The sequence below is a fragment of the Sarcophilus harrisii genome, chromosome 1, assembly GCF_902635505.1.
Source record: "Sarcophilus harrisii chromosome 1, mSarHar1.11, whole genome shotgun sequence".
Taxonomy (NCBI): Eukaryota; Metazoa; Chordata; class Mammalia; order Dasyuromorphia; family Dasyuridae; genus Sarcophilus; species Sarcophilus harrisii.
In genome coordinates, this window is record NC_045426.1 from 701,995,662 (window position 1) to 702,572,377 (window position 576,716).

The following is a 576,716-nucleotide window of genomic DNA, read 5'->3' on the forward strand; positions in this document are numbered from 1 at the left end:
CTACACTGTCATGTTTTCAGCTACAGATAATTTCTTGTGTCCAAAAGGTAGTTCCAGTATAGGATAAAGGTATTAGGGAGATGACATTGTCCATGATAATAGAAAGTAAATCTGTTAGCAGGGAACAGAGATCTGCAGTAGCAGTTTTCTTTCTAAATTTGCTAAATAATTAATTAAACTAACGATGAAGGACTGTATTCCTTCTTCAACTTCCCCCCTCCCCCTGCCTTCCAGCCTCTTGAAGTGCTTGACTTATTCTTGTCAACATTTTAAAATTGTCTTTCTCAGAACAGTTGGGATTGGTAGAAAAATATAAGAGGTAAATGATATTTGCTAGAAAGATAACGAAACCGTTCAGTCCGTATTCTGTTGAAGACATTTCCTTCAGATGAAGCTTTTTAGCTTTTAGCAAGGATCTCACTGTTAGTGTTTCATTCTCTGCATGTGCTCCACGTAAAAGTCCGACAAGGTAAGTGTGACTATAAATTGGACACAGAAGAGGAGCTTTTTTTTTTTTAAACTGTATTTTTGATAACAAATTATTTAGCAAGTAAAAACAGTCTCTGACAGAGGTCGGTCAGTTAGTAGCCATTTAGCAATCTACTCCTATGTACTAGGCATTCTGCCAAGCTTTTAGGATACAAAGAAAGGCAAGAAACAGTCCCTGCTCTCAAGGAGCTCAGAATAATGGAAGAGATAATATACATCCAAATATGTAAAAACAAAAAATGTGCAAGATACAATGGAAGTGGTCAAAAGAAGCTGTTTTATTAGCATGAAAGGAGCTAGGGAAAGACTTCCTGCAGAAGCTGAGATTTTACTTGATACTTGAATGAAGCCAAGGAAGTCAGAAAGGGCTGGGGGTGGCGGTGGGACAGTGAGGGAGAGCATTCTGGGACACCGGGTGAAAATGCCTGGAATCTGGAGATGGAACGAATGTCTCATTCCAAAAATAACCAGGAGGCCAGTGTCTGAATGGCCGAGTGTGTGAAGGTGAATAAAGTGTAAGAAAGATAGGAAAAGTGGGAACGGGTTTTGAACACCCATTTTTCTATGTGATTTTGGAGGTAATAGGGAACCAGTGGATTTATGAAGTGGGCAGTGACAGGATCAGAGCTATACATTAGGAAGATCGCCCTAGACAACAGAGGAGCCTGCAGTGGGGGCAAACTTGTGGCAGGGAACCAGGCAGTAGCCAATTATAGGAAAACAGGCCCACATGGGAGTTGAAAAATTATTTGAATGTGGAGAACCTTCCTTTGACTTCAGGCTTCTGGCTCTTGCTGTCCTGGTCCTTCAAAGATAGAGAAATGGCGTCAGGGAAGAACATTCTCACACCTGCTTGTGCCCTTTACATCCCTGGGACTCTGAACTCCTACAGATCATCTTCCAAACTCTAGTTCATACCCTCTACTACTGATTCCTCATTCCCATCCCAAAACGTAATCCTAACTCTGTCCACTCCTTCCATTATGCCTCCTGGAATCCCTGTTCCATAGGCAACAAACATTCCTTCTTAAATGTTTTCCTCTTCCATCTCTTTCATCTCCTGGCTCTTACTGAGACTTGGTTCCCTTCTGGCCACTCTTCCTAGTCCTTGCTGCCCCTTTACTCATTCTTCTCAGCTCTCTGGTTGGAGTGGGGGGAGTTAGAATATTCCTTGCTCCCATTGCCACTTTTAGATTCTTTTCCTTTGCCATTCTGCCAAAAACCTTTTTTCCTTTGAGGTTTATGCTTTTTCTTTTTTGTTGAGGCAATTGGGGTAAATGACTTGCCCAGGGTCACACAGCAGGAAGTGTTAAGTGTCTGAGGTGCAGATTTGAACTCAGGTCCTCCTGATTTCAGGGCTGGTGCTCTATCCATGGCACCACCTAGCTGCCCCAGGTTTATGCTTTTTCCATTTTCTACCCTACCAAAATCCTGGCAGCTGTTGTCTACAGACTTCCAGGTTATTCCCTTTCCTTCCTCAGTGAATTTGATAACATGGCTTGCATTTTTCCCCTCCTCCCCGACTCCTGCCTTCATACTATGTATTGATTCTCCCTCAGTTATTCAACTGTTATGTTCCTCAATCTGTCACCCTCCCTTGAGCTACTTTTCCACTCTCCCTTAGCTGTACTTCAAGATGGCCATCCTACTGATCTTGCCATCACCCACAATTATCACCCTCATGTTCAAGAATCCTGAAATGCCCTTCTCTGACCATAATCTGTTGGCTTTTCACTTCTCTTTTGCCTTCCTTTACATTACCCTACCCTTCCTCCATGACTTCCAGTCCTTTGACCTCTCACTTTTTTCCCAGGCCCCCTCTCCTGCACTAGTCACTCTCTTCTCTTCTCTCCATCTTGACTCCTGTGAACCAGTTCAACTCTATGCCATCCCCCTCCCTGACCCCTTATCATATTACCAGTTATACCCAGCCTTGGGTCACCCCCACCATTCGTCATCTTTGCTCCTACACGTGGGTTGTAGGTGGTGGAGATGAGCACTCCGCTGTTCTGACTGGACCTGTTACATGACCTTGCCTGGGCCCTCCCTGCCTCTCAGCAATCCTGCTATATCTACCTCTTGGATCGGTTCACTTTCCTGCTCTTCACCAAGGCTCTTCCAGACTTTTTCATCCTTTCTCATCAAACCTTCCATTTCTGTCTTAGTTGAGAACTTTGATTGAGGCCATTCACAACGAACTCTTTCTTCTCTCCTTTTCCTCATTTCTTATCCCGCAGGTGTCTTTGGCCACTCTCCCCTGCAGTCTCACATGATGAAGTGGCCTAATTCCTTAACCAAGGGTGTTCCCTCTACTTGTTCAAATGACTCCATTCTATCCCATTTTCCTGAATAGATTGCCCCCTCAGTCTTCCCCACTCTTTTGTTTATTTTCAATCTCTTCCTTTTTAATGGCTCATTTCCTACTGCCTGCAAAGATGCCCATGTTTCCCCATCTTGAACAAAACCTTTCACTTGATCCTTCCAATAACTCTTGTCCTATATTTCTTTTTCCCTCTGTGGCTAAATTACTTGAAAATACTGTCTACAATAGTACCTCTACTTTTTTCCTCCCACTGTCTTATTAACCCCTACAATCTGTCTTCTCTGACTTTAGAGTTAATAATGATTGCTTAGTTCCCATATCTAATGGCCTTTTCTCAAACGTCATTCTCCTTAATCTCTCTTTGATATTTTCTTTTTTTTTCTAGCTTTCTAGGACATCCCTCTCCCTGGTTTTCCTCCTATTTCTCTGACTTCTCTGTCTTCCTTGCTGATCCTTTTCCAGATCATGACCTCTAACTGTAGGTTCCTTCAGTGTTCTGTCCTCTTTTCTTCTCCCTCTATTATATTTCACTTGGGGATCCCTTCAGCTCCCATGGATTTAATGACCATCCCTATGCTGATGATTCTCAAATCTTATCTATTCTGTCCCAATCTCTCTGCTAACCTCCAATCTCTCATCTCCAATTATCATTCAGACATCTCAAACTGGAAGTTTAGTAGACATCTTCAACTCAGTATGTCCAAAACAGACCTCATTATTTCCCTCCCCCTCCTGGTCTTCTACCTTCCCTTTGACTTCCACTGTTCTCCCTGTCCCTAAGGCTCCCAACCCAGGGGTCTCCTGGATCCTCCCTGGTGTCTACTCTGTGGCCAAGACCCATCTATTTTACCTTTGCACCATCTCGCAAATGTGTCCCTTCTCTCCTCTGACACTGTGCCCACCTTGGGTGCATTGGCTTGTGCCTGGATTATTGCAGTGGCTGCTGGGGAGTCTGCCGGCTTGAGGTCTGTCCCTGCTCCTGTCTATCTTCAGCCACACAAGTGATTTTCCTAAAACTCAAGTCAGCAAACTCCATTGGCTCCTGTTGTTTCCATAAGCAAATACAAAGGGCTCTGTTAGTCATTCATATCCCTTCATAACCTAGTCCCTTCCTGTGTCAGCCTTCTCCCACCTTACACAGACCTCCACAGTCTCTTTGATTCAGGGACACCGGCCTTCGGGCTGTTTCAGAAGGACCCTCTGCTTCTCAGTTCCAGGCATTCTCTCCACTTATCCTCTGTACCTGTGACATTTTGCTTTCTCCACTCCAACCACAGCCTCCTTGGCTTCCTTTAAGTCTCAGCTAAAATTCCATTTTCTACAGGAAGCATCAACCCTGTGCCCAGCCCTGTGCTATGTATTGGAGATACAAAAGCAAAAGTGAAAATGTCCTTGTTCTCAGGGGATTTATAGTCTGTTGGAAGAGATGATTTGTCTGTATGTAGTTATAGGTAGATTAAATCCCAGCTAATTTTGAGAGGGAAAGCCACTGATAATGGGGAGGATCACAAAAGGTTCAGAGAAAATGAAGCCTTCAGAGAGGTAGAGGGAACAGCCAGGGCAGAGGTGGGGAATGTTTTGGGAGGAAGAGCAAGAAGGGCGAGTTTGGCTGGTTTTGAGGTGTTTGACAGGAAATAATGCAGAATGAGTATGGATAGGTTAGTTTGGGCCAGATGATGGAAACCCTTGAGCTTAGAAGTGATGGAGCCCTTGCAGTTTATGGCAGGGAGAAGTGAGCAGCCCTGTGTTAGGGAACACAGATAGGAGCAGGGAGACCTGAGGCACGTAGACCAAATGGGAGACTATGGTAGTAGTCCAGACAAGCGGCTCTTAAGGCCTGACCCAGAATGGTGGCGGTGAACAGAGAAAGAGGAGGTGGCAACTGATAAGCTAGATGTGGGTTGAGGGGGACGGCAAGGAGTGGAGGATGATTTGGACCTAGTAACTGGAAGGATGGGGGAGGAATAAGAGTGGGAAAGATGAGGAATTCTCTTGGGGCCATGTCCAAGTATGAAATATCTCTGGGCCACAGGCCTAGAGATGGGAATGAAGCCCTTGGGATCCGAGGAGTTCCTTAAAGGTCACCAGTGGTAAGCTCTCCTGTGGCTGATGAATTGACTAAATCCTCTAAAGACAGGAAGTGGACTAGTTATCAGGGGCCAACAAGATAGGTGGGACTAAGGAGAGATCACATTTATTCAGGGAATCAGAAAGCATTGAGACTAGAGATTTGACACCAAAGGTGCCCTAGAAGGCAGAAGCAGACGTGAGCCTTCATGCACACCCTTCTGGGAGTGATTGAGAGCCAAGCAGGCTTAAAGACACAGCTTGAAGACAATGGTCGGGGTGGGGGTCTGGGGGGAGGGGAAGGAAGGATTTGACTGGAAGGGCATTGCACAAATAGGCTCAAACCTACCCAGTGGACAGAAGTACCTGTAGAGCTCAGGGTCTCCTCTCTTGATTATCTCCAATTTATCCTGTCTAAGTCTTGTTTCTATATAATTATTTCCATGTGGTCTTCTTTATTAGACTGAGCTCCTTATGAGCAGAGACTGTCTAAGTCCTTTCTTTGTATCCTTAGGACTTAGCAGAGTGCCCGGAACACAGGAGGTGCCTAATTAATGCCTGTTGACTGGTGTGATTGACTGAAGCAAATTCAGCATCTATGCCATTGACTTCCTTTTCTGTAGACACGGCAGCATGATGAGATTAGATGAGTCCTTATGTGTCTCCAGCTCTGAAATGCTGATCCCTCTAGGAAATCCTGGTTTGGTCTAATTTTAAAGTGGCTTTCTGTCCTTTGTCAAACCATATGTTTGATTTCTGTTGAAGAATAAAACCCTATAGTGGCTAAATATGTTAGCAGCCTGGTGTGTTCTAGTGGGAACTTGAAGCGGGGCAAATAGTTTGATTGACACACTTAACTCCTCACCTTCCAGTTGCTTTACCCAACTTTTGACATCCATCTTCTTGGTGGTCCTGAATGATTGAAATTTTCTATTTAATGATGGAGTGAATCTCTTATCACAGGATTAAGGCCTGACCCAGAGTGGCGGCGGTGAACAGAGAAAGAGGAGGTGGCAACTGATAAGCTAGATGTGGGTTGAGGGGGAGGGCAAGGAGTGGAGGATGATTTGGACCTAGTAACTGGAAGGATGGGGGAGGAATAAGAGTGGGAAAGATGAGGAATTCTCTTGATTATATATGACTATAGACTCCCAGAGTTTAGCTTCCTCCCATCTTTTCTGCTTGGGTTAGTCAGCTCCACTTGTTTTATTTATTATTTTTAAAATTATTATTTTAATTATTCTTTGGGATACTTAAACTTTATAATCAAACCACTGTAAAAATAATGCTACACTCAATCATTCAGCATCTTCCATCTTTCCAGGGCAAATATCATTTCCTCCATGGAACCTTCTCTGATAGCCTCAAGTCAAAAATGATCTATTCTTTCTCATATTACATAGAATGTTTAGTTTGCACCTACCTTTCTTAAAATCTTCTGTTCAATATTTAGTCAACTCATCAGTCACAGGAGAGCTCACAACTGATGACCTGGAAAGAACTCCTCGGATCCCAAGGACTTCATTCCCATCTCTAGGCATGTGGCCCAGAGATATTTCATATTTGGGCATGTTTGTGTATGTGGTGTTTCTTCTAGTGGATGTAAACTCAGGGCAGGAATTGTGCCTTATTTAATCTTTCTGTCTTTGCCAAGGTCTAGCAAACTGCTTTGAACCTAGTTGTTCTAAATAAATGTGTCAGATTGAATCAATGAGCAGATGCTGTCTTCTATCACATGATGTCACACAGCTGAAATTCCCCATTTGAGGTTTCCACATAATATGAAGTTACTTAGTACTCCATTCCACCAACTCTTAACATTTTTTTAAAGAGTTTTTTTATATTCTTTTATCTTGACCGTGCCTCTTCCATCTGTTCCACTTGCCTCCTCTTCTCCAAACAAGGGTTGCCAATGTTGGAAAGGAAGAAAAAACTTAATTTTGTTGCCAGGTAGCGAATAATCAATCCCGATTCTACTAAAAATGGAAATGTGCTTTTGAAGAGTAGTTAACATGACCATTTTAGTCATATAGTAGAATCATGGTCTCATTTTACAGATTAAAATCCTAAGCAAAAGATGTCTTGAGGCAGTTTCACTGTGTAGACAAAGTAGTTAGTTTCCCATGTGTAGACAATGTAGTTAATTTCCAGTACACCAGAGCACAGAAAATACATTTACTGAAGAAAAGACAGAATCTGCTGGTGATCATGTTTTGTGACAACATCCAGCTTTCTTAGAATGGACATGGAACATCAAGTGTTCTACATGAAGTCAGGAGAGATGATGAAATCAAACTTTTTTCATGTTATTGATGAAATGATATTTTATGTGGAAGATAAGTATTGTTTGAAGTATCAACACACAGAAAGTGGACTAGTTAGAGTCCACAGAATTTTAGAGTCACAGAATGATAGAATCAAAATAAATAAGATTGATGACTTGATTTGCCCAACATACATTACAAGTCTTTAAATACAAAAGCATTATGCCTAGATACTGCCTGAGGTAGAAAGGCCAGTAAATGAAACCTCTACTGCCCTGGTGGATCTAACAGTCTATCCACCAGCCAATCGATAATCAACCAGTAAACATTTATTAAACACTTTTTATATGCCAGGTGCTCTGCTAAGTGCTGAGGATACAAAAAGAGGCAGAAAATAGTCCCTGCCTTTAAGGAACTTACAATTTAATAATGGAAGAGATAACATTCAAAAATATATATATATAAAACAACCTATACACAAGATAAATAGGGGGAAAATGAACAGAAGGAAGGCACTAGAATTAATAATAGTTGGTAAAGTCTTCCTGTAAAACATGTGATTTCAGTTGGGAAAAGATATATGGAATGACAGCAGGTATGGAAGGACCAAGTGAGGGTTTTTGGAGGAGGGGAAAACATGGGCATGTTTGCGAGTAGGCAAGGAAACAGAAAGAGAGAGACTTAAGGGAAGGTAGAGAGTGGGGGTGATAGAGGAGGCAGTCTGCTGCAGAAGATGGGATGGAATGGAATCAATTGTGCACTTAAAGGGGTCACCTTTGGGAAAGAGAAGGGCTACCTGTTCTTGGGAGACAAAGATGAGAAGGGAGTGTGCTAGGAAGGCTCTAGATGAGATGAAGATGAAGATGAAGAAAAAGGAGACAGCCATAATGATACTAGCTGTTATACTTGAAGTCAGTTAAAATCCTGGCCTCAGATACTTTTGAGCAAATCTCAGAATCACAAAGAGGGAGTTGAAAGGTTTCTTCTCAGTGGCCATTTAGCCCAGTCTGTATCTGCTTTTAAATAGCCCATTAAGCCTTTGCTCAAAAGCCTTGAAAGAATAATGTACTACATTTTGAGGAAATCCACTGCACTTTGGGAAAGCTTTAATTGTTAGAAAGTTTTCCTTGTATCTAACCAAAATCTGCCTAACATAATCTCTCTCAATCTTAGTTTTCATATCTGTGAAGTGAGGGGAATAATTTTATAAGTTGTTGTAAGGCTCAAAGAAATTAATGTGATTTGCAAACCTAAAGTATTAGTTAGATGGATGTCCCATGCAATCATCACTATGTTTCTCCTACACGGTCTCCCTTGCTGGATGATCATCCCGTCACTTCCCCCACTGACTATGTATCTCAAGACTGTCCTCTATCCTTTTTCCCATCTCTTCTCTTATTTAGTGACTTCAGCTTCCATGGGCTAATGATCATATCTAAACAGGTGTCTCAAGAGCCATATCCAAACCCAGTCTGTGTTTCATATCACCAGCTCCCTATTGGACATTTCTAATTCAATGTCCCATTAATAATTCAAACCGACATTTCAAAAGCATAAATCATTATCTTTCTCCTAGTACCCATACATCTTCCAAATCTCCCTATTTCTATTCAAAATACCACCATCTTTCCAGTCTCAAAGATTTGCAACTTTAATGTCCTAAATTCCTCACTTGCTCTAACTTCAATATACACACACACACAAACACACACACACACACACACACACACACACACACATACACACACACACACACACCCCAATATATATTTAGGTGCCTAAGTTTACCATTTTTACCTTCCATACTTTCTACTTAAGCAAACATCACTTTAGCTCAGGTCCTTGTTGTCTCTTGTTTTCACCATGGAAGAAGTTTCCTGATTAGTCTTTCTACTTCAAGGGGAGGGAGCTACCAACTACCATCAGTAATTTTCAAATGTTGGGGTTTGAGGATTCCTTTACACCAGGGGTCCTCAAACTACGGCCAGTGGGCCAGATGCAGCAGCTGAGGACGTTTATCCCACTTACCCAGGGATATGAAGTTTCTTTATTTAAAGGACCACACAACAAAGTTTCTGTTTTTACTATAGTCCGGCCCTCCAACAGTCTGAGGGACAGTGACCTGGCCCCCTATTTTAAAAGTTTGAGGACCCCTGATTTACACTCTTAAAATTATCAAAGACTCCAAGGTAATTTTATTTATATGGATTAATATCTAAGATATTAATATCTTAATATCTAATTTGCTATTTGAGATATTAAGACATCTGAGCATTATTATGAAAATAATTTTGACCTTGCAGACTCCTTGTAAGAGTCTCAGGAATTCCTGGGAGCCCCATACCTAAAAAAATTGCCATTCTAAATAAATGCCAAAGTAATTCTTCAAAGATTCTTATCATCTTGTCAGTCTAACAGGTAATCTTGGCATTAATTTGGACTCCTAACTCTTCCACACCTCATATATTCAACCAGTGAACAAATCACTTATCTTCCAAATATCTTTTCCATATAATTCATTAGTTTAGGCCCTTAATACTTCTCTCAAAGACTTGCAATTACTTCCCAACTGATCCTTCTGCTTCAAATCTCTCCTTATTTGAGCCCATCCTACATATTGCTGCCAAAGTAATTTTCCTTAAGTGCTGCCTGTCTGACCATGTGCCTCCTACTCAGTTAACTCCCATGGTTTACTATTGTCTCTTGGATCAAATATAAAACTCCCCTGTTTAGCTTTTAAATCTCATATAACTTGCTTCCAGCCTCTCTTTCTAGTCTAGTTGAATGTTACTTTCCTTCCCACATACTGCAATCCAGCCAAATGGGCCCTTGCTGTGTTCCTCCCACAGAACTCTCTTTACCTCTGCTCTGACTGTTCCCCATGCCTGAAATGACCTGAAGTATGTCTCCCTCTTCAAGATGTAACTCAGGCTTCTTTTGCATGAAACCTTTCTTGATCCTTCCTGTTGCTTGACCACACTGTGTTGATTTGTACTTATTAAGTTGATATTTGTGCTGTCTGTTTTTGTATTTGTTTGCTCCCTTGAGACAACACAAGCTTCTTAGGAGTTGGGGGCTTCCATTCTTTGTACTTGTAACCACTCGGCCCAGCATCGGGGCCTTGATTTCTTAAGAACAGATCTGACCATGTCACCATCCTTTGGAGACCTTTACAACTTGATTCCCATCTACCTTTCTATGAACTTTCTTATATATTATTTCACTTCTTGCACTCTTGGGTTCATTCAAATGCAGTCTCCATACTTCTGTACTGATCCCTTATGGTCTGGAGTGGATTTCCGCTCCTTTGTAGAATCCTTTATTTTAAGATTCAGCTCAAGCAGATTCTTCTACCTGAAGCCTTTTCTTATTAGCCTGACTGCTAATGCTTTCTCTAAACTAACTTCTGTCTTTTGTATTACTTCTGTAGTGCATAAATGGGTACCTGTCATTACCTCGACTACAAAGTAAGGTCCTGGAAACAAGGACCCACCTTTTGGTCCTTGTCAGCCCAGCACTCTGGACAGCGCCGGGAGCTTAGGCATGAATGCCTGCTGATTGCTTCTCCCTTCACAAAACTGCAGAACAAGTTACTTAAGGGGTGTTGCATGGGACACCTAAGGGAAGCCGTGATCTCTGCAAGCTAGCACAGATTTATCCTTACTTCGATGAATAACGACTGGGTAGATCTCGGAAGTTTGGCGGGGAGGGGATGCTTTGTCTGAATGTCAGCATCATCTGATAGTCTCTGGTGATAGCCTTGTGGGCAAATTGGCAAAATGTGGGATATATGATAATATGATTAAGTTGATTATTAGCTAATGAATGACTGTTCCCCAAGAATGTTGGATTAATGGCTCCTATAGGGAGTTCTTGGAATTATTGAACATTTTGATGAAGACTTGGGTGGAGATACAGAAAGCATACTTATAAAATCTATGCATTACACAAAGCTTGGGTGGCTCCCAGATGGCAGCACAAGGAATCCAAAAGATGTGGACAGGTGAACGTGAAAATCTGAATCAGACATATTTCCAGGACACTGAGCGATGTCATTGAGCTGCCCTCAAAGACTTGACTGTCCAAGTACAGTATCAGGGAGTCCTTATTTAACAGCATTTGATGCCAAACGGGAATATTTTGGACAGGGTCAGCAGGCCATATGGCCACCAACAAAACCAGTGCTGTGTAGGTCCCCAAACTAGGAATCGCAGTGTGCTGGCCCTGGGCGGACTTCTCTGCTGTGCTTTACTGGGTGTGGACTAGTTTAAATGTGAACGAGGGGGCTGAGCACGGTGATGCAGAACTCAGAAGCATGTAATATGGGAACACTGAAGGACTGGGGATGTGTAGTCTTAGGAAACCATTTAAGGGGGATAGGATAGACATCTTCCCATATTTGAAAGGCTGTCATGTGGAAGAGAGATTGTGGGTGGAAGTTAAAAAGAGAGAGATTTTAGCTCTGTAGTAAAAGGAAGAATTTCCTAACAGTTATATTAATTTAAAATGGGATGAGCTGCTTCATCGGGTAGTGACTTTCCTGTTTATTATAGATTTTCAAGCTGATGTTGATTGACCTCTTATCTGTGGTATTCATCTAAGCCTGCCATATTTCTATGTTTGACCTCAGTTCTCTGTAAACTGCCTCTAACCCTCTCTCATTTTGGCAGCTAAGGTTTGATTTCATGAGTTAGATAGTGCAGTGGATAGACACTGATCCTCAAGTCAAGAAGCTGTGGCTTCAAATTCAGCCTCAGACAATTATCCTTTCTGTTTGTCTCTGTTTCCTCAACTATAGAATGGAGATAATGATAGAACTCCAGGATGGTTGCAAGGATCATAAGAGATCATACTTTTAAGTGCTTGGTATATTGTAGGCACTATATACACGTTAGTTATTGTTTTTAACCATTTTGGTTTTTCTTAAATAAAATTTGTGTAGCAGGCTACATGATGTAATAATGCATCGATTCTAAGGTTGCTTGCTATATAAAATGGCTAATTTAATTTTCCTAATTGAAAAGATAACAGTATACTACTTTTCAAATGTTCAGCTTCTTTTCTCTTTTATGATGATTCATGATGATTTACAAAATGTATTTTTATTATAGGACCAGAACAGGGTCTTGAATTATCATTAATCGGCTTGGTTCGTTTCCAACTTTCCAATATGTCATTACACAGACATTCTTAGCTTTCCACAGTTGTTTTGTCCTGATAAGTTTCTACATTAATCCATTTTCTTTAGAGAGTTTGATCATTTAAGGTAACCTTCACACTCTTTATATCATGGTATTAAGTCCATTTTATCCTATTTGTTAAATAAACTCTAAAGCAGAAAAACCAGCTGCATGATTTTCTTTCTAGTGGATTCATTCATTTAATAACTCATGACTGAATGTTTTATCCTGCTTTATAATTATTAGTCATTGATTGTTACAGTCTTCCCATTAGTCACATATTGTCTTTGGTTCTTTCCTTCTACTTCTTTGCCCAATAACTCTAAGATGTCTTTGATATTTTGAATATTCTGAAACTTATTCATTCTTTCCCGTCTGATCTAATTATTGCTGTGCCATGGGTCAAAAATTCCCTAATGGGATTCAAAATGTTGAAAACCTTCCTAGAAGTTCTTTCATGTTGTGTGGCCACCAGTGTAGCAGTCATGTGGTCCATCTAGTTGCTGTGGATTTTTATCACAAGATTGCTGTTTCTCCATTCCCTTCCCATCTGCTCACACACAGATTCTTTTCCATCACAGTAGTGGTACTTTCTTCTTCTTACATTCTCCTGCCATCATGTGTCTTTCCATTATTCTTGGATTAACCTGCACTTCTTATTCTTAATGCGAGTAAATGTGACAGTTCCCCAGATCCATATTCAACTTCTCTTTACTTGTCCAACAGAGGAAAAGGATAGAGATCATTTCTATATAAGCTACATATTTCCCAACTCTACTTAATTATTTAATGAGTCATTAGGCTCTTATCTGGAAATCTCCAGTACATGTAGAATAATCCATCTTTGGAAAAGGAACATTTTTTTCCTAGTTGAGACCAGAACCATCTAACTTTGAAAAGCTGCCCACGTAGGGTGACTCATTCATGTCCAAAAGTTGGCTTGTCATTGTGGTGCTATGACTCTTAGAGAAGTCCATGTGGGGACTTGCAGCTCCTTTTCAAAATCTAGGATTGGAATTGAATGAATATTTTCCATGGATTTGCTTTTGTAGCATCCTGACTTAACATCAATAGCATTTACATAACACTATGTTTTGCAAAGTTCTTTAAAATCCTCACAGCCTTGGGAGGCAGGCGCCATTATACCCGTTTTACAAATGAATAAATTGCAGGGGTGAAGTGCCCAACATCACACAGTCAGTAAGTGTCTGAGACTAGAATTGAACTCAGGATTTCTTGATCCTAGGTCTAGTGCTCTATCCACATTTAGTTACACTCAACCTCAAATTTCAGCTCATGAGATGGAGAAATCGGTAAGGATGAACAAAATCCTTGTGCCAATGGGACTTTTAGTTCCTGGTCTCATGTGTGTCCATTTAATTGATAGTGAATTTATGGAAAAGACAAATCTATCTTTGAGATGAAGTCACATTGTAGAACATCATCATTGCATGGTTATCAGGGCCAGTGTTTCTATGGAAGGAGCCATTTTACCTCCTGTGGGACTGGGGCTCACCATGGTGACTAATGAACCCTTTCAGCTAAGCAGTGTAATGATAGAGTAACGACCTGACTGACACTGACCACTTTTTAACATATAGATCAAAGAATACGAAAAGCTTGATTCTGAAGAAGAACGTCTCCGAAGGAGTCGGCAAATTTATGACACGTTCATAATGAAGGAGCTTCTGTCTTCTTCCCATGTGAGTATTTCCTTTTTTAATGTGATTGGAGCCTTATCTTAGTACTAAGGAATGTTTTCCTTTGGAATAAGATTCTTTAAAATGTTTCCATGTTGTACGTAAGTGCAATGGCAAACCAAGGATTGAGGAGAGATGCTATTCCTGGTTTTCTTTTGCAATTTCTATTGTTTGTCATCAGTACCATTTTCAGAAATTGATCATTTCCTCTGGAAAAAAATAATCAAAAGAAAGCCTTATTAATTTGGATTAGCTGGGGAGAAGACTCATCTGAATAATGAAATTGAAATTTTAGACTCATTTGAAGAAATGTGAGCTTATTTAGTATTTGAAAGTGGATTTTGAGGGTGAAGCCAGACAGCCAGTCTTAGAGACTGTCTGTGATGAATTGATAATGACAGTTATAATCAATTGTATGTTTAAAGTGGTTATTATTGTCCTCAGGAAAGTGAGCATCATTGCTTTGCCTAATAGGTAACAGGAATCGCCCATCTTTCTGTGTCACTTTAAAACTTCCAAAGCATTTCCCCCACGATGTCCTTGTGAAAGCAGATAGTATTTCTGTTTTCCAGAGGACACAGCTGGTGCTCTGAGATAGTGTAATATGGTAGGAAGAGCCCAGAAGCCAGCACTGGAACACCACATTGGCCTTCAGGCCTTGCCATTTACTATTTGGAAAAGTCTCCTTTGGTCTTCAGATTTTTTTCATTGTGGAAAGTGAGAAGGTCATGACATGGTCATCCCTAAGGTCTCTGCTAGTTAGGATTCCAATGAACACCATCAGATTTTCTCATTTCTTGCCTGAAGTTTGAACAGGTACTAGATGTTGGAGCTGAGCTCGAAACCAGAGATTTGTGACCTTTCATCCATTGATCTTCATCTCGAACCTATAGAAACCAAACTCAGCATAGCAGGTCCCATCTGAATGTTTGACCTGTGATGTTTCAGGAGAGTGTTTCCGCATTAAAAACATTCACCAGAGCAATCACTTAGCACTTAAATGACGGTAATGCAATTTAATGCATCCATGATTTGGAAGAATTTCAATCCTAGGGAAAACTCCTTTGTTGCAGGAAGATGATTTTATTGTACTTTGATTTTCAAGAAGCCTTTAATGCTCATGGATAGTGGGTTTCTGGAGATTTGAATAGCAGTAAATAAAGGTGACATTTCTTGAGGAACTGCTTCTTTATTTTCTAGTTTCCTCGATGAATTTCATGAACAACTTAGTAAAGGATAGTTGAGCCAATGGATGGTTAGTGAACCACTTAGATAAGTGTTGAACTACTTAAATGGTTATTAGAGTAGGAAAATTAATACCTCTGAGGGCTGCTGAGCCCTTTATAGGGCTGCTTTCCACCTTTGGTGTCCATCTGATCCATTTAACTTTCACCTGTGGCTTCAAGAAGCTGTAGCAGGTACAGCGCCCACACCCTGGTAAACCATTTCCACAAATGGGCTAAACCAAGGTTACCTATAGTGAATTGGGGGATGTCTTCTCCAAGCATGTAAAGACTTCCCCTGGTGGAATGGGTAGATGAAAACAATTTGTTCCAATGGCCATGAAGGGAAGAAAGTGGGTGTTGTGGAGCACTTGGAGCTTGGTCAGACATCAAAGACGCTGAGGTCATCCCCTGCATGTCGAGCCCTCACCAGTAGTCTGGACTCTGTCCTGCCACTGGACAGTGGTGGCTCTGGAAGAGAGAGGGAGGCTGATAATTTTGTGCAATCCTTTCTTAAATCGATTTATATACAAATCAAAAGACATTACACGTACCATTTTACTGTTTTTACCCTCAAAGCCCTGTGGCAATGTGAAAATGATGAAGCAACAGACGCAGATACATTGTGAATTGTAGTCACAATGCTGCACACAGGCAGCCCAGGCCTGGGCCCATTACTAGAAGTAGCAGTGGGATTCAGCAGCCTCGTAGGTGTCTGAGCAGCCTTTAGGATTGTACTGCTCACCTCCATGTGTGAGGAAGAGGCTGGAAAAGGTGCCCTAAAAATTGTCTGCTTACCCAATCCTAACTTGATTATGGAAGCAGGTAGGGATCCCACCCTCCAGTAGAGAGACACTAAAAAATGTTCAAAAACTTCTGAAAAGCTGTTTACCATCGATAAATGAGTGTGCACACCCTTAGAGACAACACAAAATCTGAAGATTTTGACCTGAAAGAGGAATAGCTCGTGTTGTGAGAGAACTCAGCAGATATCATATTCAGATGGCAGCCCTAAGTGAAACTGCTGGCAAATGAAGGCCAGCTTACCGATGTAGGAACTGGATGTTTTTCTGGAGTGGCCACAATAAGGGGAGTGCCATGAAGCTAGTGTAGGTTTTGCAATCAAAACTAATCTATTAAACAATCTCACATGCCTTCCAAAAGATGTGAATGACAGGTTCCTGTCAATGCGATTGCCACTTGCAGGAAAACGCCACGGCACCACCATCAATATCTGTGCTCCTACCGTGACAAACCCTGGTGAGAATAAAGAAAAATTGTATGAAGTGCTGGAGACCCTCATCATCATTTTGCCAAAAGAAGACAAACTTACACTTCTGAGTGATTTTAATGCTAGAATAGGCTCAGACGACCAAGACATGGCAGGGAGTCCTTGGGAGGAATGGAGTTGAAACAGCAATAGCAATGGTCATTCCCTATTACAGACTTGTGCATCTCGTGACCTTGTTATCACTAATACTGCCTTCCATTTACTTAATGCAATAAAATTTCAAGGGTACACTCTCACAGCCAACATTGGCATTTAATAGATTGTGTGATTGTAAAGAAAAGAGAGTGACTGAGGTAATGTCTGGTGCAGAGTGCTGAAATGTTCCTAGACTTAGCCTCTCCAAGGTGAATATTCTCATTTAACAAAAATGGTGACCCCCCCAAGCCAGAAAGACCACCAGAGGAAGTAATGTCAACAGATTAATTAGAGTGTTTCTCTGAGAGGGAGAAACGGTTTGTTGCAAACTTGGAGGGGAAGTTGAGCCAACGCACAGTTGACAACAATGAAGGTCACCTACCTAAGAGCCAGTGTGGTTTCAGAAAGGGCCGAGGAACAGTTGATAGGGTGTTTAGTGCTTGACAGCTCCAAGACAAATGCTAGGAGTAGAACAGAGGTCTGTATACCACATTTGTAGTTTTGATACTGTCAGCTGTGAGGATTTTATGGAAAGAGTGAGCAGCTTTCAGAGATTTGGTGTGCAGCACTGCATTTGTTCATCTGAATCAGAGCACTCTAAAACATCCAAGATTTAGTTGATGAAAATGATGGGGAAATTCGGAAGCTGCTAAATGAAAAACGAGAACTCCACAGGGTGTACCAGCAGGATAGTTCATCCATCTCTAAGAAGGTAGAATTCAATTCTATCAAAAGTAAAGTACAATTGAAGCTTAGAGAAATGCAGGATTTTTGGCTCAATAAGAAGGCAGATGAAATTCAGTTTTATGTTGATAGTAACAATCCAAAGCATAATGCTTTTTTTTTTTTGCTTTTTATAATACACTGAAGGCTATTTATAGGCCAAAGGTCTATGACACTTCTCACTTACACAGTGCTGATGGTGCTACACTGATTCATGATAAGCACAGGATCCTAGAGAGATGGACTGAACATAGTGTTCTCAACAGACCGTCATCAGTCAGTGCTAAAGGTTTTGACCATTTATCTCAAGTTGAAATCAATCTCTCCCTAGATGAAGTTCCAAGTGAAGAAGACATTTTGAATGCCATTAGGCTACGTTCGTGTGGAAAAGCACCAGGTACTGATTCTATTCCAGCTGAGATTTATAAGGTGGAGGGCTCTATTGCTCATACAAAAGCTGACTGAATGAAATATGACAAGAGGAAGTTATGCCCCAGGAATTCGAGGATGCCTCCATTGTCCATTCTTATAAAGGAATAGATCACCCTGTGACAATCACAGATGGGTTTCTTAGGCATTGCTGGCGAGATTCTCGTCAGAATCCTCCTCAATAGGCTGAGCCTACCCCTTAAAAAAGGTTATCCACCTGAGAGCCAGTGTGGCTTCAGAAGGGGCCGAGGAACAGTCGATATGGTGTTTACTGCTTGACAACTCCAGGAAAAATGCCAAGAGCAGAACAGAGGTAGGTATACAACACTTGTAGATATGATCAAAGCCTTTGACGCTGTCAGTCATGAGGGCTCATGGAAAATTATGTCAGAATTCAGTTGCTCAGAGAAGTTCATCAGTGCGTCAGTTTCACGATGGCATGGTTTCCCAGGTTCTGGACAACGGACAATGCTCTCCAGCCTTCCAAGCTTGTATTGGTCTGATCAGCCAGAATGACACACTGTACCCTGTCCCCGGTGTCATGATGTCATGTTGGTCCTCTTGGTGAACAAAGGAAAAGGGACCTCATGAACTACTTAGTTATTGAGACAGTCTAGAAATTTTCTTGTCATGGATTTTAGCCCATCAGAAATGTGCTTTTGTGAGATTTCTGAGCTTACCTTCATGAGGTCCTTTGCTATTACTGTAGAATCTCAAGAGGTATTTCCTTCTGTAGTTTTTTAAAAGAAAAAGCTATTCTTTTAAGAGAACTAAAATTAATAAGAGTTGTTAATGGAGTTCAACTTCCTATGTGCTTGATAAATGTTATTGGATTCGATTTTTGCTAGTGCTCATGATCCTTCTTATCCATTGACCTGTTAATGAGACTATCTTGTTAGGCTACAAGTACCAGCAGACACCTGCTGTCTTCCAAGTGTTTGTGTAGGAATTACATAACAAAGGTACCCCAAATGGCAAAATTGAGCATTATTGGATCCTCGTTGGTAAAAGAGATTGTACAGGGTTTGAAACTCTTAATTAGCTGTAATTGTAGAGTGATCTGTTTCAAAGAATTGTTTTTCATTTTGGTGTGAAAAAAAATCATTGTTCTTAATTTTTTAAAAGGTATTCTCAAAGCAAGCTGTAGACCATGTACAAACTCATCTAGCCAAGAAAAAAGTGCCCTCAAACCTTTTTCAGGTAAGATTGAACCTTTTTAGGATAAATGTCCTTAATTTGTATCAACTTAGAAAAGGTCTTTGCCTGTATTTGCCAGAGGAATTTACCTCCAGCTAGATTTCATCAGGTAACAAAGATTACTGTAAAATCAGTTTGTTTTTTTTAAATTCTTCCACTATTTTCCTCCTGTGCTGTGTCATCCTCATTGGGAGAAGGCCTTGGGTTGTTGTTGGATGTCCCAGAGTGCGGGTGACTTCTGGTTTCTTCCCCTGAGCTGGCATATTTTCTGGTATGTTTTCAATATCAGACTATGCATTTGCTCTTCAAAGAACCAGGCTTCACTGCCATAGCCAAGCTCCCCCAACTCTCTAACTCCTAGAAGGAGCAGAGACCTTCCTTTCAGGGAAGGAGAGCAAACACTGAGGAAATCCAAATGTCTCAGAGTATCAAGAGTTCCAACTGAAGTATGATGTAGCAGCTAAAGTTCCAAATGAAGAATTTTCTCTAATATAGATTTCTTTGTTTTTTGAAAAAGAAATAGTCAAGATAGAATTTTATATAAATGTTTTTAGAAAAATTTTGTTTTTATATTGGCGAAGTAAAAAAGACGTATTGGGGGTTCAAAAACCTAGGGTGTGTCTTAGTCACACTTTCCGTTAATTGACGTTTACCCTGAGAGTTGTGGCTTAGATCATGCTTTTTTCTACTAAAACTTTGAATAAGTCTTTTTCTGATGCGAATTGTTGTGACCTCCCCTTTCCTTGTTGGATGGCTGATTGCTATTGAAACTTGCATTAAACACCACATCCCAATTGAAATAAGATTGGTTTTCTTGAATTTTGTGTTGTAGAGAGCACCACACTTGGACCTGTCTCAGCTCTTTTGTTTGTTCCTTAAAGGAGCCTTGGTTTAAGTTACCTCTCATTATCCTATCTGTGAACATGAGGGTACTTTTGTAGAAAGTGTTGCTTTTGGGAAGGTCAGATTTGGAATTTTCAATCATAATGTGTTTGTTAATCTTAAGTATTAAGAATTCCCCTTTTCTTCCCCCCCCCCCCCCAAGCTTTTTTCCATCCCTGTATTTTCCATAGAAAATACAGTGGCAAATAGTCAGCACTCTCAACTGAATAATGGGCCCTTTGTGGTTTCTCTGAATTATTTAAAAAAAAAAAAAAAAAGATTGAGAGACTATCATTAAGTCATATTGTGATTCTTATGAGTGGGAAAGCTAAAAAAAAGATACTCATGGTCTTACCTGGGACCAGTGATGATCTTTACAGAGTGAGGTGAGTTGGTTCAATGTCTTTTCCCATTGTGATTTCCTATTATTATTTTCATGATGAACTTAATAGTGGAAGTTCCATACAGTAAGATATAGAGGGTGTTCATTCGATTTTTATGTTGTTAGGAAGCAGGACCAGCTTTGGATTTGTTTTTCTAGCTCAAGAAGACTGAATGCTTTGATGGGGCTTTGTCTGCATACATAAACTGATTGGTTTGCATTGGGGGAGGCCTGAATTTAAGTCAATTTTGATGTCTTCTTAAGTGATTTTATTCCACTTTTCACTCTTTTACTGGTTGGTTGAGTGTTGTACATATGTATCTTCTCCCACAACATCACTAATAGACCTTACGTTAGATCATTTTAGATAGATCATTTTCAAGTTCTCACTGACTTTAGATTGATGGCTCTGTGAGGAAATGCTCTATTCATCTCTCCACTGAGGTTTGGATCAGGCAATCTGTCAGCATTTATTAAGATCCTCCATATGCCAGACACTGTGCTAAATGCTGTGGATATGAAAGAATATAAAAGAAAAAAAAATAGCCCCAGCCTCAAAAAGTTTACATTTTAATGGCAGAACATGGCACACAGAAAGAAGCTGAATAGTGGTGGTTAGGGGAAGGGCATAGTGTACGTGGTGGAGGAGTTCAGCACAAACCCCAGAGTAAGCAGCCAGATGGGACACGAGGAGCTTCCTAGCTTGGAGTTCCCGGCCCCCCTCCAACCAGGGGGACAGAGGGTGCTGGAGAGCCCAGTAAGGAGCATCCTGGCACAAGGAAGAAAAGTTAGAGAGACAGCCAGGTGAGAGATGACCCCACTCACCACTCTTTTAGGATGTGTAGAGTGGATCGAGTTATACTTGGGAAGGTTCTTGTTATATTCGGGTAGAATTGTCCCATGAAAAATGAAACCTGTTGGTCAGCCACGAATTGATGTCCCTGTCCACAGGTTAAGGGAGGAAGGAAAACTGATCTGTGATGTTCTGACTTTGCTTAGTTTTGTTGTTGAACAACACAGTGAGAATCCTGGAATTGTGGCTCTACCACATGGCCCCCTGTCACTGTGGACCTCCCTGGTGTGTCCTGGGCTTTTCCCCTGGGCACAAATGAAGCTACAGTTCTGACTTTAAGAAGTCTTTAGAGAACCACAGATAACTTTGTGGAGTTTAGTGTTGGTCAGTCATTTCGGTCTAGCTCTACATGACCCCACTAGATTAGTCTGCCATTTCCTTCTCCAGCTCGCTGTGCAGATAGGGAAATTGAAGCGACTTGCACACAGCAAGTGTCCTATACGGTATCTGAATTCATTCAGAGGAGTTTTCCTGATTTCAAGTCTTTTCTCTTGAACAGAATCAGCTGGACACCTAGAAGTGTCTCCTTGGCTTTTCTGATTGGCTCAGGTTAAGAAGACCTAGTCGGTTGGATATCGTAGATGCTTTTAGGAGATTGTTTAGAGCAGATTCGGAGCTTTTTGTGTTGTATCTTCCTTTGGGAGTCTGGGGAAGGCATGGGCCCCTTTTTAAAATCATATCTTTCAATATATAAAATAAAATATTCAGGATTACAAAGGAAACTGGTTATATCCAAATAGTTAGCAAGATAAAAGCTTCTCTGACCCAGATGAATAGTCTCTGATTTAGAGATTTCTGCTTCCTTCACGGATCTTTTGGGTAAGAGCACTGGAAGAGGAAGCCAAATGATCCTCTCTCATTACCATGAAGCTGTCCTGTGTTGGTCCTTTCTGGGCCCCAAGCTTCTCATCTGTTAGATTATTCAAGGATAACTCTTCATGTTCCTCCCAACCTAGACATCTCCTACTCCCAGAAGCAGAACAGGTTGTTTTGGGAGGTGATCGGCTCTTGTGGTCTTTGAGCAAAGGTTAAATGGTGCAGAAGGGACTGGTGCTCCAGCCCTCTGCCTTGAAAATGCTGTCCTGTTCTTCTATAACTGACACAAGGTCTAGGGAGGCTCCTGCTGTTTGGGCTGCCCCTTGCAGGGTCCGAGGATGACCTCGGAGGCTCTGTGAGCAGTGCCTTTGCACACAGCACCCCCCCCTCCATAACTCCCGGTCAGGCCCTTCCTATATTTAATACATTGTGGAATAGAGTGATTCTGGGAAGAGGTTGGCAAGAATCTTAGTTTTCACTTTGCATTTATAATAAGAGAATGGATGTCAAACCAGAAAGCAGAGGAAAAACATCTTATAGGAGTGTGCTGGTTTTCTTTATAATCAATTGGCAAGGAAGACTGTATTCAGTGTAGTTGCAAGAACACCAGGGTGGAAGCCAGGAGACCTGGCCTCGCTTTGCCACCAGAATCTTTATGATTCTGGGCGTGACCTCTTCTTTTTCTCATCTGTCACATGAGCTCAAGATCAGAAGGTGCCGAGGATCCCCTTCCAATCAAACTTTCTATGATTCTCGTCAATCAATTAAATTCAAGCATTAGTTGTATGTGTCTATGCATGTATGAGCACATATATATGTATATCAAGTTCCAGATTTTAATCTCAGGGTCAGTGGTACAGGCTCCTCCATATGTGGTCATTTTATTTTGCTTCAATTCACATTGTATGGAATTTCTTTTTTGATCCTTTTCAGCCATACATAGAAGAAATTTGCGATAGTCTTCGGGGCAACATATTTCAAAAATATATTGAAAGGTATGAAAAGCTGAATATGAAGTGCTGTCCTATGAAGCTGTACCTCAATTTATGCAATATCTGTGTTTCCAAAACTTGTTTGAAATTTCTTATTGATTAGTATTGTAATGTTAGAGTTGATCTAATTATCAAGACCTTAATTGTGTTAAGTGTATAACTGTTTACTGTTTCCTTCTCTCTGTCAAGTAGTTAATCTGTCTAACATTAAAGGCTCAGCCAAGGGAGCTAATACTTTAAAAAAAAAAAAAAAAGGCCTGAGGGGAATCCATTTTTTTTAATGCTAATGTGACCCCATAAATTTTCTGACATTTTGGATTTTCCTTCACTAGACTTAATTTAAGGTGTTCAGTGGATCTCCTAATCCCTAAATGAGTCATTATGGTTATTACATTCAAGGACACAAGCCAATGCCTTTTCAGGAATCTTGATACAATTAACAGCTAATGCTTAACCCAGCGTCTCATCCTGAGAGGCCTCTGATGTTTGTCAGTAGATGAATACTTACTTGATTTGCCTTTTGCTGCTGCTGCTGCTGCTAAGATGCTTTCTATTCATTTGAAATCTCACCTTGCTCCTTGCCTGTGTCTATGAGATGGTTGATCTAGGAGTTTTTCCCAGTTTCTTACAGATGTGAGGAGAAAGATCTCTGCTCCCCCAGTGGCCAGAACTAAAGGTGCCTTCTCATGAAACATCCCTTTCTCTGTAATCCATGCCCAGGAAAGTCACATAGAACCCTGCCCCATTGCCAGTGTTCAGCCTTTAGTCAGAAGTCACAAGAGATGGACACAAACCCTGCCTCTGAACACAGGCAGGGCTGCTTAACCTGTGTGAGCCCCATTTTGTTCATCCTTCCCAAAGGCCCGGTCCTTGTCCTGCCTAACGGGGCTGTTGTGAGCAACATTCGGGCACGAGCCCATCTCTCATTCCCCAGGAAGTCACAGATGCAAAGGGATGCTCATTTGTTCTGCATTCTGTAGGATTTCATGAGATGTTCTTAATACCATTTACTGCAAAATGATCCTTTTCCTCATGTGGTAGTAGCAGAAACCTGACTGTGGAGACCTCCCTACAATCTTACCATTGGATAGAAATGACCCATCCCGGAGTCTGTGTGGCCGAGTGGTGAGAGCTTCGGCTCTGGGCTGTGAGGGCCTCTTCCCGGCCTTTACAACCCCTTCCCTCCCTGGCGAACAGCTTTCTCAGCTCTAAAATAAAGGGGCTGCACTGGGCGCCCCCTGAGCTGCCTTCTGCCCGTAGGTCCCCAGACCACAAACAGGATGAGACCCATCGCTTTCCCACGTGCACAGCCATGGGTACCCGGTCTCTGGGGCTTTCCCCTAATCAAGCTGAAATGTAGCCTTTTCTGATTCCTGCTGGCAAACAGAACCCATCCAGTGCACATACTTAAAGACAGTTAGGTTCCTTCTCCACTCCCCCCCCCCTCCCCATGTTGGCTCTGGGCTAGTAGTTATATGTCTGTGATAAGCACTTGTTCAGCATTGGTTCCACTTGTAGGGCACAAGCTGATACCCTTGTTCCCAGGGGGCTCCCCAAAGAGTAAGCATGTTGACTAGAAGTTCTGCCCTTTGATAAATAGCAGGCAAAGTGCTCTCAAACCATCTAGTTAAGACTCATTCAGCTAAGGAAGAATAACAGTCATACTGCACACCTTGGAACTGTCTCCCCTGTGCAGACAGATAGACAGCCATGGGCCTAGCCCTCGGAGACTCTGGCAGTCCAGAAGGAGAGGTCATGGGAGGGAGCAGGGAAGCCCTTGACTTGTTGTATCCTACTCTCCTTGTCCTTGCTTATGGTTGCACTCAAGTTCTTGTCAAGTACTATCATTGGCACTTTAAATTTGGTGTCCAGGACAAAATCCCACTGTCCTTTCTCTCCCTCCTTCCCCCAGGAGGGAATTTAGGATTTAGAGCCTTTTTCATTTGCATATCATTAAAACAAAGCATAATTTACCCCTTTCAAAACACTGGGCCATTAGAAGATTCTGATGAAGTAGGCAGATAATTAAGGTTATTATCATTTTAATCTTACAAATGAAGAGCCTTATTATTAAGTGAAATTAAAAATGAATAATTTTGGTGTAATATTAGTTATCTGAGTGTCTGATTTCTAGTCTTATTATTTTTATCCTACAAGTATGTCTTTATTTAGATCATTTTTATTACTATGGCATGTGAGCATCAAAAGAAGAAATTCAGAAAATATTCTAATCTAGGTTAGGAAATAAAATCCTAGAGATTAAGGCAAAATATGGAAAAATGTTGAGGAAATTTGCATATTAAAAAGTTATGCTTAAGGAAGTGATGAAAAAAAGTAGGAATGAAGAAAGAATAGTACTTATAGCTCTCAAAAGATAAAATAAAGCAATAATCATCGAGTTTTATTTAGTACTGCTTTAAAAAATGGAAAAGTAGGAGAGTGGAACACACTGGGCAAGAAAAAAAAAAAGCCAAAAGAAAATCACATTCCAAAATATTGATTATACAACAAAAGAGTTCTCTTTTTGGCAACTGACAGAACTAGGAAGCAGTTTTATAGAATCTAGGTTTAGACCAACACCACAGACCATATTCAGGAGGAAGCTCAAAATAGAACTAAATATTAAAAGTCAAACCTAAAAATTTTGGATGAGAACCAGGTCAAGCATCTTTCATTACTTTTATAAATTTTTTAAATAAATAAATATTGATTGATGTATGACCAGAGAGAAAATTCTTAATCAAATAAACAAATAACAACAACAAAAAATCATAATAAAAGCTAACATTTCTATAACACTCATTTTGTGCCAGACACTATACTAAGTGCTTCATAATTATATCTCATTAGATACTCAAAACAGTTGGCAAGTAGATGCTGTCATTATCCACATTTCACCCTGAGGAAACTGAGGCAGATTGAGGTGACCTCAGATTGCTGAGGGTCACATGGCTAGTAAGTGTTTGAGGCCAGACTTGAACTCTGGTCTTCCCGACTCCGGGCCCCCATGCTTTGTGTATGATGGTGTCATCCCGCTGTCGAAAGATAGAAGTGAAGAGTTATGTGAAATTGAAAAGTTTTTTTTTTTTCATGAATAAAATCAGGACAAGGAGGGTCTAAAGGAAAGAAGTTAAATGGGGAAAAATTCTTTGTATTAAATAATTCTGATGAGGGTTTGGTAGCTGAGATAGCTCAGCAGCTACCACATCCCTACAACCAGCCCCGTTCCCCGGCAGGGGAGGGCTCAGAATACGTAAGCAAGCAGTTCTTAGAAGAATTACATCCTTTTAAGAGTTACGTAAAATAACGTGCCAGGTTACTAGTCAGAAGAGAAATACATCTCAGAACAACTGTTTCAGGGAAATAGCCAGAGATGCTCAAAAGCCCCCATTGGGATGATTGTAGAAAAGCGGAAACGCTTTTGCACTGGTTAAGCGAACTGGGAAGGGGTCCGGCCATTCTGGATACCGAGTAATGCATCAGTTGTTCCTTATTGTAGGGTTACTTATTTTTTAAAGTTACTCTGTGAATTTAGGAAATAAATAAGTTAAATGATAAGAAATGTAACTTTCCAATAATTACTTTAACTTCATTCTTTTTTAGTGACAAGTTCACTAGATATTGTCAGTGGAAAAATGTAGAGCTAAATATCCATGTAAGTAATTGTGTGATCATGTCTCTCGCCTTCCTTGCCTCCCTTCCTCCCTTGTCCTTCTTTCTCTGTCTATCATATGAAATTCTGATAATACTCCATTGCTTTTCCTTCTGTGAACAAGACCAACTTATTATTATGGGCCTGTTTCACCAAATGGGACGGTGGATCCTTAAACAGCCTCCTAGGGTTATATTGCTGATTCATCAAGTGATTTCCAAGAATGCAAAGATTTTTTAGAACGGGAAGCTCAGCTCAGTCTCTGCTGTTCCTCCCCTGCCCCTCCCCTGTGGTCAGTCCCCCTTTTTGTGCTTTCTTCCTCTGTCACAAGGTAAGCTCCTTGAGGGCCGAAACTGTCTGTCTCTCCGCTTGTGTCTGTCTCCCCAGAGCTCTGAGCCTGGCACGTAGTGAGTGCTTTACAATGCTGTCTGCCTACAGGCTGATTAGTTTGCGTCTTCTGTTTCTTTGCAATGTCGACCCTTTGAGACCTCCTTTGTTCGGGGAAAGGGCACAGAGTGGGCCCCTCCGCTCCCTGTCCTGTGTCCTCCCCTTTCCTTGAGCCGAGGTGAGAGTGAGTGAGAGCAGGCTTCTTATTTGTCCTTGTGTAAGTGTGCTCCAAAGACCTCTCCTCTCGGTGCCCTTGCTGCCAGGATGTCGGACAAAGCGCCTGCCTGCTGGGCCCGTCCCTGCCCCGCTTCCCGGGGCCTCAGCCACCATACACGATTGTGTAGCCCCCGAGGAACAGCCAGGTTAATTTCATGGGCTGTCCAGGGGTCCCCCTGGCTTAGGTTTAAATTCACCCCCACAAGTCCACAGTAAGCCCTGGCCCTTCCTTGCGCCCTGTCTCATGGCAGGGCCAGAGAGGGCCCCCCCCCCCCATGTGGGCCCCAGGCCCTTTGTCTGTCCCCGGCCCCAGCAGGCGCTTTGTCTCTCCTCTAGAGCTGGCAGCTCCACTGGCAGTGTGACCTCCTCGCTGTCCAGCCTGCAGGCAGAATTCCGAGCCAACGACTAGGATGGTCCCTGAGCGTCCCCCACGAGGCTTCCTTCCTCTGGGGCCCTGGGCACGTCACTCCTTCTTCTGGGCCTGTGACCCCCGAGCCGGGCTCCCGTGACCTCGTATTGTGTGGTCTTCACATTTGCTTCTCCTTTCCTTGTGCTTCATTTACTTTGGAAGAGGCAAAGGAAGGGGGAGTATGTGGAGGTCTCTCCATCCTTGGACTTGGGAATCGGAGTGCTTGGGGCCCTCGGCGAGGCTAACGGAAGCCCCCTTCGCCGGAGCGAGCGACCACTCACGATAGTCTGAATCTGTGTGAGATCTTGGGAAAAAAATAAAGTGAAATGAAATGCCTGTTATTTTTGAATTCACAGTTGACCATGAATGATTTCAGTGTACATAGGATTATCGGCCGAGGAGGATTTGGTGAAGTATATGGTTGCAGAAAAGCTGACACTGGAAAAATGTAAGCTCTTTAAATGGCTTCAGTGGAAATATTGAATTCCAACTCTCAGTAGCGTATAAGGTCTGTAAAGGAGGACGGACGTACTCTAGCCTCTCAGTTGGAAAGAGTTGCGTTACCTTAGCTATTTTTGCCCAAGTATCTTCACTAGACCTTCCGTGTCTCATCGCTGGGTGGAAGTGACCTGGGCTCGTCAGGGCCATTGCCAGCCAAGCCCAGTCCCCGCCCTGGTCAGGCCTCTGGAACTCGAAAAGCTTTGGGGGCAGGCCCAGTGACAGTTGGAGGGCTGACGATGGGTGACTAGCCAGGCCCTGTGGAGAGAGGTTGACCAGGCGGGGAGCTGGCAGCTCTGACCTGAACGGCCTTCCTGAACCACGTACCAAATCCTGGAGGGGCGGTGATCTGCACGGGCACTCCCAGCAGTGCCCTTCCTGAGCATAAAGACCCTTCCCATAGGACTCTAAGAAAGTTAGGTCTTTACTCATAAAGTTATTGTTCTAAGTATAATTACTCCCTGGGAATAAGGGGAAACTGATACTTAACTTTCCAATTGGGCACCATTAGAAATGGAGGCTTGTTTTCCACTTTCTCAGTTCATTTCAGTTCACCAGATATGTACTAGATGGTGCCCATGTAGAAAGCTTAAAGGATGAGAAAAGTCACATTGGTCATGAGCCCTACCTGCTCCCAGGGACCTTACTGTCTAGGAAAAGGGGCCGAGACAAATCTAAAAAACAGTCGCCCAAGTACAAAAAAGAATTTCCTCCCAATTTTCCTCCTTTCCAAGGTCATCCATTTCTGCATTCCATAAACCCTATTAAGGGTATCTTGTGTTCAGAATATGGCGCTCAAGAATGAGAAGAAGAGTAAAGTTTAGATCAGTCTCAATCTCTGTCCTCATTACTGTGGCCTGAGAGGGGAGACAAGAAACGATGTTCTAAGAACCCTCATCCTGATCCCTTATATTTGTGCAATATTCATTGACAAGTATTTATGGGAGGCCTGTTGTGGCCTGGATTTTCTGTGCTTGTTCCCAACTAAGTTTTTGTTTGTATGCCATATTCAGTAGAAAAATCTCTAGTGTAAAAATTGATTAATTTGTTTCATGACTATTTCTGTAATGTAATAAAGACAAAAAAAAAGACTGTCACTTGTGGCATTCAGCTGCTAACGTCCCAGGTATTTCTCAAACCAAATTTAGTATTGTGTTCATTCCGTTCATCGGAAGAGAACTTGGCTCTCCAGACTATTCAGAAATATTTGTGTTTCTAGGTACGCAATGAAATGCTTAGATAAAAAGAGGATCAAGATGAAACAAGGAGAAACCTTGGCTTTAAACGAGAGGATCATGTTGTCTCTTGTCAGCACGGGGGTAAGTATGCTCTCTAATCGTGGCTTGCCCACTTCCGCCTGCACAGTTACTTGTAAGAACGCAGACCATGATGGCTTTGGTTAGTGCACTGAAGGGAGCTCAGTGAAATGATTCTTTTCTTTTTTTTGTCTCCTTGGCATCTCCTTTTGGGGCCTCCTCCTACTGCTGCATAATGGGGGGAAGGGGGGGGGGCCTTGAGTCTTGCTTGAATGTGGCACCAACCAGATTTCAGGTGGCTTTCATAGTGGTTTTCCATTCCATGGGGCATCCCGGGAGTCATTGTCTAAAATGGCTTTCTGGTTCTGCTTGGTTTGTTTTGCATCAGTTCCTACAGACCTTCCCAAATTGATCTGAGTTCTTCACATTCATTGTGTCTTACAGCACAATAACGTTCTGTTAAGAATTGTTTTTGATTACTCTTTGAAAAGTTGAACCTTTTGGATCATTTTGGTTCAACCACGACAATACGTCAGCTGATTTCAAGTGGCTTAATGGTTAGTGTGAGACTTTGCTGAGTTCCTGTTGTGGGTTTACTCAGAAGAGAAACTATAAAATAAATTTTATTGAAGAAATTCAAGACCCGTTTTTATGGAACTTTAAGGTGCCTCCTCTGTCTTTGTTTGTCTCTATCTCTCACATATTTTAGAGCCAGTAGCTTCTTACAGTTAATAGGGATCTTAGAGGTCGTTAAGATCACCTCTCTCCCTTGACAGATGGAGAAACTGAGAGAGAGACATGGAACAGCTTTCTTCCTAGCTGGGTAATGGGAAGGTCAGAAGCAACAACAGAGCTGTAGACATGGTCCCAGAGGACTCCCCTGGCCGGCATGTGTGGGTTATGGTGTAAATCATTTCACCTCCCCAAGTCTCAGAATCTTCCATTTGGCAGCTCCCCGGTGCTAGTGTTGAGCCTGAAGTAACCGAGTTCAAATTCAGCCGTAGGCTTTCCTAACGGTGTGACTCTGGGCAAGTCACTTGACCTTGTTTCTTTTGGTTTCATCTGTAAAATGGGGTTAATAAGAGCACCTCCATCCCAGGTTTGTTGGGAAGATCAAATGAAGTGATATTTGTGAAATGCTCAATGCAGGGCCAGCCTCACAGTAAATAATATGTATTTTGTTATTCTTATTAATGATAATACCAGCTAATCTTGTAGCACTGGAAAATGAAGCATTTTAACTGAAGGAATTTCCTAGTTTAGTGAAAAATCTATTTAAACACAAAGTTTGAATAGGAACAACTTTTTTTGGAAAAAATGTAAATGATCAAGTCCTGCCTTTGTAAACAAGGGATATATTTTTTTGGTCATTGATTCCAGGCCGTGATTATAAACACCAGACCTTTTTCTAGACTGTCATTTCCCTCAGACTCTTCAGACCCCTGGGACTGTTTTTACCCCTGCACTCAATGACTTGAGCTGCCTCGGCTTGTCTCTTGGGGTTTCTTCCTTTTCTCCTTGGCCAACACTCTTCCTCTCTTGCTGCTGTCAGTGAGACTCTCTCTCTGGCAGAGTCATGGTCCCCACTGCTCCCAAGCCTTTATCACTCGTGTGAATTGTCCCCAGTGATGAACAGCTAGGCCAATCTGGGTTGCCTTTTTCTCTTTTTTAATCCTGACCTGGAAGGTCACCCCCGTGGGGACGTCTTTGGGGAGGACACTTCTCCTGACCACACACAGTGGCATCTCCTCTTGGACTTAGAGTCACATGGAGACTTGGGGCCTTGCCCAGGGTCACATATTGCAGGTCGGGGAGAACTGGGGCTGAGTCCATTTGACTCAGGGCCACCTCTGCATGTACCCACAATGCCTTTCACACGCAGGGGTGAATTAGGCACTTTCTATTTACACTGCCCGGTGAATGGGGAGCCCCTGACCTCCCTTGTGGAACAGAGGAGGGCATCTGTTTCTAGGCATTTGTGGGCTTTGGAGAGGTTGGGGTCATGGAAGTTTTTATTTCCTGGTTTGGAGACTGTCTTCTCCATGGTAGAGAGTGTCAGAAGTCTGGCAAGTACAAAAGTGTGACTGTGTTTTGTTCGTATCTGGGATCAATCCAATTCTAATTCTAAATCTGCCTTCTCTGGAGCAACTTCACAGCAAACTCCTCCTGCATGTGTGTTGCCCTTCCAGCGAGTGTAGTGTACACTATAGAGAAGTGGGTAATTGTATTATATTGTGTCTTTTCACCTTTGATTCGAGAAGGCTCCAGCCGCCTTTGGTTGTGACCACAGGTTCGGCCGCCTGTAGTTAGAGAGGAGTTTGCTCCTTAACAAGCACCGCTACTACTTTAGGTGTTCAGGAAGGTGTTTAGGTGTCCTTGTGTCTTCATGGGAACTTGAAACTGACGTAAGCTGTGCCTGGTTTGGCGGGGAATGAGGTTTGACAGGGTAAGAAACCCTCAATTCCAGACCCAGCACTACTGGGTCTGTATCCCAAAGAGAGCATAAAAGTGTGCAAGAACATTTGTGGTGGCAAGGAATGGGAAACTGTGTAGGTGTCCAGCAGTGGGGGGATGGCAGAACAAGTTATGGCCCACAAAGGTAATGGAATGCTGTTCTGTAAGAAATGATGAGCAGGCTGATTTCAGAAACGCCTGAAAAAACTGACATGAGCTGATGCTGGGTGAAGAGAGCAGAACTGGGAGCGCATTGCACACAGCAACGGATGCTCAAATATAATACTTACACTTCTCAGCAGTGCGGTGATCCAGGACAGTTCTAGTAGACTTGCATGGAAGATGCCATCTGCATCCAGAAGGAGAACTATGGAGGCTGAATGTGGAGCAGAGCCTAGTATTCTCACCTTTTTGTTGTTGTTTGTTTGCCTTTTCTTATGGTTTTTTTTCCCCTCTGTTCTCATTTTTTTAATACAATATAACAAATATGGTAATATGTTTAAAACTATTGTCCATTCTAACATATATCAGATTGCTTGCTGTCTTGGGGAAGGAAAGAGGGAAAGGAGGCAGGGAAACTATGTGTATTTGGAAAAATACAATCCTATTGAGGAGGAAAAAAAAGGAATCATAGACCAATCCTTGAAGTGTTATACTAATGAACTCCCAAAATGTGAATCTGGGCCTATAATGTTACTAAAAGGCTATGCTTTTGCACAGCCAGCCAAGGGATTTTGTTTTCTGGATTACAGAAATACATTGGACAGTGATTAGAAAGATCTTTCTATTTCTTCCCAAATTTTATATCCCCTTGTTTTGTTTGTGGTGAGAAGGTTGGTTAAAATAAAAACACTAAGAGGAATAACAACACAAACAGTGCACCCCCCACATACATACCTTATCCACACTTTCATTTGACCCTCACAGCCACATGATGTCACACATCAGGTACAACTGCAGGTCACTACAATTACTACAAGTAGTTTATACTGACTGTACAGATGAGAAAACTCTTAACTTGGAGAGATTTGGCTCTGCCTGTACTTACCCAGCTAAATCAGGTTTGGAAGCTGGATGACATCTTTGCCCCCCGGCTCCCTTTGAGGCTCAGTTCTTGTACCAGCTCTTCCAAGAGATCTTCCCAGATGTCCTCAGCTGTTAGTTCTGTTTCTCACCTACTTTGGTGGGGTCTGTTTTGTGTGTACTTCATTTTACTTATCCGGGTACACGGCATCCCCCGACTTCATTAGATGGTTTGCTCCATGAGTGGATGAAGTTTTGGCATCTGTCTTGGGCACTTAACGAATGCTTCTAGAACTGGTGGGAGTTCCTAGAACTGGTGGGAGTCCCACTCCCGCTTACCCCGATTCCAGGCCCAGCACTTCTGACTTGTTGGCCAGGGCCAGCTCTTGCCCAACGTCTAGCCGTGTCACACTTGGCTCTCTCTTGGTTGGACCCTTGGCTTTGGATGGGTTGTAGAAGCCTCTCAGAGTGATAGATGACATGATATCACACCTGTGCTGTCCCTCAGAAGGAACATGGAGCAGACTTTGGAGTCTCTGAGTGTAGCATCTCACAATGAATAGAGAGCTGTCCTGGAGCCCACAAGACCTGGGTCAGAGTTCTGATTCTAACACACCCTCTCTGTGTGATCTTGGATGAGAACTCTGTGTGACTCTTAGCAGTACTGTGGGCTGCAGGGAAAATGCCGACCTGCATAGATGGAGAGACTTTCCTCTCCCGGGAGTTCTGACACTAGGAAAATCACATGTCCAGTCCCTGTCTCTCTTTATGGAGAAATAGCTTGAAAGGAACATGCAACCATAATACAAGCTTATTTTTCTTATGGGAAATATACAAAATGAAGTCATTTTCTACATAAATCAGAGGGAAAAGTTTTATTGAAATTAATTTGAAGTTGAGTTGACTCTCTGGGTACAGGATGGCTATGTGGTCAGCAGAATGTAAATCCTGCTTACAATCCCTTTATTCAAATTTGAGACCAGTTCTCTATAGTGTAGTTATTTTGCCTTCTGCTGATAGAACAAAAGTGGGATTTCTCCTACTTTTATTCTGTCAAATCATGACCACAGGCAGCAGCCTTTACATGTACCTTGGAGAATTGTTCAGAACAAAAATCTGAATGTGAATAATTTATAACCAGTCATTTCCTTGTTGCCCGTGAAATAGGGATTTTCTTAATGTAACCTAAAATGATCTAAGAAGTTGGCTCCTCATTATTTTTCTGCAAGCTATTTTTTTGGTAATTGAAATTTATATTTTTTCTGCTAGATTACTCATGGAGAACTGTTAGATCAGGCTAAGCTCAGAGATTTGAATTTAACTAAGTGTTTGGATGTGATCCTTGGAGGATTTGCTGTATTATACAAGGCCTGCTGGGAAGATCACTCTTTTTCTTCATGTTTTAATAAAATGAAATGGAAATTTGCTGTTTTCCATACTATCAGACCTGCATGTTTTACTGGATGATGCATATTTATTTGGAAGGTTCTCCCTCCTTTTAAAAATTATTCAGGGGAAGGAGGAAAGTAGGAGGGAGAGATAATAAGAGCCTGAAAAAAAAATATGTACATAAAAGCAATGTTTTAGCTATTGTTTGAGCAAAGGAAATTATAAGTGCAATTGTAGCTATAAAAATCTCCTAAATAATTTTTTGTATTGAAATTACAGATCTGCTTTTGTTGCTATGATAGTTGTTATCAAAATGCTGGGGCTCAAGTTTGTGCCATCAACCCACCTGAAATGATTAGAAACAACATGTGAATGATCTAAAAATATTTTGCTATATGAAACATTCTGCTAGCGAGTTAAAAGGCATAGGTCACATTAAAGACAGCTAGAATAGGGTGACAGGGAAGCCCTAGGACAGGACTTCTTAAGTTGTCTCTACTCGTGACCCCTTTTGCCTGAGAGATTTTTATACAACCCCGTCTCAGATTCTGAGCGGAGCTGTTTCTGGCAGCATTTGCGCGTGCACAGTGCAAGGCGAGCATGTTATGTGTCCAGAAACATGGCTGCGATGAAGTTGAGTGAAACAGCACTGGCAAGCACTGCCAGAAACCCCGTGGACTCATTACCTGTTTCATTCTGAATTAATTTCTAGTCATTGCATTCAAAAATCTTCTACTGTTGCCCTACTTTTTGTGACCCCCACATTCAGACCCACACTCTAAAATAAAAAGCATTATTCTTATTCTGAAAGCATAGAACCAAACGGACCTCCCCAAGGTAGAGCTGGAAGTCCCCATTCCCTGCCCCAGTGAGACGAAGGAGTCCTGCAGCTGGCGCCAGGCCATCAGCCTCCCTGGCCAGCTCTCCTGATACTGTCCTAGGGTCCACTTTCCTTCCTGATGCTTTCCTTCAACTTCTAACATATGATCCCTGAACAGGAAGTCAGAAGAACAGGCTTTGTTCAAGGCCCGAGTCTTTCTGTCCATTACTTGCTGTTTGACTTTGGGTTCATGGGTCTTTAAAAAAAAGTTTTCATTGGTATTTCTGTTTATCAGCCTAGTTAACTGACGTACTCTCCTGCCCCTTCCTAGGGATCCATCTAATGGGATAAATAGCATCTTTTAGCTAGAAAAAAAATCAGCACAACTGACTGATACATTGAAAAAGTCTGAAATGGGTCATGTGTGTCACCTGTGGCCCCCCCATCTCCGTGAAGGGAGAGGTTAAGGGTGCCTTCTTCTGTCTGGTCATTGAAGGCCCGCTAGATCTTCGTTATTGGCACGCTGGACTGTTCATGCTAGTTACATAGCTTGTACTATGGTTGCATGCTCCTTTTAAGCTATTTCTCCATAAAGAGAGACAGGGACTGGACCTGTGATTTTCCTGGTGTCAGAACTCCCGGGAGAGGAAAGTCTCTCCATCTATGCAGGTCGGCATTTTCCCGGCAGCCCACGGTACTGCTGAGAGTCACAGAGCTCTTGGCCAAGATCACACAGAGAGGGCGTGTCCGAGGGTTGTTTCCTTACCTCTGCCAACTTCACTCTGCATCCGTTCACAGAGATCTCTTCGGGTTTCTTCCTCGCACATCATTTCTTGTATTGTTGTTATTCATATGTAGGCAGGTGATTTAACCCTGCTTACCTCAGTTTCCGCATCTGTAAAGGGAACTGGAGAAGGAATGGCAAACCACTCCAGTATCTTGGCCAAGAAAACCCCAAATGGGGTCATGGAGAATTGGATACAACTAAAATGCCTGAGAAATAGCAACATATTCACGTATCACAGTTAGTTTAACCATTTCCCAATCAATGAGCATCTACTTGTTTCCAATTCTTAGCTGTCACAAAAAGGGCTCCTCTAAATATTATGGAGTATTTGGGACCTTTATTCTTATTGATGACTTCCTTGCGATACAAGTCCAGTATAATGTAGTCTCTGAGTCAAAGGATATGAATATTTTAGTCACTTTATTTGTATAATTCCACATTTTCTTCTGAAATGTTTGTACCATTTCACAGCTCCACCAACAATGTATCCCACAGCTCCTCCAATAGTGACCGTTATCATTTTTGCCTGAGTTTAGGGTAAGACTTAAATCTGAGAGTGGTTTTGTTTCTCTTTTTATTAGTGATTTAGAACATTGCTTCCCCTGGTTGTGAATACATTTAGTCCCAAAGTTGAGGCCAGAGATGCTTCATCTGTTAAAGGGGAATAATGCTGCTTACCCAATCTGTGACAACCAAGATAATGTGAAAAGGGTCAGAAAACTGTGCTTGTTCTAGTCAAATGCGATTATTCCTCTTTCTCTTTCCCCTCCTCTAAGGGATAGATACTCATCTTTGAAAGCAACACATTTTTACCCTCCTACTTAAAAAGAAATGAGTGAGCCCTTGAACTTTTCTAAGCCCAAACATACTTGTTCAGTGAATCAATCCAAAAGCATTTATTTAGCACTTAATTGGTAGTGCCAAGTACTATTCTAGGCACTGTCTTTATAAAGGCAAAGTGAAATATTCCCTCTCTTAAGGCGTTCAAGTTGGATAGTTGGTACAGACATAAATCTGCAAAAGAAATAAAACAGGATTTTGGGAAGGAGAGTATCAGGAGTGCTAATTAGTTAGGTTATAGCTTTGTTTTCTTAATTTTGAAGACCTTTTCTTCTTAAATAATTAGCTCCTCATCAACTTACTGTTTTAAATATCTTTGATATTACCATCTTGGAAATTAAAGCTACATCCTTCTTCTGACCTTTTGGTGTGTAAATGATTCTTGGAACCTAATTACATTTGAATACACAGCAGATATAGCATTTGTAGTAGAAGTGCAGGAACTTGTTCTACCCCAAATATATATCTCTGTTTCTAAACTAGCTGTCATTCAACCCATTTTTGGCATTCAGCTGGCATTGGGGGCTGGCAGACCCTGTTCAAATCTCGATTCCGGGGTCTTTTGCTTCTGTGACATTGTGAATATCATTTCACATCATCTCTCTCAACCTCAGCTTACTTATCTGTAAAACAGAAGTACTGAAGTAGTAAACTCCTGTTCAGTTCTCAATTCCATGATTTTTGAATCCTGTTTTTAAGGGTCTAGATCTAAAACATTCCCACTCAATTTTTTGGTAATTGATTTTTTTTTTTCTCCTTCAGTGCCTCAATTTGACAGTACATGTCTGGGCTGTGGTTTGCAACTCTATAATCCACTTATCAAATTATTATCCTATTATTAGCCTTAGTGTTTCAAAATAAGAGCAATGCCAGTGGTATCATTCTTTGTGTAGTAATTCTAAGGAGTTACTAGGAAATTCTAGGTTACTAGAAAATGGAGAGCTGAATAGCCATGCTGATACCTGATAGTCAGGGCCCCCAAGAAAAGCTGGCAACGCTCAGCTTTTTGGCACTCATGTCTAAAGTACTAAAAAAGAAACAGCATCAATAAAACAAGATAAGCCATCTGTGGTCTTTACATGTTAGATAAATTTTCTTTTTTAAAAAATATTTTTTATTATTAAAGCTTTTTATTTTTAAAACACACGTACGGATAATTTTTTAGCATTGACCCTTGCATAGCCTTGCGTCCCAAATTTTCCCTTCCTTTCCCCCACCCCTCCTCTAGATAGCAGGCAATCCAATATATGTTTTAGATGTTAAAATATATGTTAAGTCCAATATGTGTAAACATATGTGTACAATTATCTTGCTGTACAAGAAAGAACAAATTAAAAAGGAAACATGAATAAGAAAACAAAATGCAAGCAAACAACAACAAAAAGAGTGAGAATGCTACGTTGTGATCCACACTCAGTTCTTAGTCCCTCTGGGTGTAGATGGCTCTCTTCGTCATGAGACCATCGGAACTGGCTTCAGTCTGAGGGTAACTTTCTAAGGAATATTGGCTCGGGTTCAGGTGATGGGCTTGTGGTCATGTGGATATGAAATTTCTTTCAATTTTAATTGTGTTTTTTTCAAAAAGATGTAGAGTGAATTTGGCTCCATTTTCCAAACTTTAAGAGAAACACTGGCCCTTCTCAAAGTCGTTCTGCTCCCTTGATATGGACACATGTGCCCACATGGACAGGCCCTAAATCCCGTACCCAAGGGCAGCCCGGCTTGGGAAGAGCAGGCATCCCGAGGCAGAGCCTTGGGCCCCAGGGCCGGCTCTGCTAATTCTCAGCCATGGGTCCCGAGGCCTGGCGCCCGGTGGAGGAAAGCGCTTGTGGGTCCCTGGGATGGTGGCCTCTAGGAGCCGTCTACGCAGGACGGAGACCAGCAGCGGGAGAGGCAGTTAGAAGCTTCTTCAGCCAGTTTGTGCTGCCAGCTTTCTCTCGCTTTCCCTTTGCTAACCTTTGGGCTTATTTTGAACCCTCAGGACTGCCCTTTCATTGTGTGCATGACCTATGCCTTCCACACCCCCGACAAGCTGTGCTTCATCCTGGACCTGATGAATGGTAAGCAGGGCAGAGGGGAGACAGAGGCAGGGGGCCGGGATCTGGGCCTGGGGGCTCCTTCAGCGTGCACGCACTGCCCCGTGGGGCACTGGGGGCACACCCCGAGCCTCAGGCTTTCCCCACCCGAGAGGAGCTCACGGTCTTTACAGGGGAGACAGCGTGGCTGCAAATCGGTACAAGGCAGACGGGCATGGAGGGCACTGGCAGATGGGGAGGAGGGAGGCAGGAATGGCTTCGCGCCCAAGCCAGGGCTCCGGCTGCTTCTGGCTGAGGACGGGGGATGGCCGGGGCAAAGGTGCAGAGGTGGGAAAGGGAGAGTTGGTGCGAGGAGCAGAAAAACTCACGACGTGGAAAGGAAAGCATGTGGAGACTGATCCAGGGACACTGGCAAGAATTTGAAACCAGGTTGGAAGTGTAAGCCAGACCGAAGACTTGGTGTTTGAGGCCATTGGAGTTGACTGAGTCGGGTGTTGATGTGGTCCATGCCCTAGTGAAGGGAAACTTAAACGTTTAGCAGCAGTGTGAGGGAAGGGCCAAGGCAGGGGGACCGACCAGTGGGAGGCTGTGGGAGAGATCCCATCCAGAAGCAAAGGGAGCCTGACCGAGGCAGTGCTTGTGAGCAGGAAGGGAGGCTCCGATGGGAGAGGTGGCAGCTGCCTGAGTCAGGCCAGAAGCCAAGGATGAGGCTGGGAGACCGAAAGGTGGGGGTGCCCTGGGTGCTAACAGAGGCGTTTGGAAATGAGGGGAAAGTAAAGGAGTTCAGTTGTGGGCCTGCCGAGTGTGACTGGTTTGTGATGTCCAGTGGGCAGAGGACGGAGGCCCAGGGGAGAGCAGGGCTGAATAGTCACAAGGCAGGTAACCCCCTGGGAGCTAATGAGGCTGGGGGTGGGGTGTGGGTGACAGGCTAAGGTGGGAAACTGAGGAGCAATGGGACGGAGACTTATCAGGAGAAAGTCAGGCAGACAATTAAAACCGCCCTGGCTCCAGCTGGATCACGGGATTAGTGTTGAAAGAACCAGAGCCTTATAAGTGGCAGGGACTCAAGACGTCATCCAGTCCAAGCAGCTCGATTTACAGATGAGAAAACACTAACAAAGAGGTTAAATGACTTGCCCAAGTCACACAGCTAGAAAGTCTCTGGGGTCGCGTTTGAGCACAGGTGTTCCTGATTCGGGAGTCAGGACTTGGGTCCTACACTCTCCACTATTCAGTCTTGCCTTATACTTCAAATTTTAGATAAAATAGCATATTTAAAATTTTTTTCTGCACTCTTCTCCCTACCGCAATAATTCAGTGTTTGAAAACAATTTTTACAAAATTATACCTGATAAAACTGATGAATAGGAATCTACTTAAGTGAGAACATTAGTTAGATTTTGTCCTTGACATTCAGCTCTTTCCAAAAGACAAATGACCAGAAAAATCAGCTAATAGGAGAAAATATTGAAAACCCACTTTGTAGAATATATCTTCTTGTCAGTGTGGGTTTCTCCCCATATTAGTGAGAGTGAGAATGGTCCTTGAATGAATGATTTAGAATGAATTCCATGAGACAGATATTTCTTCAGCCAGTTTATTCTGCCAGCTTTCTCTTGCTTTCCCTTTTGCTAACCCTTGGGCTTATCTGACCAAAGAGATGACCAAAAGACCATTAGGTTTACTGATCTCACTCATTAGACAGCTTAAAAAGAAAGGATCTCCCATAAAGAATGTTTCTACCCCACTAAAAAAAAAAGGCAGTGAACCCATACAGCTTCTATATATTAATTGATGGTTTATTATATTTTGGATTATTCAATTCACCAAACATCCTTGGTGCCTAATACACACCCCCCCCACACACACACAAATACACACACATATGGGGATACTTTGAGGAGTTGATTTTGGAGGAGTAAAAAAGGAAGGGGAGCCCCTACTAAAGGTCCAGGGCAGTTTGGTAGTGAGCAGAAGTCAGACAGAGCAAAGGAGAGCTATGAGGAAAGAAGGAACACAGTCACTTGTAGACATCAGAGATGATCAGACAGTGAAGTGTTGTGTGACCAAGAGCTCAGCTTCCACTGGGGGTTTCGCCAGCCAGGGATTGAGAAGGGGGAAGCAGAACCTGAAACCGGTGGAAGAAATTGGGATTTTTTTTTTTTTTATGAATCATTTGGGGAATTGACTAGATTTTTTCATAGAAATATATGCCTTGATATGAAAAGAGAATAGAGAAGAAAAGTAATTTGTAAATTCTCCAAAAGAACACATTAATTCCTGTAAGTCAGCCAGAATGATGATTGTGTTGCTCACGTGGACTTCCTTTTTCTGAAAACTGATCAGTGTCATACTTAGTCTCTATAATGTGACATAAGATTAGTTGATTTTTTTTTCATCTGCCTGAAGTAACCAGAGCAGTCTAAAGATGGTAACATTTATTCCACTGCCAGTCTGTGTCAGGAATGACTTGTTTTTCTCAGTGCCCCTGAGGAGTCTTCTGGCTGTATTCGTGTCTCTTGCGTCTCTTTTTGAATGGGCTGCTCAGACGAACAGCTCTGTCTCACTTTTCTCACTTCTGTACCTTTGGACAGGCTGTCCCTTGGCCCGAAAGAACGTTGTTGTCTGCTCTGTCTCAGAATTGCCTCCTCCTTTCAGAGCTCCGTTCAATGCCGCCTCCTCCAGGAAGCCCATTGACTAGTTAGTGTCTGCCCTTCCAAGTAATTTGTAGTGACTTTTTGTGCTTTTGTCTAGACTAGGACCTGTTGGAGCTGTTTCCCCAGGGAGAGCATAAGCTTCGTGAGGGCAGGGTCTGCTTCCCCAGGGCGCAGCTTCTGGCATGTAGCCTAGAGGTGCTTCTCAGTCAGCGATTGATTCTCTTTTTAAGAAGCACATTCTCCTATTTGGGAGTCACAGATTGGCTCGGCATGGGGTTTTCTCATGGTGGCGGGGCCGTTGGACTCTGGCTGTTGGTACTTCCTCTCCATCCAAGCCCTCTGAGTGACCTTCTGCCTCTGCTTTTAGGGGGAGACTTGCACTATCACCTCTCACAGCATGGGGTGTTTTCGGAGAAGGAAATGAAGTTCTATGCTGCCGAAATCATCCTGGGCTTAGAGCACATGCACAACCGTTTTGTGGTTTACAGAGATTTGAAGGTAATTCTCTAAAAACTCTGATTCACTTACATGGCCTGCCCAATATCTGGGGTGTGACGCCCAAGCAGCGTTGGTCAGATCCACTGGGCGGGGAGGGTCCTGGGGAGCACGGAAATGCTTTTTGACGATGACCTTCTAAAGGGGACGTTCCGGGGCAGCCGATGCGCTTCGTTCAGACGTGTCATTGCCAGAAACATAATGGCCACTAAGGGAGTCACACCAGGGTGGCCGGCCAGTGCCCTTGCCTGGGGGGCCGTTGCAGCCGCCAGGAGCTCTGCCGGCATCTCAGGCGCTGTGCTCCACATGTCACTTTGACCTAGCAATGACTACTTTCTGAATCCCCATTTTCTCTTCCCTCAAAGAAGGGGCTTATGCTAGACCGTCTTACTCTAAAAAGTCCCTTTTTTTCTCACTTAGATCCCTAACAGGTATCTAGTAGACATTTTACCTTATTGATTTTGAAGATTTTTCAGGACTATGAATTAATTTACACTGAAATTTTATTCTCACTGCGAAGGATTATTGATAATCATGTGGTATTATCCTGAGCAGTATTCAGCTGGTCATTCCCTGGTAGTAGTAGTTCCCTGGCAGACAGTCTGCCCCCCAGCCCAATGTAATCTTTATAGAAGAAAGAGATAGTTTTTTTCCATCATTAATTGTGAGCCAATTTGAAGTTACTATATCCTTTCCCACCAGAAAGCCAGCCATTCTACCCGACTATCTGTTCCAGTGATTTAATGGATCAATGAGTGATTGCTAACCCAGTGTTTTGCCTTTGTTAGGAATGAAGGCATAATCTTGAGTCCTTTTCCCTGTAATTGTATTTCCTCAATGTTTGGGAGGTGCCATTTGTGCCATCACTCTCAGGAGTCCCTCACTGTAGTATGTGCAAAAAAGAACATGATTATTGACCCTCAGGAATTGAAAATTTTGTTGCTCTTTGTCTTGCCAAACGTTTTCCCCCCAAACTAGCGGTGCTATACCAGGAGAAGAAATAAAAAATGAGATGGGGAACTTTTAGATCATGGAGTCGGGTCTCCTCATTTCACAGGAGAGACTCTGAGGCTCAAAGTGAGTCACTGACCTCTTGTAAGATATAGTTTGTACATGGAAGAATGGGTGTGGTTTGGGGCATTTGCCTCCTGCCCCTCACTCTGGTTGCCCCCTGAAGGAAAGCCAGGCCAGATAGATGGGGCTTCTCCTCCCCCCCTCCCCCAAGCCAGGTGCCACTTTATCTTCTGAATTGGTTTAACAAACATTCAGGTTGTGGGGAAGCCCCTCAGTCCACTGAGGCAGATACGGCCACGAATAAGAGAAACTGCTGCAATTTGTGAGACTTCAAATCCTGCCTCCAACGTTGATTAACTTTGTGGCTAGAAATACATTTGGGAACCTACTTGAGGCCTTCATCTGGAAAATGGGAATAAAACGGCCCCTCTGCTCCATTCCCCACATAGTTTTGTGGGTTCGGGCACAAGGTGGAACGTATAGGAAGCTCTTCACAAAGGTTGATGCCCTTGTAAAGGCCGGCCCTTTCTTTGCATTTCTCCTCGTGTAGGAGACCGAAGGGAGGCCGGCTCCTTTCTGGATGGCAGGGCTAGTTGTTCTAGTCGCCCTTTATCAAGAACTTTCCTGGGAACCCGGTCATGAGGGAGCCCCATCACGCCACACCCTGATACGCTCCCTGGCTGGCGAGGGTATATAAGTGTTGCTTTCTGTATTTGTATCTAGCCTGCAAATATCCTTTTGGATGAATACGGACACGTGAGGATATCAGATCTTGGGCTTGCCTGCGATTTTTCCAAAAAGAAACCGCATGCTAGTGTGTAAGTATCACAGACTCATCTGCTCTCTGATTAATAACAAATCCTGCTTTTCTACAGCGGAATTCCAGCGGCCCATGTTTGAAACCTTTTTTTTACTTGTGACATCGTGTAATTTTTAAAATGCTGCATAACCTTGGCTTGAGGTAGACATTCCATTAGAGGTTTTGTTTTGTATTAAAAGAAATGTATTTTACTCAAACCCAAAGGCCTTGAATGTGGGTCTGGGGGTGGGTGCCTGCCTGTCTCCCCCGCCTGCTTCCTTAGGCCCCCAGGCTGTGTCCCAGCTCGAGAATGGCCACCCCCCCAGAGCTCGCCGGTTCTGTCACCGCTAGTGCTCGGCTCGGTTGTGATGGGCCTCGGGGAGGGGCCCTGTGCTCACCAATCCGGGACCTCCTCAGCACCAGCGGGTGCAGCGTCGCTCTGCAGAGAGAGCCCACCTGGCATTCGTGGTGTGGGAAAAACACTAGGTCCGGTGGCACTTTCTCTGCCTTCGAGAGGGATGGCACAAATGCGGAGAATCCCAGGGCCCTGGGCCTCTCCTGGCGTTCACTTCCACTTTCCTGCCACCCACGAGCTCCTCCTGGGGAGCGGGCACGGGCTCTCTGCTCGAAGTCAGTTCAGTGAGGGAAGAGGGAGGGGCCTGTTTGGCTCAGTCCTGGGGGTTGCCGGCCGGGTATCACCATGGGGTCTGACGATTGTGGGGCCTGCTTGTTCTGGCCTCCGGGTCAGGGCCATGCTGCTTCCAGGCTGGTTCCCTCCCTCAGACTAGATGCTGACTCTGAGTTCTCTGTGTGTTAGAAGCTGGATTATAAGGTGATTTGTGGGCTTTGGTGCCGGGGAAATCGATACAAACGCACACGAACCTGTATATGTGCATATGTACATGCACACACACACATCTGCACATATATGTGCCTGGGCTTGTTCACACGTGTATCACAAGGGACGGGCGTGGGTCTGCTGCCCTTCTCAGGGTCACTGGGCCTTCAGAGAGATCATGACCGGACAATGTGAACGTCAGTTATGGAGATGATGATTCACGTGAGAGTGTGGTGGAACGGTGCACTCGGAGTCCAAAGAGCCAGGTGCAGATTCTGACAGGGCACAGAATACTCATATATGATCTGGGCACTTGGATTCATCAGTCACTCAACCCCCGCCAGGACAGTCACTGGGCATATAGATGGAGAAACAGTTCCTGTCCCCAGAGAGCGCAGGTTTCATGGGAGACAAACAAGCACGTGCAGAGTGTGTAATAGCTGCTCATGTCAGTAGGAGACCTCGGCTCTTAGGGATCAGAGAGGATTCTGAGCAGCACAAGGTGGAGCTCGAGGGGGCTTAGGGCGAGCCAGGCCGGGAGGCAGGGGGCTGCGGGGCAGAATGCCGGAGGTAGAGCTGGATAAACCTACTAAGGCAAGATGGAGTAGGGAGAGAGGTTGAGGAACCAGCACACTTGCTGTGTGCCTGACACGGGGTCAGCCTCTGCTCTCCAGGAGCCCAGAGGCTAATGGGGACCCTTCACTCTGAGCCCTTAATCAATGTCTTTTCCTGTCATCCGTCCATCAGTTACGTACAAACAGAGTAGTGAGGGAGCGTCCAGGCATGGGGCGGTCTGGAGAAGGTGGCCCCAAGGGGCCTTTGTCAGGTGCCAGAGGTCCCGGGAGGCTTGGGCAGGGACTCGGCTTGTGCTGTAGGAGTCTTCTGGTGGTAGCAAGTGGTGTGGGTCTGGGGGATCAGGCCACGTGCCCTCCTTCAGTCCGTGGGGAGAGCTTTGGCTCCTGCGCAGGCAGGCCGGCGTGAGTGCCAGCCAAGGTGGTGCCTGCGGAGCCCTACACGTACCAGGGAGGCTCCCCCGGGGGCCAGGCCCCTGGCAACGCTTGTCATGTTATCTGGGGCTTTCCCTTTAAATATCTGGGTTACTGATATTTAGGAATTGGTAGCTATAGGGGAGCTATGAGCATGATTTATAGATTAAAATCCTTTTGAACTCTCGCTTTGCTCCCAGACCTATTCTCCCACTTGGCTTGTTTGCTTTTCCTCTATTTCTGTTCCATCTCTGTCTGGGAGAGGCCCATGGCAGAATGGATGGTGGGCTCGCCTGGAGCCAGGGGGCTGGGGCTCACTCCTGTTGCACAGTTTCCCCCCAGTTGTCACACGTTTAGCCCCCATTGTGAGCTCATGCTCATCCATGGAGAGGGAAGTAGGGGTCCCGTGGTCTGAGGCCCCCTCATTTGTGTAAGAAACTCCCAGGGAAGAACCTGCTCGGAGTTCTGGTTAGCATCCCCTCTGCCCCAGAGTCCTGGAGGGCGCCGTGGCTGCCGAGCGTTGAAGTGACTGCTCTGGGCCAGCTTTCCACCCGCTCTGCTCTGCGGCCTCTCCTGTGCTCGCCCAGCACCACCTGTCCCTGACACTTAAGGACAAGCTCTCTGCCCTAGGGCTGCCATGCTGCCATTTTTGTGGTGTTTTGTGGTCATTGGGTCCAGACCGGACACCCTTGGGACCAGGGAAGTCAGGAGGTGTTGGCGTCTGATCTGGCCTTTTCAGACTGTAATTATCTGATGTAATTTCTCCCATCTTGTGCAGTTATGGTCACGTTATCGTAGGCCCCGAGAGAATGGATGGGTCTCCCAAAGTGATTAATTTTAGGAGATAAAATAGTTTATTCAGTTGAAATGACTAATCTGTTCCTTACTTGACATACATCACTTTTAAAAGACAGATCAATATTCTAAAAGCATGGCTGTTTTTCCTCTCTTGATTTCAAAAGCACATAATTGTATCTACCCTAATGATCCCTTTAAAATGAGGGCAGTTAGTTAATGGCAATTTCCCGTGAATCAGTCGCTTGAAAAATGACATATTAGGCAATATCAGTACAGAGCAAATAAAGTCCCTTATTTTAAAATAGGTGGCACGGTGGATAGAGTGTCAGGCCTAGAGTCAGGAAGACTCATTTCCCTGAGTTCAAATCCTTGCCTCCCCCACTTCCCAGCTGAGTGACCCTGAGCAAATCACTTCACCCTGTCTGCCTCAGTTTCCTCATTTGTAAAATGAGCTGCAGAAAGAAATGGCTCCAGTATGTCTGCCAAGAAAACCTCCAATGGGTCACAGAGAAGTAGATGTGACTGAAAAAGCACCAAACAAAAATTCTAAAATAAGCTGATTATTTGTCCTACATGAAGACTTGCTATCTAAACTATGAATCTACCTTGCAGTCAGTTTCCCCTGTTTGAAATCTTTAAAGGCAGGGAGGTGGACACTGTCTTAGGGGAAAACTAATCGCATGATTGTATCTCGACTCCTGCCTCGGGATTTGTGGCTAATGCCTTGATGATACTTTGGACAATTATAGTAAAAGCAAAATTGATGTTGGAGTAACATTTGACAATAAAAAAAAAAAAAATTGGAAATTGAGCCGATTAAAAATGACAAGTCATCATGGCGCCTTCCTTGACCGGTGAGTGTAAAACTCTGGCTCCCGGCCTGTCATTTCATGGCATGTTGGGCCATGCTTTGCCCATCCTAGGTCCTTAAGAAGTGATTTTCATTATTGACCAGGTTGCCATTTTCAAGGATTCTTTTGGGAGTGTGGGCTATACCTGAACAAGGCAAGGAAGCCAGATGTAGAGACGAGCAGCTAGTGGGCAGAGTGGGCAGGTGGATCCCCAGTTGGGAGGGGAGCCGGAAATAAGTCAGCAGCATCTCTCATTAACGCAGGAGGCAGGTCATCAGGTTTCCCGTGTGAGCTGGTTTTATTTGTCCTGAAATAGTGAGACCTGCTTTCACGTTAGAGTTAGAGCAGGGGTTCCTCATCACCTCAGCTGCCCAGAAGATACAAAGGAACCCCCTCAACTCCTTGTAGCCCACGAGGCCGAGCTGGGTCCCAGGCAGGTCCAGACCGGTGCATGACAGGGCCCCTGGCCTCCTTGGAGCCGCCGTGGGGGAGGGGAAGAGCAAGAGCATCGGGTGCTCATCATCTGTCAGAGCTGAGTGACCAAGCACAGGCTTTCTGGGCCCAGCCCTCCCATGTGACAGAGGAGGGAGAAGAGGAGCTACCCAGAAACTGGCCGGAGGCAGGATTCACACTCAGGGCTTCCTCCTGCTCAGCCTCGGAACTGCTGTGCTGGGTAGGCGAGCTTCCCCAGCAGCTCACCTTAGCTGGTCAAGTGCTGGGTGGGAACTTTTCAGCAGCTCTCTCAAGCACAGAAGGTTTCCTCTTACATTTTCAGGGAAGGTGAACCTTGATTTAGCCTTTTGGATTGATGTTTTCCTGCCATCAAAACGCTGGGCCAGGGGAGGGAGATGCTGAATGCCAGGCCTTGGCTTCCCCAGTGAGGATGCTTATTTTAAGAGTTAAAGAGGCCGAGTCCAGTCCCTGATTTTGGGCAGACCTCTGGAGCGGTTCTGGAGCGGCCGGTTGGGGGGGCAGGAGGAGGTTCGGGCCCTTCTTCTGGGAGGTGCCTGCTTAGGTTCAGGGTGGACTAGGCATAGGAAGGTGCGGACCAGGCTCAGCTCTTGTTCCCCAGCACAGAGGCCCCGGCCCCGGCTTCCCTGAGAACGTCCTTGGCTTTCTCTTGCCCAGGGAAGTGTGGATGCCCTGGAGTGGGGAAGAGCATGGGCTCCCTCCTCCAGACTGGAGCGATCACGGCTGAGTTTGTTGTAGAGCCATTGGGGACTTTGAGGCTCCAGCAGAACGTTCCCTCTCCAGAAAAGCAGCTCTTGTTCTGAGTGTCCTTTCCGGTCGGCCCCATTTAAAGCCCAACACTCCCCAACAAACAAATGTTTCTGAAGCGCCTCCTCTGGGACAGACACTGGGAATTCAAGTGCTAGCAAAGAAACTGTCCCAACTAAGAGAATCTAGTCTGTTAAACCCCTTGTGGCTAAATCATAGTGAGATCCAAGTGTATCGTTATATAGAGTAAGTAACTAAGTGCAGAGGAAGAAGCACAAAGTGAATCCACATGAACCAGATAAACGCCAGTGGAAAGGAGAGAAATCCTGAGGTTCAGCAGGGAGGAGGCCACAGCCCGCCTTGGGGGGGTGGGGGACGTGGGGAAGGGGTGTGGATGCTCTCTGAAGGGGATGAGGGCGGGACTTGTGGGCGTGGGAATGGCCAGCACGAGGGGGTTGCAGTGGGCCCGACAGAGGCTGGTCAGCCGCCCCCGAGGAGAGGAAAGCTGGGCCCCGGGAGGCCGGAGAGCTGGGCCCTGGGAGGCCAGAGAGCTGGGCTGGGGCTGAGTGTGAGAGATTTTAAAAGCTGAACGTAGGAGTTGGTCTCATGCGAGAAATGGTAAGGACCCTGGAGTTGGCTGAGCGGAGCTTCCCCAAGGCCTGGTGGGAGCTGGATGTGCCGTGGGCTGGAGGCTGGACAGAGAGCTGGGAGACTGGCCGGGAGACCTTGGCCCTCTTGGCGCTGAGAGGCAGGGCCTGACAGAAATGGGAAGGTTTGCTGGGCAAGATGGTGGAGCTTAAGTAGCTGACAGGTCATTGGTGAGGGAGGCCTGGTGTCCCAGGGCCCAAGGGGCTTGGATACATTGATCCAGGAGTGAAGCCACTGAGGAGATGGAGGGAGGGGCCGGGACAGAAGAAACGCCCACAGTGAGACCCAGAAGGAGCTGAGGGGCTGAGGGAGAGCCCACCCAGGCCCCAGGTGTCCCCTGCCAGCTCCCCTTAGCCAGGATGGCCGCAGGACGAGCCTCTTGTGCCTCCGGGTGGCTTCCTGGCCTTTCTTCCCTCTCCCCACCTTGAAGGGCCACAGCCCAAGGGTCCGCCCGCCTCCCCCCCCCCCCCCAGCTGTCACCTTCCCCCACAGACAGGAAAAATCTTGTTGGGTGACTGGGGCAACCCCCCCCCTTCTCTCCCTTGCCCCTCTGAAAACTCCCACTCCCCAAAAGGGCACACCAAAACGCTCTCTTGACTCTTGCTCCCCACCATCCCCCAACTGCCTGCCCCCATCTCTCCCCTCCCCCCCTCCCTCCCCCCTTCCACCTCCCACTTCTCTGCTCTCCCTCTTAAACTCTGCCCCTTCCCCCTGAAACCAAAATTCCTTCTCCCAAAAACCCCTCCCCCCAAATGCCTCTCCCCAAAAAACCCCCCATTATTCTTTCCACCCCCCACCAAAACCACTGTCAATTTCTTTTATTTTTCAACAGAAAACTTCCCCTATTTAAAACATTCTCACCCAACCTCCTCCATGTCCCAATCAAACCATTTCTCCCCACTCAATAAAAAACAATATTGTCTACTTTCCCCCAATAACCTCAACAACCCCTGCCCGGCCCAAACCCCACATCTCTTTTCTTCCCTAAAAAGAACCACCACACAGGCTCCCAAGTCTCCCAGAAACACCTCCAAACAAACTATTTCTCCTTAAATTTGCAACTCTTCAACTTCCCGGGTGCAAAACCCTACCCAAACTCCCTAGAAACCGTAGAACCAAAACCCCCCCAAACCCCAACTTTAATCAAAAAAATTAAGGAAAAACCCTATTTTTCCCAAAAACTTTGCAAAAAATATCTTAAAAAACATACTGGGAGGGAAACCGGGAAAATGGCCAAAGGGGATCAGAAAGGATAATTTTCTTTCTTTCCTATTTCAAAAAAAATCTTTTTATCCTTTGTTGAAACATTGGCTGGGGGAAAAAAATGTTTTCTTGGGGGTCTTCCTAGGGTAGGTGATCCCTTCTTCTCTGTGGGAAAAGGCCCCCACTAGATTAAGGGTCACCCAAAGCAAACCAGTTCTAAAATGCCATCTTGTACCCCTATTTTTAGTTGTTGGGCCTTGTTCCTTGATGGACATTCATTCTAAAATTTTCCATTCAAAAATTTTTTTAAATTTTAAATCTAAGAAATCTTTTTTCCAAATCCATCCCCTTATTGCTCATTTCAAGAGCAGGGCGGGGGCCCAGGGCAACGGGAAAAGCGAAACCCTCCCCTTTTCTAATCCGGTTAAACCCTCTAAATCACCAAACAATAATTCTCCATAAATCCCCTTTTTTAATCGGTTTCTTATTGTGGGCCCACCTTTTGCTCTAATTCATTCATAACCTTCTCCCTCTCAGAAAGGTGTCAAAATGATTCCGTTTTCGTATCGCCTCTCCCAAAACCCCGTTCCCTCAACAGGGACCCAGAAACTCTGGCCCATCCCCAAGGGACCATAAAACATCCCCCATGGGCCCCTAGGAATTGGGCCTTGCGGGCAGGGGCATGCATAGGAAACTAGGGCAAGGAAAGCCCCCGGGTCTGGGGCCTGGGAATGGTGGCCAACCCCGGAGTGCAGGAAGCAGCAGGGAGCCAATAGTGTGTTTCAGATATGGGGGACGGTGTGTGCCAGTGCCCAGGGGTGAGAGATGAAGGGTCCTGAGAAGGATGGGCCACTCACAGGGTCTTTGAAGGACAATGATAAGGGACCAGTGCCCCCCCCCCGCCCTATTACAGCTGCGGCAGGGGTCACAGTCAAAGTCAGGTCCAGAGCAGGGCCCCCCACAGCACCCCTGGGACCACCACGTCCACTGCTGGTCTTACTCCATCAGTCAGGCCCCCTTCCCATGTCTGCTCATCCCGTCATCATCATCATGTCCCCTCCCTCTCCCTGTGCCCCTCCCCGCTGCCTGTGTCCTACCCTCCAGAAATCCGAGTCTGTGCTGAAGAAACCAGGCTTCCTCCTGAGACCCCCCGCTTCCACCAGCAGCTCCCCTGGGCCTGGCTTCCCGCGGCTGCGCCTTCTTCCTCCTTTTGGAAAGTTCCGAGTTGTTACCTGAGCGATGTTCCAACATGGATCTATTCCTGATTTCTGTCAAACTGATTTCTAGTTTTCCCCACAGTTTTTGTCAGACAGTGAGCCCTTACTCAAGTATCTGGAATCTTGGGGTTTGTTAAACACTGTCCAATCCTGTTGTCTTGCTTCTATATGTTTGGAGCCTAAGTTTTGATTCTACTGATCAGCCTTTCTATTTTTCTAACCACTAACAAATTCTCCTGATGATTACTGTTTTATAATTTAGTTAGAAGTCTAGGTCTTCTTCCTTTCCATTTTTTTTTATTCCCCTTCATGACCTTTTATCCTCTATATTAATTTTATTATAATTTTTATCCCTGTAAAGAATATTTTGTTTTTTTGATTGCCACATCAGTGAATAATTTTATTATTATTAAGTTATTAATTTATTGTTTTCATTATTATTAAATGAATTAATTTAGGGAGTATCATCATTTTTATTATACTGCATTCACCTGTCTATGAACAATCATTATTTCCTTATTTAGATCTATTTTTATTTTTTCAAAGAGTGTTTTATGCACAGATTCATATGTTTCTCAGGTGAGTCTTAGTATACGTTCCTAAGTATTTTATACCTTCTCTAGTTATTTTGAATTTAATTTTCTGGTATTATTTAGGGCTTCCTTGTTTTCAGTAATGATAGTTTTTATAGTTATCTTTTTATCAGTCATGTGTAGGTAGATTAATTCTTAAAGGAATTCTTTTTTTCAAAATTTTTTTCTTGATCTTTATTGCATTGCCTTTATTTGTGTGATGGTGTTGATGGTAGCAAAGACAGAAGTGATCCTTTAATGTATTCCTTTAAAAAATTTTTTATTTTGAAAGTCAGAAGAACAGAAAAGGAATACATAACAAAATAAAGCAAAACTAAAGAGAGAACACTGTCACGTTTGGCTGCACCTTCTCACACGCACCCTTGACATTCTGGTCTCCGGAGGGAAGTCGGGACCTCCCACTTCTGGACTCCCCTCTTTACCACGTAGCCTTCTCTCCTTTCTGGGAATCCACCCCAGCCCAAGTCGGGCAGGTGCCTGCTGGTCTCCGGGTCACTGGGGCTCCTTGCTCAGGCAGCTCACGCTGAGTTCCCCAAATCCTCTCCCTCTGACTCCTTGCTTTTGTCCCTGGGAGCTCCCATCTCCATTCAGTCAGTGCACATTGATTAAGCACCCACTTTATATCGGGAGATATAAAGAAGGGCAAGATCAGCGTGTCTCAAGGGAGCTCACGGTCTAATGGAGGAAATCCGTTCACGAGCAAGATGCAGCCGGAGAAACAGGGAAGCGTGACGGGGGAAGGCCCCGGGGTTGGGGGGTTTGAGACCAGGCTTCTCGGAGCAGGAGGGCTTGGCCAGGAGGGGCAAGTGAGGGGTCCAGGCCGGGGGTGGGGGTGGGCGACAGCCAGTGACGGTGGAACAGGAGCGGAGTCCCATGTTGAGGAAGGGCAGAGAAGGCTAGGGAGGGGGAATGGGTCTGGGAGGGGGAATGGGTCCGCAAGGCCTTTCAGCACCAAAGGGAGGACTCTGTATTTGATCCTGGAAGTACAACATTGATTGAGAGGGTCAGTGACACGTTCAGAACCGGGCTTTGGAAAAAGCCCTGTGCTGGCTGAGGGGAGGGTGGTCGGGAGGGGGGGTCTCGAGGCAGACCTCTGCCCTCCCAGAAGCTTGGCAGTAAGCCACATGTGAGGGGGTGAGGGAGGGGAGGGGGACACAGAAGGGGGACACATGACCAGAGAGGGGTGGTTAGGTCTCTGTGCCGTGGTTCCCGCTGTGGTCTGACTGATGTTGGTAGCTGGGGGGGGAGGGGGGAGAGCTAGCATGGAGAACAGAGAGCCCAGCTTGGAGCTTCCCCCTTAACCAGTGATGAGGTGACAAAGGTCCCCCGAGGGGGCGCAGCTGTGGGAGTGCAGGGGCAGCCTGATGAATGTGATTCATGAAGGAAGGGCCGGGGTCCCCGGATGCAGTGACAGCCCAGGTCAGGGAAAGGCCATTGAGTCCTGGCTGCTGACAAATCTCTGCTCCAGGAAAGCTCCCAGCAGGCAGGTGGAGGTGGGAGATTATCTGTGACTCTCTATGAATTCTTTTAAAGAAATCTTTCACTGAGGTCCTTACAGTGGATCTCCTTCCATTCCAAAAGCCTCTCTCCCCTTTCCCTTCCCTTACAGAGAACCATTTCTTGTAACAGGAAGAAAAAGAAAGAATGGGGTGGGGAGGGGGGACCTAAGGGACATATGAGCCCGCTTTGACAGGCTGTGGAATGTTCTGTGCCCCTTCCCTCTGGCTCCCCCCTCCCCCCCCAATGGTCTGTTTGGCCAAAATATCAGGAAAAGCTTCCTAAAGGGGAAAAGGCAGCCTTAAGGGCTCTGGTACCTCCTCCTTCCGGGGCTTCCCCACGAGCTGGCCCAGGGCTGCTTGGTACCTTGTGATGGGGATCCCTTTGGGGAGCAGGGGTCCCTCCCACCTTTCAGATTCTGCTCCCTTCCTCCGTTCTCCCCCTGGGCTGTGCTTGGTGACTTAATCTCACAGGGTCTGTTTCCTGAGCCAAAGGCCATCAGGTCCCATGAGGTTTCGGTGAGTTGCCCGGTGTCACCTGCTGACTGTGTCTGAGGTAGGATCTGCACTCGGGCCTTTGTGATTCCAGTCCTGGACCTTCTTCATAATAATGGCTAATATTTAGGCACAGACAGTATCTCATTGTACATGCACACTTCTGGAAGGCGGGTGCTGTTATTCTCCCCATTTTGCAGAGGAGGAGGCTGAAGCTGGGGAGGGCAAGGTTGGAGACAAGTCTCGGGCCCAGCACTCTGCCATTGCCCCACACTGCCTGGCCTTCGCACTCTGGAGAGTGCGTCGTCGCCTTCATTCTGATGGGATGCTTTTTGACTCTTACATTGCAGCCATTTCCTGAGACAGGGACAGGTAGAACCAGAGGGCCAGGACGTGTGCTGCGTTCTGCACCCGTAGCCAGCCCCCATTTCTGATCAGATTCGCCAGCCCCTGCCGGCTTGCCCCGTGGCTGCTCCTTGCGTCTCAGCAGAGTCCGGGGCCTCTTCTCAGGGCAGGTTCTTGCTGCTTCCTTCTGCTTGCTTCCTCGGGTCAGATTGTGCGTCCTCTTGCTTTTGTTGCAGCTGTGGAGACCCCGCCCCGAAGGGGAGCCGTGGCCCCCACCCAAGCAGGAGAGATGGGCCTGGTCCCTCCCCTTGCATTGCCAATGTGACACTTCCCCGGAAGCCTGTTATTGTGAGACGCTTCTGGGTGATCACGGAGCTGGGCGGTGGCCGCTCGAGTCCTTATGTCGCAGATCTGGCAAAGGAGGGCCCGGAATTTCACGGGTAAAAGTCCGTGGTCTCTGGCCTCGCCCATCAGAGAAGGCGCATCGTGCCCATCCCCTCACGCTGGTGCTCGGGCTCAAGGAGTACCTGTGACTTTGCACGAGGAGGTTGGTGGAGGTGACAGACTGGCCAGTTCCCTTAGAGAGAGGCTGAGGTAGGGGGCCCACTCGGCTGCCCGTGGTCAGGTAGAGCCTCCTGGCCGGCCTTCTCCGGCCTCCTCGGTCATGCTGTGGCCGGATGTGGCCCAGGCTCCAGGCAGCACCGCTCCGAGGGGGCCCCAGGCCCAGGCCTCCGGCCACATCCCAGGAGCCTCTGCCCGGGCTGGCCAGAGGGGATGGTTTCTCGGCCCTGGCCAAGGTGCTCGGCTAACTGAAGAGATTTTATGGGTGTGAGTGGTGGTAAGACCCCCTGACTGAGTTCCAGATCCTTGGCTGTAAGAAGGGAAGATTTCGGGGCTGTAAATGTGCCTCTGAGAGGCCTCTGTCTGGCCTGTTTGTGCTCACCGTTGGCCTGACTTCACCTCCAGTAATGGTGAGCAATTATGGCTCTGCAAGGTTTGCAAAGCACTTTGCAAACTTTATCTCATTGGTCAGCCCAGTAACCTTGAGAGTCGGTTATTATCCATATACTTAGGGAAACTGGGACAGACAGAGGTGGTGGGACCTGTCTCGGATCCACAGCTAGAACGTGTCCAAGGCCTCGTGAGGTCGTGAGGTCTCCCTGACCTCAGGAGCGGCGACCCGACACCGAGCCACCTGCTGCCCTGGAGCGTGGGGGCCGCCCCCCCGCCTGTGCCTCGGCTCTCCTGGGGGCTTCTCTTTTCCACGGTTCTGGCGCTTTATTCTGGCGAGTGCATGGACACCCTGAGCATGTGGGGAGCAGCAGACCCAGTGAAGAAGGGCCTGAGCAGGTGGGAACAAGGATGGTCAGCCCAGGGACAGCAGAACTCAGGGGGCATCCGAGACCTGGGAGACACCTCCGACTCCTCAGCTTGGCCCCCGAGAGATTGAGGAGTGATGGCTAAAGGCTGGAGAGGCAGATTCCAGCTCGGGTTAAAGAAGCATTCTCTACTGTTTAGAGCTGGCCACGAGTGAATGGACTCCTTCCAAAAAGAGCGGCCCCTCTTTCCTTGGAGGTCTTCGAGCTGAAGGTGGATGACCCGTCGTTGAGCTTGCAGCGACCGGAGCTCCTTTCCTGGGGCCGGCTCCGGTCTACAGGGAGATCCCGAGGAGCTTAGGGCTTGGGTGACTATGGAAACGTCCCAGAGGCCGTCGCCTGCGTGTGCCCGGGGAACATGGTCCCCGTCGATGTGAAGTCTCCGACGTATTTCTCCCAGACAGTCCCATGTATTGTGGGAGAATTTGGCCTTGCGTCTGAAGATGCTGACAGTGCCGTTACTGTTCCCTATTTAAAGTCGGACCGAGTCGGGGAGCAGCTGTGATCACACTGGGTTTGTGCACCACATGGGTCTCTCAGAATGAAGATTATTACTCTAGTAGGTTTTCTTTGACATTTTCCAAAATAGAAACAGAATCATTGGCCTTGTTCACAAAGAATAATCAAGGATATATTGGAAACAGATGTGCAGCAAGAGGTTTTTTATTTGAAAGATTTAACTTTTTCAATATCAGAGCAGCGAATGGTAGCTGTAAAACATTCCAGATAATTTCTCATCAAGTTCCAATACGGAACAGCTATATTTATAAACATGTACTTTGTAGTGATGTAGGTCCATGTGTTGGGAATATTTGGGGCGCTTTGATTCTAAACTACTTGAAAGCCTCCCTCTGACTTCATGAAATGGCTCTTTAACTTTGTGGAAATCATTTCCGTCAGAACACTGTAGTCATTTAGCTGCAGAGTGTATGGAGGGACCATCCCCATGCCTTTCTGCATTGGATCCGGGACATAAGGGCCTGCAGGGCAAGAAAGGCAACTCTACCTGTTTGTGGCTAGCAGTTAGTCAATATATATATATATTTTATATATATATATATATTTTTTTTTTTTTATAAAATAGGGGGGCATTTTATTTTATTTATTTATTTTTTATTTTTTTAAATAACTTTTTATTGCCAGAACCCATGCCAGGGTAATTTTTTATAACACTATCCTTTGCACTCACTTCTGTTACGATTTTTCCCCTCCCTCCCTCCATCCCCTCCCCCAGATGGCAAGCAGTCCTATATATGTTAAATATGTCGCAGTACATCCTAGATACAATATATGTGTGCAGAACCAAACAGTTTTCTTGTTGCACAGGGAGAATTGGATTCAGAAGGTAGAAATAATCCAGGAAGAAAAACAAAAATGCAAACAATTTACATTCGTTTCCCAGTGTTCTTTCTTTGGGTGTAGCTGCTTCTGTCCATCCTTGATCAATTGGAACTGAGTTAGATCTTGTCTTTGTCAAAGAAAACCACTTTCATCGGAATACATCCTCATCCAGTATCGTTGTTGACGTATATAATGATCTCCTGGTCCTGCTCACTTCCCTCAGCATCAGTTCATGTAAGTGTTGCCAAGCTTCTCTGTATTCATCCTGCTGGTCATTTCTTACAGAGCAATAATGCAATTAGTCAATATTGAACTCAAATCAATTAGGGATCGCTACGTGACAAAGGGCAGAGTTTTGGAAAAATAATCAGAAGTAACCACCATGGCCTCCATTGAAAACACGATTTTTCATAAAATGTCAAATTTGTTCCTCCTTTTTCATTTAAAACATTAGACTAGATTATAAACATATAAAATGCTGTTGTCTTTTTTCCTTGCCTGCCATGTTACTCTTTGAATTCATATTGATTTTAGAGTCTATTAAGTGTATATGTATACACACAGATGTATATATATATATATATATATATATATATATATACACACACACACACACAGGAAGTTACTGAGGAAGAGCAAAAGAATTGGAGAGGGAATGTAGGAGAGAGAAGAAAAGCACCATTCTGCTGTTCAAAGATAAATACAAAATAATTTCATGAGGCAGAGGGTAAGTATCAACAAATGTGATTAATCAGAAGGGTTCTGGACAGGCCCTGGGAGGTTCTTGGTGACACGTTAAGTGCTGCAAAAATGTGAAGGGTTCAAATCACTATTGATCAGAGAAATGTAAATTAAGACAACTCTGAGATACCACTGCACACCTGTCAGATTGGCTAAGATGACAGGGAAAGTTAATGACAAAATGTTGGAGGGAAACTCTGAGGGAAAACTGGGACACTGATGTATTGTTGGTAGAACTATGTATGGATCCAACCATTCTGGAGAGCAATTTGGAGCTATGCTCAAAAAGTTATCAAACTGCGTAGACCCTTTGACCTAGCAGTGTTTCTACTGGACTTATATCCCAAAGAGAACTTAAAGGAGATTTGCAAAATGCAAAAATGTTTGTGGCAACCCTGTTTGTAGTGGCCAGAAACTAGAAACTGAGTGACTGCCCCTCAGTTAGAGAATGGCTGAATAAGTTATGGTACAAGAATGTTATGGAATATATTGTTCTGTAAGAAATGACCAGCAGGAGGATTTCAGAGAGGCCTGGAGAGATTTACATGAACTGATGCTGAGTGAAACGAGCAGGACCAGAAGATCATTGTACACGGCAACAACAAGACTATATGATGATCATTCTGATGGATGTTTGGAGGATGCATTGTCTGTGAATGCTAATTCACAGGAATCCATCAGGAAAGATGAAATCTGTGGGTAGGAAGAGCGAGAGGGAGAGTTTGGGTTGAGTGGAGAGTGCAGGAAAGAGTAATGTGAACAAAACCTGCAAGTGGGAGCCAGATGGAGGATTCTCTGTTTTCCCCTTGAGGCAGTGATGCAGAGTCTTAGAAATGGAAGGGGCTTCCATGACCATTAACTTCATCTCATACATGAAAGGAAGCCCCCCTCCAACCAGCTGGATGGCTGAAAAAGGGTCTTTTGGCCTCCACTTGAATGCCTCCCATGCCCTCAGGTCCTATCCCACTCTTGTGTGGCTTTAATTATTAAGAAAATTTTCCTGGGTATTTTGGAATACCCCTTGTTCTTAGTCTGGTCCCCCATAGACAGCTCCCCCAATTCTCCTCCCCCAGCCTCTTCTCTGCACTAAACATCCCCAGATCTCTGCTTCTCGCACACCATGGCCTCCAGACAGCTCACCCTCCTGACTTCCCTGTGGCACTCCCAGCTTATCCCTGACCTTCCCAAATTTAGATGATTTCCTGAGTGTTCCATGCCAGATCATTATTGCCTCCTGATTCCTGGACAACACACCTCCCTCAGTGTAGCTTTTCTTGGCTTTCACGTCGCTCGTTTGGCTTATGTTGACCATGCAGTCACATTAAACATCAGCTGTTTTTTAGACAAACTACCATCTCCCAACACCTCCCAATCTTACACTTGTGAAGGTAAAGTTTTGAAGGAAAGCATGGAGCTATTCCTACCAAATTTCAGACTGTAAGAGTTAGCTTGATGTTTTTATCCTTCCAAACCTTTGTGGATCTTGACTGATGTCATTAAGCTACTCCCCCAGATGTGTGTCTTTGATTAACTTGATCTATGTGCTATCAAAGGCTTTATTAGAGTTTTTAATCAGAGTTTAATAGTCCAGGACCATCGGTGTCTGACGCACTCCAGTGTAGACCTCCTGCCAGACTGACATTGACCATGACTGGCTCCAATTAAGTCAGTTCCCAATCCATCTGATTAAATAAATCATTGACTCACCTCCATCTTTCTATCCCCTTCCCCCAAAATAGCAAATACTTTGCCAAAGTCCAGGTAAACCATTTCCCCAGTCTTTTCTTGATCCGCCAGCTCGATGATTTTTTTTTTCAGAAAGTAAATTTGTCATTTTTGTATGATCTGGTGTTGATGAAGCTGACTCTCAGTCACCTTTTCTAGAGGCTCATCACTTAACTTGTAAGTGATCCAGCTTGCTACCCTATCATCCGTCAGCGAGCCTTTGCTAAGTACCTACGATTGCCAGGCACTGTGCTAATCCCTGCACTCCCCCTCTGGAGATCACAATCTTTTTTCCTTCTCCATCTTGGGGCATCTTTTCTGTTCTCCATGATTCCACAAGTAACAGTATTCTTCCCCAACCTTTCACATCCCCAACTGCCTTTCAGACACCTCCAGATTCTTTTCTTACTTCACTTCCTATTAGGGACCTCCAGGATTTCTCTTTTCTAGCTAGAGTGGACAACTTGCTGTTCATCCGCCTCCAGGTTTCCACACTTCCCATCCCCAAGGCTCCCCTTGAGATGTCACCAGTGGTGAAATTCTAGAACCTCTCCTGGGCCGGGACTTGGCCATGTTGGTCCAGGGTCTGGCACAGTGCTGTGTCCAGAGTTGGTAAATACTTGTTTGCGCTTGTTGAAATGATCTGTGAAGTGTCTTATAAATATAGTTATCATCAAGTCATTGATGCTCAGAATTATACAGCTTCTTATGGGGGTGTTAGAGATGAACATTTCTGGTATAAATTTGTTGTGCACATAAAGTGATGTTATGCAAAGAAATATACTGATAACATGCTTGTTTTTCAGTTTGAAATCGAAAATGGAGCTCTCTAAAATTGGAATAAGCTTTGAGGTCTTCTGCCCCAGATCAATTATACATCAGAGGCCTTAGCTCTCTTCCGTCTTTCACTTTAACCCTCCCTCCCTTCCTTCTCTCCCTTCCTCTCTCCTTCTCTCTCTTCTTCCCTCCCTCCCTTCTCTCTCTTCCTCCCTCCCTCCCTTCCTCCCTCCCTCCCTTCTCTCCCTTCCTTCCTCTCTTCCTCTCTTCCCTCCTTCCTTCTTTCTTTTTCCCTTCCCTTCCCTTTTACCTTCTCACTTTCCTTCCTTCCTCTTTTCCTTCTTCTCTTCCTCTCTTCCCTCCTTCCTTCTTTCTTTTTCCCTTCCCTTCTCTTTTACCTTCTCGCTTTCCTTCCTTCCTCTTTTCCTTCTTCTCTTCCTCTCTTCCCTCCTTCCTTCTTTCTTTTTCCCTTCCCTTCTCTTTTTCCCTTCTCGCTTTCCTTCCTTCCTCTTTTCCTTCTTCTCTTCCTCTCTTCCCTCCTTCCTTCTTTCTTTTTCCCTTCCCTTCTCTTTTACCTTCTCGCTTTCCTTCCTTCCTCTTTTCCTTCTTCTCTTCCTCTCTTCCCTCCTTCCTTCTTTCTTTTTCCCTTCCCTTCTCTTTTACCTTCTCGCTTTCCTTCCTTCCTCTTTTCCTTCTTCTCTTCCTCTCTTCCCTCCTTCCTTCTTTCTTTTTCCCTTCCCTTCTCCTTCCTTCTTTTCTTCCTTTCTCCTTGACCACTAGTAGCTGAGCAAGGAAATCTAGGTTGATATTGCCACCTTCTGGACAAAAATTTAAACTCAATAATTCTAGTAAATGTGAGCTAAAGCCTGATTAATGTATCTAATTTATTTCTATACACGAGTGAACAAGAGGAATAAGTGAAATTTCTGATCATAAAGATGGGTCTGTAATTATAAAAGTACCCTAACAGCTCACATTTTCATGGAGTTTTACCCTTTATGACGTACTTTACCAGCAGCCACCTGCACAGTTGGATGGCCGGGCCATTGAGTTGTTAACCAGATGGTTGGCGTTAACGTGAATGTTAGGGGGGTAGGAGGTCTCCAGGGATGGGTCACGGCTGTGCTGGCTAGCACCCAGGAAGGCCTTGGGTAGATGCCGTGCTCACAAAGCTGGCCGGGATGGTGGCTGCCACAGAAGTGGACAGAGTCAGCTGTGGAAGGCTCTAGGCAGTCTTGGGCAGAGGCTGGCCCTAAGGAAGTGATACTGGCCGTGATCTGGGCACAGCCTTGCTCTTAGGCAGAATGAATCCCGCTGGGCAGGGATAAAATGGAGGCAGCAGCCACAAATTCAGTGGGAGTCCTCGGGATGACCTGGCAGCCAGGAGAGCTCCCGCCAAGTGCACCCAGGGAGGCCCTTCTGGGAAAGGTGTCAGGCCCACTGCTGTCCATCTTTGTCAGCCACGCTGGGGATGCCGGGTTTGGTTCTGGGCCCCACCCTGCCAGAAGGGCCTCGATGTGCCTGACAGAACCTGGAGGTGCACGGGGCAGGCGGCTAAGATGACAACAGCCTCCGAGTCCAAGTCAAAATTAAGCCCTGTTGATTCTACCCTTTCAAGATCTCCCTCTGCCCCCGTCCCCCGACTCTGGTGCAGACCCTCATCACCTTCCCCCTGGACCATTGCCTCAAGGCCTTCCCCACTCCCATCCATCCTCCACTCAGCTGCCCGAGTGACCTGTCACAGCCCCTGCTCAGTGGCTCCCTCTTGCTTTCAGGTTCATGAAACCCTCTTTGGGGCTTGTAAAGCCCATCCCACTCTGGTCTCTTCCTACTTCCTAGTCTTCATGCCCCCCGTGGGCGCTGTAATCCAGGACTTCTCTGCCTCCTCCTCCCGGCTTCCCTGGCTTTCTTCTCACATGTCACCTCTTCAAGAAGCTTTTCCAGTTCCCTTCGGGGCTAGTGCCTTCCCTTTGAAGTTGGCTCCCGTTTTATATTATATGCCTTTATGGCTCTTTAGGCACGTGTATGTCTGTGTATTTCTGTGTCTGTACCCATACACGCATGTATGTGAGCATATAGTTATTGGTATGTTCTCTCCCCATTAGAATGTGGGCTCTTTGAAGGCAGGGACCCCGCTTTCCCCTTTCTGTGTATCTTGGCACCTAGTGTGGTACCTGGAATTGTTTTGTTGTTCATTTGTTTCACTCGTGGCAGTTCTCTGTGATCCTGTTTAGGATTTTCTTGGCAAAATTATACTGAGCTATTTCCTTCTCCAGATTTTACACATGAGGAAACCGAGGTTCAGTGATTTGCTAGTATGTGTCTGAGGTGAGATTTAAACTCGGGTCCCCCTGACTCCACACTCTATCCACTGCACCAATATGGGGTAGTAATATAATACTGTACTCCAGGTCCCTGGAATATAGCAAGTGCTTAATAATTGATTGTTGAATTCTCGTTGTTGACTACATAGGATTACCAAGGGAATCCATTATATTAAAACACAATTATTTTTAAAGATAAGAGCTGGTGAGTGACGTGAGCAGAACCAGGAGAACATTGTACACAGCAACAGCCAGATTATGTGATGATCACCTGTGATAGCTTAGATCTTCTCAGCAGTTCCAGTAGACTTGGGTGGAAAATGCCATCTGCACCCAGAGAGAGAACTAAGGAGACTAAATGTGGATTGAAGCATAATATTTTCATCTTCTTTTAGTTTTGTTTATTTGCTCTTTCTTTCTCAGTTTTTCCCCCTTTGGTATGATTTTTCTTACACAACATGACAAAAATGGAAATAGGTTTAAACGTATGTATAAATTATATCAGATTGCTTGTTGTCTTGAGGTGATAAGGAAGGAGGAGGCAAAAAAAATTTGGAGCACAAAATCTTTTTTTATGCCTTATTAAAATTTTTGTTATTATTTTATTTTATATATATATTATTAAATCTTTTTATTTACATAACATATGCCTGGGTAATTTTTCAACACTGACCCTTGTAAAACCTTCTGTTCCAACTTTTCCCCTCCTTCTCCCTACCCTCTCCCCTAGATGACAGGTAATCCAATACATGTTAAATCCAATATTATAATCCAATAAATACATATTTATATAGTTAACTTGCTGCAACAGGAAAATCAGATCAAGAAGGAAAAAAAACTTTAGAAAGAAAACAAAATGCAAGCAAACAATAACAGAAAGAGTGAAAATGCTGTGTTGGGATCCATGTTCAGCTCCCACAATCTTCTCTCTGGGTGTAGGTGGCTCTCTTCATCACAAGATTATTAGAAGTGATCTGAATCATCTCATTGTTGGAAAGAGTCACTATGTTGAAAATTATCTTTACATGTATTTGGAAATTTTAAATACTGTCGAGACAGAAAAAGAAAGAAAAGGGGAAAAATGTAATAAATAAATAAACAAACATAAATTCAAGAACTGGGCATAGTGACATAGTGACATAGTGATATATAGAAGCCTGATTTCAGCTCCTGCGGTGGCTGATGCTGCCGGATCTCATTAGTTCAGGAGTTCTGAGCTATAATATCCACCCTGGCCCAGCCCCTGAGAGTAGGAGTCTTCCAGGTTGCTGAAGAAGGGGTGGCTCAGCCTTGGTCAGGAAGGAGCAGATCAAACTTGCCATGCCAACGACTGGTGAGGGTAGGCCTGGGAGTCTCCTGAACCAGAGAGGGAGAGCCTTCCAGACTGTTCCCAGATCTCATGTTAAGAACCACCCCTGTCCTAGATGGACTCAAAGATCCCTTCTTTCTAAGTCATAGTTTCTCTGCTTTAGAAAAGAAAGCTACATTTTGGCAAGATTTGATCATATTAATATTAAATAGTTATTATTTATTAATTTTATATCAATAATCAACAAAAACATTGATTTAATTAATTAAAATGATTGATAAAGATATTAATAATAATATTATTATATATTAAATAATTAGCATTTCTTGAAAGAAAAAAATGACTTATTGCTCCTCTCCTGAAAAGTTTTTCTCTGTGGTGACAGACATCACGGTGGCTCTTCTCCTTTGTAAGAAGGTAATTGGTGATTAGAAATGCTCATAGGACAGTATGTAAATGGAAACCGCTTTCCTTGTATTTTAAAGGGATCTTTGCTACTGACGTCGTCCACTTGTTTGCTAATTATATCATCATCTTGTCAGGAGATTTTAGCTGTAAGAGCTCCTCGTCCAAAGGAAGGCTCAGCAGCCCCCAGTCAGTTTTAAGAATACTTCTTGGGAGCAGAATGTACAGGTTCTAACTCACTCGCATCACCCTGGGGACGGAGCTAGTTCCATTTTGTTGTTGATTCCATGTTTCTGAGTAACAATCTACATTTAGAAGTAGCTTAAGCTTTGGAAAGTGCTGTTCGAGTATCACATTCGGACTCCCGACAATCCTCGGGGCTGTTGTTATTCTCGTTTTACAGAGGAGGAAACTGAGGCAGGCCGAGGAGAAGTGCCTTGCCCCGGTCCCACAGCAGGTAAGTCTGAGGCTGACTCCGGCCTGGCTCTGTCCGTCGCCCCCTCGGCCGCCAGCCTCCTCCGAGCTCCAGGGTCGCCGCCTCCTTGCCCGATGCCTTCTCTGGGTTGATCTAGTCTCCTTTATCCCCACAGCCACAGCCCTTTCCGACAGCACAAAACCAAAGACAAGCACGAGATCGATCGGATGACGCTCACAGTGGTGAGTCGCTCCTGTTTTCTGCGCCTCCCCTGGGGCTTCCCGAGGGGGGGAGGGCAGAGGTACTGAGGGTGGGGGGTGAGTGAGGGGAGAATTCTGGGCGGATTTCTGAGCTCAGAGTGGGCTGTGGGGGGCGGAAGCCCCGTCTCGTGGCTGGGGGGATAGACCGGGGCAGCCATGAAAGGCCGAACAGGGAGATGGAGAGCGGGCTCGGTGAGCTGGAGACGGGGCCCTTGGGGCCCCCAGGACCTGCCCTGGCCTTGTGTGCACTTGTGAAGCTGACGATACCCCGATAATTAGATTTCCTTCGAATAAACCCGTCTCCCCCAACTATGTAAACGGCTGCCGACTGCTAGCTGTGGCCTTTCCCTGATGCAGTGGTGCCTCATCTCCATTTATCACGTTGTCTTTTGCCCGCAGAATGTGGAGCTTCCAGATGCATTTTCTCCTGAATTAAAATCCCTTTTGGAAGGATTGCTGCAAAGAGATGTTAGCCAGCGGCTTGGCTGCCTGGGAAATGGGTAGGCTCCTTTCTCTGCACGTCTTTTCAGCCTTTGCTTTGACTTGAGATTCCCTGAAGTTGGTTTGGCTCCACAATCTTTGCATCGAGGCTTTTCCTTGAACCCAGTGCCTTCCCTTTAACCCACCCTTTCTGGGGAATTCTTTTGGGAGTCCCTCCCATGGGGTAAGCCACATAGCTTCCACCCCTGCCCAGCCTTAGGCCTTCCTGCTGACTCTTTCCCTCCCCAATCCTGGAGTCGGACACTGATGAGCTCTGGGAACCTCGAACTCGCACCCTTCCCCTGAAGCAGCCTTTCCTCAGACGGGGGGGGGGGGGGGGGGGCATTGCTTCCATCCCCACCCAGAGTGAAGGCAAGTCCCTGGCTCAGCCCCAAGTGACCACAGCTTGGTTACTGAGTCCTCGGCGTGACCCATTCAGAGCCTGGAGCCAGGTGCTCTCTTGGGCCTCCCAGAAGCACCAGCTGTTGGGGACCTCAAACTTCCCTGCTAGAGGTTTCTTCTGCTCGATAACCACTGGCCTTCTGGGAGTAGGCCGTGTAACCCTAGGCAAGTTCTGCCACAGAGCCCGCTGGGAGGTGGGCCTTTTGCTGTGCCCATCACTGCAGAGTCTCTCCCAAATGACTGAGGCCCAGCGGGGCCCAGCACCCCTCGGTTCTCAGGGTGGTCACTGGTTTAGGAAATAGCTCTGCTGTTTACAACTACCTGTTTTTAAAATAAGTTATTGATGGTTTTGTTTTATATTTCATTCATTTCTGGGGGTCTCTCCCCAACCCTCCACCACCTTGAACCTTCCCCAACCACAGCAACAGCCCCCGATAGGTCCCCCCCCCCATCTGAGAGAAGAGGAGGCTCTGTCTGCAGGGCCATGGCAGGGGGACCGGTCTCCTCTGGGGGTCTTTGTGCTCCTTGTGCTCATTGTTAGTATGGTTTTGGATCTGCGTTCTCTCTGACAGACGTTCTGGTTATCATTAATTCTATTTATTTCTTCTCTAGTGCAGAGGAAGTCAAAAGCCACATATTTTTCAAAGGAGTCGACTGGCAGCACGTCTACTTGCAGAAGGTAGCCGGCCCTCCCCAAGACCCTGTTCTCTCGTTGCTTTCCCTTGCTGTGGCCCAAGCCATGGAACCGTGGCCTGATGGAGAGTTGGCAAAGGCCCGGTCCCATCGCCTCCTTTCCAGATTATTGTTTCCCTCCCTCTCTGCCTTGTTTATTTCTGTTTTGCTTCTCTTTGAATCCTTGAATGACTCTCAGCACTCCAGTGGCTGTGATCTCATTGATTTGGGAATTACCTTCAACAGGGCTGATTGCCATCCGATGTAGATTATGTTTAAAGGAATCCTATATCTAATTAGGCAGGGGGAAAAACAACCTTTTTTATATACACTGTTGTTCTTACATTTAGGTAATTATGTTTTCTAATCATTTGTATGAGGTGGTAATTTAGGATGCTCTTCTGGGGAACTGAAATTGAGAGAGCCAGTTTTGGCCAAAAATAGCCACAGAATTGAAATGGGAAGATTTACCCTTTCAGGTTGTTGAGAAAAATGCTTCAGTTTGTATACTGAAAGCAGTGTGTGTGTGTGTGTGTGTGTGTGTGTGTGTGTGTGTGTGTGTGTGTAACTATTTCAATCCACATAGAATATGTATTCTCTTTTGTAGAACTGACATATTTTTTTAGCCAGCACGACGCCATGTAATATTGGCACCTGAAATCATTTTTAATGTGGATAATGTTGATTCTTGCTATTTGGGAGCTTCATTAATATTAATTACTTCATTAGTGTTGGAACAAAACTCCAGAAAAGACTCAGATTATGAGTTCAGGAAGTACTCACTCATTTTTCCAAAAGACAGACATCTGCAAAGGAAGAGAATATACATTTTTAACATTCTGATAATAGTGATGACGTTCACGTGGTGCTGTGAGATTTGTAAAACGCTTTCCTCACAACAATCTGGTGATGGTATGTTGTGCTCATTGTACAGATGAGGAAACTGAGGCACAGAGAGATTAAGCGAGTCCCCCACGTTTACAGAACTAGCAATGTTGGCTGGAACCAAGGGCTTGAGTACAGATCTTCTCCCTCCAGGCCTGGAGATTGTTTTCATTCTTCCATGATGAGCTTGGAAAGGGTGATCTTGGAAGAAGCCATTTTTCAAACTGTAATCTTCTTAGAAATGAGTTAGAAGGAGTTTCCATGCCTGAGGTCTCTGCTGAACCCTATATAAAGGAGGTTCCCAAATTAGGTATGCTCCTGGCAGTTCTGGAATAAATGAGATTCCGAAGATAAAGTTTTGTCTTATTAAGATCTAGGCACACAATAATTTCAAAAAAGTCAAGACTTTGAAAATTATTTATTTTTTCACTTTTCATTTAATTCTCTGAAAAGTGAGGTTTTTTTGTTTTTGTTTTTGCTTTGTTTTTGGTAATGATCAGAATAAGTGAGTAAAAGAAAAAATGTACAACATGATTTTAAAAACTTAATATATGACACAGTAGGTCTCATCCTAAAATTCCTCCTTTCTGTTGCTATTTGGAAACCCTTGATATGTTGTCTACCACTCCCCCCACCCCCCCAATAAAATGCATGTACCAGAAAGCACAGCTTGCTCATTGTCCTGCCTTTCTCTGATTCCAGTATCCTCCACCACTGATCCCTCCCCGGGGTGAAGTAAACGCCGCAGATGCTTTTGATATTGGCTCATTTGATGAAGAGGACACCAAAGGCATTAAGGTACTCACTCATGTGATTTATTCTTGCTCTCACATAGTTGGAAATGAACTGCATTTGTTGTTGTTGTTGTTGTTTTAAACCCTAGTGGAATATGTCTTATTCTCATTGCCAAGATGGTTGAGAAAGTGTTAGTCTGGAATTGGGTAACAATTAAGAATGGATAATGTATGCATTTATTTTTGATGAAATTCAGAATGGTCTGATTACTCTTAATTTGAATTATAATTGGTTGAAATAAAAGCCCGAGTGTTTACAGCACAATAAAAGCTCTGACAATACGGGATCTAATTTGTTACAGGTAAACTGTCAATTATGAGACTCTTCTCTGATTTTTAGTTTTCTTAGGTTGGGTTAAGGATTGAACATTGAATTGCCATGAATTATTCTGGGGATGTCAATCACCAGTTAAATAATCACTACTTTTAATATATTCTTCAGAATTTTTTATACTTCATATGATTATTTTTGCAAGTAGAGGTGACATTATTCCTAATAATGAATCATAAGAGAAAAAGATGCTCGTTAGCACTTCTTAGTAAAATGTTGTCACTTGATATCGTCTGCCACCATATTCACATTTTGTATGGGTTTACTGGTTCCATCTGTCTCTTCTCAGATAATTAGGCTCACTTCCTAACTACTCACAAATAAGGGTTCTCTTGCCCAGTATCATTAGATTTGCAAGGTTTAGTTTTTAAAGCTGCAATGGTACGAGGTCAATACTAACCGGGAATGCCAGAGATTACCATGGGCCAGTAGGGTCAGAGTATATGATGCTGAGGAAGGAGCCGAGGCAGAAAGCCTAGCACTGTCCTGGAAAAAACCTGAGACTAGGGACTAAAAACTGTAACACAACAATAAGGGATCATGGTACATGCATGGCAGAGACTGAGTGTGTCACCAAGTGAATGAGGGTCAATAGAGTTTGTCATGGTTGAGATGCTGAAGAGCAATCCACTCCTCTCCCAATCTCATCTCTATCACACTTGACTCAGCTGTTCTCCATTCTTCTTCCTCTAATACTTCTTTTCCAGTCCCATTCCTTCCCTATCAGTGGAAGACTTTGCCTTTTAATTTACTTAGAAAAATATTGCTCATCCACTGTGAGCTACTGCTTTTCTCTGATTCTACATCTCTGTCATGTATGACATGTAGGTCATTCCTCATCCTCTCTTCTCTTGCTCCAGCCAGTTGAAGAAGTGATCCTTCCCCTTACCAAGACCAATCCATCTATTTCCAGGATCCCAGTCCCTCTCGGTTTCCTCGGGGACCTTGCCCCTTTGATCATTTCCCTCCTCTCTTTTACCTAATTTTAAATCTCTAAATATTCACCAACTCCTTTGCCGTCTGTATAACCTGGATTTCTTCCATCCTTAAAAAATAAAATCACTTGACTCTATGATGTGATCAAGCTATCAAACCTCACCTACTTTTCATAGCTGAATTCTTAGGAAGGATTGTTGACACTTATTGTCTTTACTCCCTCTGGTCTTAACTAATTTTTCATTCATTTGTAATGTGACTTTCAGCTTCATGACAGAACAGAAATCGTTTCTCTAAGATCCCCAACAATCTCTAAGTCCATTGCTGGGCTGCAGCTTCCAAGGAGCAGGAAGAGTGTCCCACTCCAATCTGATGGTTCAGCATTGTATCAGAGCACCTGCTTCAGCACTTGGACAGCGCTGCCATCTCTAACAATTTACAAATCTCTCCCTACCTGCCTTTGCAGCTTGTCCAGTTCTTGCTCTTTTCTCTCCCTCTTTCTTTATGTCTCTGTCTTGCTGTCTCTGTATATTCATACACATATAGAAACATATATATGTATATATATATATATGTATATGTATATAAATATATGTATGCACATATATAGATATGTGAAAACCACGTTAGCAACCTCGGTACCTTAGAATCAGCTGGAGTCAGGATAAGCAAAAGTCCTTGGTCTTTATTCTTTGTCCAAGTGAGAGGAATGGACACAGGAATCTCCACCTTCCTCTCCCAGCCAGAAGTCACTCTCGCTTCTCTTACTCTACTCTCTAATTTCTCCTACCATTCTCTGTATACATCAGCAGATTAAGCCAGCACAGATTAGTGGGAAGGGCTATTTTCCAAGCACATGCTAATAGAGTTTTGTCCAATAAGTAATTAGCCTTAAATGCTTGGCTGTCCAAGTGTATCTGCTCAGTTTCAGTCCATTACATAGATACATATAAGATGTCTCAGAATTTTTGTGGATTCTGGAGCTTTAACAGGTTTTGCTGATATAGTGCTTCCTTACCTATCCTCTTGTACTAAGGTCTGAAACTCTCCTTATGAGATTATAACCATCTGTTATCTCTCACTCACATTTCCTACTTGATATTTTTTATACCACTTCTTGGAGGCAAAGCATTGTGAGAGGCAGTGTGGTATAACAGGAGGTGCACTGGACTTAGAGTTAGGAGAGACCTGGACTGGGATCCCACTATAGTAAGGCATAAAAGGCATTAAAAGATAGGTTTTATATCCTGGAACAGTTTAGCATTGTTGAAAGCATTGAGCAATTTCCAGTATGCAGTATGGCCTATGTGTTTCCTCTTCCTCCTTCTAGACATAGCTCATTGCCCACAGTTCCTTTCTGCACATATACCTTCACCAGGGAGCCAATCCAGCATCATAGCTTGGGCTGGACTATGGACCATTTTTGTATTTTGTGCCTTCACATCTGGATTCTTAAACTCATCTTTTTTGAGTGATTGTGCAATCTCTCTGAGGATTCCCAGCCACTTATACTTTTTTTTTTAGATAAAATTACAGCTTTTATTATATTATTATTTATGAACAGTTCATATTTCTCTAGTAGTTTAGATCTATCTTCATTTGTGTGAGTGTTTTTTTTTTTTTAATTTAATAGCTTTTTATTTACAGGATATATGCATGGGTAACTTTACAGCATTAACAATTGCCAAACCTCTTGTTCCAATTTTTCACCTCTTACCCCCACCCCCTCCCCTAGATGGCAGGATGACCAGTAGATGTTAAATATATTAAAATATAAATTAGATACACAATAAGTATACATGACCAAAACATTATTTTCCAGCCACTTATACTTAAACTGGCTCTCTGACCCTGAGCAGAGACTCATTTAACCTCTTGATATCATAGCTCCTTTATCAGCAAAAAAGGGTTAATAGTGCCTGTTTGTGATGACCACGTTAGCACCCTGGATACTTTAAAATCAGCCAGATTCAGGATAAGCAAAAGTCCTTGATTTTTATTCTTTATCGAAGGAGAGGAGAGCTCAGGGACACAGGAATCTCCTCTTTCTTCTACCGCCAGGAGTCACACTCGCTCGCCTTATTCCACCCTTTTCCCCTCCTCCCAAGCTCCCTATATACCAACCTATCGAGCCAGCCAGAATGGTGGGAAGGGCCATTTTCCAAGCATATGCTAACAGAGTATTGTCCAATTGGTAATTAGCCTTAAGTGCTTGCTTGTCTGAACCTCAGTGAATGAACTCAAGAGTTTCAGCCCTTTACACCTGCTGTCCTCCCAGGGTTGCTATGAGGTCACATGAGAGAGTGTACAAAGTGTTTTGAGAACCTGATGTCGCTCATTCTGTAAAGGATGGCTTCCTGCCCTCAGCATGGCCAGGACAGCTCCAGCTTTAGGAGCCGCATCTTCACTGTGGACTTTGCACAGATCTTGAATTCCGGAACTCTAGGGAGCCCTGCTTGGGGCTTCTGGTGAGAGTGTTAAAGAACTGGCAGGCTCCTGTGTAGGGTGTCCAAGAATGTTGTTTTCTTTTGGAGGAGTCTTTGAATCTCTGTTTCGCTGTAATATTTTGCCTTTGAGTGCCTTTTTTTGTTGTTGTTTTCAGCAAACAGGGAACTATCTGATTTTGTATTCTATGTACCTTTCAATCTCTTGGGTGACTGAAAATGCGGCCTTTTATAGAAAATCATTAGGGGAGGCCAGCCAGCCTGTTTGCTGCTTTCATCAAGGATGTTCTTGAGACAGAAGAGAGGAGAGAGGAAAAAGGAAAGAGACAGAAACAGAGACAGAGACAGACAGAAACAAAGAGATAGAGAGAGAGAGAGAGAGAGAGAGAGGAAGGGAGGAAGGGTGTGTGTGTGTGTGTGTGTGTGTGTGTGTGTGTGTGTGTGTGTGTGTGTGTAGGTCATTGACATCAATATTTCATTGCAATGAAAGAAGTCTTCAGAACTTTGAAGAAAAGGCTGGAATAGGGGTCAGTAATTATTGATGTCTCCTCTGTCACCTTTATTTTACAATAGTATCATTTATTTACCAAGGAGTTGATATTTCCCTCTCTTTCAGATATCTCCTAAATTGAGGCTTTAAGCCTTTCAAAATAACGTCACTTCTGGGAGCCCAGATTTCACCTACGGGTACATGATCTGGCTCAACCGTTCTTACTTTCTGTTTCTCATCATGCATATCAGTGACTGAAGTGTTAGTCTCACCAGTAATGATTCCATTTTTATTGATTCAAATAAATTATTACCCAAACTATTGGCAGATTGGATCCTCTTTTCATCTCTTTGGTGTCTTTCTTCCAATTTAATCTGCAATTACTCTTGGCATAATCTGGTTGGTGTAGCTGGGTCTCATGCCAGGCTTTCTGCAGACTTGTTTTCCCCTCTATTGCTCTTTGATATTTTTGTGAGGTAATTACTTAGACCCTTCCCCCATTCTTCTGTGTCCTTTTTTTTTTTTTTTTTTTTTTTTTAATTTTTTTATTTAATAGCCTTTTATTTACAGGATATATACATGGGTAACTTTACAGCATTAACAATTGCCAAACCTCTTGTTCCAATTTTTCACCTCTTACCCCCCCCCCCCCCTAAATGGCAGGATGACCAGTAGATGTTAAATATATTAAAATATAACTTAGATTGTGTCCTTTTTTTTAACGGACTGATATTTCACATCTGTGTTGACCCTGGCTGCTGTCTCTCTTTTCATAGCAATGAAATAATATGGTTTACCAGTCAGGGAAACTTCTGGATTTTTCCTTCTTGTCATTGATTTACAATGGTTCAATATCTTTAAAAGTGGGAATGATCTGAACCGATGCCATTTCTGTATGTATCCTCATCCACTGAAATTAATAACCTGTTTGAATAGATCTGGTTGGAGCCATTGTAAGTTAACTGTCTCTTAAAACTTTATTATTCTAAAGTGCCCATGCTTTTTGGCCTTTGCTCTAATTATTCAATGACTTAAGCAAGGACTTTCCTTTGTGTCGCTCTAGTACTTAGCACAGGTTCATGATAAGTGTTTAACAAAGGCTTATTGATTGGTGAGATGTCTGATTCATACTCGACTCCTAGTAATTTCCTATCGGTTAAGATACAGGCATTTTCTTTGCTGTGATCACAGGACCAGAGGTTTTGCTCTGGAGGGGATTGTGGAGCTCACATAGTCCAGCTCCTTCCTTCCTTCTCCTTGGGAGGATGCAGTGTCGTGCCCAGGGTCACCCACAGTAAATGGCAGAGCTGGGAATTGAACCCAGGGCCTCATGGTCCAGATTCGGTGCCCTTTCCCCTGTAGGACGCTGCCTGGAGGCTGAGAGTCACTCTGATGCTATCCTTGGGAAAAACGTGGGCAACTCTGGACGCATCACTGAGCAGGTCACTCGCCTCCGTTTCCTCATTTGTGAAGTGAGACTTTGAACTCGATGACCGGAGTCCAGCTCTGCGTCTGCTCCTCGGATACTGAGGCTGGGACCTGAATGGTCTCCCAGGCTTGGTCTGCTTTCGGCTCTTATTTATTTATTTATCTTTGCTGAGGCCATTAGGGTTCAGTGACTTGCCCAGAGTCACACACTAGGAAGTGTTTATCCTTTCTTATTTTGTATTGGCGACCGCCATGTTTGTGTTCATTTCGGGATTAAAGTCACAGACTGTGACTCATTTGGAGCATGCGATCAAGGTTTTTTTTTTTTTTTGGTTGTTGTTTGTTTGTTTGTTTAAGTGACTTGCCCAGGGTCGCACAACTACTGAGTGTTAAGTGTCTGAGGTCGGATTTGAACTCAGGTTCTCCTGGCTTCAGGCCCGGCGCTCTACGCACTATAGCGCCACCTACCGGCCCCACAAGGTTTTTAAAAATAGAATCATGACATTATCTTCAGGAGAAGCCTTGGTGTTTGTGTGTCAGTCTCTTGACTTCTGTTTATTGGGAGGCTTCGCAGAGGAGATGGCCAAGTCTTCCGTGACCTCCGGGGGCTAAACAAGAACAAACCTCATCAATTCCTTCGTTTGCCTCTGCAGGGGAGAGCTGCCACCAGCCTTCCCATAGCTGCAACCGCCTGGTGTCTCTTGCTTTGGTTTTTAAAGTTGTTTCCAATTAATAAGCGTTCACTTTCCTCCTCCCCTTCTCCATCTCCTCTTGCCAGGTGTGCTTAATCGGGCAAGTAAATGCCCACGTTAACCAGATCCAAACAAGGGGCCTCCCGCTTAGTCAAGTCCGTCAGCTTTGTGTTTGGTGGCAGGTCAGCCCCTGTCATCTTCCTTCCTTCCTTCCTTCCTTCCTTCCTTCCTTCCTTCCTTCCTTCCTTCCTTCCTTCCTTCCTTCCTTCCTTCCTTCCTTCCTTCCTTCCTTCCTTCCTTCCTTCCTTCCTTCCTTCCTTCCTTCCTTCCTTCCTTCCTTCCTTCCTTTCCTTCCTTCCCTTCCTTCCTTCCTTTCCTTCCTTTCCTTCCTTCCTTTCCTTCCTTTCTTTCCTTCCTTCCTTCCTTCCTTCCTTCCTTCCTTCCTTCCTTCCTTCCTTCCTTCCTTCCTTTCCTTCCTTCCTTTCCTTCCTTCCTTTCCTTCCTTTCTTTCCTTCCTTCCTTCCTTCCTTCCTTCCTTCCTTCCTTCCTTCCTTCCTTTCCTTTCCTTTCCTTTCCTTTCCTTTCCTTTCCTTTCCTTTCCTTTCCTTTCCTTTCCTTTCCTTTCCTTCCTTCCTTCCTTCCTTCCTTCCTTCCTTCCTTCCTTCCTTCCTTCCTTCTCTTTCCTTCTCTTTCCTTCTCTTTCCTTCTCTCTCTCTCTCTCTCTTTTTTTCTTTCTTTCTTTCTTTCTTATTTGGGGCTAAGTGACTTATCCAGGGTCACATAGCTAGAAAGTGTTAAGTGTCTAAGGCCAGATTTGAACTCAGGTCCTCCTAACTTCAGGGCTGGTTCTCTCCCTACCTGTGTCACCTTGCTGCCCCTTGTACCATCATTCTTCCAGAATCTGGGTTGGCCGTTGCATTGGTCAGTTTTTAAGGCATTCTGAGTTGCTGGTTTTCTTTTTTTCTGATTTCATTTAAAGCATGAATTTCAGCATTGATAGAGCTCACTTCTTCCAGGATTATATCTGCTCGGTCCTCACTTTCAGAATGTGGACAGTGAAGATGGACACTAACAGATTATTACCCCCTTCCCTCTTTTCTTCCCGATCCCCGTAGAAATGGACTCACACGGGCTGAGAGCTACTTAAATACCTTTCTTTGTCATGGTCAGTCTCTGGGAGCCTGGTAACTCCTGCTCCCAACAGTGTGCCCAAACCTTGGCATTTTTAGCAGGACTTGGGGTCTTCTGGGATGGTCTTCGAGAAGCGGCAGGGTCAGGGTAGGAAGGAACCTCTTTGGAGGTTGTTCCCGAGGATAACATGTGCATGGAGGAGGTTCCTTAAAATACACAAAGTCTCATTTTAGTGAAACATCTGACAGAATTTCCCATCTCCTTTCTGTAGTAAACATGGAGCCCCGAACCCCTCAGATAGTCATTAACAATCCAGTGTCAGGTTTTATTGACTGCAGAGAGCCTTAATTTGAATCGTGTGAGCCCCAGGACAACAAGGACCCCTGTGTGCTGGCAAAAAAGAAACTTATTGAAAGGGATTGAAAACAAGCAGAGAGTGTAGTTCCCATTCCGAGCAGCAGCCCGGGATGCTGGCAGGATCACAGGCTCATTTCACCACAGCCACTCAGGGAGATCTCCTTTCTCTGACATCCCTTTAGATCTGCCCTTAGTTACACAGGCTAGACCGTCACTGAAGTCACACGGGGCGACTGCTTGGGGCGCCATGGCTGGGCCTCGGGCGTCTGGCAGTTACTGTCAGGGAGCTGAGGCAGGTCCAGCAGTGGCCGCTGTCTGGCTGAGTGTGTTTCAGACCATTTTATGGGTCAGCTTTGGGCAGTGGTCCCTCCTGCTAATAGAGCCATGAGTGGGATCCCCTTATTAACATGTCTTTGTGTGTGAAGTTTTCCATAAAGTCCTGTCCCCTGCCAGCCCGCTGTTGTTTACCAGTTCTTTGGAGAAAGATGTAGCTTGCATATTTATTACAATTGTGGCTGGCTCAGGGCAGGAGGAGGGATACCAGGTCCAAACAGATCTCCACAGGGTTCAGCAAAGGCCAGGTCTCTCCCTGGGGCCGGGGATGTTCCATCCGAGCAGGGTTCCTTTATGTTTCCCATATATCATGCTCCTTCTCCCCAACGGTGCTCTTATCTGAGATGCCCTCCTCTTCTCCTGTGTCTGTGGGATCCCTAAATACCCTCCCAGGTTCAGGTCAGAGGCTGCTGCCCAAGAAAACCCTTTCTGCGCTCCCCTTTCTGCCCTACGGTTACTTTATGGTTTTTTTCTGTAGATTTTACGTCTTTCTTCTCTTACATCTATTTTTTAGCCCTTATCCCACCCTCTGGCCAGTAGAACATTAGCCTCTCAAAGGCAGGGAAAGTTTCGGTTTTGTCTCCGTTATCTCATTGCCTAGAACCTTGCAGAGGATGTAGTGGATACTTGGTCAGTGCTCATTGAAATAGTGAAATTTAATTGCCATCAGTGCAGAATTTTCCCTTGTGCTCAAGGAATGAGCCTTGTCAAATAGAGAATGAGGCAGATGTGACTGGAGGGCCGTTGGGCTGAAAAAGATGGAATCAGATGAAATGGAAGCCGAGAAAACTATAGGGAACTTGAGCTGCATTTAGGAAGGCTCAGTGTGCCCTCTCTTAAGGAATCATCCTCCCTCTGTCTTGGTCAGAACAAATGGAGAGTATTGCATTCACTTCCAACTTCTGCCTTTTAAGAGTCAACTCGAGCTCGGAGGCTTCCAGCACAGACTGAGGGACTGAGGGCTAGCAGCAACATGGAGGGAATTTGGGGAGAGACATGCTCGTTCTGTGTGAAGCTGTCTTGGATTTCTGAAGCGTAAGGTGATCAAGTACAAGCTCTGCAGGCCCTGGAAGGCTCTGAAAGGCTCTGGTACACTTTGGGCAGGCAGGGATCTCTTTTCAGAGGGAGGGCCACTCGTCTCACATCTCTGAGGCCTGAAGAGCTCTCAGGGCAGTCGCTACATAAGTAGGTGCCCCCCGAGCCCTTGTGTCTCGGGCTGACAACTTGAGCCGATACCTCCACAACTCTGGAGGCAGCCAAACTTTTACTCTGGGACTCTTCTCATCATTAGCAGTCGTCACCTGTCTGGGCCCTGGTCTGCCCAGCCTGACTGAATGAGGAGAGGCAATCAGTGAGTAAGGAAGGCCTTCTGGCACAACTCACTGACCCCTTGGTGGCAGCATCCATCAGTGGAACCCACGACCACTGAGAGAGAATGCAAAATCAAGTGGGGAGAACTGCGAGCTACAGAGAACGGGGCACAATGTTGGCCCCTTAGACTCCTGGGAACAATTTACTGGCTCGTTCAGCTGGTTTAAGTCTCAGTGTTTAGGTTTAGGATTTATGTTGAATTCAATTTTCTGGGTGACTGATGTCAGCTTAAAATTTTTAACTCTTGTTCAACTACAAAAATTCATTTTACTGAGCTAGAAAAAAATAATAAACTTCATCAAAAAGAACAGAAGGGAAAAAATCAGTGGAATCAATGAAAAAAATCTTGAGGAAGGCGACCAAGTCATACCAGATCTCAGATTGTATTATAAAGAGGTAGATTGCAAAATAATCTGGTACTGGCTCAAAAAATTAGAGAGGTGAATCAATGGAATATATTGGATATATAATCCATTGTGATAAATAGCCATAGTAATTTAGTGTTTGATGAGCCTCCAAATCCAAGCTTTTGGGACGAAAAATCATTATTTGGCAAAAACTGCTGGAAAAATTGGAAAACAGTGTGGCAGAAACCTGGTGTAAACCAGGTTTTACAATGTATATACCAAGAGGAGTTGGAAGTGGGTCCTGTGACCATACACAAATTAGGAGAACAAGGGATAGTTTGCCTGTGAGATCTATGGAGAAGGGAAGAATTTAGGACCAAACAAGAGTGGAGAGTGTAATGAAATGTCAAACAGACGATTTGATTCTATAGAATAAAAGCCAAGTTTTTAAGCATGACGTTAGCTCACTTTCCAGCCTTTGCGGGACACTCCCAGACCTGAGGGTCCTGTTGTGACAGCAGAAGTCTCCTCCCCAGCACCGTTGCTCAGAGTTAGAGGAGACTGTCTGGAGTGTCTGTGGCTGAGTAAGGTCAGAGGGGCCGGGTTTATGTGACTGGTCAGCTACACGTCGGGCCTTCTCCCTGCGGGTGCTGCCTCTGAATGGAGCCTTCTTTGCTGCCAGGCTTGTACGAGCTGGGGCTGAGGCTTGAAGGGGGTATATTTGATTAAGACTCATTTCCACCGGGGCCCGATTTCTCTTGGCCAGTTTCAGTCAGTGTTTGGACCCCCCAGGATCTGCTCAGTGGAGATCTCGGGGCACCTGTGAGAGGACCTCGCCCTCTCAGGGCTCTCTGCCCCAAAGGTTGGCCCGGGCACACCTTGGGGAATGAGGACGGGGCCTGGGGGTGACAGGGGAGAGCTCTGGAATAAAGCATCGTCCTGCAGGGCCCGAGGTCACCGAGGGTCTCCGATTGTTTTCTTTTCTAACTCCCTTAGCTGCTGGACTGTGATCAGGAACTGTACAAGAACTTCCCTCTGGTGATATCGGAGCGCTGGCAGCAGGAGGTGGCCGAGACCGTGTACGAGGCCGTGAACGCGGACACCGACAAGATGGAGGCCAGGAAGCGGGCCAAAAACAAGCAGCTGGGCCACGAGGAAGGTAAGCCCTCTCGCGGCGCCCGGGGCACCCCCTCCTGCCTCACAGAGGCTCTGGGGCTCCTGTGTCCGGATTCTCTGTGGGATTCAAGTCATCCGATTCTGTCTGAAATTCGTTGGGCTCCCACCTCCTGCTCGCTTTAGTCAGGAGTCCTGCTGCTGCCGCTGCTTTCAGCCCGCCCTGAGCCCGAATCAAGCAGCCGCTGGAGCGTTTTTTCAGGGAGCAGCTCTCGTCAGCCCACGCTTGGGGCCAGACCCCTTTGTGGTGGCTCCTGTTTGGTTCCCCAGGAAGTTCCAGGCTGCCCCCTTCCCTGCCACTGCCTCCCCGTGTACACCCACATTCCAGTCACATCGTGGATACGTCTCTTCCCTAGGGCCGGCTTGTGGCTCGGGACCTCGCCAACCCCCACTGTTATTTAAGCTCCCGGGCCTCGCCCTCCATGAATGGCCTCAGTCATCTTCCTCATGAAACCTCCATCAGCCCCCTTTGGTGATTACCTGGAATGCTTTCACCTCAAAATCTTTTTTTTTCCCCCTGAGGCAACTGGGGTTAAGTGACTTGCCCAAGCTCACACACGAGGAAGTGTTAAGTGTCTGAAACTAGATTTGCACTCAGGTCCTCCTGACTTCAGGGCTGGTGCCCTATCCACTGCCCTTGAACCTCAGATTTCACAGTATATTCTCTGGGAACAACATTCTGCCAATGTGTATAATTTTTAAAAATTTGACCAACATTTATTAAGTACCTACTATGTGTCAGACACTTGCTAGGTACTTTATAAACTATCACATCATTTGATCCTCAGGGAAGTACCATTATTATCCCCATTTTATAGCTGAGGAGACTGAAGCAAACAGTCACCAGATAGTGTGAGGCTGAATTTGAACTAGGGTGAGGGGACACCCCAAGTCTGGGGCAGAGTGAACTGCCCCACCTGCTTCAGGTGTAAGATGCTTCACTATTCATTAAGCCACAATAACTTTGGCTTTTGTGGTGGGGTAGATTGTGAGAGTTAACAGTTTCTGTGTTCTCACGTGGCAGCCCTGGAGGGGAGGGGGCTCTCTCAGCAAAGGGCCATGGGCTTGGAGGTGCAGGGAAAGAAGGACTTCCTGCTAGAGCCAGGATGGGCTCAGAATTGTGACTGGGCACTAATACTTCCCAGATCTCGGTTCTCCCCTCGTGCTCCCCCAACAGAGAGAGCTCCCCTCAGCAGCTCCGTGTAGCCGCTCGGGCAGTGGATGGAGCACAGGGGTGGGCGGCTGCCGACCCTGGAATAGACTCCCCCGGATCTCTAGTTCTTTCCTTTGTGGACAGTCAGTCACCAAGTGCACCTGCCTTCCAGCTGCTGCCTTGGTCCAAGCAGTGGCGGGTGTAAGGGCCGGCATCGGAGCTGTGGCTGTGTGGGGAGGAGGGAAAGGCAAGAAATATTGTGGGGAGGGAGATGACAAGGCAGCAGTGAGTGAGTGGCCCTCTCTGACAGCAGAGAGGGCCTGTCTATTCCTGACAGCAGGATGGCAGAACGTAAGGTAGTTACAGGGTCGTTAAAGGGGAATGGATCCGCAGGCAAGGTGAGGACCTCTTTGGGGCGCACTGAGTCCGAGAAGCCCGTGGCCTGAGGTGTTTAACAGGCAGTTTGTGGTATCAGACAGAGCCTGGGGGAGAGGCTAGAATTGAACTGGGCAGGGGGATATCGTCGTGGGGGAGGGCATCAGTGAATTTGCCAGTCAATGAGAGTGACCTGGGGGGGGGGGGAGAAAGAACAGTGGCAAAGAGAGAGCCTTGGAGTGTGCCCACAGTTACTGGGTTAGAGGCACAGGGGAGCAGGGTGGCAACACCCAGAAAGGATCGAGTTCCCAAGCAGTGACTTAGCTGCCGAATGTCAGGAGGGACGAGGATTGAGAAAGGGCCGTTGGGTGTGGATCAAGAGGTCAGGTCACCTTGGGGAGGGGGCAGGCTCAGGAGTCTGATGAGATTGGGAGCCAGACTATGAGAGGAGAAAGAGCCAGGGGAGACAGCTTTCTCAAGAAGGTTAGTTGGAAATGAAGGAGAAATGAGCCTTGTTTTCAAGTTCCCTGTGAAGCTTTTTTTTTTTTTTTTTAACTTTCTGGAATGGTAAGTGTTTTTATCAGGATTGTGAGCAATTGATAATAAACTATGTTTTGTATATGCGTGTGGACAGCTAGGTGGAAGAGTGGATAGAACGCTGGGTCTGGAATCAGGGAGACTCACCTTCCCAAGTTCAAATGCGACCTCAGAAACTTCCGAGCTATGACATTCTGAACAAGTCAGTTACCCTGTGTGCCTCAGTTTCCTCATCTGTATAATGAGCTGGAGAAGGAAATGGCAAACCCCTCCAGTATCTTTGTCAAGAAAAACCCAAACGGGTTATAAAGAGTCAGATGGGACTGAAAAATGTCAGTGACAAGTGCTACTGGGTATATGTGTCATCTCTCCCCACAGAACATAAGTTCCTTGAGGGCAGGAGTTTTTCCAAGTTAGTCTTTGTGTCCTTGGTGTCTTGTACATTGCCTGACACATAGTAAGCACTTAATCCGTCCTTGTTGGTTGGTTTACCACACGTTAGCAGTTGTGATTTGAGCATCTCTGATTTGCTTCTATCTTGTGTCTTCACAGATTATGCTTTAGGCAAAGACTGTACGTTACATGGATACATGTTGAAGCTGGGAAATCCATTCTTGACGCAGTGGCAACGACGTTACTTTTACCTCTTTCCAAACAGACTTGAGTGGAGGGGGGAGGGAGAATCACGGGTAAGTCCAGAAGGAAGCATGAGTCCTTATGTGTCTAAGGTCACAGTGACGTAGTTGGGAATCCCAAAGGACCTTTTGATGGAGGATTCTAATAGTGTAATACTAATAGTATACTCGAAGGTTCTGTTGTATTGTGTAGAAAGGTGCTAAAATGAAAGTGTACGTATACAAAGGGACACGTGAAAAATGCCCAAATAGTAATTTATTTACTATTTAGAAATAAAATAACAACAGTTATTTATATTATTATAGATTATCATAGATAATTATATATTATATATAATAATAATTATATAGATAATATATTATAACAAAATAATACCAGTTTCTTATTTTTCAATAGATCAGCATTTATTGAGCATTTATTTATGCTATACCAAAGCCCTATATTAGACATGGAGGGTAATGCAGAGGAAAGGGAGGAAGACATTTCTTCCTCCAGTCAGCCCAAGACAGCCTGGGGGATCTCACAGCCACAGACTGAGAGCTTGATGGCCCGTTGTGGGTGTTCACAAAATGCTTTTCGTGAGCAAATGAAGCATCACTAATTGCCGACAGACGCATTTCCTCTTCTAACCCAAGTCCTGATTCAGATGTCAGCATTTCCTTCTGACGGGCTGTCATTTTATCCTGCCATAGTTCTTTGGTGGTCCAGCTCACTCCAACTCACTCCACCATTAGTGATTTAATGGGAGCGAGCTGTATATTTTTAGCAGTTAATGCTTCTAGGCTGGGAGCTTACCCGTTAATGAGTAACTGCCCTTGGGAATTGATTGACATTTAATGACCAATGTGTGTTCCGCAAGCCTACAAGTGTTTCAATTCAGGGCCCTCGGGCTGAGTGTTCAGCATCAAGACTCATCTGAATGTCTCATTTCCCCGGCTAAATTACACATGGCTGTCAGGTGCCACTGGCCCCAGGTGCTGACTCAGATGCCAAGAGCTTAAAAAGAGGCTTTGCCTGCTGTGGAGGGAGCTGATGTCCTGCCTCGCAGGAGCTTCCTCCTGTGTGGGGGAACATTGCAGACCTAAAATGTTAAACAGCAAGGAAGAAATTGGCTTTCCTAACTGGAGAATTTGGGGAATTGTGTGTTGGCTTTTGTCCTTAGCTTTGGTATTCCCTGAAGGACGTTTCAAAACACTTCCCTGTAATTGTAATTCCCTGCAACCAGGTCCAGGCCTGTGATTCGTTGCTGTTGAGTCCTTTCGGGTGAGAAACGATCCTCCACCAGTGCGAGTGGGGCCAGAGAAAGGAGGGGGGCTGTGGGTCAGCCTCAGGACCGCAGAACCAGAGGGGCAGAGGTGGGGCTCAGCCCCAGACTTCCTGGTACCGGGCCCAGCTCTCCGGCCCCATGCTGTGCTCATCTGAATCGGGACTTATTTATTTTCAACACTAATACTAGGAATTTGTATTTGCATAAAAATTTTTAGTTTATCTCAGTGTTTTAACTTAATTCAACTCACCCAGCATTTATTGAATGTCTACTACATACGAATATAGTATGCTGGATGCTGGAAATACAAAAGCAAAGAATGAAGATCCCCGCTCTCCTGTAGATTTTGTAGGTTTCTCTTGGCCGATGTCTGGAGATGAGTAAAAAAAAAAAATACAGGTGCCTCTTATGAGGGGGGTAGTTCTCACTCTCCTGAAAAGGGGCAGGTGGTCCTTGAACAAGGGTTCTGAGAAGTTGAGAGGTGTGTGTGTGTGGGGGGGGAGCGGCAAGACCAGGTTTGGAGCATCCCAAGGATGTCACTTTGGTAGGACTCAAGAACGAGTAAAGGGAAAAAGTAGGACGTGAGTCAGTGAGAATAAGCTGCTGTGGCTGGGGGGAGTGGGGAGGAGCCCCTTCAGTAGGCCTTTGTGTTATCTCAGTTCCACTGGTAGCCATTCAGGGCTTGGGAGCAGGGTCAGCGACTTTAGCAGCAATGCCGGAGATTGGCAGGAGATGTGAGAGAGGTTGGAAGCAGGTGTGAGGGCCAGGGGAGAGGGGAGCAGAGAAGGATACAGCGTCAGGACAATGGACAGGTCTTGGGAGCTGAAGTGACTGGAAGGATTGTTTCCCTAAAGAAAGAACTCCTGTAGCTTCTAATGCTATTCCTTGTGGATGCAAACAAGTAAATGTTCTTTGTAGGAACAAAGCTAGCTACTCTCTGGGCCTCTGGCTCCTTTTCTGCAAAACCAGATAGAGTCAAGTCAAGGGGTCAAGCATTTATTAAACACTTACTGTGTGCCAGGCTCCGGGTTAAGTGCTGAATAGATATCCAAAGAAAGGCCATCCCCCCACAATCTCACAACCGAAGATAGGCCCGGCCCATGGGCACCTTGCTCCGGGAGTTAAAGCCAGCCTAAAGCCAGCCGCGGCCCCAGTGGCCAAAGAGAGTGCCATGGGAACAGGCAGCACTGGGATGGGCCTGGCCCCCCCATCACCCGCTGTCTCATCAGAGTGGGGCAGGGCAGGGGAGATCCTTTGAGTTTCAGTCAGATGGGATGGGGGGGAATTAGGCAAAGCAGCCAGAGCAGAGCACAAAGGGAAGGAGAAAGAGGAAGTGTGGGACGGGGCGTATGCAGGCAAAGAGTCGGCCTTGGCTCAGGAGGCTGGAGGTGGAGACAGGCCAGAGGCCGGGAGTGGGAGCCGGGTGAGATGGGGAAGGGGAGCATGCAGAGCTGGGCTGCCACAATCAGAAAGGGAGGATGGTACAGAAGGTGTGAGGAGAGGGCCCAGAAAGAAGCCGAGGGAGCCGAGGTCCGGTGAGAAAGGTTTTCTTGGGAGAGGAAGAGGCAGAAGGACCAGGCTATGATTCAGGAGAGGAAGAGGCAGAAGGACCAGGCTGTGATTCAGGAACACTGTAGGGCTCACGAACGTGGAGGGAGCATGGCATTTGTGGAGGGAGCACGGCGTGTGTACAGGGAGCACGGCATTTGTGGAAGGAGCACGGTGTTTGTGGAGGGAGCACGGCGTTTGTGGGACGGCGAGCTCTGTGTCTGGCTCTGCTGGTGTGCAGGCCAGAGGGGTCGGGGCTTCGGGGGCTTATCAGCTTGTGTGTTGAAAGGCCGGTAGGCGAAGGGTGGAATTTGGGGAGGACCCAGAGCGAGCCTGTCACCAAAGGGTGTGCTGGGGTCTCCCCAAGGGGAATGGTGAGGGAGCACTGCCTTCCCTGGCAGTCCCCAGGCTCAGCCAACAGGCCTTATGCCATGTCACTTACTCAGACAGAAGGGGTTTCTCTGCCTGTACAGCCTCCATTCTATGGAGGATAAAAATGGGCCATCCGCTCTGTCGGTACCCATGGGTAATCGCTGAGGGAAGGCGCTGCCGGGGGGGAGAGGGCTTGGTCCACAGAGGTCTCCTCCAGGAGGTCAGGGGAGGAGGGGAGACTGCCCCAAGTGGAAGACAGACTGTCCCGGGGGAGAGAAGCCCAGAGGACGGGGCCCTTGCCAGGCAGGACTTCATATTGGGTCCCAGAATTGACAGGGACCGGTCAGTTTTCTGAGTAGCGGGGTGGGCACTCAGGAAGATTCCTTGGGCAGCTGAGGGGGTAGTGAAGTAGAAGGGCAGAATCAGGGCCTTCTGGGCTGACCCCTGGTTTGGTAGCAGGGAAACTGAGGCTCTTTGCTAGGGAGTGACTGGGCTGAATTCTCAGATAACACAGGGCAGAAGACGTTCCGGTCCAGAAAGTCTCGCCCTGGCCCCTAGCCCTACTTAGACTAGACAAAAGCCACACCTTCCCCGTCCTGGGAGGGAGGCCCGATTCGGGCCCTTTGAAACCTCTGGTGTCTCAGGCGTGTTTCAAAGTGGGGAGACAGAAGCATTCGATTACCCACAAACGTGGGGTTCTTGTTACCGGGGGCTTTGGTTCTCAAGGCCCCGGTAGCTTATGATGGTGTTGTTTTTCATCTAGGACTCCTGGAGTATTTATTCCAAAAAACATAAACTGGTAAGGTAACGATGCAGCTATAGCATTCAGCCCATTCACAATGCTATAGCCCGGCGTGGGGAGTCTCTGGAGGAGCCTGTGCACACGGCCTCATCCCTTTATTTTAGCCTCATTTTTGTATTCTTCCGAGCTGCCTCTCCCTTTACCAGAACCTCATTGATTAGCTTTGTTAAAATTACCTGCTCTCCTTTGGGTCAGTTGGGCCTCCAGTGGAGCCCTTGGGGAGGGTCCCTCCAAATGGGCTGCTAGCATCCATGGGTAAGAGATTGGAAGCGGGGAGTGGAGGATGGGATCAGTGAATGGTCCAAAAGAGATGCAGATTTCATTGAGGGGACAAACTTGGCTCTTTTACCCAGAATGGCTTTTTTTTTTCTTTTTCTTTTTTTTGTCCTGTTTAAAGCAATTTTTGACTCTTGCTTATTTTTTTTTTTTTTGTAGCTATTTTCTTCGCCTTTAACACATACATACACACACAAAAGAAGGCCAAAAGTTTGTGATTTTCTTTTACCTTTTTTCAAAGCCAGGTAGATTTTCAGGATGCCTTCTGAGGTTCAATTTTAACAATTTGAAATTTTAAAGACCTCTTTTGTTTTGTTTTGTTTTGTTTTTTGATAGCAAAACTTAGTTACAATGGATCAGATTGTCTCAGTGGAAGAAACTCAGATTAAAGACAAAAAATGCATTTTGCTGAGGATAAAAGGAGGAAAACAGTTGGTCCTACAGTGTGAGGTAAGTCATTCTAAATATTTAGTGAAATTTAAAACAGGCGGAGAAGACGATCGGTGTAAAGATCTCCTGGTGTGGTGCAGTGTTCTCGCCACTTCATGTTCTATTATTTACAGAGCAGACTGGGCCTGGCTTTGAAAGAAACTGGCTGTTACCTCTAGAAACAAAGCACTTAGTAGAAAATGGTCCCAATGCATGAGATCCCTGTCCTGTGCCTCTGTCCCTCAGCTCTACTCCCAAGCCTCATTCTGTGGCACAGCAGAGAAAACGCCGGACCCGAGCTCAGATCCAGCTTCAGACTCTGACTCTGAACGGCTGCGGGCAGTTCCTCTCACTTGTATGTTCCTTTATCTGTCATATAGGATGCAGCAGCTCCTCCCTCTCAGGGTTGTTGTCTATCTCAAATGAGTTCATGTCCGCAAAAGCCTTGGCAAATGGTAACAGCCGGAGAAGTCCCAGCCATTGTGGGTGGGACCGGGCGCTTGGAGGCCACGTAGGTCTTTAATCCTAGGAGCTTCTGGGTAGCTCTAAAAGTGAATGCTTTTCTTTCCCCCTGGACTTGTGGCCATAGAGCCCTTGGCCCTCAGCTTGTTGGGAGCATTTTTGTGTGTACAGTTATCAGTCCGCAAGGCTCCGTTAGGCCCTTACTGGGTATTACTGGAGATGCAAGGAAAGGCCAAAGACAGACAGTCCCTTCCCATGGAGCTCGCCGTCGAATGGGGCAGAGAGGGCGGAGCTCCGCATCCAAACGAGCCAGCTCAGCATCACTAACAGGCTCTCGGGGAGCCTGAGGCTACAAGTTGACCCCTTGTCTCCAGCTGCTGAGGGTCCCCTCGTCCCTGAGCTGGCCCGCCCTTGGCCCCGAGTCAGGGGTTTCCTGCCACGGTTGCACCTTCCATAGCTTGTCCTCTGGGGGTACAGCCTTTAAGAGCCCCTCATCATTGTCCTGCCACCGGGAGACATTTTATGCTCAAGCTGGATGGGAAAGAAATGGTCTTAACCACATGATTTCACTGCTCCATGCTCCTTCGCTCCGTGCCATGGTTGCTCATTGCAGCTGTCCCATACCGGGTGATTTCGGCCTATCACCTCCCCCACAACTCACGGGGCCCTCCCCTGTCCCATCTGGTTTACCGCACGGCCTTTGGGCTGTTTCTTTTGCTCTCACTCCCTATCTGGCCCCGTGTTATTCCCTCGTTAACCTCACCAAAGTCTGCTTCTTCCTTGTGGCCATTGGGAGAAGTATGGGGTGCCCACTTGGGCCCCCGGGCTCCTTCCTAACCCCCTGGGGTTCACCCACAACTTTGATTCTTTGGAAATTTCAGCATTCCAAGGACCACACGACACCCTAGGAGAGTGCTGTTTAAAGCAATGGGCCCTTGTGCCTGGAGCAGCCTGGGGTCCCTACAAGTGCTGACCAGTGTCCCAAGTGCAGGCTTCCGTCCCACACCAGATTCCTGTGGCCGCCCTAAGGAGCTGTGCTTCTGACAGTTCGCTGAGTCGGTGGGCTGGCCGTCCGAGCGATGGGCACGTCGTCTGGCCAGGAAGCATTTTCTGTGCATTTGATTTTTCCTGTGTGTGGATCACGAGGCCAATGTCTGTTGAGTGATCTGGAATCTTGTTGAGGAATCCCTTGATTTCCTTGGGCTTAATGTGATCAATACAACTTTGTCTGTGAGCAGGATCACCTGGAAGGCCCGGGAAGCCCTCTTCTCCCCTGACCTTGGGTAGGACCTTGTCCATGAAAGTGGCGACTCCGTGGGCGGCATCCTCTCATCCAGGTTTATGCCTCCCTTGAAAGCAGTGATTGGAGCTGCGTCACCTGCTGCGCTTCCCTTTACAGTCAATATTAGAGGCGCCCTCGGGGCCCTTTGTTCCTGGGTCTGCGGGGAGAGATGTGATTGACAGATGGGATTTTCACCTCCCTCCACATTTCAGTCAGCAACGGCTGATACAGTCAGAGGAGCCGAGCTTGAGAGTCCCAGGGACCTCCGGGTCCAGCTCTCATGTTAAAGGGGACAAAGCAGAGGCCCCCAGAGGAGAAGGGACGAGGTAGTGATGCGGTTTCAGACTTAAGAATCCCAGGTCACCTGTTTCCCGGGCCCGAGAGCACGACCTTGGTGTGTGCGGAGGCCCTGGCAGGCTGGCGCCCAGCTGGCAAGGCTCGCACGCGGGCTCGGCCGTGGGCGAGGGCTTCCTTTGCTTGCCAGCCCGAGCCAGACCTCAGACACTTGTTCCCGGAAGGGCTGGTCACTATGGGTTGGGGTCACTCCGGAATCTTCACTGGTTCTTTTGGGGGAAGGAGGCCCCGGCTGGAAGGTTGGGGCAGGTTTGTTGCTGCTGGAGCATCCTGGAGGAGGGCGCCTGTTGTCCTCCGACTTCTGCCAGCAGCCCCCGAAGGCTCCTGGGGTTCAGGAGGGAGTTTCCAGTGAGTTCCAAAGGGAGAGAGCTTTGGTGGTTCTTGGGCGTCCGGGTATATTAGTGATTTTTCAAAGACAAGCTCCCCGTGAGATGGATGAATGTTTAACCATTTCTGCATTTTCTTTCTCATTTAGAGTGACCCCGAATATGTTCAATGGAAAAAAGAATTGATAGAAACCTTTACCGAGGCTCAGAGGTTACTACGGCGGGCTCCAAAGTTCCTCAACAAACCCCGACCGACTGTCGTTGAGCTTTCGAAGCCTCCGCTCAGCCACAGAAATAGCAATGGCCTTTAAGGAGAGACTGTCACTCCCTCCCCTTAAAGCGCGCCACGAAGTACTGTGTCCCCACCCCCACGCAGGGCGCGTGTGGCAGAGGAGGACGCGGAGGGGGAGTTTGGGCACAGGCTGGTCGGCCTGGACGCGGCGGCCGGGCCGGAGACGGTGGCGGAGGAAGTCTGAGTGAGGGGAGCCAGGGGCTGGCGCACAGCGGCTGCTTCTGCTCTCCCGGCGCTGGCGGGAGCCGCCCCACTTTAAACTACTGAAGAAAGGAAGATTGTTTTCTTTGCTACTCACTTTATCGTGGTCTGTGCTGAGCCCGGAACGTGGAGCGCTTCGCCCTTCGGCGTGGACCTTCTCGGAAGGAGCTGGGGACCGCCGGTGGGGAAGGGCAGGCTGCCTTTCGTGTCCGGGTCCGTCGCCTTCCCTCGGTGCCCCCGGCACAGGCGGCCGACGCGTGACTCCCGGGTGCCCCGCAGATGCCGCCGCCTTTCTGTCCCGGGCTTACAAGTTGTAGATTCTTTGAAAACTTGCAGACTTCGATCCGTCTCCTTGTTTGTCGTACTCACACGTAATCGCTGCCACTGTTGTCCTTGTGACTTGGGGATCTTGCGGTCGCCGTTGAGGAAGGGGACTAGAGGAACAGAATCTAGAATTCTGTTGTTGTATCAGCGATTCGTAGATTTTAAGAGTGGTTGTTCATGAACTCGAAGGCATTTCTTTTCAATTTCAGGGCAAATTGCACTTTTAAAAACCTTTGAACCCATTACACTCCAGTGGACGTGCTGAGGGAGAGCCTGGGTGGGGGGCTTTGGTACGTATTCTTCAAAGTAGTTCTTCAGCTGTCCTTTTGACAGCTGGAGTTTTCTGTGTTTAAAAAATGAGTGACCTACCGGCGCAGTGATTCTAGTTCTTCGTTCTGGCTGGTCCCTGTGTACAGGAGAGATGACTTCATGTGATGAAGAAGAAATCATGTTGCTCTGTTTGCATTTTTTGTAGAATTAGACACAATTTTTTATGAACGGGTGTTAAAATTATGAAAAGTGAGTGTCGCAAGTGGGTTTTTAAACAATCTATACATACATACACGCTTACATACAGACAGGCAGAGCAGACACGCACACATCTGCTTTCTTTGCCTAATGCTTCTTCATGTGTCCTAAGCAGATGAGTTCTGCCCAGCAGGCTGTCACAGCCCGTTAGCAACGTCACAGCTCCCAGGGCTGAGCCAATTCAGGAATCTTCCTCCCGGTCACCCGTGGCTTATTTCCCCTCTGTTCTGAGATGCCCCTTCCGCGTCCCTTCCGTGCCCAAAGGGGCTCTCCCTTCTCAGAACTTTTTTTCTTTCTAGCAAAGTGCCAAGTGCCAACAGACTCAAGAAATGGTTTCGAAGGTGACTTTTTTGTGTGTGTGCCATTGTATCGTGCCTGTGGAAAATAAGTAACAGTTTGACTATCCTGACTCTCCATTCTGCCTTCCCTGCCATCTGTCCTCCAGGTCTGCAGAGGTGCCGGGCATTTATTTTTAAATCTGAGCATTGCGGGAACTGCAAAAGGAAGTCCCTTTCATGCATTGACAATGCAGGGGCATGGGGGATGGCTCTCTTTAGGAGCCACCAATAAATTATTTCAGTAAATCTCCTGCAGAGAGATCACCCCACCCACCTCCTCCTGCTGCTGCCGCTTCCTGTAGTAGCAGGGTCTAAATTGGCTTGGAAGCTCAATCCTAGAGTCTAATGTTTATTGAAAACGTCCTCCCATTATTAAAGGAACCATGTTTATCTCAGACGACAGAATCCTAAGCAATATCCTTAGTTTTTAGAAAGCGACATGCTCCCAAATAGTTTCATGGAGATTCCAGTTAGCTGCGAGCTCCCTCATTGTAAGGCAGTCTCCAAGTAGTTGAGCGCAGTGCAGACAGTGGCATTAAAGGCAGTGAATCCCACCCTGGCTCAAGGAAGTAGGACAGTTGCCTTAGAGACTGAGACTCCGCTGGGTTCTCTTGGGGCCGGTCCTTGGCAATACATCGGGGCCAAGAGGCCTTGCTCTCCCAGTGGGTCCCCAGAAGTCAGCAGAAAGCGCTTCCCATCCTGGCTGAGGGGTCACCCCCTGCTCTCAAAGGGATTGAGAAAAAACCCACATTCGGAGGTCAAAAGTGGCCAGAAGCCGCCACTGGCTCGGATGGGAAATCCCTAAATTCACACGCGGGTTCTAAAAACATGACCGAAAGGAATGAGCAGTAAGTGAAAGGATTGGGAATACATGATGAGTCACACTGAAGTCTCACCTGGCTCTTCTTGCTCTTGGAAACCAGCAGGTCAGGTCCGGTATATTTGTAGGATGTAAATCTGTCGGGATCTGTCGGCAACTTTCACACGAGGAAAGGAGGCCCAGGGGGAGGAAAGGATTTGTCGGGCTCCAGGAAGGAGTCAGCGGTTGAGTATTTTCTCTCAAATTTCTGCTCATTTCCCATTAAGATGGAATAGGGGATTTCCAGAATCAGAATAGGAATGATTGTGCTTATTGTGCTCCTCGATGCCCAGGGTGCTAGACAGTGTCCATTTTTACTTTTCTACCATAAATGGAATTGTGATCGAGCTACAAAATGCCTTGCTATTTGTCGCTTCCCTTCACATGTTTAGGATTAAAATTCAGTAAGTCTGTGAAGATAACCTAAAAACGTAAGGAACATATTTGCAGCATTTAAAAATATTTGACCAAGTACTTCTTTATTTGATATTCAAAGGAATATTTAAAGATGTCTGAAAAAATCTAGAGATTGTTTTCATAGTTGATATATGATAATTTATGAACTTTATTTTTTTATCATTGCATTGTTCTTGATGTAAATTTTGTTGATCCAAAATGTCTGTGTTAAGATTTTAAACATTTATTCACTCATTTCACACTGTAGAATTGGGGGCTGCATTTGATTTAGTGCTTCAGAATAACACTGGCTCAGGAATCAGAAGCCTTGGCTTCCAGTTCCATCCCTGACGCTTCCTCCTCTGTCAGCTTGGGCAAGTCATTTTGTCATTTCTCACCTGTGTGTGCCTCAGTTTCCTCATCTGTGATCTGAGGGGATTGGATTAGATGGCTTCCAAGGGCCTTTCTAGCTCTGGATCTGTGTCCTAGAATAATTATGTCTGACGTGATGATGGTTTTTGGCTGAATTTGCAGAAATGGGCCAATTGCCGTGAGATTACAAGGAAAGTATGTAACATAGATGTGATCTCCATCGTAGTGACACACTCTGCAGGTATTGGAATCTCAGTGATTGAGGGGGGAAGAGCAAGCAAAATTTTATCCCCGTTCAGGTCAGGGTGGCAGCTCAGTTTCAGTTTGAGATGCGTGGACCACACTTGGAGAGGCCCTAACCAGGCCCCTGTCAAATGTGCCTTAGACAAGGTTTGGACACGTCCTCTTGAGCGTGACTCTGCCGGAGGGGTTCAAGCCTTCACTGTAAGAGACACAGAACACTGCATTGGGTGCCATGGAAAAGGGGATTTTGGGGGATTGCCAAATAAGCACACGTTGTTATCAGAGTCATGTGGAACGGAGCCCTCCGGCCCAGGCTGCTGCTCTGGGCTCCATGTGGCCCAAGCCATTGAGCTCCATGTTGGCAGTGGGTAATGGGACTCACAGTGTGTGAGTGTGTGTGTGTGTCCATACTAATTCCCCTCCTCTCTGAAGGGCTGATTATACCAGACCTGCCTGTCTCTTAGAATGGATTGTTTCTAACATACGTCACCATTTTCGTGTATCGGATAGAAGAAAACAAAAGTCTCCAAGTTGAGCTTTGTCATGAAGACACCGTGTAAATCTGTATATACATTGATCATGTGCAGAGTGTAAGATGAGCCATGTCTGTGTTTGTGACGATCTGCGGCTCGTCGCCGTTACGTTCAGGGAACTGCGTTCTGGATGCTCCCGTGCTGCTCTCAGTGACAACGCCTGGCTTCCCGCTCCCTGCCCTGCATGTGGGACCAACCTGGTTGTTCCCAGGGAGGCTCTGCCACTCTCTTAGAATAATTCAGGGGTGGGGGCAGGAGAGGAATCTTTATAGAAATGGGGGCGAGGAAGAGATTTCATTTAGAAATAAAACAGGCCCCTTTGCCTCAAAGCACAAAAATAAATATTTGAAAATAACGGGTTTTTCTCTCCCTTTGGCTTTTTGTAAAATATAAGTGAGCGATAATGTCTGTGTCCTAATGTTTTTTTTTTTTAATAATGTGACCTTGTGAGTTCAATGGGAATCTGTGTGTGTGCGTGAGTGAGAAAGCGAGAGTGACCGAGAGCAAGAGCGAGAGCGAGAGAGAACGAACACATCAGCTTAGGTCTGTAGGCCTCTACTCTGCTGTATGGCTTGGATTAAGTCGGGTTCAGGAGCTTATCATCAGAGTCTCCACACACAGGGAAAGCAAATGTATAAATTCTTGAAACTGGCTTTCTTTTTCTTGAATAAGATACGGTATTTCAGTAAATTCCCTAAAAATAGAGGGGAAAATTTTGTAGTTGTCAATGTGTGTTTAGAGCAAGTCAGTGCTGACATTATTGCCTCATTAAACTAATTTGGAAATCATGTCAGAGCATAGCACCATCTCTAATTTGTTGCCTCGTTTTTAAATGCACTTTTTAAAAGATCTGCATCAGATTACTTCAAAGACAGCTACGTAAAGGAGAAATTTGAAGCATTTGAGTATTAGCTTTAAATAGTTCCAGCCCAGATATTTAATAGAATTAACCAAATTACAGATTTCCACTGTGTTGTGTAAACAACTGACAAAAAGTTTTAGGGCAGAAAATATAGTGGATATGCCAGCTTCGTTATATTTGAGTTACTTTTTGCTTACTAGCACAATTTCTTTCCTATAACATTCTCAGTGCAAAAGCTTTTGTTCTTTTTTGATGCAGTTGGCAAGATAATCAAGGGAGATTTCCTAGTGATTATGATCTAGTGCCCCCTACAGCACGTACACACACACAAATGGACAATTTTTCACTGTACTCAAATAATTCCTATTTGCTCTAGTAACTGTCAATGGCAAAATGTTAAAATTTCAAATTTAAAAAAATAATTGTTTGTGTTAATAGAATATCCCCATTTCTGTTTTGGCCTAAATTGTAATCCTGGCTCTACTAGTGATTTGTTACCTGTGTGACCTTGGAAAACCCATTGTACCTTCAGAGGCCTTCGTTTTATCATCTATAAATTGGGGAGATTAGATGAAATGATCTCTGAGGTCCCTCCTGGGTTCTGATCCCTTGACCTATTGTCTCTAAGAGCTGACTTTTTTTTACATCCATCGCCTTATTGGACAGATGAGGAAAAGGACTTTTCCTAAACTCTCCTAAGTGGAGAGGCAGCTGTTGAATGGACTCTGCTTCCAGGTAGGAGGATTTCCCCTGATGCTCCTGGACTCATTCTGCCGCATCCCCTGCTGGGAAAAGGTCTTTTCAAATGTGCATTCAAAGCAGAAAGAACTTGAACTTTTCTTTATGATTCCTTAGTTGAATATATTCCATGATATACCATCAAGGACAGGCTAAACCCTGGCCACTTAAAATAACAGTGCTAAATTGAATCCCCCTCTTTGCTCTTTTAAATTAATCATCATCCAGGGCAGTAGATAGAGCACCAGCCCTGAAGTCAGGAGGACCTGAGTTCAAATGTGACCTCAGACACTTAACACTTCCTAGCTGTGTGTCCTTGGGCAAGTTACTTAACCCCAATTGCCCAAGCAAAATAAATAATAAATAAACTAATCATCATCCACTCAGCTTTATTTTGGTAATGTAAAGATTGCTCAACTATGTAGGTATTAGATAAGATTTCTATTTTAACAACAAAAAAATTTATATTATTTATTAAATCCATGCATTTCATTAATTTCTAAAACATTCCGTATTATTCTTGCTGCTTTTTTTTTTTTTTAATCTGTATAGTTTGGTATTTAAAGAGATAACAGTTCTTTTCACATAGGAGAAATGTCTTTTTAAAAAAATGGAGTTAAATGAATTTTTTAAAACTATGTTCAGCTTACCCATTCCCTGAAATTCAGAAGGTTTCTTTTTTTTGTAACTAAAAAATTAGCTCATTTTAACGTGAGTAGAGTTTTATGCAGCAGCGTGACGGCCGATCGCCAAGGAATAGATTACAAAGCCTAATTCTTTTTGCCTGTAAAACATACCTGCCTTTTGGTGTCTCACTGAAGAGTTTGCCATGAAATACTGCTTTAATCTACCTCTTTCAAAAGAAGCTTCATTCTGGTTGACAAATTCCAATCTGGCTATGATAGAACGAATTAATGGAGCACGTTTTCGGTTCTTTTCTTACTCTTAGTTGTTTCCTATGTGATTTAGATTTTTTTTTCCTTAAGTCTATTGAATTTTGGGGGAATTCTATGACTGATGGAGACTCGGAGCCTCCTATATATGAGATCTTTCAGGATCTATGTTATTGCTGCTGTTTCTGCTGAGTGTTCTGTTTTTTTTTTTAGGCCAGGAGACCCATCTCTGATTAGAGCTGACCTGGTCTCGGTGAAAAATGTTGATCAAATATGAGATCAGACTATAGCTGTAATGGAGTAGCATTTATTTATGAGAGCTAAGTATTAAGTGCAACTTGTAGGGGGTGGTGTGTGCCTTGAATTTGAATGGAATCATTCCCCTGGCCACTTCAAATTAGTTTGGAACATGATATTAGAGAGATAACCCATGTGTATTGTGGGTTATCGCTGAAGTCCTGGTGGGGAAAAAAATGGGAAAAAAACAAAAACCAATAATGAAGTTGTTAATTTTTTAAAGAGCAGTTTCTACACAGTCTAATATTATTTAGTTACATGTTCTCTTCTGCAAATTTTGGAAATTTAGGAGCATTTTAGTAGAATCAATTATGAAAACTTCTAAAAGGACCTTGATTTTTGATTGGGAGAGTTAACCTAAAAGGCCAGTATTCCTGTAAATAACCCAAGCTGTCATACCTAGGAAGCATCCTTGTCTGTTCTCTTCTGAACTTTGGCCCTTTCCTATTTATTGTGCAAATCAAGTTTGTTTTTTTTTTAATTTCTTGGTATACCGCCTAAGAAGTGCACGATTTAAGTCTTTTCTTCCTTGGAAACTGTTCCCCACTTATGGTAACCATCAGCACTGTTCGGGACGTGCCATACTTGGTCAATACTGTTGTCTCCGAGAGCTATTTTGGAGCAAGCTAAGTTGGTTATTCTTTTCTGTGTTGGTCAATTGCTTATATAAAAAAACATCCCAATAAAAGAACCTGCCAATGTACATCTGTTTTGGTGTCCAGTTTTGTTTTTTTCCCTTTCAGTTAAAAAAAAAAAATCTCCTTGATGTGATCAAGATGTTAAGACATAAGGATGTGACTCATTTGGAATATTGATGGCGAGGGGTTGTGGCGGAAATGAAAATGTTTTGGAGGACGGAAAGGTCTGCTGGCCGATATCTGTCTATTGTTTGCTTAGGTTTTTGGATCCCATCCAAATTTTTATTTATTTCATTTTTTTTTTTTTTTTTTTTGGAGAATGCTGCTGTTTTGGGGCTCCAGGTTTGGGCGCCCAATGATGAGCGATGCCTGCAGAACTTTTAAGACAACCTAGGCCATTGAGTCTAATCTGCTGAGTTGGAAAGGGGACTAAACCGTCTGCTCCCCTTACCACAAAGGTACATGCTAGAGACTACATGCTAGAGACTTGCGAGGATTATTTTTACAGAACTTTTTATTTCTAATTTTTTTACATAAAACTTTTTATTCTTCAAAACACATGCATAGTTTTTAAGATCCACCCTTGCAAAACTTTGTAAGAACTGTTTTTTTTTTTTTAAGTGGAAATTTTTAAAAAGGCATTTTGTTTTCTAGAACAAAGCGGCTTTGTTCAGACGCAGGCTTTCATAAGATCTCCCTGACCAGTTATCCAGGTGGATTTTCTTGCTCATTTGCTGGCAGCACTTATTCTTCCTTGAAGCTCTGGACATGAAGGAAGTCCCTGTAGACCAACGTGAACTCTTTGCAGTTCCGTGGAGTATATTAAAGCTTAGGGAATTGTAAAAGTGACAGAGAGGATGAGCTGTTATTGAGTGCTGAAACTTACTGCAGAAGACAGGAGCTGAGGGCCATCGATGGTGCAGTAGATAGAGAATCAGGCCCGGAGTCAAATCTGTCTTCACTTAACAATTTACTAGCTGTGTGACCCTGGACAAGTCACTTAACTCCAATTGCCTTGCCAAAAAACCGACAGAAAAAGACAGGATCTGGGGCAACTTTTAGTGGGTTTGCCTCTGTTCTAGAATGGGCACAGGAGGAAAGATACTTGTCCAAAACTCTCTAGGGCTTTGTTCAAAACAAGGAGTATCCCTAGTGTAGGGAGGTGGTAGAAGGAGGTGGATGGAGGGTGGGGGGAGACGCTCAGCTCTGTGGCATTCAAGTCTACCCAGCCTGAAGCTTTCATGGGCAGAGCATCGTGTGAACAGCTTCTGTGCTCTCTTCATCTGGGCTCCCTGTCTGTTTTTTAAAGCATTCTCTCCATTTCTCAAACCCAACCTCAACCTTTCCAGAATTTGTGCTCTGAAATCACAAGATTATGGACTGAAGAGACTCTTGAGATCATCTAAGGGAGGGACGGGACAGTCAACAAGCATTTATTAAGTGCCTGCTATTTGCCAGCCACTGTGTAAGGACTGAGATGCAAAGAAAGCAAAAACAGTTCCTCCCCTCAAGAAACTCACAGTCTAATGAAGGAGAGTTGTCTAAGTGACTAGATTGTTGTTTGTCCCTGTTCTCGAACGGGACCGTGACACAGGAAGGTCCTGGAGTGTCTCCGTGGCTGTGCGGGTGTTACATTGCATAGAGACCCCTCCTGTATTTTCTCCACATCTCCCTGGGGACGCGCTCTTGCCAGTACTTTATACCCACACACGATCAGAACTCAAGGCTGACTTAGTGACTCCTTTGGGACTACGGTCACTCTTTTGTGTTCTCCTGCCCAATACTGCACACACACCCTGTCCCTGCCCCAGACTCTTGGGCTGGGATTCATGAGCCTCTCCCCTGACTCCGTTAGGCTCTCAAGAAATCCCCTGCCTTCGTGATCCCAGCATCTCTCACTGGAAGGCAAGCCCACCTCACGGGTCTCGGGGAGGACAGAACAAGGTGATTGGTGCTCCGGCCACATAAGTGTTCTCCCATTATCCTCAGCACCACGTGAGCCTTGTCAAGTCCTGCTTTCCTGCTTCATCCAGCTTGCGATTGGCCGGTGGTTGTGGTACCTTTCCTCCAGCCAGGGCAATGATAATTGAGTGTCCCCTTAGCCAGAGGTAGAAATGATTGTGGCAGAGTAGGGGAACAGATAGACAGCTGGTGGAATGGGAAATTAGGGTCTAGGGCCAGTAAATGGGGTAATGGCTGCTTGGAGCCCCTACTCATCAGTCACAACAGCCCAGGCAGCGTTCCCAATCTAAATGGCACGACTCTCTTAGAGGGGGTGGGGTGGGGAGCTGTCCAGGGTGAGAAGTAGACTAGGAGGGGGTCAGACAGTACGATGTCCGAGACAGGTGAATAGGAAATCACTGGGCTACGGCAACTCATGGATCCACTGATGTCGGCTGGGAAACACTGACAATCTGCTGGTGTTGAGGGGGAGGATCCATGTTCCAATGAGGGATTCTTCAAGAAGGAAAGTGACACTTTGGTTGTTGGTTTTGGCGAACAAAGTGAAGTGAAGAATTGAGCCAATTATCCAGAATAAAGCAAAGAAACACTTGGCTCTCAATTCTCTAGATTTTTGAGACAACTAGATGCTGGGGACGGAATCATCTATGATGGAGTCACAGATTCAGAGTTTAAAGGAACATTGGAGATTGTGGGTTCTTAAACTAAAGTCCTTAAATTAAAAAAAAAAAAGATTTTGATAATTATATTTCAGAATAGTTTCCTTTGCAAGTTTATGTGTTTTATTTTATGCATTTAAAAATGCTCAGGGAACTAGCTGGAGGTGATCCAGGGGAGGGAGTAAAGGATTGGTATTAGGGAAGACCCACTTTCAAATCCTACCTCATTTACTAGCTCTATGACTCCAGTCTCAGTTTCCTCTTCTGTACAATGGGGATGATGATGGCAACCTACTTCCAAGAGTGATTGTGAGAATCAAATGAAATATTTCTAATATGCTCAGCACAGTGTCTGGCACATAGTAGGCATTTAATGAATGCATATTCCTTCTCCTCCTTTGCCTCCAGGTCACACAGGTAGTAAGTAGTAGATGTGGATTTTGAACACATCCTCTTCCATGTAGGCATTCTTTATCCCTCTGGATTGGTGGATTTGGGGGCTGATTGAGGCCCTGTAACATTCTGGGGCTCATACCCAACACTCCCTTAAAAATCCACTGGTGTTTCCATTTTGATCCCATATAGGCACACAACTGAGCCTAATCTAAATAGAAATAGAATCTAAATAGAATTTAATCTAATAGAAATCTAAATAGAAAACCCAGTCTCCCAAGCACCCATTTGGTCAGTGGCATTTTGGAAGAAGTGGACGACCTTTCACCTTCAGGCACATCATCAAACAGACCAGATTCTGTGCCGGAGTCTAGATAGTAGCAGTCATCCCCTGCTGTGGTGGGCTCTCATCCCTGGATGTCTGAGCTGTTGCAGTAACTGCTGGGGGTCTCCCTGCTTCAAGTCTCTCCCTACTTCCTCCATTCAGTCGCCAGAGGGGGTTTTCTAAAGCTCAGCATTGATCATATTACCCCGTTATTCAACAGACTCCAATGGCTTCCTGTCATCCAATGTAGAATCTTCACTTTGGCTTTTAAAACCCTCATTACCTGGTCTCTTCCTCCCTTGCAGGTCTCCTTATACCTTATTTCTCTGTGCAGGTGCCAGTGTCTCTGGTCTCCACAGTTCCTCACACACCACTTTCTCACTGCTCCCATTCTCTGCCTCATCATTTCCCCCCCCCCCCCCCGACAAGTCAACTTAAAACCCCACCTTCGGCAACTCCCCTTAATGCCCATCCTTGCCCTCTGAGACTAACCTCCCGTCTGATTTGTCCATACCGTTTTCTGGCATGGTTCTTTGAACACTGTCTCTTCTGTCAGACCATGATCTCCCAGAGGGCAAGAAAGTTTTTGCCCTTTTTTTGTTCTACAGCGGACAGGAAATGCTAGTTGACTGACCGGACACTCTGATTTCCTTGGTGTCTACAAAGATTTCTTTTCTGTCACTGGCCAAGTAAGGCAAATTGAATGCGATTGTCTCATTCTGAAGGAATGGCATTTGGTTCTCCTGGAAGTTTTAGACCATAGTGGCTTATATGTAGAGAGAATGGAGGCAGCGGGGTGGAGTGGGTGGGATGGGATTTGCTAGACTTGGAGTACAAAAGACCTGAGTTCAAATCCTGCCTTGGATACTTACTAGCGGTATGATCCTGGGCAAATCGCTTGACCTCTGCCTCAGTTTCCTCATCTATAAGTTAGGGATAACAAAAACTTTTGGATCTGTCTCATAGGATCCAATAAGATATATAAATTATCATATATTACAAATAACATATATTATAAATTATAATTATGTTGTATTATATATAACGTTATAAATTAAATTATAAATAACATAAGAATAGTGTATGATATAATAATATATTACATATATATTATGAGAATGTATTATACATGTATATATATATACAAGAATAAGACCTATAGAAGTATTAGTGACCATCATCATCCCAATTTAATCAATTATTTCCCCCCAAATCCCAAATCATTGGGATTTAATCAATTTCAAATTAATCCCGATTTTCCTAATGATCTCAGAGCTCAGATGATGATTTATAGACTACTTTAAAGCATACAAAGTACCTTAAAATTATTATCTCATTTGATCATCATAACTCTGGGAGGTAGGTGCTATTATTGTCCCCATTTTATAGATGAGGAAAATAAGACAGCTGTGAAGTGTTTTGCCTAGGGCCTCACCTGCAGTAAGTTTATCTGAGGCTAGATTTGAATTTCCTGACTCCAAGTCCGATGCTCTAACCATTGTAATACCCAGTTGCCTAGTTGTAAAAAATGATTTGGGGGACCACCATCCATCCTTCTGGTTCCCCATCCATCCTGAATTCCTCCTTGTTGGTTCTACTTCTACTCCATGTTTTGCTTATACTATTTGAACTCCCTACCACCTCTTGCCTAATGCATTTTTATTTTTATTTTTTAGTTGAGACATTTGGGGTTAAGTGACTTGCCCAGGGTCACACTCCCAGGAAGTGTTAAGTGTCTGAGGCTGAATTTGAACTCAGGTCCTCCTGACTTCAGGGCTGGTGCTCTATCCACTGCACCATCTAGTTGTCCCTGCATCTCCCTTCTGGCTTCCAGTCTCTTTTCTTTAATTTCACCTTTGTACAGTTACCAAATAAAAGAGAGCTAATTACTACTCTGCTTAATAGTCTTCAATAGCTCCCTATTGTCTCTGTGATAATATACAATTTGCTCGATTTATCTTGTAAACTCTTTCTTAGTCTTGTTCTTACACCCTCCCCCAACTCATTTCCCATCACTCCCCTTCCAGAGAGCTCTTTATTTGCCAGGGCGGCTGTTCCCTGACTTCAGCTTTGGGGGGGAAGAGTGACTCAAAGCATTTACAGAAGGGGGGAAGAACTGGGGAACAAAAACTTGTGGCAGCATCTCCGCTGGGACATCTTGGTCATTGTTCCTACTTCCGTTGGGGGTAACTGAGGCAGGATTTGAAGTGAGCTCTTCTCTAATATCATTTCTCTTCTCTGTCCTGGAGACCACCCTCACTAGCTCCCTTAGCATTTTTAAATGCATAAAATAAAATACTTAGACTTGAAAAAGAAATTATTCTGAAATGTAATTATTAAAATCTTTTTTAAAGGGATACACACACACATACCCCCCCCACTTCATGTCCTGGGACCCCAGAACTTTGACAATTTCTTTAGCAGAGTTTCCCTACCAAAATAAAATAACGGAAAAAGAAAATTTGGGGTGCAGGGTCCTCAGAAAGAATTAGAAAGGAAACACAAGATATTTCCAACCCCAATCTTGACAGTTGTCAGGGACAAACCACCTGGACAGATTAAAAAGTGGATTAAACCCCTATGGGTTCTGTTGAATTGACTAGCTGCCGGGGTCCCCAGAGTCCTCGATCAGGTGATTTCTAATTAAGATGGTGATGGGGGAGTTGGTAGACAGACTCCACTCTTCTACATAACCCCACCTAAGTCATCCGGAAAGACCCAAACCAAAAAGAAGCTTAAACAACGTCCTCTATTTAATCCAGAACTGAACAAAAAGGGCCAGAAGTCAGCAGAGGAAGGTGAATAGGGTCTGATCAGGGAAACCAGTGGGAACTCGGGTAAGTCAGCTGGAAGACAACCAGCCATCAACAGCTGTAGGAGATGAGCCACTCTGTCTCTCTGTCTGTCTCTGTGTCTCTGTGTCTGTCTCTATCTCTGTTTGTCTCTGTCTCTGTCTCTCTGACTCTGTCTTTGTCTGTCTGTCTCTCTCCTCCTCCTCCTTCTTTTACTTCCCCTCCTCCTCCTCCTCCTCTCTTTCTCTCTTCTTTTCCCTCTCTTCTTTTTATTTTATTTTTTTTCTCTCTCTCCTCCTTGTGTTTGTTTCTGTTTCTCTTTTTCTCTCTCCTCCTCTTTCTCCCTCTCCCTTCTCTCTCTCTGTATGTCTGTCTTTCTGTGTCTTCCCCACCCCCACCTCAATGCTAGTGACCAGGGAACTGTGCAGAAGGCCTAAAAACAGCACAGTCTCTCTCAGCTCCCTTCTTGGACTCATCCCAGCCACATACGAAGGAATGGAATCAAGTCCTGACTGGGCATCCTGAATAAATCATTAGAAAGATATTTACTGCTTATGCTATTCCAATATAACACAAATGCTACTATTACTAAAATAATTTTTACATCCAGCTCATGACAATCAAATCTGCCAGAGGGTTACTTTATAGAACCGTAAAAGTAATAACAAAACTCATTTGGATGAACAAAAGGTCAAGAATCATAAGAGAAAGGGGGAAACATGGGAAAGAAGCAAGACTAATAGTACCAATAGATCTCAAATTATACTGCAAAATAGTAATTATCAAAATTGTTTGGTACTAGTAAAAAAAAATAGAAAAGTTACTCAATGGAGGAAATAAAATAAGACCTAGAATTAATCAAATTAATGGTTTAGTGTTTTATAAAACCAAGGATGCTAGCTCCTGAGTTAAGTACTCACTATTTGACAAAAATTACTGGGAAAGCCGGTCAGCAATCTGGCAGAAATGAGGTTTAGAGTAACATTTCATATTTCATACCGCAGTACACTCTTAATGGATACAAGACCTAGCTACAAAAGGTAACATGTTAAATTATGAGCATAGAGAATACTTTTTATTATTATTATTATGGACAGGAGAGAGTTAAAATCATAGAAGGAAAAAGTAGACACTTTTAGTTACATTGATAATATATTTATATAATATATACATTGATAATATATAATAAACATACGCAAATGTAACAAGAACTATAATGTATATACATGGAGGTTATATATATGTATATTATATATATATAGATAATGATAATAACCATTGATAACAATGGTTCAATTGATAAGAAATATTTGTGGCAGATTTCTCTCATAAAAGTATAATATCCAAGGCTTATAGAGAATTGGTATAAATGTAAAAGAATGAATTATACATCTTTAGATAAAAAGTGAAAAGATATGAACAGTCACTTCTCTCACCAAAAGATGCTCTATCAATGACTATATAAAAAGGCTTAAAATCACTAAAATGAAAGGAGAAACAAACGAAAAACAACTTCAGAGATTCTGCTTCGTACTCATTGACTAAGATGACGAAAATGGAAAATGACAACTGCTGGGGAGGAGATGGGAAGATGAGAGGACTAAAGAATTCTTGGTGGAACTAGAAAATGGTTCAACTGTTCTATCTGGAATGATAGTGCAAATGTCACTAAGCTATGTCTATATGCCCTTTTAACCAGCAATACATCTACAAGATTTATAACCCAAGAGATCGAAGAAAAAGGGAAAGCTCCTATGTGTGAAAATATTTAAAGCAATATTTAATATTGTGGCAAAGAATTAAAAACAAAAGGGGTTTTCATCAATTGGGGAATGACTAAACAATATGTTACTATACGTGCGTGAGTGCAATGAAATGGGACCTTAAGAAATGATGAGACAATTTTAGACAATCTATGCCATAGCAATTAAATCATTAAACAATATTTACTAATTTAGAAAAAAAAAATAAAAAGTTTACTTGCAAGCACAAATAGGAATTTCAAAGAAATCAGGGGGAAAGATGTAAAAGGAGATTCTGCAGTATCAGAGACCTTAAATCATAAGACAAAAACATCATTGAAATGTAAAATGAATAAATGTGATTTTTTCATCAGTTGAGGAATGACTAAACAATATATTAATATATATGCATAAGTGCAATGAGATGGGACCGTAAGAAATGATGAGACAATTTTAGATAAGCAATCTATGCCACAGCAATTAAATTATTAAAAAATTATTTATTGGTTTAGAAAAAAATAATAATAAGTGTACTTGCAAGCACAAATAGGAATTTCAAAGAAATCAGAGGGAAAGATGTAAAAGAAGGAGATTTTGCAGTATCAGAGACCTTAAATCATACGACAAAAACATTGTTGAAATGTAACATTAATAAATGTGATTATTTTAAATTAAATTTTTGTGTAAATAAAACCAGTGGAGTCAAGAATAGAAGGAATGCAGAAAACTGGAAAAAGAAAACTTCAATAGACAATCTCAGATAAGATATGATTGTAGTGGAATATTGTTGTGGAAGAGGAAATGATGAGTTGGTTGATTTAGAAAAACAGGAAGGAGCAGTTCGGTGATGCAGTGGTTAGAGCACCAGTCAGGAGGACTTGAGTTCAAATATGGTCCCAGATACTTAGCACTTCCTAGCCGTGTGACCCTAGACAAGTCACTTAACCCCAATTATCTCAGCAAAAAAAAAAAAAAAAAGAAAGAAAGAAAAAAGAAAAACATAGAAAGACTTATGAAGGGAGCTATTATTCACTTTCAGAAAAAGAAAAGGCAAGTGAAATGTGCATACTATGTTCTTATGGTGCGTGATCTTATATATGCATATGTTTATAGATGTCTATTTATGTATTATATCCTTATTTCATTATAGCCTTCTTCGTGGTGGGGGTGGATAAAGTCAAAAGTGCACAGCAAAGAATAAAAATAAATCTACATAGAAGCAAAGAAAAGCTGGGTAGTTTTGAAAACAATGTGTAGTATTTATTATATAGATTTTCTTGAAATGTAAATTTGTTTCCTATTAAATCCCCTCTTATGTTCTGCTATGTACCTAGAGATGGTTTTTTTCCCCCTTTTCTTGTTTTGTTTTAAGTTGAAAATAAATTTTAAAAATTGCAAAAGAAAAAAATGACAAAAGGAACAGATTCAGAGAAATCTGGGCAGACTTGTATGAGTGAACATAGAGCAAAAGAACAGGAACCAGGAGAATAATTTGAATGAAATCTACAGTGTGGAGAAGGAGACTGGCCAACAGACTCAAGAACTCTGATCAATGCAGTGAACAGCCAGGATTCCAGAAGACCAATGATCAAGACCGCTGTCCACCAGAGGGGATAGATAGAGATTCAGAATCAGGCATGCGTTTCCAGACAGACAACATGGAAATTTTTGTGTATGACCTGCCTCCTTGCTGCTCCTCCCACATGACACCACGTCCCACCTCCCTACCTTCTCGAGGGCTTGAGGCCCCCATGCCTGAGATGCTTTTCATCCCTTTCCGAGCTTCATTCCTGTTTCACTGGGCTTTTTCTAGGATAGCATCCCTGGAAGTTCACTCTACCTGGAACTATTCCTATGGCAAATACACCATGATCCCATAGCCTCTTCCTTTGATTGGCTTGAACCTTTCAGGACCTCCATCTTTTTTTTTTTTTTTAAGTAGCATTTTATATACAAAACATGCATGGGTAATTTTTCAGCACTGACCCCTCCAAAAATTTCTGTTTCAACTTTTCCCCTCCTTCCCTCCACCCCCTCCCCTTTAAATATGTTAAAGTATATGTTAAATCCAATGTATGTATACATATTTATACGGTTATCTTGTTGCACAGGAAAGATTGGATTTAGAAAGAAGCTAAAAATAACCTGAGGGGAAAAAAAAACAGAAATGCAAGCAAACAATAACAGAAAGAGTATAAATGCTATGTAGTGGTTCACACTCATTTCCCAGAGTTCTTTCTCTGGGTGTAGCTGGTTCTGTTCATTACTGATCCTTTGGAACTGATTTGGAGACTCTCATTGTTGAAGAGGGCCACGTCCATCAGAATGGTCATTGTATAGTTTTGTTGCTATGTATAATGATCTCCTGGTTCTGCTCACTTTACTTAGCATCAGTTCATGTAAATCTCTCCAAGCCTCTCTGAAATCATTCTGTTGGTCATTTCTTACAGAACAATAATATTCCATAATATTCCTATAACACAATTCATTCAGCCATTCTCCAACTGATGGGCAGCCACTCAGTTTCTAGTTTCTGACCACTACAAAAAGGGCTGCCACAAACATTTTGGCACATACGGGCAGGATCTCCATCTTAAAGAGCATTCCTCTTCAGACTTTACTCATGACTGATTTTTTTTCTCTACACATGCTTCCTTATCTCCCTCGCCCTTTTCTTCTCCCTTTTATATCCCTTTCAGAATGTAAGCTGCTTGAGGTGAGCAGGGGTTCAGACTTGTCCAGTTACACAGCAAGTGTTTGAGGTTGAATTTGAACTCAGGTTTTTCTAACTCCTGACTCAGGGCGTGATCCACTGCCCCACCTCCACTGTTGGCCCAATAGCACATAGTAAATGCTTAAGAAATGGTGATTTGTTAGGGATAGAAAAGTTGTGTGTGTGTGTGTGTGTGTGTGTGTGTGTGTGTGTGTCTATATATGTATACATAAATGTATCCTTACTTATATAGCCTTCTTGGGGGAGATAGAGGGGATGAAAGGGGGGAAAATAATAAAGTAAAAAAAAAAAGTATGCACAGAGAACAAAAGAATAACTTACTATGGAAGTAAAGAAAAGATGGACATTAATAAAAACAATTTCTTCTACTATTAGATATCCTTTCTTGAAGTGGCAATTTATTGTTATATATTTTGAATCCTCCCTTAATGTTCTGCTGGGCACATGACAGTGTTCTGTTTTGTCTTGTCTTGTTTTGCTTTCCTTTTCTGTTTTTTTAATTCTATTTTTTAAAATAAAATTTAAAAAGAAAAAATGGTAATTTGATTTAATTTTCCTTCCTTATTTCTACTCTAGCTTCCTTGAACTTCCAAAAGACTCAATTAAAACACTACCCTCAGGAGACTTTCCTGTTTCCCTGCCCCAATCTCATTGTAGGTGTCTTCTCTCTGAGATTACTCTCAATTTGTCTTATCTTGTTTGTACCTAATTGTTTGCATACTGTCTTCCTCATTAGACTGTGACCTCCTTGAAAACAGTGACAGCTATTTCTGCTTTTCTTTCTTATCAGCAGTGCTTTGTACAGCTCCTGACAGTGTTAGTTGACTGACTGACTGACTGACTTCCTTGAAACTATGCACATTTCTCACTGCCTACTTCCATCTAGTTTTTTGACCTGATGAGAGTTGAGAGTACAACCACAGGTTATAATCATTATGTCCTGCATGTTCAGGTTATAATATGTCCTGGATGTTCTCTACCCATTCCAAAAGGACCAAATAGCAACCCCCAACCCTCTAGACCAAGGGTCCTCAAACTACGGCTGCAGGCCAGATGCGGCAGCTTGGGACATTTCTCCCCCTTATCCAGGGCTATGAAGTTTCTTTATTTAAAGGCCCACAAAACAAAATTTTTGTTTTAACTATAGTCCGGCCCTCTAACAGTCTGAGGGACAGTGAACTGGCCCCCTATTTTAAAAGTCTGAGGACCCCTCATCTAGACAAATCTCTTATCAATGAAATCACTGGTACAATCTCTATATCTATCCTGTTATTATTATTTTAAATAACAATGAAAATGATCATCGTTATAGAGCTCTTCCTACAGCCTACAGGATAGAAATCCTTCTCAGTCCTCAACTTCTAGATACATTGCTTTTATCTATTTAATCTATTATCTATTCAATGTATTAGATCTGGCAGCTCTGGGAAAGTCATGTGACCTGCTACTTAATTTCTTTCTTCTCCTATACCTCCTCAAGATATTTTTTTTCCAGGAATTAATTTGATATTATTACTACATGTTGCTATTTGTCTTTGCCTTGGGGTGATAGCAATCTATTTCCCTGGAAAATCGGATGCATTGTATTTCTTATGTTGGTACATTATCTGTTAGAATTAATTTGGAAAAGTCTGAATTGAATAATCAGTGAAACAGATTTTGAAAATGCACTGCATTATATCTGTATTGCAGAAGATAATTTCATGGGGTCCTAGAGAAGCTAAACAACATCATGGCATGTGCCATTTTCTGATGGATCAAGTTATTTTGTTAAAGATGACCAGGTGCCCATGGCAACTTTCTCTTTCTCAACCCTTTTTTTATTAAATTTTATTTATTTTATTTTTTATTTTTTGGTTTTTAAAATTTTTTTTATTAAAAAATACCACTTGGTTTTTATTTTTATTTTTTTAATTAAAATTATTTTTTATTTTATTAAATATTTTTTTTAATTAAAAAAAGGAATATTTATGTTTAGCCCTGGGATTTATTCTTGTCTATCATTTTAGGAGGAACAAGGTTGAATATATCCAGGGGATGTTGAATGATGTGTGTATGTGTGTGTGTGTGTGTGTAAATTGTTACATGAAGGTGATTGAGAGGACTTAGGTGTTTGGCCAAGAGTAGAAAATAACTTGGTGGGAGAGAGATGATGGTTGTTATGAATTCAATTCAACAATTTTTTAAAGCACTCCTTTTGAATACAATTCTGTTCCTAGTGATGTAAATACACAGAGAGGAAAGCCAATAAAATCCTTTACCAATCCTTCTGATCCCTTTCCTTCTCACCCCCTCCCTTCCTTGTAAGATTACCTTATATTTATTTACACAGCATATATCTTTTATTTATATCGTTGTTTAAATATGTTGTCTACTCTATTCAAATGTGAGCTTCTTAAAGGCAGGGACTGTGTTTTTGCTTTTTTCTTTATATGCTTGGCCCACAGCAGAGTGCCTAGAACATAGTAGGAGCTTAATAAATGATTTTTTATGATGGTGGTACTAGCCGTATGACCTTGAACAAGCAACTTATCTATTTTGGGTTGCAATGGACTCATCTGTAAAATACAGTCTTTATATTAGATAGTGTAATGCCAGAGAAACTGAGCAAGATGGAGATTAGAGAGTATTTAATAATTAATTAAATAAAGAGATATATTGGGACCAATGGATCCATGAGTTCTCAATGACATATATACACGTGGCTCAGATGCAGGAGGTAGACTGAGGCAGGGGCGGAGTTCTGAGAGCAGGAACGGGATTCTGACAGAGTAGGGTGAGCCTCTGGAGAGGGGATGACATAATCGGGGGAAGCACGTGGGACATGGGGAGAGACACCTTGATAAGACAGTATCTGATATTCTATTACCTTGGGATGGGGAGAGACATTCTGATGTTTCAAGTATTCTGATAAAGAAGGAAGAGAGGTTTTGCAGAACTGAGAAGCAGGGAAACCGAGGCAAGACTGAGTCAGGATAATTAGGGAAACCGAGTCAGGACAATAAAAGAGAACCGTAGCATCACAATAGTACCTAAGATTCCTTTGAAGTGTGTGAGCATCATGGTTCATAGTTAGTTTCAAAGAATTCAAATTCTCTCCACAAAAGAGTTTATTTATGTCATAGCTGATGGACTAGTCTTTAAAGTAGTCTAGAAATTAGAGGAAATTTGGGAGAGCTTTGTATACAGAAAGTTTGGGGTTTAGCTAGCAAGCTAATAGCCTACAAGGTTGTAAATTGAAAAAAAAAGGAGATAAGGAATATCATAATTTAGGAAGGAGATAAGTAAGAACTTTTATAAAAAGACAAATAAAAAGTCAAAATGGGGGTTCTATAGGGGACAAATAAGGGACAATAGATAAGAGGTTTTATTGCTCCACGTTCCTTAGCTAGATATGCAGTTTTAAGTAGATCCTGGACTCTGACCCATCACCTTCAAGCTCTAAATCTATGATCCAGTGTCCTCAAGGGGCTTCCAATCTAAGAAGGAGGAAGATATACATGTCCAAAGGCTTTCCAAAAGCCAAGTATGCTGGAGAGAAAGGCACGAATTCTGACAGTTATTTTGGGAGGGTTTGAAGAAGGCGAGCTGATAGTACCATGAGAACTCTCTTCAAATCCCAACACATTGCCTCTCCCAATAGAATGCAAGTTCTTTGAAGTGCCTTTGAATGTTCTGCTTTGTTTTATTTTGTTTTGTATTCCTTCCGTTTTCTTTTTTCTTATTCTTTTTTTTAATACAAGAAAATAATAAACAATTAAACAAATGACAACAACAACAAAAAAGAGTTGGTCTCCCCGAGTTGCCGTCTCTTATAACAGCAGATTTGGTTTTGGTTTCTAGCGTTGCCCTTTTAGAGAGCACGTCCTATATCCAACTCTGGACGCAAGTTTGAAGAAGGGAATCGATATGACAGAGTGAGTCCAGAGGAGGAGCTAGGAAGACGAAGGACCTTTCTGGTCCACAGCTTATGAGGTTTGCTGGGAAACACTGCAGGTGTGTAGTCTGATGGTGAGAAGACTCAAGAGGAACATGGAAGACAGCCTCAAGTAGCATGGGTTTGGAGAAGGAGGAGTAATCAGACCCGTTCTGCTCTGTCCCAGAGGGTTAGAGTCCAGCTCAATGGAAGGTGGAAGGTGCAAGGAGAGAGATTGAGGTTGGAAGGGGTTGGAGAGGGTGGGCTCGCCCTTGTTGGAGGATTTCAAGCAGAGATTTCGTGACCATTAGCCAAAGCCGTTGTTGGGATCCCACTTGGACCAAAGTAGCCTCTGGGGACCCTTTTAGCTCTGAGATGCTGGGAGTTTGATTCTTTAGTTATAAGTGAGGAGGATGATGATGAGGGGCATTTTGTACTTCCCAGGAGAAGAGGGAAAGTAGGAAGGGAAGGAGGGAGGGAGAAAGGAAAAGAAGAGGGAAGGGATGAAAGGAGAAAGGAAGGGAGGGAGGAGGGAAGGAAAGAAGGGAGGAAGGAAATGATGGAGGAAGGGAAGAAGAAAGGAAGGAAAAGGGAGAGAAAAAGGAAGAAAGGTAATAAAGAAGGAAGGAAAGAGGGAGAGAGAGGAAGAAGAAAGATAATAAAGAATGAGAAGAAAAGGAGGGAGAGGAAGAGGGAGGGAGGAAGAAAGGAAGGAAGACAGGAAGGAAGGGAAGGAGAGAGGGAGGGAGGGAGACAAGAGAGGGAACGATGGAGGGAAGTAGAAAGAGAAGGAGGGAGGAAGGAAGCTGGGAAGGAGGGAAGTCAGTTTTTCCTACCTGCTTTGCAGTCCAATCCTAGCTTGTGAGAATGCTCTCCACCTGCTCATTCTGCCTGCTAAAGAGGCCTGTATATATACATACCTTCCAAAGGTGCCACGGGGTATATCCCGTGATTCCAAGAGGATATTGCACAATTTCCTCAAACAAAGGTAAATCTGCTTTAATTAAAAATGCAATAGTGACACACTTAGCCAATCTTCCTCAGCTGGGACTCTGGCCTGAGATCTAATGGAAGCTGGAGGTGTTTCCCAGCCTCTTCCTTAGCAGCTTTGAACATCAGTGTGTGGAGCCTCCCTTCTCCTCCTCCCCTGAGGTCTGAGGGGCAGTTCAGGGAATCCTTTTTCCTGGCTTAGTAGAAATCCTCCCAGATCCAAGGATCTCCTTGGACTTCTTAGAGTCTGTGTGACCTTGAACAAACTATGCTTCCTCCCTGGGCTTCAGTGTCCATCCAGAGGGACCGGATGAAATGCTCCTCAAGCTCACGAGATTAGAATCTGGAACATGGAAGGGCCTTGGAACCATCTAGTCCAGCCTCTCATTTTTACAGAATTGGAAGCCCAGCATCCTGGCCAAGGGAGGTCAAGGACTTGACTCGGGAAACACAAATAATAAGTAGCAAAGCCATAATTCAAAGCCAGGTCCTTGGACCACAAATCCAAGCCTCTTTTAGCTTTACTGTGAGCCCTCAAACAGAAACACCCAGAAGCTTGTGCCTTGGGGGAGGGGGGTCTACCCAACAGATGTATTATCCATATCTCCATATCCCGGGTAAGGGGGTGTTGGATACAAAGAACAGAGTGTGGATTCCCGATCTGATGAGTATTTTTGACCTACATAAATCACTTTATCTATGGGGCCTCAGTTTCTCCTCCTGTAAAATTAGAGTAGATGCCCTCAATTTTAGAGTTATGGCTCTACTGTAAAGAGTGCTCTTTTTGCATTTTGTGGCTGGTATACAGTAGGTACTTAGTATTTGTTGATTGACAACACTTTTTTTTCTTTTTATAGCTTTTTATTTACAAGTTATATGCATGGGTAATTTTTCAGGATTGACAATTACAAATCCTTTTGTTCCAATTTTTCTCCTCCTTCCCCCCACCCCCTCCCCCAGATGGCAGGTTGACCAGTACATGTTAAATATGTTAAAGTATAAGTTAAATACAATATATGTATATATGTCCAAACAGTAATTTTGCTGTATAAAAAGAGTGGGACTTTGAAATAGTGTACAATTAGCCTGTGAAGGAAATCTAAAATGCAGTGGACAAAAATAGAGGGATTGGGAATTCTATGTAGTGGTTCATAGATTGACAACCCTTCTGAGCTTCAGTTCTTCTCTTTGTAAAATGATAGTGTTGAATTAAATGACCTCTGTGGCCCCTTATTACCCCAAATCTAGGATCCTATAATCTTTATGGGGGGTGGGGGAGGGTTTCCCTCTAGGATCCTATAATCTTATCAGCTTTGGGTTTAGAGCAATGCTTTCTGGGTCATAGGCCCACTGAATTACTCACTGAAGCCTGTGGACCCCTGCTCTTGCTTACAATAAAATGCGCAGGATTATAAGGGTAATCAGTTATACTGAACCCCAGACATCCAAATATTTAAAAAAACAGGAAGATCCTGGACTCCAGGTTAAGGACTCCTGGGTCACAGGAAAGGGACAGTTGGGCGATGAGCGTCAGTGGGATCGGGATGACCGTCCGGTGGAGGGAGCTTGTCCCCCTCCCTTGCAACTCAATCACCAAATATGTCCATGCTATTCAGGCACTCCTGCAGCCTGGGCAACGGCTGCCCCTGGAAGTATCTGTCTCCGGGCCAGCCTCGGAGCTGGCCACGACTATTTTTAGGAATGATTTGTCAACTCAGCTGCTGCTGTTATCAGTCTGGGGTGTGGGGCCTGGGGCCGGGGGAGGGAGGAGAGGGAGCCGCTTGGGTTTTGCCACTTTCAGCCTCCTGCTTGCCCTGCTGTCTGTAGGATCCCTTAGCTGCTAATAGAGGCTCGACCCGGTGTGTCCATTCCCGGTACCCGGATCCCCGTGTGCTGCTTACTTGAGAAGGTACCTTCGTTCTTTATTTGGGTGTGTGTATGTGGGACAATTTTCAGTTCCAAGTGGTATATTTTGGGGGGGTCCCATTTGTCGGATTCCTGATTCAAGAGGAGGACTGGGGCCTATTTTTAGATTCTCCCTTTTTGCTTCAGTTGCTTGAACTCTGTGGGCTTGCGGGGGAGAACACCGGGATAGGAAACAGTGGGGACCACTCATTTCGGGATAAATGGACTTCAGAACATGGTTATTTTCTTAGCTGTGTATATTTTTTTTCTCTTCCCTTTTGGAAATAATTGGACCACAAAGGAAAATTTCCTTTGAAAGGAAAATGGGACCACTACTTCTTAAGAGTCTGATCTAAGGGTCTTATAATTTTCCCCATTTTCCCCCTCAAGGCTCAATCTGTGATTTCTCCTCACCTAGTCCAGTAGGACTATGAAGTGTAAGTAAAATCACTTACCGTGACTAGTCTAAGCCCCGCTGGGCGCCAACACTACCTGGGTCTCTCAGCATTTTCCTATGATCCTAGGGCTCACTGGTGGCCTTTAAAATTCTGAGATCAGCTATTACTTTGAGTGGAGACTATAATGTGGTAATGGCTATTCAGTAACTTCCCTGGAACTCATCGAAGGCCCAGAGGAGAAATTCATGGCCCCGAGGGAGAGTTCGGACGAACTTTTACCCGGAATTCCCTCCCAGACTCGGTCCCCTTGCTGCTGTTCTGCAGATATAGCCTAGCAGGAGACCCACACAGGAGGCATCATGTCTGCCAGTTGGCTTCTGTCTACATTGGGACTGGCGGAGCTGGGGCTTGGGGCTTGAATGGCAGGTGTTCTGGGCCTAGAAGGGGGTGCTTTCCCCCGAGGAGTAATTTAGAGAGCCTCTGGCCCCATTTGGGGCACCCTTAAATCCTGGGAAGAGACAATGCTAAATTTGGACTTTTTCTCACTTCCCAAAACTTCCACCTGAGGATTATGCAATGAGACCAAGAACCGAGCAAAGTCCCCTTCTCCATTCTTTACAGGGAGAGGTTTGCGAGGGTGTTGTGTGTGTCTGTTGTATGTTTGTGTTGTGTGTAGTACACGTGTGGTGGGAGTGTGAGGGGTGTGTATGTTGTGGTATGTGGATGTTGCGTGGGGACACTGGACTACGAGTCCCTACATTGTCAGACACAGTATTGGGTTTCTCTCTTTTTAAATTTTTATTTCTTTTAAAATTTTTATTATCAGGCGTGACGTACAGGATAGGGGAGGGATTTAACTGGAAATGAAGGTAGAGGGGAAAACTCTAATAATATAAATATTATTAAATATTAATATTATTTTTAAAAAAAGAACAGCGACAAAGTCAGTACAGCTCAGGGCAAAGCAAGAGGCAAATGTCGCGTGTCATTTCATGGTTCTGAGTAGAGAACAAGAGGACCAACCATCTTGAGTTAGAGAGCAAGAGTGAGAGGAGAGAGAAGGGCTCAGCAGCCAAGAGTGCTTGGTCTCCCTGGGCCTGTATGGCTCCGATTTGAGGTCTTTAGTACTTTCTTATCAAGGGAGATAATATCTGTAAAGTGCTCAGTCTTCCCCCCATTCCTAGGATGTTTTCCTTCCTCTCCGCTTAAAATCCCCAAGATCCAGCTCAGCGTGATCACCCCTTCCTTCCTATAGGACACTTATCCTGAGACCTCCAGCGGTTGGGGCTCTAACCTCCCCCTTTTATTTTTGATTTGTATTTTCTGCTCCTTATTTTATTTTTCAGATACTTTTGTATTTACAAAGATATACATAAACGCACACGTACATATACATACATGTAGCTAATAAGCATCCGGGGGCAGATTTGAACTCAGGTCTTCCTAACTCCACTTATATACATATGTCTAGTGCATGTACATATATATATATATATATATATATATATATACATACACACACACACACATATATATATTCATGCATGTGCACATAGTATATTGTACAATGTACATATGAGTACATACAAAATCTGTGTATATGTACATGTGCACGTTTATATATATATATATATATATATATGCATGTATTCACATATACCTGAACTCAGAAAGACATGAATTCATACAAATGTGTTTTTACAGATACATATATACCCATACATAAACACACACAAACACACAAGCACACACAAACACATGTCTATATGTGCATAGAAATACATATATATATGCATAAAATACTGGACTCATAAAGACCTGAGTTTGCACACATATTTCCACACATACACATATGCAAACATAAATATACACACACAAAACATATGCATACATATTTATACACATATATGCACGTATGCATAAAGATACCTGAACTCATAAAGACCTGAATTCACAGCACACTTATATACACAAACATGCATAAAACATACATATATTTATACACAGAGATAAAACATACGGTACACATAGGTATAGAATACATGTATGCCTATATGTATAGACAGATTAAGAAAAATCTAAATTCACATACATGATAGTGTGTATACATACAACATAGATATATGTATATGCAATATACATATGCATATGCAATATACACAAACATCTCTTCTACTATAAACACATATATAAAATATAAATACAAATGCATAAATATGAATAGACATATACATACATGCACACACAATATACACCTACATGCATATACATACAACACATATATAGTGGACATATGTAAATATGTACACATATACACATACATATATGTATATTTCTCTCTACACAGACACACACAAATTCACCTTCCTCCAGCATTTATATACACACTAATATTATATATGTCTGTGTTTATGCATATATATGTATCGAAGTCATATACACATACATATATGTATATTTCTCTCTACACATACACACATAAAAATTCACCTTCCTCCAGCATTCGTATACACACAAATATAATATGTCTGTGTTTATGCATGTATAGGTATCCGTACACACACGCATATATACAAATGTCTGAAGTCATATACACATACATATATGTGTATATATATATATATATGATTGTACTCAGGAAGACTTAATTCTAATTAGGTCTCCGACATTTACTCAGCATATGACTCTGGGCATATCATTTAACCTCTGTCTATCTCAGATTCATCTTCTATGAAATGCAAAAAATAATAGCAGCTACTTCTCGGAGTTCTTGAGAAGATCAAATGTGATATTTGTAGAGTATTTGCCAACCTTAATGTGCTATAAATGAAGTGCTGTTATTGTTATTATTCCACGTTCTATTTCCCGAGAGAATCCATGTCCCTTGAGGACAAGAATTGTTCCCTTTTCTTGATTTGTATCTCTAGAGCCGGATGTTCGGATGACCAACAGGGTCTGCTCCTCGCCTTTGTCTCTGCCATCTTGGGTGTCTCTTTCCTTCTTGTAGATTGTTTAGTGCAAAGATTCCACGAGCTTCCTCGGCAGTTCTCCCTTCCAATTCTCACCTTGAGTTTCATCGTTTTCTTCCTTATCATGAAACAAAGACAAAAACACTGAATCTGGGCTCTAGAAACCTGAATTCTGGTCTGAATTCCCTGCCACTGGATCTCTATTTATCTACCTACACGGAATCCGATTTAAGTCTTTCCCCTCTCATTTGGTCCTTTGTGGCCATGGAAAATCCTCCCTGGTGCTCACTGCATCTTTTTTAAAAGCTTGATGACCCAAACTGGATGTGATATTCCCTTCTGGGGTCTGACTAATGGGAGGTAGGCTTTACAAGACATGCCTTGGTCCAGGAGACTCATCTGTCTGCTCCTGTGGCATTTCACGGTGAGTCCAGAGGGACCAGAAATGTAAGAGATGTCCTTGGACTACCAAGACAGAGACTTTGGCCATGGCTCCTTAAGGGCAAAACGGTCTCTCAATTCAATCCCCCATTCAGGTCATTCTGTGAAACAAGTGGCCTGTTGGTGTGAATAGACCAAAACCAGCCATTTGATGAAATGAATTTATCAGTTATTAACCAGCGACCACTTATTGTGCTGCTGTTACGAGCCTGCAACACTCCATTGTTATTTGTGTGATTTCACGAGATTCCCCTTTTAACCCCCATCACACACTCAAAAAGAATAGTATGTCAGACCTTTATTCTCTTTTTTAGATGGAATGAATTTTTCATTGTTTGAAGAATTTGGGGGAGAATTTCCTGTTCTTTTTTTTTTTTAATTAAAGCTTTTTATTTATAAAACATATGCATGGGTAATTTTTCAACATTGACCCTTGCAAAACCTTCTGTTCCAAATTCCCCCACCCACCCACCCTTTCCCCTTACCTCCTCCCCTAGATGGCAGGTAGTCCAATACATGTTAAATATATTAAAATATATGTTAAATCCAATATATGCATACAGATTTATACAGTTATCTTACTGCACAAGAGAAAATCGGTTCTAGAAAGAAAAAAAAAAAAACCTGAGAAGGAAAACAAAATGCAAGCAAACAACAAAAAGAGTGAGAATGCTATGTTGTGATCCACAATCAGTTCCCATAATCCTTTCTCTGGGTGTGTATGGCTCTCTTCATTACAAATCTATTGGAACTACCCTGAATCATTTCCTTGTTCAAGAGCCACGTCCATCAGAGTTGATCATCTTATAGTCTTGTTGTTGCCGTGTACAATGATCTCCTGGGAGAATTTCCTGTTCTTGCTTAAGATCATTGGAGTACTGTCAAACCAGACTTGGGAACCCAAAACCACCAGATCTGAGAGGGGTCTTAGAACTTGTCTCATCCTTGATTCCTCCTTTCATGAAAGAGGGAGTCGGGTCCTAGAGAGTGCTTTGGAATAGAGTCCTAGGTTGTTGGAGAATGAGTGACCACTGGTTGAAGTTGCCATGATCTCTGAGTCAGTGTAGCTTATTATCAGAGAGCTAATGACATACATTAAGGATATCTCAGGTGGGGGAAAGAACAGTCCCACTGCCTGAGCCAGACCTCTCCAGAATATTGTGTTTTATTTTGGACACCACATTTGTAAAAAGGACATTGATCAGTTGGGGAGGGATGATCATTCCAGGGAAAAACTGAGATTATTTAATCTGGAAAAATAAAAACTTGGAGGGGGGAGGATCATGCTAACTAACCCTCTGACTCTGGCTGAGTTATTGTGGCCGGTGGGTCTCGGTTTCCTGGACTATAAAACAAAGTGGTTGGATTAGATGCTTCTGTGGTCCTTTCCAGCCCCAAACTCACGGCTTTGGTTCTATGAACATTTGAAAGGTTACAGTGTAGAAGAGGAATTGATTTTTTCTTTTCTACTTGGCACCAGAAGGCTACTGAGAAGTGAATTTGGGTCTGAGTTTAGGGCAAACTTCCGAACAATGAGAGCTGTCTCAAAGTGGATCGCGTTTTCCTTAGAGGTAGTTGGTTCCCCATCCCTGGAAGTCTTTAAGCCCTTGTCAGGGGTACTGTAGAGGGGACTCTTGTTCAGGTCTGGTGGGATAAGATGGCCCTGGGGAATCCCTTCCCACCAGAAATCCTGTGATTGTTTTTTCTAGCTCTGAGGCTTTTATAATCTTATCCTAACACTAAACTGAGCTGGGGATATAGTTAGAATTTTAATTGAATTGTAAACTCCAGCTTCTGCCTCTCTTAGCTTGAGTTCAGATTTCCGAGGCAGGGCTTTTTTATTCCCTGGAAGGTTTGTTACTGAGGAAGAAGAGTAAGGTTCAGTTCTCTTTTCAACACAGGCAGCCCAGGGTGGGTTCATCTTCTCACTGTTGCTCTAGGGTCAGGGCTGGCTCAGGCATCTAAGGGGAGGGGAGAACTCTCTCACACATCCACAAGGCTCAATGAGCCGGAGGATCCGTGTGTGAAACCCACCCTCTCCATCACCTCCAGGGGCTGACTCAGGAGGCGGCTCTTCAGCGAATTTTCACTCTACTTCTCATTGTGTTTTTGCTTGATACTTCATAACTGAAAGGAGAAGTCTCAGGCTGTGTAGGAGAAAGCCCTCCAGAAACTGTCCCTGTCTCTGTCTCTCTGTCTCTCTTCTTCTGTCTCTCTCCATCTCTTCTTCTGACTCTGTCCCTCCTCCTCCTCCTCCTTTTTCTCCTCCTTTTCCTCCCCCCTTCTCTTTCTTCTCTCCCTCCTCCTCCTCTTCCTTTCTCTTTTTCTTCCTCCTTCTTCTCCTCCTCTTCCTCCTTCTTCTCCTTCTCCTCTTCTTCCTCTTTCTCCTCTTTTTTCTCCTCCTCCTCTTTTTCTTCCTCCTCCTTCTCTTCTTCTTCCTCCTCCTTCTCCTCTTCCTTCTTCTTGTCCTTCTCCTCCTCTTCCTCCTTCTCTTCTTTCTTCTCCTCTTCTCTTCCTCCTCCTTTTCCTCTTCTTCTTCCTTCTCTTCCTCTTCTTCCTCCTCCTTCTCCTCCTCTTCCTTCTTCTCCTCCTCCTCCTCTTCTTTTTCCTCCTCTTCTCTTCCTCCTCCTTTTCCTCTTCTTCCTCCTTCTCCTCTTCTTCTTCTTCCTCCTTCTCCTCCTTTTCCTCCTTCTCTTCTTTCTCCTCCTCCTCCTCTTCATCCTTCTCCTCCTCTTCCTCCTTCTCCTCCTCTTCTTCCTCCTTCTCCTCTTCTTTCTCCTCCTCCTCCTCCTCTTCTTCATTTCTCTCTTTTCTCTGTCTCTGTCTATCTGTCTCTCTTTCCTCCCCCTTCTCCTCTCCCCTCCCCCCTGGTTCTCCTTACCCTTTCCCTTTCATTCTTCCTCCTCCTTTTCCGCCTCCTCCTTCTCCTCTTTGTTTCTCTTCTCTCTGTCTTTGTCTCTCTTCCCTCCCCCCTTCTCCTCTCCCTTCTCCCCCCCAACATATACAGCCTGCAAGAGATCCACAGGCAGGGTTTGGTACAGCGGCCTCTGGGCCTTCCAAAGTCTCCTCTGTGTCTCACATGTGTCTACACCACTGTACACTGTGCACTAGTACAATAGTACTATGTGCACTGGATTTGGACTCAAAGGACCGAGTTTGAATTCTAGTTCAGCCACTTCCTACCTGGGTCACTTTGGGTAAATGTCAGGGCTTCTGTGGGCCTCAGTTTCCTTCTCTGTTAATTGAGGGAGCTGCCCAGGTGAGGTCAGTGGTCCTTCTAGCTCGGAGTCCACACCTCTACCGTTGGTTCCAACCTCCTTTTGGGCCCCGGAGTGGGCAGGACTTCTAATTCAATGGAACAAGGGGGTGAAGGAGGGGCAGATTTTTATCTCAACAAGACACATCAATGCTCCTCCTGCCTGTCATTCTCAAGCATTTATTAAGTGCCTACTGCCTGTACTAGGCACTATGCTAAGTGCCCCATGTATACAAAGACCAAAATAAAAGTCCCTACCTGTAGGAACCATGCGTCCTAATGGGAGAAACACTTCCAAATATGAATAAAATTAAAAAATGTGCACAAGATAAGATCAGTATTGGGGAGCTGCACGAGGAGCCCGGGAGATCGGGACAGGTTTGAGCTGGGCTTTCAAGGAGACCAGAGGAGACTGGTAACAGACAGGCCTGGAGAGTGTGGGTCACTGTGGCCGGGATGCAGAGGGAATGAAGGGAAGGAAATCTGTAAGAAGCAAGGATTCAAACTGCAAAGGTATTTAAATATTAGCTAAAGGTTTTTGCGTTTCATCTTAGAAGAGGCAATAGGGAGCTAGGGAAGGTGTTTGAGCAAGGGACCTACATGAGTCTGGATGCCCCCACATCTTCCTCTGCTTGATAGAACCCGGCAGAGTTTGGGGGAGTCCTTGACATTGTGGGCTAAGCGGCCCTGATGGAATCTGGGCTGGACCCACATAGAGAGAAGTCAGTGTTTACTGAAGACTAAAAAGCCTTGATCGGGTTTTTATTTTATTTTTCGATAGGGATGTTTTCTAAAGGACGCCTCTTCCCTGACCCCGGGCTCAGCCTTCTCCCGGCCCTGCGACCTGTGTCTGTGATAAGTTCACTGTAACCTTGTGAGCGCTTTGCTTCATTCCGGGCCGGGAGGGCTGGCCCCGAGTCCAGTTGCGTTCCTGGTTCTAGGGGGCATTGGGAGGAGGGAGAGGGAGGAGGGAGAGGGAGGAGGGAGACAGCCTGAAGGCCCGGTGAAGCCGCCTGCCCCAAGTTTGCCACCCTCCCGAGGCCCTCAGTGCTGCTTCTAGCAAAGACAGGCAGGGCCTGAGGGACGCGGAGCCCGCTGAGGGCAGCCAGGAGGCTGCCGGGCAATCTCGGCCTGGGCGGCTGGAGGAGGGGGCGGGGGCGGGGAGCACTGCCCCGTCAGAATCTATTCATAACCTGTGTGTGTCTCCCCAAATTGTGTCACGGGCCTATTCCGGCCGTGAGTCACCCAGGAGGACTCTGCCTTGGCCCTGGGGGGGGGGGGGGGGGGGGGGGGGGGGGGGGGGGGGGGGGGGGGGGGGGGGGGGGGCGGATTCCTTCCAGCTCCGCTCCCTCCTCCCTTCTCCCTCCCTTTTCCTAGATGCTCGGTTCCCCCTTCCCCCTTCTCCCTCCTCCTCCTTCCTTCTCCCTTCCCCTCCCCAGATACTCAGCTCCCCTTCCCCCCTTCTCCCTCCCCCTCTCAAGATGCTCAGCTCCCCCTCCTCCCTTCCTCTCCCCTCCCCAGATTCTCGGCTCCCCCTCCTCCCTTCCTCTCCCCCCTTCCCCAGATGCTCGGCTCCCTTCCCTCCTTTCCCCTCCTCCCTCCTCCTCCCTCCCGGCCCCTGACAAAGCTTAGGACATCCACAGCCCCGACCTCCCGGAGGGTACCAGAAAGGCCACTTTTCCCTCTTCTTCAAAGGGAATCCCTCCCAAGGTGGGATTTATTGGACCCGAGACGCCGCCTAGTGGCCCTTCCGAAAATTCTAAGTAAACATCTGCTACCTCTTAGAATAATGAACCAGTAGACATGTATTAAGCGCCCTCTCCCCCATGTAGCTGTGCTAGGGCTGGGAATTAATTTAAAAAAATAAACAAAAGTGAAATAATCTTTGCCTTCCAGGAACATACATTCTTGGGGGAGGGGAGACAGCAAAGCGATTTGGGGAAACTGGGGCACTGAATGTGAGATGAAGGTTTCAGAAAGGGAGTGAACACACAGTAAGTGCCTACTGTGTGCCAGCCTCTGTGCTAAGTACTTTACAAATAGTATCTTATTAGTGCTCACAACAATCCTGCTACTATCTTTATCCCCATTTAACAGATGGGAAAATTGAGCCATACAGAAGGGACTTGCCCAGGCATCTGAGGCGGTATTTGAACTCAGATCTCCCAGGATCCCACACTCTATCCCCTGCTTCAGGTAGCTGCTGCTATCAAAGTGATCTTCCTAAAGCCTGGGTCCGATCTTCTTGGTGCTGTGGGTCGAGTACTGGGCCTCTAGTCAGTGACATCAGTTTGTCCTTTCCTTATCTGTAAAATGGGGATAATAACAACATCTACCCCGGAAGGCTGTTGTGAGGGTCAAACGAGATAAAAATTGTAAAATGTCAGCACATCTGTGGTTGTTCAATCATTCTGATGGCATCTGGCTCTTTGTGACCCTATTTTGGGGATTTCCTGGCAAAGATCCTGGAGCGGTTGGCCATTTCCTTCTCCAGCTCATTTTGAGGCAAACAGGGTAAAGTGTTGCCCAGGGTTTTAACTAGGGTTTGAACCCAGATCTGACTCAAGACCTGGTGCTCTCTCCATCACTTCACTTAGCGGCCCTACTGTGCACCTGGCTCAAGAAGCTACAATGGCTCCCCATGTATGTGTGAGTGTGCGTGTGTGTATGAGTGTTCATGTGTGTGTGAGTGTGTGTGTGTTGTGAGTGTGTGTGTGTTTACACACAAATCTGACTCAGATATTTAACACTCACTAGCTGTATGGCCCTCACTCACCCCCTCACTCAAGTGAGTCACTCAACTCCTGACGCCTCGCCAATAATAATAATAACAAAAATAAAAGATGGCACCTGGCTACGTTTGGTTTTTGGCCAGCGTCCACCAGCCACAGGACATCCCCTCCCCATCCCAGTTCTCCTTGATATGTTGCCTTCTCCTATCCAAAGGAGGCCCCGAAGCCCAAGTCTGCCTTTGGCTCCAGATCCCTAGCGCTCAGCATAGCTGTAATACCCACTCATTCTATCTGTCTCTCTGTGACGACTAAAAATGCTCCAGAGACATCATTTCTGGTAATTTAATCATTTTATTAATAAAGACAGTAGGTTATTAATAACAGCGTGGTTGTTTGGTCGTCTCCCTGAAGCCAGAGACCCCTGTGGGCTTGTGGGTTAGATAGATCCGTGGAGAAGGTTTCTGAGGGATGGAAATCCACTCACGTTAGTTAACACAGTGGGAGGTATAGGCTATAGTAAACTAAAGGTCTTGGAGTATCTATCTATCTATCTATCTATCTACCTACCAAGCACATCCCTTCTTCCCTCCCTCCCTCCCTCCCTCCCTTCCTTCCTTCCTTCCTTCCTTCCTTCCTTCCTTCCTTCCTTCCTTCCTTCCTCCCTCCCTCCCTTCCTTCCTTCCTCCCTCTCTCCCTCCTATTTTCCTCTCTCTTTCCCTCCTTTTTTCCTCCCTCACTTCTCCCTCCTTCCCTCCTTTTTTCCTCCCTCCTTCTCTTCCTCCCTCCTCCCCTCCCTTCCCCCCATCCATCCTCCCATCCATTTCTCTAGATCTCTGGCCTCCAATGTGGGTTTGAGGCATCAGCCGAGCAGGGTGAAGTGGGAGGCCTTCTGCCTCCTTATTAATAATCTCTCTCTCTTCTCTCCTTCCCTTGTGGTCTCCATGTGTCTAGTCCCAGGGACAGTCTGGTCGATGTCTCCTCTGTGTCCATAAAGCCTCATTGCGTGTTGTCTCGTGCGGACTCCCATCTCATCTCATCTCCCCCGCCTGCTTCACCATGGCCATCTCATCACGCCTCGCCCTGTGGGAGCAAAAGGAAAGTCTCACCCTGCCCGATGGGCACTGCCCCGGGGCAGGCCCTGCCCTTGGACCTCTCCGGCCCCTAGAACCGCTCCTGCTGGACCCAGGGCCCCGGGGCCCTTTGCCTTTGCCCCCTTTTTGAAAGCATCTCCCAGGGATAGGAAAATGGGCTTCCCCTCGCCCCTTCTCACTGCTGCTTTGTGTGTTCAATCCTCTGAGGGGGCCGGCAGATAATCCTGAGGGTCAGAGAGGACCCCTCTCTCGCTCTGGCTGCCCCCCTCTGTCCTCTCCTCACTCATTACTAAGCCTGCAGAAGTTGGCCAGAGATAAGAGATGTGGCTGATACCAGATACCGGGTATCTGGGCTGATACCCAGATAACAGTGTCTGGGAGGTGTGGCTGGTAAGGAGAGAGTCCCGTAGCTGGGGCTCCGGACCCATCTCTGGTTTGTCTGCCATTTCCTCACCTTATCACAGCCTCATTTACAGATGGGGAAATTGAGACTTAGGGACATGAAGGAGGGACCAGTCTCAGCTTTGCCCCCGATTGATTCCTTCCCACATTCTCATCAGCACAGAGCCCAGGCGGCCTCCCCAGGCCGATGCCTCATTTGGCCGCGGCATCTGTGGGCCGAAGGACAATCATGGGGAGGCAGGTTAAAAAACCCTAATGAAAATTATGGGATTTTACTTAATTTCAGTTCCAGTTGTGACCAAGGATGATGGGAGCTTCCCACCCGACATCGGATTCATTTCCCCTCGTGTGTGTGGTAGATTGGCTGATGTCTTCTCTCTAGGGTTTCTCAGTCCCCTTGCTGTCTAGCCCAGCAAACCCCGGAGACACAAGTGCTGGTACTGGAGCCTTAGGCTCTGGGTTCAAATCCTGTCCCAGAAGCCTTGAGTCCAACTGATCTGCCAGGTACTAGCTATGTCATCTCTGCTAAGCCGTGTCCCTGACCCTCACCAAGGAAAGATCCTGCAGGTCAGATTGCGGATGCAGAACCGTCCAGTGTCCAAAGAACCATGTCCTCCATTCTCCTACGCGATGTGCCCAGGGAGGGATGAGGCTGCAAGCTAATACTTAATGTTCTCCCAGATCAAATGAGACAATGTACAAAGAGAATGGTAAATGTGGGGAAGGAAGCCTTGCTTGGACTCTGTGCAAAATCAGGAAAACATTCAGCTCCTTCGGGCCTCTGTGAAATTAGGGAGTTGGACTAAAGGGCCTCTAAATTCCCTCTGGCTCTGAATCTATGGCCCTTACAATATTATTTAAAGGAAACAATTATTTAATAATTCATTGTAATTATAAAATTGCAATCATTTGATATTCATGGCACAAATTATTTAATATGTATAATATTCAACTCATTTATTAAACATTCAGGGTTCATAATCAACATTAAAATTGTTCGATAAATGTTTACTATTTATAATAAACATTAAAATCACTTAATAAATACTTATAATAAATGCTTAAATCATTTAACAAATAAGTGATATTTCTAATAAGCATTTAAATTATTTGAGTCTTAAATTTATTTATTTATTTGATTATGAAATTTATTTAAAATTAAAATTTAAAATATTCGATAAATATTTATTTATTGCTTATTTAGAAAATATTTACAATACATTTAAAATTATTTCATGAATATTTAACATTTATAATGAATATTAACCTGTTCAATAAACATTTATAAATGCTTACATCATTTAAAAAACATTTGTAATAAATAAATTATTTGATAAGTATTTAAAAATTACTTAGAAAATAGTTACAAAAAATTAAAAAATTACTTGATGAATATTTAATATTTATAATGAACATTGACCTGTTCAATAAATATTTATAAATGCTTACACGATTTAGAAAACATTTATAATAAATATTTTAATAAAATTGCAAATAAATAAATAAATAAAATATTTGATAAATATTTATAAGAAATGCTTGAATTATTTAGGAAACATTTGTAAAAATGGAAAATGATTTAATATTTATGGTAAACATTTTTATTCAATAAATATTTATAAATGTTTACATTATTTAGAAAACATTTATAATAAATGTTTAAATTAAAAATAAATAAATAGATATTTGATAAATATTTCTGACAAATTCTTAAGTTATTTAGAAAATATTTACGATACATTTAAAATTATTTAGCATTTTTAGTAAATATTGAACTTATTCAATAAACATTTACAAATGCTTACATTATTTAGAAATTAAAATTATTTAATATTTTTAGTAAACATTGAACTTATTCAATAAATATTTATAAATCCTTACATTATTTAGAAAACATTTATAATAGATATTTAAATTATTTGATAAATATTTATAATTTTATATAAATAAGTATATAAATATATATTATATATTTTATATTATTATAACATAATAATATATTATATTAAAATATACATTATATATTTATTTGTATTTATATATCTATATCTAATTATACAAATATATAAATAAATTATTTAGAGAATATGTATAAGTATTTAAATTATCTAATGATTCTTTAATAAATAATATTCCGTTATCATTTAACAAAATTTAAATAGGGTTGTAAAGAATCCCTTTTTTACGAGGAGTTTAATATCCCACATCTATTAGGTTCCAAGGGGAGAATTCAAACTCACCTCTTCCTGACTCCAAATCCAGTGCTGGCTCTATTCCGTGGGGCTTAGGTTTACTAAGGAGGGAGGGGAAGAGCGAAGGGCGTCCATCCACTTGGCCATCTTGGCCAGGGATTTCCATCGCCTTGCATCATGCTGGAAGACGCTCCCATTCTGCCTAAGTCTCCTGCTCCCTGTTCTGTGATAACCTTCCCTACATGCCCCTGCTCATGCATGTCCACCACGTGCCCCTTCACTCTGGCTTCACAGTGGGCTTTGTTCTTTTGGGGTCACCTCTGGGCTCTTACTTCTCTTCTCTTTTTACGAAACAGATCAGGGAAGAGGACAAAAGCCCCCCACCCTCGTCACCACCTCCCCTTTTCTCTGTCATTCCGGGGGGCTTCATCAGACAACTGGTTCGAGAAACAGAAAAAGAATCCAAGGAAGCGAAACGGAAAAAACAGACGTTGGCCAACTCCCAAGAACAGACAGTAAGTCATCCAGCCCCCCCAGGCCAACAAGCTACATTTCTGCCTTTAAAACATGTTTTATGGCTACTTTAAAAAAACCATTTCAGGATCTCCACTCATGGACCCTTTTTACAAAGGAAAAAGTTAAACATAAGTGAACGACCCGATGAATTTGTCTGACAGTGAATGCAGTCTTCTTCACCTGTCGCCCCAGCCCCATTCTGCCAAGGAGCTGCTGCTATTCAGTCAAATCCGACTCTTTGTGACCCCATTTGGGGTTTTCTGGGCCAAAATACTGGAATGTTTTGCCATTTCCTTCTTTAACTCATTTACAGATGAGGAAACTGAGGCAAACGGGGGAAGTGACTTGTTCAGGGTCACTCATTTAGTGATCCCCCCCAATGGCTTCCTCATTTCTCTCCCTGACTCCAGCCTCTTCCATGTCTAATTTATCCTCTCCCCAGTAACTAATTTAATATTCCTGAATTGCTGCTCTGATCCATGTATTCCCCTGCTCCAAAACCTCCGATGGCTCCCTATTACCTGTAGGGATTGGGGGATTTGAACTCGGGAAGATGACTCTTCCTGACTCCTCCTTACCAAGGGGAGGGAAGTCTATTTTATCATCCATGACTCATATTTCAGTAGCAATTTGCTCATCTGTATAATGGGGCTATTCCTTAAGACTGAGGTGAAGAGAACTATTTAGCAGTGGTTCCAATCCACAGACGAGAGGTTCATGAGCACATATGGGGAACCAAACATGATCATTATGTATTTTTTTCAAGGAACAGATATTAATAGTATTGCTACTTTCAAGTTGAGGAAGTTGGAAATCTCTGAAATGAATGCAGCAGCTGCTGGGGGGGGTGCATTGGAAAGTGCTCCTATCTCTGTCATTGCTGTCTATGTGACCTTAGTCAAGTCACATGGTCTTGGGACTCAGTTTCCCCATTTAGAAAATGAGATGGTTGCGATCTAGATCTTTCAGATCTACCTCTATTTTCCTGAAGGGGAATGACAGCCCTGGAGACTGTTGCTATAAGGTTATAGAAATGTGAGTTGTAACTGAAAAATCTTCCTTCACAACTCTGGGCTGGTCAGGTATTGTTATCCCCATTTTACAGATGGGAAGACAGAGTTAGGTTCTACCTTGCCTATCCGTTTGGACTGTTGGCCTGAGTGTCTCCTTAGAGTGAGAGTCCTGGATTGGGGACTGGAGAAATTTGGAATGCCACCCCATCCCCCCGCCCCCACCCCCACCCCTGCTGAGATGGTTGTCCAGGAGCTGAGGGTGCAGACGGGTAACAACTGGCCAGGAAGCAGCTGGGAAGCTGACACAGGATCTCATCGAGCCTGGGCTCCCTCCTCACAGCTGTTGAGCAGAGTAGTGGGGGTGGGGTGGGGGGAGGCTGCAAAGACTGGGGGGGGGGGTTCCACCTCTGACTCCTCATGGTCTGCAATGCCCAGAAAAGTGCCAGATCCCAGGGAAATTCTAGTCAACTTCTCCTGAGCCTCAGTTTCCCCTTCTGTAAAGTGGGAGCCATACTGTCGAATTTTGATTTAAGGATAAAGGAAGATAATATATGTAAAGCACTTTACTCATGTAAAACCTAGGAAAGGTCAGGGATAATCAATCCCTGTTTGCTCCTCGGTTTAGTTTAATTCAAAAGGAATCAGACAAGAGTAGGATATGCAAGGGGGGGGGGGGGCGCATGGAAGGCTTCCTTAACTGCCTAAGTATGAGGAACTCCTGGTGTGGGAAAGTCTCTTCGCCAATGCAGATCCCAACAGGCTGGGACTCAATAGTCCCTGATCCTTGGAAAGGCCAAATGATTGGATTAGAGATTGGCAGCGAGTCCGGGGCTGGGCCAGTATCGGAACCCGTGTTTTTGTGACCACAAGCCCGGCATTCATTCAGAACCAGGACTTTCCCCGTAGCTCTAAGGCAGCTAAGGCGCGATAGTGCACAAAGTTTGGAGTCAAAAAGACTCGTTTTGTGAGTTCAAACCTGGCTCAGATATTTCCTGGCTGGGTGATCCTGGGCAGGTCACATGACCCCGCCTGCCTCAGTTTCCTCATCTGTAAAATGAACCGGAGAACGACGTGCCAAACCCCTCACACAAGAAAACCCCAAACGGGGTCACGGCTGAACGAGAGCAGATCTAAGATTTCAGGGGGGTGGGGGCTCCCTCTGCCCAAACCCATGGGCTTAATGTTTGAAAATGTGTCTTATCCGGGGCCTCAGAGCGACTGAGAGCTCCCCTCCCCCTGCAATTCTAGTCCTGCTCGGTTAAGATACAGGGAAACTTTGGGCACTTCCCACGGGAAACAGCGGTGACCACGGCTAGAATGAGGAAGGTTGGGTCACACTTGCATAGCGCTTTTGGGCCGGCGGGGCACTGCTTCATTCCCATTTTACAGATGAGGAAGCCGAGGCACAGAGGGGCTGAGCAGAAGAGTTTATAAGATTACAGCCCAGGGAACATTTGAAAAGGAGGACCCAGGAAGAGCTTTTCATGCTCTTGGGGCGGACGGCTGCCGCGTTGAAATAAGGACCCGGCCGCTGGGGGGCTGGAGGGAGGGAGTGGACTTGGCGCATGGCCGGGGGTGGGGGTGGGGGTGGGGGGCTGCAGGGAGGGAGTGGACTTGGCGCATGGCCGGGGGGGGGGGTGGGGGGCTGCAGGGAGGGAGTGGACTTGGCGCATGGCCGGGGGTGGGGGGGGGGGGCTGCAGGGAGGGAGGGACTTGGCGCATGGCCGGGGGTGGGGTGGGGGGGGGGCCAGGGAGGGATGGCTTGGCCGGTGGGGTGGGGGGGGGGGGGGGGGGGGGGGGGGGGGGAGGGGGGGATTTCCTCGACCCGGGGGACGGGAGGACGGGCCGGCCGTCCCACAAACTGCCCCGCCGCCGGGAGCCGGGACCAAGGGACCAGCCCCCGGGGGGGGGGGAGGGAGAGGAAGGGGGAGGGGGGGGGGGAGAGCTGAGGCCTGCGGGCGGGCGTGCATGCACAGTCCAGAAAGGCCGAGGGCCGCTTGTTGGGGGGGAAGGGAGGGGGGTCTGAGGGCGCACCCACCAAGGGGGGCTTGTCGAGACGACCCGTGATCCCCGACAGCAGCTGGCTGGGGGAGGGGCAGCCGCGGGGCCGTTTCGGCCAGTCCGGACACGGCCAGTCCGAGCCGGGCGGGGCCGGGCCCGCAGGGCCCGGGACCACCGGGAATGCCGGGAGGCGGAGCCCGCCGGGGGGGGGGAGGCTGCCGGGAGCGGCCCGGGACACGCTCCTTGCGGGGGAGGGGCAGCCTCGCGGCCCCGGGGCCTCTATACCTCCGGAAAGCCCCGGACGGCGGCTCTTTCTACGTGAACCTCAGAGCAGCTCTTGGGTTTTACCCATAAGGTTGGTCCCGGGGTCGCATTTCCGTGATCCTTCCAGTCTGGGAAAGCCCTTTACTAGTGTCTGTCATTTGCCTCTGGCAACAGCCTGGGAGGCCCGTTATTGCTTCCCGGTCTTAGAGATGAGGAAACTAGGTCAGGTTCACACAACGAGCAAGTGTCTGAGGCTGCATCTGAACTCGGCTCTCCCGGCTCCGAGCCCGGGACCCTGTGCCTTATGGGGTCACCCAGCGGCCCAAGGAAGGAGAGAGACAGAGACACAGAGAGAAACACGGCGATGGAGGCCGAGAGAGACAGAGATGGAGAGAGATATTGAGAGAGAGAGACAGAGACAGAGAGATAGTCAGAGATGGAGAGAAAGAGACAGAGGCATGGACAGAGAGACACATAGAGAAAGAGACAAAAGAGATAGAAATACATGCAGAGAGACAGAGACACAGAGAAATAGAAACAGACACAGAGAGAAAGAGACACAGAAAAATACAGAGATGGATAGACAGAGATATGGAGAGAGAGTGACAGAGACAGACAGAGAGGGACATGAAGAACAAGATATATAGAGAAAGGCAGAGATGGTTAGTCAGAGATATGGAGAGAAAGAGACAGAGACATGTACACAGAGACACAGAGATAGAGAAAAAGACATGCAAGAGAGACACATAGAGAAAGACTGAGACAAAAGAGATAGAAATACATGCAGAGAGACAGAGATACAGAGAAAGAGAGATAGACACACACAGAGAGACAGAAAAAGACAAGAGAGGGATAGAGATATGAAGAGTGACAGACAGAGACAGAGAGGGATATAGAGAGAGATACATAAGAAAGGCAGAGATGGATAGATAGAGATATAGAGAGAAGGACAGACAAGAGAGACAGAAAGAGACATGGAGAGAGAGAAAGACAGAGACAACACAGAGACAGAGACAGTCACAGAGGCACCGAGCCGTGCCATGGAAGCTCAGTTCTAGGTAAGAAATGGGGGACAGCTCACTTAGCAGAGCCCAGGCTGCTTTCCTGGACAGAGTCCGACTGCCAGGAGGAGCTAAATGCCCCCTTGGCTCCCCAAATGCCCCCGATCCAAAGTAACATTTCCACAAACTCCAGGAAAGTCTCCCTGCCCACCCCACCAGCCCCGGGTAAGAAGCATCTTCTGGATCCCGAGCTGGACTGGTCCTGGGGCCCTGTGTCCGCATCTCAGAATCAGGGGAGAGGAGAGTGTATCACATAGCAGTATTCCAGAACCTTGGGTTCCCCGGATCCTGAGCCTTGGGGACGCTCAGCCAGGTTGCAGCCCTCCCCTTACCGTCCCTGGCCAAGTCATTGGCCGCTGTCTGAGGAGCCCGGGCTGGGGGAACCCCCCACTCTTGCTTTTGGAAAGCCTGGGTCGGCTTCCCTGCCCGGTGCTAAGTCTCTCTAACTCCCCAGCCTGGTCCCTGGATGACAGACGCCCAGACGGCCCCGGCCTGCCCCAATGACAAGAGGGACGGTCATTAAGCGGCTCGCCAGCTCTCCCGACCTGCCAGGGCTCGTGCTCGGTTGGCGCCGCTTTCACAGGCTCTGGATCGCCTCCATTCAGGGGCCGAGGGCTTTCTGTTGCAGTGGGCCCTGCATGGAGGGCCTTTCAGCAGGGAGGCTTGGGCAGCGACCAGCTGGGAGATAAAGTCTTTGTGCCCAGTCTGGGCTCAGCTGGGGAGACCTGGTTAAAATGTGCCAGAAAGTCCCTGCCCGCAGAGATGATGCTCTAGTTGGGGAGATCACAGACAGGCTTCCAGCTAGATGAGGTAAAAGGCTGCAGGGGTAGGGCCCAAGGGAGGTGGGAGTGGGGTAGGGACTTCAGGATGTTTTGGGAAGGCTTGAACCCTGGCAAGATGGAGCCCAGCTCGATGCCTTTGGCGAGATCAGTGCTGTAGTTGGTAGTTGCCACCATAAATTGAGAGCAAGGTTGTCTTTTACCTCTTTTTGTACCCCCAGCACTCAGCTCAGTGCCTGGCACAAGATGAATTGGTCATTGGTTGGGCTCTGATGGGCTCAGAGTGGATGTAACTAGCAATCATTTCTTGGTTTTGGCCAGAACCCTTGAGAGTCTTTCCTTCCCAGACTGGGTTTTTTGGCCATTCTTTGCCTCATTTCTTGCCTAGCCTTAATCATTGAATGGATGTTGCCTCAGTCAGACGGAGACCTGCTGAAGACCGGAGCCTAAAAGGGCTGAGGTCTCCCACTGCATCTGGGGCCATCTTCAGTCGTCCCGCTCTATCTCTGGCCCCCGGACCCAGATGGCTCTGAAGGGGAAAGGGAGGGAGGTGCCCTTGCCCAGCCGTCCCTCTCCCGAATTTAACTCACTACATGTCGTGATTCTCTCTGACAATGAAGGACAAACAGCAATAGCGATAATGAACAGATGAATAGGAAGCTCAGAGGAGAAGGCACTGGGAGCATGGGATATATAATATATAACTATAAATAATTAGCTAGTATTTATAAAGTACTTTATATGCTCCTTAATCTCATGGCACATCTTCATGAGTTCAAATCCAGCCTCAGACTCTTACTAGCTGTATGACCGTGGGCAAGTCACTTCATCCTGTCTACCTCAGTTTCCTCATCTGTAAAATGAGCTGGAGAAGGAAATGGGAAATCATTGCAGTATCTTTGCCAAGAAAACACCAAATGGGATCACAGAGCGGTGGACGTGACTGGAAAACGACTCAACAACCACCACAAAAATCTTATTCCTCACAATCTGCGAGTTAGAGACTGTATCTCTGTTTTACAAAAAAGTGAAGAGGTTCAATGACTCTTCAACCGCTTCAGTCTCTTGCCAAGAAAACATCAAATGGGATCACAGAGAGTTGGATGTGACTGAAAAATGATTGAATGACAATCACAAAAATTTCATTCCATTTTCACAACCTGTGAGTCAGAAGTTGTATCCCTGTTTTATAAATAATCAAAGGGGTTCAATGACTCTCTCAAGATGAATTCAAGTGTCTTGGTCAGCTTATTCTGTTCATTATCCAGAGACAAAGGAAAGCAAAGACGTACACACTAAAAAAATTGGCTTCTGCTCTGGCAGAGCTTATAATTGACCAAGGCAATGGTTTTCAAAGTGTGATCTAGGGGCTCAAAGTGAAAACTGTTTATTTGTCTGTTAAAATGCACTTCCCTCTTCCAACCACCCATCTCTGAGACGTTGGATTTTCTTCCCGCGCCTCAGCCAAAACAACAGATTCCAAGAGACTTGAATGCAGAAGCACACAGGCGAATCCAGCTGTGTTTTATTAAGACCGACATCAAAGAGATTTCCAAAAATAGGCAAAATAACAAAGGCCCTAATTTTTTAAATCAGCCAACAAGTATTTAAATTTCTTTGTGCCGTCAGCACTTAGCAGAGTCCTAGGCAAAAATAGCAGAAAATTAGTTGTTTTTCATTTTAAAATGTTATTTATGCTTTTGAGTAATGGATTTATTATTTCTTAAAAGATACATTAAGGAACATTTAAAAATGTATAACTTTCATTTTCTAATATAGCAAGTATGGATAGATATGATTCATGTAAAGAAAAACTTTTTGGAGTCTTTAATAATTTTTTAAGGATATAAATGAGTTGCTGAGACCAAAAAAGTTTGAGCCCCTTTGTCCTGGGAAGTTGGGAAGATCCAATCAGTTTGGTCCCAATGCAAAGTCTGGCTGAATGTTGTTTTCTCTCGTAGGTCCCAGAAAATAGTGATAGCTCTGCCCAGAGGAGCCCCCAGGGTAGCCAGTCTGACCCAGCATCCCCCAGTCCCAGCGCTGCTGTCGAGAACATTCCGAATGAGAAGGAAGGGATGGCCAGCCCGGAGCCAGTGCTGATGAGCAGCATAAATGGGGAGAACCCACAAGGCAAGGGCACTGTGGAGACCACTCCCAGGAAGCCGCAGCCCCTCAAGAGGGCCAGGAAGACCAGTGATGTCCTGCTGATGGTGGCCAAGCTCAATTCAGAATTCCCTAAGCCAGAGCAGAGATTTCCCCGGACTGACTCTCTGACCCCTAAGCCTTCTTCCTCCATTCCAGACCGCGAGGGCCACGTGAATCCCCCAGCAGATCAACAGAAAGGGCAACATTCAGGGGACACTCGTGGCCCACAGGAAGCTACCGAGGACTCTGCTGAGAAGGCGGAGAAATCAGGGACAGTGGGCAGCCCGGGCTCCACAAGCGCGCCTGCCAAGAAGAGTGAAAAGCCTCAGATCAAAGCTGGCAAAGTCGGTGTCCCGGTGACCAAGGGGCTAAAAGGAGGGGAACCCCAGAGTAAAGAGGTCCTGGGGACCCAGCCCCAAGCCAAAGGGGGGGAGCAGGGAGGCGAGGCTGTGGTGAAAGTAGCAAAGGAGGACAGAGCCCAAATGCCCCAAGTAGAGGGGGCCCAACCCCCCACAAATGGAGAGGCAGGGGATCAGCCCCAAAGCAAGCCAGGAAAGGCAGGTCTCCTTAAGGACGCAGCGGGGACAGGGAAGGAGGTTCAAAGCAAAGTGGGGAAGGGAGACAGAGCCCACATGCAGATGAAAAAGTGGGGCGAATCCCTGAACAAATGGAGAAAGAGGAGTGGGTCCCAGAGTCAGGTGGGCAAAGACAGTGAATCTTCCAGCCAGGTGAAGGAGAGTGAGCCCCAGAGTCAGGGGGCAGAGGAAAGGAAACCCCAAAATCAGACGGGGAAGGAATGCGGGTCTCAGAGTCAGGTGGAGCAGAGGGATGAGAAGGGGACTTGTGTCCAAAGCAAAGAGGGAAAGGAAGATGACGCCTCCCAAAGGGAAGAGGGTGGGAATGAAGCTCTCAAAGAAGGAAAGGAGGTTCATGAACCTCCGACCACAGAGAAAAAGGAAGGTGTGCCTGAAAACAAGGAGGAGACCAAAGAAACCCCGGAGAAGACAAAGGAGGAAGAGGAAGAGGATGGAGAGAGAGATCAAACTGTCGTTCCAAATGAGGTGAGGATGCTGCCGTCCTTGGGAGTACTGCATTGCATTGGGGAGAGGTGCAGAATCTGGGGTGGGAGGGTAAAGGGGAGAGGAAGCCACTTGCCACTGGGGAGAGCAGAGGAGCTCCTTTCTATGGAAGGGATGGTGAGCTGGCAAGGATTCTTGAGTTGGGGAGGTTTTGAGGGCTTGGATACACTCCTTTTTAGAGGAAGAAGAGGAGGAGGAGGAAAAGTAGGAGGAGGAAGAGGAGGAAAAAGGGGAGGAGGAGAAGGAGAAAGGTTGGTCTGAAGAATTGGAGAACTCCTAACTGATAGTCTGGGAGCATTTCCAGGCATGCAGGCTCTTGCTTCTTCCTTCCATTCTGAGAGTAAAAATGTAGAGTAGTCCCCAGGCCATGGGACTTAAGGAGACTTCTTGGGGTGATGCAACACTGATGTCTGACCCATTACTTTTGGACCTCAGAGTCCCTGAGGGCATTTAGAGTGCCCTCGCTGCTAAGGAGCACCAACCCACAAATTTAAAATGTCAGGGGTGGTAAAGTAGACTTTGATGCACCAGTGTCTAAGGCATTGGGATTGGAGTTAGGAAGGCTAGCTGTGTGACTTTGGGCAAATTATTTAATCTTTGCTTCAGTTTCTTCATCTTTAAAATAAAAGAATTGGTCTCAGTGGCCTCTGAGGCCTCTTCCAATTCTGGGATCTCCTATGGTCTTATTACCGTGGGCACTCTGGCCACCACAGAAGACCCACACCCATCTCTTTCTCATATGGTGTGCATCTTGTCCTTGCCTCCCTACAGATTCTCCAGAGAGGGGCTGTATGAATAGTACAAGGTGTGGTGGGCACCTATACAAGCACTCTGGTATCAACCTTTCCCTCACAATCTGATCAGCCCATCTCCTTTTCTGAGCATGTCTCTGGCAGCTTTCACAATGTGCCTGATAGGAAAGTTATCATTGCCGGTGGACCACAGCCAACTTATATTGAGGAGATTATGTTAACATGGCATGTCAGATAGTCAGGGCAGAAAGAGCCAGGTTCAAGTCTCACCTCTGAAACGCACTGGCTGTGTGGACCTCAGCAAGTCACTTATCAGGATCTCACAAGCTCTCTAAGACTTCAAGTTAGAAGATTAATCAGCATAGGAAGAAGGAATCTCTAAATCAGTGGTTCTCAAAGTATGGGCTAGAGAATCCTGGGGATCTCTGAGATCCTTTTAGAGGGTCTATAAATTCAAAAATAGTTTTTATTTTCAATATGGTAAATGTCTATAAATATAACCCAGATAAACAAAAACGCTTTGGAGAGATCCTCGATCATTTTTAATAGGATAAAGATACTGAAAACAAAAATTTGAGAACCATTGCAGTCTAAATCATAGGTCCAGGCCCAAAATTCCCATGAAAATAAAAACCACAACATCTGAGAAATCAGTGAACTGATTCTGAGTTACTAACTCAGATAAATCAGATCAGCACTTGCTCCAAAGCTAAGAATATTGGAGATTATTTACTGTGATGATTCTAAAATCTACTTTTCTTGCTCTCATCTTTCTATTGACCTCCAGTCTCACATCTCTGATTGCATCTCAGGCATCTCGAACTGTATGTCAAGTAGACACTGAAAAGTCATTATGCTCAAAACAAAACTCTATATCTCCCCCCCGCCCCCAACCCTCCTCACCTTCTATCCTCCTTATTACTCTTGAGGGTACCACCATTCTCCTAGTTCCCCAGACTCACAACAAGAATCAGCCTGGATATTCTCTCTCTCTCTCTCTCTCTCTCTCTCTCTCTCTCTCTCTCTCTCTCTCTCTCTCATCCCTAAGATCCAATTTGGTGATAAGATCTATTGATTCACCTTTGCAGCATTTCTTAACATTTTCACCTTTGTAGCATCTTTCCTCTATTTTATCTTTGTAGCATTTCCCTTCTATTTCACCCTTGTAAAATCTCTCGTCTATTTCACTCTTGTAGTATCTCTCTTCTATTTCATCTTTGTAACATCTGTGGTGTATTTCACCCTTGTACCATTTCTCCTCTATTTCACCCTTGTAGCATCTCTCCTCTATTTTATCTTTGTACCATTTCTCTTCTATTTCACCTTTGTGTCCTTTTTGTAACATCTCTCATCTATGTCATCTTTGTAACATCTCTTGTCTATTTCACTCTTGTAGTATCTTTCCTCTATTTCACCTTTCTAACATCTCTTGTCTATTTCACCTTTGTAACATCTCTTGTCTATTTCATCTTTGTAGCATCTTTTTTCTATTTCACCTTTGAGCATCTCATCAATTTCAACTGTATCACATTTCTTCATCCCCCTCCTCTCCTCCGAAACTGCTTGTACTTTGACCCACTCAAATGCATCCAATCTAAGAAGCCCTCTCTGACGTGTGTGTGTGTGTGTGTGTGTGTGTGTGTGTGTGTGTACCAGAGGAGGGTATTCTTAGATGTAGGTGACAGTAGATAGAGATACTTTTTAGCTGTGGGATCCTGGGCAAGTCACTTACCCTCTGTTTGCCCCAGTTTCTTCCTCTGTAAAGTGGGAATCATACATAATAGCAGCTAGCTACTTCCCAGGATTGTTGTGAGATGGTGTGTGTAAAGTGCTTAGCTCAGGGCTTGGCACGTAGTGAGTGTTGTGGACATGTTAGCTCTCATAATCCTTTGACTTGCTCATTTGCTAAATTTATTTCATTATTTCACTCTTTGTGCTCAGGAACTGGAGGACAGATGGTATGAAGCTGAGAAAGTCTGGCTGGTTCAGAAGGAAGGATTCACACTGGGTAACTTGTGGGTTGAGCCCCTGGGGATCACCTTACCCATAGGTCTGGGACTTGCTACCTTGGGCAAATGACCTCTCCCTTCTGAGCCTCAGTCTCCACAGCTATCAGAGAAGGGATCTGGAATAAATGATCTCTAATGTCTTAAACAGTCTAGCTTTTTCTATTCTAAGAGTCCTTCCAGCTCTGACATCCACTGTTCTAAGGTCTTTCTCAGCTCTGACAGTCTTTGTTCTAAGACGCTTTCCATCTTGGACATTCCTTATTTTAAAGCCCCTTTTGCTCTGATATTTCAGGTCCTGAGTTCCCTCACAGATCTGGATTCCATGCATATCATTTCATTCAATCTGATGTGACTAGGCCTAGAAAGGATCATCATCTACCTCTTCCCCAGTCATCCCCTTTGTCCCCTACTCTATTACCACCCTCAGACCTCCCCCGTCTCTCTGTGTGTACAATACTATGACACAGTCTTTTTTTCTGGGGGGTCTCTCCTCTTAGCGACGGTGCTGAAGCCAGATGTGGGGACCCCAGAGCTGGCTGCAGGAAGAGTGAGACTTTGCATTGATTCAGACAAATCCATCACTGAGGTGGATGAGGAGAGCATTCATCGCGTAAGTCCCCCCCACTCCACATAAGGACCCTTCTAATTGTGAGGAGGTGCTTCCCTCCAGAAACACCAATCCCACTGGGACACTTTTTACTTGGCCCCGCCATTTTATTCTGTCTGCTCCTTAGACTAGATTTTCCTTCACTGTGTAAAGTTGAAAGCTTTGCCAATGGCCTTCTCCCTTGGAAGGTTCAATGACCTTCCAGTGTCACAGACTCTGAGATAGAAAAAATGGCACAGGTCATCTGCTCTGACCATGACCTTTATCTAAAAAGTGAGCTTTTTGCCTTGTAGAACACGTGACTCTGAGCCGTGGTGCAGGCAAAAAATATAAAGAGGTCCTAGAAAGATCTAGAAACTTTCTTGAATTCGAGATACATGCCAGAGTATTTAGATATGTCTAAGATTTAAGATTTAACTGATTCTGCAGGGTCGTATCATTGAAGGAAGCTGTTTTCTCTTGGATAATATTCAATGAATCATAGATTTAGAGCTACAAGTGACCCCTGAGGTTGTTAAGTACAACCCCTTCATTTTATAGAGGGGAAATTGAGACACAAAAGGTTTTTTGTTTTTTTTTCAGTAATTTGTTTTGGGACACATAGCTAAGTAAATGTCCTGACCCCAAGTCCGGGGCCCTATTTCCTTAGTGCTATAAAGGATAGACTTCATTTAAGATTTAACTGAATAAACTGCAGGAAATATGTATTAAGCACCACTAGCTAGTTCTGAGGAGGGGCTGGGGAAAAACATCATTCAGAGAAGCCAGAGTCCCTGCCCTCAAGGAGATTACAGTGTAGTAGTAAAAGAGCTAAGATCAACCCAGAGAACTATTACAACCCAGCATCACATTACAGGGTAAGTTCATGGAGAGGCACAAAAAGTCTTATATATCGTCAGAGGGAGGTCTGGCTCATGCGGAGAGAGGGATGTGAACCTTCAGGGTGAAAAAGGGCAGCTGCTCATTGGCAGTTTGTGGAAGGCCGGGGATGGTTGAATGTGACTGAAACTGTGGTTAAGAATGACTGTTTGAAAGCTGGCCATGGGGTAAGAATCAGGAGCTTGACCCCAAGGGACTGAATGAGGTTCCTGCGCAGAAGTGATGGAGACAGATTTCCCCTAGATTTATGCTCCCTAACAATGAGAACTATTCCAAAGAGGAATGAATAGATGATCTCCATCGGTAATGAATTCCCCATCCCCGGAACTCTGCAAGCAGGGGCTGGACGACTGTTTGTCCTAGATGTTGTTCTAGTAGGAGATCTTTGTTCTGGTAGGTCTTGGATTAGACCATTTGGGTAACCCTACTTTGATGCTCCTTTCCCGTAGCTTGTGAGCTGAGAAATAAGAATAGTTCAGACATTTCTCTTAGTGTATCCCTAGTGCCTACTCTTGAACATTATAGTTCTTAAAATATAACTGATAGAGAATTTTGTGTTATATGTAATTGAAATTAATTAATAAATAGCTAATATTTATATAGCACTAACTACACACCTGGCATTGTACAATGGCTATATCACTTGATATAGTATGATACTATATCCTATTATACACACGTATATACATACTATTGCAGATACTTTATCAACAGCTCTGGGAGATAGGTGATAATATTATTTTACAGATGGAAACTGAGGTAAGCAGGATTAAGTGACTTGTCCAGGGTCACACCGCTAGGAAGCGTCTGAGGCAGAATTTCATGTTTGGCATGCTGTGAGAGTGACGGAAGTCTTGCCCCGGGACAAGGGCCAGATGGGAGGGCAGCTGTTTAATCTCTCTCCGAGGATTCAGAGGGCACCCAGCGCCTTCCTGTGGGCCTTCAGCATCACGTCCATCACTGGGAGCTCTGCGGGAGGACGGTTATAGAGTTAGGGTTTCTACAGTTCCATCAAGGCCAGATGGAGCAGAATCCACTCATGGAAGGAGTCCCTGGGGGTGTGTGTGTGTGTGTGCAGTCTCCCGGGGCTTTCCTTTGCGTCTCAGATTTGGTGGTCTGCATTTGGGGCCCCGGTCTGCTGGCCACAGGCCATTTCTAGGGCTAGGGTGTGTCTCACGGCCCCCAGGAGGACAGAACATTGGGGCAGCTAACTGTGGGACCCTTCCTAGGCCAATCCCCCGGAGCTGGATCTGGCTGAGAACCTGGCCTCCCTCCAGAGCCTGAATGAGTCCAGTGTCCTGAACACGCTTGGGCACCGATACCGGGCCCAGCTCCTGCACACCTACACGGGCCCAGACCTGATCGTCCTCCAGCCCCCAGGAGTCCCGGCTCCTGTGTCTTGGAAGGTAAGAGAGCAGTGGGGCTTCAAGAGGGGCAGGGGGGGAGACTGGGGGTTATCGGGCAGAGGCATGGGCCTCTGGTGATATGTGTTCACTCACTGAATTGAATATAAGCACCTTGAGGGCAGGGGCAATTCCCTTTAATCCTCATCCCCTAACACAGAGCCCTAATAGGTACTCAACAAATGTATATTGAATTAGATTTTATATATATATGTATATATATATATATAATAAGAATTAAAAATAAATTAATTCATCTAATTAATTTAATCAATTTACTAACCACCAATTCAGTGCTTTCCATAATAACAATAATAATGTGAACAGTTCTTATTTCTTATATGAGTGCAGGAAGGCTTGCAAGGGGATTCCATACTAGATACTGAATTGCGTGTGACTTTTGGAAGGGGGGCTGTTTACTTATTCAGCCTCTACTTCTTCATTTGTGAGGTGAGAGGGCTGGACTCGACCTCTGAGCTCCTTCCAGTCCAAACTCTTGTGATGCTAAGTGCTCTCTGTGTGATTTTGGGCATGTCACTTTAATTCCCTCAGTTTCCTTATCTGTAAAATGAGGAGATTGGATTCCATGGCCTCTGAGGTCCCTTTCAGCTCTGGGTGTAGGGTCCTGTGAATTCAGAGAGAACTCTAAGGTCAGGGAGATCCCAGGGCAATGGGACATTTCATTCAAGACCTGGGGGCTAACCCTTCTGCAAGGGAAGCTGGGAAGTAGCTGTAGCTAGAAGTCCTATTAAATCTGTCCCCAATGACTTGCATTTGTATGAGAAAAGGCAGCAGTTCTCAAGGTGTGGTCACCAAGATCCTTTCAGGAGATCCACCCAGTCAGAACCATTGGTGATGATGTTAAGATGTTTTAATTTCTTTTTTTTTTTTTTTAATAGCTTTTTGTTTTCAAAATACTTGCAAAGAGAGTTTTCAACATTCACTCCTTTTCCTCTACCTTCCTCATCCTCTAGACCACAAAGTTAAACATGTGCAGTTCTTCTAAACCTATTTCTATACTTGTCAAGCTGCACAAGCAAAATCAGATCAAAAAGGGAAAAAATGAGAAAGAAAAAAACAAGTAAGCAAACAAAAACAACAAAAAGGTGAAAATGCTGTGTTGTGATTCACACTCAGTTCCCACAGTCCTCTCTCTGGTGTAGATGGCTCTCTCCATCACAAAACCATTGGAATTGGTCTGAATCATTGTTGAAAAGAGTCACATTCATCAGAATTGATCATTGTATAATATTGATGTTGCCATGTTAAATGATCTGGTCCTGCTCCTTTCACTCAGCATCAGTTCTTGTAAGTCTTTCCAGACTTCTCTGAAATCATCCTTCTGATCGTTTCTTACAGGACAATATTATTTCATAACATTCATATACCATGTAATTTATTCAGCCATTCCCTAACTGATGTTTATCCATTCAATTTCCAGTTTCTGGTCACTACAGAGTGGGCGGCCACAAACATTTTTGCACGTGTGGGTTCCTTTCCCTCCTTTAAAATCTCTTTGGGATATAAGCCCAGTAGTAACACTGCTGGGTCAAAGGGTATGCACAGTTTGATAACTTTTTGAGCATAGTTCCAAATTGCTCTCCAGAATGGCTGGATCTGTTCCCAATTCCACTAACAATGCATCAGTGTCCCAGTTTTCCCCCATCCCCTTCAACATTTGTCATTATCTTTTCCTGTCATCTTAGCCAATCTGACAGGTGTGTGGTGATGATGTTTTAATTTCTAACATGGTAAATATTAAAAACTCTATTCCTCATAAAGAAAAGTTCCTTAAAATTGCACATGTTTAACATATATTAGATTACTTGTAATCTAGGGAAAGGGTTGAGGGTAAGGGAGAGAAAAAAAATTGGAACACTAGGTTTTGCCAGGGTGAATGTTGAAAATTATCCATGCATGTGTTTTGAAAATTAAAAAAAAAAAGCTTTAATAAAAAAAAGAAAAGTTCTTTGAGGAGCCCTCAGTAATTTTTAAGAGTATGGAAAGGGCTCTGTGACCAAAAAGTTTCAGAAAGTCTGATTGGATGGGGAGACCACTGGACTGGGATTCCTGGAGAAGGGGAGACAGCTGCCCTCAAGTATTCAGAAGACTGTTAAGGGGAGTTAGCTGAGTTCTGCTTGACCTCTTGAGGGCAAAGTTTGAAGAACTTCCTAACCATTAGTGCTCACTTCCAATTTGTCCACATGAGACGTGTGCAAGAAAAATATAGATGGCTACTTGCCAGCGCTATATAGTCTCTGAGACTACATCCAGCTCTGAAATTCTGTGATTGTCTGACCAGGTTCTGGTCTCTGCTTTGCCGCAGCTCTATTGGGCGATCCAATGAGATTCTATTTGTAAAGTCTTAACCTATCACGGGGCACGTAGTGAGGCTCCTTTTGGCCAAGCTGCTCAATCTCTCGACGCCTTGGCTAATAACAATACTCCCTGTTTGAAAGATGGTGAAGCAGAAGCTTTCTGGCCACTGTAGACGCCTCATCTTAGATGGCCGCGTTTTCTATAGCAGAGACGCCATTGGGATTCGGCTTCCAGCAGCTGATGTCAAGCTATGTCCTCACCAGTTCCATGGGAATAGTTCTTAGGGTTAGAGATTTTAAAGCTTAAAGGCATCCTGTAGGGGACTTAATTCTACGTCTTATTTTACAGATGAGGAAGCTGAGGCACAGAGTGGTTAATTTTTTCAAGAAATAAGTAACAAAGTTGGGATTATATCTCAGGGCAACCCTTAACTCCAAAAACTATGTTCTTCCATAGGATCACAGATTTTAATTGAATTCAATTCAATAAACATTTATTAAATGCCAATTACATGCCAGTTACATAGTAGGAGCTGAGAATATTTTGTAATACAATATGAAGCAAATGTAATGCCTTCAGTGGGTATGGCTCTTAGGATCAGAGATTTTAAAGCTTAAAGATATCCTATAGGTGACTTAATCCTACATCTCATTTTACAGCTGAGGAAACTGAGGCACAGAGTGGTTAATTTTTTCAAGAAATAAGTAACAAAATTGGGATTATCTCTCTTTTTTTCCTATTTTTTTATTATAATAACTTTTTATTGACAGAATCTGTGCCTGGGTAATTTTTTTTTTACAACATTATCCCTTGCACTCACTTCTGTTCCGATTTTTCCCTCCCACCCTCCACCCCCTCCCCTAGATGGCAAGCAGCCCTATATATGTTGAATATGTCCTAGTATATCCTAGATACAATGTATGTGTGCAGATCCAAACAGTTTTCTTGTTGTACAGGGAGAATTGGATTCAGAAGGTAGAAGTAACCCGGGAAGAAAAACAAAAATGCAAACAGTTTACATTCATTTCCCAGTGTTTTTTTTTTTTTCCTTTGGGTGTAGCTGCTTCTGTCCATCATTGATCAATTGAAGCTGAGTTAGGTCTCTTTGTCAAAGAAATCCGCTTCCATCAAATTACATCTTCATACAGTATTGCTGTTGACGTATATAATGATCTCTTGGTTCTGCTCATTTAAGCTTCTCTGTGTTCATCTTGCTGCTCATTTCTTACAGAACAATAATATTCCATAACATTCATATACCACAATTTACCCAACCATTCTCCAATTGATGGGCAGCCACTCAGTTTCCAGCTTCTAGCCACTACAAACAGGGCTGCCACAAAAAGTTGGGATTATATCTCACCCCTAACTCCAAAAACTATGTTCTTCCATAGGATCATAGATTTTAATTGAATTCAATTCAATAAACATTTATTAAACACCAACTATATGCCAACAGTAGGAGCTGCGAATATGTCGTAATACAAATAATACAATGTAAAACAAATGTCATACAAAGTGCTGCCACCTACAGTGTGTATAGCTCTTGCATATGTTTTGTAAATAAAGAGCTTTAATTAATAAAAAATAGCAAAGGAACAAGAAAAAATGTGTATAGCTCTTAGGACCAGAGATTTTAAAGCTTAAAGACATCTATAGGTGACTTAATCCTACATCTCTTTTTACAGACAAGGAAACTGAGGCACAGAGGGGTTAATTTTCTCAAGTGATAAGTAACTAAGTTGGGATCGTATCTCAGGGGAACTGCTAACTCCCAAAACTATGCTCTTCCATAGGATCATAGATTTTAATTGAATTCAATTCAATAAACATTTATTAAACACCAACTATATGCCAGTCAGTAGGAGCTGAGAATATTTGTAATACAAATAATATGACATAAAGCAAATGTCATACAAGATGTGAGGACACCTGTAATACAACTAAAAACAACGATAGTTCCTGCCCTCAGAAGGTTTATAATCTATGGGGGAGACAACAGACAGGAACAAGTTGGGGAGAGAGGAGGAGACCTCGGAAGAATCTGGCCCAGGAGCATCAGGTTTCCAGAAAAATGGAAAATAAAGTAGGAAAAAATCGTTAGTCCTTCTCTCTCGTATTATAGAAGGGGAAACTGAGGCCCAAGGAGGTGAGAGCTGTCCAACACCATAAGGATAATGAGATTAAAAAAGGCTCCGGTGTGTGAGGGGGGTCTGTGATGAGTGTGCATCGTCTCCCACTGTTTACCCCTAGAGATGTCCCCGGACCCCTTTCCTCTCCTTTGTCAGGGGGAATGTTGGTACATGGGGGGGCTTCCTCTCCTCTCCACCAACCCCCGCCACTGACGTCCCTTCCCTCCCCAGCCAGAGTTTCAGGTTTGCTTTCTGTGGCCACCAGGTGGTAGCATAGACCCACGGTTAGTGCCAAGACTTGGGGACCAGGTGGGGAGAATGGTAGAAGGTGGCAGAGGGTCCGTGCTCCCAGTGAGGGGGGGGGGGTCCTTGTGTTTGGAACCTCTGGGAATGAAATGGGGCCTGAGAGACGGGGCAGACTGTGTGAGGTGTCAATCATGCAGGGAAGGCGGGGCCATCCTGGCAGGCAAGGGAGCCGATGCCCAATCCCTGGAGAGGGATGGCGGGGGGGACGGCCCTCTTGGCTCTTCTGGGAGGAGAGAGAAACGGGCCTGGGCCCCTGGGGCTCCCGCTGGCGGCTTGACCTCTCGGGGACTGGTCTGGCCGCTTTGGCAGGCGGCAGAGCATCCCGTTATCCCGCCTCTCAAGGGCCACTCTTCGTGTCCACGGGAAGCTTGGGACGGGCTGGAGTCCTGGGACCCGGGAGGGAGCGTGGGAGCCACTTAGAGCAACCCCTCCTCTGACAGATCGATAAACTGAGACCCAGAGGGATGTAGCGGCCCAAGGTCACGTAGGTAGCAAGTGGGATCCCAGTCCTGGCCTCTGACCGGATAGAAGCTGGATGAAATACTCACTTTGTGCTGGGAACTCAAATAAAGGACAGAGAGGCGCCCTGGGAATACCCACTCAGAAGTGGGAGTGGCCACACGGCCGGGGGCGGGGGCGCAGGGCTCTGGGGCAGGGTGGGTGGCAAGGCCGCCCCCCAGACTCTGCGGCGGAGGAGACCCCTTTTGTGCGCCCCACCCCCTGCTGGGCCCTCTTGTAGCTTTAAGCGGATCCATCGGCCAATCAGTAACCATTTATTAGCTCCCACTGCGTGCCAGGCTCTGTGCTAAACGCCGGGGCAGAAAAAGAGGCAAAGACCAGTCTGCGCTCTCAGAGGCTTACGCTCCGATAGGGTCGGGACATTTAGGAGCCGGAGGAAAGGAAAACCCGGGTCCCGGGTCCTGGTGGCCACGAATAGCCCCTGGGCCCTCCTGGGACATCCTGAATGCGGCCCGTGGGGCCAGTGGGAGCCCCCCTCTCCTCCCGCAGGGAACCCCCCGGGCCCCAGAGGAGCCGGGGAGCCGTATTCCAGGCCACTCCAGCGGCAGGGAGGGAAACGGAGGAGCCTGCGGTCCTGCGGGACCGGCTCCTCACCTCCCGGAATCTCCCCGCAGGCTCCCAGAGGAAGGCGGGACGGCCTGGCGCCCCACGTCTGCTCCCTGGCCCAGAAGGCCTACTGGGCCATGCTGAGCCAGCGCCAGGACCAGGCCCTCGTGCCCCTGGGCAGGAGCGGCTCCGGCAAAAGCACCTGCTGTGAGAGGGCCCTGGAGTTCCTGGTGGCCAGCGCCGGCAGCGGCAACGGCCGCGTCTCAGGTAGGGTCCGGGGTCTGGGGCGTGTGTGCGTGTGTGGGACATGTTTGGGCACACATAACATGCATGTACACAAGCAGACAAAGGCTCCTGTTCACACGCACATGTATGTCCACACACTATGCACACATGTACATCACACACGTGTGAGTGTGTCTCCAGAGAAAGCTGTGCCCCTGTGTGTGGACATGGAAGGTACATGTATGGTTGGGAGCACACGGGAGGCACACATAACATAACATACATGTACATGCACACAGAAGCTCCTGTTCACACGCACATGTATGTTCACACATTATGTGCACACATGTGAGTGTGTCTCCAGAGAAGGCCGGGCCCCTGCGGCACCGCTGGCTTTTATTCCTGGTGTTGCTTCCACGGGGCTTTTCCTCTCCGGGCTTTGCCCAGTGCCCAGTCCCAGGGAGGAGGCCAATAAGTGCCTTTTGAGGGTCTGACTGCCCTCGCCCAAGCTGTCTCTGATCGCCGGGCTCCGGCAGCGGCTTCCGGACATAACAACCTGGTCACGTCTAAGGTCGTGGGAGCAGAACGTGGTGCGACGTGACAAGTGGGAGGGAAAAAATTCTAGCTTCATTTTCCTTGACTTTTAACGGAAACGGAGCGGCTCTTTTCACCCTTTAAAAACCTCGCTCTGAGACGGAGCCGGGGTTTGTTTGCCAAATTGTCGGGAGGGCTCAGAAAGTGCCGCAGAATTCCCGGTGTGGAGGCGGCAGCCGGGCTGGTTCTGAGGGAAGCTGGGGCCTCTGGGAGGTGGCGATGCGGAGGGAGGGTGTCCCAGGCGGGAGGCGGCTGGTGCGAAGGTGCCCTGTAGGCCGGGCAGCAGGAGGCTGGGCCAGGAGAATGGGGGGTGGGAGGGAGGACATTGGGGGGGGGGCTGAGGAGCAGCGGCTCAGAAGGGACAGTCCTTCCTCTGCCACGGAGGGAGAACCCTGAACGACTTTCTGTTGCAGTGGAGAAGATCCGGGCCACGTTCACCATCCTCAGGGCCTTTGGCTCCGTGCTGACCACTCACAGCTCCAGCTCCACCCGCTTCTCCATGGTCATGTCCCTAGATTTCAACGCTACCGGGAGAGTCACGGCGGCACACCTGCAGGTGAGGGCCCCGCCTCAGTGAGCACAGGCTGGGCTGGGGTATGAGCCCTGAAGGGGAGCTCCTGGTCCTGGCCCAGGGATGCTTCCTGGGCACCCAGGAGCCAGCTGGCCCAGTCTCTGTCTGCCACCCTGTCCCCATCCCCCCAGGGATCCTCCCCCAGCACCCCAGGATCCAGCTGGCCCAATCTCTGTCACCCTGTCCCCATCCCCCCAAGGACCCTCCCTGGGCACCCCAGGAGCCAGCTGGCCCAGTCTCTGTCTGCTTCCCCATAACTGTCCCTGGCTGGGCCAGGGAGCCTTCAGCTCCTGCCTGAATCTTGCTCAGTGACCCAATTTATCTCTTTCAGGAGCAAATGCTCAGACCTGTCTGTGCTCCTGAATTTTGCAGAGATTAAATATTCATGAGTAAATATATAATTCAGCAGTTCATTAGTGGAATCTTAAAAGTGGAAGCTGAAATTAAGACGGTCGTTGCCTCGGCCTCTGTCTGTGGCAATCTGTGTTTGGGGACCGCGCGGCCTGTTTGTTCCATCTCCCCCGTCCCCTGTGTCCCCTCTGGAAATGTTCCGTGTGGGACCCAGCAGGGAGTGAGATCCCAACAAAGGCTGGAGGAAGGAGCTTCAGGCTTGGCCGAGGTGGCGGCTGAAGCCTCTGGGACTCCCTGCCTGGCTGGAGTTGGGGATCGTCCATGTAGCCCCTGCAGAGGAGCCTTTCTTGCTTCCCCTCCCCCGCCTTCCTTCTACAAGAAAGACCTCTGCACCTCAGCCTCCTCTTCTTGCCACTGGGAGATCTTTCTTGCTTTCTGCCTGGGCCCCGGGTTCGCACAGGAGCTTAGGTGGCTGAAGCCCTGGCCTAGGCCGCACTTCCTAGATTCTCAGTCTCTCACCACCTTGGACCACTCATCCATCCACTCACCCATTCATCTATCCACCAATGCATCCCTCCCTCCCTCCCTTCCTCCATCCATCCATCCTTATATCCATTCCTCCATCTACCCATCCTCCCATCCATCCACCAAAGCATCCATCCATCCATCCATTCATCCATCCGTCATCTATTTATCCATCTATCCATCCATGTTTTCATCTGTCCATCCATCCATTCTCCCCTCACACAATATGTGCCATCACTGCCTGGGAAATCATGGGAATGAGGCAGAGCCGTTTCCTCTGTCTCTAACTCTCTCCTCTCTCTCCCGTCTGTCTCCCCAGACCATGCTCATGGAGCGGATTCGAGTGGCGCAGCAGCCGGAAGGAGAGGGAAACTTTGCCGTTTTCTCCCAGATGTTGGCTGGGCTGGACCTTGATACCAGGTGAGCTCCCACGGTGTGGAGTCCTGGGGCAGGAGACAATGTGACGTAGGGATCCTGTCCCTGCTTTCTTTGGTTCTACGTGTTGATTGGACTGTCACATGAGCTGAGTAATTGAGGACATTGAGCAGTTGGTCATGAGGCTTCAGGACCATTTGTTAGGGATGTTGTAGAGGGAATTCCTTGTCTGGTATGGACGGGGCTTGCTGATGTCTGAGGTTTGATGCCCATTTCACAGATGTGGAAACTGATTTTCCCAAGATGACATAGGTAACAAGTAATAATGCCCAAATGGGGCTCGATGGCTCAGATCTCTCCCCAAACCAGTGCTCCCTGCTGTAGCCCAGAGCAAGCTCAGAATTTGGAGATTAGTCACCTGGCGCTTCCTGGAGAAGAGGGAATTTGAGACAGGTTTTGAAAGAAGGTGGGGAAGATGGGTTTGCCCTGTGGAACAGGCCCAAGAAAGGGGGAAATGAAGAACCAACCAACTTTTTTTTCTGTCAGGAAGATCTAGCTCTAGCATGCTGTGTCTCTCCCATGGAATTTCTTGGGTGCTTCTATATTCTCATCTGTGAAATGGGGATGATATCCCTTCCGCACCTCTTTCCCAGGGCTGTTGTGAAGATGTAGTATGGTTGTATATGGAATCATTGCTTAGCATAGTGCCTGGCACATAGTAGGACCTTCCTACTATGTCTGTTGACTTGGCTCTTTCAACCTAAGAGAATGTTGTCAGTCCCTGCCTCCACTTCTTTCCTCTTCTGCATCTCCCGGGCCCCAGAGCCCACAGTCTCTGCAGCTTCATCCCACTGAGCTGACTTGGTGGGGCCCATGGTGGAGAAACAGAGTCAGAGAAGGCCCCCTCCCCTTTCCCCATCCCCAGCCTCCCTCTGCATGTGGCTCTTGTACAATGGTCACCGATGAGTCCATCAGTTCCTTCTCCAAACTGACAGTCAGCATTTCAGAAACCTCATGTCTATGGGAAGGAGGCTCAGCCCCCCATTATGTCTGTGGGAAGGAGGCTCAGGCCTCCATTATGTCTGTGGGAAGGAGACTCCCCCTCGATTGTGTCTGTGGGAAGGAGGCTCAGCCCCCCATTATGCTTGTGGGAAGGAGGCTCAGCCCCCCATTATGTCTGTGGGAAGGAGGCTCAGGCCTCCATCGTGTCTATGAGAAGGAGGCTCCCCCTCCATCATGTTGGTGGGAAGGAGGCTCTCCCTCCATCTTTTCTGTGGGAAAGAGGCTCAGGCCCCCATTATGTCTGTGGGAAGGATACTCCCCCTCGATTGTGTCTGTGGGAAGGAGGCTCAGCCCCCCATTATGCTTGTGGGAAGGAGGCTCCTCTGGGAGCCAGTGCGCAGCCCCCTTATCCAGAGTCCTTGTCTGGCCCCAGGTGCCTTCCTCCAGCTTGGAGCTGGAGCTCCTCCCGCCCCGGGCTTTCCTCAGCAGAAGAGGCTCTTGTGCTCAGAGCTGAATCGGCCCGCTGGTCCTTTCCTCCCTTTTCCTGAGCTGCCTCTAACAGTTTGCTGTGATGGTGACGGCCGCTTTCGGAACCATTCGTTCTGGGCCCGACCTCTTGTGCCGGACTCCCTTTTGCGGTCGCAGAAGGCCTGTTTTGGTGACTGTCTCCGTCCGATGGACGGGCAGTCTGGGAGCCCGAGCTGGAGAGGGGCAGACAGGGCCGGGACCAGAGATTTCTGTGAGAAGGGGGTCCTTGCCTGTGTGTCCTGGCTCCTGGGGAGCAGACGGGGCCCCCTCCCAGCTCTGACATCCCCTGTTCTAGGCTCCCTCCCAGCCCTGACATCCCCTGTTCCCAGCCCTCTCAGTTCTAAGGCACGCCACCTGGGGTTCCGGGCCCCCGCTGGGGAGGTGTCCCGTCGTTTGCCGAGGTGTGTTTCCCGCATGTCAGTCTCGCTCCCTGAGCTCAGGTCCCGGCTCTGGTACCCAGAAGCATCCATCTCCCTTGCTGGGCATGTTTGCTTTGGCCGCTGGCCCCACTGTCCAGCCTCAGTGAGTGCTGACCTTGCTGGAGCTCTAGCACAAAGGATAGAGATGTCCCGGCACTCAAGGCCAGCCAGGGCTGAACAATTGCTCCCCCTTCCAGGGCGCCTCTGTCCCCAGAGCGTTGGTGGCAGGCGGGCGGCAGCCTCTGGGCGGCTGCCAGCTCCGGGCAGGGAGGGCGAAGGCTGTTGGGGATGCTGAGGGAGGCCTGAGTCTGGCGTGGATGGGACGGCCAGCGTGGCGCAGGGCAGGCCTGAAGAGGGAGCTGAGCCTCCACACAAGAGCCTCCCTCCATCTGCTCCCGCGCTGCGCTCTCGGCAGCCTGGCTTTCCCAGCTTTTCTGCCGCTCCATTGTCTGCTAACACAACAGAGCCCTGAGCGGGAGCGGAAGCCGCAGCCTCCTCATTGAGGGAGGAAACAAAGTGGGCTTTCAGGAGGAGGGGGCAGCGGCAAGCGGACTTCAGGAGGCCCTGGCTCGGGCCTGCCCGGCGTGCCAGCTGCCCCAGCAGCACCGGAGAGGGCTGCCAGCCTCGCCAAGCACAGGGAGACACACCTGAGGGGGAGCTTGGCTCCAGGTCTCCAGGCCTAGAAGCAGGGGGTCCCTTCCCTGACAAGTAGAGGCAAGGTGGGGGGGGGCAGTGGGCAGCCATTTATGCTCGTCTGTGGTCACATCCCTTCCCCGGGCCAAAGTTTCCCTCTCTGGAAAAATGAAGGCATTGGATGAAAGATTTTCTAAGGTCCCTTCCAAGTCTGAATCTGTGACTATGATCCCAAATCATGTAGCCATTCTGGCCCTCAGTTTCCCTCTCTGGAAAAATGAAGTCATTGGATGAAAGGATTTCTAAATCTGAATCTGTGATTATAATCCCAAATCCTATAATCCCAAATCACGTAGCCATTCTGGGCCTCAGTTTCCCTCCCTGGAAAAGACAGGGTTGTGGTAGAAAATATGCTCTTGGACTTTTTGTGTGTAATAGGCTGTCAACCTGGCAAAACCCATGGGCCCTTCTTAAATGCACAAAATAAAACAAGTAGGATTACAAAAGGAACAATCACGTTGCAGAGTCCTGGTTACAAAGTCATGAAGTGCATTTCTAGTGTCTATGATCATTTGACCCTGAGTCCCTTAGCCTCCCCAGGCCTCTGTTTCTCCTCCTATAAAATAAAGGACTTCTCAAGTGTCTGCTCAGTTTAAGTGTGTGATCTCATCCTCTATGGAAGAATAAGAGCTCCATGCTCCTTCATAATCCCCCTATTTTATCTATTCCCAATGGGCGGCTCTCCCATAATTCCCAAATTGCCTCTTGGGAGCTAGAGTGAGATTGCCTCTGGGGAGAGATTCATGAGTGACTGACTGGTGCCTTGACTGGATCCAGATATGGAGTTAGAGATTAGAGGACCTGGATTCAAGTCCCATCTACTCTTATTACTGGGGTAACCATAGGAAAGTTACCTAACTCCTCAGTTTTCTCATCAGTAAAATGGGCATTAGATGGTCTATGAGACTCCTCCCAACCCTAAAACTTCTAATTTCCTTTGAAGGACAATAGGATATATATTTTAAGAGCTTCTACAATAGTCAAAAATCTTCTCTTCAGTTCCTTGGTTTAAAATTAAATTATCTTAAATCTGGAAGGCCCTCTTGGATCACTGCCTCGTCCTGGTGGTGGAGCTTATGTAACTCAATGAAACTCTCAGCTATGCTGTGCAGGGAAACCCAAGATGGACTGGTTATAGTTAAAAGTTCTGACAAAGTGATCCCTTGGAGAAGGAAATGACAAACCATTTACTATCTCTGCCAAGAAATATATATGGAAGGGCCCAGGGTCATGAAAAGTTGGACACGGCTCATCAGCAGGACACCAACAACGGCTCTGAAAAGGATTGTAGAGGCATAGAGTCCAATATCCCCATTTAACATATGAGAAAACTGAGACCCGGAGAGAGGAAATATACTACTTAAAGTCAGGCAGCTAGTGATTATTAAGAGTAATAAAATAGCTTCCCAAGAGCCAGATACTGTGCTAATGTCAGCGACAGAACCAGGCCCCAAGTCTGGTGTGTTTTCCAATATCCCGTGTTTTCTTGACAGTGTTCCAAAGCTCAGCCCTTATAGATGAGTCTACAAAGACCCAGCTCAGAGAGAAAGCCCCCAGTGTAGACGTGGGCCCGAAGTAGATCATCTCCCAGCTGCTGGGCTGGGTCACTGCAAGGGTTTCAAGCTCCTTCTTAGGCAGACATGGGTGGAGTGTTTGGACAGTCACCCTTTTTTCAACCTGTTCTTGAGGCTGTGAAATTACATCTTTGGTCTCCCATGCGTGCTTTCAGGACAGAACTCTACCTGCACCAGATGGCGGAAAATCACTCGTTTGGCATGGGCGTGTGGGCCAAGGTAAGGGGATGCCGGCCAGATGTCGCCTCTCTCTGGGCGTGATGAGGGGTATTGGAAGGGAAGAGGTGGGTGGAAAGGCAGGCGGGCGGTAGTGATGGTGATGGTTACTTTTCCTCAGCTTTCCCTCGGCTTTGACAGATGGGTTGAGTAGGAAGTCTGTGGCAGGCATGGAATCTCATGAAAGTCAATAAGTATTTGTTGTTCATCTTGTTTTCTTCTTGGAACTCTGTGTGTGTTTGTGTTTGTGTGTGTGAGAGTGTGTGTGTCTGTGTGTGTGTGTTTGTGTGTGTGTGTCTGTGTGTGTGTGTGTGAAGGATGTGGAGGAGGGAAAAAACATACCCAGTGTGATGCTGTGGTAGGGGAAGACCACTGGCTTCTTTCCAGGAGAATGGAAGCTCCTGAAGGGCAAAGATGGCTTAATTTTTGTTCTTGTATCCCCACCAGTCATAATACGTGACTCTTAATACATGTTTATTGTTTTAAACTGAATAGAATTCAAGTCAGAAAGTCTGAGTGACCCTGAGCAAGTCACCCTATGGGAAGCAATTAGAAGGAGCCCAGAGCACCCCACTTTGAGATGGTTCTCGTTGATATGATGGTTTTCCTTATGTTTAACTTTAAATCTGCTCTGATTGAAGTTTCTTTGCTCATTTCTCAGAGCTTCAGCTTCTCTCTGAGCTCCAGAAAAAGCCTGTCCCTTCACTTGTGGTTAGGCCACCCCAGGCAGAATCGGAGTCCAGAGTGGAGACTTTGGTATACGGCCTCCTGGACTCCTCATGCTATGTATATAGGGTTGGTACAAAGGGAAGAACATTGACACTAGTCAGAGGACTCGTGTTCAAGTCCTGCTTAGGGGTTTACTCCCTGCGATTATGGCCAAGTCTACTGCTCATTGGTGTGTCCTGCACTGGTATCATTTAAAGTAGGAACACTCAAATAATGAACTTTTATTGAACATTTACTGTCTATGAGGGGCTGTGGGAGGACACAGTCTATACAGTCTAGTTCCTTTCCTCTTCTTTCTTCAAGAATAAGTTCAAGTGTCACTTCTTTTATGAAGCCTTCTTTGATCTAATCCAGAAGGAGCCCCCTGGGCCCCCCAGCAGATGGTATTACCTTCCTTCTCAGTTTTTCCAAGAGCCCTTTGCTTGTATCTTTTTTTTTTCCTATGGAAATGTAGCATTTAAGTCAGGATTTTTTGTTTTGTTTGTTTTGTTTTTTGACAATCAGGATCAAGTGACTTTCCCAGAGTCATACAGCCAATAAGTGTCTGAGGCTGGTTTTAAATTCAGGTCCTCCTGACTCCAGGGATCCATCTAACTGCCCTTAAGTCAGGGATTCTTAAATTTGTTTGTGTCACGGATCCCGTGGCTGTTTGGTGAATGCCTAAAATGAAATTCATAAGCATACAAAAGAACCAATTATACTGAAGAACCGTTATTTCAAAAATAGGCACAGATATAAGTTAAGAGCCCCTGATCTAGACAGAGTACGTTGTATATAGTATATATTTATGGGATGTTTTTTGGATGTTTGACTATATATAAAGCACATTTGACAATGAAATATGCCTCCATATGGGGCATATGCTGACTGATACAGAGAATAATAACTTATCTCCCCTCTGGGGCCTTATGGTTTGCAAAGCACTTGCCTCAAAATAGGGACCTAGCTGGAGAAATGCAAATAGGAGCAAATTCACCAAGGAGAAAAAAAAATTATGCTCGAAAAATATCAATAGACTTGGCTATGGCCACATCACTGGTAAAGACTGGGGTCAGGATTAGAATCCAGGGCTTCTGCCTCCCTAGTCCTATGTCCTAGTCCAATAATCAGGAAGCCGTTCCCAAACATGGGAAGCTTACTCCTTAAAATATGACTCCTTCTTCTTTGTTGATTGAAGTAGGCAAAGTCTTATATCAGACCCTGATATCTGGCACAAATCAATAATCAGGAAGCCTTATTAAGTACCTACTGTGTACTTTTACCATTCCAGTGTATGTATGGGAGGTCTGGGTGGGCTAAAGGGACCAGCATAGGAAGATACAGCTTTACATCTCTAAAGAGAGCCTTGCAGTCACTCTGAGTGTGGGGGACCATTGTTCAATGGTTCTGCCTCTTTAGGGATTAGGTTTCTGGTAGAGCCCAGGGGAGGGACCTCTGAGTCTGGAGCCTCCCTGGGTCCTGGCCATGTTTTGGTGAGATGGGAAATCTTTAAGACTTTGGGGAGGGTCTGTTTCCTCACTTTCTCTTTATCCCTGCCAGGGAGATGTGGCTGCTGTGGGCCTGTCCAGAGACCCCACATGTGCATCCAGAAATGAGGGATGAGGGTCCAATAGAGACACGCCAGCTATTGATAACATCTCATATTTTATCTTCATTATAGAGCTATTCATCAAACTGAGATGAATTAGCCTCCATAAGCAGAGGGTCCCTGGGGGACCTGCTGGGGGCGGAGCTGGGGGGTTTGGCTGATCCACCTTGTTCCATTAATCATTCTCAGTACCTAGGCCCATGTGGTTTTTAAAAAATAGAGACCGGGGTTACAGGGCTAGGTTTGAAAGCATTCACCGGGGAGGTTCTCTTATTTCTCCATTTCTCCATGCCCACTTTTGTGTATTGAAGCTGTGATTGGTCCTGAGAGCCTGCTAAGGTCCTAGACTCTTGTATGACCCAGGAAAGAGATTCCTGGAGGTTTCTGGATTCACAGAGGAATGAAGGTTTGGGTCTCTCCCAAAGACAGCCTCCCTGATATCCAGGGTGAGGGGAGGTGATGGTTCCAGAAAGAAGTACCAAGAGAAACCTGGGACTGATTTTACCCTCCTTTCCTCCCTATCTCTCACCCCTCACTCAGTCTTGTGTTGCCCGGTTGGACCAGACAACCTCTCTGATCCCTTCTGACAAGACGTTTTGATTAGGAATGAGCAATAGCCTCTTGTCTCTGATTCCTTGACAGGCGTAGAGGACCCAGACAGGATAATAATCCATGTAATTACCACTTAATCGTGTGTAGATACGAGATATAACAGTACAGAGCCATTTCCTTTACAGTCACCATGCTCTCACACTGTTCATCTTTACTGCAAGGGGGCCCAGGGTCCACCATCCAACATCATCGGTAAATCAAAGTGGACAAGCTGGGAAATCAAGAAAGAAGTCTAAAATATAGTTATAAATGTATGATTTTTTTGGAGAAAGATTAAAAAGTGGCAATGAATTTTGAGCACATCTTAGAAGGACTCTGGCAAGCTTTCAGGCAAGCTTAGTATCCAGGATCCCAGATAAGAGATGGTCTGGAAGAAGGGAGACTAAGAGATGTTAAGATCACAGAGGTAGAGATTCTCTGCCTCTGGTGCTCTTGATACTGAGCCGTATCACTCTGAGATTGAAACCACATTCTCTGAGAATCAGGTAAAGGAACTGGGGATATTTTGCTGGAGAAGAGAAGCAATAGGGGTGAGCTGATAGCTCTCTTCTAGTATCTGAAGGCCTATTTTATGGAATAGGGAGTAGTCTTGCTTTGGGTGGTCCCAGAAGAGGGAGTTAGGTAAAAGCTGATTCTAGCTCAGAGTGACCTCCCAATGAAGGCAGATGTCCTACTATTGGATGGCCTGCCTTGGAAGGCAGCAAGTCCCATCCCTGGAGGACCGCTCCTCATGTGTGCTGAAAATTGCTTCACATTACAATATGGCGGCTCAGACTCAATGCCTCCAAGTTCCTTTTGACTCAGAGAGCCCATAATTCTGGGCATGGAAATCCTGGCCAGAGAAAGACTCTACCCAAAAGCCTGCAAAAGAGGAGATGGAAAGGGAGGAGTGTGCTATTAAATTTCTAAAGGACTGGCATGTGAATGAAAGAATAACCTTATTCTATGTTGATCCAAAGGGCAGATATGGGACCAGTGGTGGAAATGATGAAGAGATAGATTTTGACCTTATACAAAGCAGAGATCAGGCTGCCCAGGATCCCTCAGGATCCTGGAGCTGGGCTTCCTCCCTGAGTGAAACTAGAGTCTCCTTACTGCTCTAAATCTACCCCCCCCCATTACTTCCTTCTGCTACCCTGTGCAGGGACCTACTCCCACCCCACCCTCACCTTGTGAAGGGGAAATGAAACTTCCTTTTCTCTTTGACCAGCCACCCTCGTTGGGTCAGTCTAAAAGCAGTCAAGCCCATGCTTGCAACCTCAAGATAGGATTTTTGCATTTTCCATAACCCATTCTGACGTGTGGACTCATTTGTATCATCCAGAGGATTATTGTTTACTATTCCCGTTGTTTTTGAAAAGAAGAAGCGAATGAAGGCTTTGCTAACCAAATATGGCCCGGGGCAAGTCAGGCATGATGATACCTTTGGTGCTCACCTTATGGCGGTGTCGAGGGGCTCAGATGAGATAACATCCAGTTTCCTAGTCACAGAATGATGAATCAAGATCAGACTCATTCTATGAAATAGGAGCAATGAGTAGACGTGTCAGAGAGGCAAATTGAGGTATGAACGAGGCCCGTCCAACTCTGAGATGTCATCATTCTGTGAGTAATGTGTAAGGATCCTGTGTAAGGATCTGAATCGTAGAGAGATCAGTTGCCTTCTCCACTGAGCTGCTCAAGGACAGAAGAATTGGGACCAGAACCAGGGTCTCGGCGTCCTTTCCATGAAACCATCCATGAATGAGCACAATGATCAAATTCTAAATTGTTCCAGGCAGAATCTGAGTATAATCAGAATTCCCAGAAAGGGGAGTGGTGAGGGTCAGGGGAGCTTGAGATTGACCATGGAAGGCAGGTCAGATTTTAATGAGAAGAAATGAGAGTCTAGAACTATTTCCTGATTATTGTAACATTTCTGTTGGGTTTTGAGGTTTTCAAAGCATTTTGCATATGTTATCCTATTTGATTCTCACAATAATCCTAGAATGGAGACACTTTTATTATTCCCGTTTTACACATTAGGAAACTGAGGCAGGCAGTAGTAAAATGAGCTCATAGAGATCATAGAGCTAATAAGAGCATGAGATCAAATCTTAACTCAAGTTTTCCTGTGTCTAGACCCAGCACACTATCTACTGTGTTACCTCATTGGAGTAGGAAGATTTGAGTTTAAATTCAGCTTCAGATACTTTCTAGCTGTGTGGCCCTGCACAAATCACTTTACCTCCATCTGCCTCCTGTTTTTCTCATCTATAAAACGGGTGTACTAGCATTAACGTTCCAGGGGCATGGTGAGGCTACCAATGAGAATTTTCGAATGCCTTGTGAACCTTAACGCCTTGTAGAGATGCTAGTTAGCCCTTATCCAGGGCTTCCTGTGGGTGGTGTGGTGCTTTCCACAGCCGACCCCTACCCTGATCCATTGACTGAATCTCATAGTCCAAGTTGACCGAATCCTCTGGGGTTCCCAGAAAGAAGATCTAAGGGGTGCTGAAGTCTCTGAGCAGTCAATGCTGGTGAGGCTCCCAGGAGGCTCCCAGCTAGACACCGATGCCATCCCAAGCAACAGGGGACCTCTAATCCAGGGATTAGTGGCTCCTTGGAGGGCAGCCAATTTGTAGACACATTACAAACTTGGTGGGCCTCAACTCCTCAGGGATCCCTAATCTCAGGCTCATTGACATACTTTCTAGAACCGGGGAAGGGAAATCTGAAGAGAAAGAGCAAGGGTGGAGTGTATGGGGGAGTGACAAAGAGTCTGATCCTAAAACCTCACCTTCCTGGACCCCACCTGGAGAAAAGTCAGCAAGGCCTGATTTCCAGGCTGGGCCCATACCCTCCTCTGGCCTGGGTTGTCTCTCTTGTTATTTATTTCTTTTAATACTCACATTAGGGCCTTGCGGCCTATAACATCTCAGGTTTTAAATGGAAGTTATTTCTGCGCCGCTGAGGCCCCAGCTGCTGTTTGAAATCACAAAACATTCGTATTATTCTCGTCTTGTCAATAATTTATTTTTCTTAAACCAAGACTGATTGAGGGGCTGAGGGAGAGAAGCCCGGAGAAATCATCTCCCACCAGACCACATTTTGCTCCGGGATGTTGTATTTCAAATTTTAGCCTCAAGCAGATTTATTATTTTATGATCCGTTATCAACTCCGGGATCAGTTCTGGAGCAACGGACTTGGCCTCCGGATCCAAGGTCTAAGAGAGGCCCCAGCAATGGGGGAGAGGGGTAGGAGCAGTGGGATGACATACCCAGAGGCACTCGGTAAAGTCGTATGGGATGGGGTGGACTCAGGGAGAGGCTAACTTGGATGGCACTGAAGGGTATCAGCTCTGCTGGGTAAAATGGGAAATTTGAGAGTGAGCACCTTGGAGACAGGGGAAAGGAGGCTGAATTTGGAGAGGGCTGGTTCAATTTCCTGCTTCTAGCTACTTAATTAAAGCCTCTGTGGCTTCAGTTTCCTGGGAGTGAAATTTAAATGAGAGAGTTGGAATTCCTGGATTCTAATCCTGACACGGCAGCAGAATCTGCTGCTCTGTGTGACCTTGGAGCAATCCCTTCACTTTTCTGGACCTCATTTTCCTTTTCTGTTGAAAAAAAAAAAAGGAGGCACTTGGAGGTAGGAAAGAGGTAGAGTTAGGCTTCAGAGATGGATTCCAGTGTGGAATGATTAGAAGGGAATAAGTTTCCCGTCATTGGAGGTATTCAAGCCAGTGCTGGAGGAGGGAGATTGTAGAAATGATTCCCAAACAATATCTGTGGTTCTGTGACTCACTGACCTCCAGTTCTTTTCCATTTCTGAAATCTCTCCTGCATCCCCACTAAGTTGTGGATCTATCTGGGCAGGCAAGCCAGCAGAGGAAGTGGCCAGCTTCTTGGGTATCTACTGTTCCCATCTTGACCACCCCAATGCCCTCTGGGATTGTTATACTCTCTAGGAGCTAATCTACGCCAAAGATAAGATTCATATCATTGTTAAAGCATTTTAATTCAATAAGCACTTATTAAGGTCCATCATATGTGATTTTAATTCACTGAGCACTTCTTAAGGACCTATCATGTGCTATTTTAATTCAATGAGCATTTATTAAGCACCGACCATGTACCATTTTAATTCAGTGGGCATTTATTAAGATCCTATATCATGTGTGATTTTTAATTCAATGAGCACTTACTAAGTTCCTATTATGTGCTATTTTAATTCAGTGAGCATTTATTAAGCACCTACCATGTACCATTGTAATTCAATAAGCACTTTTCATATGCAATTTTAATTCAATGAGCACTTATTAAGGTCCTATCGTGTTATTTTAATTCTAAAAGCTCTTCTTAAGGTCCTATCATGTGCCATTTTCATTAAAAAAAATCCTTATTTAAGTCCTATCATGTGCTATTTTAATTCACTGAGCATTTATTAAGCACTTACTGCATGCTGATGAGTACCTACCATGTGCCATTTTAATTCAAAGAGCATTTGTTAAACATCTATTATATGTCTGGCATCATATTTGAATTTGGTGATCCAAAACTCCACCGCCCTCAAAGAACTTAGAGTCTGTTGTGGGGTAGACGTAGAGGAGGAGGGTTACATGTACATTTAGAAGTAAATACCAGATTTAAGCCAAATAAATATACAAAGTAAGAGAGGCAGCAAAGGCCTAAGGGCCACAAAGACCTGGATTCAAGTTTTGCCTCTAACATCTACTGACTGTGTGACCCTGGGCCAGCACACCCTCTCAATGTTCTAGACAATTCATAAAATACAGACAATGTGTAGTAGCTGGGATATACAGAGATTATCCTCACGGGGGAGTTCCCTCTTCCATTGAAATCCGGGCCTAGTACCTTTCCCTAAGGACTAAGTAATTCTTTGGGGGGCAGTATTATCACCCAGGCCTCTTGTAGGAGGCAGCATTTGAGCAAAGCCTCAAGGGAAGTCTTAGGGGCAGAGAAGAGGAGAGACCTTGGACGCCTTCGAGTTCACAGCCTCTCCAATCAAGATCTAGAATTTCCTCTCCAATAAGCCAACCCAACCAATGCTTGGATTCCTCCTGTGACAGGGTGCTTCCTACCTCTCACGGCTGTCTCAGACGCAGGATTCAAACCCAGTGCTTATGATTTCATTAGGGTAGCTAAGTGGCACAGTAGATAGAGTCCAGTCAGGAGGACCTGAATTCAAATCCAGCCTCAGACACTCACTAATTGTATGACTCTGGGCAAGTTACTTCACCTGGTCTGCCTCAGTTTCCTCATCTGTAAAATGAGCTGGAGAAGGAGATGGCAAAGCACTCCAGGATCTCTGCCAAGAAAACCCCAGATGGGTAACCAAGAGTCTTATGCAAGTGAAACAAGTGAAGGACAAAGAGCTGATTTCTGGGTGCCGGCCTCTGCATTAACACAAAGGCCCCGCCCTCACGGAGCTGACAGTTAATGAAAGAGACATGTCAACAATTGGGTGCGTCTAAGATCCCTACAGGGGGAGAGAAGATGATCTGGGGGGCAGAGCTAAGTGTGGGGGGGCAGGAGGGAAGGGAAGGATGGGAGGGGTCTCCTGGGGAAGACTGGATTAGACCTTGGTCCTCAAGGAGCTGAGGAGGGAGGGCATTGTGGGTAGGGGGAGCGACCAGTGCAGATGCATGGAGTTAGGGGATGGAGGAACAGCAAGGCTGCCCATGCTGTATGAGGGGGTGTGAGGGGAAGGGAAAGCTCAGGAGGGGCCAGGCCGAGCAGACCACAAATGCCAGGCTCTGAGGGGTCGGTGATATACCTGAGTCACCTGTATGTGGCTGAGCTAGATTTGAATCCAGATCCTTTCTTCACGTTTGACTTTATGTCACAGCCCAGAACATGGTAAGCAGGAGAGCCTCAATGTATGCGGCTAATTGATTGCATTGAACATTGTTTTATATGCAGCCTTATCGGCTTTGCCTCTGCTCGGTCTGTCCCCAGTGAGGTGGCGAGCACAGGCTGGGCAGGGACCGTCCTGCAGTCGTGTCTGCACCTCCCGTAGCATCTGGCCCAGGGCTGGGCACACCCTGCCTGGCTAACAGATGCTCCAAGGCTGGTCTGAGCTCTGGGGAGGCAGAGATGGGCAGATCCTGCCTCCCCCTCCCTGGCTCTCTCTCACACTCGTGTTCTTGATCTATTTGTACTGAAAATAATTCATGTTCCCAGGCAACCTGGAGAAGGTGGGGGCTGCATGGCCAACAGTACAATGCCCAAAGGAAATAGACTTGTTCAAGGTCACCCCATAAGGGAGGGGCTATTGTGGAAAAAGACTTCTTCAATCCAGGTGTCTCATCACCTCATCCTCCTCCGCACCCCCAGGTCTCTCACTCTCCTTAATTTCTTTGTTCCTTACCTTTCTTTCTCCCTTCCCCCCTCTCTCTCTTCTTTCTTCCTTCCCTTCCTCCCTCCCTGCTCTTGTTCCTCCCTCCTCCCTTCCTCTCTCCCTCTCTGTCTTTCTCTTTCCCTCCTCCTATCATCTCTTTCTTTCCTTCCTCTTCTCTCTCTCTCTCTCTCTCTCTCTCTCTCTCTCTCTCTCTCTCTCTCTCTCTTTCCTTCCTCCCTTTATCTCTGTCTCTTCTCTGTCTCTCTGCCTTTATCTCTGTCTCTTCTCTGTCTCTGTCTGCCCCTCCCTTCTCTCCTCTCTTTCTGAGGTTAAACCATCCCAGCCCAGACACAATTTTTCTCTTTTTGAAAATGAATCCAAGAAATAAGAAGCATTTCCCTCCCCGAGGATGAGGCTTCTGACACCTTTATGAGGCACCAAACGGCTCCATCTGTGAAGAGACAGAGTTGGAGTGTCCTATTGTTTCAGGTTGAGCTTTCTCATCTGGCCAAGGTCATTCCAGCTGTGGGGCGGAGAACAGAAGGAAGGGCGGCCAGCTCTAGTTGGTTTGCACAGTTTGGCGACTGGGCCATTGTTTGGGGACCCATTCGCCCCCTCTGCAGAGTGTGTCTGATGTGGGCGGTTGGAGGAGGGGAAGGAGGCTGAGGCTGAGGGATGCTTTTCAGCTTAAGGCTAAGGTCTCGCAGCTGCAGCAGCTGTCCAGGGTCCTACTGGGGTGGGAGAACCCGGCAGAGCCCACTCTGATGGCCGAACGTCCTAATGTCATATTGGCATAGTGTCATAACGAGATACCAGAGGGGACTTAATGGAAATGTATTCAGCATAACATCATTTTATGAATTATCAACTAAGAAGCTGTGTGCATACTAGTTAATAATTTAGATAATAGATAAAATATTTACATAATAATTTAGATAATCATTTAGCAATTCCTGGTTTCAAATCTCATCTCTGACAGTTATTGGTTATATGACCCTGACCCATCTTTTTTTGCCTCTATTTTCTCATCTTTTTAATGACTAGTGCTCCTTTCATTATCTTGCCTCTATTTTATATAGAATTTATATTATATATATTTTATATAGAATATGCAATATATAGAGAGATCTTGTATATGTTTGTTTTACTTGATAGAATGTAAACTCTTCAAGGCTAGAACCTGTTTCAGAATCTTTATTCTTATCTCTTCAATGTCTTACCCAATACATGGCATCTAGTAGGTGCTTAATAAATGCTCACTGATTAACTGTGGCTCAAACAAGGTCACGGATATAGAAACATTGAACAGGTCGATTTGAAGAGTTTCTAATTTCCTGGATTTGAGCAATCTGCAATTGCTTCAAGGTTTCACAGGATAAGAAGAGATTGACTTCCTGGACCCCACTTTGGACTCCTGGAGAGAGGAGGTCATGTTTTGATTGGAGTGGATGATTATATTGGGGTCCAAAGACCAGATACAGATCAGCATGACTGGAGATGGCCCTGGAGGCAAAGGGTTCCTTTGGCCTTTTTAAGCTAAGCTCTTTAACAGATCTTTATTTGGCTGAGGCAACACCCATTTAGGGATTCAGGTTAGGTAAGAAATAAGGCAAAGAATGGCTTTTTTTACCTAGTCAAAAAAGAAAAAAAAATCAACCTGGGAGGGAAAGACCCTTATTTAATACATTGTGCAAAGGGGGAAGCAAAGTGTATAAGTAAATAAGTGAATAAGGCAAACACCCAAGGGTACTAAGGATTTGAATCTAGGTCTCCTGACTTCAGAGCAGCGAGGGGGTGCCATAATGCACAGAGAGCAGTTTCCTGATCTGTAAAATGAACTGGGGAAGGCATGGCAGACTAACTCCGCATCTCTACCAAGAAAAACCCCAAAGGGTTCCGAAAAAGTCAGACATGGTTGAAAAGGTTGGATACTAATAACTGCCGATTCCCAATGTCTCCCCTCCCTCAAGAAAGGAGGGAGAAGCAAATGCAAGCTTACTTGAGGTTCCTCCATTTTTCTTCCCTAGAACATGAGGAAGGAAAGTGTCTGCTGATGGGGTCTGCCCATAATTCTCAGTGTGATGCTCGCAGCCGACGATGGGGGCTGTCAGCAATATGCCATTGCCACTGTCCTTGCCACGTCCTTTCTCTCGTGTTTGCAAATCTCATAAATAACCACGAGCAGGTTGGCAGGAAGCTGGCTTCTCAGTGCCCCCTCCCCTCCCGGCGTGGGGAGCGGGGGTTGCTAGGCTGTGGTCGCTGGAGGGGATTTTGTGTTCCCCAGGTGTCCCTGGAAAATGATAGATCATCGGCACAGGCCTTGACTATTAATTGAAACGCTTCCATAGTGAATCACTCAGTGTGGCTGCTTTGTTTGGTTTTCTTTTTGCTGGTTGGCTGATGGTCCCTGAGGGATTCTCATTATTTGGAAAAAGCTGCCCAGAAAAAACCCGGTGCCCTCAGTGCCAAAGAAACCCCGGGGGGCCAGGACCCTGTCTGCTCCCTCTTCCCTCCCCTCCCAGGCTTCTATTGCTCTCATCTGCTGTCACGCCTGCGGGTCTCATCAGGACCATGTCTGAGCCAGGGGTCACATCGTGGCACTAGGGAGGGAGGGGGATGCCTACCCCAGGGGTGGGGAGTCCAGAGAGCTGATGGGGAGAGCAGAGAAGAAGGAAATCGGTCAGAGAGCTGGGTTCAAATCTTTCCAGCAGATGCTAGGTTATTAGAGTAGGACAAGACCCTTAGAACAGGGGATGTCAGGGCTGGGAGGGGCCTTAGAACAGGGGACGCCAGAAGTGGGAGGAGGCTTAGAACAGGGGATGTCAGAGGTGGGAGGGGGCTTAGAACAGGGGAGGCCAGAGCTTGGAATCTTTGAAACAGATCTAGACCCAATGGATGGCCAGCGAATAAAGATAAGCATTCCCAGATTGTAGATGGCACATCTGGGATCCCAGTCCAGGCCCTTTCAAGTTCCTTTCCCTCCCCTCCCCGCACTGCTCACCCTCAGTCCTACTTCCTCCATCTTCAGCTAACACAGGCTATTTTAATATTGACAGAAAGCAAATTGAGCCGGTTAGCCTCTGCAAACCTCCTTGCATGCTCCCCAGTGAAACAGAAATTATTTTTGGATCATCTGGGCCAGGGCCCAGTGCCATAATTCAATGCTACCAATGGTTGTTTGCATGCTACTTGCCAGCCCCAGTTTTAGGTTCTGGGCACACCAGGACTGAAGACTGAGCCTGCTGTAAAGGTAATTACTTTTTTAGTAAAGACGTACGCTACACAATTTATAGGAGAGATTGGTCCATTTGCACCCAGAGGCCCAGCACAGTGTGGGGGAAACGTAAGGAGGGGGATTGCTTTCATGGGGCCAAGGGGGAGGTGAGGGAAGGCTTCCTGGTGCAGGGGGCTTCGGAATGGGCCTTTGGAAGAAAGAAGGGGCTTCAAGAGACAAAGGAAAGGAATAGCCGTCCATTCCAGGCATGGCTGGTGGCAAGAGCAAGGACCCATCGACGTGAGGGGGCAGAGGGAAGAAAGAGAAGACATTTGGCCTGCCCAGGATCAGGAGTGGGAACTGGGAAAGTAGGGCCTCCAATGACAGAGTATTCAGTTTTAAAAAGAATAATTCTCTCAAAGGAGCAATGTGCATTTATTAAGTGCCTACTGTATGCCAAGCATTTTGCTTTGCACTACAAAAAGAAAGACAAACTAGTTCCTGCTCTCGAGGAACTTACAATTTATTTCAGGAAGATAAAAAATGTGTGTGTGTGTGTGTGTGTGTGTGTGTGTGTGTGTGTGTATCAAGTTGATCCAAGATAGCTCTGAAGGGATGCAGTAACAGGTAAGCCTTAAAATAACTGGTTTAGAATTTACATAGTATTTTAAGGTTCAGAAAGCACTTTAAAATACATTATCTCATTTGATCCCCACAACCCCACTGGAAGGCAAGAGATTATTTTCTCCCTTTTCCAAATAAGGAAATCGAGGCAGATGATTTGCTCAGGGCCACACTGCTGGGAGGTACCCGAGGCAGATTCCAACAGCTCAATGCTCTCAGTGTAGCAGAACTGCCTCACTGCTTCCAAGGAAATCAGGGATGCAAGAGGGATTTGAGTAAGGAAAACTGTTGTCGTCCCTTGGAGGTGCTGCCATAACATGCAGGTGATTTAAGTGAAGGAGGGTGGGCAAGGTCACCTGTCTCACCTTCTTTTCCAGGGCACTTGCCTCACCTTCCCCTCCAGAGCCACTGGACTCAGGGGTAGATCAGGAGACCAAGATGGCCCTGGATAATATGGAGACCTTGGTCTTTTTAAGCTAAGGCCTTCCAGGGGTCTCAGTTTGCCTGAGGCTGCACCCATGCTGAAAGGAGAGCACTCCAGGAATGGAGAGAGAGGGAAAGGATAATGGGGAGCCCTGGGGGTTCTTGAGGACATACTGTGTGATCAGGACAGTGCAAGGTTTTCTGGGCAGTGATGAGGGTGGACGGAGCAAAAGCAGAAAATAGTTTAGGAGAGGCTGGAACTCCTCCAGATGTTGCCTTTCAATGACTCTCGGGGCTCCCCCCACCACGGCTTTACTTATACATGTGTCCAATCCCTTCTTCCCCTTTCCCTTCTGTCCCTCCAGCCGGAAGAGAAGCAGAAGGCTGCGGCGGCCTTCTCTCACCTCCAAGGGGCCATGGAGACCCTGGGCATCTCTGCCGGGGAGCAGCAGGCCATTTGGCGGGTGTTGGCGGCGATTTATCATCTTGGAGCAGCAGGGGCCTGTAAAGGTAATGCCTCGATCCAATCTGACAAGCATTTATGAAGCACCAAAGATGTGCGGGATGTTTCTGTAGCTTGCTCTTTGATGACTGCCCCAAGGCTCTTAGAGTTTGAAATGGATGAGTCAGAAAGAGACTTTTTCTTTTTCTTCTGCTTGATCAGGGCTTGGGTTTGAGTGGACGTGTCAGAAAGAGGCTGCTCGTGTCAACCGTTGCCTCTACAGCTCTCTTTGGGTAATATGTATTATTGTTCTTCAGAGGCATCATGTTCCATGACTGGCAGTATGCTCAAAACATTGGTAGACTATCGGTACTAAAAAGATGGACCTTTGTTCCAGGGAGAGTTTGGTGTCATATACAGCATCATACAGTTTCTCAAAGGAAATCCTGCCTTCTCTACTCCTGATCTTTTCTGGGTCCAATTTACTATTTATTTGTCACGTTTTCCAAGATGAGGGTCATTTAAAGCATTATACAATTTCCCAGAGGAAATCCAGCTTTTTCTTCTCCCGAGCTTTTCTGTGTCCAATATGTTTGTCATGTTTTCCAAGACATGTGTACAATATGTAAGCTCTACACGGGTTCTCCATTAAAGTGCACCTCATAATTTGTTTAGTGGACATTTATCATCCTCTTGGTTTTTCTTGTGTGGATTGTTAGGCTAGATTTTTCTGAGTGATTAACTTAACCACAGGGTGAATGATTATCTTTGGTAACCGGTGAAACAAAGTCTTAAGTAAGAATTTCTTTTCTCTGTGTTAGTTAAAGGTATTACTTTAATACCATGTGGAAGTTCATTAAGGTATATGTGCTACTGAGAAAGGAGTCAGACAAAGGTGAAAACCAGATGGAAAACACCATTCATTGGATGTTAAGGGGCAGGTCAGTTCTCTGAGAGCCTCCACAGCTATGGATCATAACATCGGAAGGGGTTGCAGGGCAGCCTTTGCTGACACAGGTGTTGCGCACTGGGAATGAGATAAATTAGAGGCAGGGGGAAGAGGATGGAGGTCAGACAACTCAATGGCCTCTCAGTCAGAGAAGTCAGAGAACAGCAGATGCCTCTTAGTCTCCTTGTATCATCCTCTCACACGAGGAGATCCATTCTTCAGGTCTGGGTTGGATCTCCAGCAGCCACTGTCAGGTGGTTCCCGGTAGCATAACAATTGGACAAGAAAGATGAGCATTCTGGACTGTTTGCGATTTTGTGGTCATCTGTGTCCCATGAAGTATGAATAATGTCTCCATCATGGCTTTTGGTTGTATTTACTCCTAAAAAAGTAGTAAAGACTCGCTGGCCATTTGTGGGGAAGACTGCCGAGGGGAATCTTTTTCAGGTTTGGATGGACCCAAAAGGGACTGGAGTTTTAACTCTAAAATGATAAAATTTTATCTTTTAAAGAATTGGTTATTTATTTTTAAGATTAAAAAACAATTGAGTTCTGAATTCTTTCCTTCCTCTCTCTTTCCCTACCCATTATGAAGGCAAAGAAATGTAATATTAATTGTACACATGAAATCATGAAAACCATCTCCATATTGACCATATTGCAAGCAAACAAATAAGAATGATGAAGTGAAAGATGGTATGCTTCAATTTGCATTCAGGCTCCATTAATTCTTTCTCTGCAGGTGAATAGCATTTTTTATCATAAATCTTTTGAAATTGTCTGAGGTCATTGTATTAATGAGAAACACTAAGTCTATTATAGTTGATTGTCATACAATGTTGTTACTGTGTATAATGTTCTCCTGGATCTGCTCATTTCACTTTATATCAGTTCATGTAAGTTTTTCCAGGTTTTTCTGAGAGTATCCTGCCCATCATTTCTTATAGCACAATAGTATTTCGTCACAATCATATACCACAGCTTGTTCAGCCATCCTCCAATTGATCAGCATCCCCTCAATTTCAGTTATTTGACATCACAAAAGACATAAATATTATGTACCTATAGGTTCTTTTTCTCTGATTTCTTTGGATGTAGACTTAGTAGTGATATTACTTGGTCAAAAGGTAGGCAGTTTTGTAGCTCTTTGGGTATAGTCCCAAATTATTCTTTAGAATGGTTGGACCAGTTAACAACTTCTCCAGCAATGGTACACTGTTTATTTCTGAGTTATTCATTAGGGGTTGGCCATCATCAATGCTGGTCAAATTTCATGTGATCTGGTATAAGGGATGTTGGACTGAAAGGATTTGAGTTCAAATTCTAGCACTTCTATCGACTATTTCTGTGACTTTGAATAAGTCTCACTTGTTTTTCTGAATTATAAAATGGAATTGGACAAGATAGTCAGCTCAAGATCTAAGACTCTGCCTTAATTTTGCCTGAAAGAAGGCTCAATAATACGTCATCCTTAATAAAATAAACCTAAAGGTTAGAGCTAGGAGAGAAAATAGAGATCATTCAGTCCAGTGTCATTTTTCATTTTAGGCCTAGAGTGGAAGTCTAAGGGGCTCCCTATGGTCCTGGGACTCAAATCCTCCAGTGCCTAATCCTAAATTCATTAGTTTTTAAAATGCCCTCATGTTCCCTGCTTTGGACAAGACTTTCTCTTGACTGTGGTGGGTAAATGGCCTGAGTTGGCTCAAGTGAAAGGGAGAGAGACTTGGAGTAAGGACCCTGTTTCTCCTTTCCACCATATGTACCCTGCAGCATGTCCTGGCAAGATTTCACAGCCCGTCTATGTTGGCTTTGAGATAAAAAGGTAGTTTGGGGGCTTTGCTTTTTTCCCTCAGGCTGTCGCTCGGTGCAGATGGAGAAGGTGGCCTCTCAGAGTGGGTGTGTGAGAAATGATGATCCCTGCTCTCTCTTTATACAGACCAAGGCAAGGGCATGGGACCTTCCCTTGGTGTGGTACATAGGGGTGTGGCCATGAAGTCAGGAGAACTTGGGTTCCAGCTCCATCTCTGACCCTTACTGGCTGTGGGGCACTTAGCAAGTGTAGACTTTTCCTTCATTCTCATAAACTAGGTAGACTGATCCCAGTGCTGCCAGCCTCCTTGGAATGGTGTAAGGCTCAGACGAGAGGATCTATGTCAAGGGCTTGGCAGATATATGTACACAATGTGATTATTGCTTCTTGCTATTCATTCCTGATGCTTTTTTGAGATTAGCCACGTGTCCCCTTGCAGCTGGCAGCTGCGGGAGTGTCTATGCAGGAGGGCAGGTGCCATCCCTTCAAGGTGAGCTATTTTGACTCTAAATTGATTGCAATGCTTGGAGCCTTTGAGGTTAGGGAAACTTGGGGCAGAGGCTGAAGAGGAGGCAGAATATGGATCGCTGTAAAGAACTTGGGATTGGACTCAGAGAAAGTAACCAGGTTGGTTACCTGTCTGTGTCTGTGAAATCTTGAAAGAGATTTACCCTTCTCTCAGTCTCTTTGGTAAAATCAAGAAATAGAAATGGATAGTCTGAGAGCCCTTCCAGCATCGAGATCCTGTGTTTGATCTATATAGCAATACTATGGGGAGATGGGAATGGTGCTATTTATCTCCACTGTGCATCCGGAGGAGTCCAGAGTCAAACAGAGAAAATGTGTCAGAGGCAGGATCTGAACCCAGGTGCTCCATATTCATCATGTGAAAAGAAACAGAGAAACAAAGGAAAAAAATAAAACCAAGAAAAAATAATATGCTTTGATCAGCATTCAGACCCCATTGATTTTTTCCTCTGGAAGTGGATTTTCCATCATGAGTCCTTTGGAATTGAATTAGATCACTGTATTACTGAAAAGAGCTAAGTCTATCACACAATGTTGCTATTACTGTGCACAGTGTTCTCCTGGTTCTGCTCATTTCACTTTGCATCAGTTGATGTAAGTTTTCCCATATTTTTCTGAAACCAGCCTGCTCATCATTTCTTGTATTGCAATAGCATTCCCTAACAGTCATGTACCAAAACTTGTTCAGCCATTCCCCAATAAATGGACATTCCCTCAATTTTCCTTTTTTTGCCAGTACAAAGAGAGTTGTTATAAATATTTTTGTACAAATAGTTCATTTCTCTCCCTCTTCCCCCTCTTTGGTCTCTTTGTGATATAGGCCCAGTAGTGATATTGCTGGATCAAAGGGTATTTACAATTTTATAGCCCTTGGGACATAGTGCCAAACTGCCCTCACAATGGTTGAATCAGTTCACAATTCTACCAACAATGCATTAGTGCCCCAATGATCATTTTCCTTTTCTGTCACATTAGCCAATCTGATAGGTGTGTGGGGATACTTCAGAGTTATTTTAATTTTTGCTTTTCTAATTAGTAGTGATTTAGAGCATTTTTCATCTAGCTATAGTTAGCTTTGATTTTTTTGGAGAACTGCCTGTTCATATCTTCTATTTATCAGTGAAGGAAATGACTTGCATTCTTATAAATTTGACTCAGTTCTCCATATATTCGAGAAACAAGGGCTTTTATCAGAGATACTTGCTGTAAAAGTGTTTTTCAGCTTCTGCTTCCCTTCAAATCTTGGCTACATTGATTTTGTTTATGCAAAAACTTTTTAATATAATCAAAACTATCCATTTCACTTCCTTTAATTTTCTCTAATTCTTTCACAAATTCTTCCCTTCTCCAAAGCTCTGACAGGTAAACAAGGTAAAACTTTTCTTTGCTCTCCTAATTTGCTTATAATAATACCTTTCTTTATGTTTAAATCATGTCCCCATTTTGATCTTATTTTGGTATATAGTATAAGATGATGGTCTATATCAGGGGTCCTCAAACTTTTTAAACAGGGGGCCAGTTCACTGTCCCTCAGACTGTTGGAGGGCCAGACTATAGTCAAAACAAAAACTATTTTCTGGGCCTTTAAGTAAAGAAACTTCATAGCCCTGGGTGAGGGGGATAAATGTCCTCAGCTGCCGCATCTGGCCCACTGGTGTAGTTTGAAGACCCCTGGTCTATATCTTGTTTCCATCTTATTGTTTTCCAGTTTTCCTAGCAGTCTTTTTTCTTCAAATAGTGAGTTCTGAAAACAAAGGTCTTTGGGTTTATGAAACCCTAGATTACCATGGTCACTTACTATTGGGCATTGTGTACCTAATCTATTCCTCTGATTCACTAATCTAGTTCTTAGCCAGTAACAGATTGTTTTGATAATTGATGCTTTATGACAGTTTGTGATCGGGTATGGCTAAGCTGACTATAAATTTGAGGCCATCCCTCATACTTGGAACATTCTCCCTCATCATCTCTGTCTCTTGGCCTTCCCTGGGCTTCCTTTATGTTTCATCTAAAGTCCTTCCTTCTGCAACAAACTTTTCCCAGGTCTTCTTAAACTTGGTGCTTTTTAAAAAAACAAGAATCCTCCCTCTACCTTGATCTTATTTATGTTTGTTTGTACACAGCTGTTTACATATTGCCTGAGCTCAGGTTCCCCTGGCCAATGCATGTCCATTGTACCTCCCAGCTGCTCCTGACTGTTTTTGCCTTTTTTTTTTGGTATCTCAAGCACTTAGCTCTGTGCCTGACACATAGTAGGTGTTTAAGAAATGCTATTTGACTGAAATGAGTGACTAGGGTCCAGTCATGAAATGGACAGGTATCTGGCAATGGAAATAGTGAGGTTAAGGGGTGAGAACCCTTTTTCCTCTTCTGGCACCTTCCCAAACTGTTGGTGTCCCCATTTCTGGACCTCGGTCATCTCCTCTGTAAGATGAGGAGATCCGCAGGGCTATTTCCAGCTCTGACATTTCAGAACACCAGGGTTTCTGTTCCGAGCCTTAGAAGTAAACCATGTCTTCATGCTGGGCCTGCTAATTATGTTGTTTCCACATCCAGATTTAGTGGGCCACCAGCATGGCGAGGGACAGCCAAGGCAAGACATCAACATATAGACTTTCCGGGCTGTGCCGGTGGCCATCGCCCCCAGGATCCCAGGGCAGCTGTTTAGACAGGCTTCCGGGGGCTCAAGATCCCCGATGCTCCTCTTTTCTTTCATCCATCTGTGGCCCTCCCAGGAACGACTCTGCTACAGATGAAGGGAAAATCACATTTGTCAATATTTCACCAGAGAGAATTATGCAAATGACTCCCCCCAATACATTATTTTAAGAGGTGCCTCGCCTAGCTCGGGAGACGGGTGTGACTGATTTACTCCCGCTAAACCCCGCTCTGGTGCGCTTCATAATCAGTTGCTTTATAATCAGCTATTAAGTATTTGAGAGTCATATATTAATGTCTTTGTTCACTGTCATAACAGATCATTCTGAAATAGATTAAGGATTCCTTCTATTAATCAGGTTTTCTTTGGGGAGGAAAAATGTATCATATGATGCTCTCATTATCAGGTTCCCGGCTGGCTTACTGTGGGAGCCTGATGGAGGCAGGAAGGTGGTGCGGTGGATAGAGCCGGGAGGACCTGTGTTTGGATCTGGCCTCAGATACTTACCAGCCATGTGACCCTGGATAAATCACTTAATTCTATTTGCCTCAGTTTCCTCATCAGTAAAAAGAGCTAGAGAAAGAAATGGCAAATTCCTCCAGCATCTTTGTCAAGAATGGGGTCAGGAAATGTTAGATAAAACTGAAAAATGACCGAACAACACCTGAAATCCCAGGAAGGAACTCCAAAGCCTGACTCCCGAGGAGAGCTGTCCGGCTCTCTGACTCCTGAGGAAGGGGATGAAGAAGATCAGAGCTTGGCTTTTTTAGGAGAAAACACAGCAGGAAGGGCATTGGAAGTGTCATGCAGACACCTAAAAGTGAGCATTTACTCGGTGCTTTGTAAAGCTCTTTGCAAACATTATCTCATTTAATTCTTCTGCTAATCCTGGGATGAAGGTATAATTTTTATCCCCGTTTTACAGATGAAGAAACTGAGGCCGACTGAGGTTATGTGACTAGAGTCACACAGTTATTAAGTTTCTGAGGCACTAATTGAACTCAGTTATAATTGACTCCATTATCTATCCATTGCCCCTGGCTGCCCATATTGTCAAATAGGGATGATTATAAATTATAAATAAAATAAATATAAATTATATTTTTATTAGTACTCAAATTTTCTATTTGAATAATAGCAATAATAATTAGCATTGGAGTAATAATAGCCATGGTTAATAATATGCAAACAATTTAAGGGATCTCTAATCTCCTAGATTCCGAAGTCGTGTCCCCTGATGCAATTCAGCGCCCCATCCGTGCCTGCCAGTCTGATGCCATTTTTGTCCCATAAGTTTGCCCCTGGGGATCCAGGCAGTGTGCTGTGGAGCCTTCTCCCCACAAGGCAAAGGCTCTAGTGGGGCTCTGATCCCAGCATGGACCTTTTCGTGGGTACTGGTTGACTTCAGATGGCCATTTACTAACAAGCAAGCCCACTGTCTGTTCCATGGTCCCATGATATCATGAATGACTGACATTTATGACATACAGTGTTCCTTGAATACCCTGTTTCATTTGAGCCTTGCAATATTTCTGGAGGTAGTATCTACAAGCTTCATTCTACCCATTTCATAGAAAAGAAAATTGAGGTTCAGTTAGAAGTGAGAACTTGCCCAAGGGTCAGAGATGGCTTGTGAACCCCGATCTTCCTGACTGCATCCACTGTGCAGCACTACTACCTTCTAGGAGAGTGGAGCACCGTCCCAAGCTGTTGGGGACTAGGAGAGAGAAAATAAAGATTCCCTGTGGAAGTAATGGGGCTGGTGCCATCTCTGATTCTGGGATCCAGTGGGTTTTTTACTTTTTGGACCGATGACATCTCTTTTGGTGGAGTAGGAGTCTTGAGGGGCTGGGGATGCAGATAGTGAGCCTGATTTTTTTCCAGCTTGATTTCAGCTGATTTTTGGGAATCCCATCTTGCAAGATCACTGGGGTTGGTGACTGCAGAGGGAGAGGAGCTTGGCAATTCTGTTTCTGGGAATCGGGGGATCAGCTCCTCCCAGGCCGGGATTAAAAAGCAGCTTGGTCATTCGAGTTAGAATCAAGCTGTTATCGATCTTTGCCAGCAAGTGTCCAATAGAGGAGCAGGACAAACGGTGATCTGAATGAAACATGGATCAAGGCCAGGTGGAGGAAGCTTTCACCAAGGGAGGTCCTTCATCCCCCTTCAGAGAGAAACCCAGCTGTTCTTTTCCATAGAGCTTTGCTGGGGAAATGCAAAGGCCTGTCTTGCTTCCCAAAGGGCTCTGCTTCCTCTCCTTCTAGGTGCAGGAAATAGTTTGAGAGCAACAAGAGGCTTAGCTCTTCACTGGCTGTGTCACCCTGGAAAGGTCCTGACCCTGAATTTCCTTCTCTATACACTATAAATGCACTTCATTAACCTCAGAGCAATATGGAACATGCTTATTATTGTATTAATATGATCAAGTATGAACTTACAATTTTATTATTGTAGGGAAACCCTAGATAAGGATGTTTCCTTTATCCATACAGATTTGTGTCTGCTTGGTAACTGATAGTCCCAGTAATTAGCCAACTGATAACCATTTATTAACTTGTAGCCTGGAAGAGAGGGGAGGTAAGGAAAGGAGAGAGGAAGGGAGAAAAATCTGGAGCACAGTGTCATAAAAATAAACATCAAAAGCTTTCTTATGTGTATTTGAAAAATGAAATGCTATTGAAAATTTTAAAAATCAAAATTTCTGAAGCATCTCCTTTGTGCCAGGGGCTGTGCTAAACACTGGGAATAAAAAAAGAGACAAAAGATGGTCCCTGCCCTTGAGGAGCTTATAATCTAATGAATTATTAAATCATTGATCAGAGAATCTTCTAAGACACTGTGTTGGATAAACTGCTTAATGTAAGAGTTGGTTTTGTCATCTATAATGATATATAATGACTTGAAAGTCTCTGAGGTCCCTTTCAGTTCTAAACCCATGATCCTTCTATGACTCCCCTTCCCATGGATCTCATAAATTATCTGTGTGATCTGGGTTAAATTATTTCCTTTCACCAAGCCTCCATTTCCTTCCTAGGAAATGGGTAGAACTGAACCGAACTCAGGTTTTCCTGACTCTAGAATGGCTCTTTCCACTGTGCCAGTCTATATCTCATCAGTACATTAAGGAAATGAGACTTTGAGGTCATGAGAACCCCTTCTCTCTTGTATCTCATAGTCTTAGAGAGTTTTCTGAGGCTCAGAGATCTGCGTGGGGTCACCCAGCTTACTTTCCATCAGTGACATGACTTGAATCCTGCTCTTCCTGACTGCCTGATTAGCCCTTTATTCACTTCCTCTTGTGCATCATCATCATTGGTATCACTGAGATTATCAGCCTGGAGAGCAGGGTTTCCTAACCAGCCTATCCATCAATCGATTTGATAGGATGGACAAAAATAAGAAAAAATGACATCTTTATTCTCACTTTATTTCTCAAACTAGATTTTACGGATTTTATTATGGATTAAAAAAAATTGTCCTGGAAAAAGGTCTCTGGGTTTCATCCGACGCCCAGAGGTGATGGTGACGAGATTATTCATTCTACGGCACCCAAAAGGTGAAGAGTTCTTGTTGTAGACTCAGTTAGACAGAGGATGTTAGTTCTCTCTTGGAATCAGGAGGATTTGCATTTGAATCTGGCCTCGGACTCATATCAACTGTGTCACCCTCTGCTTCAGGCAACCTCTATCTGCGGAATCATAGATTGGGGTGCTGCGGATGAAGTTCCCACACTGGGATTGTTCCCGAACTCAGGGATTTCTCTTATAGTAAGGTCAGTACTATAGTAAGTCGGTCTCCCCTGCCTGGACAAGTCAAGACTGGACATCCACACAATGGGGATATTGTAGGGATGTACCTGTCCTAGCCCTGCCTCGTTAATAGGGCTTATTCTAGGATTCTGGGGAGGATCCGACCAGCTCTATTAGTGTGTCCTGTGACTCAAACTTGGCTGGCTTCTCCCAAGAGGATGTCCCAGGATGTCCCTGCTTTGCTGTTGCACCCTAAGGACCACTGGATCTGGCCATTTATCCTACAATTGAATTATTCTCAATGCGTTACCTCCCACACCCCTAACTCCTGTGAGTGAGGGCCCAAGAACGGAAACCATATTATTTCTCTGTATCCCTGGCACTCATCATTGTGCTTGAATCAGTCAGTCCTTAATGAATGCTTTTCATTTTTTTCATTTACTCATCTGTAAAATGGAGATAATAATTCCATTACATATCTCACAAGTCTCTTTAAAAGATCAAATACGCTAATCCCAGCACAGTATCATTGAAATGTCCTAACAATCATTATTGTTGTTGTTATGACTCGTATCTCCGTTTGCTTTCGCTGTCTCATGGCTCCTTGGGGCAGCTCTGAGTCTGATGAACTGTTGGCCAATTTGGGACCTCGCTTGAGATGAATCCTGCCCTTCTAATTTATGATCTTTGCCGTCTTGTGGTCTATACCATCTCTAGCATTTAGTGTATTGCTGAGCTGCCGTGTCTATAGTTCCTTCTTATTGAATGAAAAGGTTCATTATTTGCTCATGTGCTCATGCCTGTGGTAAGTCCTAAGCCCTGGGATACAAAGACAAAATTCCCTGCCTTCAAGAAGTTTACAGCCTAATTACTCATTGGCCAGGGAAGGGTGATTTGCTTTGGGAAGTCACAGGAATAGTGATTCATCAGACGCTTTTGGATGATTTTCTCTGCTTGTTGAACTGTTCCCAGCCATTATGGGGATTGGAAAGTAGTTGAACAGTCTTTGTGATTCTATAGGAAAATACTTCAGAAGGAAGGGTCACTTACAGTGGTCCTGATCTATATTTGGCCACTAGACCCGGACGGTTCCAGAGGAGAAAGTAAGGCTGGTGACTTTGCACAACCCTCCCTCACTTAAATCCAATTTACTTTATGTCATGGGATCACCTTTCCGATGTCACGGTTGTCTTTGAGAATGAAGGATAAATAACAACCTCAGAAGAACATCTCAGTCATCATCAGGTATTTGAAGGACTATCTGACGGCTAGGAGCGGGAGTTAGCTCTTTTTTTTCCTAGTTTGCTTTGCCCTAGAATATAGAATTAGGAGAAAAAGAGACTGATTCAGGCAATAAAGGATAATTTAAAATCTGGAGTTGGCTCTAGGTAGAGTGATGAGCTACCTCTCTATAGGACTTTAAGCCAAGGTTGGATGATTATTAGGGCTTTTGCATTGGGATTCTCATTCAGGCACTTTTGGGACCAGATGGTCCCTTCCCACCCTGAAGTTCTGTCACTCAGAGAATTTGTTATCTAGTTGAAAAATAAAAGAAACAAGCATGAAAAACTTAATAGCAGTGTAAGGGTCAAAGGGTGATAAATACTGATGGAGACAAGATCATGGTGCAGGATGTGTCTTTGGACCATCACCGTAGAAAGTTTCCTTTATCAATGCAGATCATGAACTTTTCTGCAAGGTGACGTTGACACTGAGAATAAAGTGACAAGACCGGGGTCAAACAACCAGTATTTGTCAGGGGTGAATCTTGAAGCCAGGCTGTACTGATTTGAGGGGCAATTCTCTATTCACCAAGTTGCATTGCTTCATGATAGAATTATAGAATTTTAGGACTGGGAAAAAACTATAGAGACTAGGAGTTAGTTTGGATACATTTTGCAAATGAGGAAACTGAGGTCCATCCAGAAAGCAGCAGTAATTTGCTAGGCTCACAAAACTGCTTAGCACAAAGACCTGACCAGGTCTAGTATATGATTGCAGGTTCTTTCTCCTCTAACCCACTGTCACTTGAACACATAAGGGCTTAATAAATCATGGTCGTTAATAAATCATGAGTTATTTGTGGTGGAATGATGACCAAGTCATAATTTTTTCCCCTTTTTTTTTCTTGGAGCCTCTGCTGGGGTTTGATGTCAGTTCGGTTTGCTTGGGTCACTGGTTGAATGCTTCATGAATAATAGCTGATCCCTTTCTGCCTCTTTTCTCCCAGGGTGCCTGTCTTCTGAAGGTCCCCGTACCTGGGGATGGGGTGAGGTGTTAGAAAAATTAACCAAGGTTTAGGAGATTCTCACATCCTTGGCTTTAGGGAGCACCCAATAGCAAAGAGCTGAGCTAATTTGAAAGTCTTGCCTCTTTGGAGATAATTTTCTTGGTTTTTGAAAGCCTCAATTTCAGTTATATATTTTGCATTTCTATCCTCTTTATTCCTGTATACTGTACATGGCTCTCTCCCTACCCATTGAACCCAGCAAAATCAATTAACACACATACTGTGACTGATGGTATTTACCATGTTCCACATCTAAACTGTGCTCCCTGCCTTACTTCCTGAATCTGCAAAGAAAGGAAGGGGATGCATTTTAGTAATTCCCCGAGGCGAAGCTTTGTCATTAAGTGTACACAGGAGTTACTTATTTGGTTGCTGCTCTTTCTGTTTACATTGCTGCTGTCCCGGTATATATTATTTCTCTGGCTTTACCTCTTTACTCTGTAGCATTTCATATGAAAATCGAAGCAATGGTTTTTGAATTTTTTTGTTTTTCTGAAGAAAATGTTACATTGAGATGATGGTGCTTTCTTGATGTTCCCGGGCTTGCTTTCTGCTCCTCCTTTGAAGGAGTTGTCTAGTAGATGGAGCCTTTGATTGAGAGTCAGAGTACCTGGGTACTTTGAGAATGACTATATTAGGGATGAAATTTGCCAAATCATTTCCCCTACTCTGCATCTCAGTAAAATGAAAAGGCTGATGGAACTATCTCCAAGATCACATCCAGCTCTAAATATCTATGATCTTAAGTCTTTTTTTCTAATCAGAATCTCATTGGCAGGAACCTCAGAGTTCCCAAATCTAGCCAAGGTGCTTTTCTCAGCTGTCAGTGGAGTCATGGACTTGTAATCTTGTCCTTGCTTGTTTGATGGATGTTGCTAGCCAAGTTTCCAAGGTGGTTTTCTACTGTTTTTCATCATTGTTGGCAGAAAGACAGAGTTTTCAGGAGAGAGATCTCATGATTGGCTATACTTTTCCCCTCATCACATCTCCCCTAGTGAGATGGGAGAAAACAAAAGCAAAAAATAATGTCAAACACAATTCAAAGGCTCATTAACTGCATTGAACAGGAAATTTAACACCCTTCCACCTGTAATCTTCTACCTCTTTAGTGAGAAAAAGGAAATGACTCTCTTGTGTCTAGACAAAGCTAGGTTAGCATGATCACACAAAATGTCTGTGTTGCTGTGCTCCGTCTCACTATGGACTTGCTCTGTTAACTTTATCAGCATTGATCTCCATCAAACTCTAATGCTGAGCTTTTATATTGAGTTTTGTAACTCCACAGTTTAAAACTCCATGGTTTTATGGATCTTTTCATAATAATGGTTGCCATCACTATGCATGTTATTCTCCTGGTTTTATATTACTTTGCATCAATTCATGCACGTCTTCTTGTGATTCTCTAGTCATTGTTTCACATGGAAGAAATAGCATCCATTAATTCCTTTGCCACAGACTTTTATTTGGCTCCCACTTTGTTTCCAGAAATAGTATTCTATTAATTCCTTTGCCACAGACTTTTATTTGGCTCCCACTTTGTTTCCAGAAATAGTATTCTATTAATTCCTTTGCCACAGACTTTTATTCAGCTCCCATTTTATTTCCAGTTCTTGGCGATCACAAAAAATACTGCCATGAATAGTTTGTTATGGAGTGGGGGGTGGGGTTTTTTGCATTTGACTTTGTTGCTGAAGAGATAATGACATTGTGAAGAGAGACCTGGGTTTGAACACTGCCTTTGACACTACGTTATCTCTTTCAGCTTCAGTTTCTTCATTTGTAAAGTGGAAATGAAAATAATAAGGGTGTCTACCTGATAGGACTGGTTATGAAAGTCAACTGAGATAACAAGATTTCAAGCCATATCACAAGATTCTAGATCTAGAGCTAGAAGAGTAAAACTCCTGTATTTTACAGAGGAGGAAACTGAGGTTCCAGAAGGCTAAATGGCATATAGGCATAATGGAGAATTGGTTGGACTGGGAGTCAGGAAGTTCTAATGCTGTCTCAGATGCTTACTTAGCTGTGTGATCCTGGGTAAATTACTCAACCCTCTCTGAGCCTCAGTTGGTTCATTTGTAAAATGGGGATAATAATGGAATCTATCTTACACTGTTATTGAAGGGATAAAATGGTATAGCCTTTTAAAAATACTTTATGAATCTTCAAATATTATGTGAATACTTGTTATTATTACTATCTGGGATTCAAGGGGTAGTAAGCATCAAAGGTAAGATTTGAACACATATTCTCTGACTCCTGAGCCAATCCTTTTTTCACTGAACCATGCTTTTCCAAATGCATTAGAGGTGTCAGCTCTTATTGTTCCTGGGGTTAGGATTAGGGTAGAAATTTCCATTACAGAAACAAATTTAAGCTAATTGGGCCACCTGAGACTTGAACCTATGACCCCGACCTCATTAACACCAGGCACATCTGTAGGTTTTGTGAACTTGGAACTAAATTGATTCTGTCTAACTAGCTAACCTTCTTTGCAGGGAACTCATCAAAATAGACCTCCTCCCAACCTCCAAAGGAGAGCCATCTGTCTCCTAATTAACAAAGGATAGGGAAGTCCTAGCTGGCATTTTGGTCTAGGGACCTCACCATGACAATTTGATGCTCAGTGGATAAGGGAGTTTGTGGAGTAGGTTTGACTGAGGTTGAGGAGTCTTAAGGGGTGGAAAACCAAACTTGGGAACACCCATTTCCTTCTTCCCCTGCTTGCAGCCCCAAGGCAGCAAATGGAGTTTAAGAGGCAGCTATAACACACTCATAGCCTTTAAAAGGTAACTGAGGTCCCTTAGGCTCTCTGGCTTTCTGATTCTGTTCTGGGCTATAGAGGAGTCCAGGAACTGACAGCTACACAGCAGTACGGCAGCACTGAAGTCAGAAAGACTCAAGGTGATTCATTTGTCTTCTTCCTCTTCAAGGAAGGCCCCGAGAAAGGAAAAAAGGAGTCCAGAATTTCCCAAAGCTGAAATTAGTTGCTTATGATATGATCTTTTTTTCTATTCTTATTCTTTGCCATTTCTCCAGTTCTTTCAACTAGTCACCAAAGATGAATTGTCTCCTGACTTCACAGAATCATAGAAAGTCATAAGGGGGGCGGAGCTTTAAAATATGGAATGACAGATCTGGGAGGGACTTTAAAATAGGGAATATCAGAGATGGAGGAACTTTAGATCCCAAAGAGAGAGAGTTGGGAGGGCCCTTAAACTGGACTATTACAGCTGGGAGGCATCTTAGATCAATTCATGCATATATGATCCTCATAAAGACTTTGTATGGATGAGAGGGTAAGCATATAAGCACATAGTTATTTCTTGGTCTTCTTTTTTGGGGTCATTAATAAGCTCCAAAATTTCTTCCATTTTTTGGCATCTTTCCCTTTTTCAGATACTTCTCAAACTGGTCCCTCAAACCCCTCAAAATTGGATTGCCTCCATCATGGATCTTCTCTTTGTCAGTTAATCAATCAACATTTTTTAAGGACTTGCTATATACCTACTACTGAGCACTGGGGATACAAATAAAAATAAAAACAAGTTCTTGCTCTCAAGAAACTTATCTAATGAAGGGAGACAATACACAAAAGGGAGCTGAAAAGTTGGGGGGATAGATGGAAGAAGGCATTGAACTTGGGAGCATGTTGAATAGTTCTAAAGAAGTCTCAAAGCAGTGTAGCTTGTGGGAAATAGGGAGAAATTGTAGTGAGCTCCATTCTTAGAGGTCTTAGAACTCACCGCCCTACCCTATGGCCAGAGGGTTTCATCTGAGAGGTAGAAGAGATTAATGAGGTGATTGATAAGGAGACAGATAAGATGTGAGGGCCAAGTTTTCTGGCAACAAAGCCTCAAAGAAGACCAAAACATACATATACATATACATATATATATATACACACATATATAATATATATAATGTATACATATTATATATATATGTATTATGTGTATTTGGACCAATACTGTGACTTTTCTAGCTTTGTTTTCTTTAGTGCTATTTCTTTTAAAAAAAAACTTTATTTTTTCCATTTATGTGTAAAAATTATTTTTATAACTTAAAAAAATTTTGAATTCCAAATTCTTTCCCTTATTGAGAGGATAAGAAATTTGATATAGGTAATAATGTGCAGTCATGAAAAACATATTTACATATTAATCATTTTGCAAAAGAAAACAGGATGCTCTCCTCCCCCGCAAAACACATGAAATTAAGAAAAAGAAGAAAGTTAAAAAAAAAAGCATGCCTCCATCTGTATTCAGGCTCTATTAGTTCTTTCTCTGGAAGTTGAACATTTTTCATCTTAAGTCTTTCAGAATTGTCTTGAATCATTGGAATTAATTGTTCTTTAAATGTTTGGTAGAATTCACTTATGAATCCATCTGGTCCTATGATTTTTTTTTGGGGGGGAGCTCATTGATGACTTGTTCAATTTCTTTTTTTCCCCCCATAAGATGGCATTAAGTAACATATTTCCTCTTCTCTTAATCTGGGCAATTTATATTTTGGTAAACATTCATCCATTTCACTTAGATTGTTAGATTTATTGGCATATAATTGGTCAAAATAGCTCCAAACAGTTGCTTTAATTTCATCTTCATGAGTGGTGATTTTCATTCTTGATACTGGTCATTTGGTTTTCTTCCTTTTTAAAAATTAAATTAACCAATAGTTTATTTTATTTCTCCTCCCTTTCCCCCAAACCAGCTCTTACTTTTACTTCAATGGTTTTCTTACTTTCAATTTGAGGAATCTCTCTTTAATTATCAGATTTTCTAATTTGGTGTTTAATTAAGGATTTTTAATTTGTTCTTTTTCTAAATTTTATTTTAGTTGTATACCCAATTTATTGTTCTGCTCCTTCTCTATTTTACTGATGTATTTAAAAAGATAAAAATTATTGTTTTGGATGCATCCTATAAATTTTGGTATGTTGTTTCATTATTGCCATTGTCTTTAATGAAATTATTTCTTGTTTCTATGATTTGTTCTTTGACCCATTCATTCTTTTAGGATTAGATTTTTTAGTTTCAAATTAATATTTAGTTAATTTTCCCATGGTTCTTTATTGAATGCAATTTTTATTTCATTATAGCATAAAAGATGTATTTAATATTTCTGCTTTTCATGAGGTTTTTATGCCCTAATACATGGCTGATTTTTGCATAGGTGCCATGTACCATCAAGGAAAAAAAGTACATACTATTTTATTCCCATTCAGTTTTCTTCAGAAAACTTTTCTAAAATTTTATTCAGCTCCTTAGCTTTTTTCTTGTTTATTTTAAATTAGATTTATATAGTTCTGAGAGGGGAAAGTTGAGATTTTCTACTGTATTGTTTTATTCTCTATTTCCTTTTATAATTCATTTAGCTTTTCCTTTAGGTTTTGGTAAATAATGATATTCTACACAATTTGGTATGTTTAGTGTTGATGTTACTTGATTGTCTATGATATCTTTTAGCAAGATGTAGTTTCTTCCCTTATCTCTTAATCATCTTGATATCTTGATTTTTCTTTGTCCCTACTTGATTTTACTCTAGTCTACTTTACCTTTACTCTGTGTGTGTATATGTCTCTCTCTGCTTTATGAGAAATGATGGCAGTTAAGTTTCCACAAACATTGCAAAGCAGGACAAGAAGAAAGAGGTAAAAACTTGTTAAGACATCTCCAACCAATCACTTTGTGAGTCAAGAAAGTAGCTAAACCACAGAATTCTTGATAAAGGGGCTCAGGCCTAAAGCTGGCTAAAACTGGCTAGGGTCAATAACAGGATATAAGCTTTTAGCAATATACATGCTTAATGAACCTCATACATATTAACCAATACATCCTGAAAGCAGGGTTAGTTGCCATCTTTGAACATAGAAAAATCTCCTTATGCTTAAGGAGAGGGAACATGTCTAGGAATAACATATAAGGGGTGGTTGAAGAAAATTATAACTTGGAAGGGTTCAAGCCAGTCCAAGCCTCGAAGGGAGGGGTTAGAACCAAACTAACAGTATCAAGCTTGCTCTAGCACTTTTGTATTGGTGTGTGTCTCACTTGGGAGCACACCCACTTCTCATAAGAATTGTCGAATAAAGGATTCTTCTCTCATCTGAAAGTGTTGTTTGTTTAACACTACTACTGGACTAGCTTGCAACTGGAGAAGTGGTGAACCGTGATAGTTCATCCTTACTCCCCAACCTTCTTAGAGTCCTGTTGATGATAATTTCAAATGTGTTTTTTGTAAACAACATATTATAGGACCCTGGCTTTTAATCCATTCTGCTGTTTCCATTTTAGGGGTGAGTTCATCCTATTCATGTCCACAGTTATGATTACTAAATGTATATTTCCCAGCATCCTATTTTCTCCCGCTGTTTATTCTTTTCTGTCTTTTCCTTCCTTTTACCCTGATCTTCCTCAAAAGTGTTTTGCTTTTGACCACTACCACCCCCAATCCACTTTCCATTCTATTAGCCCCACCCTCCTTTTCTTATCTTCCCTCATCTACTTTTCTGTATGGTAAGATAGATTTCAATATGCAAGTGAGTGTGCATGTTATTCCCTTTTTGAGGTAATTCCAATAAGAGTAAGGTTCAACTATTGCCTGCAAATACCCACTCTGTCTTCCCCTCTGTAAAAGCTTTTTTGTGTCTCTTTTATGTGAGATAATTTATTCCATTCTATTTCCTTCTTCCACCTTCTCCCAGTGTATTCCTATTTGGCATCTTTTAATGTAAATTTTTTTTGGATATCATCTCATCATAGTTAACTCATATGGGCCCTTGTCTATGTATGCGCCTTCTTTTAACTGCTCCAATAATAATAAAGTTTTTAGCTGTTATAAGCGTCATGCTGTTGGAATGTAAACAGTTTACATTTTTATGCTTCTCTTGAGTCTTGTATTTGAAAGTCGAATTTCTATTCAGCTCTGGTCCTTTTTATCAGGAATGCTTGAAAGATTTCTATTTCGTTAAATATGCATTTCCACTCTCTAAAGGATTATACTCAGTTTTGTTGGGTAGATGATTCTTTGTTGTAATCCTAGTTGCTTTGCCCTCTGGAATATGATGTTTCAAAATGATCTTTTACTATAGAAACTGCTAAATCTTGTGTTATCCTGACTGTAACTTTACATTGATTCTTGCAATATCTTCCTTTTGACCTAGGAACTCTGGAATTTGATCATAATATTCCTGGGAGTTTTTATTTTTCTCTTTCAGAAGGTTATCAGTGGATTCTTTCAATTTCTATTTTACCTCCTCATTCTAGGTATTAAGGTATATTAAAGAAGTTTTCTTTGGTCATTTCTTGAAAGATGATGTCTAGGCTCTTTTTTTTGATCATGGCTTTCAGGTAGTCCAATAATTCTTAAATTATCTCTCCTGGATCTATTTTTATGTCAATTGTTTTCCCAATGATTTCAATGAGAGATTTTACATTGTCTTTAATTTTTTTTATTCTTTTGATTTTGTTGGTTTGTTTGTTTTTTATCTCATGGGGTCATTCACATTTATTCACCCGATTCTAATTTTTAAGGAATTATTTTCTTCAGTGAGCTTTTGTACTTCCTTTCCCACTTTGGCCAATTTTACTTTTTAAGTTCTTTTCTTTAATGAATTTTTGTACCACTTTTTCCATTTGCCAATTATGCTTTTTAAGCAGTTCTTTTCTTCAGTGAATTTTGTACCTCTTTTTTCCCTGACTAATTCTACTTTTTAAGGAGTTCTTCTCTTTAGTGAATTTTGTACTTCTTTTACCATTGGCCTGTTTTGTTTTTCAAATCTTATTTTCTTCAATATTTGTGTTTGTGTTTGTGTGTCTCCTTTACGAAACTATTGACTCTTTTTTTGGTGATTCTTGCATCACAGTCATTTCTTTCCTCATTTCACAACTCTACTTCTCTTAATAGATTTTAAAAATTCTTTTTGTGCTCTCCCGTGAGTTATTTTCCGGGGTGTGGGCTGACACCAATTCACAGTTTTCTTTGACACTTTGGATGTAGCTTCTTTGACGATGTGGTCTTCTTCTGAGTTTGTGTTTGATCTTGCCTGTCACCACAATAGCTTTCTATAGTCAGATTCTTTTGTTGTTGTCATTTACTCATTTTACCAGGCTAGTTCTTGACTTTTAACTTTACATTAAAGTTAGATTCTGGTCTCTGGGTGGAGAGGGCACTATTCGAAACATCAGGTCTTTCACATTGCTGTTTTCAGAGTGTGTTCTAGGGCTCTGTAAGGTTTCAGTCCTTCTCAGGTGGTATGATCTAAGGAGAGGTGTTATCACTACTCACCTGGCCTATTTTCTGCTCTGTGAGCAACTAAAATACTCTTTTCTAGCTTAGAACATGTTCCTTGTTCCTATGAGTGTTCCTATTCATTCTGGGATTGTGACTCAGATTTGTGTATGGGCAATACAACAAAGGTCCCGCTATCAACAAATGGTACCTCGTAATCTCCTTCTGACTTGTTGTCTCACCTTCTGACTGTTTGTGGGCTGAGAGCTCCAGGTGAATTCAATTATCTCCAAGGCCTGCTGGGCCTTGCCTAGGAGTGGTCTCTTCTGAACTGAGCTCCAGTCTCATCCTAGTGAAATAAACCTTTCCTGTCTTCCAAGTTATCTTGGGATGGAAAAATTGTTTCATCCTGCCTTTTTTTGGTTCTGATGCTCCAGATTTCATTTTGAGACATTATTTTAATGTTGTTTGGAGGGGAACTTGGGAGAGCTCAGGTGAGTCCCTGCCTTTATTCTCACACTTTGGCCCCACTTCCTTTAATGCCACTTCTATTTCCTCTCTAAAAACTTTATGGATATTTGTAGTAGGGTCCAAGTATGAAGAAAGCAATTTTTTGTAAGTCTATTCCATTTTTCTTATGTTTATAGTTTTTATTCTGTTTTCATCCTTATATGTTCTTATGATGATTTTACCTAGTGAGACAACTTGCTTAGCTTTCTTTAGACTATTTCTATTATTTAATATTTTATTTCTCCCCAGTCACATGTGAAACAATTTTTAACATTTTTTCAAACTTTGAGTTGTAGATTCTCTCCTTTTCTCCCTCTCTCTCTCCCCCCCACATTGAGAAGACATATGTGAAGTCACGCAAAACACTTCCATACAAATCTCTTTAGACTATTTCTAAACAGTCTTCTACTGATTGTTTGTGAGATAATCATTATTATTTATAATGATCCATCATCTCATTTATCACTAATCAATTGCTAATATTTTATACATGAGTTTACATTCTATCCTGCTATTGCCTTTAATAGTCATCTCTATGTCAAATAAATCAAATGTTTTCTGGTTAAAGATAGTTCTGGGATTTTTCTTTTCTGATTATCTTGTGGTTGCATTTAATTTAACTTCTGGATGAAATTATCATTGTTGATGTCATTGTCATTTTTGGAGTTTACTTCTTATTTTTGATTTTAAATAATGTTTTGTTGAACTAATTCAGGGTTAAATCTTTTTTTCTTCTACACACAATATATTTTTCTAATTGCTGTTCTTTCTTAGGGTCATCTAGGTGACATAGTGGATGAAACTCCAAATCTGGAGTCAAGGAAATCTGAGTTCAAATCTTGTCTCAGACACTTCCTAGCTGTGTGACCCTAGGCAAGATACTATACCTTGTCTGCCTCAATTTTCTTAAGTATGAAATGAGCTGCAGAAGGAAATGGAAAACCACTTCAGTATATTAGTCAAGAAAACACCAAATGAGGTCACAAAGAGGCAGATGTGACTAAAAACAACTGAACAGCAGCAACAACAAATTCTTTCTTGTTTATTATGAATTCTGACCTTATGTGTGATAAGTCAGTGATCTGACTGTGCAGGCAGCTGACTCAGAAATACACCCCCCCCTCCCAATATGTCTTTAGCTGTCAAATTGTTTCACTCTTGGCAATGTTCTTTGTGCTCACCATGTCCAACACCAATCAATTTCTTTTCTGAAGAAAATTTATGAAGGCATGTGCCTTCTGCAGAAGGTATAAATTTTCCAATTCTTTCACTCAAACCATTCTTCCTCATCTATTTCTCTCCATCATCCATCTTTCCCCTCCTTTGCATCAGAGTCATCAAGTATTACATGTTGATTTGATTTGCGAAACCTCATCAATTGCTAGAATTTCTCTACCACTTCATCCTTAGCAGTAGTGTGAATTACAATTACTTTACGGTGATCTTTTTGCAAACACTTACTTTTAGAACTGTGATAACTGATGATATCTCAGGGAACAGTGTTCCTTGTAGCTTTGGGACATGCAATTAACCCTACTCTTACTCCTTTCTCAAAGGGACCCAGATAGGACTTAGAAGAGGTGAGCTGAACCATGGAGGAGGGTACAGTTTCCAAGAGATGGATGAGAGGATTTTCACTTGGATACAGATAGATTATATGATTGATGAGATTCCCTGTGTGTTACATTGTAGGCATTTTTTTTGGTACAAATAGATTACATGATTGATGAGATTCTCTGTGTGTTACATTGTAGGCATTTTTGGGGGGTACAGATAGATTCTATGATTGCTGAGATTCCCTGTGTTACATTGTAGGCATTTTTTGGGAGGTACAGATAGATTCTATGATTGCTGAGATTCCTTGTGTAGGCATTTTTTGGGAGGTACAGATAAGTTATATGATTGCTGAGATTCCCTGTGTTACATTGTAGGCATTTTTTTTGGTACAGATAGATTATATGGTTGCTGAGATTCCCTGTGTTACATTGTAGGCATTTTTTGGGGGTACAGATAGATTATATGATTGATGAGATTCCCTGTGTTACATTGTAGGCATTTTTTTTTTTGGTACAGATAGATTCTATGATTGCTGAGATTCCCTGTGTGTTACATTGTAGGCATTTTTATTTCCTTATCTGTGTATATATTGATTTCCCTGATAGAGTGGAAACCCTCAGAAGCCAAGAAACATACTGGTTTTGTTTTTATATTGCTGAGTGCTGAGGATAATGCCTGCTGCATTTAGAGTTAGGCTTAATTAAGCAATGTTTCTTGTTGATGTTATTGATTTTGGAAATCCTGTCTCTGACTTACTGCCTTTTGACCCTGGACAAAATTACCCTACCTCTGTTTTCCTTCTGTCAATTGGGGATCTCTTTCCATCTCACAGGGCTTCTGCAAAGAGACTGTTTTATAAAATTGTGCCTTTCCTTCAGACTGATTTCTTCACTATACAGACAAGAGAATTAAGACCTGGGGATGTTGAGTTGATTTGTCTAAGGTCACACAACTACTAGGTGATAGAGATGGAATTTGAGCCAGTTTTAAAAAAAACTCTACTCAGAATTCTGGCGTGCTGTCCAATACTCTAGCCTAAGGAAATGTTGCTTCCGAGCAGGCTCATGATTGATGTTGGCTGGGCTTTGCCACAAGGGCAAGAAGGATGCAGGTAGATTCCTCCTTTCAGACTGTTCTACTGCGAGGGCTATGGCATCGTGCCTTTGAGCAGAGGCTGTGCATGGGGGGCTCCAGCAATCTGTTCTGACAACGCTACAGATGAGGCAGACAATAAAGCCAGAACCCCATGCATCACAGTGGAGACAGACCAAATATCCTTTTCTGAGGAAAGTCTTCCAGCCTTGCCAGCAGCCAAGGGATGAGAAGAGTAATGGGGTGCCAATCAGAATGCAAGAAATGAGGGCACCCGGCGGGAGTCACAAGACTCTAATTAGCCAATTTCCTGTGAATAGAGGTGCCAATCAGAAAGGGGCTCCACTGTTTCATGAGGAGGAGGCAGGGCCCTAGAGCTTTGAAAGTTTTCTGATGCAGTGACCTTTCAAGAACTGGAATTGGAAACAACAGAATCGCAGGATTTCAGAATTGGAAAAGATCTCAGCAGATCTGGGCCAACTAGTGCCCCATTAAATTCCCCTCTAACCCCCTGATGAGTCTCTGATTAAAGATCTCCAAAGATAAGGAGCCCGCCTCCCCTGAAGCACTTAGGGACTGTTATTAGGATTTTTTGTTCCTATCATCCAACCGAAATCCGCCTCTCTCCAATGTCCCTAATTTAGCCTTCTGGGCCAAGTAGAAAGGTCTCATTCATCTTTCATGATGGCTCTTCAACTACTTGAACAGAGTCCTCATGTTTTCCTCCCCCTCTGCCAGCCTTCTCTTCTCAACAGTGAATATCTTCATTTCCTTCATTCACTGTATGGCTTGATCTTGAAGCTCCTGCCCATCTCTCCTGATCCCCTCCAGGAGGGATCCCCTGATTTTCAATGACCCTCCTAGAAGGTCATTGTTACACATTACTCCTGGCTTCATTTGACCACGGCGGTCTGATTCTCCTCTTTATCTGGAACAAGGCAGGATCCAGTACCCTGAAAGTCTCTGATTCAGTGACCTTTTAGGAATTGGATATGAGGATCTTTCATTAAGTGCCTATTCTTTGCCAGGCCTTGGACTAGAAAATTAAATTTTAAACAATATTAAAAAAATGAAAGGTTGTTGTACTCTTGTTTACTCCATCAGGAAGATGATATGTGACAGGTAAACATACATATGTGTGCGATCACACATATATGCATTATATATTTATATACATATGTGTGTCTCTCTATATGTGTATATATAGGTTTACACACAAAGGAAATGAAAGTTTAGTTTTTTTTGGAGAGGGAAAGGCTGCAGCATCTAAATGGAATAAGAAAGGTTTCATGTGGAAGGTGATGCCTTAGTTGCCTTCTGAAGTCACTTAAAGTTTCTAATCAATATATCAGCAGTCATTTATAAAATACCTACTGTGTGCAACTTGTGCTAGGAGTTGCGAATCCAAAGACAAAAATTAAAAGAGTTCCTGTCCTCAGAAAGCTTATGTTCTATCAGGAAGTGGATTCTTTGGGGTGAGAAGGGAGAGTATTTCAGGGAGAGAACACAGCAGATACAAAAGCACAGAGATGGGAGATGCATATCTTGCCTAAGGATCTTCAAGTTTGACTTTGACTATATATTTATATTTATGTATGTTTTATTCTTTATTATTATATTAATATAATTATATTATATGATAATTATTTTATATTAATATATTTATCAATATTAATATAATTATATTAATTATCATTAATATAATTATAAAAATTACAAAAGCGTCTACCTCCTGGGGTTGTTGTGAATCGCAAATGAGATAACACATACAGTGCTTATGTTCTCAGGGAGCTGAAGGATAGATAGATAGATAGATGGATGGATAGATCTAGATGTAGATCTAATCATAGACTCATAGACCTGTATAGAAATGACTCAGAATCAGACTCAGAAAATAGGAGAGCTGGTTATCTTTGAGATGGAGGCTTTCATTTTGGAATCAAGAAGAACTGAATTAGAATCTTGATTTATACACTAGGTATATGACACTGGGCAAGTCACTTGATCTATAAAATGGGGACAGATCACAAAAGCACCTACTGGTGCTCTTGTGAATCTCAAAGGAGATTACACCTACAATACCAACTTTGCTTTTCTTAAAGAATATAAATGCTAGATCTTATTTTTTACACAATAACACTTGGGGCTAGACTATTTATTTCAACTCTTTCATTTCTACGTAGAGGAAATAGGAAGAGAGAGGGACAGTGATTTGCTCATAGTCACATAAGCGTTTATTGGATGCTTACTATGTGCCAGATGCTGTTTTAAGTGGTGGGGTTGCAAAGAAAGAAAAAAAACATAGTTCTTGACCTCAAGAAGCTCATATTTTAATTGGAAAGTCAGCATGCTCATAACTAGACATCTATAAGTACAGAGAGTAGACTGAAGGTAATCTCAGAGAGGAAGATATTAGCAGTGAGGGGAATCAGGAGAGCAGAAGATGCAGTAATCTTTTTACTGCAAAAGCTTTTTATTGTCAAAATACATGCATAGATACTTTTCAACATTCACCCTTGCAAAATCTTGTGTTCCAAATTTTTTTTCTTCCTCTTTTCCCTCAACCCCTTCCCTAGATGGCAAGTAATCCAATATATGTTAAACATGTGCAATTCTTCTGTACATATTTCCACAATTATCTTGCTGCACAAGAAAAATCAAATCAAAAAGAAAAAAAAATGAGAAAGAAAACAAAATGCAAGCAAACAACAACAGCAAAATGAATATACTATGTTGTGATCCATGTTCAGTTCCCACAGCCCTCTCTCTGGGCACAAATGGCTCTCTCCATCAAAAGACCATTGGAACTGGCCTGAATCACCTCATCGAACTGAATCTTAAAGGAAGTGGCAGATAGGATTTGTACCCAGAACCTCAGACTACATATCTAGTCCCACCATACTGAGCAATTGATCACAGTGTGAGATGAATTCAGAACTCTTGACATGCAGAATCTGGGCTTCTGGCTGCATTGAGGCTTCTCAAGTTGACTTGCTGATCAGAGACAGTGACGAAAAATGTCAACATCTGGAGGTTTCTTATCCTAGTGCTCTCGGGTAACTGGGAATCTCAGAGCCCTAAGAGCCCTCTGAAATGCATTAGTGTTTAATTCATCACAGCAGCATCTCCACACATTTGAAAATACCTGTGCATGATGGATTATTTATCCAGTCCATAGAAGGCGTCTCTGTAACATACAGAGGATATTCCGATCTGCGTGGTGTTGGCGGGGAAGAGGGGGATGGAGGAGAGGGGGGTGGAGGATTGGGAAGATATAGGGGTGGGGGGGCAGAGTTTCAGCTTCGGTAGCTCCCCACAGGCCTGAACAAACAAACAAAGCAGAGATAGGTTTGTTTATTTATGGATTTCCATCTAAATTCCTGCCCTGCTTGTAATGAGAAACTGAAGGATAAAGAGCTGGAAGGGAGAGCTAGGAAGACTCACATTTAAATCTTGCCTTAGACCCTTCCTTATTAGCGTGTGAACCGGAGCCCAGTGCTCCTTCTTTGAATCGAAGTTTTCACATCTGCATAAATGAGGTTCTTTCCACTTCTCAATCTGTAGTCCTAGCATGAGTTGGCAACCTTTGGATAGGGAAGAGTTGGGACACCTCGACATGAATGTCTGAGTATTAAATGTTTGATTGGAAATATAGCATTAAACACCAATATAAACAACTAGACTTGCAAGTTACTATTTACATTGATTAATTCAATGTTTAAATTCTCTTCAGCTCCTGCCATGATTCTTTATTCTTCATTTTTCTTCCCACTCTGCCAGTTAGACTATATTCCATTCTCGTAATTATCATTATTATTTGCTTTATATTATAGCCTTTCTGGATTTCTGTGTTTACCTTGGCTTGTATTCTGTTCCATGTATGTTACAGAATTTTTTCTACTATGGGAAATTTGGGGTACTTTTGGTTTTTAGCAGTTACTAGGAAGGTTGCTATGAAAATCTGCAAACAGACCTTTCATTTTTTATTACATTCTCTAGTGAATGGAATTATCAGACCAAAGGGCATGATGATTTTGTAACTTTTTCTGTGTTTGTTATGAACTGTTTTATTCTCTCATTATTATTCTATTCCAATTCTAAGTATATTATTCTAAAGAAAAATTCTACACCTTGGCAACTACCGGAAATTAATGCTAGTACCTCTTTTTTCCACACCCCATCAGCACTGAGTGTCATTGCTTTTAATTAATATTTTCCTATGTGATGAGTTAACTGAGATATTCTAAGGATGAATGTCACAAATCAGATCTTCTCACAAAGCCCATATAAGCCCACACAAGAGATGTGACTCATTCTCATTGTTCTGACTTGGATTTCTACCAAGACCAAGGGAGGGATAAGGGTCAATGTTGGTGTATGACTAAGTCTACAATGGACCGTTAGACCCTCTGTTTTGGGATTTCTACTGTAGAATCATTTCTCTCAGGAAGGGTGCTGTATCGATAGGTCCTGGTTACTGCAAATGAATGCCATGGTTTCATGTTTTTGGATTTGTATTATTTGAAGTTATAATTATTTAAAATGTCCCTTGCCATCCAATTCCCAAAAAACTGTTGCATGTGCACACTCAAGTAAAACTGCCTCAGCAGATTGGTTAAGCCAGGTTGAGGGTAACCTCGAACCCTTTGGCATCTTGGGGGATGTCTACTCCAAGCACATGAAGACTTTCCAAGGTGGAATGGCTGGGTGAGAACAGTTTGTTCCAATGGTCATGAAGTTGGCCGAGATTGGTACTATGGAGTGTATAGAGTGTGAGAGGGCATTGACAATACCAACATCCTCCAGTGCATCCCAAGCCATCGCCACTCACCTTTGACTTTTTTCCAATGACACTGGAAGAGATTGAGGGTTACAACTTTGTCCAGTTCTGCTTCATTTATAACCAATTTATATGCAAGTCAAGACATCACCCTGTGATGTTATTGGTCCTTTGTGAAAATGAAGGATGAGCAACAACATTTAAAATCTGCCTTTCAATTCATAAGAATTCTGTGATGATTTCTCACTAAGAATGAAGTCTCTTCCCTGACATTTTTCCGACCTCAACATCCTACTTGGCCCCTTGAAAGTCCTTGTCTTTGTCCATCTTTCATTTGAACCCACCGTGTACTTGGAGAACTCCTTCCATCAGATGCTGCTCTGGAATCTTCCTAAGCCGAGAGCAAACAAAACTGAGACTGGAAACTAATTGGAGAATATGGGCAGCTTGACATAGTGGTTGGTGTGGCAGTAACTGATGGCTTCTGCTGGAACCATCCCAGATGAGTAATTACTCATTACGCCGTCAATCCCCCGATCTGCTGTTTTCCAACAATGACAGCTGGGGGACAGTGAGGTTACTGTGCCTTTCCAGTGCACTGTTGGGGAAATAGAACGTTACCGGTGGGTGGCTTTTGTTTTCAAGCACATGTTAAGTGTGAGGGAGGAGAAACGAGTGTTTTGAGGAAATGACTTATTCTCTTTGGTCCTGAAGGGCAGAATTAGAAACTGAGCAATTCTGCCACAAGTTCGGAAGAACATTCACAAGCTAGAGAGACCGAGGGAGAAACTGAGGCTCAGAAAGATAAAGATTTAGGATTATAGGATCCCAGATCCAGAAGGGACCCTCTCCCTTTTTTGTTGCTTAATAGTATTTTATTTTTCCCCAATTACATGCGTAAAGACAGTTTTCAATATTCATCTTTGTAAGATTTTGAGTCCCAAATTTTCCTCCATCCTCTTTCCCAAGATAACAAGCAATTTGATAGAAGTTATACATGTGCGATTGTGTTAAATCTATTTCTCCATTCATCCTGTCGGGAAAGAAGAATCAGAACAAAAGAGAAAAATCACATCTCTGTCTCATTTTCAGAGGAAGAAACCAAAGGCGAGTGTGCTAATCTTGCACTCCCAGGGCCTAAGTTGGAATCCCAGCTGGACCAAAGCTTACACCTTGCTTATGGGATCTGGGCAAATAAATCCTTTACCTCTCTGGGACTCAGTTTCTTTCTCTGTCAAATAAGGTGCTTGGCTAAGGTGACCTTTCAGGCTCATTCCTGCTTCCAATTCAGGATTCTGCGACCCTATGATTACTTGTGAGAACCCATTTTATTTCTTGGTTATTTTATGTCAATTTATACAACAGCTGGATTAAGCAGAGTCTGGATAAAGGGGTCATCATTTGGGGAGCTCCGCTGTACAGTACTGCAAGGAGCAGAGCATAGGGCACACGTCTTGAGCACCTGCCAGCCAGGTGCTGATTTGAACCATCTTGCATGGGCAGCACACCAGGAACAGGAGATAACACAGAAAGAAACTGGATTGAGCTGCTGTCCTCCAGACCATTCTACTGGGAGGAAGCAAATATGTCTATGGAGAAGACATAGGAAATATTTCCAAAGTAAACATACCCGGAGGAGGGCAGAGGGGGAAACTGCCCAGGCCAGGTGTTGCCAGAAGACTTTCTTTTGTACTCCATTCCCATGGGCCCTTTGGTCAGGGTCATGCAGGATTAGTGGCCCTTATCATTAATCATCTGAGCGTCTTTCTGTAGCCGGACCATGTTCATGGAAGACAAAATTGGGCTGCAATTTTGCTACTCGTTGCCATGACTACAGGCAGATTGTTTTTCTCCCTCCCATCTTTGATGGGAGATTTAGTTGCTGGGCTGCCCCCATGGGAAGGTCTGGGTGAGAATCTCCTCTCTGGTCTGAGACATGGACAGCCCAGTCCTGTGGCCTCAGCTCTAGATCAGACTCAGTCTCATCCACCATCCAAACTCGTCTGGCTTTGTAATTTTCCTGTGCTTTCTCTCATGCAGTAAGGGTCCTTCCCCTTCAATTCTTCTCTGACGCCTTGTCATGATTCAGGGGAGTTCTTAATGGTGGCTGCCTATGATCTTAGGAGCTTGGGTCTAAGGCTATAAAGCCTCTTAAGGCCATTGAGTCTATACTCCTCATTTAACTGAGGAAGAAACTGAGAGAGAAGGGTCTTTGTGTGATCCCAGCTGGAAGGTCCAGTCAGAGGTTATTTCCATCTCACTGATGTATCCCGAATATTCTGGAGCTTTGGAGTGCTGGGATCAGGGCAAACCCTCATGGGAACCTGCCTCCCTCAAGTGCCTCATTGCCCTGATTTGAGGAATAGGGCTGCAGGCTGAGAAAGCCGGCCTCTGCTTTGCAGAGACGTGGGGCATGGAGCCTCGATTAAGTCTCAGTTCTCTGATCTCCAGTCCCATCACGGGAGAGGATGGTTCCTCGGTCCCTTCCTTCAGAGTCGGTGCCTCCTGGAGCTCTTGAGCCTTGTCCTTCCTTCCCACGCCTCAGTCACGTTCATGGGACACGTTGGTCACCATGGAACAGGTGTACCTGAGGCCTGGGCTCTCACCCTTCCTCCCTGTTCCCATGGTTTCTCCTTGCTGAGGATCCTTCTTGTTATCAAAGCCTCTCAGTCGTGGAGGGCCGTCTTTCCCCTCACAGAGTTATGGCCCTATCTATTCCACCCCCGACATCTTTATTACAAACAGTTGGGGCGCTGCGGAGAGAGTGGCAGCCACCCTTAATCACTCCATTATGCTGTCGTCTCTTTGTTATATATAGACTTTAATATGTCATATATTAGACAATGGGTCAGCAGAGAAGAGATGGAGGATTTAGGGCCGGAGCCATAAATTTAGCCCACCTGTCAGAGATTAAAGGGAAAAACAAAGCAAAATGGCATTGAGGAGGTGGGAGAGGGTGGGTCCTGTTCCAAGTCCACACGTGAATGTCATTACTGAGAAATAAATGCCGACAGCGGCAATCTCCGAGTCCTGGCTGATAATGTGCTCCTGCTCTCATGGTAATGGGACCAAAGGGACTGTGGAGGAAAGACCGATAGAGGTTAAACTCCGCTCCTTGGCAGTTCCCAGGGGGATTTGCTGGGAACGGTCCTCCACTTGACGACCCCTCACTGCTCCTTTCTGCCTCCCATCAGTTGTTGTTGATCCTTTTTTGGTTCGTTGATTCTCTGTCAAGGACATGGAAGGTCCCACCTTCTCTCCGGAGCAGGCAGATGAGCAAGGCTGACGAGGAGCTTCCCTCCTTGGGGAGCCTCCAATGGTTGGGAGGACTTGGGTTGGTACCTAAGGCAGGGAGATTCTGAAGTCAGATGGCGCTGGAAAGTCTTTTTCAGGTTTAGATTAATTAGTGCTGAGCGTGAAATCAGGAATATCTCAGTTCACCTCCAGTTTCATACAATTACTAGCTGTGTGACTTTAAGCAAGTCATTTGTCTCAATTTTCTCATCTGCAAAATGGGGATAATACCTAATAATGAGCTACTAATAAATAATAATGTAAATCAAATGAGATAATAATTGCAAATTACTTAGTACAGTGCCTGATCCATAAACACTATATAAATGCTAGCTATTATAATTTTTAAAAAAGATCTTAAGTTAATTTTAAAATCAATTAAATTTGATTTAAAAATGTTAAATTAATTTAAATTAATTTCTCACCTTATTTATGTTAGTCAAAAAATGATTGTTGGGGTATGGAGTTATCATAGGTGTCTTAGAGGGTCTTAACTTGGGAGAGAGATCAGACTTGCTCTTTTTAGCCTCAGGAGGCAAAATTAGAAATAATGCTGAGAGAAGCTGGGGAGACTCAACTTTGGTTTTGTCAGGAAAACCTTCCTTGTCAATCCAGAAGTGTCTTGAGTAGGATGGGGTGCCCAGAGGAGAGGTGACTGGCCCTCCCTGGAGGGCTTCGAGCAAAGGTGGGATGATCACTGCTTGGGGATGTGGTCGAGTGTTATTTTTTCCTGAAGGGTTTTACCTGATGGGATTCAATGACTTTTCTTAAACTCTGATATTCTATGATCCTGCAATTTCCCAAGATATCTCCCACATCCCTTGTCCTTGAACAGTCCTGTTACAAAGCAAACAGGCAAAAAACACCACTGATTGTGTCTGACTGTGTAAGCAGCCTTGCCGTGTCAGTAATTTGTCCAGTCTTTATTTACGGATAGGGCAGTTGAATGGTGCAGTGGATAGAGCATTGGACTTGGGGTCAGAAGGATCTGAGTTCAAATACAACTTTAGATACTTTCTTGCTGTGTGACTTAACCTTCTTTGCTTCAGTTTCCTTATGTGCAAAATGAGCTGGAGAAGGAAATGGCAAATCATGCCAGTGTCTCTGCCAGGAAAACCCCAAATGGGATCACAAAAGTCGGGCACGATTGAAACAATTACACAACAACAATATTCACCGATGCCATTAATGTTTTACCCACAAGCACCGTAGGAGGAAGACAATGCAGCTGTTGCACTTTCCTATTTAAAGAGGAGGAAATTGAAGCTCATAAGTTAAGGGACTTGCTGATGGGCAAACAATTAGTAAGAAGCTGAGCCAGGTTAGAATGCAGGATTAGGGTGCTAGATCACTCTGTCTGTCCTTGGACACATGAGATTTCTTTGCTTGGTTATGAGTAGGGATGCAGGCCTCCTCTGGGCCGCCATATTTGCATCTATGAGCATTGTTGCCCGATTTTGCTTGTCCAAGGTTCATATAGATGGAGGCATATCAGGGATTCACATTAGAGAAGGGACAAAGTGATGTTCCTATTGGGGGGACGTGGTGACATCTTGCATGGGGAGATGGGTCCTTGTTTAGGGGCTCTGCCATGGACTCCTGGCATTATTATCCAGTTGAGTTAATTGTTAGACAAGTCTTGCATTCACTGACATTTGTAATTTCTTTTCTTTTTTCCTTCAATAATATTTTATTTTTCCAAATATATGTAACGATGGTTTTCGACATTCATTTTTGTAAGATTTGGCATCCCCAATTTTCCCTCCATCTCTCCCTTACTTCCCATTTCACAGAAGTAACCATTCAGCCATCATTTATTAAGCCCTTATATCAAATCAAACACCGCCATCCCAACTGCTGGAGATGCTGTGACAAAATAAACCCGTCCCTGCCCTCAAGGAGAATCTAGTCGGGGGAGACATCATGTGTCTCTATAAGCAAATATAAAATGTTCAAGGTACATTTGGGGAGAAGGTGCCAGGAGGATTAGGAATCAGGAGGAACCAGGAGGATCAGCTGGAGAAGGTAGTGCTTGAGTTGAATTCCGAAGGAACGCAGTGGGATTTTAAGAAGTAGAGATGAGGATGGCATGCATTTCAGACATAAGGCACAGCTAGTACAAAGACCTGGAGGTGGGAAATGGATTGTTCTGTGGTTTCTTCTAATAGTCCTGTGAAGCAGGCAGGACTGATATTATTTTTTTTAAAGTTAATTAATTTTTTATTATAGCTTTTTGTTTACAAGATATATGCATGGGTAATTTTTCAGCATTGACCTTTGCAAAACCTTCTGTTCCAACTTTTCCCCTTCTTCCCCCCCCCAAAATGGCAAGTAGACCAATACATGTTAAATACAATATATGTATACATATCCATACAGTTATTTTGTTGCACAAAAAAAAATCAGACTTAGAAATAAAGTAAAAATAACCTGAGAAGGAAATCAAAAATGAAAAGCAGACAAAAACAGAGGGATTGGGAATGCTATGTAGTAGTTCACACTCATTTCCCAGAGTTCTTTCTCTGGGTGTAGCTGGTTCTGTTCATTATTGAACAAATGGAACTGATTTTGTTCATCTCATTGTTGAAGAGGGCCATACGACTGATATTCTTAAGCCCATTTCACATATGAAGAAGCTGGGGTTCATACAAGTGGGTAAAATGACTTACTTGAAAGGGGCAGAGCTGGGATCTCCCGCAGATCTCTTGATCCCAAGGTCAGCAGGCACCAGAGGGTCTGGGGCATTGGACTTTGCTTCCAAGATGACTCCGTAGGCTGCTGCCCATGAGAGCTGACCCCAGGGAGAGAGGGCACCCTTACTTAGGAAGTGGGGGGTCTCATCCTCCCTGCAGGGGCTGGCTGGCTTGTCCAGGGTGTTGCCCAGAAGATCAGGTCTGGGGTGAATCTATGAGATCACTGCACATGGATAGTCAAGTGATCTAACTTCTATAAAATGCTTTGTAAACACAAAAGCGCCATCTAAATGTCAGCAATTACCGTGATTATGCACTGACATTTAGTTAATGGTGCAGGGCAGCACAGGACGCCATGCCTAAACGAATGGCTTTGGCACAAGAGCTTGCCAGGGTCTCGGTGGTCTCAGAGATGCTCAGGGTCCTGGGGCCGACCCCCAGCCCTGGCCCATCTTCCTGGAGCCTTCCCTGGTGTCCTTCCTTAAAGTTCATTGATTTCTTGAGGAAACCCTTGGGGCAGAGAAAACGTGAACTTTTTAGGACCAAGGATTTCATTACTAAACAGCAGGAAACTGAGGCTGTGGGAGATTTTTCTAAAAGGGATTCCACAGTAGGAAAGGAGAGGGAGGGAGAGAACAAACATTTCTATAGCACCTACTATGTGCCAGGGACATAGAAATATGCTTTTAACTAGCCTTGTGAGGCAGGTATTATCCCTATAAGGCAAACTGAGATTAAGTAGCTTGCCCAGGAGTGTCTGAGGTGGGACTGGAACTCATGACTTTGTGACTCAAGGCCCGGTGCTCTATTCATTGTACCATCAGCTGCCTGGTCAGTCACTGGCCAGGACAGCAGGGGGCCTAGAATGCAGATACTTAAGGGAAGGTGAACCAAGTATGCAAGATTAACTTTCCATGAGAGGCAGGGTGGCTTAGTGCAGGGTCCTGGACCAGAAAGACCCGGCTTCAGCCCGGTGGCCCCTCCCCAGGGAAAGCTGGCTTCCTCCCTCCTCCTTTGTCCCACGTTACCTAAAGGTAGATCCAGGCCCCCAAGAGCCCCGGTATCTGCAGGTCTAGCACCTCGGTCAGTTCCTATCACCTCCCTCTGCCACCCCTGTGGTCCTCCCCTCTCTGGCCCACAGATCTCTTGCCCTAACAGACCAGTCTCTCCTAATAGACTGGCAGCCGGGCTTTGGTGCCCACATCACATTCTCATCCACCTTAATTGTTTCCCACAAGTGCTGATTAGGGTAGAAATGTGAGACCTGGGTAACCGTGACAAACTCCTCATTTCTTAGGGCTCCTAATTAATGGTCATTAAGGCAATGTGCTGTTGTCGTTTGGATGTGGAGGGAGCAGGAAGTCAGTGGTTCTGGGGAGTGGGGAGATGTCAGAGGATTTCGGGATACATGTTCTCTTCTGCTTCGTACCCTTTATTCCCTGGGGGACCAGAAGTGTAGCTTCCAGGATTCTACTCATCATCAAGTCCTGGACTTGCTCCCGAGAGAAATAAGGAAGGCCCTGGACAGAGCTCTGGGTTTGACCTTGAAAGACCCATGTTCAAATCCCACTTCTGCTCCTCATGACTCATTAGGCCTCTGGTCAATCGGGTCACTTTCTGTGAGCCTGAATTTCCTCATCTGAAAAAATGAGGAGGTTGACCAGAAGGCCCGTTGGGTTCCTTTTGACTTAAAATCTCTAATTGCTATAAAAGGTGGGAAATTGGATAACCTGGTGCTCTGGCTCTTGGCTTCTCAGACTGACTCTTGAATTGACCTGATTTTCTTTGAACATCCATTGGGCATTTGATTCCTAGCTGGGGCCCCTGATTTGGGCTTGGAGTGGAATGGTACAAAGCTTAGATAACCTCATTTCTGCAGACTTTGCGGTTGACAAAGCACTTGGTACATTGTCTCATAGCAAGTCTGCCAGAGAGGTACCACCTCACTCCATTTGTTGGAGGAAGAAACTGAGACTCGGAGAGTGACATTGCCTCACTTGTAGTGAGGAAGTGCCAAAAGAAGCATTCGAACTGATGACTCGAACCCAGGGGATAGCTAAAGTTCCTTTCAGCTCCCATCCTGGCTCCTGTGAAAGAAAGCTGCAGGGTCTTGAGCTGGTGTGATTCCTGCTGTTTCTCCCATAGTGGGGTCCCTCTCCACAGGCCCAGATGCTTGGATGGTTGGCAGCCAGGCAAAAAGGTGGGGAGCAGGATCGGGCTCAAACTGGGGGGGGCAGACAGGGATGGATCGACAGCATCCTTGCATATTGAATTGTTCATTGAATTGGTACTACTGTTTTAAGACACGCACAATTACCCTTTTAAAATGTCTGTGTTGGCAGCTGGGCTCTGGGAGAAGGGTCCCTGGCCTGAAGCAGCAGCAGCAGGAGTTGGGGACGGGGCCTGGTGTAGACTCCAGGGGGCTAACTAATGCTTTTCATATCCAGTATGAATTTATGGGTGTCTTACCCAAATCCCAGGTGCACGCTCATTTTACTGAGGAGTTAATCAAGGCACAGAGGTTTACCTAAAGTCAGAGTTAGTCAGTGTGTGACCCTGGTCCATCGCACCATCTGTTAAGCCACACTGCCTGTCATCCAGACATCATAGAATCATAGATCTGGAGTGGAAGGGACCGTAGAGACACTGTTTCCAAGTCCCCCATTTTACAGATGCAAAAAGGGAATAGTAATGGTGCTTGTCTTCAAAGAATTTCCAACTCTAATTCAGAGAGACGACGAGCTTATATATTGTCGTCCAGTCATTTTTCATCCTGTCTGATTCTTCATGATCCCATTTGGGGTTTTCTCCGGCAAGATATTGGAGCGGTTTGTTAATTCCTTCTTCAGCTCATTGTACAGATGAGGAAACTGAGGCAGACAGGGTGAAGTGACTTGCCCAGAGTCATTGAGCTAGTGTCTGAAGCCATATTTGGACTCAGGTTTTCCTGATCCAGACCTAACATTCTATCCACTGTAGCTTGCCCATATGTATGTGTGGGTATTTACATACAGACACAGATACACATGTTTATGGATGTGCATGTACATACTACACATGTGTACATATTTCAGATGTGAATGGTACAGATGGGCATATATACATACATATGTATACTGTGCATGTGCATGTTTACACACATACACAGATAAACAGATCTATGTGTATGGTCACATGTTTACATATAATATATACATGTTATATAATACAAGTTATAAATGTGCATATATATGTATGTTGTGTGTTATTATGGCATATTATATGTATGCTTGTTATAGCTATATATACATACATGCATGTGCACATAGAAACAGACACACATATAGATCTAGGCACACATTTTACATATTATATACATATATGTTATATAATGCATATATATAGAGGACTGCAGGTATTGGGGAACTCTGGAGAAATCTACTTGAAGCAAGGATACTTACAACAAGGTGTTAACTCAGTGGGACTGATGAGATAATGGTTCTCTAGTTCCCATATATACTTAGTACTTAGCATGGTGATGTAATGGTTCTACAATTGGCACATGCTCAGTATGCTGTAATGATGTCTTTATAATAGGATATTTAAGGGCTGAGAAGGACTGAAAATGATTCACTCCATCTTTGACCAGCCTCCTGGTGGCTCTCCTGCCTTCATTACTTCTCCACTAAGACCAAGGACTCAGGCTGATCCCGAGGTCCTCCAGAAAGCTAGTCCAAACATATGCTATTCAAACTTTGGTCTGCCCAATTTTGGCCAATATGGAATGTCAGACTTATGGGAAAACCGATATCGTACAGGTGGAAAAGGAGCAGGTGGTGATGGGCTTTAAAAGAGAAGATGAGGAGTTTAGGTCTGATTCTAGGGATCGCTGGAGTTTGTTGAGTGGGGAGTGACATGGTCAGATCTCTATTTTAGGAAAATCCATTTAGTTGCTGTGCGAAGGACGGCCTGAAGTGAGGCAGGGAGACCCGTTGGGAGGCTGCTGCAAAAGTCTAGACAAGAAGCAGTGAGGGTCCAGACAGAGCGGTGCCATGAGCCTAGCAGGAAGCCGAGCGTGGGTGAGAAATAGCGTAGAAATAGGATTTATTTGGGAAAAGGATTGGAGAAGCAAGATGGGAGAGGAGGGGACGAGTGGGAGAGGACCAGGATGTCATTCTCTGGGCATCAGCTGCTTTATCTCTGTAATGGACTAAAAGCACCTGCAGAAGGGGATTTGGGGGAATGAATGGTCAGTGGAAGTGGGGGTTCACATCCTGGCTCAGCTTCTCACTTGACTGTAGGATTGTTCATGTGGACAATCATTTCCAGGTGGGATCCTGACGTGTTTTCTTACCTGAAAATCGAGGGCTCAATGACCATATCAGCCCCTAACTAAAGTCTAAATCTAAAGTCCTATGGTTCCAGAGGACAAAGGCTATCAGAAGGGTAAGATACACTAATGGGAGAGAGCTGAAGTCCTCTGGGGGGATCTATAGCAAGGGATGAAGTTAATTTTTGCGCGTGTCCTAGACTCCTTTGGAAATCTTGGGAAGACTTGGGACCCCTTCTGAGAATAATGTTTTTAACTGCACGGATTAAAACCCTAGAATTACAAAGGAAGCCAATTATGGTGAAATATGTTATCAAAAAAAAATTTTTTTATTTAATAGCCTTTTATTTACAGGTTATACGTATGGGTAACTTTATAGCATTGACAATTGCCAAACCTCTTGTTCCAATTTTTCCCCTCCTTCCCCCCACCCTCTCCCCGAGATGGCAGGATGACCAGTAGATGTTAAATATATTAAAATATAAATTAGATTATGTTATCAAAATTAAGAAAAAATTAATCTAGGTTAAGAATCCCTGATTAGGGAGACATGTTTAGCACCATACCTCATCCTTGCCTTCTTAGAGAAGGCTGCCCTCTCCCCCATCCTTGGAATTCTGAGGATGCATGATACAGGGGGCAGCAGTTCCTGGGTGATAAACAAGTCCCCTCATGAAACGGAGAGCGCTAGACCAGCGTCACCCCCGAGACTGGGAGAGAATACTAGTGGGGCTATTAATATGAATGGGAGGCTTTTAAGGATAGCACCTTAAGGGAAAAAAAAGATGCACAAATTCAAAAGGAAAACAAAACAGACTGGGTGAGTGGGTTAAAGTCTTAGGAATTATAAGCACAAAACCTTCTTCCTTTCATCTGTTCTTTCTTCCGGATTTCTATTCTTTCTCTTTCCATCTGTTATCTTCTTTCTTCTTTTCTGCTCATTTTCACATCCATTTCCTTCTCTTCCATTCTCATTTCTTCTTTCATTCACTTTCCTTTGCCTATTTCTCCATCCCTTCTTTTCCTCTTTCCCCCTCTTCTCTCGGTTCCTCTCTCCTGCTTCCTCCACCTATTCTCCTCATTCCCTGTCTTTTCTCTTGCTCACTATTCTTCTCTCTTCCCCCTCCTCTCTTCTGCTCTCTGTCCCCCTTGCTATTCCTCCCCTGCCTTTCCTCTCACCATGGCTGTCCCTCTGTCTCACTGGCACACCCCCTCACCTCTCCCTGTTGCCTCCGTGCTTGGACAGAATGCGATTCTGGATATTTCAGGAGCCCCGGATTTGGCCAAGTCTCCGCAGGGAGCTGGTTTTGTGTTAGAACCACAGCAGAACCAGCCACATCCCCAAGGCTGGACTTCCAGAGGGACGGCATTTGGTGCGGGGAGACCGCTTCTGTGGCTTGAAGGGATGACGGATGTAGGCGTGGTGGATGGGAAGAGCTGTCCCTGTCCTTCCATCAGAGCCAGCAACTCTCAGGCGAATTCTGGTGCTGTGACTATAATTCTCAAGTAGTAATCATGGGAAAATGGGAGAAATTGGACTGCTCTTTTCCATCCCCTCCTCTTAGCTGTTACCTACACAGCTGGATGCTGGGAGCACCGCTGAGCTTCCATTCCTTAACAGGGAAGCAGCAAGAGGATCACAATCACACACACACACACACACACACACACACACACACACACACACATTGAGATAATTGTCCAAAGAGGGTTCGACTATCTTGACCCTGAGTTGTTGAAGCGTTTGACAGAGCCTGTCCCCTTTGCCCTTAAGCCTGTATCCTCCCGGGCACCTTGACTTTGGGAATCCTGTTGCTCAGGGGATTGCTTTGTATTAATGCCCAAAGGGTCCCTATGGGATATTAACCATGTCGGTCAATAATTAGAGTAACTTTTATTTAAAATTGTTTTCTAGGGGCAGCTAAGTGGTGCAGTGGTTAAAGCACCAGGCCTGAAGTCAGGAGGACCTGAGTTCAAATCTGGCCTCAGACACTTAACACTTCCTGGCTGTGTGACCGTGGGCAAGTCACTTATCCCCAATTGTCTCAGTAAAAGAGAGTGAGGGAGAGAGGGGGGATCTCCGAAGGCACCTGCTCTGGGCACCATGGCTGACTCTTTGCCCTCTCCTCTGTCCAGTTGGCAGGAAGCAATTTATGCGGTTCGAGTGGGCCAACTACGCCGCCGAGGTGCTGGGCTGTGAGTACGAGGCGCTGACCACCGCGGTCTTCAAGCACCACCTCCAGCAGATCATCCAGCAGGCGACGTCCAGGCTGAACCAGCCCCACCGAGAGGTGGAGCCCGACACCAGTAGGTGCTCTTCTTCCAACCACAGGGCCCGGGGCTGGGCGTCCACACGGTCGGGACCCTCCGGGAGGGCAGGGATGGTTGCTTCTCACAGGAATGGTCTGGACGGGACCCAAGATACTCCCCGGCTTCCCTCCAGGTGACATATCTAGAGAACGTTCCCCCATTTGACAGAAACAGAGGCTTGGGAGAAATGACTTGATGAGTTTGCTAGCTGGTGAGAGCCAGAGTCAGGATCCAAACACAGGCCCACCCCCTCCCCTTTCCTATTTAGTTCCAAGATCTGGACAGACCAGAGGTCCAGCTGCCCATGGATGGGCCAATGAGAGAGAGGCTGAGCCAGGATCTTGTGAGATTTGCTCCATGGGCCAGGCTAGATGCTCACCTCCCTCTGATGGAGAGGAGCCCCTGCTCTTGGGTCATGGGACTGAGCACCTGTTTGCTAAGAGGCACCGTAGTGCCCAGAGTGCTGGGCCTGGAGTCCAAAAGAACCGAGTGCAAATCCAGTCTCAGACGCTTAGCTGTGTGACCCTAGCCAAGTCACGTTTCCCTGTTTGACTCAGTGAAATGAGCTGAAGAAGAAAGTGGCAAGTCACCCCAATGCCTTTGCCGAGAAGACCCCAAATGGGAGATCAGGGAGTCAGACTAGACTGAGCAACAAGTTGTGTGTATGTAAGAGAGACAGAGAAACAGAGACATAATGACAGAGACACAGAGACACAGAGAAAGAGACAAGAGAGACAAGAGACACAGAGACACAAAGAGAAAGAGAGAAAAGGATAGAGACAGACACAGACAGAGACACAGACAGAGGCACAGAGAAAGAGACAAGAGAGAGACAGAAGAGAGACAGAGAGAGACAGAGAAATGGAGAGAAAAAGACAAAAATTGAGAGACACAGACAGAGAAAGAGAGATACAGACACAGAGACACAGAGATAGACAGAGACATAAACAGAGACAGAGACAGATTTGACTGACAAAGGCAGCTTTGAGACAGAGAGATACAAAGAGAGAGAGAGCGCCCATGCTTTTGGGCTCACTTCTCTCCCAAACTTGGAAGGAAAGTGTCTCACAGCCAGCCGGTCGGGGTCTAAGCTGTGCTTCCCACCCAGATTCTTGCTTGTTGAGTCCATAGCTCCTTCTGCTTTTTCTGTGCCTCAGTTTCCTCAGCAGCTCAAGGAGCAGGCAGGACTTGGTGCTTCCTCAGGCCCGTTCCAGTCTCTGATCCTGGGATGATTTTAGAGGGTGACGGACTCGAGTCTTTCCTTTTATAGATGGGAAAGTCTAGATTACTTCTTCCCCCCAAAAAATCAAGTGTTCCCTACCACATGTTTCCTTCCCCACAGTAATTCAGCATTTATTTGTGACCAGTGCTTCCTCTGATAAGACATTAGTCCAGAACATGAATGTGATTTACAGGAAAAAGTTCTGGATCAACTGCCAGAGGTCTTGGTTGGAATCCTGGCTTTGCCCTCATTGTCTGGGTGACTGTGGACAAGTAATTTCCCTTTTCTGGGGTTCTTTTGTCTCACCCGTGAAAGAGAGGCTGGTCCAAGGTATAAGTTCATGAGTCTGCATTTAGAAAGTTTAGCCAAAGCGCTCCAGTAGATGGTTTTGCAGATAATAGTAATGATAGTGAGCATTTCTGGAGGGTTTTGAGGTTTGTGAAGTGCTCACATATGTTGAGTTCATTTGGTCTCAGACATCCCCCATGGGGAATCTCATGGAATGACTGTAACTTTGAAGGCAGCTAAAGAGTACAATGCAGTCAGGAAGACCTGAGTTAAAATGTGAACTGGCTGTGTGATCCTGGGCAAGTCACTTCATTCTGTTTTGCCTCAGTTTTCCCCAGCTGTAATATAGGGATAATAATAGCACCTAATTCTCAGGGCTATTATAAGGGTCAAATGAGAAGGTGGGCATGAGATGCTTTAAAATGCTTATTTCATCCTCCCTTCCTCCCTCCTTCCCTCTCTCCCTTCCTTCCTTCCCTCTCTCTCTCCCTCCCTTCCTCCTTCCCTCTCTCTCTCCCTCCTTCCCTTTCTTTCTCCCTCCCTTGCTTCCTTCCCTCTCTCCCTCCCTCCCTCCTTCCCTCCTTCCCCCTTCCTTCCTTCCCTTTCTCCTTCCCTCCCTCCCTTCCTCTGTCCCTCTCTCCCTCTTTCCTTCCTTCCCTCCCTCCTTCCCTCCCTCTTTCCCTCCTCCTTCCCTCCCTCCCTCCTTCCTTCCCTCCCTCCTTCCTTCCCTCCCTCCCTCCTTCCTTCCCTCCTTCCCTCCCTCCCTCCTTCCTTCCCTCCCTCCTTCCTTCCCTCCCTCCTTCCTTCCTTCCCTCCTTTCTTCCCTCCCTCCTTCCTTCCCTTCCTTCCTTCCTTCCCTCCTTCCTTCCTTCCCTCCTTTCTTCCTTTCCTCCTTCCTTCCCTTCCTTCCTTCTTTCCTTCCTTCCTTCCTTCCTCCCTCCCTCCTTCCTTCCCTTCCTTCCTTCCTTCCTTCCTTCCTTCCTTCCTTCCTTCCTTCCTTCCTTCCTTCCTTCCTTCCTTCTCTTCTTTCTTCCTTCCTTCCTTCCTTCCTTCTTTCTTCCTTCCTTCCTTCTTTCCTTCCTTTCCTTCATGCCCTTCCTAGTTGTGGCTGCTAACTCCTCTGCAAAGCCTCTTGTTCCCAAAGCCCTTTGGGGCCCTGTTTAGACAGCACAGGTGCCGAGCAGGTGATGCAGTTCTGATGGGCTCTGGTCTCTTTTGCTCTCCTTTCTTTTCTTTGCCTGCTCAGGATTCTTCCAGGAGCTCTCTCTGCATAAAAGGCCTTTGTCCTTCCTCTTCTGTGTGTGTGCATAGATATCTCACCTTGTAGGCCTGGGCCTGAGCTGCAGAGAGGCAGCCACAGAGGGACTTGTCAGGATTAGGAGAGATACCAGGAGCCTGTGGGTTTCCTAGCAACTGTATCAGATTCTGGGCTTAAAGCAAGGCTGGAAATGCTTCCCGGGATGCAGGAATAATGCTCGGCCATCCCAGCCCAGTGCTTTCTTGAGTTAGAATATGTGCATAGTATTAGGAACACATGGGCATTGGGTGAGTGGGATTTAGGGGTCAAGATGGAGGGATTTCAGCCCAAATTCTGCTTTTACTACATTTTACAACACATTGACTATAAGCTTGGGACAGATGGTAGCTTACTAGGCAAGAATCAGGGCAATCCAGCCTTCTAATCTCTGAGTGACTTTGGAAAGTATGATCAGAGAAAAGTGCTGATAAGGGAGACAGAACCCCTGTCTTCAGGTAAATGAAGGGGCTGTCATTTGTGGAGAGATTAGCCCTTTTCTGCTTAGCCTCAGGAGGTAGAACCTGGGACTCTGGGTAGCAATGGCAGAGGCAAGATTAGGCTAAATGATAATGGGACCTCCCTAAAAATATGGCTGCCCCCAAGTGGAATGGGCTGCCTTGAGAGTTACTGGGCCTTTTCCATTGTGGGTCTTTAAGGGATGGCTAGAAGACCGCTTCTATAAATGAGATTCTTGTGACATCCTGATTGGGCTAAATGGACTCTGAAGTTCCCTTCCAGCTCTGAGATTCTTTAAAAAATAATTCATTTTTATTTTCATTTCCAAATTCTCTCTTTCTTCCTCTCCTCCTCCCATACCTATTAAGAAGGCAAGAAATGTGCTATCTGTTATATATACGAAGTCACATCAATCATATTTCTACACTAGCTACCAAAAAATAAAGGGGGAAACTATGTTTCCCTCTGCCCTCTGAGTCCATCAGGAGATGGATAGCACATTTCATTCTGAATCCCTTAGAGTTGTGGAGGATTTTTGCATTGATTAGAGTGGTTAAATCTTTCCTAGTTGGTACTTGCAACATTGTTGTCACTGTGTACAATGTTCTCTCGGTTCTGTTCATTTCACTTTACATCAGTTCATATAAATCTTTCCAGGTTTTCCTGAAGTTGCCATCCTGCTCATTATTTCTCATAGTTTAATAGTATTGCATTAAAATCATAGACCACAACTTGTTCAGCCATTCTCCAATCTCCATCACTTCTTTGTCACTGAGCTGCTATAAATAGTTTTGTTTATACAGATCCCATTTCCATTTTCTTTGATCTCCTTGGGGTTTAGACTTGTAGGGATATTGTTGGGTTAAAGGGTTTGCACAATTTTATAGACCATTAGACAGTTCCAAATGGTTCTCCTGAATGGATGGACCAGGTCACATTTCTACCAATGGTGCATTAATGTCCTTGCTTTTCCATATCTCCTTTTTTTCTGTCATCTTAGTTTGATGGGTGAGAGGTACTTACCTCAGAGTTGTTTTAATTTGCATTTCTATTCTTATTAATGATTTAGAATATTTTTTTTCATAGTGATCAAGCTTTGATTTCTTCTGAAAACTGCTTCTTCATAGCCTTTGACCATTTATCAGTTGAATAATGGTTCTTATTTTTTTTTAATTTATAAATTTGACTTAGTTCCCTATATATTTGAGAAGTGAGACCTTTTTTCAGAGTAATTTGTTATGAATTTCCCCCAATTTCTTCTTTTTCTTCTAATTTTGACTTTATCGGTTTTGTTTATACAAAAATATTTTAATTTTCTGTAATCAAAATTATCCACTTACCTCCTGTGAACCTTCCATTTCTAACTTGGTCATGATCTCTTCTTCCCTTATCTATAAACTTAGTAGGTAATTTTTCTGCCTCGAGTTTCAGTGATGATTTTTAGTAATACAAGGTTATCTGTACTGGAATAACGCAACAGTTCTCTCTTTTCGTAGATTTTAGATATATTGTATTCTCATTAATACTGAAACTTGGATGCTCCAAGCAGTCATCATTTCATCATTAAGAGTCCTCAATTCACCAATATATAACCCGTTCTTTATGAAAAGGTCTTTGTGAGATGTAGGACAAGAAAATTATTTATTCTGTGGTCAATGTAGTGATGAGTCTCTTTGACATTAGCTAGGTCAGTCCTCAGAGAACAATCATATATTTCTGGGTCTATATTTGAAGCCTTTCCAGTTTGGCAAGATCTGGTCAAGATTGCACTCTATGGGTAGAGCCTTGGAGAAGTTCTACATATAGAGTACAATTATTCATACTATGATGAAGCCTTAGAGGAGAATTAGAGTGGAGATTTCCACTACCAGCAACAGCAGCAGCAACACCATCATCATCATTAGCAATGCTACCCCCATCACTCCCATCACCATCACCACCTTCATCATCCTCACCACTACCACCATTCCCAAAGTCATTGAGTCAACCATGAATCCTCTGCAGCAACTCCAACACAGAGTCACCTAGTATTTGCTTGAAGACATCTAGGGAGAGGAAACTTATGGCCCCAATCAGTCAACCCACACAAGCATTTATTAAGCGCCTACAAAGTATCAGATGCTCTACTAAGCACGGGGAATACAAATATGGAGAATGAAACAGTCCCAACTTCCGAGGAGCTCAGGTTCTGCCTTCCAAAGTAGCTCTTTCTCCTGTCAGTTTCTCCCATTTTTAAGACCCTTTTGGATGTATTTGGTCTTCCAATTTCAGCCTATTCCATCATTTGATGTGTTATCCTCTAAAAATAGAATTAAATCCTTATCTCTCTTCATTATATTTCCTCCGCTTCTCCCCTTTGTTTTGAACTCCTGGAGTGTGATGGAAATGATCCTTGTGACATGAATCCAAAAGGCTTTGGTGGGTCCCCAGTTCTGCCATCACATGGCCTCCTGGGCCACATTTTCCATCTTTGGTAAATTGTAATGATGATTCTTGTTTCTTGAAGTTGTTATGGGAATCAGGCTTTGGTCAGTCAGGAAGCACTAAGTCAGTGTAAAAAACCAACAAAAATATGGGTAGGAATTCAGTTGAATGGAAAGGGAAAACACCGCGGCACAAGACAGACCACAGGATGGACAAAGGCTCAGTGATGGGAAACTGCAGGATGTGTTCAAGATGTAGCCCATAGCAGAGTTGGGCCAGAGGGTCGAGGACATGGGAGGGTGGGAGAGGAATGGAAGCTGGAAACAAATGGGCATGAGGTCATTCCTGGTCCTTCTTCTCGTTTGTTGCAGGGCCCAAAATGACGGGTGTGGAGTGTGTGCAAGGCATGGCTGCGGGTCTCTATGAAGAACTGTTCACTGTCATAGTGTCGCTTATCAACAGGTATGGAGGCTGCATTGGATAATGTTCACCTCTCTTCATCATGGTCTGGGGCAGCCAGATGGGGCAAGGCAGGGAGCATGGGGATTGGGGTTAGGAAGATCTGAATTCAAATCTAACCTTAGATACTTACTAGCTGTGTGATTCTGGGAAAGTCCTTTTATCTCTACATGCCTCAGTTTCTAACCTGTAAAATGGGGATAATAATAGTACCTACCTCTTAGATTGATGAGAGGATCAAATAAGACAATATTTGTAAAAACCACTTAGCACAGTTCTTGGCACATAGGAGGCACTATATTCACAAGTCAACTATTATTGTTATTATTATTGTGGATGTGTAGTTAGCCAATGGAAGAACTAGGTTTCTTCCTAAGCCCCTTTGACCCTTCCTGAATGAGCTGAGGGGTGGCCTTGGAGCACACACTGGTCTGTACATTGCTGTTCACTGGGAATCTTTTATTCTGTTATCGAATTCAGCCCAAGAAATGCTCACTCTAGGCTGGGCACCTGAAACAAAAAGACAAAATAAAATCGGCTCCTGTCCGCAGGAAGCTTCCATTTAATTGAGAAATTTAAAAAAATATATAAATTAGTGCATATTCTCCTAAGCCTCTGGGGTAGATCCCTGACTTCTCACACCAAGGAACCCACTCAATTGAGTTCAAATATTATTAAATACCTTCTGTGTTCAGGGTATACTTGGGGGTGTTGGAGCCATTGAGATAAAGGATAACACAATTCCTGCTACTAAAGATGGTGTCACATCAGCACAGAGAAGATAGCACCAAAAAATTATAAAAAATAACAATAACAATACATAAATATATTTAAATATACAAATAACTAATAAATAGAATAATAAATATGGCCACCAACAATAACGACAAATAGCATTTATACCAAATTATAAATAACAAATACCAAAATAATAACAAATAGCATTTATGTAGTGCTTGAAGGTTGGCAAGACACTTTACAAATATTATCCCATTTGAAATAAATATAGAATATATATACGAAGAACAGATGACCTGTGCTTGTCAGGGTAGTTAGTCTACTAACTGACTAGCTGAGAAGAAAGCTGAGTTCAGAGCCAAGGAGACCTCAAGTCTTCAAGTTCCACATCTGAACCTTAGGGACGGTGACCCTGAGCAAGTCACATCCTGGCAGACACTTAACACTAGGAATTATCGAGTAGATGCAGACATGCATTGGTGGAGAGCATTTCCTCCTCTGGGAATTCTTGATGTCTGTGAAATCCTAGGTCCATTCCAAAACCACCAACCCTACACAAACAGGAAGGAGCAAAAGATGCCACCAGAGGGCTGTGTGATAGGGAGACAAGATGAGATGTGTCCTCCCACAACTGTTACTAGCCGATCCATCCAATGGGTCAGGTATCTTTTCTGAGCATCTTTAGGGATACCTTGGCTGCAGCCATTTGTTTCTACCCTCATGTCCTCTTTCTTCCTGACCAGTGGCTCCTCTTTCTTTCTATTACAATTTCTCTCTCGCTCTCATTTCCTTCTTCCTTCCTTCCTTCTCTCCTTCTCTCCTTCTCTCTTTCTTTCTCTTTCATTCTTTGCTTTCTTTTGTTCTTTCCTCCCTTCCTTCCTTCCTTCTCTCTTTCTTTCTCTTTCATTCTCTGCTTTCTTTCATTCTTTCCTGCTTTCTTTCTCTCTTTTTCTTTCATTCTCTGCTTTCTTTCATTCTTTCTCTGCTTCCTTCCTTCCTTCCTCTCTCTCTTTCTTTTTTTTCTCCTTTCTCATTCTCTCTCTCCCCTCCCTTCTCCCAACAATACTTATCATGGTGGTTGCCAAAGAGGCTGTGATCCACTGACTCCTCCCATTATTGGCCTCTGGATTTACTGTCACTTACAATTTAATAAAACATTTCTGCAGAGATGAAGAGCAAATGTAAAAATGCCCATTTAAGAGATAAGAAAACTGAGGTCCAGAGAGATGGAATGATTTTCCTCAAAATCCCACAACACCTCTCCAATAGCTCCAGGTCATAGCCAGTCTTCTTGGCCATGGTCTTTCTTCTCCCCTGCTGGGTGGCTCTACGACCCTTTACAGACCACTCAGCCATGACTTTATGTCAGAGGAAGGGGGCCTGGTTTTGCATCTGAGTTCTGGAGGGTTGGAGGCTGCAGGGCCAGACCTAGAAGGAGCCTTCACTTTGGCGACGTCCCGGGCACTGGGCCATTCCAGCCTCTTAAGTAATTCTGACAGTGATCCAGCGCATCAGGCTAGAAAACATATGTTTCAACAAAGTCGTGGAGATGTTGCAGCTTTTGTGGAGCTGCCGGGAAATCACCAGAGGTAAATCACCAGGAGTGTGGAGCACAATTTCCAAATCACAGCGTTTGTCAGAGGCTGCAGAGATGCATCAGCAGAATCCACCTCCAAGGGCTTTCCTGTCTACTGAGGACCTCTCCTTGGGGCTGGAGAGTGTCCTTTAGGACAGTAGAGATTTAATTGTCCATGTGCTCATTTGTCTATTCATTTATTCCTTCCTTCTTCATTCGTTTGGAAAGTTGAGCGCGTGTGGGCTAGTAGGAAGAGCACTGATTTGGGAGATAGGACTCAGGTCCCATCTTAGTTCTGCTCTTTCCTAGTTGAATGATCTTGGGCAGGTCAGGTTCCTTTTTTGGGGCCTCAGTCTCCCTCCTCTTTGACGTGCGATAGATCCTGTAACCTAAATAAGGTTCATTCACCGACTCCTTCGTTTTCTGAGGCCCAGAGAGCAATGACTTTTGCAAAGTCACACACATTGTATAGAGCAGAATTAAGATTAGTATTAAGGTCTCTTATGCTAAGCTGTAGAATCCCCGACCCCGAGGAGCTCACATTGGGAGATGCAGTTCATTGCTAGCTGAGCCCAAGAACAGTGACTCAGGTGTCTCCCTGTCCTCGCAAACTGATGTGGAAATTTTTAAATGGGTCGAGGAAGTTAAGCTTATTCTCAGGGCCCAGATCTGAGTTCCAAGGGGAGAAGAATCAGCATGAATGTAGCCAGAGACACTAATGGATAAGGTTGGAAACAAGGGCTGCTCTCACCTACCTAAAGCTATGCTGAAACCTCCCAGGTGCCCGATTCTCAGAAAGGACCTGGGAAAGGCCAGTCCCAAGGCCCAGGGGAAGCTCCTTCCACCAGGTGATGATGGGCTGCCATCGCCATTTTTTCTGATACTTCCCTCCCTCCTCTTCCCCCAGGTCCTTAGCTTCCAATGATCTCTCCTTGTTCTCCATCATGGTGGTGGACAGCCCGGGCTTCCACAACCCCCGGCACCAGAAGAAGGAGCGGGCAGCTACTTTCGAGGAGCTTTGCCACAATTACGTCCACGAGCGGCTGCAGGCCTTGTTCTTCCGGAAGAAGTTTGAGGCAGAAGTGGAGCGGTATAGGGAGGTGAGGTCCTGGGTAGCAACCTTGAGGATATGGAGGGTCTTTAACTGTGTTTTCCTGAAAGGATGAGCCAGGAGGAAGAATGGGAAACTTTTCACTGGTTTCAAAAATTCTTCTTTAAACTCCATTTCCTTTTTTAAAAAATGGTTTCAATATTTTTTTATGATTATTATTATTGAAGTTTTTTATTTTCAAAACATAAGCAAAATAATTTTTCAACACTGATCCTTGAAAAACCTTATGTTCTAATTTCTCCCCTTTCCCCTTTCCCCTACTCTAGATAGCAAGTAATCCAATATAAGTTAAACATAGTAAAAAATATATATATTTAAACTCCATTTCCAAGAGAGAGTATATTCCTTGAGGATAAGGGATCATGGGGGAGGAGCCAAGGTAGTGGAGAGTAGATAGGTCTTTATCTGAGCTCCTCCTGGTGTCCCTCAGATCAACACCAGATCAAGTCTCTGAGCTGGTTTTGGAGGGACAGCACCCACAAATATTTGGGGTGTAACCAATTCCCAGCAGAAGATATTTTGGCAGAATTTCGGAAAAGAATAAGGGATCATTCATTTTTGTCTCTATATTCCCAGAAGATGGCATATAGAAGGTGCCAAGTGAATGTTTGTTGAATGGTAATTAAGTGTCCCCATCTTAGCTCAAGAACATAGGATAACTCCCTATTATTTATGGAATCAAACTCTTTTCTTATTCTGCTCAATTAAAAAAATTAGTTGATGGATCAGGTGCACAAATAAGTGATGTCACTTATTTTTGTATTGCTGTTATCTCCAATCGTACCTATCTTTCATTCTCTAACAGTGAATTGTAATTTGTAATAGAAAAAACATAGTTGAACAAAACCAACTTGCCATATAGCAATCTTGTCTTACAGACTATTCTGCCCACACAATGTGGTTCTATCCTATATATTCAGCCAGCCAAGGACTATGTTCCTTTCCTTGACACCAGAGTGCTGGGCTTGGCCTGGTCCACGTTGGGGAGTGCAAAGATGTTGGGTTAAGTTAATTCCTGATTTAAGAAAACTGAGGAAAAAGAGACATACTCATGATTCAAGGTATTGAGGATGACAGCCCTGTTTGCCGTTTGTTTAGTGGCGTGTGGGTTTCTTCCGCTTGGTTAGCCTCTGACACTGAACAGGAAGACTTTCTGAATCCAAATTTGTGTCTCGAGCTCTAGCTCTGGGTACGTTGGCCTCTCCTTTTCCTTCCAGCCTTGCAAGGGAGAGCTGTGGGCATGCAGTCAGTTTGCCCGGGGAAGCCCCAGCAGGCTCTGGGGTCACAGAAAAGGCAGGTTCCGGGACTGATCGTACACCCTTGTAGAACCCTGGGAAGGCTGGGACCTTTGGCTGGTTTTCTAAGTGTTTCACTTGCCTTGATTTATTTCAACATCTTTTGTGGGTATTCAAGCCAAAAGCCACTTGATTCCCCATTGCCCTCATAAGACCCCCCAAGAATTTCCTGGGCGACAAAGTCTTCCTTGTACATGTACTTCCTTGCCCCAGGACAAAGATAGCAGTTTTCCAAACATATAGGAGTGTGCTTTTAGGCATAAGGTAAGTTCAATAAGCATGCTGTCTTTAAAGAAATAATTGCCCTGAGATTGGCTTATGTCTTTACAAGTGAAGGCTAGTGAGGCAAACCAAACTAACTAGTAAGCCTGGGATGAGGGGGCTACCCAGCTTGCCTTAGGATTCTGGGAGGATGGAGTGAGAGAATGTAGCCAAGAACAGAGATCACAGGGGACCTCTGGTGGCCATTTCTTGATGAATCTCTGAGACTTAGGAAATACGTTCAATAAGCATTTATTAAGCTGAGCCAGGTGCTATCCTAGGCCCAGAAGATTCAGACAGAGCTGAAAAGAATCCCTGACCTCAATGAACTTAAATCCTTTGGGGAGGATAGAAAATGGATACAGAAAATAAAATTAAAGGACTTTGGAGAAGAAGAAAGAGATGGATAATTGGGTGTAGGAGTAGGGATCAGGAAAGCTTCCTGGAGAGGGAAGGAGCTGCCCAGGGCATCCAGAGCGGCACTTGTCTGCTTCAATAGCCCTTTGACTCATGCATGCTGTTCAATGGGATTTTGTAGTAGGAACTCCTGGGTAGGAGTCAGGGCCACTAGGCGCACAAAGCATTGGGCTTTGAACCTGGAAGATTCATCTACATGAGTTTAACTTCCACCTCAGATACTTAGCTGTGTGTAAATCACTTCATCCTGTTTGCTTCAGTTTCCTCATCTGTAAAATGAGCTGGAGAAGGAAGTGGCAAACCCCTCCAGTGTCTTAGCCAGGAAAACCCCAAATGGGGTCACAGAGAATCAGATATGACTGAGCAACATTGTCCTGGCTTCAAGGTCAACATCCTAATGGTCTCCATATTGCTTCTCCACAAAATATAACTAGTGCTATTAAGCTTACATTGCCACCAACAGGATTGGGATGGAAAATGGCACCCATATCAATGATGAAACAAAAAATAGACCCCGATATACTGAACCAGGAAAGATACAAAAGAAGCTATGGTCTCTTTGAGCCCCGAGAAAGAAAAGTGTAATTTTGCTTGGGGTGGGTAGCCTCAGAGGGAAGTAGTGACTGGTGAGTGAAATATTGGTTTACACCCTTCCCATACTAATATTGCTGGACTTGCAGAGATGGGTATGGGGGTTTCCACAGGCTTAGAGAGTATGGTCATTTGAGGCTTCTAATATTGGTAGAGTTGGACGGGATATATTCAGAGACGACTGGTTGTGGAACATTGATCTTTCTCTCTAAAGGCTTTCTACTGACAGACACAAAGCTAAAGAAAGCCACGAGTTAGATGTCCTTTTGTCCTCTAGAAGTTTATTGAACATCCCTATCAGATATTCAACTTTTAAATACTGTCTTCTAGGAAAAGGTGGCGGTTCCTTTTGATCTCCCAGAGTTCTCCCCAAGGACCACGGTGGCAATCATTGACCAGAATCTCTCCCAGGTGAGAAGCTGAGCATCATGGGTCCCAATTCTTAAAGTTGCTTCTCTCCCTCCCTCTCTCCCTTTCTCTCTCTCTCTCTGTTTCTGTTGTTTTGTCTCTGTCTCTCTCTCTATATGCATATATACCAATATAGATAGATATCTAAATCTATATCTTCTCTTTCTATATATTCTCTATACCTCTAAGCCCAATGCCTGACATGTACTAAGCACTTGGCATTCATCCATTTTTTCCCTTCACCCATGACTGGCATCAGATTTCCAAATTTTCTTTTTCCTTTTCTTTCTCCTTGCCAGGACACCCTAGAAGAACCCCGGGTCTTCTGGAGACAGTTTTTAGTTTTACTTTAGGCAATGGTTGGCTAAGCTGCCAATTGAAAGTCTTCCACTGTCCATCAATCTCTTCTGCCCATTTGACATTTTTATTGCTCTTCTCCAACTCTCTTTCAGTTTTCTGAAACTCTGCTAAAGTCATTCATTCTCCCCTTTCATGTGTTCCCTGCTCTTTGCTGTGCCTTGAATTTCAGTTCTGTGAACCATGACTTTCCCACTGCTTTGAAATAAAATACCCTCTCAGAGGAGACACTATTTTATTTGAAGGAAAGAACTTGGGGCTCCTGTGGAAAGAGTGTCATGAGGCATCACGAGGCAATAGAAACGGCCCCGAGCCGGGGATCAGAGGAAATGGGACCATATCTTAGCTTTGATATGACCTGCGTGACCTTGGACAAGTCACAGAATTTATGAGCTTCAGTTTCCTGATCCGTAAAATTGACTAGGTGACCTGTAAGCTTTCTCCCAGCTCTAAATTTCATGATTTTTGACTCTGCGTCTGGAAGTTACCTGGGCCATTGGGTCAAATCCCATTCATTTTGTTGGGGAGAATGACTCAAGATTCGCTCCACTCAGTCTGGTGAGGAAGCCGAGTGAAAGACGGGAACCGGAATCCCATTGGGAAGCTACTAACTTTCAAACCATCATGTAGATTTTCAGACTCAGTTGTTGTGTTGGTTGGTTTTGCTAAATTGCTTTTTTTCCTCCCTCTTTCTTTTTAATTCTGATTGTGATGTGGGTGAAATGAAAATAATGTTTTAAAAAAGCCTGGATAATGGATTAATTTAATTAATTAAAGCAGTGATTGATATTTAATTAAAAATAATTAATGATCATTTTGATGCTTTGCCGTCATGCCTATGGATTGGTCAGTATCCTAGGGCTTCTAACTTTCTACTGACCTGGTTTTTTGAAACCTGGGAAGGTCATTGCAAAACCTCACATCTCAGGGTCATCCTTTTAGTGACTTAACCTTTAAGGAAACCAAGTTTCTCCTGGAGAAAATTTAGCTAAATTTTCTTGGAGAATTGTCTCCATGATCTAGAGCTCCGAGAATGGCAGACGGCTGTCTCTTGTGAGGAATCCATAAATGATTTTGAAAAGACAGAGTTGTAGGCCATAAGCTTCAGGAGTCCAGACCAACACCTGCCCTTCCTCTGGCAGGATGGAAGAAGAGCTAGTCCCAACCCATGGGGAGTAGCCTGACCCCCAGGTCCTCTCAGCAGGCTTAAGTGGGGCTGTCTCCCTGCCAGGTGCGGGTTCCAGTTGCGGGCCAAGCAGAGGAGCCCAAAGGCCTTCTCTGGGTCCTGGATGAGGAGGTCCAGGTCGAGGGCTCTGGTGACAGTGCTGTGATGGATCGCTTGTGTTTAGCCTTTGAGAAGAAGGAAGTTGGCGCTGATGGTAAGTGTGTATGTGTGTGTGTGTGGGTAATGGAGCAAAACTATATTTTGCTAATAGCTATATAATATATAATATTATATATAATATAATATATTATAATATATACATTATATATAATATATAATAGCTAATTTTGCTATAGCAAAATTATATTTTGCTAATAGCTATTTAATAGCTATATAATATACAATATTATATATATTATATTATAACGTTATAATATATATAATAGCTAATTTTGCTATAGCAAAACTATACTTTGTTAATGTCATCACTAGACATCATTAATCATTCATTTGTTTGTTCATTTGTTCTTTTTATTCATACAGTTGAAGTTATCACTGACCACCTGCAGGGGACTAGCAGGTTTCCAAAGCTATAAAGTAACTCAGTGGGCCTGGATTCTAATTCAGCCCCAGTCACTTCTTTAGCTATATGACCTTGGGCAAGGCCCTTCACCATGATCTACCTCAGCTTCCTCATCTGTAAAATGGGGACAATAATAGTACCTACTTCCCAGGGTGGTTGTGAGGCTCAAATAAGATAACATTTAAAGCACTTTGCATAGTGTCTGGCACATAGTAGGCCCTTAATAAATTAAAAAGTCTAGAGCAGCTCGTTGGTGTAGTGGATAGAGCACCAGCCCTGAAGTCAGGAGGACCTGAGTTCAAATCTGGTCTCAGTCACTTAATCCCAATTGCGTCAGAAAAAAAAAATAAATCAAAAAGTCCGTTAACAAATTGAGTGACAATTCATTGAGCTCAGAAGGATGAATATTGTTATCTCCATTTTATGGAGAAGGAAACTGAAGCGGAGAGAAGAAGTGTTTATGATCTTTCAGCTACAGTGAGAGGTGGATTCAAGGAGGGTCTTCCTGACTCCATGTCTGCCTCTACTAGGTCAGTGAAGTAGAAAGATTGTGCAAAGACACAGCACTCAGGCTCTAGGGCTGGATGGGAGCACAGAAGCTACTGACTCTAAATGCATCATTTGACAAATGAAGTAACTGAGGCAAAGGGAGATCAATGACTTGACTGTAGTCCTGGAGGTAGTGAGTTTTAGAGGTAAGACTTGAATCCAAGTTCAAATTTAAACTCATGAGCCAAGGACAGATATAAATGCTGTACAATGATAGAAAGAATAGGGAGCCAGTGAGGCTTTTTGAGCAGAGGAGTACCGCTGTCGGGATTTGCATCCCATGTAGTCCCACTAAAGTTGTACTCCGATGCTTCATAATGAACCCTGATGATGTATCTCAGGCTCAGCTGAGCACTAGTGTGGGGACATCCTGCCGAGCGAGGACAGCAGAGCTCAGCGACAGTTGGTGATGGACTGGAGGTGGGTGGCTGTTCTGTCTGCCCTTTGTAACTGCGAGCTCCAAAGTCAGCCTAAATAGAAGCTTTGTCAGGTTGTATTTTAGGAAGCTAATGACGATTGCCGCTAGATGGAGGCCTGATTTGGGGTCAAGATAGTCCTGGATTCAAATCCTACCTAAGTACATTCTCACTTAGTGTCTCTGGGATGTCATTTAACCATTCAAAACTTCAGTTTCCTCTTCTGGAAGATGAGGGTGATAAAAGCACCTTCCTGATGGGGTTATTGTGAAGGGAGGATGACCTATGCAAAGTGCTTTGGAGGCCTGAAAGCTTAGTAAGTGTTTGCTATAATAAAGGACATTTACAAGGTCTTTTAGGTTTTCCTCCTTAGCTCCTCACACCACCCCTGGACAGGGAGAGAATGGCGCTCTAATGGAAATCATTGTTCCCATTTTACAGATAAAGAAACTGAGGCTCAGAAAAGCTAAATGACTTATAGGCGATCACACAGCAGATCAGTTTCTAAGGTTAGATTTGAACCCTGAATCCCGGCCTAAGATTCTCAGGCATGCTACCATGAACAGTCAGATTTAAGAACAGATGCGCTCAGGGATTCAAGGTAACAAAGAAGCCTTAGCTTTATAGCTCAGGACTCCAAAATGTACTGAGTGTCCCCGGGGCATTTAAAGGGATTTGTTGAACATGGAGAAACATGCTTGTGCAAAAAGCAGGTGCACCTGCAGGGGAGAGGAGGATGCAGGGAGCCTCCTGTGGGGCCGAGCCCCTCCACCTGCTTAGCAGCTGGCAGCTTCTCCAAAGCTAAGTGGCCCTGTCCTCCAGGATGGCCACCTTGGAAGCTTTGTCATTGTCCTGGGGCGGGGAGCTCGCCCGACCCTGGCTGTCCTCCCACCCCCCATCGTTTCACGTCCCCATCACAGCTCCCCGAGCTGCCCGCAGCAGTGTAGAGTCCTCCCAGCTCTGGGAAGAGGATGACCCTATTCTGAAAAATGCTTATTTTGCCCAAGGTCACGGGCAGGCTTTGAAGGAATTTCGAATCAAAGGCTGAGCAGAGATTCTGTGAGTTCTGTTGGCCGGTTACCACAGACCCCCTCGGCTGAATCCAGCCAGACCCACGGACTTCTCAGATTAAATCCCTTTGCTTCAGCATGATTCCGAAGCTCTTTGAAGCCCGTTTCCCAAGTCTGTCTCTGGAAATCTCCCCTGATGGGAGTTCCCTGAAATACTCTGCCTTATATAAGTACCGGTTTGCACTTCTTTGTTCATCCATCTCTCCTCTAGGATCCCTTTTGTGGAAGGCCCTAGGAAAGTTACCGCATGCAGGTTCCAGGCATTATGTGGGTTCAGACTTGCTCAGCCTCCTGTCCCATGAGCCCACATCCGTGTCTTTACTTTTATTAATAACTGGAGGACACAACTTGGAACATGAGACATTGGCTCAAAAGGCAAAGCAAAACAAAACAGAAAAACAATATATGCAGGGTACAGTCCCACAGGTTACTATGCTGTCATGCAGACACACATATAGGACATTCAGGATTAGGAAATACTATATTATTATGCAGACACATATAGAACATTGAGGATTAGGAAATACATTAGGAAATACTATATTATTTTGCAGACACACATATAAGGCATTGAACATTAGGAAATGCTATACTATTATGTCGACACACATATAGGACATTGGTGATTAGGAAATACTATACAATTATGCAGACACATGTATACAGCATTGATGATTAGGAAATACTATATTATTATGCCGACACATATAGGACATTGATTAGAAAATGCTATACTATTATGCAGATATACAGATAGTGTAGAGGACCACAGATATTGGGGAACTCTGAGAAAAGTATACTTGAAGCAAGGATACTTATAACAAGGTGTTTACTCAGTATGAATGATGAGACAATGTTTCTCTAGTTCACATATACTTAGTACTTAGCATGGTGATGTAATGGTTCTACAGTTGGCACATGCTCAGTGTGCTGTAGTGATGTAATTGTACTAAAGTATATAAGAGCCGAGAGGACTTGAAATAAGCAGACTCGAGTGTATGTGTGTGTGTGTGTGTGTGTGTGTGTGTGTGTGTGTGAGCTCAAGCTCAGACTACAGTGAGATCCTCCAGAAAACCATCCTGGACACTACAATATAGGATGTTGATGATTAGGAGACACGGTGATGATTAGGGAATACTATACTATTTTGCCGTCACAGATTTAACATTAAGGATTAGGAGATACATTAGGAAATGCTATACGATTACACAGACACACATAGAGGACACTGATGATTAGGAAATACATTCCCCCATAGGGAAGACACAGACATGAAGGGGAACGCAACGCCCCTTATGGAGAGCACAGGGTAGCATTTCTTCAGTGTTGCCGAATCCTTGAGCTCCTCTGATCGATCTGTTCCCCGCTCCTCGCCGCCCTCCCTCGCTCTCTGTCATCCTGCTTCTCTTGCATGTCTCCAATCCCAACCTTCCGGTTCCCACTAATTCCGGGTCTTGGGCTCTTCAGGGATGCCTACTGCTGGTCTCTGTGAGGGGCAGTGGCTAGGAAGCCTCTCCCTGACAAGAGCCGTCGGCATTGGCTCAGTGCATAGCTGGCCTGATAAGCTACTGACCCCAGCCAGGAGGTCAATTAAAAACGAGAGGAGGCCGGGATTGTCTTTTTTTCTTGAAAGTTTTTTCCTTGTGCTCTTGGTCTTGGACAGCTATCACACAGGGATCAAAAATCCCTAGAATTCTGCTATTCTTTAGCAATTAGTGATCCCTACACTTCCCTGCCCCTCAATTAAATCATTGGGGTCTACTATGTGGACACTTAGAATGCAAAGATGAAAAGCAACTCCTTTTGCCTCCAGGGGACTTATTGCTTCCAAGAACCCTCCCAGCTGTGGAAGTAGAATCTGTTTTAGAAAGATTTTCATAAATGGTTAAAATTAAAGGCGTTTTGGCAGAGGAAGGGGGATTAGTTATCCAGGAAATTCAGTTCTGAGGAAGTTATTTGTGGATGGGGAGTAATAGCCCTGGAGTCCAGAAGGCTGGAACTATTTCCTGCCCCCAAAATTGCCATTGATTTACCTGGGATAGCCATCTGGTCTCTGAACCTCAGTGACCACATCTGTGAAATGGGAATTATCCTATCTTTAGTAATGATTTCACAGACTCCAGTGAGCTGCAGTATGTAGAGTACTCAGCAACCTTTGGGATCGTAGGTATATGTTCTCCTGCTGGACACGGCTGTGTCCCTCTTTCAGAAGCCCCCGCCTTCCGCAAGTGTGAGCATGGTTTGCAGTTTGAGATTTCCCACCAACTGGGCCGGGACCCCGTGCGCTATGACCTCAGCGGATGGATCCAGAAAGCCAAGCCCAACCTCTCAGCCCTGAACGCCATCCAGGTTCTTCAGCAGTCTAGGAGGTGAGTCTTATGGGAATGTGCAAAGGGAGGGAATGGAGGGAAGTCCGAGGGGGAGCGGAAGCCCACCATCGCCTCCAGTTAGCAGCTGCTGAGCAGTTTCGGCTGCTCCTGGGGTACATCTACACCCCCACTTTTTTCTGCTTCTCCAGCAATAATAACTGGGTAAATGAGAACCATTCTGGGGATAACAACTCTCCTTAATGAAACAAAGAGCTTTCACTTGAATTGAAACTTGTAAAATGTTTCCCTGGGGCCCCAGTGAAGCTGACAGAGGAGAAAGCTGCCCTTTTTTGGATGGTGGGGGAAGAGGAGAAAAAAAATAACTAAAAATGGCTTTTCTTCCCTTGTTTTTCATTAAATGTGAAAGGAGATGATGTGGCTGGAATCACATTTATGGGCATTTTGGAACTGGGACTCGTAAAACTGAAATGATGTGTTTTGTAGCATTAAAAAAGAGCAGGTTGCTCAGTGGTTAGGCCATTCCAGAGGCCCTGGCCCCCAAAATGAGCTCGCAGTGAGACCGGCCCTGGGAATTACAAAAGAATAGTTTGCAGCTGATGCTCAATCTGTGACAGGCGTCATTGGGACCATGGCGTGTGTGGTACATTGTGGAGTGAGTTCCTGAGGATCTAGGAACACTTTAGTATCATGGGAAGAAAACTGGGTTGGTGTTCTGGCTCTATTATATGATATGAGAGACCATTCATCCCCTTTGTGCCTCAGTTTCCTCATCTGTTGTTGTACATTGGAATAAGTCCCCTTTCCCCGCCGAGCCTGATTTTTCACCTATAAGATGAACATAGTAAGATGATTTCTCTCAAGTCTCTTCTAGCTCCAAGACTGTACAACCGCAGCCAAGTTATTTCCTCTCTCTAAGTCTCAGTTTCCACAACTATAAAAATAGCTAAAACTTCTAGAGCATTTTAAGGTTTACAAAGGACTTCACAAATGTGATCTTAATTGATCTTCACTAGAACGCTAGAAGGGACTCTTGTTATCTTTATTCATTTATTATCCTTATTTTATTCTATTAATAAATTTTACAGATGAGGAAGCTGAGGTAGAGGTGAAATAACTGGCTCAGGGTCACATAGCTGGTAAATGCTTGTGTCAGGATTTGAACTCGGGTCTTCCCACTAAATCTAGTTCCCCATCCACTGTGGCTTCTCTTAATTTCACAGTTTCCTGCGGAAGAAGAGAAGGTTGTGCTGGATGATTGCTAGAATACTTAGAGGACTGGAGATATTGGGGAACCCTGAGAAAAGTATACTTGAAGCAAAGATACTTACAGCACGGTGTTAACCCAATGGGATTGATGAGATAATGGTTCTCTAGTTCACATATACTTAGTATTTAGTGTGATGTAGTAATGGTTCTACAGTTGGCACATGCTCAGTGTGCTGTGGTGATGTAATGTTCTACAGTTGGCACATGCTCAGTGTGCTGTAGTGATGTAATTGCACTAAGGTATATAAGGTATATAAGGATGATTTGAAATAAGGAGACTCGAGAGAGACTCGAGTGAGAGTGTGCTCGAGCTTGAGCTCGAGCTCAGACTCCAGACTTCAGAGAAAGCTAGCCCGGACATTACAAAATACCATAAGGGAAGGGTCATAATTCCCATTTTAAATTTGAATTTGAATTTGTTTTGTTAATTGAATTAATTGAAATTGAATTAAATTTAAATTTGAACTAGACTGGCTCAGTGGATAGAGCACTATGCCAGGATTCAGGAAGACCTGAATTCAAATCCAGCCTCAGACACTTCCCAGCTGTGCCAGTTATTATTGTCATTATGATAAATTGTAGTTCATAAGGGTTAGGTGGGTTTTTTGGCTGTTCAGGAATTCCTCTAAGGGAAAATGAGCATTGATTGCTATATGCAGAGTATTATTGTTCTAGGCCGAGCATAGGAAAATAAAAATGAACAATGATTCCTGCCCTCATCTATTGGGCAAACGAGGTATTCCCAAGGGGCTCCATCTGGTGTTTTTGGGACTGAATGAATATCGACCAACCCCACAGCACAGAAAGGGTTTGCTTTTGTTGCTAGGAACGTATCCCAAGAAATACCTCAGGGTTAGAATTATGCGGTAGGGGAGTTGTTTGCCTTTCATTGGAAGAGGTCCAATGACTCCATGAGTGATCTCTTGACTGATGAGTAAGTCGGATTTAAATGAGGCGGAGTTGTGCAAAGTCTCCAGTCTCATTCTCTCTTCTAGAATCATTGGAGTCGATCCTAGGCCATCCCCAGTCATGTTAGAGGAGAAGGGGCCCTTGGGTCCTCAGTTGCCCTCCCAGCATCCCCAAATCCCCTTTTTACAGCTGTGCTGAGGCAGCTGCTCCCCCGACCCTCCTTCCTTACATTCCAGATTCTCCTCCCTGGATGCATTCTCTGGGGGCAGGAGCTAAGCCCAAGGAGCTTGCCTCAGCAGACCCTGGAGGGGGAATTAAAAACATGGAGTCTGTAAGGTTCCATTAGGATGCAGCCATCAGCCAAGGGAGGTCTCAGAGACCTTCAGAACCAGAAGTTGCCCCTTCCTCTTCCTCATTTAAGAGAGGAGACAGTATAGGGGAGTGATGAGGGTGGACCTTAGACTCCCAGAGCCCAAGACTGAGTCCTGTCAGCCCTTTACTCCCTGGGTGACATTGGACAAGTCACTGACCTGTCATAATGGTGGCCACGGGCACGAGATCCCCCTAAGACGACAGGGCAGACCCGGTAGGACGGGAGACGGAGCGTGGGAGTTAGGAGCTGAGGATCTGGTTGCAATCTTGTCTGTCATTGACTGTATGACTATAGATATGTCATACTCCCACTCTGAGCCTCCCCTCCTGTGAAGAAGAGCCCAAATCATTGCTGGTCCTTGGGTCAGACTCCTCTCCATCGAGATACAAATCCCCTCATCCCACAGTCTAGCTACATCTGCATTTCCGAAATGGGATCCAAGGCTTTGTTAGTCTCTGTAAATCTGCCATCCATCCAACTTGCTATTAAAACACCTTCGGCTCATTTAGAGAAGACTCATTTTCCTAATGACCCTAATAGCCATTTGGGGCAGGAGATGGAGATGGATCGTGTCTCCCAAGGAAAAGGAGGAGAAGGGCTAATTACAATCTCTGCCCACAAGCGAAGCTCATCTAGATGGGAGCCCCGGGCCCCTGCTTGTTCCTTTTGGCTGGGACAGGTTCTTTCTTGGGATTTATAAGTGCAGAGGGCTTCTTCATGCTTTTCAAAGGATCCTGGGAGATCACCCAGTCTACTCCCTCATTTTTACAAATGGGGAAAATGAGACTCAAAGGGCTGTCTGTGGTAACACAGAGGAGGCATTTGAATCTTAGCTACAGGGAGACCATAAAATGGATCGGTTCAGGGTCCTGACAGCGCTGGGCTGAGATGGGAGGGAGAAAGAGGGCAGAAATGAGTCTTGAGATCTGATTGAATTCTTCAACAAAACTTCATCCCCTCTGGGCTTCTTACTTCCCATCTGTGCGATCGGAAAGTTGGACTTAGAACACCTCTCAGGTCCCTTCCAGATCTCCATGGCTGCTTGTGTGTGTGTGTGTGTGTGTGTGAGAGATAGAGATAGAGATAGAGATAGAGATAGAGAGAGAGAGAGAGAGAGAGAGAGAGAGAGAGAGAGAGATTTTTCCATCTAGGATAACTTGGGAGGTCTGCAGGAGAGGTCTATAATACTAGGATGAGCTCAGTCCTGAAGAAGGGGAAGAACACTAGGAGTAGATATTAGAGGCAGCCAAGACAGCAGCAAGTTTGAGAATTTTCACTCCAGAGATGGTAAGGGCGGGTCAGACCACTGGTCAGAAAGATTACAGAGGATCCTTTGGGGGCACTGGATACAGCTGGTGCTGACTGGCAATTTATCATGCTTAAGCAGTTCTGGGCCACAGCTTGTGATCAGTAATAAAGACACACACATAAAGAGACACAGAGACAGAGTCAGAGAGACATAGAAAGAGAGTAAGAAACACACACAGAGAGGGACAGATAGAGACACACAGAGAGAGATAGAGACAAAGGAGAGAGAGGGAAAGAAGGAGAGAGGGAGAAAGAGACAGAGAGAAACAGAGAGACAGAAATGAAGACAAAGAGACAGAGAAAGGGAGACAGAGAGAGACACAGACAGATACACACACACACACACACACACACACACACACACACACACAGAGTGTCTCTGGTCTCTGATTCTTCTTAGCTGTCTACCTATGGACATAACCAGTTACCTGCCTGGAGCCTCACTTGTAGCATTTGTGTAGTGGGATAAGGTCCATGATGTACCGCTGAGAGGCAGTGTGGGGCAGTGGCTAGGGAGCCACTGAGCATTGGGAAGCCCCGGATTCGAATCCTATCTCACACACATGAGTCACGACTGAACAAGACCCTTAACCTCATAATGCCCTTAGCCCCCGGCCCGACAAGACTCTAGGCTGCAGGTGAGCTTTTCTCAGGTCTCAGGGCAGGATCAGAAGGACTGGTAGTGTTGTTCCTGACATTGCTTGGCTCATGACCTGGATCCTCTGATAGCCCAGCCAATTCAAGTCAACAAACATTCATTAAGCTCCTGCTGTATGCCGGATATGATACTGACTCAGAACAATGAGCCAGCTCCAGCCTTTAGGGCGCCTCTATTCTATGGGAGGGACCCCACTGCACCAGCAGGAGAAGTAAGACTTTTGTCCCTCCTGGTGTAAAGCCCCTGGGGGCAGAGGTGGGAAAAGTGGAATCAGGAAAGTGGGACAGGTCCTGGGGGGGGGCGTCTATCATGATGGAATCATGGATGAAATCTGGAAGGTGCCATGGAGGCCATTTAGACTCCATTTTGTAGATGAAGAAAGCCTAGTGAGTCATGGGAACAAAAATCTAGAGCAGAAGAACTTTAATTGAATCATCTGGTTCAATCACAACTCAATTTACAAATGGGGAAACTGAGGACAACCTCTTCTTTTACAGATGAGGAGACCAACACTCAGAGAAATGTAGGTCAAGGGTTGATGGGGATTTTAAGGACCATCTGGTTCAATTTTTTTACAGATGAGGAAACTGAGTCCCAGAGTGGTTAAAAATCATTAATATCTTGGGGGTCATTTAAATTAAACTTGTTCATTTTACTGATGAGAAAGCAGAGTGATTGTTTAAGGTTACACAGTCTGAATCGAGGGCTTCTGACTCCAGTTGGGACATTTCTAGTGTGAAGAGTCCCGTCTAACCCTAACCCTGATATTCCTCCTCGAGAACTCAAGCTAAGCTCCAGAATCTGCCTGGGGATGGGGGAGCTTTGGAAGAGATCTTGACCTCCCTTGAGTCGGGGTGGGGTTGCTTAACTAGGGAGCGAGGTCTCCCTCCTCTGTGGTCAGCAGTAGAGGGACAAAGAACTGGACCTAAAATCACGAGGTTATGTCTCTGCCGAGTTGCAGAGATTTTCTTACAGCTGCCCCAGGAAGGGAGATGATAAATATTGTTGCTCCACTTTATAGATGAGGAAACTGAGGCATAGATGAGTGGGATGAAGTTCCAACCCTTTCTGCCTCTGGTTCTTCCTCTGTAAGGTGAAGGTGATAATACTTAACAGTCTCTTCCTCCCAAGGTGGTTTTCTGTAAATAGTAAAGAACATTATAAGCTATAAAACATCATAAATGGTCAAGCCCTTTGAAGTTTCATTAAGCACATACTGTAAAGAAGAGCATTTTTTCATGGCGTAAAGAATCTACCATGGGATGACCACTGAGAGTCCTCTTTATGGCTGGAGCCTTCTGAGGCTGCAGACAGGGCACGGTGGGAGGGAAGCCCCCTGCCGGACCTCCCTGCAAGACCAGCTGATCTGGGGCGTTCGCCGTCCTTTGTCCTCCATCCTCCCATCCCTCCACAGCGCCTCTTGATGGCCATCCGTTCCCTCTCCCCAGGGAGGACCTCAGCAGCTTGTTCCTGCCTCGCTCCAGAGTGCCCCCCATCTGCCGGGCAGTGGCCGGAATGGAAGGCTGCTCCCAGCAGGCCTTGCATCGGGTCGGTTGTGTGAGGAAGACGTTTGCCAGTAGTTTAGCGGCTGTGAAGAGGAAGGCTGTGTGCGCTCAGATCATCCTCCAGATGGTGAGCTCATTGCAGCTGTACCCCTTGTGTAGAACTGCAGGAAGCAGCTGACTGAGGAGTGGGAGGGAAGGGGCTCCCCATTGTTGAAAAATGTGGCCACCATTAACTTTGTCACAGTGCCTGAAATTCCACCATCAGACCTTGTTTTAAACTAGATCATTGAAAATCTCCCTTATAGGAATAATAACAAACATTTATGTAGCACTTTCTGTGTGCCATGTATTATGTAAAGTACTTTACAATGATTACTTACTTGATCCTCCCAATAACCCCTGGGAGTAGGTGCTATTATGATCCTCATTCTTTTTTTTTTTTAATTAAAGCTTTTTATTTTCAAAACATATGCATAGTTTTCAACATCCACTCTTGCAAAACCTTCTCTCCCGGATTTTTCCCTCCCTTCCCCTACAGCTTTCCCTAGACAGCAAGTAATCCAATATATATGTAAACATGTGCAGTTCTTCTATACCTAGTTCCACAATTATATGATCCTATTCTACAAGTAAGCCAATATGTGTTAAACATGTGTAATTTTTCTATACATATTTCCGCAATTATAATTTTCACATTTATATTCCATAATTATACAATCCTGTTCTACAAGTAATCCAAGATATATTCAACATGTGCAGTTTTCCTATACACATTTCCACAATTCTATGATCCTCTTCCTACAAGTGATCCAATATAGGTTAAACGTGTATAATTCTTCTATACGTATTTCCACAATTATATGATCCTCATCCTACAAGTGAGCAGAGAATAGGGAAGGAATCTTAGGATCTCACGCTCGTGAGTGACTCGCACCATTTGTGACCTCTAGATTTCCCGACTCCAGGCTCATCCCCTGGGACATCTAACTGACTCCCCACAAAGTGAGGATTTCATGAGACCAAAAAAGTAGTTACATCAGTGCTGGCTATTATGGTTATTATCAACAATAACAATGGGGCTAGATGACCCCTCGTTGGATGGCTTTGGAGGAAGCTTTCCTTCCTGTGTCTGGGTTCAATCTGTCGGCCATTGAGGTTCCTTCCAATTCACCCAGAAGCTGTCGGAAACTAGAGCCATTGTCCAGTCCTTGCTTGCCCTCGCCGTGAGACTCTGAGCGTGTCATAGTTTCCCTTTTCCTCCTCTGTAAAGAAAGGTGATTGAAGTAAAAGTCCCCCCGCTTGGAGCATCTTTGCTTTCCTGTGGTGTGGTTTTCAGGGAGAGGGAGAGCGGTGTGGCTAAGGCTTGTGGGATAGCCCCCTTCCCTTGTGGTCCAGAGCAGGGATTCACCCTTGTGGAGGGACCACCTTGGTGGAGGAGTCTGCAGGTGGAGATGGGGAGGGGAGGACCTGAGAATCTGTGCTCCCAGAGGCAGGCTCTTCTCATTTATCTTTGGGTCTATGGGCACCTCCTGGGGCAGCGCCCATCCCTAATACGAGTTTGCTGAAACAAATCAAAAGTCGTCCCTTCTTTTTCTGAATTAATTTTTCCTGAGTAACACCTCCTCCTGACCTCTCTCTTCTCCTCTGCCCCAGGATGCTTTGACCAATGTGATCAAACGGTCCCAGTTACACTTTATCCATTGCCTGGTCCCAGGATCAGGATGGGAGGACAGAGGAGGGAGCGCTTCCCCGGCACCGGCCGACAGGGAGCCTCCCCTGGACATCTCCATCCTGAGGGTCCAGCTCGCTGGGGCTCAGGTCCTAGACGCCCTGAGGCTGCACCGGATTGGTAAGTGACCCCACTCAATGCCTACGATGACAAGAAACCCCCAGCCCCAAGAGCCCCTCCACTCATGGAGCCGGGATGTCCTTCCAAGAAGGATCAGGGGGTTCAAGCACTGAGCTCGTCCCTCTTTTTGGCAGGCTGAGAAACCGAGGCCCCTCCTTCCAATAGTGCAAAGATTTTTCTATTAGATCACAAGCTGCACAAGCAACAGCCTTTGATTGGCTTCAACAAACCTTTGCTAAGTATCTGTTATGGTCAAAGCAGATCTGGTGCTAGGGATGCACCGTGACCAATCGATGAGCACTTATTAAGGGTCTGCTCTGAGTCTGGCACTGTGCCGGACACCAGGGATGGCAGGACAAAAAGGGAGCAATCCTACTCTTGCAAGAGAGGATAAAGATATCCTTTAGTCATTCAGTTGTGTCGGCTCTTTGTGACCTCCATGGTATATACAGCATCAATCTAAGTATATTTATTTAATATTTAATATAAACATTTTACATTAATTATAAATTAATAGAAATAAATAATCATTTCTATTGCAACCTATTAATTACAAAAGACAATGTCGGTCATGTAGTGATAAGCACTTATTAAACACCTACTGCATGCCAGGCACTGTGCTAAATTAGGGGTACAAAGAAAGGCAAAAAATAAAAGGAACAAGGTCTAACAGACTGTCTGGTTGTCAACAACCAGCCAATTACCAGCCACATACAGAGTACAGGAGGCTAAGGCAATGGCAGCTTGGGGTGGAGGGAGGTGACAAAGGTGACACTTGAGGTGAGGAAGGAAGCCAGCAATAAAAATCCCCCATCCCACTTGGAGGAGCTATTGGGGAGGGGAGATGGGGGGGTGAGAAGGGAAGGGGGTTCCCCCAGGCAGGTTTCCCTGCTTCCCCAAGGCCTCCTGGAATCCCTTCCCTCTGTGTCTCCTAACGATTCGTGAATTATCCTAGTCCAGCCTCAGACTCACGGGACTTTCCAACAGGCTCATTGCCCAGCATCCTTCTGCCTTCCTCCCCCAGGCTACACGGACCACATGGGGTTCACTCGCTTCCGGCGGCAGTTCCAAGGTTTGGCTCCAGCGTTTATGAAGAAGCTTTTGCTGCCCCAGGAGAGGATGGAGGAGAGGAAGGTACCGGATACCACCTGGAGGGACTGGGGCTGGGGAGGAGGTGCCTTGGAAAGCTGGGCCCATCCTGGGAGGTGGGAAAGGGCTAGAATGGGAGCTGGGAGGAGCCTTTTCCAACAAGGACAAGCCACCCAACTGCTCTGAGCCTCAGTGGTCTCATCTGTAAAATGGGGAAACACCCACCTCAGCTCAGAAATGATCATTTATAAAGGCTTGGGTGAGCCTCTGGAAATGTGGAGTCAGGAAAGGGTCTGATGCTGGCCCACAGAATTCCACTGAGAGGCTGTGGAGGCCACGGTCAGGATCTGAATTCTTCCCACCTGCTCATGTTTGCACAAGCACATCCCCATCTCTGGGCCTCAGAGTCCTCCTCTGTGCAATGAGGGGGGTAGAGGAGAAGAGGAGGAGAAAGAGGAGGAGAAGGAAGAAGAAACAGAAGAAGGAGAAGGAAGAGAAGGAAAAAGAAAAGGATGAAGAGGAGGAGAAAGAAAAGGAGGAGGAAGAGGAGGAGAGGGAAGAAGAAGGAGGAAGAGAAAGAGAAGGAGGAGAAGGAGAAGAAAGAAGAAGAGGAAGGAGGAGGAGGAGGAAAAGAAGAAGGACAAAAAGGAGGAGAAAGAAAAGGAGGAGGAAGAAGAAATGGAAGGAGAAGAAGGAGGAGAAGGAAGAAAGGAAGAAGATAGTGGTAGTTATGATAAAATATGCTTCTGTCACTTCAAGGTTGGCAAGGTGCTATTATTGTCCTTATGAACTTTGATCTTTTCCTTATCCCCAAACTCATGTGTTAGCATTGTCATTGAGGGGATCACCAGTCCCTTTAACTCTAGCCACGGATCTATTGGGATCATTAATTATAGATTCATCATTAATAACATAGGAGGGTTCTTAGAGAACAGATAATATGAGGGCTGGGAGGGGTCTTAGAACAGGGGACGTTAGGGCTGGGAGGGGGATGAGAACAGGGGATGTCAGGGCTGGGAGGGGGCTTAGAACAGGGGATGTCAGGGCTGGGAGGCAATCCAAAACACACAACATTGGATATAAAAGGGTCTTTAAAACCATTTAGTCAAATACTTTATCTGTGTCGAGGAAGCTAGAGTTAAGGGGGTGCCTCTGATCCTCCAGGTGTGAGGAGTGGAGCCCTTGGGCTCCAGCCCAGCAGCAGCCCCGGCTCTTGCTCTCCTGCCTCCCATTCCCAGACTTTCTCCGTTCTGCAGCTTCACCCCTGGGTGCCCAAGGACCAGAGTCCCTCTGGTTTGAGGCGAGTGGAAAAATCCAGTTGAGAGGCCTTGACTGGGAGCCGGAGGAGGAGGCAACTCTCCCAGTTCTCTCCCCAATGTGCTTTGCTGCCACACAGATTTTCGAGGGCTGTGAAAGAAAACGCCATCCTGCCTCTTATGGAAAAGCTGATAAATATGCATGGGCCGGGCAGCCCGTCCCAGCATGAATTACGCATGAGCACGTGCCCGGCGGGCGAGCCGTCAGGCTGTGCAAATTCAGTTAAGGCCTCGCCACCGAGTCGGGCACGTCTGGCAGCCAGAAAAGGTCAGGGCTGTTATTGGTACCGAGAGCAGGTGTCAGGGGCTCGGCGAGGAGGCGGGGGACGGACAGATCTGCAGCCAGGCCTGGCACAGGCGCCCCGTGCCAGGGCCGTGTCCCAGCAAGTGCTGGGGGAGCCCGGGCTGGGCACTGGGGGGGGGGAGGGTCCCCCAAGGCAAAAGTCCTACCCGTGTCTCGGCTTAGCTCTTCCTCCTCAGGTGATGGAACATTAGAAAGGTCGCCATGGTCCGCTAAGTCCCAATTCTTCCTTTATGGGGTTAAGTCCACGGGCTGAGCAAGAAGCAATGGCAGAATTAGAACCCAGAGCTTTGATGCCAAGTCTGGCGTTCGTGAACATGAGGCAGAGGAAGCCGATTTCTGGGGCTCCAGGCCCCTTGTGCCCCCAGAAGCTGGACTGAGGTGATTGAGCTGCTCCCTAGAAATGCGGACAGTGGTCCGGGATTGCCCTGGGGTTCTTTCAGGCTCTGAGTGGGGGATCTTATGCAGAGTTCCAGATTTTCTTCCCTTTTGTGAGTTTGAGGGGCTCTCCTGGTAAAGAGCGGCAGCTTCCAATCCGTCCCCCTGCAGGCCCTTTGCCTTGCCTTGGGTCTGCTTGGAATCAGGAGCGTCTCTGTTAGAGCAAATGGTCTCCGCTAGGTGTGATTCCCTGGGGCCCAGAGTCGTTAGCAAGGACGGGGATCCTGACGAGTCAGGCCCTTGGCTTTTGGTGCACATGAGTGGGAACATCCAGAGGGAGCCTCCCTCAGCCTTCTGTGGAGCTTGCAGGCATTAGACTTTATCTGTGAAAGGTTTTGTCCAGATGGGTTATGGAATGAAAGAACCTGAAGTGAGCTAAAGCTTAGAACACAGAGGTGGGAGGGAGCTTAGAACAGGGGATGTCAGGGCTGGGAGGGAGCTTAGAACAGGGGATGTCAGGGCTGGGAGGGAGCTTAGAACAGGGGATGTCAGGGCTGGGAGGGAGCTTAGAACAGGGGATGTCAGGGCTGGGAGGGAGCTTAGAACAGGGGATGTCAGGGCTGGGAGGGAGCTTAGAACAGGGGATGTCAGGGCTGGGAGGGAGCTTAGAACAGGGGATGTCAGGGCTGGGAGGGGCCTTAGAACAGGGGATGTCAGGGCTGGGAAGGGCCTTAGAACAGGGGATATCAGGGATGGGAGGGGCCTTAGAACAGGGGATGTCAGGACTGGGAGGGGCCTTAGAACAGGGGATGTCAGGGCTGGGAAGGGCCTTAGAACAGGGGATATCAGAGCTGGGAGGGGGCTTAGAACGGGGTATGTCAGGGCTGGGAGGGAGCTTAGAACGAGGGATGTCGGGGCTGAGAAGGTCCTTAGACCATGAAACCTCAGAGCTGAGAGAAACCTTGAAAATGAATTAAATCCCACTCTACTTTTTACAATTAAGGAAATTGAAGTCTGAGGAGACAAGGGCCTGGCCTGAGGTCACTCAGAGAATTCATGGCTGTCTAGAACCTGAAGTCAGGCAGCAGAAGCAGAAGCCAGCCCCCCATATGAAGGTCAGTGAGAGGGTGCCCAAAGGCCCTTTGTCCAAAAACATCCTGAGTGGCTTCTCCAGGACCTGAGCTTCCCACCCTTGAGGTCACCACTGAAGAGCCCCTCTGGGGAGGGCTTGCAGTTTACCCCAGGAACTTTCTATTTGCTGCATGAGAGCAAATCAAGAACTCATTGATGACTAACAAACAAGTGACCTAAAGTGGGGCTCACGTTGAAAGAGAGCTGATGGTTGAATTTTTGGTGTGGGCATTACCAGCTCCAACACAAGACCTGATTTATATTTACAGGGAGCCAGTTGTTAAATATTTCCCAGAATACCCTGTCAGCAGGTGTTGACATTTACTAGCCATTGTCACCTAACCATAAGAGACTCCTCCCTTCCCCCCAACCCCTAGGATGAAGCTGTTTTCATAGAGGGAGAAGGTAGGGAAACATCTTCCCTCTCATTTTTCCCATTCTTTGTTGTAAAGTCTCTTTCATCCCTGACATTTTGATAAAAGGGAGGAAATCCAGGTATATATAAAACACACAGGAAAGAGAGTCTGCAAACCAGAAGCTAATTGGTGATCTTGACTTTGATTCCTATTAAAGGGACAGCCCGGGGAGACAGCACGGCACAATGAGAAGGGTATTGTGATCCAGTGTATGTCCTTCCTCTGATGCTCGCTCAGCCTTCCGGGGCTCAGTTTCCTGCTCTGTAAAAAAGGGAATTAGACGAAATGACCCTGAGAATCCTTCCAATTCTAGTGCCAAGAGACCAGAGTCTGTGATCATAGCAACAAGGGGGAACACACAGAGCCAACGTGCTACTCCCATCCAGAACAAACTCTTCCTTTTTTGGACCCAATTATGGGACTGGTAGCGGTAGGAACTCCCATAGCTTTTAGCCACGCTTTTGAGGACGTGTATCATGCTGTCTCTGTGGAGAACACGGATGAAAGGCATTAACACAATCGAACCTGCTGATCTGACTCGGAACGGATGCGTGGCGAGGGTCCGAGAGTATTTGCTCACGGTCTGATGGCAGGTGGTCTTGGGTGGGGAGCCATGGGGGTCTGCGCTTCGTTCTGCGCTTCCTAATATTTTCTTCATGACTTGAATAAAGGCCAATCAGATTTGCAGTTTACGGAGCTAACCTACTGGATTACAAAACCAGGAGCCCCAAAGGTAGATTAAGAGGTTGATTGGGTTGAATCTAATAAAATCTAAAAATAAAATAAGATAATATATGTAAGGATCAAGGTAATGTTACCCCTGAGTATAAAATAAATCAATTCTGAAGGGACAATTTGGGGAGCTGGAAGGTTGGGTAGCAGCTTGTCTGAAAAAGATCAGAGGCCACCAGTTAAGCCTTTGAGTCAGTCAGGACATCTAGAAGGGGAGATGTGATTTGGGGAGACACTGAGGGACCTACCTCCAGGACCACGGGGGATATAGTCCCACCTCCTGTGCCCCCACCCAGCTCAGCTGTATCATTCTGGGGCCATAATTAAGAGGGGATCATGGATGATGGGAGGAACCTTGCATAGATGCCATCTAGGATGTAAGGAGAGATCTGGGGCTGTTTACTTGGACAGAAGTGGCCGGGCAGCCTTGTTCTGCTGGGCCCAAAGTCAGAGCAACGAGAAATGGGGGGAAGGAGCAGAGAGGCCGGTCTGCTTGTCAGGTCAGGAAAGTTTCCTATTAATCAGAGCTGTGGAGACGGCAATGGCTGTTGTGAGGAGTGGAGAGCAGCCCCTTCTCAGAGGTCTTCAGGCACTGGCTGGACAAGCAGATGTTAGGAAGGATAAAGCATGGAGTTAATATACCTTCTAAGATAATTTCCATTTATTGAAATTTTATGTTCAGTTCTAAGTCTCCTTGCAGTCCTGCTATCTCCTGTTCTAAAGTCCCTCCCAGCTCTGATATCCCCTGCTCTAGGCTCCCTTCCAGCCCTGACCTTCCTTGTTCTAACCTTATTCCCAATTCTAAGCTCCCTCCCAGCCCTGACACCCCCTGTTCTAGGCTCCCTCCCAACTCTGATACCTTATGTTCTAAGGTTCCCCCTTGTTCTGTTGTTGGGGGTTCTGAGGACCTTCTTTCGCAGACACTGTGTTCGCCTGTGATTCTTTGTTTGCGGTGCTTGTGGAGGCGGCTCCTGTTCCGCAGGTAGCCATGTAATGAGGAGACAGGAGGCCGTGTTTGTTCTTGCCAAAGCCTTGTTTCCCTGCGCAGCCATCCCTTTCTGGTCCCACCCTCTCTCCCCAAGTGCTTTACGCCCTGTTCGTTCATTATTCTCTTCTCTCCCGGCTGAAACTCTCTCTCTTATCTGGGATGCTCAGCCCACTGTTGGGCTGCCTGCTTGGCTGCTCTGGGGGGGTCCCCCAAAAGCCTGGGAGACAAGTCTTTGCCCTGAATGCCCAGAAGTGCCCGTGAAGACGGGGCCACGGAAATCCTCTGTGGCTTATGCCATGATCTCCAGTTCCCTGTCCAACCCCTCCTTGTTAATAGAATAAATTAGAGCATCCAGGACTCCAAGCTAATTGCTCTGGTCCTTGGGCCGTGTCATCAATATAAAGAATCAATCAGGGAGCATTCCCATTCCAGTCCTCCGACTCGCGGGCGCTGGGACAGCCCTGCAAGGGCCGAAGCAGGTTTCCCACACCCCCCTTGGGGTGAAGGTGCTACAGATCTTCCTGCCCACTTTTCAGCTGAGGGTCAGAGAGGTGAGACCCCCAATGGTGAGTGTCTGAGGTGCGCTGTGCACCCCAGTCTCCCCAAGGTCCACGGTGCCTTTCTCGTTGTGTGATGGGGGCAAAAACAGCAGCTTCCGATCCCAAACACTAATGCATGTTGTATTATGGGTGAGTCCTTTTTCTCTGGACTTAATTTTCCTCCTCTGTAAAATGGGCTGGGTAGTCTCCCAGAGCTCTCCATGCCCCAAAGCCTATTAACTAGCCTGTTTGAGGGCTAGGAAAGCAGAAGCTCAATGCTTTTTTTGTCATATATTTAAAGACCCAGGACAATGATTTTTGATCATAGAGCTTGAGCAAGGAAGGTCTTCAGGTCAGAGGTCTCTGGTCCAACCCCCTCATTGAAAATATTGCAGCTTTGGTGGTGGGATGAGCGAGGTCGCCCACAGGATTTGAACCTGGAACTCCTGACTCCAGATCCTGCTTCCATCTACTGCCACCTACTTATCTCACTATTATGAAGATCAAATTAGATAATATATGTAAAAGCATTTTACAAATATTTTTTTTAAGTGTTGGTATCCATTTTTCTTTTATTTTTAGATATATTATTAAAACAAAGAGTTAACAGGGAATAGGAATTTTACAAATCTTAAGAGAGAATTGTTATTACTTTGTTGTTCTATTCATGGTATTGTGGACAAAGAAGTGGTCCTGGAATCAATAAGACCTGGATTCAAATTCTGCCTCAGCCATTTACTAGCTTTGTGACACAGGGCAAACCATTTCACCTTTCCTTGCCTCTGTTTCCTTGCCTGTAAAATGAGGATAATAATAGCACCTAATCTCTCAGGGCTGTCGTGAAGATCAAATGAGACAAATGAGAAGAAAACGTGAAGAACCTCTGGACTTGAGCATCTCTAAGGCTCTTTCTAGTTATTGTTCCAGAATTCCTTCCATCTTGAACATGCAGCTTCTATGTTCTTAAGCCTTTCTAGCTCAAATATTATATATTTGAAAATAATTTTCAGTTGTCAACATATTGTATTCAGTTCTAAGGTCCCTCCCAGCTCTGACATTCCCTATTCTAAGGCTCTTCCCAGCTCTGATCTCCATTGGTCCAGAAGCAAGAGACTATTAGTATACCTCAGTCTGGTGCTTAATTATTTTGGTTGTCCAAAAAGTTGGGAGGGATCTGTAAGAATTAAACACCCTAGAAATAGGAGGAATATAGCAATTGACATTCAACACTGACCTTGGAGTCACAGGTACTGAGTTCAAATCCCAGATCTCATAGTTACTATTTCTATAGCCTTAGAAACAAGTCACTTAACCCTACTTGACCTCAGTTTCCTCATCTGTGAAAGAAAAAGTTGGATTAATATACCTCAGAATTCTCTTCCAGGTCCAAATCTTCTAAATCTGAGGTAGCACAACTCAAGAATAAATATAGGACCAAATTATCTTCCATGTTGGTGCTGGAGGAGAAGGCTAAGGATCATTCTGTTGATTGAGCTCATGGAAGGAAAGGGTATTTTAGAAAGATTTCCTAGGATCCTACAAATAGAACCTTAAAAAGCCTTCATTCAACACCTTTATTTTACAGATGGGGCCCAATTTCTTGTGTAGGGTAGGAAAAATGTTGCATCAGAAGTCAAGATACTTGGTTTGACTCCTCCTGGCTTTTTCATTCACTACCTCTCTTGAGTGAGACTACTGATCTCTCCCAGTCCTAAATCTAAGATCTAAGAAAGAGTGGGTCCAAGAGTAGACTTCTGGCTCCAGATTCAACATTCTGTAGTAGAAAAGAATTATACAAAAAAACTTCAATTGTCTGCTGATGCTATAGATAGTTTTCCTCAAATGGAGGAAGAGGAAGAAGGAAGAGGATGCATTGAACCCATCCCTTTGGGACTGCTCGGGCTGCTGGGAAACTCCCTATTAAATTTCTGCTCTAGAACATTTCTGCTGTCCTAAAGATGGAGAAATATCCCCTCTCAGGGTTTGCTCAATGAAGAGATAGTCTAAGGCGTAGAAGAAAAGATCCAATTCCTTCCAAGCCCCTGAAAATATAGAGAACAAATTCTGTGAGTTCTTTTGTCTATCAAACCTCCTTATTTTCGCTTGGTTGCTCCTCCCCCCTCCCCGCTCTTCCTTTCATCTAAAAAAAATCCTGTGTATTTTTATTTTATTGGCTGTATCCATCCTGATGCCTGGAGCTCCCCTGGACCGTCTTGAGCTAAAATGTAATAATCAAAACCAGCCAATTTCAGGAGAAATGGGATGTGCTTCCACCAAGGTCAGCGGAGGAGGGTTTCTCTCTGATTGTGTTCTGGGGCCAGACTTTTAATAAGCATTTTTCTCGGTGTCTCAGGAAGTTTTCAGCCATATCTGTCTGTGGCAGAAGGGAATAGAACTCATCGACTAAATTGCACCCGGCTCATAATACCTTTCCCTTCTGCACTGTCATAATTATTTGTCTGACAGATTCTGCTGGGAATAATAGACTTCCTAATGTTCCGTGAATGTAAGCCCCATGTGGGGATGGATGGGAGGTGCCTGCAGGTTGGTCAGCTGGCATTATTAAAAGGGGATGACCCTTAGGGGGAGCTAGATCTCCACTACAAGGCAGGGCCTTCCCCTTGCCCACGAACCTGACAGAGGACGATGGTATTGGATGGCTTGGGAGGTGATGCTCCCTTACCTCAGAAAAGGCTGGGGTCTTCTTGCTTAAGGGCACCCAGGTGGATGGAGCATCCCTGAGTCATCTCGAAGGCTGGAAGACCTGAGTTTAATTATGACCCCAGACACTTACTAGCTGTGTAATCCTGAACAAATCACTTAACCCTATTTGCCTCAATTTCCTTATCTGTAAAATGAGTTGGAGAAGGAAAGGGCAAAACCATTCCAGTATTTTTGCCCCCAAACCCCAAATTGGATGACGAAAACATGGTTGAAATGACTGATCAACGACAACAATTTCTTAGTTCTGGGTCCAACGTTACACTTACTGGACTACCTAAATCCCAGTTCCTGGAATATCGGCCACCTAATAGGTGTTTGTTGATTGATTGATTAATTAACCGATTCCCTGTTTCTGTCTCCCCAGCTTATTGAAGAACTCCTGCAGGAACTGGACCTGGAGAAAGCAGCTGTACAGCTTGGCAAAACTCAAGTGAGCCATCCTATTTCTCTGACTTATTTCATCTAGGGTTTCCGGATTAGTGTAATTTGGGCAACTGCAGGACTAATAGAAAAGGAGAACAGATCAAATTCTCTTGTCTCTTATTATTTCCTGAATTTAGTAGCAATTGCTGCCCGAGTGAGTGGTTCTGTGATAAACTAGCTGCCATTTTAGAGAGAAAGAGAAAAAAGTCCCCTTTGTGTCCTAATGATGAAGATTGAAGGATATTCTCTGCAGCCAGCCAAGGCTCTGTGTGTGTGTGTGTGTGTGTGTGTGAGAGAGAGAAGAGACAGAGAGAGAGAAGAGACAGACAGACAGACAGAGAGACAGAAAGAGACAGAGACAGAGAGACAGAAAGAGAGAAAGAGAGAGAGAGATAGAGACAGAGAGACAAAGAGAGAGAGAGACAGACAGAGACAGAGACAAAGAGACAGAGAGAGAAAGAGAGAGACATACAACAGAGAAGAAATGGAAGTGTCCAAGTCTTCACTGGCTCTCTGGACAATACAAAGAACAAAGGAGGGAGTGTGGAACCTTCCCAGGTGGCTAAAAAGATGAGCAACTTCCTAGGTAGATCACTGAAGATTGGACACCAATATCACGGTCAAGGTACTAACAAGAAGGGCTTAGTAAAGTTCCTACATATGATGAGGAGAAAATGAAAGAGGACTTATTCATAGTCAGGTCCTTTGGAGACAGAAATCTGAGTTCAAATCCAGCCTCTGATCTTTACTTTGTGTGTATGACTTTGGGCAAATCTGGATCTCTAAAATGGGAATATTGAACTTCTACCTCTAGACCAGGGTTCCCATGTATTAAATTGTCTGGCCATTGATTTCTGTCTGGCCGACTTCCTACACAAGAGGATAGGATTAGTAGACCCCTGAGCTAGGATTCCATGGTGCGTAGGTGATGTTTCAGCTTTCCAGGTCCCCAGGAGTCTGGGGCCATGATTCTCTACATGGAATGAGATGATAAACTTGAGATCAGAATGCATCTTTCTTTCCCGCACTTCCGATGTTGAAATCTGTTATCTATAGGAACCATTGTACTAAAATGAAAGAAAACAAACAAAAAATGATGCTCCATTTGGGCTGAGATGAGCATTATCTAAGAAACTGTAATTTTTGGAAATAGCTCTTCACAATAGTTTAGGAATATAAGGCAAAAATAGTGGAGAGCAATGAACTGCATAGGTAAGCAGGAAAACAACCCATTAGTAGAAACTTCCAACTGAGCTTTTGAAAGAGTTCCATTCATCTTGAGATAACCTGTGCATTGCCAAGGGAGCAGTCTTGAGGATTGGCTCATGGCAATGGGGAATGGGGGTGGGGTGACCATGGTGATGGTGGGGAAGACAATGGAGACTTTCTTTAAGGAAAGTAGAGCTTTCTCTTGAGATCCTACCTAGGAATATCAGCCTGGCTTCCAGGAAGAGAGTTTCAATAGGAGAGAAAATAAGCCCCCTAATATTAGGGAGAACCCAGAACAGGTACCTTCACTCATCAATATTGGCAAGTAAAATTGTACTGGTGCACAGATACATTCTCTGGCAAGCCATCCTGATTCCTGACATTCACAAAGGAAAAAGGAAACTATCAGGTACAAAAATCCTGAGTGATAAGAATCTCCCCACATGCATTATCCAAAGGGATCTGTCATCTTCAAATCAAGCATTATGATTCAATTAGCCACCCCACCTGAGAGATGAAGTCTGCATTCTAGACTCAATTCTGTCTTTGATTTCCTGGGCCATCTTGGACACTTGCTTCTGCTCTCTGGGTTTCAGTTTCTTTGTTAAATGAGACTAGCCATTCAACTCCATCCTCTGTTACCTCCCTGATTTCCCAATAAACAGAAGAACAAAAACCCCTTTCATTTACTTGGCTTCTACTGCTGTTTATGCATGTTAAATCCACCAATAAAATACAGGCTCCCAGAGGGTAGGGACTGATTAATTATTGGCTTTGTATCCTAGCCTTGCACAGTGCTTGAGCCCATAATAGGTACTTGCTTAATGTTTGTTGATTAAGTTTAAAAAATGGAGGGCAACATTTATTGTTTGTTGTTTTCACATATTTTAATTGTGTCTGGTTCTTTGTGACCTTATTTGGGGTTTTCTTGACAAAGACACTGAAGTGGTTTACCATTTCCTTCTCCAGCTCATTTTTACAGATGAGGAACTGAGGCAATCAGGATTAGGTGACTTGCCCAAGGTTACTTTCTATTCTATCTAGGTGTCCCATTAAGTGTTGGCTATTGCCAAAATAAAAACAAAAACAGAAGTTTGCTCTTAGGGAGTTAATTTTCTAGTGGAGTCTTAGAATAATGGATAGATTACTTGGAATCAGGAAAATCTGGGTTCAAAACTCACTTCAGACCGAAACCTATTAAAGACCATGGGCAAAAGATTTAATCTCTCTTTAAACAAATAAAAGTAAAAACACATGTGAAAACACTTTGAACTTCTGAGATATAGAACAATTATTTCTTGCTCTGGCTCTCTTAGAGCCATCTAGAGCTTCTCAGCATCTTCGAGCTATCTAGAGAAGCTGGAAGTTAGTGGGGAAATGATCCTTGAGAAGCTAAAAGCTCAGCCACAAAGCTCGTGCACTTTGTTCCTTTGGGAGAAACTTCCAGGCTTAGATTTTAAATCTATGTTTTACCAGTTTAAGGAAGTTGAGGAAGAAGAAGAGATGGCATTAAGAACTAGACATTTTGGGTATGAGCTGAACTGTGTGTGAATCCAGGGAAACTGGGTTTTATTCTGTGATGAGGACAGTTTGAATTACAGATAAGGGAACAGCAAGAATATTCTGGGAGATTTAATGCTATAAAAACATAGATTTAGAATCAAAGGGGACTCTAGAGGTCAGTTAGTCATTGAACAGGTAGGGAAACTGAGGGCCAGAGAGGTTAAGTGATTTGACTAAGATCATAGTAAGTGACACAACAATGATGGAAGGTAGTTCCTATTATTATTCCATTTTACCCTCGAAGAAACTGAAGAATACAGAGAAGAAGTTAAGATCACATCTTATTGATTGCCTGAGGTAGAATTTGAACTCGGGTCTGTCTTCACTCTGGATCCAGTTCTCTATCTGCTGTACTGCCATTTAGCTACTTTCTATATAGGTTAATTATTATTGTTGTTATCCCCCTTTCTCTAGAAAATAAGGACATTTTTCCCTTCTCCAATCTTATGATAATGTCCTTGTTTTCTGTCGTAATTTTTGGTAGCATATTTTATGAGTTTTTGCATTTGATCCTCAGCCAAATGCCCTGAGGGAGGCACTATAGATAGCATTTACCCTGTTTTACAGAGAGGTAAATTGAGGCCAGGAAAGATTAGGTAACTTTCTGGTGGTCACAAAACTAATAAGCATCAGAGCTCTATTTCAAGTCTACACCTCTCCTGACTGGAAGTCCAATGCACTTCCCACTAGCCCACTTGCCTTACTCTGTTATGTGTAGCATCAATCAATGAGCATTTATTGAGCACCTACTATATGTCAAATGTTGTGTTAGGTACTGGGCATACAAAGGGGAAAATGGCAGTCCCTGCTCTCAGGGAATCTCTATTCAACTGGTGAGACACCATGTGCACGTATGTATATGTATATGCACATGTATGTACAAGACAAAATATACACTCAAAAAGGAAGGCGCTGGCAGCCAGGGACAGAAACATGAAATCAGGTCAGTTTGTGACTTCAAGGAACTCATATTCTAACATTAGGAGACAATGGGCTTGGGAAGGATATTTTGGGAGGAGAGTTCTCAGGTTCAGGTGAAGGGAACCCTTGGCAATTGATTAAGGCATCTTTCCAAAGGCAGTGGTTGTATTGACTGCATTGTAGTTACCTGAGCCACAGGAGAAATGGGTGGGGATGGGAAATGCCCGTGGCCCAGACAGAAAATGTGTCTGAAGCCTTGGTGGGTGGGAGACTAGAGCCAGCCGGCATCCTTTGAGAAGGTACATGAATAGCCCTACACAGGTGGGATATATTTCAGCACCAGGAGCTAGTGAACAGCTCCTGCTTTTCCTTGTCATTTCCAGCCTCTATGGCCTGATCACGGTCCATTCCACCACCATGACACTGATATCAGAAGCATGTTTTTGCTCATATCTGAGCCTCCAGCCTGGGAGACGGCTCTGTAGAAAAACGACAGATTGTAAGACGTGACTCAGTGGGGTGGAATGACTTATTTCTATTCTGTGCATAGTAGCTTCCAATTATCTTTTTAATGAAACCTTCATACTTAATCAATAGTGTTTTGGCAGTGCCGGCCACCTTTTGTAATCTACAGACTTGGTTCTCTCATCATTTTGGCCATTGATTTTTATAGTAGCTTTTTGAATTCACTAGCTTGTGAAATTAATACAGTCGTTATTGAAGTAATCAAGGAGGCCACGAGTCAATCATATCTTTATTTCAATGAGGCTAATTGTCTTGGCAGAAATTCCGGAAACGACCAAAGAGGGGCTCTTGCGGCAGGAGCCCAAGACTCTCATTTTTCCCATCTTGCACAGTAGATCGTTAAGGTATCGATGGATTTGTTGCCATATCTTAAAATAGGTGGCGATGAACAGAGAGCTGATGATTATCTGCTCCATCCAGCATCAAATCAGAATCTCATGTGAGAAGCTCCTTGAAATTAGGCTTTGTTTGGTGTAGTGAAGACCCAAGCCCTTGGGGGTTTGAGAGCAGTCCCATTTCATATACTTCTTTAACAGGACTGGGCCTTAACGGGACTTTAACAGAACTTGGAGCTCTCACCTGGTCACATCCTGCTTCCTACCTCAGTGACCTTGGATATGTTTTTTCCCCCTTGGGTTATTAGTTTCCTACTTGAAGAAATGAGGTTGGGTAGATGACCATAGAAGGTCTTGTATTTCTGAACATCCTCTTTTTTTCTTCTGCTTTCATGACTATGATTTCAGTCTTGAAGCTCCAGATCAAACGCCTCATTATTTAGCTTTCCTAACTCTTCCAGTCTGTAGCTATCTCTCCTCTCTCCCTTCTGTGCCTGCTGACTGTCCCTATTCTCTTCTGCCATCTCTTCTTATAAGAAATCCTTTCAAGCTAGATTGAAAGTCCTTGTAAGGTAAAGCTTACCACAATGTTGGGCTTTCTTAAAATGCTTTTTGGTTTGCAGGAAAAAAAACACTTTACAAACCCATTGGTTTGGACCCTTACCTTTTTTCTTATGTTATCTCTTCTTAAAGAAACCATTTTCAAGCTAGATTGAAAGTCCTTGTAAGGTAAAGCTTATCACAATGTTGGGCTTTCTAAAAGTGCTTTTGTGTTTGCAAAAAAAAAAACACTTTGTAAATCTATTTGTCTGGACCCTTACCTTTTTTCTTCTGCCATCTATTCTTATAAGAAACACTTTCAAGCTAGATTGAAAGTTCTTGAAAGGTAGAGCCTACCACAGTGTTGGGCTTTCTAAAGTGATTTTGTGTTTGCAGAAAAATAAACCTCAGGTAAATTCACATCCAACTTCTACCACTTCCCCTTTCTCTGCCTCAGTTTCCTCTCCTGTCAAAAGAAGATGTTGGACTTGATGGTCTTCACAGGTCCTTCTTCTTCCTGTTCTATAGTCCTACAATCTCATTTGAGCTTTGCAACAACTCTGTGAGTTGGTGTTAGTATTCCAGATGGCTCAGAAATGTGGATTGACTTGTTTAGGTTGAGGAAGCTAGTTAAGTGTGAGATTTGGGATTAAGAGGATCATAGATTCTGAACTGAGAGGGAACACAGAGTCTACTGACTCCAGTGTCCTATTTCATAGATTAGAAAATCGATGCCCAAAGAGGTGAACGACTTACCTTAGAATACATAGGGAACTAGGATTTCAAACAGTGTCCCTTCTTATCCAGTCAGATACTCTTTCTAGCACCCTATACTTTTATTTTTGGTATGAATACAACCCTGAGTCCTCTTCTTCCCTGAATTGCCTCCATCCCCAGGAACTTAACTAGTTTCCCAATAGAAATGAGTTGAATCTCCTTGGTTTAACTAACATTGACTTTTTTGGGCAACTGATTGACTAATTATGATCCCTTGATCTTGTCCCTTCTGTATGTTGGTCATGCTAGGTTGGAGCATGTAGACAGGGCTATCAAAGATTTAGAGCTAGGAAAAACCCTACAGCCATCAAGTCCAATTCTCTTATTTTACAATTAAGGTAACTGAGGCAGAGATTGTGACTTGCCCAGAATCATGCAGCTGCTAAATGCCTGACTGGGGTCTTCCCACTTCCACTTCCCCTGCTTTATCCACATATCGCACTGATTGCCTGGATTTGGACCTGCATCCCAAGAGCTATGATCAGCAGGGCAGAGACACAATCTTCTGGTCTACTTACTTCCTGGGGTCCTCAAGCATCAGCGCCATCCCCCAAGTCCAAGAATCATTCCTAATGATCTTCCAAACTTTCAGGTGTTCCTGAAGTCAGGCGTCATCTCCAGGCTGGAAAGGCAGCGGGAGAAGCTGGTCTCTCGGAATATAATTCTCTTTCAAGCTGCCTGCAAGGGATTCTTGTCCCGCCAGCAATTCAAGAGATTGAAGGTAAGGGATTGGAGAATGTCCCCGGTCTACACTGGGTTAGCTCCATGACCCTCCCACCCAAGCTTTTTCTCTGATACTTTGTGGGAGGCTGGTAAAGGCCCTAAAAGGTGATTGGCTTTCCATTGACATTCTTAGTATTCCTCAAGAAACCATGTATGGATCCACTATATGTAAATTAGGTTTATACTATCCTGGGTAAGGGTGTTTTGTGTGTGTGTGTGTGTGTGTGTGTGTGTGTGTGTGTGTGTGTTAAAATTTCCATAGGGGTATAAAATAAAATTTGAGGGTCACTCTGTCCATCCCATTTTCTCAAACTAGAAATTTGTCTAAACTCCCCTTTGTGAAGAATAACTAGATAATTCAATTCAACAATCATGGAATACTTACTCTGTGTAAGGTCCTTTAGGTATTGAAGATAAGGACAAAAGTACAGTCCCTGCCCCCCCAGAAGCTCACATTCTACTGGAGAAAAAGGTTCCTAGAATACAGTCCCCGTGTCTCATAAGCATTGGGAACAATGCTTCATTACACCTTGAGTTCAAGAAAAACTTGTTCCCAGTAAACTTGTTGAGGGGAATTCTCACTTTTTTCCTCTATATCCCCAGCCTCTAGCATAGTGCCTGGCACATAGTAGGTACTTAATAAATGCTTTTGGTGTTGAAATCAATTACCCACCGTTTATTATAACTCCATCCCATTAAAGTTTAAAGCGTTCCTTTGTGCCTAATTTGAAATTCTCTGTTAGTTCTTTCTCCCTTGGGGTTAGGATTTCCATTATATCCCATGGTAATCAATCACTTTTAATTGAAAAATAAATGCTGGGTTCTCAGTCCTTTTCCCTTTTCTTTCCTCCTCAGATCCGGCAGTTGGCTGTCCAGTGTATCCAGAGAAATCTAAAGGTGTTCCAGGAGGTGAAGGAATGGCCTTGGTGGCAGCTTCTGTGTTACACCCGGCCTTTATTGAGCATCACCATCGGGGAGGACCAGCTCCGGGCAAAGGAGGTACGCACATCTCTGGGCTGGGAAGAGAATGCCATCTCAATGTGGCCGAGATCTCTGATGGGCAAGATGTTTTCAGTTCTTACCATAGCAGTAATGAGGGGTGGGCAACGGGGCTTTGGCCCAGGGTGGAAAAATTTTAGAGCACTGGGTCCTATTTCTCTCTCTTTGTGCTCCTTCTCCTAGCAGCCACAGCTGCAGCAGTCTTGTCCTAGGACTCCTTCCCTTCCTCAGTATCCATTGACATATATTTCTCTTCCATATGCCTCAAGTAGTATCTGAACAGGGTGGAAACTCTAGTGTTCCAGGAAGGCTTCCTCTTCCCAGGCTGTGTTGCAAGCAAGCTCCTTGCCTGGTTCTCAGGGGCAAAGATGGCTAATTATGGCTGCTCGGACCCCTCTCTCCCTCCGGTTTGGCCATATGTTTAGTCCCTTCTGGGTGACCACAAGCTGACCAGACCCTTCTCCTGCTCTACTCCCCACTCTCTCACCCTCAGATCTGGGCCATCCAATAGCCCCAGTGCTTCAGCTATTTCCCTCCGTATCAAAATGCACTTAGCCTGGAGCCTGTTTCCAGCTAGTCTTTGCTGCGGGGATCCTGGATACTAATGAGTTCACCGGTTATTGGTCCCTGGAACATATTTACATTTTAATAGGGACCCTCTGAAAGCTGTATCTTAACACAAAGGGAATGTTAACTGAGAAAATTTGAGCTCTCTCTGTGTGTGTGTGTGAAGGTAAGAGCTTCAATATTTTATTTTTCTGTGCATCCAGTCATACAAGAATTGTTTAGAAGCACCGACTGAATGCACGGAGGGTAGAAAGAAGGATAAGTGATGATGGTGATGATGATGATGATGATGATGATGATGATGGTGATGATAAAAATAAAAATAAAAAATTTATATGGAGATTTAGGGTTTGCAAAGCATTTTACAGATATTATCTAATTATTCCTGGTCACCAGGTTCTTCCATTAAGTCCAGGGAGGTAAGATGGATGCAAATAAACACCCCCAAATTAGAATGTGTTCAATAGATGAGCCCTCTCAGGGCCAATGTTACAGGATGGGCTGGAAGGTGAGCAGCATAGCAAAGGGGCAAAGATTATCAGCCAATAAATTTGATAAGCACCTACTGTATACCTGATATTGTGGTCAATGCTGGTGCTGCAAAGGAGCTGACAGAAACAACGCTGTACAAACAAATATGGGAGAATCATCAGAAGGAAGGCGCTAGGAATTGAGGAGGATTGAGAAGGGCTTTTGGTAGAAGGAAGCCAAGAAGTAGACATGGGGGAGGAGGGAGGGAATGCCAAAAAAAGGAGGGGATGAAGGAAATGAGGAGCCTTTCCTGGAGGAGTGAGGATTCTGGTGTGGGGGTGGGCAAGCAAGTCTCCCTCAGGTATTGGAAGGATTGGGGCCTGGAAGCAGGAAGAGATCTGCTCCGCTTGGGCCCGGCAGGCGAAAAGCAGGAGATTCTCAGTGGATGTCAAAGACTTCCCGGCCATGGAGTGGGGCAAGAAAGGAGGCGATGGCTCCCTGTCCCTAGAGCAGAGCTTGGATGTCCCTTGTCAGGGATGCCGTGGAGGAATGTCTCGTCAGATTGGACTTGGGGGCTTCAGAGCCCAGCCCAGTTCTGGGAATTTGTGAGCAGCTTGACCAGAAAGTATGTGTGTGTGTGTGTGTGTGTGTGTGTGTGTGTGAGAGAGAGAGAGACAGAAAGAGAGACAGACAGAGACAAGCAGAGATGGAGAGAGACAAAGAGACAGGGAGAGAGACAACAGAGAGATAGAGAGAGAAAGAAAGAGACAAGTAGAAAGACAGAGACAGAGGGAGAGAGAGAGAGACAGAGACAAAGGCAGAGAGGCGGATGGTGGTGGTGGGAGGGGAAGAATGTACCCATTTAGGCGGGACCACTGAAGATGGCCTCATAGAGGAGATGTTTTCTCTATAGATAAGACAGCTTATATATCCAAGGCCAATAAATTAGCCACTTTCCTGTATTAGGTGAAATCATGGTGCCTTTTTTTTTCTTTTAACAACAAAGGCTGCTAGCTGTGCTTATGTTTTTGGTCTCCATCAGACCTGAGATTTCATTATCATGGACGTGCGCCACTGGGGAAATCCTCAGGGTTTTGGTTTTATCTTTTAGGAAGAACTCACCGCCCTGAGAAAGAAACTAGAGACATCCGAGAAGTCCCGGAACGAGCTTCGGCAGAACGCAGACCTGCTGGAGAGCAAGGTATCTGACGGTGGAGTGGCCTGGGGGGGTGAAAGGGAAGGAGGGAGGGGGAAAGAGACAGACAGAGACAGAGATAGAGGCTGAGACAGATGGAGACAAAGAGACAGAGACAGAGGCAGAAAGACAGAGACACAGAGAGAGATTGGAAAAAAAGAGACAGAGACAAAGAGATAGAGACAGAGAGAGAGACAGAGACAGAGACAGAGATAGCGACACAGAGAGAGGTGCACACACCCAGATGCGTGGGTATCCTGGGACAATCCTTTGCATTCTCCGAATCTGGCTGGGAATTCTAAGAAGTTCCTGCTTACTTTGTTGGGGAATTTCAGGTATTGAGAGAAGGAGATGGGAGGCCAGGTTAAGGAGAGGAGGTGGCAGCTGGTCCCACCCTTGGAGGGCTGGCTTCTCGGGTTAGGGGGCAGGAACCCACGGGGGTCGCCATTTAAGCTCTACCGGGGCAGCTGGCTCGCGGTTCCCTTTGCACTTGGGTTGCCAGCCTGAGAGGCCTGGGACCAGGAGGACGTTTAGAGCGTGAGCTTCCTGAAGGCAGGGAGGGGCCCCTGGGGCTCTCGCCCGGTGACTCTCAGAGCAGGCACTGAGGTGCTAGGTGATTGGTCTCAGTGCAGGGCAACTGATCTTGATGGAGGCCTTTGTTAAGAGGTTGAATGTGAATCTCTCAAAGGTCACATCCCCAGGAAAGGACCTTGGACGTTATCTGGCCAAAAGAAGACATGGATTTAGGGGCAGAGGGAGCCCAAATCCTACAGTTTGTGCAAAGGCAGGAAAGAGAGGAGAAGGGAATGGGACACGACCCTCCAAGGTCACCGGCCCTCAGGAGCCATCTAGTTCAGCTCCCTCCTTTTGCAGCGGAGGAAACTGAGGCACGGGGTGATGACATGCCTGGCTGAATGTTATTTTGGCAGTGACAGGGACAGGACTTGACCCGCATCCTTTTGTACACAGTGCAAGGATTTATTTTCCTTTCCCAACTGTGTCGTGCTGATCAGAGCTTGAGACGGTCCCCCATGACAGGATTTTGAGCTTCCCTGGGTGGTCCAGATGACCCCCGTCAGAGAGGTTTGGAGGAGAGAGAGGGCAGGGAAAATGAGGTCGAGGTGGAGAAAACAGGACTCAGGCTGGTTCCTGGACCTCCGTGCTCCCATCCTTCTTCCTGGGAGCACTGAGCCCTCCAGGTGCTATCTGAGTCCCACCAGGCCTGCCCCCAGGTCCTCTGCTGACATGATTCATGAGGCGGGCAACCAGGGACAACCTGCTGGGAACCTCTCTGCCCTCTCAGGAGCTGCTAGCTCTGCGTTCCCTGGGAACGAGCATGATCCCAGATCCAAATGCAGTGGATTTTGTGCATGAGGGAGGGTGGGTGGAGAACTAAGGACAGAGAGTGATTTGGGATGGTTCCATCTGCTTTGCTTAGTCATCTGCCAAGAACAGACAGGACAGAGCGAATTCCGGCAAAATCAAATGACCAACAGGGCAGAGAGACTGGGAGGGCAGCCTGTGAAGTGGACGGGGCTGTACCTAAGAAGCCCCGAGTTCAAATCCTGCCTCACCCACTGTTTGTGTGACTGGGGCAGGTTACTCTAACTCTCAGAGGGTCAGTCTTCTCCTCTTTAAAGTAAGGGGGCAGGACTTCTTGAGTCTGAGTCTCTTCCAGCTTACAGGCTGTATTTAGGGCTATGACGAAGTCACCCAACCTCACTGAGTCTGTTTCCTCATTTGAAAGGGGGGAAACACTCCTGACAGGACCCACTTTTCAGAGTTGTTTTGATGGAGGAGCGTTTGATCAACCTTGAAGCTCCAGGATGGGAGCTATTCACATGATTAGTCTGGGCCGGGAGCGGCCATGCTTCCAGCTGCCGAGGGAGCCACTGGGACTGAGCCCTGGACCCATGATTAATGATTATGACTGGTTCCTTCATTTGGGTCAGGCCATGATTTGCTCAACCAAAAAGAGAATGGATTTTGCTTTTCTTAGTGGCAATAAGGTGACTCAGTCCTTCATTCTGGGGAGAGATGAACAAACCGAACTTTGATGAAGAGTGAATGTGAAAAAAAAAGATCAGGGGGTCTATAAACTTGTTTTTATATCTCTATGTTATATACGTATAATTAAAAATAACATTTAAAATAAAATCTATTAAAATAATAATGTGTTAAAAACAAGTTCAGATAGATAACTATTTCAGTAGAATTGGTTTCCTTTGTAATTAAGCTATTTTATTTTATGTACTTAAAACAATTATTCTCAAAAGGGACATATCCATAGGTTTAATCGAACTGTTAAAATATTGGCCCATAATACAAAAATGGGACATTAAGAGCAAAATTTTGAAATATCGATCATTTCTATTGATTAGCTCTGTTCTCTGATGGCCCTTGAGGGCATATTGACCTCATATGTAGATTGTAAGTTTCTTGAGGGCAGAGACCTTCAATGTTTAGCATGCTTAATGGCAATTAATGGCAAGTGCTTAATCAATGATGATTTGTTAGCCGTTGAGCCCATCTGCCCAATTGGGACTTGTCATTCCTGAAACGGGCTTTCAATCTTTTGGTGGCCAACTTGGGTAAAAGATTTGAGAGCCATCCTTTATTACAAAGAACAAAAAGGAGGAAAACCAATTGTTTTTCGGTTGTACCTAACTCTTTGTGCCTTTTGGGGGTTTTCTTGGCAAAATATTGGAAAAAAATTGGAAATTGCCATTTTCTTCTCCAGCTTATTTTACAGATGAGGAAACTGAGGTAAACAGGGTTAAGTGACTTGCCCAGAATTAAAGCTAGTAAGTGTCTGAGGCAGGATTCCCAAGTCCAGGCTTGGAATTCTGTGCACTATGGTACCCCCTGCCCCAATAATTGCGGTTCAACAAAACCATAATAACCAAGTTTGACATAGGTGACCCCCTTGTCCCTCAGTCCTGTAAAGGAGGAAGTGGGATGCTATCTCATCTCTCTTACTTGGAGCTGGGATTGCTCACACTACCTTAATCACCTTCGACTTTGACATTCATCACGGATGTTTCCGTTGATGTCATCGTTACATTTCTTGGTTCTCAGGTCTCCTTTCCTGGGCTGCTCATGCCCTGGTCCCCGTCTCCGCAGGGCTTCCTTTCTCTCTGCTCCACCTTTGCCTCCTCAGCCCCGTCCCCAACTGCAGCCTAATTAAAGTGTCAGAAGTCTGCCCCCCCAAAGTGAAGGATGAGGCGAGGAGCCTCTTACCGGGAACAATTAGCTCTCGGCGGAGACACTCGGTGGAGGCTTGTTGAAGCATCGCCCGGTGAGCTCCATTCATCCTCATGACAAAGATTGTAATGGGAGTCGGGAATTATATACCAGTGTAACATGTTCTCATTACAGGCCCTGGATCACAATCAGCCTGACCCTTCAGAGGCTGGGCTTAGCTCTGTTAACGTGGTCGATAAGGTGGCAGAGGAAGGACTGGCCACGGGGGAATGTCCGTGCACGTCTCTGCTGGCCACAAATGACTTCATTTTCGCGGGTGGGCGTTCGAGCCGGCCATTCACCCTGGGCTGCCAGGCTGGAGTGGAGGGTTTCGTAGACTCACAGATTCACAAAGACAGTAGAAAAGGGTCATCAGAGTGGGTTCTGGGTCTGCCTCTGAAACTGGCTGCTCAGCTGAGTGACTAAATCAGGGGCCTTTGAGAGCTCCTAGTCCAACCCCAATGAGGGAAACCCAGGTCAGAGAGATCCAAGTTATCTGTCTGGGGTTGCACAGCTAGTACCCAGGACTTGTACCCAGGACTTCTGGTGTTCTTTCTGGTGCATCCCATTTCTAAATTTGGGGGTCTACGGGGGTCAAAGAGTGTTAACTCTGATGTTAAAGGTCTAGTGCCTGACACATAGTAAGTGCTAAATAAATGTCTGTTGAGTAACTGATGGATCTTTCTCTACACGTTGAGCTGTCTCCTCTGGGATCAGGCTTCCTGAACTTTGTAGCATTATAGGATGTGAGAATTGAGAAGGGCTTTCAGAGCCCCTCCTTTCATAGAGGGGGAAACTGAGGCCCAAGGAAATTAACTTGCCAGTAGTCACACAGATAGTAAGTTCATGAAGTGGTCTTTCTGACCTCAGCTCTTATGGCCTTCAATGGGCATCTATTCAACAGCATCTCTGCGTCTAAGTAAATGCAAACTCATGGTCAAGGGGGAAATCACCCCCAAGCAACCATCCTTCCTGGAGCCTAGATTTAGAACAGAAAGGACTGGAGAAATCACGGAGTCAGACCTTTTTATGGAAGAGGAAATAGAGCTAGTAAGGCTTGAATTGGACCCATTTTTAATACACTCTTCCTCCTAGCTTTTGTTTAAATGGCACATGTCCCTATTAGCAGCCCACTTCCCTCCCCTATCCTCGGTGGCTCAGCAATATGGTTCTCCCTTCCCCTTCTTCCTTTGCCCCCTTCTCCCCTCATCTGACATCGTTCCACCGTACAGCACAGGCTGCGTTACTGAAAGGCAGGAGGGCCTAATCACCTGGTTCAGTGGACAGTGCAGGGCATTTTCATATTTATTTTACAGATAAGAGATGTTGTTTATGGTCCCCCAGCTGGGAAGGGATGGGGCTGGGCCAAAGATCTGGGCCCCGGGCGACAGCAGAAGCAAGATGCCCCCCCCCCCAGGGGATAATGTCCCGGGACCCCTGGCTCTGCCTTCCTGAGCCAACCACAGAGAGCTGGAGCAAGGAGCCAGAACATGGCCCAGCGTCATTTCCCCTGATTTTGTTGTCTCATCAGTGAAAACTACATTTGACGAGGCTTATTAAAGAGACAACATTATTGCAGAGTGATTTAAATGCCTCATTTGGGGACAAGGGAACAGGAGCTGAGAAGCAGCCAGGGCAGCTGGCTATAAATATTCCCCCAGCGTGTGGATAAAATCTTCCTTCTCAGGCAAAGTGGCTGCTTTCATTTTCATTTTTAAAACAAAACGGGCTTTTCTCCCCCTTTCTCTCAGCTCCAAGGCCTGGCCGGCAGCATTGCATGTGTGTGTGTGTGTATGTGCGAGTGTGTGAGTGTGTGTATGAGTGTTAGTGTGCGTGAGTGTGTGTATGTGTGTGAATGTGAGTGTGTGTGTATGTGTGAGTGTGTGTGTGTGTGTGTTGTGTGTGAATGTGAGTGTGTGTGTCTGTGTGTGTGAGTGTGTGTGTATATGTGTGTGTGTGTGTGTGTGTGTGTGTGTGTGAGTGTGTGTATATGTGTGTGTGTATCTGTGTGTGTCTGTGTGTGTGAGTGTGTGTGTGAGAGAGTGTGTGAGTGTGTGTGTGTGTGTGAGTGTGTGTGTATATGTGTGTGAGTGTGTGTATGTGTGTGTGTGTGAGTGTGTGTATATGTGTGTGTGTATCTGTGTGTGTCTGTATGTGTGTGCCTCTGTGTGTGTGAGTGTGTGTGTGTGAGAGAGAGTGTGTGTGTGTGTGTGTGTGTGTGTACTTGAGGATGTACTGGGAGGCTACACTGAGTCCTTATTTACTGCAGAGAACAGGGTCCGTGCCTGCAGATCCTTCCAGCTCATTAGCCTGAATGATTCCCCACCTCTAAGGAGAAGCCATCAGGATGCAATGGGAACATTGGATTTAGGACAGAAAATTCGTTAGCAAAGGAAACGGGGGAAAGATCTTGGTGTGACTTTGAAAAAGTCTGGGGCGGCGTCTGGCCCAGGGGAAAGGCTCCTGTTTCATGGAAAGCTGGAACTGGAAGGAACTTTAGGGAATGTCAAAGTAGGGGGGAGTTTAGCTCATAGAACACAAGGTCAGAGTGGGAGAGATATTAGAACAAGGATGTGGAACAGAGTGGAAGGAATATTAAAAAAAAGGAAAGTGGAATGTCAGACTGGGAAGAATATTAGAACAAGAAACATGAAATGTCAGAGTGGGAGGGATTTTAGAACAAGGAATGTGGGATGTCAGAGTGGGAGGGGTCTTAGACCACAGTGTCAGACCCTAGAAGGAGATTTAGAACACAGAACACAGAACATCAGAGGTAGAAGGGCCCTTAGAATAGGGAACATGGAATATCAGTACTGAGAGGGACCTTAGAACATAGAACATTGTGAGGATGGTGACGTGGAAGGACACTTGTCTTCTTGCCCCTTTGGTCTTGTGCTCATGTCCCGTTGATTCTCTGACCTTGGTCTTCCTCCTCCCAAACTGAGAGCGGCACAGTTTGAAGTATAGGTTTAAGCCTAATTTGTGGTCCCTGGTTCTGGGTTTCTGGTCCTCAGTTGTAAAAAGGAAGGGGGTGGGGCTCACACTAAGCATCCCTCCAGGCCCCACTGAAGAGGAAAGTGAATGCAGGTGGGGAGGTGACTTAGTCACTCAGCTGAGTAGCCGGTTTCAGAGGCAGACCCAGAACCCACTCTGAGGACCCCTTTCTGCTGGGGTCAGAGCATGCTGGGGCAGACAGGCCAGAAACCCAGTTGTCCCCAGATCAGTGCTGTCCTTTGACAGATGAGACACAGAGGGGGACAATGGCTGCTTCAGAGATGTTACTTAGCCATGGCAGTGGCTGGGCCAGTGGGCTTAGCTTCTGTTGCTTTGTAGACCAGCTCTCCCCACCATACGATGCTACGTCTTTTAAGAGAAATTAGCCCCATGGATCAGAACCAAACCCAGTGTCTTCGCCCATGAGCTCAGAGCTGAGGAGCCCCGGGCCCGGTGGATCTCATGGCAGGAGAGAAACTCCAGGGGCGGCCTTGGAAATCTGCCCAAGCCATCGGCACCCGCAGGCCCAGCTGGGACGTAGGGGAAGATTTGTTCTAGATCTCCGCAAAATCCCAAGTAACTCCCGGGTCAGCTGCCCGCAGCCGTGACCCGAGATTCGTATCCTGCACAAACGGTGCCCGAGGAAGCCATGCTTGTGTTATATGATTTGATTTCTTTTTTTCTCTGTTAATGCTAATCAGACGAAAGCGCTGCTCTGATGTCTCCCTTTGGGGGAAGGCGCCCCGGCCTCATTACAACAAACACTACTCTTCCACCCAGCTCTCCACAATCTACCTCTTAGATACCTTTCCAATGAAACTTAGGAGCAGTTCTTGGGAAAAATGAAAAGTTATTAATAATGAAAATAGTGGCTGACATTTATAGAGTAGCTACTATATCTCAGGCCTGTGCTAGTGCTTTTTACAAATATGTCATTTGATCTTTACAAATAGCAAAGAAGGCGGGTCCTTCTATGGTTCATATTTTATAGATGAGGAAATTAAGGCAAAGGACTTGTCCAAGGTCATGTAGCTGGTATGTGTCTGAGACTGGATTTGAACACAGATTCTTGTGACCCAAGACCTGGGGCTCTAACCACAACAACATCTGATGTCAGAACTGTGACATTTGGTCAAATTTTTGCAATTAGGTCCCGGAGGGAAATTAGTTGACCAAGATCACATAATAAATCTCTTCAGTTTCTGTTAGAAACCTCTTAGGGCAGGGCTTTTCCCACTTACTATCCCTATTTGCCTGGGAAATTTTTATACAAATCAAAGCTTTCCTGATGATAAATCATAATTTCATGATCTCCACTTTCAAGGTTGCACCCCACAGTTAAAAAAGCTTTGTCTTAGAGGACATGTTTCCTTGAAAAGATTAATTATCAACATGAAATAGGACAGAAGTCCCACAAATATTAGACAAAGTCTCCCTTGACAACTCTGTACTATTTCTCCTTTGCACAGACACAGCTTTGTTCTTTGGGCCTGGATTTATGACTTGGGATAGGGGATTCCTGGTAGGGAAACTCCCTTCTTAATATAGTCCTGCAACTAAATGTCTTTAATTTGGAGGGGAGTCAAGGAGGTGAAATGGCTTGGCTAGGGTCACCTCATCAGTCCATGTCAGAGGCAAGCCCGGAGCCTTGGTCTTCCTGTCCCTGAGACCAGCTTTCTAACCCTCAGTCAGGTAATTCCAAAATTCTACAGCCCTGGACTTGAGTAAGCTCTTAACTGTCCACCCATGACTGTGCATGATCTCCAGCCTTGCTGGATAAATCCCCCCTTAACTAATCTTGAATGCAAAAAAAACCAAACAAAAAAAACTATCAAGACTGACTGAGCCGGTGATAAATGGCTGGCCTGGGTGGGGAACCTTCAGTCTGGCCCCAGAGCTCCTCCCCATCATTGGGGATACTCTAAGCAATACTTCTATTTTCTGTACCTCACCTTCTCCCTCTGTGAGAGGGGAGGGCTAGAGCAGATTGTGTGCAAGGTCCCTCCTGGCTGTAATATTCTGCAATTATGAACCTTTATTCCTGCGTCCCTCTGAGCTCATCCAGAGGCCCTCAGTTATCATCGCTGCTTAATGTGAGAAGCGGCCCTTCCGGTGTGGTCAAATAGCAAGTGAAATCTGCCCATCCGATCGTTTCAGGCTAATTGGGCCTTAAGAAACCTGCAAGAACAATTCCCCCGTTTAAAAACAAAGCGCTTCCAGCTCATTTAATTTGCTGTAATTTTGCAGTTCTCCTAGTTTCTCTCCTGGGACGGTGTGTCCCCTTATTATCCCACAATGTCCTGCTCCCCATCCCCGTGTTCAGGAAGCTCACTCCCGATGCACCTGCAGAGCAAGGGAAAGTCCACGAAAGTCAAGGTCACTTGCCTCTGTTTCTTTCCGGAAGCTCTTCAGAATGGGAAAGTGTGTGTGGGGAGATTCCCTACCCCCTTTTTGGCTCAGTTTGTGTTCACTCTGCAACTTGAAATTAATGCTTTAAATTAATTTTGTGCTCCCGTTGCTCAGGCTGATTAGCACAAATTAAATTTCACGCTAATTGGCCAAAGCAGATAGAACACAATACAGAAGTCTTTGATTAATGTTGATTTGCAGGAGGAGAGGGGGAAATAGAGGGAGAAGATTTGGGCGTTTTCCTTGATACACAAGACTTACCCCATGTTTTCACTGGGAATGAGCACGTTTTAATTATGGATACCCGTGTTGATCCCTATGAGAAAGTGAAGTTGCCCAGAGCCGAGCCTTTCTGTGGGATCTGGACCTTGCCAATGTGGTTCCAATATTCTGAAGGGTCATTGTGGGATTCAGAGCTTGGGAGGATCCTTGGAGGACAGAGAGTCTGACCCTTTAATTTACGAAGGAGGCAGCTAAGATCTCACAGAGAAAGTGCCTTGTACAAGGTCCCCCTTATGACTGATAAGCATCTATTTCCCTCCCGTTTTACAGCTCATTGTCCTAATGGCCACCCGGTAGAATGGGGAACCCAAGGCTTATTATTCCCATTTTGTAGATGATGAAGCGGAGATTCAAAGAGCTTATTGGGGTTCCCAAGGATATGTCACATCAGCAGCTGAGTCAGCAGCCTTTGTACCCCCAATTTAGCATTTTCCCATTTCACTGGTGAAACACAGTGTGTTATGGGGGATCATTTTCCTAATAGATCAACTATGGCAACTGACATTGACCCTTAGACTACGAGAAATAGGGACTGGACATGTGGTTTCATGGGTACAATTGGGGAAACTGTTGCTGCATTCTCTGCGCCTTCGAGAGTGGGGTTAAATGACTTGCCCTGGATCACCCGGCTAGCATGTGTTGATTGCCAGCCTTGAATCCATATCTTATTGGTTTTGATGCAGGCTCTCTGTTCACTGTTCTATATTCCCTCCTTATGCCTATAACTTGAGGAGAAAAAAAGATAATAGACTGAAAGTAATCGAGCCGTGGTCCCCAAAGCAATCCAATGACTACAGCTCTCTGTATTCATTTCTTTTGGATTTATTTTCTCTTCCCCTAAGTAGAATAAAAGGAAGAATGTTTTCATCTTTGTCTTTGTATACCTAATGTCTTGCTTTCCCAAAATGATTGTTCTTAATGCTTATTAAATTGGATTGCAATTGTTGAATTCTGTTATGCAAATCAAATCAAATGAGATAACGTTTGTAAAGCACGTAACACAGGGCCTGGCACGTAGTTGGTAGTTAATATTAGTTCCTTCTCCCTACCCTTCCCTTCTCCCCTTCTCTGCCGATGGGAACCTGTAAACAACATTGTAATTGAGGGAGCGGCTGGGACTTTCTCTCAGGCTCCAGCTGGGGAGGTAAGAGGAGGTCCTTTGTCAACGTCTGAGAGCCTGAATAGAGGACTGCAGGGATTTGTGTATTGGTGAATGTACTCCTGTTCATTTGAATAAAGGTGTAGACACCATGTGGGCAGGCAGCAGAAATCTGAGAAGGAAAGTGAATCTATAGTACATCAGAATCGGGAATCAAAAAGATCTCGGCACAGTAGAGTATTGGACAAATCATAGGATCTTTGATTTAGAGCAGAAAAAAAAATAAGCAATGCTTTAATGACCTTAGGAATTATTAAATCAAATGCCTCATTTAGCAATCAATACAATTTGAGATAAATGTAAAGTCTTGCACTTGGGTGCAAGAAGTCAATTGAGGATTATAGAGGATTAAGAAAGCCAAGTTAAAGAATTTATTTTGAACTTCTGTCTCTTTTACCCCTTTCTCTTTCCTTCCTGTATTTTTCTTCCTTTCCTCCCTGTATTTTTCTTCCTTCCTTCCATCCTCCCTCCCTCTCTCCCTTCCTCTCTTCCTCCCTCCCTTCTTTTCCTCCCTCCTTTTCTTCCTTCCTTCCTCCCTTCCTCCTCCTTTCCTTCCTTCCTTCCTTCCTCCCTCCCTCCCTCCCTCCCTTTCTTCCTTCCTTCCTTCCTTCCTTCCTTCCTTCCTTCCTTCCTTCCTTCCTTCCCTCCCCCTCCTTTTCTTCCTTCCTTCCTTCTTCCCTCCCTCCTCTCTCTCTCTCTCTCTTCCTCTCTTCCTCCCTCCCTTCTTTTCCTCCCTCCTTTCCTTCCTTCCTCCCTCCCTCCCTCCCTCCCTTCCTTCCTTCCTTCCTCCCTTCCTCCTCCCTCCTTTTCTTCCTTCCTTCCTTCTTCCCTCTCTCCCACTCTCTCTTCCTCTCTTCCTCCCTCTCTTCTTTTCCTCCCTCCTTTCCTCCTTCCCTCCCTTCCTCCCTTCTTTTCCTTCTTTTCTTTCTTTCCCCTTTTTTCCTTTCCTTCCTTCTTCCCTTCCTTGACAAAAGAAACATATTTTTAAAAGGGACATATTTAAGCTCAGGCTAGGAAACAATTTCTAAAAATGAGAGCTCTAATAAATATACAGAACCATCTTTCTTGCTGGAGGGGCTGACTGCTCACTTCTTGGGGATGTTGAAGAGGAGTTGGATTAGCTGGTCTCCGAGCTTCCTTCTGGCTCTGACAGCCTGTGAATCTGTGACTGGTTCTACTTGGTCCCAGTGGACAGAGTCAGAAACGTTGGGTGGAGGTTATAAAGAGCATATTTAGTCTTGATGTCAGGGAAAACTCCCAAATAGTGAGAGCTGCTAAGGAACGGAGGAAATAAGCTGGGGAAAGAGGGAGAGAGTTCACAGAACCAAGCACCAGGGCTCTGCACAGCGGTATCTCATTACTCCCCGTGGCCCTGGCACTGTTGCCAACCTTAGGCCAGCGGCCTCCTGCCTTGATTGTGCCTCCAAAGAGACAGCGTGGGGCTGCCCTTGTTCACATTAAGAAGACCTGTGTACAATCCTGGTCAACATAATTAGTGTCACAGTTAGACTGGTTCTCTTTCATCTAGAAATAACTGGGAGGCCATGAGGGCTGGAGAATTAACTTTTACATGGTGGCGGGAGGTGGGAAAGTTGGCAGCAACTCTGATTGTTTCAAGGGTTTGTGAGCGCTATAGAGACATGTGCCAGGACATTGGGGCCCTTGCCATGTTCGGATTCTCCTCCCTTTCCAATTCTTCAAATGCCTACCTCAGTTTACATAAATCCCTGTCTTTTTCTCTAAATGTATTTTTAGGTGAGTGGGGGGACAGGACATAGAGAGCCACAATTACTTTGCTCTCAAGAGATCATTGCTGGGGACAGGTCTGAGAGGTCATCCCTTAGAAGCTCTAGGACTAGACGACATCTCCTTGGCCTCTGGCCTAGACAGAGCACATTTTCACTACTGTGTTCAGCTCTGGGAGTCACAGACACATAAGCTGGGGAGTATCCAGAAGAAAACTCCCAGGGTGGTTCATCCCATATAGAAGAACTTGGGTATTGAACTTGGAGAAGAGAAGACTCAGGAAAGGGCATGATGGTCATCTTCAAACCTTTGGGAGGTGGCCATGTGGGAGAGGGATTCTTTTTAGCCCCAGAGGGAAGAACAAAAGAGGTTTTTAAAGAGGAAGATTTCAGGTCTGTTTAAGACAATACTTCTGACAATTGGAGCTGTTTCAAATTGGGCTGGGCTGCTTCAGGAGGTAGGAAACTGCCTCTCCGAAGAAGTTTTGAATCAAACACCAGTTATTCACAGGGCCCTGATATTGTAGAAGTTCTAAATTTTCATGCAGGTGAAAGTTGAACTAAATACCTTCTGAAGTCCCTTCTGGCCATTTCTATAATTGAGTCCATTTATAGAGGTGTCCGTGTGTGTGTGTGTGTGTGTGTGTGTGTGTGTGTGTGTGTGTGTGTGTGTAGGGATATTTGGGTGCATTTTGTGGCTGTCATCCTCTCTCTCTGGACTCTCCCCCAGATTGCTGACCTGACCACCGAGCTCTCTGATGAGCGATTCAAAGGAGAAGTGGCCTGCCGGGTTCTTGAGAGCGAGCGGGCCGAGCGTCTGCGGGCCTCTAGGGAGATCCAGGAGCTGAAGGTGGGTGTCTCCAAGGAGCGGCAGCGGGGCTGGGGCCTGGGCTTAGCCTTTGGGGGAGGGCAGGAGCTGAGCTCCCCTGGCTCTTCAGTGGGCAATCAGCCTGGTCATTCTCTCAAGGAGATCTCCTCATGGGGGATGCAAGAGCGCCATAAACAGGAAGACATAAGATTCCCAAAAAGACAGAGAAACAGAGGAGGGAGAAAGAGACAGTGAAAGTCAGACAGAGACAGAGACACACAGAAAGACACAAGAGACAAATAGAAATGCAGAGGGGGGGAGGGAGGGAGAGGGAGAGGGATTGACAGAGAAATACATACAGAGAAACAGAAAAAGAGACAGAGAAGAGGAGAAAGAAAGAAAAAGAGAGACAGAGAAAGACACACACAGAGACATACAGAGAGAGACAGAGAGAGAGAGAGAGAGACAGAGAGAGAGAGAGAGACATACACACAGAAAGAAACATAGAGAGACAGAGAGACACAGAGAGAGACACAGAGAGAGATGAGAGAAGCTTTCACTGACAGAAGTTTCTCGTGGATGACTTGGGCAGGAGCGGCCGGTGGGCCCAGGCCATCTGCATCTTCTGTCCAGCTTGGTTTTTATCTTGACACCTTTTCCCCTTTCAGAGTAAATATGAACAAGCCCAGAAGAGTCTGGGGTCTGTGGAGAAGCAGCTGGAGGAAGCCCAGCAGAAAATCGAATTGAGCCAAGAGGGGAAGCCTCATTCTGGAGAAGGTGAGTTGGAGCTTCGCCCCAGGAGCTCTCCCCACATGGCCCCTGCGGGGCCATCTCCTTTCTCCTCAGTCTCGAGTCTGGTTAAGAAGTCTCGGACCCCCCTCGTCTAGGACTCTAATGTCGGGACCAGACCCTGTCCTCCCTGGACCCAGTGCCCTCCCCTCCCCTCTCTGCTGGCTCTCCAGGCTGATGGATGGGCTGAGTGCCCTCTGTGGCCACGGCTGCTCCCATTCCTCAGCTCAGGGAAGGAAGGAGGTGGAGAATGGTGCTAGTTCTTGTCAGACCCGGGGTCTCCCTTCAAGGCCCCCAAGGGAATTCTGCTCTAGTTATGTCAGGGGCCGAGGGAGGAGAGGGTGAGGACCCGCCTTCCAGTTGGTTCTCTTGTGCTTCTTCTGGCGGTCATCCCGAGGAAGCTTCCCGAGTCCCTCAGTCAGAGGTCTTGGGCCCACTTGGCGCTAGTGCCCCAAACAGCGGCACCGAGCCTCCCAGGACAGGAGCAGATGCTGAGTCTGGCCCAGCGACTCCTGGTTCCCCGGGGCCTGATTCAAACCTAGGAAAGGGGACGGATGCCCTGCACGATGGCTTGCTTCCAAAACACATTGGAATAAAAGGAATAAGATGGAATTGAAAAGGTGTTAAAATGGGGCCAGAGACCATCTCCTCAGAGTGGAGGGACCTCGGCAGTGTCTCAGGGAAGCCACTTGCCGAGTTGTTTTCCAGAGGCGGAATCCCAGAATCCCAAAGTGCCCAACTTGGAAAGGCCTCGCCAGCCACGGCCCAGCCCATATCTAGATAGGAGTCATCTAGAGCCCATTTGCTCAGTGCGTGTCCAGCTCGAAGACGCCCGAGGGGAGGAAACCCCCCACTCCTGTCATTGTAGGGAAAGTTTTCCCAGCATTCCCATTTGTAAAATGTGGGAGTGGGAGTAGATGGGCTCAGGGGGTCCTTCCGGCTCCAGATCTGAGCTGAAGGGCCTCTGGATTCCAAAGCTGTGCCTTTCCCCATCCTTCACGGGCTCTGGTCCGGGGTCCACATCTTCTGAGCACGCGCCTTTCCCCCCAGCCGAGGACTGGCAGACGCGGTTTGACTGTGCACAGACAGAAATCGAGTTCCTCAGAAAGCGCCTCCTGATGTGTGAGGAGAGACTGGAAGCAGAACTGTCTGCCAGAAAGGAGCTGGAAGAGAAGGTGAGAGGAGGGCGGGAAGCTGCTGGTAAAGGGCGAGTAAAGGGGATGTCAGGGCTGGGGCAGGGGGGCTTAGAACGGAGATGTCAGGGCTGGGAGAGGGCTTAGAACAGGGGGGTGTCAGGGCTGGGAGAGGGCTTAGAACAGGGGATGTCAGAGGGCTCTGGAAGGACCCTTAGAACAGGAAATCTCAAACCTGAGAGGTCCCTTAGAACATAGAACGTCTATGATGAGAAGGGCTTTAGAACAAAGAGTATTAATGCAATCCAGTGCCTCCTACTTCTAACAAATAAATAATTTTTAGATGCATTTCTAAGGGGCCCGGGCTACTGGGGCCTGACCAGGGAGAATCCCTCCCAAGCTCCTACTGGTCTGAGCAGCTGCAGTTGGACACAGTGCACCTCGTTCCCCACACGGCCCTTCTGAGAACATTTGGCCATTTTGGTCCCTCGGAGAATGAAGGACGATCCCCAACCAGTCATGGCCCAGGCCCCAAGCTGTGTGATGAGAACAGACCACGCCAGAGCCGAGGGCGGGGGGAGGATACCTGACTGCGGAAGACAGTGTCAGAGCCAGGAAGAGTCTTAGAACTGAGAGGCTGTTAGAGGCCTAGCTAGGGAGGTTGAAAAGAGACCATCATCAGCAAGCTAATGGTTTCCCACCAACATTTTGGTGGTAAAACCTTTTGTTGCAAAGTGAACATGTTTTCTCTGGACCTATATTCCTGGACCTGACGATCCCTGACCACATTCTGATGCTTTTCTCCTGGGAAAGGGGCCTGATTTGGCAGAAAGGGCCTTTGCCTGAGAGGCAGGAGAGCAAATCTCTGTTCCATTCTGCTCTTGCTTCTCTGCATGAGCTTGGCTAAGGAACCAGAACCCAGTTTTCTCCAACTACTAAAAGAAAGGTCTGGACTCCCCTTTCTTGTTTGATTCTATGAACAACCAGAAATGGAAGCGAGCAGTGATCGCCTTGGTCAAGGAGGCTTCAAGAGAGGGAGAGGAGGGGACTCCCTTAGTCAAGAAGCCCTTCCTCTCAGCTCTGGGGCTATTGGAGCCCTGCATCCCCACTCAGGAGGGTAAAACTCTTACTGACCACAATGGGCCCAGGCTAGAGTTGATTGTCTCCTGCCTCCCAGATGAGGGTGTGGAGCCGTAATTTGCCTCCTAGGCAGATGTTAAATAGTCCTTCCCCAGAAACTTGCCGAGTAGATAAAGAGAGAGGACGTGCTGCTGGGGGGTAGTCCAGCACTTAATAGCTGATTATCAAGTTGAGGGCAGTTTCCCCAAGGAGAGGGGGGGAATCTTCATGCTACATTAAAAAGTAATAAAATAGCAACCTTTCCTGAGCGGCGGAATACAGGAAGGCCGAGCGTTTGTTTCCAAATGCTGAATTTAGAATTACAGGCTTCATTAACTCAACATTTTTGCTTATTTAATACAGTTCCGTAATGAGCTGACTTCTCACAGCGGCTTTGCTGAGTCCCCTCCGTCCCAAACTTTGGGGAATCGTTGCCTGCCCGAAGAGGGAGGCGGCCTTTGCCAAGTTGGTTTTAAGGCTCTTCTCAAACTTGTCCCGAGCTCCACTCCCCGCCTCTAGAAGCTCTCGTGGTTCCCTATTGTCAGGAGGGAAATGTTCAGGTTCCCCTTTCTGTTGGTGTTCAGTCCTTCAAGTAGCGTCCGAGAACTCTTCCAGCAAAGTCCCTGGAGGATGGCCAACTTTCCAACCCATTTTACAGATGAGGCAACCGAGGTCAGGAAGGTGAAGGGCCCAAAACTCTCTCAAAGGCTGATTATTCCTAACTTTCTCTGAGATTCTCTGATCCAAAGGGGAATGACAGTGACTTGAGAAGTCTAACGTGCAGGAGGAGGATTGACTGAGGGGCTGCTGGAAATGCCATCTCATCTTCTTCTTCTTCTTGCAGCTCGGGCAAGCTCGGAACTCCTGCGAGGAGGCCAAGAGGAGCTCCCATCAGCTGAAGAAGAAGTGTCGTAATCTCACCTGTGACCTTGAGGACACCCGGGTACTGCTGGAGAACCAGCAGAGCCGGAATCATGAGCTGGAGAAGAAGCAGAAAAAGTAAGTGGGGGCATCGACCGCAGCGGTGCAGAAATGAGAGCAGGAGGACCCGGGCTCAAGCCCGCCTCTGACCTGTCCTCCCTCCGAGCTGCTGGACGGGTCGCTTAATGTCCCTGGGGCTTCCTCTAGAAAATGGGGGGAATGGGCACCTGCCACATGCAGGCGCACTTTATATATATACACAAGCATACAGATACATACACATATGTACGCACGTATTGTATGTGCAAACACACGTGTCTTATAGACACATTTATATGTATTCACATACATACATACACATATTATACGTAAAACACACATATATTAATATACAAGCATACATATACACACAAATATATATACATACGTTATATGAGCAAACATATATCTTATATGCATACATATATAAGCAGATATGTATCTACATACATATTTCACACACAAATAGATATGTACAATAGATATATTATGTACACACAATATACATGCACATGTAAATGATGCAGATACACATACATGTATACATGTTAACGTATATAACACAAACATATGCAATTATATCTAAACATATACATATACATTTATATACAAGCATATACACATACATATATTATATATGCAAACATTTTATCTACACATATACTCATGTATATTCAATACATATACACACATATATAAGCATATGTAGGCACACAGATACACACATGCACATGTTATATATGCAAACATATATTTTATATACACATACACTCCTATCTAAATAATAGATATGTATTCATGCATACACCTATGAACAAACATACATATATTTATACAATGTAGCATACAAATACACATATGTGCGTATATGCACACATACACATTGTATCTTTATAACATAAGCATACACACATATAAAATACATAAATATATGTATATGCACATATGTTGAAGTATATGCATATTTAACACATGTAGACACATAAATATTATATAAATATATAAATACTTATATACATACATTATATCTATATAATACATGTATATTTTATATTACACATACATACACATAAATAAGTATATATATTATTCACACAATACACATATTTATATAAATCCACACACACACATATACGTGCATATTTTATATATATGCTAATTAATATGTATCAATTTATAAACACACACATATATACCCTTATATCTATATAAACACATATATTTATATGCACAATCTATATATACACATACACAGAACACATTTATACATGCAAATATATGTACAGCACATATATTATGCACACATATATACATACCTATAATACAATAACATGTATATACACACAAATATGTATATGTGCAACACATATAGCAATACATATACACATATGTGTACAATGCAAACAGTACAAATGCATACTATGACACACACAATACATGGGCACATGTACATGCACATACACACACAGACAGACAGTAGTGAGAGAATGACATGATGACACGGTGGCTGAGAAGATGAAGGTACCAGGAGGGAGAGAGTGCCTGGGGCTGGGGGTTGCCCCTCTGAGCTTTGCTATGGTCAGACCCCGGCTGGAGACTCCAGCTCTGGGGGGCAGCGATGAGCCGGTTGAGAAGAGCCTTGGGAGGATGACAAGCCTCCGGGTTCGCTTCTATCGAGGCCAGTTGACAGAAGTGGGAGGTTCAGTCCGAAGACAATGAGGCTTGAGAGCGGGGTGGGGGGGGGGGGGGGGCGGCTTGAGAGCGGGGGGGGGAGGAAGCATCCTGCGTGTGCATAAGGGACATGTATTCGATCCCGGCTCAGAGCTGGGCACACACACAGGAGGCTCAGGCAGCCCCTTCTCCCAAGGCTCACTCACAGAGGGCATTTTGCTGTAAGGCATCTGGAGGGGCCTCTGGTCCCTTGGGTGCACAGAGCGGCAGATGGCAACATGCTCCTGCCATTGTCACTACTGAGCCTATTTGGTGGTCGGGGGCATCGGGGGGAGGACTTGCTTGGCGGGGTGGCCGGTTGCTGTGGCTGCCCATGAGGTGTGAGGACTGCTGGGGCAGATGCGCCTCTGGATGGTGGCCTTGGGGGCCACACGTGCCTTGGTCTAAGGCATGGCCCTATTTTCAAGGGTCTTGGGCATCCCTGAGCTGAAGTCCTACTGGGAGGAAACAACGCCCGTCAATCAGCCAATATTAAGCACCTTCTGTGTGCCACATCGGGTGCTGGGAAATAGACCAAAGTGAAACAGTCCCTGCCCTCAGGGAGCTGCCTTCTGTTAAGGGGAAAATACATCCCTGGGTAGACAAGTACAGGAGATATTTCAGGGATAATGTCTACTGTGGGCTGCTGAGACTGAGTGAACCCTGAACTCCTGGTTCTCAAAAACTTATGTTCGATCCATCTATGAATGAGCCATTATCAAACACTCACTGTGCGCTAGGCTGTGTTCCAGCAGCGAGGATTGTTATTGTTCAGTCATTTCAGTCGTATCTGACTTTTGTGACCCCATTTGGAGTTTTCTCGACAAAGATCCTGGAGTCTTGGCAAAGACTTATCTTTCAGATGAGGAAACTGAGGCACAAAGGGCTGAGTGATTGGCTCAGGATCGAGGCCGGATTTGAACGTGGGTACCATCTTGCTGCCTCATGTGTGGGGATACAGACACAGACAGAGAAAAGATGAAGATAAAGGGAAGTAAACCCTTAAATATCAAACTGAGGAGTTTGTATTTTATTAAAAGGCAAAGGAGAGCCAAAGGAGTTTCTTGAGCAGGGGAGTGACTTTGTAGTGGGCAAAGAATGAGCTTACATTATACTGGGAGAAAAAAGCATCCATCAGTCAGTCAATCAAGAAGCACTTGTTAAGTTCCTACTATGTGCCAGGTTCTGGGGGTTCACTGCCCAAAGCTGAAATAGCTCCTGCCCTCGAGGAGCCTGCGTTCTCCCCGGGTGTGCAGAAATAGGCCAAGGACTCAGGTTCTGCCTTCTGTTGGTTATGGGATGTTGGGTCCATCTCACGGTCTCCTTCTTTCAGGCACCTCTCTTGGGCTCTCCTGGGCAGAGCAGGGGAGGGGCCTCTGACAGTGGCCTTCCAGGTCTGGTCCGAGCCAGTGTCGAGCGGTAATCTGGGGATTGGGGTGGAGAGGAGTCACCCGAGGCCCTGAGGGATGGGATCTCAGACGATAGGAGGCAGAGGAAAGGACAGACATCCTGCCGGACATCCCAGCAAGAGAAGCTGCTCCCGGACACACCTGGAGGTCAAGCTCTGGGAGCTGAGTTACAGGTGGTCAGTGTGACCTGGAAACCAGGTCTGAGTGGGCTTATGGGGTCACCGGGCAAGACCCGCAAAGCCTTTGGAGGTCAAGGCAGCCAGCACCTTTAGTCTAGGATGGGGACCCCGAGAGAGGAAGCTCCCTTTACCAGTTAGTTCTTCACACAGGAAATAGAATCAGGATTAACCTGAGGCCTCTGAGACTGAGCACAGCTCAGTCTTGGGCTGCTTATGGAACAGCTCTCATGAGACCTGGAGTAGAGGGAGGAAATAATTTTTGCAACCAATGGAGAGGTAGCATATGAAGCTGGGAGTCAGAGGTCCTGGATTCAAATTTCAAATTCAAATTCAAATCAAATTCTGTCACTTACCGTATGATTGTGGCCAGTGATTGATTATCCTGGTTCTGAATTTCTTCATCCTGGGGACTGGATGGAGTCCTTTCCAGTCTATATCTATGACCTTGTCCTTGTCAGTCCAACTGAGACTAGCTGGGGTTCCTTACTTAACCCCAGCTGTCCTTACTTAAGTCAGTCCAACTTTCTAAGCCTCAATTTCCCCAAAGCTAAAGAGTTGGACTAAATGGCCTCCAGTGTCCTGTCCAGGTCTCTATCTATGACCCAGTCTTTACTTGTCAATTCAACTTTCTGAGCTTCATTTTCCCCATGTGTAAAGCTAAGGGGTTAAACTAGAGGGCCTCTGGGGTCTTTTCCAGGTCTGTCTCTATGACCCTATGCTCTTGTTCTTGTCAATTTAACTTTTTGAACCTCAGTTTCTCCACTTGTAAAGTTAAGGGTCTGACTAGATGCCATGTTTTGATATTGTTTCCTTTACTGGAGAGTAAGCTCCTTGAAGGCAAAGACATTTTATTAAATCTTTGAATCCCTCTTGGTGAGCACAGAGCCTGGCTCATAAAAGGCTCTTAAAGTGCTTCTTGATTGATAGATTAATTGATGTGAAGACTTCCCAGAGGGTTCTCATCCTCTTGAACAGGGGAAAGGCAAACTCCTGGATGGAGCGAGGGAGTGGTCCTTCCCACCTCCAGGATTTCCCTCCAGAGGGAAGAAAGCAATGACTGGAGTCAGTGCCCTCCAAAGTGTCTGTGACTATTGGGATCCATTATCCAGATGTGTGAATGGCAGCTGGATCTGAGGGGCCGCTACTGGGGTAGGGGCCCTCCTCCTTTTCCGGTAATGACTCTCGAGGTGGAGGAGGCGTCTCCTCCTTGAAGATTGCCTTGTCAGAGCCAATGGCAGGGTGTCTGGTGCTGTTTGGACGGGCAGGGTCTTTCCACCTTAAGTGATCAATTCTAATGTAGCAAGAACTACAAGTGAGAGGGAGGGTGAGGGGGCTGCTTATTGACTCACAGGAGGAAGAGATTGCCAAGGCATCCCTTTGTGCTGTCAGACTTATGTGCGCCTGTGTTTACTGTAAGTGACTGTTTACCAAGAGGCAGCAAATAGAATTTGTAACTCCACTGAGGTGTACCGACATTGAACCTGAACACCATTTAGCTCCCACCTCCCTCTTTCCATTCAGGAGTTTGCCTTTCCCCTGCTCTCTTTTTTCTTCAAGAGGATGAGACCCTCTGGGGAATCTTCACACCTACCAATCCGTCGCCTGAGAAGCATTTAGGAACCTGCCATGGGCCAGGCTCCGTGCTGAATCCAATAGAGGATTCAGAGTTTGAAATAATTCCTTTGCCCTCAAGGAGCCCGCCTTCTAGCAGGGGAGATAATATGTCAGAACACGGCAAAATGTGCAGACAGATTTAAGAGAGATTTAGTTCCCTTTCCCAGCATCCTCTGCCCTTTGTATAGCATCCCTTCTGCCATGTCAAATGGTGCCCTCTGGCCACCTTCAGACCAAAATTGCCTGGCCCTTCCCCAATCCCCAAATTGTGGCATCTTAGGGTTACAAGGGAGCTCTCTGAGGGCCCTCTCCTCTTTATCTGAACCGAAATCTACTTCCCAACATTTGATGGTCCATAGAGCATTTCGTCTTTGGTGGGGTGGGGGTGCAGGGCTGTACCCCACAAGGGTTGCTAAGGGTGGAAGATCAAACAAGACACAGGAGAGAGGAGTCTCAAGAAATACCATGTAGATGACCCATCCCCAGCTTGGATCACCATCCATGTGTGAGACCCCTAGGATGTTATAGTCCAGCTCCCTCTCCCCCTCGGTTCTAAAGCTCTGGAAGCAATAGTTCTAAAGCTCTGGGGGCCCAGAATGGACCCCAGGCATCTATCTCCAGTTGCTATAGTGACAAAGTGGGTCATAAAGGCAGACCTGAGAACTGACAGAACCTGATGGCCTGAGTCTTGGAGGAACAAGTTTCCCGGGACATGACTTGAGTGGGACGTCTCGCAGCCCAGTTGACTGACCTCGTTCCTAAGTTGGATGGGGAGTTCCAGGGAAGTAAATAAATTTGTGTTTCCAATTGCTTGCTCTAGCCTTTCCTAGTAGATCCATGAGTCCCAGAGGGCAGTGCCCGGGGTGGCCGTTCACATGCTTCCAGAGGTACCATGGAGAGTCCCTGACTAGGACATTGGCAAGCTGAAGTGCAGGCAGAGGCAGCTGGTCAGGATGGTGAGAGTCCTGGAAACCACACCGAATGAGGACTGGTCCAAAGAATGGGGGATTGTTAGCCTGGAGAAAAGAAGACTTAGGGGAGACATAGTATTTATGCTTGAGGACTTGAAAGGCTGACCAGTGGAAAAGCGCTATTAGCCTTGTTTTTCATGGCCCTGGGATGTAGAACTACTGGGAACTGGAAAAGGCCACCTCTAGGGAGTCATTCTTCTTACTGAGTGGATAATGGCCATCAAGTAGAGACAGACAGTCTGTAATTGTGACTGTGATTAAGAGGAGGGATTCTGGGACAGGCACAAGTTGCCCATTGGTCAGTGAGCATTTATTAAGCACTAATTGTTGGATTAAATCACCTGTGAGCTCCCTTCCAATGCAGAGTCTGAGATATAAATGGTATCAGAAATCCCCATTTCTAGGTAATCTGACATTCCCATTTTCCTGGAAGGCTGGCACAAGGGACATGGTATCACCAGAGACTAAGAAGGGAGCTTTTTTCTAAGATCTTAGATTTAGACTTAGAAGGGATTTAAAATAGATCTTTTCTACTCCCAAGCCCATCCCATATCTTTTGTTCTTCTGTTGAACTACGGCTGCCTCATGGTTTCAATAAAAGTGGAATTCAGATTGGGTCTAGTGATAGAAAACTGGGTTCAAAACCCAATCTTAATTTCCTCATCAATAAAATGGGTAGATTGGACTAGCTGACCTGAGATCCCCTTTTAGCATAAAATCTATAATAATAATAATGACAATAACTGCAATAAAACAATAGCTAGCATTTATATAGGTAGTACTTTAAGTTTTGTGAAACAAATACATAGGGTACCTTAGGATAAAATGCCAGGATCCCCAGAAATACGGAATTTTTTTCCAAGTGAACTCACAAACTTACACATGGGAATCATACTCTCCCTCCTTCCAGTGCCAGCTCCCTGGGACTCTCTGATGCAGCTGTGGCAAGTTTGACTGGGCCCAATCCCTGGATTCACCCAGGACAGTTTAGTAGTGACTGATTTAGTGAAGGGAAACCCACATAGCTTGGGGGAGTACTCTATTTTCCGGAGGAATGAGGATGGATGTCCCTTTGGGGAACAAGACCTTGAGTCTACCACCCAGGGGTTTCCTTCTGGGACAAGAGGCCCTAACTAAAGTTTTATGAGTCCCCTGGAGAGTGAGGAGGAGGATTGTAGGTGTTAGGTGACCTTTAAGGAGGCAACATGGAGAGAGAACATGGAACAGGAGTCTGAGAGATTGAGATCACAAGTCAGCTACAAATTACCTGCATAAATTTGAGAAAATACCATATGACCCCAGGCAAGTCACTTAACTCTGGCTGCCTTCCCAAAACAAAACAAGAAACAAGCAAAAAAATAAATTGGAGAAAATAACAGCCTTTTTGGACCTGTTAAAATGGAGAGATGAAGCTATATGACCTCAAGCTCTAGATTCTAGGATTCTTTCTGAACTTTAGAAATGCCTCTTTTGCAATTATAACTGTGTATTTTTATATGTCTATAGAGCTATGTATTATATTATATTATTTATTATATATATTATATATGTATGATACTGAATATACATACAGACATAGGAAACTATAGATTATTATATGTATGTATTATAGCTATGTGTTTATTTATACATGTATATATATATATATATATATATATATACACATTTATCTACCTATCCATCCATCTATGAACTCATCTCTCTATCCTCTCTCTCTCCATCGCTCTCTCTCTCTCTATATATCTATACATACATATCTATCATCTATATGTCTATCTTCTATCTATCTACCTATATCTGTCTATCCTTCCATACATTTATCTAATCCATCCATCCATCCATTTATCTATCTACCTATCTATCTATCCATCCATACATTTATCCATCTATCTATCTAGTGTACCCTGCCCATGGTACCCATCTGCTCATTCCATATTCATTCTCCATATTTGTTCTCCATCTATCCTTCCTCTCCACTCCTTTCCTCCTCTCTTCCTCTCTTTCCTCCTACCTTTGTGGGAATGAAGCCGTAACATCCATTCTTTCCTGGCAGGTTTGATATGCAATTAACCCAGGCTATTGGCGAATCGTTGTTTGAAAGAGGCCTCCGGGAAAAATTGTCCCAGGAAAACTCTGGCATTCGGTGGGAGCTTGGCAAACTTCAGAGCAAGTTAGAGGTAAGTGGAGAGGAAAAGCCGCACTTCCTGGAAGATACTGACTTGAAGGCATAGCCAGAAATCTATGGGGCAGGGGAAAGCACATGGGAGTTGGAGACAGAGTCTGGGTTCAAATCCAGACCCGGACAAGTCATTTCATGCCTCTGGCCTCAGTCTCCTCATCTAAAACCAAAGGGGTTGGACACAATGGTCTCCTTCTGGCTCCATCACTGATCTTCTGTGAATTTTCCAGGTATAAGGGGATGAGAATTGAAGCTGTGAAGGCAGGTAGAAAGGGGAATGAAAAGAAAAACATTGATAGCTGGAAAATTTTGAAAGAATAAACCTGTAAGATGATGTAGGAAAGGCAAATTCAGCTTTCAACAGATTTGTGCTCACTGGCATTGAACATGATGCTGTTATTTCATTTAGTTGATACTGAGGTACAGAAAGACATTTTGGAAAGGGGAAAGGGAGAATGAATGGCTGTTATCCCTCAACTGTTTTCTGAGGTCTGCTCCTCTTTGCAAAGTTCTATCTTTTGGGAAGCAATGGTTGGCTTGTCTGAAAGCATGGTTTCTCTGAAAACTAACATGACCTTTAAACAATTCTGTGATCCCAGTTCTGCCATTCCACGGTGTGGAATTGCAGAATTGGTTGACTATGGCATTGATCTCTCCTTCACATTCTCCCTCCAGTCAGTCCCCTGCTCTCTTTTCCTATGTTTAGACTTTTGCTATAACTGATTCTCTAATCAGGATGCTTAATTTGGCCCGACAACATTTGTATGACATTTACCACCTTCTGAACTGTCCCAGGTGCTGAATCTCAGAGTTGGAAAGTACCCACAGAGAGCATCTTAGTAGCCTGTTCTGGAAAATAATCCTTTATACATTATCCTGGATAAGTGGTCACTCAATATTTGTGGGAAAAGCTACCTGTGGAGGCCACAGGCCCCACCTCAGAACAGCCCTTCATCCTTGTGGCTCCCTTCTCCCAGTGGCTACTCGAGAAAACTTTTTGTGATGATGTGTATTGTTCCAGTCAGTCTTCTTTGGGTTTCAGTTTTCTTTTGTATTATTTGGAGCCGATAATATCTACCATATTTGACCTTCCAAGCTATTTAGGGGATCCAGCAGAAGAGAGAATAGGCACATTTGTGAACCTGTAAAATAGGATTAGCTGCTGGCTGTCATGTCTTCTGTGGTCTCCTCGGTCCAGTGTCTGAAATGTTTTCTTTCCCCAGGAAAAGGAGCAGGAAACTCTGGGTCTGAAACAGAAGCTGGAGATGCTCAGGGGTCATAACCTTGACTTAAGGCCCTGCACTCTACCTGTTGGAGTAGAAAACGTGGCTGACTTGCAGAAAGAGCTGTGGGACCTGAAGTCCAGTGCCTTTGAGCAGCACAAGATACAGAACGAACAAGAGACTACAATTAAGAAATTGGAGCAGGTACAGAAGACCTTCCACCCCTTCCTATCTTTCCCTCTCCTCCGAGCTGCCGGGGTTTGCCATTTCTTTCTCCATTTTCTCATTTTACAGAGGAGGCAAACAGGGCGAAGTGACTTGTAAAATCATTTGAATCCAGGCCTGTCAGCATTCTTTTGGCCCTGCCACCTAGCTGCCCAATATGTAAGATCAAACCCGGGTTTCATTAATACAGAAAACTCACTAGGAGAAAGCTCCTTTGCAGGTGCAGATCAGTACCATTTCTTTCCCAACTTAGCTCCTTCCTTAGCACGTTGCCTGGAGCACAGAGGCCCAATGATCTGCTCAGTTTGTGTCAAAGGCAAGGATTGCACCTAGGACTTGGTAATTCTCAGGCAGCTCTCATTCCAGCACCCCAGATTGCCTCCCTAGAGGTTCTCAAAGCAGCTGATCAGATGAAAAAGGCCATCTACTTCACCACCCACTGCTTGGGATTTTGGTATTTGTCCCTCTGTATGTTCCAAGAGAGACGAAGAAGCCCTAGTTATTGTCATGTATATTTTCAAGTCTGCAAAATGCTTTTGCTCCACTTCCCCTCAGACTTGACAAGACTCATTGAAATCTTTCAGTAATCCTGGTACTCACTGCTAGGGTGACTTTGTGAAAATGACTTGGTCTTTCCAGACCTCGCTTTACTCATCTATAAAATGGATGGGAAATTGTTTGGACTAAACATTGTCTGATATTAATTCTAGTAAGTCTGTGAATGAGGTAGCTACTAGAGCTCTCATGGGCCCATTTTGCAGATAAAGAAACCAAGGGCCTTGAACTCAGGTCTTTCTTGATTCTGAGTCCAGCATCCTTATTAGGACACTACTTAGAGAATTGTTTGAAGTCTGAATACTCTATAGAAATACAAGAAGTTTCATTGGAGCTAAGTCTTTGTCCTTAGAGTCAGAGAAACATTTCTGGAAGTTCCACTAAACCTTTAAGGTCTCATAGCACAGGTACAGCATGCACCCATCCACTAGAGGCTGGAGTGCCAGAATGGTAATTTACTCATGCTGTCCCAGGGACTCAAATGTTAGTTTAACTTCCTTGTTTACTAAGCATCTCTACAGACGCCTTACCACATGAGAGAATTTAACCCCGTGTTCATCTTTATTATTCTGTGATGTTACATATCCTTCCTCTGATGTGGCTGTTGCCTCCCCAGCTACGCATTCGGTTTGAGATGGAGATCGAACGGATGAAACAGATGCATCTGAAGGATCAGGAAGACAAGGAAGAAGAGCTGGAGGATGTGCGACAGTCCTGCCAAAAGCGGGTATGTCATTAAGTGCCTGGGCAGCTACAGGGGGGAGTTCCTCATAATGCCAGAGCCTGGTTGGCCAGACCCTGTTCTATCAGGATACCCGAAAAGCTGCATTCTAAAAGCTGACAAGAGCCAATTAAAGGGCTGGGTGCCATTGTGTCCTCTTAAAACATATGGGAATGGAAGACCAGGGTCTCCAGGAACTTTACACTGCCCTGAATCACTCCACCAAATTTCCCTTCAAGTCATTGAGAAATAGATATCGTTGTTTAATTGTGCCCCATTTTTTCTCATGCCACTGACAAAGACATTGAAGTAGTTTATAATTTCCTTCTCCAGCTCATTTTATAGATGGGGAAACTAAGGCAAATAGGGTGCAGTGATTTGCCCAGGGTCATGCCATTAGTAAGTTTCTCAGGCTGGCACTCTGTGCACTATGGCACCATCTAGCTGCCCCATCCTTCTAGCATCCATGGTGAAAACATCAGAGTCATTTTTGAATCTTTTCCCTCTCTATTGGCTTTCTTATCCAGTCAGGACCACAGGATTATAGATATGAATCAGCTTAAATTAATAAGAATTTATTAAGCATTTAATAAATGCTTAATATGAGCTTTTAATAGCCAGGTCTGTGCTAAACATTAGTAATACAAAGAAAGACAAAAATAAAGATCTCTGCCCTCTAAATACCCTTTCTAAAGCATAGGTTTGATCATTTAATTTTAAAGAACTTCATCATTTCTCTGGCTTCTAGGAAAAAACACAATGAGTATCTTTAGTTTAGCCTTTAAGGTCCTATACAATCTTTATCCTTGTTGAAACATCACTCTTCTTTGGGTGCACTACTATGTTGTGGCTCACCATCTACTCCCCAGACTTGACATGAACTCACATGTTTATCTTCACCCAATTCTCCCCATGTATTCACAAGGCCATTCTTCTTATCTGGAATACAGGACCTGCTCGTTCCTGCCTTTCAAAGTCATCTTCTCTTACTCAGCTCAGATGTCACTGTACCTTTGTGGTCTTCCTTAATTGATCCTTAATTAAATTAAAAATTGTCTCCCTTCTTAGTTTTCCTAGAACTTCCCATATTTCCTTCACTCCTTATCCCCAGACTTGCTCACCTGCGTATATGTCATCTCTTCTGCATCTTTAGCAGGATGTAAGCTCCTTGAAAGCAGGCAGTCCAAAGGACAAGGATTCATCATTTCTGTCCTTTTACTCTTAGCACTGAACCCAGAGTCTGGAGCACAGGAGACATCTTAGGAAAATGATTCATTGTGGAAGGGAACTAATGTTCTTAATAGAGACTTGTCAGCTCCTATGACATGATAATTGTTACAATAACTCAATTTTAATTAATATTATTCCTGAGTCCTTATTATGGGCCTAGGACTATGGTAGACTAAGTTTTTCATGATATGCTTATAGAAAAAAATGGAAAGAGATGGGGTTCATTGTATAATTAGAAGGATTCACAAATAGTTAATTAGTTGGACTCAAAGAAAGAATTTGATATTAATAGAAAGTAATCTCCAGTGGTGTGTACCAAGCATCTGTGTTTGACTCCCTATTATTTAGCATTTATTTATTATTAATGATTTGGATACAGGCATAGAAGATCTTGATAAAATATGTAGTAGTTGCCACAGAACAAGGAAACATAGCTAACAAACTCATGCTTCTAAAGCATTTTGGAATTTAATAAGATTAAATTAAATCTAAAGTCTTACTCTTGAGAAAGTAAAGTTCACCAGTAGAAGATGTGTGGTATGTGACTATACAGAAACCCATCTGAAGATCTGGAGGTTTTGACTAAATGCAAACTTTATTATTTATTTTTATTAGCTTTATCTAGGTCTGAGAGGGGTAAATTGAGGCCTCTTATTATTGTTTTAGTGTCTCTTTTGTCCTGTAACTCATTTAACTTTTCTTTTAGGAATTTAAATGCTATGCCATTTGAGGCATAGTATTACTATTAATTCATTATTTATGGTACCCTCTTACCAAAATTCTGCTTCCTTGACTATATCTTTCAATTAGGCCTATTTTTGCTTTTGATTTGTCCAAGATCATTACTGTTGCTCCTAAATTTTTTTAACTTCATATGAAACTAATAGATTCTGTTACGACCTTTAATTTGAACTCAATGTGTATCTTTTAGTTTAAATGTGTTTCTCTTAAACAATATATTGTTACCCACCATGTTATTCCTGCCCTCCCCTTAGCTCTTTCCTTTGTTTTCCCTTTGAGTTAGCTATATTTCTGTACATAATTGTGTCTATGGAAGTCGTCCTTTTTTTTTAACCAGTGAAGATGAAAAATAAAGTTCAAGTGTTGCTTGCTACTCCTTCAAACTAATCTTTTATAAACTCCTGATTACACACCCCATTTCTGTGACATTTCCCTCCATTCTTCTTTTCCCTTAGTTATTGTTCCAATGTGTTTCTTTTCCTCATTGTTCCCATTCTTTTTTTGAGATCATCAAAACATAATACAATTATTCTCAGGCTCTCTTTCTAATTGGATTCTCATCATGATCCATCTTATTGCTAGAGTTTTAAGAGACCACATATATCATCATCTGATATAAGAATGTACATAGTTAAGTTTTATCCCTTATTTTTGCTCATTCATGTTTATTTTTCTTTTTTCTTTTCTTTTTTTTTATTATAGCTTTTTATTTACAAGCTATATGCATGGGTAATTTTTCAGCATTGACAGTTGCAAATCCTTTTGTTTCAATTTTTTCCCTCCTTCTCCCCACCCTTTCCCCCAGATGGCAGGTTGACCAATACATGTTAAATATGCTGAAGTATAAGTTAAATACAATATATGTATACATGTCCAAACAGTTATTTTGCTCTACAAGAAGAGTCAGACTCTGAAATAGTGTACCATTAGCCTGTGAAGGAAATCAAAAATGCAGGTGGACAAAAATAGAGGGATTGGGAATTCTATGTAGTGGCTCATAGTCATCTCCCAGAGTTCTTTCTCTGGGAGTAGTTGGTTCAGTTCATTACTGCTCCATTGGAACTGATTTGGTTCATCTCATTACTGAAGAGGGCCACGTCCATCAGAATTGATCATCATATAGTATTGTTGTTGAAGTATATAATGTTCTCCTGGTCCTGCTCATTTCCCTCAGCATCAGTTCCTGTCAGTCTCTCCAGGCCTCTCTGTATTCATCCTGCTGGTCATTTCTTACAGAACAATAATATTCCATAATATTCATGTACCACAATTTACCCAACCATTCTCCAATTGATGGGGATCCATTCAGTTTCCAGTTTCTGGCCACTACAAAGAGGCTTGCCACAAACATTCTTGCACATTCATGTTTATTTTTCAGTACTTCTCTTGACTTCTGTGTTTTCATGTCAGATTTTGTACTTGATTCGAGTCTTTTTATCAGGAATGCTGAAGCAGAACAGAAATGCGCGACTTCTTTAAAGAACTATTCCCATCCCCCACTCTCATAGGATTACACTGTTTTTTCTAGATAGATTATTTTTGACTGCAAACCTAAATCCTTTATCTTCTAGAATATAATGTGCTAAGCTCTTCACTTCTTTATAGTAATTGCTGCTAAATCTTGTGTGATCCTGACTATGCCTCACCCTCAGTACTTTTTATGGTTACTTGCAGTAAATTTTCTTGACCTGGAACCCTATATTGTGGCTATAATATTCCTGAGAATTTTCATTTTGTGGAAATTATTTCAGAATGGGTTATTTCAACTTTTACTCTGTTCTCTGGTTCTATGAGATCTTGGCAGTTTTCTTTTATGATATTTAGAATTCTGTTTTTGTTGTTCATGCTGTTCAGTGATTCTTAAATGATGTGTCCTCTATTTTCCAGGTATATTTTCCAATTGTTTTTCCTGAGATATTTGCCATTTTCTTCTATTTTTCAGACTTTTGACTTTGTTTTATTATTTATTAATGTCTTATAAAATCCTTGGCTTCCAAGAAGTGAACAACTCTAATTCTTATGGAATTATTTTCTTGTATAAGATTTTATATATTGTTTCACGCAATTAATTTTCTTTTTATGTATTTCTTTCCTGTGTTTCTTGCTTTTGGGTTTTAAAACCATTTAAAAGTTTTTTTTTAAATTCTTGCTTTAACTCTTTGGGAATTCTTGTTGGACTTCTGTCCGAGCTGTACTTTTCCTTGAGACATGGAGGTAGATGTTTTTAACTCATTCTCCTCTTTTATTATTATGTCTTGAGTTCCCCTATTACCAGATTAGCTCTTTATGAGCTCCAGCTCTGCTCATGGGGTCAGAGCCACACAGCTAAATTTCCAGAATTTGTTTCTTGCACAGAGCTCATGCTTGTAACTAATTGTTCTTTGTAGGTCTGGAGTAAAGTAATGAGTAATAGTAATTACTAAAAAGCTCCTGTTTCTGCACCAAGTGCTAGTTCAGAGATGTCCTTATATATATATATTTTTTTGCCCTGATGCCTTTTGCCTTGGTGCCTCCATCTTGGCTCTTTTTTCAATCCCTGAGTAATGGGAAATTTCATGTGTGCTCATGGCTGGATCCTGTCTCCAATGTCCACAGACCTCTCTGTCTCCCTCTGTCTGCCAGGGACAAAAAAAAAAATGAATCACTGCTGTTTTCTTAATTATACCAATCAGAATTTAGTTTAGTGCCTTTTCTAGATTATTATAGAAAAGGGATAATAGGGGCTAGATTCAACTTTCTTTTAATTCTGCCCTTTTGATTCTGCCTCCCAAGTATGAACTCAACCTGGACCATCAGAATAATATGGTAGTCAAGAAAATGAATACAATCTTGCTTTAAGAGATGCTTTACTTGAACCATCCCCACAACTGCACTATTGTATTCAGTAGTGAGCACTCCTCTGTGTCTATGTTTAGCAAAGGACACTGCATGTATATATTTATGTCCACATAAGTCTAGATATTTAATTACACCTATACATATGCTTTACACATTCAGGTTTACAAATCACTTTTCCTAAAATAATTTCAAGATGAGTAAGACCTCCATATTACTATCATCCCCATTTTAGAAGTGAGCAAACTGAGTTGTTAAGAAATTAAAATACTTTTTTGTAGGGGCAGCTAGATGGTACAATGACTAGATCACCAGTACTGGAGTCAGAAGATCTGAGTTCAAATCCAGCCTCAGATATTTATGTTATGTGAGCATAGGCAAGTCACTTTATCCCAACTACCTCCAAAAAAACCAACCCCAAAACAAACAAAAAAAGAGGCTTTCTTGTAGTTTTACAATTAATAAGTATCGAAGAAGGATTCAGATTCAAGTTTCTTGGATCTAAATCTAGGGTTACTTGTCCTAGGCCATGTTACTTCTATTGGTTGCAGTAGAGACTCAGAGAAAGGAGAGAGAAGTTTTGAGGAGGAAAATTACTAATTGGACCTGCACATCTAGTCTTCTAGCTTGGATGTTCTATGTTTTTATCATCCTAATGCCAATAAAACTTCATGCAAGAAGTGAGCACTGAAGCAATAGCATTGAAGGATAGTGTAGGATTTGGGTCAGCGCAAAGGAGAAAGAAGCAGTAATTTCTCTTGGGAAGTTTAGCCCTCTCATCTCTAATTTTCTCTAGGACTTTAGGGTGCAGTGAATTTTGATTTATAGCCAAAAAATTTAAACTCTTGTCTACCTCTTACTATTTGTACAATCTTGGGACAAATTCTTTCCCTTCTATGGGATTCTGTTTCCTATTCTATAAAATGAGGGGAAACGGCACTAATCTCTAAGATATTTCCATCTTGAACACCTGTGATCTGATTTGATAACTTCAAGCACATCATGAGTTAGATTTTAAAGTCATTATTTCTCCCACCAAGCTTGCTATCCTATCTGTGTCACTGACAGAATTGTGCTCTTACCTGTCACCCTGGTTCAAATCTTGAAGTCTTCCTTGACTTCCCCTTCTCTATTGTCCCCAACATCTAGTCACCATATGAAGTTGATTCTTTGTTTATTTCCCATTTGTCCTTTGCTTTTTATTCCTCCTTCTGCCACTGCAGTCCAGGCCCTGCTCATCTATGACCCAACCCCTTCCAGTAGCCTCCTTTCTTTCTTCCCAGTATACCATGAACATTTTTAAGGAGACACTTGTCTGGGTAGAAGCCTTCTTTCCATGGAAGGAGGGAAAGAGCCCAGTGATGTCCATGGGTCTCTCTGGCCTTAAGCTGTGCTAAATTTGTGAATCTGTGGGAAGGATTCATCAGTCAGGCTATAGGAAGGGCTGCTGATGGGGAGGAGAAGTTACCATTCTCTGGTGGAGCAGTGGGGGTGCCGAGCACATCCCAGGCTTGGTTATGCACTTGTCAGATGTTGACACCATTACTGTCAGGGTCCTGACCCTGGCAAAAAACAGTCAGGATTATGTCTCAATCCCCTCTCAGACCAAGCCTCTGTAACCCTGTCATTCTGTCATTCCTGGAGAAATAATAATGGATGAACTTTTAGCAGGCAACCTCATTCATCATTGTGATGGAATTTCTTTAGGATTCTGTCTCTGCTTTTGGGGCCTGTCTCCTCACATATTCACTGACCACTCAGTTCAGACTGGCCTCAAGTCACCTTCTCAAGAAGGATAATAATGTAGTTTTAGCTTGAGACCAGAGCTGTACCTGGTGATTTCATACCCTGGCAGGGAGCAAAAAAAACCTTTCTTGGGGTTGGATGTATAATGAAGCAAGGAAGGAGAGGAGAATCTCACCACAGGGTACCATCTCTCCCTCCCTCTCTCTTTCCTTTCCTTCTTTTCTTCCTTCTCTCTTTCTCCATGTTTTTGTCCCTCCCTTCCTCCCTCCCTCCCTTCCTTCCTTCCTTCCTTCCTTCCTTCCTTCCTTCCTTCCTTCCTCCTTTTCTCCCTCCCTCTCTTCTTCCTTCCTTCCTTCCTTCCTTCCTCCCTCCCTCTCTTCCTTCCTTCCTTCCTTCCTTCCTTCCTTCCTTCCTTCCTTCCTTCCTTCCTTCCTTCCTTCCTTCCTCCTTCCTCCCTTCCTCCTTCCTCCCTTCCTCCCTCCCTCCCTTCTTCCCTTCCTCTCTTCATCTCTCTCTCTCCCTCCCTCCTTTCCTTCCTCACTCCCTCTCTCCCTTCCTTCCTTTGTTCTTTCCTCTCTTTCTCCCTTCTTTTCTTCCTTCATTCCTTCCTCTCTCCCTCCTTCCCTTCTTCTTTCCTTCCTTCCAATTTAGAGATCATCTGGGTTAAATGTCTCATTTACCTATCCATATATCTATTCATCCATTCCTTCCAAAATTACTTATTAACACTTACTTTGTGCTCAGAACTGTGTTAAGAACCAGGATTTGTATTCGGATCTTTCTGTTTGACTGCCCTTTGTTCTTTCCTTGTGTGAACAGCTACGGCAGCTGGAGATGCAGCTGGAACAGGAAAATGAGGAGAAGAAGATGGTTCTTCATGAGAAGCAGGATTTGGAAACCCTCATTGGGACACTCTGTGAACAGGTAGATCAAGGGGAACCATCCTTTGCTCTGGGGAGCTCCTGCCTTGTTGGGGGAGAGCAAATGAAGACATGATATTCTTGATTAGGCTTAAAGAGTGGCTCTAGAAGGGCTACTGGCCTTGAGCTAGGATGACTGAGTGCCCTCCTCTTTTAGACATCAATCACAATAATATATCAATATCTATATCTATGATTTTGTCAGTGGTGGGGAACTCTTATTGAAGGACTCCTTTCACCAACACAGATTGTGGTCCGTGTGTCTGAGTTGATAAGGCCTAGAGAATTATTGGAGGTAAGGTAAAGTGACTTGTCCTCTGGGATCACAGTGCGATTGTCAGAATGTTCAAGCACCAGACATTTTATCCATCATTCTATGAGGCCCCTAATTATGATGATGACATCATTAACAACAACCGATTTTTGTGTTTAGCCCAGTCCTCTCATTAAAGTCAACAAACCGCTTTAGTGTTGGCAAAGCAGTTTAATTACGTTGTCTCTTTTGAGCCTTAGGATAGCCGGTTGAGGGATTATTAAGCTTATTTTGCAGATAACTATGGCATTTAAAAAGGTTTGAGAGACATAATTTTGGGGTAATTCAATCATTTTATCAATAATGCCAGCACTTTAATTAAAGGATGGTCATTTGGCCCTCTCTTTCTTAGACCAAAGTGACAATCATGGCCCTGGGCTCAGATTTATATACCCTTTTGGAAGAGGCTTTTCCCGTGGGTGGCAATCAATTCTGATTGGTTAAAAATTAATGAGAAAATGAATATTATAATGAAGGTCTAGATCTCAACTCTGATTATGTCATTTACTTCTTAAGTTAGCTCCACCATGGGCAATCTATTCAAAGAATTTCTCCCCACCCAGATCTGAGTGGAATACAGTGACTTGCCCCACTTGAGCTTACAAGGTTAGCTTAGATTTCAGAGATTGAAGTTTTGGATGATGATAAAAGAAAAAAGGGGGAATTCTGAATTTCCCCAAATCATTGGTTATTAATAATAATTTCTCTCATAACTAAGTGAAGATTAAGGATCAGCTAACTGAGCTTGCTTGGACAGGCCATTCCATCTCTAGCCTCTCTGTTTTGTCCAGGCTGTCGTCCACCTGTGGAATGCTGTTCCTATCTCCCTTAGTCTCTTGAAATCCCTACCTCTGTTGAAGGTTCTATTCAAGAGCTATCTTGTACAAAGGAAATGTACTGATTCCCTGAGCTGTCGGTGACTCACCTGACACTCCATTTGCTGTGATTTCTTTTATTCTTATTTACTTTCCAATAAACATGTCATTTTGATTGTCATTCACTTATGTTCATATCCACAACCAAACAACAGACACAACTGTCTTTCTGTATTCAGCCCTCTGAAGGCTGAACTTACTGAGTCAGTAAAATAATGGTCAACTATTGGTCATGGTCACCCTTGGAGCCAGAGACCCAAGTGTGAATCTTTACTCTTGCTTATTCCCTGTATAAGTAAACTACTTCGCCTATTTGGATCTCAGTTTCTTTCATCTGTAAAATGAGGCATTGAGCTTAATGGCTTTAAGATTCCTACTGGCCCTACAGTCTGATTCTAGGCTCCTCTGAAGACTGATCTGGGAGCTAACTTCTTTGTGAAAGCCATTTTCTTCCATCTGCAGTCCCCTCCTTCTCCTTTTCCTAAAGTGCTTTATCAGTCATAAAATTTGGCAACCAAGAAAGTTGATGGGACCTTAGTTTGAAGTAAGAAAGGCCTACCATCCAGTTGTTCAGTTCTGGGCATCATGTTTTGAGAAAGGATGGGATGGTCATTCTGGAGAAAAGAAACCTATGGGGAAGTTGACAATTGTCTTTAAGGATGTGAAGGGGGCTGTTCCATGGAAGAGGGGTTAACGTTTTTTGCTTGGTCCCAGAGAGAGAATTAGGAGCAATAGGTGGGTCACTGCTGTTTCAGGCATTACCTAGCTGTGTGACCCTGAAAAAGTCATTTTGCCTCAGTTTCCTCATCTATAAAATAAAGATAAATACAAGGAGAGTGCTTTTTAAATCTTCAAAAGTTATAAAAATGAGGTGATGATTCTCGTTTTTTTTTCTTGTTCTCTTCTATTCCTATTGCCTAGTTGCTATTCTTCATACATGATACTCTGCCCTTTCTCCATGTCTTTGAATGGGCTGGTACCAGCCTCTATCTCTTCAAACTGAAGATGGAAGAAAATGGCTTTTATGGAGAACTTAGCTCCCAGATCAGCCTTCAGAGTATCCTAGAATCAGACTGTAGGGTCAGTAGATTGGAGCAGTAGGTTGGAGTAGATATAGGAGCATCTATTCTCTTCAAATCCCTAGTTTCCTTCTAAACTCAGTTCAAGGGGCTTCTCCACAAAGCCATTCCTGCTCACTCCAGATGCTAATGGCTCCCCTCACAAATTATCTTTTGTTTAATTGGCTTATATTTTATATAGTTATATAATACAGATTGTCTCCGCCAAATACAAGGCAAGATCCTTGAAGGAAGACTTTCACTTTTATCTTTGAATCTCCAGCATCTAACTTTCTTGGTAAATAGAAAGTGGCACAATAAGTGCTTTGTCTGGGATCAGGAAACGCTGAGTTCAAATCCCACCTCAGATATGTATTAGCTGTGTGACCCTGGGCAAGTCACTTAACCTTCAGTTTCTTCATCTATTAAGTAAACTAGAGAATGAAATGGCAACCCCTCCAGTATCTCTTCCAAGAAAGCACCCAATGGGGACATGAAAAGTTGGGCGTCACTGAAATGACTGAATGATGACAACAACAATAAATGTTTGTTGAATGATTATTAACCATAATATTTTTGTATTATAATGTATAGTGTTAGACATAGAGTATTATATATATTAATGTATAGTATAATATAAAGTATTGTAAATGTCTGAAATGGAAGAAATAGCCTGTTCTTAAAAGGCTATGTGTATGGAAAATTCATTTTTTAACCAATCCACCAATAATCATTTATTAAGCACCTACTAAATTCTAAACAAGGTACTAGATACTGGGGATAATAGTACCATTGTTCTTTAACAATACAAGCAGATATGAAACTTTTCCATACTTGAGAAGTACTTGGAAACTCTCCAGTGAGAGGTACTTAACAACTACATTAAATTTACTTGTCTTAATATTAAATGGGATATGGGTTGACAATCTTTTTATGAAACAACACTAATCATCATTTAGATTTATTGGCTAATTATTCACCAGCTTTGTCAGGTTTTGAATCTTTCTGCCGTAAAATGAAAATCTGCAGAATGGCATTTATTTCCCATTAACCTAATGAGGTTCCATCTCTTCCCCTTCTAATCCAATGGGGGAAAAATACTGGTGACAATGACTATGATAACCTTGTGACAGTTGTTGGCTGTTAGGTTATCTCTGGATGAGGGGGAATAGTAATCACCATTAAGGACCAATTTTGATTCAGTCCTTCAAACCAGGGCAAAACTATTGACAATGTTCTTGTCACTCATCCTGCACTGTCCATGGTGCTGAAATTAATGTTAGCTCGTATATACTGTGAGACCATAGGAGCTAGGTTTTTGTTTGTTTGTTTTAGGAGGGGGAAAAAAACACCTCAGGTCAAAAAAGATTAATTGATTTGTCTTATTATGGAAAAAACCTAATTCCCTCCAAACAATCCTTATTGCTTCATAGCACACTGTCCTGTGCACAAGTATGGAAAGCTCTTGATATTATGGGAGAGACATAGAATCAGTGCTACTCATTTATGGGTAGGAGTTGTAGGATGACAAAAAGATAAACAAGGCACACATTTTCTAGACCCTAAGGAAAGGAAAGGGCTTTATTGATGAGCCAAGACACAGTCTTAGGAAGGGACAGCAACTTCCTGGTCCTATGTAACTATCAATCAGCCAACAAATATTTATGTAACACTTTCCATATTGTAGGCACTGTGCTATATTGTAAGCACTATGTGCTTAATACGAGTTTGTTGAACTGAGTTACCTTGAATTGAAGTGAAGCCCCAAGATGACTGAATTGCTTTTCTAGGTTGTTAGCAGATCTTTGTTAAGTTTGGACTAGACTTGTCTTGTCTATTTTCTGGGGGTTTAGCTTGTTGAAAAAGCCTGTCAGTTTCTTCCCCAAAGAGTCTTAAGTTCAAACTGACAGACTCAGAAAGCCCCAGGGCTAGGTGATTGTTTTGCTTGGGGAATTGCACAGAATTGAGGCACAGGGAGCTCATTTCTAGGGTACCTGCACATGGCATCACTCCTCTGCAAGCTCTGGTTTGATTGGCTGCTGCCCTGCTCTCCTTGCCCTCCCCTAGCTCCTTAGATGTGGAGGAACGTGGACCCTAGTTTCTCTCGGAGTTGCTAATGTGGATGCCTTTAAGCCAGCTTCCTGGTTCCCTGAAGAAGGCTCTCATCTACCAACATTAGCCCAGCCCCCATCTCCCCTTCAGTGTTGCAATCTTTAATGAGCAGGCTCTGTCACTGTCTGAGCTATGGAGGTGCCCTGGCTGTGGCAGAAATAATGAAAAGCCACTGTCTGGGTTCCTCTGCCCCACAGCATCTTCTCACTCATCCCCTTCCTCCTCTGGTTGGTCTTGGCAGTAACCTTGGTAACGGTAGGACGTACTTGGAATGGGGTGAGCCATCTCTCTAGCAAGGTACCTGTAAGGTTTCTTCTGCAGTGTTTGAATGTTGACAACAGTTCCCCAGGTTTGCAGGACTCAAAAGCTTTAAATCTCTTGGGCCGGAATTTGCTTCCAGAAAGGGAAGCAGCCATGTCTGTTAAACTCCCTTTGCAGAAATTAGCTCATTTGCAAATCATCCAGCCTGCCTGCACATTGGTCACTGGGGCCTATTGAAGTCCAGAGAAAACTATGATTCAGGGCTTTGAAAACAACATGATAGCGCGGTGAGTGGACAATCTAAGTCCCAGCCACTTTGGCATTTATTATCTCTATGACCTTGAGGGAAAAGGGAAGGAGAACAAGCATTTATTAAACTTGATTTATGTCTAAAGCACTGTGGTAAGGGCTTTATAAGTATTATCTTATTCGATCCTCCCAACAATTCTTCCAGTTATGGGTTATCTTTACAGATGAGGAAACTGAGGCAGACAGGTTAACTGACTTGCCCACAGTGACACAGTTAGAAGCTGGATTTGAATTCAAGATTTTTTGATTCTTAAAATTAGCATTCCATTCAAAGAATGCATACAATATATTAGAGTAAGGAAGTTTGTACCTTTAAGCCTCAGTTTACACTCCTTTAAAACAAAGATGATAAAAAAAAGGATATGGGAAGAGTAAGGGATGTGGAGCCAGAAAACCTCATTTTGAATTGCCATTCTGCCTTTTATTAACTGTTATCTAAATCATTTAATCTCTGATCTTTGTTAAATGAAGCAATTCAACCAGCTGACCTCTGAGTTCCTTTCTAGCCTCATATTTATGACCCTCCAGTACTCATATCGAAGGTTTGTGGGGATGAACATGCTTTGCAGGAAGCCTAAAAGTCCTTCCTAAATTAGGACAACTAATGATAAGGACAAACAGTTTAATAGAGCTAAAAACCTGTGTGTTTCCAAACAACAACAACAAAAAAGAATAAGGAAAAAAAAAAGAAGAAAAAAAATCTTGTGTATTTCCAAAGTGAATTAAAAAACCCAACTTCCTTAAGTTAATAATGAATTAGGTTGATGCATTTGTTTTGTTAGAAGAAATTATACCCTGCCTGCTACCAAAAAGGATTCATGGCAGCATAGATAATGAATTTTAGAAAGAAATAAATTTGTTTAAAAAAACAAACTTTCATTGCATTAACAGAAAAAGCAAGCCTGTTTTATTAATTTAATTGTTCTTTATCTCACTGCGTTTTTTTAGCCGTTAGAGTGCTTTTTTTTTTTTTTTTAAAAAAAGAACCATATGCTTATATGTAAGTGCATAAAAATTGCCATAAGCCCCAAATCATGCTTCTCTTTGCTTGTGGAAATCGATGTCTAATTAGCTGATGCTGTGTATGGGGGGGTTAATGTGTCAAAATTATTATAAAGATCATGAAAAGCCTCTGGCATCAAAAGACCTGTTTTTGAATACCAGCTCTGAGATTTGCTACCTGAATGATCCTGGGAAAATCACTCAACTTCTCTAGCATATTTCTGTTTCTTTATCTGTTAGCGAGGCTTGGACTAGACAACCTCTAAGAAACTCTGTGAAGGATGGAAACTAGCACTTATTAAGCTACTACTATATGCTATACTCAAAGAATTGTTTTATTCTCATAACAATGTGGTGAGAAAAGTGCTGTTATCCACATTTAAAAAATGAAGAAACGGGCTCAGATGGACTTTTCTTGGTGGTGATTTGTCCAGGGATATATGGTTAGCATGTGTCTGAGGTTGGATTTGAACTCAGATCTTCCTGATACTCACTCTATCTGCTACAGCACTTATTCACTCAATGACCACTTCACCTATGGCCCTTTAAGCCAGTGCTTGATGATGTCTCCCCTTCTGATGACAATGGCTATTGTGCTCTTGGGTTGGCCCAGTTGGAGGGAGCTGATTTCTACAGTTGAACCCAAGGAATGGACCTGTTTAGTTCACAACCATTTCCAGGAGTCAGACTATTCCATATGGGTGGAAGTGCTCCACCTGCCATATCATATGGAATAGTCTCAGCCTCAGAGTTGGAAAAGATGGCAGCAGTTTCAGGAGCCAACCCAGATATAAACAACATCTTCAGTAATGGGCTTTGGGCTTTTACTCCAAGCCCTCCGCTGAAGAGAACCTTCCTCTCTTCCAACCCATCCCTTCTCCCCCTCCCACCTGCCAGGAGACATGTCATAGCCTTTATGCACAGTGATTATAGTTCTCCATTCATCAAGACAGAAATGCCATCCTTAGCTCCACCTCTTCAAATCTTCATTTCTCACACATGTGTCAATTTCTCCAAAAAGGCTCTCCTAACATTTTGAGAATCTCTCTGTCTCTCTTTCTCTCTCTCTCTGTCTCTGTTTGTCTGTCTCTCTTTGTTTCTATGTCTATCTCTCTCTGTCTCTCTGTCTGTCTCTGTCTGTCTGTCTCTGTCTTTGTCTCTCTCTCTGTGTCTCTGTCTTTCTGTCTCTCTCTCTCTCTGTCTCTTTCTCTCTGTCTCTCTCTCTGTCTCTTTTTCTCCCTCCCTTTTTTCTCTCTCCCTTTTTCCTCTCCCTCCCTCTCCCTATTGTCTCCCTCAAATTAATTTGCAATCATATTTCTCTGCACATATTATATCACCTCTACCAGTAGAATGTAAACCCCCTGAGAGAAAGAACTATTTAATATCAAATACACAGAATTTTAGATTTAGGACTAGAAAGGACGTTGAATACTTCCTATTACAGCCCTCTCATTTTCCTTCAGAGAAATCTGAAACCCAGAGGACTTCAATGACTAGCTCAGACCCACTTACTAAGTAAGGAATAGACTTGGGGTTCTGAACAAAGTCTTTGAATGACAAACCCAGCATTTTCCCCACTTCTTCATTTGTGTTTCTGTATTCCTGGGACCTGATGCTCACAAAGGTGGCCTTTAATAAATGATCTCAAGGGGAGAAAGGAGGAGAATATGGAACTCCAAATTTTAAAAATAAATGAAAAAATTGTTTTACATGTAAGTGAGGAAAATAAAAATATTTTAAAAAATAAATGATTTTCAAGAATCTGGGATGAATGATCACCAAAGGCCAAGCCACAATTCCAATTAAGGGATTCAGCTTAAGTCATGAACTCCTAGTCCCTCATGCTTGCATTCAGAATTAACCAGTATGCTTTGGGTCTCCAGATTGGCCATCGAGATTTTGATGTGGAAAAACGCCTCCGCCGGGACCTGCGGAGGACTCATGCCCTCCTGTCTGATGTGCAGCTTATCCTATCAAGCATCGAGGACTCCCAGATGACAGTCAGTAAGGAAGAGCTGGAGAAAGTTCACAGTAGGGTAAGCCATGCTGGACCTCTGGGCTTTTCCCATCACCCTTTACATCAGTGACTTGGATGAAGCCATGGAGAACACCCTCTTCAAATGTGCAGATGATTCAAAGCTGGAGGAAAATGGCTAACTTATTAGATTGTAGAATCCAGATCCCAAAAGGGTTTGGCAGGTTAGAGTCATAGATTAAATCTAACACAATGAATGTATTGAGGTGTTTTTTTTTAAATCAACTCTATGGGAAGGGGGATGGGACAAAAATGGTAATTTGTAAGAAAAATGGCATTAATATAGGAGATCCTGGGATCTTCACTGGAGAGCTAGGAGGGACCTTAGAAACTATCTAGTTTAACCCTTTCATTTTACAAGTGAGGAAACCAAAACTCAGAACTTCGAGGTACTTTAAGACCTTGACCAAGGCGACACAGGTAGCGGTGGCTCAAAGAATCACAAATGTGATAAGGCAGCCAAGGCATTAGGTGACATATTTGGCTATATGGTCTAGAGTAGAGGTCCTCAAACTTTTTAAATAGGGGGCCAATTCACTGTCCCTCAGACTGTTGGAGGGTCGGACTATAGTAAAAACAAAAACTTTGTTTTGTAGGCCTTTAAATAAAGAAACTTTATAGCCCTGGATGAGGGGGATAAACATCCTCAACTGCTGCATCTGGCCCATGGGCTATAGTTTGAGGACCCCTGGTAGAGGATGATCAAGTTAGAGGGGAGGGTCCACTGTCCTCTGCCCTTATCAATCCAATCTGGAGCTCTGTGTTCATTGTTAGATCCCATGAGCTGGAAGCTATCCAAATAAAGACGGTAAGGCAATGTTGGATAATGGAAATGGAACTGGGGATTTGAGCCCAATTTTGCCTCTGTTAACCGAGTTTGGATCTCTGGGGTCCTCAGTTTGCTTATCTGAAAAAAAAGATGGTTTTAATAGATGCCTTCTGAGGTCCTTTATATCCCTTTATCAGGAGTTATTAATATAGTTTATGTCATATTCCCTATTTAAGCCTCTGGACTCCTTTCCAAAATGATGGTTTTAAATTCATAAAATAAAATACATAGGATTACACAGGAAAACAATTATATTTAATAAAGTTATCAGGATATGAAAAAACCTCAATGAATTTATGGACTGAAAGTAAAGAGCCCCTGCTTCTTTTATAATCCTGTGATCCATAGTGATGAGAATTAGTTAAAGGAAATGGGTGCTAAATGTTGGGGAATGATTGTCATCCCAGATACTTGATGGATGGCCATGTGGAAGAAGGGAACTGAATTAGTATTGCATAGTATCAAAGGAGAGAACCAGGAGCTGGGGGATGATTCACTTGGCACAGACGTTGTAAACAGGATTCTTGTTTAAACCCATATTGGGTTCAGTGGCATCTGTGATTCCTTTTAATTCTCAGATTTGGTAAATTCAATTTAATTCAATAAAATAAACATTTATGAAGTGCCTACTGGCTACCAGACACTGGGCTAAGCACTGGGGAGACAAATAAGAATTAGAGTCCTTGCACTAAAGAGGCTTATAACTTAATGAGAGAAGGACCTTAGGATCCCGAGTTCTCACCTTTGTCATTTATTGATTGTATGACCTTGGCAGTTTAGTTAACCTCATTGGTCATTTAGGGAAGAAGATAGTGTCTGATTGTCAACATATAAAAGGAAATGAAAAAAAAGGGGGGGAGGAAAGGGGCTCATCTGGGAGAACATGAAATGGGGGCAAGATGTTCTGGGGAGTTGAAACCAAACTGAGCTGCTGATGAAATATGGAGCTACCCAAGAGTCCTGTATAAAGAAAGGTTATCACTTCTCCCTTGAATCCTCCAATGGAAAGAGAGGGGCAATTAAGATAGTTGAGGAACTCAAACCCCGAGTCGCTATGGTGATGAGACTTCAGGTGATCAGCTAATCCTGGAGATAGGGCATCGGCGTCCAGCATCATGCTCAGTGGAATCAAGCTAAGCAGATTTGCTGATGAAAAAATGGAAATTTACTTATGTTACTGGAGAGTGGGGGCAGGTTTTAGCTAAATGTACTCAAATTCTTCCATGGTTCTGTGATCTCATTGATCAGATGTTCTTTTTGATGATACGAATTGTAACCTGCCCCACTCCTGCCCTTGCTAGGGGACATTTGTCTATGTCCTTCCCATAGATTCCTCATGGGAAGTACAGCTAATGTTCAACTGAGTTGAATGAGGTAACTTAGTAAAAGAGACAGGGGAAAAAACCTTCCTAACAATCTGAGTTATCTGAAAATGGAATAGACCATCTTGTCAGGAGTCAAGTTCCCCATCACTGGAACATGACAAGAAATCTGGGTTTCCGAGTGAATTCAACAATAGTGTAGATGATTAGACTCAGCTCTTTTCCAATTCCAAGCTCCTGTGAGCCAAAGACAGTTTTCAAAAATTCTGGGACGAATTGTGCTTCGAGGCAGGAGGCACAATGGGTGGTTGATGAGATGGGACACTGTGAAATTTGGAGCTGGTTCCTGTCAATTGGTTGTTGGCATGCTGATCTAAGCCATGAAGAATGTCAGAGTGAAACATCAACTGTGTAATACAGGATCCTCTAAGAATCATAGATTTTGAGGTAGAAGGAATCTTGCAGGTCATTTATTATAGTCTGCTCATTTGCCTGAAGTCACCCGGGAATTCTAACTCCAAAGCCAGAGTTTTCTCCATTGCTTCACTTACATATTACCAGATTCAGAGTCAGAGAACCAAGATTTGAATTCTGACTCTGTTCATTACTGTCTTTGTGACTTTGGATAAGTCACTTTCCCAGCCTGGAACCAAGTTTCCTCATTTGTGAAATTAATCGGTTGGATTAAAATATCTCCAATTTTAATATTTTATGACTCCATGGAGCCTAATAAGTTTGGTCCATAAATTCATCATTCCTATACATACAATCATATAAATTATTTCTTTAATTCAGTTAACATAATAAATATGAAAGATTCTTGTCCAGCCCCTGACATAATTTGGCTAGGAGACAATGGTTTAGATTGCAGAGCAAGTGTTGATCTCCATTGGTAGTAAGAGTTTGCTCCTTCAGAGTTCCCAACACCCATGAAATCATCCAAGAACATGTTCAGATTGATGTATTCTTTTGTCTCCTTTTACTTTCTCTTTCTCCAGTCTCTTGCTGATCCCTTCCAACTCCTTTGATTTCTTCTGGGCTGTAAAGCACTGCCTCTGAGCATCCCTCTTTGTTTTTTATGCTTTTCTCTCCCTTTAATGAGACCCTGAAATCTTTTTGTGGCCCTTCTGTCCTTCCAATTGGTTCAACTAATTGGCTCCAGATGGTTTTTTTGGTTTGTTTTTTGACTGGGAATATTTAGAGATACAGAAATTTCTATCCCCTTCTTTTCTTCTTCATTTCTTCTTCCCTATTGGTACCTTCTCTTCTTCTCCTTCTTGTTCCTCTTTTCCCCTCCTTCTTCTCTTGTCCTTACTTATCCTTCATCTTTTCCTTCTTTCTTCTTCTCTCCATATTCTCCCTGAATCATGGTATGATGGAAACAATGGTGGGTTTGGAATCAGAGGATGAGGCTCTACCACTGTGTGAGCTTAAGTGACTTCAAATTTCCTCAGTTTCTTCATGTTAAATGAAGTTGTATCAGATTCTCTGTCAGTTCAAATCACAGTTCAATGCCCTGCTTCAGGTTCAGTGTCTTCTTATGTAAAATTAGGGTTTGAACTAGATGGCTTCAGTTGTCAATGTTTTGAGAAGATGAAAATTAGGGTTTGGACTAGATGGCTTCAGTTGCTGTTTTGAGGAGATGCTTTGCAAACCTGTCAACATTAAATAATGAGATCTGGTTATCACCTAAGGTTTCTTCTCACTTTAAATAATGGAATCATAATTCTGGGATGAAAATAACCCTGGAAACCACCAACTTATGCCCCTTAATTTACAGTGGAAGTAACTGTGATTTTCCTCCTCTTTTTCTTCTCTTTCTCCTCCTTTTTCTCCTTCTTTTCTTCCTTCTCCTCTTTCTCTTTCTCCCCTGCTCCTCCTTGTCCTCCTCCTTGCTCAGCTTTCATCTTCCTTTCTATAGCTTCCTTTCCTTTTTCCTTGTGTCTTTTATATCCATCACTGGGACAGGTGCTGTTGCCCCTCCCCTGGTTGAGAATATCACCGGCCCTCTTGGAGAGAGGTCCATCAGGGCCAAGCTGCTGCTGCACACAGCCCTAGGATGCAGCCAGCCCTGGCAGCTACATTCATCACTGCCCGGCTCTAATGTGCACTGGTTCATCAGGGGTCTAATTAATAATTAAATAGAGAGAAAGAGTAAGCAGACTGAGCTGCCTGCAGTGGCCAGAAGCATTTCTTCCCCTGCAGAAAGGCAGAGGTGGTGGATTGCACCGGGAAACAAATAGAGCTGCTTGTCTAGAATTGGATGGAGGGCAAAGAGCTCCATGTTTGAAGTCTGAGGACCTTGGCTCGCATCCACGACCTGTTGCTTTTTAGATTCAAATATTACCTCAGATGCTTATTTACTGGGTCACCCAGAGCAGTTACTTCATGGCACCAGACTCAGTTTTCTCACATGTAAAATGAGGGATTTGGGCTGCACTTTAAAAAATGACTGAATGGAGGATGGAGTGGGAGAGATCTAAGGGAGGCGGATCCCCTCCATCCCCAGCAGTTATTACATAAGTGCGGATGTGAGGTGATGAGGGTCTGCATCAATGGCAATGTCAGAGGAGAGGGGAAACATTCAAGAGATGCTGGAGAGGTGAAATTGATGAGAGATGCTACAGAGCTGAAATTGATGAGGGATGCTGGAGAGGTGAAATTGATGAGGGATGCTGCAGAGGTGAAATTGACAGGCCTTGGCCACAGCTTGGGTGGGGGGTGAGAGAGAGGGAGGAGTTCAGGTTGACTCAGGTTGTATGACTTGGGGAGCTGGAAGGATGGTGGCGTCCTCTATAATAATAGAGTTGAAGGAGGAAAGATAATGAGTTCTATTTTTCACATATTTGAGTTTAAGATGCTTATTGTACATCCAGTTCAAGATGTTTGAGAGGCATTTTTGTTGTTAAATCATTTTTTTCAATTGTGTCTCCATGATACATCTGGTGTTTTCTCGGCAAAGATACCAAAATGGATTGTTATTTTCTTCTCCAGTTATTTTACAAATGAGGAAACTGAGACAAATACTGTTAAGTGACTTCCCCAGGGTTATACAATTATTAGTAGTCGCTGTCTAAAGATGGATATGAACTCATGAAGATGAGTTTTCTTATTTCAATCCCCGTGCTTTATCTACTCAGGTAGTAATAATAAATAATAATAAAAATAGTAATAGGTAACATTTATGTAGCACTTACTCTGTGCCAGGCACTGTATTAAGTGCATTTTGATCCTCACAACAGTCCTGGGAGGCAAATAGTATTGTTACCTTCATTTTTCAGATGAAGAAACTGAGGTAAATAATATGCCCAAGATCACACAAAGAGTAAGTGTCTGAGGCTGGATTTTAACTCTGACTCCAGACCTTCCACCATCCACTGTGATACAAGAATATAAATCCACATCCTTGAACTTCCATATTGGTGCTGTTTTTACTCTCTTTAGTCAATTACTAGAAAGGTCCTTCCATTGGATCTGGACTAATCTCTTCATTATATAGATGAAGAAACCGAATTTCAGAGAATGGCTGTAGCTTCATCAGAATTCGAGTCCAGAGATTTTAATGTCTCAAATTTGCATTGCTCAGACAGCAGGATTCTCCTCAAGGACTGGTCTTCTCCCTAACACATTCATAGGAACATTAGAGACTACTTAGTCCAGTTCCCTGTCCCTCCTGCTTTTTTTTTTTAATAAAGAAAGAAACTGAGACCCAGATTTAAAAAGTGACTCATCAGATCACATATTAAGTGGAAATTAGCAGAGTTTCTCCTGATTCCACATCCTGAGCCCTGTGCCCTTGCTCCCCTTTCCAAAAGAAAATTAAAAGGCTGTATTCTGGAGGCATCTTTCGGAGGCAAACGCATGTGGTTCAAGACTGCCCCCCACAGAAATCTGGTCCCTCATGAAAGTGACTGGAGTGGAAACAGAGTGCTCTGGACTCTGGAGCTGTGGGGGCTTCTTCTCTGGCGCCTATCAAAGGGAATCTGAAGCCTTTGCTTTGGACTTGGTCGTCATGGAAATAGCTGGATGGCCTGGGCTGATGGAGGAGGGGCTTTTGTTCCCAAGAACATATGTCCTGGATTCTAGGGATGGTGGGGACTGAATAAAACAGGGGCTTCCTACACTGACAACAGCATTTTATTCCCTCACCTGAGAAGGAGCTCTCAGGTGAGCTAGCTTAGTTTTGTCCAAAGGAGAAAATCCTTCTCTTTCCTGGGACAGGTCTCCAGTTTGTGGCCAAGGTGTGATCACCAACGATGACCCAAACCTTTGGAATCACTCTTCAATTCTATTCTACTCAAGTATATTAAACACCTGCTGTATGCTCAGCTTTGTGTGGGCTTCTGGGGATTCAAAGACAAAAGAATAAAATTTCCCTCCTGGTTGGGGAATCAAATGTATGCAAATTGGCAATGATAATAGATGATAATAACATATCTTTCTAGTGTTTTGTGGTTTGCAATAACATCTACATATATTATTTCATCCTTACAATGCCCCTGTGAAGTAGATGCTAATATTATTTCTATTTTGAAGAGGAAACTGAGTCTGAGAGATTAAAATGACTTGCCCAGAATTATATATAATGTGAGAAGGGAGAGGAAGCCAACTTGGGGTGGGATGGGGGATGACGTATGAGCTGAGTCTTGGGATTTTAAGAGGTAGAAGTGAAGGGGGGTCGTGTTCTCGGGGCACAGCAGGGGCAAAGGTGCACAAAATGGAGATGGGAGCAACAATTAGGTGAATTGAACTGAAATGTCGGTTGGAGGCAGATGATAAAAGAAAAGGCTTCAGGAAGCCTCCAAATGAATGGTCTTTATTTTCAGAATGGATTCCTCCTACTTCACCTCCCACTTCACAGACACATTTGAGTTTAAGGACCCCTCCCAGCTCTGACATTCCCTGTTCTAAAGTCCCTCCCACCTCTGACATTCCTCATTCTAAGGCCCCTCTCACCTCTTACATTCCCTATTCCGGGACCCCTCCCACCTCTGACATTCCCTGTTCTAAGGACCCTCCCAGCTCTGGCATTCTGTAATCCCATGAGTCCTACTTACTTAATTTCTTGGAAACACACAGACTTGGAAAACAAAGGAGAGGTTTTGCCTTGATTTAATGACACCTGTTCGTTAGGAGCCAATTAGTAATTAATCCATGTTGAATGTCTCCACTGGAAATAAACTAATCCAGAGACATAAGCAATTCCAACAACATCCATATATAATTGAGATAATGGTTTTGCATAAATAACATCTGTGAGGAACAGATGTTGGCACCTGGCTGGGAGGGGAGGATGGAAGGTGATCTCTGTAGTAGAGCAATTTGCCAATTTTCCACTTTCCTCTGACCCAGAAAAGGGAAAATGTCCCTTTGTTCTTCTTGTATTGACCCATCACAAGCTGCTTGGCTCTGCCAAAGTCTCCCAAAAGTGCTTTGCTCCTTTCTTGGACGAAGAACTGGGCTCTAAAAAACAGAAGGACTGTGGGCAAGGTGAAGCTTCCTCTGGGTCCTGGTTCTGCTCAAGTACACAGCTGGGTGGTCAGGAATGAAAGGCACTGATTTGGCTCATGCACCAGGTGCAAACTTGGAGGTAAACAGCTTTCCCTATCTGAGCCTTATTTTTGTCCACCCTAAAAGAGGGGACAGTGTGAGATAACGGAGTTAAGTATTTATGTCCTTTCCATCTCTGAATCTTGGGGACAGTGTGGTGTAGTGATCAGAACATTAGGCTTGAGCACCATCTTATTGCTCTCTCTTGGTCAATCTCTCTCCTCTCCAATCCAACTTCTACACTATTACAAAAATATTATTCGTAAGGCACACCTCTCTTGCTATTTTCCAAACAACCTTCCATCTCTGCTTTTTGCCTTAACCCAAGCTCCATCCCCTTCTTGGAGTGTCTCCTCATCTCCAATTCTTAGAATCCTTAACTCCTTTTGAATTTCAACTGGGGCACTGTTTCCTATAGGCTGCCCCCTCAACTATACCTCATCATTAAGACTCTCCCTCTTCCACTTGTATTCTATCTATTGGCCTGTGAATGTATTGAGTCTCCCAGCAAAAGTAACTTATTAAAGACAGAATGGTTTAGTTTTTGTCCCCCCATGAATCTTCACCAACTTTCCAGTCCCCAGTGCTTAGTAGAAGTCTTGGGATTCAGTAGGTGTTTGATAAATGTTTGCTGAACATAATCCAATTGAGGTCAGCACTTACATTATTTCCTAGCTAAGGAACTGAGACCCTGGAAGAAAAGGGAAATAAACTGATACAGACATGAAGGAAGTACAAGCAAGATTGGAACCTTGATCTCTTTATTCCAAATCCAGCAGCTTTTCTGGATCTTATTCTTTGAATTCAAACCAAAATGCATCAGCCATCTAATTCATTTTTTCTTGTAGTGGCCAGACTAGAAACCATATACCTAACTCAGGGTCATGGGTACTCCAAAATAATCTCACTGATTGGTTGGCTAGGGAGAGATAACAGAAGGAGAAATATTTCTGTGCCAGTACACAGCAGAGAAGCAGATTGATTTGTTCAGTGACTCTTAACCCTAAAAGAGGCAATGATATTCTCCCTGCTTTGAGTCTCATTTTGTAAAATGAGGAGTTGAATTAAAATATCCCTTCCACTTCTGATATTTCTTGTTTTAAAGCCCTTTCCAGCTCTGACATTCTATATTCTAAGGTTCTTCCTTGTACTGACATTCCCTGTTCTAAGGATTTTCCAACTTCTGACATTTCCTTTTCTAAGACCCTATATCCTCTGTTCTAAGGCCCCTTCCAGCTCTGACACTCCCGGTTTAAAAATCCCTCCCATCTTTAACATTTAATGTCCTAAGACCCCTTCCCTGCCCTGACATTTTATATTTTTCTTCTAGCTCTTAAACCGTGTTTTGCCCAAGTCCAAAAGTTTCCATTATAAGTTTTCGGTCAGTTCTAACATTATCTGAACTTTCCCTGGATGCCTTGACATTGTAAATTTTTGTGAATCATGGGAACATGGGTTCAGATGTTGGGAATTGAACAAATGGTCTCACCATAAATATCCTTTTAGGTCATGAGGTAAAATAGTGTTTCCTGTTGTGGTATCATGGTTCAAACTGGAAGAAAATGAGTACAGACAATAAAGAGGGATGATATAACAATAATAATCATACTACCTCCCATTGCTACAGTGAGCTGTGGTTACAGAGCATTTTCCCACTAATTTATTGAGCAATATATCAGTAAGTTTTTTTTTTTTTTGATCTTTGAAACAGCTCTATAAAATGGGCAGGGCAGGCACTTTTATTCCAATTCTAGGTCTGAAGAAATAGCTATTTCTTATTCAACACCTATCTCTTGCTCAATCACTCTCTTCTATGTTTCTAGAATTTTAACTTTCTATTCCTAGATGTCATACCTCTCTTCTTGTAAGCAAAGAATATATGGCATTCCCCCATTGCTATGCTCTGTGGTTGACATATTGAAGATTCAATCCCCTAAGACCGCCAGATCTTTCTCCATTGACTTTTTAAATCCAGTCTTCCCAAACTCTTAATTTGTAGCACTGTTTTAAAAAAATTGATGTAACACAGATTTATTTTATTAGATACATAAATTCAAAAGGCCTTTATTAAGCACTTACTTTGTACCAGTCACTGTGCTAGATAATGAAGTTGTATAGATAGAAGTCCAATGTTCTAGCCTCTAGAGACCTTGGTGAATAGAATCCTAACTCGGCCATCCAGTAGATTAGGTATTTCCTCCACCTGGTTTTGTGACATTTGCACATTTTATAAACTTATCATCTATGCCTTTAAGTCATTAATAAAAAAATTGCATAGAAAAGCACCAAGGAGAGCTCCTTAGACAATCCCCTTAGAGAATACCTTCTTAACATATTGAGCCATTAGTGAGTACCCTTTTGTCCAGTCGTTCAAGAATATCCCAGGACCCTTACATGTTGTATTGTCTGGGCCACATCCCTCTCATCTTTCTCAAAGGAGTCCCATGAGAGATTCTGAGAATTGCTTGTCAAAAATCTAGTTAAATTATGTGTACTACATTCTCCTCATCTACCAGATTAGTCACCCTGACAGAAAAGGGAGTGAGATTAGTCTGTCTCGACTTGCTATTTGATGAAGCCGTGTTGGCTGTTCGTGATCCCTACTTGCTTTAATAATGTATTCTTGAATTTTGTCAGGCATCAAAGTCAAACTCATTGGATGAGGTTTCAGGCTCTAGTCGTTTTCCTTTTTTTTTTTGGAAAATTGAAACTGACCTGTTGCTCTTCTTCCATTTTTGACAGGATTTCAAAGATCACTCCCAGTGGATCAGTCATCACATATCTGGTTTTAAAAAATAACCTCTAAAGCAGGCTTTTTGGGCTTCATAACTGAAATTCATCATTAAAGTGGGATGCTATCTTTTTCTATCGTTGCTTATTTTGGATTTTTAACTCCCTATTAATAATTCTTCAATTAGTAAATCTTCCAGAATCCCATGATCTCTTGGTTCCCTTCCAACTCTATATTCAGTGAAATGGCTACTCCAAAGTGGAATGGTCCATCTCCAGAGGTAGTGAGCTCCCCATTGCTCGAAGTCTTTATATGAGAACTAGAATACCACTTATTGAGTCTGCTATCCTGGATATTCTTATTTAGGCTTAGGAATATTGATCGCTAGTAGTGACCAGGCTGCCTCTTGTCTTTCTTACTACCCCTGCATCCCCTTGAGATGGTGAAGAAGATACTAGACTTGTAGTCAGGAACTTGGGCTCAAACCTTACCTCAGATACTTATTACCTATATGGCTCTGGGATTATTTTTCCTCATCTGTAAACTGAAGAAGTTGTATGACCTTTTAGGTCCTTCTAACTATGAGCACACATCTAGGAAATGATCTTAAATACCATTTGGTCCAAATCTCTCATTTTAAAGATAAGGAAGCTGGTCCTTGGAAGGTAAATGGACTTCCCTAAGGTCACACTAATAGTAGGGTAATGAGTGTTAGATCTGGGATGAATTATGGGTTTTGGATCTCAGGGAAGATCAGGGAAGGTGGTCAGGGTCATCTTTTGCTCTTTTAGGTACTTGAAATGGACAGTTCCCTGGGGAGTTCCCTGATAGACATTCTAACTGTGTCCAAACCCATAACATGAATCAAGATCTTGTTTAGGGCCAGCATTTCAAGTTCCAAGTGCCTCTAACAAAGAGATGATGGGGCATTATAAAGGTTGCCACCAACATCCCTTCTGTGTGTCACAAGACAATTATGAGCAGAGAAAGTGTTCTGGCCAACTGGTCGAGGCAGTCCTATGCTCTTAAAGAGAAATAAAACTAAAAAAAGGTTGCCTTTAAAGCTTGAAATGTTTTATGCTCCATCCTCTACATGTGGGACTCATTTTCTTATCGTACGGTCTTGTTACTATTAAGAATTATAACGCAGTAACAATACTTTTGCAAAATATCTTTCTGGCCATTTTTATTCTCAAACACTCCTGTGATATACATCTTTAGGAGTGGGACAAATATCATGATCCTTACTTTAGTGAGATTATGTGATTCATCTGAGCTCCCATAACTATTTTAGGATTATAATCATTATTGTCCATTTAGGACTTGATAATGGCAAGTCATTATTGTAACAACTCCAATTTATATATATTTTGGGATTTTTGGTGCCCAGAATGGAACCAGGCACACAGTAAGTACTTTAATAAAGGTTTATAGATTGATTTACACAGGACTTTACTATTTGAAAAAATACTTGATTGTTTTTGTGTTTATTTTTAATAGTATTTTATTGGTCCTAATATGTACAAGGATAGTTTTCAACATTTACCATCACAAAACCTCATATCCTAAATTTTTCTCCCTTTCTCCCTTCCCTCCCCTCCCCAAGATAGCAAAGCAATATAGGTTAAACATGTGCAAGTCTTCTAAACATATTTCCATATTCATCATTGCAGAATATTTCCAATGCATTATTTTGTTTGATTCTCACAATAGCTCTCATGGAAATGCCTGCTGGGGATTTTGCTTTAGTTGGGTGGAGTTAGACCAGATGGCCTCTGAGTTTCCTTTGAAATCTGAGGTTTAATGACTGAGAGGTTGCTGAGCTCTGCTTGGCATCCCATTGGTGCTGCATGCTGTACTTTCCACTTAGAGTTTTGGACACCCTTGTCATTTCCCTTTGGGACTTATTTCTCCACTCATTCCCCCTCCCCCATGAGTCCTCTTAACCCCATGGCCCTCTTTTACAATTCCCAAGGTGGTTAATGTCTCTGTTCCACACATAAACACCCAAGAAGATGACAAGACTTAGCTGAATTTTTCCTTTTCCCTTGAGTTCCTAATTGGCATCTTCCATGGTAAAAATAAAAACAAATCACAGTGAGACCCAGACAGATGACCTTGCAAGAAGCTTGAAGAGGTACTTGGGTGACTCCTCTCACCACTAGGACCCCCTGAGCTTCCAGCCTTGGGGGATTTGAGACAAGGAAAGAAACATTAGGTGCCTTGAATTGGTTCAATATTAGCTCACCTAAAGGCCTCTATCTTCTGGGTCATAAGACATAATGAGAACTGGATTTAGTTTTTTTTTTAAAGGATGAGTATCAGGGTTCCTTTTTTTCCTCAACTATTCTCTTCCCCTTCCTCCAAATATGGACATTTCTATTGTCTTCTGAAGACTTACAGGGCTAGGGCTAAGAAGCAGGACAGGGGCAGAAAAACCATCTCTGCCTTTTCTCATGACTGTCCAGTGCCCTGCAGTAGAGGGAGACAAATAAACTTGGGATAGTCATGTATGATTGTGATTATTGGCAATAATGGATAATAATGATAGCTTATGTTTGTATATCACTTGATACTTTATTTTTTTATTCTTTTTTTTTTTTTATTATAGCTTTATATTGACAGAACATATGCCTGGGTAATTTTTCAACATTGATCTTTGCACTCATTTCTGTTCCAACTTTCCCCCTCCCTCCACCCCTTCCCCTAGATGGCAGGCAGTCTCATACATGTTAAACATGTTAAAGTATATCTTAAATACAATATATGTATACTTGATGCTTTAAAAGATATATCCACATCCATTCTGCCACTTGAGGGTAATAACAGCTCATATTTCTAAAGAGCTTTCTACTTTATAAGTTCACACCCTGTATTCTGTGCTCTAAGGTTCTTTCCCACTCTGACATTTTCTGTTTTCAGGGTCTGCCCAAGTCTGACATTTCATGTTTTAAGGGCTCAATTAGCTCTAAAAAATCCTTGTTCTATGACCCTTCCTAGCTTTCTCAGGAGGGTATTTGGTATATCTGTTTTTTTTTTTTTCTTCAGAAGGAGAAACTGAAGCTCAGAGAAAAGAAACTGACTTGTTTGGCATCCGGCAGCTTGTCAAATGGAGATCTGAGGCTGCCATCCAGTTTTTCTGACTTCAGTATTTTTAAAAATTTAATTGCACTGCTTTTGACCCACTTCAATAGCTTTGCAAAATATACAAGGAAAATATTATTATCTACTAAAAGAAGCAATGAGATTGGGGATAAGCCGTTGCTTTAGCCATCAGGAGAGACAGGTTCAAATCTTGGTTCTGTCACTAGCTATTCTGTGACCTTTGGCAAGTCATGTCTTTTCTCTGGCCCTCCCTCATTTTTTCTCATCAGAGAAATAAGGGGATTGTGATAGATTTTGAAGTCACCTTCTAGGAATAATTATTAATATATGAGACAAAAAGGTAGCATAGTCGATTGGCTGAGGTCTGGAAGATCTGGGTTTGAATCTCAACTCAGAGATATAGGGCTCTGTATCTCTTTCTGTGTGAGTGACTCTGCTGGAAGAAACAATGGACAATGTTGGGGAGAAATGAGAGCAATCCTATCTCTATCCTAAAAAGAACAACTCCCTTTCAAAAACTGGGCTCTTTGGCAGAAATAGTAAATGCATCCTTTTCAGACCACAATGAAATAAAAATTACGTTCAACAAAAAGCCAGGGGAAAGTAGACCAAAAATAATTGGAAACTAAATAATCTTATACTAAAGAATGATTGGGTGAAACAGCAAATCATAGACATAATTAATAACTTCACCCAAGAAAACGACAATAATGAGACATCATACCAAAATATGTGGGATGCAGCCAGAGCGGTAATAAGGGGAAATTTCATATCTCTAGAGACCTACTTGCATAAACTAGAGAAAGAGAAGGTCAATGAATTGGGCTTGCAACTAAAAAACTGGGCTCTTTTTTGTATAGCTGGCTCTTTTCTTAACTACCAGAGCTCCTACATTTTTGAGCTGGCTCTCTTCTTAACTGCCAGAGCCCATATTCTTCACCGTTATCTTGCTTCTTGACTGCCAGAATTTATACTCTTCAAAGTTATTCTTTTTGACTGCCAGAACTCATTCTACCCAGAACTGGCTTTCTTCTTAGTTGCCAGAACGCACCCTCTTCAGAAACTAGCTATCTTGACTTACTCTCTAGAATATTAAATTTCCCTTTTTCAAGGGCCATCTAATTCTGTCAAACTTCCCTAAAGCAAGTTTCTACTAAAGGGATAACAAAGTGTAGATGTACACTTATTATTAGACTAAATTTCCTCATTGATCCAGGGTCCCCTGATCAATGTCTTATGTACCCCAGTCAGAAAGCTTGGAGATCTCGGATATCCCTACTCTGAGGTGCTTTGCCAACCTAGACAATTCTTGTGTTTTGTCTTTTATTCTCTTAGGGGAATGAGCCAATAACAGAAAAGTTGAAAATGCTAATTGTGGGACACATCTATAGACATTTTGCATTCAGTCATGGAATGCTATGTTTTCTTGAAAAAATATCCCTTTTGATATCACTGTTGGAGAGCAAATAATAAATTAGAATGTCCAGAAAAACAGCTTTAGATTTCAAAATTTCATGCTGCCCACTTTCATGTTGGAATTGGCTTCATTTCTTGTTGGAAACGTTTCTTGCTCCCCATTCAGTCTACCATATGCTGTTTGTGATGGATCTTGGGGAAAGGACATAATCCATTTCATTTTTTTTCTGTTTAAAGTTTCTATTGATTGTTTTTGTTTTTTCATACCTTTTCTTTGCAAATGTATTTTTCCTATGCCTCACAGGAGATCCTCTTTTTGTTACAAATAAAAATAAGCAAAATTCTCCAACATTATCAACTGAGTCAGACAGCAAATTTACTGTTTTGCCCCTCTTGTCCACCACCTCTTTCCCTGCCTTCTTCACCAGTGGATTACTTTTCCTACTTTCCAAAGCCCAGCTGCAACACCTTTGTTGAATCCTGAGCTTGTTTATTCCCTCTTAGCATTCTCTCTGCCTGGACAGCTCATTTAGCAGCTTAATAAGTCCAAAGCAAACATTTTACACAGGTATTCAAAGCAAGCAAGATGGCATTGCTGAGAAAAGCAGTGCATTCATCAGCTTGTGTTTTATGTATCTGTGATGAGAATCTTAATTGGCTCTCCCTGGGTGGGAAGGTTTCTTGCTCTGATTGGAAAGGAAGAGGGTGCTGGAACAGAATGTTCTGATTGAGAGGAGAGAAATGAGAAGATGAAGAGAGAGGGGAACAAAAAGGAGGAAGAGGAAAGGAGAGGAAAGAGGAAAGAGATGAGAGGAAAAGAGGGAAAGGGAAGGAGAGAGAGAAGATGGAAAAAGAAAGACTTAAATTGTTTATCTTGGGAGGATTTCTATCTTAGGTGTTGGTTCATGAGTATGTCATTTCTCTTGAATCTAGATGGGAGGATATTAGGACAAAATGTTGCAATGAGTTTGAATGTAGAAAGAAGGAAAATACTAGCGATAAGAGGCAAAAGGAGAAGCACAGAGGATGAGTGCAGAGAAGGCTTTGTAGGATGTCAGAGCTGAAAGGGCTCTCAGAGACCCATCTAGTCAACTAGTATCCAGAGAAGCAGCCAGCTTCTTGCTTGGATATCTCTAATGAAAAAGAGGAGGATCTTCCACTTGGAAACAGCTCTTATCTTTGGGAGGTTCTTCCTGATGTCAAACAGAAATTGACTTTGTTGCAGCTCATGACCATTGTTTCTACTTTTATCCACAGATGCAAAGGTGGGATCTGATCCTTCTTTTCTGTGAAGCCCCCCAAATATTTGAAAGTAGTTATCTTGTCCCTCCCCGAGTCTTCTCTCCTTCAGGATAATTCCTCCTCCCAATCCTTCCCCATCATTCTGGCTGCCCTCTCCAGGGAGGAAGCAGTAGGAAAGAGGACATGTCTGTGAGCTTGAAAATGGAGAAAAAGAAAGAAAAAGAGACAATATTAGTTACTGAGAGGAAAGAGACCCAGAGAGGAGATTCTCAATTGTTCTTGTGCTCAGTAAGACAAAGCCACTGATTTTTAATTAGGAGAGCTCAACATGGTATATTTTCTGTCTGGCCATGAGTACCTGGAAACAGATGCTGATGAGGTCTGTGATAAGGCAAGGAGGCAGTCAGTCATCAAACACTTCCCAAATGCTTACCTAATCGATGGTGCCCTTTTTGCCAAGGAATTAAGAAGATCTCAGGTGAAATTCTACTGTCTGCTTCTTGCTAGCTGGGTGACCAAGGGCAAGACACTTCTCTGGGAGAACCTCAGTTCTTTTATCTGCAAAATAGGGCAATAATACCTTTAATTCAATTCACTGAGCATTTATGAAACATCTACTCTATGCTAGGTATTGGGTATCCAGAGAAAGGTTAAGCAGTCCCTCCAAGGATTTTCCATTCTACAGCTTCTGGTTTATTATCACATGCATAGTGTTTGGTGAGATGGAGATTGGGGGGTGGGGAAGTGGAGTCTGAGAGACAGAAGGGACAGACAGAGGCTTGATAGAAATGGAAGGATCCATAGGAAATGGGGTCATTGGGCTCTCTTTTTTTCAGGAAGGTGGGCTGTATCTCCCAGGGAAGGGCTACTATTCAGTATCTGCCATAGTCCTTTCAAAGTCATCCCATCTCAGGACCCAGAAAGGGTAGTGTCTTTAACTGCAGTCTTTGCCCACAATGCAGTGCAGGAGAAAGAGAGCCCTGGATTTGAGGTCAGTGGGTCCAATTTCAAATTCTGGCCTAATTCCATGACTTTGTGTCTCCAAATCAAAGGGTGAAGTATAACTATCTCAGTAAGGTGGCACCTACCTGGGCACATGGGGGAGGGAGCTGTTCCAGGGATGGAATGGATACAATATTTCCATAATTCTCAGGGCTTCCCGACCCCCTCCATGTCTCAATATAATTCAATTCAGTTCAATTCAATTTAAAAAGTATTTAAATGCTTGCATAGATAAGGCACTGGGCCTGACATCAGGATGTGAAGAGTTCAAATCCTGTCTCAAATACTTTCTAACTGTGACAGGTTGCTCTCTCAGTCACATTTTCTTCATCTATAAAATGGGGATAATAATCACATCTCCTGACAGCTAGGTGGCTCAGACCTTTATTGGCTGTGTGACTCTGGGTAAATCATTTCATTCTTTTTGCCTGAGTTTCTTCATCTGTCAAGGAAAAGAGAAGAAAATGGCAAAAGGAGAAGACTCAGGGAGGGACAAGGTAACTGCTTTCAAATATTTGAAGGGCTTCACAGGAAAGAAGGATCAGATCCCACCTTTGCATCTGTGGACAAAAGTAGGAACAATGGTCCAGTGTCTTTTGCCACGAAAACTCAAAATAAATCATGAAGCGTCAGACATGGTTCAAATGTGACTGAACAATAGAATATCAATCACACTGAATACATAGTAAGAATCAAATGAAATGAAATTATATTGTAAAATATTTTACAAATTTAGATCACTATAGTAATGCTAGTTATTGCTTCATCCCCAGCTAGGTACTAGGGATAAAATGAGATAATTCTTGCCTGCAAAGAGTATGCAATGGGGGCAGAGGGAAAGTAATAGGGTGCGTACTCAGATGAATAAATATAAGATACACACACACACACACACACATACACACACATTCTGCAAAGTTAATTCCTGGGGGTAGGGATGCTGGAGGGATGCTCCCCCATAAGGGAATCCAGAATGGTTTCTTATAGAAGCTGCTCCTTGAGCTGAGTCCTGAAGGGAACTAGGGATTCCACAATGCAGAAGGACAAGCTCCTTTCCAGGAAGAGTCATCACATGTGCAAAGTCATGGAGAGAGGAGATCGAAAGTCTTTGGGAAACAAGTGTTGATGACTATGATGACTATGAAATTAAAAAGTATGAGCTGTTTCTTGTTCATTGGGAGGAAATTTCTCCAAGGAAAACCCCACTTTTTATTTTGCATATTTTTATGTTTATTTATTGGGTTTTGCCATTCTCTCTGCCTCCCCCCCCCCAAAAAAAAGGAAGACTTTTGAGGGCAGGGACTCTTGTTTTGCTTTGTTTTTGAGGCCCCAGTACCTAGTCCCAGTCTCCAGAACTTGGGGCAGTTTGGAACTTGATAAATGGTTGTTGAATTGAACTCAATGGAACTGAATTCCCCATGTACTTTGGCCAGGTGAGAGATTACAGCAGCTTCATCCACGGGCCGACTGGAGATAAACGAATATCATTTCAGTAACACTTTCTGAGGAACTGAACCAGCCAGTGGCCCTTTGTTGTCACACCCGACTTCCTTGTGACTTCCTTGCCTGGAGGCGATCCCAGGGAAGTCATTTTTAAAGAAATGGGCAATATTCTGCTGACAGTCATGAAGGATTTGATCTCAGCCCTGACATAATCTCCTGTATTACTTCATAAAAATGTCAATCAAGCTGTTTCAATATGGAAATAATGTGGGGTGAGTTATTCTAGCACAGGGTCATCTATAATGGAAAAACCAGCCAGACAGAAGCCTATATTTCTTCCAGCTGAAGAAGTATAATGAATGGGAACCTTTAATGCTAAGTATTAAGCTCACTTGTTGGTAGCTCTAATCCTGCCCAGTAGGTATTATGGCGGCTTTGGGACTGGTCCCACTCAGCAAAATTTCATTCATTTCTGGGGCTTTGGGAGTTTTTGTCCTTTCAATTCACAGAATCTCAGAGTTGATAGGGGTTCCAGGTTTATTTAGTCTAATTGATATATAAACAAGCAATGTCCTTTCGATATTCAAAGTGTAATCAACAAAGGGGAGTGAGGTGACAAAATAGAAAGTGTTGGACTTGGAGTCAGGAAGGCCTGAGTTCAAAACATGCTTCTGTCACTAGCAAGTCACCTAACTTGTCTGCCTCAGTTTCCTTAACTGTAAAATGGGGATAATAATAGCATCTACCTCCCAGGGTTGTTTTGATGATCCAAAGTACTTTGCAAATCTTAGAGTGTTGTGCAAATATTAGCTACGGCTTTAATATTATCTCTTAACACAAGAAAATGTATTGGAGTCATTGTCTTTGGAGATAAATGGAGACAAAACTCTTTGGAGAGTTTTCATGGAAGAGCTGGCTTCAGAATCAGAAAGTTGTGTGTTCAAGAATTGCCTGTGTCTACAGCATGTCTATGTCTGGCTAATCATTTAACCCCTCAGTTCCTGTGTCTAAGACTCTGTTAATGGGAAGTTGATCTGCTTTTTGGAGAAGACAATCGCTCAATGGAAGTTGGGTACATCAGTGAAATCACAGAGACCTGCGAGGATGTGCCTAGAATTTAATTCAATTCAACAAGAGTTTTTTAAATGCCTACCATACCATGTAAAAAGCTCTGAGGATACAAAGATTGAAAAAACTCTTTCTCTCCCCTTTACAATCCCACAAGGGGGCTAAAGGTTGTTTCTCTGCTGCCTCTGTTGCTGTTTGCTTTCTTCCTAGCCAAGACCCATTTTCTTCATTGTTCGGCTTTTTCTTGTGCCCCAGAAATCAGATGATGGGTTTCATGAGCAATGTCAGAGGATTATAGGTTTTGAGCTGGGAAGGACCTTGAACACCATTTCATGCACTCACCTCATTTCAGAAGAGGGGAAACTGAGGGGAAGGAGCTCACACATGAAGTGGTTGGGGTGTAACTCAAGCTTTGATGTCCCAATGGACTTTCCTGACACCAATGACATATCAGGTTAGATTTTTCTGAAAGAGTGAGAGGAAGCATGGTGGAGATGCTGAGCTCAAAGGAAGGTAGCACTGCCAAGTTGAAAAGACCAACATGGAGGTCAGAAGACTCCAGCTTAAATCTAGGTTCTTTTATTTATCTTGGGCTCTTCTGGAGCGAGGAGACTTGCAATTAAATTCTCACTCACACTTATTACCCATAGGGTCTTTAGTAGCTGCTTGGAGGTCCATTTTTCATCTACAAAGTGAAAGATTTACTGAATGGCCTCTAGTGTCCCTTCCATCTTTTATTCAAGGACTATGATGGTCTTTCTGGGACTCAGTTTCCTCATTTGTAAAATGGGCGAGGGATTGAGCCAGTTACTCCTTAAGGTCCCTTCTACTTGCAAATGTAAGATCCATAATTCTTCCCATCATCCCTCAAACAGAACATGGAGGGCTCTCTCCTTTACATTAAATGCTGACTTTTTTTAGGTTACTGGAGAGAACCAAGGCCAGACACATCTTAATTTTTTGCCAAAGTAGAAGAATATTCCCTTATTCAGGGCACCGAGGAAGGAATTCAGCTGCAGAGAAAGCAGGCAAAGCTCCTAGCATCTAATTTCCTCTGGAGATTAATCTGTGACGATGCAAATGACCACCTTCTGCTTGAAATTATTTTCCCCAGAGTCTCTCAATCACCCCTAATCACCCAGGGAAGTGAACCCCCAAGTTCTAATCTCAGAAAACGTGCTGTTCTCAACTGGACAAACATAATGTCTGTGAATAACAAGTTGTAAAATTCCATTGATTTTCACATGAATAAGAGATAGACAAAGACAAAGAGAAACAGTGAGATGGAAATTCAGAGAAAGGGACAGAGATGATGGCTTATAGGAAAAGTGACAGACAGAAACAGACAGATGACAGAAATGGAAAGAAATAGAGACAAAGACAGAGACAAAGACTGAGAAACAAAGAGACAGACAAAGCCAGAGAGAAAGAGGGGTAGAGACGACGAATTGGACAGGCAAGAGATTTTGTTGTACACGCATCCATATATGTGTGTAAATTCTCACTACAGCATTCCAGTATTATGAATCATCGTATCATATGTTTAGAGGTAGGAAGGGACCCCAGAGATCATTTAGTTCTCTCTCATTTAACAGATGAGGAAACTGAGACACCGAGATGAGAATATCACTTGCATAAGGAGTTTAAAAGATCATAGGTTATACTTCTAAGCTAAAAGAGACATAGAGGTAACTTAGTTCTTTCATTTTAAATAGGAAACTGAAATTCAGGGAGATTGTCACTTGCCCAAAGTGCTAGAAAGGAGCTTCTAGTCCGGCCTAGATCTCAAAAAGATCCCCTCTTCAAAATCTCCAACAACTCCCCAGGACTGAACATTTTATATTTATCGTTAGGAAGGTTTTTCTGACATGAAGATGAAATTTGCCTTTATAGAACATTTCTCCTCATCCATGGCAGCTTCATCAATGGAACCCTCTTCCCTCCATCAAAGGAAGGCTTCCTTCCTTCCTCTCTCCTCTTGATTTCTTTCCCACTCCTTCCTCATCCATTTGTCATTTTCTCTTCCCAAGACCACAGGGATGATGATCTCTCATTGCTAACCCTTAGGCCGATATATCCAAGCCTTCTTTGTCCTTTCACTTTCCTCTTACTGTATCCTTTCCCACCCCCACAAATAATGATTCACCTATAGGCAAAGTGTCACCAGGTTTTGTCTGTAATGCTTCTTGTCCAGTCACTTCTACCAGATTTTTCCTTTCACCCCCATCTCTTTGTGTACCTTTCAAAAGAAGTCTCTTATTGATCTCTCTGTTGTCACTCTGCTGCTGTTGCTGTCTTTGTCAGCTGCTTTTCTTCATTCCTCCTGCATTTTGGTTGTTTGAGAAGCAAATAACGTCTTCTATTCTGCTTTTCTTTCTAAAAATGTTTCAGACTCTTTGTTGTTGCACGTCCATCTTTTATCCTGTAGAGCTAAGTTCAGATTAGCAGGATAGATCACCCTGGACTGCATTCTGAGCTCCGGTGCCCTTCAGAAGACATCATTCCATTCCCTCCTCCTTTTTCTAGTGGGTTCAGAATAGTCTTGCATTGTTTGAATGTCCTTTTCTTTGTATTTGAAGGTCTTTGTCCTGATGGCTTGGAGAACTTGTTTCTTAATTGAATTGTTAAATTTAAACACTGTATGGCTTGTAGTTTGAAGTCTTGGTTTTTTCCCTTTTCTTTTTCTGGAGATGAACTATGGATTTCCAATTGAAATTTCATTTCAATGTTCAGCAATTCTGTGTAGTTCTATTTTTTCGTTCATTTATGTTTAACATGTCATTATGTCATGTTAAGGTTTTTTGTCTTGTAGTGGTCTTCCAGAAGACCTTGTGATCCTTTGATTGTCTATGCATTTTGTCATATATATATATATATATATATATATTACAGATATATATATACACATATATAAATACTTGTTCTACTTGCATAAGGAACATTTTTCTTTGATTATTTTTTGCTTCTTTTCTTCTAGATTATCCTTCATTTCTGTATATTTTCATTCTCCATCTATTGTTCTCTTTTGTTTCTTTGGCATGGCTTGTCATTACAGATTTTTTTTCCTATTCTGCTCATTACTTTTGCTGTGCAAAGCATAAATTCTGCTTTCATAATTTTTATTTCTCTGTCAAATATCTCAGGGACAGTGTGCTATGGTTTCATGCTTTCCCAAAACTCCACAGGCTCCTCATTCTCATCAAGTTTTGGATCATTTTCCTTTGTTTTGCAATATTTACTCATGGATGTCTAAATTAGTTTACTAAATTTGGAAGCCATATTTCCTTCTGTTGTTAATATTTCCCCTTGTGATTTATTTGCTTATTTTCAAGGGCTTTGAGTTTTTTTTTCCTTTCTGAGATCTCTAGTAATTTCAGTCTCTCTCCATCCTACCAACTCATTTTTTCTCATTCACTTTGTGACACTCTCTCTGTTGGTGGCTATTTTCCTTGGGGGCTGAATCTCAAAGCATTTCAGCCTCCTTTCACATTGACTAATTCATGGTTCACCAGCCTTGGTCTCTGTTCCAACTGACTTTTGTGTAGTCAAAACTGGTCCCAGCTGGGTGCTTTGCTCTTTCCCTCAGGCTTGCTGAAGTGCTGGACAGCTTCTCCACCTCCAGTTTCTTGTCCTGTTCCTTCTAGTTTTTTGGCCTTACCACCAGCAAGTCAGAGTTTGCAGCGCTGTTTCAATAGGTCTGCCCTGGTTCCAGCTCTGCTGGTGTTACAGGGTTGTTGGTTTGGAGCTTTGCCACTCTAGTACTATGGGGTTGTGGCCTGAAGGCTTTTGCCCCCAAGGGGCTTTGGCTACCCATCTATCTGTCACTAATTTCCACATTCTGGAGCCGAGTCTCAGGCACTGGGAAGAGAGAGGAAAGATGGGGATAAGGGAGGGGTGCAATGGACAGAGTGCTGGACCTGAAGTCAGGAAGACTCATCTTGCTGAGTTTATATGCAGCTTTAGACACTTTTCTAGCCGTGTGACCCTGGGAAGTCACTTAATCCTATTTACCTCAGTTTCCTCATCTGTAAAACGAGCTGGCGAAGAAATGGCAGACAACTCCAGTGTCTTTGCCAAGAAAACTCCCAATGGGATCACAAAAAGTTGGACGTGACTCAAAATGACTAAACAAAAAGAATTCACTACTTGCTGAGTTATATCTATGGCCACCTGGGCCTCTTTCAGTTATAATTCTGTGATTCTTAGTTTTAATTTTCTTGTTTATAGAAATGGGCTCAATATCAGTCCCTACCTCACAGATTTGTTGTGAGAGCAAATGGTGTACCATATATTATTATATTAATGTATATTATATATATATGTATAACATATACATATATATAGTGTTTTCTCTACCCTAAAGAGATGTAGAAATGTTAGATATTATTTTATTTTAGCCATTTTTTTGCATATGAGTAAACTGAGACCCAAATGGGTCCCTGGTCACCCAACCCAAGTCCTATCTTCCATTACCTGCGAGACTTATAAGTAATTATCATGACCCTGCCTCCTTCCCCAGCCTTCTCTTCCCAAATGTCTTCTTTTTTTCCGACAGATCCTCCTATACCATAGCCTCCCAAGTCCTTTAAAACTGGTGTTTAATAAATGCTTGCTGATTGAAGGGACTTGTCCATGGTGTAAAAGAAAAGCCTTAGTCAAGTCGAACTCAAACCCCGCTTCCTTTTCTCCATTGGAAGGACTCCTTCCTCGCCTGTCTGACTTTCTGGACAGACGGCAGGAGTAGGGACCCGCCTCTTGGGGGGAGACAATGCTGGTTTTGCTCTCAAGAACCTGATGGTTTTTAAAAGGTTCCATTTTCACAGTGAGTGACAGCCACTGGAGCAAGGCTTCCTTCAAGAGCCATGCCCAACCTCATTTGCAGCTTTATTTCATGGTGCAGTAACCATTAAATCGAGAGCCGTTTTGACTGTAAAATAGAAACTAACTTCCGTGAGGGCAAAATAATTTTTTTTCAATTGCACTACAATGTAATTTAATAGGTGAAAACACTCAAGAGTTCACCGTAAATAATGTTGCCGGTGCAAGGCGGGCCGGGAATGGGAGGGAGTTAATTTGAGGAGGCAGCTTTGGCAATTGGGGTCCACTGAATCTCATGGTGGTCTCTCCTCTTCCCTTTCCTCACCCCCACCCCCATTTTATCTCCCCCTCCCTCTCTCCTTATTGCTTTCCTGATACAGCTACAAGAAAGCGAGGCTAAGTGTGCAGATGCTCAGAACACTCAGAAGCTTCTGGCCCTGGACCTGGAGAACATGCACAGTGAACTGGAAAACATCACCAGGAACAAGAATCTGGTAACTCTAGCCCCGTGCCCGGCCCCCAGTGCCTGCAAGCATTCACACACTGTGGAAGGGACTTTTGAGTGAGTCCATCTTGGAACAGCCCATTGCCCATTGGTCTGGTCCCTTCTAGGCCTGAGGTTGTAAATCTGTCAATGCAACGCTGTACAGTGAGAAAGGAGAGGAGGCTCCTGAGGATGTCATTGCATATATATATATATATATATATATATACATATATATACACACACACACACACACACACTATACATTCATATACAGTATATTTTTATATTTTATTTATTTATTTATTTTTTACAATGTATTTTTGCCAGTCCTTCTCTGAGCTCTACAGAGTAAATAGTAAATAGAATTGAGCTGGGAGCCAGGAAAGTCTTCATTCAAATCTTGTCTCTGATGCATCCAGGACATGTCTTAAGACTGAGACTGGAAGCAAGACTGAGAATTTACGGACCTACATTGGTGGAGGGAGCTTCCTCATTTGGGGGGAAATCCCAGGCCCTCTCCCCCTCTGAGGTACAACATGGGGTGCTGGGGGACAACAACCCTATCAGGCTCTCCAGAGCTTTGTCAATAGAGTTTGAACTCTGGAAGGTCCTGGCAGCAGAAGTGGTTGCCAAGTACAGAGCTGCTTATCGCCAGTGGGCAGTCCATAGTGAAGGATGCTTTGGCCGTGAGCAAGAAGGAGACACGGGCAAACACACAGAGTTGGGCTTCTGGAGTAATAGTGGCGGAGACAGGAAAGAAGGCCGAGGGTGCTGAGAATCATTGGCTTTAATCCCTTATGACAACGTTTTAAAAAGAGGGGAAAAAACATCTGTTTGACCAACAGATCAAGCAGGTCTCACATTTTCTGCAGAGCTCCATACCCACAGACTACCACCTTTGCAAAAACAAACAAACAAACAAAAAAACAAGAAAGGACGTGTATTCTTATACATCTTCTTTTTTCTGTTGGGGGGCTAAGCTTGGCCACAATATTGAGTTTTGCTTCCAACACTTATTTTAAAGGGCAGGAAGCTGCACACAGACAAAAGGGAAGTCCCCAGCTGCCAGCTCCCTCACCTTGCCTCCCCTAGCACCCCTCAATCCTAGTCTCACTTGCCTTGTAATCTCAAGAGCACCCCACCTTCTTCATACCAGGTTGATGAGCAGCTATATCGGCTGCAGCTGGAGAGAGCTGATCTCCTGAAACGGATCGATGAAGACCAGGAAGATCTGAATGAGCTGATGAAGAAGCACAAGGAACTCATCGCCCAGGTAAGAAGGCTCAGCCAGATTTCAGGGTTTCCAGGCATGGGTGCGTGGATATTTGGGAGATCTCAAGGCTTCCGGGTGTGGATGGATGGATATTTGGGAGATCTCAGGGAGATTCTAGGAGAGATTCACAGAGCCCAAGACCCCAAAGGATGCAGATATGCACCATGTTTGCAGGAAGGAAGCAAACATTGGTTAACTACCTAACATGTTCCAGGCACTGTGCTAAACACTGTACAAATAGAATCTCAGCTGATTGTGGCAACAATCCTGTGAGGTAGGTACTGTTATCATTCCCATTTCACAGTCAAAGAAGTTGAGGTAGACAGATGTGAAGTGATATGCTCATAACTAGTAAGTATTAGAATCTAGATTTGAATTCAGATCTACCTGACTTCAGGTGCAATATTATATCCACTACATTATATCACCTGGCTGAATATCATCTAATCTTTCGATTACACAAAATCCATTTTCATTTCTCTCTGTGTTATTTTTATATTCTTCCTTTTTGTCTCATTGTCTCTTTCTCTATCTCTCTTTATTCTCTCTCTCCTCTACTCTTTTTGTTTTTCTTTTCTTCCCTTCCTTTTTTCTTCTCTCCCTCTCTCTCCCTCTCTCTCTCTCTTTCTCCCCTCCCTTCCCCTCCCCTCCCCTTCTCCCTCTCTTTCCTTTCCATTAATATTTCAACAAACATTTATAAAGCTATGGATACATGCAAGATATTATCCTGGGTGCTACAAACACAAAAACAAACAAGAAACTATATCTTCCCTCATAAAGCTTAGAGTCACCTGCAATGGTCCTCTTTAAGTTAGCTCGTAAGTTGTGTTTCTAGTATATTGAGACTCTTATCATCCTTTGATTTTATGGACTATGTGCTAAAGCGAGGGATTATTGCCACCTGGTCATGGACTAAGATGCCCTGAATAAGCCATCACCTCTCCGAGTCTCACCTTTCTCCTAGGTTCCAATTAAGTACCAAGAGCTCATCACCTTTTTTTCTATCATGTACTTCTTTGACAAGCAATTTGGTGAAACCTATGGACCACTCAGAGTTATGTTTTTAAATGACTAAAATGCCTAGGATTACAAATAAATAAAAGTTTACCCTTCATGTGTCCCAGACACAGGTAGGTGGTACAATGGATAGCGTTAGGCCTGGCCACTGAAACTTCCTAGCTGTGTGGCTCTGAACAAGTCACTCAGTTTCTCTGTTCCTCAGGCCCTTGATCTATAATTTGTGGATAATAATCCTTCCCTCACAAGGTTCTAGTTCTGTTTATAAAGATCGTGGATGGGGTGAGGAGGGAGAGAGGTGGGCGGCCTGGTTTGCAGCCCGACTCTCTGTCCTGATGGAATTTTGTTCTTGCCAGTCTTCCCAAGACATCGTGCAGATTCAGGAACTGCAGCTGAGCCTGGAAGAAGCAAAGAAGGAGAAGCAAAGTCTGCAAGAAAAGGTAAGTTTCCCCTCTCCTCAGCCCTGGAACTCGGGCTGCTCTTGGGATAGGAAGAAAGAGGCGAGGAAGGTGGGCTTTCGACAGCCAGGCCAGAGGAGCTAAAGTGACTAAGGACAGAAAATCTGCTCTAGCCAAATTGTCTTAAGCAGCTAATCAGTCAGACAAGAGTACGTTTTATTGCCAGATTCAGATACCCCAGACCATGGCACGAAACACACGACAACTGGAGTTCTCTCCAGGCGTATTTATATGCCCGCCTGTATTTGCATTTATGATCAGTATTTGCACAGATTATGTGGCTCGCCCATGAATTTGTAGATGACACAAAGCTGGATGGGATAGTAAGTACACTGGAGAATAGTATCGCTATGTCCCTCCCCCACCAAACAGCAACAACACATAAGAAAGACCTTGGTGGGCTACAGTTGAACCTAAGATGGATGTGAATGGGGGAAAATGTAAAATATTGAGCTTCAGTTCAAAAAAATCAACTTTGCCAATTAGGGGAGATCTAGTCCACCCACATTTTGCCTGAAAATGATCTGGGGTTCTTAATGGACTCCAACATCCACTGCCCCATAGGATAGATAGCTAAGTCAAAGGCTAATGCATTCTGGAGAATCATTGCACGCAGTGGAGTGCTGGTTAGGCAGGCTCTGCTTTTCTCTGGTCAGACCCTAACTAGAACATTAAATATTGGGGAGTTGGTCATGGAAGGTGGGAGCAGACGGAACAGAGCACTGTACCCACATATTTGCTGTGTTTCTGAGTTGAAAATCTGGGGAGTTCCCAGCTAACTGATGGTCTCTGATTTGCTCTGATACCTTACCTGGCACCAGCTGCACGTTGCACTTTCTCGCATTGAGCACCTGGAGAAGACGACGGTGGATCGCAACATAGTCTGCCGCCAAGAAGCATTAATCTGTGACCTGGAGAACAAGCTGGAGTTCCACAAAGTCCAGATTAAGAGATTTGAGGTGGGGCCTGATTGTTGCCTTAAAGACTCTGATAAATTGTAGAATGTAGCATCAATGTCCAGAGATGAAGACAGAGGCTGGAATACTTTTTTTTTTCAGGAAGCTTATCCTCTCATAAATGAGGGATCTCTCTCTCTCTGTATGTGTCTCTGTGTGTCTCTCTGTGTGTGTCTCTCTCTTTGTGTCCCTGTGTCTCTGTTTCTCAGTCTATTCTCTCTTTTTTTCTCTCTCTCTCTGTGTTTCTGTCTCTCTCTGTCTCTTTTTCTCTGTCTGTCTGTGTCTGTCTGTCTGTCTATCTCTCTCTTTCCCCTAACATTCAGATGTTCCCCCCCCTCAGGTTCTGGTGATTCGACTTCGGGACAGTGCAATCAAGATGGGTGAGGAGCTGGAGAAGGCAGTGAGCTCTGAGACTGAGCAGAAGGAGTCCTGCCTGTATTACCAGAGGAGGATGGAGGAGATGAGAGCAGACATGGCCGAGCTGATGAAGCAGGAGGCAGAGACCAGCCGTCGGTGCCTTGACCTGGTAAGTGGAGACGTATGCTTCCCGGGTCCTGCTGATGAACAGTCACCTCCATATACATCCTCAACTCAACATTAATGGACAATCATTAAGCCTAGGCCCCAGGGATGCAAAGGCAGGAATGAAACAATCCCTACCCTCCAAGAACTTATGATCCCCTTGGATATTGGGGTGAATGTTCCCAGTAACTATGTGTCCTCAGAACTCTGGAAAGGGAGGGCCCCAAGTAACTGGAGGGATGCAGCAAAGAGTGATAAGGAATATTTTACAGGCCATTGCCGAAGTCTCCCTTGTGTCATCCAGGATGCTTTTACCTTTGACAAGTTCCTGGGGCAGGAATGGTGGTGGGGAGGGGAAGGAGTTGGGAAGGAATTGGATTGCTTTTTGTGTGAGCCCCTGGTCACAGCAGAGAACTGAGGTCTTGGGAAGAGTCTGGATGCCCCAAACCGTTACCTCATGAACTCTCATGGTTGTCTGGGAAAGGCGGACAAGCTTTGTTTCAGAGATATGAGACAGGAAGGCTCGACATCCCAGGGATCAGGCCTGGCCCATTGGGCTCAGGCTGGGTTTTGTCTTGGTGAGAATTAAGCGTGGACTCAATCAACTAATCGATAGATCATTTATTAAGCACCTAGTATGTGTCAGGCACTCAGTCAGGCAACAAACAATCATTTTGAAGCTCTGTTGTGCCAGGCACTATGCTGGGGGCTGGGGATACAAAACTAAAAAATATAAAGCAAGAAATAGGTCCTTTTCTCAGGATGCTTATATCCTGTCAGGGGAATTGAGGAACGCAGATAAACAGATCCAAAAATATATACGGTATAAATGCAAAGAAAGCTCAGAAGGAAGGCACTGACAGTTGGAGGAGATGAAGTGCCCTGCTTTTGGAGGGGGGGGCGTGGATTGTGATATACAAGAAATAGAAAGTATATGTTTGGCTTACCTCTCCTCATGGGCCATCTGTGGGGCTTTCATTAAGGGAGAGAGGGATCAGGAGAAGGATCCCTTCATTAAGGGAGAGACCTCTCGAAGATCTGAGCAAGCTTTGTTATTTTTAGAGCACTGATCAGTGCATGTTCTTTTCTCATCCTTCCCCATTCTTCTAGTTTCACTTTGGTACTGCTGGCAATGGTGGAGACACTTGTACAAGAGGGACTGAAAAAGCCAGGACTTTCTTCTAAGCTTTGTCTGTTCCAGGGTGGCCTTCTGCTCAATCTGGGATGTAGAATGTCAGTTCCTTAAAGAAGGGATTATTTAACTTTTGCTTCCTATAATTCTTCTCATTTCAGAGGTGCTACATGAGAAGTATCAGATGCACCCTTGTTATATTCATTTTTAGACACTTGAAACAAGAAAAGACTTAGTTTTTTCTAGCTCATACTTCATAATTTATCTAAATCACTGTTATAAAAATTTATTGGCAGTTTAAAGACTTTTCTAATAACAAATAAAATATTGTCCTGCCTATTATAATCATATGTGTCAAATGATGCAGGTTGCACCTTCAAGGTATTCTTAAATTCTGATCCTTCTAGTGTGAATTCTGAATTCAGTGAAATTGCCAGCATCTAGATCTGGGCTATTTGTCGTCACGCTGTGTAATTAACTTTTAAGAAAATAAGTTGTGCTATGAGAAGTAAAGTAGCTTTGCATCTGTCATTCACCCATCCATCCACCATGAAACATAATATCTAAAAATAGGTAGATGATAAACCAGGTCAGATCACATCTAGAATATTGTAGCTCTGGGATTTATCTCAAACTAAGAAATTTCTGCCATCCATTGAACCATTTATCTTTTCATCCACCATGAAACATGGTATAAAGGAATAGATAGGTGGTAGCAGTGCCATTATCTGCACTGATCAAAACATATCTCATATTTTTCCCAACCCTGGGACATAATTGAGGCAAAGAAGCCCCATCCATCCATCTATCCATCCATCCAAGGACTATGAAACATAATATCTAGGAAATACACTGGATAAATTCAGAGGAAAGCAGCCAGGTTGGTGAAGGATCATGTTATATTTGGATCAAATGAAAGACCTGGGGATATTTAGCCTTGGAAGTACGGGAATTAGTGAGTAGACAATAACTGTCTTCAGGTATTTGATGGGCTGTCATGTTGAAAAGGAATTAGACTTGATCTGCTTATTCCCAGAGGGCAGACTAATGACTTAAAAGTTGCAGAGAGGCAAATCTGGTTTTTATATAATGGAAAATTTGCTGATAATGGTTGTTGTTCAGTAGTTTCAGTAACGTGCTACTTGGAATGGGGTTTTCCATGACCCCATTTGGAGTTTTCTTGGCGAAGATTTGCCATTTATTTCTCCAGCTCATTTAATAGATGAGGAAACTGAGGCAAACAGGATGAAGTGACTTGCCCAGAGTCACCCAGCTAGTGTCCGAGAGCAGATTTGATCGCAGGAAGATGAGTCTCCCAACTCCAGGCTTGGTGCTCCATGCACTGTGGTGACAGCTGGTTGCCCTTTCTGATGACTGGAGCTGTACTAAAGTGGAAAGCTTCTTTGGGAGGAGATAGTAGTTTTGTCATTAGAGGGCTTGCTATGGAGGGGATTCTTGTTTAGATATGTTGGACTAAGTGGCCAATGGGGTTCATTAGCATCCTGAGATTGTATGATTTTAAACAAATACTAACTGCTCTAAGGATAGAAAGAATTCAGCCACAAAGAAACAGAGAAAGAAAAACACAGATACGTTTCTTTTTTATTGGCAAAGAACTTGAAATTTAGATAATGTTCATCCACTGGGAGATGAACAAATGAGATCCTATTGTGCCATAAGAAATAATAAATGGGAGAGTCAGAGAAACCTGGAAAGACTTGTATGAACTGATGAAGAAAATGAAGGGAACAGAACTAGGAGAATAATTTATAGAACAACAGCACTACTGTAAAGAAAAAACATTTTGAATTACTTTAGAACTCTGGTCAATGCAGAGACTAACCACAATTCCAGAAAAGCCATGTTGGATTATGCTGCCCATATTCTGACAGAAATGTGTTGGACTTAAGATGCAGACTGGGACATATTATTTGACGTGGTTAGTTCAGAAATTAATTTTGCTCAATGACGTATATTTAAGACAGCTTTATTTTTTCTTTTTTCATGGATATGAGGAAGTACGAAAGAAGGGAAATAAATTTTAGTTTATTTAAAAATACAATTAACTGTTTTGGAAAAGTTACTCCCTGACCTTGACATTAAAAAAAAGTCTAACATCCCTTTGTCTTTGAGGAGTGTATAATCTAGTAAAGTAACATATGTAGAGGATAATCAAATATGAATGCATGTGATAAAATAGACATATGACAAGACATATGCGGACTCAAATAAGAGGAGATTATAGAGTATGTATACATATATATTCATGCGTGTATATATATATGTATAGTGTGTTAGAAAAAGCCGTGGGCTGAAAGACAAGATACTTGGGTTACAGATCCAGCTTTACCCCATTTTTTGCTCTGCAACTTTGAAGTCCCTTTCTCTCTTTGAGCCTCATCTGAAGCTCCATAACACAAAGGGGTTGAGCCAGGAAAGAATCTAAGATTCCTCTTCAAAAAAATCTATATTTCTTTTGTCTTAAGACAACAGCAAAAAGAGAACATGATGATGTTGATAAAAATGACCAAAAGTAAGAATAAAGGATGAGGATATAGGGCATTTCCTTACTGGGAGTCTGAAGACAGGTCTGGGTAAGGAGAGTTCTAAATCATGATAACTGTAATCCGTGTCTGAATCTGTGACTTCATCTGTATCGATAATTCCCTGGTGTGGAAATTCTGCCCTACCACCACTCCATCCTGAGATACAGATAGGCAATTTGTCTATAACTGCGGGTAGATGGTGTTAGATAAAGTGCTAGATCTGGAGTCAGGAAGACCTGAGTTCAAATCTCTCCTCAGACACTTAATCATTGTGTGACCTTGTTCAAATAACTTTATCTCTTTCTGTCTCAGCATTTGCCTCCCAGGGTTATTAAAAAGATAAAATCTGATAAAATTTGTGAAGTGTTTTTACAGAAATGCTGTTATTATTCTTGTTATTATCCTGTCTAGGGATACTAAAAGATCCAATAATTTCCCTAGGATTACCCAGCTAGTACATATCCTGTCTTCTCAACTCTAAGAATGGTCCATCTGCCTATGAAAGTCATCTGTTTTTATAATAATAATAGTAATATAAATGATGATGAAGATGATGGCAATTGACATTTCTGAAGCCCTTGAAATATTTCAAGAAGCTTTCTTGAAAACATCTCCATTTGAAGTTGATCACACGGATATTATTATCTCCACTTGTTAGGACAGGAATTTGAGAATTAGTGAATTGTCCAGTCATCCATTGCTAGCTGTAATCTAACTGGGGCTCCTAACCCTAGATCCAATATTTGTTCCAATGCATCTGTTCCGACGCCAAGATTCTTTCCATGACATCCTGCCCAATGGGCATTGGAAACAAAATGGCAGGGACATATCCAATCATAGGATGATTGATCTAGAACCAAAAGGGATCTCAGAGGTCAGAGATCTAGGACAGCCTCCTTATTTTATAGACAAGAAACCCTAAAATGGCCAATAAGCATTTATTTAGTAGATTGGAAGTCCTGAAATCGTCAATAAGCATTTATTTAGCACCTACTATGTGTCTGCTCTAAAGGAGTTCAGAGTCTAGTTTACTTCCTAGGACATACAAAGGCTAGGATTTAAACCCAGGTCCTTTGTTTCTGAACCATGCTGTGATTCTGTGATAACCAGGTCTCCTGGAAAATCCTAGTCTAGTTCCCAGCACCTCCTTAAAAGCTCCTGGATCCCAATCACTGTGTCCTTTTTTTCCTGTCACAGGTGTCAGAGACAGGTTGCCCTGAGAAATCACCCTCCTTTGAAAGGCTGAGAAATATCACAGGGCCCTGGGATACAGTTTAGAAAAGAACAAAGAAGACAGATGTTGATGAATTTTTACTCTTCCATTTCTGCCCACTCCTTCCCTGGCCAAGTACATTTGTCACTGTTGGTTTGAGCGTGTTGTTTCATGTGACTGATTTACAGATTGTGCCATGGTGCCACCATGTCCCCATCACAATCCATTACCCCATCAATGAAACTTTCCTTCCTGGAAAAAGAAATAAGAAAGAAGCTATTTCCCCATTAATTTTAGCAAATGTACTATTGCCGGTGACTCTACTTGCCATTATGGAGAGAAATATTCTGGTCTTAAATCATCCAGCCCCTTCATCATCCTGGTGCTGGGACGTTTTGCCCTTGGACTAATTGGATGTTCTTTTGAGAGCCCTGGGAATGCATTATTTCTGCTCTTATCCCCTGCCCTGCTCCTCTGCTCCCACCCAAGGTCTTGCTCAAGGTCACACAGGCAGGGATCAGAAAAACCAAGATTCCAACCCAGATCTTCAGCTTCAAAACCCAACCCTCTTTCCATCGGGCCATGTCGCAATTCAACCCCAAAGTTTAAGGGGATCTGGGAAATCCAGAAAAGGATGATGATGAGGAGTTTGAGGAGTCTTGGGCTTGAACCCTTTCTATCTATGTGACTATGGGAAATCATTTTTGAGCTTCAGTCTCATCATCTATCAAATGAGGATCATGATATATGGAATAGTTGTCCCTCCCCACCAGGAAGAACAGTTTTTTGACTTGACAACACTGTATGAATGTCAGCTCTGATGGCAGTGAAAATGAGTGATGATCTGAACAGTGTTCTCATGGCGGAATGGTCAACTAGCTCATCACTGCCCAAATAGGGAGGCAAAAAAAATAATATGATTAGATCTGTCCCCAAGTGGAATTACTCATAGAGTTGTTCATCACTGGAGGTATCCTAGAAGAGGTTAGGAATCCATTGATCAAGAGTATTTTATCAATAATTCAATCAATTGATGAACTTCTATTAAATGTACTTGCCAGCTACTGGACTGGGCACCAGGCACAAATCTCTGTTTTCAAGAAGCACAAGTGTATATAGACAGAAGGACCATGACAGCATGATGCTATGACATGCAGGTGAATTGAATTTAAGTAAGGGAAGGCTGTGCAAATAAATAGAAAGAGAATACATAACTTCTGCTTCAGGGAAAGCAAGATGACCCCCAAGGCTCTGTGATTTGTTTGTTTCTAGTATGGTGGCCAGATTGCCTTTTCAACCCATCCACAGATTCACTGATGGATCCCAAGAATCTTCCTCCAGTGAAGGAATCGGGACCCTGTTTAGTTCTAGCTCAAAGATTCTTTGATTCCCATTAGCTCGCTCTCTTAAATCTTGGACTTTTTTGGGGTCATAGAACTAGAAATGGGAGGGGGCTCAAAGATCATCTAGTCTGAACCCTTCATTTCACAGAGAAGGAAACTGAGGCTGAGAGGGATGGAATCTCTCACTTATTTTTACTCAGAAAGTGTCGGGGTTAGGAGTGAGTCTCATTCTTCAGACCCCAAGATATTTTGTTTTGTTTTGTTCTCCAACCCGCTGTCTAGGTTGATCTAACTTTGTAAGAAAATTTAAGGGAAAGTTAGGAGATTCAGGTGGATTATATCCTGGTGTCTAGAGTTTAGGATGTCAGCATAGTTGTGAAGGTTTATTTTCTTACTCCTCATCAATGGGAATAGCCTGAAGCTGGCTCTTGTCTGAAATGGGTCCCCCAGCTAATAAGTGTCTGAGGTAAAATTTGAAATCAGGTTTTCCTGACTCTAAGTCTAACAGCCTGACATTTATAGTCAATTGTCTATCTGTATTTGGGATGAATTTCTGTCCCCAGGAACTTCCCCATGCAAGAACCAAAGTCAGAGGTTCAGATAAATAGTCATCTTGGAAGTTAGACCCAAGTCATCCTATGAAAATGGTGCTCACTGGCTAGATTTGGGCTTCCATTTCCTTGTGGACTTGAGTAATTGTAACCAGGATGGAATAGGGGAAAGGTGGCACTTAGTTTAGAGCAGCATGGAGCAATAGTTAGGGTTCCTCAAGCACAAATCACTAGGAATCTTTAAAAAAAGATGAATCTGATCATTCAGCAGCAACGCCGGCTTTGGAACCTTCAAAACTATCTGTGATAGTGATTTGTCTTCTGGAAGTCTGCACCTAGTGTTTATGTGAGGATGGGTAATATTTCAGGCACCATCTAAACTTTGCAGGAGCCTCTCCTCCATCACTGTCCCCAGGCTGGAAAGGGCTTTGAATGTCAAACAGAGCTCTCCATATTTGCTCCTGAGGAGGTGTTGGAGCTTAATGAAATGGAGTGGGCTGTGACATATTCAAATTTGGGTTTCACTTTCTTTGTCAAATGAGGGGATTGGACTAGATGGTCTCTGGGATCTTTCCAGCTTTAAATTTGTGGTCTATGATCATATGATCCCCTTTAGAAGCAATATCATTCCAAGAACAAGATGGTGGGCAAGTCTTGGAGGAATGGTCATGTGGAGCAATACAAAATGGCCCAGGTCTATGATTCGTGGAGAATTATATCTTTTCCCTTTTTCTTACCTTCTTCCTTTGTGCAGTGAAGGTTTTAGCCTAAGATTCTGTGACTCTTAACATGGAAAGTGTACCCGTTAGCCTAATTTCACTGGGGACCTGCTTCAATCTATGAATTGAATTTTTGGAGGGGGATGCAGATGCTGGGGAACAGAGCTGCACAATGGTTAGTGTCCTGAGGTCAGTGAACAGCGACTCTTCTCTCTTTCCCATCTTCACCTTTGAGCCCCCATCAGAGCTGGGAGTGCAAAGCTGATGCTCAGACATTTGTTGGCTCCAGAAATAAAAAACCAAAACCTATCTGCCAGGTCATTAGTGCTTGATAATTTCAAATTTCTTCATACACAGTAAGCCATTTGTTTTCATAATAACCCTAAGAGCTAGGCAGTTTGGATATTACTACCCCCATTTTAGTGATGGAGGAACTGAATTCAGTAGAATAAGCATTCAATGAGTATCTACTGAGACTCAGAAAGAAGTGACTTTGTACCAAATTAATTCAGCAAGTATTTACCAAGCGCTTACTATGAGGTTCAGTTGATATGTGGGTGATCAGAGACATCCAATTTTGAATCCTGTTTTAGTCACTTAAGAATAATTTGACCCTGAGCAAATCACTTAACTCTAGTCTTGTTTTTTTCACCTGTAAAATGGGGATTATAAAAGCACCCATCGCAAAGAGTTATAAAGGTAAATGAGCTAATACTTGTAAAATACTTTGTACACTGTACAGAACCACATAACGTCAATTATGATCATTTTTATTGCTGCTGTGGTCATTATATATTCCAGGCACTATGCTAAATGCTGGATTTTGTCATTGTTCAATCATTTCTGTAATGTCCAAATCTTTATGATCTAATTTGGGGTTTTCTTGGCAGACACTGGAGTGGTTTGCCACTGCTTTCTCCAGCTCATTTTATAAATAAGCAAAATGAGGCAAATGGGGTGAAATAGCATCTCCAGGCTCACACAGTGAGTATTTGAGGCCAGATTTGAACCTAGATTTTCTTGATCCTAAGCACAATGTTCTATTTATTCCATCACATTGCTGTTCTAAAAATAAATATTGCATCGGACTTGCCTAAGATCATATGTTTTGTAATTGACAGAGCAAGAGTATAATAAGCTCCTTAAAGGCAAGAGTTTATTTTCATGTTAGTCTTTGGATCCCCAGCAGGATATCTGGAATACCGTTGGTCCTTAACTTAATTAATGTTGCTAATTGGTTGATGAGTGAGCTCTGACTCCAGTTCCATTTTTTTTTCTATACCTCACTCTTAAAAAATATTTTAAGAGAATATTCAGCTTTGTCGAGGACAAAAGTCTCTGAATATGGAATTTGGTTCAAATGGTCTCTCTGCCTTTTTTTTTTTTCACATGACCTTAGCCAAATTATCTCATCTCTGTGGGCCTCAGTTTAGTTGTCTTATTACACTTTAAAAAAAGGTCCTATGGCCCTTAGAAGATGCGTTAGTGAGAGAGAAAGCTGAGTGCTAAAGGAAGATGAGATCGGTCTTAATTGCGGAATATCAAGAAAGCGGTTCTTCCCAAGGATCACCCAGTCATGGGCTCCCAGAGACCTAGAGGCTACTTCACAGAAGTGTCTCATACCAAGCAGAACGGAAGCCATCCCTGCAGACTGTGTAGTTTTAATAATGTTTAAATAAAACATGGCGGCATGGCTGTGATCTTCACACCCGGACTGGCTTGTCAGCCGGCTGGGTGAGATCATAAATAGTTAATAGACAACCACTTATGGCCCTACTTCTGTTAAATCCAACGTAAATTATAAATGGCCCATGAATTATTCACTTGGCATTACTTTGGGCCAATTTTTCACCCTTGGGGGAAGAAAAGAAATGAAAAGGAGTAACCATTCTTGCGAAATGGGCAAAAGGGTTCATTTTCATGTTCCAGAAGAGTCCAGGGCGCTTTTGATTTCCTTGTATTGGACATATACTCTGTAAGACAAAAGTCTTCATTAAATGAGAATTGGGGCATTAAGGTCAACAGTGGGTGACCTTGACTGTGGAATGATTCCGTAGGCCAGGAAAGCACAATAACCTGTTTTGTTTTGTTTTTTAAAAGCTGGCTGCCCCAAGCTTCCCAGTCCCCACAGCTGTCCATAGTCCCCACCTTTGCAGGTGTCAGGATGTCACAGGATGTCAGAGTTGGAAGGGACCTCAGCAACTGTCTGGCCCAGCTCATACCTCAACAAGAACCTTCTCTACAATATACTGGGCATCCATTGTCGGTTGAAAGTCCTCCAATAAGGGAGAACGTGTTATATTAAATTGCTACTGCCTCACTTAAATGCAATCCATTCACAAGTCAAGACATTATCCCGTGAGGCCATTCTCTTCAAAAACAAAGGATGAACAGGAACAACTACAAGCTATTACCTACTGAAGATGGTATTTTAGGTTACGCTAAAAGGAACCTCAGAAGCCAACTCATCCAACTTCCTAGTCTTATAGATATGAAAACAGAGAAAATGACTTGCTGAGGGCCAGACAATTAGGAAGTATTTGATGCAGGATTTGAATTCAAGTTTTCCTGACTCCTGGTCCAGTATTCTATTTACTACCCACCCATTACAGTCCATTACACTTCAAGACAACTTTGATTTTCAGATGGCATTCTCATGCCCTGGTTCATCTCATCCATTTTCATCCTTCCCAGAATTCATCGCCCAATCTCAAAACACAAACTTTGAACCCACAATGTGAGGTCTTATATTCAGAGCTCAAAGTATTTTTTTGCGTGTGAATAGATGTGAATTTTCAAGTATAAAAGTGAATTATTTTCCTTGGGAATTGAGGTATTTAAGAAGACATTCCATATGGAGGGCATTTTCGGCCAGAGGCAGGGTGTAAATAACACCTTTTATGGTCCTCCCGACAGAAGATAGCTCTCCTAATTACAGCCGTGTTATCACAGTGTGATCAGGAATGGCACAACACATTAGAGACTTCATGTTTACAAACTGTTTTCACTTGCTGGTCTTAATGATCCCTATATTCTGACTGAGCTGACAGTTGAAATGTAGGGAATTTATATACTTTGGTTTTTAACAGCTGGATGGGGTCCTTCTTGTTTTTTCTTAAAGTTCTTCCATAAATGAAGCATGGTCTTTGAAGGAATTGTGGGTGGCAGGGGCAGGTTGGTCTGCAGGAAAAAAGCCCTGTCTTTGGAGCTAGGATTTGATAGGTTTGCTGCTTATGGTGGGAAGGCAGCAAAGTTGCTTCCTCTTGAGATAATGGTATTGCATCTCTAGGTATCAAGTTTGTTTTCTGTTCCAAGGGGATCCTACAGAACAATGTTTTTCTTCTAGATATTCTTGAGAGAGAATGAGAGCAATTGGATGTGCAGGGAAGAGTATCAGTTATTTAAGAGTTATTTTTTCTACATATTGTGTGGGGCGAAATAAAGGCTGTCCTATACATGATATACATTGCTAACCGGAGTGCTTCTATAGGAGTTAGGGACCTTTGAAACCCATACCTGTGGATGTCGAAAGAGAAATTATATTCTGAGATTTCCTAAAATGAACTCTGGAAGGGGGCAAAATAGCCATGATTTTTGGGTCCATCCATAAGACCAAACCTTATTCTATATAAAGCTGCATATATTGGATCTCATTTGCCCAACTGTAAAATGGGAGTAATGACTCCCTCTCAGGTTTTTCACCAAGAGGAGTATTTTAGAAATAAGTGAGATTACTTGAGTAATTCTTTTCTTTACTGGCTAATAGTCCTATCCAAATTTTAGCAGAAACATCATCTCATCAAATGAGTTCCTTTAGGATAAGATATCTCAACTATTCAATTTATTATCAATAATGCACCTAAGGACTAATTGGCTCTCTTACTTCTCTGACTCACAGATTTGTTTCTCAGTTGAAAACAGACCCTGGAGCTATGAATCAGTGCCTACAGATGCTAATACCAATTACAAATAATGTTCTGGCTGGAAAGACTAGAAGCCAAGGGGACAGATACTAATCTCGTCTCTCCGGAGACTTCATCTATTGAACTTTTGTCGCTTGGTACTTGCTGGGAATTAGAGTAACTTGCCACTGCAAAGTTAATTACTTAATTTAAAAAAATATTGATGATATGGTGCAGGTGTACATTAAATTATTCAAATAAACCTACCCAAATTGAGTTAATTGGGTTATACTCCATATAATCACGTTTGGGGGATTTGTAAAGGTTAGTCTGCCAACTGACAAGAGATCTGTTTCGGAGAGAGATTGTTATAGAAAAGTGAAGTTTGAATTTTTTAAAAAGCAATTTCATAGTCTACCTAGAATATTGGGTTCGGTTTTAAGACCTGCACTTTAAGGAGGACGTTCACGATCTGGTGTGTGTTCTAGGATTTTTACCTTGGAGGATTAAAGACTCAGAGGGTATTTGATAACTATCTTGGTATGGAGATGTCCCTTGAAAGCGAGATGAAAGCAGGGATTTGCTAGTAAATGTTTAACAATCAATTCCATAAAAACAATACATCCAAATATATATTTTAAGCTTAATCTACATTATTGAGATTTTCAATATTTCTTAAGTCAAAAAACAAAAATAAACTGCTAAGTCAAGGCTTGATTTTTAGCATTTGCTGATTTCTGTGAAGTAAATCTCTATGTTGCTCAGTTTTAAAATTAATCAAGATGGGATGTAGAAAACAGAGTACAAAGTCAAGTTGTGCAGATCAGTTAATGAGTTAACAATACTAGAGACTTCATCTCAAAATATGTATCTGACATGGAATAGCGTTTTGGGGGGGCAGCATAGTGTAGTGGAGAGTGGAGGGTATTTGGAGTTAGGAGAGATCTGGGTTTGAAGTCTATGGACTATATGATTTACATAAATAAGATACTTTCTTCCTTCTGAGCCTTGGTTTCCCCATTTATAAAATGAAGATAATAATACTTGTTATAAATTTAAATACTTCATTATTTCAGAGTATTTCAGAGGTATGTAGCTTCAGCTTCATCTATGTGACATTTCCTCTGCTTATGCAGATGGCAATCCTTCTGTGACTTAGTCACTAATCTCTAAGCAAGACTGTTCCTGAGAAGTTCCTTCCTCCTCGGTTAGCATGTGTTTAGCCTTTATCACTGAGCCAAGCTGGTCCTTTAGTAATGATAGTCATTACCAAGCCTCTCCAGTTGGGTGGAGCTTCTAAGGCTTGTTTTCCACTGGCACAGCCTTTGGGGACTCAGGGGTCACCTATATGGCACAATGACATCTCTGTTAGACACAGTCTTAAACTGAAAACAAACCTTAAAATGGTATGGAAATTTGAGCTACTTCAAAGATTTTCCTTTACAATTGCACATACAATTAAAAAAATTATACTATTTTAAAATTAAATAAATTAAATTATATATGAAATAAAAATTTTAAAATAGGATAACTAAATGAATGAAAGACATTGGTTAAATACTTACTGTGGGCCAAGCGCTGGGAATACAAATGTAAGAGTTAGACAGCCCTTGCCTTTAAGGAGCTTCCATTCCAACAGAGGACACAACTTATAAAGGTGATTGGTGGCCAAGAAAAGGTTTAGGAAGTAATAAAAGGACTTAGTAGAATTGTAGGCAGTCCATTAACATATCCTTTACAGAGACTGTGGGAGAAATGAAGAACTATAGACTTAGGATTAGAAAGACTCTTAGAAGTCATTTAGTCTATACTTTAGTTGAACAGGGGGTGAAGAGACTACCACTGTGGTCACACAGGAAATTGCATAATTGGCAAGGGAATTTGGTGTCTCAGACCACCCATTTCCCATGGCACCATTTGCAACTTGGCCAAGGTGAACAAGTGATGAATGGCAGAGCTAGGTCTTAGATCCAGGTCCTTTGACAGTGTCACCCAATTCTGATTTTGTCATCAGTCACTCCATTATATTGTTCTGGTCTAACCTGTTACTCGCTACAAGAATCTCTTCTCCAGATTCCTTGGCAGATGGATTTCTAGCCTTTGTTTTAAGGCTTCCACATATGCAACACATTTGTGATTTGTTAGCATAAGAACTTCTCATGTGGAAACTCCTTTTACTCAACAAGTTGCAACCCATCTTTGACTTAGTCGTCATTTCCTAGAAGGGTTGCTCACATTGCAGAGAGCTTAAACGACCCATCCAGAGCCATATAACTCTCTGTGTCAGAGATGGAGTTCCCACTCAGATCTTCCAGATGACAGACGTGTTGTCTCCCCAACAGAATGTCATGGCTTCACCTTCTTGATGTCATGGTCCTATTGGAGAATGAAGGACAAGCAGAATGACCATAAGCGCTCCCTTCATTGAACCACACTGACTTTTCAAAACCTCAATGGGGATAGTAATAATAATACTTATGCTATATAATGTGCAAAAGTGTTCTGAGGAAATAATTTTGTTAACCTTAAGTTCCTATACAAATGGAAAATATTTTTATGACAGCCTCTAAAGGCAGCCCATTCTAATGTTGGACAGCTCCAGGTGCTCGCAAAATAAATCTTCCTTATGTTGAGCCCAACTCTAATTTAAAGTCCTTGAAATAATCCCTCTCTAACCTGGAATTCTTTTTTCCTACCCCTCCATCTAAATATACCTATCCATTCTTTTTTTTTTTTTTTTTTTTTTTTGCTGAGGCAATTGGGGTTAAGTGACTTGCCCAGAGTCACACAGCCAGGAAGTTAAGTGTCTGAGGCAAGATTTGAACTCAGGGCTGGTGCTCTTATCTACTACATCACCTAGCTACCCCACTTTTAAGCTCTAGTTGATAATACTACATCTTTCATGGTACCCACCCAAATCCTCTCAACCTGGATTATTACTCTTTTGTATTTTTAGTTAGTTTTGTGTGGGGATGCTTTCTTTCTCTCTCATATCAGACAGGCAGTAAATGGTAAAGATCAAGGTTCAAATTCAAGATCCTCTGACTCAGAATCTAGTTCTGTCCCTCCACTATATCATGCTGCCTTCAGAGACCCGGGTTGTACCAATTACAAGTTGTGTGACTCTGGAATAAGTTCCTTAGTACTCCGGATCTCAGAAAATGAAGGGGTCGGACAAGATGGCTTCTAAGGACCCTTCCAGCCCTACATCATTTGATCCAATAAATGCAGGCCGGCTCCCCCAAATATGGTGCTTCTTGAAGGCAGAAAAGCAAAGTAGTTGGCCCACCTAGATCTGGCTTCCAAACGTTGGCCACATCCATGCAGATCACCCGGCTGTAAACTAATTTGGCTCCCTATCCATGCTCTTTGGGGTGATTTTTGCATCTTGGGTAAGCAGTACAAAAAGGTTGTTCAATTTATTTGAGGTAGCATGATGGGGACTAGGCAGAGTTGCAAGGAAGTGGGAGCCAGAGATCTAATCTGTCTCCAGGGAGTTGCAGTCTGGGATGGGAATGGAGCCAGAGAGAAAGCAGGGCAGGACCAGACCCAGAAGAAATTTATATGGACTGTGATTACCCCGCATAGCAAGCCACAATCTTATGGTTCCCTATTTCATTGAATTATTCTTGCTAAGTGCTCATACGTGTAGTTGTTTTTCTACTATAAAATAAGGATAAAATAATACCTACCTCCTGGAGTTGTTGGAAGGGCCAAATGAAACAATAATTATAAAGTATTTAGCACAGCGCTTAACACATTGTATACACTATATAAATGTTAGTTATTATTATTACTTCTGAAAGACTGAAAGTGCCGTCATGGCCTCTCTAAATTTTGATGCCTGTGGACAAAGGCTCAGTTGTCCTGTCCTAGTTATGGTTCCATGTAAATAGTAGAATGGATGGCCTCCATATAAGACTTTTCCCATCTCCCAGGAAGTCTATAACTTGTGTACTCAGCACATCAAAGCTTTCTCCCTCCTGAGCTATGTTCTGAAGATACTGAGTTCTCCTAACTTTTTATTTCATTCTCAGCTGCCAAACAGGTCATGGTCCCCCTCTTGGAGGAATTATTGAATCACTTTAATGCTGAGCCATTTTTGGAGTGCTGAGCTCAGCAGAATTATATTTTCCATTGCCTACAACCAATGGAAATGACTTTTCCTGTGGGATTGTGTATATATCTAGTAGCACTGGATAAAAAAAAATCCTACTCAATGCATTTCAACAAGCATGTATTAATTGCCTACTATTTGCAAAGTGCCCTGGAGAGGGTCACAAAAATTAAATAACAGAAGCCTTTAAGGAGCTTCTGTCTTACTGGGGATGTGTAAACAAAGGAGAAAATATGGAGTCCTTTTAGGAAGGAGAGAGTGCTGGGGATTAAAAGTCTTTTTTTATGGGAGGTGACTCCGGAGGTGAGCCAGGGAAGAAGCCAAGGATCCCAAGAGGCAAAGGTGAAATGCCCAAAGGCATGACGGGAAAGTATGCAAATGCATGGAGGTAGGAGATGGAGAGCCTAATCTGGGGAATAGAAAGTAAACTGATTTGGCTAAAATTCAGGGTATGAAGGGAAATAATATGAAACAAATTAGACAGGAAGGCTGAAGATAGATAAGTAAGGGCTTTCAATGCTGAGCCAAGGACGAGTTTGTGTTTTATCCTAGAAGCAATAAAGATAAGAATCTTGCTGAGGACACTTCAGCCAAGGAGTGATCCATGCTTCAGAACTATGTTTTTGGTTACTGGAGAAGATGGAGAGAAAGGAAGAGAAAAGCTTGTTTGGATCCAGGCCCAGTTTTATTAAAAACCTTCATGTTGATTTGCTTTTATAAAGAAAAATACCCGCCCTTGAATCAGGAAGACGAGTTCAAATCTGCCTTAGATCCTTACTAGCTGTGTGACTCTGGGCAAGTCCCATCACCCTGTTTGCCTCAGTTTCCTCATCTGTAAAATGAGCTGGAGGAGGAAATTTCAAATCACTCTTCTCTGCCAAGAAAACTGCAAGTTGGGACATAGAGAGTTGGACATGACTGGAACAACTCAACAACAAGGGATTTGGACTAGATAATCCCTATGGTCTCTCCCAACACAGATATTTTTTCTAAGTCTCTCCTAGCTCGTTTGTTCTCTGTTCTAATGTCCCTTATACACACACACACACACACACACACACACACACACACACACACGTAAAATATCTGGTGTTCTGTACTCTGTGCCTCAAGATCCTTTCTGCCATCAATGTGTGCTAAAATCTCTTTCAGCCCAGAAATCAATTCCCTGATTTATGTTCTAAGGCCTCTTTCATCTCTTCCGTTCTCTGTTCTAATACCATTTCTATTTTCTAAGAGCCTTCCCAGATGCAAAATCCCATTTTGTATAATTCCAGCTGCCTTACAGCTCTAGTATTCAGTGAACTTAGAAATGATCTTGGGAAACCAAACCAATAGCTCTAACCCTAATCTTCTTGATTAGACTGTAAGTTCTATAAGGACAGAAATCACTCTGTTTTCTGAGTCTAGGATGTCTTCCACAGCTTTGTTGTTCAGTCATTTCACCCATTTGGTGTTTCCTTGATTGGAGTGGTTTCTCATTTCCTTTCTCAGCTCATTTTACAGAGAAGGAAACTGAGGCAAACAGGGTGAAGGGACTCGCCCAGGATCACACGGCTACTAAATATCTGAGGCTATATTCCAACTCAGGGGATGAGTCTTCTTGAGTCCAAGCCCAGCTCTCTGTGCACTCTGCCCACAGCATAGGAAGGGGCTTCCATACATGATCAATAAAATTTTGTTGGGTGATTGATTGAACTCCAAAAAGAGCCTAGCCCTTACATTAGGGGAGTCCAGAAAGAAATCTGCCTAAACTTCCAGCTTGGATTTAGGTTCACAAACACGAGGTTTATCCTCGTCAGTGAGATGTGGTGGAAAGAGCCCTGGATTTAGTCAGGAGAACTGGATCTTTAGCATAAACTCTGCCCCTCGAGACCACACGAGCCTGGCTTTAGTTTCCCTACAGTGCTCTGGGTGACATCTCACATGCTGTATGTGAGAGGGAGCTTGGAGATTGTCTGACCCATTCCACCCCACCCTCGTTTGATAGAAGAGCAAACCAAAGGGTAGAATTTTAGGGGGGTGAAGGTCATGCAGTCGGTGACAAAGTCAGGATCTGAACCTGTCTCTTCTGACTTTTCATTCCAGGCTGTGGTGCTGCTAAGGACCCCTACCCCTAACTCTGCGTCTGTAGTTGTGGGTGTTATTATTCTGTGTCCCACCCATTTGCACACTCTGGCCTTTGTCCCATGCCCAGTTATCTTCTACATCTCAATTACCAGGGCACCATCCTAGTGACTTGTTCCTGGTGTAGACAGGAGGGGACAGTAGATTTCCCTTGATTAATGACGCTTAGATGCACTGCTGTGAGCTGTTAACAATTGTGTTGTTTATGATGGTAAGAGAGACAATGTGGAACCATGGGCAGTGGAGTAGCTATAGAAGCTGGGGGTTGGGTTCAAGTTCCTGATACTAACTGTGTGACATCGGGTGAGTCTTCTGGGTGCTTCGAGGCAACTCTTAGCCTGTAAGTTACATAAGAAGTGGTGAATTTGTACAATGAGAGAGAAGGAGGAGGAAGGAGGAAGAGGAGGAGGAAGAAGAAAAAGGAGGAGGAGGAGAAAAAGAAAGAGAGATAAAAAGAAATGAAAAGAAAGAGGGAGAGGGAAAGAAGGAAGGGAGGAGAAGGAAGAAGAGAAAAAGAAAAAAGGAGAGAATGGGAACAAGAAATAGGAATATGAGGGAGGGGAAAGCAAATAGGTAGAGACAGTGATAATCCATGAATCAACAAGCATTTGTTAAGTGTTTACTATGTGGCAGACACTGGGATGACACAAACAGTGAGAAAATGAAAATATGAATACCCACATACATGGCCTTCTGCCCCAGCCAGATCTGACCTTTATTCATGCAAGAGAGAAATGGAAGGTGGCAGGGAGAGTCTTAACGGAATAATGCACTTGGGTCCTTGGAAGGCTGAAGGACTCATGGTCAGCTGTTGGAGTGACTCCCAAGCTTTGACAACAATTGGGATATGTGGCTGATTAAACGCTCTTTTGACTGGCAGTACCCATGCTGCCAAAGTTGGCTGCCTCATTGGGATTCTCCCCACTTCCCAGAATCTCCTTGGCTGTGCTCTGGGGAAATGACTCGTGGCCCACACCACCACGTGTCATCCCGGCTGCCAGCTCTGATAATTAAAACCAGCATTTTCATTTCCCCAACCGTGGGAGCTGCCACCGCCATGATCCTCCCTCCTGAAAGTTTGCAAATGGGAACAGTACATCTGTCCTTGTTCAGGCAATTTATGGCTGGCAGCCTGGCTTCGGTGGGGTTGGGATAGAGGATTGATTTTTTTTCCTGTTTGATTTCAGTGAGAGATGGGGAAGTGATGTGGCTGCTGTGGTTATTAAAGTTTGACTTTGGGTTGGAGGTGACTCTCACCTCCTTTCTAAAAGGGACTCCCAAAGGCACATGGGACATCATTTGGGTTCTTGTCTGAAGAAGCTAATTGCCTGGGTGTTGGGGAGAGGGCAAATGTGGCATTGTCCTTGTTAGTGATGCTCTGAACGATGAAAAAGTTCAGTCAGAGATTCTTCTTAGTTTTGGAGAGCACCCAAAAAACTCTCCCTAATTAGGATGCTCATCAAAGTGACGAGAGTATGGGGGAAGCTAGATGGCTCAGTGGATAGAACACTGGCCCGGAAGTCTGAGTACAAATATGGCCTCAGACACTTAATACTTACTGTATGACCCTGGGTGAGTCACTTATCCTTAATTGCCTCAGCAAAGGGAAAAAAAAGTCCCAGAAATGTTCACATCCCACTGGTGTAAGTAGTTTCCAGGAGGGATGACTCTTGGGAAACTCTGAGTCACCCACTCTTGTCCTTCTACTGGGAGCCCTTTTACAAATGAGGGAACTGAAGGGCAGGGAGGTCAAGTGATTTGCCAGATGTCCCACAGCGAGTGGCTGGCAGAGCTCTTATCAACCCCGGATCCTTTAAAGCCATGTCTAGTACTTTTCCTTTGGGTTGTGCCGACATCGACTTCTCTTCCATCATTTAACAACAGTGCTATTTACTCTAACATATAATTAAGCCCAGCAACACATTGCTCCTTCCTGGACCATCTGAGTTGCTTTTATGTTCTTATATTTACAGTTTGTACAATAGACTAAAGGGCAAAATCTATTTTAAACTGAATACAATAAATATTGTGGATCTTTGGTAGAAATGGGAACCAGTGTAGCCAAGTAGACTGAACACCGAGCTCCATTTAGTTCCCCTGAAACTTTCTGCTCTGGAAATGGGGAGGCAGTATGGCACAACTGAAAAAAATGGTAGGTCTAATATTAGGGATCTGGTTTCTTTTCTTCTTTCTTCATTGTTACCAATGTGATCTTGGGCAAATAACCTCTTGTTCCTCAGTTTCCTCAACTGTTAAAGGAGGAGTGGCTGAGCTGGATGCCCTTTTAGGTTCTTTTCAGTTGTAAATATATGATATGCTCGGACAAGTCATTAACCCCTTTGAATGTCCTCATCTGTAAAATGGGTACACTCACACAGTAGACAATGTCAGAGTAGGAGGAGAAGTGGAGGACATCTATCTTAGTTGTCACCTGTTACCTATATAATTTTGAGCAAGTTATCTAATTTCCCTGAACTTCAGTTTCCTTATCTGTAACAAGAGAGTTTTAACCACCTTTAAATCTAGGATCCAACATTTGTACCACCTACCCTTTAAATCTAGGATCCAACTTTGCACCACCAATCCTCATAGCATTATTATGAAGAATTCTTTGAAAACTATAGATTGTGATGGAAAGTGTTCCTGGCATCCATTAGACTCCCTTTGGGATGAGCCTTCCATTGGTCCTTGCACCATCTATCCACATCCCTCTAGCTTCTGGCTACTCCAGTCCCCATTTGGCCTCTTTTCTTTGATTTCTTGGGGTTTGTAATCAATACCATTCAGGCTGTTGCCAAATTATTTGCTAATTACATTAGTCAATCTATAAGCACTTATTAAGTGCCTAATATTTTTCAGAAAAGGGGCCAATCTCTGTGGGGTCAAACAAAGAGGGAAAGAGTCCTTGCCTTCAAAGTATTCATATTCTAAAGAAAGAGATGACAGGTATAAATAAGTAGGTGCAGACAAGACCTAGATAGATATCAATATCTTACTTTGAGGATAACGGTAATCTCTTGAGTTCCCCAAATTGCTTCGCTAAGGATTGGTCCCAAAGCCAATGTTTGTTATTCATTGATATGTTCCTGACTATCAAGCCCAAAGCAAAGCCACGTAGGAAGCAGCCACCAGGATTGAAATCTTAGTGGCCCAGTCCAATTATGCCTAGTAATGTAACCCTAAAAGAAACAAGGTATACGTGATTTATCACTATCAATCAGCTAGTCAACAGATTGTTTGGAATATTAACACAAGACTCGTGTCAGGCAATATCAATGGCGTGCTGGGAAATGTTGAACCATGGATTCTCCCCCAAAATATTGAGATGATATAGTATTAAGTCTTACATGAATTGTTAACACTTTCTTCATTACTTTACAAGCTCCAAATTATCAACAAAACAACAAATTAAACCCTAATCTATCATGTTTGGGGATTTCAAAAGCACAAATGTTCACATAGGAAATAGAAGAATTGGCTCTATAGAGCATCCCTTTTGTGAAATCTAAAAATGCAGAAGTTGGATAACTATTTGTCAAGAAAATGTAGATAAGCATAAAATCTTACAGGAGATAGAGTTTGGACCAGCTGACCTCAGAGGCTCCTTGCAACTCAGAGAGCTTCCGCCATATGGTTGGTATTGAAGGGGAATAAATATACAGCTTAAGATACCAACCATTCCCTCTAAGAACTTATATCCCAAACCCATCCTCCTACATGTGTCACAGAGACAGCTGAGAAAGAGAAAGTTTACTTGTCTTTTTCCCTTCCTCTGAGGATAAGCTGTGCCTTTCAATTAAAAATGGGCAAACATCGAAGGGAATGGGATCGTTTCCAAAAGCTCATTATAAAGAGGCTCTTTATGGGAGTGAGAAGGGATGGATGAGAGCAAAACACAAGTGTCATGGACCTGATAGATATCAAGACCTTTTGGTTACTTTAGGAAGATGCTGAGATTTTAGACTTTTAATCATTCCTACAACGGCATCTCTTCCAGCCCCAGAAATCATTGTCTTAATCCCTGGTGGTTATTCTGCCTGACTCCATGCTATTTATTGGTCTCCTCTCCCTCTACTTTCTCTAGCACCAATTACCTTCTCCATGCCATTTGTCAGGGAGACAATTTTGATTTCAGTCCAAGCCTGGGAGAAGGCCAGGTTCTGTCATCGATTGCCTCCACCATCACCAGCCCCGTTCTGCACCTTCCCCAATCAATTCCCAGCTGAACTCTCCAGCAGTGTAGAAGTATTGAAAGGTGTTGATTTGTCTAAGGAGGAAAGAGATAGAGCCGGCTGTCTCTTCTTTACAGACTTAAGCTCTCTGAAAACTGGACTTCGGCATAAGTAAGGAGATGATTGTAACTCTGTTATTCAGGGGACAGCTGAAAAGTGGAATTTTCTCTAAGATAAATAAAGGAGCCTTTTAAGAGTAGAAAGAATTGCAAGTAAAGGAATGGAGCTTTGGCATGTGATTGGGAAAGTTTCTAGAACGACCCATTGAGTGTCAACCATTGGGTAAGTGAAAATAAGGCCAAAGAATAGGAAAATAGTGGTCATATAGAGGTCAGATGGACATAAGGGAGGGTGGCTAGAGGAGAAGGGGGTCAATCTGTTACTGAGGAACTGCAGCTTAGACTGTTACATCTTGACCCTCAAAGATCACCTTTAGTTCAAGGGGGAGTGAGGAATGGGGCAGAGAATCATAAAATCAACCATATATAAGAGTGATAGCCATAGATATCTCCAGAAGGCCTTCCAGTAACCAACTCCTCCCTCACTGAGCAACACAGACGCCATGAAGAAGGACACGAGAACATGATATAGACACTTGCCCCTGCTTCCTTCCTGGATAGAATGCCATAAATGAGACACAAAGACTTTACCCTTTTCCTATGTCAGGGAAACAATTCCAATAAACTACTCCTTTAAATTGATCTTGTGCCTTGGGGTTTCCCAGGCACTATATAAATTTATATGGCACCATAGGGTTTCCCAGGTGCTTTATAAATATTAAATCATTTCATTCTCCCAACAATCTGAGGCGATGAGTGCTATTATTATGTCCATTTTAAAAAGAGGAAACTGGACTAGGCAGAAGTTGCCCAGGCACCCAGCTCGTAAGTGTCTGAGGTCAGATTCGAAGTCATATGTTCCTGATTTCACATTCAACACTCCATCCACAACACCATGTCCCAAAGGTCCCAACTCTCACTGATGCTAGGTTTTTCAGATGTCTAAGACACATAATTAGGTAAGCCAGCTTAAGTAAATCTACTGGCATAAGAAATGGCTTTCCCTCCACATTTCCCGACTTTTAATGCTACTTTTGCTGGAAACAGTGGTATTTGAATTCCTCTAATTAACGAAGACTTTGGCTCTGTACAATGGCTTTTGGACTGGACCACTCAGGGATACCATAGTCGCTGTCTGTAGTCCTGAATCTTCTGGGGGAGAAAATAGAGCAGGGTCCAGGTTAAAATAATAGCCTCCCAGGATCCTACATCTAATGTTAGAAGAAACCTCAGTGGCTATCACAATCAAATTCCTCGTTTTAAATAGGAGGAAACTGAGGCAAGAGAGATAAAAAAAAACTTGTGCTAAGGCTTTGAACACGGATTGTCTGGCTCCAGAACCAGTAAGCTTTCTATTGAATATACTTCTTGACCTGTGTAGCAGTTCATCTATTGCAGGGGTCCTCAAACTTTTTAAATAGGGGGCCAGTTCACTGTCCCTCAGACTGTTGAAGGGCCGGACTATAGTAAAAACAAAAACTTTGTTTTGTGGGCCTTTAAATAAAGAAACTTCATACCCCTGGGTGAGCAGGATAAACATCCTCAGCTGCCACATCTGGCCCATGGGCCATAATTTGAGGACCCCTGAAATGGATGGAGCCTGGATTTTTATGCAAGACTTAAGAGCAGTGATCTACTAGATGGCATCTGGGGTCAAGGTTAGTACCAGGGGCCTCCAGGCTGCCATCTGGATATCTATGTATGCATGTTATCACTGAATGAATTATTAAAAACTAATCTTTCCAGTTGCTCATATCCACTCTTCTTGAATTGCTTCCTAGTTACTTTGTGTAGACAGACACTATTCTAAGCAGTGTATGGTAGGTAAGGAGCTGACCTAGTCTTGGGTTTAGCCTTATGTCTGACACATGCTGTTATATAACTTCCAAGGCAACTATAAGAGGTAATTTGCTTTCACTGGGAGAAGAATTCCATAAAATCATGATAAAATTGATAAAACCATGGTTCTGTTTAGAAAAGTATATATTTTATATCCATTTCTCTGTGTTCATTTTGTTTTCCCCCTAATATCTCTTTCAGGATAGATGTTATTTCTTTTTTTCTTTTATTTTATTCTCCAAACTTAGCACAATGTCAGGCATAAGAAGGTGTCTAATAAATGGTTGTCGAATGAATGGTCAACACATTGTGGGGAAATTGATTGACTAATAAATTAATGCCCACATGCTCACTGCAGAGAGCAGGGTCTAGGGGGAATAGGACATTGTCTGGATATGTTATTTGGGGATGATGGGTGATGATGACTAAAAGGATATGGAGCATGGTAGTCTACTTGTATTATTTTAAGATAATATACTCGATTTGGGGGTAATATGTTGGAAGCACAGAGGATTTCTGGTTCCAAAGAAGCATGATTTGGAGGTGGGGAGGAAAACACTAAGATATAGTAGAAGGAGCCAATGCCCAGTTTATAATGAGGTTCCCAAGCCAACCCATTTTTGTCTTTTTTATTATTATTAAAGCTTTTTATATACAAAACATACGCATGGGTAATTTTTCACCATTGACCCTTGCAAAACCTTGTGTTCCAAATTTTCCCCTCCTTCCCCTCACCCCCTCCCTTAGAAGGCAGGTAGTCCCATACATGTTAAATATGTTAAAATATATGTTAAATCCAATATATGCATACATATCTATGCAGTTATCTTGCTGCACAAGAAAAATCGAATCAAGAAAGAAAACAAAATGCAATCAAACAACAATAGAGTGAACCATTTCTATCTTAAAGTGGCTTTTAGAATAATCAGATTATAAGGGCTAAAGGAAACCTTAAAGTATAGAAAAAGAATATTAGCTCTGGAAATGACTTTAGAATCTAAGATATCAGAGCTGGAAAAGATGTCAGAAATAGAACATAGTGGTCAGGCAGCAATAGCAATAGGTCTGTATCCTAAAGAGATCATAAAAAAGGGAAAAGGACAATATACATATAAGTGTATATATGTAATATATGTGTATCCATACATGTGTATCCATATTTGTGAGTAAAAATATTTATAGCAACTCTTTTTGTGATGATAAAGAACTGGAAACTGATGGATATCCATCAATTGGGGAACAAGACTCATGATGGAAAATAGTATCCACATCCAGAGAAAGAACTATGGAATCTGAATGCAAATCAAAACATACTATTTTCACTTTTTTTGTGGATTTTGCCTTTTGTTCTGTTTCTTCTTTCCCAATATGACTAATATGGAAATATGTTTAACATGATCGCACATGTATGACCTATATCAAATTGCTGGTTATCTTGGGAAGGGGAGAAAGAGGGGAGAAATAATTTGAAAATCAAAATCTTATAAAAATGAATGAAACAAAAGACTACAAATAAGTTTATTTTAAAAGAGACCTTAGAAACTTTCATTTTACAAATGAGGAGACTGAGGCCCAGATGGGGGAGCTTAGTTATTGAAGGTCATGATCTCTCTGAAATGAAGGTGCCACATAAACTAAGTTTCAGAACTCAATCCCTTTTGCAAAAAGGACCCCTTTATTTGCTGCATTTGAGACTCTAATCTCCCCACTTTCACATTTACCAATATTAGTGAATTGAAAAAAAATTCAAGTTGCATTTCCATTTAAATTGAAATAACGCATGTCAGGGGTGTCTTGATAATTGTCAGCCAGAATAATCATCCTCTGATGTGAGGAAATTTATTGTCAGTTTATTTGGTGCAGATAATTTTCACATTTGAAATTTAATTATGTTGATATAATTATTCCCCTGTCAGGAAAATTGGGTGGCACAGATATGTCATGTTTGAATTTGAGGAGAAGGATGAAATATGCACCATTTTTGAAGGAACAAATTGACTAGATAGAATCGAGAACTCAGGAGCGCCAGCATTTGGGGCCTGTTTCAAAATGGCAAGCTGAGCTGTGCAGAGTTTGAGTTACATCCTGACTCTGAACCCAAGGACTATTTGAAAAGATCAAGAGAAAACTTTGTCCAGATGGATTTCTGAATCTATGAAGTAAAACCTTCTAATTGGCCACTACTAATTTAATGTCCAGATTGCCAGGCTGTATGACTCAGTGATTCAGAAATAATAGAAAAGGAAGGGACAGAAGAAAAGAAGGAAAAAAGTAAGGAGAAAGAAAAAAAGAGGGAAAGAAGAAGGGAAGGGAGAAAAAAAGGAAAGAAGAAGGGGAGAGAGAAAAAAGAAGAAAAGGAGGAGGAAGGAAGAAAAAAAAGGAAGAAGGGAGGAAGGAAAGAAGAGAAGGAAAGAAGGAAGGGAAAAGGATGAAAGGAGGAATAAAGGAAGAGAGAAGGGAGGGAAGGAAAAAGGAAAAGGAAGGAAAAAAAGAGGGAAGAAAGAGAAAAGGAAGGAAGGAAGAAATAAAGGAAAGAAGAAGAGGAAGGAAGGAAGAAAAATTAAGGAAAGAAATAAGCGAGAAAGGGAAAAAAGAAAGGAAAAGAAGGAACAAATAAAGGAAGAGAAAAAAAGGAAGGAAAAGAAGGAGGGAGGAAAAGAGAAAGTGGAGGGAGAGAGAAGAAGGAAAGGAGAGAGGAAAAGGGGGGAGAGAAGGAAATAAGGAAAGAAAGAAAGAATAAAGGAAGAGGAGAAAGATAACTAGCATTTATTAAACACTTTGGGTATACAAATACAAAGAAAAAGACAATCTCTGCCCTCAGAGAGGCTTACATTCTCAGTAGAATGTAAGTAGAAGGAGAACTGAAAGGAGAAGAGGGCATGATAAAGGTTTCTTTGTGGGGATGTCCTGAGCAGAACCAAGAGGCTAAAGAGAGTAGGATGGCTTGGGCGACTTAAGAGGAACTTATCAGTGAGAGAAGGGAACAAGTCTGGTCTGATGGAGGGACATTCCAGGGCAAGAGGGCTTCAGGAATACTTAGATGTCATGAACAAAGCCAAAGAGTCATTAGTACATCAAGGTTGGGAAGGATTTTAGAAGTGATTTAATCAAAATCCCCTCCTTATCCAGAGAAGGAATCTGGGGCTTAGAGATGGGAAGTGGTTTGTCCAATACCCAGTGAATGAGTATCCAACCCAGACTCCATGACGCTTCCCTCCTTGGTTAGGCTCACAGAGTATAGGAAACAAGAAATTTGCCAACATGGTTGGTGGCAGTGAGGAACCCAGGCAACACGGTTCAACATGCAGGCAAGGAGTTTGGGCAATAGGTATGCCATATTAGCAAGAAAAAAATCAGCTTGCTTTCTGCCTCTGCCCTCCCACTTCTGTATGCTTCTGTGTGATGCAATTGCCCTTTCCAATCCTGAGCTTTTGTGGCCACTGAACTCTAAGATTCCATAATCACTACCAGATTGTCTAAAGCCCAGGATGATGCCATTACTCCTATGGGCCAATCATTCAGAGCACTAAGCTGGGAAATAAAGATGCCATAGAAGCTGGAAAGAGCAAATATCTTAATTTTCTAAAAAAAAAAAAAAGGAAGAGGAGTTTGAGAAGCACAGACTATTAATCTTTGCCTTTTCTTCTTGGAAAAATCTGGAACACATTACTAAGGGAATAGTTAGTTAACCATTAGGGAAAGATGTGGCGATCACAGAGAGACAGTAAGAGATTATGACAAATTTGGCCCTGGAGAAGAATTTAGAAAATATCCCTCTTCTTGTCTTTGCAGAGGTGGGGGCCTATGAATGGATAATTTTATTCTTTTTATTTTTATTAATATCATATTTTAGTAATATAATTAATAATATATAAATATAATATATTATAATTATATTAAAGTATACTTTAGCCATAGTTGCTGCATTGGCTGGTTTTACTGAACTGTTCCTCCCCTTCTCCCCTTCTTGAGTTGGCTGGTTGAATATTGAAGAAAGTGTATTGAAAAATGAGAGTGACATAAAAACCAGAAGATATCAGTACAATAAGGTTGTGTTGTGTTTTTTTTTTTAAGAAAGTGAAATGACTTTCAGTTAAACACGTCTCATGTCCCTTCTGCATATCATTCTTGACTACTACATAGGTACTTAAAGAGAATGCTTCCAACCTAGAGCTGGGCACCAATTAGTGCAGAATAACCAACGATCCCCAGGAAACAGTTAAATTATTCAAATTCACTCTGCATATTTCCATTGGGTTGGAACCAATGACCATATTTTACATAATTATACCTTGGAATAATGTGAACTCCACTATATTCAGCCACTTCACAGCATTCATTTTTCATACTCATGGAGTCCTATTTGACACTTGACATGATTTGTTATGCTTGGTATTCTGGTAGAAAAACTGGAAGGATGTAGGCTCGATAGTTGGTCAATAAGCATTTATTAGACACCAACTATGTACCGGGAAATGCACTAAGTGCTGATGATAATTATAATAGTAAATTCAGATCAACTTGAAATTGCCTGAAGGGGTGTTCCAAAAATTAGCTATTAATACTTCCATGTCACTTTGTAAGGAGGTCACTAGTAGAGTGCCCCAGGGATCTGTGCCTTCTTTCCTAATTATGGAATAGAAGGATTACTCAAAGAATTTGCCGGTGATGCAAAACTGGGGAGGGATGGCCAACAAGGTGGCCAACAGGCTCAGGGTTTGGAAGAACTTCACAGACTAGAATGCTAGGCTGGGTCTAATAGGATAACATTTATTAGAGAGCAGCATAAATAAAGTCTTGCACTGAGATTCAAACAGTCAACTCCACAAATACAAGGTTTTGCAAGTATACAGAACGGGAGAGCAGAACTAGCTGGAGATTTTACTGGGACCCCAGACTCAGCAGGAGCCAGCAAGCAGTGGGATGTAGCATTCCAAAAGTGACTGTAATTTTAATTGCCATGAAGATATCCATTGTATCCAAGTTCAGAAAGTTGATCATCATGCTGCTTTCTTGCAATATCTAGGGATGTTGCAGCTGTAAATTGGAGAGGAAGAAGGATTGCCTTTGAGCAGGGATATTGATAAACTGAAGAGCCAAGAGGAAGAAAAACCAAAATGGCAAATGGCCTTGAAATCATGTTATGGGAGGATTGGCCAAAGGTACTGAGTAGTGTGCGTGGGAGAGCAGTGTTAAGTCAAGAAAAAACATAATGGAGTAGGTGCATAGATGCCGTCAAGTATTTGAAGAACTGTCCTATGGAAGAGATAAAATTTCTTCTGCTCCTCAGGGAAGGAGAGCTAAGAATAATGGATGGAAAGTGCAAAGATTGATTTACACTTGGCATGGGGAGGAAGTGTGCTAGTGATTAGAACTGTCCCCAAGTGGAATGGACTGTTTAGAGGATCCAAGGAGGGGAAGGTGAGGTGATGACTTCCCTCTTATTGGAGACTTTTAAGCAGAGGCTGGAGGGTGACTTATCAAAGTGTTAGAAGAGGGATCCTTCTTCCTAGCTGGAGTCTCTGCATTTTTGAACGAAAGTGTCCAAGTTCAACTATTGACTGAAAAAAGTAGGATCTTCCCTACTTAGAAGTTTGCCAGTTTCCTTTTTAGACAGAACTCTGCAAAACCAGCCATGTCCTTGGGTTTTATCTCTTTTTTGAGGGCTTTTGTAACCATGTGTAGCCACTTGAACAATGAGTCCTTTGGGTGTCTCTGGAGGAAACAGAGGATAGGGAAAGTGATGATCCTCAATGACTTCTCAGGACATCAAGCAAGGGGAGCCAGTATGAGAATTCACTTCAGAGATGATCTCAGCTTGTTGCTGCCTTGCAGGGCCAGGGTTGGCTTTATTCTCATGGATGAGCCCCCTTCTAACCAGATATATTCCCTGCTCCTAGAGACAGACTTAGAGGGCCAGGCTTTGAATGGCCTCTGACCCATTAGCAAAGATCTCAGAAGCTCCCTGCCCAGGACAGGACAAGCTGCTTCAGAATAAAGGCTTCTTTGCCTAGTGCTTCTCTGCATTCATAATCGTCTACCCTGCCTGATCCTGGCCCTTGCTCCTCTGAATGCCACCCTCACCATCTTGTCAAGGAGTTTCTGCGGTTCTTCTGGTCCGTGGCTGCCTTTCTGACTAACCACTGATCAATTACTTCGCCTTGTATTCCTGTCTTGGTTCCTACCTTTTGGATTTTTGATCTACACCTCCATACCCTCTTGTGTCTTAACTCCAACATGCTTACTGACTCCTGCTGATTTTCCCCCTGCTTCTGTCCATTTAGTTCACTAATTTCTGAGCAAACCTCCAGGGCATAATGATTTCAGAACCATCCCTTTTTTTGTTCATCATTTACTCTCCAAGCACCGGATTTCCATTTTATCTCATGCAAATTATACAGGGGAGAGATTGCTTTATTTGGAATAAAAAGATCTAGATTCAAATCCTGTTCTGATTATTGCACCCTTTAGAAACTGAGGTAATGGACTTGACCCTAGTCTCAGTTTCCTCATCTGTAAAATGAAGATATTGAACTAGAGGATTTCCTTCTACTCTAAGTTTTTGATCCTAGAATCAAAGCCACTTCTCTTCCTCACCATGCTCCCCCATTCCTTTTGCTGCTACTTCCCACTACCTTTTTCCTCCTTGCTATTATGAGAGGAAATAGCGAGAGCAGCAAGCAACAGATGAGCTGTCAGAATGTCAGAGACACAGAGTTGACCGGGGTCCTCCTGGGTGATCAGCCCAGAGCTTCCTGGAGGCTACAAAGAGAGCAGATGCTTTTCTGAAATGATTCATATCAGGGATTATGAAATTGGCTTTTGGCATCGAGCCTGTAGAGTGGAACATTCTGCCGGCAAGAGGAAGGAAAGAGCCAGTTCAAGAACTGCCGGGAGAAAGAGGGCTGGTCACTATCAGGGAAGAGCAAAGACCACTGGACTATGGCTTCCCCCATAGGGAGGACAGAAGAATGGAAGCAGATACCAAGGACATGCGTGAGAAAACCTCAGCATTGCAGTAAAATGCAAGTTCCCTGAGGGCAGGAACTTGTAAGTGTATGTTTCCTTTGCAGCTCTTGTACCCAACTCAATACCATGCTTGCATGTCCAAGGTAGGATGTGCTGGTCCACACCTGCATTTGTTGTGAAATGAATGGAAATTGTGAATGTGAGCACAATAAATGCATTCAAGTAAACCCGTGGTTAGGTCAGGTAGGTGACACCATAGTGGAGAGAGTGCAGGGTCTGGAGTCAGGAAGGCTTATCTTCCTGAGTTCAAATCTAGCCACAGATATTATGTGACCCTGGACAAGTCACCCAACCCTATTTGCCTCAATTTCCTCATTTGTAAAATGAGCTGGAGGAGGAAATCACAAAGCCCACCAACATTTTTGCTGAGAAAACCCCAAAAGGGGTCATGAAGAGTCAGCCCAGTGGTTCTCTACCTTGTCTGTATTATCTGTCAGTCTGATAAAGCTGGACTTCACAGTCTCTTCTTCTCCTCCTCCTCCTCCTCCTCCTCTTCTTCCTCCTCTTTCTCCTCCTCCTTCTCCTTCTCCTCCTCCTTCTCCTTCTCCTCCTTCTTCTCCTTTTTCTCCTTCTTTCTTCTTCTTCTTCTTTCTTCTTCTTCTTTCTTCTTCTGCCCTAGAGTCACACAGCTAGTAAGTGTTAAGTGTCTGAGGTCAGATTTGAACTCAGGTCCTCCTGACTGCAGGGCTGGTACTCTATCCACTGTGCCACCTAGCTGCCCCCACAGTGTCATCTTTTTAAATGAATAAAATAAAACTCAGGATTACAAATAAAAATAATTCTATTGAAATATATATACGTATATATATATATATATATGTATATATATAAATGCCTATACATATATGTTTTATATGTGTGTATATGAATGTGGATAATTTCATAGGATTCCAAATTAAAAATCTCTCTAGAGACTGGGTGTAATCTCTCAGGAAAGCTATAGATGGGATTGTATATGCCCTGGGGTGTATATACCAAGCTGGTGGCTTGGTGAAAATCCTTGAGCATTTAGCACAGTGTCACACTTGTTGAGTGATTGATTGATTGTATTGTTTAAGTGTCCAGACTGGTGATCAAATGAGCTCCTTCAGTGTATGGGATGATCTAGCTGTTAGAAGAAGCCTTTGAAATTATCTGCTTAAACTTCCCATTCTATTCCAAGTTCTCTTCTGAGAAGTGATCACTCCAATTCAATTTGAAACAGCTTTAGGGGCAAGGAACTCGCTGGCTGACAAAACAGATCATGCTCTTCTTTATATAGCTCTACCAGATTCATTATGTTGATCTGCCTCCCCATTGATCCCTTCTATTCATTGCTCATAAATCTAGGCCTGCTAGGTGGTACAGTAGATAGATTATCAGGCCTGGAGTCAGGAAGATGAGATTAAATCTAGCTTCAGATCCTTATTAGCTATGTGACCCTAGGCAAGTCACTGCACCCTGTTTGTCTTAATTTCCTCACGTGTAAAGCATACTGGAGAAGGAAATGGCAAACCAGCCCAGTATCTCTGCCAAGAAAACCACAAAAGGGTTTGGGAAGAATTAAACACAACTGAACAACAAAAAGTAAAGGGATCCAGTGACTTAACTTCTGCCAACTCAGTTTCCTCAACTGTAAAATGAGAATAATAATAGCATCTCCCTTGTAGAGTTTTTGTAAGGCTCAAATGAGATAGTATTTTATAAAAAGCACAGTCCCTGGAACATAATAGGCACTATGTAAATACTAAGTTTCTTCCTATACTGACTCTCCATACTCAGAATTGTTGCCTTTTCCAGTGTCTTTACCTGTTGGTTTTCCTAGCATTAAAGGATCAAATGAGATCATGTATGATTAGATGAGACATTGTGTATAAAACACTTTGCCAAGTTTAAAGGAATATATAAAGGCTTACTATTATTATTATTTTTGTAGTAGTAATAGTAGTAGTGATAGTAGTGGTAGTAGCAGTAGTAGCAATAGTAGTAGTAGTAGTAGTAATGTGGCAGTAGTAGTAGTAGTAGTGGTAGTAGTAGTAGTAATAGTGTGGTAGTAATAGTAGTAGTGGTAGTAGTAGCAGTGGTAGTAGTAGTAGTACTTCTTTATCATCATCATTATCAGCTTCCTCCTTTTCGTCCTTCTGGGTCCCCACAGAATAAATTTATACCCTCTTACATAAGAAGATCCTTTGGGCACTTGGAGTTGATGATCATGTCTCCTTCCACCCAACTCTTGTCTTCTCTATATTAAATATCCACTTAGACCATAGTATTTTAGAAGAGGAAGGGACCCCAAAATTTATAAACTCCCAGGGGAGGAAACTACTTGCTCATAGTCACAGAGCTAGTGAGAACCAGAAGTTAGACTTGATCCATGTCTCTTCCTACTCCAAAGCCATGGCTCCAGCTGCTTACCCCATCAATCTGCTTCTTATTTACATAGGAGAGAATTGAGAACCAGAGAGGGGGAGTGAACTTGCCTGGTTCAAGGTCACATAGAGGCAGATTTCAAGGCAGGGTAAAGATGAGCCACCCCAAGAGCTATTGAGACAAAATAGACGGTACCACTGGATGAGAAATTTCTTGGCAGGGTGATAAGAGCCTAGAAAGGATCAGAATCCAAATTCTTGATTGACAGCCCATCACTCATTCCATCATCCCTCAATGACCAGAGGGCACCACCTGAGGATATTCACATCAGAAAGAGACGTGGGCTTCTGGCCAGTACTACTTGCTCTAAATGGATTATCAATTTTCAAAGAATCATAGTGCCATGAAATACATCCAGATGAGAATGAGCTGAGTGAAAGCCGGCAGGTTTTTAAAAAGATGAGTAAGGCACTTATAGGCTCTTGCAAGAGCTTTAGGGTCATTGTTAAGGTCAAGGATGTTTTAACTATTGATATGGGGAAATGTAGGTCAGTAGAGAGAGATGGGGTCTATAAAATGTCATCTAAATCAAGTTCATTCTTTTTCTGTATTGAAACTCTGTTTCCCAGGCTGTGGCAGGTGCAAAAATAAGACTTAAATTGGATTTTGATTAGAGCAGAGAATGTCAGAGCTGGGAGGAACACACTGCCAATGCTAATTCATTCTTTGTATTGGCCCTCTCTAAAACCTAAAGCACAGAACTGGACTGTGCCTTAGAATGGAGAATATCAGAGCTGGATGTGATCTTAGAACAGATAATAGCAATAGCTAACATTTATATGGCACAGACTATGTGCCAGGAACTGTGCTAAGCAGTTTACGATGATTATTTTATTTGATCCTCACAATAACCCTAGGAGATATGGTTATTATAATGATGTCTATTATTATTTTCATTTTACAGACAAGGAAACTGAGGCAGAGTTTGAGTCTTGCCAAGGTCACATAAGGGTTTGAGGCAGGGTTTGAACTCAGGGCTTCCTGATTCCAGGCCTCATGTTCTATCCATTGTACCACCTAGCTATCTCCAGAAGGTCAGGCCTTGGAAACATCTTAGATTATTGAACATTGAATGTTGAGATCTGTATGTATTTTGGGGGGGATATCTTAGAACATGGAACGTCAAGGGTGACTCTAAATTTCAAAGAGAAAGCTTGCTACATAAAGACCAAATGCAGGAACCAATTGAGATCGATTGATTGTAAGCTCCTCAAGTAGCAAGGCTGTTTCATCCTTTTTCTTATGATCCCAATGCTATTACAATGCTGGGCACACAGTAGGTCCCTAACAAATGGGTTAGGATTGATTAGCTTGGGAGATGGAATAACGAGTGCTAGATCTAGAATGTTTTAGACCATTTGGTCTAAATTTGGACCATCTAGGCTCACCTTATCCTGTTGAAGATGGGCAAAAAGAGTCCCAGGAGAGGAAAAATTATAGCCTAAGGTCACCCTATGAATAATGACTGGTAGCAGGATCCAAACCAAGGCCTCTTGAATTTCTTGTCCAGGGGACTTTTCCACCATACTATACTATTTGCAGAATTGTTGATTTGAATAAACAGAAGTCAGAAAGGGCTATTTTCCAAGTTGGGGTGGGATTCTGATTGCACAAATCCAGAGGCAAGGGAGTGTGGGAGAACGGTTTATGTCCTGGGTTGCCTGGAATATAGAATATGTGAAAGGGATTATACTTCTAATGATATAATTGATAATTAATTAAATGTATCATTAGTTATATTCAGCTTCAATTACAAGGACTAATTAATCCAACTCTGTTAGCATTGATGTGGTCGGGATAGCAATTCTTAGTTCGGAAGGAACGTGATAAATTCATTATGGCCGTTCTCTTTGGCAGAAAATAGATTTATTTAGGGGAAGAGGTCATAGACTATATGAAGGGATATAATAGACACCAGCAATGGTAAATATGAAATATAGTTGGGAAAGTATATAGTTAGCAAGAAAAAAAGACAAGTTCCCCGGGAGGGCTCAATTAACCAGGAATTAACCATGAGTGGAGAAAGCCATTGCCTGGCAGGTTAGACCGACCAGTTAGCTAAAATAAGGAGAATGACACCATTACAGGGAAGGTTCTATGAGGGAGAGAAAGAAAGTACCTCATAATGGGCTTAGTCCTGAAAAAAACTTAGCAAAGAGCTTCATCATAACCAGATCTTTTACAGGGGAAATAGAGTCTTGGGGATTTCTCAGGATGACCAGATAAGTAAAGGTGGGAACTCAGAGGGAGGGGTCAGGAGCTAGATGGAGTGTATCTGACTGGGCAGTTTTCAGATCTGTCTAAAGATATGTTAATCAATATCTCAAAAGGTTGTTTGAAGATGCCCCGAGTTTGGGGGATGGATAGTGAGGGTAGATAAAGAGTTCCTTCTTGGATATCAGAATTATGATGATGAACTTTCTTTTAGCTCTCATGACGACTCTAGTAGGTGAGTATTATAATAAAATGGAGAAAATAATAGCATTTACTTCTCTAAGTTGCCGTGAAGATCAAATGAGATGATCTCTATAAGCACTCTGCAAATTTTAAAGTGCTCTAGAAGTGCTATTATTACAGCATCATTATTCTATCTATTTGAACATGAGACAACTGAGGCTAAGAAAGACTATGTGACTTGATCAGAGTAACCCAACTAATAAATATCCGAGGCCATATTTGAATCCAGCTTTTCCTGACTCTCTGCATTCCAATTTCTCCATTTCCCCATGGTGCCTCTCAACTTGAGAGCCTTATGCTAATTTATGGAAATCATGCCTTTCAAGTTATTTTCCCCTTAATTAGGTTGGTTCATGATGTTCCAGATTGCTAAATGGAAAAGGGGAAGGGTCTAGTTTAACAGGAAATAGAAAGCAGCTTGCCCATTGCCAATGTTAATAATGAAATTCACCACCGTGTATATTATTGTATGGCAATTATTCCAGGTGTTTAACATTCATATTTACAAATTTATCAGACCACTTTATTCTATCAGTGAAGGAAGGGAGCCAGGAATTTTGAAAGCCATTGGATAGTTGAAAGAGCACTGGATTTCAGATTGGAAGAGCTAGGTCCAAATCTTTTTTCTGTTATTCATAATGAATGTCAGCTTAAGAAAGGCATTTCCTCCAAATGGACTTCAGTTTCTTAATCTGTAAACTGAAGATGTTGGGCTAAGTAATCTCCAAGATCCTTTCTGGCTTTAAATCCTATGAACTTGTGCTACTTGGAAATGTTGTCTACTTCTTCCCACAAGAGTCTATTAAAGAATATCACTTAGGAGGCAGCCACATTCAGCGGAAAGAACTCTGGAGTCAGATTTTGTTGCTGTGTAATCACTTTCAGTCATGCCCATCTCTCAGTAGCCCCTTTTGGGATTTTCTTGGCAGAGATACCAGAGTGATTTGCGATTTCCTTCTCCAGCTCGTTTGACAGATAAGGAAACTGAGGCCAACAAAGTGAAGTGACTTATTTAGGACCACACTGTTATTAAATGTATGGTCAAATTTGCTTGCTGATTCCAGGCCTGGTGCTCTATCTTTGCCATCTAGCTGCCCCTCGATAGAAATCCTTAGTTCAAATCCTATTTCAATTTTCCCCCCTTTATTACTTTGGATAACTTAATTACCTTCCAAGAGCCAAATGTAAAACGAAGAAGTTGAACGAGATGGTCTTTGGGGTCTCTTTTGTGGAACTGCTGGCCACTCTCCCTGGTGCTGAAGCTTCTTTGGGTCTGCTCCCTTTCCTTATCAGCATGCTGAGGGCACTCGTTTGTGTTTAGTGTATGTTGATTCTATTTTGCTTAATGGCTTACATCTGTAATCAGCTGTTTTCATCTGTTTGTTGAGTGGAAGTTTTGAAGGAGTCTGTTTGGTTGATTGGCTGCTGATTACTTACTCTTTTTTGCTCAGGATTCTTCCAATGAGTTCCATCTCTCCCTTCGTAAGAGCTCTTATGGTACTAGGAAGTGGATATGATGGGGACCAAGATGCTAGAAGATTATGGAACGCTTTTAAAATTGGAGATTATATAAAAGCTATAAAAATAAGCTTTTGCTCCCATCCAGCACAAGTCCTGGATGGAATTATAGTCTGTTTGGTTGATTGGCTGCTGATTACTTACTCTTTTTTGCTCAGGATTCTTCCAGTGAGTTCCATCTCTCCCTATGTAAGAGCTCTTATGGTACTAGGAAGTGGATATGATGGGGACCAAGATGCTAGAAGATTATGGAATGCTTTTAAAATTGGAGATTATATAAAAGCTATAAAAATAAGCTTTTGCTCCCATCCAGCACAAGTCCTGGATGGAATTATGATAACTGTGATATCTATCTTATCTGTCTTTCTTTTTGGCCAGTAGCCATGTGGCCAGGAATGAGCCCCAAAGATCTTGAATTCTACCCCTCAACTTAAGGTTCAAGGTCACTCATGCAGGATAAGTCTTGATTCCTTCCTTCCTATCAAAACATAATCACATCAACATCCATTGTCTTGTAGCATAAGTCAATCCAATTCAGTTAAAAAAACCATTTATTAAGCACTTACTATGTGTCACGTACCGTGCTATGGCTCCCATTATGTCTTCAAACTCCAAATACTTCAGTGGATCTATTGTTTCACCATTATGGGTATTCCATTCAGGATGCATATTGCAAGATTTCCTGTGCCTTTCCATCTTGTGTAATTCTGAACCTGCTCCTATTCTCCCATGGGTTTACCATAGGGGATCACAACTTTGAATATCAATGGACCAGATGATCACTCTACAATTTATTCCTTTTTCTCACTATTTGATAAGTACATCTTCCCTGTTCTTGGTTTTTGGACAATGTTTTTAATAGATGATAATGGTCTAATATGTTTCCATTTCTCAGGCTATTTGCATTTTAGCAAATGTCTTAAAGCACAGAATGTTGAACTAAGATTTTATTTTTTCTGATTTCTTTTAATCAATTACCAAGTATTTATTAATTGCACACTATGACCCACTAGGGACCAAAAGATACAAATGAAACAGTACATTCCTATATGAAATACATACAAAATAAAATCAACTGATCCCAGGAGCCATGAGCTCCCTGTGCCTTGATGGCAGTCACTGTCATTGTTGTGAGCTCCCTTTTCTTCAGGGCAATTCCATTCGTTTCTTCCCAAATTATTTAATGGCTTTTTAGTTTTTCCAAATACATTCAAAGATATTTTTCAACATTCATCTTTGCAAAACCTTGTGTTCCAAATTTTTTCTTCCTCTCTCCTCCCCTAAACCTCTCTCTTGTGCAATTCCTCTAAACATTCCTATATTCATCATGCCGAGCAAGAAAAATCAGATCAAAAGGGAAAAATGAGAAAGAAAAAAAGCAAACAAATAAAAAGTTGAAAATAATATGTTTTGATCCATATCCAGTCTCCATCATTCTCTCTCTTGATGTGGATGGCTCTCTCCATCACAAGTCTTTTGGAATTATCATGAATAATCTTCTTGGTGAAAAGAGCCAAGTCCATCACTGTTGATCATCACATAATCTTCTTATTGCTGTGTACAACGTTTATTAGTTCCGCTCACTTCACTGAACATCAGTTCATGTAAGTCCCTCCAGACTCCCAAAATCAGTCTGCTCATCATTTCTTACAGAGCAATAATATTTCATGACATTCATATTCCAGAACTTATTAAGCCGTCCCCCAGCTGATGGGCAGCCACTCGATTTCCAGTTTTTTTTGCCACTACAAAAAGGCTGCTACAAACATTTTTGCGCATCTGAGTCCTTTCCCCCTTTTAATCTTTATTTAAGATGAAAAAATGTAAAGCAGGAATACCAACCAAGGAGTTATTGCAATGGTTCAGATGTAGGGTGATGAGCACTTGTCCTAGAAGGGCATCTGGGGGAGTGAGAAGAAGGGGAAATATGTAAGAGATGGCATGAAAGTAGAAATGACAAGATTTGGCAACAAATTGGATATGGGATTGGGAAGGGGAAGGGGAGACATAGTGAGAGATCAAAAGTTTGTGAGCCTAGAGGACTGTGGGTATGTGGATATGGTTTGTCTTCCATGCTAATAAGGAAATTTAAAAGGGGGAGAGTTTTAAGGCAAAGATAATGAGGTCTCAATTGAACATACTGAGTTTGAGATGCCCATGGGATTTCCTATTTGAGATGTCCAAAAGACAGTTGGTATTGTAAGACTGAAGCTCAGGCAAGAGATCAGGATTGAGTATACATACCTATATACATTATATGCATATGTCTATATATATATATTATGTGCATTTGTATAGCTCATCTGTACAGAAATGATCATTGAACTCATGGGAATTGAAATCACTAAGTAAGAGAGAATCTAGAAAGAGGAAAAAGGGTCTAGGACAGAGCTTTGGGGATTCCTCATATCTGAGCACCATCTGGATGATGATCCAGCAAAAAGAGACTGAATAGGAATGGTCAGATGTGTAGGAAGAGAATCAAAAGAGAAAAATGTTATGAAAACTCAGAGAGGAGAGAGTATTAAGGAGAAGAATTTGATTGACAATGTCAGAGACTTGGAGTAGTCAAGAAAGATTAGGATTGAAAAAAGACTATTCAATTTGACATTGAGATCATTGGTAAATTTGGAGGAAGCATTTTTGATTGAATGATGAGGTTGGAGATTGGGAGAAACTGAAGATTTGAGAGTGAGAATGATAGCTGGGTAGTCTACTGGAGAAGACATAGTACAATGGGATCAAAGCATCCTATAGAGGTTTCCTTGTCATGAAGAACAGCATCTTCATGAAAGATTGGAATAAAGGAGAAGATAATGGAGTAAGGTATCTGAGAGATGTAAGAAGAGAGGGGAAAAACAAAGGGAGCCCTAGTCCCATATTCTTATTCTCTTGGAGCATAGGTAAAGGTGATTATACTCCCTGATAATGGAGGAAAGCAAAGACCTAGTTAAATGAAATCCATGGATAATTCAAACACTTTCCTTAGCCAATTCCATATTCTTTACTTGAATTGTTACCAAGGAGGCAACTTCCTGGGTTAGGTTTGAGAAGTTGGTCAGATTTCCTGCCTCTTCCCTTGCTTACCATCATGAGACGTTCTAGGTGGCCAGCCATAGAAAAGAACCTTCACTCTGACTTTAAAGATGGAAACCATTCCATGAGAAAACAGAAAGCCATAATATACCAGTGGGAAGAAATAGAGTGGTCTCCTGAGTGGGTTAGCCATTGGTTCTAAAGACTCACCTAAAAGGTAAGACACCTAGCTACTAGACCTGACAGACTCAGTTTTCCTTCTCTGTAAAATGAGGATTATTGTGAGAATCAAATGGGATAATATTTTCAAAGAACTTTGCAAATTGTAAAGTATGGTACAAATTCTAGCTGTTATTAATTGTTATTATGTTGTATGTCTATACATATGCCTATAAAGTTATCAAAATGTTATTATATTGTATGTATATGTGTTTGTATTTATGCATATGAAGTATATACAAAATAAGCATAATTTGAGGGGAGGGTACTAGCAACAAGATAAGGAAAAGAGAGACCTTGAACAGAAGATATTACTTAAAGCTGTACTTTGAAGGAAGCTATGAGTTGAAGGTGACAATAGAATATTTAGCAAATATGGAGGAGGTTAGTACAAAAGCATGGAGTGGGAAATGGAATCAAGTCTGAGAAATAGCAAGAAGGCCAAATAGCAAAATAGCAAAAAGGTGTAGGAAAGGGGATAATACGTAATATGATGGAAAGGTAGATTAGAAGCAGATTGTTAATATAAACCAGAAGTACCCAATATCCTAGCACATTTTGTGGTTAACATTGATGCCCAGAGGTAACAGTGGGCCCACATCTCTGACCTTTCAGCTAAAGCTGATTGGGACCAAATATTGGCTGGTCAGTAATCACCCAGCTATGTTATGTTCTATGGATCCAAAGAAGAAGAAAGATCCAAAGACTTTTTTGACCTTTCCTTGTGTTTCCCTCATCCCAAGCTTCCCCAAGCAATGCCAGCTTCAAATCAATCTTCCTAAGTAACTGAAAAAATTCCAAAGGGCAGGCAGCAGTAGAAATGATGAAAGAAAGGATCTTAGATGAGTCACCAAGAGATCTTGGAGTTGAAGGACATGAGTTCAAATCTAAGCTCTGATGCTTACTGCTTTGTGTGACTATGGGCAAGCCTCTTAAAAAAACTTCCTAGTCTTTAGTTGTATGATGTATAAAATGAAGGACTTTCTTTAAGAGGCCTCTAAGGTTCCTTCTAGATTTAAATTGATGATCCCATTATCCCATGATCCTTTGTCACTAGATAACCGGGTCAACTAGGTGGTGCGGTGGATAGATTGTTGGGCCTGAAGTCATAAAGAACATTTTCTTGAATTCAAATGTGGTCTCAGATACTTCCTAACTGTATGACCCTAGGCAGGTCATTTAACCCTCTTGACCTCAGTTTCTTATCTGTAAAATGAGCTAGAGAAAGAAATGGCAAACCAGTCCAATGTCTCTGCCAAGAAAACCCCAAAGGGGTCATAAAGAGTCAGATACAACTGAAAACATCTCAGAAACAAGAAGATAATGGAAAGAGGACTACTACTTGAAGGACTGTCCCCACTATGGGTTTACCTAGCTAGCTGTTATCCAGGTAGAAGACATAGTAATAGATGGGCTATGACTGTCTTTTTTTATTTTGAGATTTCTTCACTCAGCCTGCAGCCTTCCTTCATGGAGTTTCTCTCCACTGTGAATAACTGAGTCAGAGTTTTTGGAACATCTCATTGTTGAAATTTCAGAAGGAGAGGGTCTTTTGGTTCAAGAGTGGGTTATTCTTGGCCAAGGGTTCTAACGGTTACCTGGTGAGGCTCCCCCGGCCCTCAGGATTCCAAGCAGTCTGACGCCGAGTTTATGCTCCTTTGCATGTTTTTATGAACTTCACCATTACTCCCTAGGGCCAGCTTGCCCTGTGATTCTGTAGCTTTCATTATGGGCTCTGACAGCCAGGCTGGCTCCTATGTGAAGGCCTGTCGCTGCCTGAGCTGCAAATCATCTCTCACCTTGTCACCGCCGAGATGGGAATTTTACAGCTGGCAACTTCAATCAGCTGAAATTTGCAGAAGGCCTGCTCACCTCTCCCCTCCCGCCAGGCTTGGCTTAGCTTGGCCTTTGTGGTGGCTCAGATGCTCACTGCTACCATTTCCCCCCTTCTATCTGTCTATCTCTTTCTCTGTCTGTCTCTGTCTCTGTCTATCTGTCTCTGTCTCTCTGTGTCTCTTTCTGTTTCTTTCTCTTTCTCTCTCTCTCTCTCTCTCTCTCTCTCTCTCTCCCCCCGCCCCTTCTTTGTCTTCCTCTCCTTGTTTCTCAGCTCTGAGGTACTAGAAGAAGAAAATCAAATTAAGTCTGGGAAGGTGGAATGCTGGGAGAGAGCCAAGGCTTCTGGTCACCTATGAAAAGACTGACAGTTCTTAAGGCAACCAGTGTGACTGATGGATTAGCCTCAGCCACTTACCTGCTTCCCACTGGATAAAGAAGAGTCAGCCACAAATGGAGACCTTCCCCCCCTTTTATCTCTGGCCTCCTTGTCAGATACCTCAGTTCTTTCTTCTTAGTCTCCATCTTTTGCTAAGGTATCCCACTTCTAGCCACCTCTCTTTTTTTTCTCAACAGTGTTTTCTTTTTCCAAGTACATGTGAAGATGGTTTTCAACATTCATTTAAAATCTTGTGTTCCATTTTTTTCCTTCCTTCCTTCCCCTTTCTTCCTTCCCCAAAACAACAAGCGATCCAATATAGGTTAAACACGTACAGTTCTTCTAAACATATTTCCATATTTGTCATGTTGTGAAAGAAAAATCAGACCAAAAGGGAAAAAGTCATGAAAAGAAAAAGCAAACAAGCAAGCAAAGAAAAAGATGAAAATAGGAAATTGTTGACGGCACAGTAGATAGAGAAAAAGATGAAAATATCATGCTTTGATCCACATTTAGGCTTCATAGTTCCCTCTCTGGATGAGGATGGTGTTTCCTCTCCCAAATCTATTGGACTTGTCTTGGATCACTGTATTTTTGAGAAGAGCTAAGACGATCGTGGTTGGTCATCACAAAATTTTGCTGTTACTATGTACAATGTTATTCCTCGAATTGTCCACACATATGTTTTGAAAAATAAAAAAAGCTTTAATAAAAATGGTAAAAAAAAAGACAAAAACAAAAACAAAAACAAAAACAACACTTTCTAGAAACTTAGAATTTTAGAGCCAGGTAAATCCTCGGGAATCATTGTTTAAAAGTTTAATTTTACAAGAGAAGAAACTGAAGGCAAAAGAAATGAAATGACATTATCAAAGGAATTCCCCTGGAATTGGAATCCAGGTCTCATGAATTTCACTGGGTCTGTGAGGCCATATATAGTAACCTTCCAGCTAATACCAGTGGCTTGTTATTGTGACTGTCCATTCTTTGTTCTCAAAGAAAATCAATGACATCGGGAGGTCGATGTTTTGGCGTGAAGATGAATTGGATTTAAATAAGGCAGGGCTGTGCAGAGCCTTCAGTCTCACTGTCTCCTCCAGAGTCATCAGAGTCAAGTGGCAGGATATAGGGTAAGACAATTGGCAATGAGTCTCACTAATGAGTAGAAATTATGAGAAAGCCTGGATTTTAGCTCAATATAAAGAATAGGAGCTGTTCAACAATGGACTTGGCTGCCCTATGGGATAGTGAGCTCTCTGTCACTGCAGGTGTCCAAGCAGAGGGTAGATTATCACTTCCTAATGGTGCCCATGAGAGGGTTTTTTCATTGAGTAGGAGACTGGACTAAGTACCACCTCATATCCCTTCCAAATCTTAATTCTCTATGACTTTGGGACGATACCAATTCTCAATGATCTAAATGTGGTTTACCCACACAAATCTGAAATCCTAGACTGGTTTCCTCCTGCTCCTGTCCATCCAGAGGTGCTTTTCCTTAGCATTAGATGGGCGATGTAACAGTAAAGCATACTTATTTATTATATATTATATTATATATATTATTTATTCTATATTAGCCAGCATCAGACATTTAGGAAAGCAAATAGTGCCCCACATACTGAAAAAGAAAGAAAAGAAACTTATTGCATTCTAAAGCAATTTGAGGGAATCATCCCCTCTGTGCAATTGTTCATCCTAGGCCTTAAGACAATTTCTATTTGTGCAAATGACTGAGAATTAAATACGTGAATATTCCTTTACCTTATTTGTTGGAAGACAAAGCTTCCGATGGTCATTACATACTGTATAGGGATGTGATTCTTCGGTCACAGACCAAAGCCCTTCAACAGAGCAATCCTTTGTCTACTACACAATAATTGTCAGTTGACGTCACAATTTTTGCCTGTGGCTCTTCCCTTAGATTTGTATAGTTAGTCAATCCTGAAACCCTTTCCTGGAATAATAGAACAGCAAATTTCAGGGCTAGAAAGGAACGTTTAACATAGAACAGATAATACCAGACTTGGAAGGGAACCTAGAATAAATAACGGAAGGGAACTTAGAACACAGATAATTGAATACAGACTGTTTAGGCTGCAATGAACCATAGCATTGGACAGAATACTCAAGAAATCAATAACAATCTAGGAGAGAGAAGTTTTCAGTCACAAAGAGGCAGATTTAAAGCTTGATGTAGAGAGAAATCCCCCCCAAAAGAGCTATCCTAAAGTGTAATACCAAATGGGAGGTAGGGTTTCCCTTCCCCAGTGGGTTTCAGTTAGAGATAGGATGAACACTCACTGGGTCCATGCTATTGAAGAGATTTTTATTTAGGATGGTGTTGACCTGGATGGTTGGTCTCTGAAATCCCTTCCAGTGGAGAGATCCTGAGATCCGGGGATGCTACAACCAAGCAATGTTTCTTAAGCTTCAGCTTTCTGCTGCTTCCTCTTCTTGCTAACTACAGCAGGGAATTGGCTAGTGAAGATACTGCAGTCACCAGAAAATCCTCTCCTTGAATATGGTTCCTTCTGCAGCCTGAGGCTCCAAGCTGTCTGAGCCAATAGCTCTGCTGCAGTTGAAAGCTCTGACTCCAAAGGCAGGCAGGCTGATTTGAGAGATACTCCAGACCTTGGTGTGGAGTGGAATTGGGATGAGGATTTTGTTTGTCATTCTGCTGTTTCTGAATGAGTAAATTAAGTTCATGCGTTTGGATTTCCCTCTATGAAAGAATCTGGGTGTTGGAAAGGATGTTCCAAGTGGTAGGATCCCAGATCTAGAGGAAAGGGCCTCAGAGGACATCTAGACCAATCCCCTCATTTGATAGATGAAGAAACTGAAACCCAGGGAAATTAAATGACAGTTACAAGAGATTTTTCCTCAGGACTCTTGACTCCAGAGACCACTTGCTCTTTCCTCATTACTATGCTGCTTTCCTGGGGCATTTGTCTAATCTATAACCTCAATGAGAATCTTCTCTACAAGTTTCCCAACAAAAGGTCATCCCTTCTCTGCTTGAAAGCCTCCCATTAGAGGGAAGCCTCCACACTGCCCCAGGGCATGGCAGCTTTCATCAATGTTGATTCAACAGTCATATATTAAGCACTTAGTATGTTCTGGATACTGGGGAGAGACAAAGATAAAAGAATGATGCTCCCTGCTTTCTATGTTTCTAAGTTGTAAAGTTGCTTTCAAGATAGAGAAAAGTGTGGTCAATCCCACCAGAGAGGTGCATCCTGAAGGGGGTTCCTAGGAAGGAGTGGCCCCAAGCAACCTTTACAGAAAGGGAGAAGTCATCCTTTTCTCAAATCCACATGCTTGGGGAGTCTTCTTTGGGGATGTCCATAGAATGCTCCCCAGTTCTAGTCTTTATGGCCCTTATATAGTCCAGAACTTCAAGAATTCTGGTATGCTTTCTTATGGTTCTAAAATCTCCCTCATATGTACAAAATACTTATGACAGTACTTAAGTTTCTCAGACTTAAGTTAAAGAAACAATTTCTTGGTAATTTGATAATTTTATGAATAATTCCAATATCTTGAAAAAAGGATGGTCATTTGGCCATCTCTTTCTTGGACCAAAGACCATCATGGCTGCGGTTTCATGGTTTATATGTCCATTAAGAATGGGAGTTTCCAAGGAGTGACAATCAACTCTAATTGGTTAACAATTGATGAGAGAATGAATATAACAATGAGGGGCTGAACTTATTCAAATGAGCTTTGATTATGTCACTTTTAAATCACCCCTAACCTTAGATAATCAATTCTTTGAATATTCCCTCCACCAAACCTGAGTAGAGCACAATGCCTTCCCCACTTGGGTGGAGTGTGAATAAAGATTCTCAAGAAAACTAGTCCAATCTAATTATCAGTAATGTCCTTCAAGATATTGAACTTTTGCAATCAGGACTGCAGGAAACTCTGAATCTTCCCAAATGATTATTTATTAATAATTATTTCTCCCAGCAGCACTTGTAGCAAAGAACTGAAAACAAGTAGGTTCAAGTCCTGCTTCAGACATTGACTTTGGCAAGTCATGTGACCTCTCTCTCTGCCTCAGTTTCCCCATATATTAAATGAAGAGTCTAAGGATTCTTCCATTCTAAATCCATAATCCAATGAGTTGGAAAATGGCTAAAAACATTATGTCACCTGGATGCAACGGACCATTACTATGCCATAAAAAATGATGACTGTGACTGATTCTGGGAAGCATGGGAAAAAATGATTAATTGGTTCAGAGTGAAGCAAGCAGAATTAGGAAAACAATATACACAATGGCTATGAAAATATCAATGGAGAGCACAGAATTAACCCCAAAAGTTATAACAATGCTCTGTAATTATAGTTGACCAAGCTCGGTCCCAGAATAAGTTGGGAAGGAGGGAATTCTCTTCCTTTATTGCAGATTTATTCAGGTGTGGAATGCTGGGTAGAATACCAGTCTTGGTTGATATTTCAGTTACTTTGATGATTTTTTTCTCTTTCCTTTTTATTTATTAGAAGAGATGGCTCTCCAGGAGGGCAAAAAGGGAAGGACCTTTTGGGAATTAAAGGTCCTGTAAACACAAAAGGTAGAAAAAAAAAATTGAAGCAGATTGCTAACTAGTGGCATCTCTGTCTTCCAGGAGAAGCGCGTGGAGGAGCTGCTGGCCATAAGGCTGACATTACAGGCTGACCTTGAGATATCCATCCGGCGAATTGCCGATCTGCAGGCTGCCCTGGAAGAAGTGGACTCCTGCCCTAGTGATGACAGGTAACCGATGGGCTTCCTTTCCAGAATGTCAATAGATCCCATTTGTCTCTGGGAAGCCTTTGAAGTGCCAGCGAGGCAATGATTCTTATTCACATTGTCTTGAAACTTCGGTAGTAATCTGCTCACGTGGCCAATCTCTTTGGCTTCTGTGCATTTCTTGGTTCATAGAGCTGGGAACTGGTGAGATCTTAAGGTATTGTCTCATCCAGAGTCCAACATGATCATGGCTACCGGCCTGAGAGGCTGGGCAGTGGTGGGCCTGGACTAGAATTCCTCAAAAAAGATCTATTGTTCAGGTGCTAATTATGTGTAAAATAACACACCACGTCCCCTAGGACAAGCTACTTTTCACCATCATGGGCACCTGGTTTTCCATTTGACCACGTAGATTTCCGACTTTGATCTGGTTCCCAACCTTGGATCTTTAGCAAACATTTGCTTCTGGATATTGGGCCTTTCAGGGATGGACGTCCCAATGGAGTATAGTAGAACAGGGTCCTATCCCGGACTTAAATCTTGCCTCTTGAGATTTACAATTTGTGCATATATCCTGTAAATAAAAGGCTATTAAATTAAAAAAAAAAAAGAGATTTACAATTTGTGAGACCTCAGACAAGTCAAAGCTTCCATGGATTCCCCCCCCCCCCGTTTTGTGTGAAATTAAGAGAGTCATATTAAAGTGGTCTCTGGGGTCCATTTCAGCTTTTGGTCTCGAAATCTTGATCCTTTTACCTTTTCATGTCCCAGCCTTTTATTTACTTCTTGCCCTTAGCTCTTTGCTCCGCTAATCCATCTCTGGCTGTGTCTGATGAGAATCAATTGGTCATTGATCACACCTAGCTCGGGCCAGATGCATTTATAGCTCACAAGTGGGACTTGACTCACGTGTATGAGCAGATTTGAGCAATTCTATCATTATTCCTGGGGAAGTATTTCAAGGCTCAATTTGCTAATGATAGGCCATGAGCATCAAGGGATGTACACATAGTAGGTGCTTAATAAACGTGAATTGAAAAGAACCATCATCTTAATACAAAATCCATTTGACTCCATGAGGACAAGCAGTATTACAGGCAGCCAGAAAGAGGGAACACGTTGGTATAGTTCTGCGGTCAACTGAGCTTGTTTTCCTGGATCAATTTTCCAAGTCTGAGGCCTGATTCCTACCATACTTCTTCCAAAGTATATAACTGATGGAGCAGCTAGGGGATAGTCATGGAGCAGAGAATGGCACTGTTTGTGGGGTGAGGCTTAGAAAAGAATATTAGGGATGGGAGAGGCCTTGGAACAGGGAATGTCAGGGCTGGGAGGGGCCTTAGAACAGGGGATGTCAGGGCTGGGAGGGACCTGAAAATCATAGAAGCAAAAAATATCAGAGCCAGCAAGGATCTTAGAACATAGAGTCCAGGATACTGGCTTTAATGTGGACCTTATAAAATATGCTAGAAAATGAAGGGGGAGAAGGCTAAGGACCAGATAATCCCCCTCTTTTATTTTACATTTGAGGAAGATGAGACCCATTGAGGAGTCTTGACTTGCCCAAATGTCTGCAAACTCTTCAGAGCCCTTTGCCCTAATGCATCTGACACAGCTCTTGACCTTGCCTTGAGATTTCCCATGAGACCAAAGATAAACGAGGGCTGTTTTGTAGTCAATAAACCAGAGGCTTTATCTTGTTATTTACTGGCCATGTGCTTTTGGACACAGCACTTTACCTCTGAGCCTCAGTTTCCTTCTCAGAAAAATAAAAAGGTTGGCCCCCCACCAATGGTCCTATGCATCTATGGAGGCAGATGTGTATCTTCCCATCGGGAAGGAGCTTTCTGGACACCTCCACGGGGGCAGAGAGTTATCCCTACAGGGGGCTGGGCCTGGCTCGGATCTTGGGCCTCCTGTTTTCCTTCCTGGCTCAGCAAGTTCCTACTGTTTCCTTTAATTGCCTCATCTTCAGCTTCCTGCCTGAGCCCCAAATCAGCATTCTGGCGCCAACATGAACTTACAAGGAGGGTCTTTGGGAGAATCGGTCAGATTATGAAAAGTCACATTTTCCCGTGTTGGGAATTAAGCTCAAAGGCAGCGGGCTTTTCTTTGACTCCGTCTCAGCTACGTGCTCAGAAAGCCAGACCAGTCGCAGCCTCAGAGTCAGAGTTTCCATGTCCCAAGTCCTGGGCTTTATAGTATAACGAGAAGTGGCGCAATGATACAGGTAGAGCGCTGGCTCGGGGGCCAAGAAGGCCTGGTTCCATTCTTGTTTTTGAAACAATGCAGCCCATGAGTTCAAACCCACATCTGAGGGCTGGGTGACTTTATACCATGAGCTCTCTGTGCTCAGTGTTCAGTATAACCTATTCCTACCTCCGTTGAGATCATTTTTGCAAAATGAAAGGTCTATGGAGATACCAGCTCTTGTCACTGTGAGCCTTCACTGATCAGCAAATAAGCATTTATCAAGCACCTACTTTGTGCAGGGGATGGGGTGAGTTTGTTAGTTAGGGCCCAAAAGGCCCAAACAGTTCCTGTTCTTGAGCAGCTCACAGTCTGTGGGGCAGACGATGAGAAAATGGCTAAGTACAGAGTGGAGGGAGGGGAAAGGCACGAGCCAGAAGCTGGAGAGGGAGGATGTGGCAGGAAAGGCTTTGGGCCAAAAGGGAGGGGAGCTAAGCCTGAAGGGAGCCAGAGAAGTCAGGAGGAGCGGAGGGCATTTATCTGAGACATGGAGAAAGCCAGGGGTGGGGGGGAAGCGGCGAGAAGGAGAGAATTCTGGGAGGGGGCACAGCCAATGAATATAACCAGAAATAGAGTCTTGTTGGAGAAACAACCTCTGAATCATTAGATTGAAGAGTAGGTAGGTAGAATAAGGTGGGAGAAGACAGGAACATAGGAAGAGGTGAGCTGATGAACGGCGTCACAAGGGGAGAGGGGAGGAAGATACAAAGATAAATCAGCTCTCAGAGGGGCCACACAGGGTGAATCAGCCTGGAATTCTAGCTTCATGAGTTCAAATCTGGCCTCCAACACTTGCTATCTGTGTGACCCTTGGCAAGTCAATTTACCATGTTTGTCTCAGTTTCCTCATCTGCAAAATGAGCTGGAGAAATGGCCCGGCCTTTCTAGTGTCTTTGCCAAGAAATCCCTAAATGTTCAGCTCGCCACAAAGAGTAGGACATGACTACAATGAGCTTTCAAAGAACTTATAGAATGATACAGTGGTAAGACCATTACTCTGCAGCCAAAGACCCAGGTTCAAATTGTCCCTCTGAAGCTCACTACCTCTGTGACCTTGCACAACTTACTGGGCCTCAGTTTCCCCTTCTGTTAAATAAAGGACTGGAACTAGATTGCTTCAAGTTCCAGATCTCGGGGAGAATTCTGGGAAGATGGCAGAATAGGTTGGTAAATATCAAGCTCTCCTGACTCCCCCCAAAACAGAGCAACTTTGCACCTCAGGGCAAACATAGACTAGTGAAAAATCAAGACTTGGGGCAGAACTGAGGTCTTCCTGATACAACCCAAATCCATTTGAAGAAAGATCCCTGGCTGGCTGGAGTGTAAAGCCCTCTGGGTTAGCTCCATAGTGGGGACCACTCCAGCTAGCCAGGTGTGGCAGGAGCCTCAGCGGGACCCACAGAGACTTTTAACCCTTGGAATGAGTCTGGGAAGATTGAGGGAACTTTAGCTGATTAGGAATTCCAGGCCCAGCTGTGCTGCTGAGACATGGCTCTGGGTGAGAAGGAACAGCACCCAGTGAGTGCAGAAGCAGCAGGGAAGGAACGCTGCAGGCACTGGCAGAAGGATGGAGCCCTTGGGTGGGGTTCCTGGTCAGGGGGGGAGCTGAAAGGAAGTTTGAGGCACCATCCTCCACCCCATAATTAGAGGTGCTTACTCTAATGCATCTTATTTTAAAAAAATGAACCAGAAAAGAAGAAAGAACCCCACCATTGAAACATATTATGGGAACAGGGAAGACCAGCGTTCTCCCCTAGAGAATAAAGTGAAACAGCTCCTTGCCCAGCTCTGACATTCCATGTTTGAGGGCTGTTCTTTGATTCTGTTTACTTGCTGCTCTTTTGGGGTAGGTCCAGTGATAATTGATATTCAAAAAATCCCTTCCTTAAACATCCTAGGGGGATATAGAATGAGAACTAGAAGGCATCTCATATAGTGTCTACTTCTAGATAAGGAAAATGAGGTCCCAAGAGGGGAAGTAAGTGAGCTAGAGTCCCCCAGCCCATAAGCAGAACTGCTATTTGTTCCCTATTTTTTGCCTGTCCCTGCAGTACCCCCTGTTGTTTCCCCTCTGGATCCTCATTTGCTGCAGCCAAAGGACGTATATCACCCTTCACCCTCCTATGGGTAAAACACCATGCTTGACTCCCCTCTGATTTCACGTGCCTTTTGGGGACACTAAGGGGCCAGGTACTTGTCTTCCTAGCTGTTGATTGGGAAGGGAAGAGTTTGAGATAAAAGTCATTTGGAGTCAAGGATTAAGTGAATTTTGGCTAATTCACATTTGTTCCTTTTTTCCTAGCGCCCGGACGATGCTGGAATCCTCCCCTGTTGGAGCCCAAAGAGACATGTAAGTGAAATGGCCCCAGGGTTGACCGGGCACTTTACTCTGAGATATGATGAATTGATCCATAGTGTTCTGGGAGCATATTTGCCGAGCACTTGTCAATATCCACTTAGAAAGTCTACCTGGGCTCTTCCCTAAATGGGCCTTTGGAGATGTGTCTTTGTTGAAGTGTCAGCTGTCAGGCTGAAAGGAAGAAGTAGATAAGGCCGGATATTTCAATCAAGGCACTGGCAAATCGTTAACAAGTTCCTTTAATGAGTAAGTGGTGGTCCCTTGCTCTGGAGTTGGAGGATGGGGAGGCAGTGCAAAGCCATCTAGTTAGGAAGCCAAGATTCAGCTTACAGAATGGTAATTATTCAGGAAAGGCAGCATGGTCCAGTGGGTAGATATCTGGCCTTGGAGTCTCTCCCTGCTCTGCTATTACTTGGCTAAATTATCCCAGCAAATCACTGGAACTTCCTGGACTTCAGTATCCTCATCTATAAAATGGGATGATATAGTAAATAGAATTGACTTTTGGGGCAAGAAAACCTAAACCCAAATACTACTACTTTGGCTGTGTGACTTTGGGCAAATCATGCAAGCCTTTATTAACATGGACAGCTCTCAAAGCTTATGTGTTACAAAGGAGTTGCTTGTCTTTCTCAGTGGAGAGAGTGTCCACAATGAGAATTCTCCCTCCCTGAAGAAATCACAGGTCTGGAACAATGAACAAACAAAAGTAAATGCTAATAAATGTTAATAATAATAATAAGTGCTTACAAAGCACTTTGAATGTATTCTCCTTTGCTCTTCATCAACCTTATTTTAGAGACTGGAAGTTATTAATATCCCCCATTTTCTAGATAATAAAACTGAAGTTCAGTAAGGAAATAATTCTTTCTCCATTAATACAAAGCAACTACTTAGTGTTTGCTACGTGCAATTATTAAATACTCACTGTTTATTTAAGTAAAGGAGACACTTAGGTTTCATAAAAGTGAAATAGTCCCTGCCTTCAAAGAGTTTACATTCTAATGATGAAGATAATCCCTTCATATATGAATAGATATGAATGCAAACAAACTGAACCAAGGTCGTTCCAGGAAGAGGTGTCATTCCTAGCAACTAGAATGGGAGGTCAGGGCAATAAGGAGCCACTGCAGGTTATTGAGTAGGGGAATAATATGGTCAGATCTGTTTTTCAGCAGATCTTTGGCAGCTGTGTGAAGGATGAATGGAGCAGGTAGAGAGTAGAGGCAGAAAATACCATAAAGAAAAACATTGCATCAGTCCGGGGAAGAGAAGATGAAAACCTGAACTAGGGTGTGTGTGGGTAGGGGTGTAGTGCATGTATGATTGGAGGGCACATATTCCAACAAACTGTGGAGATAGATAGCCAATAAATCCTCATTTCTTATTTTTCCTATGGGGAGTGAGAGAGAAGTCACAGTTGAGGATGACCATGAAGCTGAGTGAATGGAAGAATGATGGAGTCCTCAACAGCAGTGCAGAAATTTGGAAGAGTAGGTTTTGAGGAAAAGATAATGAATCTGTATTAGACATCCTGAGTTTGTGGTACTCTTGGGAGATAGTTTGAAACACCTACTGGGCCAAGGGAGCTGGAGGACAAGCCCAGGAGAGAAAGGAGGACTTTGGTGGTGGCGATGGTTGGTGGTTCTTAAAAAGGACCAAGACACCATCGAGGCAATGATATATATATCTGCAAGTCATTTTTATTGAGATGAAAATTGTAACTAAACTCCATTTGTTAAGAGCCTACTATGTTCCTGCAGGTCCTGGCTCAATTCTGGGGCTGCAGAGATAAACATGAAACATTGCCTGAAGGAGTTTCTGTAGTATGGTAGCAGCTACATAAATGCCTAATGTTTCATTGACATACTCTCTTGGGGGAAACAACACACACTAATGAATATATGCAGAATCCATACAAACAAAATGAATGCAAAATAGTTTGAAGAGGGAGAGCACTAGTTACTCGAGGGATCAGGAAAGGTTTCCTCCCTCTCTTCTCACTTCCCCATGTCCAATCTGTAACCGATTCTTGTCAATTCTCCCTTCCCAACATTTCTTACATCTCTCCCTTTTCTCACCTCTAACACTCTATTGGAGATCCTTATCTGATCTGCTGCACTAGCTGTTGGTGGGTCAAATTGCTAGGTCAACATAAACATAGAGAGACCATTTCATTCTACCCCTACCCCCTCAGCCCCTCATCAGTAACCTTCTACGGTTCCCTAGTTGCCTTGACAATCAAATAAAAAATTCTCTAGTTGGCTTGTAAATCCCTTCATAACCTGACCTTGTTCTATTTTTCTGAACCTTCTCGCACCCTTTTAGTCACCATTGCCACCCCTTCCCGCTATAAATTGGAGATGAGACATACACGGGATAGATAAATAAAAAGATAGATAAAATAGATATAAATAGATAAATAGATGACAAATGGATAGATAGATGGATGGATGGATAGATGGATGGATGGATGGATGGATAGATGGATGGATGAATGGATGGATAGATAGATGGATGGATGGATAGATGGATGAATGGATAGATGGATGGATGGATGGATGGATAGATGGATGGATGGATAGATGGATGGATGAATGGATGGATGGATGGATAGATAGATAGATGGATGGATGGATAAATAGATAGATGGATGGGTAGATGGATGGATGGCAGGCAGAAATCAGAGGGGGAAGTAAGGACCAACTGGGGGAGCAGAAAATGGTGTCTGTATTGAGTATTGAAGCAAGCCAACAAAGTGAAGAAGTAGAGGCCTGCAGTTGTCCAGTTGAATGGAAATTTGTAAAATAATGGCTCTATGATTTCCTAATTCTGTGACCAGATGATTTGTACATGCTCTTTTCTCTCTCAATCCCATCAACTTTGGTCCAGATGCTATTTGAGCTGGAAGGACTCTTAAGAGATAATTTATTTCAATCTCCTTTTTTAGAGGTGAAAACCAACTAAGTAAACAAAGTGAAGTCCAGAGCATTACTGCCCCAAGTTACTTAGGAAGTGAAGGTTACACCCGGAGAGAGGCAGAAGAAGGTTTAGAAAGGCTGAAATCATTCCGGATGGGGCACTATGGAAGGTACTGATATTTTGTGGCTCACCTTTGGGCAGGGGTGGATAATTCTGTGCTCTTGTTCCAGAGATAATCAATCCCTTCTGGACTCCTGCATCAGCTCTCAGCCAGTAGAAAGTGTCAGATCCTGGTTGAGTTCATCCTCGATCAGACCCAGCAGCACAAGGAGTCCATCGCAGCAGTCGGCCAGTGGCAGCGGAATTCTGGATCAGAGGTAAGAGACTGTCAAACGGTGGCCATGGGACCACTGATGCAGGGGAAATGACAGGGCCCTCCCGGGTTCTGCTCTTTCTTATGATATCCCCCTCAGAACTGGGTTGTCTTAGCCCCAGGCAATGCCAGCATGGAGGCAGAATGTTATTATAAAGCATTATAATGTAACAAATAGGATGTAACAGTGATTTTCAAAACATACATAATATCATAATAAAGTGATAATTTTTTATTAAAATGATAGTTCATATTTCCCCTTTGTTTCTGACCTCCTCTTCCTGTATCTATGGCTTTCTTTGAGTCATAGCTCAAATCCAGCCTTCTATGAAAGACCTTTATAGCCCCCCTACTTCCTCCCTCAACTTGCCTCCCATCTACTCTGGACAGAACCCAGCATTTGCCCAGTTATCCTTGCTTTTGCCTTCCCCCTTAGAATGGGAACTTCTTGGGGGCACGGCCTGTGTTTTGGGCTTTCTTTGTATTCTGAACACATAACACGCTGCTTGCAATAGAGTAAGAAGTATGATATAGTAATAGAAGGAATGCTTTCTGACTTACTGATTTTTTTCCTCCAGTTCAGAACATTCATTTTCAGCAAAACCTTGTGGGATAGACAGTCCAAGTTTTATTATACCCTTTTTACAGATGAGATAATAAAGACCCAGAGAGAAGCAACAAATTAATATGTCATGAGACTCAATACTGAAATGGGTTTTTAGAGGCCACCTAATCGAATATCTTTTTAAAAAGAAATTGGATTTTGGTATCTCATTCAGGCTGAAAGAATATAATCCTATATTCTTTGAGAATAGGGCCTATTCTATTTTCTGTCCTGTCTCCCAGAACTTCAGAACTCCTGAGCTCAAGAGATCCGCCAGCCTCAGCCTCCCCCAGAGGTGACATTATGGGGCCTCCACACCTAACTCCAGTCCTCTTCTGGAGAGAACAACAGAAGCTCAGGAGACTTCCATGTCTAACCCAAGGAATGGCTGCTGAAAAAGCCTCTGCCTCCAGATCCCACAGTTCCCCCATTTTGTTTTTTAATGCCCATTTTACAAAATTGGAAACTGAGGATCAGAGGGATGTGTGTGACTGGTCAGTAGCAGTACCATCAGGATTCTTGACTTTTATTCCACCATTGCTTCTATAAAGATTGTGTGGAGGTAAAAGTGACTCAACTAGAAGCAATAGAGAAGGAAACTCAATCAGTTTACCGACGGCCAGCATTCTGTCTGGCTAACTGCTTCCACCCTCAGTAATTTATTTACATGGGAACCAAATGGACTGAGCCAACAAGTAGCTCACATCCTGAGCCGCCATGTCCTCCCTGCTTGGGTTTAGAGGAGGTAGAATGTTTCCACTGGAGCCCATCTTACTTGGGGGAAGGACATTGACCTCTGGAGAAGGGAAGGGACATAGAAAAGGCCCCAGGTGGGATTCAAGCTTGAATTCTCTGATGTGAGACAGACCCAGGCCCCTTTCTCACTGTGGAGTTTACATCTTTCTAACGGCAGCCTCGGGGTGGTGAGGATGTTGGGAAAACTTTCCCAGATGGACTTCTAAATTGCCATTGTCCCCAATGCTCATGCCTGAGTTTGCCCAGTGATCCTCTTGGCTCACTCTGGAAAACATTTGGGGAGAATCAGGGTGCTGGGCTGGCAGGAAGGGTGGGCAGAGGGGATGTGCTTGGTATGGTGCCATTGTAGAAGGGGAAGAGGAGAGGAAGAGGTAAAGGAGAGGAGAAGAGAGGAGGATCATGAGAAAGGGAGGAGGAGGAGAAGGTTCAAGAGGAGAAAGGAAAGAGGAAGGGAGGAGGAAGAAGCGGCATTGACTGGGGAAGGCAGTGTCAGCGGCTCAGTTGGGTAACTCTATCACTGTCTGAGGAGTTACCAGAGCCAACTGCAGCGGGGGAGGTTCTGTTGGGGAATGAGTGATTGGGGATGGGAAGGCCCCATGTTCTAATCTTTCCTGACACTGGACAAATCATTCAACTTCTCTGCGACTCAGTTTCCCCATCTGTGAATTAAAGGGTATGATGTCTCTGGCATGTGGCTCATACTGCTATTGTGAAGGTCACATGAAAAGAGTGTAAAATGTTTTGTGTATGTCATTATGCTATATAATGTTGTTGTTATCACATGCTGGGCCTATAATCAGGAAAACCTAAATTCAAACACCTTGTCTGCCTCAATTTCCTTACTTATAAAAAGAGAAGACTTCTGGGATCCCTTACATCATGGGGTTCTGGGAATACTCCTGCGCTGTTGGGTACATGAAGAGTCTTAGGAAATTAAAATGGCTTGCTGGAGGCCATGCAGGGCACAAGTGTGAGAGGAAGAATTTGAATTCAAGACCTCTGACTCCAATGCTCTTTCTCCTGTTCATTGCCAATATTGAATCGCATTTCTTTTTTTAATTATTATTAAAGCTTTTTATTTACAAACCATATGCATGGGCAATTTTTCAACATTGACCCTTGCAAAGCCTTCTGTTCCAAATTATCCCCTCCTTCCCTCCACCCCCTCCTCTAGATGGCAGGTGGTCCCATACATGTTAAATATGTTAAACTATATGTTAAATCCAATGTCTGTATACATATTTATATAGTTATCTTGTTGCACAAGAAAAATCAGATCTAGAAAGATAAAAAATGCCTGAGAAAGAAAACAAAATGCCGGCAAACATCAATAGAAAGTGTGAAAGTGCTATGTTGTGGTCCACACTCAGTTCCCATGGTTCTCTCTCTGGGCGTAGATGGCTCTCTTCTTCATTGAAGAAATGGAACTGGTTTGAATCCTCTCATTGTTGAAGATGGCCACGTCCATCAGAACTGATCATCATATAGTCTTGTTGCCGTGTATAATGATCTCCTGGTCCTGCCCATTTCACTCAGCATCAGTTCCTGTAAGTCTCCCCAGACCTCTCTGTATTCATCCTGCTGGTCGTTTCTTACAGAACAATAATATTCCATAATATTCATATACCACAATTTATTCAGCCATTGTCCAGTTGATGGGCATCCACTCAGTTTCCAGTTTCTGGCCATTACAAAGAGGGCTGCCACAAACATTTGTGCACATGTGGGTCCCTTTCTCTCCTTTAAGATCTCTTTGGGGGATAAGCCCAGTAGAAACACTGCTGGATCAAAGAGGATGCACAGTTTGATAACTTTTTGAGCAGAGTTCCAGATTGCTCCAGAATGGCTGCATCCGTTGAATCTCATTTCTAACAATGACTGTGTGACTATAGGCAAGCCCCTTAACCTCTCTGAGAGACTGGGAAATGAGAACGGTTCTAGTCCAACAATCTTCCTGTTTGTTGTGAGGATCATGAGGAAAAGGAGAAATAGGATGTTATGTCCCTTTCCTGTATGGACTCTCCCTTCCTCCCCAATTTTATATTTAGCACGGTGCTTATTCTTCTTCTCTTTCTCCCCTCCTCCTTCCCCTTTCCCTTCTTCTCTTCCCCTTCCTCCTTGTTATCCTCCTCCTCCTCCTCTCTCCTCCCTTCTCTTTATTTCTTTCCCTCCTCTTCCACCGTCTCCTCCTCCTGTTCCTTCTACTACAATGATCCCACACAAGGCACACTCATCAAATACAGTACCATTATTAGGCATCCCTGGGGCTCAAATAGCTCCACTTCCTTCCAAACCTCACAGCCACAAAATTACCATTTTCTGCAGCTCCCCACAAGTAGCTGGCTGCCGTCACCTGTGCTTTCCAGGCCCCTGCTCCCATTCACTTTGGCCAAACATAACACAGATGAAAAATTGGCATCTGAGCAGACGTGACGAGCGATCTGCTCTTCAGAGGCCCTGTCTGGCTTTGAGTGGCGGCCCTTCGGGGGAGACCCGTGTGCCTTCTGCTCTGGAGCCTGGTCCTAGGCAAGCTGTGCAAGGGGCTCGTGGGGTTCTCTGTTATTTTGGGGTCTGGCTCCTTCTTTATCAAGCCCTGGGCTTGAAAACACCGTGAATGAAAGTTATATTCAGAGATCATAGCATTGTTGACTTTGGAATTGGCAGACGCTTGAGAAATCATTTTAATCCAACAACCACATACATTTTCCTGATGAAAAAAAAGGGGGAGCTTGGAAGAGACGGTGACTTGGGAGGACAAGAGAGTGATGGGCCAGGATTTCCTGCTTCTTCCTCCGGTGTATGTTATCCCATATATATTGAAGGTGCAAATATAGTTTATGGTGAATAAAAAATGATACAAGATTTGGAATATACATACGTGGGTATTATATATGGCTGATATATTTAGGATTAAAGTGAACAGATCCACGTAAAGCTAGGTAATTCATTTTATTTCGCCTCGGTTTTCTCATTTGCAGGATATGGAGATTAGCTTGACTTCTAGGGGCCATTCCTACCCTATGACCCTATGCCTTTTAAGCAAAAGTTAGAGGACTTTGATAATTGTCTTCAAGGATCTGCCAGTTATTAATAATCAGTCAGTTATTCCTTCTGGGCCTCAGTTTCTTAAATGATGAAGAGATGAATCCTTTTGGTATCTATCTTAGGTTATTAGGGTATTTTGGGGGGAGTCTGAAAGGATCATCATTGGTGGGGATATTTTGGGTATTGCTATGGGTTTCTTTTCTCTTGAGTTTATCAGTTAAAAGCTGGATGACCACATTGTTAACAGATAAATGCTTTAAGTCTTACAAAGTGTTTTGTAATTATTATCTTATTTGTTCCTCACCACAATCCTGGGACACTGGTGCTATGATTACTCCCATTTTGCAGGTGGGGAAACTGAGGCAAACAGAAGTTAAGTGCCTTGTTTAGGGTCTGAGGTAGGATTTGAATTCAGATCTTCCTGATGGCCTCCAGTCCAGTGCTCTGTTTCACCACTGAGATATTTTGTAAGAAGGAGGTTCTGTGGTAGTGGGAAAAGAATACTGGGTTCCAAATCAGAGTTACAATACCAACTCTGTCTATATGACCTTGGACAAGTAATTCTTTGGGGCCTCCTTTCTTCATCTCTAATATGAGGGGGGGAGACTCAACATTCTCAAAGGTGATTTCTAGCCTCAAATCAATGACCTTCTTTGTAGGGAGAGGATTCTTTTTTGTTTATAGATTGATCTGCGTTTCTTCCAGATTAAATTCTGTGACTGCGATTACCATTGTGTCCAAATTTTGAATTTTTCTTTAAGTAAAGTGAAATGACTCCAAATCCAGTAGCATCAGGCGGGGATCCTGCAGGCTTCTGGATTTCCCTGGGGATCTTGGGCCCATCCCACAGGTGGGCTCTAAAAGCCTTCAATAAGGCAGAGGGTGACATTCCCTTCACAGTCAAGCATTGTACCTGACTCTATCTTCATTTCTCCGAGCTCATTTGGTTTTCTGTCATGAGGGTGGCCCTATTGTAATTAGAAGTGAATGGCAATAAATCAGAAATTATGGATTAAACAGATGTGTAATTAAGATGAAATGCATTGGACTTTCATCATAACAAAAGGCCAATAGCATAAAGTAGAGAGAAGACTAGCTGGTTGTTGGGTGACCCCAGAAATGAACACTTATTTTCCTTGCTAACTTCAAAAGCTCTTGATCTAAGGTAAAGCTTATAAAGTACAAAAGGCAGCAGGGAGGAGGAGGATATTAACTTTGGGGGCCTTGAACAGGCTGGTGATTGTTGCTAAGTGACCCAAGACTGATATGTCAGATGAGCTAAAATATCAAAAGGAAATCGAGACAACAAGGCAAGCCTGGTGAGCTAATTAAAATAAGATCAACTGATTATTGCTTTTAATTAACATGAAAGAAAGCCTATTTGGGGAAAAAAAACCTTGGTTTTCTAGAAACTATTCCCCTTCTACTACAACCCTGGGCATCTACTTACCTGGGCTACCCTGACCGTGGCAAGGAGAGGAATAAATATAAGATCATTAGGATTGATATTTTACCGATGATAGACAATTTAGGGCCAATAGATGCTCAAGTGACGCTTTCTCTTTTTCAAATCCCATTCCCACACCTTTTCTCCTTGGATCCTGACAGTGGGTCTGTGAGTAGGTCAGGGGACCAGTTATTATCACCATTTTGCAGAGGGTAGCACCACAGCACAGTTAGTCCCAACTGAGTATTTCTGAGGCATCTACCAATGCATGCATTAAGGATGATGCTCAGTGCTGGGTATACTGACAAAACTGAGAGGGTCCCTGCCCTCAAGGAGCATTTGTGCTAACCGTGAGGGGCACAGATATGGACATATACAAAGGACAGATACAAAGAAAGCTCAGGGAGGAATGGAGTTGGGGGAGCCAAGAAAAACCTCATCCTAGTTCAGGTTCAAGGTTGAACATATTTGTATGACTCTTACCCCAACGACTATAAGCTGTTTGAAGGCAGGGATGATTTAATTTTTCATCTTTGAATTCCCACCATCACAGGAGTTAGAAAAAGTGGAAGGTCTTGGGCCCCCTGAGCCATTTAACATTGTGTTTTTGGAAACTAAAATCCCAAAGTGATTCTGACTGGCTCTCGCTAGCTTGGTGTCTGGTGTATAATAGACGTTTAATACATGCTGATTGATTGATGAGGAAAACACATGGAGGGAACATATTTAACCATGGCACATGCCTTGAGGGGCCCTTGTGCGAAGAAAACATATTATTCCTGGGTAGAGGAGGTTTCTGAGACTGGGGCCAAAGAAGTCTTTTGAAGATGTCATTCTGTAATAACCTAGTGAATCTCCCACTGGATTTTTAATTTTTAAAAGTTTTTCATGATATCCATGCTCTGTCGGATGTGGGAATCTGGGGGAGAGTCTCTGCCAAATATTGATCCCTTCTTGGTCTTCCATGACTACAGATTAATGGTTCCTCCATTGGTGCTGTGGTCACTGTGGAAGATTTTCGGTCAGAACTACTCTCCTTTTGGCCTCTACCATCTTCGGCCTCACTATCGTTACCTCTTTTCCATAAAAAAAGGCATTAATTCTGCCGGCTCTTTTCTTAGATTAAAGGCAGAGACTTAAACTCCATCACTTTAGAAAGGCAAAACTTGAATACACTTACTCTTACTCTAAAGAAAAACCTCATATCAGCTTCTTACTCCCATGGGAAGCTTTTGATCTATTCTCAGAGCCCTGGCTAAAGTATTCCTTTAAAGTATTCCTTCCTTTCCAAAAGGATATCCTTCATCTCAATTACCAATGTCTTTGGAACATAGAAAGTCCTAAAAAATTCAATGTAGCTTCAGAAATTCTTTGTGGCCCCCGCTTAATGTCAGAATGCTTAACGACAACTCGTCAGCATCACTTGAATTTTAGCTTCCAAAAAAGGATGTTAAAAGCTCTTGGGGCCTGGGGTTCTCCGTTTTTTCAAGCCACCAATTTTTTGGTATTTTATATTTTAAAATTTTTTAAATGCAATATTTTATCTTCCCACAATTAAATATTCAAACAGCTTTTAAAACATTTGTCTCAATTATTTTGGTTTTTGATAAAAATGAACAGGATGGGGAAAGGCATAAGAATTCACTGCTAATCCAGGGGACAAGGTCATTATCATTCTCCTGCTTGGCTTAATTTCTGCTTTTATTATGGACACATAATCACATCAATCTATATGGAGCAGAAACTGAGATCCAGAAGTAGGGGAGATTTTTCCAAAGATTATACAGTGTGTGTATGTGACTGTGTGTATGTGCACATGTATACCCGTGCGCTTGAAATATTTACAACTGTCCAGTTCCTGTTGGGCAAATAGAGTTGTTTTGTGAATACATGATTCTTTAAGCTCTCTTCCTAATCAGCTCAGATTTATCCAAGGAAGAGTTAGTTCAGTGGCTCCAGTGGATCTGGCCAAGTATTATCCATTAATGTCAAGGAACTCCTAATGATATGCTGTGTAAGGAATATTCACTGGAAAATACAGAAGAATAATTGGGCCACTGGTTTAAAAAAAAGGAGCCTTGGAATCGGAAGATTATAGTATCTTAGAACCAGAGGGGATCTTTGGTCCTAGAAATATTTTCAAATATGGGTTATAGAAGTATTTTAAAATGTGGATTATAAAAGCTGAGAGGGGCTTTAGAACAGGGGATGTTAGAGCTGGGAAGGCTTTAGAACAGGGATGTCAGAGCTAGAAGGGTCTTAGAATAGGGAATGTCAGAGCTGGGAGGGCCTTAGAACAGGGAATGTTAGAGCTGGGAGGACCTTAGAACAGGGAATGTCAGAGCTGGAACAGAGCCTAGAAGGAAGACTGAGTGAATCTTGACTTTGATAGTAGCTCTAGTGACCAAACTCCCAACCTTAGTTTTTCTCCTCTATGAAATGGGGATAATATAAGCACTTTTCTCCTAGGGTGGCTATATGGATCACAAGAGGATGATCTATATAAAAGCACTTTGTAAACCTTGAAGTACTGGGTAAATGCTCACTATTTCTGGCATAGAAAACTTTCTTAGATGGAGCTTAGAACCTGTGATGAAACAGAGAAGGAGGCAGTGGCCCAGGGTTGCCAGAAACAGAGACCACTCCCCTAGACCTCAGTTCTCTTTTACCCAGAGTCCTTTGGGGCCATCTTCTCCATCATATTCCTCCTTTCCTGGGTGCTTTTTGAATAGAGCCACTCTCCCTCTCCCCCATAGTCCCTGGGATAGGGCTGTGTGCATAAAAATAACTGACCATTCTATATCATTTTAAGACTCACAGATTGCTATCAAAATAGCATCTCATTTGTTCCCTGAAACCTTCCAGTGGGTTAAGAACTAGAGGCATTTTTATCAGTTGTTATAGATAAGGAAATTTAGTGTCATTAGGGCAAGATAACTTGCCAGTGATCCCATTAGTTAGTTTTGAGATTTGTAACTAGGATTTGAACCCAAGTTCTCCAGACTTCAAGATTCCACTTTGGCATACTGCATACAGTAGATGTTTAATAGATGTTTGTTGAGTAACTGAATGATTGAGCAAACTAGAATATATCCTAGATGTTAAGAAATAAAAAAATATTCAGCATCAGAGAGAGCTAGAGACAGAGACAGAGATGAGAGAAATGAGAGACAAAGACACAGAGACAGAGAGAAAAGAGAGAGAGAGAAAAAAAAAGAGAGAGAGAGAGAGAGATTATTTTATGATTCAAAAAATCCTTGTCTGTGTTATTTATAAGGAAGTGTCAACTCAAGAGAAATATCCTAAAGCTCAGTGATGGATGGCCAAGAAAGACGCCTTGCTGCCTCTGAAAAAATGCAAGAGCTTCTAGAAATGGTGACACTAAATTTAATTAGTGACACTGAGAGAGAGAGTGTTTATGACCTCAGCAGTGGCTGCCGCCATACTCGCCCCTATTGTCTCCCAGCATCTCTGGCACCAGCCCCAGAAGCTTCCTCCCAGAAGGCCTCAGGTCAGGCTGCTTGATGGACAGTCACTGTTTCTGCAGGAGCCCCCAGTCTGGGTACTTAGAGGGACCCAGTTTGCCTCCACATGGGGACCACTCAGGTGGAGCCAGACCCTGGCTTCATTTGTGGGAGAGTTTCATTTCTCTTTAGAAGGTGTTATTCCCAAGGATTAGGTTCAAGGTGATTCCTCCCAGGGACCCTGGAGCTTTCTAAGAAGAAGGGGAGGTTCTTCCTCCAAATCCTTGATAAATCCCAACACAGGCAATGAGACCTGGTCAGGGAACATTTATTAAGCACCTACTATATGTCAGGCTCTGTGCAAAGTTCTGGGGGTACAAAGAAAGGGGAAAATCTCCATCCTTGCTCTTGCAAAGAGCCTACATTCTCATGGGGGAGATGATGGGTATACAAAGTGCATACAAGATTTCTCTGTCTTTCTAATTATACTCTCTCTTTCTCTCTCTGTCTCTGTCTCTGTCTCTCTCTCTCTATGTGTGTGTGTATATAGACATGTACATGTATTTTATCTATGTATAAATGGGCACACAAACATGTATATAGGAAGTTTGTATACGAGTGTATCTATGTATAGAGCAACATGGAGGTGATGTCAGGAAAGGTGTTGAAAGCTTGCTGCAGAAGGTGGGTTACTGGCTACGACCTGAGGGGGAGCACTCCCCACATAGGAAACAGCCAAGGACAATGTCCATCTTGTGGGAGGTCAGACACAGAGACCAGTGTCATTGGAGGGAATGAAGTGTAAAAAAGAATAGCAAGGAAGTGGCTTCTGAGCTGAGACTTGAAGGAGGAGAAGTATTTGGAGATGGGAGCACTTTATTTCAAGGATGGTAAAAAGTTTATGTGATGTATTGGTGAAATGGAGGGGAATAAGCATTTATCTAGCTCTTGTTGTTTGCCCTTCATTCTCAGAGAGACCCATGACATAGTGGAATGGGAGGGAATAAGCATTTATCTAGCTCTTGTTTGCCCTTCATTTTCAGAGAGACCCATGACATCAGGGAAGTGATACCATGACCTGCAAGTGAATTGGATTTAAGTGAGGGAGGACTGGGCAAGGTTACCCGCCTCACTTTTCCCTCTGAGCCATCTGGGTCCAGTGACAAAATATAGCTCCTAGTTGGTGCCAGACAATGGGCTAAGCATTTTCCAAATATTATTTCCTTTGATCCTCCCAACAACCTTGGGAGCTGGGTGCTGATTTATTCCTATTTTATGGATGAGGAAACTGAGGCTGAGGTGAAATGACTTGCTCGGGGGTCACACAGCTGGCAAATATCTGCAGTTGAATTTGAACTTAGGTCTTGAGGACTCCAGAGCTGTATCCACTGGGCTACCTTGACATGGCGTGCCGAGTTTGCAGAATGTATATATAGTCGTATGGTTTGACTGGAATAGAGAATGAACAAAAGGGAGTTATAAAAAATAAGATTAGGATCAAGATTAGAGCCCTTTCATAGTGGAAACTTAGGAAAACTAAAAAGAGAGAGAAAAAACTACCTATTGCATCTCAAAGAGAACTTGCAGATTTTTCTCTCCATCTTACCCACAATCCAGTGGAGCAGTTTTTGGTGTTTTTTTTTTCTTTTTGTGGGACATCTGGACCAGTGATTTCATCACTGTAGAGGACTCCCTCCACTAAAGCAGATAGACATCATGTCAGATACTGACAGTCTCAGAAGACTGAATATAAACATTCTACGTCGCACTGTCTCTCTCATCTCAGGCTTGGGGCCATCGCTTCTCTCTCCATTGAAGTCCCCACTAAATTGTGTATTCTGTTTGAGATTGTATTTATATCCCAACCCCAATGATTGGTCTGTCACCACGCAATTAGCAATGCTACGCTCTGAATTTATTACCGAAAGCCACTCTGGTCTGTTTTCATTGGATGTGTACCATATTGCAATGTGAGCATAGAGATTATTGTATAAATTATTCTCACTCACATAATCATCGTGATTTTAATTACTGTGTAATCTTCACTAATTACTGCTGGATGTATCATTTGCTTTGGTGCCGATTTCATACCACGACTTTACGTTGAGCTTAAAAGAGAGTATTATGTCTCTGTCTATCATGAGAGAAGATTATTCTCCCTCTAGAGAAACTCTAAGTCCTGTACACGCAGCTCATTTTCCATTTGGAATCCAGAGAGGGGTAGAAGGTCAACGCTTCCTTGTCTCGACAAATGGCTCATTGGGAGTTGATGGTCTCATGGGGACAAGCCTCTGGGGATGGATTCCTGAATTTAGTTAGTGGGGCTCCTGGAGGACTGATATACAATCTATCTAGATTACATATTAAACACTTTCTATTTGGTATGACTTTTCAGAATCTCAGCTCTGATGGTATAGACCCCACTAAGTCAAGACGGCATTTTCATTAATGAACTTGAGTTAAGGCATTGAAGTAGAGATGTAACAATGCAGATGAACCTTTGACAAAGGTGGAGATGTTCTACCTGCCTCCGTCAGCTGTAGTGACCTCATTATGAGGCAGGTTTCCCGCCTGGGTCGTGAAGTTGGTAAATCAAGAACAGAATCTATAAAGAAACCTCCCAAATTTCTCATTTTCTATCCATTCCCATCTCCTTCCCTCATGGAACCCATTGTCATCCTCCTAATTACTAAATGAAAAAAAAAGCATTCATTAAAAGCTTATATTGTGTTAAACATCAGGCATCCTAAGTGAAGACAGTTCCTGCCCTCAAAAAGCTTAATAGAAGGACAGACCCATTGGCGAATGGTGGTAGGGAACAATATTTCGGTCTCTAATGTCGTCATTCTTCCTTGATGTAACTTCACCCCTGCGCTGGTCTTGGTTGTAACTTTGTCTCTTCTTTTCCCAAACCCTGTTATTTGGGGTGATTTCATTGAGTTTCAGGGCAAAACACAACTTAATGTGTAACTTAGAGATGTATCTGGATTGCTAAGACAGTGAAATAATTTGCAAATATATGTTAAAGGTGAAATTTGAACTCAGTCCCTGACTCTGAGACTTCTTGTCTCTGCATTTGACTAGGAAGCCCCCAGTTTGGCAGCTTAAAAATCATGTGTTTTCCTGAGATAGATGGATGGGAAAGAATTCAGACAACTTGACTTGGAGTCAGCAAGACCTGAGTGCAAATTCTGGCTTGGATATTTATTAACTGTGTAATCCTAAGCAAATCATTTTCTTGAACCTCAGTTTCTTGAACATAAAATAAGGATAATACAACTTTCCTCCCATTTATTGCTGTAAGGATCAAATGAGTATATCCATATATACATATTTAAATAGATATAGACACGGATATGTAAATAGAAAGTATATATATATATATACATATGTGTGTGTGTATGTATAGATATTTCTTTTTCAAAACTATATAAAAATTGCTACTATAATTCCACACTCCCAATAGTATATTTCCCCAAATTGCTTAATCCTTCCCATCCCTCGAGGATGCTACTTGCTTCAGGTATAAAAATGACTAGTTATGGTTCTGAGAGAAATGATAGAATTTTGGAGCCGAAAATAACCTTAGAGAGATTCAGTCCAAACTCCTCATTTTATTGATTAAATCCAAATGCTGAAAGAGGAAAGTGATTTACCCAGAGCTGGAAAGCAAATGAATAGCAGAGTTAAAAGTCGAATCTTCCTGGCTAGTGTTCTTCTCACCTATTCATGATGCTAGACTAACGCCCAACAGAGTAGTTTCTGGAAAATGGCATCTCGTCATCTCCTCTCCTAGACTGATCCATATCAAATCCTGGTGTGGCAGAAGGAAGACCGGAGTGATTGGGTTTATGTATCCATCACGTCAGTCTGGGTCCAACCCCCTCCTTGTAAAAAGGAAGAAGCTGAGGCTTAGAGAGGGGGTAGAACTTGCCCAAGAGCTGATATTTTGCACACAACTCCCACCCTCAACTTCTTTCCATAATATCGTGTCGATCATAGACTAAGAGCTGGAACTCAGAGGTTGTTATGTTCAACACACTCATGTTCTAGAAGAAGGAAAAAAAAAAGTCCCAGGCTGCAGTGCTGCCCTGTCGCACTCATATACAATGATCCCCCGAGTCCATAGCCCAAACTGGAGAGTGGTAGAAGGCAACCCTCCAATGAATGAATGAATGAATGAAAAAATATTTAATATATACTTAATGTGACATCTATGGGGAATTACAATGGAGACCATCCTGGGCAAGCCCCCAGGAAGCTTACATTCTAACAGGGAAGACCACACATATTGAGAAATAGTGTCCAGTGAGCTATTTATGGTTTTGGAAAGTCATAAAATAGTGGAAAGGATCCAAAAGGAAAGGAGACTGGTATGGCTAGAATAATTTATAATGGCATTAATTAATTAATTAATAGTTACAGAACTGGGGGAAATTTGCAGAGAAAGGGGCCTTGTGAGAAAATGGCCAGGAAGCACGGCTGGAGCTTCTCAATATAGTAGCTTAGATGAGGTCATGTAAGCCCAAGGCTGCGGTCTCAGAGTCCACAAAGAGGAGAAGCATTAATTAAGGTCCCCAAAAGCCCCCATCGCAGGAGGAACAGAATTTGTTTTGAATGAGAACAGGTACATTTCTAACAATAACACAAACCCTCTTTATTTCAAGCTCTGTTCCCTGCATTATTTTAGTGGTAGAACTGAAAGGGAGCTTCAAGACCATCTGGAGATGGCTCCATCTTCCCCTCATCCATTATCCAGATGAGGAAACTGAGACCTGGAGAGGTGGTAACAATAATCTCTAAGATCCCTTGGCTGTGAAGATCTGTAAGACCATGACCCATGTTGTCTTCTTGGTCTTATTTTTAACACATGGCGCAGAGCCCTTTGCAAATGTCATCTTTTGAATACATTTCTGCTAAATCTAAGTGCCTGGAATATCAAAACAAGCAAACTCCCTCGGTGCCAGGAATAATATTGTGGGCTGGGGCCCAAGGACAATGAGCTTCCATTCTCTGGGACTTTTTGGCAGTTTGGAAGTCTTTGGACCCCTTCTCGATTCACATTTTTAAATAATTGAAGGAAATAAATGCTTTGTTTTAGTTAGAGACTAGTGAAAAATTTTCTCGCATCGACATTTTTGGACCCCGGGTTAAAAAGGACTCTGCCTACTGAGAAGCAGCTGGGGACAATGAAGATAATGATGATGATTGTTTAACACTTTGAGGTTTAAAAAAAAAAACATGTTAGCCATATATTGGATTACTCACCATCTAGGGGAGAGGGTGGAGGAAAGGAGGGGTAAAGTTGGAACCCAAGGTTTTGCAAGGGTTAATGTTGAAAAATTATCCATGCATATGTTTTGAAAATAAAAAGCTTTAATAAAAAATAAAAACATGTTAGCTATATTTCCTCACTGGATCCTCACAACAACTCTACATGAAGGTGCTATTATTGTCCCCATTTTACAGAAGAGGAAACTGAGATCAAGAAAGTTGGAGTCTTGCCCAGGGTCTTCCAGTCATTAAATGTCTGAGGCAGGATTTGACCTCAAGTTTTCCTGACTCCAAGATGGATTTTCTAAGTTCAGGTCTCTCTGCTCCCTTCAGCCCCCACGTACAATGAGTCCTCGAGTCCATAGCCCAAACTGGACAGTGGCGGAGGGCTATCCTCCAACACATCTGTCAGGCAATGAGTGAAGATGTCCCAAGGCCTTTTCTCTTCCCCAACAGAACAGCGGCCCGCCCATCCCGGCCTCAGCCGTTGTCTGGGCAACATTAAAGTACGCTGATGGCTTTTTAATTTCCTCTGTAATTCGAGGGTGCCAATGAAAATCAATCTTTGAAAAATGGGGGAGACAGCAACGTGTCAGCCATGATTCATGAGCCCAGCAAACACGCATCGAGCTTTGTGTAAATACAGTCAGCCCGAGCGTGGGGTGGAGGCGACCTTTAGAAACGGCTTTTTTCCAACTCGATGGAGCTGGCAGCCCCTGGTCGCTGCCAGGCGGGGCCCGAGTTTTCTTACCCATAAGGTGCTAGTGACTTTTGAAAAATGTTAGCACAACCGATGTGGACGCACAGGTCAGTGGATCTGTGATGGGCTGGAGGGCAGGATAACCCGGCCTTCCCGGGGCTGTCATTGCAGGTGCCGAGCTCAGGAAAGCCTCAGGAGGGACAGGTGATGAAGAGAGATGGAGAACAATAAGGATTGTCTGAGCTCCGAAAGCCCTTAGAATAGGGGATGTCAGGGCTGGGAGGGGGCTTAGAACAGGGGATGTCAGGGCTAGGAGGGAGCTTAGAATAGGGGATGTCAGAGCTGGGAGGGGCCTTAGAACAGGGGATGTCAGGGCTGGGGGACCTTAGAGCACCAACTATAGGAATTGTAGAAGAAATTGTCTTAGAAGTCATGACCAGGGACTTTAATGTTCTTCCCTCCTGCTTCCTGTGTCCTGTTTCCCTCCCAGGCTGGTGTTCAGCTCAATCCATATACTCTACACCTTTCCCAGACCTACCTTTCTCCATAGCTGGTTCTTAATTTCATTGATCCAGAGCTCTAGGACACTTAGCATGGAGGTCACAGTCCAACCCTCTCGTTATAAATTATGAAATGAAGGCCTGGGCAGGACAAGTCGATGGGGGGAGGGAGGGCTGTCCAGGGCCACAGAGGTGGTGAGTGAGCATCAGAGTTGGGTCCTCTGACCACCAGCCCCATCCCTTTTCCATGGCACTTCCTGCCTCCCCTGTGTCCTTGTCCCCTAGGCTTACATTTATCCCTAACCTGAAACACAGAATTGAGAAATAGAAACGGTAAATGGATTCCCACGCCTTGCATCCCATTTGCAGCCTGGGTTCTCCTCCGGCTGTGGCTTCCACTGTGAACCAGAGGACCATGAATACCTTGTCCCGTTTTTTTCGGCCTCCTTCGGTGTGTTGTCAGAATTAAATGATATAATGGATGAGAAAGCTATTGGAAACTAAAGTGCTGGAAGATGGGAGTTAGGAGTAGGGCTATAAGATGGGCTTCCCATTATTCACACTGAAAGATTGGTCGGCCTCGGTCAGACCCCAACTGGAGAGCTGTGCTCAGATCCGGACGCCATGTTTTTAGGACTTTGACACACTGGATAAGAGGCAGCTGGGAAAGTGAAGGGCTCCTGAACAGGCCATGGCATAAATAGTTGAAGGAACTGGACAGAGAACTTCATCTTGGAGCTGAAAAGGTTTGGGGGAAGAGTGGAGGAGGCAATCATGAGCCCTCTCTTCAAATACAAGGTGTCCTAAAAGTCTTAGTGAAGCCTTTAAGTTTGAATAGCTTAAATTTACATTAAGAATTTTGGAACACGGTATCTTAAAGGCTGTCACATGTCCTAGACATTAAGACTGTCCTACTTGGTCTTGGAGGAAAACTGGATTAAAGTCAAGCTTAATGTGTAAAAAGAACAAAACAAAAACCTTCCTACTAGAGTCAACCCAATGGGCTTCTTCAAGAGCTAGTAGTCTCCCTCTCACTGCAAAGGCTGGATGCCCATTGTTTGCTATGTCATGGAGGCCATTCTGGTCCAGATAAGGGATAGTTTTTGATATCCTTTAATACTTTGAAATTCTGTGATTGCCAAAGTTTGGTTAAATGATCACATTTTTACAATGGGAAGGCGCCTTAAAGGGCATCCACATGAAAACATTGATTTTACAATCGAGTAAACTGAGACTCAGAGGGAAATGTTGATTTGTGTAAAACTTCATAGCTAGAGTTATATTGGTTATATTAGATCAGCTAAGTCCTGTGCACCGTATATTTAAGAAGGAAAATCATTCAGTTCAACCTTTTCATTTTTACAGAGGAGGAAACTGAGGTCCAGAAAAGGTGTTACAGATTTTGAGATGGAAATGAACCCAAGTCCTCTGGCTCCAGAACCAGCACTCTTTCCACAGCATGTTGTTGTCTCCATAAGAACCATTGGGTACCAATGAGAACTAGTGAGAAAGAAATTGTAATGGCTGATATCCACCTCCCACATTCAATGGGAAAGTGTCTCTGAAGGTACATTAAGGTCCCGGCTCTTGGGAATTTCGAATAAGTTTCTGGGGCTTCTAGATGTGTCCCTACTTTGAGAATAATAGCTTTATTACCTGCATTTGTTCACCATCCGTCTTCTGGCAGCTCAGAGAGCTTTATATAGATCATTTCCCTTCTCTTTGCCAAGGTTCCAGGAGAGAGGGCCATTTCTTGATTATCTATGATCAGTCAGTCAAGATAGTGTTAATCAAACAAAGTCATGGAGACACCGAGAGGGGGAGGGACTGCCTTTGTTCCAGGAGGCATAACCAGGGCCTAAAGTCTTGGAAGTCCTTAAATGGAAACTCAGACTTTTCCATTCATTCCCTAATGTAAGAACTGAACCCCTAGACCTTGATGCTGAAAAGAAGGAGAACAAATGAAAGGATGTCTCCTTTTTATTGCAGGGGAGAAGACGTAAGGATATGATGATGATGATGATGATATGCACCTAATAAGCTGTTTGCCTCAGTTTCCTTATCTGTAAAATGGGGACAATAATAACATTTATCTCATAATATGTGAGGATCAAATGAGATACCATTTGTAAAGTGCTTAGCTTGACGTCCGGCACATAGTAGGTGTTATATAAATGTTAACATTTATAGAAAGTAGAAAAGCTAATAACAACAGAACTGCTTTTGGTCTAAGATGGATAAGATATAAGGAATTTGATAAGATGCAAGGAATCAGAAGGTCCTTCATGGGTGACGTTCAGATGAACTTGATCCACAACATGGTTTAGAGACTTCAGAAAAACAGATGAATATAAAGCTGATTTGCTCATAGAAACAGAAAGGTTCATGATAATAATATATCATTGCCACAAGGGATTCCTCCTTAAGGCAGCTGGGTGACATAGTGGGTAGAACACGGGGCTTGGACTCAAGAAGGCTTTTTTTATGGCTTCAAATCTGACCTCAGACACTAGATTGTGACCCTGGGTAAGTTCTTAATCCTGTTTGCCTCAGTTTCCTCATCTCTAAAATGAGCTGGAGAAATAAATGGCAAACCGCACCAATATCTCTGCTAAGAAAACCCCAAATGCAGTCACAAAGAAAGAGACACGATTGATACAATTCAACAATATGTTTAAGGAGTTTAGATTTACTACTTGGTGCAGATTTTGCAAGGAAGTGTTAGAAAATGGGCAACTACAAAATTGAACACATTAAAAACCTTAAAAGAAAAAGTGATGAGAATTATGAGGCCATTTTCTGCTTCTTATAATTTTTAAGTGAATGACAAATTCAGCACAAAAGCAAACTCCAGTGTATCCTTTGAGAAATCAGCAGATACATCTTCCTGGAACTAGAGAACTAGGATATTATTGTAGACAAATTGGTTGCCCACAATTTCCTGCTCACCGCATTGACCCCACACATATTTTAGAACATTTTAAAAAGATGTCACCATCCCCTACAGTCCTGACCACTGACCTTTATGGAATGACAAGTGCCCAAGATGTAAAGACCTAGCTAAAGAAATCAGACCTGTGGGAACAGATATGAAATATGTGCCATGCCCGCAATCCTATTACCAGAATTATCCCAGAGATGCTTTTAATGAATCTGTAGAAGATAAGCTTATATCTTAATTACCAAAAGAAATTGACATTTCATTCAATTACAAAAAAATCATCAATAGAATCTGACCTTTATTTAAAAAAGAAAAAAAAATCAATAGGACGCTGACCTTTATTCATAAAAGAAAAATGGAACGTCAGCTTGTCCTAGGACCAATAGCCTCCAGTGAATATAGAAAAATGGAATAGACGTGATGAGTCTAATATACATAGTTCTTTAATGTGCTCTCTTTATAACAGCCTAGTGAAGGAAAGAGCGGAAGGATTCTTCTTTTTTAAATGAAGAAACAAGTCCTGAATGAGGAAAGGACTTGTCCCACATGACACAAATAGGAAGCAATGGAGCCACAACATCTGCCCAAATCTAGCTTCTTTCCACTCAATCATGGCCCAATAACTAGTCAATGCCTAAAGTGGAATTAGAACCCGGACCTACTGTTCCTAAGTTCCAGAGCTCTAAATTTAAAACCACATTGCCTTTCCTCCCATTAATAAGGAGCTAGATAGTGTATGGCAGAGAGGTCCAATTTTTAGCCTTCAAAACTCTTGAGAGTCACTGAACCAAATTAAAATGTCATTGAGAAATGCTTAACAAAATTAATGAAAATATAAGACAAGGTAGATAATATTAATTTGTGGTTTCCTAAATCAACATGCATCAGCAGGAAGGTTGAATATCACTTATTAGAATAATGGATAGAGTAATAAGCTGGAGTCAGGCAAACCTGAGTTCAAATTCAGTCTTAGACATTTAGGTGTGTGATCTTGGGTAAGTCATTGCATCCCTATCTGCCTCAGAATTATATTATATTATTGATTATATTATATATACATATAAATTATATTAAATATGATATTTACAGAATTATATATTAGATATAATCACATTTATATAATTAAATAATTTTATAAATATAATTATAATATATTTAATTATACCTTCGAAGATTATTGTGAGGATCAAAAGAGATAATATTTGTCAGGTTTTGTTGTTGTTTAGTCATTTCAGAAATGTTCCACTCTTCATTGACCCCATTTGGGGTTTTCTTGACAAAAACACTGGAGTGCTTTTAGCCATTTTTCCTTTTGCAGCTCATTTTGTAGAGGGCCGGAACTCTGGAGAAGTCTACTGGTGTGATTTAGGCATCTATGATTCCTTGTATGAATAAATTAATTCAATTTAACACAATAAGCAGTGATGAAAAGTTTATCATGTATAAAACCCTATGCATAATACTAGGGATGTAAATCAAATGTGATAATATATGTAAAGTGCTTTGTAAACTTTAAAACCTAAATCAGTGTTTTCTATTATTATTAGTTATTTTTAAAATACCTCCCCCCCAAAGCCCTGATTTCATTAGTGAAGGGAATTCCCTATAGACAACTGCTTTTCACCAGATTCCCGTCCAAAGGAACCTCTTAGTGGTCAGGGGATTTATTCAGGGTCACACAGCCAAGATGTGTCAAGGGCATGACTTATATAACCAGTTCTTCCTGATTCTGAAACCTTCTGTGTATCCACTCTGTCATAATTCTGCTATGGAACTGAGAATAGAAGAACAAAGCAAAATCAATCCATCTTCCAGAAATATTCACCCAGAGAAAGATGAACCTTTCAATGGGAATTGTCAATGGTCAGACAGAGAGATGAGTCAGTTAACTAGCATTTATTAAGCACTTACTGTATGCCAGGCGTTGTGCTAGGCTCTGGGACTGGGAAGAACTGGAAAAGCAGTTTGAAGGTTGGAGCAGAGCCTTCAGGAAGCCAGGAGGCAAAGCCAAAGAAAATGCCCAGCGCCAAGAGATGCCTCAGCTTGTGTCTTTTTTTTTTCCCCTTGGAGCCTTTGGATGTAGGAGCTTTGACTTTGTTATTTCTTCTGAATGCGTGTTTTGATCTTCCTTGTCATCATCATAACTTTCAATTGTCAGAATCTTTTTGGTTGTCTGCTCATTTCCCCAACCTATTACTTGCCTTTTAACTCTTTGTTAAAGTAGAGTGGAGATGCACTGTCCCAAGCTATAGGGATTTTGTGCAGCTATTTTCAGAGCTTCTAGGAATTGGACCACAAGCCCTGGAGCTGTTAGGAGTGTGCATTAGGCTCTCCCTCTGATTCCACAGATCTTTTCTGCTGACCTTCCAGGTCCTCTAGTGTCTCCGGGCTGAGAGGGCTGGAAGCTACCAGTCCTGCCTCTGATTCAGAGGTTGGGCCCTGGGCAGATCTGGGTCTGGTTCTGGGGCTATGTTGGTACAACCTGTGCTGGGATTGCATGCAGGGTAAACACTGGTTCCACAGACCTTTCCCTCTGACCTCCTAAATCCTTTTTGGCTGGACAGTGTTCTAGTCTGTCTTGTAGGGTGTTTTGATGCTCTGAAATCCGTTTAGAGTCATTATTTCAAGAAATTTCCAGCAGTTTGGGGGATAGCTGAGTTAGTTTGGCTTTGTGTCTTAAATAGCAAAGAGATTTCTGTGACTGGATCAAAAAGAGCAAGGGAGGAGAAAGACCCAAACTCCAAATAATCAACAGATTTGTTAGGCTTTTAATAAAGAATTTAGCTAAAAGAAAAATAAAACAGGCAATAATATGCCACACTGTGCTTTTCAGTTTCAGAAGTAGCCTCTAAGCATTGGTGGTATTGTAATGCATAGAGCACTGGGCCTGAAGTCAAGATGACATCTTCCAGAGAATTCAAATCCAGCCTCAGACACTTACTAGTGTATCTTGGATAAATCCTTTTACCTTTTACATAAATCATCTGTAAAGTGAGCTGGACAAGGAAATGGGCAACCATTCCAGCCAAGAAAAGTCCCACTGGAGTCAGAGAGTTGGACACAACTGAAAATGACTGAAAAACAGTAGTTTTGCCCAGTTTAGAATTGATTTTAAATTCAATCTCATGTGTGCTTGTGTGTGTGTGGGGAGGGGGGCAGAGGGTCATCCCTGCCTCGAGATGTCAGAGACAGAATCAAATGAACAGAGACAATAGTCGTGTCATCTCCAGAGTAAATGTAATGCCCATGAGAGGGAGCGGAGAGCTTAGGACTGGCTTGTTCATGTTGAGGGGACTATCTAGTCCTGGCCCCTCATTTTACAGATTTACAGATGAGGAAACTAAGGGTCACAAAGGTGAGGGACTTGTCCAAAGTGCCACAGGAAATAAGAAGCAGGCCCATGATTTATGTGTCTTTGGATCCCACATGGGTCCTTCAGGCAGCATAGCCACGGTTCCGTCCCAGATTTCTGATGCTAAATCCAAGGAGGCCAGATCGGACTCTTGGCACTGGTGCTGGTGGTAGGGATGGGCTGGAGTTGGGGGAGAGGGTGGGATGAGAGCTCTGGATATCTGGGATTTACTGCATCTCTTGGGGGAAGTGTACAGGGGAGCCTTTGGGCATGTGGACAGTTCCAGCCTTGGGTAGAGCCCTAAGAATGGCTGCAGCGGTGAGATGTCTCCTTGTGTGGATGAAAGCCAGAGCCCCCTGCTCCTGCTTCTCCATTGGACATAGGGAGGGGGAGCAGCGGGGGAGGAAAGGGAACACTGGGTGGGCATTCTGGACAGATGGGGCTTGGTAGTTGCTTACTTATCAACTAGCCTCTCATCTCCTCCCTTATCTTTCCTCATCTGTAAAATAGCACCATCATCATCATAATAACCAGGTTCCTTATCCCTCAGTACTTTAGTGAACAAGCATTTAATGAGATCCCACAGGGAAATGGCCTTGCAGACACAGACCTTTGAGGGCTATGGATGTCAACTGGTTGTCTGCCCCTCCTCCCCTTGGAGGATGTTGTTCCTCTAAGGGGGAGACCCAGTGTTCTGTGGTTGGTCGGAAGGGCTCATAGGAGCCCGCTCTGGGGTTGGCCTTCGCCTACAGGAGGTGCAACAGAAAGCTGAGCTAACCACACCCATTCCCAGAAGCCCTGGCACAGACATTTTCCCATTGGGCTTTATATCCCTTCATCATAGCGATATTTTGAGTCTTCATTAAGAAGCACAGGTGTGCCTTGCTTTAAGCAAAGATCTCCTTTTGGGTTATCTCTAGAGTGATAGAAATCACTTTCCTCTTCTTCTTGTCTTTTCTTTCTCTGCCCTCCATTCCTTGCCCTTTCTATCTCTCTTCTTCCTACTCTTCATTTTCTTCTCTTTCTTCCTTTTCCTTACCTTACTCTCTACTTTCATTTTTCATTTATCCCTCTTTTCTCTTCTTCCTTCAATCACTTTTCCTCTTGCCATACATTCCTCTACTCTCTCTCGTTTCTTTTTTCCCTGTTTTCTATTTTTTCTTTCCTTCTCTTCTTTTTCCTTCTCTTCCTCCTTTTTCCTGATCTCTCACTCACTTCTCTCTATTCTTTATGTTCCTTCCTTTCTGTTTTTCATTTTTTCTCTTTCTATCCCCTTTTCTCTCCATTCTTTCCTTTATCTTTTTCTTTCCTCTCTCTTTCTCCTTTTTCCCTTTTTCATTCTTTTTACATGTTTTCTCTTGCCATTCTTTCTGCTTTATCTTCCTTTATCTTTCCTTTATCTCCTTCTCTATTCTTTCCTTGTCTCTCCTTCCTCACTCTTTCTTTTCTTCCTATCCTCTTTACTTTTTTATTTTCATCTTTCCATTTTTTTCTTTCTTCTCTACCCCTCTGTCTACCTCCCTTCATGTCCTTTGTCCAATTCTCTCTCTCTTCCTCTCCCCTCCTTTCTTCTCTTCCCCTCTCCTTTCCTTCTTTCCCTCCACCCTTTCTCAATTTTCCCTGTAATGCATCTTTACTTGCATTTTGGTGTAGAAGCAAGCCAGCCATTATAGAAGGGGACAGAGCCAGGTTTCCCTGCCTCCCTGTGTCTTGCCGGCTTGCCTCATTATGCTCCCCCTTCTCTGAGGGGCCTGTCCCTCCCACAGCCCAGATTATGAGGCTATCCCTTTCAGCTTTCCCCCAGCACCTGTGGGTTAGATACCTAGTGAGCTCCCTCTACCTCAGGGCCACCTCCAAGCCCTGGAAGCTGCAGATGTATCTGTAGACAGGCTTTAATGTGCCTCCTCCTTACTTTGTGGCAGTAGCCCCAGGAGGCCCAGGGGACTGCCTTTGAGTCAGGCTCATTATATTCTTATTCCAGGCCAGGCGTCCTGCCGCATTCCCATTCTCAGGCGCTCTCCCCCTGCCACCCCCAGCTTTTTTTTTGCCTGAGGCTGTGCTGCCCCCACAAACCTCCTTTGTTTCCACTTCAAAGCCTTAGAAAGTAGATCCCCTCCAGGATGGTTCTGTATCCCTCTCCCTCCCTCCTTCCCTTCTTTCTGTTCTTTCTTTCCTTCTCTCATCACAGAGACATTCATTGCCTTTCAGTGGGGGCAGCTGTAAGCATACACCCCCACCCACCCAAGCACCTTGTGAGCATTTTGTGTTAGGGATTTATGCCCAAGTCAAGTGCCACGTTAGAACGATTGCTCCTTGAAGGCTGGAGCTATTTCCTTTTTGTCTTTGTGTATCCCACATAAAAAACAAGAAATAGTTGTTGGTTAATTGATGTTGATCAAGTGATGATTACAAATCCTTTTACAGATAAGGAAACTGAGGCCCAGAGAGAGGAATTGGCCTTCACCTACTCATCCAGACCCAGGATTCAGAGCCAGGATGGAAAGTTTTGGCTTTGAGGCCGTGTTCCTTTTACTATAACAAACCACGATGTCTCTCCTCCTCCCCCTCCCTCTTTTCTTCCTTTGGAAAGAGAGAAGGAAAGGAGTATTTATTAAGCTTCTGCTATAAGTCAGACAGTGTGTGGAGCTCTGTACAAATATTATTTCATTTAACACACACAATGATCCAGACACATATTCTATTGATAACCATGTTTTACAGATGAGGAAACTGATATTAAGTGACTTGCCCAGGATCACACAATCAGTAAATGTCTGAGGATGGAATTAAACTCAGATCTTCCCAACTCCAGGCCTGGTTCTACCCACTGTACGATCCACTTACCAGGGGAAAGATGTTGACTTTAGTCAGAGGTCTTGGATTCAAATTCCAGTTGAGAAAATCACTTGGCCTACATAGGTCCCTTGTTTCCTCATTCATAGAATAACACTATGAATGTTATTCAAAAGGAGGTTCCTTCTAGAATGAATATTTCACAAGTCCTCCTACTCCTTCTATTACCATCTTTACCTTGCTTTTTGTTCTTTTTAGTCCTTGCATCTATTTCTTTTTTCCTCCCTACATCCTTACTCTCTTTTACCATTTCCCTTCCTTCTTTCCTTCCTTCCTTTCTTCTTTCCTTCCTTCTTTCCTTTTTTCCTTCCTTCCTTCCTTTCTTCTTTGTTTCCTTCCTTCCTTCCTTCCTTCCTTCCTTCCTTCCTTCCTTCCTTCCTTCCTTCCTTCCTTCCTTCCTTCCTTCCCTTCCTTCCCTTCCTCCCTCTCTCCCTTCCTCCCTCTCTCCCTTCCTTTCTCTCTCCTTCCCTTCTTTACTTCCTCCTTTCCTCCCTTCCTCCCTTCTCTCTTTTCCTCTCTACCTCCTTCCCTCTCTCTCTTCTTGCTGTCATCACTCCCTCTTCCTCTCACTCCCTCTCATGAAGTTACTGGCCTTTGGGAGAGGAGGGGTTGAAGGTCAGAACCCTGATGCAGCCACTTAAATCAGAGGCAGATGGCTGCTGTCAGCAGCCCAGCAGGTATATGAATATAAATTATGTGCCCAGGACACATTTGTAACATCATCTTCTTTTCAGGACTTCAGCAGAACACAAATGACTTTTGTCAGCTTGGTGGCAGCCCACTGCCCCTGGCAGCTCCAAGCTGTTTATTAAAAAGGGGTAGAGAAGCCATCTGGACATATTATAGGAAAGATCACACACAACACACACAACACACACACACACACACACACACACACACACACACACTGTTGCTGAGAATTGGTTAATCAAGTGATCATCAGGCAAATTTGATTCAGAGATAGAACTCTCACAGAAGCTGAGCTCCATATGCCAACATGGTGGGGCATGTTTCCATAACTCTCCCCAGCCTTTCTGGGCTACTCTCAAGCAGATCCCAATAACCATCAAGCCCTTTCTTGAGGCACTTCCGAGCATTTTGGCCAGCGCCCCATCTCCTAGCTCTTTGGGGTAAGCTATCCAGCTAGGGAACCCACACTTTTCTGGTGCTCGGGTCTTTCGCCTGGCTGAAATGCCTTATTCTCCTTAATCCACGGCCCTAGATTTCTTCCTCTCAGATCTGTTCCACCGGCTGGTACGCAGCTTCTTCTCTTGGGAAGGCATCACATCTCTCGGCTCCTTCTCCAAGGCTGGCTGCTTTCTCTCAGGCTCTGCTGCCCAGGGCGGCAGGAGAGATTGGCATTTCCCTTGCCCCCTCTGACCTTCCTTCTGCCACCACCATTCGGCAACCACTTCTCCCCTTTCAAGTTCACTCCTCACGGCCCTTGGCTTCAGAACCAGGTTCACAGTTTCTTCCTGTGCTGCCTCAGTCCCTGCTCCCTTTTAACATCCTCCTCCTCAATTTCTTCCTCCTTCCCAGGAGTCATGGACTTCCATCTCTTATCTCAACCATATACAGGACTTGTCAACCCTTAGATTCCCCACTTTGTACTCAATCTCCTTCCACTTAGTTCAGATCTGACCCAGAATCCCAAAGATTGCCCGCTTGGATGACTTTTCTTGGCTTGTTTTAGGCAGAAAGTGGAGAGGAAGGAAGAGAGAGTGCTTTGTAATGGGAAAAAAATCCCTAGACATGGAGTCAGCATGTCTAGGTTGGATCCCAAGTCTAATGTTTAGTCATCATTCAGTGGGGGCCAGTCACACTGATATCCTTGAATATCCCAGTCAAATCCTCCGTTCTCCACAAACCCTCTACTGATCTGCCTTCATTATGGCACCTTCCCTTCGTGGATTATTTCCAGTTTATCCTGTCTAGAAGTGGTCTGCCATTGTTTGCATGTTGTCTCTTTTAATGGACTATGAGCTCCTTAAGAGCAGAGAGTGTCTGCTACCTTTCTTTGTATCCCTAAGTGAGGTAGTAGATTCTGAATATTTATTGACTGACTGACTGACTTCTTACCTTTCTGGGTTCTTGACTTGAAAGCATATTAGAAATCTGGCAATCTTACGCTTTCCACTGGGGAGCTTCAAGCTTCAAGTGCAATTTCTGAGAGTGTCCTAGAGGTCTCAGTTAGACCCCTTTGAGCTTCCAACTGTAAAATCCTGTGCCTTGTGAAATTTAAATATAAAATATTTATTCTTAATTATATTATTGTTATGTTTTATTACATTATTATATTTTAATTATTGGTATCAATAACGATGGGACATAGCTTTGGTCTTTGGACTTTGATTTTCAGATAAAACTGTGTCTTCAGAGGCAAAAAATGACCAAAGGGGAAAGAGAGATTCTTCAATGGAGGCTAAGAGGATTAATAAAGTCTAGTAATAAGCTTAACTCCCCACTTTTTCTGAGTAGCTCCTTCCATCTGCTTCTTCCTAGATGACCTTGAAGAATTTATAGCCCCTCAGACTTAGGGCTATTTTTATAGAACAGTCAATTAGGCGATGATTCTTGGGGGAGAGACTTCGAGAGATTAGTAACTAACCCTGTCATCAGGGTCAAGGGCTATAGGGCGACTGACTGAGATGTGAGCCAGGAACGTTCTCCCAATGGAAAATATATAGACTAGTCTGTAGGGTGGCCATTAGTCAAATGCTCTGGGGTTGAGGGATTCTATTTCTGGGAGGAAGAGGTTCAATTAATTATGTGCTTTTGGCCAGCTTGCCATCAGACTATCCCCTTGGGTATGGATTACTATTAATTCTTCTTTTCAAATCAGTTAGGAGCCAGTGCTCTGGGAATCATTGAAGCATTGTTTGATTAGAGCATTTGGAAGCTGTGAGCAACACTTACTAAAAGGCACAGAAGGGGAAAGAGAGGAGGAAGAAAAAGATATAAGGAGAAAGAGGAGAGAGAGCATGAGATAAAAAGAGAAAGCGAGAGGAGAAGGGAAGAAGGGAGTAGAGAGAGAGTGAGAAAGAGAGAGGAGAAACAGAGATAGAGACACAGATAGAAAGGGGAGTAAGAAGAGAGAGAAACAGAAAGAAACAGAGAGAGAGAGAGAGAGAGAACACCAGAGAGAGAGAGAGGGAGGGGAGGAGTGAAGAGGAAAGGAGGAGGGAGGGAGGAAGAGAGACAGAGACAGAGACAGAGACAGACACTAGATAATGGATAGAATATGGGAGAAATTTTTACCTGAAATAAAACCATGAAAATCAATATAAAATGTTTCCTTTATAATGAAACATAATCCTAGAAAATTGAGCTACACAATTATTTCTTAAAAGAGAACAGTAACTAATTTTCTCATTTGAACCGACTGGGGCTTACTTTGACATGAGGCCCCATGGACTTCCTAGCTCCTTGCAGAGAGAGAGAAAAAAAAAAGAATATTATTTATTTCACTTCCACATTAGAAAGTAGCCTCCTGTCTACCTCTTCCCACAGAGAAGTGAAGGACCATCTCTACAATTGCTTCCTTTGAAAGAGATGAGGCATTTCGGGAAGTCAGTCCCTAGAAATCCCCTGGTTTAATCCAATAGAAAAGAAAGGGCAGAGGAGGGGTGATGGGGACAGAGCAGAGCCTCTGTTTCTTTGATTGACCCAAAAGAAAAGAGAAAAAAGTAGAGACACTGCAGAAAAACCTCATCTTGAAGCCCTGTTATTTCTTCAAATCAAATTTGTCCCCCTTTCCTAGTCACATTAGAGCTTGCTGGGATGCAAAGCTGTTCCTCTTCCAATGGCAAGACCACGCCTGACCCCCATTCCCAGCTCTGCTAATTCTGCAGGTTGGTGGAGGTGGTGCTCCTGGACCAAGGAGGTCAAATTTGGATTGAGGGCACCATGCTTCATTAATGGACAGAGAGTCACCCTTAGATCTGGTCCACGTGACTCACTTTGGACCAATTATGATTCATAATGAAAAAGTCATCCTCTTAATCCATGACCCCTAGAGCTATTTCTTCCTAAGGCTTATTTTCTTGAAGGGAACAAGAGAAGAGCAGGTTAATGGATACTCTTCACTCCAATTCAAGACCTACTCAAGATAACCTGGTGTCCATGTTTAACTATGATATCACCAAGGAGGGCTTTACAGTCTCTAAACAATAATATTAGCGTTGGTAAATCATTGAAACCCATTTTCAGGCTCACCACATCATAATTACTTAGTCAAGTAAGTCACACTAACACTTTAGCAGGCAAGTCTTTAATAGAATTTAGACCAGAGCCATGGGAAACTCCCTTAGGAGATCCATACCCAAATTGAGAGTTCAAAGAAGGTTGAAAAATTAGATCTAAGAGGAAATATTAAAGGTAAAAACATTTCATCTTGGAGAAAAGCAAACTAAGTGATAATTCAATGACATTTTCCACTTCATAAAGAGATGATACCCAGTAGGAGTGAGTTTCCTGTCACTAGAGGCCTTCAAAGGAAAGTTAAATGTCCACTTAGTGAGCATATTTGCAGAGTGACCTTGGACGTCGCCATAAAATTCTAAGATATTGACTACACATGTCACCACAGACTAGAATCATGGGATGTCAGAGTAGAAAGAGATCTTAGTTATCCAGTGTAACTTGGACTCAAAATAAAAGTCCCCTTTCTCTAACAAACCCTGAAAAGTGATCACTCGACTTCTAGATGAAGAGGATTAGTGATCAGAACTCATGACTTCCCAAAGCCTGTTCTCTTTGTAGAAACTCTCGCTGTTTTTCCAAATCTCTCTTAAATTGAACAGAAATTTGCTTCCTTGCATCTTCTAACCATTAGTCCTAATTGTCTCCTTCTAAAACCCATCAACCTAAGAGTTCTTTTGACTATTTTGAGCAACCATTCTTGTCCGTCCTAAGTCTCTTTTCTGATCAAAATTTTAAGAGTTCTATCAGCTGATCTTTGATGAATAACATGATTTCAAGACCTCTCTGACATATTGGCCCGTGGCCCTCTGGGCACTCTAGCTAATTGAGTGAATAAAAATGAATAAAAGTAAGCACTTATTCTGAGCTAAGAGCTGAGGATACAGAAAAGCAGCTACAGCTCATGCTTTCAAGGAGCTCACATTCTCTTTTCTTTTTCTTTCTTTCTTTCTTTCTTTTTTTTTTTTTTTTTTTTTTTTGCTGAGGCAATTGGGGTTAAATGACTTGTTTAGGGTCACCCAGCTAGGAAGTGTTAAATGTCTAAGAGCAGATTTGAACTCAGGTCCTCCTGACTTCAGGGCTGGTGCTCTACCCACTGTACCACCAAACTGCCCCCAAGGAGCTCATATTCTAATGAGGAGGAAAACATGGGTAGAAGTTTGAAGCTGTAAGTCAGATAGAAAGATCCAATGTCCTTAAAAGGCAGCAGCAAAGCAGATGGTCATGTCTTCTCTTTAATATCATTACCACTGAAAAATCATATCAATTTTTTTTATTGATCCGGTGATAGTATCAAGGTCTTTTAGGTGGAAGACTTCCTTTTTGGGATCTTCTAGAGTTGTGGCTGCTGAGCAAGAAGTGGGCTACAGCACCATCAATTCCAACTGATATCTCATAGATAACTGATTCCCTGGACAGTACACACAATCTGGAAGGAAGAGTGGGTCATTGCTCTTCCACGATCTCTTGAACATGGAGTTCTCCATGTTCTCCAGCCAGTGCTCATTGGTCAATGGTCCATGTTGATGAAATAGAAATGATGGACCCTTCTCCACAGGAATTGGTTCCTTCCCTGAATGATGTTGGTGGTAGCTGGACTGAAAAAGGAGCTGGTGGTCTAGGTGGTGCTACTGTTGCTGTGACTCTTGGGCTAACCTGCCTGAATGTAACAGTTCATTAGTGGTGACAGAGACGATGGACCCTTTTCCCACAAGAGTTGCTTCTATGGATGATGTTAAGCCCTTTCCTAAAATGTGGTCCTTAATTAAGAACTTGATCCTGTAATGGGACTTAATGAAGCCAGAGGACAACAGGGCTACTTTCTAAAGAGAGGGCAGTAACAACTTTCTCACCCTTGCCCTGGCCAGTGGGCTTCTCTGTACATAGATTAAGGGCATATTTACATCTTTAAGAATTCTCAAAAGTTGCAGTCAGGGATGCTGCCTTTAAGAATAACATGAGCTAGCATTTTCACTCTTTCCATTATTGTTTGCTTGCATTTTGTTTTCTCTCATTTTTTTTATCTGATTTTTTCTTGTGCAGTAATTTAACTATATAAATATGTATAAATATATTGGATTTAACATATATTTTAACATTTAATTATATTGGACTACCTGCTATCTACGGGAGGGAGTGGGGGAAGGAGGGAAAATTTGGAACAGAAGGTTTTGCAAAGGTCAATGTTGAAAAATGACCCATGCATATGTTTTGTAAATAAAAAACTTTAATAAAAAACAAACAAAAAACAAAGAAAAAAAGAATAACATGAGCTCTTCTAAACCAGGTGGACATAGTGCTAAGATGCCAGGCCACAAAGGGATTATTGAGGCATTCTAAGCCTTTTCTTATCTGAAACATGCAGAACCCCCCATGGTTCACCAGAAAGGCCTAATTTTACTCCGGGGCCATCTGACCTTGGCTTTTAGGTCCATCGTTCATGGTCAGATCAGAAAAAAATCCTTCTTGTGTTAGCAATACCAGATATATACCCTGAACTATCCCACTTGACCATTGCCATATTTCCCAAGGACTACAGGACCCTAATAAGGTTTGAGGAAAACCGTAAATCTGATTTTTGACTTTCCTAAATTATCCAATACACACTGTCCACTGCAATCTCATCATGGTCCTCTCCCCCAGGGTCCTCTTCTGACTCTGAGATTCAACAGCTTATTCCAGTGCTCTTTGTCTCATGTGCCGCCAGAAATTCTCCCCACTTCTCCAAATTCTACTCAATTTAAGAAGCATTTATTTATAAAACATTTATTTACTCATTCTTCAAGGCCCATGAGGGCAAACAGGATATGCAGAATATATGAGTCGGGGATGTTTAGCCAGGGGAAGAGTCACAGTGGAAATAGGCTGTAATCATTGTTTTCATTGATTGAAGGACCATCTCAAGGCAAAAAGGATTGGATTTGTTTTGCTTGGCTCATGATGACATAACTAGGAGCAATGGGTGGGAGGGGGACGGAACTTCCCAAGACTGAGAGAAGGATAATTGTGCTGGGCCCTGGTCAGGACCCTCTGGAGAGTTCTAAGGTGTCCCTGGTACCATAGGTTGAGAAGGAATTTTTATAAGTTGGTGAATGTCCAGAGGAGAGCAGTGCATACCCATCAGCCCTTGCCCTATGGGGATCCATTCATGAATTAGGAAATCTGGAGAAGAGAAAATTGGAATGATATGATCACTGTCATCAATACTTAGGATTATTCTAAAGTCAGAAGAGAACCTAGAGGCTACTTCATGTAATTCCCTCTTATTTTTAGATGAGGAAGCTGAAGTCTAGAGACGTAAAGTAACTTCCCTAAGATCACATAGAAAGTAAAGGCAAGTTTGAGATTTGAACTCAGGTCCTGGGCTTGAAGGGTAGTGTCATTTCTACTAGGCTATCCACATGACAGAGGATTTAAATTTGTTCTGTTTATCTCCAGTGAACCTCAAGACAAAGTTAGATAAAAATGGTTTCTATGTGGCATCATGGTACATAGAGCACATAGCTCCTGGAGTTGGGAATACTCATCTTCGTGAGTTCAAATCCAGTTTCAGACATTTACTCACAGTGTGATCCTGGGCAAGTCACTTCACCTTGTTTGCCTCAGTTTCCTCAATGTATAAAATGAGCTGTTGAAGGAAATGGCAAACCACTCTAATATCTTTGCAAGAAAATCCCAAATGGGATCACACAGAGTTGGAATAGACTGAAATGACTTAACAGCAATATACAATATCTCTATATGTATGTCTATATTTATAGCTACCTATTTACCTATATCTATTTCTGTATCTATCTATCTAGAGACTAGATATAAATCATATCAGAGAAGAAGGTACTAGCAGCTTGAGGTACCAGGAAAGATCTCCTGATCTCTAAAAGAAACCAGACATTTAGGAGGGAGGGTATTCCATGAGGGAGAGCCAGTGCAAAGGGACAGAGACGTGAGTGTAAGGAACATCAAAGAGACCAGTGTGGATTTACTATCAAAGGCCTAAGAGAGGAGTAAATGGAAGAAGACCTTCAGTATTTTGGCACCCTAAAGAAACCTTGTTTAACCCCCTTTAATTATAACTCTATAATGATAGAGTTATATATTTATAACTCTCTCTATATATCAATTATAGTTGATATTAATTAAGTTGTTCTCTCAACCTTGACTTAGAGCAGTACATATAGTCCTTTAGTGTCAGGAAAGGGCAGAAATAATTCACCCTATATTGTCTTGGACAAGTATTATGATTGAGCTCAGAATTACCATGACAAGTGCCACCATTTACCTAGCTAAGGTACCATCTAATAGTATCAAGACTATGAGCTTTGTGAGGTGAGAATCATCTTTGGTCACTGGACTCCATCTAGTTCCTTCCCCACTTTTCCTCCATGTCCTATAGCCCTGGAAATCAAGGATCCATCTTACGTGAAGGGTTTGTGTGATGACCGTAGTGATCACAATGGAAGAACTCAAGGGAGCAGTTGAGATATGGCGCTCCAGAGGACTGTCATGCGTATTTAGAAAGTCACAACTTCTATGTGACAAGGATTAACTTAACATGTTTTCTCCTAATTTGATCATTCCTTCCCTGACTCCCACTTTCCCCTCATTTCAGAACTCTGGGATTGTTTTCCCCTATGGGATTACCTTGATATAAAAATAAGGTCAAATATGAGATCTACAGGCCAATGAATTTAACCTCAATTTCTGACGAAATGTAGAACATATTTATAAAGAGATGGTGATTAAACAAATAGAAAGGGAAGCAGTGATCATGCTCATCAAGAATGACTTTATTAAGAACTCAATATACAAGACTTAACTATATTTCCATTTTTAGGCTAGTATCATTAGCTGGTAATTACCAGAGTGCTATATTTAGAGTTTATCTAGCTTTTAGGAAAATATATGTAGTTTCTCATGCTATTTATTCCCATAGAAAAGATTAAGAGATTTGGGGCTGAGTGATAGTATAATTGTTGCTGTTCATTGTTTCAGTAATGCCCACTTCTCATGACTCGGCATTGGGATTTTCTTGACACACGTACTGGAGTGGTTTGCCATTCCCTTATCAAGCTCATTTACTGATTGAGGAACTGAAGTAAACAGGATTAAGTGACTTGCCCAGGGTAACACAGCTAATAAGAGTAGATTTAAACCCTTGAAGAAGATGTGAGTCTGCTTGAGTCCAAGCCCAGTCCCAAGCTCTATCCATTGCACCACCTAGTTGCCAATTGTAAAATCACAACTACTCATCCCTGATTGACTGAACCCAAAGTTTGATGTTTACTTGAAAGGTCTCCATTGGATTGTTGCAGGAATCTGCCCTGGGCTCTGTTCCATTTTATATTTTTATAAATGATTTTTTAATATTTTTATAAATGATTTGGCACAGATGGAACCATTCCTATCTTTACAGATGACATCAGGATGAGGGAGATCACTAATATAGTAGTTGATTAAAAAAAAGAGTCATGATCCAAATGGATCTTGACTAGCAAGAGCATTGGGTTGAATAAAATAAAATGAAATTCAATAGAGATAAAGGTCAATCTCACACATGGGACGATCAGCAGGAACAATCGGCAGCAGCACGAGATGGGAGTGACAGGATGAGTTAAGTAGCTTATTTAAAAATGATCTGGGGATCTTAGTGGACTGTAATTTCAAGATAAGACAGCAGGCAATGTCAGCAGCCAGAAAAGCAAATGTGATCATGGGTTGTATTGAGACTTTCCAAGGATGAGGGGATGATAGTCTCACTGTGCTCTGACCTTCTCATACCCATCTGGAGCCTTCTGTACTACATGGGGTACTGTATGTTAAGAAGAAAATTTTGCTAAAATCTGTGTATTCAGAAAAGGGTGACCAAAATGGGAAAGGGCTTTATGTTCATGATAAATAAAGAACTGGACACATTTATACCGAGAAGTGAGATTCTGGTGACTGTCACATGGTTCGACAACATGTTGGTTGGCCCCAAAGGGCAGGACTAAGAGTGGTAAGAAGTTGTTGCAAAGGGTTGAAAATGTAAGAGGAAATGTCTCCTTCAATTAGAGCCATCCCAGGTGTGACCAACTGTGTTAAGAAATAGTAGGTTATACCCATTAGTGCTCTGCTTGGCCGCTTGTCAGGTGCTCATAGTGAAGGTTCTTAAAATGCTCAGTTATGAGTTGGACTCAATGGCTGCTGAGGTGGTCTTCCAGCCCTGGGATTCAGCAGGTCTTTGCCTGCTGTACTTGGTCGCTTTCCATTGGCCTTCTCCATGAATTTCCAATCTCATGGAGACCTGATTCCCAAGTCTCTAGGCTAACACAAACATCAGCCTAAGAGCTGGATTTGGACTCTGGGGAGTCCCCCTGAAGTTTCCTACCTATGACATGTTAAGCAAACCACTTTCCCTTCTCTCCTCTCATACTCCATTTCTTCATTGGTAAAATGAGGAAATTCCCAGTGATTTTCTTATAAAACTTATCTCACTGGGTTGTTATAAAGAATACTCCCTTAGACCTGTATGTGCACGAATGTTTGTGGAAGCCCTCTTTGTAGTGGCCAGAAACTGGAAACTGAGTGGATGCCCATCAGTTGGAGAATAGTTGAATAAATTGTGGTATATGAATATTATGGAATATTATTGTTCTGTAAGAAATGACCAACAGGATGATTTCAGAAAGGCCTGGAGAGACTGACACGAACTGATGCTGAGTGAAATGAGCAAGACCAGGAGATCATTATATACTTCAACAACAATACTATATGATGGCCAGTTCTGAAGGATCTGGCCATCCTCAGCAAGGAGATCAACCAAATCATTTCCAATGGAGCAGTAATGAACTGAACCAGCTACGCCCAGAGAAAGAACTCTGGGAGATGACTAAAAACCATTACATTGAATTCCCAATCCCTATATTTATGCACACATGCATTTTTGATTTCCTTCACAAGCTAATTGTACAATATTTCAGAGTCTGATTCTTTTTGTACAGCAAAATAACGTTTTGGTCATGTATACTTATTGTGTATCTAATTTATATTTTAATATATTTAACATCTACTGGTCATCCTGCCATCTGGGGGAGGGGGTGGGGGGTAAGAGGTGAAAAATTGGAACAAGAGGTTTGGCAGTTGTTAATGCTGTAAAGTTACCCATACATATAACCTGTAAATAAAAGGCTATTAAATTAAAAAAAAAAAGAATACTCCCTTAAAACAGCATAGAAATGGAAATCATCATTACGGTAATAGAACACTGGAGCTGGAGATCTTTTAGCCTATTTCCCTTATTTGAAGAAAGTTAAGGCTTGGAGACAAGTAACCTGTCCACGTATAGGGGAAAGAGCACTGACTTGGGAGTCAGAAGACATGTATGTGTTCCACTCCTACCTCAGTCTTTCTATCTGCATGACTCTAGCCAAGATACTCAGCCTCAATTTCCTTACTCCTACAATTGAGACGGTCATATTGGCTGATCTCTGGTGTCCCTCCCAGCTTTGATCTATGAACCTAGAATTGTCCTAAGGCCTCAAGCTGCTCCAGAGATGTCTAGGCATTGCCCAAGAAGGCCCCGTCACCTGTGATTTCTGATTCCTTGCATCAGTATTGAAAGCTTTTGGGATGAAGTACTTCTGTGCTGCTCTTGGTTCTGTGTGTGGCTATTCAACTTGCTCTTCAGAAAAGAGAAAAAGAAGAAAAAGAAGGAAGAAAGGAATGAGGAGGAGAAATAGAATAAAAAAGAGAGGGAGAGGAGGAAAAAGAAAGGATAGAGTTATAATGAAACAGAAGAAGAAGAAAGAGAAAGAAAGAAAGAGAGAAAGAAAAAGAAAGAGAGAAAAGAAAGAAAGAAAGAAAAAAGAAAGAAAGAAAGAAAGAAAGAAAGAAAGAAAGAAAGAAAGAAAGAAAGAAAGAAGGAAGAAAGGAAGGAAGGAAGGAAGGAAGGAAAAAAGGAAGAAAGAAATAGGAAGTGGGAGGCACCAAAAATAATTTACGTCTTTGTTTTAGGATAGTGACAGTGTTCCAGTTTCTACTGGGTGGATGGTTTGTATAGATGGACACCATTATGTTTTTTCTAGCAGCCAACTCAGTCAGAAAAGGAGGCAAGATTAGCCCCTCATTCTCACTAGGCCTCGGGGAAGAGGCCAGGTGCTCATGCAGTGGAGCCGGGGGCCAGCAGGATTTAGTCCTGGCATTTGATATCATCATAGGCTGTTTCCAAATTGCACTAAGGATGCTACTGGGGAAGGAGTGGAAGGAGATTTTTGTTTGTTCAGGGGAAGGTTAATGGACTCCATTCTCTCCCTTGTCAAAACTGTAATGTTTTGCTTTGTCTGGGTAATTTTGCACTGCTGCAAGTCTCCAGCTTCTCCTAGCTAGAGTGCTCTTAGCATCAGTTGCCCTCAGGATCTCCTGGTGTGAGAGCTGCACCTAGTCTCTCAGAATAGAAGCTGTTTGTACCGCCGTGTGGGGTCCCCATTCTTGGGCTGATTTCTGACACTTCATTTCTTTTTATAGATCATAATTACCCTCTCCCCTTACCTCCCTTTTCCCCCTTTCCCCCCACCCTCTCCAAGGAGTCACAGGCATAATGAATCAATCAAGCACAAACATTTGGATAAATTTTGATTTATTTGAATCTCGGAAAACCAAATTGACTGAGTTGCTATTGTTTGGCTCAGACCCAAAAGAATGAGATCCCCTCCTCCCTGCCCCCAACTTTATCTACTGAGGAGCAAATGACTTATTTCACAGGGTGGCCCGTCATGATAAGTCCTGTCACGTCAGATACAGGACCTCATAAATCTAAACCATCCATCTTAGCTGCTGTTCTAATCGACTCCAGCATACTTAGCTGGCTTTAATTATAGGCAGAAATTGCATTTCAGGAAGCAATGAGAAATCATTTGCATGGCATGAATTTGTGCATTAAATCATGTGGTTCATTTGAGATTGTGGTGGGGATAAGAGGGTTCTGAAGAAAAATAGCATGGGGCTCCTCCTTCCGAGTCGCACCCTGATTGCATGAATTGTAATCACTGCACAACTCCCGACTGAACCTGTTTTCCTTTTTGGCCTAGGATGCACCGAGAGACCAGAGCTCTTGACAGGAGCCAACCGATGTCTTTGAGGACTGACGCCCAGTCTCTAGGGGACAAGAGCTTCGCCAGACGACCCTTCTCGCCTTTCTCCTTCCAGAGTCGAGATTACGGTTCAACTATTGGAAGTGAGAATCCCGAGACGTGGAGGGATACAGTCACTAAGCCAAAGAGTCGCTCATCAAACACATCCCCAACTTTGGAAAAAAAGCTCCCAAGTTCCTCCTGGGCCCTTTCGGAATTTCTTGAAGGATTCCGGAAAAAGCAGTCAGATAGAGAGCGGGGCGCGTTAGGGGCAGAAGAATGGCCCACCTTACCCATCTACCAGACTACTGGAGCATCGTCTCTGAGGAGGTCTTTGGAGACGGTGACGCTCCCGGAAAAGTCGTCTCTGGAAACGGAGACAGAGGGTCCTCGGGCTGGGCTGCTAAGGTCCAGCAGCCTCAAGTGTCTTTCCTCGGACAGATTTGACTCATCCCTTTCTTTGCCTGCTCCTCCCAAATCACTGTACAGGTCTTGTGAGTCCCTCTTGGACTCTGAGAACGCAGAAGGCGGTTTCGGCAGGACGCTGGTTCCCTCGGTGGGAGACAGCCTGGGCAAGTTTACCCAGTCCAAGCTGCGCCTTCGCAGGCCGTGTATCGACACGCCCCTAGAGGAAGTCGAGGACCCGGACCTGGGAAAAGAATCTCTGGTCTTTCAGAACCGAAGGTTCTCCAACCTTCTGAATGAGCCTTTGGAACCGGACTTGTTAGCTTGGAAACTGCCAAAATACGAACAGAAACCCAAAGTGAGTTTTGATGACTACGTCCCAGCCATCCGAAAACCCAGCTCTCCCACGAGAGCCATGGACAGGGGAGATGACCCAAAGCCTGGGACCAGTAGGTATATGAGTGAGACTTCTCCAGATTGCTTGTTCTTGGGAAGCAGCGGCACCTTCCGGAAAAACTTGGAACCCAAGGAGGACACGGGTCACTTGTCTGACTCTTCTTCGTCTTCAAGCTCCGCCATGTCCTACAGAAGTGCAGACAGCATCAAGAGCCGTCCAGGATCCCTAAAACGAGATGAAGAGAGCGATAGGAGATCCGGATATGGAACATGGATGGATAGCAACAGGCAAGAAGAGGTGGAGAGCATCATGAAGAAATACCTGCAGAAGTAGGGAATGGCTCAGGTAAAAGGTGCCAGTGTGGAACTCGGGAAAAGGGATCCAGAGCTGCAACGCTACTCTCTCAGTCGGTCTTATACAAATCCAAGCTGCTTGGGTGAATTTTCACCTCCACCAGTCACACTTTTCTCTTGAAATGTCTGGTTTTAGAGTTTTCCGATCCGAAATAATTTAGTTTTATCTATAACTTGTCAAAAAGTTCTTGGCTAGGTAAAATTCACTTAAAATTATTTCATAAGCAGGCATTATAATAATGTTACCATGTATATGGTGCTTTATAAATATTAAGTCAGTTTTAGTTAGAATCAAGAATGTCCCATGAGTATCACAGATCTGAGAGCCAAACTTTCAGAATCCTAGACAGAGCTGGAAAAATCTTCCCAGGTCATAGGGAGCATGAGAAAACAGAAACTCAGAGAGGTTGGGACTCATCAAATATTGCAAAGATACTGAGAATCAAGAGGTGGAATTTGAACTCAGATCTTCTTACAACAAATCTAGTGCTCATTCCACAATCTCAGAATTCCTCTCTGAGCAGCTTTACCCTCCACATTTCCCCCAAATGTTCATCTACCCGCCACTGAAAGTCTTTCATAATGAACTCAGGGTCTTGTCCAAGTCAACTCATTGCATCCTTGTCTAGCTACCATCGATAGGAAAGGCACCTTCATAAGGAGCTAAAATCATCCTTTCGGATGCTCCCAGCTCTGAAACTAAGCAGAATAAATGTCATCCTTTGGCCCAGGATATTTTCCTCCACACTCTTGTGTCCTGTGACCTGAAAAGCAGAGATAACACACGTTCACCTTGAAGTGTTGTAAAAGCCCACAACGTATTTTCAGGACATAAGTCCCAAACAAATTAATCCTCGCTTTTCTCTGTTTTCTTAGATATCATTGGCTGTGCCCAGATTAGATCTGAGAGATTCAGTGATCTGTAAGATCTTTTTACCTTAAAGACCTTAAAGGTGAATCGCTTTCCTAGTCTCTTCTGTAGGTTTACTCATCCATAAAAGGATGGGGTTACACCTTTAGTTGATTTACATATCTAGCCATGTTCCTCCCTCATCCCCAATTTCATATCACCACCACAGTGCTTGAGACTGCCGTTATTAATTTTCCCTGAAGGCCTTTTGGACGCATGGACATTTTAAGGAGCTATGGTACCAAGAAGGGAAAAACAAATGATCACTTTATTTTATTATTTTTTTATTTTTTATTTTTTTTATTTTTCTGATTAACTTCTTTTACCCTCATTGTCATCTAAGAACAGGCAACAGGACAGGTGAGTTGGGATGAAGAGGAAGAAAAACAGATATGAAGAGTATAGATCTTGCCTCCAGGTTAGGTTAGGTCCAAGAAGTAGAAGGAGGGATGGGTAAAAAAGGAGGCAGAGAGGTCTGAATCCTTGGAGGAAGAGAAAGGGCAGAAAGTATAATGGTGAGACTATAATAGCCCTCCTCCTCATCGTAAACAAGTCTATAGAACAATCTCTAGAACAACTTTTTACATTTACATTTTACAGTCACGTTGTCTCCCAGACCCTACGAGGGAGGCAGGACAGGTAATAATTTCCAGTTATTTGATGAGTGAGAAAACTGAGAGTTTGGACCATTTGGACGACTTGTTCCAAATCATGTGTCTAATCAGTAACAGAAGTAAGACAGAGCCAGGTGCTTCCAAGGTTCTGCTTTACTGTAACGTGCTGCTTCTCATGGGTTCCCATTTTATGGTCTTACCTAGAATTAACTGCACGTCCGGCATATCACTGTCAGGAACCAAAGTATGGAGGTCCAAAGCCACTCGGTGCTGTTCAGGGAAGGAATATTAGTTCTACAGGTTAGCATCTTGTCTACTTCTTAACTCCCCATCCCCACCGCTGAGCCAAGCCCCCATCCCTTCCTCCAGCTGGAAAAAGGACAAATCATAGTGAACGAAATTTGCATATCGCAATCTAGTATGAGCCTGAAATCTTATTTCAGGAGGAAATGAGGGAAAGTGGATTGTTCAGTGTCACCCAGCAGTGTCAGTGACTGAGTCAGAAACAGAATGAGCTACTCTTTCCTCTGAGGATGTGACAGTTTCTTTCAAGGCTGTTCTTAAACCTCTTTTGTCCAAATTAATATTCCTACCTAAATTGTAATCCAAGGCACTTAAATTAGTGTAGGAGGGATTTCAAGCTGAATTTGGGAATACTGTGAAGCTGCAGTGTTTTTCCCCCTGAACTCTGGGAAATGGAGATCAGACACCCACGGGCTTGGCCCCTTACCTGCCAGGATCCCCCAGCTGGGCAAGGGGCGAGTAGCTCTTCTCCCTCATGAAAAAGCTAAGTTGGCTCTTTCCAAAGCCTCCTAAACTCCTCCTTGGAAGCGAATGGGGACAGACCTTGTCCAGGTGAACTAAGATGTCTCAACAGAAGTAGTCTTCTTGCTCTCAATCACCAGTTAATGATCAGGGCTTCATTTACATGATGACACTCTCAGGAACTAAGAAGAAAACAGCTTCAAAGACCCTGGGAAGATGAGATGGCCCAGGAGCAAGCGGTGTTTCCTTGGAGACTAGGTCCACATCTTGTGGCTGCCCCCTCTCCCCAGCCTGTTTTTAAAAGCCAGACCTTTGATGAGGAGCTCAGGGAGGATAATTATCCTAATGAATTAAAAACTATTCCTATGTTCCCTTTCCCTGGCCTAGGCCTGGAAATGGACAATGGGCCCTTATTTCTATATAGCAGATATTTTCAGGGGAAATGTATTATTGACTCATAAATATGTAATTACCATTGGTACTAGCCATCCGTAAAGGGCTAACTCTGCCCCTTATAACTCTGTGACCTTGAGGAAGACCCCAATTTTGCTCCTATCTATAAGGGGACAATTTGGTGAGAATTATAGATTTAGAGCTGGAAGAAAATCATAATTTTATAGATGAGGAAACTGAGTCCCAGAGAAGTGTAGAATTTGCCTAAGGTCACACAGGCACTACAAGACCTGATTCCAGAGCTAATGAAGAATGTCCTGAAGGATCTTCAAGCTTTGATATTCTTAGTTCTAAGGTTTCTCATAATTATTTGACATCCCCTGTTCTAAACCCCCTCCCAGCCCTGACATCCCCTGTTCTAAACCCCCTCCCAGCTCTGACATCCCCTGTTCTCAGGCCACTCCCCACTCTGACATTTGCTGTTCCTAAGGCCCTTTCTAAGGTCCTTTCTGAGAGGAGTCTGGCACAGTGGACGGAGAGCCACCATCAGATAGCAGAAAGCCCAAGGTCAAGGCTTGTCTCTGACCCCTACTGATCACCTGATTTTGGACAAGTCTGTTGACCCTCCCGCGGCCCTAGCCGAAGAAGAGCTGTTGCTCTGCCCTAATAGAGGGGGTTTTCTCTGTAGAAAATCCCTACAAAGATGACAAAACAAAAAATTTTAATTCCCTTTGGGCTGTAACATTGGAGTCTAATACGTCAGTCATTGCTTTACTCTGAGTAATTTTCTATATCACCCCTTCAGGCACCTTTCCATTTTAAAAGGGGATCGGACCTCCCCAGTAACTTCAGGCTGCAGGGAACAAATCCAAAATGTCAGCTTCTTCCCGTCCTCCTTCTCTTCCCTTCCCAGCTGGGACTGGTCTGTCCTAAGCAGAGTCTGGCAATAGGTAGCCAGCCGGAGCCATTCATGGTGGTATGGAAAGTTCTGTGTGTGTCCTTCCAGGCCCCTTGGTGGCTTCTGAGGATACAGATGGGGTGGGAAGATGTTTCTAGTCAGGAGACATCTTCCTGGTCCTGCCCAACTGGGCCACCAACTGGGTCATGCTGCATACAGACGGACAGATGTAGCTCCAGACAGAGGTCATCTCTCACCTTGGCTTCCTGCTGACTTCTATTTAAATTTTACCAAATCTGGTTCTCACCAGCCTATAAAGTAGATGTTTTACAGATGTCCCCATTTTACAGATGAAGAAACTGAGGACCAAAGTGAAGCCATTTACCCATCTTACAGCTAGGTAAATGTCTGGTAATGAAATTTAAACCCAAGATTTCCAGATTTGTAGTATATTGGAAGAACTCTGAATCAGGAGCACTGAAATCAGAATCTCAAGAGCTGAATTCAAATTCTTGGTCTGCTACTTATAAGTTGTATGATGTTGTACATCTTTCCAGGTCTCAGTTTTTTCCTCAGAAAAAATGGGCAGGTTGGATTCAATGGTTTCTGAGGTTACTTTGGATCTTATAATTCTACTTACTATTTAAGCATGTATGGACATAAGCAAATCCTCTGGTCTCAGTTTGTTCATCCATAGCATGAGGAAATTGGACCAGATGATCCTGGTGTTCCATCACTAATAATCAATATGTGGGTATTATGATGGATAAAACGCTGAAATAACTAAGGAAACAAATGTTCCAGCATCTCCATTTATTAAACAATTGCATAACAAATCAGGACCAGACCCCTCAGCTTAGGAATAGATCCTAAACTTAGAGGGAAACATTTTATTTTATTTATTTTTATTTTTTTATTTAATAGCCTTTTATTTACAGGATATATACATGGGTAACTTTACAGCATTAACAATTGCCAAACCTCTTGTTCCAATTTTTCACCTCTTACCCCTCCCCACCCCCTCCCCTAGATTGGCAGGATGACCAGTAGATGTTAAATATATTAAAATATAACTTAGATACACAATAAGTATACATGACCAAAACATTATTTTGCTGTACAAAAAGAATCAGACTCTGAATTATTGTACAATTAGCTTGTGAAGGAAATCAAAAAATGCATGTGGGCATAAATATAGGGATTGGGAATTTAATGTAATGGTTTTTAGTCATCTCCCAGAGTTCTTTCTCTGGGCATAGCTAGTTCAGTTCATTACTGCTCCATTAGAAATGATTTGGTTGATCTCGTTGCTGAGGATGGCCTGGTCCATCAGAACTGGTCATCATATAGTATTGTTGTTGAAGTATATAATGATCTCCTGGTCCTGCTCATTTCACTCAGCATCAGTTCGTGTAAGTCTCTCCAGGCCTTTCTGAAATCATCCTGTTGGTCATTTCTTACAGAACAGTAATATTCCATAATATTCATATACCACAATTTATTCAGCCATTCTCCAACTGATGGACATCCATTCAGTTTCCAGTTTCTAGCCACTACAAAGAGGGCTGCCACAAACATTCGTGCACATACAGGGAGGGAAACATGTTAATGCTTTAAAAGAAAATAACTGATTCCAAACTCCCTCTCCCCCCATTTCAAATGTCTATATTCAATCAAAGGAGCAAGGAAACAGTAACTCATTGACAAGTACGGGGTCAGTTTTTACATAGGACATAAGTGTTGTTTGAAATGTGCAATTATGAGAAATCTCCTTCCATCAGTCTTTGGGTCTGAGTTTTGATTCAGCCCAACCTCGGTCCTTAGTTAAGTGTTTCTAAGTAGCAGGTGGGGGTGGTCCAGCTTTTCAGACATGAAGGCTACGTTCAATGAAATAAGGTTTTCTCAGAATTCTCATCATGGAATAAAGTTTTCTCACAAGACAGACATTGGACTAAGCCCAAATTGAATAGAGAGAGAGAACTGAGCTAGATCCAGAATTGAATCACAGCATGGAGTCAGTGTGATTCATTCAATTCCCACAATTCTCACAGTGCCCAAAGTAAGTACCATGGGTGGTCAGCAAGTGGACAGGGACTGGCACCCTCAGAAGGTAAGTTCTTGAATGATGAGGAAATAAAGGAGTTGGAGATTTTCCTAACCATTGTTTGAGTGACTAATTGATCCCCCCACCCCCATCCCCAGAGCACTTTAGCTATTATTAGCATATGCCCAGTGCCCAATATAAAAGTGAGAGCTGAAAAATGCTGCTTTTATTGTCATCTAACTCAGTGGCAATGTGTCTAAACTAAGATGGTCTCCCTATGCCCCGACCCCATTAGATTTGAAACAAGTGAACATTTTTCCTTGAAATATTTCTCTATTTCATCCCCTTTCCACAGAACCCAGAGCTTCTGACTCAAAATCCAAGTTCTTTCTCCTGCAATCTCACTGCTTCCCATGGATCATTTGGGCAGTGTGGTTTCATCTATTTCCTCTCTCTCTCCTCCATTCCCTCCCTCCCTCCTTCCCTCTCTTCCTCCGTTCCTTCCTTCCTTCCTTGCCTCCCTTTCTATTTCCCTCCCTCCCTACTGCTCTCCCTCTCTACTTCCCTCCCTCCCTCCTGCTCTCCCTCTCTACTTCCCTCCCTCCCTCCTGCTCTCCCTCTCTACTTCCCTCCCTCCCTACTGCTCTCCCTCTCTACTTCCCTCCCTCCCTCCCGCTCTCCCTCTCTACTTCCCTCCCTCCCTCCCTCTCTCCCTTCCTCCCTCCCTCCCTCTCTTCTTCCCTCCCTCCCTTCCTCCCTTCGTCCCTTCGTCCCTTCGTCCCTTCCTCCCTTCCCACATTTATTTAATCCTCATTATGAGCCATGTATTGTGCTAGAATACAAAGTCAAAATTAAAAACTCTTTGCCCTCAGGGAGTTTACGCTGTAGTAGAGCACAGCGCAGTCCAGTTGAAGAATATGACAATAACTGCAGAGTAATTTCAGGGGTGGGAAGAGCATTCTCAAGTAGAGATCTTCCGAAGGAAATGACACCTGAGCCCTTTGTCGAAGGCAGCTACAACTTAATGGACACCTTTTCCCCTAAGTTCTTGCTTTGGATCTCATAGAGCTCTGCTCACCCTTGAATTTTCTTTTCAGCATCCAGATTCTTGAGTTCCTGGAAAGCTTCCCCTGCTGTTCAGCTTTTCAAAGAAACATACACAGGAGGCCTCTGCATCTGCTGGTCTGCAGGCGATGTCACTGAAAAAGATTCCCAGTGGATTCTGACAAGCCTGAGGATTTATTTTGTAAGAAGTGCTGGGGTTTGGACAGTGATCTACACAGAATAAAAACCACATTGGCTTCTATGAATGAGTGGTCTCTGTCTTCTCCTTGATCTCCATTGTTGAGCAGAACAGGTGCATCTAATCTGATGCAGGAGGTAGGGGCTGATATCGAATTATCATTCAAAACCCAAGTTATGAATTGTAACCAGTTCATCCCCTTTCCACAGAACCCAGAGCTTCTGACTCAAAATCCAAGTTCTTTCTCCTGCAACCTCACTGCCTCCCATGGATCATTTGGGCAGTATGGTTTCATCTATTTCATCTCTCTCCTCTCTTCTTTCCCTCCCCCCTCCCTTCTTAAATTCCTTCCTCTCTCCCTCCCTTCCTCCCTCCCTTCCTCCCTCCCTTCCTCTCTTCCTTCCTTCCTCCCTTCCTTCCTTCCTTCCTTCCTCCCTCCCTTCCTCTCTTCCTTCCTTCCTCCCTTCCTTCCTTCCTTCCTTCCTCCCTCCCTCCCTTCCTCCCTTCCTTCCTTCTTTCCTTCTCTTCCTTCCTTCCTTCCTTCCTTCCTTCCTTCCTTCCTTCCTCCCTCCCTCTCCTTCCTTCTTTCCTTCTCTCCCTCCCTTCCTTCCTTCCTTCTCTCCCTTCCTTCCTTCCTTCCTTCCTTCCTTCCTTCCTTCCTTCCTTCGTTCCTTCGTTCCTTCCTTCCTTTCTTCTCTCCCTTCCTTGTGGGGAGCAAGACCAGTTCTGACCCTTTTTAATCACCAGTATCTGGAGTCTTTTTGGGAAATGGGTCAGGTTTCCAATGTATCCATTAACTCGCAACCCCTCGCCCTGAGAATTAGGTGGCAATGATTGTTAGAATTGGATTAGAATCCAAATCATCATGTTCCTTCTTGGACATGACCAGGTCTCATATTCAGGGTTTGGTTGTTCCTTACTTTCATATAGACTCTCACCTGCCTTGGTGTTTACACATGCTGAACCCTTCATATAATCACATATTCCCTACCCCATCTCTCCTCTATTCGAATCATATATTTAGAGGCCGTCTGGGTGCAGATCTTCATTCCAGAGATGAGAAAACTGAGGTCCATTGCGTTGAAGAAACCTATCTGAGGTCACATAGGCAGGAGAAAACAGAGTCATAATTTGAACCCAGGTCCTTTCACCCAAGCCCATGGCTCTTTTAATTGTTCCAAACAAGGCATATGTATTCTCATGTTACAATATTAATGATGACAATGGTGTCCTTTTCTAAAGAACTTAAAGATTTACAAAGTACTTTTCTCATAATAATCGAGAAGTTGATAAAATGAATGGTCTTCTCCCTATTTACAGATGAGGAAACTGAGGCTCTACTAGCCTCTAGTAGGCAGCACTATTACCATTTATAGCATACTTAAATATCTGTAAAGTATTTCTCATAGATATAATTATATGAGTATATATGCACATACAATTGTGTATATATAATCTATGCATACATAAAATTAGATATATATATATATATAATTTTATTATATATAGTATATAGACATATATACACATGTCTAGTTACACTTGTTTACATATATACATGCATACATATATCTTCATTTCTCTTTCACAATAAGCAGTGACCTGCTGCTGGTTAGTCTCACATCAAGGAAGTATAAGAAACAAAAGTTAAGGATGGGCTTCCAGATGCCAACTTCAGCACTCTGTCCATTGTCCCACGCTGCCCCTAAAGCTGGAAAATAAAATATCAAGAGCTTTGATTCTAGATCAAATGTCCTGAGTTCAAATATTGGCTCTCTGACAGTGACTACCTGTGTGATGTTGGGCAATCTTGTAAACTCCTTGTGTCTTGGTCTCCTTATCAGTAAAATAAGGGAATTGTACAAAATGGCCTCTGATATCTCTTCTAGTCCTAAATTTATAATTGATATGATGTGATATGAAATAATAATGAGACGTGAGATGAGATAGGATGATGGGAATGAAGTGTCAAATACTAGGTAATATGCTCCTGGTGGGAACCAATTTAGGAAGTATTTGGGCAATATAGGACAAAATAAATACAACAGAGCCTTAATATAATAAGCCTTAATCTTAATATGAGGTTTTCTACCTCAATATTCAGCCCATGGGAATCTTCATGAGTAGTTTAATGGCTCTTGTTTCCATTGGAGTTAGATTCCAGTGGTGTAAGTGACCTCAGAGTTAGGAAGACCTACATTCAAGTTCCACCTTTGGAGCTTTGTGACCGTGTGACTCTGGATAGGACATTTGACTTGTTTGTGCTCCAGGGAGCACTCTCAGATTCTAAGTTTCAGGGAAGATGCTGCCCCACCTTGATAGAGTTTGTCCAGCCATGAGTTCATTCACCATTAAAATCATCCTCAAGTCCTTCTCCCTATCCTACAATAGGAGAAAATATGGCGTATTCAAATGGATTTGCTACCTCATATCTTCGGAAATTCTCTTCAACCACATATCCTGCAATCCACCCAATCTGCCCTTTTATCCAATGAGACCTTTGCTAAGATACCTGAGGAGCCCTCCTGCCTGTTGCCCACCTACTACCCACAAGAGCAACTCATCTTCTCTCCCTCCACCTTCCTGATGTCATCTTTTAATCTTGTTCTTCAAAGGTTCTAGATCACACCCCACTCACACCTACCAGGAGCCTCCCCATTGCCCTGGACATGCATGATCTTTGTTTTCCATTTCCATTTTCCATTCAGAGAACGTTAGACACCTTGTGTTGCAGAAATGAGATTTATTAGAATACAGAAATGCCTAAGAGGAGGCACTGGGCCGGTGATTTTGTTGGTATAAGGGACTCCCAGGTCAGGAAACTCTTTCTGCAAACAAAGCTCATCACAATTTCTGTAGCTTCTTGTCTGCCATCCAATTATGCACTGAGAAGTCACACAACTAGTGTGTGTCAGAGGGGATTTGAATCCAGATCCTATCCAGTACTTCATGGTGCCTTTTAGAAGGGTGTGCATATTTAATAAGAGCTAACATAGAGCAGTCCCTACGTACCAGCACTCTGCTAAGCATTTTGCATTAGCATCCCCAGAGAAAAGCTGCATGGAGAGAGTTCCACGAGTAATCTTTAGGGACTAAATATCTGGTTCTATTACTCACAGGCTCCCACAGTGTGCTTCCTCTTGCCAATTAGCCAGTCAGAATTAATTGACTTGAAGGCGGCACAGTTGGTACAAAACTACTCACCTGATAGTTAGGTGGACTGTCACAAATACACCCAAGATCCCTGGAGACAGAGGATATAAATTTACTGAGTAAACACAGTGTATTAGAGAACAGAGAACACAGATTGTATTATGGGATAACAGGGCAGGGGAATTGGAGAGAAAGGGAAAAAAAGGGTCAGAGGGAATGGGGAGAGAGGGGAGGGAAGAGGAAATGAAGGGAGGCGAGGGGAGAACTCCTTCCCACAAAGAGCAATTCCTTCTCAGAGCCCTTAGCTCCCAGAGTATCTTTTCCACTCACTATATCTTGATTATTGTCCTGCTGCTGGACTTCCATGACCTAGAAGGAGAGAGACCAATGGATGCAGTTTTACCAGATGCACCTCATGATGTCATTGGTCCTTTTCAAGAATGGAGGACCATTAATTATCACCACCATCAACAGCAAAAGCAGTAAGAAACTCTTCCACAACTGGCTGGATCCATTGCCCAGGGATATCATTTGAGTCTCCCAACCAAATCCTACAATATTTCCTTTATGACATTATCTACCCTTCATCCAAGAGCCAAAAAGCAGCTCAATGGATAGAGTGAGGGACCTGGAATTAGGAAAATGCCCCAGCCACTTCCTGGCTGTGTGATCCTAAGCAAGTCACTTAACCCATCTGTGTCTAAGTTTCCTCATCGATAATTGAAGATGATAATAACCCCTATCACATGGGTTTGTTGTGAAAGACCTGGTGACTTACTATAGATGGTGCTGTATAAATGCTACTTTTCATCATGATGGTGATTAATGTAAAAGAGTTATGACATTTTCATATTCATTAAGTACTTTCCATACACTGTGATGAGATTTTAGGAAAATGCTTTAATACCTAATTTACTCTGTTGATTGATTGATTGATTCAATTACAGTGTCTGTGCCTTCAGTGATTACATTAATTGGGGCACGTGGGTGGAAACTCCCACACTGCCGTTGTGTTTTCCCTGTGTAAGAATGTACATATATGCATAGAATATGTATATATGCCATGGAATCACACCGATAAGCATTTATTAAGTGCTGACTGTATATTAGATGATGGAAATACAAAGGGAAAATAAAAATTTCTTGCTCTCAATTACCTTGTGGGATTTTGCCAACTTTTGTCCATGAGTGTCCACACCCGCCCACTGGTCCACCTCACTGCCCATGGAGGTCTCCAGATCCTGAGCACACAGTCTAAATAGAAAACACCTGGAGAAAGTCTGGGAGAATAACTGCATTCAGAATCCACACAAAGAACTCGGGAAAATCGCAATTCCCCTCCCGATTCACTTGGCGGGGGTGTTCTGAGGAGGGGGAGCCACTGCCGCCGCCACCATCTGTCTGTCTTTCTTCCTGGCTCTGTGAATAAGAGAGCGCAACAGAGCCTGGCACTGATAATATGCCAGCTGTGTAGGGAAAAAGGCCAAGGACCCATAGTTAGGTAAAAACTGGAACAGAGTCACTGGTTCAGCCCTTGGAAGAAAGGTGCCCACCTGGGCTGGGAGGGAGGTGGGTAGACAGGCTGAGAAGGGAGTTGGGCCCCACCCACTATAAGAAAGCAGGGGAGGATCTGGCAGAAGACAGGAGCAAGATATGCTCAAAGACTGTATTCTATAGGCGTCTCCAGACCCACTGTGGCTCGCAGCTCCCTCCCATACATCTTCATCTTCCTCCTTCTCACCTTTGCCAAGATTTCCCTTATAACTGCAATACTCTCCCTCTACCTCCCCTAGTGTAGCTCTGAACATTTCCACCTTCAATTTAAGAAGATAAGGAACCTTTGCTTAGCTTCTAGATTGTTAGTTCTTCTTCCCAAGTGTACTTAGTACATAGCTAGTATCCCCTCTCCACTCCTACTCTCTCCTTCCCTCTCCTCCCTTCCCTTTTTCTTCTCTCTTCCCCCATCCTTTTCCCTCCCTTTCCCCTCCCTTCTTCTTTCCTCACCTTCCCTTTTCTTCTTCCTTTTCCTCTTACCTCCCCTTTCTTTCTTTTCTTTCTTTTTTGTGTATCCCCAATGTATAATGCAAGGTCTCATACATAGAAGGAGCTTAATAAATGTTCAGTATATTGAATGGAAAGAATCTCATGAGGAGTCAAGATATCAGAACTATAATCCTATCTCTGCCATGAATTCACTGTATCATCTTGGATAAATCACTTCCCTCTCTGCACCTCAGTTTCCCCATCTGTAAAATAAGGAGATCTGGTTGAATGGCCTTTAAGGTCCCTTTTACATTTATAATCCTACAATCTGTAAAGGAGAAGAAAGCAATAATGTCTGTTTATTGATCCCATAAGAGTTTTTTTGAGGGACAAATAAGTCAGGGAATCAGGGAGTCACCACTGACATATGTTTGAGTGGATTTTATTTTCTTTTGTTCGCGAATTTAAAGCTGGACTCTAGGATAATCAAATAAGAACATGTTTTGTTGTGCTGTGTTTTATTGTTTTGTTCCACCCTCACACATGCTCCTAGCTGAAATGCGGACTCTTTTCAATTCCATGCATCCCATTGTTACTAGTTTTGCCTTCTGAGAATAATAGTCAACAATTATGTCATGTTTCAAGGTTGGCAAAATGTTTTATATGTTATCCCATTCTCAGAACTCTGAGAAAAATGTTATTATTCCCATTTTACAATTGAAGAAACTGAAATAGAAATTAAATGACTTGTACAAGGTCACACAAGTAATAAGTGTCTAAGACCAAGTTGGAACTCAAGTCTTCTTGCTCTCTACCATCTAGCAATCTAGAACAAGGGTGGTCCCTTTCACTCATGGCAGCCCTTCAGATATTTGCAGACAGATAACAAGTCTTCTCAAAATCTAACAAGCAAAAGTGATTAAGTGCTCACTAAAAGGCCAGCATTGAGCCATTAGGGACACAGAGGCCAAAGATGAGAGAATCCCTGCCCTCAAGGAGTTCCCATTCTCCTGGAAGAAAGGCAGGATGAACAATACAAACCCAAAGAACCGGGTATAATAAATATGAGGCAGGTAGGGAGGAGGGTAAAGGGGAGATCAGACGGAGGTTTAAGGACATCTCCAGGGGAAAGAGCCTCTATCCCTGCTGGGTCAAGTCTCCTTGGATTGCCTCATCTGAGCCTTGATGGAAAGGAGAGGTGAGATGAGAAAGGAACATGGGTCAAACACATGGACATGTTCATGCTCATGGAGGTGGAAAGTGCCCTATTATGCTGGAGTAAATGGAGGAGCTGAGAATCAAATACAAAGTCTTCTGATTCCCCAAATCAGTCTACTTTCTCCTAGTATAGACTACAAAGGCAAATGACTACAGGGAGACATGTGATGTGACTCCCATAAGTCCTGGATCTAGCCCTGTTCTCTCTCCTGCCTTCTAGACTATATCCCTGCCTGGTTGTGCCATAGGCATCTCATACTCAACTCATCCTAAACAGAATTCATTATCTTTCTATTTAAACCTACCCCTCATCACTTTCCCTTGGCGATCAAGAGTTCCATTATCCTTCCACTCAGTCAGATTTTCAATCTTAAAGTCATCCTTGACACATTAACCTCTATCATCCCCCCATGTCCCATCAGTTACCAAAGCTGTTGAGTTCCCCCCCCACAATATCTTTCATACCTGCCTTTTTTTCTCCTCCCGTAGACACCAGTCTTGTCCAGACCATCATTACCTTTTCCTTGACTATTGTTTTAGCCCTTTAGTTTTAGCTTTTACTTCCCCAGTCCATCCTTCACGTAGCTGCCAAACTGATACTCCTAAGAGCACAAGTTGTACCATCTCCTTCCCCCACTCCAGAAGCATCAATGGCTCCCTATTTCTATTATTATAAAAATATAAACTCTTCAGTTGGGCGTTTAGACTCCCTCCCCCACTTCAGAAATATCAATGGCTCCCTCTTTCTATTACTATAAAATATAAACTCTCAGTTGGGCTTTTAGATTCCCTCATGATGTTAAGAGGACAAGTTTTACCATCTCCCTCTCTTACTCTAGAAGCATCAATGGCTCCCTGTATCTATTACTATAAAAATATAAACTCTTCAGTTAGGCATTTAGACTCCCTCATGATGTGATTCTAACCTACTTTTCTAAATATTTCACATTATTCTTGTTCTTACATTCATTCTTCCTTCCAGTCAAACTGTCTTGTTTGCTGTTTCCTATGGCATCCTGCTTTGAGGTCTTTGCCCAGGCTGTGCTCCATGTTTTCCTCTTAACCTTTATTTCCTGAAATTCAAGGCTCTCCAGGAGATTTTTCTGATCCCTCAGTTGTTAAGTTTTGGTCTTTGTTTTTCCTAAACTATTTATCTATTATTTTCCCCAGTAGAATATGAGACAATTTGGTTCAGTCGATAGAGAAATAGACTTGAAGTCCAAGTTATTGTTTAGTCATTTCAGTCATTCCTGATTCTTCATGACCACATTTTGGGGTTTTCTTGGCAGAAATACTGGAGTGATTTGCCATTTCCTTCTCTGGCTTATTTTACAGATGAGGAAACTAAGGCAAATAGGGCCAAGTGACTTGCCCATGGATCATGCAGCTAGAAAATGACAGATGAGCCAAGAAGATAAGTCCTTCTGATTCCAAGCTTATTTCTCTACCTACTATATTAAAGACTCATTTTTTCCCCTTAGTTTTTTTATTTATTTTTTACAGTTAATCATTTTTTATTTTTTCCGTTTACATGTAAGATAGTTTTCAACATTCACTTTTATAAGATTTTGAGTTCCAAATTTTTTCTCCCTCTTTCTCCTCCCTTCTTCTCAAGATGGCAGGCAAGCTGATGTAGATTATAAACTTGTACCAAAGACTTGTGTTCAAATCTAGCCTAAGACACTTATCAGATATATGACCTTGGATCATATACATCCATTCCCTTATCTCTCTATAATTTTTTTTCTCCCACATTACCTAAGATAGTGTTACTTCTAGAGGAGACAGCAGGGACTTAGTTAACTTTTGTGAAGAAATTTTACTTCAAAGGATGACATATGAACATTTTCCCCTCCTGAACATCTGGGGGGGACAACATAATGCCTCATAAACCACTATAATATCTGGGAGAGATGAGAGATTAGATTCTAGAAGACATTATGAATTTCCCTAACATGTGAGTTGAAAGTAATTTCTTTCCACTGACTATCTTTAAATCTACCTGAGGCACCATCTCTCATCCCAGCTGTGTCCAGAAGTGAAGGTTCTGTTTACCTATAGCATGGGCACTAGGCAGTAAATTGGGCATGAGTCCTGAGACCTCAGGGATTGGGCTTGGGGTTTTCTTCTAGATACTTTACTTCTAGATACAATCAGTGGAATCCTGGATCTGGGATCTAAACATGGTGACCTTAAAGGCAGGATGCTAAGTCACATGTGGTTGTCAGCCCCGCAGGGAACCCTTGAGAAATTGCCAGTATGTGAGCCAGGGAAGGGGAAAGAAGGTAATTATTTGCACTTGGAACTCCATAGCTATTTAGGAAGTGAGCTAAAATGTGAATCAATCCCCCACCCCCCCAGATATTAAAGTGATTTATGGGCATTATGTCCCTCCCTCAAATATTCATTATAAAAGTTAATCTAATTTTTAACTGTTTAAATAGAACAGAGGTGCTAGAAACCCCTTAAAATGGGGGAACATAAAGCAATGGCAGAAAGCATTTGAACCTCCTTAATGCTTCCAGAGAACTCTGGAAGAAGGGTGAGACAACACCTCTTGCTCTCAAGGAGTGGGGAAACTAGGGGATCCTCATTGTGTATAAAGGGAAGGGCTTCTCTCTGAAGTCCTTAAACCTATGGTTCTATAAGTTCCTTGAGAGTAGGAATTATTTCCACTTTTGTCTTTTTATCTCTAGCACCAGGCACAGGATCTGATACAGAATAGATGATTACTACTTGCTTGCTGAATTGAATCGAGTGATAAAGACAGGACTATGCCTTAGAACTCCTGACTTCTGGCAGTAAAGTACTCTTTCAAAAATTCTCCATTCGTCTGTTTAATATCATCATATTCTAGACAACACATACATAGGTGGTGTTATTGATGAGGCTCAGTTTTCCTTCTTGTTCTTTTGGAGACAAGAAGTCTTTTTCTTCTTTCCGCAACTTGTGGGGAGAGGAGAGTAAAGAACATAGATTCTAAGAGGAATTAGTTAGTAGTCAGGGGACATTCTTGTCAAGCAGAGGTCAGATGCTGTGGTTTCATGGGTGATTCAATTTTGTCCTCACTCCCACAGGGCCTTTGCAAGGTGATGGACAGCTTCCAGCTCCAGTACCCCCCACTCAGACTCAAATGCACACTCATTCATTTAGCATTGAGGACAGCTACTCAGGGGTACAGGTCAAGGTGCTAGAGATTGCTAAAGAATATTAAAGATCATACAGCATCAGGAGAAGCTGTGTGATGAGATCATGGCATTATCTGGTCCTGCCTCCAAAATGTATAGAAGGGTGTGAAGAGTAATCTTGGGATCTGTCCTAACAAATTCATTTGCATTCATTCTTGTGACCTACCTCAAAGACTTCATTCTGCTGTGTATGACTGGGTGACCTGAGGCAGGCCATTTAAGAACTCTAGACCTCTGTTTCCCTGACTGTGAGTTGGACTAGGTGATCTCAGTGGTCCTTCCAGCTCCCTATCTTTGTTACATGATCACTGATCTATCAATCAACCAGAATTTATTAAATATCTACTATAATCCAGGCCAAGTGCTATTGTGTCACAGTTCCCTTTTATTGTCCTGCCTCAGTTTCCCTAAATTTTCCTGCCTCAGTTTCCCTGAAATGTTCTGCCTCAGTTCCTAATTGTTCTGCTCAATCCTGCAACACCACCTCTCCCTCCTAATCATCATGATACAGATAAGGAGAAAGACCTTCTATCTTAGACATCATGACCCCAGACCTTCCCTACTTACCAGAATGCCTAGTGCTTCCCCCCACTCTGTCAGAACCGTCCATTACCACTCTCAGTGCTCTGACTTTGCCCTTGCCTCAGTCTACCCCCTGGTAGTTTGGAGCCACGTGCATATATATGTCATTGAGAACTCACATTCATTGCTGGATGCTGGATTTTTGGAGACAAGTCTCATTCAGCCCTGGGACCAAATCATGGAACCATTTGGTCCCAGCACAATCTCTTCCTTTCAAATAAAATATTAAAACTCTCTAATCTTTATCTTGCCTCAGTTTCTCTGGCATTATAGTCCTAGGTACTAGGAGAAAAATGAGGCAGGGAGGGGAGCACCACAAAGCCCAGAGCAAACAAATAAAAATAACTTCCTACCTTCAAAAACCTCTCAGTCTAATGATTAATAGAATGTAAACCATTATGTACAAACAAGATATATCCAAGGTAATGGGAGGCAAATTCCCTTTGAAGAGAAGGCAGCAAGATAAAAGAAGAAGGGAAATACATCCTGTAGAATGTAGAATTTTGGTTGAGACTTGAAAGAAGCCAGGGAAACCAGGAAGGAGAACTGATGGAAAGCATTCAGGCAGGTGGGTTATCTAGTAAAAAACCATGGAATTGGGCCATGTGGTATAGAGTGGAGAAAAATAAGAGGTCTCTGGCAAAGAGAATATACTAAGAATGGAGATCAGCAAGCCCCAAAGCACCGAAATGAGGGAAGGGATGTTATATGTAAAGAACAGTAATTGGGCCACTAATAGTTACACACAGTACTTTAAGACTTACAAATATCATTATCAATATCTATATCTATTTAATCATCCTTCCATTCACATGATGGATGTCTGGATAGCTAATCATCTATCTTTCTATCCTCATTTGATCCTTCCAATAATCTTATTATTATCCCTATTTTTACAGAAGAGGAAACTGAGACTTAGAAAGTAAATTTCCCAGGGTATCATAATTGATAGGTATCTGAGTGAGGCTCAGTTGGAACTTAGATTTTCCTGACCCTAGAATCTGCCCTTCTAGAAATTTACTCATCCTCCTTAGCTGGGTTATTAGGAATCTGTCATCACTCCTTCCTAAAGAGTTCTGTCTATGGTACTTTTCAATGCATTTAATCAGTCCACTAGTTAATTTTTCATTAAGTAATTTCTTCGTTCTTCTCAATTCTTCCTCAGCTACTCTGTGTAGAAGACCCCAAACTGGAGTCCCAGGACCTGGCTTTAAATTCCAGTTCTTCTACATTAGTTGTGTGGTCTTAGCAAGTCACTGACTTTCCCAGAGTCTTAGGTTCCTCATCTGCAAAATAAAACTGTTGGCTGGATGACTCTTTGAGCTTCAAAAGTCAAAAAATCGGATGATCAGGGAAGGAGGTGAGATTTAGCCGGTCTTTGGAGTGGGAAAATGGGAGAATTCACACAGGAAGGTGGGGAAGGGTTGAATATGTAATTGGATAAATGGGAAGCAAGAAGGACAACAATAACACCATTTGCCTGTGTGAGTGAAATCAAAGTCTTTTTGCAAAGTTTTCAACATGGCAGCTATCCTTGGCAAGGTAGGTGTGTGGCAAGAGGGCTGGTATGCTAATCTTGGAGTTAGGAAGACTTGACTTCAAATCTCATTGCAGAAACAATCTAATTGTTTGACCCCAGACAAATCAATTAATCTCTCTGGTCCTCAGTTTCCTCATCTGTAAAAGGAAGGGATTGGAATGGATAGCATCCAAAGTCTTTCCCCTACAAATCATTGATCTTTTGTCAGAGAGCAATGAAAGAGTGATTTTTTTAGAATATATGTGTATATACACATATATTTACATATAATACATGTACACACACATATGTATGCACTAATTTGTACGTGTATGCGGTATGTATGTATATATTGGATGGTAGTCAAAAGCCTTGGACTCAAACCTGTTTTTGATTACTTGTGTGACCTTGAGCAAACCCTCTTGTTTAGCTTACCAAAAGAGCCAATCCAAACAGAGCTAATCCCTCACTGGGAATTCTGGGGGACTGGTAAATACAGTTAGGAAAAGAATCATGGTGTAATTTACAGGATTTCTGCCAACAATGAACTTTTATTTGTCCAGAGGAAAAAGTTAAGAGATTTGTAACTGAGGCATTTGGTGACACATCTATTGATCACAGCAATTTTCATCAGGATTTATGAATGGCCAGCAAGAAGGAGAGCTCTTAAAGAGATCGTTTCCCTAACCTGTACTCCCCAGAGGGATAGGACAAGCACTAATTAGCTTAACGATGAAACTGGCAAGCTCTGACCTGGTTTGCTTTTGGACTGGGGCCAACCCATCTCCTGTACAAGGGCTTATCCATCAGTGGCAGCCAGAAGCGGAGATCTGGACTGAACCCTGTCCTATATGATCTGGGGTGGAGGTGGGGGAGAAGGCAAATAGCCCTTCTCTGGGTCTCTTTTGACTCTTCTACAAAGTGGGGGTGGGGATGGGTTAAGGGACTCTTTAATCTCTTCTGGACCTCGTAATGATCTCTTCCTTCAACCCATCCCTGATCAAGGCAACAGAGATGGTCAACTTCCCGTTGTATTCTTGAGCCATTGACGTGAAACATACGGTCTCATCATTTTTTGATTAGGGAGAGGCCTTGGAACAGGGAATACCAGAGACGGAAGGCACCTTAGGGTAGAGGATGTCAGAGCTGGGAAGAAGGTTAGAACATTGAATGTCAGAACTGAAAGGGATCTTAGGCTAGAGTATGTCAGAGCTAGGAAGGATTTTATATCATATAAATGTGAAAAGAAATTTAAATAGAATAAAGGCCTTAAGAATAATCTAGTCCAACTACATTATGGTACAGATGAGGAAATTAGAGACCAGAGAGGAAAATTTGCTTTCCTAAGACCACACCAAGCTAAGTCCTTTGACTCCAGATCCCTTAATTAGGGAAAGCCCCGTACAGGCTGGCTCAAGTCCAAATAGAGATAAAGTTATAGTTTGCCAATTTGAGCATCATAATAATTAGTGCGTTCTCCTGCTTGTGCCCCCTCAGGGCAGTAGAGGTCAGGGAAATGATCTCTCTAAGAACTCCTTATCTCACAGGCCATTCATAAACACTGACACATGGATCGATCCCACGCAACCTCAGACACCTGGACTCAGGCCTGCTCCTGAGTTTTTCCTCTGGCCAATTAAAACTCACCCTTGCCAGAAGTCCTGTAAATCATGGAAGATTCTCTATCATGCTGTGTCTCATTGAGCCTGAAGCATCCTGAACAAAGGCTCAACTCCACTGGTCTCTTCTCAGCTTGGGGGTGTTCACCAGTTTGGCAGAGAAGAACTATATGTGGCAGATTTTTTTTCCTTCATGGTTTTCTGTATGCTGAATAAATTATCCAATTCCCTCAGTGGAACATAGCAAATGTAAATTTTATAGCTCAAAAAAGAGATTTTAGTTGTAGCAGCTGGGATACCTCTTCTTACATGTGGGCCCCAGAAATGCTGCTCCAGGATTGAGGCATCTCTTTCATTAACACCCACTCAAAACCACATCTCAGGAGACCCTATCTGTGTATTTACTTTTATTGGACAGACTGGGAAGAAAATTATTAAATACAAAGCATTTCATCAAACAGAATGGCAAATAATGCAACAAGAGGAGATTTCTAAAATGTGAACAAAGATTATCATACTACCAAAGGAAGAAGGCAAGTAAAGAGTCCTTCCTTCCTTCCTTCTTCCCTTCCTTCCTTCCTTCTTCCTTCCTTCCTTCCCTCCTTCCTTCCTTCCTTCCTTCCTTCCTTCCTTCCTTCCTTCCTTCCTTCCTTCCTTCCTTCCTTCCTTCCTTCCTTCCTTCCTTTCTTTCTTCCTTCCTTTCTTCCTTCCTTCCCTTCCTTCCTTCCCTTCCTTTCTTCCTTCCTTCCCTTCCTTTCTTCCTTCCTTCCCTTCCTTCCCTTCCTTCCTTCCCTCCTTCCTTTTTCACCCCCGAATCCTCCCAATATATCTTGGGATTTACCTTAAACTAAAACTAATCTGATTCTCATTGCCCACCAATAAATCCTAAGCCAAGTCTATTTGGTCATTTTTTGGGTCCCGATTGGCTTAGCTTAAATGTAAATAATAATTGTTCCCCTCCCAGATACATTCATTCATTTATTTAGATTTTTTTTTGGACTAAACAAAAAAGGACATTCTTTTTCTCAATTGCTACCCATCCTTAATCACTGAATGGGTGGTTGCCTCAGTCATACTGAGACCTGTTGAAGACCTTCACTTAAAAAGCTCAAAGTCTCCCATTTCATCCAGGTTATCTCCAGTTGTCCTGATCTCTATCTGGCTACTAGACCCAGATGACTCTGGAGGGGAAAGTAAGGCAGGTGCCTTTGCACAACCCTCCATCACTTCAATCCAATTCACCTGCATGTCACGGCATCATCTCCCTGATATCACCTCAAGAACAGAGGCCAAACAACAACTACAGCAATATTAATGAACTAAAAGAAATGACAAGTAGGATGATTTCAGAAAAACCTGGAAAGATTTACCCAAACTGATACAAAGTGAATTGAGCGGAATGAGGAGACCATTGTAACATAGTAACGCAATGTTATATAATGAAGAATTGTCAATAGGTTAGTTATTCTCAGCAATACAGTGATGTGAGACCATCCCAAAGGACTAATGATGAAAAATACTCTCTCTCTCTAGAGAAAGAACTGATGTCATCTGAATACAGGCTGAAGCAGGCCATTTTTCACTTTTTTTGTTTGAGTCTTCTTGCATAAAATGATTAATATGAAAATGTTTTACTTGATTTCATATGTGTAAACTATACCAAATTGCTTACCATCTCAGGAAAGGGAGAAGGAAGGAAGGGAAGAATAGAATTTAGAACTCAAAACCTTAAAAAAAAAAAGCAAATAGTAAAAACTGTTTTTACATGTCATTGGGAAGAAAAAATAAAATATTATTAAAAATAAAATAAAGTCCAGTGGCCTGACTTCCTTATTTTAACTAATATTAATTTCTTGCTAGACATTATGTTTTGTCATTTGCAGAGCAAGAGTCATTCTCTTTAGCATAGAACACAAGGAAGAGTTTGAAAAGTTCTGTCTTCTTTCAGTTGTTAGTTATCATTAGCCCATCTACTCCTAGGCAATAAATCCTAATTCTTATTCCCCTCCAATAAGGATAAGGAATGGACCCATAATTTTATTCTAATTTATGATTTTTTTTCTGCCCAAATCCTCTCTTCTTTTTGACTCTACTAATAACATCTAAGGCAGTATATCCATCTCACATGGAAACAGAGGGCCATTAAACCACACATGAGGATCCCTATGGATTTCCCATAACTTAAACCCACAAATTAACATTATCTATGTTTTATTACATTTTTATGGTAAGTTTCCTAATTGCATTTTAATCTAGTCTAGGTCCACACATAATGTCACAATTCAGTCAGAGGGCAAGCTGTTTGACATCTCTGATCTAAGGTACCACCATCTTCCCAATTATTCAAACTCACAAGCTTGATGAATGTGATTGTATTCCAACACTTGTGTTCAATTACAGAAAAAGAAATAAAAGAAAAAAAAAAAGGAAACATGCACCATAGTGTATGGAACATTAAACACAAAAGAATAATAGGTTGGCAACTTGTTCTTGGACGTTTCTATCTGAATTCCATTGAAAAAGATGAGAAAGAGATAAAAATGATAATCATCCAATTGCTCTAAAGGTTTTAATAACCACTCTCATTGCTTTGTTTATGAAGCTGACTTCTGTTAACACCCCTATCAACTAGGGAGTGGAGCCATTATGAATGTCTTTGTACAGATAAAAGAGTTGAGACTCAGAGAATCAAGTATCAGAGTAACGATTTGAATTTATATCTCAATTCAATTCATTGAATGTTGCTAAGTGATTTCAGTTATATCTGATTCTTTGTAACCCCATTTGGGGTTTTCTTGGCAAATTTCCCTCTCTGGTTCATTTTGCATTTGAAGAAACTGAGGCAAATAGTTTTAAGTGACTTGCTCAGGGTCACACAGCTAGTAAGTGTCTGAGGTCGTATTTGAACTCCCTTCTTGACTCCAGGTCCAGTGATCTATCCAATGTGCCACCTGATTGCCTAAATAAAACATTAAATATCTACTCTGCACCAGGTACTGTGCTAAGCATTGGGGATGAAATTAATAAAAAAAAAGAATTTCTGCCCTCATGGAGTTTACATTCTAATAGGGGAAGGAACAACCCATCTGAGGCAGCTGAACACTGAGTGGAGCCCAATCCAAGAAGAGTTGCTAATTGACAATTGGAAAATTTACATCCAAGCTCTCCAGAAAGTAGGACTTTGGGAAGTCTAGTGTGCTGCTCTTGAATCCTCCAATCAGAGGGAGTTGAGCAGGGGTCCAGTATTCAAATTAGAATCAATAGGAAGAATGATGAGAGATTGGTGATCCACTTCTCCTGAGTGGGGCATGGTGTTTCATGGAATTTAAACTCCATGGCTACTTATAGAAAATGGAGAGTTCTCTTCCTAAGTCACGGTCCCCAACTCCGTCTGCTACACAATAGGTGATAAACACAAGGACTGCCAAATTCAGATTCAGATGTAATTGGAAAACATTCAATAAGCCAAATAAAAATATAATAAAACAGATCATGTTACTATGTGGTTTTCTAAGTCAACAAGCAGCCTGCAGGGATCTATATGTCCAATTGAGTGACCCATTTCTACTTGGGTTTGCTACCACTGGACTCTACCACTAAGGTCTTAGAGTGAAGGATCTGAAGCCGTGGGACATTGAGCATTTTGCTCAAATTTACCCCATCACTCATAGTGCTACAGCTGAGATTGAAACCTGGGGCCCCTGACTTTCAGCCACCAGGTTTTTCCATCAGACTGCCCCTCCCCTCCACAAGTTGCCTCCCTAAACAACTAATGAGTGTGTTCTTAATGCCTTGTCTCTAGGAGCCCAGTGGAGCCATTCTGAACAGCCAGATAATAAATATTTATATATTTTTTCTAAAAGCAAATGACTTCCTGGAGATGCTGAATTACTTTCAAAGGAGCCTCTCTAGCCTGTCGTGTAAATACATGAATTTGAGTATTTGAGGACACCCTATTTACCCAGCAGACCAGAACCCTGGGACTTGCAGAATATAAATATTCAATACCAGGCTTTGTTTCTTGGAATCCAGCCCATCTTTATGACTGAGTTCCCACCCACTCTCTCAGCCATTCAGGGTCCTGGGCTTCAGGACTTCCAAATACTAAATCCTAGCACCAGCAGGCTGGGTGCTGGCTGAGGTCTTGAGGTCTTGTCCAGTCCCCTGGCCTCAGTTAGCTAAAGAGACATTGAAACCCTATACACAGAGCACTAGACTTGTTGATTAAGGACCTTATTTCAAGTCCTAAATTTCTCATTTATGATCTATGTGACTGTGGACAGATTGCTTCCCCTCTATGTGCCTCAGTTTCCTTGTCTGTAAAATGAAGGGGTTAGATCACATGGAATCTGAAATCCATTCCAACTCAAAATTGATCCTCTTATGTCAGGGATTAGAAATTCCAATTTATTAATCTTGTGACCTTGGTCAGGTCACTTCCATTCTATGTATCTCAGTTTCCTGTTTTCTAAAATTAGGCAATCAAAGTAGCTAAAATGACTGGCCGTCCTAAATTTATGATCCTTTCTCCCTGCAAATATTCTGTTTTTGTTGAAGAATGAGTGTAAACTCACCTAATTTATTATAGCTAGCCAGTCCAGAATATTCCAGTCCACTGTCTATCCCAGCCATTTTGTCCTTACCTCCTCCTCTTTCTCCTCATTTCCATCTCTTACATTGAGCACATAAATTAAATAAACATGACCATTGCTTTTGAACAATTTATGAATCATTTTACCACTTTGGTGACTTCCCTGGCCATAATTCCTTTCCATGCCCAAATGTATTGTCTCTCCTGATGAGAATAAAAGCTTCACGAGGACAGTGACTTCCTTGATTTTTTATCTGCATTTCCAGTGCTTACTATATGTTACACTCATTTTTTCATGATCATCCCACAATCCTGTTTTCTCTTAGCATTTTCTCTATCACTAACCTATTGATCTTAAGACAGTCAAGTGCCTAGAGAACTAAATGGGCATGCCCAAGTTTATCCAATGAGGGATATCACTTGAACACAGATCTCTGAAGTGTGAGCTTTAACTCCAACTCCAGATTCTTTTATCTACATTTGTAGCAGATTTCAAAGTCTTTCAGTTTTTCAGTTGCTTTGATGCACAGGGTAGATAATTGTCTGTCTGACCATTTATCAATTGGAGAATTGCTTGAATTCTTACAAATTTGAGTCAATTCTCTATATATTTTAGAAATGAGGCCTTTAATAGAACCCTTAGATGGAAAATTTTCCCCAGTTTATTGCTTCCCTTTTAATCTTGTTTGCATTGATTTTGTTTGTACAAAACCTTTTTAACCTAATATAATGAAATTATCCATTTTGTATTCCATAATGTATTCTAGGTCTTCTTTGGCCACAAATTTCTTCTTTCTCCACAGATCTGAGAGCTAGATTATCCTTTATTCTTTTAATTTGCTTATAATATCACGATTTATGTATAAATCATGAATGCATTTCAATCTTATCTTGGTATGGGGTATAGGTATGCCTAGTTTCTGCTGATTATGTATTTATTTATAATTGTCTTCATTATACTTTGTATAGACTATATACACACACATACAAACATTCACAGACACAGACACACAGATACAGACACATTCCCCCTTCCCCCCCTAAATGCCTATTTGACATCGAGGGCAGACATTACTTCATTTTTGCCTTTCTGTTTTTAGTACCCAACTCAGTATCTCAAATATAGGAGGGATAAAGATATAAGAGCAGTGATTTCATTGTTAGAAGGAATTCCCATATGTGGGCACTATGTTATAAACTATAATAATTATGTAACATATTTTATACATAATGAGAGATAATGATAATGATAATAACACACTTAGATAATATTTTAAGGTCAGCAAAGCATTTTACAAATATTATCTCATTTTATCTTCCCATCATCCTTGGGAAGTGGGAGCTATTATTTTTTAAATCCCTCCCACTTAATAGTATTTTATTTTTTCTAGTTACACGTAAAAATACTTTTCATATTCACTTTTATAAGATTTTTGAGTTCCAAATTTTTCTCCCTCCATCCCCAAGATGGCAATTAATCTGGTATGTTATACATGTACATTCATATTAAACATATTTCCACCTTAGTCATATTGTAAAAGAATAATCAGAACAAAAGGGAAAAAAATCACAAGAAAAAATAAAAACAACAAAAAAGTGAAAATACTGCATTGAGACTCCATAGTTCTTTCTCTGGACGTGGATAGCTTTTCTATCCTGAGCCTTTTGGAATTGCCTTGGATTTTTGTATTCCTGAGAAGAGTCAAGTCAGTCATAGTTGCTGTTACTGTGTATAATGTTCTTTGGGTTCTGCTCACTTTACCCTGCATCAATTCATGGAAGTCTTTCCAGTTTTTTTCTGAAATCTGTTTGCTCTTCATTTCTTATAGCACAATAGTATTCCATTACAGTCATATATCACAAGTTGTCCATCCATTCCCCAGTTGATAGACATCCGCATGATTTCCAATTCTCTGGGCGGGGGCTATTATTATCCCTATTTTACAGATGAAGAAATTGAGGGAGTCTTGTCCAGATCACACAGCCGAGGCTGGATTTGAATTCGGATCGTCTTGACTTCAGGACCAATATTCTATCCACAGCAACATCTAACTGCCTCGACCAATACAGGTAACACCTTCTCTACAACCCATTATTTTCTAGAGTTCTCTGAAACCTTGAGAGGATAGGTGATTTACCTAGAGTCACACAGTAAGCATTTGTCTGAAACAAAATATGAATTCAGATTTTCTCAGATTCAAAACCAGTTCCCTTGGCTTCTTCTCCTGACTCATAGCAGGCATTTAATAAAAGCTTAATGAATTGAATACAGCACTTTAAAGTCTCTAAAGTGCTCTTCACATAGGAATCCAAGTCAGCTCTATACAGAAAACCCATCCCCTCTCACCCCCCTCAAATGTTGTCAGTAGGGACAAGAGGGGATAAATATTTCAATGGACTGTGGAGCCACATGAAGGTCAACTCTTCCTTTTAACCAGTGGACAGAGGAGGCACAGAGTAAAACAGAAATGAATAAACATTTACATAGCATCTATTATTTGTCAGGCACTATGTTAAATACTTTACAAATTTTATGGCATTTAATCTTTACAAAATTCCTAGGAAGTAGATGCTATTATTATTCTGATTTGAGTTGAGGAAACTGAAATAAAAAAGATTAAATGTCCTGTCCAGCCTTTCAAAGTTAGTAAGTACCTGAGGCAGGATTTATACTCAGGTGTTCCTAACTCTGGGTCTATCCTTCTATGCTGGGTCTCCTTTAGCTCCCTCAGTGGGCAGTTGGACAGGTGACTTTCCCTCAATCATGCAGTGAGTTCTTAGCGGAGTTCTAGTTCGTACTTACTAGAACTCAGTCCTGGCTTTCAGCCCAGTGCTGTTTCTACTATACCACACTTAGCAGAGCCACAAATAGATTCACATAAATAATGAGAATGTAGCCAAGACGCTCCTTAATGTAGGTTGCAATTTATCGGCTGCATAAATGTTCCCAATCAAACAGCTGTTGCATCTCCATAAATAGACTAATAATAATAAATTAATACATAATGAAATCATAAGTGCATTCATTATTCAATAGAAGTTGGTTCCTGTGTGGAGGAGTGCCTGCTGGTTCAAATATGGGTCAGTCAGCAGCAGAAATGTGTATTTCCCAAATTAGATTTGGGAGAGCTTCTCCAGAAAGACAACTAGGGTTTCCCCATGCAAGTCCTCCCCGTGCCTGGAATGCTCTTCCTCCTTGCCGCCATGATTTAGAATCCTATTTCCTTCAACGTATATAGCTCAGGTGCCACCTCTCTACATGAGGTCTTTTCTATTTTCCTCAATTCTTCATGGTCTCCCCCAACTCAAATCACCATGTATTTATTTGTAGAAATGTTGCATCTCTCCAATCTAATGCAAAAGCCTGATATTTCCATTTCAGCATCTATGGCATCCTTTCCTCCTCCCATAAGGAATTTTTTAGGAAAGCTTGTCCAGTTTCAAGATTTTCTTTGAAGACACATTCACTAAAACTCTTCTCCCCTCAGTTTATTTACTTCTTCTGGCAACCAAAACAATAAGTTCAAAGTCATTTAATGAAATGGAATAGTCCTTAAACATGGATGCCTTTAGTTGGAAGAATAGGCAAATCTAAGAAATAAAGAGGGGAATTGGTAAAGAATAATCGTAGCTATGACACACTTGTGGAAGGACATGTATTTAGGGAAGACGTATTCTAGCATACAAGCTTGGATGTGCAAAATGAACATGTATGTTTAATTCATACACCGAGAAGGACAATTCGTATTTTTAATGTTTTTGGGCTGCCAATGACATCTTCAGAAGGATGTCAGAGGGCATTATTCCCCCTGGCTTCATGAGGTCTATAGACTCTACAAGACATGTTGGCTCTACTGCTGGTAGGCTTCGCTGGAGGTAGCTCAAGAATTCATCATTACATTTTCAGTGTGAGCATTTTTATCTTAGAAACTGGGAAATGTTACAAATCAAGTCTTGATTTATTCTTCGGTTGATGGTCTAGACTTAAAAAAGTAATATAATATACATGTAATGTAAAGAAAATGTAAATGCTGCACACTAAATTTAAAAGTGTGTCATACCAACTTTTCTTTATCCTGAAGAGCCAATGTTAAACATTTGCCAGAAAACCTTTGCAAATGATGATGGTGTGTATGTGGTCTCCAAGAGGAATAGGTCCCTAATGGTCTAGAGAGGTTGCTACTAGATGGTACTCTTCTGTTCTCATAACTGTCAAACTTTTCTTTGCTACTAGATTCTGCACTCAACTCTGTAGTATACTTAATGACTTTTTTAGCTCCTGTCTGCTAAGGTGCAGTGATCAGAAAATCTCTCTTTGCTAAGAAGTCATAGCCTAAACTATGGCTCTTTGGTCCTGCTCATGCCTATGACTCATTCAGGTTACTTGAGGGTCAAAAGTCAATATGGTTTTTTAATCTTATAACTTGCTAGGAGAATCCACATCCTTGTTTCAGGTCACTATCTGATTTAGTGTTAAAAAGTTAGATTTTTTAAAAATGATTTATATATAGTTCTATATGTCATTTGGTATCCCCTTTAAAATAATTTTAAGTAGGTGCTTACCTTTCAACCATATGACAAATGTTTTTGCTACTCGTTTTAATTTTTAGAGTTTATATTATTGGAATAGGTAATAGGAGGCAAGGAAACAACACGAAATCTTGGGTTATCCTTTATCTTAATTCTTTGTTCCAAATTCTTGACGTTATGTAAATGTGGTAACCATAGAACAGCCTTTCTATCCAATTCAATTTAATTGAATGGGAATGTCAAAGATAGAATTGGAATTTTGGTCTCTACTGACTCCAAGTCCAGTGCCCTCCTTATATAGACTATAGATTCACAATAAATATTCATTATTTCATTCTTTTTTCATAGTGGTCTCTGGAGAATAGGGGGGTATTTTTGACTCTTAAATAGACATCTTTGTGTTAAATGTAAAAATAGGAAAAGAGGCAAGAATTTTTTTCTCATTTTCTCCAGTGACCTAGAATTTAATATTATGATTCTTCTTGAAAGGAAAAAAAAATTTTGTACCATCTAATATGATCGGGAACCTAATTAAATTCCATTTCTTTAGAGATTCGAGAGGTAGCATAATGTGGTGAAAAGAGAAATGCTGTGGACTCGGATGATCTGGGTTCAATCCCACCTCTAACTTTTATTACTTGTGGGACCTTCAATCAAGTTGTTGGCATTCAGCCATTCCTTAGTTACATTTTATTATTCATTTCATTTTATTTTAGATTTCTTCCATCTTCCCAGTGGACCAATCTTCTTATGCTGGAGATGTTTACATTCTTTCCTCTTTCTTTTCTGATTTTTGAATTCCTGCTTTAAACCACCATTTTTTTTTTTTTTTTTTTGAGATACTCAGGACATAATTCCACATTCTATTTTTCACTCTCTGAACTCCTCTACCTCTTTGGCAGTAGCCTTGCCTTAGTTCAGGGATTCTCTCTCCCTACTTTCTTGCTCATCTTTATAAATTGCCTTCCCTCACTAGAATATAAGCTCTCCAAGGGTAGGGGCTATCTTTTTTTGTTGTCTTTGTATCCCTAGTAGTTAGCACAATGCCTAACAACAAAAAGAAAACTTTTTCTTTTTCTTTCCTTCTTTCTTTCCTTCTCCCTCTTTCTTTCTTTCCTTCTCCCTCTTTCTTTCTTTCTTTCCTTCTCCCTCTTTCTTTCTTTCTTTCCTTCTCCCTCTTTCTTTCTTTCTTTCCTTCTCCCTCTTTCTTTCTTTCTTTCCTTCTCCCTCTTTCTTTCTTTCTTTCCTTCTCCCTCTTTCTTTCTTTCTTTCCTTCTCCCTCCTTCTTTCTTTCTTTCCTTCTCCCTCCTTCTTTCTTTCTTTCCTTCTCCCTCCTTCTTTCTTTCTTTCTTTCTCCCTCCTTCTTTCTTCCTCCCTCCCTTCTTTCTTTCTTTCCTTCTCCCTCCTTCTTTCTTTCTTTCCTTCTCCCTCCTTCTTTCTTTCTTTCCTTCTCCCTCCTTCTTTCTTTCTTTCTTTCTCCCTCCTTCTTTCTTCCTCCCTCCCTCTTTCTTTCTTTCCTTCTTTCTTCCTCCCTCCCTCTTTCTTTCTTTCTTTCTTTCTTCCTTCCTCCTTCCCTCTTTCTTTCTTTCTTTCTTTCTTTCTTTCTTTCTTTCTTTCTTTCTTTCTTTCTTTATTTTTTCCTTCCTTTCTTCCTTTCTTTCTTTCTTCCTTTCTTCCTTTCTTCCTTCCTTCCTTCCTTTCTTTCTTTCTTTCTTTCCTTCTTTCTTCCTTTCTTTCTTTAGATGGTATTGTCCCATATAGTAAAATCTCATCAAAGCCAAAGACTGTTTTACTTGCAATAAATTTTTAATAAATGCTTATTGATTAATGGTATTCCCCCTGTAATCAGACTATAGCCATTTCTGCCCACCCATTCCATGGGACACCTGTCTATATCCTATCATAAGTCCAACTTCCCCACTATGATGGATCCTCCATTGCTTTTTCCATGAAACAAAGAGCAAGGACACCTTGAGCAAATTCAGAGATGAGTTTGCAGAATTTGGGAAATCAGTTATTTGTGCCCTGAAATGGGCTCCCAGATGTTCGTTGGATAGGACAATTGCCAACAATTTTATGTGTACCAGAGATATAAAAATCTGATAATGATTTCACAATAATAGCTCGGAAATGGGCGGCACAGGGGTACCTTATCTGTGGGTGGGTGATTACAGCAATGCTAATAGACTGAGATCATACTGGGCCAGGTCTGGGAAAGGTATCGTCATCACCATCCCCAGACACTTATAATCTGCACATGTGATTATGGTCATTTAGGAGAAGAAGTAAAAAGAATCTCATTAGACAAATGAGATTTCTTGGCGAGGCAGGCTGACTCATTACTATCAATTTGGTGCTTCCAGAAAAAACACTTCTGAATTTCCAGGACGCCAGTAGACTTGTTTCCCCTTTTGAGTCAGCTTTCTATTAGCCATATGTATGGATAATCATGGATTGGTAGTTTTGGAAGGGACCTCTGTGGTCATTTAGACCAATCCCTCATTTTACAGAGAAAACAGCTGAGGTCCAGAGAAAGGAAGTGACTTACCAGTTAATATAAGTGATAAATAACAGAACCCCACTTAATCACAGATGTAATCACAGGATTAGTATATAATGGAGGGCCAGCCAATGAGAGTCCTAGGCGTATGCACATGGAACTCATGTGGATATTTGGTGAGGCTGTTCCAGGAAGTTGGGGATAATATAGAGGGAAAGGGTCCCAGTCTACTCATCAGAGCATGCACATGGAGAAAGGATGCTCTTGACTCTTTCCTGTCTTATTACTGAATAATGAGCAGACTTTTTGGTTGGTTGCTGAGAGTGCATAAAAAAGCAACCAGGGAAGAATTAGTTCTGTTTCTCTTTTCTTGGCTATGAAGTATAAGAAGATTCTTTTAGATTTGGAGGGTTGGGGGATGGGTACACTCCCCCTCCCACCCCCACCCCTCACTGGACCAGTCTATTAGTACATGGTCTGGCAGACAATCTTGTATCTGGGACCTAGGGCTTTTTATGGCTTTCTAGCATCTTCTTTATGTTCAGGTTTACTTTCCTCAGGGAATGAGATAGTAGAAGGGGTAGTGTGCCTTCCATTTGGTGTAGATAGAATACATTTTTGAATTTTGGTTCTCACTATGTGTTTCCAATAAATATATCCCTTTGTAAAAGTTAGTTGATTTTAACTGATTAAGTGATACCAAAGTATTAATCCCTGAGTCAAATCAATGTGTTCAGGACTATATTAATTATCACTAGAGGTTGATATTAGGAAGAACCCATTGGAATGGGAACTTGAGGTGAGAGCACTAGAAAGTGGCCTTACACCCAGAACTCTAGAGATATCCCCCTTTACCAATGTCAGTGGAAGTTGGAAGCCATAGAAGCTACACAGGATTTACAAAACTCTTTATCCTTGTTGGCATAAAAATTATTTGGTTTTCAAAGTACCCCTGGAAGGTAGGGGAACCAAGGCTACCTACATAAGGCTCAGTGCAGGTTCTGTCTCCTACTGGAGATCTTTCAATCTGCAACTCTTACCCTCAACTGAAATTATTTTTTATTGGCTTTGTATGTATATACATATGTTGTGTTCACTTTACTCTGTACCTGTTGTTTCTTGCCCAGTAGGATGTTGGGTCCTCAAAGGCAAGGGATATTTTTTCTTTTGTTTGTATATTTCTAGTACTTGACACTGTACCTGGAACAGAAAGTCACAAGAGTGATGTGAAGAGAAGCAGAGAAAAAAGGCAGGGAGGAGGGAAGGAAGGAAGAAAGGAAGGAAGGAAGGAAAGAAGGAAGGAAGGAAGGAAGGAAGGAGGAAACTTCCTTAATTCTTTTACATAACTTAATCCTTGTATTTAGTTTCCCCAAAGACTCAATCTCAGACTGCAATTCTTGATTCTTAAATCAATTTTTCCTGCCCCCAAACTCTCTGTTGACCTTCAGTCTCATATCTCCATCTGCTTTTCAGTCATCTTGAGCTGGATGTCTAATAGACAGCTTAAACTCAGTGTCAAAAATAGAACTCATTATCTTTCCTCATAAAATCTCCTTCTCTCCTATCTTCCCTATTATTGTAGAGGATATCACCATTCTCCAGATCAAGAAAGTATATATATTAGGAAAAGAAATTAAATTCATTAATGTCCATCTTTTCTTTATTTCCTTATAAATTGTTCTTTGCTTCTCTGCTTTGTACTTTATTTGCTTTATTCCCAAACCCCAAGGAAAATACAATTAAGCAAAGATATATCTACATATACATATGTATACACACACACACACACACACACACTCACCCCTCCCTACATACACACATGTCTTTCCTATCCCTGCTGACTCTTTAAATTCTGTTCCATAACCTGTCTTGCTATTACTTAACCCACCCACCCCCAAATCAAAAATCCTTCCCTTGTCTTCTTACTTCACCCTTTGTTTAAACAGTTATCCATATTGAGTTCCTTAAAACTGATCTTTGATGTTGGTGCTTATGTGTTAAATTTTCTGTTAAGTTCAAGTTTGGTTGATAGAAAGTCCTGAAAATGTGCAAATTTGTTAAAGGTCCATTTTTTTTCTCATTCAAAATTATAGATAACTTTGCTGGATATGATATTTTTGGCCACAGGTCTATTTCTTTTGATTGTTGGTAGATATGATTCCAGGACCTGAGGTCTTTTAGTGTAGTTACTGATAAGTCTTGTCCAATTCTAATTGTAGCTCCAGCATATTTGAATTATTTTCCTGGTTTCTTGCAAAATTTTCTCTTTGATCTGGGGGTTTCAAAATTTGTCAATAATATTCCTAAGTGATTTCCACATAGGATCTCTTTGAGGTGGTGATTGGCGGATTTTTTCTATTTCTATTTTCTCCTCATGTTCTATCATTTCAGGACAATTTTTTTGGATTTTTTTCTTGCCTTCTATGTCAAGGTTCTGTTTTTGGTCAGAACTTTCTGGCAGTACAATTATTCTTATATTTTCTCTTCATCTGTTCTCCAGATCTGTCATTTTTCTTATGTTTCACATTCTGTTCTATTTTCTCATTCTTTGTAATGTGTCTTATTTCTTGGTTTCTCATATTTCACTGGTTTCCCCTTGCTTAATTTCTAATTTCTAATTATTTTCATGTTTGAGATCACATTTCCTTTTCTAGTTGGTTAAGTTTTTTCACAATCTTCTTGTTTTTCTTGAATGTTTTTTATTATTAATTTTTTAGGTTTTCCTCAATGCCTTTCATTTGATTTTTAAATTCTTTTTTGAGTTTTTATATAAATTCTCTTTGGGTGGGTTCTTTTGGTGGGGTTCTTTCTTCTTTGGTGGTTTGGAGTAGTTTTTTTTATACTAAAGTGTGCTTCTCTGAAGATGAACCCCAGTCTTTCCTATTTCCATAATATGTTTCAATGGTGGGGTTCTTTCTTCTTTGCTGGTTCATTTCTTTTATTAAAAGATTTAGTGTAAGTACCTCTAATCATGGAGTAGGGGGATGGTGCCTCAAGCTTTCCTTCAATTCTGGCCAGGAGTCTTAAACCAAGAACTCTGCCCTCCTGCAAGTGCCCACAGCATCTCTGCCCCATTGTCTCTGCACTCAATAGGTGCTGGTTCCTTCTTGTCCAGGTTTGCATGTCAGTAGCACAGTTGGGCCTGGCGTTCCCAATCAGCTGAGGTTCACTCCTGTTCCTGGATCCAAACCTCCAACTAGACAGTCCAGGAAGTGAAAATCTCTGCAGTTCCTGCAGGGGCTCCAGTCCCAGGGCTCCCCACCTGAAGTTTCTGTGGAGGTAATCAGAGGTGTTTGCCAGGTTAATCACCAACCCATGGTCTTTCTTCAGATTTCTTCAGACCTTCTCGGATTGTATCAGGAGGACCCTTGTTCTGCTCCAAGTCTTTTTGATTTTTCACTGGTCTGTGTTTGCCCTGAGGCATAAATTTGTTCTATTTGTGGGAGAAATCTGAAAAGCTTGAAATTTGGCAGTCTACTCTGCCATCTTCCCAGAATCCTCCCTCGGTATCACTATTCTCCCAGTACCTCAGGTTCTCTCAGTCTAGGACTCATTCTCAACTCCTCGCTATCTCTCACCCTCATATCCAATCTGTTGCGAAGGCCCTTTGATTTTGCACCATCTCTCAAATACAGTCCATTCTCTCTCTGACCTTGCTTCCACCTTGGTGCAGACTCCCTATCATTTCATACATGGACCACTTAATATCTGCTGGGATGGGGCAGGGTCTGAATGTCCCAAGTCTCTTCCTCTCCAGTCTATTCTCCACTCAGCCATTAAAGTGATTTTCCTAAAGCATAAATCTGAATCATGTTAATCCCCTACTCAAGAAAACCCAGTGATCCCCTATGGTTTCCAGAAGCAAATACAAAACTCTCTGCTTAAAACCCTTCATACCTTAGTCCCTCCTACTTTGCTAGTATTTTTTACACCTCACTCCCCAACATGTACTCTTCAATCCAGTGACACTAAGTCTCCTGGCTGTTTCATAAACAAGATCCTCCATATCTTTACTTATTAAGCAAAGATATATCTTCTATATATGGGGCTTCTCTTCTATAGAAGATTCTCTCTCCTCTGTTTCAACTACTGACCTCCTTGGCTTCCTTTAAGTACCAAATAAAATTTCCCTTCTATCTCAATTTTTATTGATTCTAGTGCTTTATTTGCTTGTGCGCTCTCTCTCTCTCTCTCTCTCTCTCTCTCTCTCTCTCTCTCTCTCTCTCTCTCTCATTAGATTGTAAACTCCTTGAGTACAGGAACCATTCTTGTCTACTTTGTATCCCCAGCTCTGAGCACATTGCCTACCATATAGTAGGTGCTTAATTAATGTTTATTGATTGACTGTTGAATTGAGTTCAGAATTCGGGCCCCATAGTGGGACAAGGCATCGGCAGCTCACCTGGCTCAGGAAACTTCCCTGTTGTTTCACCTAGAGACCTCATTTGGGCTATAAGGAGCTGATTTTAATCAAGCCTGAGTACTTAATCTCTTTAGGGAGCTTCCCATGTTCTGCCTCATTGGAATTTCTTTTTCTTTCTTTTTAATTAAGCCTGCTTATTTTTACTGTTGAGTGAGTTGGGCTTTAGTTTGTTATTCCCAGACTCACAAAGAGATTACTTGATGCATTGGTGAGGCACTCAGTTGGGAAATGTATGAATTTCCATATGTACTGCAGGGACTCAGGAAAGAATTTTAACCCCAGGTAGTTTGACTTCACATCTGAGGTTTAGGGTCTAAGTTCCAATTAACTTTGGATCCCCAATCCATGCTTGGAGAGATCCCACCCACTCATAAGATTTCATTTGGTGCTAGACTCAACTTTTGAAAAGGGAAGGTAATTTTGTCCCCTTTCCTATATTTTTCAAACTTATTTTTAGTCTGTCTTATTTCAAGTTTTAATTTTAGATCTTTTTTCCTCCAGTTGCTCGGATTGGGACAGACTCGTTTAAGAATCGGATAAAGGACGAACTGTGATTACACTTTTAAAAAGTCTTTTGTTGAATTTGCATAACTTTGTATTTGGGGATGATGAAACTGTCACCTACAGTAAGTCTCGGTCTTCCTGAAAGATTGCTCATTGTGGGATCGTCTAGGAACTGTGCTGAATGGATCGTTACTGAAAATTTTTCATATATTTCATATATTATTTAGTAGGCTATTAAGAACCAGTTGGAACCCGAGTTAAGAACTAGAAGAGACACTCAAAAAGACAGAATCTGAACCTCCATTGAGAACTTTGCAGACAAATGTACCAAATGTTTACCAGTGATTTTGTGTGGACCTATAAATATTTAAGTGGGGAGTTGATCCCATGGAATTGCATGCAGCTAAATTTAACTGCCCAGAATATACCAAATGAGAAAGTCTTGAACGAGACAGAGGAGTCAAGGTGGCAAGTAAAAGGAATTAGTTGAATCTAATTCCGCATTAACCTTCCTGTACAACAACCTAAAAAATTCATTAGACTGAGTGCTGATCAGGAAAACTAAGAAAATTTTCAGAGGGAGTAATTTTTCCAGGCTTAAGACAAAAACAAGGGCAATCTGTGGGTAGGGTAATGGGCTCTGACAAGGAGTGTACGTGGCATGGAACATTCCAGTGCCCAAGGATTTAAAGACAAAGCACCAGGGCAGGTATCAGGGCAAAAATAAATCTCAGGGGATCTCTGAATTAGTGCGGTATAGTGAGCACTCTGTCACCTACTGCCCAGTTCCAGGTTATAGATTCAGGACTAAGAGGAGTAGTCATTAGTATTGGCTGGAACTATGGATTGAGCAAGAATTGGCTATAGTTCTAGAAACATAACTATGTGACTGATTCTGTCACTGAGTCAGTTCTAGGCTATAAACCCAGTATGGGCATCTGAAGGGGATTAACCAAGGCCAGAGTCCCAGATCCAAGGAGATTTATCAGATCAGTTGCTCTTAATCTGCAGAACCTCCTAGTGAACTGATAGCAACTGAGCTCAGCAGTGGCCCTCTGAAACTCACATACCCAAATTTAGGTTAGGAACTTACCAAACTCAAACAAGGGGGCAGTGGACAGTGGATTATACCACTCTGGGAGCACTAAAAACTTGCAAGTTCTCAGACTGGGTTGTAAAATCTATAGAACATAAAAGGACAGCAGCTCAGACCAAATCTTCCTTTTAGAAGTGCACAGAGTCCAACACTAATGTAAAGTCCAAAGTCAAGAAGTCAACGAATCCCCACCATAAAGAGCTACTCTGGTATCAGAAAAACTCAAGATACAAGTACAAAAGAAGACAATGACTCAGAAACATCCACAGCAAGGCCGACCAGCACAGGAAAAAATACAGCTTGGACACAAAAGCAACAAGAATTCCTAGACGAGTTAAAGCAAGACTTTAAAAAATAGCTAAGAAACAACTTTAAAAATAAATGAGGGGCACCTAGGTGATGCAGTGGATAGAGCACCAGCCTTGAAGTCAGAAGGACCTGAGTTCAAATCTGGCCTCAGACACTTAACACTTCCTGGCTGTGTGACCCTGGGCAAGTCACTTAACCCCAACTGCCTCAGCAAAAAATAAATAAATGAATGAGTGAATGAATGAGAGAGGGCAGCTAGGTGATGCAGACCTGAAGTCAGGAGGACCTGACTTCAAATTTGGCCTCAGACACTTAACACTTCCTAGTTGTGTGACCTTGGACAAATCACTTAACCCCATTGCCTCAGCAAAAACAAACAAATAAATAAATAAATGAGAGAAGGAGAATAAAAAATGGAAAATAATAGGGAAGAGTTAGGGAAGAAAGAAATGAAGAGAATTAATACTCTGGGAAAAGAAGTCTAAAACTTTATTAAAGAAAATAACTTCTTGACAATTAGAATTGGCTAAAGGGAAACTAATGACTCTCCATGAGGCAGCAAAAATAATTTTGAAGGGTTAAAATAATAAAATATTTAAGAAAATATAAAATATTTCACAGGAAAATCTCATTATAAGTTGATAATTAAGCCTGAAATGAGGAGGACCTGAGCTTAAAATTGGACCCAGATATTTACTAGTCGTCTGATCCTAAGCAAGTTACTTAACTTCTTTTTGCCTCTGTTTCCCCATCTGTAAAATGGGGATCAAAATAGAACTTATCTTTCAAGGTTATTGTGAGGTTCAAAAGATGATAATTATAAAGCACTTAGCACAGTATGTGGCACATAACAATTGCTGTATAAATGTTGCCTCTTATTATTGTTGTTAATTAAGAATCCATTGAACTTCCTGAAATTCATAAACACACACATATAAGAGCCTAGATATCATATATATTTTTAAATTTTTTTATTAAAGATCTTTATTTATAAAGCATATGCCTGGGTAATTTTTCCAACATTGACCCTTGCGTGACTTTTTGTTGCAAATTTTCCCCTTCTTCCCCCCACCCCCTCCCCTAGTATAGGTAATCCAATACATGTTAAATATTTCTTGAAATACATGTTAGAGCCAATATGTGTATACACTAGATATCATATTTTTAAAAAATAATAAAAAAGAAACCATCCAGAGATCTTAGAACCAGAGGGCAATGTAAAAATTGAAAGAATCTATCTCTCCCTCCCGAAACAAAACTCAAAATGAAATCTCCCAGAAATAGTATAACCAAAATTCAGCTTTTTCATGTCAAGGAAAAAGATATTGAAAGCTTTCCCTTTTGGGATAGTGAAGAACTATTCTTACTGATCCTTTAGTCCCCATATGCTTCTTTCTATATTACGTCAAAGAGAACTGGTCATTAAATCAAGAACTCCTCTCTCGGTACTGTATTTAAAGCAACATCTGTCATCCCTTTCTTTTTCCTTTCTCTATATGGTTTGGCCTGTGGCATTCTCTGTAACTTGTCGCCCTCCTTCCCACTTTGGTGGCTTCTCCCAAATGGTTAGTTGTTGTCCTTCATCCTTGAAAAGGATGAAAATGACATCACTTAGAACAGAGTCAAGTCAGTGTCTCTGACTCTGGTTGATCAGACCAATATTCATTTGGAATGCCCTGCTGCAGGTCAGACATAAAATAATCCCTATGAACATTTTGGGGGATTCTCTAACTTTGCACATCTTGTGTTTCTTCTGAGCTGATTCAGTTCTGCTTTGCTCCTAGAACACAGCACCTTCTCTGATGAGGGCCTGCCATGCTGGTGGTCCTGGGCCAGTGTCTCCCATGTCCTATAATCAATAGTATATATATATATATAGTATATATAATCTTATATTATTATATTATTAATTAATATTAATAAATAATTAATAAACAAATATTAATAATTAATATATTGTCTAGAACACAGCACCTTCTCTGATGAGGGCCTGCCATGCTGGTGGTCCTGGGCCAGTGTCTCCCATGTCCTATAATCAATAGTATATATATAGCATATATAATCTTATATTATTATATTATTAATTAATATTAATAAATAATTAATAAACAAATATTAATAATTAATATATTGTATTATATTATTAAAATTATATAATATAACAATATATAGTATATATAATAGTATATATAATCAAAAGTTTTTAAGAGAGTCCTTGTAATCACTTTTTTTTTTTAATCAACCTATGAGCACTTGCCCCGTGTGAGTTCTCCTTAAAATAGTCTTTTTGGCAAGAGTACACGTGGCATTTGAACAATATGGCCAGTCCAATGAAATTGCGTTCTTTGCAGTAGAGTCGGAATGCTGGGCAGTTTAGTTCAAGAAAGGGCCTCCATGTCTGGTGTCTTATCCTGCCAGGTGATCTTTAGAACCTTCTTAAGACAAATCAAATGGAGGAGATTCAGTTTTCTGTCGTGGCACTGGTATACTGTCCGGATTTCACAGATATATAACAATGACTCTATAGATCTTCAGTTTGATAGTCTAATACCTTTCCTCTCCCACATTTTCCTTTGAAGACTCCCAAACACTGAGCAATTTCTGGCAATGAGTGTCTCAACTTCATTATGTCCAGGGGATATCCCTGGATTTCATTATGTCCAGTATACTGAAAGGTAAGTGAACTTTTCCCCAGCATTCAAATCTTCTCCATTTGCTATAACCAATGGTTCTACATCCACATGTGGATATACGCATCCACACGTATGGATGGTGTGATACTGAATGATGGAGTACTTGTATTTTTCCTTCCAGGGTTGTTGTGAAGATCAAGTGAGATAAGATTTGTAAACTGTTTAACACGTGTTTACGACATAGCAGAAGCTTAATAAATACTTGTGATTTTCCCTTTACCACTTGGGTTTCGTTCTTATATGACTAACCAGATTTTCTAATATGGATGTTTACAGTCTATGAACCAACTTTATCAGTGTCACAGGTCAGAGGTACATGAATCCCTAAGTCACTACTGGTTTCTTTGGGGCAATTGTTCCCTGTAGTTTCTGTAATTTTTCTTAAGGGAAAAGGCCAGTGACAGGAGGAAGAATTCAAAGGCTTTCCAGGAGACTTGAACCTTGAATCAATTGTTCAGACAATACAGGACCAATTTCACCCAAGGTGAATGCCTATTCAACAGTCCCACTAAGGGTTCCATATTTTAAATCTCAACCTCCTGGAAGAGTGTAACAAGGGTTATTGGTTACCTTATCACCTTTTAAATCTTTATTAATGCACATTCAGGACTCTCTTGTATTTTATGTCTTTCTTTTTTAGTGAAGAAAATCCATAGCCATCCTATGGTCAGTCTGCCTTATATATTGAGTACTTTTCTTAGTTCCTGCTCCCTTTTTGGTGGTGGTGAAAATTGAGTGCAGATCTTAGATTATGTTTGCATAATTTTTCTTTAAACAATTTTTTTCCCAGGGCTGCAAGGTGATCCAGAGACAATTAGAAAAAGGAACTTGCCCTTACCCCCTTTTAGAACCAAGTATCCTGAGATTTGGATTCACTTTCAGTGTGAGACTAAAGCTATAACTCCTTAAGGTGTTCCCACTGGGCCAGTATTCTGTTATTATATGTATACATGACTATATAATCAATGGAAGGGACCTTAGAAAAGAGCTATTTTAACCTCCTCATTTTATAGATAAGGAACCCGATTTACCCAAAATTAAAAAAAAAAAGATAATAAGTAGCAGGGTCAGAAATGGAATCCATGGCTTTGGAGTTCCAAGTCCTATGTCTCTTTCCATGTACTATCCCACACTTCCTCTGGGTCTCAGTCCATAATAATCATGTGTCCATATCCAGAACTTATAACCTGATGCCTAGGCTTTCAAGCCTTCAAGCCTTCTCTGCCACAAGAGTAATTTAAGTCCTCCCAATTCCTGTAATTGCCCATATCCTCTAATTTAGCACTTTATTATTTGCTGGTAATTACTTCCTCTGGTTTGGCCAGCTTCCCTTTGTGGTAAACCCATCTCTGAAACCTTAAAACCTGTGCTTCTATTCTTACTGCCAAGCCCGGTTCCTCCAGTCTGGAGGGAAACACAGTCAGTCACCAGGCAGCTGTATCAACACTCCCCCTCTCTTCTCCCCCCACATCCCAACTAGGAAAGGCAGATCCCCTATAGATATGATTAATTTAGAGAAACATATGCCAGGGAAGCATCAGAGAAAGAGTTCTCCTCCTCCTTGAATTGAAATGAGTTTTCTTTGAATTGTTTTCACTCTGCAGGAGTTCTAGGTGGTGGGAGGAGAGTGCCAGAGTGACCTGGAAAGAGGGCTTTGGTGATTGGGTGGCTTGTCAACTTCATATACTTGAGTATCCAACTCAACTCAAGAGCGCCCAGTCATCCACTTTGAGATCATTCCATGGATCCCAGCCAGTGGTATTCCCCTGCCAGAGCCTGAATCCCAGGGTTCCTATTCATGACAGACATATTCAATCCTTCTAACAAACACCCTCTGGCACATACTATAGTCATAAGAGCTGACATTTCTATATCCTTTGGATCTCTACAAAGGGCTTTGGCATCCGTAGTCTAATTGGATTTTCATAACAACTTTGCGAAATAAGAACCAAAGGCATGATTATCTCCGTTTTCCAGATGAAGAAACGGTCTCAGATAGAGGAGGTGAATTGTCTCGAGTCACATAGCTAGTGAGGGTCAAGAGGAAATTCCATCCCTACTTTCTCCCGATAGCAAGTGCAATTTTATTTCCAGTGTATTGTTTCCTCCTCTGCTTAGAATTCAATTAAGTTCAGCAAATATTTTAACCTTGGGATCTTGGGCAAATTCAGTCCAATCTACTCAAGCAAATAACCTTAAGATCTTATTTGTATAGATAAGAGACAACTTAATGTAATGGGTGAAGAGTTGGTCTTGAAGCCAGGAAGTCCTGGGTTCAAGTCTCACTTCTGACACACACTGCACCCTGGGGGTGAGCTATTTAACCTCTCAGAGGCAACTCTTTAGACTTTAAGTTATAGCAAATGTGGCGACCTACTTTGGTGTAGAGCTCCCTACCAATGAAGTTACACACCTTGTCTAAATTTCTACTCTCAATATTTTCATTCCCAAATATATCCTTCCCCACTCTCCTACAGTGAGCTATCCTTTATTACAAGGATTACAAAAAAGAAAGAAAAAAGCATTTCAGAAAACCCACCATGGTACCAGCTGTATGTGACAGCAGCAGAATATGTGATAGTACACACCCCAGAAGGGAGATGTATTTTCTTGACTGTTCTTTACATATATATATACATACATATATATATATATATATATATATATATATACACATCTATATAAATACATCTCTCTCTCTCTCTATATATATATATATATATATATGTTTTATATTATAAATTCTAATGGAGGAGAACGAATGAGGAAGCTGAAGTCCAAAGAGGATTAAAGATGTGTTCATTATCACATAGGTAAGACATGGAAGGAGAGGAATTCAAACTCAGATCCTCTTGCTTCCAAGTCCATCTAACATCCCATCATGCTACACTGACTCATGGTCCTTATCACATGATGAAAACACCAACATAGATAATACTTCCTGACCATAGACTAGCACTAAAAGTCATGTCCTCCAGACTAAATCCTTTTCTTCCTAAAACTACTTTTCTGTACTTTCTGACTCCACACTCCACATTCTGACTCCATTATCCAGAGCCACCACCACTGGCAAAGGTGTGTCAATCTATATTCTCTATAGCTCTACTCACGAGCCCTATAATTTTCCAAATTAAAATAGCCCTTTCTGCCATCATTATTATATATGTGTGGATTTTCCTTAGTAAAAGATAAGCTTTGCAAGGGCAGGGACTATCTTCTCTTTTATTTCCCTAGTGTTTGCCACATTGTTGTTGTTCGGTCATTTTAGTTGTGTCCCATTTTCTGGGGTTTTCTTGGCAAAGACATTGGGGTAGCTCTCCAACTCATTTTACAGATGAAAAAACTGAGACAAGCAGAGTTAAATGAAATGTCCCATTCACAGTTAGTAAGTGTTTGAGATCAGATTTGAACTCAGGGAGATGAGTCTTCCTGATTCTAGATGCAGCACTTTATCCATTGAACCATCTTAGTTGACCATTTTCCTCAAAGTAAGAGCTCAATGCTTTCCCATTCTTTCATTTATTCATAATATAAAAACCATACAACATGTCACATTAGAGAGATATATGTTTGAGTACTATGTGATGTCCAATGGAGATAGAATATCCATCTAAGAAATAAAATTTTATATGAACTTTAGAGTACAAAGGAAATTCACCTGGAAAAGAGGCTTAAAGAGAAAGAGCATCCCAGGTGTAAAACACAGTCCAGCATAGGTAAGGAGGCAGCAGGGAGCTGGGTATGTGTACAGGTTCTAGAATTGCCCAATTTAATCAGAGCATAGCCTGTGTGAAGGCAAAAAAATGCCAAAAAGAGGCTTTTCAACCTGGTTCTGGGAGGAACAGGGATCCATTGAAGTTTGGGGAGATGTTCTTGTTTTGTTGTTTTTGGTGGAGAGGAGTAACCTAAGTAGTTATTAAAACTCAAGGGTGCAGCCCAGGGGTTGACAGAGGTAGAGAATGTAGAAATGGCTTCTTTTTTTCTGTACTTTGGTTTTCTCAAAACTGAGGCTAGAATTAGGAAGCATTAAGTCAATACTTTTAAATTCTTTCCGTGGGTGAAGAGCAAGAAGCAATAGCATCGGGTCTAGCCAATTCTTGATTGCATTTGAGGAGCCTTGTGCAATAAGGGAAAGTTCTAGGTCTGCCACTAATTAGCTGGGTCCTCTCAGGTATTTCACTTTTCCCTGGGGCACAGTTTCTTGGATCAGATGCCATCCAAGGCCAGTGCCAGCTCTGGAACGCCTTTTTTATCTGATAGTCTCCCTTTCTTCCACTTTCATGGTGCTGCTTTGTGGGGGATAGCGAGATAGTCTCTTTATTATACTGTCTGGGCACCTGCCATTATGTAGATGCTCACAAAATCACAGAGCAGGAAGGAGTCCTAGAAGCCATCTAGATATGATGTCTTGTCTCTGCTGAAAGAACTCCAGTAATGGAGCCTCTGCTACCTTCTGGGGTTACCCATTCTACTTTAGGAAAACTCTGATTCTTAAGAAGTTTTTTCCTCCATTGAGCCAAAATAAGCTTCTTCACAAATGGAATAATAAGTCTAGAGTTGTAAGAGACAATCAGTCACCTGGCCATCCAGATGAAGTTATCTCATCCAACCTCCTCATTTTGTTAGGTAAGAAGATTGATGTTCAAAGAGGGGGAGGGAACCTTCCTGAAGCCACAGAGTGAGTGACAAAGCCAGGATTGAATCTGGAGCCCTGACGCCAAACTCAGTAGATGTTTCATTGGACTTTTGCTCTGAGTTCTACTCTTCCAGAACCACTTTAATCTCTCTGCCACAGGATAATCCTTCAAATGTCCGGACACACCATGCTCATGACTCCCTCTGAATCTTTAATTCTCCAGGCTACATAGTCTCAGTTCCTTCAATCTATCCTAATTGGAGATAAAGTCATATTCTAGTTTTTTGATGTCTTTGCTAGTTCTTTGCTCTCTTTACTAAGTGGCGCCCAAATTGGAGCCTAATATTCCAGATGTGATTCAATGAGGACCAAATACAGAGGGGGTAGGGGAGAAGAGACTAGAAGAGGAATTTTGTATTGACCCCTCAAGTGTATATTTTCATTTACACTGAGTATTAGGAAGGAGAAAAATGAGAGTTGAGTGTTCATTGTAATGCTAACAACAATGCTTTTCTGTAGCTATTCAAAATTGCTATTAAGTACATCCCAGGGGAGCGAAGTGATTTGTTAGCAGGTACCTGTTCTGACAAAACCTGGGTAGTATTCTGGCTAGAACATTGTAAGATCCAGGGAAAGTCCTCTAAGTACACTGAACCTTATTTTCCTCATCTGAAAGGAAGGAAGGAAGGAAGGAAGGAAGGAAGGAAGGAAGGAAGGAAGGAAGGAAGGAAGGAAGGAAGAAAGGATAAGGGAGGGAGGCAGGGAAAGCGGGAAGGAAGGAAGGAGGAAAGAGAAAGATAGAGCATAATAATATAGTATAGCAATTGATTACATAGAAAGGGATCAAAAGTGTTGATGTGCACTAAGTTCTTAGCAAAATTTAAAGCAGGGGTTCTCAATTTGCTATCAATGGGCCCGCCAAGGCATCAGTGGATAGATTTCAATATAGCCATGAAAATGTTGCCTTCAGTATTTTGGCAATTGTCTTTCAATGCTACCTTTGTAATCCAACATCTTAGTTTATTTATTTGAAAACATGATTCTAAGAAGGGATAAAAAGCTGCTGAAGGAGTCTAGAACACAAAAAAGCCATCCAGATGAAGTTATCTCATCCAACCCCCTCATTTTGTTAGGTGAGAAGACTGATTTTCAAAGAGGGGGAGGGAACCTTTCTGAACCAACTTCAGATACTTACTATCTGTGGGACCCTGAGTAAGTCACTTAACTCTATTTGCCTCAGTTCCTCATCTATAATGTGATTTAAGAAAGGGGCAGTTAGATGATACAGTGGAGAGAATACTGGCCTTGAAGATGGGAGGTCCTGTGTTCAAATATGACCTCACATACTTAACACTAATTATATGACCTTGAGCAAATTTTTTAATACCAATTACCTCACCAAAAACAACAACAACAAATAAAATGATCTAGGAAAAAATTGTCAAACCAATCATAGCCGAGAAAACCCCAAATGAGATCACAAAGAATGAAACAATGCATGGAGGGATTCTTCTTATTTTCTTTGGACCTGGGAACAAAGCCTGCAAGTTGCAAAGAGGCACTTTTTGCTTCTAGGTCAGGGAAGACTTCCAAATGCTTCAGTTCAATACATTAAATCCAATTATCAATCAGTAAGTAATTGCAAAGCACTGTCCTAGGTGCTAGATACACACACACACACACACACACACACACACATACATACACATACACAAAAATCAAAACAATTTCTGTCCTTAAGGATCTTATATTCTACTAGAGGAAAGAGGTACATGTGTACAGATAAGTAAAGGCCAAATAGTACAGAATAATTTCAAGAGAGAAAGCACTAGCAGCTGGGGGATCAGGAAAGGCCTTGTTTTGGCAGGTAATTGCATCTGAGTTGTGTTTTCTGAGAAAGTAGAGATTAAATAATAAACTCCTTATGAGTAGAGTCTGATTTTTTTGCTTTTGCCTTTCTTTGTATTTACTGCACTTTGAACAGTGCCTGGAGCATAGTAGATGTTGAATAAATTTGTTGATTTGACTCTGAGTAGGAGGTTAAGAGGACATTTCAGACTTGAGGGCTAGTCTTGCAAAAAGCAGAGGAGCCTGGAGAAGGAATTTTGTCTATGGGGAAAGATTGTTGTTGAATCATTTTTAAGTTATCTCTGACTCTCTATGACCCCATTTGGGGTTTCTTTGGAAAAGATATTGGAGTTGTTTGGTATTTTTTTCCTCCAGCTCTTTTTACAGATGAGGAAACTGAGGCAATCAAGGTAAGGGGACTCGCTCAGGTCACACAGCTATTAAGTGTATGAGGCCAGATTTGAATGCAGGTCCTCCTGACTCTAGGCCTAGTGTTCTATCCATCGCATCATCTAGCTGCCATATGGGGAAAGATAGACTGGAATTTTACATTCAGAGTATTCATTCTATTCAGAGTTTTACATCCTAAAAAGAACAAATTTATTTCATTCTAGAGTCCAGGAGGGAAGCACGGGAGCTTCTTCAGAAGGCCAGCAACATAATCAGTTTTGCTTTTGACAAATCCATTTGGTGTCTGTGGGCTGGATTGGAGAAAGGAAGCAGAGAGTTAATGAAGCAATTATTGAAAAATTGCAAGAGATGATGAAGGTCCAGAGAAGGCTAAAGAAAGAAAGATTGAGAGAGTAGGGGAAAAAGGGGATTGCTGGCCATGTGAGACAATATGGAAACAGAATCGACAAGATGATTATATTATTGGGGCCATCATGAGGATGTCAATGAGTAAGTGGGAAGGATGACTCAAACAAAATAGTGATGATCTCAATAGAATTAAGGAAGTTTAGAGTAAAGATGCTTTGGGGACAAGGATCATGAATTCAATTTTGTACAAGCTGAGTTTGAGGTGCCTTTAGATAATGTGGATTAACTTGGAAAGTAATGGGTTCCTCCTTCCTGGAAAACTTCAAGTTAAGGATGAATAACCGCTTCTTAGGAGATTGTGGTCCATCATTGATTGGACTGGAAGGCTTAGAATTGGAAGAGCCAAAAATCTAGTCCAACCCCTTCATCTTAAAATTGAGAAAACAGGTTACAAGGGACATGAGCCTTGCCTGAAATATCACAGAGTAGACATAAGAGGCCAGATTAATATCATAGCATCAGAAATTTAAAAGAGACATCAGAAGTCAAGAAGTCCAAACCTTATTTTACAGATGAGAAAATTAAAGCCCACAGAAGTAATGTCACTTATGATTCGATGTTGCTTTTTATCAAAATCCCCATTCCTTTAGTCACTGTGGAGAAACTACATCGATCTCTATTCCAAGAATTTTGTCACGATCCATTTAACTGTCTAAAAGTAGTGTTCCAGTACAGGATGAGGATTTTGCAACCCAGAACCCTTGAACAGAGAGATCCTTTGTCTGTATGACTGTAAGATGGTTGCCAAGGAGATCATTGTTTTATTCATCAGTAAACACCTACCAGCTGGTAATGCCAGCTGAGGGGGAAGGCTGCTTCTTAAGAGAGGGGGGAAAGGACTCAGTTCTGATTAGAAAGGGCAGACTGAAGATTCATGCTGCTGATTGAACTACTACGTAACAAGGGAGAGGGCAGCCAGAGAAAATCCAGCAGGGACCTTCAAGCCAGTCAGGAAAGCTTGAAATACTTACTAATAAACTACTCTGGAAGTAGGTTGCTATTATTATCTCCATTTTATAGATGAAGAAACTGAGACTTGGGGCCTTGACTAGAATTATACAGTTTGTCAGAATCTGAAGGAGAATTTGAACTCTGGTCTTCCTGACTCCAAGCATATTTCAAGCTTCAAGGGACAAGTAGTTGTGAGCATAAAATAAAGTTAATCTTTAAAAGCATTCACAAACCTTAAAGTGCTACATAAATCCTAGCTATTGTTAAATATTTTTCACTTACTAGTAAGGATATTTCATGCATCAAGATGATGGTGATGAAAGGAGGTCCCATTGACAACTGAGAACTCTCAGGGGAGAGAGATGGGAAGAGCTTTAGATTCCAAAATTTCTTGAAGTCCTGGGTGGACTTTACATTCTAAGTTAAATCAGCCCCCAATATTTCATTTGAAATAAATTCATAATTTTAAAAAGGGAGGAAATCAGGGCTGAATTAAATCATGATGGTTACAGATTATGGTATCTCTTAAATAACACAACTACTTAAATCATCCTAAATGTAAGAATGTGATGGTGTGTGTGTGTGTGTGTGTGTGTGTGTGTATGTGTGTGTATGTATGTGTTTATGTATATGTGTGTATTGTGTGTGTGTGGAGTACAGCAGAAAATATTGTGGAAGAGTGGGAAGAGTTACTCCATTCAGTTGAACTGCTTCTCTTTCTGGTTCTGCTCCTTAGTGCAAATATCACCCAGGAAAACCATTTCCCTCCCATTTGTTTCGGATTCCTCATCTCCACAAGGAGGGAATTGGACTAAATAGCTCAAGACTCCAAATCCTCTGATCCATAATGGCTAGTGAGATAACCAGAAAAGCAGATGCATTGACTGCAACTCCATAAACAAGGAAGATCAAGCTAAAAGAAATGGATTTTAAACCAAGAATAAGAAAGAAAAGGAGAAAAATATTCCTTCCCCTGTCCATTGATGTTGTTCTACTTGACTTAAATGTACTATATTCAATATATTTAGGTTATAGATCAATTTCTACCTAAGAAACAAGAAAGTAAAGCCAAATAAAGGATATAGAATCACATAATAAAAAGAACTCTGGCTCTGGAGTTAAAGGACCTGAGTTCACATTCTCCCTTTGATATTTACCACTGACTTTGAGCAAGACACTTAAGCTCCCCAGGCCTCAGTGTTCCCATTTGTAAAATGAGGCAGTTGGACAAAATGGCCTCTGATGTCCCTCCCAGCTTAAAAGCTGTGGTCTTGTGATCCTCTGGTGTCATCTGAGAGGTATATAGCTTATTATTATTATTATTATTATTTTTTAACCAGGAACCACTTCTTTTTGTCTCTGTGCCAAGGCTACTCTCTCTGTCTTCACCCTCTGAAACTTGAACTCTGTCCGCATTCCTGCCAACTTTGATAGGTAAGAATTTTGCTTTATCTTATCAGAAACAGTCTCCTCTTCCAACATCTTTCTGCCTTTAGAATGTAAGTACCTTGAGGACAAGAATTGTCTTGTTAACTTCAGTTTGTATCCCTAGTACTTAGCACAGCACTTGGCAAATTGTAAGCTTTTAATGAATCTGTCATCATCCATCCATCCATCCATCCATCCATCTATCCATCCATCCACCCATCCACCCATTCGTCCATCTGTCTGTCCAGGGAAGACAGTTTCCCCATCTGGGATTTTTCTATTCCAACGAAATCACAAGTCAAGTCCTGTCCTTATCTAGATCAATCACATAAGGTTATTGTGAGCCAAGAACTTAGTTTGCAAACCTTGAAGTGTGTATGTCTGTGTATGTGTACATGCTTTTTTCTCCATTTGTTTTGTTTTGGTTTTGTTTCATACATCAAAGTTGTCATTCTCAATATTATTTACCATGGATAATGCATAATATCCCTATGCTTCAGTTTTTCATCCAAAAATATGGAAATTATCATTCTCTTCACTGCCAACTTCACAGAGCTTTTGAGAAGAAAGAGTTTAGCCAACCTTATTGTGAGTTATACTATTAGTGCTATTCACATTACTAATAATATTTAATACTATTAGTGAGGAAAATGACAGGCAGTATGGTATGGTGGATAGAGAGCTAGCCTTAGAGTCAAAAATGAATGAGTACGTGAATGAATGAGCATTTGTCTTTTTTCTAGTAAATTTATTTATTTTAATGCACATTTTTAATGAATCATGTTGGGAGAGAAAAATCAGAGCAAAAGGGAAAAAAACATGGGAGAGATTAAAAAACAGAAAAAAAAAACAAGTGAGCATAACATATGCTGATTTACATTCAGTCTCCTTGGTTCTTTTTCTGAATGCAGATGGCATTTTCTGTCCAGTCTATTGAGATTGCTTTGGATCACTAAACCACTGAGAAGAATCAAGTCTTTCACAGTTGAGCATCATATAGTGTTGTATGATGTATTCCTGGTTCTGCTTGTTTCACTCAGCATCAGTTCATGTAAATCTTTCCAGGCCTTTCTAAAATCAACTTGTTCATCATTTTTTATAGAACAATAATATTCCATTATCTTCATGTACCACAACTTGTCCCCCAATTGATGGGCATCTACTCTTAATGAGCATTTGTAAAGCACTCACTATGTACTAGGCCCTAAGTTGAATGCTGGGAACACAAATACTGAAAGTGCTCTAGTCCCTACCTTTAGGAAGTTTACATGGTAATTTAGAACACACCATATATAGATAGTGGGGGCCAAGGAAAGATATTAGGTCTGCAAAATCACAAGTCACAAAGATGGAGAATGGAATAATTTCCCCAAGTCTTCCTCTGATGCCTCTTGGCTATAAAACCTCAGGAGAAGATTTTTCTTCCTTTATGCCTCCAGGCAATTTTCTAAATTGGTAAAGGGACTTTACTATTTACCAACTAGGAATTCCCTGGAGCAGAGCCCAAGAAAATCACGGGTTCTATCTTTTTTCCCAATAGTAATTTATTTTCCAAATACATGTAAAGATAGTTTTTAACATCCATTTTTGTAAGACTGTGTTTTTTTTTTTACCTCCCCTTCCTTAAGACAGAAAGCAATCTGGAATAGATTAAATTTTGAATTCTTTTAAATGTATTATTATATTTGTCATGTTGTGCAAGAAAAAAATCAGATCAAAAGGTGGGGAAAAACCATGAGAAAGAAAAAAACAAAAACAAAAAACTCAAACAAAAAAAGGTGAAAATACTATACTTTGATTTACATTCAGTCTCTATAGTTCTCTCTCTGAATGGGGATGTCATTTTCCCCTTCCAAGTCTATTGGAATTGCCTTGAATCACCTCGTTGTTGAAAAGAGCCGAGTCCATCACAGTTGATCATCACATAATCTTGTTGTTGATGTATACAATGTTCTCTTGGTTCTGCTCATTTCACTCAGCATCAATTCATGTAAGTCTCTCCAGGTTTTTCTGAAATCAGCCTGCTCTCTATTTCTGATAGAACAATGATATTCCATTACATTCCCCTACCATAACTTCTGCAGCCATTCCCCAGTTGATGGGCATCCATTCAATTTCCAGTTCCTTGGAAGGCTACTACAAACACATAGGGTCCTTGTACCTTTTTGAGATGCAGACTCAGTAGTGTCCCAATTTTCCCACATCCCTTTAACATTTATCATTATCTTTTCCTCTAGAACAATGATATTCCATTACGTTCTCATACCGTAACTTCTGCAGCCATTCCCCAGTTGATGGACATCCACTCAATTTCCAGTTCCTTGGAAGGCTACTACAAACACATAGGGTCCTTGTACTTCTTTGGGATGCAGACTCAGTAGTGAGACTTCTGGATCAAAGGATATGTGCAGTTTGATAGCCCTTTGGGCATAATTCCAAATTTCTCTCCAGAATGGGTGAATCGTTTTACAGCTACACCAACAATACATTAGTGTCCCAATTTTCCCACATCCCTTCCAGTATTTATCATTATCTTTTCCTGTCATGTTAGCCAATCTGAAAAGTGTGAAGAAGTAGCTCAGAAATGTCTTAATTTCCATTTCTCTAATCAATAGAAATCACATAATAATAGAAAAATAATGCCATCAGAGCAACAACATCGAATATTTAGATCTAGCAGGGCACCATAGAGATTAGCTAGTCCCCCATTTTACAAAGGAAAAAATAAGTCTCAGAGAGAATCAATGCCTTGTTCGAGGCAAGAAAACAAGTGAGTGAGAGAATCCTAATCCTAATCAGTGGTGCATTCCTTGTGAGTATATAGTGTCTGACACTTCAATGAAATGTGTGCACATACACACACACAAGCATGTATGTATATATATGTGTGTGTGTGTGTATACAAATGTATGTATATATGTATGTGTACATATAATGCATACATATAATACAAATATATATTTGTGTGTATATATATTTCCCTCAAATCTATTATTTTTGGCTGCAGACAGTTCATGGAGCTTAATTTGAGTCATGCTATGTCTTTGGCCCCAGCCCCATCTCCCATTCCTCTGTCCCTTGCCATGGGGCCATTCACCTGGAAGGTGTCAAACATCATTTTCATATCCTTGAGACTCCATCTTCTTTGAGGTTGTTGCTGATTAATGGCTTCCTGACCACAGTATTGCTGCAAAGTTAGCACTAGAGGTGGGGAAATGTGGGAGGGAGAGACAGGGCAGCCAGAAGAAAATAATGTGTGATTTAAAGGCTTTTTCAAGAAAAGGATTAAGAAAGAATGATTTTTTTAAAGCATAGAGACAAGCCAAGAAAGGCTTGTGCTCTCTGTGACCTAATGAATATTCTTTCCTTTCCCTCACAATGCTTAAAGCCTGTAATTGGCCCTTCAGGGTACAAAGTGTACACTCAAGCTTGGATTGAGTGGGACAGAAACTTCCCATGTGATTCTGTCTCTTCAATGGAGAAGTCTGTGTTCCCACACTTGTTCAGAAACATGTTCTACTATTCACAGACTCATGGGGTGTAGGGGGTGGAGGGTTAAGCTGCATATCAGCGAGAGAAATGAAAACAAATTTCTAACAGTTAGAAGCATGCACAAGTGAAATGGACCCCCTGGGACCTGGGAGCTGGTGGGTAGGAGTGAGAGGGGATAGTACTGGCTTCCTTGTACCTGGAGGTCTTCAATCAGAGGATGAGGAAGCATGTGAGAGGTGGGACATGTGGGAGAAAGGATTTTTTTTAGATATGGGCACATTCAGAAATACCACAGAGAACCTTCCAAACCTTATAAAGCTGTGATTCCATAATAGAGTATTGAAGATGAGAATAGAGAACAGAGAATGTGAGAGCTGAGAAGGACCTTGGAATAGGGAATGTTAAAGACAGGAGGGCTTTAGAACTGGGAGGAGTTTTAGAATAAGGGGTGTCAGAGCTGGGAGGGACCTTGGAACAAGGATGTCAGAGCTGGGCGGGGGTCTTAGAACAGAGAATATAGGAATATATAGAATAAAAGAAGGGAGGGAGCCAGTAGAGTCAATGTACTACAGTTGTGGAAGAAACCTTTATTTGTAGGTAGAAAATCACTATTCTAAAGCTGGACTTCCTTGCTATTTGCGTGACTTTGAGGATATCCTTTCATCTCTCTGCCCTTCTGCTCCCCCAGTTATAAACTAAATGTGACATACTATGTTTTTCCCACATCTAAATTTCTGATCCTATAGAACAGGGGTCCTCAAACTACGGCCCATGGGCCAGATGCAGCAGCTGAGGACGTTTATCCCCCTCATCGAGGGCTATGAAGTTTCTTTATTTAAAGGCCCACAAAACAAAGTTTTTGTTTTTACTATAGTCCGGCCCTCCAACAGTCTGAGGGATAGTAAACTGGTCCCTTATTTAAAAAGTTTGAGGACTCCTGCTATAGATACTTGAGTGGGCTGGTCCTTAGAGCTCAGAATCACTGCTTTGATAGCCAAGGAGGATTGTAGGAAAGCAGAATCATCAGGATGTAGTCATGAGAGAAAACTAATGATCAGAACTGGATGAAACTTAGAGATCATTTAGTCCAAATCTCTCATTTGACAGATGAGGAAAATTTGAGGGGTAGAGAGGGGAGTGTTTGCCTAAGACCACACACCAGGTAAATGTCAGAGCCAAGAACTGAACCCAAGTTTCCTAACTTATAACTCAGCATCCAGCCCCTTTACAAGAACCTCTAAGAAATGCTTCTCCAATAGAGTTAAACCAGAAGGTCTGGATTCAAATTCTTACCCCAATGAGTGCATATCTCTTGTGCATGGGTCCCTGAGCCATGCTGAATAGCACAGCTTTCCCAATCACATGGTGCATTATAAAGATATATGAGGTGGGAAGGATGTGCTGTAGCATGATAGAGAAACCTTCTTTGCGTATAAAATTCAAAGGGATGGCCATGAATTAAAGCAGACTTCTTTCTTTTGTAAAAAATCATATTTGCATATTTAATATTTTCTCCAGTTACATTTAAAACAATTTTTACATTTGTTTTCTTTAAAAACAAAAATCTTTTGGGCTCTAGATTCTCTCTCTTATCCCCATCCCCAACCTGCATTAAGAAACCACATGAGAAATTATGCATGACATGTCACTATAAGTCATATTGTGAAAGAAAACACTGATCCCCCAATTCTAATTTAAAAAACACTCAAGGAAAATAAAGTTTAAAAAGGGAGTATAATGCAATCTGTATTTAGACATAATCAGTTTCTTCCTTCGGTGTGGATAGGATTTTTCATCAGAAGTCCTTCAGGTTTGTTGACCAAGTTCTTCTGTGACTCTCACTGATCAAAACTCTGTCCTCAGAAAGAGTTGAAAACAACATGGGTTGATCTGCATGATATTCATATTAATAAATTCCAACTTTTGATTCAAAAGTTAGTCACATGAGAAGGCAAAAGGATGATTCTAAGATAGGTGACTAAGAGGGTGGTAGGACCCAAACAGAAGTAATGAGATTAGGAGTGATGGGATTAGGAAGAAACATCATTGGTTCTGTTTTGTCAAGTTGGACATCCAAATGCAGATAGCTAAGAGATGGTTGGTGACATGGGACTAAAGCTCAGAAGAGAGGTTAAGGCTCAATATGTAGATTTGGAAATCATCTCAATAGAAATTATAGGACATCAATGGGAGATGATGAAGTCACCAAAGAACAGGGGGAGTAGGACAGTAGAGAAAAGGCCAAGGATAAAGCTCTGGGGTTCATCTATTCATAAACCATAGGCTGTAGATAATGGTCCCATGGATCCCTTTCATCTCTGATGTTCTATGGCTCTAGGTTCTCATCCTGAATGGGTAGAAAAAAGGTCCACCAGGTCTGGGCTGGTAGGAAAATCACATTGAAGCAAACCACCAGTCAGGACCCTTCAGGGTACTGAAAATTGAATGGACACAGTCCCTAGCATAGTCGGCACTTAATAAGCATTCATTGGACTGAATTGTACTGGGGGTTATAAATTAATCTAGAGGGAAAGCTCCAAGTCATCTTTCAATTTGCTGTTATCTAGCTCTGTTGAAGACACCCTGTCTGAGAAGGGAAAGAATATCCATCAGTAAGCAGCCCATGTGCCATCCCCTCCCAGAAACTTCTCTTGATCTCTCTAGTTGTCAGCATTTTCTCCCTTTTCCTAAATAATTATAGATTCAGTGGAAGTCAACAGTCAATTACTGAGTGCCTGCTAAGTGTTGGAGAGGTTCTAGGAGACTATCAGTCAATCAACAAGCATTTATTAAGCACTTGCTTTGTGGTCTCTGGGAATATAAAGTGAAACACTGAAACCTGATCTTAAGGAACTTGCATTGTTTTGGGGATGGTGAGGATGGAGGAAGGACAGCAGGCTGAAAGACAGTGTGGTTTGGTGGATAGAGGACTAGACTTAGGAGTCTCAGAATCCTGAGTTTGAATCCTACTCCTGACACTTATTTTCTTTGTGGACTTAGGCAAATCTCAATTTCTCTGGGCCTCAGTTTATTTATGTGTAAAATAAGATGAGTTTTGCTCTCCCCAGTTCTAAATCTGTGATCCTTTATACATAAATAAATTATACCCCCCATACACAAAGTATTTATGAACTAATCCCTGACTATAGGGAGCTTATATTCTCCCCAAGTGCCAATAAACACACAAATAAAATATATGTCTGCATGTATGTCTGTATACATATATGTACATGTATACGCCCCCCTACACATATACACGCAGAGAGTACATACAAAGGAATGGTCATGGGAGAGGAGAGAGCACCAGCTACTGAGATGACCAGAAAACCCCTGAGTTGTGCTTTGAAGAAGTCAGGTTCTCTTTTCTTTATGATTACAAGAAATGAGGAGAAAGAACACTTCAGGCATGAAGGCAGCCCAGAACAAGGCTGTTTATATCTGTCTCCCTATGAGTAGAATGCAAGCTTCTTGGGGATAGGATCAGTTTTTTTTTTTTTAACTTTTATTTTCTCCCATCAGCACCTTGGACAACACCATGCACCTAGCATGTGCTAAAATGTATTTTTTGGATTAAATTGGATTGGTTTGGAAGCAAGTTCCACTTGAGAAAAGGGAATGAGTTCCTGGAACAAAATATTCAGGATTTGGAATGGCAGGACTTGGTTAGGACCAGAAAGCCATGGGTTAAGAGTTTGAAGGAACCTCAAGGTCAAAGGACCCCGTGATTAACACATGATAAGAGGCAGAAATGGGAATTGCTACCTATGTGGTATTGGGAAGCTCAGTTCCTTATTCTGGATCTCAGTGATCACATCTATACAATGAGAGAGTTATGATAGTTGACTGCAGTTTCTCTTCACATGCAATCTATGTGATCCTGTGATCCAACAGTTTGGAGCAGAAAAGAGATTCTATTTTCTTTTAAACTAATTTCAAACACTTACTTGTATGACCCCAGGACAACCATTTAACTTATATGAGCCCTGGTTTACTCATCTGGAAAATGGGCACAATGCTATATTTTACACTTATTAGAGTAAGGAGTTGTGAGAATGAAATGAGATTAAATTTGTAAAATGTTTTGCAAGTATTAAATCACTTGTTATCATTAGTTCTTCTCACTTGTAGGTTTGATGGATTTCTAATAGAAATGGTCCTAAGATAAATCTTACATTTAGGATTCAGCAACATTACTTATAGAATGCCAGGACTGGAGGCAGGACAATTCATCTTCCACAGTTTAAATCTCACTTCATATACTTATCAGTTGTGTGACTTTAGGCAAGTCACTTAGCCCTATTTGCCTCAGTTTCCTCATCTGTCAAACAAGATGGAGATGGAAAAATATGTGACCTTGCTGCTAATGAAATACCAGTCAACAAGTATTGACAGAGCTGAGGGTTTTGCAGCCAGGATGAAAATATTTCTCTAAGGAGTCTCTTGTGAAGATAAAAAAAGGCATGAAAAAAAGGCTGGTTTGCCTTGGGGATATACCAGACACATTGCCACTTTGGGAAACTAGATTCTCTAGTTACCTCTTGTTAATGAGAAACACTGGAAGGCTGGAAGATTCCAGTCCTGACTGTGTGATACCAGGCAAGTCACTTAACCCTATTTTCCTCAATTTCCTCATCTGTCAAATGAGCCAAAGAAGGAAATGACAAACTGTTCCAGTATTTTAAAAAACAACAAAAACCCTCAAAAATCTTAATGGAGGTCACGAGGAGTCCAAAATAACTGAACAACATTATAATTGTTCTTTTTTACTTAATACTTACTTACTTAATAAATTTTAAGTAATATTTACTTAAAATCTCATCATTTTGTTGAGGTTCAGATAGAAAAGATCCTGAGACAAATCATCCATTGTTCTTTTATATTCAGCATTTTATCAACAACTATTTCCCAGGTGGGTAAAATAATTACTTTTCATATAAAAGAACTAGATCATTGGGAAGTCAGCTCAACCTTTTTAGACTCACTGAGTCTAAATTGGGGCTTTAGTACAGCTCCAATAGCAGACAAGGTCAAGGATGACATTTATTCTGTCCCCATGTAGTCCTGGTCCTATCTGCTTTCTGATACTCTGAAAATTTTCCTTCCCATGAAGCTTGTGGATTATGAGCATTTGGGATTGCAACATCAATTTGACATGTTCTTAAATTTTGTGAACCAGTGTCTAACCGTGAGCAACCATTCAGTCTGTGGTAATGTTCTAAACACAGTAGTTTATTGCTTGAGTTCTCCAGTATCTTTTGAAAAGTGTTTCTAATACAGAGATTTATTGACTGACCATCTATAAAGGCAGAGGGTTTCTTTGTATAAGTTTAAAGACCAAGTCATGATCAGCTTTTATAGGGTGAAATGATGCACAGAATTGTCCCATATTATCATTGTTGTTGTTATTGATAATACTCCATTCCCACTTCCTTTGCTACCTCCTTTTATATGTTGTCTCCCAACATTAGAAACTAAACTCCTTGAGAACAAAAAAATGTTCTGTTTCTGACACATGCTATTTATATAATATTGAACAAATCAATTACTCCATTGGTGTTCTAAGTAACTCTTGAAAATCCTAAAATGCAGAAAATATGTTGAGTTGCATTTTTAGCCGAAGTTTCCTCACCTGGGAGTTCTCTACACCAGTCAAATGACAAGTACAGTTTCTATCCTCCACCGTCATCATCATTATCTAACATCTCGAGGTCCAGCAGCTTTTTTCTCAGTGCCAGTTTGCAACAGGCAAGGAGGGAGGTAATAGAAAGCCAGAAAATCTCATCTTTTTCTTTGCCCTTTTCTTCCAAAGGAACTAACCCCTCCATCCCTTCACAAAAGAATGGCCAAGCTTTGATTTCTCTTCTGAATGCCAGCTCTCTAGACTAGAAAAACAGGCAGGTCCAGGAAGCTGCTAACAAAGGAACATTTCCAAGGCTGCTAATTATTCTGCTTCTGAGTAAATAATTATGTGCAAGAGGCAAAAAAAACAACTAGAAGTCCCTGGTTAAAGAACTGGCAAACAGAAAGAGAGAAGATGAAAAAGCAGTTGGTGGTTTGATGTATCCCAGGGAACATTTCTTAAAGGGGAGCTGGGTTTTGCAGCGGCTTTTTTGATTCCCTGTATTTTAAACACCTAGCCTTGGCTTTTTGAAGTTGTTTGCCTTGATGGTGTAATTAAATCATTGTACTGAGAGCCCCGATGTTTATGATCCAGCTGCGTCCCTATCCTGGATTCTACTGTCCTATCTCTGCCGATGAATCCAGTTGATTTCAATAGTTTCTCTTGTCCCTTCTCCATCCTACCTACCCCCAAACACACACAGACTAAAGAAATCTGTTTCTTCTCTAATTCTAAGGCAAAATCTTACTAATAGTTGACGTTAGTTAGGACTACATTAAAATGGGAGGTTGCTTCCCTACCTGAGGATCAGGTACTTTGGCAAAAGAAATTCTGCCACTATTGGCACAATAGTGCCAAGCCATGACAGCATCTGATAGCTTGTGAGCCCTTAATCAATGTCAGTTGGTTAATTTCCTGTGATCAAATTCCTTCTCCTTTTCCAGGTCTCTTTTCTTTTCTGTAAAATGGGCTAAATCAACTTTAAGGTTTCTTGTCTACACAAGAATTCTATTATTTTCTGGTACTAGTAATGATAGATGTTTAGATAGAGCTCTAAGGTTGGCAAAGTGCTTTACACACACACATACACACACACACACACATTATCTAAGAAGAAATAGGGTGAAGTGAAAGTGCCTCTGAAGTCAAAGGACTCAGATTCAAATCCTACCTCTGATGTTTATTGAAAATTGAACCTTGGAGAAAATTAAATCCCTTGGACCTCACTCTTCTTATCTGACAAACAAGGGAATTGGACAAAGTGGCTTCTGAGATTATTTTTGGCCTAAGAACTAGGATCCCATGCCTTTGAAAAAACCCCTTCATCTTTTCAAGCCTCAGTTTCTTCATCTGAAAAACAAGAGGGTTGGAGCTGATGTTTTCAAAAATTTGTTCCTACTTTAAATCTGTTATCTCATCTAATGCTCTCAACAACCTTGTTAGGTGAGTGTCATTATTATCCCCATTATACAGAGGAAGAAGAAACTGTGGCTCAGAAAGATTACAACATTGTAATTGGAGTCGGGAAGACCTGAATTCAAGTCCAGATTAAAATATTTACTAATTATGCGATTTGCACGATTCATTGACTCTTTCTCAGCCTCAATTCTTTTGATCTGTAAAATGGGGTTTTGCTTTATAGGGTTTTGGAGAGAGAAAATGAATTAACGTGTATAAAGTGCTTTGAAACCTTAAAGTGCTATATAAATGTATAATCATCATCATCATCATTCTCACCTCTATCCAAAGACACACAGCTATTAAGTGTTCCAGGCTGGATTAAGATCATGGATACAAAGATTTTTGTGATCTAGTCATCTTTCGCCATGTATGACTCTCTGTGACCTCACTTGGGGGAGTGATTTGCCATTTCCTTCTCCAGCTGATTTTACAGGGAGAAACTGAAGCAAACAGTGACTTGCCTAGGATTACAACAGCCAATGTCTGAGGCTGGAGTTGAACTCATGAAGATGAGTCTTCTCAATTTCAAATCCAGGACTCTCTCCCTTTGGGCAACTAGTATCCATTTTCAGGGATGTAAAGTTAGATGGAAACTCAGAAGTCTTTGAATCCAATCTTCTCATTTTACAAAAGTGGAAACTGAGCCCATGTAGGATAAATAATTTTTGCAAGTGTTTGAGGTTGTATTTGAACTTAGGGCTTCCTGGATCCATCACTCCTTCTATGCAGGTTGATGATAATATGTAGAATGTTTTGTTCTAGTATTCTCTCTTTGCTGCTGTGCTGGTTTCCATAGGGTATCCTCCTACTTCTTTCCCACACAGACTCCCATTTACTCATCCTGCCTTTCTCTTCTCTGCTCCCCCCTTCACAAACACAGTCCTGATAATGTTAAGTATCCACTAGGAAACAGAGGCTCACTGTCCTTCCAGAATTGGCAATGTCCTCATCTTCTATCCAACAGATGGGATAATGGGGCAGTCTGGGTCTCTTGCTAAAGGAGCATGGAAGCTGGGCTTGGGGAGTATTCCATCCCTGGCCAAATCCAGGGGGACTGAGCAAGCAGGGCCATTCTATCTGCTATCCTCTCATCTCCAAGTCATAGAAGAGTCTTTCAGCAACCAGCATTTCAAGAGGAGGGGGAAGAGATAGAAAGGAAATTCAATTCAATTCAATTCAATTCAACAAGCATTTTATTGTGACTGATGAAAAATGGCAATGCAAAGGAGAAATCAGATGCTAGAACTAAAACCAGCCCACAAAAGCCCACAGGAAGAGACCTTGGAGACTTTGTTTTATTCTCTTCTGAAGGTTTGGGGGGAGCTGTCCAAGTGTGCATTACTTCCAATCAGCATATCCGTGAGCTGTTGGAGGAGGCCAGCATATGAATGGCCTTTTCTGGAGACTCTTAATCGGTGCCAGATAATTAGAGCCCCTGGCTTTGTGTGTTGGAGGGAGACGTTCCTCCCCCCACCTCATTCTGATAGGAAGACAGATGCTCTTTGACGTTCAGCCTGGGCTTACATTTCAGCCAATTTTCAGCGGTGTCTGCAGAGCACACGGAGGGAGCTGGGAACACATTTACATGTCATGCTGGTTGGCTAGGCCTCTGGTGGATAAGGTGGTCACTATCCATCAACCGTAGTAAGTGGGGAATGACAAGACATGCCTTCTGAAAGCATTAGCAGGCCGGTTTGGGCAGAGTTATTGATGAAGGCAGTGGAGGGAATTAGCCCAGATGCCAAAGAAAGAGGAAAGGTAGAGGAGGAGGGGAGATTCTTACACTTAGCTTGTGGGAGAGGGGAGTGGAGGCAGCATCCCTTTTGCCAGCCTGAAGATGTATCCAATTCATTCTCTGACCTGGGTATCTAATCTGGGACTCTCAAGTCAGAGAAGTAGAGAAGCAAGTGATTTTCAGAAGATACAGGTGTCTTGTGGTATATGACAGCTGTCCTGAGACTTGGTTTTGTATCCCATTTACATCACTGTGTGTCCTAAAGCAAATTATTTCTTTTTTTTTGGCCTCAATTTCCTTTTCTGTAAAATCAACATAATACCATTTTCCTTGTTTGCCTCATGGATTTTTTTTGTTTTTATATCAACCTAGATTCAGAATGGGTAGGAAACTGGGAGATCATCTAATTGAACCTTCTCCATTAGGATAGATCACTTGAGGGCAGGGACCATATTTTTGCCTTTCTTTACATCCTCTGTAAGCATGTAGGTGCTTAAGAAACATTCATTGACTAAATGAATAATTGGAGAAAGCCTGGAGGTGATTTGGGACCTGCATCCTGGACAGTATAACCACTTGACTTGTTTTTCTTCATTTTATAAATGATGAAACTGAGTCATGGGCAGATTGAGTGACTTAAGCAGGATCATTCAACTAATAAGTGTCTGAAGCAGGATTTGAACTCAAGTTTCTCTAGCTACATACATCCACTATTTCATTAGCTGCAAACTATTGGATCCCTTTGCACCACTTTATGCCTACCTGTAAAATAGGGACAATAACACAGGCTCACCATGAAGAAGACATTTTTATGGAATCATAGAATCTCAGAGTTGGAAGAGCAACAACAACAACAATGATGACAATGGCAACAGCAACAACAATGAGAAGCATTTAATTAGCACTTTAAAGCTTGAAGAGGATGATACATACATTATCTAATTTGATACTTCTAACCACCCTGTGAGGTAGGCTCACAATTTTTTTAACTTAATGATTTATTTTTCCCCAATTACATGTGAAAACAATTTTCACCATTTGCTTTAAAAATTGAGTTCCAAATTCTCTCCCTTCCCACCCCTCTCATTGAAAAGGCAAGCAATTCGATATAAGCTATATATGTGTAGTCATGCAAAACATTTCCACATTAGTCATGTTGTAAAAGAAAACAGACCAAAATTTAAACTTTTGAGTTGCAGATTTTTTTCCCTTCCTCCATCCCCACCTCCCTTCACTGAGAAAACAAGCAACTTGATAAAGGTTGTACATGTGTAATTATGCAAAACATTTCTATCAAAGGCATGTTGTGAAAGAAAACATAGACTGAGTTCTCCTCCCCCCCCAAAAAAACCTCAAGAAAAATAAAGTTAAAAAAATACTTCAATCTATAGTCAGGAACCATCAGTTCTTTCTCTGGGGATGAGTAGCATTTTTTGTCCTAAGTCCTACAGAGGTGTCTTGGATCATTGCATTGCTGAAAACAACTAAGTCATTCACAGTTGATCATCTGACAAAACTGATGTTACTATGTACAATTTTCTCCTGATTCTACTCATTTATTTCACTCTGAATCAGTTCATGCAAGTCTTTCCAGGTTTTTCTGAGAGCATCTAGTTCATCATTTGCAATAGCCAACAGTATTCCATCACAATCCTATACCACAACTTGTTCAGCCATTGCCCTCATGATGGAAATCCCCTCAATTTTTATTTTGCCAGCAGAAAAAAGCTACTATAATTATTTTGTGCATATAGGTCCTTTTCTTTTTTAACCTTTTTGGGGATAGAGATCTAATAATAGTATTGCTAGCTCAAAGATTATATAGTTCTTTGGTATAGCTAGAATGGTTGGATTAGTTCACAACTCTCCCACCAGTGTGATTAGTGTCTCATTTTCCCCCATCTCCTCCAACATTTGTCATTTTCCTTTTCTACTTTATTATCCAGTTTAATAGGAATGAGGTAGTACCTCAGATTGTTTTTAACTTGCACTTATCTTATTAAGAGTGATTTTCAGTCACCAGAGCATTTTTTTTTTCATTTGACTATAGCAGCTTTGATAACTTCATTTGAAACCTGACTGTTTACATTTTATCAGTTGGGACATAGCTCTTGTTCCCATAAATTTGACTAATTTTCTATATATTTGAGAAATAAGGACTTTATCAGAGAAATTTGCTTCAAAGATTTTTTCATAATAATTATTACTTAACTGTATTTCCATCCATCCTATTTCCCCACCCCAATTTATTGTATTCTTTATCTCCTTTCACTCTGTCCTTCCTTAAAAGTGTTTAGCTTCTGACTACTGCCTCCCCCAATCTACCCTTTCTTCTATAAGCAACACCCCTTCTTTTATTTCCTTCTCGAGCTACTTTCTTCTAGGGCAAGATAATTTTCTATATCCAATTCAGTGTGTATTAGTTTCTCTTTGAGCCAATTCCAATGAGAGTAAAGTTTAAGCATTTCCTATCATCTCCTCTATTTTCCCTCTATTGTTCTTTCATGTCTCTTTTATGTCAGATAATTTGCCCCTTTCTATCTCTTCCTTTCCTGTGCATTTCTCTTTCCAGTATATTTCTCTTTCTCATCTGTTAATTTTATTTTTTAAGATAACATCCCTTCCTATTCAACTCACCAGTGTCCTCTGTCCATATATACTCCTAATTGCCCTAATGATGAGAAAGTTCTTTTGAGTTACAAGTATCATCTTCCCACATAGGAATGTAAAGTTTAACATTAATGCCTTATGATTTTCCCTTCATGCTTACTTTTTTATGTTTCTCTTAAATTTTATATTTGAAAGTGAAATTTTCTATTCCATTCCATCTTTTCATCAGGAATGCTTGAACAGTCCTCAAATTCATTAGATATCTTTTTTCTCCAAAAGGATTATAATCTACACATATTGTATTTAATGTATACTTTAACATATTTAACATGTGTGGAACTGCCTGCCATCTAGGGGAGGGGATGAGAGAAGGAGGAAAAAGTTGGAACAGAAGTTTTTGCAAGGGTCAGTGTTGAAAAATTACCCATGCATATGTTTTGTCAATAAAAAGCTATAATAATAAAAAAAGAAAAAAAAGATTATACTCAGTTTTGCTGGGTAGGTGATTCTGGGATCAATCCTAGCTTATTTGTTCTCTGGAATATTAATTCCCAGCCCTCTAATTTTTTAATATAGAAGTTGCTAAATCATGTGTTATCCTGAATGTGGCCCCACAACTTGGACTGTTTCTTTCTGGCTACCTGCAATATTTTCTCCTTAAAGGAAAGCTCTGGAATTTGACTATACTCTTCTTGGAAATTTTCATTTAAAGATCTCTTTCAGGAGACTGGTAGTCTTTCAATTCTATTTTATCTGCTGATTCTAGAATCAAAGGCATTTTCCTTGATAATTTCTTGAAAGATGATCTCTATGTTTTTTTGTTTTTATTATGTCTTTCAAGCAATCCAGTAATTTTTAAATTATCTCTTGTGGATCTATTTTCAGGTCATTTGTCTTTCCCATGAGAAATTTTGCATTGCCTTCTTCTTTCATTTTGGAGGGGTTTGTTTTATTGTTTCTTAATGTCTCATAAAGTTATTATCTTATTCTTGCTCAATTCTAATTTTTAAGGAATTATTTTCTTTGGTGAACTTTTGTATCTCCTTTTACATTTGGCCAATTCCACCATTAAATGAGTTCTTTAAACTGAACTGAAAAATGATTTTCAGTGAAAACCTCTGTCTTTCTTACTATTTGCCCTGTTCTGTTTTTTTTTTAGTATCATTTTCTTCAACACTTTTTTATGCCTCCTTTACCAATCTGCTAATTTATTTTTCATGATTTTCATGTCATCACTCTCCTTTCTTTTCCAAAATTTCCTCTACCTCTCATTTATTTTTAAGATCCTGTTTGAGCTTTTCTATGACCTGAGATTAATTCATATTTTCCTGGAGGCTTTGGATGTTGGAGCTTTGATTTTGTTAACTTCTGAAATGTGCTTTGATCTTCCTTGTCACCATAGTAACTTTCTATGGTCATAAACTTTTCTGTTTTTTGCTCATTTCCCTAGCTGTTTCTTGACTTGTAACTCTGTTAAAATAGGGCTCTATTTTCAGGATGGAAGGCCCAAGCTTCAGGGTTTTTGTGCAGATATTTTCTGAGATACTACTAAGGATCTATAATGTTTCCATTTTCCAAGGTAGAATAAACTAATTAATATGTTTACTATTCTCCTGGACTGTGTTGTGGTCTGTGAAAGACCATAAACACTTTTTTTCTGTCTTGAAACTGTGATGAGGGTCCCTTGTCCCTTGAGACCACAAGCTCTAGTCTGCTAGTGCTCTTTTTTCTACCTGGTACTGCCCCTAAGATTTCAACCCAGATCTTAATATGGCAAAGCCCCCCCAGTGCCAGGAGAGAGATCCCTGTAAGCTCCAATTGACCAGTTTTTGACCCTCTAACCATCTGTGGGCTGAGAGGTCAGGAAGTAGCAATGGCTGCTGCTTTCACTGTTGATTCATTCAATTCCAAGACCTACACCTGAATTGCTGGGGTCTGATCTGTATTGAACTGCACCCTGCCCTCACCTTGGTGCAATAGACTTTCCTTGCCAAATTTCCAAGGGCTTGGGCTGGAAAATTGTTTCATCACATCTTTTATTGATTCTACCACTCCAGAATTTGTTTTAGAGCATTATTTAAATTTCTTTGGAGAGGTTTGAGGGAGAGTTCAGGTGAGTCCTTGCCAACTCTTCACCATCTTGGCTCCATCCCCCAGTAGTCACTATTCTCACCCTCATCTTAAAGATAAAGAAACTGAAACAAGTTCAGCAAATTTTGTAGGGTATTTTTGAGAAGGCTTCATGATCTCTTGGACTTCATGATCTCAAGAAATTCATCATTCTGCAAGATAAATTCAATCTGTCACTTTAACTCACATCTCCTCAGATCATTTTCTGCTTTGGCTACAGATCTTTATTTCTTCCTCTTACCCCTTCTCAGCTTCTTTTTATGTGTTATCTTTCTCCATTAAATTGTGAGTTCCTTGAAGGCAGGGACTGACTTTTGTCTTTCATTGAGAGTTGCTTAAAAATGTTCACTGATTCTAACTCATGTTAGAATCTAAGGCATCTAAGGCAATACTCAGGTCTTCTCAACTCTTGATCCAGAGCTCTAATCACTGTACTGATTAGCTATCTATTCTCATATATACCTACCAATTTTTCAGTATTGGAGAATGTAGTTCAGCTGGGCTAGGGAACAACTAGCTCACTAAGGAAATATATATGCTACCTTTGATCTTATTTTATTGAGCATCACCAGCTCTTTTTTAGCAATTTTTCTTCTCTGTTTTTCCCCAGTGCAAAGACTGTTGTCCCTAGGAGAGAAAACAGAAGCACAATGAATTCAACAGTTCTGCCTTCTGGTCTTTTGTCTGTTATCAGGTCCCAGTTCCCCTTAACAGAGATCTTATACCTTCTTTGATTTTCCTCTTTCCTCTCAGTGCCAACAACAGCAAATAATAATAAGAACAACAGCAAATAGTCAGAAAGCTCCTTTTGATTGTCTTTAGCTTTCCCTCATTGGCTCTCTTCATTTGGAAATTCAGCACAGGATTATTCCATAGTTTTATATCCATCCTTTTATATCTTTCTGAACTTCTTATATAGGTCTTTTTAAAAATCTAAACTCATAACTATTATTATTGTTATTACTAAATTAGTTCCCCTATTTTTTATTTGTTGTTATAAGGGGTGGCTTTCTGGGAGGAGGAGAATAAACTTTAAAATGTAGGTAATATAAAAATTAAAAGATAGCAATTAAAATATATATACTTAAAAAAACCAAAATCTAAACTCATCAATGAGTTCCCTCTTCCTCATTACTGACATTATTTTCCCTATTTTTATTACAATTTCATTCCTATATTCATTCTGGACTGAATTCTCCTATAGATTTCAGCTGGAAGGGTCCTACCTAAAACCTGAAAGTTTCTCAAACTCATTAAAATCTGTTCTCTAAAGGCCAAGGTTTAATGTCACACTATCTCCAACTTTTTTTCTTCTTCTGAATCATGTTTTCTAGATAACTTGGTTTCTTCCCATCAAAAGAAGGTCCATCCAAGTGTCCAAATATTCGTTGTTGGTAATAACCAGAGTCAGAGTTTAATTTGTCCTTGTTGGGTCTTCCACCTTTAGAAGAATTAATGAATCATTGAAGCAAGTCAAGACTAAGGAGAAAAAGTCAGTCAAGCTATTAAGAGGTGATCATTTGTTGTTAAAGTCTTTAAATTTATACTTTAGGGTAAGGTTTAAGCAGTCAGAAATGATAGTGACAGGACCTTTGATTTCATTAGGAAGAGTTTCTTAACATTTTTTGTCTCCTTTGGTCTAGGTCAGAAATGAAGGCTATAAACTCTTTCTCAATTAAAAAACAAAAAAAATTAACTGAGTTTATTTAGAACATTTTAATATTTGCAAAACATTTTTACAAATATTATCTACTTTTATCTGTTCAACAAACCTGTAAGGGAAGTAAATGGTATTGATAGCTTTATTTTACAGATGAGGCAGAAAAGTAGTTAGGTGATTTGCCCAGAATCATAGAACTATTTTAAATGCATAATAAAATAAATAGGATTATATAGAAAATAAATTCTGTTGAAATATAGTTTGCAAATTCATTTAAACAACATATCATTCACTAGGGAATTATTAGTTTCAGCAGCTTTCTCTATCAATGTAAGACATCATCTTCTCTGCAAAGTATAATTTTAAAGAATTTTTAAAAGCAATGAAAGGCTAATTAATTTATATAAGGTTGCATAGCAAGTATGTGTCGTAATTAAGATTTGAACCCAGTTTTTTTCAATTTTGAAAGTGGCACAATCACAAATGTTTAAAATACCCAGAAAACAAAATGTCTTAATCAGTATAAAAAGTAGAGTGGGTTTTACAACAGCTTACACTGAGGGCAAAATGTTTGTATTTCTACCACCATCAGATGACTGGTATCTGACTTCTAAATGTATATTGCTTCATCTCCTGAATGATAAGATGTAAGGACTCAAGTTATGTCCCTTCATACTCTAGATTATTAACAACAATTAAGCATTGTTGAAGCAAAAAGAAGTGAGCCTTCATATGGGGAAAAACAAGATTTGAGATGTAACAAAGAACCAGATCTTGTTAGCAAGTAAAAGAATGGAAGATTGTCCATCTTCTTAAATTTAACTTTATTCTATAGCCTGTTAATAGTAAGGAAGGGAAGTAAGTCATTTATCAGATGACTGATTGTCTAGCAAGATGCAAAGGAAGATGGAAAAAGAAGTAGATGGTGATTTTTCCCAGAATTGTTTGACAAGTTGGCCAGAAAAATTGCTGTGGATGAACATATCAACTAACTCAGATTTTTTAAAAGATAGTAGCAGAAAGTGAAAGCAAGTGCAGATAATAGGATAATTATAAGATCCTAATACAAACCTATGAAATTAATGTCAGAATGCAAATGATCAGAATGAGCTGAATCTTATGAAGAAAGTGACAGTCAACAGAAAGAAGGTGTTTCTTTTAACTATTTGAGAGAGTGTCAAAGGAGAAATAAGACTGCTACATTGGGGTAGATGGGATGATGATAAACGACAAAAGAGAGAAGACAGAACTGTTCAGTTTCTATTTGGTTTCACTGGAAATGGCAGAACCAAAACACCTGATGTGGGGTCGATAGACAAGATATGTAAAGATATTGGAAGAGAAAGCCTACTTGCCTTGATGCATTCAAGTTCCCTGGAAAATTCAACCTGTTTTCATAGGTCTTGGAAGATGTGATGGATGAATCCCTGTCTTAATATTTACAGGATCATCAGGAAATGGAAGAAGTCTCACAAAACTGGAGAAAGAGAAATATTCCTATGTTCAACAAGTACAGAGAATACAGTCTTCAATCTAGATATATGAATAGTTAGATAGATATGTGATGACTGCATATTTTAAAATCATCCGGAGTCAGGAATTCAGGTTAAGGGAAAATCTTCAATCTTTATTCTCAGTAGAAGTGAAGAAGGATCGGAGGTGAAGGGGAATCGGAGATGAAGGGGGATTAGCAATGTGAACAGCTGCAACATTCCTGCCAGCCAGACCAGAAGCCAGCCAGCCTTCTCTCCCCACCTCTCTTCCTTCCCTCTGCCTCCACCCACCAAAATCATCATTTCCCATACAACACATCAAGACTTGCACAAAGAATGGGCGGGGGCCATTCTTTCTCCAAGCATATATATTAGGACCTCAGTGCATCAACTCGGGCTTCAGACCATTACATAGATAGATAAATAGGACAAATATTTCTTGTGTACTATGTACCAGCAATGAGCTGGTGGGAAGGATTTTTATGGAGGTGTGTGTAAGATGAGGTAAATCAAGGTGAAGTCTTTTCTGAAATAATAGTCCTAGTGAGGGAGTCATCAGTCAGGAGCAAGGAGCCTCAGGATCAAAGTTTCTCCGTGAAGGCAATGCAGTTGTTGATAAAAAGAAGAATTCTAGAGAGTGAGTCCAGGTCTGAATGGTTATAGATCAATGACCTTGACTTTTATTCTTGGAGACATTCTAGAAAGGATCATTAAGGAGATCAGAACTAGAAGGAATGAATGGAAGTTGGAAAAGGTAGATTTTATATTCCTGAGGACAGAAGAATGCTTAGAGATTAGAACTACGAGAAAGTGAAATGAAAGTAGCTAAGTTTCTTTTCATACTCAGTCCTCAAATATGGGATACTGTAGATTTCCGCTCATCAGGGAAAATTTTATAGATAAAACTCTTATTCAAATACTGAAGTTCATTAAGATGTAGAGGAAATTCTTATTCTAATATGGGGAGAAATAGAAGGTGTCTTAAATCCCTTCTTGGAGAATGAAATGGCAAATCATTCCAGTATCTCTGTCAAAAACAGGGTCATGATGATTTGAATACAACTGAAGCAACTCAACAACAACTGGCTCCTTTTAACTGTGAGATTGTGATTCTCTGAAATGGTCATTCACAGAGGTCTTAATTAGAGCTGTTGGAGAAAAAAAATACATTCACTAGGTGGATATGGCAAGATTGGTTTTTTCATCTTATAGATAAAGAAATAGATTCACACAGGCAAAGAAAATGGGATAACATCAGATAATAAGTTAGTGGCAGAAATAGAAGTAAACATTTGATATTCTGACTCCCAGCCCAAGGTTCTTTCCATGAACAATATATGTCTTAGAATGAGCACATGATTGAACTAATGGGCTGTCCTGCTTTGTTAATGGAGCTCAGGGTCTTTGTGTACAGAGATAGGAAAGATTCAGAGTCATTCCTCAGGAGTTACCCATTGGGGTATGTAGTGATACTGCTTAGGGTCTCCATGGTTGATGTATCATATTCCCTGTGTTCAATTTCAGGTTTCCCACAGTTTTGCTAATAAAACAGCACCTCTTTGGGCAGGTTGACAAACTGTTCATTAATGGGAACTAGGGCTGGATGCCACAATTACAGGGACTGACAACTCAAAATGGAGCAGCCATCTGGTGTCAGGCTGACTCAAGAGAGAAGAGGCAAGGCAGCAGTTAGAGATAACCTTAGAATCATAGGGTAAGGGAATATTAGAATTGCAGCGGAGTGTAGAGCCTAGAACAATGTCATACCTGGAGGGACCTTAGAACAGAGAATGTCAGAGCTGGAGGGGATTTTAAGTAAAGAGAGTGCCAGAATTGGGAAAGATCATAGAACAGAGAATGTCAGATCTGGGAGAAATGGAGCATTAGAGCAAAGATCCTAGGGTGGATCTTTCAGACTGGAAAGTGGATTTAGAGATTGTCTAATCCAGCATTCTCATTTCACAGATGAAGAAATCAAGATCTAGAGGGGAAACATGACTTGTCCAAGATCATCTAACAAGGTGATTATAGTGTCATATCCAGAACTCGCTTGAATCTTGTTTCAGAGCTCTTTCCCTCTCATCGTGCTGGCTATACATGTCAATTTCTTTCCCACTCTCCCTAGTCCCTTATGCCTTCTCCAAGAAGTCATTTAAATCTATTGAAAAGGCTCCCACTGGCAATGTTTCCACCTGTCAACACTGGCCAGAAGGTAGACTGGGCTGCAACTGGAGCACTTAGAGGTGAGAGCAATTAGTCACCATGGTGACTAAAGGAATGGAAGTTCAGAGAAACAGAATTTTCTCAGCCTTAAGATGCTTAGACGGTTCAATACAAAAACCTTCTTAGTCTAAAATACCCATGTAATGCAGATGCAGATGGGTTTTCTGGCCAGTTTATCTAGGAATAATGTATTGCTATTTGAGCAGCCTTCGTTATTACCCCATAGTTCTACAAAGTCAATAACATGGTTGGGAGAAGAAGCAGTAATGACTCTGACCCAAGTAAGTCTAGAGGGTCCTGATCTCTTTAGAAAGACTGTCTGATTCCCTAAACCAAGGCTCCTTACACTTTGCTCACTCATGACCCTCTTCTTTTTGCCCAAGAAATGTTTATGTGACCCTGGGCATATAAATTAAATATTTACTGATAATAAATGATAATTTTATGACTCTCACATTCACTTATGTGACCCCATATGGGGCACAAACCAGAGTTTAAGAAATTTTAACCTAAATTACTTGCCCATTTACCTGGTCAGACTTTTACTTGTCTTTGACTACTGCTGTTTGATTGCTTTCATGCTTCCCTCTCTCTCTCTCCTTCCTTTCTTTCTTTTTTCTCTTCCTCCTTTCTTTCCCTCTATCTACACAGGGAATCATACTCTTATCTATGTATGCTCTGCCCAAAGGAATATAAATCTTAACTTTTGAAACCTTGCAATATATCTTGGAGTTTTGGAGCTAGACCTCTTTTTAAGGACCTTTCTCCAAACCCAAATTATGCTGGCTCTCATTGACTGGCCAACAATAGGTCCCAGATCAAGTCTCATTTGGCCATTGATCTCTTATTGAATATTTGAGAATGAAGGACAAACAACAATAACAACAAAGGACTCTGATGGCTCAGAATGAATGTAAATAACAATTGTTTCTGCTTTTTTAAGTTAATTTTTTTGTTGTTGAGGCAATTGAGATTTAGTGACTTGCTCAGGGTCACATAGCTAGGAAGTGTTAAGTGTCTGAGACTAGATTTGAACTCAGGTCCTCCTGAATTCAGGGCTGGTGTTCTATTCATTGCACCACCTAGCTACACCCAATTATTTCTGCTTTTACCAGAAATACTGAGTGAGAGTCTTCCCCTCAAAAACAAAAGATTGTTTTTCTTTTCTTTTTTGATTGGGTAAAAGAGGCCTTTCTTTGCCTTGTTTCTTACCTAGCTTTAACCACTGAATGGGTGTTACCTCAGACAAATTGAGACCTGTGAAAGAATTCAGCTTAAAAAGGCCAAGTCTCCCAAGTCTCCATCTCTAGTCATCCTGATCTAAATGTTGCCACTGGATCAAGATGGTTCTGGAGAGAAAAGTGAGGCTGATGACTTTGCATAGCTCTTTCTTATTTAAAGCCAATTTACTTGCAACTCATGCCATCACCTATTGGTGTCATGGTCTTTATCCTGAACTGTTTTGACAGCCATGAATTCCAGATTTTCAGTCTAATCTTCAAAATCAGGGAATTAGAGAGATTTAGATTTAAATTTAGAAAGTGTCTTCAGTGCCATCTATCCTAGACTATACTTGGACAGCATCCCCTCCAAGAGATCGAACAGCCTTTGCTGGAAGAGGAAACCCACCATCTCCCAAGACCATCTATTCCACTTTGGGCCATTTCTAAATGCTAAGAAATGTTTCCTTTTATTTAACCTTAATCTGCCTCTTTTCAACTTCTACCTTTTCCTCCTAATTCTGCACTCTTGGGTCAGGTAACAAGACTAATATTTTTATCACATGACACCCCTCCAAATACTTGAAGGCAGCTATCGAGTCCTTCTTAAAGCTTCCCCTGTTAAGATCAAACTTCCTCAATCTTTCCACACTTAATATATGATATAAGCTTCAGGTCCCTAAGTAAAATGATCACTGTTCTATAGATGTCTTCTAACTTGCCAGTGCCATTTCCTTAAATGGTGTCCTCTCCTTTCATATATGAGACATCCAAAAAATGTTACTTCACTGTCTTCTTTGATTATACATCCAGTACACAATCTCCTACTAATGTCTTTACTTGTACAAGTCAGAGGACATAATTGGTTCAAATAAAAGACTTAACTAAATAGTTATGAAAGAAAATATAGACCCAAAAAACCCTCAAGAAAAATAAAGGAAAAAAAAGTTTCAATCTGTATTAAACATCATCCTTTCTCTGAATGAATAGCATTTTTTCCATCATAAATCCTTCAAAGTTGTTTAGATCATTGGGTTGCTAAGATATTGCTACTGATTTGTATACAGTACATTTTACTCTGCATCAATGCATGTAAGTCTTCTCAGGTTTTTCTGAGACCATCTTGCACATTACTTCTTATAGCACAATAGAATTACATCATAATCATATAACACAATTTGCTAGACCATTCCTCAATTGATTTCCAATTTTTGTCACCAAAAAAGAGCTGCTGTGACTATTTTTATACATATAGGTCCTTTTCCTTTTTTTTTTAATCTTTTTGAGGATATAGACCTAGTAGTGATATTGCTGGGTCAAGAGGTATGCATGGTTTTATAGCCTTTAGGTATAACTACAAATTGCACTACAGAAAAGTGGAATCAGATCATAACTCCACCAACAGTGTATTAATGTGTCATTTTTTCCACATCTCCTCTAACTCTCATCATTTTCCTTTTCTTTGTATCAGGTAGTTTCTCAGAATTTCTTTAATTTGCATTTCTCCAATCAATATTGTTAGAGCCCTTTTAAATATGACTATGTCTAACTTTGATTACTTCATCTGAAAACTGTTCATATATTTTTATCATTTATCAATTGGGTAATGGCTTTTATATTTATAAATTTGACTCAGTTTTTTATATATTTAAGAAATAAGAACTTTATTGGAGAAACTTACTTCAAAACTTTTTTCCACAAATATTATTGCTAAATGTATTTCTCTTCATCTTGAGTCTCTGCCCTTTTTATTCTATTGTTTCTCTTCTTTCATCCTGTCCCTCTTCAAATGTGTTTTGTTTCTGACTACCCCTTCCCAACCTGCTCACTTTTCTATCATACTTCCCCCTCTCCTATCTCATTCTCCTTCTTTTCTGTAGAATAAGATCAATTTCTATACCCAATTGAGTGTGTATGTTATTTCCTCTTTGAATCAATTGTGTTAAGACTAAGATTCACTCAATCTATCCACTACCTCACCCATCTTGCCTTACACAATAAAACCTTTTTGTTGCCGCTTTTATTTCAGATAATTTACCCCATTAGACCCCCCCTTTCCCTTTCTCCTGGTGCATTCCTCTTTCTCACCCTTTAATTTTATTTTTAAGATATCACCTCTGTACTCTCTACACACACATACACACACCCTCATACACTCACACACACACACACACACACACACAACACACACACACAACACACACCTCTTCTAACTGCTCTAATAATGAAAAAAGTTCTTGTGAGTTACAAGTATCATCTTTTCATGTAGTAATGTAAACAGTTTAACTTTATTAAGGCATTTATGATTTCCTTTTCCTGGTTACCTTTCTGTGTTTCTCTTGAATCTTATATTTGAAAGTCAGATTTTCACTTCAGACTGTTTCTTTTTATCAAGAATGCTTGAAAGTCCTTTATTTCATTGAACAGCCACCATTCCTCCTAAGAGAATTATACTCAGTTTTGCTAAGTAGATAATTCCTGATTGTAATCCTAGTTCCTTTGCCCTCTAGAATATCATATTCCAAGCCTAATGTAGAGGGTGATAAATCTTGTGTTATCCTGACTGTGATTCCATGATACTTGAATTGTTTCTTTCTGGCTTCTTGCTGCTTGCTTTCTCTTTGACCTGGAAGTGCTAGAATTTAGTTATCATATTCCTGGGAGTTTTCAGTTTGGGATCTATTTCAGTTTCTGTTTTACCTTCTGGTAGTAGAATATCAGAGCAGTTTTCCTTGATAATTTCTTGAAAAGTTATGTCTAAGCTCTTTTTTAGTCATGGCTTTCAGGTACTCCAATAACTTTTAAATGATCTTTCCTAGATCTATTTTCCAGGTCAGTTGTTTTTCCAAAGAGACATTTTGCATTGCCTTCCTTTTTTTTCATTCTTTTTTGTTTGGTTTTATTGCTTCTTAATGTCTCATAAAATCATTAGTTTCCACTTGCTCAACTCTAATTTCTAAGGAATTATTTTCTTCAGTGAAATTCTGTATTTTCTTTTCCATTTCACCAATTCTACTTTTATGGAGTTTTTTCTCCTTTGTGAATGTTTGTGTCTCTTTTTCCATTTGGCCAGTTCTGTTTTTCAAGGTATTCTTCTTATTGATTTTTGTGTCTCTTTTACCATTTTGCCTTGTCTGTTTTGAAGGTGTTTTTTCTTCAATAGTTTTTTTTAACCAAGATTCTGGCTTGTTTTTCATTATTTTCATGCTTTACTCATATTTCTCTTCCCATTTTTGTACTATATCTCTCTTTTGGAGTTTTTCTATGGCCTGAAACCAATTCATACTTTTCTTGGAGACTTTCAATGCCAGGGTTTTGACTGTCATTTTCTTCTGAGTGTGTTTTGATCTTCCTTGTTGCCATATTCACCTTTGATGGTCAAAATTTTTTCTGTTGTTTGCTCATTTCCCAGCTTTTAACTCTTTGTCAAATTAGGGCCCTGCTTTTAGGATGGAATATTCAAGCTTTATAAGTTTTGTAAAGTTTTTAGTTCTTCCAACATGGTGTGATCTAAGAAAAGGTTTGTTTAATGTTCTTCTGGCCTATGTTCTGTCTGTAAATGACAATAAGCACTCTTTTCTATTCAGGAAAGATGTTGAGGGTCCCCATTCCCTTCTAGCCAAAGACACTGGTCTGCTAGTGCTACTCCTCTCCCTGATACTGCCATCCAGGACTGCAACCCATATCCACATATGGACAAAAGTACAGAATTCTACTTCAGTGCTAGCAAATTGAGTCAGTTGTTCAATTTCCTTACCATCTGTGGGCTGAGAACTCAGGAAGCAGCTATTCCTATTGCTGTTGATTCCTTTACTCCCAAGGCCTACTCCTGGTTTGCTGATAACCTTATAATTGGTCTTTGGTTGAAAAATTATTTCACTCCATCATTTTGTGGGTTCTAATGCTTCAGGTATTGTTTTATGGCATTATTTAATGGTTTTGAGAGGGATTTTGGAGAGAACACTGCCTTTTCTCCACCATCTTAGTCTCAGCTCTTTGGGAAAGAAATGGGGGCATATTATTGAACCAATATTGGACTAGAGAAGAACACTTAACTTCTTTTCTCCATAAGAAGAGGAATATGTCAGTTCCCAATGTTTGCTATGTGAAGTTTTTATTTTCATTCTTGCTTGTTTTGGAATGCAAGTCAGCCATCCATTCAGATAAATAAATAATCCATTTCTGAAAATCCCTGTTTCTGAAGGCACGCATAGGTCTCTATAGACCTATACAACTGTTGATTTAGGATTAGAAATTCCTTGTTACTCCTGTTAACCTCTTAGGAAGGTGTTAATACATATAAATTCCTTTCAAGCTTAAAGATCTATCAGAGAAACCTGATATAATCTATCTCTGTTTCAAATCCAGGAATTTCCCACAGCCCAGAGATTTTCTGGATCTCCATTGCAAAGATAATAAGAGTGAATTGGAAGAAAACCAATGACAAAAATCTAGATTGAAATTTTGTAAGGTATCAATGTTTTGCTCAAAACCCCTACTTTGATGATAATTATGTAGCCAGCAACACACCTTCTGAGGGTTATATCTCTGAGAAGTTTTTGGCCAGGCTTTGAAGAATAAAAGCTCATGAAAAGGAACAAAGTTGATTTGGGATGCAATTCAACAAACAAAATTTATCTGGATCCACTCAATTATGAAATCAGCCTGATATGGCCAAAAAAGGACTTAAGAGCCAAAGGATTTGAAATTTTATCTGAACTATACTTTTTAATTTATTATGATAATCAAAAAATTTTCTCATCTTGAGTCTGTTTAATCAACTTTTTCTAGAGATTGGATTATGATTTCTAAGTTGCCTTCCATCTCCGAAATTCTCTGCTCTAAGCCCTCTCCCATCTTTGACATTCCTTTTCCATCTCTGATAGTTTTTTATTCTAAGGTCCATTGCAATTCTGAAAAATCATTGTTCTAAGGTGCCTTCAAGATCTGATATTTTATGTTCTAAAGATCCTTCAGTTCTGATTGTCTCTATGCTAAGGTCGTTTCTGCCTCTTCAATTCTGTGTTGAAGGGCCCTTTCCACTTCTGATATTTTATAATTCAATGAAATCAAAGAATGGGCTATGATAACTCATTCCCCATGTAATCTTTGAAAATCTCATCAGCTCTGATGGAAGAAAAAAAAAGTGAGACCCAATGTACGCCCATCTTTTCCCCATTTAAAAACAATACAATCTGCAGTCTTGTGGTAAGATAATGAGATGAAAAGCTGTTCTCCATCTTAATGTGTTTTCCTCTTCCAGATGATGTTCCTAGGGAAAGATGAGTTTATTTTAAAATGTATGTGTTTAAAAGGGTTGGCAGTCATAAAGGAGATGTGAGGAGGTGCATTCCACATGGTGCATGGCCCGGTCTACAATCTGCTCAGCTGTTTAATCGCTAAGTATTTACATCTACTACTTGCCCTGGTGACCTGCAATGGCAGGAAGGTTCATGGGCAGAAATCTGAGGGAGGGTTTCAAAGACCCCAGAAGGGATTGCTTATTAGAAAACCTTCTTATAACAGTGACCTTACATCTCGGATACCTACCAAGTAGAAAAGCTAACAAAAATCACTATCCTAATCTCTCCTCTCTTTTCTCTCTTTCCTTTATCTTTCTTCTTCCCTATTCACTTAGGAGACAGATGTAGTCCTGGAAAGGAACTTAAAGACTATCTGATCCAATTTCCTTATTTTACATATGAGGAAATTCAGGGACAAAGATATTAAATGACTTGCCCAAATTGCACAGTTAGTAAGCAATAGAGATGGAGTTTGGATCAATATTGTGATTACAGTATCCATGATCTTTCCAGTGCAACACATGCCACTCCCTTCACCTTTCCTCTTCTTTCTCTACTTGGAATCCTCTCTCAAACTTCTCTCTGTCTCCTGTATTCACTTTCTCTTCCTCTTTCTCCCCCTTCTTTCCTTATTTCTTTTGTTCTTTTGTTCTTTCGTCTCCTTTCCTTTCTTTTCTCTCTTCTTCCTTCCTTCCTTTTCTACTTCCTTTTTTGTTTCTTTCCTTATTTCTCTTTTCCTTTCTTCACTCCTTCCTTTTGTCTTTGTTCCTTACTTACTTCCCTTTACCCCTTTTCTTTCCTACTCTTCCTTCCTCCCTCCCTCCTTTCTTGTTCCTCCCTCCCTCCCTTCTCTTCCTCCCTTCCTTCCTGTGATTCCAGAGCCACCTGCCAGTGGCTGCTGGAGGTCTAACTCAGACCTATAGAATGGATCTCTTCATGTGAGAGGACTCATTATGATACAAGGAGACTGAGAGTCAGTTGTGTCCTCTGACCTCTCTCCTCTTCCCTCTGCCTCCAATTTATTTCTTTCCCAATTCACAAGGAACATCTTCAAAGGCTGCTTTCTAACTCCTTCAAGTATTATGATTCACAGCTGTGGAGGCTTTCAGAGAATTGACCTGTCCCTTCACTTAGGGATGGTCTTTAACATTTCCGTCCTTCCTTCCTTCCTTTTTGTCTTTTTTTGCCTACTTGCTTCTCTCTCTTCCTCAAACATTTACACTTACTCTTTGTAGAGTCACTGGGGCCTACAAAGAAGAATAAGACCCCATAATCCATGAAAGCGAATTTATAGTCTATCATAGAGGACAAGACAAGGAACAAGCATCATGACTATAACTAACAGTGAATTCTAATGTATAGAATTCTATATGTATAGATAATAATGTAGAGAAGATTCTAGAGGAAGGAGACATCACTGTGATATTCATGAACTGCTTGGGATTTAAGCTTGATTCTAAAGGATAATTGGGATTTGGATTCTCCTCTTTCAGTGAAGTTCAAGATAGGTGGAAAAATACTCTAAATTACTTGATCTAAATCATTGATTATAGAAATTCAAATTTAAACAGCTCTGAGGTACCACCTCACACCTATCAAATTGGAGAGATGCCAAGAAAAAAAATTGTCCCTGAATTTCCTCATATGTAAAATAAGGAAGTTGGACCAGATAGTCTTTAAGTTCCTTTCCAGGACTATCTCTGACTCCTAAGTGAAGAAAGTGAAGAAGAAAAATAAAAAAGGGAAGAGAGAAAAGAGAGGAGAGATTAGGATAGTGATTTTTGTTAGCTTTTCTACTTGGTAGGTATCCGAGATATAAGACCAATATATAAATATATATATTGCTAAGGTAATTGGGATCAAGTGACTTGCTCAGAGTCACACAGCTAGAAAGTGTTAAGCGTTTGAGACCAGATTTGAATTCAGGTCCTCCTGATTTCAGGGCCAATGCTCTATCCACTGTGCCATCTAACTGCCCCAATAATTTTTTTTAAAAGATAGGTGGACTGTATATTTCTGAATCATATCTTAAAAATGGATAAAATCTCAGAGGCCATCAAGTCCAATTCAGACCTAAACAAGAGTCTCCCATACAAAGTCCCAGAAAAATCATAATCCTGACTGCCTGAAATATTCAAGGGAGAGGCATCCCATTTTATCCCAAGAAAGCTGGTTTCATTTTTACTGATTTCCACTGCAAATCTTCTTTTTCTAACTCTTTTTGATTACTTTTACATTTTGAATGTGAAATATTAGAAGTCATCTGGTTCAGCTACTCATTTTTTAAATGAGGAAACTGAGGAAAGTTAGATAATTTGGTATCATAGTAAAAGAGCCAGTAGAGAATTTAAAGGATATCTAATCCCAAACTCTAATTTAATAGATGAAGAAATCAGAGCCCAGGTGTAGAGGGCAAACTCTGAAAAGGTGTTCTTGAATCAAGGGAAATGGGGGACTTATAGTTAAGCACCTACTCATTGTGAGATAATGCTTCCCTACTTAATGTGATAGTGATGTAATAGTTGCACATGCTCAGTGTGCTGTAGTGATATAATCATCCTGAGGTATTTAAGGGAGTCTCAGACACAGAAGGCTCTCTCAGCCACAGACACAGACAAGACTCGAGACTCCAGATTTGAGCCTTCAGAGTCCATCTTTGACCAGCCTCGTGGTGGCTCTCCTGGCTTCATCACTCTTCCACTAAGACCAAGGACTCAGGCTGATCCCGAGGTCCTCCAGAGAGCTAGTCCAGACTGATGTAATCATCTAGGGATGTTAATTTATTTGTCTAAAGTCACACAGCTCTATTGGACTCAACCCATTCTCAAACCCAGGCAGGTCTTTTTCCTCGTTCTTCCAATAGCACATTTTGCCTCCCAGAGTTAGAAATCGGAAGAAAGGAGGGAGAGGGAACATGACATAGTGGGGAGGGTGCTGAATTTTGGGTCAGAAGACCTTGATCAATTTCTTGGTTTGCTGATTACTACCTGTGAGTCACTTTCTCTCCTGTAAAGTGTCTCACTTTACACTTCTGTAAAATGAGAGTGATAGATTAGATGATAAAGGTTGTATTTATCCAGAAAGCTAGAATTCCCAAGTTTTCGCAATGTGTGTATGGGGGACAGAGCTGCCAAACAAAATGAGCCCCACCTCATGGAGGACATCTATACCCCCAAAGTCATTTAGCTGGAGCCTGCCTCTGTCTGAGATCTTCTCTGCTCCTTTCTCTCATGTTATCTCCAGCAACTAGAGTAGGACAAGCTTTTGAGTGTGATATAGAAGCTGAGAAGAAGGTATGGAATGAAAAATGAAGGCTTTGCTTTTTTGCAATCGCCCCTCCTCTGAGCTTGAGGAGGGCAGCCCACCACATTTTTATCTTCATCTGCAGATGCATATAAAACATGCTGCTTAGGGCAATGATGGATGAGGACCACTTTGTAATAGGCCAATTACTCCAACATAGGTTGGGGCCTCTTTTGGGATGGCAGATATATCAAAGATAGATTCTGCTAGGGAAGCCCAAGTTTTATTGTCACTGCCATGCATGAAGGAGCAGGAGTCAAGCTGCCTATCATGCTGATTCTAATCCATAATGCCATTTCTATTCAAAGTGCCAGAGAAAAGGTCATAAGAATACCTTCCCTTCTCTGCCCTCCCTTACCCCCCTGAAATTTCATCTTCTCTTAAGACAAAAACGGTGTAAGGTGTTGATCTCAGGCACATTGAGAGAGAGAGAAAGAATGACCTTTTCAAGTCATGAAGCTGAGCTGGTGAGACCCTGTTCTGGTCAGGGCTCAGGTCCTTGGCTAGTAGCACAAGAAGAATTTGTAATCAAAATCTACTCCTTCCCCCTCCCACCTAACAATTCCACCCTCTCCAGGTCCATCATTAGATATCCCTGGTGAGCTTTCTTTCTTTTTTTTTTTTCATTAAAGCTTTTTATTTTTCCAGACATATGCACGAACAATTCGTTAACACCAGCCCTTGCAAAACCTTGTGTTCCAATTCCCCCTTCCTCCACACCCTCCCCTAGATGGTAAGTAGTCCAATATATGTTAAACATGGTAGAAATATATGTTAAATCCAATATATGCATACATATTTATACAATTATTGTGCTGCACAAGAAAAATCAAATCAAACCCTGGTAAACTTTCAAGGGATATTTTTAATACCTGCAAATTCTTGTCATTTTCAGGTCAGTGATGAGGCAGATTTCTGAGAACTGGGGCCCCTGCTGTCCCCTCTTCTCTCCAGAGAAATGTCCCACAGCATAAGAATGATTTTTGCTTGAAGAGATTCTATAACTTTTCAAAGAGCTTCCACGTTTGTTGTCTTTTTGATCTCTTCAATAGCACAGAAAGGTAGGCAGAGGAGGGAGGATAATATGTAGTTGCTGGGTATTGTGCCCTAGAAGAACAAATATTCTCTTCCTTAGATTTGTTTCCTGTTCTTGGATATGGAGTTCAAATCCCACCACTGCTCCCTGATAGCTATGTGACCTAATATACCCCTTTTGATCTCCCAGAATCCTTATCCCATCTCACACTGATACTGATGAATTGGGTTCCCTCGCAAGGCTATACCTCCCCAGAATTTAAGCAGTACCCATGAAGGGAAGTGAGGAAGTCTTTCTATAATATCATTAGCTCAAACCCTCATTGTGATATGTTCTCTCCAATGTCAATTGGTAGTGATTAGTGTCCCAGTTTCATCTAACCAATTAACATCAATTGAGTCTTACAAAGTGATATTCCCTCAGAAGACATTGTATGAACAGAAATCCTGAATTAGGACACATTTTCCCCTGTATGACCTCAGTCCCAGGGAATAGTGGGATTAAAGCAATTACTACAAAGCATTTACCCCACCACATTTACTTCCAACTGTGGTATAGATGATGGATGAGTAGCTGTAGCTCCCTCTTGGCTGTATTCAATATAATTTTATACTGGATCATGCAGGTTGCTGGAGACTTTGCTCCTAAGCAGGCTTAGCTGTTCATAAAATCAAGCATGCACTACCACTCCTAGATCTCTGGTGACTCCATCGCCCAGTCTTTCAAAACTCACGGTTACAGCTTAGTCTGCTACTTGATTAGGAAGAAATAAATGCAAAGAGGCAATGAAAAGAGACCCAAATTCACAGAATGCATGCAAGTCTGGGTGGGGATATTAAAGCCTACTGGAGATCTCCCTCCCTACCCAAAGGCTTACATCATATCTTCTCTCAGTCATAGCCAGGGAGAGAAGTACCACACTGTTTAATTAGTGTCTTGTGAGCACTCTCAGTTCTGGATCAGTAGTCAATTGAACAACTCCTCTTCTTCATATTGGAAGACTGAAACCAATGCCTGTGTATTCTCCAAAGACCATAGGAGTTATAACGTCACACAGAACAAATGAAACATGTCCTTAAGAACTGAGATTCCATTGGCCAGTCCAAATCCCCTTTTATACTAAGCAAGTAGTTTCAACTCCCTTGCCTTCAGCTCCCACATCTGGAAAATGGCAATTAAAATACTTTTGACCAATATTCTTCACTAGGTAGATACTTACCCATCTGCCTGCTTAGGGAGAAGTGTTGAACTGACCATCCAGGACAGCCCACACTGGGCACATGTGGAAGAATGGGAGAGGAAGAGGTGATAGTGGCTGATTACATGATAGGGAACTATGCTGCCCTTCTATCTCTAACATTCGTTACTTATTTGATATTAGGCAAATCTCATAATCTCCCTTTGCCTCAATTTCCTCATCTATGAAATAAGTGACTTGAATTAGATGCACTCCATTCTCTTTCAATTTTAGAGCTATGAGTCTATGATTCTCAGGCATTATGCATCCCAATGGACTATTTTGTGTAACCCATTGGCAGATCTCCGTTCATAATTAGAGCTCAGAAATACCTTGAACAGCGGTCGGGTTTTGTGTTTTCAGATAGTACAAGTATTGTCTTTCAGTGCTGTAAACAAAACTTCATTCCATTCAATGTCCTGTCTTATCCAGTTCTTAAATCTCTGTTCTTTCATTTGGAGGTCCATCTGCCTCCTCCATTTTCTCTTAATTCTTTGAGGCTTTGAACATTAGCCTTACTTCCCATTGAGTTCCAATGCTTTGTTCTGACTCTAGTGAGAGCCAAGATTATAAACACATCCTAGTAGACACATTCTCATGGGACTGGAGCCTCTTTTTCTCTCATGTTGTAAGTTTTCATAACATTGTCTGGAAAGTTTACAAATTCATTTATTGGAGACTTCTGGATTCATGTGCTTCAGTTCTCGACAGGATTAGGAATCTCCCAAAAAGTTTCCTGACAATTAACCAGGTTATTGAAGTTAAAAGATTTTATTCTTGCTTATCTAGAAAAGGCATGTTTGAGAAATAATACATGTACTTGTATGTATATATGTACATGAAACAATTGTAGTGTATGCATTTGCATGTGTGTGTAGAGGGGGGAGAGGGAGGAAGGGAAAAAAGGAGACAGAAAGAAAGGGTAGGGAAGAAGGGAGGAAGAAAGAGAAGCAGGGAGAGGGAGAGGGAGATGCAGTGTTTGTCTAAGACAGACACATGAAGAGTGAGTATCTGACAAAGGTACATTATGTTAGAGAAGGAAATATTTATGTGAAAGTCGGATACAAAGGATGTGTGTGAAAAAGAGGAACAGAAATAAAGAGAGTGTGTGAAATAGACAGAGACACATGGGGAGAGTATGCATCCCCTAGAGACACAGTGTATCTGTGTGAGATAAACACAAAGCATGTCTGTGAGTGTATGACTCTGAGGATTGTTACTGTGGAAGCAAAGGACGGAAAAGAGAGCAGATTTCCATTAAGTGAGGAAAGGCTTATAAAGTATGGCACATAGATGGCATGAAATGTCATCATACTATAAGAAGGATTACTAGGAAGATTTCGGAGAAATATAGGGAGGCTCATTTATAATGATGTATGATGATTCTCTGTCTGTCTTTGTGTCTCTGTCTCTGTCTCTGTCTTAGTCTCTGTCTCTTACACACACACATTGGCCACAACAATGAAAATGGAAAAAAAATGAAGTGAAATTTTATGGTATAATCCTCAATCAGGGTTTCAGAGAAAAGACATAAAGAGGCACCTATCTTTCTTCTTTGGAGAGGTATATCTATTGGGGGGCAGGCTACAAACATATAACGTTCCATATACTGTCATGTTTGATTGATGTTTTGGCTAGTTTTGCTGAAGGATTGTTCCTCCCCCCTTTTTTCCCTTTGTTAAAAGAAATGATTCTCCATGTGGAGGAACCGAGATTTGCAAGTAAATGAAAATAAATTAAGGGGATATAACAAAATATATTAGTAAAATATTTTAAAAGAATATGTTTAAGAGACAGGGGTATGGTGTATGTATGAGACACAGAAGAAGAGACATACAGAGTGACCTGAGAGGAACACAATGTGTATGTATGACTGAAGGGAGGAAGAAAAGAAAGAGAGAGAAATAAAGACAAAGGAAGGAAGGAAACCAATAAAAAGGAAAGAAAGAAGGGAGGGAGTGAGGGAGGAAGGAAGGAAGAAAGGGAAAGTGAAAGGAGGGAAGGAATATTTGTGTTTATAAGAGTTATAAAGTGTATATGAAAGCGATGGACACTGTATGTTTGTATGGGAAAGATATACACTATGGATTGAGACAGGGACATGAGTGTGAGAGACACAAAGTGTGAGTATGAGGCATTTAAGTGTGAGTAAGAGATTCAGAATTTATATGTGAAAGAGACAAAGAGAATGATCATAGAAACAAAGTGTATGTGTGTGTGTGTGCGTGTGTTTAGTAAAAGAATGCAATGATAGACTATATAACCCAATGAACTGAGGCAACAGCCTCTTCCTCCACCCACTTCCCACTCCTCTGGCTTTTTGGTACTCAAGTGTCCTCATTTCTAAACTGGGAAGAGTGAGATAGTTGGGATGGGGATTAGGCAAAGCAGACAAATGAATCTGGGTTATAGCATTACAAATCAGGAAACAAGATGAGGGAGACAACAAACCCTTGGCCAAATAGAAAGGACAGCAAGGACCCAGCTATTGAGTTAAGCTTGAGGTGGTGAAAATTGATTAAAGCTTCAATATATTATCTCCAGAGTCTTACATAAGTCTCATTAGAAGTCCCTCCATGTAGATAGAACAAGAGGCCTCTAGACAATGAAGAAAAGTAAAGAATAAGAATAAAAGAGGGGGTTATTCATGTAAGCTGCACATTGCTAATACAGAGCAGCTTGGAATCCATAAGTGGAGTGAGCTAATTGGGGAAGACATAAATTTCCCTCTCCTCCTCGTCCTTCTGGAGGTCTTCTTCACAGATTGGATGACCATTTGCCAGGGATCTAATAAATGAGATTTCCGTCCATTTGCAGATTAGCTCACATATCTCTGGGATCCCTTCTGATTTTTCTGTGATGGTGAAATTGATCACCAAATGAATGAACAAATGAACACTTAGCTTCTTTCTCTCCATAAGAAGAGGAATATGTCATCCTATCTGTCACTTCTCCTTACAATGACATAGTCTATTACATGTCATTGCTGAAAGGGTACATTTAGGAAGTTTTGTTACATTTTTGTAAATAGAAGAAAATGTCGATGATGAGGTATGAGATGTACAAATCTTCAATAATGAGTAACTATTGCTATTCCTCTGGCTCCCATCCTTTCCAAAGATTCTCTGCTATATCTGATAGTCTATGTCTAGCACAGTGCCTGGCTTACGTTAGACACTTAGTAGATGTTATTCATTAATTAATTGGATAAAATTAGAGATACATCCAGGAGTATACTGAATCCATTTCAATAAAATAAATAAATAAGATAAATAAAGACAAATGTTAAATTTTCAGTGTGAGCATTTCACCTCAAAGATTAGTAAATGCTACAAATCAGGGCTTGACTTATTGTTCTGTCGATTTCTGGGCCTGAGAAAGTGATGAAGAAAATGTTAATAAGGCAGATTTAACTGAAAAGTACATTTTGCAGAAAAATGGGAGGGGAAATATCCATAAATTGTTTACAGCAGTTTGTTTTGTGGTATAAAAGAATTGAAAAGTGAGGGGAAGCCCATCAATTGGGTAATGATTGAGCATATCGTGGTACATGAATGTAATGGAATACTATTGTTCTATAAGAAATGATGAGAAACTGGATTTCAGAAAGACTTATGATGCTAAGTGAAGTGAGCAGAACCACGAGAACATTGCACGTAGTAACAAGAACACTGTGTGGTGATCAACTATGATAGGTTTAGCTCTTCTCAGAACTATAATGATCCAAGACAATTCCAAAAGACACATGCTGAATAAATGCTATCTGTTGGAATCTTTACAAAGTGTTAAGACATTGGAGATGATAGAGACAATAGTTATGTGGTTTGGCATGGTTCAGTGTGATTGATTTGCTCTTAGAAAGAGATATTTTGTGCCAGAACTTGAAACAAGGTACTAAGTGGAACTGATAGAAACAATGCTTGTGTTCACACCTTTAGAGAGCTCATAAGTATCTAAGTACTCAATGGAGTTCACACGTTTGGGAGAATGCAGGGCTTAGTAGGGCTTAGTCCAAATTCACACCTCCCTTAGGGCCAGAGAGCACTCTAGGAGATAACCCAGAATCCCTCTCCCTACAAAAGGCGGAGTTAACCTTTGGGAGATCACATAAATAGAGGGGGAGCTCTTGGAGCTTGGAAACGGACTGGAGGTACTTACTTGAGGTACTTACTTGAGTTAGTTACTTGAGTTAGTTACTTGAGGAGTTACTAGAAACTCTGGGAGCTCGAGAGAGTTTTGCTTGGAGTCGGAGAGAGCTCTTGGAACCCACAAGCCCTATCTTCAAAGCAAGAGATTCATTGCATCTTTCAACTTGGTGCTGACTGGAGGCAGAAGAAAGCAGAGGCAGAAGCCAAGGACAAAGCTGCAAGATCTCTTGGAGCCAGGCAGAGAGTTAGGCCTCAACTAACCGGGCTATTTTGGAAGGAGAAATAAACGTTTGCATTTTTACCAGCTGGCTGCATTTTTGGAGTAATTATTGATTGGGACTGAAACTAAGGCTGCCTCCAGAAAACCTTCACAGTTATCCACATACGAAGAAAGAACTATGGAATCTGAATGCAGATCAAAGCATACTATTTTCACTTTTTTGTGTATGTGTGTGTGTGTGTGTGTGTTTCCTTTTTCATGGATTTCCCCTTTTGTTCTGATTCTTTTTTCACAAAATGACTAATGTGAAAACATGACTGTACAAGTATAACCTATATTATATTGCTTGTTTTGGGGGGGAGTGGGGAAGGAAGGAAAACAGGGGCAAATTTGGAATTCAAAATCTTACAAAAGTGAATGTTGAAAACTATATTTGCATGTAATGGAAAACATAAAATACTGTTAAGTGAAAAAAAAAACATATGATCATGCATATATTTTCTCTCCTCCCCAAAGACTTGGTGGTCAAATGTTTCCCAATATGTCCCTTGATACAGTCTATTCTCATCACAGAATATCCAAGTTGGAATGCCATCAGAGACTAGATGGTCATACACATACAAAAAAATAATTCTCTTTAGATGTATAAGAGATCGTTCAGTCTTTGTTTGATGATCTCCTATGAGGGCAACACCCTACCTCTAGGAAAAGCCTATTCTCTCTTAGGATGGATTTCTTTTTTAGGAAGTTTTTTCCTTCTATCCATCCTGATTTTGCCTTTTTCTATCTTCTACTCATTGTTCTTGTGTGAACTCCCAAAAGATGCACAATTTGTGCATCTCACATCTCTTTTGAACAATTCTTCTTTGCTCACAGAGCATAGTGCCTTTTTGATTTAGGTGTGCTTTGCTCAACAGTCTTATTGTCATGACTTTGTCATGAAGTTGATTCCAAAGTTCTTAAGAGTGACTTTGAGAGTGTCATTTTATCACTTTTTCTGACTACCATGTGGATGCTTGCCTTATGGGAGTTCTCCATAAAATAATCTTCTAGGCAATCACACATTTGGCATTTGAACAACATGGCCAACCGATTAGAGTTGCACACTCTGCAGTAGAGTTTCAATATTTGGCAGTCTAAATTTGAGAGATGACTTCAGTGTCTGGTATTTTATTCTGCCAGAAAATCTTCAGATTCTTCCTAGTATAATTCAAATAGAAGTACTTTAGTTTCCTGGCGTGGTGCTGCTAGGTGTCAGGTTGCACAGGTATATAATGTGGTCAGCACAATGGCTAGAAATTCAGTTTGATAGACAGTCTAATATTTCTTCTTTCCCATGCTTTCCTTTGGAGTCTCCCAAACATCGAACTAACTCTGGCTGTGTATACCCCAGCCTCATTATTTTTGTTTACATTCCTTCAAAGTGTACTGCCAGTGTTGCTACTGGGTTTATATTCCAAAGAGAGCATAAAGAAGGGAAAGGGACCTGTATGTGCACAAATGTTTGTGACAGCCCTCTTTATAGTAGCCAGAAACTGGAAACTGAGTGGATGCTCATCAATGGAAAATAGCTGAATAAATTGTGGTATATGAATAATATGGAATATTATTGTTCAGTAAGAAATGACCAATAGGATGATTTCAGAAAGGTCTGGAGAGACTTACACGAACTGATGCTGAGTGAAATGAGCAGGACCAAGAGATCAATACTATATGATGATCAATTCTGATGGACTTGGCCATCTTCAGCAATGAGATGAACCAAATCAGTTCTAATGGAGCAGTAATGAACTGAACCAGCTACACCCAGCAAAAGAACTCTGGGAGGTGACTAAGAACCATTACATTGAATTCCCAATTCCTATATTTTTGCCCGCCTGCATTTTGGATTTTCTTCACAGGTTAACTGTACAATATATTTCAAGAGTCCGATTCTTTTTGTACAGCAAAATAATGGTTTGGACATGTATACTTATTTTGTATTTAATTTATCCTCTAATATATTTAACATGTATTGCTCATCCTGCCATCTAGGGGAGGGGATAGAGTGAAGGAGGGGAAAAATTGGAACAAAAGGTTTGGCAATTGTCAATGCTGTAAAATTACCCATGCATATAACTTGTAAATAAAAAGCTATTAAAATTAAAAACAAACCAAAGTGTACCGCCAAGGTAAATAAACTTATGCCCAATATTCATAATTTCCCCATTTGCTATAACCAATGGTTCCATGTATGGATGGTGTGGTGTTGGCTGGTGGGACACCTGTGTTTTTTGGTGTTAATTGTTAGGCTAGAATAAGCAGTAGAGAATCAATCTATATTTTATTTTGTTGCATCTCAACTTCAAAGACTTTGTTGATTACATAATCATCTGCAAACAAAAACTCATGGACCAACTCTCTCTCCACTTTTGTCTTGGGTTGTAGCCTTTTCGAGTTGTCATTTATCATCGGTGCGGTAGTTAACCTTGATGCTACATTTTTCCTTGTTGAAAGCACCTGAACACTGCTGAAAACATCACGTTAAAAAGCATGGAAGCAAGCATACAGCCTTGTTTCACTCCATCGATGACTGAGAAAATGTGAGAGCATTGTCCATTATCAAAACCCCCCGCAAGTATATCAGAAAATTGATATGTGATACCGACAACTTTTCCAGGCAATGAAATTTGGACATAATTTTCCATAATTCCTCATGACTGACCATCAAAGGCCAGAGCAAAGGTCAGGTCAACAAACATTATATACAGACCCATTTCTCCTGAAACTGTCGGGCACCATACACCATAATGACCATTCCCGGTCCTTTCAGAAGCTATACTGGCTCTCCGATAGATGAACATTTTCCAGTTGAAGGATCAGCCTGTTAAGGAAGACTCTGGCAAGAATCTTACTAACGATTATTAAGAAAGAGACCCTCCCCTCTGGGATTGTCACAGGACTATCTATTTCTTTAACCTTCATAGAAATGGACAATCTGTAAGGAGTTACAGCTGCATGGTTTATTAATTACCAATGTTTGCTGCAAGACTGCATCCTTAAGATTTTATTGCATTTATTGCATGAAAGACAAGGTCATGAGATGCACACATCTTCAGTAGTAAAAGATCATTACTATTGCCATTTCTGAATCCATTCCTCCTAAATACTCCCTGCCACGACTGGTAATCTTTGCCTACTCTTGCATTAAAGTCACCCGGAATTATAAGCTTCTCTTCTTTTGGCACATTGATAATGAGACACTCCAGGTTTTCCTACAATTTTTCTTTGACCTCATCAGGATCCATCATGGTGAAATAATACACATGGATGATGGTGGTGGAGTGCTTTCCTACAAGGGGCAATTGAATTGTCATGAATCTGTCATTCAGTCCTTTTGGTAGGTATATAAGCTTGTTGACTAGGTTAATTTTGATTGCCAAACCTACACCAGCTTTATGATGCCCCTCTCCCCTGTGACCACACTAGAAAAATGATGTATCCAGTCCTGATTTCAGGATTCTGCTCTTCATTTGCCAGCCTTGTTTCACTCAGAGCTGCTATTTTTAATACCTGTTGAGTTGTCTCACAAAAAGAGCTGTTTCTTATTCAGATCTACTAGATTTCATGTTGTGTATAAGTGTGAGCACATTGTATATACTGATGGTGACTGGAATCATCTTTGCAAGACTTTGGGTACATTTTTGTATGTGTTTTAATCACAGGGTAGTATCCCTGCCCGTGTAGTAATCAGACCAGGGTTGGGTAATAAAAAATAATTTTAGAGCACCTTTTCTAGCCTCTTTCTCACATCAGGAGGTGAGCTGTGTGGTCTTTTTTTATTTTTATAGCTTTTTTTTGACAGAACATATGCATGGGTAATTTTTCAACATTGACCTTTGCAAACACTTCTGTTCCAACTTTCCCCCTCCTTCTCTCTACCCCCTCCCCAGATGGCAGGCAGTCTCATATATGTTAAACATGTTAAAGTATATGTTAAATACAATATATGTATACATATTTATACAGTTCTCTTGTTGCACAAGAAAAATCAGATTTAGAAAGAAGGTAAAAATAACCTGGGAAGAAAAACGAAAATGCAAGCAGTCCACACTCATTTTCCAGTGTTCTTTCGCTAGGTATAGCTGGTTCTGTTCATCACTGATCAATTGGAACTGAATTGGATCCTTTAATTGCCAAAGATAGCTACTTCCATCAGAATGGATCCTCATAGAATATTGTTGTTGCCGTGTATAATGATCTGGTTCGTTTCGTTTCACTTAGCATCAGTTTATGTAAGTCTCTCCAAGCCTCTCTTCATCAGCAGTGTGGTCTTTAAAAGGATGCTCAGGCACCCAAAAGGCTGTCAAATCTCACTGCTCCCTTCAGTGAGAAGATGACCCTATGGCCTAGGTTGTGACTACAGCTCCCAATGAAACCTGCTGCTTTATCATTGCCACAGGACTTTGAGATAGGTAAAAACATTAAAAGGCATGGGCAATTTAAGCATAAATTGGATTTAAATGAGGCACAGCTGTGCAAAGTCTTTGACCTCACTCTCTCTGCCAGAATATTCCAAGTCCAATGGTAAGATAAGGTCAAGATGACTGGTGATGGCTCAGGGTGCAGTAAACTTTGATGTCTTCAAAGTCTAACCAAACTCTAAGTGCTCCAATTACTGGTTTCAGCCACCTTCATGGCTTGTGGAACAAATTATTCTCATTTGCCCATTCCACTGGACTGGAGGGAAGAGAATCGTCTTGCCCTTGGGTTAGATATTCCACTATCTCACCAATAACTCTGAAATCCCTTGGTTATCCTTTTCCTGGTTTAGCTTGTCTGAGAAAATTGTTTGCATGGATGTGGCTACTGCACATTCTATAGCTTCTTGAAGCCACAAATAAGAGATGACTGAAGCAGGTGAACACCCAAAGAGATGGCTTGACAGCCCTCAGAGGTGCTAGTTCTCCCTACGTCTATGAAAGAATCATACAAAAAAATATGAAAGAACTTTGTTTATAATTCTAAGGAAACACCTTCCATCTTTAAGTTATCACCTGATGGATCTTGGAGTGTTTTCACAGAATCCGTGTTGACAGCACTTTGATGCTGTCATCCCAAGACTGATACTTCAATGGTATTCTACTCTGTGTGTATTGCCTGAGGTGATGGCCAGTCAGAAATAGTCAAAGGCTACAGTCTGGTGCATAAAGGAAAGCACATTGGACTTGGAGACCTGGTTTCACAAGCCCCAGTTCTGCCCCTAACTCCCTGTGTAAACTTGAGCCAGAATCAGGCACTCTCTGAGCTTCAGTTTCCTTCTCTGTAAAAATAAAGGATATGATAATTATGAGAAATTCAGAGAAACATGGAAACTCACATGAACTGATGCCTCCGTGTAAAATAAGCAGAAACAAGAGAACAACCTATTCAATCACTACAGTGAGCAAACGAAAGGACTTTTAAGAGGCAGTTAAACTCTGAGGAATGTTAAAATCAAAAGAACTTTGAGAAATTATTTATAATGAAATCCATCTCCCTTACAGTGAGCCAGTGGGGAATCACTAGGATGGCATATTGGATACATCTCAAGAAAAGTTTTCTTTATGAGATATTTGGGGATAGTTAGTTTCTCTATCATACAGAGGGTTGAATCTGAAGACTGGGACATGTCTATGATGTAAAGACAAAAGATCTGAATAAAACCAATTAAAAAGGAAATGAAGGCACCGGACAAGATGATCTCAAAGGATCTTTCCCGCTTGAATAGTCAATTTGGCATGAATGTTCTTTGTACCAGAAAGGAGCCGTGTTTTCAAGGAAAGCGCCGTATCTTCTAAGTAGGAATTTGGCACTAAATGTAGCAGATGTGAGATTGCTTTGATTGAAATCCAGGCCCTCCCAGGGGTACTCACTGTAATGAACCAGCCCAAAGTCTCACTGCTGAGGAAACACAATTCATAGTGGAAACAACATCTCTATTGTTTGGGGGAGGGGAGAGAACAAGGGGACCCAGGCAGAGAAGCTTCTGTCTGCAAACAAGGACCATTTCCCACTGGAATCACTTTACACATTCTCTACATTTACAAGACTGATCTCTGCCTTTTGAAAAGAAAATGTCACAAGCAAATGTGATTCCACAATGAAGGCATTATGGCGCCCAAGCAGAGAACATGGAAACCGTTGGCTCACAGAAAAATGAATGGCTTCCTTTGGGTGAATGAACAGACAGGGATTTTCTTTCTCATCCATAAGTCATGAAGGATAGTTAAATAAGGCATGGAGACACAGGATTCAGGAAGCATGAAGGGACCTTAGAACATAGAACATTCAAAATGGAAAGAACCGTATTTATAAAAAGGAAAATAGATCAGACTTTGGCATTGAAAGGAGCTTTAGAATAGAGACCATTGGAGCTGGGAAGAGCCTTAGCACAGAGAATGTCCGAGCCGGGAGAACCTTACTTAGAACATGGAATGGCAGAGCTGGGAGGCACCCTGGAGTAAAGAATGTCAGTGTCCTAAAAGGGATTTACTAGCTTCTTACTATGCCAGATCTTACTGGATCAGGAAGGGGAATTAACTTAGACCAGGTCATGTCGATAATTAAAGGTAGAATTGGAACTAAATCCCAGGTCTCCTGCCTGTCCCTCAGGGCTCTCTCTACCGAGCTATATTAATTTTAAAACTCTTTCTCCATTAAAGCTGGCACCCGAGACCCCAAATCAATAAAGAGAGAGAGGAGTGTCAATCTGTCATCCTCTTCATGATCTCAATTCTCTACAAGTGGAAAGGAAAGAAAGGTCATGCCTTTGTAGTTGACATTTCAGCTCAAAAAGAAGGGGAGATGGGAAAAAGCCTGCAAAGGAAGGCATACACTATTTCCAATATCCACAGCAAGCATTTCTTGAGTCTCTGCTCAATGCAAGGAGAGAGATCATAGCATCATAGGCCTGGTGCTGGAAGAGACCTGAGAGATCATTTAATTTTATTTAGAAAGAAACTAAAACACTGAGATGTTAAATGGCTTATCCAGGATCACACTTCTAGTAAGTAAGTTTCTGAGGCAGCATATGAACTGAGATCTTCTTGACTTCTGGCTCAGTGAACTATCCATTGTGTTTCCTAGCTGCTTCTTTTAGGTTAGAGAACATCTGAAAATATTTTAAAAATTAAATTTAATTTATTGATTTAATATTTTCCCCAGTTATATTAAAAACAACTTTTTACATTTGTTTTGAATACTTTTGAGTTCCAGATTCTTTTCTTTATCCCTACTCCAGTTCCCATTAAGAAATCACATGTGATGGAGACTGAATATGGATGACAGCATAATATTTTCACCTTTTTTTGGTTGTAGGTGTTTGTTTGCTTACTTATTTCTTTTTCATTTTTTCCCCTTTGATCTGATTTTTCTTGCACAGCATGATAAATGTGGAAATATGTTTGAAAGAATTGCACAAGTAAATTGGATTACTTGCTGTCTAAGGAAGGAGGGAGAAGAGAGAGGGAGAAAAAATTGGAACACAAAGTATTGCAAGGATGAATGGTTAAAACGATTTTTGCATGTATTTTGAAAAATAAAATGCTATTATTGTTTTAAAAAATAAAGTAGTGATGTGAATAAAAAAGAAACCACATGTGAAGTTTATAAAACATTTCCCGAAAAATCATGTTGTGAAAGAACACATAGATCTCCCATCCTAAAAAAAAACAACTCAAGAAAAATAAAGGAAAATGTTCTTAAATGGAGTATGTGGAGGCAAGTAGAAATTCTAGAGTGTATTGGTGATGGGGGGCAGGGTTTGAGGTAACAGAAGCCGCTGAGAAGGGGTCAGATGAAAAGTGTTGGTATGGTAAGTTGGGGCTGGAAAAAGGGTCAGCCATTCTCAGAGATGGAGAAGGGAAGAGAATATTGGTCACAGGAAGTGGAGAGGGCAGAAACTGAGGGAGGTTAAGCCATATCATTTTAGTTTTTTCAACAAGTCACAGACAAGATTATCTACTGAGCTTGGTTTGAGATCGTACAGTTAGGAAATGCAACTCAATCAACTTTTATGAGCTGCCTTGTCTCTTTAAGAAATAGATTGCAATTTGGTGTAGTAGATGGAAGGAAGACTACAGAGTCTGGAGCCCAGGAAACTCTAGAGTCATGTCCTCTTTCTGACACTGGACAAGCTGGACAAGCCACTTAAATTTTAGGTGTTCTAGAAAACTCTGAACTGATTAAGATTAATGATAAGAGAATTCCCATCTTGTACAAATGTAATAAAAGGTCATGGAGTTAGTACAGAGCAGATTGGGGCTATAAGTTTTGTTCCTTCTGTTTCCTGCTATCTGTTATCAAGATATAGGCAGACTGGCAACATGAGGGAAAACCAGAAAGGCATCATGGATCTGTTCCAGGCAACAAACAGAACATGGCGCCAAGAGGATCAGGTTTCTGGTAGTCAGAAACTCAGGCAGGGAAGGGGAAAACCCAGTGTTGCTCTGGTATCAGGTAACAATGAATAAGATTCTGAATGCAGTGTCCCATCCTTAATAGGACTGTTGAAAAGAAATGTACATACAAAGGACACAGGAATGGAAATCAGAAGACCTGGTTCAAATCTTGTTTTTGTCATTTATTGCTGATGCAACACCGGGCATCAAGTAGCATCCATGGGAATCAGTTTCTTTGATCAAACAGACTCAATAGCCTTTTAAGTTCCTCCTAGCCCTAGACCTGTGATCCTATTATTCTTCCTTTTTCTGAGTCTGTTTCCTCATATGTAAAATGTTTATAGGACTAGATTGACCTTTGAGGTTCCTTCCAAATTTATGGCTATGATGCTAACATCTCATTCCTATAGGAGAAAGGAATAAAATAGAGACCAAGTTACTGGAACTGGGATCCAAGTGTAGAGTTTGGTCATAGTGCTCCTTAATTACAAGAGCACAGTTATTGGACTATTCTACCCATTCCAGTCACAGTTATACATAATGGCAAAGAATCTTGGGATAAGGAAAACCTGGGTTCAAAAGCTGCCTTTGATGTTTACTAGCTGTGAGAAAATGGGCAAGTCACATAGAAGAATGGAGCATTCATTTCCTCATCTTTAAAAAAGGGCAGGTAGGTGATACAATGGATAGAACTTGAAACCAAGAAGATTATTTTTCACGAGTTGAAATCCATCTTCAGACACTTAGTAGCTGTATAAAAATGGGCAAATGACAGTAGAAATTGGTGCATCCATTTCCTCATCTATAAAAGGGGTAGCTAGTTACAATGGATAGAATTTGGAATCAAAAAGATATCTTCATGAGTTGAAATCTATCCTCAGACATTTACTAGCTCTATGAAAATGGGCAAATGACAGTAGAGATTGGTGTATCCATTTCCTTACCTATAAAAGGGGTAGCTAGTTATAATGAATAGAATCTGGAATCAAAAAGACTCATCTTCATGAGTTGAAATCTGTCCTCAGACACTAGCTGTGTGAGAATGGGCAAGTCACTTCACTCTGTTTGCCTCAGTACCTTCCCTGTAAAATGAGGAGAAGGAAATGGCAAATAATTCTAGTATCTTTTCAAGAAAATTTCAAATGAGATCATGAATAGTTGGACACAACTAAAAATTACTGAAAAATAGATTTTGTTGAACTTAACCCATGGTGTGGTATGGATGTAAAAGGCTCAAAAGAGATAAATGATGATCTGTGTTTTGCATCACAATGAAATTAGAAAATTGCTTATAATCTGAGAACCTAAGCATCAAACATATATATATTTAATTCTATGCAATTATCACAAATGGGAACATATGGAACACCCCACTGTCCACAAAGCACCCCTCTTTGAACTGAACTCCAAGCTGGTTCTCTTCCAACATAACACATTTCTTTGGAGAGCGTATATCTATCTCCTTGTTTTATGCTATGCCTAATGTTTATGATCAGAGGGTCATTGAACCGGTTTATTTCTGCTATTACAGCTTGAAAGGAATCTTGAAGGGTTTTGATGTATGGAGGGGAAATACTTTGTTTAAAAAAACCTATAAGTTAGCCTTGTATTTTGTCAAAATAAATATTTTCTCCTTATCAACAAAAACCCTGCACATTGTGATCTTATATTCTCCCTATCTTTCATTTACTTGTGATATGACAAACATATGGCTCATTATTGATTATTGAAGCCTACCCAGTAATATTTGAGGATGCTCCTGATTATTCTTGATAACTCTCTTAAAGGCCTGTCCATCTACCCAGAAAAGATCAAGAGGATAAAGAATCGTTTCTGCCCAGATTTCATCTTGTATTAAGATGGACAGCCTAAAACTTGTATAGCAGTATATATATACTGCTAGACACATATATACATATGTGTATATATGTATATATACACATATGTATATAGATATAGATAGATATAGATATATCTATATATATAAATAGATACAGATAGGTAGATGATAGATAGATATAGATATATAGGGATAGAGATAGATATATAGATAAATAAATAGATAAATGATAGATAGATAGATATAGATAGATCATCAGATAGACAAGGAACTTAAAGCTGAAAAGAAGAGAGAAAACTGGGCTATCTTTGGGATGTTGCAGAAATCCCTTATTGACCTCAGTGTCTCCATAGAAACAAATACATATCTATGAAGACCAATAATAGCTAGCCCTTACATAGCACTTTAAGATTTGCAAAATACCTTGTATATGTTATCTAATTTGATCTTTTAAATATTATCAGTCTATTGGAATCATTGTGTGATGACAAAACATGGCACACAACAATCTTCAAAGAATCAATGATAAGCATCCCACAGATAGTAATGGTGAATCATTTGGGGTCTTGAGCAGACTGCAGCATTGAACCAATGGGAAATTCCAAAGAAGAACAGATAGAAAAAATATCATCAAGGACTTTTGTGATTGGGAAGATAGGAAGGGATACTCACATGGCAAAAGTGAAAGGTGACCAATGGAAAGCCAGGACTCTATCACTATTTTTGAAATGTTGAAGAAAAGTAAGGAAAGCCTTTGGGACATTGGGATAGACCTACAAGGGTGAACTTATGGAAGGACCTGGTAGACAGTTTCCTAGAATGGGCAAACCATTGTAGTATGCCATAATCATGTTTGTCATCTTCCCTCTAATTTAAATAATAGTAATGGGCAGCACTTATATAGTGTTTTAAGGTCTACAAAGCATTTTACAAACACCTTGTTTGAAACATAACTTACCCTGAAAGACAGGTGTCATTTTTATTCCCCTTTTAGAGATGGGAAAAGTGAGGCAAATAGAGGTTAACTGATTTGCCCAGAGTCACACAAGTAATAAGTGTCTAAAACTAGATTTGAACTCAGATCTTCCTGACTCCAGGGACACCTCCTTCTTCATTGTATCACCTCACTTTCTTCTATTGTTGTTTTTCATCTTCTGATTTTTTTGGGCAGCAGTCAAGATTAAGTGACTTGACCAGGGTCACATAGCTACTTCTCTGAAACTGTGTTTCAACTCAGGATCTCTTGGCTCCAAGGCTGGTGCTCTATCTATTGAACCACCTCATTGATTCTCATCTTTCATTTTTGAAGAGGACCAATGGCATCATGGCTGATGTCTTGACTTTCTTTTGAATTCGATTTCAATGAGGCAGAGTTGCTCAAAGTCATCTTCCTCTGAAATTATTGAAGAACAGTAGCAAGACAGAAGCCAAGGCACTTGGTGATGGCCCAGAATGTAGGAGATGACCTTTAAGGTTTGTAAAGCTCTTTACTTATCTTAGGGGGTAGATAGATCACTTAACCTCTGTCTACCTCAGTTTTTTTTATCTACCAAGTGGGAAAATAATATCACTTATCTCTCAGTGTTGCAGTAAGGATAAATGAGATAATGAAAAAGATTTTGCAAAACTTAAAAAAATGCTAGTTATTATTATTAGCTCATGTGTATAGAGGAAAATAAATGGAATCAAAGACTTTTTAAGTGATTAGAAAATCTTATCACTATATAAATCTGAGTAAACAATAATAAAATCTAACTTGGGAGGAAGCTTTAGAGTTCATTTGGTCCTATCTCCCCATTTTATAGAAGAGAAAACCGAGGCAGAGAGGAAGTATCTTTGCAAAGACTCATGGCCAGAGAATGTCAAACCTAGGATACCTGTCTTCAGACCCAGAGTATAATCATCAATCGCTTCCTATTTCTCTCCTGAGTAATAAAGAGAGTGAAATATTTAGAGTAGCTAAGCTATCATGGGTCCATGCTCAGCTATTGTTGGTGGGGAATCGGATATCGAATGACCTAAGTTAGAACGAATCTTCTCACATCTTATTACCTCCCTACTGCATCTACTGCAATTGTTCTATTAATAACAAATTCCAATTTCCGGCATAAACACAACTCTCTATAGTCTGGATGACGACCAAAGGAGTGAGGGACAAATAATTACTCTGAGACGGAGGTTAAAGAGAAGTCTGTGGCTGGATGCAATCCCTTCCAATCCTCTCACCTGTGGAGGGAAGACAGCGATCAGAGGCTCATTAGAAGTTATCAAGTGGAGCTGAGACAAGGAGAAGCCCACCAACTTCAGCCCAGGAGCAGCTTGTAAGTCATTACCTGCTGACCTGGGGCTTTGCCCAAGAGAGTAAGAGAATGGGACCTAAACAAGAACCCAAGATGCCTTCTTGATCTTTCTTAATGCTTTCCCTATGGACAACTGAGGGCACAGTGCACAAAGCACTATCTGAGAGTCTATAAACTTGATTTTAAATCTGGTCTCAGGCACTTTTTAGCTGGGCAAATTACTATGTGCCTCAGTTTCCTTAGCTAGAAAACTGGATAATAGCAAAGCCTATCTCAAAAGATTTCTGTGAAGATCAAATGACATTTATAAAGTACCTGAACATAATAGATGCTTATTCCTTCCCTTCATTACCTTCAATTTGCCCTGAGAAGATATCTTGTTTGTATCTAGTTATTTGTATATTTTCACCCATTAGAATGTGAACTACTTGAGAATATTTTTGTCTTTCTTTATATCATTAGCACTTGCCCAGGTGTATGTGGTGTTCAGGGAGAACTAGTGTGATATTCTGAGCCCTTTTGAGGACTGCTCATTCACCTTTGGTGTCCACTTGATTTACTAAACTCGCACTTATCACTCTGAGAAGCTTGCAAAGCAGCCATGATACTGGTAAAATGCCTTGACAGACAGGCTACATCAGATTGAGGGTAACCAAGGCATCTCAAGCCATTGGTGAGTTGGGAGGCATCAACACCCAATATATGAAGACTCCCCCTGATAGAATGGGTGGCTGAGAATAAATTGTTTCAATGATCAGTTGGTATAAGAAATGTCTTCTTATATCTTCCATCATGGTGAAGATGGGTGAAGAAAATGACGTGGAAAGCATAGAGCTTGGTCACACTTCTAAGACTCCAAGTTTATCCACTGCATCCTGGACCAGCACAAGTCATTCTGACTTTTGCCTTGCCACCTGACTTGGATGACTTTGAAAGAGCGAGGTTGATGATTTTGTGCAACTCCGCCTCATTTAAATCTAATTTATTCGAAAGTCAAGACAACCATTCCCCAACTGAGAAATGGTCAAAGGATATGAAGAGACAATTTTCAGATCAAGAAATTAAAATTATTAATAGGTATATGAAAAAATGCTCTAAATCACTATTGATTAGATAATTGAAAATTAAAGCAGCTCTGAGGTACCATCTCATGTCTCTCAGATTGGTTAAGATGGCAGGAAAAGACAATGATAAATATTGGAGGAGATGTGGGAAAACTGGGACACCAATGCATTATTGGTAAAGTTGCAAAATGTAATGGTTCTGGAGAGCAATTTTGAATTATGCTCAAAGGGCTATAAAACTGTACATACCCTTTGATCCAGCAGTGCTACTAATGGATCTGTATCCCAAGGAAATCATAAAGGAGGAAAAAGGACCCACATGTGCAAAAAATATTTATAGCAGTTTTTTTGTGTGTGTGATGGCAAAGAATTGGAAAATGAATAGTTGCCCATTCACTGAGGAATGGTTGAATAAGTTATGGTATATGAAAATAATGGAATATTATTGTTCTATAAAAAATGATGAACAAGCTAATTTTAGAAAGACCTGGAAGGATTTTCATGAATTGATGCTGAGTGAAACACCAGAACTGTTTTAGTCAGAATGGGGTACAATTACAAAGCCTTGGTCAAGATCCCTTCTCAGACCTCTTTATTTCCACTTAAGGGGCTCCTCTCTTTCCAGATACCTATATTTCCCTTTCCTTTATCAACATCTGCTCTGACAAATTCATACATGCTGAGGACCAGCAGTTTCATAAGGGCTCACCTTTCCATATGCTTTATAGTCTACAAAGTGCTTTCCTCACAACAACCCTCATAAACACCAAGTTATATTATCCCAATTTTACAGGTGAAAAAAACAAGCTGAGAGAAATAATTTACCAAAAGTCAAACAATTGAGACTTTTAGAGCAAGAATTCCAACCCAGAATTTCTGAAACTAATGTGGAGGACTTTCCACTTTAATGCATTTCTATTCAAGTGTATCATCCTACCCACCATCCTAGAATCACAGAATTTTAGATTAGATCTGAATCTTACAGATTCTGACTAGTCTGACTTTTGCATTATTGAGAATTCCTACTACAATATCTCTGGCAGAAGGGTCTTTAGGCATTGCTTGAAATTTTCTAGTGAAGAGTTATCTCTGAATCCATGCTTTTCTCTGAGACAATTTCTTCATCAGTAAAATGAGAGAGCTAGATTTTTGATTGGACTTTAGAAATCATTGAATTTCAGCTTTAAATTTCTACTCTTCTCAGTCACAGAAAAGCTACTAATTTATTACTGTGGTATAAATGTCTAAATCGTTACACATGGAAGTGACCACAACATCTGGATCAAACTACTTATCAATTTCTATGTCTTGTCTCCCCAAAAGACTGTACTCATTGGGGACAAGAATTGATTTTAGTTTTGTTTTTGTGTCTTCTGCATATAGGGAAGTAATTCAAACAAAATTGTTAATAAATAACAGTAGATTGGACTTTATTGACCTAGCCTTACTTTTCTCCCAGTTTCATAGATGAGGAAATGTTAAGTGTCTTGCCCAATATCACACAGCTTGCTCTTGAAGGGTGACCAAGTGGAGGGGCTCTACCTCTGAGTCAGAAGATTTGGGTTCATCTACTCCTGACATTTATTTTTGGTGTGGTTTTGCCAACTTGCATCACTTCCATGCAGCTCGATATCTTCTTCTGTTAAATAAAGATGTTGGAACAAATGTTCCCTGTTACCTCATCCAGCTCTTGAGCTAGAATCTTAAGCCAGAACTCCAACCAGAGCTTTCTGAACCTTTACTCAAGGCAGATATTGTTAGATAATGACAGAAACCATTATTCACTTGTGTGTTTGTGTGGAGGGTAGGATAAAATACGACTAAACAATACTGAGGGAAGAAATTGCTGAAGAACTGAAAGTCTAGGAACCAGTTCTACAAACATTGTAGACTCCCTCATTTGTCTCTGGGCCAGTGCTCTTTCCTTACTGAGCCTGGGGCTCCTGGCATCTTCTAGAGATGACTAAAGTGGAAGTGTCCCAGTGCCAAAGGGGTTACCAACTCCTCTCAACACACCAGAAAATTAACTTTCCAAAGTTCTTCACAATTGGTCAAGTCCACAAGCAAAGAATGAATTAGAGCAGAGAAGCCAAGGCTGAGTCACCTCCTAAGTGATGACACTAATTCCAGATCACAAAATAGTCAACATCTTTTGAGGATCTTGGAGTTTTGGTAACTATAGATATCGCCACATATGACAACAGGAGATGTGGAAGAGAGATCTGGATGACAAAGTTAATGATCCTTATGCCTTGGAAATCAATTAGTTTTTTGGTAGAATTATAGTTAAGAAGATAAACTCACATGTCTTTAGCATGAAAAGATTTGCAAAGTACTTTCTTCAACAATCCATCAACATGAATTTTATTTTATTTATATTTACTTATTTTAAATGTATATATTTGTCTATGTATGTATTTGAAATATTTATTTTATTTATATTTAATTTTATTTAAAAGTACCTTCTGTGTGCTAGGTGCTGGGGATAAAAAAAAGAGAAATGAAATAACCTTTGCCCTCAAGGGGTTTACACTTTCCTAAAGGAGACAATGCATATATATGTATATAAAATAAAGCGAGCTAGTTTGACAGGAACATAGTACAAGCACACAGGAACATCTGGTATTAGTACTTGAGCTGAACTTGAAAAAAATTAGGAATTCTAGGGGGCAGATAAGTGGCGGAGCAGAATAGAGCACCAGTCCTGAAGTCAGGAGGACCTGAGTTCAAATCTGACACTTAACACTTCCTAGCTATGTGACTCTGGGCAAGTCACAACCCCAATTGCCTCAGCAAAAATAATAATAATAATAATAATAATTTGAAAATGAAAAGGTAAGGATGGAGAGCATTAGTAGTGAGGGGACAGGTCATAAAAGAAATGGAGATATCACATATGATACTTGATTTGGGTGCCACGTGCCATGTGTGATATATACGTTATATACCATTGTGGAACAATGCTTTTTTTGCAAAAAAAGCAAAAAAAAAATGACAAGATTATAGAGCATGTTAAGGGGAGTACATATGAAAAATAGCCAGTTGTGGGTTTTCATTGCCAAATAGAAGAGTTTAGATTTGATCCTAGAAGTATTGAAGTTTATTGAGTAGATGAGCGATAATCAGTTCTGTGACTTAGAAAACTCACACTGGTATCTGTGTGAAAAATGAATTAGAGAGGGTGAGAATAATCTATGGCTGAAAGAACAATTATGAGGCTGTGGCAATGGTCAAAGTAAAAGATACTGAAGGTTTGGAATAGGGTAATAACTAAAGAGAAAGAGACATGTGGAAGTAGAATGCAGAAAACTTGGTTTCTGACTGAATAATAATGGCTAACATTGATATAGCATTTACTATGTGCCACACACTATGCTAAGTGTTTTACAGATATCCATCTCATTTGATCCTCATAACAACCTTGGGAGATAGGTGTTATTATCCTCATTTTACAGTTGAGGAAACTGTGGCAGATGAAGATTAAGTGATTTGCTCAGAAACATGCAATTACTTTGTGTCTGAGTCCATTTTTGAACTTCCTCTTGCCAGATCCTACAATTTTAGGCTATACTAAGAATAAACATGGCTTCTGGGAATAAGGAATGATAGTTTTCTTGCACTTACTCTAATCATACTGTATCTGGAGTACTGTATTCCTTTCTAAGTGCCATGATTTAAGATGACATGACAGTGTTCTTCAAATAAATGAAAGATTTTCACCTGGAAATTTTGGATATGTTATTTTTAGTCAGAGAACTTATCCAGGAACAATGGGTAGATGTTGTAATGAAACAAATTTGGGTGGGCTATGAGGAAAATCTTTCTAATAATTAGAAAGGCTCTAAAGTAGAATGGAATATATCTGGAGATAGTAATTCTCTGTCATCAGAAATATTAAAAAAAAAAAGGTTGAATGATAACTTACTTGTCAGGGATGTTGTAAAAGCAGATCTCTTATCAAATATGGATTAAGCCAGAGAATACCTAGAGTCCTTTTCAATCCCAAGATTCTGTCAAAACCCAGCTCAATCAGTTAGTCATGAACATTTATTATGTGATAATATAGTGATGCAAAGTTGGCAAACCCACACCAAATAGTGAGCCTCTGAACCCCAGCATAACAGGTATGACTTGGCCAAACCTAACCAGCATAGGGGAAGCCTGCAACACAAGTTCCAGTTCCAGGTATTTATTAAATACCTACTGTATGCCAAACATTGGGGGAACAGAGAAAGTCAAAAGACAGACCTTGTTCTCAAGAAGCTCACAATATAAAAGGAGGGGGCTCATATAAACAACCATATATAGAAGAAATATGAACTATTAATAATAAATGAGGGGGGGTGGAGCCAAGATGGCAGAGAGTAGATAAGACTTTTGCCTGCCCTCTTCCTGGCTTTCTTCAGAGTCAACACTAGATCAAGCCTTACACTACAAATATTTGTAGTTGTAACAAAGTTCTATCTGAAAATAACTTGGGAGAACTTTAGGAAAGGTGTATCTCAATTGGGCAGAGGGGGACATGTGACCCAGTCCAGCCATAGCCCAGGGAAGTCCAGGACATAGAAGTCCCACATAGGGAATCTAGTGGGAGACTCCTAATCAAAATACAGCAGCATTGGCTACTCTGTTCTGATTCAAAAGTCAAGTGGATCAGCAGACTAGCTGTGAGACCTCCAACACAACTACAGAAGGCAAATAGTGAGCCTCTGAACCCCAGCATAGCAGGTATGACTTGGCCAAACCTAAACAGCATAGGGGAAGCCTGCAACACCAGTTCCAGTGCAGCATGAAGCCCCTCTCATCCTATAGAGGAAACTAGGGACAATCTCCCCAGTACCTTAAGAACAGAGCTCAATCTTTTAAAATGAGCAAAAAACCAAAAAGAGTTGTGACCATAGGTAGCTATTGTGGAGACAGGGAAACAGAACTCAAATCCTGAGGACAGTAATGACAAAACAACTACAGATGAAGCATATAAACTGGTCTCCAACTCAAAAGGTTCTCATGGAAGAATTCAAAAAAGATTTTAAAAGAGAGAAAAATTGGGAAATGAAATGAGAGTTTTGCAGGAGTGTTTAGAAAAGGGAACACAGAAGTTGACTGAAGAAAATAATTCCTTAAAAATGCATTTGGTGTCAGAGACAGCTAGTTGGTGCAGTGGATAGAGCACCAGCCCTGAAGTCAGGAGGATCTGAGTTCAAATCTGGTCTCAGACACATAACACTTCCCAGCTGTGTGACCCTGGGCAAGGGTCACACTTAACCCCAATTGCTTCAGGAAAAAAAAAAAAAACATTTGGTGAAATGGAAACATATATATACTGAAGAAAACCACTGATTAAAAAATTGATTTGGCAAAATGGAAAAAGAAAACAACTCCTTAAAAAATAGAATTGCTGAAATGGAAAAAATAATCCAATGAACAAAACAACTCCTTTAAAAGTACAATTGGCTAAATGCAAAAAGACGTCAAAAAACTAAATGAAGAAAATAATTCACTAAAAATTAAGAATTGGACAAATGGAAGCTAGTGACTCAATGAAATATCAATAATCACTGAAACAAAACAAAACAAATAAAAATAGAAGAAAATGTAAAATGCTCATTAGAAAAACAACTGACATGGGAAATAGATCCAGGGGAGACAATCTTAAGAATTACTGGACTACTTGAAAACCATAATGAAAAAAAAAAAAAAAAAAAAAAGCTTGGACAACAACTTTCAAGAAATCACCAAGGAAAACTGCCCTTATATCCTAGAACCAGAGGGGAAAATAGCCTTTGAAAGAATCCATTGGTCACCCCCTGAAAGAGACCCCAAAATGAAAACTCCAAAGAATATTGTAGTTAGATCCCAGAATCATCAAGGAGAAAATATTGAAAGCAGACAGAAACAATTCAAATAACAAGAAGCCACCATCAGGATTTAAGACTTAGCAGCTTCTGTTTTAAAGAATTGAAGGGTTTGGAATATAATACTCTGTAAGGCAAAGGAACTTGGATTGCAGCCAGGAATCAACTACTGAGCAAAACTAAGCATTATCTTTCAAAGAAAAAGATGGACATTCAGTGAAAAGGGGGATTTTCAGTTATTTTTGATGAAAAGAGCAGAGATTAACAGAAAATTTGATCTTCAAATACAGAACTCAAGAGAAGCATAAAAAGGGGAAAGAGGAAAGGAAAAAACTGTTTTTAAAGGTTAAAATGTTTGCTTCCCTATAAAGGAAGATGACTGTAACTCTTGAAAATTGTATCTTTGTTAGGGGCATACTTAGAGGGTGTAGGCAAAAGTTGACTTTAAAAAAGAAAGTAGGGGTCAAAAATGGATCAAATGGATTGTACAGAAGAAGAGGAAAGTGGGGTAAAATGGGGTAAATTAAGTCACATAAAGGGGGGGGACCTATTACAGTTGAGAGACAAAAGGGAAGAGAATAAGCATTGTTTGAACCTTAATCTCATAGGATTTAACTCAAAGAGTGAATATCATACATATTTAATTTGATTCAGAAACTTGTCTTACCCTATAGGGAAATAGGAAGGGAAAAGGGAAAAGAAAGTGAGAGATGTATAGAATGGAGAGCAGAAGAAGAAAGGGAAAGGGATTAAAAAAAGGTGGAAGGCACTGACAAAAGGGAGGCAGATTGAGTGTAGGAGCAAAAAGGAAAGGGGAAAAGGAGAAAGAAAAGTATAACTCAGGGGAAAATAGGATGATGGAAAATACAGAGTCAGTAATTTTAACTGAATATGAATGGGATGAACTCTCCCATAAAATGGAAATGGATAGTAGACTGGATTAAAGGCCAGAATTTAACAGTACTTTTTTTTTTTTTTTATAAGAAATACATTTGAAGCAGAGAGATACATACAGAATAAAGGTAAAATGCTGGAACAGAATCTATTATGCTTCATCTGAAGTAAAAAAAAAATTGATCTCAGATCAATAAAAAGCAAAAACATCTAACTAAAAGGGCTAAGGAAGGAAACTACTTCTTGCTACCAAAGAAAATGAAGTAATATCAATTTCAATCACATAAGCACCAAGTGATATAGTGTCCAAGTTTCTAGAAGAGAAGTTAAGAGATTTGCAAAAAGAAATAGACAGCAAGTGTTATTAGGCATATTAGGCATAAAAACCTCAAAATCAAATGCAGAAGGCAGAAATACTTTTATTTTCAATCATGGCGCAATAAAAATTACATGTAATGAAGAGTCAGAGAAAAATAGATCAAAAATTTCGGAAACTAAATACTTTAATCCTAAAGAATGAGTAGATGAAATAACAAGCCATAAGAACAATCAGTAATTTCATCAAAGAGAATAACAATAATAAGACAACATATCAAAATTTATGGGATACAGCCAAAGCAATTTTTAGGGGGAAATTTTGTATTTCTAGAAGCTTACATGAAAAAAAAATGAGAGAAATAGAAGATCAATGAATTGAGTATGCAACTAAAAAAGGTAGAAAAAGAACAAATTAAATATTCCCAATTAAATACCAAATTTGAAATTCTGAAAATAAAGGGAAGGATTAATAAGACTGAAAGTAAGAAAACTATTGAACAAATAACAAAACTAAGTTGCTCTTATGAAAAAAAGAACTAGAGAACATTATGGAATGCAAAGTGTATAATTTTGGTTATATTAAATTAAAAAGTTTTGTTACAAAAAAAAAATGCAACCAAGATTAGAAGAGAAGCAATAAAGTGGGGAAAAAATTTACATGCAAGGGTTCTGATAAAGGCCTCATTTCTAAAACATAAAGAATTGATTCAAATTTATAAGAATATATGCCATTCTCCAATTGATAAATGGTCTAAGAATATGAGACAATTTTCAGAAAAAGAAATTAAAGCCATTTCTAGTCACATGAAAAGTGCTCTAATTCATTATTAATTAGAGAATGCAAATTAAGACAACTCTGAGGTACCACTTTACACCTCTCAGACTGGCCAAGATGACAGGAAAAGATAATGATAAATGTTGGAGATGATGTGAGAAAACTGGGAAACTAACACACTGGAGTTGCAAACTGATCTAACCATTCTGAAAAGCAATTTGGAACTATAAAACTGTACAAACCCTTTGACTTACAAGTTTCCCAACTGGTTCTGTATCCCAAAGAGGCCATATAAAAGGGAAAAGAATGTATGTGCAAAAATGTTGGTAGCAGTTCTTTTTGTAATGATGAGGAACTGGAAACTGAATAGATGCCCTTCAGTTGGGAAATAGTCAAATAAGTTATGGTATATGAATGTAATGGAATATTATTGTTCTATAAGAAATGATGAGCATCAAGGGAAAGTCAGGAACTAAATGAAACAACTACAAAGCACTTGCCATACAAATAAAGTCAGATCTAGTAAGTTGGACTTACTAGACTTCAGCTTTGGGGTAAGAATTCACTATTTGACAAAACCTGCTGGGAAAATTGGAAACTAATAGGGTAGAAACTAGGCATTGACCTAACACCATAAACCAAGATAAGGTCGAAATGAGCTCATGATTTAGACATAAAGAGTGATATAAGCAAATTATAAGAACATAAGATCGTTTACCTCTCAGATCTAGGGAGAAGGAAGGAATTTGTGACTAAAGAAGAACTGGAACTCATAACTGAACACCAAGTAGATGATTTCAATTATATTAAAGTAAAAAGTTTTTGTACAAACAAAACTAATGCAGACAAGATTAGCAGGGAAGGAATAAATTGGGAAAATATTTTTGCATTTAAGAATTCTGATAAAGGCCTCATTTCTAAAATATATGGAGAATTGACTCAAATTTATAAGAATTCAAGCCATTCTCCAACTGACAGTCAAAGGATATGAACAGACAATTTTCAGATGAAGATATTAAAATCATTTCTAGTCATATGAAGAGGTGTTCTAAATCTATATTAGATTACTTGTGGTCTAGGGAATGAGGAGTTGGGAAAGGAGGAAGAAAAATTTGGAGCACAAGACTTTGCAAGGGTAAATGTTGAAAAATGTATTTTGCATGTGTTTTGAAAAATAAAAAGGTTATTATAAAATATACAAAATAAAAACATCAAGAGCTTAGCCTCACACACAAAAAAAGAAAATAACAAATGAGGTTATAAGTATAAAGGTCTTTGCAGACCTGAAAGTAATATAGAAATATTCACTGTTCTTACTGTGCAAAGAAGCACAGAAACTCAGAATAGAAAGGATCACATAAGTCATCCTATGCCTGAAAAATAATGCCCTCTTGGGTTCCCCATAAAAGAAGTCTTCTGGCTTTTACAGCACACAACAGTGGAAAGAATCTTGGCTCTGAGATCAAAGGACCTAACTCAAATTCTGACTACTACTTTCTACCTGTGACATGTGTGAGTTGGGAAGATCACCTAGCTGCTTTTCTTCATCTGTAAAATGAGGAGATTGGACTAAATGACCTTTAAGTTCTTCCCTGCCCCCTACCTATTGAGGTGGAATCCATAAGAGAGAGTCCTCTCCATTATCCATTGGAACCTTCCTTTATATTCCCTCTGGCTAGATGTGACCACTTTTCTCTTTACATCTATAAACCTGGGATTGGTTCCTCCCAGCAGGAATCAATAAGTGAAATAAGCAATTGATTGAAAAGGAATTACTGTTTTCTATGTGTCAAGCAGGGGCAACTAGGTGCCACAATGGATAGAGTTCCAGGCCTGAAGGCAGGGTGCCTCATCTTCCTGAATTCAAATCTGTTTTCAGACATTTACTAGCTATATGATCCTGAACAAGTCACTTCACTCTGTTTGTCTCAGTTTTCTCACTTGTAAAATGACCCGGAGAAGGAAATAGCAAACCACTTTTTAACAAGATAACAAATGGGGTCATAAAGAATCAGACGTATTATATATGCTTTCTTGAAATGGAAATGTTATATATTTTGAATCTTCTTTTATGTTCTACTGTGTACATTACATTTTTTTTCAATTTTTTCTATTTTGTATTCAAGTTTTAAATAAATACTTTAAAAAAATCAGACATGACAGAAAAATGATTGAACACGTCAAGTACTGTGCTTAAGCTTTTAAGATATAAACACAAAAGCAAAGACAATCCTCACCTTCAAAGAGTACAAATTCTAATGAAGGGAGACAACACATATAAGAAACAATGGCTAAGAAAGAGTATTTTTGTTTGGAAAGTTAGAGATAGTAAGTGCAACCACAGCATGATTGAGAGATTGACATTGAGTGTTGGTTTGAGGATGGTTCCAGAATTGAAAAGGAGTAAAGGAAATTAGAGGAGATGTCTATAAGGAATTATGTATGAAACTCACTGGGCAGGATGGGATGCAAAATATAGTTTTCCTGAATGCTGGATTCATTTATTTTTTTCCTTTTCAGTTTCTGCAAATCTCCTGGATCCTGACCTCTGTCTGATTTTTATATTCAAGATTCACCTTACTCTTTTCTATTGATTCTCATCTGCTTTCCTAATTTCTATTGGAGCAACCCATACAGATTTTGTGTGCCTCTGATAATTAGGCAAATTTTTATTTCTCCTAAATTATAAGATCTAAATTTGCCCTAAGACTTTCACTTTAGCTTTTACTTCTGCCCTCAGGGAACCCAATTGAACAAGGTTAATCCCTCTTTGTGGGATAGCCCTTCAAATATTTAAGATCAAACTTTTCCCCTCAAAGCAAAACTGTGAAGTTCTCAGTACTAAGGTCTATGTTAAAATTTCAGTGTGTGCATTTACCCATTGGGGCATCAGCGAATGCTACTTATTGTTTTGCTAATTGTCAAGACTTAAGAAATGAATAGAGAAAATTACAATAATGAAGATTAGACTTAGAAGTTTGCTGTATGTAAACTTTGTATTTTGAGAACTGGTGATTAAAAATTTAGCAGCATATTATTTCTAAACCCTTATGTTTATAGGCAAAACATAGAGATCAAAGGATTCAGAGTTATAAGTAACCTTAATATTCTTATAGTCTATCACCTCTCATTTTACAGATGAGGAAACTTGAGGTCCAGAAAAGGTAAGTAACTTCCCAAGGAGATATTGTGAAAATCCATGACTCCTCCTTTCCTCCTCCCCAGTAATTAGGGAGACTACTGAACCTTCCTAAATCTTTGCCTTGAGTCCCCTCACTTTTGTTTCTTATTCTCTACTCCTCTATGTTCATGTCCCTTCTGCAATGTAGTGCCCAACTGGACCTAATAACTGATCAGCGGGGAGAACAGCAACCCAATGTCCTCTTTTTCATCTATTAATATAGTCTAATATTGCACTGGGTCCCTCTGTGAGGTGGATCAATTCCCATGACTATTCTTCTCTTTGGGTGAGGACATTTTAGTCCCTGTTAAAATGAAAATGTTACCTGTGAGCCTGAATCCATTAAAATGACAGCTCAAATCAATCAGATTATTTAGAGGGCAAGGAGGACTCCAGGAAAATAGTCCTAGGACTAGCAAGTTTTGATGGAAGGGAGTAAGCAAGGAGAGTTTTGAATGAAGATAAAGAAGGGTTATCATGGTGAAACTGTCAAGATACTGGATCTGAAGTCCAAAAGGATTGCTAGGGACAAACTAGTGGTTTCATCTGCTTGCTGTGGGACTTTGGGTAGGTCACCACACCTCTCTGAGCATTAATGAGTCTCTTAGATGAAAAATGTTTAACCCCAGGTCCCTGAACTTAAAAAAAAATAAACAAACAAAACTTCATAATTTGATAATAACATTGTGTTGCTATATGATACCACTTTTTTTACACCAATGGGATTATATAAGTCAGGGAAGGTAGACCTTTAAAATGAATTTTGCACATAGAGTATATATCTCTCCCAAAGAAAAAGAGTACAAATAGGTTTAGACAGTTGATACAAAATGCCCTGAAAAATGTTTTTCTTTTGGAAAAATCTCCAACAAATGCAATATGAAAATCTTCCTCTCCTACACTTTGCCTTCTGTCAAGGAATAATATCCTCATACATATTTCATCTTTTTAATTAAAAACTCTCACATATTTATTTTCTGATCTACAGCTCAATGATGGAATGGAATCTTCAGGCATGCTTTATAGTGGGGCCAAAGTCCTTACTTTTTGGCTCTGCCCTGTGCTTATCTCCATGCTGTGATCTGAGTCCAATATAAGAGACCCCTATGGGCAAATCAGATTATTCAGAGGATTTGTGAATTCTATATAGTTGGGCAAGAAGCCCTCTAAGGTCATCCAATAGTATAAATGATTTGGATAGATGGTTCAGTTTAAAGGGATATAGTTCTTACTGAATAACCAACTACTAGACTTGTATCAAATGGATATTGAATATAGGTAGATAAATGAGGAAGATGATTCAACTTGGAATCAGATGATTTAAGTTAGGGTTCTGTCTCTGTCTGTGTTGCTCATTACTGACAATGACTGGTATGCAAACAGTGGTATAACAAACAAGCCCAAAAACATGAATGACAAAAGACTAGAGCCTGTTATATAAGGCGGACCAGTAATTGTATTACATCTGTATTTCTATAGACAGACATTCAGTTATATATTGGTATCCACAGAATAGTCAGACTTAGGATGATAATTTCTTTAAAGGGGGGTCTTTTTTTTAAAAAAAAAATACTTTGTGTCTTCAGTACTTTGGACAGTGTCAGTCACAGAGAAGCTGCATTATCTTCATCATCATTATCTTTGTCTTCATCAACTTCACCTTTATCATCTAGCTGAGAGTTATGTAGCACTTTAGGTTTACAAAGCAATTTATACATATTATCTCATTTGAGGCTCACAATAACCTTGGAAAGTAGGTGTGATCATTACTCCCATTTTGCAAAAAAAAAAAAAAAAAAGGAAATTGAGTCTGAGAGAAGTTAAGTGACTTTTCCAGGATCACATCACTGCTAAGTACCTGCAGCAAAAATTAAACCCTAATCTTCCTGACTCCAGGCCCAGGAAAAGAGTGTACAGTCTCTATGGAAACTCCATGAGAAGACCTGAACAAGAATCAAATTAATGGAGGGACTCATTGCATAGATAAGATCCAATGAAGTCTTGACCTGTATGCCAAAGGCAAAATCAGATTCTCCAAACATCTATTTATGGAAAAGACCTTGGCTTAAAATATAGTTATATATTTTTTCTCCTCAAACATAATCATAAAGCAGTATAAAAGGAGTGGGGATGGATTCAAGATGGCAGAGAGAAGCCAGGATATTGCCTGAGCTTTTCCCAATTTCCCTTGGAATATGTTACATCAAGCCCCTGAACAAAGTTTGGAGTGACAGAACCCACAAACATTCAGGGTGAAGCAATTATCAAGCTTAAGATATCTTGGAAGGACCTCAGGAAAGGTCGTCTCACTTGGACAGGAAAAACTCAGCCCAATACAGGTGCAGCACAGAGAATCTAGAGTTTTCCAATTCTTAGACAAAGTACAGCAGTGTTGGTCATTCTGTTTTGGTTCAAAAGACCAGTGACTCAGCAGTCTAGCTGTGAGACCTCCAACCCAACCACAGAAGGCAAATTGCAAGCCCTTGAATCCTGACATAACAGACAGGACTAAGCCAGTCCAACTTAGCAGAGTGTTCCCACTGAGGCCAAGAGCCCCAGTGTGGAAAGTCAGTGAAAGACCCCTGTTTCCCTGAAAAAGAAGCTTGGAACAATCTTCCCAGGACACCCCAGGAGAAGGGTCCTTGGAATGAAGAAAAATGAGGAGAGTTTCAGAAATGAGAAAAAAAACAAAAAGAGCTTTGATCATAGAAAGCTACTATAATTACAGGGAAGATTAGACTATAAACCCAGATGAGTACGGAAATGCAAAATGCCTTCATATGAAATCTCAAAAGGGAACAGAATTGCTCTCAAGATCAAAAAGTTCTCTTGGAAGAGCTCAAAAAGAATTTTAAAAATTAAGTAAGATAGAAGAAAAATAGGGAAAAGAAATGAGAGTCATACAGGAAAATATGAAAGCTTACAGGTGAAAGCCAACAGCTTGGAATAGAAAGTATAATAACCAACTACTAGACTTGTATCAAATGGATATTGAATATAGGTAGATAAATGAGGAAGATGATTCAACTTGGAATCAGATGATTTAAATTAGGGTTCTGTCTCTGTCTGTGTTGCTCATTACTGACAATGACTGGTATGCAAACAGTGGTATAAGAAACAAGCCCAAAAACATGAATGACAAAAGACTAGAGCCTGTTATATAAGGCAGACCAGTAATTGTATTACATCTGTATTTCTATAGACAGACATTCATAAAAAACAGAATTAGCAAAATGGAAAGACAAAACAACTTAAAAAATAGAATTGGCATAGTGGGGAAAAAAATCCACTGAACAAAATAACTCCTTTAAATGTACAATTGACCAAATAGAAAGGAGATTAAAAAACAAAACAAAAAGCTAACCAAAGAAAATAATTCATTAAAAGTTAGAAATGGACAAATGGAAGTTAATGATTTAATAAGACATCAAGAATCAGTCAAACAAAACCAAAAAAAGATAAAAAATAGAAGAAAATGTAAAAAACATCATTGAAAAAACAATTAGAAATAGCTCCAGGGGGGATAATCTAAGAATTATTGGACTAATTGAAAACTACAATGAAAAAAAGACCTGTACTACATGTTTCAAGAAATCATCATGGATTACCTGCCAGCTAGGGGAGTGGGTGGGAGGAAGAAGGGGAAAATTTGCAACAAAAGGTTATGCAAGGGCCAATGTTGGAAAAATTACGCATGCATATGTTTTGTAAATAAAAAGCTTTAATAAAAAATTTTAAAAAAGAAATCTCAAAGAAAATTGTCCTGATATTCTAGACCCAATGAGGTCTGGTCATTAAATGAATTCACCACTCACTTTCTGAAAAAAAGACCTCAAAATGAAAACTCCAAGAAATATTGTAGCTAAATCCCAGAATTATTAAATCAAGGAGAAAATACTGCAAACAGCAGAAAGAAACAATTCAAACATTGAGGAACCACAATCAGAATTACCCAAGACCTAGCAGTTTCCACATTAAAGAATAGCAAGTCCTAGAATATTATATACTAGAAGGCAAAGGAGCTTGGACTACAACCAAGAATCAATTACCGAGCAAAATTGATCATTATCTTTCAGTCATTGAATGAAATAGGGGGTTTTCAATAAGGCCAAAGCTGAACAGAAAATTTGATCTTCAAATAAAAGATTCAGGAGCATAAAAAGATAATCAGGAAAGAAAAAAAAAACAACTACTATGTTTTAAAAATTAAATTGTTTACATTCCTACATGGGAAGATGATAGTTGTAACTCTTTCAGAACCATATTTTCATTAGGGAAGTTATAAAGAATATACATAGGCAAGGAACTGGAAACGGAGTGGATGCCCATCAATTGGGGAATGATTGAATAAGTTCCGGTATAAGAATGTTATGGAATGTTATTGTTCTATAAGAAAAAATCAGCAGGATGATTTCAGAGAGGCTTGGAAAGATTTACATTAACTGATGCTGAGTGAAATGAGTAGAACCAGGACAACATTGTACACAGCAACAGCAAGATTATACAATGATCAATTCTGATGTATATGATTCTTCAACAGAGAGGTTATTCGGGTCAGTTCTAATGGTCTTGTGATGAAGAGAGCCATGTTCATCCAGAAAGAGAGAGATGGGGACTGAGGGTGGATCAAAACATAGTATTTTTACTTTTTTGTTGTTCCCTTGCATTTTTTTTTCATTTTTTTTCTTTTTTGATATGATTTTTCTTGTGCAGCATGATAATTCTGGAAATATCTATAAAATAACTGCACATGTTAAACTTATATTGGATTACTTGTTGTCTAAGGAAGAAAGTGGGGGAAAGGAAGGGAAAATTTTGGAACATAAGGTTTTGCAAGGGTAAATGTTGAAAAATTATCTATGAATATGTTTTGAAAATGGAAAGCTTTTACAAAAGAAGGGATATACATAGAGGGTGTGTATTAGTTGTCTTTAATATGATGATATAAAAAAGAAATTGAGGGTTGGAAAAGGATTGTACTGGGAAAAAAGGAAAGGGGAGGTGAAATCGGGTAAAGTACATCATGTGGAGAGGCACAAAAGACTTCTTAAAGTAGAGGAAAGAAGGGAGGAGAATTAGCATTGTTTGAATCTTAATCTCATCAGATTAGGCTCAAAGAGGAAATAGTAAACATGTTAATTTGGTATAGAAATTTCATTTCACCCTGTAGGGAAATAGAAGGAGAAATGGGTAAATTAAAGAATAAAGAAAAGTCTGTTATAATGGAAAGCAGATTGAAGGAGGTGGGGGGGGGGGGGGTCAGAAGGAAAATGCTGGTAAAGAGGGAAAGGGTGAAAGGAGAGAGAAAAGTATAAATGGGGAAAATAGGATGGAGAGAAATACAGGATGAACTCTCTCATAAAATGGAAGTGAATAACAGGATGAGTTAAAAGCCAAAATCTTAAAATTTGTTATTTACAAGAAATATACTTGAAGCAGAGAGAGCACACAGAATAAAAAGGCTGGAGTAGAATATATTTTGCTTCACCCTGAGTAAAAAAAAAAAAAAGCAGAGGTAATGATCATGATCTCAGATCAAGCAAAAACAAAAATAGATCTAATTAAAGCAGAGAAGGAAGAAAACTACATCTTGCTAAAGGGTACCATGGATAATGAAGTAATATCAATACTAAATATATATGCACCAAGTGGTATAGTGTCCAGATTCTTAGAAAGGAAGTTAAGTGAATTAAAGGGAGAAATAGTCAGCAAACTATGCTAATGATGGGTCCCTTAGAACTAGATAAAATCTAACCACAAAATAAACAAGAAAAGTTATGGAAGTGAATAGAACTTTAGAAAATTTAGGTATAATAGACTTCTGAAAAGAATTAAAAGGGGATAGAAAAGAATATTCTTTTTTCTCAGTGGTACATGGCCCCTATACAGAAATTGACCATGTATTAGGCATAACAACCTCACAATGATATGCAGAAAGGCAGAAATATTAAATATATCCTTTTCATATCATGATGCCATGAAAGAGTCATGGAAAAACAGAACAAAAATTATTTGGAAACTAGATGATTTAATCCTACAGAATGGTGGGTCAAACAAAAAAATGTATAAGCAATAATTTCATCCAATAAAATGACAAAACTTACATGGGATGCAGTCAAAGCAGTTCTTAGGGGAATTTTTATATCTCCAGGTACTAATATGAATAAGATAGAGAAAGAAGAGAAGAATAAATTGGCATGCAATTAAAGAAGCTAGAAAAAGAACAAATTAATGCTCCCCAATTAAGTGCCAAATTAGAAATTCTTAAAATCAAAGGAAAGATTAGTAAATTAAAAATAAGAAAATTATGGAATAAATAAAATTAAGAATTGGTTTTATTAAAAAAACAACAACAAAATAGATAAAGCATTGATTAGTTTGATTAGAAAAAGAAAACCTAATTGCTAGTATCAAAAATGAAAAGGGTGAACTTACCACCAATGAAGAGGAAATTAAAGAGATAATTAGAAGGTATTTTTCCCAATTGCATGCCAACAAATATGACAAACTAAGTGATGAATATTTACAAAAATATGAATTTTGCCTAGGTTCACAGAAGAGGAAATAAAATACTTACATAGCCCCATTTAAGAAAAAAAATTGAACAAACTATTAATGAACTCCCTAAGAAAAAATCTCCAAGGCTAGATGGATTTATAAGTCAATTCTACCTAAAATTTAAAGAAAAATTAATTTCAATACTATATGTTATTTGGAAAAATAGGAGAAGGAGTCCTTCCAATTTCCTTTTATGATAGAGATAGATTGCTGTTATCTAAAGCAGGAAGGGTCAAAACAGAAATAAAATTATAGACCAATTTCCCTAATGAACATCGATGCAAAAACCTTGAAAAAAATTAGCAAAGAGATTACAATAACTTATCACCAAGGTAATGCACAATGACTAAGTGGGATTTTATACCATGAATACAGGGTTGGTTCAATATAAAGAAAACTCTCGGGATAATTGATCATATTAATAATAAAACTAACAGAAATCATATGATTATCTCAATAGATGCAGAAAAAAAAATTGGACAAAATATAACACCCATTCATTAAAAAAAAAAAAAAAAACCACTAGAGAGCATAGTAATAAGTAGAATTTTCCTTAAAATGTTAAGTAACATTTATCTAAAATCATCAGCAAGCATCATATGTGATGAGAATAAGCTAGAAACATTCCCAATAAGGTCAGGGGTGACAGAAGGTTGTCCATTGTCACCATTCTTAGTGACACCACGAATAGTAACACCATGTTACTATTCAATACTGTATTAGAAATGCTAGCTTTAGTAATGAGAAGGAAACAAAAATATTTGAAAGAATTAGAGTAGGTAATGAAATAAAACTATTACTCTATGTAGATGATATGATGGCATACTTAGAGAATCCTAGAGAATCAACTAAAAAAAAAAAGAAAAACAATGAACAAGTTTAGGAAAGTCGCAGGATATAAAATCCACATAAATCATCACCATTTCTATATGTTACCAACAAAGCCCAGCATCAAGAGATAGAAAAAGAAATGCCATTTAAAATAACTGTAGAAAATATAAAATATCTATGAGTCTACCTGCCAAGAGAAAACTAGCAAGTATAAGAATACAATTATAAAACACTTTTCACACGAATAAAGTTATATCTAAATGACTGGAAAGAATTGTTCCTGCGTAGATTGAGCTAATACAATAAAAATGACAATTCTGCCTAAATTAATCTATTTATTTAGTACCATACCAATCAAATGGCCAAGAAATTACTTTCTAGAACTAGAAAAAATAAAATAACAAAAATAATCTGGAAGAACAAAATGTAAAGAATATCAAGGAAATTAATGAAAAAAATGCAAAGAAAGTTGGCCTAGCTTTACTAGATTTAAAACTACATTATAAAACAATAGTCATCAAAACCATTTGATACTGTATAAAAAATAGAATAGTAGAGTAGTGGAATAGATTAGGTATAAAAGACACACTAGTTAATGACTATGATAATCTGTTGTTTGATTAAATCAAAGATTCAAACTTCTGAGTTAAGAAATCACTATTTGACCAAAATTTTTGGCAATGTAGAAAAAAAGCATGGCAGAAACTAGGCATTGACCAACATCTCACGCTTTATATCCAGATAAGATTGAAATCAGTTCATAATTTAGATATTCAGGGTGATACTATAAGCAAATTAGTAGATCTATGGAGAAAGGAGAAATTTATGACCAAAGAAGAACTAGAGAACATTATGAAATGCAAAATGTATAATTTTGATTACATTAAGTTTAAAAAGTTTGCACACATAAAACCAATGCAGAAAAGATTAGAAAGGAAGTAGCAAGCTAGAAAAATATTTTTAAACCATTGTTTCTAAGAAAGCCTCATTTCTAAAATGGGTAGGGAAGTAATTCAAATTTCTAAAAATACATGTCATTCTCTAATTGCTAAATGATCAAAGGTTTGAACAGATAATTTTCAAATGATGAAATTAAAGCCATTTCTTAACATATGAAAAAAATTTTTTAAATCACTGTTGATTAGAGAAATGCAAATTAAGGCAACTCTGAAGTACTTTTTTATGCCTCTTAGATTGGTTAAGATGACAAGAAAAGACAATGATAGATTTTAGAGAAGATGTGGGAAAACCGGGACACTAGCACATTGTTGGTGGAGTTGCAAAATGCAACTCTTCTGAAAAGCAATTTTGAATTATGCCTAAAGAGCTACAAAACTGTGCATACTCTCTATTAGTGCCATTATTAGGTCTATATCCCCAAAAGTTCATGAAAGAGGAAAAAGGCCTCTGTGTAAAAATTTTTGTAGTAGCTTTTTGTAGTGGCAAGGAATTGGAAATTGAGTGGATGGCCATTAATTGGGGAATGGCTGAATAAGTTATGGTATATGAATGTAATGGAATATTATTGTTACATAAGAAATGATGAGCAGACTGATTTCAGAAAAACCTGGAAAGAAGACCTACATTAACTGATGCTGAGTGAAGTAAACAAGGTAACAGCAAGATTATGTGATGATCAGTTGTGATAGACTTGGCTCTTCTTACAATGCAGTGATCCAAGAGAATTGGATGCAGTAGAGTTGGAATAGAAAATACCACCAACATCCAGTTTTTTTGTTTGTTTGCTTTTTCTTCCCCCTTTTTTTTTTGCCTTTTGGTCTCATTTTTCTTGTACAACATTATAAATATGGAAATATATGTTTAAAAGGATTGTCCATGTTTAACCTATATCATATTGTTTGCCTTCTTGGTGAGAGGGGCAGGCAAAGGAGTAAGGGAGAAAAAATTTGGAACACAAATCTTATAAAAATGAATGTTGAAAACTATCTTTAGTTGTATTTGGAAAAATAAAATATTTCAGAAAAAACCCTACAACACACAATGTCATAACTGGGAGGGATCTTAAATTGTTATAATTGGGAGGACATTAGAACATAGAATATTCTATAACAAAAGGAAAGGGTCTTAGAAAAGAAAATATGAGAAGGAAGGGAACCCAGAATACATAATATCAGGATTGGAAGAACGCTTATACCGAGAATGTCAGAATTGGGAGTAATATTAAATATTGCACATAGGATTTGAAAAATAAAAACTTGAAATCATAGAGCATAGCATGTTAGGCCTAGTAAGTATCTCAAAAACAGAGAAATAGAATAATAGAATTAAAAAGAACCTAAAATAATGTGAAACATGTGAGTCAGTATCCCCATTCTGAATCCTCTTAAGACTTTGCTCTCATATGGATGATGTCTGATCTTGGTGGCAATGGATGGTGTGCTAGACTGGAATAAAAAAGGCTGGAATTCAAATTCAGACCTAAATTCAATTTCAAATCTAGCCAAATGACTCTGGAAAAATCACTTAATCTCTTTTAGCCTCATTTTCCTTATCTGAAAATTGGGGATACTAATCTTCCCCACCTCCCTGGATTATTATGAGAATCAAATGAAATATTTATAAAGCACTTAGCACAATGTATGGCACAGAGTAGGCCAGTTCTTCACTCTGGATTATTGCCCTTTCTGACCTTGAGTTAATATAGGAAAATCTCCCAAATTAAAGCTAAGACATTATACTCTATATTCCCCAAATAGGGATGTCAGGGTCTCCAAATTTTCCACATGCACTCACAATACAGTCTAGTTATTAGGCATTTGAGGGCAGTCTTCATTTTACCCTAGATAAAACACGTAAATGTTAAGGGCTCACAGGAGCCCAGGAACAATTATAGAAACAAAAAGGCACTTCAAATAGTCTATAGGCTCCCCTTGGTAGAAAGGCAAGTTTGGATTTGCTGTCAAGGCAACCCTCTGTCAACTCTCAAAGTCCCTCTTTTCAACAGAGATAGCCTCCCTGAGATTTGAAATCCAGCCTTAAATGCTTACTAGCTGTGTGACCCCAGGCAAGTAATTTAACCCCTCTCTGTCTCTATTTCTTTACCTATAAAATGGGGATAATAACACAACCTACCTCTAAGAGTTCTTATGAAGAAAAAGATGAGATGATATTTTTAAGGCACTTGTAAAGCTTAAAGTGTTATAGAAATATTAGCTATTATTTAGTCGTTGCTATTACTAATCTCATCATGTGGATTAGAATCCCTTTGAAAGGAAAACATTTTCAGATCTCTGAAAAAAAGCAGTTCTTTTTTCCATCAAAACTACACTATCCAAATAATTTACTTTCTTTGCTCTATAAGTAGGATTATGTGCAGGATTATCTGAATTATCCCCTGCTTTCTCCAAGGAGTATCCTGCCTAAAGAATTCCCTTTCTAGAAGATCTAGTCATGGATCTAGTCAACATTTTTAAATTTCATCATCTTGATTTAGGAACTCTTCAGTTTGCTGAGAGAATTCCTGATCCAGCCATCCTCCCCCAAGACATTGATCATATAATGTCTTTGGTAATAGGAAACTTAAACAATCTAGTTTCCTAATCATTTTATAAATCTTAGGTACATCATCTACTGTCCTCTGGGAGTTTGCCCTGCCCACAGAAATAAATACTTATTATTTATTTTTACTAATTCACTAAGATTATCAGAATGCAATTTTAGAACTGGAAAGGATCTCATGAAATCCTATTGGAGGTGAGACTTAGAAAAATTAATAATTAAAATATTAACAATCATTGCTTTATGATAAACACTTTATGGTTACTATTTCATTTGATCTTCACAATAAAACTGGGAGGTAGATGTTATTCTTCACATTTTGTAGTTGAGGAAACTGAAGCAGACAGTGGTAAAGTGACTTGCCCCAGGGCCAGATAGTAAAATGACTGATGTAGGATTCAAGCACAGGGATTACTGACTCTCAGTGCAGTATGCTGCCTCTATAATCAGATGATCTTCAAGATGGAAGATTCACTAAATAGTCCAGTAGAAAAGCAGTAGAATGTACTGAGCTAGGAGTCAGAAGACTTGGGCCTAAAACTATCTCAAACACCAGCTATGACTCTGATCAATCCCTTCATCTCTTAATCTCAATTTGATCATTTGTAAAATGGAGACAATAATGCTTATGGTGTTTACCTGACAGTGTTGGGGAGAAAACATATTTGGAAAGTGATTTATATCTAGGTAGTCCAGTGGATAGAGTGGGGGGCCAGGAATCAGGAAGATCTGAGTGCAAATCTGGATTCAGACACCTACTAGTTGTGTGAACCTGGGCAAGTCAGTTCACCCTGTTTGCCTCAGTTTCCCCAACTGTAAAAAAGAACTGGAGAAGGAAATGACAACTCCAAGATCTTTGCAAGAAAACTCCAAAGAGGGTTACCAGAATCCCATGGACATGACAGAATAGTGATTAAACAAGAACAAAATTATTTGCAAGCTTCAAAGAATTATGTAAGAGCTATTACTAAAATTATTATTATCATTATATTTTCAAATATAGAAAGATTGGCTCTGCAATTACAAAAGACAAACTTGATCCTTGACTTGGTTCTGTGGTTGTATTTACACACTCAAAAGAACTTAAGGAATTAAAAATTATCTGGATAATTTAGAGAAGAAAAAAAACACATCTTGACCTCCTTTGTCAAGCCAAGCCAAGTCTCGATCCCACATCTCCCTGGAAGACAGCAGATTCCCCTTCACTCCTGTGCTGTGTGGATGATGACAGAGACAACATTTCCCTTTTTGGAGGCTCCATATTGAGTGAACCAGCCATCCCACTGGATCCATGCTTTGGAACGTCATTGGTTTGGAGTTCACAAAATCGTTCCCTCCATCTCCATCTTTGATGCAGCTCTATCAGCAAGACCTCCACCTTCAGCCTCCACCTTTGGCTCCTTTGATAAGAACATTTCCTCTTTCTGGTTTCCATTTTGTTCAGCACTTTTAAAGCCTGTGGGGAAATGGATTCTGTTGGAAACATAGCAACAAATTTTAGCAAACCTGACCTGAATTTTTGGGGAGGCTCCAAACCTCCTGGGCCTTCGAAGTAAGATAGGGAGCGAGCAAGCAGTATGCATCTCTGCGAAGAAATGGGAACAGAGCCAGAAACATTTATTCTGATTCTTCTAGCAACAAAAAGCATCTCTTGCTTAGTTATATAATAGCATTTCAATGGGTCTGTGCTCTCATGAATGTGGGCCAACTTTCCATTGCTGCAAGAGACATCTCCTCCTCATCCTGTGGGACTATTGAAGCAGGATATATGCTCCTTGGAGGAAGAACATTTAGATTAGTGCCTAGTTTGATAGATAAAATATTTATTAAGCATCTGTCATGTGCCAGGCACTGGGGACTTTCCCAGTGTCACATACACAATAAGTGTCAGAAATAGGACTTCAATGCATGAATTTGACCTCAGAGACTGATTCTCTATAGTATTCAAGGCCTTTGGATTTAGCCATAGTAGATCATTGGTCACTTGGGAGAGAATTGTATGGAGGGTGGAATTGTAAGGAGAAAAGTCACTTTGGGAGGGGCTGAGAAGTGACAGGAAGCAAACCTGGAGCACTTCACCATTATACCTACCTCTAGTGGAAAGGAGAGATTACTCTGACTCTCTCTGTCCCAATCTTGGAAGTCTGTATAATGAATTAAGTTTGTAGTTTCAATCTGAGATTTTTCAATCTGAGTTTCTAGCCTTTGATCTTCACAATAAAACTGGGAGGTGGATGTTATTCTTCACCTTTTGTAGTTGGGGAAACTTAACTAGAGTTTTGCCTCCTCCTCCAGGTACCAGTGCTAGAGCCCACATGCAAATCAAATCCTTTTAAGCTAACTATACCCTTAAGCAAGTTTCAAATAGGACATGAAGATAATTATAATCTGCAGGTATTTGAGAAGTAAATGTTGAATTGGGTGCAATTTGTACACAGTAGAAATGTACTCTGTAGCTCTCAAATGATTGCTTTATACTATTAGGGATACCTAGACTATACGCACTGTTGAGGGTATATGGGATACTCAGGGAGGACTGACACCTCTCTTCTGGTGACTTTATGAGCCCCTTTCAAGCCTGCTCATCCACCTTTGGTGTTCAACTGTTACTCAGCTATTTTCAGTCACTCCAAGAAAATGTAGCATATGCAGTAGTCATGTCCTAGTATACTATCATGGCCAGAGGGCTAAAGCAGGTTGATAATAACAGAAGGGCCTCAAATCTGTTGGTAAAATGGGAAGTTGTCTACCCCAAACATGTGAAGACTTTTCCTGATGGAATGAGCAGATAAAAGCACTTTATTCTAATGGCCATGAGAGTCCCTGAATTGCATGGTGGAGATATTAGAGTCTGAGATGACAGTAAAGATACCAAGGCTATCCACTGCATTCTGAGCCTTTGCCAGTCCTCTTAACATTTGTCCTGCCACCGGACTTTGATGGACTGAACTCTGGAAGAGAGAGTGAGGATGATGACTTTGTGTAATTCTGTTTTCCTTAAATCCAATTTGTGCAAAAGTCAAGCCCTATGAGGTCATTGGTCTTCTTTGAAAATAAAGAATGGACAACAATACACTGATCGTGAGATCATATAGGATGAATATTAACCAATTTTATCTAATGGATTAAAATATCATTGTTGATGAGACTGATGGATCTTGTCATTTGTTACATTTTTGGCTAAAATTGAATACTATTAGAAGTATATATGGCACATAAAAGAGCTGTGGATAAACAGATAAACTCATACATTGTTGATAGAATTGCAAAAAAGCATACTTGTTTTTGACGAAGCAACATACTGATTTAAAAGAACAAGCATGTGTTTCAACACATTAACACCATCAAAAGTAAGACAGATAAGGAAATTTAGAAAAGAAATTTAAATAAAAGATAAAAAATTAACTGTATTTGAGAATTATTTCCCATTTATCAATCCTTCATTATGCTTCACTACTTCAAGAATCTGTAATTTCATAGCAGATCATAACTTTTCTATGTTTATTAAGTGTCTCCCATGTGCTGATAAGTACTAGAGATTATAATGATAAAAAATGGAAACAATTCTTATATTCAAAGTCAGATTCTAATGATTTTCAAGGTGGTCTTTGATGGGATGTGGTAAAAAAATTCATATACACACACACGAACACATACATACATACACATACAAATACACCCATGGCCAATCTGGTAATAAGCTGGTATAAAATTAGTATAGGGGGCTAGGTGGTGCCAAAATGATAAATCATCAGGCCTGGAGATAGGAAAACTCATATTTCTGGTTCAAATCTGGCAAACCTGGGCAAGTCACGTGACTTGTTTACTTCAATTTCTTCATCTGTAAAATGACCTCAAGAAGAAAATGGCAAACTACTCTAGTTATCTTTGCCAAGAAAACCCCAAATGGGGTCAAGAAGAGTTGGATATAACTAAACAGCATCATCAACAACAAAATTTAGTTATTCTGGTATGTTACAGTCACATGCTCCATCACTAGTATTATACTCAAAAACTCCATCATTATTTTTTTTTATTTGTTTTAAAATATACATGTTTAGCAATAGAAAATAACTAAATAAATTATAGTATATGGCAATGTATTAACTAGTGGGATACAATTGCATGGGACTCAATTATGATAAAATCTGGAGAACTCAAGTTTGGAGTAAGCAGATTTCCACCTGAAGATTGATTCTACTATTTACTTCTTTTGCCTAGATTATCCCTTTATATTTGTGCCATGTTCCTTGTGCCCAGGATTGGGCTAGCTGCCCTGAGAAGTATTCTGAATCTCTGAAGATTTCAAGGTGAATTTCCTTCCAACTTGGGGAAGGCAAATTCTATGTAGGACTGGAACTGAAAGGTAGAGTTTTCTGTCCAGCTGCATTTTTAAAAAATAATTCTGGAAAGGAGTGCCAGAGAATAGGAGTCTGCGATACTAGAGATTTTAATATGTACATTCAATCCTGGCTCAAAGTCACACAAAGGATACTTTTCATCATGTAGTAAGTAGATAGGAAATACTTAAGGAAAACATTTCTGAAATGGAGCACAGAGCCCTCCCTGAAGCAGTCTCATAAACCATCCATTTAGAGGATTATACCATCCAGACTACTTGGCACATGCCCCGAGCACATGGGCTTTCAGTCTCAGTCTTTTGTTACTTTTGAAATGATCACCTTCCTCCCCTCCATCTGTTAGAATCTCTACCTCTTTAAAGTCCAGCTCAGGTGCCACCTTCTATACAAAGCCTTTCCTGATCCAACTCCTTCCCATCCCAGATATCCATACTGTTTTCCCTCTTCCAATTTGTGTACCTTCAAGAATAAGCTCAAGCATCACCTCTTTAGAAGATGTCCACCTCATCCCACTCTCCTATCCATGACTTTTCCATACAGGATGACTTTGTATTTACTTTGTCTTTTCTTATGTGCTCATAACTTTTGTATTTGTGTGTGTGCCTTATAATATATACATATTGTTCACCACATCAGAATTTTAAATTTAAATTCGCCCATGGAGAATAGGGATTATTTAATTTTCATTTATATTCCCAACTTTTTGCACAGTGCATGGCACATAGGAAATACTTTATAAATTCTTGTTGATTGAATTTAACTTTGTACATAATTAAAATTTATATAACAAAGAGCAGAAGCTCTTTCCCTCTCCCTCCAATGGAATGGAAGCTCCTCGAAGGCAGCATCAGTTTCGATTTTTGACTCTGTGTTCTCAACTAACTAACCCAGTGCTTTTCAATTTTGTGGGTATTTAATAAATATTTGGGGCAGCTAGGTGGTGCAATGGATAGAGTTCTGGTCCTGAAGTCAGAAGACTCTAAATTCAAATCTGATCTCAGACACTAGCTGTAAGTTACTTCACCCTGCCTGTTTCAGTTTCCTCATTTGTAAAATGAACTGGAAAAGGAAATGGCAAACAATACCAGTATCTTTACCAAGAAACCCCAAAGGAAGTAATAAAGAGCCAGACATGATTGAAACAACTCAACAACAAAAAAAGTTTGCCCTATTTGTTGGATAAAATTTTAATCAAGGCCCACCCATCTTCTCTTTCTGAGCCTCAGTTTCCTACTCTGGATATTATATAATGTCTCTACCAGACTTAGATTGGATTATTGATGTACGACAATGGCAAATGATGAATAAATGCTTTCCTGTCAAGCTACCATATTAGACAAATCCGATTCAACCTTCTCTTCCTTCCTAATGCTCATCATCTTCCCCCCCGGAAGTCACATGGGCTTTTAAAAGTTCTCCTGTGAGGGAATAAAACAAGAAGCTAGCATGTGTTTGGAAAGGTCACAGAATTCAAATAAAGTACACATTGCTTCCCATTTCCTCGCAATAAGATCAGGAAAATATCATAGAATGGCATAGACTTTGCATTCATTAAAAAGTTAGCTGTGGAACTGTAGAATGCTCTCGGATTCCTGAGCAGTCTGATGCCTGGAAATGGGGCTGGAGGGAGCTGAGAGGTTGAAGAGGAAGCAGGCTAATGGTCCAACTGAGAAATTGACCTCATGGCTGCCTGAAAAAGCTCAGATTTCCCAATAGAATTAGAACCATGCTTTACTGGAAACCCAGAAGTAGGAAGAAGCATGGGGAGTGGAGTTTTTGTTTTTTGCTTGTCAGCAATTATTTTTTTCTAACTCTCTGTAATCTTAGGAAATCCCCTTCCCCTTATTTGTGCTGTCTTATGTAAAGTGGAGAGATTGGACTAGAACAAATCTTCTTAAACTGTGAATTGTGACCTTACATGTTGTCACATAACTGAATATGGACGGTCACAAAAAAATTGTCAACAGTTAAGTTATCATATATTCCACCAAGATTTAATTCTTTATGCAGAAATAAACAAGCACATCTATCTCACTAGTAAACAAATTTGTTTTCATCTTTAATAAATAGTAAAAATCATATGTATAGCAAAGAATTGTTTTTAATTTTTTTTATGATTTCTTACCAGTAAATCTTTGATTTGTATTCCTGTTTTATACACCTATTCACCAGAGGTCATGTAAAAATTTCTCCAGGGTCATACAAAAATTTCTCAGGTTGAAAGAGGTAAGTAGAAAAAGTTTAAGAAGTTCTGGATTAGATAGTTTTTAAGGTCCCTCCCAGCTCTGACATTCCCTGTTCTGAGTCCCCCACAACTTTTCTCCTAACCTCCCTCTAACTGTTCTCCAGTTCCTTCCCCCATCATTATATATAGTGTTATTTTATCATATCTGAGATGATCTTTGATGCTTCTTTTGGCCTCCTGAAGCTCACAATGGTATCATTGTGTTATAATTCTTCAGTAATTCATCTAAGCTTAAGGAAAGAAAAAAACATAATAAAAAAAAAAGAAATAGAACATTATGTGTTCATGGCCACATGGTAGTTCAATGAAGAAATTAGATAACCAAAAAAGGCCATTGATGTTATCACGTAACATAGATTGTATGACATGGGGGTAATGGCACAGGATGGCCCAACATGGTGTGCCCTCATTAGAGAAAGTTCCATGTTCTGAATGCAAAGCAGAATTGAACTGGCCCAAAAGAAATGTGAGATGCACAAAATTAGAGCATCTATCCCAAATGTTCACAGGGACTATTTGTGCCCGACCTATGTCAGAGCACTCTGAGCTTATGTTCATCTGATCAACCACAGTTGGACACACTGTAACATGACTCTAACATAGTAATGCCATTTTGATCCATTTTGAGAATGAAGGACAACCACCACCCTCCCAATGACCTCTTTTTCCATCTAAAAATCTACAATATTTCTTCCTTCTTATTTAAAAGCTTCCAGGGAGAGAGAAACTGAGAGACAGAGACTGAGAGAAACAGGAAGAGAGATAGGAGAGAAACACAGAGACAGAGACAAAGATAGAAAGAGAGAGAGAGATAGAGAGAGAGAGAGAGAGAGAGAGAGAGAGAGAGAGAAGCAAAGAAGGAGGGAAAGACATAAATTACCCATTTGACTATTTTGTTACAGTTCTGGATTAGCACCCAACTAAAAGACTTTTCATCACCATGGAGTAATTAACAGGAAGCAATCAGAGGATACCTGGATGTCCTCTGAAGTGGGAAGAAAGGTTCCTTAAATATGGAAACAAATTCAACAACAGCAGGTTTTATGTGGCTTGATGCCAGGCAGACCAGACAATAAGGAGTGGCCGATCCTTAGTTCTTTCATTAAAAATTATCTGAGCAAGATATACACAGTAGATTTGTAATTTCATGTGCATCTTTTTAATTGTATTGTTATAGAAATGTTTGTTTTGTTCCCAGAACTGAGAAAAATTAAAAAGAAATATTTTCTCTTGCACTATTAGCTAACATATTGGAACAGACACTATTTGAGCAAAGGACCTGATTTTGAATTCACCACCTGCCATTTAATACTTATGTCACTTGAGTCCAGTTGCTGTCTCTCCTTGGGCTTTCATTCCTTATCTGTAAAATGAAGGGATTGGTTTAAATGACCTAAAACCTATGGCCACATTGAGGTCATATTCTGACCCCCTTCTCGGGACAAATGATTAATTCTTGGTGAACATGTTGGTGGATTACATCATGAAAATTGGCATTCACATCTAAACTCTGATAATTATGTGTTATGTGATAATGAGCAAAGCATTTATTTTTCTGCTCCCCAGTTTTACTTTCTATACAACAAAGAAGCCTCTAATTGCGCCTACTTTCAAAACTATTGTAAAAAAAAAAAGCTTTGTAAACTTTAAATTCTTTTTTTTAAAATAACTTTTTATTGACAGAACCCATGCCAGGATAATTTTTTACATTATCCCCTGCACTCATTTTCTGTTCCGATTTTTTCCCTCTCTCCCTCCACCCTCTCCCCTAGATGGCAAGCAGTCCTATAGATGTTGAATATGTCGCAGTATATCCTAGATACAATATATGTGTACAGAACCAAACAGTTCTCTTGTTGCACAGAGAGAATTGGATTCAGAAAGTAAAAATAACCTGGGAAGAAAAACAAAAATGCAAACATAAACTTTAAATTCTTATAGAAATATTGCCCATGGTTATTATCTCTCCACATTGGACTGGGCACATTGCAGAGATTTGTGAGAGTGAATCAGATTTACCCATGAGAGATTGTAGGTCCTAATCTCCCAGACATTAGAGGCTCTCTGAGATCATCTTCCAGTTCCTTTGTTTTAATAGAATGGTTTTCTCAACACCTAGGCAATCCCTAGTTTACAACTACAATTAATGTGCATTTATTAAGCACTTACAATTTGCAAGGCACTATGTTGTGTTGGATATACAAAGAAAGGCAAAAGACATTCCCAACTTTTACAGTCTAATGCAACAGACAACCGTTTAGGAGGTGTTTGAACATGTTTGTTGAATTAAATTGCAAAAAAAGAAATAGATATAAATAGGGGAGATGACCTGCCTAAGATCACATAGCTAGTAAACAATCTAGTTTTCAAAACCAGACCCTCTGAATTCAAATGCAGTATCTTTTTATTGTATTTGCCAAATTACCCCTCTTTTATTAGAAGAATCAAGCAGGATCAGGAAAAGGGAAATGATTTTTCAAAGGTTACGTAGTTAGCTAATAGCAGAATTTACACTCAAATCTCTTTTCTTGGTTTCCAGTCCACGGTTCATTAACCTCTCCCAAACTGCTATCAGTGTTCCTGAGGAAGCATTCCTAAGGCAATCCAGATGACTACCAGTGGAAATGTATGGCAAGGTCCATTGTGGGCACAGGCCAGCTGCCAACCCCATTGACCGATCTCATAATTATCACCTCTTTCTCATTAACCAATTGCTGATCTTATGGCCCACAGACCATGCTCACTAGACAGATTTGGCGCTGAGGATCCCCAGGATTTGTTTCTGAATATCATGAATGGGGTACAGCTTCATTAAGAAGGAGAGGATTGGAGGGCTCACTTTCATAATCAATCAAGCAGAAAGAAAAGATGCACTTTCAGAAAGGGGTTCTCAGGATTATGATGGAAGTCAGCAGCAGGAAGATGAATGGTTAGGATGGCAAACCACTCTCAAGAGGGATAAAAGAAAATCCTTCAGCCCAATGTGATCCTTCTCTTGCTCAGAAAAACAGGTGTAAGATTAAAAAGGAAAGAAAAATTTGATCCATTCTTCTCTTATCCTTGCATTGTAGAGTTATAACAAGAAAGTCTAGTTCCTGAAGTAAATCCAGCGGAGAATGGGGGAAGGGAAGAATGGTTTGTCCTAGTCTGATGTGGCTGTACCAAGAGGGATTTGTCTAGCCCCCTAACCTTGAAGATATGGCCTAATGAGAAGAGACACTCCTTGTCACTCATAAATAAAGATGAGTTGCCTTAACCTGGGAGCAAGGTTTAACCATAGGTGAGAATACAAGTCACAAAGGGTTGGGTATGGCAGCAGAAAGAAGGGAAACAAGCATTTATTAAGCACTTGCTATATGCAAGACACTCTGTTAAGCACTTTGCAGATATTATATTATTTGATCCTCACAACTGTAGGAGGAAAGTGTTTTTCACAATACAGATGAAGAGATTCAGACAGACAGAGCTTACCCAGGATCATATAATTAGTATCTGAGGTCATATTTGAACTCATTTTCCTGAGACTTTAGACCCAACTCTCTCCATTCACTACATCACCAGTGGGGGTGATTGTTTGGCAGAGGAATGTACAGTTATCCCTTCCACATCACAACTTTCCCTGTCTTGGTTTCAATATATGATGATTTGGAATAAGAAACTGAGGGAGAATTTGGGGGAAGTTTTGCAGAAGCCACAGGTCCCAGTGAATAACCCTAAAAAAGCTAGAAACTCAAAAATGTATAATATCAACATTATTATATCTTCTGATACTATAAATAGACATATTTTTTCCTTCTCTGATATGAAAGGACTGATTTTCCAGCTGATAGGGATGTTATGCCCTTTAGCACCATGATGTGGTGCTTAGTCAAGGATTGTCACGTGAAAAAGCATTTAGGGTCCTGTTTGGTCCCAAAGGGCAGAACCAGGTCCAATGGGTGAATTGGTGGAAAACAAGAGGTTTATAAAACAATGAAATGAAAAAAAAAACCTTCCTAATAATGAGAGCTATCTCTAAGTGGACAGGCTGATCCAAGAGCTAATAGGTTCCCCCTTAATTTGAGGTCTTCAAGCAGAGGATGAAAGACCATTTCTCTGTAATTATGTGGTATAGAATTTTTTTTCCTATGGATTGACCTAGAAGAACTCAGGTCCTTTCCAGCTACAAATTTCTATGATTCTGGGACAAATCAGTGGAGAAAATAGAAGAGAAGCAGGGATAGTGACAAGTTATACCAGACTGGTAATCAGCCCACCTTCAAAATGAATCATGTTTCTTCTCCAGACCTTAGTTTCCCCACATCTACAATGGGAATCAGGGAAGGATTCATATTTTCACAATCTACTTTCCCTGTTCTAATTGTCAGACATGTCAGAATCGAATGGGTTAATGGCTTTGAACAACCTAAAATATCAGAGATAGATGAATTCTGCTTATTCTCACTCTTTTATTGCCAAGTTTCATGGTTTCCAAAAAGTCAATTTCTCCTGGAATGAACAACTACTCTAATGATTTCTATTTCTCCAAACATCCAAATAACCTTCCCCATCAGCTATTAAACTTCTGTTCTCCATATGCAGAAAAGATGAGACCATTACCCGGGTAACAGATCAAGGTTGGCATTCCAACTGGATGATTCCAACTTCAGATGATAGTGGTTATCCATGAGCCAATCAACAAAAACCTTTTGGTTTCCTATTGTGTGCCTAAGTGCCAGAAAGGAAGGCAAAGTGTGAAACAACTCTGATTCTCCAAGAATTTACAAACAAAGCATATCGGAGTCTATATGGAATAATTACAAAAAAAAGAATAAATAAAAGATAGTTAAGTAGTAGGTTGTTTAGGAGGAAGGGCAGGCAAATCAGCTGCTAATAGATGGTAAGGTTTGTGTGCATGTCAAAGGAAGTTGAGAAATCTATGCAGTGGAGACAACTTTTGAGAGAGTCTTCATAGCTGCGATTTTCTTAGTGAAGAAACAAGACCTTATACCTGTATAAAGGCAGGTACGCTCTTAATCACATTTTATTGATAGAAAATCCAGATAGATGAAGTAACATCTCCAAAAGTCATTCAACTAGTAATAATCATAATCTGGACTAGAATTCAGATCTCTTGAGTCAGTTAGTAAAATTTATTAAGCACCTACTATGCGCCAAGCACCCTGCTGGAGATCAAAAGATAGATGAGGGAGAGAATTGGCATCCCAATTGAATGATTCCAATAAATGAGCCAATCAAAAAAAAACTTGGAGGTTCTTATTGCGCACCCAAGTGCGGGAAAAACAAACGCAATGTGGGAACCAATCCCTTTTCTCAAAGTATTTACAAACAAAGCAGACTGGAGTTTATATGGCATGGGGTATAGTATGGAGAATAAGTCAGAGGAAATGTCAGAGAAATGGAGTGTTTTGTTCATGGAACAGCTAGGAGGCCATTGTCACTGGATCAAAGAATATGTGGTGGATAACAAGGTATATAAGTAGGGGTTCAAGATTATGAAGGATCCCAGTCTTGTACACTTTTCATTGTACTATATTGCTTCCAACATTGCTTCTAACAATCAAAACAATGCCTACAATAGTGCAAATGGTGTGTTGAATTTATATCATGTTTAGAATTTGAATTTGGAAGCTCCTCCCTGAGTTTACCCAGTCTACACTTCCTGCTCCAGTAAATAGACTTACACTGTTGTCAGGCACCTACTTCCAAATCATTTGACCTCTATGTAAAAATCCAACTTAGAGTTCTACCATCAATATCCAATTTTTTTTTTGTTTGTTTAAAAAGTCCTCAAAGCATTTTAAAAGCTGTTATTCAGATAAGGGAGTGAGAATTATCCCAAATTGAAACAGGCTCTTTAGAAAGGCAATGAGCTCCTCCCTATTGGAGGTATAAAAGCACAAACTGGGATAGCCAATTGTGGGAGTTGTTTGGTTCAGTTTTCAGATTTGGGTCGGATTATACTTTGCCCTCAAAGCCTAGGATTTAGTAACTCCTAATTCAGTGACCTTTTCTCTAGGCTATGATGAAAACTTTCTTAGTTTTTTCCACTATAATTTAGGAACCACTCAAGCTCCAATAAAGGAAAACTAGAACCCAAGAAGACAATAGGACTGGAATGAAAAGGCTCAAGTCATCGCCCCTGGAAATGACTATCATTTCCAGAAAGGACACATACACCAGAGCAATACCTCTGTCTCCTCTCCCCAAGGGCTCAATGGAGAGAACACTTTAATTAGCAGGATGGTGCTGTTCGGGCCAAAGTAAAGAGACAATAAAGCTCCTCTCAGAGTGGATAAACCATGTGGACTCAAGCCAAGCACTTCATTTTGACATGGAAGCAAGATTAATGCCCCATAAAACAATGGGGCTGAACTATTAGTATTAGGCTGCTTGGCTTCCCGAGCAAATCAGAAAGTCACAAAGACTATTGATTGAGGTCTCATCAGCTTTTCCACATTCTCCGGTGGATAAAGAGCCTCTCATTTTTTTCTGTTTTGGGAGAACATCCTCAGAGCCAAAGGCCCTATGGTCTATTCATATCTGGACCCCCATGTCTGCTAAGAAATATCTGCCAGAATTAATGATACTGACTTTCTGGGTGACTGTGGATGAATAATTTTTGCTTTTTGGACCTCACTTTCCACATTTGTAAAGTTAAATATGCCCTTTCCTTTGCTTCGTTTACAACTCTGATTATTGAGATTCTTTTGGTTATCATTTTAGATCTCTTCATACTCTGACATCTCATGCTTTTAAGTCCTTTCTAGATTTATTATTTCATATACTTTGTTCTAAGGTCCCTTAGCATGAATATTCTATGCTCTAGAACTTATGATTCCTTATCATAGTAAAATTCTATGTTCTAATGTCCTCTCAAGCTTTGATGTTCTCTGTCCCTGCCCTTTCCTTTTTCAATGCTTCTCCCATTTCTGATATTCCTGGTTCTAAGGTCCTCCCAGCTCTGATATTTTATAACTATTCTAAAGCCTCTTCCAAATCTCATTCTCTAATTCTCTGTCATCATGAGTCAAAAGATTGCTAATCCTAGAGACAGAGGTCTGGCTTTAGATTCTCCCTATCGCTCCCTCTCTGATGTTAGAGAAAAGGCATTGAAAGTTGCCCAAGCAATCTTGGTGACAGTATCCTATCACCAACTGCCAAATCCTGGGAATACTCATTTATGAAGCCACCTGGTGTTCCCTTCTCATGCCAAGGTATGAAGCCCAGCATGGCAGAGACCCCTGGAGACATTTATGGCATCCCTTTCCTATCTCTCTTTGGATGTGTTAGTTTTTGTTCCAGTGTGACACCAAGGAGCATTTGATGAACTATGACAGTCACAAGGTATGGATGGGTGGGAGAACAGTTATCTTCTCTAGTTTTAGAGATGGTGCAGTGGGTAGAGTTTCCTCATCTGTAAAAAAGAGACAAAATAATAGCACCTATCTCACAGGGTTATTGGTAGAACAGCCAATAAAAGCATCTGCTATATGCCAGGCATTGTAAGTCCTAGGGGATATAAAGAAAGTCAAAATATAGTAGCTACTCTTAAGGAGCTTACAATCCTGTGTGTGTGTGTGTGTGTGTGTGTGTGTGTGTGTGTGTGTGTAACAATACATAAAACAAGGCTGAAAAGAGCAAAGAGGGTAGTAATGAAGTCCTGCAGTCATATAGGGAATGCTGAAATGGCAGCTCTAGGTCCCCTCCTTAAATATAGTTAATATCTGCAAAGTCCTTTGCAAACTTTAAAGTGTTATATACATGCCATTCATTCATTAGTTTTTATTTGTTTATTTATTTATATGTCTATTTATTTATTATTCCCTGATTGTCACCACCTTGTTCTGGGTTTCCTTGTAGGTGCTTACAATCAAGCCATGTAGCTTTCCTTTAAATATGTCAAATATAAGCACTTATAGCTTAAAGAGAATCAAGAAAGAAAAGAGATTCAAATTTATAAGAAGACAAATCATTCCCCAACTGATAAATGGTAAGGATATGGACAGACAATTTTCAAATGAAGAAATTAAAACCATTTCTAGTCATATGAAAAATGTTCTAACTCACTATTGATTAGAGAAATTAAGACAACTTAGAGGAACCAGTTCACATCTTTCAGATTGGCTAAGAAGATAGGACTGAATGTGGATCACAACATAATATTTCATCTTTTTTGTTGTTTGCTTGTTTTTTTTTCCTTTCTCATTTTCCCCCTTTTTGATCTGATTTTTCTTACGCAGCATCATAATTGTGGAAATATGTATAGAAGAATTGTACATGTTTAATCTATATTGGATTACTTGCTGTCTCAGGGAGGGTGTGAGGGGACAGAAGGGAGGCAAAAATTGGTACACAAGGTTTTGCAGGAGTGAATATTGAAAACTATCTTTGCATATATTTTGAAAATAAAGAAATTGGCCAATATTAAAAAAGAAACGAATGTTGAAAATTATCTTTATATATGTTTGGGAAAATGAAATAAAATACTTTTTTAAAAAAGAAAGAAAAGCGATCATCGAACCTCTTTGGATTTCAGTTTCCTTAACTGTGAAATGATTTATTCAGTTACATTACAAGATCCTATTCACATGGAGATGTAAGTGACATATCAAGATTTAGATTCACGTGGAGCTGTAAGTGACATATCAAATCCTTCTCTGAGAGCAAGGAATTACAGAAAAGATTAGACAAATATTCCAGATCTAAGATCAACAGTGAACCAACACTATTGAAGGGAAACAATCATAGGGAGAAGAGCTTGTGGTTGCCCAGTTAGAGTGATTCAATGGAGAGATTATTGATTTGGAGATCAAGGGACTGGGTAAAATCCTGATAACTGTAAGATTCTTTGAGAACTCTTTATTTATGTCTCACACTTCTAATCACTTGCCAGAGAAGAAGAAAAGGGAATGAGTTTTCAAATGGCATGTATTATGTGCCAGGCATTGTGATAAACACTTTAGAAATACCTCATTTGATTTTGAAAACAACCCTGTGAGGTGGGAACTATTAAGATCTTCATCATACACTTGAGGAAATTGAGGCAAATAAGAATTTGTCGAGGCCAAATAACAACTGAGTATCTGAGGTCACATTTGAACTCAGATCTTCCTGACTTCAGATCTGGTTCTCTATCCACTACACCCCCAGAGAAGCGAGAGACTCAAAAGGAAGAATAAAATATAAATTTTGAGATATGGCCAATGTATGCATTTGTTTTGCTGGACTATACATATTTGTTATAAGTGTTTCCTTTCCCCTGTTTGTTTAATGTCATGGCGTGGAGGCCAGTGGAAGGGAGAGCAAATAAAGGCACATGAAATAATTAAATAAATTCATTAGAACAGATTTTTTTAAAAAGATGCTAAGTCACAAAAAACATGTGAACCCAGATTCTTCCAGCCCTTTCTTCCTCATGATTTTGCCTCTTTAGACATGAATACTTTCAAAAATATATATCTAAACTTTTTTGGTGCCTTGATTTCTTTCTCTGTAGAATGAGAGGTTGGGCTTGATGGCTTCCATGGTCCCTTTCAGTTCACAAACTATAAAATTGTTTGCTTTCAGGGAGGTCTGCTGTGTCCTGAAATCAGTGTACTAAACTTCCCGAAGTCCCTCAGAGCCCCCTCTGGGAGATCTGTTCTGGAAGAAAAGTCAGGCTTTGGTTTTGGGCAAGCCACCTGGAATCTCTCCATGGCTGGAGTTGTTTTTGCAAAGTCTTCCGCAGTTCTGAGTCACTCTGTCAAAGGAATAGCTGCCAGCACCTATCACTGCAACAGGGTCAGAAGTTTCCTCCCAGCAGGCTGGACATTTGCCAAGGATGTCAACTCTTTGGGGATTGAGGAAAGGTTCTTTGAGTGACAGCATTAAGGGGACAGTAGAAAAACTAAAACTCAGCAGATGTCCCACCCTACTATTCCTCTTTTGCTTCAGCATGCAAGCAGAATCTGAATTACAGCATGTCAGAGGTAGAGAGAACTAAAGTGGCTTCTAGTCCAGACCTTAGCAAGCAATCTTTCTACAATATCCCCAATAAAGGGCCTTTCAGCCCCGGTTCGAAGACCACCAAATGGAAGTAAGAGATGAACACCAGTTCCAGAAGCTTACTCCACTGCTATTCAACTCTTGGTACTAGCAAGGTATTCTACATTCAACCTAAATCTGTCCCTTTGGCAGCTTCCTTTGCTTTCTAAAGTCAAGGAAACAAGTTTAATTTCTTTTTCTAATTGACAATTTTCAAATATTTGAAGACAAATATTATAGCCTGCCTCCAGTCCCCACCAGTTATCTCTAGGCTAAACATGGCCAATTCCAAACATATTCATATGGCATGAACTTGAGGCCCTTCATTCACCATTTTGGTTGCCCTCCTCTGGACCTCCTGTAGTTTACCAAAGTTCTTTCCAAAATGGATGAATGAATCAATAAAGCATTTACAAAGCTCTGATTCTCTGTCATACATTGTGCAAAATGCTTAGATTACTAATAGAAGAGTAAGATAACCCCTTCTTTCAAAGAGCTCAATTAGAAAGGGGGAGACAACACATAAGGAGGATTTCAGCTGAAAGTCAGATCTAAAGGTCCCATGGTCCTTAGAGGGAAAAGCTAAGCAGATGGTGATACCTTTTCTTTAATGCCATTTCCAGTTTAGTTTCTAATGTTAAACCCTTTGACACAGTCAAGGATTTTGGTGACAAGAACTTTCTGTTATGGGTCTTCAATAGCTGTGATGGTAGCTCCTGTAGGAGCAGTTGCCAAATTGCATCTCCACTGGGAGTGCTTGTCCAGAGCTGTTTTGAGCTGGGATCAGTGCTATTCTCCAAGTTCCTGAGTTGAGGGTCCTGGGATATCTCCATCAAAATCTAAGGGGAATGGAGGGTCAAAGTGTCAATATCATCATCCTCTCACATGAAGAGATCCATTCTACAGGTCTGAATTAGACCTCTAGCAGCCACTGGCAAATGGCTCCCATACCACAACAGATTTGTCTGAGGCTCCTTCGGGGTGGCTTGCCACTTCATCTAGGAAGGCTTCCCTAGAATACTCTGAATCCAGAACAGTAGTTCAAATATGGTCTGATCAGGTCAAAAAACTATAAGACTATCACCTTCTTTTTCCTGGATACTATGCCTCTCAATTATACAACTCAACTTTTCTGGCTCCCCGAAGATACTACAAAGTCATATTAAGTTTGCAGCCCCTTAAAACCTCTAAATCTTTTCCGATGATTGCTGGTTAGTCATACCTCCTCCAACTTATGCTATGAACTTGATTTTTTGATCCCAGTGATAAGATTTTACAGTCAAGACTTATATGTCAGACTAAATATTAGTCTTGAGATCTTTCAGAATCCTGACTCTAAGATGTTAGCTATCTCTCTCAGATTCCAGTCTACAAATATGATCTACAAATGCAAATTTAAACATTTCAAAGTGTGCATAAAAGAGGTATGCCAACTGGATGACTAACTATGGGTGATATTTGAGAGCGTACTCCTTAGTTACAGGTCACCTTAAGTGGCCCTCTCAACTTCCAATTTGGAAATTCTATGAGTCTAGAGTTTAGCCCCATTGGGGTTTTGACATGCATTTCCAAGCCCTGAGTCACCTGCCTCAGGGGGATTTTACAAATGATTCTAGAAACTCCTTGGGTCAGTCAGTCAACAAATATTTTATAAAATATTTACTATGTGTTAAGCACTGTTTTAGGCATTGGATGACCAAAAGAAATGGTGCAATCCTCACTCTAAAGTTAATCCATAAGTTACCAAATATGGTTAGGTTCTGTGCTAAAGGTTGAGGATTTGAAGAGAGGCAAAAATTCAGTCTCTGTCCTGAAGGACATTCTAATGCAAAGGTCCTTCACCTTTCTTTAAGTTACGGAGTCCTTTAGGTTCCAGTGAAGCTGAGAGGCTCCTTCTTAGACCAACAATTTTAAATTTGTAAGATAAAATATGTAAAATTACACAGAAAGTATGTTGAAATATAGTTATCAATTTGTTAAAAAGGTTCATGGCCTTGAGGTCAAGATTTATTGTAGAGGTCTGGTTTCTGCCACATGGTCTGTTAATGGAACAAAATTTGATATACAATTAAAAACCATTTGCTAAGTCGATATCTACTATATACAAGTCATTCCTTCAAGTACCAGAATGTGAAACATGATGTCAGGCTCAAGTAAATGTCCTCACATAAAACCTCATAGACCAATGAAGCAAAGAAGAATGATTAAATGCATCTTTAAAAAAAACCACAATGCAATAAAAATTGTACTGAAGAAAAAGTCTTTGAAACAAGGATAAAAAAATTAATTGGAATTAACTAAATCCTAAAGAATGAGTGAGTCAAAGAACAAATCATAGACATAATCAATAATTTCATTAAAGATGAGAACAATGAGACAATATGCTAAAATTTGTGGACTTCAACCAAAGCATTACTTACTGGAAATTTTATATATCCAAATGTTTTAATGAGCTGAGCATGAAAATAATAAATAATAAATTAAATTCCCCCATTAAACACTAAAATAGAAACCTAGAAAAGTAAAAGAGATTAACAAAACTGACAGCAAAACAAAAAAAGTCATTAATTACTTTATAAAAGGAAAAAAAAATAACCAACTAAAATGCAAACAGTTAATTCACAGTCAATGAAGAAGAAATAAAAGCAACTATTTTGCCCAGTTAGAAAACTGATAATCTAAATAAAATGAATATTTACAAAAACTAAACTGTGTAGATTAACAGAGTAGGAAATAGAATCCTTAAATGGCTTAATCTTAGGAAAATACATTGGACAAATAGTAAATCCAGTACCAAAAGAAAAACAAAACTGGAAGTAGATGGATTTGCAAATGAATTCTGTCAAGCATTTAAAGAACAATTAAGTCCAATGATACCTAGAGTCTTTTAAAAATAGGTTAAATGGTCCTACTAAGCACAGATATTGTCCTGATATCTAAGCCAGGGAGACTCAAAATAGAAAAAGACAACTTTACAATAATTTCCCTAATGGATATTGATGCATAAAGTATTTAAGTAAAATAAAAACAAGGAGATTATAGTAATATATTACAAAGATGATAAAATTATGACCAGATACAAGACTGGTTCAATATTTGAAAAAACTATAAACACAACTGATTACATTGATAACAAAAACAATAAAAATTATACGATTATTTCAATAAATGCAGAAAAAGTTTTTGACAAATAAAATATCTATTTCTGTTTTAATAAAAATTCTAGGAAGTATGGGGATTTTATGCTTTTTCTTTTCCTTTAAATGATCTAAAATGAAGAGCCAGCATTATTTGCAATGGGAATAATTTAGAAGCAGCCTTCCCAGTAAGATAAATGGTGAAGCAAGGATGCATATTACCATCATTACTATTTAATATTGTATTAGAAATGCTAGCTATAACAATAAGGCAGAAAAAAGAAATTGAAGGAATAAACATAAGACAACAAGAAAACAAAATTATTCTTTTTTGCAGACAATTTGATGATTTACTTTAGAGAACCCTAAAGAGTCAGTTTAAAAAAATACTATTCGAAACAATGAACATCAATAGAACTGCAGGATGTAAAACAAACCCGTACAAATCACAAGCATTTCTGTATGTTATCCACAAAATCCACTTGAAAGAAGTGGAAAGAGAAATGCCACTTAAAATAATTACAGACAGTATAAAATACCTGGGAGTCTACTTGCCAAGAGACATAAGAATTACATGAACACAATTACAAAATACTCTTTACACTAAGAAAGATCTAAATAATTAGATATTAATTGTTCATGCATAGGTTAAGATAATATAACAAAATGAAAATACTACTTAAATTAATTTGCTTATTCAGTGCCATATAAATCAGATCAAACAAAGGATAGCTTTATAAAATAGCAACATTTATCTGGAGAAAAAATGTTCAAGAACATTAATTTTTTTTAAATGGGAATAAGTATGGTCTAGCAGTACCAGAAATCAAACTATATCAAATATATCATCAAATATAATCATCAAATATACACTAAATACAATCATCAAAATTTTTGGTATTCAGTAAGAAAGAGAGGTCGGTTAGTAAGAGAAATCAGTTACGCAATATTCAGAAGCATATAAGCACAGTAATGTAGTAGTTAATAAACTCAAAAATTCAGACATAAAAACTAAAGAGTCTGACAGAAATTAGGCATGGACCAATATCTCACACTCTCTAAGTTAAGTTCTAAATGTATGCATGATTTAGGCAGAAAAGGTGATATCATACACAAATTAGAGAAATATGGAAAAATGACCTATCAGATTTATGGATAGGGGAAGAGTTCTTAACTAAACAAAAAATAAAGAAGTAAAATATCCCAAAAGAGATCTTAAAGGAGGAAAAGGGACCCACATATGCAAAAATGTTTGTGGCAGCCTTTTTTGTAGTGGCAAGAAACTGGAAACTAAGTGAATACCCATCAGTTGGAGAATGGCTGAATAAGTTATGATATATGAATGTTACGGAAGATTATTGTTCTGTAAGAAATGATCAGCAGGATAATTTCAGATAGGCCTGGAGAGACTTACATGAACTGATGCTGAGGAAAGTGAGCAAGATCATTGTACACAGCAACAAGATTACACGATGATCAATTCTAGGGACGTGGCTCTCCTCAACAATGAGATGATTCAAACCATTTTCAATTGTTCAGTGATGAAGAGAGCCATCTACACTTAGAGAGAGGACCATGGGAACTAATGTTGTTCACAACTTAGCATTTTCACTCTTTTCATTGTTGCTTACTTGCATTTTATTCTGCTTTTTTTATTTTTACTGGTTTGATTTGATTTTTCTTGTGCAGCACAATAATTGTATAAATATGTATGCATATATTGGATTTAACATATATTCTTCCATGTTTAACATATGTTGGATAACTTGCCATCTAGGGGAAGGCATAGGGGAAGGGAGGGAAAATGTTTTTGCAAGGGCTAATGTTAAAGAATTGTTCATGCATATGTCTTGAAAAATAAAAAAAAATTAATAAAAAAAGATAAAGAAGTTCACAAAAAGTAAAAGGAGAAATTTTTAAAATTCTTTAACATTTTTCTTTAAAGTTCTGAGTTTTAAATTTTATCCCTCCCTCCCTTCCCATCTTCCATCCCTGAAACTGTAAGATATAGGTCATACAAGTACAATTATGTAAAACATTTCCATATTAGTTATTCTGTACAAGAAGACAAAAATAAAAGAAAAAAAAAATGAAAGCGAAAAATAACATGCTCCAGTCTGTATAAACAGTATCAATTCTTTCTCTAGAGGCAGATAGTTTGCTTCATCATTAGTCCTTAGAACAGTCTTGGATCATTTCTTTGCTCAGAATAGTTGTCATTCACAGTTCTCTATCAAACAATATTGTTGTTAATGTGAACAGCATTGTTCAGGTTCTGTTCACTTCAGTGGATATCAGTTCATGTGAGTATTTCCAGATTTTTCTGAAATCATCCTGCTTGTCATTTCTTATAGCACAATAATATTCCACTATAACCTTATACCACACTTTGGTTAGTCATTCCCTCAAACAAATTACAATGACCAGGAATTTATTTTACTTGACTACACATATTTGTAAAAGGTATTTTTGTCTTGCTGTCTCAATGGGTAGAAGAAGAATTTGGAAGAGAGAAAATTAAATTAAAAAAAAAGAATATGCTCTCCCAGGTAGATTATATTATGATATGTACACGAAGTTAGAGCAACAACTTTTAATTTCATTGTTATTTATGTTTTCATCCATTTACAACATGTTTCTTATGTACCGAGCACTATTTTAGGGTCTGATGATATGAAAATAAAACCACAGCCGTCCCTGCCCTCACAGAGATTACAGTCTATTTATTCTGTACACAGAAAAGCAAAGACAAAATATATGCAAAATAACTGCAAAGAAATTTCTGGAGGAGGAGAAGCTAACATTTAGTAGGATCGGAACATGGTACCTGAGCTGAACTTTGAAAGAAGCTTGGGCTCTGTGAGACAGAATTGAAGAGTGAGTGCATCCCAGGCGTGAGGCAAAGCTTATATAAAAGCTAGAGATGAGAGATGGAATAATGTGTCCAGGGAACAATAAGTTGTACAGTTTGTCTATATCAGAATACATAAAGAATTGTAATGCACAAAAACTTTGGAAAGCCAGGTTAGACAGTTTGTGAAGAGCTTCAAAAACCAAACAATTCTAGTTCAGTTTATCCTTGAAGTAAGTGGGAGCCTTCAGAATTTCTTGAGCAGCACAGTGACATGGCAAGATCTGTCTAGTCATGTAGATATACAAAAGACATAAAAGGAAACCCATATGCCAGGGCTTGTGCTCCACTGTCATAGCCTTAGAAACCCCAGAGTTCCTATTCATAGGCATTATGGGAGGACAAGTGGAGAAACAAGGGCATACATATCCACAGAAATATTCCTTGTCCCATGATCATACATGGATCAATGACTGTTAATGAAGTGTGGAAATAAACCCAGTAAAACTCTTGATTAAGTTAGGTTAATTGGGGTGATTCCCCGACTAAATTAATGAAAAATCTGATCTCCAGAATTTTTTTAAAGCTTTTTCTTTTCAAAGCCTATGCATGGATAATTTTTCAATGTTAACCCTTGCATAGCCTTGTGTTTCAGATTTTCTCCTCCTTCCCCCTCTCCCCTCCCCTAGATGGCAAGCAATCTAATATATGTTATACATGTTAAAATAGATGTTAAATCCATCCAGAATTTTTTAAAAAGAAAAGCAGCTCAGTGATTTCCTAATGAAAATATAACTCAAGCAAGACAACACAAAATTGCCTGGTCCCCGCTTGAAGTTCTTGGGATTTTAAGATCTTAGGGGACCTGCTTTAAAGAACAGATATGAGGGACAGCTAGGTGGTGCAGTGGATAGAGCACCAGCCATGAAGTCAGGAGGACCTGAGTTAAAATCTGGCCTCAGACACTTAACACTTCCTAGCTGTGAGACTCTGGGCAAGTCACTTAACCCCAATTGCAAAAAAAGAAAAAAAGAAAAAAGAAAAAGAAAGATATAAATGATTTATAATTAGCATGTGTTCGAATCCCTGAAAATAAATGAATGAAATACATATGCATGTATAGATGGATACACAAATCTATGTATTTCTAATATATTTTAAAACATTTCCTCCTTCAAATTCATTTATGGCATAGATCCACTCAAAGAAATCTTTTCACTCTAACTCTGGATTGTTCTCACTGTTCTGACTACCTTCTTTTCCATGGTAGAGATAAGCAGGGGCTCTAAACTATGCTAATCAGATCCCACATCTGTCACAGCTTTATCATCTCAATCTCCAAAATGTTCATTCACTCCTTGGAGATTGACATTGAAGACCAAACGTGCTCTAAAGTTTAGCAGCTGGAGGAAGCTTGACTTCAATCATTTCTCTTTTTTAATTGCCTCCAAAACCCCCAAGTGGAATTTTGCTTGAAGGAATGACCATCATACTCTCCACCATTACCAGAGATCACTTTCAAAGTCCTGAAACATTTTAAATTGCTTGAAGATCTGTACTTGAAGAACACCAGAATTCCTACTTTCACTGGCTTGCACCCAGCTGACACTTTACACTGGCTTGCACACACTTGTGGTAGCAAATCACTTTCTTTCCCTTCCCAACACTCTCTGTCTTCCGCACCCTCAAACACTATTCACAATATATTCCATCACACATGACTAAGGACAGACCAGCTCCTGGCTATGGCTATCCCCCAGATTGTCAACATCAGGAGTAAATCTTACCATTCTCTTATTGAGGGTAAGGATTAGGTGGAAGAGGGACATGAGGTGACTTCTATGAGCAATTGTGAGCCCTCTTTACCACAATGTGCAACTTCCTGCCTGAATTAATAACTCCCCAGAATATAATATTTGATGCCATTAATTTAGAGTCCTCAACAAACACCTACACTGTTCCAGGCATGGTGCTAAGTTATGAGAAAAACGAAGGCAAAAGAAAAACATCTTCCAGGATGTTTACACTTTAACAAAGGAGATAACTGCAAAAAGCTATGTATAAACAAAATATAAACAGTTAAACCTGGAGGTGGTCATCAGAGGGAAGGCATTAATACAATGGAGATTGGGTGAAGCTTCTTGTACAAAATGAGATTTTGTTTGAAACTTGAGGAAAATCTGGGAAGCCAGAAGGTCAGAATGATAGGAGAGAAAATTCAAGATGTGAGATACAGTCAGTGAAAATGCTCAGAGTTGAGACATCGTAGTGTCTTATGTGAGAAATAGCAAAGAGGTTAATATTACTGGATGTGAAAAGAAGAATTAAGTGTAAGAGGACAGAAAATCAGGAAGGGGTTAAGACTTTAGAAGCCAAAGGATTTTTATTTGATCCTGGAGGTAATAGGGAGCTATTGGCATTTATTGAGTGAGTGACATGCTCAGACCTGAGCTTTAGGAAGATTATTTGACAGCTGAGTAAAAGATTAACTGGATGGGGAGAATTTGAGGCAGGGAGAACCACTAGCAGGGTTTTGTAATAGTCCAGCCATGCAGTGATGAAGACCTGTACCAGGATGGTAGACATGTCAGAGGAGAGAAGAGGATGAATGTAAGAAATAGTGCAACAGATCTTTGACACAGCTTGGATGGTGGTCCCCTTAACAATAATAGAGAAACTGAGAAGAAGGGAGAGTTTGGAGGGGAAGATAATGAGTTCCATTTTGAACATTGTGTTTTTAAGATGTCTTCATGACATTTACTTGGAGATGAGAGTCTGGAAGTTAGGAGAGAGATTAGGGTTGTATAAATAGAGCTGAGAATCATCTATATAGAAATGATCATTGAATCCATGGGATCTAAAAAGATCACCAAGTGAAATAGTATAGAGGGAGAAGAAAAAAAGAGTCTCAGAACTTAGTTTTAGGAGACAGACCATTGGTGAGCATGACCTGGATGAAGTCCAGCAATGGAGACTGAGGAGATTCTAAAACTATAGCTGTTATCATTCAAAACCTGTCCTCCTTCCCCCACAGTCCACTCCCTTGTTCCCACCTTCCTAAATCCACCAATACCTCCCTATGACTCACTCTAAAGTTATCCAGCCCTTCTATGATACATTTTGGAATATAACAAACTTGTTTTCATTTTGTGTACTCATTTAATTTAATTTTGTTTCTATATTACTTCATTTGTCAGTGGCCTCTTTTGCCAGCATTGTTTGTATTTTAACTTAGCTCTACTGACCCCATGGTCATCTGATGGGGCTAAAATATTCCCTGCTCCTCATTGCTTTCAAGCTTTTGCTCTCCCACCATCATTTAGTCTCATCTCCTCCTCTGAGGTTCATTCCATCCATATTTATTATCCAATAAAGATCCTGAAAGCTATTACCTACTGAACTCCCAGACACTCTTCTTCTAGTCTCAATTGATTCAAGACTTGGCTCACAGTCTTTCTCTCCTCCTCACATCCTACCTTCATACCAGGAGACTTAACATACAGTATATATTACTGTTCCCACAAATACTTTAACCTCTCTGTTCCTTGACTTACCAAGAAAATCCCCCCCAAAGTATATATCCTTAACCACTTTTACCATCACCCCATTTCTGATTCCCTCAGGTGCATAGGATGTTTGGGAGTACCAGCCCCTCTGATGTGAAGGTTGTCAAGTCCTTTCCAGGGCTGTTCATCCACCTTTGCGTCTACATGACAGTATCCAACTGTCACTTGTGTCATCAAGAAGTTGTAGGATTCATAACAACCAAATCCCAGCAAACCACTAAGCTAAACCAGGTTGGGATTAACCAAGGGATCTCAAAGCCATCAGTGAGTTATGAGGGTGTCTACACAAACATGTGAAGATTTTCCCCAGAGGAATGGACAGATGATAATAATTCATTCCAACAATCATGATGGTGACTGAAATAGGTGCTTCGGGGTTCTTAACAGCTTGGTCAGACATTGAAGATATCAAGATCATCCACTGCATCCTGGGTCATCACCGGTCAGCCTGACTTTGGTTCTGCCATTGGACTTTGAGGACTTAGGAACTGAGACTGATAACTGTGCAACTCTACTTAAATCCAATTCAGATATGTCAATATATCACCTATGATATCTTTGGTCTTGTTTGAAATGAAGGACAAAGATACAATGATTGTAAAATTTCTCTGGGTTCTCAACATCTATGGGAACATATCTAAACCTTCTGTCCCTCCAAAATAACCCCCATTTACACACCTTTGTTCATATTGTGCCCTGTCACAAACATCCTCCTTCCTCATCATTTATCCAAATCTTTGCCTTTCTTCCCAACTTATATGATTTCGAAACATCCCTCCCAGCTCTGGGGGTGGGGGATGGGGAATAATCTCTATTCTATAAATGTTGCTCCCAGTCACAGAATATAAGAAGTGGAGGTGGAACCAGAATCCAGTTCCTGATTCCATGCCCTGTGTTCTTTCTACTACTTTGGGGGTCTGAACCTTTTTAATTCATCGGCATAGGAATTTCTCAGTGCGTATCTCTCTCTACCAATGCAAATTGGTGACTGCTCTACAATTTATAGTTTTAGAGAGTTGTCTGAGAAATACAGAGACTAAATGACTTGGCCAATATCATACAGAAAGTACATATCAAAGAGAACCTTTCTTACTCAGAAGGTAACCCTTTACTAGTATATCATAATACTTCCCTCCTCCTACACATCACTTGAATTGAGCAACCAGTAGGTCAAGTGGACAGAGCCCTGGGCTTGGAGGTAGAAGGACCTGATTTCTTCACTCAGATTCTTACTAGCTCTATGATGTGTGTTCCTTGGCAATTCATTTCCCTCCTGCTTGCTTCTGTTTTCCCATCCGTAAAATGAGTCCTTGTAGTCAGGCTCCTACCTCCCCAGGTTGTTGTGAGGATCAAATTAGATATTTTAAACTACTCTATGTATTTTAAAACATCATACAAATGTTAGTTTTTATTTTTATATGATGACAAAGTTTAGATGACAAAGATGACCTTTGGACCACATTCTGTCCTCTCTAGTCTTTGTATGTCCATAAATACAGTGTATTGCATACAGTAGGTGCTTAATAAATGTGTTTTGTACTGTATCTCAAGCTGGTAGATAGAGTTCTGGCTATGCTATCTTCAGGTTCTTTGTCTTTGCATAGACCATCCCTTTTGACGGAATGCTCTCCCTTCTTATTCCTGTGACTTAAAGCTCTTCAAATCTCAACTCAAGCATCACCTTCTCCATGTAAATCAGTAAACAAACATTTCTTAAGTGCCTACTATGTGCTAAGCACTTCAAAGAAAAGTAAAAGATAGTATATCCTCTCAAGGAGCTCACAATCCAATGGAGGAGACAACATTTCTTCTATGTACAAACTATAGACAATAAACAGGAAATAATCTGCAATGGAAAGACACCGGTGTTTAGATGGATCAAGAACTCTTTTCATGGGAGGTGAGATTTTATCTGGCATCTCCAGCCCCCATGCTAGCTGCTGGTGGGTCACCAAAGAAAATTGCCTTATATCTTTTGGAATCTATTATATACATATATGTACATACACATGTACATGTGTACATATGTATGTATAGGTGGTTATGTTGTTTCCCAAGCTTCTTAACCATAAAAATTGTTTCATCTTTAAAAATCTTGTTAATGTCTAACTCATAATAGTCCTTAATAAATGTCGGCGTATTGATTGGCTGAGTTGGGGAAAATTGGATTAAAATCCCAGCTCTAACACCTACTAGCTTCATGACCATGGACTGGTCACTTTATGTCTCTGAGGTCATTCTTTAAGAATTATCTAGTTAGGTATAAGTAGTTGGGACCAACATTAAGGAAGAAAAATGACACCGTGAGAGAATCAGAGAGCCCTGATTTGTGTTCCCCTATCCCAGCTGAGGAGGGCTTCATTATTCACAGAATACTGAAAAGCCAACCTCTAGTCCATAAAGTGAATTCTCA

The 576,716-nt window shown here is 42.0% G+C and overlaps 2 protein-coding genes and 1 long non-coding RNA gene across 3 annotated transcripts in view; all 3 read left to right on the forward strand.

Moving 5' to 3' along the window:
• The window catches only part of GRK3 (G protein-coupled receptor kinase 3), a 183,471-nt gene extending 86,768 nt beyond the window's left edge, over nt 1-96,703 (forward strand). Inside the window, exons 4-28 of the mRNA XM_031948769.1 lie at nt 13,925-14,026; nt 18,950-19,024; nt 22,888-22,949; nt 26,550-26,601; nt 27,967-28,058; nt 29,328-29,427; nt 38,659-38,737; nt 41,738-41,868; nt 43,603-43,697; nt 43,962-44,317; nt 54,222-54,319; nt 54,439-54,512; nt 54,603-54,806; nt 55,055-55,163; nt 55,537-55,716; nt 62,102-62,188; nt 64,768-64,821; nt 64,935-65,021; nt 65,439-65,539; nt 66,534-66,600; nt 68,181-68,276; nt 79,129-79,291; nt 81,923-82,059; nt 86,608-86,721; nt 89,274-96,703. Of these exons, the coding sequence (XP_031804629.1) occupies nt 13,925-14,026; nt 18,950-19,024; nt 22,888-22,949; nt 26,550-26,601; nt 27,967-28,058; nt 29,328-29,427; nt 38,659-38,737; nt 41,738-41,868; nt 43,603-43,697; nt 43,962-44,317; nt 54,222-54,319; nt 54,439-54,512; nt 54,603-54,806; nt 55,055-55,163; nt 55,537-55,716; nt 62,102-62,188; nt 64,768-64,821; nt 64,935-65,021; nt 65,439-65,539; nt 66,534-66,600; nt 68,181-68,276; nt 79,129-79,291; nt 81,923-82,059; nt 86,608-86,721; nt 89,274-89,435 (2,877 nt within the window). The 3' untranslated portion in view covers nt 89,436-96,703. The remainder of the gene's footprint in view (nt 1-13,924; nt 14,027-18,949; nt 19,025-22,887; nt 22,950-26,549; nt 26,602-27,966; nt 28,059-29,327; nt 29,428-38,658; nt 38,738-41,737; nt 41,869-43,602; nt 43,698-43,961; nt 44,318-54,221; nt 54,320-54,438; nt 54,513-54,602; nt 54,807-55,054; nt 55,164-55,536; nt 55,717-62,101; nt 62,189-64,767; nt 64,822-64,934; nt 65,022-65,438; nt 65,540-66,533; nt 66,601-68,180; nt 68,277-79,128; nt 79,292-81,922; nt 82,060-86,607; nt 86,722-89,273) is intronic.
• A 28,165-nt stretch (nt 96,704-124,868) lies between these two features.
• Nucleotides 124,869-430,162, forward strand: MYO18B (myosin XVIIIB). Its single transcript, XM_031948810.1, has 43 exons — nt 124,869-124,947; nt 127,894-128,052; nt 135,133-136,377; nt 139,089-139,155; nt 139,654-139,766; nt 141,872-142,048; nt 147,936-148,134; nt 149,100-149,242; nt 150,453-150,553; nt 154,880-154,943; nt 168,836-168,980; nt 209,498-209,668; nt 215,730-215,820; nt 219,039-219,231; nt 222,137-222,217; nt 223,803-223,950; nt 228,564-228,723; nt 234,647-234,830; nt 236,357-236,552; nt 237,577-237,686; nt 246,531-246,596; nt 253,052-253,180; nt 254,038-254,181; nt 256,331-256,420; nt 268,977-269,096; nt 269,723-269,831; nt 270,894-271,018; nt 272,940-273,094; nt 280,992-281,115; nt 282,341-282,544; nt 283,737-283,847; nt 291,213-291,317; nt 299,127-299,279; nt 324,185-324,298; nt 325,448-325,564; nt 326,938-327,021; nt 327,861-327,998; nt 328,336-328,521; nt 375,809-375,936; nt 380,465-380,512; nt 383,674-383,820; nt 422,018-423,206; nt 429,936-430,162. The coding sequence occupies exons 1-42, from the start codon at nt 124,909-124,911 to the stop codon at nt 423,192-423,194; spliced, it is 7,560 nt and encodes a 2,519-aa protein (XP_031804670.1). The 5' UTR covers nt 124,869-124,908; the 3' UTR covers nt 423,195-423,206; nt 429,936-430,162.
• A 41,910-nt stretch (nt 430,163-472,072) lies between these two features.
• On the forward strand, nt 472,073-516,343 carry LOC116420849. Its single transcript, XR_004231308.1, has 3 exons — nt 472,073-472,281; nt 473,584-473,677; nt 514,990-516,343. It is a non-coding gene; the product is annotated as an uncharacterized LOC116420849 (long non-coding RNA).
• Nucleotides 516,344-576,716: the final 60,373 nt, after the last annotated feature.

Coding starts and splice junctions, on each gene's coding strand:
- MYO18B (XM_031948810.1), top strand. CDS start 124,909: ATGGCCATCTCATCACGCCTCGCCCTGTGGGAGCAAAAG. Junction 142,049..147,935: donor CGGCTCCTGTGTCTTGGAAG/GTAAGAGAGCAG, acceptor ATCTCCCCGCAG/GCTCCCAGAGGAAGGCGGGA. Junction 281,116..282,340: donor AACTTCAGAGCAAGTTAGAG/GTAAGTGGAGAG, acceptor TTCTTTCCCCAG/GAAAAGGAGCAGGAAACTCT.